The sequence below is a fragment of the Sciurus vulgaris genome (genome assembly GCF_902686455.1).
Source record: "Sciurus vulgaris genome assembly, chromosome: 7".
Classification (NCBI taxonomy): Eukaryota; Metazoa; Chordata; class Mammalia; order Rodentia; family Sciuridae; genus Sciurus; species Sciurus vulgaris.
In genome coordinates, this window is record NC_136467.1 from 63482051 (window position 1) to 63988505 (window position 506455).

General features: G+C 34.0%; 2 protein-coding genes and 2 pseudogenes across 4 annotated transcripts; 2 read left to right on the top strand and 2 right to left on the bottom strand.

Annotated features, from left to right (window-relative positions):
• Positions 1-21002: 21002 nt before the first annotated feature.
• On the top strand, positions 21003-470569 carry ASCC3 (activating signal cointegrator 1 complex subunit 3). Its single transcript, XM_079148642.1, is given in 46 exon segments — positions 21003-21259; positions 44475-44599; positions 47924-48074; positions 63793-64352; positions 109602-109722; positions 114080-114287; positions 115007-115148; positions 115973-116098; positions 158856-159056; positions 159514-159654; positions 200394-200558; positions 209307-209483; positions 211940-212011; positions 227173-227245; positions 227248-227336; positions 236109-236285; positions 238743-238814; positions 292831-292965; positions 306853-307044; positions 307356-307580; positions 314161-314280; positions 317860-318024; positions 319759-319845; positions 320676-320852; positions 323684-323909; positions 325567-325721; positions 328592-328690; positions 329575-329743; positions 332551-332771; positions 338429-338514; positions 339164-339330; positions 340631-340776; positions 340889-341009; positions 343191-343333; positions 365058-365195; positions 365283-365403; positions 367249-367381; positions 372645-372770; positions 383306-383417; positions 383576-383710; positions 429882-430106; positions 461297-461448; positions 463371-463518; positions 466763-466972; positions 468581-468756; positions 468851-470569. Coding segments are annotated over 45 exon segments (7023 nt in total). The 5' UTR covers positions 21003-21259; positions 44475-44509; the 3' UTR covers positions 468999-470569.
• LOC306666915 (proteinase-activated receptor 2-like) lies at positions 91897-96704 on the bottom strand (annotated as a pseudogene). Its single transcript has 2 exons — positions 96701-96704; positions 91897-93091 (listed from the first exon to the last, which is right to left on the bottom strand). The product of its transcript is annotated as a proteinase-activated receptor 2-like (transcript).
• LOC306666480 (non-POU domain-containing octamer-binding protein-like) lies at positions 163197-166949 on the bottom strand (annotated as a pseudogene). The gene has a single exon. The product of its transcript is annotated as a non-POU domain-containing octamer-binding protein-like (transcript).
• On the top strand, positions 309861-313369 carry LOC306665309 (RNA guanine-N7 methyltransferase-activating subunit-like protein). The gene is given in 3 exon segments (XM_079146700.1): positions 309861-310160; positions 310164-310187; positions 310191-313369. Coding segments are annotated over 3 exon segments (354 nt in total). The 5' UTR covers positions 309861-309944; the 3' UTR covers positions 310305-313369.
• Positions 470570-506455: the final 35886 nt, after the last annotated feature.

Consider the following 506455-nt stretch of genomic DNA (forward strand, 5'->3'; position numbering starts at 1 on the left):
CCTCCCAAACTCATTCTATGAAGCCAATAGCACCCTGATACTTAAACCAGACAGAGTCAAATCAAGGAAAGAAAATTTCAGACCAATATCCTTAATGAACATCGACACAAAAATTCTCAATAAAATTTTAGCAAATCGCATACAAAAATATATTAAAAAAATAGTGCACCACGATCAAGTGGGTTTTATCCCAGGAATGCAAGGTTGGTTCAACATCAGGAAATCAATAAATGTAATTCACCATTTCAACAGACTAAAAGTTAAGAATCACATGATTATTTCAATAGATGCAGAAAAAGCATTCGATAAAATACAGCATCCCTTCATGCTCAAAACACTAGAAAAAATCGGGGTAGTGGGAAAATTCCTTAACTTTGTAAAGGCCATCTACGCTAAGCCCATGGCCAATATCATTCTAAATGGTGAAAAACTGAAAGCATTCCCCCTAAAAACTGGAACAAGACAGGGATGCCCTCTTTCACCACTTCTATTCAATATCATTCTTGAGACTCTAGCCAGAGCAATTAGACAAACCAAGGAAATTAAAGGGATACGAATTGGAAAAGAGGAACTCAAACTATCCCTGTTCACTGATGACATGATTATATATTTAGAGGAACCAGGAAATTCCACCAGAAAACTCTTAGAACTCATAAGTGAATTCAGTAAAGTAGCAGGTTACAAGATCAATGCTCATAAATCCAATGCATTTTTATACATAAGTGATGAATCTTCAGAAAGAGAAGTTAGGAAAACTATACCATTCACAATAGCATCAAAAAAAAATAAAATACTTGGAATCAATCTCACAAAAGAGGTAAAGACCTCCACAATGAGAACTACAGAACACTAAAGAAAGAAATTAAAGAAAACCTTAGAAGATGGAAAGATCTCCCATGTTCTTGGATAGGCAGAATTAATATTGTCAAAATGGCCATACTACCAAAAGTGCTATACAGATTCAATGCAATTCCAATTAAAATCCCAATGGTGTACCTTACAGAAATAGAGCAAGCAATTATGAAATTCATCTGGACGAATAAGAAACCCAGAATAGCTAAAGCAATCCTCAGTAGAAAGAGCGAAGCAGGGGGTATCGCAATACCAGATCTTCAACTCTATTACGAAGCAATAGTAACAAAAACGGCATGGTATTGGTACCAAAATAGACAGGTAGACCAATGGTACAGAATAGAGAACATGGACACAAACCCAAATAAATACAATTTTCTCATACTAGACAAAGCTGCCAAAAATATGCAATGGAGAAATGGTAGCTTCTTCAACAAATGGTGCTGGGAAAACTGGAAATCCATATGCAACAGAATGAAACTAAATCCCCATCTCTCACCCTACACAAAACTCAACTCAAAATGGATGTAGGACCTCGGAATCAGACCAGAGACCCTGCATCTTATAGAAGAAAAAGTAGGTCCAAATCTTCAACTTGTTGGCTTAGGATCAGACTTCCTTAACAGGACTCCCATAGCACAAGAAATAAAAGCTAGAATCAACCACTGGGATAGATTCAAACTAAAAAGCTTTCTCTCAACAAAGGAAACTATCAGTAATGTGAAGAGAGAGCCTACAGAGTGGGAGAATATCTTTGCCACTCATACTTTAGATAGAGCGCTAATTTCCAGAATCTATAAAGAACTCAAAAAACTCTACACCAAGAATACAAATAATCCAATCAACAATTGGGCTAAGGAAGTGAACAGACACTTCACAGAAGAAGATGTACAAGCAATCAACAGATATATGAAAAAATGTTCAACATCTCTAGTAATAAGAGAAATGCAAATCAAAACTACCCTAAGTTTTCATCTCACCCCAATTAGAATGGCGATTATCAAGAACACAAGCAACAATAGGTGTTGGAGAGGATGTGGGGAAAAAGTACACTCATACTTTGCTGGTGGCGTTGCAAATTACTGCAACCCCTCTGGAAAGCAGTATGGAGAGTCCTTAGAAATCTTGGAATGGAACCACCATTTGACCCAGCTATCCCACTCCTTGGCCTATACCCAAAGGACTTAAAATCAGCATACTACAGAGATACAGCCACATCAATGTTCATAGCTGCTCAATTCACAATAGCCAGATTTTGGAACCAAACTAGATGCCCTTCAGTTGATGAATGGATAAAGAAACTGTGGCATATATATACAATGGAATATTACTTCGCCATGAAGAATGATAAAATGATGGCATTTGCAGGCAAATGGATGAAATTGGAGGATATCATGCTAAGTGAGATAAGCCAATCTCAAAAAACTAAAGGACAACTGATCTCGCTGATAAGCGGATGAGGACATATAAGGGGATATAGGAGGGGTTAGTGTTAGGGTTAGGGTTAGTTTAGGGTTAGGGATAAGGAGGGTGGTAAGAATGGAGGAAGGAAGGACTGTATAGAGGGAAAAGAGGGGTGGGAGGGGTGAGGGGGAAGGGGCAAAATAACAGAATGAATCAAACAACATTGCCCTATGTAAATTTATGATTTTTAATTAAAATTAAATAAAATAAAATACGGATCTGCTTAAAAGTGGAAAAAAAAAAAAAAAAGAAAAAGAAAAAGAAACCGCAGAAGAGACCTGGGCCCGTATGAAGAGCGTTATGAATGTCCATCAGGAAGTTGTAAATTTATTTCTTAGGAAGGGCAATCTGGTCCCCCAGGAAGATCCAGTCGTCATCCCCAAGATGGTCACCCTGGGTTATTAGGTCTTCCTGCTCCTGTGAAAAATATTCAGGTTTGATTGCAGTGGATGGGAATAGGATGGGGGCTGCAGAAGACTTTGTGGCCAATCCCCGTGCTATAGAGTCTGCCTTGTTGTTACCATGGCTATAGGGTCTGAGGAATTTTGATGCCCTCAGCAATAATGATGGCAAATTGGGATGGCAGTTGAAGTGCCTCTAAGAATACAGAAATTAGGGAGGCATTGACCACTGATGACCCCTTTGTGGTTAGAAACCCACTTTCCTTCCAAATAGCTGAATCTGAGTGAGCAATTAAGAAGGCATAGTTAGAATCTGTGTAAATGTTAACCTGTTTTCCTTTGGATAGAACGAGGGCCCTAGTGAGGGCAAAGATTTCGGTTTTGGGGGAGGTGGTCCCTTCTGGAAGGTAGCTGGCTTCCAGAACTGAAGCAGTGGTGACTACCGTGTAAGTGGCTCTATGGCATCCATCGGGACCTAGCACAGAACTATCATCTACTAAAATGGTTGAGTCAGGTGAGGGGAGTGGGTAGTCAGAAGGGTCCTCCTGGGGTGAGTGTAGGAATGGCTGTGGGCAGGAATGGCTGGCAGTTGAGGAAGGCAGAGACAGCAAAAGAGGTGTAGCAGAAGAGGAAGAGCAGAAAGTGATGGTAGGGTTTTCTATAAAGAGGAGATGGAATTCTTGAATCCATGGTGGGCTGAGGAGGGGAAGGTATTTATGACTTAAAAGGTCCTGGAATTGGTGGGTGGGGAACACAGTTACTGGTTGGAATAATGTGAGTTTTAGGGCTTCCTTAGTTAGTTCAGCTGCTGCTGCCAGGGCCTGGAGGCATGGTAGCCACCCATGAACTGTAGAATCAAGCTTCTTGGGAGATATGCCAACAGTCTACAGGAAGGTCCAGTTGGTAGAGGAGTTGGCAAGGAAGCCTGTGGCAACACCCTGTTTTTCATCCTTAAAGAGGTGGAAAGGACGGTCAGGTTTAGGGTGAGAGAGACTGGGGAGGATGTAAAAACATCCCTGAGCTTGTAAAAAGAGTTAACTATCATATTGAGGGAGGCAAGGGGCCCATGGGAGGTCTCCTTTGCTGCCTGTACAGGGGTTTGGCAAGGAGTGCAGTTAGGGACCCAGTGACTGAAGAAGTCAGCCAGACCCAGGAAGGAGAGAATGTGATCTGCCATTTCAGGTGACTGTAGGTCATGGAGGTTTTGGATTCTGTCTGTTGTGATGCTCTTAGAGGTAGGAGTGAGGAGTATGCCTAAACATGTGACCGAAGAGGTGGTGAGCTGGGCCTTGACTGGAGAGACCCGATAGCCCTGAGACCCCAGGAAGTTACAGAACTGAGAAGTGTGAGTTTGAGAGGTCTTGAGGGATGAGTTACATAGGAGAAGGTCACCCACATATTGGAGAGTGCTATCTCCTGTCACAAGTAACCAAATCCTGAGCTAGGGCTTGCCCAAAGAGGTGGGGGCTGTCCCCCTGGGGTAAAACTGTCCATGTCAGCTGTTGAGACCTAAAGGCTGTAGGATCCTCCCATGTGAAGGCAAAGAGGTAATAGGAGTCAGAGTGAAGAGAAACTGTAAAGAATGCATCTTTAAGATCCAGGACTGTGAAGTGAGTGGTAGAAAGGGGAATGTGGGAAAGAAGAATGTAAGGGTTAGGAACCACAAGGTGGATAGGAAACACTGCCTCATTAATTAGGCAGAGATCCTGGAATAAGCAATAGGCCCCTGAGGGTTTGCATACTGGCAATATGGGGGTGTTACAGGGAGAATCAGTAGGAATGAGGAGTACCTGAGTAACTGGTCTATGATGGGTTTAAGTCCTTCCTTCTGGGTAAGGGAGATAGGAAACGGGAGACATGAAGGAAATTTAGTTTGAGGTTTCAGTTGGAGAAGGACAGGCTTGTGGTGGGAGGCTATGACAGACTTGAGGGTCGTCCAGGTCTGGGGCCAGTGGTAGAGTAGGTGGTGTGAGGGTGCTAGAGAGTGTAAGAATCAGAGATAGGAGAAGGTGAATAGTAGTATCTCTGGGGAGAAGTTGTAGGGTGGCTCCCAGGAGTTGAAGAACATCTCTATCTAGGAGGGGAACTGAACAGGAGGGAATGACCAGGAGAGTGTGTAAGTGGATGTCCCTCCAAGGTACAGGCTAGTTTAGCTGTTCAGTTTGGGAAGGAGGGTCTCCCATCAATTTCCATAACCAAAATCTGGGAAGGAAATAAAGACCCAGAGTGGGCAGGCAAGACAGAATAGGTAGCCCCCGTGTCCATGAGGAATGTTATGGACTTACCTGCTACCTGGAGGGACTTACCCTGGGCTCTGCAAGGGTGATGGGAGCCTTCAAGTCTGGGCTCCTTCAGTCCTCTGTGAATCCCAACAGTTCAAGGGAAGGAACTGCCTGGCTGGTCACATCCCCACGTGGAGAGACTGGGGAGGGACTGACCATAGGGCAGTTGGTCTTCCAGTGTCCTGCTTGTTTGCAAGTGGGACACGGCCTGGAGGGGGGTCGTGTGTGTGGGCACCAACAGGGCCAGAGACCTTTGCAACCACACTTGAAGCAAGCCCCTGGCGGAAAGGATTACTGATGCCCCTTTGAAATTCTCACTGGAGATGCAGGCTGCAGGGCAGATACCAAGGCTTGAATTGGAGTGCCACCTTTTTCTGTAAATAAACCTGCCTGACCAGTTTGGCCTACTCCTCTCCAGCATTATATGCTTTGAAGGCCATTTTTACCAGATCTCCGATAGGGGTCTGAGGGCCCTTCTCAGTTGTTTGAGCTTTTTACTAATATCAGGGGCTGATTGAAAAATGAAGTGGGTTGCTAGCACTGTAGCTCCAGAGGAAGATTCAGTTTAGTATATCTGGCAAGGGACTCTGAAAGGTGGTTAAGAAATAAGGCTGGATTCTCATCTGGATCCTGGTAATTTCCCTCAGTTTATCCAAGTTTATCACTTTACTGGAGACTGCCTGCATGCCTGCTATGAGATATTGGACCATTCGAGCACAATAGCAGGAATCCTGCTGGCTTTCTTGATAGTCACAATTTGGTTCAGTTTTTGGGACTGCTGCTGCCCCTGTGGGTAGGGTTATGTCCATTAGGTGGACTTGTTTGGCATGATCTTGTGCTGCCCGTTGAATGCAAGCTCATTCATCTGGGGTGAGAGTGGAAGAAAGAACAACATAAACATCATGGCAGGTGAGATCATAAGCCTGAGAAAGGTACCTAAATTCCTTAATGTAAGTAGAGGAGTCGGCAGAGAAAGACCCTAGGTGATTTTTGATCTGGAAAAGATCCTGAAGTGAGAACAGGACATGGAATCACACAATGCCCTCCTCGCCAACTACCTCTTGGAGAGGACAAAGGAGTTCTGAGTTGGGTGGGGGAGGAGCCTGATGAGATCAGGTGTGAGAGCTAACAGTAGAGGAGAGAGATAGCGAGGAGGAGGGATCATCCCGAGGAGGACGAAAGCGGGCAGGCCCAGGAGTGGCACCGGTGGTGGAGGAGGAGCTGGGGGAGAAGAAGCAGGAGGTGTTGTAGCTGTAAGAAGAGAAGAGAGAGAGGAGGAGGACATTCAGCCTGAGTAAGGAAGGGGAGGGTGGGAGGGTGGAGCTGTAAGTAGTTCCGGTGGACCTGAAAATGAGGAAGAAGATGCAGGGGAACAACGGGGAAGGCTTGGGACCATCTCTGGTGAGGAAGACTTGGGCCACGGAGCAGGTAGAACAAAGGGAGGGATGAAAGCGTAAATCCCAAAAAATCCTGAACATAAGGCATTTCCGACCATTTCTCTGCCTGGCGACAGTGATTGTCCAAATCAGTGAGGATTTGAAAGTCAAAAGGTCCCTCTGGTGACCATTTTGAGCCATTGTCTAAGACATACTGAGGCCAGGTCTCAGTTGAGTAAAAGACCAGCCACTTATGGCGTAAGTCTTGGGTGAGTCCTAATTTAGTGAAATTAAGGTATAGACAGTCCAAAGGAGTCCTGGGGTCTAGGGAGGACTTGGTGTTTCACATGGCCTTTCAGTATTACTCAGGGGGTGAACGGAAACAAAAAGAGGTGTCCCAAGTTCTGGTCATGATCACCTGAGGAACGGAAAGTGGGCAAGCTGGAGGCCAGGATGTCTCCTGAAGCTCAGAACAGAAAAGGTGGGGGAGTGAACTGGAGCCTGGGACATCTCCACAGTCTACCAAGGCCCAAATGGAATGGGCAGGGGTCTGTGGCACATGCGACTTACAGACAGACCCCTGTAACAGAGAGTGCAGCCCGAAGGCCAAGGGAAAATCAAGGGAACTTACCCCACTTCTGTCAGCACAGATAAAGAGAAACGGAGTGGTGCAGGAGTTTCCTGGTTCATCTGAGGGAGAGGGTGAACCTCAACTCCAATGGGGGAGGCCCAAAGACCCTCCTGGGTCTTGGCACCAAATGTAAGATCGGATGCTGGCCAAAAGGAATCAGGCCAAAAGTGACTAAACAAAGCTTTATTGGGCTCAGCTCTTGGGCAAGATTCGATGGGCCACCAAAGTAAAGGGCCAGGGAAGTTGCTCTGCGGCTCTGACAGAGTGGCATTTTTGTACTCTGGGGTAAACCGGAGAAGGCTCAGGAGTGGATGTGTCTTCCTGCAGTTGCTGGAGATCCTGCTGGGACCCTGTCCTTCTGGGATTGGCTAGGGATCCTGCTGAGTGGCAGGCAGGTGTGAGATGCCATTAGGATTTATCTGTCAGCATCTGATTTATTGCTCTTTGATGCACAGGCTGCCTGATGCCCTGTACCCATCCAGTCACCTCTGACTGCCCCAACAAGAACAAATGCAGGCAACAAAAGATCACTGCAATAAACAGTAAAAAGAGCAAATGTAGGAAGCAAAAGATTATTTCGAAAAGGAGATAGAAATTCTGAAAAAAACAAACAGAAATCCCTGAAATGAAGGAAACAATAAACCAAATCAAAAACTCCATAGAAAGCATCACCAGGAAAGATTACCTGGAAGACAGAACCTCAAATAACAAAGAGAAGATACTTAATCTTGAAAATAAAGTTGACCACACATAGGAGATAGTAAAGAACCATGAAAAGAACCTCCAAGAATTATGGGATAACATGAAAACACCAGATTTAAGACTTACTGGGATTGAGGAAGGCACCGATATACAAACCAAAGGAATGCAAAGTCTTTTTATTTTCTTAATATGTTAACATACAATTTTTTTAATTATTGTAAACAAATGGGATACATGTTGTTTCTCTGTTTGTACATGGAGTAAAGGCATACCATTTGTGTAATCATAAATTTACATAGGGTAATGTTGTTTGATTCATTCTGTTATTTTTTCCCCTTCCCCCCACCCCTCCCACCCCTCTTTTCCCTCTATACAGTCCTTCCTTCCTCCATTCTTGCCACCCTCCCTAACCCTAACCATAACACTAACCACTCCCACCCCCCATTATGTGTCATCATCCGCTTATCAGAGAGATCATTCGACCTTTGTTTTTTGAGATTGGCTTATCTCACTTAGCATGATATTCTCCAATTTCATCCATTTGCCTGTAAATGCTGTAATTTTATCATTCTTTATGGCTGAGTAATATTCCATTGTATATATATACCACAGTTTCTTTATCCATTCATCAACTGAAGGACATCTAGGTTGGTTCCAAAATCTGGCTATTGTGAATTGAGCAGCTATGAACATTGATGTGGCTGTATCTCTGTAGTATGCTGATTTTAAGTCCTTTGGGTATAGGCCAAGGAGTGGGATAGCTGGGTCAAATGATGGTTCCATTCCAAGTTTTCTAAGGAATCTCCACACTGCTTTCCAGAGTGGCTATACTAATTTGCAGCCCCACCAGCAATGTATGAATGTACCTTTTCCCCCACATCCTCTCCAACAACTATTGTTGCTCGTATTCTTGATAATCACCATTCTAATTGGGGTGAGATGGAATCTTAGGGTGGTTTTGATTTGCATTTCTCTTATTACTAGAGATGTGGAACATTTTTTCATATGTTTGTTGATTGCTTGTAGATCTTCTTCTATGAAGTGTCTGTTCATTTCCTTAGCCCATTTGTCGATTGGGTTATTTGTATTCTTGGTGTAGAGTTTTTTGAGTTCTTTATATATTCTGGAGATTAGTGCTCTATCTGAAGTATGAGTGGCAAAGATTTTCTCCCACTCTGTAGGCTCTTTATTCGCATTGCTGATAGTTTCCTTTGCTGAGAGAAAGCTTTTTAGTTTGAATCTATCCCGGTTATTGATTCTTGCTTTTATTTCTTGTACTATGGGAGTCATGTTGAGGAAATCTGACATGTTTAAGATCTGGACCTACTTTTTCTTCTATAATCTGCAGGGTCTCTGGTCTGATTCCGAGGTCCTTAATCCATTTTGAGTTGAGTTTCATGCACGGTGAGAGGTATGGGTTTAGTTTCATTCTATTGCATATGGATTTCCAATTTTCCCAGCATCAATTGTTGAAGACGCTATCTTTTCTCCATTGCATATTTTTGTCACCTTTGTCTACTATGAGAAAATTGTATTTATTTGGGTTTGTGTCTGTGTCCTCTATTCTGTACCATTGATCTACCTATTTTGGTACCAATACCATGCCATTTTTGTTACTATTGCTTTGTAGTATAGTTGAAGTTCTGGTATTGCGGTACTCCCAACTTCATTTTTCCTGTGAAGGATTGCTTTATGCTATTCTGGGTCTCTTATTTTTCTAGATGAATTTCATGATTGCTTGCTCTATTTCTGTGAGGTACATCATTGGGATTTTAATTGGAATTGCATTGAATCTGTATAGCACTTTTGTTAGTATGGCCATTTTGACAATATTAATTCTGCCTATCCAAGAACATGGGAGAGCTTTCCATCTTCTAAGGTTTTCTTTAATTTCTTTCTTTAGTGTTCTGTAGTTCTCATTATAGAGGTCTTTCACCTCTTTTGCTAGATTGAAGAATGCACAGTCTTTTTATGAAATAATATCATAAAATTTTCCAAACCTGAAAAAAGAAATGGAAAATCAAATACAAAAGTCTTACAGGACACCAAATGTACAAAATTACAACAGATCCACACCGAGGCACATTATGATAAAAATGCCCAACATACAAAATAAAAATTGAATTTTAAAGGCCATGAGAGAAAAGTACCACCTTACATATAGGGGGAAACCAATATGAATATCAGCAGATTTCTCAGCCCAGAAGTTAAAAGCTAGAAGCACCTGGAACAATATATACCAAGCTCTGAAAGAAAATGGATGCCAACCAAGAATCTTATATCCAGCAAAACTAACCTTCAGATTTGATGGTGAAATAAAATCCTTCCACAATAAACAAAAGTTAAAAGAATTTATGAATAGAAAGCCTGCACTACAGAACATTCTCAGAAAAATATTCCATGAGGAGGAAATGAAAAACATCAATGAAAGTCAGCAAAGGGAGGAACTACACTAAAGGAAAAGCCAATCAAAGGAGAAACCAAGTCAAGTTAAAAACCCGAAGTTAAGCCAAAATGACTGGAAATACAAATCATATCTCAATAATAACCCAAATGTTCAATGGCCTCAACTCATTAATCAACACACATAGGCTGGCAGATTGGATTTTTTTAAAAGCCCCAACAATATGCTACCTTCAAGAGACTCATCTCATAGGAAACAACATCCACAGACTGAAGGTGAAAGAATGGGAAAAAAACTTATCACACACACAAACTCAGTAAGCAGGGTTTTCTACCCTCATGTCAGATGAAGTGGATTTCAAGCCCAAGTTAGTCAGAAGGGATAAGGAAAGACATTTTATGCTGCTTAAGGGAACCATAAATCAGCAGACATAATAATCATTAATATTTATGCCCCAAACAATGGAGCATGTATGTAATTCAAATAAACCCTTCTCAACTTCAGGAATCAAATAGACCTCAACAGAATAAAAACACACCTCTCTCACCACTGGATAGATCTTCCAAACAAAAACTGAACAAAGGGCAGTAGAACTCAATAATATAACCAATAATTTAGACTTAACAGACATATAGAGAATATTCCATCAATGAGCAAATATACTTTTTTCTCAGCAGCACATGGATCTTTCTCTAAAATAGACCATATGTTATGACACAAAGCAAGTCTTAGCAAATACAAAAAAATAGAGATACTAGCTTGCATTCTATCAGATCATAATGGAATGAAATTAGAAATTAATAATAAAATAAGAAATAGAAACTACTCCAACACGTGGACACTAAATAATATGCTATTGAATGATGCATGGATAGCAGAAGACATAAGGAAAGAGATAAAAAAATTCTTAGAGGTAAATGAGAACAAGATACAACATATCAAAATCTCTGGGACACTATGAAAGCAGAGCTAAGAGGAAAATTCGTTGTATTGAGCTCACTCAATAAAAGAATAAAAAGTCAACAAATAAATGACATAATATCACATCTCAAAGCCCTAGAAAAAGAACATATCAACATTGAAAGTAGTAGAAGACAGGAAATAATTAAAATCAGAACTGAAATCAATGAATTGAAACAAAAGTAACAATTGAAAAAACTGACAAAACAAAAAGTTGATTCTTTGAAAAAATAAATAAAATTATAAACCCTTACCACTCTAACAAAGAGATGGAGAGAACTCAAATTACTAAAATATGTGATGAAAAATGAAATATCATGACAGACACTATTGAAATACAAAACATTGAACCTATTTTGAAAATCTATACTGCAACAAAATAGAAAATCTCTAAGACATTGACAAAAGCTTTCCAACCAAGAAAAGTCAGGGACCAGGTGGATTCTCTGCTGAGTTGTACTAGACTTTCAAAGAAGAATTAATACCAATACTCCTCAAAGTATTCCGTGAAATAGAAAAGGAGGCAAACTCATTCTATGAAGCCAGTATCACCCTGATATCAAAACCAGACAAAGACATATTAAGGAAAGAAAACGTCAGACCATTATCCCTGATAAACATTGATGCAAATTTCTCAACAAAAATTCTGGCAAATCACATACAAAAATTTATTAAAAGGTAGTGCACCATGATCAAGTGGGGTTCAACCCAGGGATGCAAAGTTGGTTCATCTTCAGGAAATCAATAAATATAATTCTATATATAAATATACTTGGAGTTAGGAATCATATGATTATCTCAATAGATGCAGAAAAAGCATTTGATAAAATACAATACCTCTTCATGATCAAAACACTAGGAAGAATATGAGTAGTAGGAACATATCTCAACACTGTAAAATGGAGAAAAATTGAAAGCATTCCCACTAAAAACTGGAAAAATCAGGGATGCCCTCTTTTACCACTTGTATTTAATATAGTTCTTGAAAATCTAGTCAGAGTAATCAGACAAATAAACAAAAGGGATACAAACAGGAAAAGAAGAACTCAAACTATCACTATTTGTCTACAACATGATTATTTAGAGGATCAAAAAATTTTCATCTCAAAACTTCTAGAACTATGAAATGAATTCAGAAAAGTAGCAGGATATAAAATTAACACCCATAAACCTAATGCATTTCCATTCATTAGTGACGAATCCTCTGAAAGAGTAATTAGGAAAACTACTCCATTCATGATAGGCTCAAAAAAAAAAAAAAAAAAAAAACTTGGGAATCAATCTAACAAAAGAGGTGAAAGACCTCTACAATGAAAACTACAGAGCACTAATGAAAATAAAGAAAATCTTAGATAGAAAGATCTCCCATGCTCTTGGACAGGCAGAATTAATATTATCAAAATGTCCACACTACCAAAGGCGCTATACAGATTCAATGAAATTCCAATTAAAATGACATTTCTCATAGAAATAGAGAAAGCAATCATGAAATTCATTTGGAAAAATAAGAGACCCAGAATAGCCAAAGCAATCCTTAGCAGGAAGAGTGAAGCAGGAGATATCACAATACCAGATCTTAATCTATACTACAGAGCAATAGTAACAAAAATGGCATGGTATTGACACCACAATAGACAGGTAAACCAATGGTACAGAATAGAAGATACAGAGACACACCCATGGAAATACAGTTATCTCATATTACACAAAGGTGCCAAAAACATACAGTGGAGAAAAGATAGCCTCTTCAACAAATGATGCTTGGAAAACTGGAAATCTATATGCAGCAAAATGAAATTAAACTCCTCTTTTACCCTGCACAAAACTCAACTCAAAATGGATCAAGGACCTCAGATTTAGACCACAGAACCTTACCAAATATAAGACAAAGTGTTGGGGGCTGTGCCATGTTGATCACATCGGCAGCGAGGAGGTTAATTGACATAAGCACACTCAGGTGATTTTATCATCCACGCACACAATGTATGCGCATGTGTTCTCGAGCACTAATTGCCTGCTCAGAGCTGCTCGCCTAATCCTTGCGTAAGAGGCGTGGCCCTGCTCTCCGCCTCCTGGAGGTGATATAAGCGTAGGCGGAGCAAGACAGAGACACAGCAGCCATTAGCAGAAAAGCAGCTAGACGAGCAGCAGCAGCTAGAGGGAAAAACACGCTGCGGCAGCTAGTAGGGACACACACACAAATAGCAGTCAGAAGAAAGAAGAACACAGCAGCTAGTAGGGACACACAGCAGCTAGCAAAAGAAATGGCAAGAAGAAAGAAAAGCATCAGAAGGCAGATCACCGAGCGGAGAACTGAGATGCATCACTAGGGCACTTTAGGTAGACGTACCCTTAGTTCACAGGATGCAGGACTTTAAGGCGTAGCAAGTCTCTCTTCTTCTAAGCTCTAAGCAAAGCCTGTCCTTCTCTCAAAGTCTCTTTCTCTTTCTCTCTGATAAGCAAAGTCTGTCTCTCTCTCTCCTCTCAAAGCAAGTAAACCTCATTTCCTCTATCCTCTATAAACAAACAAGAAAGAAAGCAGTGCACTAAAGAGAAGGATAGAAGTGCCTCAGTTTCCAGTCCACCACCCATAAGACCTGTGTAAGTTGTTGTTGCAAGCGGTGACAAATATCCACGGATTTTGGAACCGCAAAGAGCCAGCGACACAAAGTAGACCCCAAATCTTCATCATGCTGGCTTAGAACAAGACTTCCTTAACAAGGCTCCCAAAAGACAAGAAATAAAAGCAGAAATCAATAAATGGGGTGAATACAAATTAAAAAACTTTTTCTCGGCAAAGCAAATAGTAATGTGAAGAGCAAGCCTACGGAGTGGGAGAAAATCTTTATTACACACACTTCAAATAGAGCACTAATCTCCCGAATTTTTAAAGAACTCAAAAAACTTAACACCCAAAATACAAATATTGTATATGGGCTAAGGAACTGAGCAGACACTTCACAGAAGATATATAATTGATCAAGAAATATGTTAAACTTCTCTAGTAATTAGAGAAATGCAAATCAAAACTACCCTAATATTTTATCTCACTCCTATTCGAATGGCTATTATCAAGAATACAAGCAACAATAGGTGTTGGCAAGGATGTGGGGAAAAAGGTACACTCATACATTGCTGGTGGGGTTGCAAATTAGTGCAGTCACTCTGAAAAGCAGTATGGAGATTCCTCAGAAAACTTGGAATGGAACCACCATTTGACTCAGTTATCACACTCCTTGGCCTATACTCAAAGGACTTAAAATCAGCATACTACAGTGACACAGCCACATCAATGTTTACAGCAGCTCAATTCACAATAGCTAGATAGTGGAACCAACCTAGATGCCCTTCAATAGATGAATGGATAAAGAAACAGTGGTATATACACACAATGAAATGTTACTCAGTCGTAAAGAAGAATAAAAGTATGGCATTTTCAGGTAAATGAATGGAGTTGGAGAATATCATGGTAAGTGAAATAAGTCAATCCCCAAAACCAAAGGCCAAATGACTCCTCTGATAAGTGGATGCTGATACATAACGGGGGAGGAGGGGGTAAGGGAAGAATGGTGGAAGGTTGGATTGTGTAGAGAGAAATGAGGGGAGGGGGCAGAGGGAAGGAAAGATGATGGAATGAGACAAACATCATTACCCTATGTACATGTATGATTACAGGAATGTTGTGACTCTACATTGTGTACAACCAGGGAAATGAAAAGTTGTGCTCCATTTATGTACAATGAATCAAAATGCATTCTGCTGTCATGTAGAACTAAATAGAACAAACATTAAAAAATACGTGGGATGGAGGGAAAGTGAGAACGGGAGCTGGCCACTACCCTTTATACTTATCCTTAGGAGAGGATCTGAAGACAGCAACGTTGGTTTTTAAGTAAAGGAATATACTCATAAAAATCTGAAGAAAGCTACCTTTGCAGGGGCAACCTAGCTTTTATATTCCTCTAGTATGTAGGCATAGCACAGCCCTCCATTGTATCCTGGCCCACTTTGCCAAGGAGTAAGTAAATAATAAGATGTCCAAAACCTCTCCATTAAGTCCTCCATGTTCTCTCTTCGAGATTGGTAAAGAGTATGCTAAAGACTTAAGGTCCTTACAGGGTTGAATAGTAAGTGATTGGTATACTTTCAACTTATGATTCCAAAGGCCTGTCACTTTTTTCCTCTTCTTCCTTTGGACTTCTTCTTGGAAAATGGTTGAAAGTTGACTATTACGTGACAATAACACCCTGGGAATGTCAGGGTAATCAGAGAAGGTGCCTGGGTCCCTAGTTGACTAAACAGAGACTGTGAGTTTATCATTTTGGGATTACACATCACTAATTTGTTATATGAGAAGACAATTCTCTTGTTTAAGCTGTTATTTTGAATCACATTATATAACCTGACAAATATTCTAGCTTTTCCATTGGGAGAATTATGGAATGGCAATAGTAGCCAAGGAATTGTTTTTTCTTTCCCAAACAACGCTTTAAAGAATAAATATGTTTCAGACTCAAACTTGGGTGGATTATTTGTTTGTATAAAAACGTCAAATCCAACTTTGTTTTGTTTTGTTTTTAACCAGGAATTGAACCCAGGGGCACTTAACCACTGAGCCACATTCCCAGCCCTTTTTATTTTTTAATTTTGAGACAGGGTCTTGCTGAGTTGCTTAGGGCCTCACTAAGCTGCTGAGGTTGACTTTGAACTTGTGTTCCTCCTGCCTCAGCATCCCAAGCTGCTAGGATTACAGGTGTGTACCACTGTGCCTGGCTCCAAGTTTGATAGTAAATGGCTAAAAAAAAAAAAAAAAAAAAAAAAAAGATTAAAGTGAATTATTCCCAATCTTCTTTCCTTCAACAAGTCCCGTTCTCACACGCACACACATATTCACATGCATACTCACACTTATCATGGCATATCATCTGACTTTCGGGCCACCAATTGGATACCAATTGAGAACAGTGTACTTTTAGCTTTCATTTCATATATTTGTGTTGACTGTGAGTGGTGTTGCTTTTCAAAACCTAACCTACGACTGCATCCTTGAAGTTGGCTTTTGTCTGTATTTTATTTTAATGAAAATTTAACTTGTTATACTACCTTCTAAGAAGTAGCTTAAAATATGTACTAAACAATTCATAATTGTTTACAAAGAAATATAACTTTCATATTGCATATTTAACTTTAAAATATTTATAGCTATATATTCATCAGTACCTTAAACTTTCCTGTATTTTCAAGCATCCACTATGTCTTCCTTCTAGTCTCATAGGCAAACATTCTTTTGTCAAAATTAAGAATAGTTTTACTCATTATCTTCAGTGTATCCTTGTCTGCCTTCACGTCATGATTTCTTTATTTACCTCATCTCTTTCTTATAGATTCTTTCCTTCTACAGTCAATATTTTAATTATTTTCTATCTAAAAACAAATACATAGATTTTTTTTTCTGGACCCTATTTTCTCCCTGTATTGCCCTACTTTTCTGTTCTTGCTCTTATCTATACTGCTTGCTCTCTAGACTTGCTGCATAGTTGTTCTTTTGCCTTTTTCTAAGGCTGGTACATTTTTTCCTGAGCCCCACATTTGTCCTTGTTTTCCTGGAGTATATGGTTTAGTAATCTTCTAAAAATCACCAGGAGGAAAATGTTCTATGTTCTTTCTAATTTGAAAATAATATTATTTTGCTGTCATAGTTAATTGATAATTTGAACAAGTACAGAATTTTAGACTGAAGAATATCTGTCATTAAAACTTTGAAAATATTCTGTAATTGTCATCTACTATCCATTGTTACTGATAGGACTGATCCTCATGTCCTATCAGTTATAACATGTCCTTTATGTTTAAAAACTTTTGGGATTGATAATGATGGTGATGATGATGATGACGACGACACCATAATGTCTCCTATTATGAATCTTTTTTCATCTATTTTTAGTACCTTGTGAATAGCCTCAGTGTGAAAACTAATTTTCTTCTATATTAAAAAAAAAAAACAAGAACAAACATAATTTTTTATTCCATTTTGAATGTTATATCTGTTAGATAGGCTGTCCTTGGTTAATCTTTTCTCTCAAATTTTCTACCTGTGTCTTTCTTTGTATGCTATCATCTAGAAGATTTCTTTGATTTAATACTTAGTACTTTAATTTTTAAAATTAGGTAATCCCAGTACTTACAGTATAAAAAAGAACTCTTCATTTCTGCTCCTTTTTTCAGAGTAACTTGTTCATATCTTACAGATATAACATGTTCCAAATACCAGAGGATATGAATTGGAATTCTTCCAAATATTCTTTTTTATTTCATGAATTATATTTGTTTTTTTTTTTAAGTTTGTTTTCCATTGTCTTTCTTTTTTATAATGTAGATTTTCCTGATAATTCTTCATCTGGTGTTTATGAATAACTGGTAGTTGATACAGTTTGCCTTTAGTGAGTAGGATGTCTCCCAGCTTTCTCTCCTATGTAGTAATTGTAAATAAAAAACTGGGATATATAGGGCAGGGTCAGGAATGCCAAACACCAGGTTTTACTTTGTTTTATTTTAGGATGAATAGTCAAGGAGCAAGTTCTCAGGATGCTTTTCCTGAATACCAGAAAAAAAAAAAAAAAAAAAAGACTTTACTCTGTGTTACCAACATAAAAGCTTCACTTTCTCTATACTATTGCTAGTTATTAACTATTGCTAGCTTGGAGGCTGAGACAGGAGGATTGGAAGTTTGAGATCAGCCTGAACAATTTAGCAAGGCTCTCTCTCAAAATATAAAAAGAACTGGTGATATAATTCAGTGGTAGAGCACTTGCCTATAATGTGCAAGGCTCTGAGTCCGAAAAACAAACAAGCAAACAGTGCTGGGAAAATTGGATATCCACATGCAGAACATTGAAATTTGATCCCTCTCATATTGTATAAAAAGAAACTCAGAATTGATCAAAGATCTAAAGGTAAGACTGAAACTGTGAAATTATTAGAAGATAGGTGAAACAGTTTGAACCAATGGTACAGACAATGATTTTGTGGATAGGACCCCAAAAGCAAAAATGGATAAGTGGGATTACATCAAACTGAAAAGGTGATGCACTGCAAAGGAAACAATCAATGGAGTAAAGAAAGAACCTCAGAACAGGAGAAAATATTTGCCAACTATTCATTTAACAGAGGTTAACATCAGGAATATGTAATGCACTCAAAAAACTTAACATAAACCCTTAGCAATTCAATTAAAAAACTGGTGATCTGAACAAACATTTCTCAAGAGAAGAAATATGGATGGCCAACAAATGTATGAGAAATGCTTAATATTACTAGCTACCAGGGAATTGCAAATCAAAACCACAATGAGATATTATCACATACTAGTTAGAATTTCTATTCTCAGAAACCCCAAAATAACAAATACTGGTGAGGATGTGAGATAAAGCAACTCTTACACTCTATTGGTGGGAATGGAAACTGGCACAGTGATTATACAGAAGAGTATGGAAGTTTATAGAAATATTAAAAAATGGGGTTGGGGATATAGCTCAGTTCATAGAGTGCTTGCTTGTCAAGCACAAGGCCCTGGGTTCAAGCCCCAGAACTGCGAAAAAAAAAAATAAAATAAATAAAAAATGTATCTACCATGGGATTCAGTTATTCTACTTTTGGGCATATATCCAAAAGAAAATCAACACACCAAGGGATATTTCACATTTATTCTTATTATGTACATATTCATAACAGTTAAGATATGGAATCATTTTAGGTGTCTATCAACAGATGAATGTACAAAAATATAGCTTATATGCACCCTAGAATATTATTCAGTCATTGAGAAACTGAAATCCTTTTATTTGCAACAAAATGGATGGATATGGAAGAGATTATTTTAGGTGGAATTATCCAGACAATTCTCTCTCATAGGCAAAAGCTAAAAATAGTTGACCTTAATGTAGAATAGTAATTAAAGAGGTCTGGATGTGATTGGTATACCCTGTATGTGAAATACACTGATCCCTATCATTATGCACATTTAAAATGTTAACCAGATATTAAAAGAATATTAATAAAAAGAACCTACCATTATAGACAAATTGGTTACTCATTATCAGTAATATATCTGCAGTCTTGTTTAACCATAAGCAAAGCCCAACAGTTTCTGGAACATCTTTCTCCTCTATATGATGGTCCATCTTCACAAGAGTGGCTTTTCATTAACATTTGGGAAACACTCCTGGGCCTAAAAACAGGCCAAAGACAGTTTTTAGAGATCAAGAGATCAATGAAATATATTTTCTACTGGAATTCCTAAAAGAAATATAATACAATTTTAAGTTTTCCAGGAGTTATATTTAAAAAGTGAAAAATAAACTAATGAAATTAATTTTAATATATTTTATTTGACCTGATATGTACCAAATATTATTTTAACATGTAATCTGTATAAAAATTAAGATATTTTGCATTTGTTTTCCTACCAAGTGTTCAAAATGCAAAATATATTTTGCACTTATTAGTAGTCTCAATTTAAACAAGTCACATTCCCAGTATCAATTTTGAATAGGGGAAGTTCTATATAGTCTGTTTCCTACTTCCTTTTCCCTTAACCTTCTGGAACTCTGATGGGACCTATCTGTCAAGCACCTGCCCATTATCATGTGCCATCCCTTCATTATTTGCTTTTCGATACATTTGTTTTATAAGGTAACTTGTCTCCTCACAAGGTACTCATTAAATATCAAGGTTGGAAATGACTTTAACAAGATCAACTAATTCTTCTCTTGACATGTGACTCTTCTGCAACAAGTCCCTATTAAATGAGCATTTGGTTTATCTGGAGGCAGAAAGACAAATCTAGTGGTGGAGGTATTCACACATGCTAAGGTACACATACTTCCTTTGCTTGTGCGAGAAAAGGATCTTCTTCAAATCTGAAATCTGTTTCCTTGAACTTTACATGAAACAAATGTAATTCACATGATGGTTCTTTATGTATTTGGAGATAATCCTGTAGCTTTCTCTCTTCTAGGGGAATTCTCTGAAATTCCATCAATGACTTCTAGTTATTTTCATGATTTTTCACTTATCTCAAATAATTCCAACTTGACTGATTTCTTCTTAAAATGCTTAATCTACAACTGAATACAGGACTTCAGATGTGGTCTGGCAAGTGAAGAGTATATTTGGATCTTTATTGGTTGCTTCTCTATAAAAGAGTTCAACTAGGCACCAGGACACAATACCATAGGAAGAAGGCGAATTGCAGTAAGAGAATCACAATACATTCACTCATATCATCTCTGGGTCCTTGCTGTTTAGTCCAGAACTCTACACACATACACCGCACAGTTCTTTACATCAGTTTAAAATCATTTCCTGTCTTTTCAACTGAGCTAAGGCATCTTTGGGCTTTTGTTTTTGGCAGAGGTCCCTGACCAATGAATTGAGTGGCAGAGGTAACTTTAGAAGAACTGAGCTGAGGATCCACAAGTTAGGGGAAGAGGGTCTTGAGACCAGAGAACCTTGTGTAAAGTGTCCAGCAGTCCGAGGGCTCTGGTTTATGACGACGGTGGCAATTAACCCAGTTCTTCATTCATATTGCTGTTCTTTCACCTGCAATAGGCATTATTCCCTCTGTACATTCATCAGAGATGGGCGGTCGGGAGACATGGCAAAATGAAGCAATTCCAGGGGAAGACACACGTAGAGAGCAGATGGCCGCGTTGGCCTGGTGCAGGCACTTCGCCCATCAGCGATGCTGCGGGAGCGCGCACCCGCGCGGAGCGCGGCCTCGGGCCTCTACTCCTCGAGGCCGCGCAGGCGGGAGGCGGGGAGGCGGGGCGGTGGCGCGCGTACGCGGGCGGGGGCGGAGGGCAGCAGAGACGACGTGTCGACGTTGGCGCCGGTGCGGGCGGGTGACGTGTAGGCCCGCGCCGGCTCAGCGCCGTCACTCCTTGCCGGGTCTGTGCGTCTGTCCCGCGGTGGGGCAGCCCTCGCGCATGGTGCGGGGTGACTGGGAGTGACCCCAGAAAGGCCTGCGGGAGACGTGGAGGAGAGGGGCGCGCAGCTGCCCACCGGCATCCTCGTCACGGCCCTCCGCTCCCCGCCAGGCGTGGGAAGTAGAAATAAAACCGAAAGGGAGGGAAGCGCGGAGGCAGGAGCAGGCGGAGTGATGGGAACCGCGTGAGCGTGGCGGAGAGGTGAGGAGGTGGAGGAGTGGGTGGGAGGAGGAGCAGGGTGCAGCCGCGGGGGACGCGCGGGTGCGGGACCGCAGGACCCCTGGGCCGGCCTGCGTCAGCCCGGGCAAGCCCTGAGCTGTCACCCCTCTCTCAGCCTGGAACGCATCTGCCGGGACCTATCCCGGCTCAGCCCTGTAGTTTGTAGGTGGGGGTGGGGATCTGAAGAGAACCGGAGCCACTTACTTCCCAGGTGTAAAGGCCACAACGTGGCCACTTGGGGTTATTCATGTGTCATGTGCGGGGGTAATTTGTTTTCATCATTATTATTATATTTTGGTTACAAAGCCGTGGTGACAGTTTCCTTTGGGTAGATTTTGGGAGGAAAATCTGCCTCCTGGTATATCCCTCCTGGCACGCACACACAAAGAAAAGTGAACAGACTGGGTTGGGAGTTGACTATGGTGAATTGTGGATGAATTTAGCACTTAAGGAATCTAGAATGACATTTCGAAACAAGTAAACGTGTATGTGTGTGCAAAGGAGGTGACATGGGTAGGTGGGTGGTTTTTAAAGATAGATTACATATCATAAATTAACTTATTAATGGAATTCAGTGTTCTCCGGTATTTGTTATTCTTTGGTTTAAAAGAAGAGTAATTTTAGTGACAGTTAAAAGTTTGACATAAATGGTATCACATGTGCAATTCAAATTGATAATCTGTTTTCAGTCAGTCTTTCCAAAAGTTAAGGTTAGATTGAATAGGAGATATCTCCATAACCAGATTTTATGTTTCCTAGTTTTTTTTTTTTTTTTTCTAATTTTCACAGAAAGAGTGTTCACAAAAGTTGAGAATTAAGCTTTTGATTCTGGTGTGGATTATGCTTCAGTCCATGTTATATATCTTTTATTTTTAATGATGGTTATATACTAGTCTTGCATGAAGAAAATGATCCCTAGAGATGACAGTTAAGTGTAGGCTAAATAATCTTTGTCTTAAAGTGACTTAGTTTTTTATAACAGCTTTCTTGAGCCCTGTCAGTTTTTTTTTTTTTTTTGTCATTCATGTCTTCATATGTGCCAAGACTGTGCAAACCTAGCAAATAGATACAGTCTGTGCTCATGGAACTTTGTATAGTGTGGCACCCTTTTAAGAGAGAATCTGAGAATCTTGACTAGGATTCTTTTTCATACCATGGATATCTAGTTGATCAAGGCAAGACTTTTTTTTTTACAAGATTAAATTATTGTAGATGTTTATGTGTAATTGGCATTTAAAGAGGAACAGACATTTTACTTGAACAGCCTGACTTGATATTGTCTTTGGTTAAAAAGACAGTATACATGCCTTTAAAAGTCTTTATTCCCACACTTGTAATCCCAGCAGCTTGGGAGGCTGTGGCAGGAGGAAGAGGCAGGGGGGTGTCGAGTTTAAAGACAGCCTTAGCAAAAGCGAGGCACTAAACAACACAGTGAGACTTTGTCTGTAAATAAAATACAAAATAGGGCTGGCTCAGTGGTCAAGTGCCCCCGAGTTCAGTACCCAGCCCCCCCCCCCAAGTTATTATTTTTCCATTCTGTACATTGGTCTGATTAATTTCCCGTATGTTAATTACTTGTGATTCATGAGTTCTCTGCATAAAGCCATATTTCTCAGACATGTCTTTATTGACTTGTAAATGTATTACTTGGTAACACCTTCCTTGAGAGAGTTGGCATAAATTCTTTCAGTACTAAAAATGTGATGATATAAGGTGGTATAGTTTTCAACTTTGAGATGTCTACTTGAAATTGAAATTTTAGCAAGAACAGCATTTATTGATAGAGAAAGTACAGGATTACCAAGGAGGAGATGCATGTTGAATATCTCTAATCCCCAAATCAAAAAATCTGAAACTTTTCCATCATAAGCGGAAAATTCCACAAACAAGTGTCATGAACAAAAATATTGAAAATACTATATAAAATAATTTTCAGGCTGTGCGTGGTGGTGTGCACCTGTAATCCCAGCTATTCAGGAGGCCAAGGCAGAAAATCACAAGTTCCAGGCAGCCTTGGTAATTTAGCGAGACTGTCTCAAAATAAAAAGGGCTGGGGTTGTAGCTCAGTGATAGAGCAATCCCAGGTACCACAAAACAAAAAGTACCATCACATTTCACATTGAAGTCCTACATTTTACAAGTGGATGAAGAAATGAATATAAAGCTGCTGTTTGGTTTCATTTTTCTATCTATTCACTATCAAGTTTTCTTATTTCTATGCCATCTCTAACTCTTGATTCAGAGATAATACAGTTTAATTCGTTTGAGCATTCTATTTAGTAAGATTTTGCAGTCTGAAAGGGCCATTAAAAGTCATTTTGTAAACCCTTTTTATTGATGAGAAAATTGATAATAGATTGGCTGATTTTTCCACCATGAAGCAAAAAATGGCATCTGAACTTAGTTTTCCTTATTTTTGTTTTACCTCTACTGTGTCTGCTCTTCCCCTCCTCATTTTTATTTAACTAGACTTTACTCTTGGGGACCTTTTTAAATCAAGATTGAGTATCATTTATCATGCTGGTTTTGGTATATTTTGGCTCATTTTCCTCAGCTTCTGTGATTAACTCTCCAATAAGTATTCTTAGGAATTACATTCATTACCAGAGGTTTATAGTAACATGGAAAGTGAGGTTGCAATTTAGAGAGGCACATAATTAAAAATCCTAGTAATAAGTAAGAAATTTACAGTTAGCATTAAGAAATCTTCGGATGTATTTTAATAAGATAATTGTGGGATTGGTGAATATTTATATATGAAGAAGGAAAAGTTTATACCTACTTATTTAATCCCTAGACCAAAGATTGTCTTTTAAACTATTGAATCAGAATTTCTAGGGATGGTGTCTAAGAAATACAAATTTTCAAGAAACTCCCCTGTGATTATGAACAGTTTGTATTTTGGGGAAATTCTACTTTAAACCTATGAACTCAACTTACTTTTGGATACTATCTGTCTCACTAAACCTGAACTTCAAAAGAGGCAAAGTAACTTTCCTCAGGATTGTGGAGTAGAGAAGCAGTTGCTAATGTTTTCCACCATTTTCAAAGCTTTGTTAGGTCATTTTAAATTAAGTAATGGCTAGGTATTCAGTTATGGCTAGCTAATAAATATGATATATAGAATTCGATGAGAAAAAGTGCAAATTCCTTTTTTTTTTTAAGAGAGGAAATTCATGCTTACTGTGGAAATAACTCCTCTACTTGGGAATATTTCATTTCCTTTTTTTAAAAAGTGAATAGAATGCCCTTTAGGTTAATTAGATGGAATTATGTAAAAATGTTAAATTCTTCTCTTAAGCATAAATAGAAGTAAACACACCAACTTAATTATGACATTCTACATAAGTGATATTGAAGAAGAAATTAATTTGGGGGTGATAACTCAATTTACAAAAATAATTGTGCATCTTTTCCAGTGTGAATGTATTTTCTAAAATGAGGCCTGCTTTTGAGTAGTACCTTTAGCACTAGGGAGTCTTACTGAACATTCTTCAAGGAGTGAAGGAAACTTTGCCATGATATTAGCATTATCTTTATGCTGAGGATTGGAGTGGTAAGAAGTAACCTAAAAATCACTTTTGGGCAGCTTCATGGTTTGATGCTGTGAATACACATCACCCAACAAATATTTATTGAGTTCCTAAGCACAGGCCAATAACCACACAAGGTACTGGGAAAAAGCAAAAAATATACTACTTCTGCACTCTTGAAGATCAGTGTGAGGTTCCTGGCTTTGTAGGACTCTTCAGTGTATTGACCTGAGGCAAGGCCTTGTCATTTTTTGAGTCTGATCACCAGCTTGGAAAGAAAATGAGTGCATTATTAGGAAGTTTGATGAGTGGCTGATTTAACTCCAGTTATTCAGAACTAATGTGTTCATACATTATTTATTAAAACAGATCATTAGAAGAACATTGCTGAAATGCTAAATCCAATGGGTATTTGACCTCATCTTATAGCATTTCGCCTGGTTAACTACTACCTCTTTTTTAAGACTTTCTCTTCTCTTTGTTTTGATGACTCCACAATTCTGGATTTTTCTGGTCTTTTTGGCCTCCTATTATTAAAAATCTCTGTTATAGACCTTTTCCCTCATTTATTCCTGTGAGTCCTGTGCTCCTGCACTTTCTGCTGTCTTAACACAAATCTGTGGGTAATTTTTCCTGCAGTATTTACAAGGATAGGCACTGGATTGATTTTTGCTAGCTTGGTCTACCCAGCATGGTGTAGTAGACATACCAGTTAGGAAATATCGGTGAAATGAGTGACAGCTGTTGCTACATTCATCTACTGTGATTTATCCCTAGCCCATCTCTCTCCTAGGGTTTAGCAACTATTGACTTTTCTTTTACTTACTTTTTCTTTTCTGCTTTATTAGTTTGAGATTTAAAAATGCTTGCCTAAATATTAATTTTGGAATTAAGCATCTACATGTACAATTTTGAGTTCTTTGGAGGAATGGCATCATGAATTGAATAAACCACAACATGTTCGATTTTTGGGAAAGACATAAAAACTTTTCTTCCATGTTCAAGGAAATTTACTACTTTGTAAAACATTTTATTTCTTAATATTAAATAATCAAATTTTTGTGAAAAATATTTTTGAGGCTTTGAAGATGATATAAATAGATGTATGGGAACCTAAGTAAAATACAGCCCTTTTTTTTGTGGCAATTTTGTCTTTCCTTTATGCTGTCATTTCCTCCATTCGTTATATAAGTATTTTTTGAGGATCTACTATGCCCTAGACACTGTTAAGTGTATTGGGTATTGTAGGGAGCTAGGCTCATAGTCTGTTGGGTCAAGCTGACATAAGCATGGAAAGTGAGTCATATGATAAATGCTGTGGAGTAAAGTGGGTTGGGTACAAGAGAATGATCAAGGAGGGCAGTATTATTTGAATAGGATGACTAAGACAGTCTTCTCTGTTAAGATATTTGAGTAAAGACCTGAAGGAAATGAGGGAATTGTCTATGTGGCATCTCTAGAAGGAGCAGTTGATGTTGTTGATATTGTTATATCATTGGAAGGAAGGCCTATGTGATATACCATAATGAACAAGGAGGCGCATTTAAGGGATCAATTAAAAACATAGAACATTCTTTGGGGCCTTTGAAGATAATCCAGAGATAAGATTTTAAGCAGATGAGAGAGCAGCAGTGTTACTGAGGTTTTAAAGAAGAATTATTCTAGCAGGTATGGCAGTGGTTCAGGAGGTTGAGGCAGGAGGATCTGAAGTTCAAAGCTAGCCTCTGCAACTTAGCGAAGCCCTAAGAAAATTAGTGAGACCCTGTCTCAAAATAAAAAAATAAAAAGGGATGGGGATGAGGGTCAATGTTTAAACCCCTCTGGGTTCATTCTGCCAGTACCAAAACAGAAAACAAAAAACAAAACAAAACAACAACAAAAAAAAACAGAACAAAACAAAACAAAAACCCCAAAACCCAAAAAAGAATTATTTTAAAATAAAAGGAAAAGAAGAGAACCATTCTTGTTCATATGTAGAAACTTGATAGAAATTGTGAAGCACCGCAACATTTCTTTACAGAATACTTCTGACACCATATGTGCATTTTTTTTTTAAACCTCATTGATCAATTCTTGGATACTTGCTATGTATGTCCTACAGTTAAATTTAATTCTGCCACTATCTACCTGGACTTATCCTCAGATCCTATAAGTTAAAGGTCCATAAAACTGGCCCCACTTCAGATGCCATCACAAGTCTGGGCCTTCTAAGCATTTGACTCATTTGCTATAAATCCAGGGTTCCCATTACGTGTTGCTTGAGTTAAAAAAATTTGCAAGAGTGACTCAAAGAACTCAGGGAAACACTTTATTTGTATCTGTTTATTATAAAGGATATTGTAGAGGAGACAGATGAAGAATGCTGGTGCAAAGTCTAGAAGGGACCCAACTCAAGGAGTTTCTGTCCCTTTTGGAGTTGGGGTGTGCTACCTACAAGCTGGTAGGTGGTTTCACCAACTTGAAAATTCATCATTTCTTCTTCAGGTATTCATTTTATAGAGTTTAATCTGTAGCCTCTTAACCTGCTCCTCCCAGAGACTAATGGGTGGTGCCGAAAATCCGAGCCCTCAAATCACTTGGTCTTTTTGGTTACTGGCCCAACCTGTCATTTTATTAGCATAAACTGAGGTATGATCAAAAAGGACTTGCTATGAACGAATGTAAGATGAGATTTCTCTAACTCAGGAAATTCCAAGGGTTTTAGGTGCTCTTTGCTGAAAACCCAGGACAAATACCAAACATGTTTCTTCTTTGGGGTGTGGGGGTCTCGTGATTGAACCCAGGAGTGGTTTACCATTGAGTTACATCCCCATTCCTTTTATCTTGAAACACAGTCTCATTAAGTTGCTGAGGTTGTCTTCAAACTTGGGGTCTTCCTTCCTAAACCTCCAGAATCTTTGAGATTATAGGCATATGCCACCATACCTGTAATAACTGAGAAATAACATTGGAGTTAGCAATGCTAAGGCTATTTGTGACCTTAATAGCTGGAATAATAGAGGAAAAAGCTTATTGGAATGGAATTTTTGCTATAGATAGGAAGCAGAAAAGTGAAGTGGTAATTGAAGAGGCTAGAGCAGAGGTTTTTAAAATATGGAAACCACTACAGTGTATTCTTATGTTTGGGGAATGATTTAATGGGGAAAAAATATTACAGATAAGGAAAGGGGATAGTTTCAAGGCAGTATCTCTTTATCACTGTATTCTTAGGACTTAAGTAATTTTTTCTTGAATCAATTAGCAAACTCATTGATAAAATTATCAGATGCATTTTTTTAGATCAGTGCTAGATAAAAAGTGGAATAAAGAACATTTTCATAACACATTTTTTAGATTGTTGTGTGATTTAAATTATAGCTTTCCTTGGTTGGATTACTATCTTGAGATAGAATACAGAATATGGAGTTAAATTTAAGTTTCAGGTGAACAACAAATATATATTTACTTACTAAAATATTAGGAAATATAAAAAATGTAGCATTTTAAAATTTTCCAAAAGAAGTTGTTTACCTGAAATTCAAATTAATCTCTACATTTTGTATTTTTATTTGCTAAGTCTGGCAACTATAGTTTAGAGGAAAGATTTGTATGATTCTTGGTGTGAGAATATGAGTGCAAAAGTATATTGTCAGAGCTGGGGATATAGCTTAGTTGGTAGAGTGCTTGCCTAGCAAGTACTACACAAGGCCCTGAGTTCAATCCCTAGCACTACCAAAAGAAAAAAAAGTATATTATCAGTGTTTGGGTTTTTTGAAAGTGTAATCCTGATAGTGAAATCACATATAAATGAAGATTAGGAAGGGGCGTTACTTCAAAAAACTGATGTTGCTGTGCCTAAGTATTTTAAAGTATGCACTGAATATAGAAGAGTATACAAACCAAGGACACATGAAGATTTGTAAGACCTGGGATGCCTGTCCTTGAGGAAACATTAAAGTTAGCCAAAAAAAAAAAAAAAAAATTTTTTTTAAGCTGCTGTTATCAGTCTGTTCCTTGGAGCATGTACTTGGATATTAAAAAGAAAAAAAAAATAGACTTATTAATCTACTCAGTCTGCTTCTTCCTTTTATATCAAAGAGAATGGAGAGTGGACTCTGAATTGGAAATGACAGAATTGATTTGGGCAAAATAAAATTGAAGCACATTATGGGTGAGAATATGAAAAGAGACTCCTGTTGGTCAACATTCAGATGTTTACTTTCTTATAAACCTGAGAATTTTCAGAGTAGTGTTTTCAAAACCTATAGGTTCCAGACATTTAGTTTGATGCTTTCATAATCATCCATCATCATCTCTTATTAGACTGTTTACTTAAAACTTAATTGTATAATATTTAAATAATATGGAAAATTTCAGAAAATGATGTTAACACTTTACTTCATACACAAATTTACCAAGTATTAACTTTTATTTGCATCGTAGCATTCTTTTTTTAAATAAATAGCATTTACATTTTTCCTTTTGTCACTTCACTCCTTTCCTCTCAGTCCTTGAAGCTGGTGTATGAGATTTTTACGTATGTTTCTACATTTTTCTGTACAATGGAATGTAAATCAAGGCATATTGAGGGGGATTGATAGAAATGGAATTGACCGTTGTGGTGAGGAAAAAACTTGGAGTAGGATGACAGATGTCTTCAACTGTTTAGAAGTCATTCATGGAGAGGAGTGCTTAAGTGTGATAACTTACTGACATTAGATAGTGCAGATAATTTTTCTAGAAGTATTTTTAAGATCAGAATGCAACATACATTGAATTAGTAATTCATTTTTATTAAAAAGATTAGATATTTTTATTAAAAAGTTTTGTCAGTTATGATTTTCATAATATCTTCTCCATTAAAAAAAAGTTAACCTGCGATCTTTAGAGAGATACATGACATTACTGTTTAGAAATTTGTGAAAGCCTCATTCTGTCATTTTTAAAACATCAAAATGTGAATTTAGGCCAGGAGCAGTGGCACACACTTATAATCCCAGCAACTTGGGAGGCTGAGGCAGGAGGATCGCAAGTTCAAAGCCAGCCTCAGCAACTTAGCCAGGCCCTAAATAACTTAACTAGACCCTGTCTCAAAATAAAAAGAGCTAGGGATATGGCTTAGTGGTTAAGTCCCTGGGTTCACTCCTTGGCACTAAAAAACAAACGAACAAAAAAAGGTGAATTTAAAAATATTTTCCTAATGTTTGATACTTTTTTAAAGCATGTTGATTCTTTCAGTGATTCAATTTTTTAAAAATTTAAAAATTCTTTTTGTTTTTTTAATTTTTTTAGTTGTAGATGGACATAATACCTTTATTTTATATATTTATTTTTATGTGCCACTGAGGATTGAACTCAGAGCGTCACAGGCAAGCACTCTATGCTGAATCCCAACCCCAACCACAAAACCTGTTTTTGCCCCCAGTTTTATTATTTATAATTTATTGCAAAGAAAAATGTCTTGGAATTTAAAAATGTGGGAAACAATGAGGAAAATGGTCTTGACCCTTTCAAACATCTTTCAGTTTAGGAAGCTGTAACTAGATGGAGTATCATAGGAAAATGGCATGTCAGCTGAGAACAAGGCACAGAGAAAATATTTCTATGGACTGTATTTGTCACGGCACATTTCTGACTGATATAACAGAGGGAAGAGAGTACCCTCTTCATATGATTAGGTTATTATAAATCACATCATAAATATTGAATATGTACTAGAATGTCATGTAATTTTAGGTTATACGCTACATCCTTTCAGAAAGATCAAGTATGTTTTAATCCTCTTTTTCACTGCTGTGACCAAAAAATCCTGGCAAAAACAATTTTAGAGGAGTAAAAGTTAAATTGGGGCTCACAGTTTCAGAGGTCTCAGTCCATAAACAGCTGACTCCATTGTTCTGGGCTGGAGGTGAGGCAGAATGTCATAGAGGAAGGGTATGGAGGAGGAAAGCAGCTCAGGGCACCAGGAAGCTGAGAGGGGAAGGGAGGATTCTAATTGTAATGCCCTGTCAGTTCTTTCTGTTTTTCTGTTTCTTGTTTACTGTATAGATTGATTTGAGTCCTGATTTATGAAAATTTAGCTTCCAGTTATCTATATTTGAGAGGCAGAGGTAGACATTTCATTCTTTATCACCAACTGTGCGTCAGCCTCTTACATGGTGTCAATATTAGAGCTATTTATAATGAAAGATTAAGGCCTTTGCTAATTTTTTAAAAATTTGGAATAAATAACACTGATTGAATGTAAAAATGAGCCAAATTTTCAAATGCTTCAGGAAAGGAATGTTGCTCTATATAATTGTGACACAGAAGACTGATGTACAAGGTCAGGAAAACCCTTTCCTTCTCAATATCTAAGGCTGATTCTATAGCATCACTAGAGTTTTCATTTGGTATTAAGAATGTATCTCTTAAGATACATTCAGAGTTTTGATTCAAATAAGTTTTTCAGGGCTTATTAAGCACCAGGCATATGTTCTTTGAATCTTTGGAATGAGAATTATGCATTTTAGATATAATCTGTTTCAGGTCCTTTTCCACTAGACTGATGTGGACAGATTTAAAATAAGCACATGTGTAGTGGGTCTGCTCCAGGTTTTCTTGAGAGTTATTTGAGTAATTATTTGTTCTTTGTGAGATGTTCTTTCTGACTCTTCTTGTCCTCATATGAAGCTGAAATACTCTAGCCAATTGTTTTCCTAAAGTCATTTAAAGAAAATGATTTTCTTATGCTTTGTTAAAAGAAATATTACTATAACTGTAGGGGATCTTCTGTAGTATAAAGACTGATATGTGGTAATATGCTTGTCAAGGCTTCCCCACTTCCCCCAATCTTTGGGTAGGAAACTTACAGTTACACATAATTAGTTGAGTAAATTAAGAGAATAATAGCCCCATACAGTTTTTTTTTTTAACAAATCATTATATATTTTGTATTACATGAAAAGTGCATATATGGGTATTGAATTATCTTTCCTATGCTTCCTCTATTCTCCATGCTCCAATGTGTTTTCTAGCCTGAATGGGAACTGTTTTAGTTAGCTTTGCACCATTGTGACCAAAATACCCAAGAACAGCTTGGGAGGCGGGGAGTTTGTTTGGGGATCATGGTTTCAGAAGAATTAGTTTATTGATGGTAGAATCCATTGTTCTGGGCCCAGGGTATGAGACAGAACATCATGATCGATGGACATGGCAGAGGAAAGCACCTCACCTCATGGTGGCCAGGAAGCAGACAGAGAAAGCAGGGAAAGGGGACTACAGGGAAGAACAACTCTTCGAGGACATATCCTCAGTGACCTACCTTCTCCAGCCATGCTTTATAGTTATCATCCAGTAAGTCCACTCAAAGTAGGATGAACTGATTAGGTTACAGCTATTAGTTATAGCTCTTACATTTTACTTCGAAAGTTCCTGCATTAACACAGGAACTTTTGGGAGCCACCTTGTATCCAGACTTTAACAGAAGCTGTTCAAGAGCACTTGCTTTTTGCTTTAGAATTACATGGGATCTAAAGTGACCTTGTTAAGTAGGAATTATGAATAGTTAAAATTACCCATGAAATGTTGACACAACATACTGTTTCAGTATATTCTACACAGCTGTGGTTTTTTTTTTTCCCCCTCTCCAGACTTGAAACATGTTACAGTTTTCTTCAGATAAACTCCAGGTGAAAAGTTGACTTGTGTTAATAGCTGTGTTGTGCATTCACATTTTTCTTGTAAAAAGGAGATATGTGTCAAACTCTGGAGCCATGCACTACAGCAAGATACTTACAATTTGAGGTATATGAGGTGATTTAAATAGATTAGGGACCTTGTTTAAAGTTTCCTTTTAGTGAGTATGTAACAATGTGACCTCATTACCAGGCCCTGCTAGTAGATCCCTTCTCAGAGGTTGAGTGTATTATGATTTGTTATGATTTTCTAGGTTTATGAATTAGAATACAAATCAATGAAATCTTCTTACTTTTTTAAAAGAAAAGGACAGGAGATTCAGGATATTACTGTGATATGTGTCAAATTATGGAAATAGTGGAACCAAGTAACCTATTTGTTTATAAGAACATGCCTGAGGCAGAATATTCCATATATCATGTCTCTTGTTCTGATGTAACATTTTGAAAGCATTAATTTATGTGGTAAAGGGTAGGTTCTGAGGCAGAATATTTTCAGTTTAGTGTCAGTGTCTTTCTTTGAAGGCTTTAGAATACATCTTTGCAGCCTTTCAGTGTGGGTAGAGAATTTAAACCCTAGTGTCCTAAGGATTTATTGTATGCTTTACTTATTCTTCTGTGTTTGTGTATTCTGGGAATTAAACCTAGGGGTTCTTTACCTCTGAGTTACATCCCCAGCCCTTTTTAAATTTTTTGTTTAAAATTTTTTGAGACAGGGCCTTGCCAAGTTGCCCGGACTGGCCTTGATCTTGTGATCTTCTGCCATAGCTTCCTGAGTTGCTGGGATTACAGGTGTGTGCCACTATGCCCAGCTCCTTAGTTCTCTGTAGATAATACTAGCTGTGTACAGTCCTTGTGAGAATTGAGGGGAAAGGCCATTCAAGATACTTTCAGTATAATTTAATTGTCTCACAGAACCAAGTTGTTAGAGACTGGTAGGAAGAATACTGCACATAAATTCTGACTACTGATTTCTTACTATATGGCTTTCTTTTTCATTATTGACTTGGGGCAAAATTGGTGATTTAAGAATGAAGGATACCACCTCTACAACAGTGGTTCTCAAAGTGTGGTCCTGGAGTTTTTGTTTCTTCTTTGAACTTGTTAAAAATGCAAACTTTTATGCCCTAACTCAGTGCTGTGTGGTCTGCCAAATCAGAAAACTGGGGTGAGGAGTAGGGTGGTGGGGCTCAGTAGTTTGTTTTAAAAAGCCCTCTAAGTGACTTTAATACGTAATAAAATTTGAAAATCTCTGCCCTATGCTGTCCACTAATTCCTGATTTCATTTTTTTCTTTCTCATGCTTCAGGAAATATGTTACTCATTGTTAGAAAATTTCATTTGTAACTTCCCGAATCATCTTATTTCTGCAAATGCACTCCTAAATTCATTCCCAATGGGCAGTTGATATCTAAGTTGGCTAGATAGGGAGTTTATTTGCAGATTTTTTGGATTGAAATTCTCCAGTGTGAAGTAGAATCCAACTGTTCTTTTTTTCATTTGTTTTCATACCAGTTTCTTACTGTTGGCAGTATAATGTTTATAGGTCTTATCATTTTGTTTCTGATTTATAATCTAACAGTATTTTGCTCAGAGAATGACTTATATTAGGGGTCAGCAAACTAATGTGGTCACTCTGAGCCCAAATATACTTTTTATTTCTTTTCTTTATTTACTTATTTGGCTGTGCTGGGATTGACCTCAGGGCATCCTACATGCTAGACAAGCACTCTAACATCTGTGATGCATACTAGATTATTTCTTTAGCTCTCTCTTTCAGGTCACTACTTTTCTCTTTAGCTGTGACTAATCTGTTCTTCAATCCATCTGTTGATTGTTTTCAAATTTAACAATTATATATTTTTATTTTATTTTTTTTTAGTATTTAAAAAATGTTTTCATACATGTATGTAGGGTAATAATGTCTGTCTCATTCTCCCGTCCTGCCCATCCCTACCGCCCCCCCATACCCTCACTCCCTTCTGCATAATCCAAAGTTCTTTCATTCTTTGATACCCACCTCCTACTATTGAACAGCATTCATTTATCAGAGAAAACATTCAGCCTTTGGTTTGGGGGTATTGGCTTATTTTGCTTAGCATGATACTCTGTAGTTTCATTCGTTAACCTGCAAATGGCATAATTTCATTCTTCTTTAAGGCTAAGTAATATTCCATTGTGTATACATACCACATCTTCAATTAATCTTTTGAAGGGCATCTGGGTTGGTTCCATAGCTTAGCTATTCTGAATTGAGCTGCTATAAACATTGATGTGGCTGCATCTCTTAAGTATGATGATTTTAAGACCTTTGAGTGGAATGACTGCGTCAAGTGGTGGTTCCATTCCAAGTTTTCTTAGGAATCTTCACACTGCTTTCCAAAGTGATTGCACCAATTTGTAATCCCACTGGCAATGCATGAGTGTACCTTTCCCCCACATCTTCACGAACACTAATTATTGCTTGTATTTTGGTAATTGCTATTCTGACTGGAGTGAGATGAAATCTTAAAGTAGTTTTGATTTGCCTTTCTCTAATTGTAAGAGATGATAAACATTTTTTCATATGTTCATTGATTGATTGTATTTCTCCTTCTGTGAAGTATCTGTTCAGTTACTTAGCCCATTTATTGATGGTGTTTTTTGCTGTTAAATTTTTTGAGTTCCTTATATATCCTGGAGATTAGTGCTCTATCTGAGGTGTGTGTGGTAAAGATTTTTTCCCCATTCTGTAGGCTCTTTCTTCACGTTATTATTTCCAAAGCTTTTTAGTTTGAATCCATCCTATTTATTGATTGTTAAATTTATGTCTTACACTTTAGGAATCTTGTTAAGAAAGTTAGATTCTAAGCTGACATGATGAAGATCTGGGCCTACTTTTTCTTCTGTTAGGCACAGAGCCTTTGTTGTAGTGCCTAAGTCTTTGATCCACTTTTGAGTTGGTTTTTGTGCAGGATGAGAGATAGATGTTTAATTTTATTTTGTTACATATGGATTTCCAGTTTTCCCAGCACCATTTGTTGAAGAGGGTATCTTTTCTTCACTTTATGTTTTTGGTACCTTTGTCTAGTATGAGATAACTGAATTTATATGGGTTTGTCTCTGTGTCTTCTATTTTGTACCATTGGTCTACATGTCTATTTTGGTGCCAATACCATGCTGTTTTTGTTACTATTGCTCTGTAGTATAGATTAAGGTCTGGTATTTTGGTGCTTCCTGTTTCACTCTTCTTGCTTAAGATTGCCTTGGCTATTCTGGGTCTCTTATTTTTCCAAATGAAATTCAGTATTGTTTTTCTAGTCTTATGAAAAATGTCACTGGGATTTTAATAGGAACTGCATTAAATCTGTACAATGATTTTGATAGTATGGCCATTTTGACAATACTAATTCTGCCTGTCCGAGACCATGGGAGATCTTTCCATCTTCTAAAGTCTTCTTAAATTTCTTTCTTTAGTGCTCTGTAGTTTTCATTGTAGAGGTCTTTCATGTCTTTTGTTAGATTGATTCACAAGTATTTTTTTTTTTAAAGCTATTGTGAATGGGGCAGTCCTAATTTCTCTTGCAGTGGATTTGTCGCTTAGGTATAGAAATGAATTTGATTTTTGAGTATTAATTTTATATCCTGCTACTTTGCTGAATTGATTTATGAGTTCTAGACAAGTTTTCTGGTGGAATTTTTTGGATTTTCTAAATATAGAATCATGTCGTTAACAAATGGTGATAGTTTGAGTTCTTCTTTTCCTCTGTGTATCCCTTTAATTTCTTGTGTCTGTCTAATTGCTCTGGCTAGAGTTTCAAGGATGATGTTGAATAGAAGTGGTGAAAGAGGGCGTCCCTGTCTTGTTCTAGTTTTCAGAGGTAATGCTTTCAGTTTTTCTCCCTTTAGGATGATGTTGGCCATGGGCTTAGCATAGCAAGCTTTTTACAGTGTGAGATATATTTCTACTATCCCTAGTTTTTCCAGTGTTTTGAACATGAAGAGATGCTGTATTTTGTCAAATGCTTTTTCTGCATCTATTGAGATAATCATATGATTCTTCTCTTTAAGTCTACTGATGTGATGTATTACATTTATTGATTTCCATATGTTGAACCAACCTTGCATTCCAGGGATGAACCCTATTTGATCATGGTATACTATCTTTTTAATATGTTTTATTTTTATTTCTGAAGTGCTGGGGATTTAACCTAGGGCCTTGTGCTTGCAGGGGAAGCACTCTACCAACTGAGCTATATCCCCAGCCCCAATTTGCCAAAATTTTATTGAGAATTTTTGCATCTATGTTCATCAGGGATATTGGTTTGAAGTTTTCTTTTCTTGATGTGTCTTTATCTGATTTTGGTATTAGAGTGATAATAGCCTCATAAAATGACTTTGGAAGGTTTCCCTCTTCTGTTTCATAGAATAATTTGAGGAATATTGATGTTAATTCTTCTTTGAAGATCTTGTAGAACTTGGGTGAGAATTCGTCTGGTCCTGAGCTTTTCTTGGTTGGTAGGCTTTCAATGGTGTCTTCTATTTCATTGCTTGATTTTGATCTGTTTAAATTGTGTGTGTCCTCCTGCATCAGATTGGGTAGATTATATGTCTCTAAAAATTTGTCAATGTCTTCAACTTTTTCGATTTTGAGTATACATTTTCAAAATAGTTTCTAATTATCTTCTGTATTTTAGTAGTATCCATTGCGATATTTCCTTTTTCATCATGAATTTTAGTAATTTGAGTTTTCTTTCTCTTTCTCTTTGTTAGCTTGGCTAAGGGTTTATCAATCTATTTTTTTCAAAGAACCAGCTTTTTGTTTTGTCAATATTTTGAATTGTTTCTCTTGTTTCAATTTAATTGAATTCAGTTTTTATTTTAATTATTTTCTGTCCTCTGCTGCTTTTGTTGTTGATTTGTTTCTTCTTTTTCTAGGGCTGTGAGATGTAATGTTAGGTCATTTATTTGTTGACTTTTTATTCTTTTAATGTATGAGCTCAATGCAGTGAACTTTCCTCTTAGTACTGCCTTTGTAACATCCAGAAATTTTGATATGTTGTATGGCTGTTCTCATTTATCTCCGAGTATTTTTTATTTCCTTCTCCTTGATTTTTCTTTTATCCATTCATTATTCAGTAGCATGCTGTTTAGTCTCCAGGTGTTGGAGTAGCTTCTATTTTTTTTATTTTAATGTTGATTTCTAGTTTCATTCCATTATGATCTGATAGAATGCAGGATGGTATTTCTATTTTTTTTGTATTAGCTGAAAGTTGCTTACTGGCATACCGTATGGTCTATTTTAGAGAAGGATCCATGAGTTGCTGAGAACAAACTCTATTTACTCAATGATTAATGAAACATTCTATGTCCGTTAAGTCTAAATCGTCGTTTGTATTATTTAATTCTATATTTTCTTTGTTTACTTTTTATTTGGAAGATCTATCCAGTGGTGAGAGAAGTGTGTTAAAGTCATCCAGTATTATTGTGTTGTGGTCTGTTTGATTCCTGAAATTGAGAAGGGTTTATCTGACTTACATACATGCTCCATTGTTTGGGGCATAAATACTGATGATTGTTATGTCTGCTGATTTATGGTTCCCTTAAGCAGCCTAAAATGTCTTTCCTTATCCCTTCTGACTAACTTGGGCTTGAAATCCACTTCATCTGATATGAGGGTAGAAAACCCTGCTTACTGAGTTCGTGTGTGTGATAAGTTTTTTTCCCATTCTTTCACCTTCAGTCTGTGGATGTTGTTTCCTATGAGATGAGTCTCTTGAAGGTAGCATATTGTTGGGGCTTTTAAAAAAATCCAATCTGCCAGCCTATGTGTTTTGATTAATGAGTTGAGGCCATTGAACTTTCAGGGTTATTATTGAGATATGATTGTATTCCCAGTCATTTTGGCTTAACTTTGGGTTTTTAACTTGATTTGGTTTCTCCTTTGATTGGCTTTTCCTTTAGTGTAGTTCCTCCCTTTGCTGACTTTCATTGATGTTTTTCATTTCCTCCTCATGGAATATTTTTCTGAGAATGTTCTGTAGTGCAGGCTTTCTATTCATAAATTCTTTTAACTTTTGTTTATTGTGGAAGGATTTTATTTCATCATCAAATCTGAAGGTTAGTTTTGCTGGATATAAGACTCTTGGTTGGCATCCATTTTCTTTTAGAGCTTGGTATATATTGTTCCAGGCGCTTCTAGCTTTTAACTTCTGGGTTGAGAAATCTGCTAATATTCGTATTGGTTTCCCCCTATATGTAAGGTGGTACTTTTCTCTCATGGCCTTTAAAATTCAATTTTTATTTTGTATGTTGGGCATTTTTATCATAATGTGCCTCGGTGTGGATCTGTTGTAATTTTGTACATTTGGTGTCCTGTAAGACTTTTGTATTTGATTTTCCATTTCATTTTTCAGGTTTGGGAAATTTTATGATGTTATTTCATTGAAAAGAGTGTGCATTCCTTTGGTTTGTATCTCTGTGCCTTCCTCAATCTCAGTAAGTCTTAAATCTAGTGTTTTCATCGTATAATTCTTGGAGATTCTGTTCATGATTTTTTACCATCTTCTTTGTGTGGTCACTTTTATTTTCAAGTTTAAATATCTTGTCTTTATTATCTGAGGTTCTGTCTTACAAGTGATCTAGTCTATTGGTGATGCTTTCTATTGAGTTTTTGATTTTGATTTGGTTTATTGTTTCCTTCATTTCCAGGATTTCTGTTTTTTTTTTTTTTTTTCCCAGAATCTCTATCTCTATTGAAATAATCTTTTGCTTCCTGCTGGCTTCCAATACCTCACCTTTAAGGGGAGATTAATATTAACAGCCCCCAATGCAACCAATATGCAGCCTTAAACCAAATAGCCCCTATTAAGATGTTAACAGTATTTTTGTAATAAATATATATGATGTGTTTGATTATTATCTACAGCATAAACAGTAGGTTTGCAGTAAGGTCTACAATTTCTAATGGTGGAGAAAGAGGATGAGGGAGGAGTGAAAGATATAATGTTAATGAGGTGAGAAGAGAGAATATAGAGGTGCTAGATCATAGGAAGACTGAATGTGGAATCAAAAGACATTGGTTGTTAGCAGGAGAAAAGAGAGCAAGAGATTCTGAGGAAACAGATAAATAAGAGAAAAACAGAGTGAGTAAAAAAATAAAATGAAAATAAAAAATATTAAAAGATAATAATATAAAAAAAGAGAATCTACAACAAAAGTGTAATATACTGTTCAAACCTTCCAGTCTTCATTAGCCTGATGCATGAAAGGTGCTTGATTTCCAAGATGATGGGAATGTGAGAGCAGGAAAGGAAATAAGAAAACAGAAAAAAAAAAAAAAAAATGGAGAAAAGAAAGAAATAGTCTTGAAGGAAAATTGAACAGTTGTTTCTGTTGGAGATTAATATCTTCTCTACTTCCCTTCTCATCTGATAGCTGGAGTTGTCTGGAGTTTGCTGGTAACTCCACCCTCAGAATGGTGACAGTTACTAAGGTGGGAGGATTAGACTTGGAGGTGGGACTCCTGGAGGCAGGGAATAGAAATTGCCAGTCCCACTGGAATTCTGGTGCCCGGGACTCCTCTTTGGGGTCCACTCGTGTGACGGAGGAGGCTGGTCTTAGCCCCTTCCCTCACTTGTGGATGGCACAATTCCTGGTCTATAATTTAGTCTGTAAATTGTATCTCTCCTGTTCCTACCTGCCCTTTTGACTTCCCAAGCAGGATCCTGTCTCCCTGGTGGTCCTGAGGGCTAAGTGCTGTGTGACCTGTGGGCCTGCCTGGGAAAGCTGTTCTGTATTGGGCAAGTCAGGACCAGGCCTTGAAAGCTGTTTGCCAGTCATGTAGCAGCAGGCACTGGCCTGGTTGGTTGCCAAGGGATGGTTGGGAGCCTGGGGATTGGGGAGCTGGAAGGCCCTGTTGGTTGCTCAACCTGTGAGACCAGATGCTGGGTGGAGTCATGGACCAGGTGATGTCGGGTCTCAAGTGCTCCCATGTTATCTCTGGGATCCCAGTGGGTGCTGGCCTGTTGGCTGGATGAGCCAGGGTCAAGATGCCCTCACACCCTTTTCCTACCTCCAGACCCCTTGCAAGGCTCTCTTCTTCCTCTGTGGCAAGATGGTGTCTATTAATACACCTAGCAGGGATACCTCAGATGCAAACAAGTCTGTAGGGTCCTTGGTGATGATCTTTCAGGACCTGGTTGTAAGTGACCACATTTCAAGTTGGTGGCAGCAGCAGTGGCTAACCTGCTGTACCATGGTAATGAGCTTCTAGTGTCCCAGAGTGGAAGCTGCCTTAATGTAAGATGGCAATGGTCATCTTCAAATCTGAAGCCTAATTTTGCTAGATATAAAATTTTTGATTGGCATTCATTTTCTTTCCTAGTTTGATGTGTTATTCCAGAACCTCATGGCGTTGAGGGTCTGGGTTGAGAAATCAACTGAGATCCAAATTGGTCTTCCCCATGTGTAATTTCTCTCTCACAGCCTTTAAAATTCTATCTTTATTCTCTATGTTAGTCATTCTCATAATGTGTATTGCTGTGGTTCTGTTGTAATTGTGTACATTTGGATTCCTATAAGACTTTCGTAGTTGATTTTCCATTTCATTCTTTAAATTTGAGAAGTTTTCTGATATGTCATTGAAAAGATTGTGCATTTCTTTGGTTTGTATCTCCATGCCTTCATCTATTTGGATAAATCTTAAATTTGGTCTTTTCATGTTATCCCATATTTCTTGGAGGATCTGTTCATGTTTTTTTTTAAGAGTATATATTTTGTCTTCATTGTCTGAGGTTCTGTCTTTCAAGTAGTCTAGTCTGTTGGTGATACGTTTTATTTAATTTGGTTTATTGTTTTCTTCGTTTTGAGTATTTCTGCATGATTCCTTTTATAATGTTTACCTCTTTACTGAAGTGATCTTTCATTTCCTATATTTTTTCTCCAATACCGTCCTTTATTTCAAAGATCAATCTATGTATTTTGTAAGCTCCTTCTCTGGCATTTCTTCTACTGTGTTGTCTACAACTGTGTTGTCTTCTACTGTTGTTTGAACATCTTGGTTAGTTTGAGGCACTTTGTTCCCTTGTGTTTTCATGCTGTTTATGTGTCTTCTCACCTAGCAGTATGGAGCTGAGGCAGTCCAGATTCTACCTTGTTGTCTTCTAGTGTCCCTGAGGACTTCTAGTACCTCACCTTCAAGGGGGATACCAGTATTAACAGCACCTAATACAAACGGTATACCACCTTAAACTAAATGGCTCCTATAAAGACTTTAATAATTTTGTCATAATAGACAGAAATGAAGTGTTCAATTATTGTCTGTAATATAAATAGTAAGTTTGCTAAAAGGGTTTACCGTTTCCAATGATAGACAGTGAGGGAACAGAATTAGTGTAAGATGTGATGTTTATGAGGGAGAGGGAGAGAAGGTAGAGGTAAAAATTTATAGTAAGAGTGAAGGAGGAATTAATAGAGGTTGACTTAGTATGAGAGAAGTGAAAAAGAGAATCCAGGGAGATAGGTAGATAAGAGAAAAAAATAGGTACAGATTTTTTAAAAAAGTAAAAGTATAAGAATACATAAAAAAACTGTTATACCATTCAGACATCCCATTCCTCCGTAAGTTGATGCATGAAAAATATTTGGCATTAAGATGGTAGAGATGTGAGATAGAGGACGAAAAAAGAAAAAAAAAATGGATGCAAGTCTTAATGGAAAATTAAATGATTGCTTCTGTTGACTTTCAAAAATTTTCTCAGCTTCCCTTCTCTTCTGATAGGCGGAGTTGTCTGAAGTTTGATGTTAGCTGTGGTCCAGTGGGTGCCAGACTTGTTGGGTGGGTGAACTGATAGTAAGGTGCCTTCATACCCTCTTACAGTCTTCCCACCCATTTTAGCTGGCCCCTTCTGTCTCTGCACTCTTCAGGGGTCACTTAGCTGGAGAGAGCTGTTTTCTGTAGTTTCTCCAACCTGTGCTCACCCCAGTCCCTAGTCTCCGACTTTCCATAGACTTGCCAGACCCAGACTGGCCCACACAAAACTAGCTGCAAACTGATGCACCTGGGCTTCAGCTTCCCTAGGCCTGTGTCTTGCTGCTATCCCAAGATCTCAATATCCTTTCAACTTGTAGAGAGACCACCAGGGATGTGCTCATACAAAGGAGTGACCCTGCAGAGAGGCAGCCAGATGACAGCCACTACCACACTGAGCAGAAAGACATCAGTTACAACCAGACCTGCAGTTACCCCAATATATATCCAGGCCCTGGCCTGAGTCCCTAGTCCCTGCTGAGTCCCTGCAGCAAACCTGCAGGCCCTGGGTGGTGTCCCAAGATGGTGGCAGCCATGTATAACCAAACATGTGGGTACTATGACAATGGACTTCCAGGCAACAGCTGGTAGCAGGCAATCTGCTGGTGATCTGTGAGCAGTCTGCAGGCTAACAGTGGATGATTGGCAGGTAGACATCGAGCAGTGGGTAGATGGGCAGTGAAGAGGTGGGCAAATGGGCAAATGGCAGATGATAGGTGGTGGTGAGTGAGTTATCCATACTCAAATAGCAGGTGATGTCCTGACTGACTGCGGGTGATCATGGCAGAGAAATGGAGTAAATAGCAGGGGACCAGTGGGCAGTGATGACTGCTTCACCAAGAAACAGTTTTTCTTCTGCTTGAATCCTGAGTTACAGAACGACAAGGAATATTGCCTCCCTCTAGTCCGCCATCTTGGATCTCCTGTATTTTTATTTCAAAAATGTATTTTCAAACCCTGCTATTTCTTATTCAATATTTTAAAATTCCTTCTTTTATTTTTTCAATTTTTGTTATGTTTTATCTAATTATGTTAATATATGAGTCAAATTTTTCCAGGTATTAAATTTTGTGGCGACTTAATCAAGAGGAACAGCAGAAGCAGGGAGTGATCTAGGACATCTTGTATGCCCCTTGTTCCCCATCCCTCTAGTTTTTTCCTTCCTATGTAGGCCATTTTGGGTCAGATAATTCTTTGTTGTGAGGAGGCTGTCCTGTGTTTTGTAGATGTTCAGCAACTTCACTGACCTCTACCCACCAGAAGTCAGTAGATCCCTTTCACTTCCTTTGTGGTGTGATAACCCAGAATTTCTCCAGATATTGCCAAATGTCCTATTTTTTGCAGGGGACAGGAAGGGAATCATCCCTAGTTGAAAATTATTTTAAAGACTTAGATAACTTATTTGACATCTTCTAGGGATCTGTGCCTTATAACTACAAATTGTAGTTTTGTTTAAATAAGCAATCTTAAGTCAGGACAGTGTTAAAAGAAAGAGATAAGGACTCTCCTAATAAATGTTATTAAATCTGTTTGCCTGGAGGTTGGTTGTTTAATTACCAGCATGTTAACAAAGACTAGACATAGTTATCTGACTTGTCTTTTTCCCTCGAAGTTTTCACTGGCTTCTTTAATTCTTTTTTTTTTTTTTTCTTTCTTCTTTTTCCCCTCCAGTCTCCTGTTCCTATTATCTCCTTTTCCCTATTTTTCTTCCTTTTATTCATTGAAATAAAATTATTGAGTACCAAAAATATTCCATGTTAAGAAGCCAGCTATATGAACATCAATGGGAAGAGCACTGCAAACAGAGGAAACCAATGGAAAGTTGTATAATTTGAAATCAGTGCATGTAAAATAAAAATTGGTGAAAATATTGTCAGTTGTCTTCATCTCTTAATATTATTGGTAGTGTAAAACAGTATTTGATACTTGTACTCAGGAATGTGTAGAAGTCATTTTGAGGTAATATTATACTAGTATCCAGAAACAAGTGTGTGATTTTTCCTTTTTCTTTTCTCCAACCGTAGCAAATATGTTATTAAAACAAAACAAAAAACCTTCAAGAGTAGAAAATGTATCAGGAGAATTTTTAACATTGGCAGCTATTGCTGTTTTAACTAACTTCTTTTTTTCCCCCTGCCTTGTACAGGTTAGTTTGTTGAATTTAATTGCACCTCCCATTTTTGAACCAGATAAATATCATCTTTTTTGTTTTGGTTTCAGGTTTCTCATTGCAGGGATCACTGATTGAATAATAGATGGCTTTACCTCGCCTCACAGGAGCCTTGCGCTCCTTTTCAAATGTTACCAAGCAAGACAATTATAGTGAAGAAGTGGCTGACTTAAAGGTAAATTTTTCAGATGAGAACTGTTGTAGAGTATGGACATATATTTAACATTCCTTCTTTGTTCTTTGTGCTAAAACAGAAGGTTTATCTTGTTTGGCCTGAGACCAAGGAAAGCAGGTGAACTGATGTTCCTATGGGACAACTTAATATTAAGCACCTCTGATTGTATTGGCAAGAGGAATAAAGGACTCTGATATTGAGTCCTTTTTTAATTTTTCTGTTACTGAGGTCTCTGGATCAATTTATTTTGTGATATAATCCCGTACTTTATTTCTGAATCATCTGAGTAAGTTTTTAGGTCTTTGCTAAAATTTTTATCAAATGAACAGAAACAATGTCTATACCTTAACATGGGAAATACAAATATTAATTTCTTGCGCTCAATAGTTGGTCTTATAATTGGCCTGTGCTTATAATTGGGCTTATACCTCTTATGAGAGGTATATAAAGCTTAAGAAAACACTTGTTATTTAAAAAGTCACTTTATGATTAAAACTTCAAAAATAAATATGAGTAAGAAACAAAAATTTACATGGACTGCAGACTATTATAGCTTTTATGGTAAATACCAACTCTTGCTTTTCATAATAACTATGATGTGAACATTTCCTAATAAATAAGCTTATGCAATAAATAATATTAATTTTACCTTTGCTATAAATATAGATTCCACCAGGGCAAATGGTGATCATTTTGGAATGTCACTTTTGTCCCATGGAAGGAACTTCTTCAGTCTCTTTCCTATAAAAGTTCAGTGGCTATATTTTCTGCACCACAAATTAGGGTATGGTTTGACAAAGAATTTTCCCTGATGAATAAACTTATGTAAGTTTAAAAAGGTATCAAATACATTGCATGTAGTTACAAATTTAATATTATATAAAAATAAAAGTATATTATGTCAAAACTTGCAGAAAATTCTATGTATATAGTTATAAAATATTTAGAAGAGATTCTTAGAAATGCCTTTGACATGTGGTTTATTAGTTTTCAAAACAATGTCATAGATTGGGAGGCTAGACAACAAAAAATGATTGTCTCACCAATCTGAAGCTAGAAGTCCAAGATAAGGTGTGTTGGCAGGTTTGACTTCCTTTCTTCTCTCCTTGTATGAGCATGTTCCTGGTATCTCCTTAAGTGTCCAAATTTCATCTTATTGTATGTTTATTAGTCAGATGGGATTAGGCTCCATTCTAATGGCTTTAAGTTAATTACTCCTGTAAAGGCCCTGTCTCCAAATACAGTAAAATCCTGAGGTACTAGGGATTAGGACTTCAGCATACGGATTTTGAGGGGATACAGTTGAGCCCATGAAGTATAAATTTTGATCAGCTGGTAGAGGTGAGGATGTTGTTATTACTACGGTGAATTTATTTATAATTTTTAGATTACTATGTTTCTTTACATATGTGATTTTTGTATAGCAAAAACTGTAGCTGTTCATACCAAAATGTATCTTGGATAATTTTAAAATCACTTATCTTTAAGTTGTTGAAATTTATTAAAAAATTAAAATATTATTAATGATGAAACCTGTAGGGACATTTCAACACATAAATAATGGATTGACTTTTCACTAGGAAAGGGTGAATGTTTCAGAAGCTTAGCCATAGTATTGTGAACTCTATAGCCCTGAAGCTGTACATGAACTGCACATATGAAGAAATGAATGATATATTAAAGTTTGTGAAGGACCTGGCTTTATGATATTCCTTTAAGAAACAAAAATCACTTCAGGTGTTGATTCCTGACTTTATATTAGGATAATAATACCATTTCCTAGTAGGTTGGAATTTTATTGCTGGAAGTCCTTATGTAGTTTTCTTCATAGCCTCACTTAAAGATTGATTCTAGGAAGAGCAGTTTTTAGATGTTTTTCCTCTAACAGTGCAGCATTGTGTCAGACACAAAGCAGTAAACCTTTACAAAGGAGATATTTTATAATTTTTCACAGCAGATAAAATAAGGGTATATTCTGTACCATTAATTAATATTGATAGTTTACACCTAAATAATTTTCTTCTCTTTTCCTCAAGGCCTTTAGAATGTTATTCAGAATTTATCATAGAACAGAAGATTTTAAAATTTGAAAGTGAATAAGGACTATATGCTTATGCCATATCATTTTATTTATTCCTTTTGACTTTTAGACCTTTTTTTTCCCCCCCAAAAGTGGTGTATATTTAATAAGCTGTAACTTTTTATCCCAGAAAATGCCAAACATGACTGGACATGGTACACACACCTATAATCCCAGTCACTCTGGAAGCTGTGGCAGGAGGATTGAAAGTTTGAGGCTAGCTTTGTCCACACTGCTAGACCCTTTAAAATCAAATTTAAGAAGTGTTCGGGATGTAGCTCAGAGGTAGAGCACTCCTGAGTTCAATACCCAGGACTGGAGGTGGGGGGAAGACAATGTTTAACACATTGAAAAGTAGAGATAAAAAAAAAAAAAAAAAAAAAAAAAAAAAAGAAAAGTAGAGATAAAAGTAATATGAATCATCGTGGACCTATGACTCCATTGTAGCAACCTTTTATGGCTAATCTATTTCATTGATATCCTTGCCCATTCTTTTCCCCCTGAACCCAGATTGACCAGCCCCATTTTAAATTAGAAAATGGAGGGCAGGAAGGTAATATTGAATAATGAATACCTTTAATGTAACCAACAGTAAAATTACAGTTTTCTACTTGACTTGCCAGTTTTTCATTTGGTTAGAGTGCTTCATGACTTTTATCTATGGATCAAAGCCAGTGATCTGACCTAAAGTTTGTATTGCTTTCTGTAGTCAGTTCTAATGAATGAGAAGAGTTTTAGTCTTGAAACAGAGTTCTAGTGTCATACTTAGGAAAGCAGTATTGACTTGAATATATTGAGATTACTGTGGAAATCTAATTATCTTTAAATGCTTTTCATTAAAATATAGGACATAAAGTTGTTATTTATATACATTATAGTCCAAGTGATTTTAAAAACAGACAGAAAAAATGGGAAGAGGTACATGGGATGTTACCAATTATTACCATCCTGTGGATGTTGGTTGAACCTTTTACGTTGCTATGTGAAATTTGTGATGAGTATGCATTGTAACTAAAACTATAAAAAAGTAATCTTTTATTAAACATCTTTTAGACAAGTGAGATTCTGTGAGTTTGCATTTAAATAAAATTCATTCTGAGATCAAATAGAATCTGAGTAGATACAATGTCAAAATCTTATGGGTAATGCCAACTTGTATTATGTAATGCAGAATATATGCAATAAACGATGGCTTCAAGAAAAACTTTAACCAGTCATTCTCTGTATTATGCTATTTGTTTCAGCTAAAGCGATCCAGACTTCATGAACAAGTTTTAGATTTTGGACCGACGTGGAAGAATATAATAAAATTTTTGAATGAAAACCTGGAGAAGAGTAAAATGCAAAGTATAAATGAAGACTTAAAAGATATATTACAAGCGGCAAAACAAATAGGTATAGTGTTTTTTTTTTTTTAAAGAACCAGAAAGGTTCCAAATTAGATTCCTTATAAACAATATACTATATGGGGGAAAGCTAAAATTTCTTAGCATGTATTCATAATTATAAAAGTCTTTTCTATCAAGGAGTTTAGTATAGACTGGTGGGGGTGGAAGTAAGTTATTAATTACAGTACAATTGGATGTGAAGAATTTATAGGAATTTAGAGTATGGCAATCACTGTCTGAAGTAAGGATAAGGTTAATTAAAAATTTAATCTAGCTCTGAGAAACATTAAAAACCATGTAGCTCAATTTCTTATTATAGATGACCACCTAGTACATAGTCAGTGGTAGCACTTAATCTATCATATGACTGTTTCAGTTTCTAGCCCATACTAGCATTCTCATTATTAATGGATTATAATTTGAAATTGTAATACTCTATACTTAATGCAGGTTATTTTTCCAAGGTTAAAAACAAAACTAAGTGAAAGAAAACAACCTGGTAAAATAACCTGTTTATACATTGAAAGTCAGCATGTTATTCTAAATTCTTGATTAACTAAAAGGCATAGTTAACATTGCTGTGGTTGTAAAATTTCAAATTTAACAGGTTTGTTCCTACATAAATTCCAAACTCATTCTCTGGCTCTGTGGAATCTGGTCTCCACCCTTCCTTCCCTCTGACCTTACATCATCTCATCATTGCTTTCACCAGTTGTTCTTCACATCCAGACACATCACTTTTTCTTATTTCCTCATACCTTCCATACTACTGCCTGTACTGGGGACTTTGCACATATGGCTGTGTGTGCTGGGAGTGTTCTTCTGTCATAGTCTTAGTGTGGGTAGATCTTTTCTTGTCATTCTGAACTCAGCTAAAAAATCATTTCCTTAACAAAGCCTTCACTGACCAATCTCAAGTTGTCACCTTGTTACTATTTATTATAAAACTTTCCATAACATCATTATCTGACACTTTGCTTGTTTATTGCCACTAGGATATAAGTTTCATGATAACAGTGTTTTATTTTTCTTGATAACAGTTCATCCTTAGTGCTAGACTAGTGCCTTGCATATTTTAGGGTCTTAAGATTCATTTGACAAATACATGGAAAAAAAATTTCCCAGATGATTTCCTGAGGGAAAATTTAGATCCCTATCTTACTGTATACTGGTTGGCAATTTTCTTCTCTTACACTAACTTTGACAAGTATTTCTGTTTCACATATATATATATATATATATATATATATATGTATACACACACACACATATATATGTATGTATGTATATGTATATATGTAACTTGACTTATCGAATCTTCAGATTTAAAAAATTTTCTTGATATGTCATTTAACTGTTTCTAGTCTGTGATGTGATGTAATGTTGAATTGAATATCCTCATTGTTTTAGATTATGAAAGTAAAAAATAAATGTCATGCATGTTTTTCTGAAGTTGAAGAGTTTTAGTAAAAATTTAGTTTGCTTGAGCCTAAGAGAAATAGAGCATACCTTGATGAGTTTTGTGATTAGTATTTGACATAGAATCACATTTTATATTTAAAAATTCTGGGGTTATTTATTTATTTTTTTATTTTAGTAGTAGTGAAAATGCAAACTCTCTGGTCTACCTTGACTTGATCTGAGCCCTTCTGCTCTTTCTTTCATTAGTAAGCTATTGGTGTTACCAGCGTCTGACTACAGTACTTCTCAAAAACTGTAGCAAATATTCTTCCTGTTCCTTGGTTCCATTATAAAATTGCTTCAGAACATGTAGAAAAAAACAGTAATGGAATATATTGATACTGAATATTTTTATTATTCAGTATCATGACTAAATTATTTTTATGTAAGTTATATGCAAATAAGATTTTTAAAAAATAACTTAACATTTAGGCTAATTCTCTAAATACCTCTGTTCACAAGTCAAAAAACAGTTTTTAACATACCAATCAATAAATGTAATCTGGTTGATGCAACAGCTAATTCATACTGAGGGACTAATCAACCAACTGTTGTGTTTAAAGTATCAATTATTTTGAGATGTAGTATAAAAGAGTATTTCCCAAATGGATGAAATCTTGGTATTGGAAATTTAGGCAAATGCTCTATTATATCTTTTTTCGTGTGTGTGTGGGGGGGATTGGCTGGCATACTGGGGATTAAACTCAGGGGCTCTCAGCCACTGAACCTCATCCCCAGCCCTATTTTGTATTTTATTTAGAGACAGGGTTTCACTGAGTTGCTTGCTTAGTGCCTCACCATTGCTGAGGCTGGCTTTGAACTTGTGATCCTCATGCCTCAGTCTCTTGAGCTGCTGGGATTACAGGCATGAGCCACTGCACAGATAATTTTGATGTAATCATATTAAAAAGGTAGAGCAAAAGAATAAATAAGAAGAATAATTTGAGTATAATGTAATATGACATGTTTGTTTAAGGCTATATATATTGATTATTCAGAATAATAGACATTTTAAACAGGAGGAAGGAAACATCAGGGAATATCTTGTTTAATCTATTGATTTTGTATTTGAAGAAACATGGCCCAAGAAGATTCAGTGAATCCGATGGTTGGCACATAACTAATATAGGCCTAGATAGAAATTGTGAAATAGAAACATGATAGAAATCTTAGATTTTACCTTTTTTTTTTTTTTTTTTTTTTTTTGTAGTCAAAGATCATGTCCTAGACAGGTCTACTTTTCAGCTACTCTTAACATTTCTTTCTTTATGTATATACCACTGCCCTATCTCAAGCTTTGGCCGTCTCATGTCTGAACCACTGCAGTAAACTGTTTCCTCTTTTTTTTTTTTTTTTTTTTTTTCCTCCTCTAACTTCTTCACTGTCAATAGACTGATCTTTGTAAAAGGGAAAGCTCACTTCTTTTACTGCCTGACCCTTTAGATCTAATTCTTTAAAATGACACATAGCTAAAGCTCTTTTATTAATTGACAGACGTCTTCATTTTTTTTTTTTTTATGCAATAGTATCATATGCTATCTTTCCTCCAACTTATTTGGTGCTTACTTTCTGAATTTCTTGAATAATGCATACTGGTTTTCTCTGTCTTTCATGTTTTAAAATAACCTTCCCCATTATGTTGAACTGGTAAATGCTTCTCATCTCTGAAGAAATGGCTTCAGTGTCATTCATTCATGTCCTATTCCTTTCTGTTTTTAATGCTCCATTAGACTATCACTTTTTGAAAAGATACCACATTTTTTAGAGTACTTTTCTCATTACTTGATAATTTCTTACCTCTTCTCTTCCTTAATGCATTGTTTGAATGCCTTGTACTCTAGTGCCTAATATGCTGCAAGGAATACAGTAGATATTCTCAGTAAATAAATGAAGTATTGAGAAACCAATTATAAGTCCTCTGTGGTCTTTATTACCAGTAATGGTGATGATGTCTTACAAGGCAGCTTGTCATTTACATGTACTATATCCCCAAGTCTTTTTATAATTTGTTTTTCTTTCAATATTATTTTAATAATAAAGCCTGGTTTTAGGGGGCAGAAATTATAAGTAATTTAAAAGTAGTATTCTTGCCCTTTGGTATATCCAGATATTCAAAGTAGGCAAAGTCATCTCCTTTATGAATTCTGATGGGTAATCATACTTAGATTAATATATTCTTGTTGCAACAAAATTTTGCAAATATATTGTTAGTATTGCAAGTAAGAACATTTTTTGAAAGTAAAGAGGTCAAGAAAGTGACAGTAAAATGCATCATGTGTTAGGCATATAGCTCTGTTACTGAATTTTAAATATTTTAGGAGACAGATAAGATTTTGTATAGTACAGATAGGTAGATGTAAAATATGTGAGTCAAGAATGGTAGGCAGGGGCTGGGGTTGTGGCTCAGTGATTGAGCGCTTGCCTAGCATGCATGAGGCCCGGTTTTCAGTCCTCAGCACCACATAAAAATAAAATAAAAGTATTGTGTCCACCTACAAATAACACACACACACAAATTTTAAAAGGAAAAATTAATGGTAGGCAGGTGGGTAACAAGATCCTATAGTTCTCTGATCAGTTTCTTAACTGAATATTTCTCCCAGAGCCAGAATAGAATGTTTGAAATATTGCAGAGCACAATGATCTAATGATTTTACAGATTCAGATGAAGTCAGAATTATGTAGTTTTTTTCAGTATTTAGTTTTCTATGCAAGACCTATTTGTTTTGCCTTCTTTAAATTTTAATCACTTATGTATTGGAATTTTGCCATTTCTGTGCCTCTTACCTTTAATAACTTTATGAAAAGTATTAATTAGAATGTAGGTTTGGGGGCTGCGGATACAGCTTGGTGGTAGAACACTTGTATGGCATGCACGAGGACTTGGATTTGATCCCTAGTTATTACAGAAAAGAAGGTAGGTAGGGTTGGACAGGAGTGACTTACAAGGTGTGGTTTAGGCAAATTATCAAGGAAATAAGATTTTACTATTAAAAAATAGAGGACTCAAAAAAGGGATGGGAAGCAATTTATAAAGCAAATGATGTGAAAAGGACATATAAAATATTAGCTTCTCAGCACTGCAAAAAAAGAAGAAAAAAAGATACTGGCAGGAGCTACTGTTCTGTCTATGGAAGGGTAAGCATTTAGATTATAAAGGCAAATGGATGTTGTTTATGGGATATGATAGGCAGTTTTTGGGAATATTTGTGGAAAGTAGCTATTTATGAACATAGCAGATTCCAAAAAGTCTAGACAAAGGTACTTTGTAATAAGACTCTGCTAAGAATTAGAAAAACTGTAAAATATAAAACTATTTTACATCAGACAACTACCAAAGCAATGAAGAAATATGGGGCCAAGATCTGGAAGCAGGAACAAACCCAGAAAATGTTATACTGGCATTTGGGCCACTTTTTCCTGAGGTGACTATTCATTCCAGAAGAGGAGGTGGTGGAAAAGAGGAGGATAAGATGATGTACAAACCTTCTGTCAGATTCAAAGGACTTAAGATGACAGAAAGGCCTAAAATGGACAAAAGCGGAAATAGAAAATCTGAATATTTGACGGTTAAATAAATCCAATCTGTAATTAAAAATGTTAACAAATGTACACATTTCTTGATGATTTTACTGGGAAGATAATGAGGGTACTGTTGTAGGTTAAAACATGTTAAAGGCATGTAATAATGAGATGTAATATAAAATCTTTGACTCCTAAATCAGAAAAAAAATTATAAGGATATTTTTGTGGTCATTGGGAAAATTTGAATGTGGGTGGGACATCATTACATAATGTTAGGTATTAGATGTAATAATGGAAATCTTAAATCTCAGGAGATAAATAATATTTATAGTGAAATGTAATGAAACTACACTATACTATTAAGAGGTTCTCCAAAAATATGCATACATTATATGTGTATTATATATACATACACATATATACATACACACGTATACCTGATTGTGTGATCAAGAGAGAGTGCAAATTCATTTGAATGTATAAATTGTCAACAGTTATTGAATTACCACTTGGGAGAGTAGTTTGATTTATGATAACATAATGAAGGTTTAAAAATCCCATGAATAGTTGTAGATGAAGCAAAAGCATTTTATCATCTGTTTATGATTACAGGGAACTTCCTTAATCTGATAAAGTTTATCTATTGAAAAACTAGCAAATGTCATACTTCATAGTGCAATGTTAAAATGTTCTCTGAGAATAGTGATTACTTGAAGAGAAGAAGGGTAGGTAAGAGGGGAGAGAGAGGAAGGTTAGATAGCCTGTACCAAAATACAGTTAGAAAGAATAAATTCTAATGTCCTATAGAATAGTAGGGTGGCAATAGTTTATTATAATGCACATTATTTCATAAAGAATAGGGGAGAGGAGTTCTTAGGATCCAAACCGAAAGAATTAAATGTTTGAAGAGATGGAGATGCTAATTATCTTGATTTGACCATTAATACATTATACATGCACTGAATGATCACATAAATAGATACAATTATTATGTGTCAAAAATAATTTTTTAAAAAAGCTTCTCCTCCAAGGTGGGTAATTAGTAAAGAATGCCTATCACTGCTTCTATTTTTCACATACTAAAAATTCTTGCTATTATTATATGACAGGAAAAGGAAGGGGTATAAATACTGAGATTAAAGCTGCCATTACCAATTTGATTGTATCTGTAGAAATTAATTTTAGCAAGGTCAAAATAAAAATAGTTTGTTTCTATTTACCAGCAGCAAACTTAAAAATTATATTAAAATAAATATTTTACAACTATAAAAGCATTAAAATCATCAAATCCTATGAGTAAATTTAATGAAAAATGATCAGTACTTCCTCATGGAGAAATGAAATTTTGTTGAGGGAAATTACAGAAGACCTAAGTAATGGAGGGATAAACCAAGGATTAGAAGTTTCACTTTTATAAATATATTGTTTTTACTCAAATTTATCTATAGATTCAATGTTATTCCAATCAGAGTCTCAGCAGGTTTGTGTTTGAAGGTGTGTGTGTGTGTTTGTGTGTATGGAAATTGACAAAATAATCAAAGTTATCATGCAAATTCAAAGGCAAAGAGCAGCCCAGTCAGCCTTGAAAAATATAAGGCAGAACTTCCGGATATTACATTTGATTTATGATGAAGACCATGGAATAGTGTGACAAGTCTGTTTTTTCAGTATATGGTATCGGGTCAACTGAGTGTATGTATACAAATAATGCTAAATAGCTTATAGAAGTAAGCAAGAAGTATACAACAATTTATCTAAAAGATTATATGGAATATCTTTATGATCTTGGTATATAGTAAAATATATTAAATGGGAAACAGAAGGGACAGTCATAAATGGAATGATCAATAAATTGAACTCCATTAAAATTAATACCTTTTTCTTGGGACATTATAATAAAAAATAGTGGGATACGTTGTTATGTATTCATACGTGCACATAACATAATTTCCTTAGTTTCATTCCCTAGTAAATTAATACTTTTTTATTCATTAAGAGTAAAGAGACAAGCCACAGAGTGGGAAAATATATCTTCAAGATAAATAATCAAAAAGAGAGCTTTTATCTAGATTAAATAAAAACTCATATAAATCAATAAGTAAGATAATCCTGTGTAACAATAAGCAAAAACCTTGAATAAACATTTCACAGAAGCTAATTTCTAGCAAACAGGAAAAAGTGTTCAACTTCATTGGTAATAGGGGAGATGCCAATACATGTCCATCATAATGTCTAAAACTAAAAAGCCTCACATACCAGTTGTTGGCCAAGATCAGGAATGTGAAACAAGAATTCTTACCCACTGCTGCTAGAATTGAAGTTGGCATATCTATTTTGAATAACTATTTGACAGCATCTACTGTGGCTGAACAAATAAAAGTTTAAATCCAATGAAAATGCTTGTACACATATACTGAAAAGACAGGTACATTCATGGCAGCATTATTTGTGATAGCCTGAGAGTGGGAGCAATTCACTATTAAATAGTGGCTTAAAGTAATTGTGGCATATGGACTACCTTATATTAATAATAAACTATAGCTACATGTCACATATTTAACTTAATCTTACAATGTTGCTAAAAGCAACCAAATATAAGAGAACATTCTATATATGTGAAATTGAGAACTGTGTATGACTATTCTTTGGTTTTAGAAGTCAGGATAGTGGTTACTTTTGATGTGACAGGGACTGGATCTGAGGTAGATTTCTGGAGTGTGGTGATAATGTTCTGTTTCTGGAAGTAGTTAATCAAATTACACAGGTGCATTCATTTCGTGGTGATTCTTTGAGTTGTAGTACACTGTATATATTCTTGGTTTATTAAATGAAAGTAAAAATAACTATGCTTTTTAATATAAAAATTTTATGAATCTTTTAGGTTGATGAAAATGAAAACATAACAAATGCCTTTGTATTCACCTAAACTTCATACTTGGTTATCATATGGTTAGAACTTCGGTCAATGTTACTCAGCCCTTAATAACTAATATCATATATATAATAACTACATAATGAGTATCATCATGCCTGTCTTTGTTTTTATTAACATTCATGTATCATAAATCGAATGTTTCATCTCAACTATCACTACCTACCACAGCGACAAAGAAACAAAATGTGTGTGTTTTATGTGACAAATTCCCTATGTAGTTCAGCAGCTAATAATGTTCAGACCCAAGTCTCTGCTGTTGATTTGACCTTTACTTCACATTTATTGCCTTGTATTCACCAGATGTCAGCTCTGCTTCTAGATATCCTTTGTACTTGATTTCTTTTTAAGTTTAAAAAGGTATATTTGATTATATTGAGAGTAGATTATTGTTTCCAGTTCTGTGATAATTAAACCTCTTTGGGACCCTAGAATAAACTCTACTTGCTTATTATTTTATTTTAGTTCTGTAGATGAATCTAGTAATCTAAATACTTTTGTAAGTGTTTGTAACTCTTTTTTATTATTTTTATTTGTTTTTCAGTTTCAGGGATTCATAAAATTATTTTTTATAACCTGGCATAATTTCAGATTATCATTTAATATATGAAGGCATAAATTCAGTTCTGTCAGTTACTATTGGGTAGCCAATTAATATTACCAAATCTGTTCCTGATCTATGACTATGATGATGGCAGTTCTTCCCTCATAGTTTTTGTGAAGTGAAGCAGTACTACAAAATGCCTAGGTTAAAACCTGGTAAAGGCCTATCAATGAGTAATTTTATTTTAACATAGATATGCTTGTAGTCATTTGTAAACAAATAGTTATTCTGTTTAGGTTAAATGTTAGGATAGATAGATGTGCTCAGGAATGTAGTAATACAAAGGGCAGGGAACAAGGGGGGTAGGACATGAAGAATTCATAGAGAAGGAAACTTTGGACATAATTTGATTGCGTTTTGAACATTTTGAAGACAGAAGTATTTCATGTATATCCATTTCACAAAAGAAATTATAAAAGTGTGAATAACAATGGAAATCATAAGGACTTTGAAAATGCAATAGCTTATATAAGTAGAAATTCAGATTACATGGGGATTTGACAAAGCATCTATAAATTGGATATCATTATCAGTGCCTGAGTTGGGAAAAGATCACAGTTTCTTGATAGTTTGCTTTAGTTTATCAGATTATTCATTACTTCACAAATTATCATTTCTCTAAGAAAATTTAGTATTCTTTAGTACAGGCATTTTTAAAGTTTTGGATAAATTTTCTTTGTGGTATAACCAGTGTATTAAAGCATTTGATATATGGATGCAGAATTGAGGTATCTACTTTGAATTATCTTTTTAAAAATGCTTTTTTCTTGGACTTTAAAAAATAAACCTAAAATGGCAGTTAAATTTCAATGAGTTATGTAATTTGTTTTCTGTAGTAGTTTATTTCCTTAGCCATGCTCAAAATAATACTTTTATTTAGAAAACTTTTATATAAAGTCTAATCCAAAGTTTTATGTTATCTGTTTGGTTACTTGGGAAGTCAAGTTGAATTTGATGTAGGATTTTATAGTACTAAAAATGTCAGTATAGTGACTGGACGCTGCCTTAAAGTAGTAAGATGAGTATTCACATTTTGTAATGAATATACATAAAATTAAGTGGCTGTTTTTAAAACATAGAGAACCCCAAACCAATTTTAATTTAATCCTTATACTAATCTTTCTGTACCAACTGTACATCTTCATGTGCTTTCCTTTAATCATTTGCTCACCTTAATGGTCAGAGTTTGTACATAAATGTAGGAATAATCTTAGCATTTGAATAACCCTTTCAAATGACTATTCTTGAACATTATGCCTATTTAGTGGAATGTATTGCTGCAGGTACTTTGCACAGAGTTACATTTTTTTTTTTTTAATGAGGTTAATTACATTAGATAACATTATTTAGGAATTTTAAAATATATCACATAACTTGTTTATTTCCCAAAAAACCTCATGGTAAAGCTTTCTTCTGTTGCATCAAAAGTGTGTTCAACAACTTGTTGATCATTTGAAAAATGGTATTTAATGTGCTTCCCGCTCCCAGTTATACCTGGCTTATTTTTTTAGTCTCAGTATATTATTTAATTTCCTTGTTTCTGATTATCTCTGTAAAATGAGGAAAATATAAGCAAGATTCATGAGATTATTTTGTAAACTGTACTCGTTTAAAAATTACACTAACAAACATTGAAAGTAAATACGTAGAGAAAGTAAATTATGGGGACGTGGAATGGTATATGCTTAATTTGAATAATTATTTTTGTATTTTGTTATGTGTAATGTACTTTGTTGTATGTAATGACCTAGCACATTAGGTTCAAATATCATATTTTTTAAAAAAGAAACCATTGTAATTATCAAATAAAAAATGTCAGTTATCATAACTTTTTAAAAGAAAACATTGTAATTATCAAATTTAAAAAGGTCAGGTAGTATTCTGTATTCATATATAACATGTTTATACAAATTTCCTGTCTTGCTGATGATTTTTAATAAATGGAATGAGCCTATGTAAATAACGCAGGATTGTAATGCTTTGTTTTTCATAGTTCTAGATCATTTCAGGTTAAAACTGACAGTTAAAGTTTGGACATAAAAATGAAAAAAAATTTGAATGTTTTGAACATTTTCAGTATTAAAATATAAGTAAAAAGATATTTGTAAAACATTTTCTACTAAACAGTGAAGATTTAACTGGACAGGGAGTTTGTTGACAGCTTCTAAATTGAATGCTTATCAATTAATATAGTTAATATTTTTTTCAATTTTCAGTTAAAATTTTTTATTCATCCTTTTCAAGGGTTACATAACTATTAGGGCAGGCTCTTGAAAGGACAATTTATAATTATTTTATTCTTAGTATTTTGCAATCGAAGGAAAATGGAGACAAATTGTGTTGAGAATGATTTAAGATTGTAGCCATTACTCAACTCTTTAATTTAAAAAAATTCCATTTTATAACTTGAAGTAATAAAATACCAGTTATATCACTTTGTATATTAAGGTTCTACATAAGGTTAAGGGCTTTTTTAAAAGTTGAAGATGACTTGCAATGTGAAAGCACCAACCAGCCAGCTAAATTGAGTTCAAATCATGCTCCTCCACTTAGTTATTTTTGGCAAGACTATTTCACTTATTTTGACTTTTTCTTAGTATTCTGAGAAGTACTTTATAGTTTACTCTGCATTTCACATCTCATTTGCTTTCAGTATAACTGTGAAGAAGGCAAGGCAAACATTTGTTCATGAAAAAGTTTTCCAGTATTCTTCTAAGTGCATCTCTTTAAATGTGTTGCAGTTGAAGTATTAATTATATAGAACCAGTTTTCTGATTTTTATGCTTTTTCATTGGTTTATGGATAGAAAATTAGATATCCAAGTGGTTAGGTTCTAGACTAACTTCATTAAAAGCATTAATTTTTATTTTTTATATTTTTTTCATTAAAAGCTTTAAGTTATGAAATTTCAAACATCTTTGCTAATTATTTAATGTTTTGGTTAAAACATCTTGTGAACAAAACTAAAAATCCCAATTCCTTTTAGATTACAAGAGTATAAGCAGACAGAAAAAGCTCGAGGAATTAAATGCAGATATTAACTAAAGATCATTTAAAAAAGATGATTCAGTACTAAATTTTGTGTAAAAAATAGGGAAGTAAACGAGTTAATTGGGAGCAAGAGTCTCACAATTAATGTAACATGTACGATTTTGAATGTAGTTTAGAAAACAAGGGCATGACAGATTTGTATTATGGAAGCATACTACCGAGGCCGCCCCTTCCTGAACCCAAGTTTTCTATTTTGCCCTTTGGAGTGGTGGTTCATCTGGCTAAGAGTGAAGCAAGCAGGTTTCCTCTTCAGTTCCCTTTGGTGACTGAGGGTGGGGCCTGCCGGAACTTTGGCACATTAGATCATTGGCCCCTCAGACATTTTATCTATTTTTTACGAACACTAGTCATACATTTCAGCCGCCAGAAGACTGCTGGCTTAATGGGTTGGCTGTACCAGCCAGCTGGGGTACCGCCTCTGCCCGCGCCATGCTGGGGTGTTGTAATTCTCCAACCCCGAGCAGCCCTTTCATCCGGGCAGTGGGCTGTCAGTGGGTACCGTGGTCACCTACGTCATCACATGCGGACAAGCGAGAGAGCTCAGGTCCCCATGCCCAGCTGGGAGATGCCCCTGCGTGGCTGCCGATGCGCAGCGTGGCTGCCCATGCGCAGCATGACCGCAAGTCCTGCTTCTTAGCCCTGGGAAACCCGTTGTTTTCAGAAAGCAGTAGTCAGCGTCTTTGTTGGGTCGCCATTGGTGGCAACAGATGCTGTCTGCTAATGTTCTCAGAATTTGAGCTCCCAGAGTAGCATGGTGCAGGTGCATAGAGATTTATTGAGAAACCCCTTATGTGAAGTGAACCTGTGCCGGTTTTAAGCCTACCTTGGACATCCGATTGAGTAGGTTGCGCAGGAGAGTTACTTATTTTGTAAAGCTGTGAACATTTATGAAGCACCACGACTCAACTAAGTTTAAAAATTTTAAAATATTTTTCAGATCTTATAGATGTGTCAATGTACATTAAAATTTATATTACTAAAAAGTTTTTCTTTAACGTTCAGAGTCTACATTTATTTTCTTTGTTTTAAAAAATGGACTTGTGTCAGACCTGGTGGCACATGCTGGTAATCCCTTCGATTCAGGAGATTGAGACAGGAGGATCCCAAGTTTGAGGACTGCCTGGACAGTTTAGTGATACCCTGTCTTAAAATCTTGAAATAAAAGGGGTGGGGATGTATTCAGTGGAAGAGTACCCCTGGTATCAATCCCTGGTACCACTAATCAAATAAAGAAGTAAAATGGACTTATTACTTTTTAATGAATTTTCTTTGTGGCAAGATATGTGCATCCTCCATATTATATTCAAGGAATGCAATTTATGGCTATACCATAACCCAACCATTAATTTATTAGTGTGTATTTAAGTTAATTCCATTTTAGTAATATAGTAGGACTTTATTAGGTTTATTGCCTTATTTCCCAAGATCTATTTAAATTTATTGTGTAAACAAGAATTCTAAATCTACTTTCTAGGAATTTACAGGGAATCAGTGTGGTGTAGTGAAAAGAACTTTTGTGTTGGAATTAGGACTGCTGTAAATCTTGTTTAATGATTTAGTTGTTTGCTATTACCCCAAGTTTCAAACGGTTTGCATTTTAGTATCTGTAAAGTGTAGATAATATCATAGGAGTTTATAGTATATTGTATAAAGATACAACTTGGAAAGTGATGATTATGCCATCTTTACAAAAGCCTATATATTTATAATTTGTATATAGAATGAGTTTTTAAGTGTGAATTCCATATTTGCTCAGTTTAATATCAGTAGTACCAAACTTGTTTAATTATCTGTAGAATTATCACAATCCCTAAATTATCCTAAACATAAATCTCCAAGAAATAAAATTTACATAATAAATAAATGAAATGTACGAAGTACTATTCAACTAATTTAAAAGCACTGTATAATTTATAGAATATCTTTTCATGTGTTTTCTTAAATATAAGAGGATCTCAGTTTTTGATAAATTACTTATAATAATAAAAGTCAAGATTTAATATTTAAAGAAAGTGGGAATAATAATATAAAATTCTTTATTTTCACACATATAAGCTGTTACTCTTCTAAAACAAAATGTCAACATCCATATAGTAAAAATGTTACTGAGGCATTGTGCTGTAGTGTAAACATGTAGCCAGTGGACCTGGGCTTAGTGTAAATCAACCAGTCTTTGTCATATGGAACTAGGTACAGTGAAGGAATACAAAAAACAAAACAAAACAACAAAACACAGCACTGTCCTTGAAAAATGTTGCTGAAATTTAGAATCAGAAACATGGGTAGGATTTGGAACCATTGGAGGCTCTGGGAAAAGAGAAATAAGTATATGAAGGGATTTAAGCATAGAATAGGACCTGTTCTGTTTTTTTTTTTATCCCAACTTTAAATTTTTTTTAATTCGTATTTTTACAGATTGTATTTTGATTCATTGTACACAAATGGGGTATGACTTTCATTTCTATGGTTGTACACAATGTAGATTCACACCATCCATGTAATCATACATGTACATAGGGTAATAATGTTTGTCTCAGTCTATTATCTTTCTTTCCTCTACCCCACCACCCTGTTTTCCTTGACACCATCCAAAGTTCCTCCATTCTTCTTTTGCCAGCACCCCATACCACCCCCACCACTGTTATGTATCATCATCCACTTATCAGAGAAAACGTTCAGCCTTTGGTTTTTGGGGCTTGGCTTACCTCACTTAGCATGATATTCTCCAACTCCATCCATTTACCAGCAAATTCCATGATTTTATTCTTTATGGCTGAGTAATATTCCATTGTGTATATATACCACAGTTTATTTATCCGATTCATCAATTGAAGGGCATCTAGGTTGGTTTCACCTATTGTGAATTGCTATTGTGAATTGAGCAGCTATGATCATTGATGTTGCTGCATCATTGTAGTATGCTGATTTTAAGTCCTTTGGGTATAAAAGTGGGATAACAGGGTCAAATGGTGGGCCCATTCCAAGTTTTCTGAGGAATCTCCATACTGCTTTCCAGAGTGGCTGCACCAATTTGCAACTCCACCAGCAATCCAACTTTAAAACTTTTAATTTGATTTTTTCAAGACAGTGTCTCACTATGTTATTCAGACTGGCTTTGAATTCCTTGGCTCAAGTGATCCTCCCACCTCAGCCTCCTGAGAACCTATGACCATAGGCGTCACCATGCCTAGCAAGATGATTTGAATGTTAAGAAATCCTTTTTGACTGAAACAGAAAATGTATAATAGCCAATGAGGCTGAAAAGAAAAGATGGGGTCAGTTTCTAACTGTGTAGGAATCTGGATGCATTTGTATAGCTGTTCAAGCTTTGTGAGTAATAATATCAAAGCCATGCTCTAAGGAAACTACCAGTGTTAATTATATTACTAACTTTGCCACTGTTACTTTAGGTAGGTCACATTGACTTTAGAACCTCTTGAAGGTTTCAGTTCTTTTTTTCTGCTGTAACAATAGTTTTTGAAATTATCTGTCACAAATAACAGGTTCTTTTCTTCCTTTGAGAAAATTGGATATGAGAAGTTAAGGCTTAAAGAAATTAGGAGCTGTTCCTTTACCTTCTATTTTAATGAGGAATTTCCTTCTGGTCTCTTTTCAATAGCAGCTTTCTCTTATGTTTTATAATATAGATGTTTAGTTATATACAACCTTGATGGTATTACATGCTTTTGAATAGGAGCTATCTATATCTATTTTTTGCCATGTAGATTTATAGTATGAATTGGAAAGACAGTTATATATTATCAGGGTGTTATTCCAGCTCCATAAGTCTATAATGTAGATATTTTTTGCACTTATTATAGTTTATTTAAGTATCATCAAATCAGACTTTAAAATTTGGTTTCAAATAAATTTAAGTTACTGTTCTAAATTATTTTAAGAAAGGATTGTTATTAGGTAGTTCCTATACTTATATATAGATTAATTACTGATAATGGTTTATTTACCTAAGATAGTTCTTTAGGAATTCGGAAATAGATTTTTCAGCTCCTAAATTGACTGTTTCCTTAGTATGATTTGACTGTTGGGATTTAACTCAGAATGTTTGTACTTGCTTTATTTTTAAAATTGTAGATTGACCCTTGATTCAGTTGAGCTAATAATGTTTTTTGTTTCTTTTTTATCTTTGAATAGTTGGAACAGATAATGGGAGAGAAGCAATTGAAAGTGGGGCTGCATTTCTCTTTATGACATTTCACTTGACGGATTCTGTTGGTCACATGGAGACAAAGGCTATCAAGCAGATGTTTGGCCCCTTTCCATCATCATCTGCCACTACAGCTTGTAATGCCACTAATCGAATCATTTCTCATTTTAATCAAGATGATCTTACTGCTCTTGTCCAGATGACAGAAAAGGAATCTAGTGATAAAGTATTTTTTGGTAAAAATTTAGCATTTTCATTTGACATGCATGATCTGGACCACTTTGATGAACTGCCAATTAATGGTGAAGCCCAGAAAACTATAAGCTTAGATTACAAGAAGTTTCTGAATGAACATTTTCAGGAGCATTCCACCCCAGAACTCAAGCCTGTGGAAAAAACTAATGGCTCTTTTTTGTGGTGTGAAGTTGAGAAATACCTAAATGCAACTTTGAAGGAAATGACTGAAGCACCAAGAATAGAAGATCTTTGCTGCACTTTATATGACATGCTTGCTTCTGTTAAAAGTGGTGATGAACTTCAGGATGAGGTATAGTTGAAGTTATTGAAATTTTATATGAATGTGAACAATCTTAATGAAACAGGCTTTTAAAATTTGTGTGTGTGTGTATGTGCACGCGCGTGTGTGTGCGTGCGCACTGTAATTAAACATGGGCCTGGGGCATGCTGAGCCCAAATTGTTCCGCTTAGTTGTAGTTCAAACCCAGGAGGCATTTGACCACTAAGCTACATCCTCTTCTTAATTTTTATTTTGAGACATTGTCTCACAAAGTTCCTGAGGCTGACTTTGAACTTGTGATCCACCTGCCTCAGCCTCCTGAACCATTGGGATTACAGGTAAGAGTCACTGTTCCTGGCTCAAAATTGGTTTTTTAAACATAGTTAACAAAGAAAGTACTCTCTTAATGTTATGTTGTAGTATTCAATTAGGTAGCCAGTGGTTTTACAGAGCATGCATGTATATAATTTTCCAGTGTGGAGTTACAAAAGGACTCTCAGAATAATGGGTAGTGGTAGAGTTACAAGGCAGTAGTTGAGCCTGTGTGTGTGTTATTGGGACAGTCCTGTTTAAATCTCTTGTCCCATTGTGATGATTAGTACATTTATTCTGAGAAGAGTATAGATTTGGACAATAAATTATATGGTTCCTCTAGTAATAACACCATACAGCATTTTATATTTCTAAGAGTTCTGTGAATGAGAATAATAAACTTAAAAATATTAGAAATTTTATCACATATTAAATTAATGATTTAGAAAAAGGTTTTTACTTATTTGTGTTTGAGACAGTAACTTGAAAAACAGATTGATCTAGAAAAAATTGGATTGATGAATTAATATCATTTGTTCAATAAAGTATAGTATCTTTATCAGTTTTCTCTTTTCGTGAAGGAAAGCATGATTTTAATTCCTTTCTGTGCTACAATTTGATTATACCTGAAGTGGTGAATTACTCTGTCACATGAAAAGTTTTATCTTGAGGATTTTAATTTTGCCCTTAATCTATCATCATTTCATAAATTTAAAATTATGGTCAACTCAACTTTAATACTGGACAGATTGCATGAGTAATATATTTGATGAAGAATTAAGACATACTGTTATAGCAAGGGCAGAGGCTTTGAAATCAGATATTTCTTCCCTTCCATTTATTGCTTGTGAGACGGGGTAATTCAGTCTCTCAGAAGCTCAGTTTTCTTGTTGGCCTATCTCAACACAATAGCACCATCAAGAAAAAGGATTTGTGTAAGCATTAAATGTGATACCATTTATGAGCTGGTAAGTAGCATATGGTAAATACTCATTACATTATAGATGTGATTATTTGTTGTTATTATTGGAATTAAAAGTTTTTAAATCATTTTGGAGTATCAGGAATACAGGGAAAAGTAATTTTAAATTAGGGAGTTAGCTAGTTACATTTTGATGGACCAGTCCCATTATAGTGATAAATGTTATGCTGATTAACCTTAGTTTGGAAGTAAGATATCTTACTTCCAATTTCTTAATTCTGTGATTAGTCTTTTATACCTTGAATATTTCAGACTTGATTTAACTTATATCAGATTTGTTCTACATGATTAAATGAATTTTATCTAATATTGTAGAAATAATAATTGTTTTGTAAGTTGTGATTTAAACAACTTTACTGATATTTGCTTATTATAATTGAATATATAGCAGATAGCCTATTATCATTTTAGTAAACTGAAACTTGTAAACATCAGACTAATGGATATTTTGTTGAAAATAAAAGAATAGTAGAAAACTATTCTTTCTAATTCTGAATATCTAGAATAAAGTTTGTATTTGTTAGTTTGTCACCACATCCTTAAAATAACTGAATCTCATTGTTGAGGGGAGAATATTTTCCAGTTCTCAAGATTTTTTCATAATTGGTTTCATTGCAGTTGAAAAAATGCAATTCAATTGCAGTGAAACTCAAATTGAGTTGGCACATCCATCCATTCGTCATGTTTATTTAATACTTACTAAGTTCTAGGAACAGTGCTAGTTAAGTACATAAAAAATAATAAGACAGCAACCTTGCTTTTATGGAATTAGTTGTTAAACAGGAGGAGACATGTCAACAAATAACTTTTATTGCTCATGCTGACTTGAACTTGAGATCTTCCTGCCTCAGCTGGAGTTGGTAGGATTATAGACATTTGCCATTACACCTGGTCATTTTCTGTGTATCTTGAATTCTTAAAGCTCTCTTCCTTCTTATGTTCTTATATGTAATTAAATTTACTTGTTTACTGTTTTTTTTTTTTTTTTTTTTTTTTTTTTTTTTTGCGATGCTGGGGATTGAACTCAGGGACTTGTGCTTGCAACGCAAACATTCTACCTGCTGAGCTATTTCCCCAGCCCAATTGTTCTTCTTGCTAATTTGTAAAGAACATGTTGCCCTCTTCAAATAGGAAAGTGTTTGGAATTCATTAAGAGACTAATAAATATTTACTAAATTAATGAAAGCTTCACAACCAAAAATATTCATTTTTAAAAGATCATAGATATTCTATTATATACAAATGGGGACATAAAAGAACAAGTCATAGACTCCGTAGAGGGATTTGCTTTGTAGGAAAAGCATTTGTAGAGGAGTTTAAACTGACTAGATTTAACTTTTCCAAGTGGATCAGGAAAGTAGGGAGCAAATTTCAGGCTTGAGAAAGAAAGATCACTGTGTGTTCACACGTCTGTAGGATGCAAAGGAGTGTGAGAAGAGACAAGGGAGTACAGATAGTAAAGAGGTAAATAAGAGAAGACCCTGGTATATCTTCTTTTTTTTTTTTTCAATTATTTTTTAGATGTTGATAGACTTTTATTTTGTTCATTTATTTATATGTGGTGCTGAGAATCTAACCCAGTGCCTCACACATGATAGGAAAGCATTCTACCACGGAGCTACAAACCCAGCCCCTATATCTTCTTAAAGTATATTGTAAGCTACTCTGAAGCTTATATGGTCTGGTTCATTGATTTTTCAACTAGATTTTAATGGATAGTTTAACACATAAGTAAATATTTTACAATCTACCAGTGACTTGAGTTGTAGAGCTTTAAAAGGTTCATCCCTCCAATATTTTGGTTTTCTTATCTGTGAATGAAAACGAACAGGGGTGGAGCATTTACCTAGCACTTGTAGGTCACTGAGTTTCATCCTCAGCACCACATAAAGAAATAAATAAATGAAATCAAGCTATTGTGCCCATCTACAGCTAAAAATATTTTTTAAAACTGAAAATGAACAATCATTATAATATCTTTTTGTTTTATACTGTAGATATTTCCTTTTTATGCTTTAGGTTCATTTCTGTGCATTCATATTACCCTCTTTCCAGGGTAATTAAAAGATAACCAGATCCTATGATAGCAAGTAATTTTCATTTATTTTTAAGCTTTTGATGAAGAATTTAAAAAATTTTTTTTAAATTTATTTTTTAATGTGGTGCTAAGGATCAAACCCAGTGTCTCACACATGCTACGCAAGCACTCTACCACTGAGCTACAACTCCAGCCCCACTACTTACATTTAATATAAAACAATGACCTCATTCTGTGAAGCCAGCATCATCTTCATACTAAAGTCTAATGAAAATATCAGAAGAAAAGAAAATTATAGATACATTTGTAAGCTCTATTATTGTATTATTTTAAAAAGAATGTTTAAAAAACCATGTTGTTTGCTATTGCTCCAGAAATTTAACAGAGCCACGGTAACATATTTTCACATATAAATTAAAAGAAGCATGCAAAGAACTACTATCATGCTGAAAGTATTTTTGTTCCTTAACACATGATTTGTTGACCCTTGAACATCATGGGTTTGAACTGCCCAGGTCCTCTTATATGCAGATTTTTTTGAGATTTGCAATAATCTGAGAAAACTTGTAGATGAACAATGTAGCCCAGAAAAAATCAAGAAACTTAAGAAAAAGCTATGTCATGAATGCATCAAATGTATATAGATAATGGTCTTTGTTATCATTTACTACTATACGTATACCCAACTCTATGATTAAAAAGTAAAAATTTATCAGAACTTAGACAAACACACACCACACATGGCATCATTTGCAGATGGGAGAAATGTAAGCCATTATAAAGCTGTAGTATTAATCGTATATGTATAAAATTCATTGTAGTACACACTACTGCTATAATAATTTGGTAACCTCCTACTGTTCCTGATTTGGTGAGCTCAAGTGTTGTGAGTATCCACTTAAAATACTAATTATCTTCTTGTGAGCAGTTCTCCTCTTCAGTAAATTTTATATGGCAATAAAAAGGGATCTCTTGAAGTTCTTGCGTATTTTCCACTGTCTATAATATATATATAACTTGCAAAATATGTGTTAACCTACTGTATATGTTATCAACAGCAGACTATTAGTAAAGTTTTTGAGGAATCAAAAGTTACAGGTGGAGTCCTATTGGGAGTGGAGAACAGACAGCAGGTTTTACAAAACCCTGGGCAGCCCCACTGCTGCTGGCCTTACCTTCATTGCAGCCTGCCCAAGTCACTATCACTGCGACCAGAAGCAGTGAGGCCAAGACCCAGTAGCTGACTGTTGCCCCTCTGCCCCTTCCTTAGTACTTCTGACACCAAGCCTGGCACCAGACAGTGGTACAGGACTTTGATGCAGTTACTTTGGGAAGATTTTGTGAACTGTAAAGAAGGTTCATTGTGAGGAATAGATTTGTTTTAATCAGTAGGAATGATGTATTTGCATATTATACTGCCATAAAACAGTAACCTCAGGAAGTACCTTTGCAGTGTAGGAGATGGAGAGACTTTGGGATTTGATGCTATTGAAGGAAAAAATGATGTGGAGGCCGAAGATGTTATAGGCCCTGGTAAAGTTTCAGTTCAATGCTATAAATACACAGCAGTCTTCAACCATTGTAGATAATATCTACATTGTAGGCATTGTCCATGGAATTACCAGCAAAATTACCAGAATTGTGAGTGTGGGGGAAAGAAAAGAGGGATCCCAGGGTGCTTGTGAATGCCAGACCAAACAAAGCTGGTCCTACTGCAGATGAAGCTTATCACTTTACTCCATATGGAGACTCCACAGGCATGAACTACAATATTCCAACCTTCCTGTACAGGGAGAGGTGAGGAAGGCTGCTGACAACCAAGCTGCAGGAAAACAAGATAGACCAGTGAGACAGAATATATATTAAGCATATAAATCATGATTCTTCAGGGACCCTCCTTGCCAAAGACAGCCTAGAGAAGACAGCAATGAAAAGGATAAGGAATATCAGGAGTTAAGACTAAAGGTCAGTAGCCACCTCCAAACTGGTACCACTGCAGTTTCAGTTACCAGAATACAGATGTTCTGAAACCCTAAGCCACAAGGTGGCAGAGTTAAAAGCAGCAAATTCACCTGTTTTAAGTTCATCCACTCCCGAGGCTCAGTAAGACAGGGTTGTTTTTATCATCACTGTCATCATCCAGAGGAATAAATATGAAATCCCAACAATAAGAAATGAACAAAAACGATTGGAACAGAAGATCTTAAGTGTTTGATTTCTGTCTCTTACCCAGGTAACTAGGACTGTCTGCATTATCTGCCCAGCCTCGAGTTTTTATCTTTATATTTTTACCTAAAGATGTTACTTTGGTAGTGGCAAGTGTGTGTGTGTTTGTGTGTGTGTGTGTGTGTTTTAAGCCTAGTTTTTCTCAATATACTTTAAAAGTTTTTAAAATAGTTCATATCTGCTAAAGTTGATGTTTTTAAGAATTTCATTTTCATTTGTACTAAAAATTTATAATTTAACTTTTTCAAAACACAGCAAACTGTAAGCAATTGTTAATAAAGGTCTTAAGTAACTTTTTAAAAAAAGTTACGTGCAGATTTTCAACTCTGTGAGTGGTTGGTACATCTAAGCCCACATAAAGGTCAGTAACAAGCCACTTCTTAGCTTTTCCTAATATCATGCTGTTTTTATTCCCTATCTTGAGCCTCTAAGTAACTTTCTCCTTAGGACTTTTCTTCTTTTGACTTCTGATACCACGTAATTTCTTTATAGTCTTTATGATTAAGCCCTTAGGAAAGGTTCTTATAAGTTTTTAAAATTAATTACTTTAAAAATATTTGTGAAGGTCAGTGTATTTTAATCTCCAGAGGTGAGACTTGAACATTCCATGTTTTCTTAATAATATTTCTGGTACAGATGTCTTCCTGTTTCTGCTTGCTGTTTCATAACCAGAATTGTTGCAGTAGTGTTAGTTGTGTTGGGATTGTATAGTTCATGGGCTTTCAACAGAAAATTTCCCCCTAGGAAGTGATAGTATTTAAAATTCCTGTTATGTGTAGATCTGCACCAGACTGTCTTCTTTGGTACAACCAGTCTTGCAAAGTATAGGAATCATATCCTTTGTAAAGAGGAAAAGTATTGAGTCTCAGTTGTTTATGAAAGTCACAAAGCAAGACAATGTTACAAATTCTGGGACTTTTTCCCCAGCATAGACTTCCTTTCTATCTAGTATACAATGGGATTTTTTGAAGAAAGGATATTAAGTGAAAAGATTCTTTGAGGGAATTTCTTTCTTATGAAGCCAGGACAAATTCTGTCTTCTGCTTTGGTGTTGTTATGGTGGGCAAATTACCAAGCCCTTGGGAATGAAATGTGGTTAAATATTTGCTTCACAATGTTGTTGCAAGAATTTGTGAGGTAATGTATATTAAACACCCATCATAATGTTTCACAACTATAGGCTTTCCAATGTTAACACCAATGTTTGCCCGTATCAGTTTTGACTATACTCCTTATAGATTAGAAAACACATTTTTATCTGTGCCTTATATGTGAATATTTTAAGTAATTACTCAAATGTTGATTGAGGACTGAATCTTGAGAAATATGAAAAGTGGGGTCTGAAATACTGGCATATTATAGATGTATTAGAGTATACATATTTCTTAGTATTATTTCAATATTAGAAGCTATTTGCAGAGCTATCAATGCCAATGTAAATACTGATGGAGTTATAATCAGTTCTATTTTTTATTTTTAATTTTTTTTATTGTAAACAAATGGGATACATGTTGTTTCTCTGTACGTGGCATAAAGGCATACCATTTGTGTAATCATAAATTTACATAGAGTAATGTTGTTTGATTCATTCTGTTATTTTTTCCCTTCCCCCCCACCCCTCCCACCCCTCTTTTCCCTCTATACAGTCCTTCCTTCCTCCATTCTTGCCCCCCTCCCTAACCCTAACTCTAACCCTAACACTAACACATCCCTCCCCCCATTATGTGTCATCATCCACTTATTAGCGATATCATTCGTCCTTTGGCTTTTTGAGATTGGCTTATCTCACGTAGCATGATATTCTCCAATTTCATCCATTTACCTCCAAATGCCATAATTTTATCATTCTTTATGGCTGAGTAATATTCCATTGTATATATATACCACAGTTTCCTTATCCATTCATCAATTGAAGGACATCTAGGTTGGTTCCACAGTCTGGCTATTGTGAATTGAGCAGCTATGAACATTGATGTGGCTGCATCTCTGTAGTATGCTGACTTTAAGTCCTTTGGGTATAGGCCAAGGAGTGGGATAGCTGGGTCAAATGGTGGTTCCATTCCAAGTTTTCTAAGGAATCTCCACACTGCTTTCCAGAGTGGCTGCACTAATTTGCAGTCCCACCAGCAATGTATGAGTGTACCTTTCTCCCCACATCCTCGCCAACACCTGTTGTTGCTCGTATTCTTGATAATCGCCATTCTAATTGGGGTGAGATGGAATCTTAGGGTGGTATTGATTTGGATTTCTCTTATTACTAGAGATGTAGAACATTTTTCCATATGTTTGTTGATTGCTTGTAGATCTTCTTCTGTGAAGGGTCTATTCATTTCCTTAGCCCATTTGTCGATGGATTATTTGTATTCTTGGTGTAGAGTTTTTTGAGTTCTTTATAGATTCTGGAGATTAGTGCTCTATCTGAAGTATGATTGGCGAAGATTTTCTCCCACTCTGTAGGCTCTTTCTTCGCATTGCTGATAGTTTCCTTTGCTGTGAGAAAGCTTTTAGTTTGAATCTATCCCAGTTGTTGATTCTTGCTTTTATTTCTTGTGCTATGGGAGTCGTGTTAAGGAAGTCTGGTCCTAAGCCGACATGTTGAAGATCTGGACCTACTTTTTCTTCTATAATCTGCAGGGTCTCTGGTCTGATTCCGAGGTCCTTAATCCATTTTGAGTTTAGTTTCGTGCATGGTGAGAGATATGGATTTAGTTTCATTCTGTTGCATATGGATTTCCAATTCTCCCAGCACCATTTGTTGAAGAGGCTATCTTTTCTCCATTGCATATTTTTGGCCCCTTTGTCTAGTATGAGAAAATTGTATTTATTTGAGTTTGTGTCCGTGTCCTCTATTCTGTACCATTGATCTACCTTTCTATTTTGGTACCAATACCATGCTGTTTTTGTTACTATTGCTTTGTAGTAGAGTTGAAAATCTGGTATTGAATACCCCCTGTTTCACTCTTCCTGCTAAGGATTGCTTTAACTATTCGGGGTTTCTTATTCTTCCAGATGAATTTCATAATTGCTTGCTCTATTTCTGTAAGGTACATCATTGGGATTTGAATTGGAATTGCATTGAATTTGTATAGCACTTTAGGTAGTATGGCCATTTTGACAATATTAATTCTTCCTATCCAAGAACATGGAAGATCTTTCCATCTTCTAAGGTTTTCTTTAATTTCTTTCTTTAGTGTTATGTAGTTCTCATTGTAGAGGTCTTTCACCTCTTTTGTGAGATTGATTCTCAAGTATTTTATTTTTTTCGAGGCTATTGTGAATGGGGTAGTTTTCCTAATTTCTCTTTCTGAAGATTCATCACTTATGTATAAAAATGCATTGGATTTATGAGCATTGATCTTGTAACCTGCTACTTTACTGAATTCACTTATGAGTTCTAAGAGTTTCTGGTGGAATTTCCAGGTTCCTCTAAATATATAATCATGTCATCAGCGAACAGGGATAGTTTGAGTTCTTCTTTTCCAATTCGTATCCCTTTAATTTCTTTGGTTTGTCTAATTGCTCTGGCTAGAGTCTCAAGAATGATGTTGAATAGAAGTGGTGAAAGAGGGCATCCCTGCCTTGTTCCAGTTTTTAGGGGGAATGCTTTCAGTTTTTCACCATTTAGAATGATATTAGCCATGGGCTTAACATAAATGGCCTTTACAATGTTAAGAAATGTTCCCACTATCCCTATTTTTTCTAGTGTTTTGAGCATGAAGGGGTGCTGTATTTTATCAAATGCTTTTTCTGCATCTATTGAAATAATCATGTGATTCTTGACTTTAAGTCTATTGATATGGTGAATTACATTTATTGATTTCCTGATGTTGAACCAACCTTGCATCCCTGGGATAAAACCCACTTGATCATGGTGCACTATCTTTTTAATATGTTTTTGTATGCGATTTGCTAAAATTTTGTTGAGAATTTTTGTGTCGATGTTCATTAAGGATATTGGTCTGAAATTTTCTTTCCTCGATGTGTCTCTGTCTGGTTAGGTATCAGGGTGATAATGGCTTCATAGAATGAGTTTGGGAGGGTTCCCTCCTCTTCTATTTTATGGAATACTTTGAGAAGTATTGGAATGCGCTCTTCTTTAAAGGTTTTGTAGAACTCGGCTGAGAACCCATCTGGTCCCTGACTTTTCTTTGTTGGTAGGCTTTTGATGACTTCTTCTATTTCAGTACTTGAAATTGGTCTATTTAAATTGTGTATGTCCTCCTCGTTCAGTTTAGGCAATTCATATGTGTCTAGAAACCTGTTGATGTCTTCAAAATTTTCTATTTTGTTGGAGTATAGATTTTCAAAATAGCTTCTAATTATGTTTTGTATTTCAATCCTGTCTGTTGTGATATTTCCTTGTTCATTCCGAAGTTTAGTGATTTGGGTTTTCTCTCATCTTCTCTTTGTTAATGTGGCTAAAGGTTTATCAATTTTGTTTATTTTTTCGAAGAACCAACTATTTGTTTTTTCAATTTTTTGTATTGTTTCTTTTGTTTCAATTTCATTGATTTCAGCTCTGAGTTTAACTGTTTCCTGTCTTCTACTACTTTTGGTGCTGGTCTGTTTTTCTTTTTCTAGGGCTTTGAGCTGTAGTGTTAGGTCGTTTATTTGTTGAGTTTTACTTCTCTTATTAAATGCGCTCCATGAAATAAATTTCCCTCTAAGTACTGCTTTCATAGTGTCCCAGAGATTTTGATATGGTGTTTCTTTGTTCTCATTTACCTCTAAGAATTTTTTAATTTCCTTCCTAATATCTTCTGTTATCCATTCATCATACAATAGCATATTGTTTAATCTCCTGATGTTGGAGTAGCTTCTGTTTTTTACTCTTTCATTTATTTCTAACTTCAATCCATTATGATCTGATAGACTACAAGGTAGTGTCTCTATCTTCTTGTATTTGCTAACATTAGCTTTGTAACATAATATATGGTCTATTTTAGAGAAGGATCCATGTGCTGCTGAGAAGAAAGTGTATTCGCTCTTGGTTGGATGGTGTATTCTATAAATGTCCATTAAGTCTAAATTATTGATTGTGTTATTGAGATCTATGGTTTCTTTGTTCAATTTTTGTTTGGAAGATCTGTTCAGTGGTGAGAGAAGCGTGTTAAAATCACCTAGTATTATTGTGTCATGGTCTATTTGGTTTCTGAAATTGAGAAGGATTTTTTTGACATACATGGATGAGCCAGTGTTTGGGGCATAGATGTTTATGATTGTTATATCTTGCTGATTTATGCTTCCCTTAAGCAGTATGAAATGTCCTTCTTTATCCCTTCTGACTAACATTGGCTTGAAGTCCACATTATCTGAAATGAGGATGGATGCTCCAGCTTTTTTGCTGAGTCCATGTGCATGGTATGTTTTTCCCCATCGTTTCACCTTTAGTCTATGGGTATCTTTTTCTATGAGGTGAGTCTCTTGTAGGCAACATTGTTGGATCATTCTTTTTGATCCAATCTGCCAGTCTATGTCTTTTGATTGATGAATTCAGGCCATTAACAGTCAGGGTTATTATTGAGATATGATTTGGTTTCCCGGTCATTTGGTTCATTTTTAAAATTGTATTTATTTATTTATTTATTTATTAGACATGACTTGGTTCCTCCTTTATTTGACAATTCCTTTAGGATAATTCCTCCCTTTGGTGATTTGCTTCTTTGTTTTTCATCTCTTCCTCATGGAATATTTTGCTGAGAATGTTCTGTCGTGCTGGCTGTCTTTTTGTAAATTCTTTTAGCTTTTATCATGGAAGGATTTTATTTCATCGTCAAATTTGAAGGTAAGTTTTGCTGGGTATAAGATTCTTGGTTGGCATCCATTTTCTTTCCGGGCTTGAAAAATGTTGTTCCAGACCCTTCTAGCTTTTAGAGTTTGGATTGAAAAATCTGCTGATATCCGTATTGGTTTCCCCCGAATGTAATTTGGTTCTTTTCTCTCACCGCCTTTAAAATTCTGTCTTTATTTTGTATGTTAGGTATTTTCATAATAATGTGCCTTGGTGTGAGTCTGTTGTAATTTTGTGTATTTGGAGTCTTATAAGCCTCTTGAACTTGATTTTCCATTTCATTCTTCAGATTTGGGAAATTTTCTGATATTATTTCATTGAATAGATTGTTCATTCCTTTGGTTTGTTTCTCTAAGCCTTCCTCAATCCCAATAATTCTTAAATTTGGCCTTTTCATGATATCCCATAGTTCTTGTAGATTCTGTTCATGATTTCTTACCATCTTCTCTGTTTGTTCAACTTTGTTTTCAAGGTTAAATATTTTGTCTTCAATGTCTGAGGTTCTGTCTTCCAGGTGTTCTATCCTACTGGAGTATAATTAGTTCTTAGAAAAGGGGAATTTTGAGTTTTATGATATGATCATGAGTTTGCTTTTGTGCAGATGAGGCTCCTTCTTTATAGCATTTGTAATATGACATTTACTGTTAGCATTTTCTCTTGCCTGTAAGCAGATGGTGTTACTTGACCCAGGCAAGTTCATTTCTGAAACTTCCAGTTAAGTGCCTGATCCCAAGAAGTAGGAGATATTTGGTTAGATTGTCTTCTGAGGAAATACTATCTTTTTATAGCTTATTTTTTTCACAAAGCTTCTAGCTTCCTGGAAATTTTCATGTAGAATACCTAGCATTTTAATGCAGTGGTTCCTAAACTTTTTGTTTTCAAAATTCCTTTATAATCTTAAAAATTACTTTTAAGAGCTTTCCTGTATGTTATTTAGCACTATTGAAATGGTAATAGAGATTAAACTGAAAAATTTTTAATATACTAAATGATTGAATCAGTGTTTGTTTCTAAACCATTTAAAATAATACTAAATCATGTAGATTAAAATACTTTATATAAATCACAGTTTCTGAAATATATACTATGAAGAATGGAATTGTATTATATTTTTGCAAATCATTTCAGTGTTTGACCTAGTAGCCCCTTTAGACTTCTGCATTCCATCGTTTCTGATATCATATATTACTTTGTTTGACTTTGGCAAAACACCACTTACTTTATACTCCAGAGAAATTGAAAAAAGGCAAATAATGTTTTATATTAGTATGAAATATTTTGACCTTATGGACCTTTTGAAAGGCTTGTAGAGATTCCAGACCACATTTTGAGAATCACTAATTTAATGTGTGTTATAGTTTTGCAAAGAGGATGTAGTGATTTCATTTTTACATATGATAAGTATTTGAAATATTACTGTGCTGAAACATGGCAATATTATTTTTTTGATGCATTATAATTATATATAATAGTGGGATTCATTATGCCATATTTATTCATGCACATAAGTTGTTCAGTCTCATTCCTTAGTACCTTCCCTTTCCCTCACAATATTATTATTACTTTTATTAATCTCATTATTAATATCATTGCTTTATGAAAAGTTTCTCTGTCTGTAGGTGTCATATATTCTTTTTGGTGGAGTTAGCACTACTGAGCAATAAGGAAGAGAATAATATCAACTTGGATGGATTAAAACTGTCTCTTCAGCTAGGAAAGACAAATATGTATTGCTTTTCTTATAGTCTTTCCATCAAGTAATCACAAGATCCTTTACTCACTATCCCCAATCAAAAATTGTACCTTTAAAGAATGTTTAAAATCATAGAATTTCTTAACTCAGTGTAGTATTTGTGTCTAGCATTCTATGCAGATGATGATCAATCATGTTAATGAAGTTTCCTTTTTTAAAATGTATTGTATCTATTAGAGTATTATCTCGCTGCTGTTCTCCAAACTAAACTTGTATTATAAACTTATAAGAATAGTGAATTTTATTGGGAATTTATTTATATCATTTAATATTCTGTAACTGGACCTAAACCTTATGTTACCTTCTACACTAGGATAAAAATGTAAATGTATGTCTAAAAGATAATGAGAGCCTGATCTGTTTAAAGGCTTAGATCATGAAACAGGAAAGCATTTTGCCACTTTCCACACAAAAGGAAAGTTAAAAATTCTCTCAGTCTTTCTTTGATTCATGCTTTAGATATAATGTTACATTGTGCTAAATAATGTTCATGTAGACTCAGGAAACAATATTTGTAAACTTTTTAAAAAATATTATTTATCTTTTAATTTTTTACAGACTGTTTTGATTCATTGTACATAAATGGGGTACATCATTTCTTTACTATGGTTGTACATTATGTAGTTTCATACCATTCATGTAATCATACATGTACATAGGGTAATGCTGTCTGTCTCATTCCACCACTTTTATACCCACCCTCCCTCTCATTTCCTTCTACATAAAGTTCCCCCATTCTTCTCTCACTCCCCATCCCCCACCCCCATTATATATCATTCTCCACTTATCAGGGAAAACATTTGGCCTTTGGTTTTAGGGATTGGCTTATTTCACTTAGCATGATATTCTCCAATTCCATCCATTTATTTGCAAATGCCATAATATTATTATTCTTTATGGCTGAATAATATTCCATTGTGTATATATACCACAGTTTCTTTATCCATTCTTCTGTTGAAGGGCATCTAGTTTGGTTCCACAATCTATTGTGACCTGAGCTGCTATAAATATTGAAGTGGCTGTTTTACTGTAGTATGCTGATTTTAAGTCCCTCGGGTATAAACCGAGGAGTGGGATAACTGGGTTAAAAGGTGAGTCCATTCCAAGTGTTCTGAGGATTCTCCACACTGTGTTCCACAGTGGTTGCACCAATTTGCAACTCCACCAGCAATGCCAACATCTATTATTCTTTGTGTTCTTGATAATAGTCATTCTAATTGGAGTAAAACAAAATCTTAGAATTGTTTTAATTTGCATTTCTCTAATTACTAGAGATGTTGAACACTCTTTCATATATTTATTAATTGCCTGTATGTCTTCCGTAAAGTGTCTGTCCAGTTCCTTGGCCCATTTATTGATTGGGTTCTTTGTATTTTTAGCGTAAAATTTTGTAAGTTCTTTATAAATTTTGGAGATAAGTGCTCTATCTGAAGTACATGTGTAAAAGATTTTCTACTCTGTAGGCTTTCTCTTCTCATTCTTGATTGTATCCTTTGCTGAGAAAAAGCTTTTTAGTTTGAGTCCATCCCATTTATTGAAACTTGCTTTGATTTCTTGTGCTTTGGGAGTCTTGTAGAGGAAGTCTGATCCTAAGCCAACATGATGAAGATTCAGGCCTACTTTGCCTTCTGAGTTTTGTGCAGGGTGAGAGATAGAGGTTTAATTTCATTTTACTGCATATGGATTTCCAGTTTTGCCAGCACCATTTTTTCAACAAGCTATCTTTTCTCCTTTGTATGTTTTTGGCTCCTTTGTGTAGTATGAGGTGACTGTATTTATGTGGTTTTGTCTCTGAGTCTTCTATTCTGTACCATTGGTCTGCCTGTCTATTTTGGTGCCAATACCGTGACATTTTTGTTACTGTTGCTCTGTAGTGTAGATTAAGGTCTGGTATTGTGATACCTCCTGCTTCACTCTTCCTGCTAAGGATTGCTTTGGCTATTCTGGGTCTCTTATTTTTCCAAATGAATTTCATGATTGCTTTCTCTATTTCTATGAGGAACATCATTGGGATTTTAATTGGAATTGCATTGAATCTGTATAGTGCCTTTAGTAGTATGGCCATTTCGACAATGTTAATTCTGCCTATCCAAGAACATGGGAGATCCTTCCATCTTTGAAAGTTTTCTTTAACTTCTTTCTTTAATGTTCTGTAGTTCTCATTGTAGAGGTCTTTCACCTCTTTTGTTAGATTAATTCCCAAGCATTTTAATTTTTTTTATTTTTTTGAGGCTCTTGTAAATGGAGTGGTTTCCCTAATTTCTCTTTCAGAGGATTCATCACTTATGAATAGAAATGCGTTAGGTTTACATGTATTGATTTTATATCCTGCTACTTTGCTGAATTCATCTAGTAGTTCAGAAGTATTCTAGTGGAGTTTTTTTGGATCTTCTAAATATAGGGTCATGTCATCAGGAAATAGTGACAGCTTTATTTCTTCTTTTCCTATTTTTATCCCTTTAATTTCTTTGGTCTTATTGTTCTGGAAAGTGTTTCAAGGACATTGTTGAATAGAAGCGGTGAAAGGGTATCCCTATCGTGTTCCAGTTTTTAGAGGGAATGCTTTCCGTTTTTCTCCATTAAGAATGATGTTGGCTGTGGGCAGAGCATAGATAGCCTTTACAATGTTGAGGTATGTTCCTATTTTTTCTAGTGTTTTAAGCATGAAGGGATGCTGTATTTTATCAAAAGCTTTCTCAGCATCTATTGAAATAATCATGTGATTCTTAATTTTAAGTCTGTTGATGTGATGAATTACATTTATTGATTTTCAGATGTTGAACCAACCTTGCATCCCTGGGATAAACCCCACTCGATCATGGTGCACTATCTTTTAAATATATTTTTGTACACGATTTGCCAGTATTTTGTTAAGGATTTTTGCATCTATGTTCATGAGGGATATTGGTTTAAAGTTTTCTTTCCTTGATGTGTCTTTGCCTGGTTTGGATATGAGGGTGATATTAGCTTCATAGAATGAGTTTGGTCGGGTTCCTTCCTTTTCTATTTCCTGGACTACTTTGAGAAGTATTAGAATGAGTTCTTCTTTGAAGGTCTTGTAGAACTCTGACTTCTGAGTTCTGGTCCTGTGCTTTTCTTGGTTAGTAGGCTTTTGATGGCTTCTTCTATTTTGGTGCTTGAAATTGTTCTGTTTAGATTGTGTACGTTTTCCTGATTTAGTTTGGGAGGATCATATGTGTCTAGAAACCTGTTGGTGTCTTTGAGATTTTCTGTTTTGTTGGAGTATAGATTTTCAAAGTAGCTTCTAATTATGTTATATATTTCAATGTTGTCTGTCATGATCTTTCCTTTTTCATCACGGATTCTAGTAATTTTAGTTTTCTCTCTCTTTCTCTTTGTTAATGTGGCTAAGGGTTTATCAATTTTGTTTACTTTTTCAAAGAAACCATTTTTTTTTTACTGTAAACAAATGGGATACTTGTTGTTTCTCTGTTTGTACATGGAGTAAAGGCATACCATTTGTGTAATCATAAATTTACAGAGGTAATGTTGTTTGATTCATTCTGTTATTTTTTCCCTTCCCCCCCACCCCTCCCACCCCTCTTTTCCCTCTATACAGTCCTTCCTTCCTCCATTCTTGCCCCCTCCCTAACCCTAACTCTAACCCTAACACTAACCCCTCCCACCCCCCATTATGTGTTATCATCCACTTATTAGCGATATCATTCGTCCTTTGGTTTTTTGAGATTGGCTTATCTCAGCATGATATTCTCCAATTTCATCCATTTGCCTGCAAATGCCATAATTTTATCATTCTTTATGGCTGAGTAATATTCCATTGTATATGTATATACCACAGTTTCTTTATCCATTCATCAATTAAAGGGCATCTAGGTTGGTTATACAATCTGGCTATTGTGAATTGATCAGCTATGAACATTGATGTGGCTGTATCTCTGTAGTATGCTGATTTTAAGTCCTTTGAGTTAGGCCAAGGAGTGGGATAGCTGGGTCAAATGGTGGTTCCATTCCAAGTTTTCTAAGGAATCTCCACACTGCTTTCCAGAGTGGCTGCAGTAATTTGCAGCCCCACCAACAATGCATGACTAAGAACCAATTTTTTGAATTGTTTCTCTTGTTTCAGTTTCTTTGACTTCAGCTCTGATTTTAATTATTTCCTATGTTCTACTATTTTTGGTGTAGATCTCTTCTTCTTCTTCTAGGACTTTGAGATATAATTTTATGTCATTTAGTTGTTGACTTTTTGTTTTTATTAATGTATGAGCTCAAGTCAATGAACTTTCCTCTTAGTACTGCTTTCAGAGTGTCCCAGAGATTTTGATATAGTGTGTCATCATTCTTATTTACCTCTAAGAATTTTTTATTTCTTCCCTGATGTCGTCTGTTATCATTTAATGATTCAATAGCATATTATTTAGTCTCCAGGTATATGAGTAGTTTTTGTTTGCTATTTTATCATTCATTTCTAATTACATTCCATTATAGTCTGATAGGATACAGGGTAGTGTCTCTGTTGTATTTGCTAATGGCTTCTTTGTGGCATAGCATATGGAGAAGGATCTATTTGGGAGAAGGATCCATGAGCTGCTGAGAAGAAAGTATATTCGCTTGATGATGGATGAAATACTCTGTAAATATCCATTAAGTCTATATCATTGATTGTATTGTTTAGTTCTGTAGTTTCTTTGTTCAGTTTTTGTTTGGAGGATCTATCCAGTGGTGAGAGTGGTGTGTTAAAGTCTCCCACTATTAATGTGTCTTGGTCTATTTGATTCTTAAAATTGAGAAGGGTTTATTTGATATACATAGATGCTCCATTGTTTGGGGAATAACTATTTAAAATTGTTGTATCTTGCTGTTTTATGCTTCCCTTAAGCAGTATGAAATGTCCTTTTTTATGCCTTCTGAATAACTTAGGTTGAAATTCACTTTATCTAATATGAGGATGGAGACTCCTGCTTTTTTACTGGTTCCATGTGTGTGGTATGTTTTTTCCCCTCCTTTCACCTTTAGTCTGTGGATGTCTTTTTTCTATGAGATGAGTTTCTTGAAGGCAGCATATTGTTGGGTCTTTCTTTTTAAACTAATCTGCCAGTCTGTGTCTTTTGATAATTGAGTTTAGGCCATTAATGTTCAGGGTTATTATTGTGATATGATTTGTATTCCAGTTCTTTTTGGCTTACTTTTGGTTTTTAACTTGACTTGTTTTTTCCTTTGATTGGCTTTTCCTTTAGGGTGGTAGTTCCTCCCTATGCAGACTTGCATTGTTGTTTTCACTTCCTCCTCATGAAATAGTTTTCTGAGAATGTTCTGTAGGGCACACTTTCTATTTGTAAATTGTTTTAACTTTTGTTTATCATGGAAAGATTTTTATTTCAATTTCAAATCTGAATGTTAGTTTTGCTGGGTATAGGATTCTTGGTTGGCATCTGTGTTCTTTCAGAAGTTGAAATATATCGTTCCAGGCCCCTCTTGCTTTTAGAGTCTGGGCTGAGAAATCTGCTGATATCCATTTTGGTTTCCCCTTATATATAATCTGACACTTTTCTCTCGTGACCTTTAAAATCCTATTTTTATTTTGTATGTGAGGTATTTTCATTATAATGTGCCTTGGTGTGGATCTGTTGTAATTTTGTGCACCTGGTATTCTGTAAGCCTCTTGTATTTGATTTTCCATTTCATTTTTCAGGTTTGGAAAATTTTCTGATATTATTTCTTTGAACAGGTTGTTCATGCCTTTGGTTTGTATCTCTGTGCCTTCCTAAATCCCAATAATTCTTAAATTTGGTCTTTTCATGATATCCCAAAATTCTTGGAGTTTTCGTTCATGACTTCTTAACATCTTCTCAGTTTGTTCAACTTTATTTTCAAGATTAACTATTTTGTCTTCATTATCTGAGAATCTGTCTTCCATGAGATCTATACTGTTGGTGATGCTTTCTATTGAGTTTTTAATTTGGTTTATTGTTTCTTTCATTTCCAGTATTTTTTTTTTTTTTTCAGAATGTCTATCTCTTTATTGAAGTGTTCTTTTGCTTCCTGCATTTGCTCTTTTAACTGTTTACTGGAATGGTCATACACTGCCTGCACTTGCTCTCTTATCTCATCTTTTGGTTCACAGATCTTTTTAATTATGCAGATTCTAAACTCTTTTTCTTTCATTTCTACTGCCATGCTGTCATTGGATTCTATCACAATAACATCTTGGTTTGTCAGGGACACTTTCTTCCTCTGTTTTTTCATATTGTTTCCATATATTCCCCTCCGGCAATGAAGATCTGAGATACTGACGTTCCCCCCGTAGCCTTATTATGACCCGGCAGTTTTCCACTACCTCTCCTTTGAAGGGGAGATCAATACCAGTAGCACCAATACAGAGAAAATGCAGCCCTGAACCAGATAGCCCCTATAAAGACTTTAACATTATTGTAATGAGCAGGATGAGTTCGATTACTATTTACAGTGTTTCTAGTTGTGGACAAGAGGATGGGGAAGGGTGTATGATGTACGTGAGTAAATAGAGGTACCTGTCAAAGGGCTTCCAGTCTTCTGTAGGTGTCTCAGGAAGGGAGCTGCTCTTCCAGTGATGAAGACCACGCCCTCAGGAATAATTCAAATACCTACACCAGCCTCCAAAGAAGCTGGGGAGTGCCAGCGAAGGTGCATGGAATCAGCACGGAGACAGGCCCAGTGTCCCTCAGCAGTAGGAGGGCAGGTGGGCAGGCTCAGCTACTGGCCTCCATCCTCAGTAGGGGGGCAGTGTGATGGCCTCAACAACCCACATCCGTCCGTGGGGGTGAGCAGGCTCAGCGCTGGCTGTCAATTTCTTAAAATGACATTTTAAAAAGAGGCAAAGATGAGCTTCAGAACTAGAACACTTTACCTAAGATTTTTGAAGAGCCCCATCTTACCTGAGACAAGGCTTTGCTCCAAAATAAATCAGACTTCACCTTATTTAAGATTATATTCAAAAGATTGCTTTTCGTTATAAAATTACTGTGATCTCATGCAGGGGATATAATGTATAGCTCAGCCAAAATTCAAAATAGCTATTACACAAACTAAATGTTTTACTGTTGTTAATTCCATTTTGTATTTTCTTTGTAAACTCTATAACTGTTGCCCTATTAATATTTTGCAGAAGTACTACTTCAAGAACAACCTAAATTAATTTGAGATGATAGTCCATTACCTGTAGGACAGATAATATAGACCCCAATTAAATAAAAGAGGATAAATGACTGTAAAGTCATAAACATTAGAGATAAAGCCTAGTACTCTTACCTTATGACTGGTGAGACTGGCTTACTGGATGTTTAAGATCATGTTTAAGATCAAGATTAACACAGAAGGGCCAAGAAAACCAGTATTTGACTCCCTCTTAGTCAGCCTGAACCCAGGGAATGGGAGAGCTTCTCTTAGGAGCTTTACAATGCTGGGCCTCATGATCTCCTGATCAGGGAGAATGATGTGACCTCTAGAGAATGAAAAGCCAGTCAGTGCACCTGTTGCAAAGAGGAGCGTCATTGAAAAAGCGAGACATACCTGATGCTTCCAAAGGAAGCCACCTCATCAGGGAGTCCCTATCTAGCAAATGGCACTAAAGGAGCTAAGAAGCTGCTCTCAGGTTCTCCATGAGTAAGCCCTGTGGAAACTCAGCTGACCCTTAACAGAGAAAGGAACAAAGTTAATTTGACCAGCTTGGTCTTGAACACCTGGCAAAAATAGTTATAACCAAAATACAGCCATAACTGGGTAGGAAAGACAATAGTTCCTTTATTGGAACTTAAGACCTACACTTGTGTTAGCCCCAAGAATAAGTAAGATTGAAAGGTACAAAGAGATTATTAGGCAGGAGTTCCTGATAATATCAAGAGAAACTGCCAGAGTCAGAAATTTTTGGTCCTTTTAAGGTCTACAGATCTTCCTAAACAGGACCATGCCTGCTAAATTGCCTACAGAATTTCCTACAAGATCAGATACACAAGTTCACCAACTAATTGGTCAATCAGCTGCTTCTCCTTCAAGACTACCACCCCCAATACCCAAAGCTGAGACCTGTGATTCACTACTGACATCTCCGGCTCCAAAAACTCTGCTCCCACCTGAAGCCCTCCTTAATTCCCTTGTTTTACAGGAATGAGACTCTTTGCCCCTAACTAGCAGGAAGAAGCTACAGAAGAAAGGCCATTGTCCCACCCCTGATATCTATAAAAACAAAAAAGGAAGGAATATTGGCATGAGATCTGCCATTTTGCTGCCACCAGTATTCTGTCTGCCCCACACCATTTTACAACCCAGATTGTTAGCCCATAAACTTCCTGGTCAGTCATTGGTCTGGTGTTATTTGTCCACGAAATTCCACTACATAAGAATGGCTCCACTGCCATTCTCTCTCTCTCTCTTTCTCTTTCTCACTTTCTCTCACTCTCACTCATCTTCTCTGTCTCTCTCTCTCTCACACACACACTCATACACTCGTCTTCTCTCTCTCTCTCTCTCTCTTACCCTGAGGGCAGACACTCTGTCTGCTTAATAAAATCTCGTGTGAGTTCCCCCATCCAGAGTGGTTTCTTTCTTTCTTTTTTTTTTTTTTTTTTTTTGGCGGTACTGGGGATCGAACTCAGGGCCTTGTGCGCCCCAGAGTGGTTTCTGGTGCTTTTCAGTATCCCTTTCTAGAGTAGTTCTCTTGTAAATGATTTGTTTTGCTGAACTGATACTACTACTGTTACTTTGGCCATTTAATCCTGTATGTATACAATGGGACAATAAAGTCATACACACTTACTTGGTCTTATGTTACTACATTCTTGACATATGATGTCATTTAAGTTTTTCATTCCTTAGTCTCTTTTAAGTGCAAAACTTCAGTTTTCTTCCATGTTGATATTAATCCATTATCAGTAGAATTTAGAAACAGTTGTTCAGTGTTTCAGTAGTACTGATGTGTGGAATACTGTCTTTTCATCTTCAAAGATGTTATACTTTCATTTGCTTTGTTGGTCTTACGATGACTATCCTCATAGTCTCATAGGAAACTAATAAAGATTGTTTCACAATGACTTTACTTGCAAATCATGTGGTCTGTTGTTACATTGCCATGTGTCAATGTTAAGATAAAACCCTTAAGTAGCTTTCATAAACCATTGACTTATTTTTGTTTGTTTTTTTAAGTTGGAGACTTTGTCCATAATCTAGCACTTATGTTTTTTCTTATTATTTCTAGAGATAGCAGTGATTGTGATATCAAATCCATATTAGTTCCTGAACCTTTCAGTGTCTGAAAATTTGAGTTTTTTCAAAGAGGCCATTCCTTATTACTTTCTTCCTTATCATAGATAGTGTTCAGTGTATATGGCTATTGTTCTGCTTGAAAAAGCAGTTTCAAGCCACTATTTTCTGTAAGAGAATATGGGAGTCATTTGAGACTTGATTATTTCTCCCAACTTCTCCAAGGAAAAACATTTTTTTTGGTTTCATTTCCTTGTTTGGGCATTGCTAAAAGGGCTTTGTTATTTCTCATTTTTGTATGCCCAGGTTTTTTTTTTTTATGAGATTTAATCTTGTAGACATAAAAATATGTTTGTTTTTACTGGGATTTTGCTGCCATTTTTTCTGTCATATCCCTCTGGTTTTTTTTTTTTTTTTTTTTTTTTTCCCTCCGTAGTTTATGATTAAATGTTTAATTGTATTGGGTATTAGATACCAATTTTTTCTCTTATTTTTTCCAGGATTGTGATGGAAATTCGAATGCCTTTGCAGTTATTAATACCACCTATCTTTAAATACAACTTCATTTCTTTAATTTCAAAAGATATATCATCATTGTAGAAATTCAGAACATTTATAAACTGTGGGATCTAAAGAATCTGTAATGACACCATTATCCATTCATAAGCCACCAAAATATTTAAGAGTATGAATTCTTTAAATATAGATACTTTGGGTAAGATTTGGATCATGTAATATGTATAATTTTGAGCCTGCTTTTTTATTAGTTAAAATTTTCTAATATACACGATTTTATGAAAATATTCTATTATATAATATTGGTAGTTGCAGAATATTATATTTATCATTGTGTCTTAAATTCCCGTCTCTATCGCTTTCTTCTTCCCACCATCTTTTTTTTTCTTTTCTTTCTTTTTTTGAGCTGACTTTGTATTCCTAGGCACAATTGATCTTCCTTCCACCTCTCCCTCCAAAGTAGCTGAGTGTATAGGCACATACGATGCCTGGTGAAATTATCTACTACCAAAGATTTAAGTTTTACTTAACATTTTACTATTATAAATAATGTTGTACCAAAGATTCTTATGCCAAGCAATTATTAGATATATTTTTTCCTGAATATGTTCCTGTCAGTGAAAATTTCATCTCTGAATCCCTCCATGGATATCAAAATCCAAGAATACTTAAATCTCTTATATAAAATTGCATAATATTTGCATATAATATTATGTATACATCCTCCTGTACAGTTTAAATCATCTTTCATTTACTTATATTATTCTAGCCAATGTAAATACTTTGTAAATAGTTGTTACACTGTATTGTTTAAGGAATAATGGCAAGAATAAGAAGTCTGAACATGGTCAAGAAAGATGCATTTTTTCCCTCAAATATTTTTGATGTATAGTTTGTGGAATTCATAGATCTCTTAAGATAGAGGGCCAGTTGCCCTGACTTTCTTGAATCTGCCACTTTACATTTCTACCTGTAAGGAGTGTCCTTGTACTTAACTTTTTTTTTTTTTTTTTTTTTTTTTTTGATACTGAGGATTTAACCCAGGGAAGCTTAACTACTGAGCCTCATCCCCAGTCCTTTTTACTTTTTAGTTCAAGACAGGATCTTGCTAAATTGCTTAGGGCCTTGATAAATTGATGAGGCTGACTTTGAACTTGTGATCCTTCTGCTTCAGCCTCCCAAGCCACTGAGATTACAGACATGTGTCACCCACCATGCTCTACTAGCATTCTTGACAATTATATATTATACTAAAAAAAAAAAAAAAAAAAAATCTTGCCTATTTAATAGAGGGAAAATAGTATCTTTTTCTTCTTTTAGAATCGGTACTGGGAATTGAACCCTGGGCCTCATTCATACAGGCAAGTGCTCTACTACTGAGCTATACTCCCAATCCATTTTATTTTTATTTTGAAATAGGTTCTCACTATATTGCCTAACTTGGCCTCAAACTTGCAGTCTTTCTGCCTCAGCCCACCTCACCTGTGTATCTTACTCTCTTAATTACATTTTAAAATTACTATTGAGGTTAAATTTTTTTTTTTATGTTATTTGTAAACCTCTTACTGTTTTTCTTGTGAGAGTTGCCCATTTTTCCATAGATGGAGTGGAGTTACTTTTTCATATAGAAGAAGCATATTAAGATTTGGAAGTTTTTATAAGTAGGCAGTCTATTCGTCTTTTCATGTAAGAATCTTCTGTTGGTGTTATGCTAAGAAAGGCAATCCCAAATACATGATTGAAACTTTCATCATTTTGTACTTTTAAAAAAAAATTTTAGTTTCAATGGTTTTGTTTAGAATGTTACTTGGATCAGATGCATCTATTCTTTTTTCTTAATTTGTGGGTATATGTCTATCCTAAAGTGACACGGTCATTTTCTCCCAAGGTTCTTATTACTTCCATGTTGTCTACTACTTCAGATTCTTCATTCCTACTTAGAAGAAAGCATTTTAGGGATGGGATTTTCATGAAGAAAACTCAAGAATTATTTCTTTTATTTTTACCTGAGTGTAACATTTAGAGAAGGGTAAGAGTGAAGTATTTTACCTGCTGTAACAGATTTCTTAAGTTTTATCATCTATATTAGGATAGTCCTGGCTATATAAGGTTAAATATTTATATCCAGAAATACTGTTAATCCAGGTAGGAAGATTTGTTTTAGCAGCTGCATCTATAAAAAATAAATTCAATGTGACTCATTGTGGGAGCTATAAATTCAAATGAATAAGGACACACTAAGGTTAGATATATGTATGTCCCCTAGGTCTTCTATTTAAAAACTTACCTTAGCCAAGTCACTTCTTTGAGTCTCAGTTTTATTACTTGTTATGTGCAGACCATATAGTGAATTGACATCTAAGTTGGCTCTGAAGATATAATGCTCATGAAGCCCTTAGCACAGTGCTTAGCATATGGTATGTGCTCCCTATATATTGACTGTTGTAAATAATACTATATAACTAGCTAACAATATAATTTTATAGCTAAAAGATAGCCTTATGCATGGGTGATGATAGTTCTTTTTATTTTTGTGCTCTTCAGATTACTGCATACTTTAAAGGAAGCTGTAATCCTACTGACGTTATGTAGAGTAGAGTTACCAGGTTGGCAAAGGAGGAAGAAATCATGTATTGTGATGAGCACTTGAAAGAAATTGTAGTTGGGTATCCTTTTGAAGGGAAAGCTCTGGTGGAATTAGGGGATAAGCACATTATTTGAAGAGCTATATGTGGAAGAGGAAGTTCAGGGGTTATAACTAGTATGTGTTGAAAAGGTACGTGAGGATACATCTCAGCTCAGGCAGACCTTTTCATTTTTCAGAGTCCTTCAAAATAATGAGCTCTTTCGGTGAGTAATGTGATTTGTTATTGCAGATATAGAAGCATTTGCTGAATTTGTTGAAATTTGTAGAAAATTCAATTTTGATGACTTTTAAGGTTCTTGTTCATCTCACAATTTTTTGAGGTTATATGTTATGGATATGGTTGAAAATATATTATTCATGTATTAAGCTCACAGCGAGGACTTAGAAATGTTTGTCATTACCAATTTGTAGCAATAAAAGATTCCAAACCATCGTGCTCATAATTGGAATGGTTGTCCTATTTATTATTTTTAAGTTGTAGAAAAAGGATCATGTGTTATTTATAAACCCACCATAAAATAATTTTTAAAAGTCATGAATACAACAGATATGTAAAATCAATTTGGAGTCAGATACTTCTCAAATATGCTGTAAATCCTTATATATCCCTGCTTCTTTCCAAACAGATGTGGTTCAAACCCTGTGAAAACTGTAATTTCATATTTGGTAAGAGGTGAATAAAACTGACAATAAATATGCCAACAGTTTTTAAAAATACTAAGTGGTAAATGCTGTTTTTAGTTGTAAAACACTCTTACTCAGACTGAAGCTAGTAAAACGTTATATAAGATTCGTATTTACATATTGAAGATCCTCATTGTGCTTTTCTTGACTAGTGATACACACAAAAGCAAAGGATTGATAAAGAAATAACTGAAAATCCCCGTAAGTCACTCAGGAGATTTTATTATAAACTGAACACAAAGACGCATAAAACTTTTTTTTTTGGTACCAGGGATTAAACCCTAGGAGTGCTTAACCACCGAGTCATATCCCCAACTGTTTGTTTTTTTTGAGGAAAGTCTCGCTAAGTTGCTTAGAGCCTCAGTAAGTTGCTGAGACTGACTTTGAACTTGTGATTCTCCTGCTTTTGCCTTCTGAGCCGCTGAATTATAGGCATTTGCCACCACACCTTTTCTTTATGGAAATTATTGTGGCACCTTATCAGTGGCAGCAAAGCCCAGACCAGTGATTCTCAAACTCACGTGCATAATCTTCTCAGTTTTATAAAATGTCCCTATTCCCATAGTCTGAGTTCTTGTTACTGAAACTGAGGAACCTATACTTTTATCAAGATCCCCAATGAGTTTAAGGAAGAGCACAAGAATGCCACTTATGCTAGGCGAAGTCATGCATGCCTATAATCCCAGCAGCTCTGGAGGCTGAGGCAGGAGGATCTCAAGTTCAAAGCCAGCCTCAACAATTTAGCAAGGCGCTAAGCAACTCAGTGAGATCCTGTCTCTAAATCGTGCGCAACCATAGAAACAAAAAGATGTACCCCATTTGTGTATAATGAATCAAAATGCAATCTGTAAAAATAAAAAAAAATTTAAAAAATATTTTAAAAGGGTTAGGGATGTTGCTCAGTGGTTAAATACTGCTGGGTTCAATCCTTGGTACCAAAAAAAAAAAAAAAAAGAAAAGAAAAAAAGAAAAAAAAAAGCCATTTACTGAACATTTGAATTCTATTGCTCAACCTAAGCTCAATGCTGTTGGTTGGAAATCTGACTCTGAGCAGCTTGTTTACCGTATTATATTTTTCATTTATAAATTAGTCAGTTAGACTGATGCTCTCTGAAGGCCCTTAAACCCTAAAAGGATAACCCAGATGTAGAAGAAATAGTTTCAGAACAAAACCTAGTCTTCATTCAGACAGAAAGCTAGTCTTCATGTCAGGTGTAGTTTTTGTAGATAACAGGGTTTCTGTCTTTTCAGGACCTTCTATATCTTGCTGTTTCAGTTCAGTTTTTAGGACATCTGAGTAGGAGAAGTCTGACACACATCTATGTTAATGTGGGAGACTTTTCCCATACAAACAAGGATGCTTCCAGCAATCCTGGGAGAACTGCTTATACAAGGCCTATGCAAAGCCACAATGGTAAGCAGACTTCACATCCTCCTGTAAAACTTCATCTGTGGAGCTGGAAAACTCAATAGGTCTTAACCTTGGTTGAACCTGAAGAGTACGAATTGAATTTCTTTGAGGTGAGGGATATTTGCATTCATTTCACAGTGTAGAGGCTTCCACAAAGGAGAGCATTCTTCGCATGATCCCTGAAATCTTATGAAACAATGTAATAGACAAAAGGGTCATTGTAGCTTTTGAGGGTGGACAGACAGAGGGCTATAATACATAGGACATAGATATGGCAATGGCCTCAGCTTTTAATCAGGAAATAATGAACCATGAGCTGATCAAGTACATGGCAAGGACAATGACTGGAGTTTGATGGCCCTCTGCTTTTTTTTTTTTTTTTTTTTTTTTTTTTTCTGGTTCATCCATGGCAGAAGATGGGAGCATCTGATCATGAGTACATAGGTAGAGACTGAGGAAGGCTAAGAACACAAAGACTCTAGTGGCCAGAGAGAGGAAGCAGTTGAACATGTCTCTCACCAATACCTCCTCAGCCAAAACATCATGACAGGTTGTAATGTTAAGAACTAGAATGTAGTTGGTCTGCTTCCTGACATATAGGGAACAGTGACCAGCAAAATCAATAGCCACATTCCCAGGGAGATACCAATATCAATGTGTGCTTTCTTCCTGGTGTGTACCATGGGGTTCATGATAAACCAATACCTTTGCACACTGAGGCATGTCATGAAGAGAACAGAATAGTACATATTGCCATAGAAAAAGGGCAGTGAGCACCTTGCAAAGAGATTCCCCATAAATCCAGTTGTTGCCATGTATGTGTGGAAAACAGTATGTGGGGAACCAATTAATGGACAGGAAGTTTACCAAGGCCAGATTGACCATGTAAATCACAGCAGGATGCTTCTTTGTTTGGAAAAGGAAGACCCACAGAGCCATGCCATTACTTGGCAAATCAACCACACATACAATTGTGTAGACAATTGGAAGAAAGATGGTAGCAAGCTTTCCATAGAAAACGCATCCACAGAAAAACCTGGTTCCACTGGAACTCCTTTTTCTGGTGATTGGAGCAGAGTCATAATGCTTACCAATAAGGCTTCTTCCTTTAGAGATTCTGTTGGATCCTCTGGTAGTCTGACTGCAGGAAGCAGAGGCCACCTGTGGGATGGCACTCCTCCATTTTCTTTTTGACTCTATTCATTCATTCACTCTAGTTGTGCTAAGAACTCTTAAGTGTTGAACATAATCTAATGAAGTTTCATCAACCTATACCTATCATCTTGCTTTCTTAAGTTTCTACCTCTTAGGACTTTTGTGTGTATATGTGTGTGTTTATTAATTTCTTTAAAAGGATAATGGGCCATAATATTTTATTTAGTACAGTGAATGTTGTTAAGACTAATTTATATAAAACATATTGAGAATTACCTAGAATGTATTATGAGTTTGTTTACATAAATATAATTAATAGATTTAGAAATTTGCTGTAAGCATTCTTTTAAATGCTTGACTTAATACATGCATTTTGTTCAGTTTTTATATATGCATATATGTGGTTATAAAGTGTTTTCTTCAGAGGTAATTAAAATTAGCATATCTTTGTAAGAATCAAACTATCAATTTGCCATGTGTATGAAAATGTAAAGTAAGCTTTTAAATATACATTGATTCCTAGTTTTAACTTTATTTACTATACATCTAATTAATCATAGTGTAAGGGTATAATTAGTGTTCATATTCCAAGATGTCTTAATTTTAAGTGTTGAGTGACCTTGGTTTTAGCTTTGGTAAGTTATTACATTAGATTAAGTACCTGCAAATAATGAGCATTAGCTATTATGAAAATGTAATTTATCTAATTCTCTGCAAGCAACAATTTGCATAGCACATTTTTTCATAGAATAATAAATGCTGTCTTAATTTTCATGGTTATTTTCTTTTGTTATTCATGACTATTTTGAAATGTAGAATACTTAGTAATTTTCTATGCTACAAACCAAACAATAATTTAAAAATTGTTAAAAAGTATTTTCTTCTTATTGTAATTATTCAATATTTATTTCCATATGAACTGTCAATTCAAAGCTTTTTTCAGAGTTGCTCAGCTTTTAACATTTTCTACTTTTATCATATTTCATTATTCTTAGTTTTAATATGTACATTATTTACATTTTATGCAAATCTAAAGTTGTATATTATCGAAAAGACTCTCTACTGAATAGTTTTTCTTTGCATACTATGCTTGTTTTAATGTAGCTTATATACTATTTATTACTTTAATGTGTAGAACAACTCTAGCTTTTAAAATGTGTGCCTCTGTATAATTCAAAGGAAAATGCATGGATTTTCTTTGCTTTATGAGAATCAGAATTCTACTCTTTTTCTTGAGGCTTTTTGGTCATGCACTGATGCATTATATAGGTTTTATACTTTGCTTAGAATTCCAGCCTGAGTAGAGAATTTGTAAATTATACTGTTTTAATGCCCAACATTATTCCAGCTTCATAAAATCTGCTTCTGGAGCTTTTCAACTTTTTCTGTTTTAAGTTTATACAAGAAAGATTATCTGTTTTATGAAGACAAATACTAGTGTACATCTAAAACTGTATGGCTTGGTGCCTTTTTATGGAGGGCTTACTTAAATTGCCAATTCAAAATTTCCAGTAGTTGTTGGTTTATTCAGACACTTTCTTTTTAAGTTTGAAAATTATATTTTTCTAAAAAATTTGGCATCTCTTCTGAGTACTTAGCCTATTCTTACAAAGTAATTCACAATATGATTTGTCTTTATTTTCACACTATTTTTTGTTTATATCGTCCCTTACTTTGTATTTGCCTTTTTTCTACTATTCTCCTCATATTTGCTCAATTAGTATTTAAGAAATCAGCTTATAGTTTTGTTGCTTTTTATTTTTTTCCACGTCTCAGCTTTTATTCATACAGCATGTGTTGGTTTGAAATAATAAGACATCTGACATTTTTCCATTCTCTAGATTTATAAGATATTAGGATAAGCCTGAAGGTCTAGTTGTACTCATTTAGAACAAGGGTATTTGTTTCACAATTTAAATGGGTTTCTTTTTAAAATTTTTAAGTTGTTCACAACTGCTTCTTTTCTTACGCTATTGGAGATAACATTTGAAATACTCTAAAAATTTAGTGACTTCAGGACATTGATTTTATTGTATGTGAAGTATAAAGATTTCAATGGTAAATTAGCAGAGATGTATATGTTGTGGCCCGGTGTCTAAAACTGATAGAAAACAACATAGCATTGATCACTGATGCTTTCTTTTTGTTGTTTGCTCCACAATGATTTGTTAAGCATCTTTTACATAAAAAACATTTTGCTAGATTTTCTTCAAATCATAAGTAGATGTTCTTCCAGCTTTATAAAAATTTATCAATTGTAAGAAAAAAACTGACTTGATCAATAATAGCTTCAGAGTTCTTTTTCCTTGAATTTTATACAATCTTATGTTTTTAATTAATTTTTTAGAGCAGTTTTAGGTACTGAAAAATTGAGCAAAATTTTTTCTTCATGTATATATCCTCCTTCCACTGTTATTAATGTCTTGCATTAGTGTGATAGTTTTGTTAAAATTGATGACACAGTATTCATACATTATTATCAATTAAAGTCAATAGTTTACTTTAGGATTCACTCTTGATATTACCCAGCTTGTGAGCTTTATTTTTAATTCATTCATTAATTTTGTGCTCCTGGAATTGACCCCAGTCCCTCATGCATGTTAGGCAATCTCTATACCATTAAGTTACAACCCTATCCTTTGTCTGTGGGTTTTGACTAAAGTGTAATCATATTGTAATGATATATACCCACTATCAGTATCAAAGAGAGTAGTTTCACTTCCCTAATAATTCTTTGTGCTCTGCCTTTTCATCCTTCCCTCCCCGTAAATCCTTGGCAACCGCTGATCCTTTTTAATACCTCTATAGTTTTTCCTTTCCACAATGTCATATAGATCTAATCATAGTGTGTAGCCCTTTCAAACTGGCTTCTGGTTACTTAGCAGTATGCATTTAAGATTTCTTTTATGTTTTTCAAGGCTTGATAGCTCCATTTCCTTTTAGTGCTGAATAATATTACTTTATATGGATGTACATAATTTGTTTATCTATTCACTTGTTGTAGAACATCTTGGTTGTTTCCAAAGTTTGTCAATTAAAAAACTTTACTTTTTATTTACTGAAATTTTCCTTTTATTACCATCTTTCTATTTTCTTTGGTTTTGCCCAGTTCTGTTTCTTTGTGAATATTTTCTTCATTTATTTCCTCGTTTTTCAAAATTTCTACTGTGTTGCTTTAACTTTATTTGATCTGATATGTACTTCTCATAGTTTAATTGTAGTTCTTAAACTATGTAGATGAGTATCTTCTAGTTTCTCAGCTTTTAATGTTTACTATTTTCTATTGTCTGTTGGATGACTCAAGTTTTTATATTCCTTTTTTTTCTGCTTTGGAAGCTAATTGAATTTCACTTTTAGTTGGTGCTCTTGAATTTGTTTTAAGCATAAATAAGTAACTGTAAATATTTCTTCCATTTACTGTATACCTTCCTTTTGTCCATTTTACTATTTTTGTTTAGAGTTTTATTTCATTTTTTAAAGGTAAAAATGGTTTGTTTTAGAGTCTCTACTTTGTTGGCTTATTTTATGAATGTGTTCACTGTTTCTTATATTTTGTTTTTCTCCTTCTTCAGTACTTTTCTTTTAAAAGAAATTTAACCTTTATTTATTTATTTTTTATGTGGTGCTGAGGATGGAACCCAGTGCCTTACCCATGCTCGGCAAGCCTCTGCCACTGAGCTAGAACCCCTCTTTTTAGTACTTTAAGGATTGTGTTGGTGAGTTTCTGTGTGTGATATGTTTTTAGCCTTTTTATGTCTCAAGTTGTTTTAGTTTGTCCTCATTCCTTAATATTAGTTTAGTTGGTGGGTTACATTTTAGGTGGACAATCATTCTTTCAGTACTTAATACTACAGCACCATCCAGTATCATTTGTGACTGATCAAACACTTGTTGCAGCCTAATTTTTCATTTGTTTATAACCACTCAATCTGACTATTCATGTATTTCTATAATACTGGATAATTCCAGGCATTAATCATTTCAAATATTGCCTTTCTGCCATTCTTGCCAGTCTTCATACTTAAAAATCTTAATTAAGATGTATTGGAACTTCTCTATATAATGTCCATGTCTCTTAAATACTTAAAAAATTTTTTTTTATCTACTTACTGCTGTTTTTCATTACAGGTGAATTTTTAGTACTCTCTAGAATTATATTTTAGTGACTGTTTTTCATTTCTAGATTTCTTCAGTGTCCTTTTTTTGTATCTGTCAGTTCTTGTTTTGCATTTTTATTTTAAAATTCTTTTAACCAACTGTTTTGCTTATCTTTTTGAGCTTCATAACACTACTTGTTTTTAAGTTTTTATCACAATGTTCTCTATTACTTTCTTCTGGAAGGAATTTTTTTTTATTCTTTTTAGTTATATATGACAATAGAATTCATTTGGACATAATTATAAAAGCATGGAATAGATCTTGTTTTAATTCAGTCCCTAGTACCTCCCCTTCCTCTCCCCTCCTCCTATCCCCTGCTCCTTTCCCTCTACTCTACTGATCTTTCCGCCATCTACTCCTAGTTATTTATTTGTTTAAATTAATTTCTTGTGGATGTGCATGGTGAGATTCACTGTGGTATATTCATATATGTGCATACGAATGTTATGTCAGATTCATTCCACTCTTATTCCATCTCTCCTTCTTTTCTTTCATTCCCCTTTGTCTACTCCACTGATCTTTATTCTTTTTTCTTACCCCTATCCTTCTTATTGTGGATTAACTTCTACATATCAGAGAAAACATGTGACCTTTGACTTTCTTTGGTCACAAAGAAATAAGTCACTTATTTCACTTAGCATGACAGTCTCCAGATCCATCCATTTACTGTCAAAAGTCCTAAAGTCATTCTTTATGACTAATACTGCATTTTATTTAACGATTCATCTGTTTAAGAGCACCTAGGATGATTCCATAGCTTAGCTATTGTGAATTGTGCCACTGTAAACATTGATATGGCTGTGTCACTGTAGTATGTTGATTTTAAATCCTTTTAATATATCCTGAGGTGTGGGATAACTGGGTCAAATGGTAGTTCCATTTCCTGTTTTTTGAGGAATTTTCATACTGCTTTCCAGAGTGGTTGCAACAATTTGCAGTCCTATCAACAATGTATGGGTGTGCCTTTTTTCCCACATCTTTGCCAACATTTATTGTTACTCTTATTCTTGATAATTGCCATTATGACTGAAGATAGAGATACTGTATTATTATTGAGACATTCAATTTATTTCCTAGTCTTCACTGAATTTTTTTGTTGATGTTGAGTTTGCAAAAAGTTTTTATTTTTGCAAGTTCTCCTGTAATTTATATGTGAGACCAGGTTTCATCTTATACAACTACACATGAGTTTTTCAAACCAAACTGTGAGGTTTTATATTTATATCTAACAATTCTTAGGTTTGTCCAGATTACAACAGATATTTTCAAAAGTTTTGATTTTGATTCTATCATATTAACATTCTTAATATATGTGACAATTTCTTCTAATTTACTTATCATTGATACAATTGTGAGTACAGAACCATGAACAATCCTTGAATAAAAACTGACCTCAGTACTGAGATTAATCCCATAATTCACTTAACCATAAATGTTATTCCAACAGATACCTCATTAACATCAAGATATTCTGCTTGCTGTGCATCACTAGTTGTTTTTCAGAATGCCCATTGACTATTTGATGTGAAAAATGCTTGTCCTCTCTTTTGTAAGAGGTTTTTTTAGAACTCCATATAGACTTATTTATTTATTTATTTTACTTTTAATGGATTCCTTAATATTCACTAGTGGAAACAGAATGGAGCTGAAAAAACTTTTGTAAACATTGAAATTTTATTTGCTTTAAAGCCTGTTTTAGGTGATTATTCTTTTATGACTGATCTGAAAAGCAGGATTCACTTTAACATGAGCAGAATTGTGTTTTACTAGGAAATAATGTTTTGCTAAAACTTTAGTAAATTCATAATTCAAGTGGGTTTGTCTTACTTATTCTGTGTTGTCAACTTATCTCTGCATAATTCATTTAAAAAATTATAGTGTTTATTTAGACCCATTATATCTCTTATCACCAATTTTTATAGAATTTATAGTATAATTTCCATGAAATTTTTTTGAAAGATATAACATTACTTTTTATGGCAATATAATATCTGTGATACATTTGATAATTATGTTGGGAATATAGCACCCATTATAACACTGTTGCTATTGGAATAATAACGGTTTAATTCAGGATATGATGGCAAGTGGAGTTTACTTTTCTTGAGATATTCAAAAACTACATTCATCTGTTTAAATGTTGCTTTGTTAATAAATGAAATAATGCTGTTTTAAATCTATTCTTGTACATGTTCTGAAATAAATTTTGTCACCTTTGAAACTTAGTCTGTTGGTTAATTTTCTGTTTCCATAATTAATTTCATGAAAAGCTACTATAACCTGATAATTCATTTTAATCAGAAAGTTTTACAATAGCAAGAACTCTAAAAACCTTTTGTCATGCAAAAATACTTTAACAGATAATGGCTTTAACAGTATTCACATGGAAAAAGATGTTACCTATCCCTATGTATTGTGTTTTCATTAAATCTCATATCCTTTATAGCCAGGTAGTGAAACTTGCCTCTTCATTGTTAGAGAGCCTCCGTCTATTTATTTTTTCAACCTGTTAGTACATGACCCTTTCTGTGCCCATAGCTAACTTCATTTTCCCTCTTCTCTTCCCCCTCCTCTGTCTCCGCCTCCTTCTCCCACTCCTCCTCCTCCCCCTTCCTCCCCTCCTCTCCTCCTCCTTCTTCTCCTCCCCTCCTTTCCTCCACCCCTCCTCTTTCTCCTCCTCCTTCTCCTACTTTTTAATTTGATAGCCTCGGAAACTTGTACCAGTGTATAGAGCAGTGATCCAGACAGCTGTACCTTTACAGTCACTCTGAGTGCCAAATTAGTTTGTGAGGCAAATCTTGAATGAGAACTGCACCTGCTCTCCTGTGTGGATGAAAATGGCAAATGTAATGAAAAGCACAATTTTGGGATTTCTTTAAATCTAATAGCAGCTGATCTTAGAACTCTGATGGGGATACTTCGTCTTGGAATTGTGGAAGTTTTGCTATCTAGAGCAAAACAGCCTTCTTTTCTCGTTTGCTAGGACAGGCCTTGTATATGGCTAACAATTCAAAACACTGATTTAAAAGAATTTAAGGAAAGTCAACCTGAAAGTACAATGATTACTAGAGGTTGGTGGAGGGAAGTGAATAAAGTGTGGCTAGATTTGATGAGTGTACATACATTGATACCACACCACCTCCATTAATGGACACAATTAATACCTGTTACTCTAAATAGGTAAATATAGTTTAAAAATGCTTTTAGGGCAATTCTATTTAATCTTTACCTTTCAACCTTTAAGTATTTTCCTTGTTACTTTAGTATTTCAAGTCATTCTTGTACATAAATTTCTTATTAGCTTTGTTGATATGTAATTCACATACTATAAAATGCACCCATTTAAAGTATAGAAATTATTGTTTTATGTATATGCATAAATATGTGCAATCATTACCACACTTTTAGTTAACTTAAATAACATCAAAAAGAAATCTAGGGCCATTAACTATCATCTTGCATCCCTTCCCCCCTCCTACCTTTCCCTCTAAAGAACTAGTACTAATCTACTTCTGTCTCTAAGGATTTCCTATTTTGGACACTTCCTATAAAGGGAATTATACAGTGCAGTCTTTTGTGACTGATTTCTTTCACTTAGCAAAATGTTTTCAAAGTTCGCCTACTTGTACACTACTTTATTTCTTTTTATGGCTAAACAATATACTATTACATAGATATGCTGTCTTCTGTTTATCCATCTATCAATTGATGAATATTTGGGTTGTTTCCAACTTTGGCTGTTGAGAATAGTTAAATTTATGTATGAGTTTTTATTTAGACACATTTTTATTTTCTTGGATGTATAGCTAGGTGTATTATTGAGTCATATAGTAATTTTATGTCTGACTTATTGAGCATTCAGCAAACTGATTTCTATGGTAGCTGTACAATTTTATATTCCCACAAGCAGTGCATGAGGGTTCTATTATTTCTACATTACCAGTCCTTCCTTTTTTTTCATTTTATAGCTTTTTTAGTGGGTGTTCAATGTTATGTCATTGTGGTTTTGATTTTTATCTTGCTGATGACTAATCATGCTGAGTATCATCATGTTTAGTGGCAGTTCATATATATTCCATAGAGAAATGTAGATGCTTTACTTTTAAATTGAGTTTAATTATTGATTTATAAGAATTCTTTATATATTATGGATATAAATTCCTTACCAGATATATGATTTGCAAATATTTTCTTCTATTATATGGATTATCTTTTTACTCTTGATGGTGTTTTTTGAAGTATGGCAGTTTCTTATTTCAATTTTTTCAAATTGTCTGTTTTCTATTGTTGCTCATGTTTTCAATGTCACATTGAAAAATCTTTTACCAAATCCATGTTCATGAAGATTTACTCTTATGTTTCTTCTAAGAGTTGTATAGGTTTAGCCCTTACATTTAAGTCATTCATTCATTTTGAGTTCATTTTTGTTTATAGTATGAGGTAGTAGTTCAGCTTAATTTTTTTTTTTTTGCATGTGGCTAGCTAGTTATCCATGTATCCTTTATTGAAAGACTTTTCTTTCCTCATTTTTCTCTTTATTCTTTTAAAAATTGTTTCATTATCTTTAAAGTTTAGCTTTTTTACTATGTTGTGGTTGATCATAGATCTCTTTGTGATTATCATACTTGGAATTTATTGAGCTTCCTGGATATGTGTTTGATGTTTTTCAGTAAGTTTAATAAATTTTAATCCATTATTTAAAAAAATATTTTTGTACTCTTTTCTCTCCTCTCTTTTGGATACTCCTCTGTGTTATTGCACTTACTGGTGTCACACATTTCTGTTAGTCTTTATTCATTTTCCTTTCCATTCTTTGGAGGTCATTACCTCTATCTTCTAGTTTTCTAATTATTTTCTGCCAGCTCAAATCTACAGTTGAGACCTTCTAATGAATTTTTAACTCCAGAATTTCCATTTGGTTCTTTAAAATATTTCTGTATCTTTATTTCTTCTCTGTTTAATTTACACTTGTCTTTACTTCTTTAATCATGGTTTCTTTTAGTTTTTTGAGCATATTTATAACACCTGCTTTGAAATTGCTTTTCTGTTAAATTTGCAATCTGGTCACTTTCTAAGGTAGTTTCTGTTCCTTACATTCTCCTCACACCCAGTGTCTGGATCAGAGGATCATACTTTTACTTATTATTTATTTATTTTTGCGACAGGGATCTGATCCAAGGCCTTTGTCATGCTAGGCAAACACTTACCACTGAGCTTGATTTTATGGAGCTTCAGTCTGAACTAAATTTTTAGATGTGACTAAGAGCTAAATTATCTGAGAAGGGGTAAAATACATGGTAAATATTCAATCAATTCAATTTTTTTCCATTTGAGTTGCAGGGTTATTCAGAAACACCAGATTATTTTATAATAGAACACAAAGAGCATCTTCATTCTATTTTATACATGAATAGTATTTCCTGGCCCAAAGGGTATGTGCATGTGTAATTTTGGTAGATATTGCCAAATTGTCCCTTTCTAGGGATGTGCAAATTTACACTTCTTCAAATATGCAAGCATTTCAGGTTGCTTGTTTCTTTACACACAGGATAACAAGGAGTATTAATGAACTTTTTTTTTTTGACAAACTGAAAATCAAAGTCAGTGTAATTCTAAGTTTTTAAATGACAAATAAGACTGACGTTTTGGAATGTGTTTTGATAGATCTGAGGATTATTTGTTGTTTCATTCTGTAAACTGTACTTTGTATATTTTTTAATTTCCCTGCTTTTCTGATATTTTAAAAGAAAGATCACATGACTTTTCATATGCTTTGATATTAAGTATAAGGAGAATAAAGAATCCTCATCTGACATCTTTCAACTTGAATTTTAATGAGATTGATGTATCATTAACAAAAATGGTGATGAGAGGAGAAAGCTGATTTGAGAAATGAGATGATCTCAGTTGTAGATTTTTCCATTTTTGATCCTATTAGAACTATAATTTTCTATTAGAATATTAACATTTATAAGAAAAGACATAGGTGGTACTAAGAACAGAAAATTACTGAATATGCATTTTGGATAGGTTGACTAGAATAAGACCACTCTGCTATGGTGAGATTTTCTCTGAAGGAAGTAAGGGAGTAATATATGTAAATATCTGGGAGTAGGGTATTTTAACTATGGGGAATAGCAGGTGAAAATGTGGGAGTATGCTTAAGGAAAAAGAAAGGAGTGGTTGGGATTAGAAGCATGAAGGGAAACATGGAAGGAAAAACGAGATTAAAGAGAAGTGACTACATAGGGGGAGGTCTTATCATATTTAAGGATTTGGGTTTTAACTATGAGATCAGAAATCATTGTGGGGTCATAAACTGAGGAAGGGTGTGAGGTAAAAGGATCACTCTGGCTACTGATACGCTGAAGAAGCTAATAGTTAACAAATGCTAACCACTCATGTGCCAGGTACTATTTCAAGTATTTTACCTCAAATGAATCCTTCTGGGAATGAATGCTGAGTGATTTATTTCCATGAATGTCATTCACATTGGAACCCATGTGTTTATTATCAGGGGCAGCATATATAAATTGAATATGGATATTTTCCCCAGAGGTCTGTGTGTTAAGGGCTTGATCCCTAGGGTGGTGATATTGGGAGGTGCTGTAGAGCTTTAAGAGGTGGGGCCTAGTGGGAGGTCCTTACAACATTGGGGTCTTGCCCTTAAAGGTGGTTGTGGGGCCCCACCCAGTCTTCTCTCCCTCTGCTTCCTGGCTTATGATGGCCCCTTCCTCTCTCCCTCTGCTTCCCTTTCTCTCTCCTTCTGCTTCCTGGCTTATGATGCAAGTGGTTTGCTCAGCCCCATGTCGCTGTCATGATGTGCTGCCCTCACCAGAGGCCCAAAGTGATGCCTCATGATGGACTGGAACATCCAGAACTGTGAGCCAAAATAAACTCTTTCTCTGTGTAAGTTAATTTTCTCAGGTATGTCAAGTAACACCATGCCAACTAATATAGTTGCGACTTTGGAGACTGTGTGTTCATTATCCTGAATTGCATAGGGCAAAGATTTTGTGGTTCTCATGTGTGGCCCTGCACACTGAAAATGGATGAATTCTTTTTTTGGAAGTGGGGAAATTGAATGAATGACTATGCCTGGAGCTAGGGAAGAGACCAGCAAATTTGAAACAAGAAAAACTGAGAAAGGAGAAAGAATTGTGGCCAAGGAGATTTAGTGTCAAAAGCTATGGATAGTACTCAGGAAAAAAAAAAAAAATACTAGATTTTTAAGAAAATCATTAGTAGACTTAAGACATGATGATTTAGAAACTTGTTTTTGGTGTTAAGGGTTATTTTCTATGTATTGTTCAAATGACAAATCAATAGTTATTATTTAAAGCATAGAATATCTTTTATAAAAGTAATCTTTTTAATGCCTGTCTTACAGTGTTGATTATGATCAGAACAGTCATTTTCTTATGGTGTTGATGAATATCTTATACTAACATGAGGGCTTAATACTCAATACAAACAGCATTGCATGTATATGTGGAAATTCTTAAGGCATTGTTCTTTTATTTTAAAATATATTCTTGATACATATTCTACTACAACTAGAGATTTTTCTAAATGAATAGTTAGATTTTCTAACTTATTTCCTAGAAGTTTATGATGATTGCTATGAATTTATAAATCTATTAAGAAATATTGAGTAATTAACACACCTTCAGCATTTTTAAGGTTGCTTGAAGGATGTTAAGAAAGGAGGATCAAACATGGATCCTAAGTTTATTATTTTTGTCTAGACAATTTGCCCATCTTTAGTTTTTCATAGATTTGTTAGTACTTCTTGTTATTATTCTTCATTCTTCTAGAGAGTCTATTAATGTGGATTTAGTTATATTACTTATATGTGTTATAAATCATTTTCATAGGACGAGGGTCATTAAGATGTTTAGCTACAATATATGAAGGAGAGTAAACGTCAAAAACACAACAACAAAAACTTAATCTTCATCCCATGTTGGATAATATCTGGCAAAAGATTTCTTTGTGTCTTTGAAAGCAACCCATTTTGGATTCTTTCTGTATTTTGAATTATATTTAGAGACAGTTTTGACTTTCATTTAGAGAGTTTATTTAAACCCAACTAGACTTCTAATAATTCCATTTAAAAAATGATTTATTGAAGGGTTAAAAATGAGAGAGAATATTCTGTTATATGAATAAAGCATGTGTTTGATTCATTTTAGCATTTGCCTTTGTATTGTAACTCTTGGAGAAACAAAGGGGAAGGGTTCTTTGAAGGAGGATATAAACTAAAGGGGAAGCTTTTATTCCTACCATAAAAAATAAAGACAGATGAAGCCTCACAGAAAGAGTTATTTAAGCTGTATTTTGAAGATTAAGAGGAAGAGTTATCAGGCTGAGAAGAGTAGAAAGAAGATTCCATCTAGAAGAAACAGTATGTACAGACACATGGAGATGTGCAGGAGCATGTTTTAGTCCTGGAGCAGCAGAAAGCCTAGTGTCATTGGATGGTTAGGGTTTGTCAGTTGGGGAAAGCCAGAATGTGATGACTGACAGATCCACTGGTGCCAGACATTAAATGATATCCTATGCAGGTGCTGAGATGTTTGGATTTTTGTCTTATAAGCATTGTGATGGTATTAAAGATTTTCAACCATGGTATATAATATGAACAGATTTGTGTGTTCATGTACTAGAGGTTTCCTACTGGTGTCAGGGCACATGATTTAAATTGGGTGCAGGTAGGCTGGGATATTACTCTAGTTAACCGTTAACCCTCAGGATAGTTGTCTGAGGCCAAGGACTGCTTGGGCCCTCAAGTAGTCTCTTTTTGGTCACAGCAACCTTGTCCATTTCCTTTGGTATGCCTTATAAACATTAAGATCTTCCACATGTGCCATGGTATAAAAAGCTATAGAAACATGGTATAAAGTAAGGAAAAGACCATTTAGATGTGTTTTGTGATAGCCTTGGGTATCAGTTATCAAACTTTATGATATTAGTACCTCTTATGCTATTAAAAGTTACTAAGGTTTTCAAAAAGATTTTGCTAATGTTTATGTCTTGATAATTAATATATTAGAAATTAAAACTGAGTAAAATTTTAAAGTATATGTGTATTGACTTTAACAAATATTAAACCCATTAGAAGTTAGCATAGTTGTATGAAAGTTAACTATATTTTTCCGTACTAGAAAATTTAGAAATAAAATTAGCATTATTTTGCATTCTCTGTAATCTCTGCTTTAATAGAAAAATAAGTGGAATCTCATGCTGGTTCTGCTTTCAATCTACTGCAATTTATATTTTGGTTGAAGTATACAAAGGAAACACAGCCTCACACAGATAGGTAGTTAGTAAAGGGAATAATAACTTACTTGTTTTTTTTTTTTTTTTTGGCAATATTGGTGATTGAGCCCAGGACCTTGTGCGTGGTAGGCAAGCACTCTGCCAGTGAGCTACATCCCAGCCAGAAAAAAAAGGGAATAGTATCTTTTAAAAAAATAAAAATAAAAAAAATAAAACCTTTTCAAGTAGTTCTTCATATTCTTTTTTGATATATTAAAACTTGATAAGTGATAGTTTCTTACAGGTTAGTTATAGTGAAAATCTGTATGTAAATGAAATTTTCATGAATTGTTTCACTAAAATCTGTTGGTCTTCTCATTTTAATGGAATAATATGTGACATTGTGGAAAATAATTGTTTCAGTGAATTATACCTGTCTTCCAGATGTGGACACATTTGATTATATAATATTAAAAATAGTATTAATTCATTGATCTCACCACTGATACCATCAGAGAAATCTTTAAATATTGGGAAATGATCAGATTTTCATTGGTAAATACAAGTTTTCAAAAATTTTGATTTTTCTATTGAAAGCTTGAATTTTATGATTGGCAGCAAATACTGTTTAGTTGTTTTCCTTGGTATAGCAAAGTCACTTCTTTCATTTTTCAGAAACTGTCAAATATCTTAGTTTGAATAACCAAACGAGAGAAGACTTCATTCATTCTGTCATGTCAAAATGGTGTTACATGAAATGATCTGACTAGAAGTTATCTTTCAGATATTTCATGGTATATTGTGTGGCAGAAGTGATTTCATAGCACTTCCTTGTGTCAGTGTTTTGTTCAGAGTATTTAAAAAGATGTGCTTATATGAGATTAGTAATTATTAGTAATTATTACCTCACTTACTGGTATTCTTAAGTGAAACTGGCTTTTTGTTGTTTATAACTGTGCTTGTATGACAGTTTGACAACACTGGTTTTATTTGTGCAAAAACCCTTCCCCCACTGATTTTGCATCATCAGTGCAAATGTCAACAGTGTAAAAGACAGAGAGCACCCAAATGTTGTTATGAAATTAGTGTCGACTTTATGGATCCCTATAGAGTCTCAGGGACCCTTAGATTCCACACACTGTATTTTATGGATGAATTATTCTTTGAAAGAGTCTGAGAAAGAGAGAGACTATTGGATTTTCTTTTATAGTAGGCTTTATCCTTGTTTTTCTTAATCCCTTACTATCACATATTCTTTTTATTTGGGTGTGTAGGATGATGTCCCGAGTTTTATTTTTGCTTTCATATTTCTTATTTTTTTTATTCTTTCCAGATATAACATGACACTAGTTTGCATTTTGATATATTATACATATGTAGAGTAAGTATAACTTGTTCCAGTTTACAATCCCATTATTGTGTTTGTATGTGATATAGAATTACATCAGTCTTGTATTCACACATAATGATAGTAAAGATGTCCGATTCATTCTGTTTTCTATTCCTGTCCCTCTCCCTTCCTTACATTCCCCTTTGTCTATTCCAATGAACTTTCATTTTCTTTTTTTCCCCCTATTTTGTTTTGTTTTGGGGATGAACTCAATAGAAATTTCCTTTAAAAAAATTTCTTAGCCTCACCGGGCACGGTGGTCCATGCCTATAATTCCTTGCTGCTCTGGAGGCTGAGGCAGGAGGATTGCAAGTTCAAAGCCAGCCTCAGCAAAAGTGAGGCACTAAGCAACTCAGTGAGACCCTGTCTCAAAATACAAAATAGGACTGTGGATATGACTCAGTGGTTGAGTGCTATGAGTTCAATCCCCAGTACTCCCCACTCCCCGCCAAAATTTCTTAGTCTCATTTTCTTTATATTTCCTAATTCATTATCTTTTATGGGCAATATATTAATTTTCTGTATTACAACAGTTTTCTAGAAAATAGTCAAAGGTGCTTCCATAGTATAGTGGGAAATTCTTTGTGATTGTATTCAGATATGTGTCATTTCAAAACTGTTATTAGCTATGTAACAGTAATTTATGTAAATTTTCTAAAGCTTAATTTTCCTAAGTCCAAAAGTAATAACAGTATTTAATTTGAAAAAGTTGTTAGGAACAACAACTTAGTGTTAGGAACAACAACTTAGTGCTGATTGTAGTATCTGTTATATAATAAATATTCAATAAATGGCATATAATAAATGCTCCATAAATGCTACTGGTATATTTAGAATTGCTAGATAAGAGCATTCTTAATTCATTTTGTTTCTTTTATTGTTTCATTTTCCTTTCATACACATAACTTCAGTAAAGAAAATGTTCTTATTTAATATCTCATACACAGCATAAATTATCTTATGACTTTGTGTGTGTCTTTGATAGCAGAATTTGGTTTCTATAACATAGTCATATGCAAAGTTAAAGTACAACATTTTGAAAAGAAAGAAAAAGTATATATTCCCAGATCATACTTGAGGAAATCAAAATGCTCTCTAAAGCAGTTGTATCATATGGTTATATAATTCAAAATCTCTGACCCCTTATAGTAGTTCTGTAACTCTGAAATCAGTTTAATTTTTGACAGCAACTGCCTAAGAGAGTATAGGCATGGGAGATTTATATAAAAGTTCATAAAGCATTTGTTGCACTATGCTTTAGATATCAGATTTATTAAATGTTTAAAGTACATGTCAAACATTGACTTGTGTTCACCACTCACTAAAACATTCTTATGGTTCTTTGACTCTAAATTATAGTAAGATGTAAGAGCAATAGTACTCAACTGTACTTGGAAAACCAGAACAGTATGATTAAAAAGCAAATTAAATTAATTATAGAATTTTGTTTCCTAATGCCCAGAAAAGCCAAGCACCAAATTTGTTATTCTGTGATTTACAGTTATGGATTTAAATCATAATTATTTTTAAACATTAAATGATAATTTTTAACTATATAATTGCATATAACCACTTAGCAGTGTGAAAATGTAATTTCCTTTTTAAATATTTTACATTTCTTGAATTTTTGGGGTACTTTTATATTATATTAATTTGACTTCATTCCTGTATTTAGTAGACTGTTAATGACATGAACAAGTTAATTTGAGGTAATAGGAATTTTGTTTTTCTCTTTCTATAAGTTATTTGAATTGCTTGGACCCGAAGGACTTGATCTTATTGAGAAACTCCTCCAGAACAGAATTACAATCGTGGATCGATTTCTTAATTCTTCAAATGATCATAAGATTCAGGCTCTTCAAGGTAAGAAAGTATGTATTAGTCATTCTAATTTAAAAGAAAGATTCATTGGTCAACCAATTTAAAAATATATAATTTCATGTCATTCTGTTAACTAGATTTTTAGGTATGGTATACATTTTGAAATAAGTCTAAATGATCCAAATAGGAACATATTGCAGTGTTTGGGCATGGCTTTTTTTTTTTTTTTTTTTTTTTTTTGGTAAAAGGTAGAAATACTTAAAATAGATAATTTTGAAAGCAAATACATGTTGTATTTTCTAGGGACCAAGTATTATAATTTCTCCCCAACTTTTTCTTTCCCAAACTTTAAAACCCATAGTAAAAGTATAGGAATAATACAGTGAACACTTACATAACCTTCATGTTTTCACTAGTCATTAACATTTTGCTCCAACTGGCCCTTTTTCTAAAGACACACCTACGTTTAAAATTTTTGCTGAACGATGATAGAAAGTTGCAGATATCATGATACTTCATCTATAAAATCTTTAGCAGCCAGGCACGATGTGACACATCTGTCATTCTAGTGACTAGGAAGTCTGAGACTGAGGCAGGAGGATCTCAGACTTGAGGCTGACTTCAGCAACTTGGGAAGACCCTGTTTAAAAAAAAAAAAAAACAAGTTGTAAATGGTTGATGATGTAGCTTTGTGGTACAGTGCCCCTTGGTTTAATCCCCAGTATGTATGTATGTATGTATGTATGAATGAATGAATGAATGAATGAATGAGTAAATAAATAAATAGTCTTCAGCCTACAGCTAAGAACAATGACAGCTTCTACTTAATTGCAGTGTAATTATCACACTTAACTTGAGTGCCGATCGTGACATGTATTACATGTATTTAAAAATCCCAGGAAAACAAGGGACAGGTAGGAAGCCAAAATTACAAAACAAAACAAAAGAAAACAAAACCTGACATATGACACTGTGAGGCCAGACTCAGGTTTAAAGTGATAAACAGGAAAATTAGATTTTTTTAGACCTTTACCCCAATATAGTTTGCTAAAATTACAGATAGTTTGATATTATAAAACAGTGCATGAGCACAGAAATTAGACACCTTGAACATCTACCTATTTTGGCTACCCTCCATCTACCCTTCTTTATAAGTTATGTGATTTTTTTTTATGATTTTCCCACTGAAGGAAACTATAAATAGACTTGATCTAAGTAGCCTGTTCAATCCAAAATATCTTATGAATTTCCTTTAATACTGATAAATGTTCTTAGAAGCCTGGAGTTGCTTTGGGATGGTTAGAAATTTTGAAGATTGGACTGGTGCAACTTCATCTTTTTACAGGTGTCTTAGTTCAAGTTATTTGAACAGTTCTAAAGTTCCTTGATCCAGAAGCCTCCTGGTTGTACTCAGAAGTGCATAATCAGACTCAGTGCAGTAACTCAATAGGATTTAGGAGCTTTTAAAATTGGTGTTTGCCAGAAGAAAGGGATCAAGTAAAATATCTAGTCCTGTGAAGATGTAAATTCTGAGAATTTGGTATTTCTTTTGTCATTCTCTTAAATGTTGTTATAGAGATATTTATTGATTCTAATCTTTTTTAAAAGAAGTTTATTTGGATTGATGTATTATAATTACATATAAAATGGGATTTATTTTGACATATTCATAGATTAATATAATTCCATTAATCTTTGATCTAGCTTTTAGTAGTGCTGATTTAGTAACAAAAAGTTTAAAGATGAAACCAATGTCATATTTTTGTTTTGGAAGCTTTAGATGATGAATTAGTTTTGCTTATGTTCACTGTGTTTATTTCACAAATTTTATTCTATTAGGATAATTTCTTAGAAACAATACACTTTTATAATGCAAAATAAGTACCAAATTTAAATTATTAAAAATATATTGGAGTCCTGAAGTGATTTTTACTTTTCTCAAATAGCTTTTCCTTTCATATTCTATATTAGATCATTAAATATTGCTACTATTTAAAAATGATGACTATATACTAGAAAATTTGAGGCATTTAAATGAATAAACAGTGTTTTTTAAGGGCTGCAATATAGAACTTGAAAGCTAGCATATTTTTAAAAATTTTACTTTGGTAGTAAAATTTTGTTATATATGCATTCAAATTCTTTTCCTTAAATTTTTATTAAGGGAAAAGGAAGAATCTGTATACTCTTGTTATTTTATTAGTGTTCACATTTGTGTCTATATTTTGACGTTTTGAATTTAGTGATCCTTCAAAATTCTCTAATAACTACCAAATTGTACCTTTTCTTAATTAAGGTACCTTAATGAGCCCATTATTAACCATATCCTATCCTTTTTCTTATTCTCCACAACCTTTGTCTTAAGAGAGCAATGACTTCTTTTTATCTAGCATTTTCTAGATTTCATGCTCATTTTCTTTGAGTCTTTTTATCCAGATATACATCTACCCTACTCTGCCTCTATTCTTACGATCAGTAAGTGTAAGGTGAATGAGAAGTGACATGAGTGAATGAGAAATTGATCTCTAAGTTGAAGATACTTTGTGAATTAAATTCTGTCTTCAGAGCTGGTACAGAGAGTATATTATGAAGTTAAAACCTAGTCAGTTCATAATATCAAGTGACAATATTTTGAGTAGTAATAGTTATACAGGACTTTTTCTGTTATATTTACGTTGGAAAAGGCTATAATCATATATGTAGTTCTTCAGTAAAGTTTTATGTTAGCATTACTATTAAGGTTATTTCATTTCTGCTTTTCACTCCCTATAGTTAGCCTAACCAAACAAGAGGAGCCATACCTTTAAGCATTTGCTGCTTTACTTTTAAAAATTTTGTTATGTTTAGTCTTACAGGACTCTAGTATATTTCAATTGAAGCCTTATAAATCTTTCAGTGAGACAGTATGTTTTCTTCTTATAATTTTAATTTCCTTATTTGAATGATTATAAATATGTATAGTAGTATTTAAGTATTGTCACATTTGCTTAAAATGTTAATGACACCAGCACACAGAATTTAGTATGTCATCCAAAGGAATTCCACACTTTAAAATGCTTAACACTCATTTCTGATAAGTAAGTGGCATTATTCAAATTTTATACATTCTGTTTAATATCTGTATTGTTGACTGAGTGGCTTTGCAGGCAATTTAACTTTTTTTTTTTAGTTCAGAGTGCATGTAAAAACTGTCAGAATGCTGCTTTCTTTTTCTGACACTGAAATATAATCATAAATTCAGTTATAGTAAGTGTATAAGACTTCCTTAGAAAGTAAGGTATATAAGACTTAAAAATGAAAATACTTTTTCAGATTTGTAAGTTTTAATCCTAATGTACATGGGATTATACCTCATTTTGTACTTTTGAGACAACTTTCTTTTTAGGGCACTAGAGAGAGTTGTTTTTTTTTTTTTTTTTTTTTTTCCTTCCATGTGATTGAGAGTTAAATGACTCATTTAAAATCCTGTAAAGAGGCAGTAATATTTCAGTATTTCAGTTTGACTAACAATGAATTAGAAAACAAATTTTCCCAAGTGGGTACTATGGTTAATTCCTTCCCTTTTCTGAATTACATCTTAGAATTTGATAAAATAACTTGGACTGTGCTTGTCAGAATATGAGCCAAGTCTTGTATTTTCTTCCTAGCCTAGCAGCAGTGCCTGAGATGTAAGTATCCTCAATACAGTAAGCTTACTAACTTGGATCCTGTTGGAAGAAAATTTATCCTGAATATCAAGTTGACCAAACCACAGATCTAATTTATACTTTGTAAACATTGAGTTTTGATTGCCCTGGTACCCTTTAGTGTCTTGCCTTCTTTCAATTTTTAAAGCCCTTTTATCCATGAAAAGGTAGACCTTGCTCTTATTTTATTTGCTTTGTGTATAAGTATGTTCTGTGTTTATGTTAATATATTTTATTTCAGTATGAATATGTAATTACATATATACAACTTAATGGAATAAAGGCTATTATATTAGGAAAAGTTTAATATATAATTTTATTTTGGTATTATACTAACAGCAAGTGCTAATTAGTATTAATAATTAAAGTTTTTGAAATCATATAAACAAATTATTTCAAAATTATAAAATTGGATTTTCAGGCTCCTGATGTTATATATAAGAATTTAAACTGTTAGTAACACTAAACTGTTGAATCTAGAGGAAGTAAATCTTACTGACTTTCCTTAAAGCATTAGCTAATATTACTTAGGTAATATTAAAAATCTGTCGTTAATATATGAATATTTTGAATTGAATATGCCCACTTTAAAATGTGAATTATAAGAGCATTGTGCTGTTTCATTGTTGTGGGGGGAAATTAAATGGTTTTCGTAATGGTTAAATGATGTTAGAGATGTGTAGTTCATTATATTTTGAAAATTTGCCTTGTAGACAATTGCAAAAAAATTCTAGGAGAAAATACCAAACCTAATTATGGTTGTCAAGTCACTATTCAGTCTGAACAAGAAAAACAGTTAATGAAACAGTATCGACGTGAAGAAAAAAGAATTGCTAGACGAGAAAAAAAGTCTGGAGAAGATGCAGAAGTTTCTGGAGAAGGACTTATGGGCTTTGATCCTAAGGAATTGCGGATACACAGGTAATAAAAGCAAGAAGCTGAAAAACATGTGTTGTAACTGCTACTTTTACATATTTTTTTAGTTTAATTTTAGCTCGAGAGATTCTTTCTTATAGTCCCATTTTCTTGTAACCATGAGTTTCATTGTATGACACCTTAATTTTCTGAGATTAAAAAAAATTATCCACCAATTAGAATGTTATTGGTTGCATTCACATTGTTGAGAGATTTAGATTATAAGGTAAGCTATTTTTAGTTGCCATGCATATGCCACTCATTGAAGTTACAGAAAACCTACTTATATTTATTTTGATACTTTTGTTTTCTTTCCCAACTTAATTTTACTTTGTGTGTGTGTGTTGTTCTCTAGAAGTGAAAAGGAATAAAATGAAATGAACTCATTATTGTACTTGATTCTTTAATTATTGTAACTTTCCCAAAAAGCAATTTTTACCTTGCTTAAACATCTTCAAGTTGTGAAAATAAAAAATTATAAAAAATTAATATTAAGTCAAATTTATTGATTGGCGTCTAAAAGTAGTAAATAAAAAATGTGCTGAATCCTATTTGGTTATCCCCCAGATTTCTGAGTTGCTGATATCTTCCTTTGTGTAGTTTGTTTTCTTTATAATGGAATGGAATGGTACCAGAAATAATTATTATAATGATCTTGCTTTAGTATGTGCTAACATTTTCAAAATAAACATGTCAAGTTTGGCCTACCATTTTTGTATTTTCAGAGAGCAGGCACTTCTGAATGCTAGAAGTGTTCCAATTCTTAGCAGGCAGAGAGACATGGACATAGAAAAAATTCGTTATCCCCATGTTTATGATTCCCAGGCTGAAGCCAGGAAAACATCAGCATTCATTGCTGGTGCAAAGGTATGTCATTAGTTTATAACCACTCTTGGAAATATGTCAGTTGTTAGGCAATGAACACATAGATTTCCCTGTTTCCCTTGTGAGTACAGTGGGAGTTGATTAAATTATACTTAAATATTTAAAAATATTTAAAATAATAGGATAATGAGATATTACAGCATGTATAAAGTTCTGACATATAGTAGGTATTCAGACCATATTCAGACCATTTCTCTTTCATTATTGTTGAAATTTATAATTTGAATATTATTAGTCATATCATTGTTTGACTAAGTTTTATGCCACATATTATGCATTTTTATACTTATATATTTGTCTTCAGGGCTTCAGGGCTTGTAGTTAATATATACTTTAAGATTCATGAACACCAGGTGCACCTGTACTCCTGTAACCCCAGCAGCTCACAAGGCTAAGATGAAGATTATGAGTTCAAAGCCAGCCTCAGCAACAATGAGGCACTAAGCAACTCAGTGAGACCCTGTCTCTAAATAAAATGCAAAAACAGGGCTGGGGATGTGGCTCAGTGGTTGAGTGCCCCTGAGTTTAATCCTCCAGTAGCAAAAAATAAATAAATAAAAATAAAAAACCAAAACCAAAAAAGATTATATCAATGTACTGTGGATGCTGTATATATCATATAACACAAGAATGTTTTGTGTGTGTGGTTTTTATTTAGGTTTGTTTTTCTTTAAATTAGCTAAATTTATTTGCCAGTGCTGTGTCATAAAACCAATAGCATTCTCTGTTTCTCTAATTAAAAAATATTTACCAGAGCAGTTCTTTTATTTTTTGTTATTATTGAATTGTTATTTTGATATTTATAGATGATTTTACCAGAAGGAATCCAAAGAGAGAATAACAAGCTTTATGAAGAAGTAAGAATTCCCTATAGTGAACCAATGCCAGTTGGCTTGGAGGAGAAGCCAGTTTATATCCAAGACTTAGATGAGGTGAGATAAACCTTTTATAGAATTGATATTTTTGAGGCTTGGTATATTATAAATGAGTTTATATTGGAAAAAGTATTTTAAAAAGTAGTTGCTTAATATAGTACAGAGATATAAATGTTTGGTTACTAAAGAGGAAAACTAGGGGAGTTTAAATTTTTAAAAACCATTTATGATTGTATTTCTTTGTATATTCATTTATATATACACATACACATATATATATATATATTGACATCAACCTATCAATGTTTTCATGCTTATTTTGGTTATTTCAGGTATTTTTTTTAACTTATATAAATTGATAAGTAAAATATTTTAAAGGATTCATGTATTTATTGTTTTATCAAATGGTCACCCTAATATAAAATAAAATGCTTTTCTTGGGGATGGGCCAAATTCTAAAGTACTTTGTTTAACTTACTTCTCCACAACTTTTAAATTTTTAGTAAGTTCCAAATAATGAAAATGTGTTTGAGTATTAGTATCCATACATCCTTTACTTAGATTCACATTTGGTAAAGTTTTGCCATACTTGCTCTATCTCAAAATAGAATGTATTTTAACTTAAAGTACACATATTTTTTTAAAGTTAATCATTCTCAGCATCAAAATGAAGCTTGGGTTTTTAAAAAAATATATAAGAAAGACATAGGTATTCAGAAATAAAAAATAATGCAGATGAGCAAGATGTTTGAGTTAGCTTTTTCACTGCAGCCAAAAGACCTGACAAGAACAATTTTAGAGAAACAGAAGCTTATTTGGGGGCTTACAATTTCAGAGGTCTCAGTCCATAGATGACTGACTCTATTACTCTGGGCCCAAGTCATGGCAGAAGGTGTAATGGAGGAAAGCAGCTCAGGACTTAAAATAAAAAAAATTAAAAAAAAAAAAAAGAAGAAAAAGGACTTGGAACTGGGAAGCAGAAAGAGCTTTTGTGGGATACCTAAGATCCAAATCATAACATTTCATTGGGCCCCCAAATGTTCACGCCCATCTCACAATGCAAAATACATTTAATCCATTTTCAAGAGTTTCCATAGTCTTAACAATTTTAGCATTCCCCAAAATTCCAAGTCCAAAATCTCCTTTGAAACTCAAGGTACACTTTCAGCATGAGCTCCTGTAAAAATCAAAACCAAGTTACATGTATCAAATATATAAAGGAACGTAGTAAACATTTCCATTCCAAGAGGAGAAATAGGGGCATAGAAAGAAGAGATGGGAGCAAAGCAAGACTGAAATCCACTTGGGCAAACAAGTCTTGTAGCTCCATATGCAGCATCTGTAGCACATGGCATCATGGTATTCTCTTCAGAGGGCTTGCATTTGGTTGTTGGCCTCTCTCTTGGCTTGTCTGTGCTTAATTCCTGTAGCTTCCTTGGCAGATGTTTCTTGGTTCTGGCATTTCTTAATCTCAGGGGTTTCTAATGCAGCTTCATCTTTCTTCTTGCTTGTCCATGCAGCACCCCCTCAGGGGCAGCCCCCAGGGACTCCAGTCCTGGAGCACTTTACCTAGCCTCCTAGACCTTCTTTTGGAATCTTGCTGGTAGCTTCCATGACCTCATATCTCTATCATCCTGTATTCCTGCAGAACCAGTACCATGTGGTTGATGCCAGTGTATGCTGCCATCTTGAGCAGCAGCCTAGACTCCTGGGCTGGCTTTAGCAGTCTCTGAGTGCCTGCCTGGGTGGCTGAGCATGAGAAACAACTTCCTAGGCTTCCCTGTGCAAGCAGGATGCCCCACTGGTCTCTTCTCAAGGGAATTTTTACTTTAAGACCCTTGAGTGTGAGGTGGGTATGGTCTTGCCAATTTCTGAAATGCCTTCAAGACTTGTTTATGGGGCTGGGATTGTAGCTTAGTGGTAGAGTACTTGTCTAGCACATGTGAGGCACTGGGTTCAATTCTTAACACCACATAAGAATAAATAACTAAAATAAAGTTATTTAAAATAAAAACTACTATTGTTTCTTGGTAAAGAATTTAGCATTTCTATGGTGGCTGTAATGTCTTTAACCATACCTTCCTTTGCCCAATTTTACTCACAGTTTTATGCCCAAACTGCAGGTTTTTCAAATCTGTCTGCTTCACTTTTTGCTCCTAATTATCACAATAAATTTGGCCAAAAGCTGCCAGCAATATCCATGTCACCTCCTGATGCTATGCTGTGTAACAAATCTCTTCCACCAGATTAAAATGTCTATCACCTTTAAAATCAGCCTTACAAAAAGTCGTAGGACATTGGCAAAATGTAGACATTTCTTAGCCAGAACATAATATGAATGGTCTCTAGTCCAATTTCCAATAGTCCTTCTCTGAAACCCCACGAGCCCTTATCTTTACTGTTCATACTCCTATTGGCATTCTAGTCTTCTGAGCTCACACAGAAACAGCCATTAAACTGTTTATGACATTCTAAAACTTTTCCAGCTTGCATCTCTAAACTTTTCAAAATTGCTCCCATAAATTCTAAAAAGCTCCAAAAGTTTCTGAACCACATGGTCAGTTTAGTCACAACAAGGACCCCACTTCCCAGTACCAATTTCTGTTTTAGTCAGCCTTTTGATGCTGTGACAAAAAAGACTTCACAAAAAACTATTAGAGGAGAAAATGTTTATTTTGGGGCTCATAGTTTCATAGGTCTCTGTCTATATATAGCCAACTCCATTGCTCTGAGCCTGAGGTGAGGCAGTCTATCATGGCAGATGGGTGTGGTGGAGAAAAGCAGCTCAGGGCATGGAACTGGGAAAGAGAGAAGAGAGAGCCAACTCTCCTCACCAGGGACAAAATATTAACCCCAAGTCAGTCCTCAATGACCTACCTTCTCCAATGACATCCTATCTGCCTACATTTACCACCCAGTAAATCCCTATTAAGGGGTTAATGCACTAAGCAGATTAAAGCTCTCATAACCCAATCATTTCATCTCTAAATTTTCTTGAATTGTCTCACATATGAGCTTTTGGGGGACACCTAATATCTAAACCATAACACAAAAGGAGCAATATAAAGCAACATAAAAAATATCCAAAGAATAAGAAAAATCAACTTCATTCTTTATATATTTATGTATATGTATTTTTTTACAAAAATGGAATTGCATCATTTTATGTGTTTGTGTGCATTTATATATATTTACTTACATTTTTCAGTGTCAATGGACATATTGCATTGGGTTTTTTTTGAGGGGTACCAGGGATTAAACTCAGGGGCACTCAGTCACTGAGCCATATTCCCAGCCCTATTTTGTATTTTATTTAGAGACAGGGTTTCACTGAGTTGCTTAGTGTTTTGCTCTTGCCAAGGCTGGCTTTGAACTTGAGATCCTCCTCCCTCAGCCTCCTGAGCCGCTGGGATTACAGTTGTGTACCTCTGTGCCCAGCTTATTGTGTAAGTTTTTAAATCACCACACAATATTCCATATAAGTCTTTACTATTTTTAAACTAATTACTCATCATCTGCAATTTTAAGCCATTTTCTACAGAAAGATTTTATAATAGGATGAAATTCTAATTATATTTTAAAGCAGTATTTCTCATCCTATGTATCAGAATTACCTGTAAGTTAATACCAAAGAACAAAAGCCTGAATGTTTTCTCAGATACACAGATGATAATCAATAATGGTGTGTGGCGGGAAGGAGAAAATAGAGGTATTTTGGACTAGACAAAGGGGAGTGAAGGCAGCAGAAGGCATGGTTTTTATTGTGCCTACTGCTTATGATGTGGATAACAACAGTTTAACTATTCATCCATCCAATGACATCTGTTTTCTCCATAGTATTTTTAGCAGTTATGCATTCCAGTAGTCTTCTTGGGTTGCCATAACAAAATTCCACAGACCAGGTGGTTGCAATGACAGGAATTTATTTGCTGAAAGTTTTGCAGGCTGTCAGTTCTAGAGCAAGATGGTACTGGCAGATTTGGTGGCGAGGGCTTTCTTCCTGGCTTGTAGACAGTCACCTTCAGTCCTTTAGTCTTCCTTTTTGCATGTATAGAAAGAAATCTCAGGTGCTTTTTTCTTTTCTTATCAGGTTAGGATTCCACCTTTATAACCTCATTTAACTATAATTACATCCCTAAAGATCCCATGTCCAGTAGAGTCACAGTGAGCGTTAGGGCTTCGGCATAAGAGTCTGGGGTTGGAGAGACATAGTAGTGTTCAAAGCACAGATAAAGCTTTTATAAAATATGTTGTCCAGGTTTTTGCGTGAATGTAAGTTTTCTTTTTTCTGTGATAAATACCTGGGAATGCATTGGCCAGATTACATTGTGTTGCATGTTTAGGTTTTTTAAAATTTTAAATTCTTTTTAGATATACATGACAGTAGAGGGCATATTATACATACACGGAGTATACCTTATTCTATTTAGGATATCATTCTTGTGATTGTACATGATGTGGCATTTCACTGGTGGTATATTCATATACGAACATAGGAAAGTGATGTCAGATTAATTCTATTGTCCTTCCTGACAAAATGTTTTCTAGGGTAACTGTGCTATTTTATATTCCCATCAGCAATCCAATGTATTCTTATTTCTCCATGTACTAGCTAACTTGATATTGTCACAATTTTTGTTTTTCTTTCAGTCCTTGGTATGTTTATTTTTATTATTTCTATTTTTATTTTATCCATTCTGATTGTATGTAGTGATTTCTCATTGTCATTATAATTTTCATTTTTATGATAGTTAATAAATTGAAAATAACACATTCAAATGCAATGTGTACATATAGTAAATAAATTGATTCCATATAACTTTAGATAACGAGTCTACTACACATCATGAGTTGAGTGGTAATACAAACCTCAGGAAAAAATATAGATGTTAACAAAATGCCTAATAGCTTAGTAGGTGCTTTCACTTGTATCTTTCTAAATTCTTCTTCTTCTTCTTTTTCTTATTATTATTTTTACAAAATGCATTTTGATTCATTGGTACACAAATGGGGTACAACTTTTCATTTCTGTGGTTGTGCACAATGTAGATTCATACCATTTGTGTAATTATACATGACATAGGGTAATGAATGAATCTGATTGCTATATTCCCATCCAAGTAAATGTAGAATAGATTTTTCTTAATTAAATTTTTTATTAACATACTAATACAATGTGGTGTTTTGATGCACGTATACATTGTGGAATGATAAAATCAGGCTAATTAGCATACCTATCACTTCAAATACTTACAATTTATTTGTGATTAAAATCAAGTCCTCTCTTATGGCTATTTTGAGAAAATGGATCATTTCTATGGAAGGATTGAACTTATTTCATAATCCCAGAGGATGCTGGAAGCAGCACATCAAGATAACATTCCATTTTCTTTTTGCAAAGGAATTCTGGGCAGTCAGGCTAGGGGCAGGTTACAGCATGGTATCTCTTGAGTTTTAACCCTGTATCAAGGAGGACTATCAGAAAACAGTGTGGAAGGATGATGCTGTTCAGAAATCTGCAGATTGCGCTTGTCAAGTTACATTTAGGGTTATGCTCTCCATTTTCCTTCTACGGATGCTTCAAAAACATTCTTATGGAACAGGCTGCATTATCTGAAGGGGTTTTTTTTATAATTTTTTTATTTTTACAGAGTGCATTTTGATTAATTATACAAAAATGGGGTACAACTTTTCATTTCTATGGTTGTGCATGATGTAGAGTCATACCATTTGTGTAATCATTCATGTACATAGGATAATGATGTCTGTCTAATTCCACCATGTTTCATACTCCTGCCCCCTCCTCCCTCTCATTTTCCTCTACATAATCTAAAGTTTCTCCATTCTTCTCTCACCCCCACTCCCATTATGTATCATCATCCACTTATCAGGGAAAACATTCACCTTTGGTTTTTTGGGTTTGACTTATTTCACTTAGCATGATATTCTCCAATTCCATCCATTTATTTGCAAATGCCATAATATTATTATTCTTTATGGCTGAATAATATTCCATTGTGTATATATACCACAGTTTCTTCATCCATTCATCTGTTGAAGGGCTTCTAGGTTGGTTCCACAATCTAGCTCTTGTGAATTGAGGGGCTATAAACATTGAAAACTCTACCAGAAAACTTCTAGAACTAATAAATGAATTCAGCAAAGTAGCAGGATATAAAATCAATGTGCATAAATCTAATGCATTTCTATTCATAAGTGATGAATCCTCTGATAGAGAAATTAAGAAAACCATTCCATTCACAATAGCCTCAAAAAAAAAAATATATATATATATACTTGGGAATCAATCTAACAAAAGAAGTGCAAGACGTCTATTATGAAAACTACAGAACACTAAAAGAAATTAATGAAAACCTTAGAAGATGAAAAGATCTCCCATGTTCTTGGATAGGCAGAATTAATATTGTCAAAAAGGCCATTCTACCAAAGGCACTATACAGATTCAGTGCAATTCCAATTAAAATCCCAATGATGTTCCTCATAGAAATAGAGAAAGCAATCATGAAATTCATTTGGAAAAAATAAGAGATCCAGAATAGCCAAAGCAATCCTTAGCAGGAAGAGTGAAGCAGGAGGTATCACAATACCAGACCTTAATCTACACTACAGAGCAATAGTAACAAAAATGGCAAGGTTTTGGCACCAAAATAGACAGGCAGACCAATGGTACAGAAGACTCAGAGATAAAAACCACATAAATACAGTCACCTCATACTAGACAAAGGAGCCAAAAACATACAATGGAGAAAAGATAGCTTGTTGAAAAAATGGTGCTGCAAAACTGGAAATCCATATGCAGTAAAATGAAATTAAACCTCTATCTCTCACCCTGCACAAAACTCAGTCAAAATAGATCGAGGACATAGGAATTAGATCAGAGACCCTACACCTAACAGAAGACAAAGTTGGCCCAAATCTTCATCATGTTGGCTTAGGATCAGGCTTCCTTTACAAGACTCCCAAAGCACTAGAAATCAAAGCAAGAATCAACAAATGGGATGGATTCAAACTAAAAAGTTTTTTTTCTCAGCAAAGGATACAATCAATAATGTGAAAAGAGAGCCTGCACAGTGGGAGAAAATCTTTTCCACACACACTTCAGATAGAGCCCTAATCTCCAAAATTTATGAAAAACTTACAAAACTTTACATCAAAAATACAAAGAACCCAATCAATAAATGGGCCAAGGAACTGAAGAGACACTTTACAGAAGATATATAGGCGATTAATAAATATTTGAAATAGTGTTCAGCATCTTTAGTAATTGGAGGAATGCAAATTAAAATAACTCTTAAGATTTCATCTTACTCCAATTAGAATGGCTGTTATCAAAAACACAAGCAACAATAATAGATGTTGGCATGGATGTGGGGGTAAATGCACACTTGTACATTGCTGCAGTCACTCTGGAAAGCAGTGTGGCGAATCCTCAGAAAACTTGGAATGGACCCACCTTTTGATCCAGTTATCCCACTCCTCAGCTTATACCCAAACGACTTAAAATTATCACACTACACTTGTATCTTTTATACCAGATGGGATCTTTTAAGTATCAGGGAAAGTGCTTCTGAAGATGGTGGGTGTTGTCTTTTTTTTTTTTTTTTTTCTTGGATCTTAATTGCATGCCATTCCTAACCAACTTAAGGATTTTATGTCCTCTTCCTGACTGTTACATTGAATACATCCATCTTCTTAAAGTATTTTGTAATTTGATGTAGACATTCAGGAGAAATTTTAATTGCTAAAATGGTTTGTAAAAGTTTCAATGTAAGTGGGTTTTGTACTTTTTTGTAATGGGAATAATCTAAAAAAATTAGATGGGGGTCTCTAGATTAGTCCGATTTCGCTGAGTTGGCAGTTACAGAAGTCAAAGTGAAAACAACAACAAAGACAATTTATTGGCATTTCTAACTGAATTGTCTAGGAGTAAAGCTGCCTGTATTCCCATCTTGGAAATATCTATTGATGTCATTAGATCTTTTCCTGCATCATTATCTCTTCTTCATTCTTTCTCTCTTTATTTCCTTATTGTTTCTCTTTCCTTCCCTTTTACCTTTCTCTTGCTCATATCTCTTTGTTTTCTTATTCTTTTCATCTCCTGATTCCCAGATTTGCTTTCTCCATACAACAAGGGAATAGTATATGTCAGAGGCCCAAACATTTGTTTTCTCATACTTCAATCCCAGAAAGAAGAGTTTTACGACAGGTTCTGCCAAGAAAAAAATCTCCTGGGATAAAGTTTAATTTTCCTGACAGAGGTTAACAGTTTATTTCTGAACTATTGCCTTTTCATTTGGTGGAAGTGTGGGGTTCTTCTTGATAATGATGTATATCCTTATTGTCAACTGCCATGAGCCACTAGGAATGAAGGAGGAGTTTCCCATAGCAAATGAGGATAATATTATTATTTACAGAAAGAAAAGATAAAATATTTGAGTAGTTATATGATAATGGGGGAAATTTTATTTTTAGTTTTATTGTCATGGATTCATTTATTGATTAGAATCATAGCAAAGCATTGTTTTTCTGGAATCTTGAATAAATCACTCCAGAAGAAGGATCTAAAATAAACAGACTTTTGTTTCAAAATCAGTGAAAATTAATAGTTTGGAAACCTATTGCCTGTATGATATAAGTTCCTTTAGAAAATCAGGTGATTACATTTCTGGTAGGATTATGTTTTAAAAATTTGATTTGAAGCATTAGAAATTTAGAGAATGAATAGGATGAATAGGTACTTCTTTTTCTGTATAAAAGTTTCATTTTTCTTATGAATCTGTAGATATTCTTTTAGTAACTAATGCACTATGAATGTAAAATAGGATATATCCCATACATGTGTGTGAGTTATGTGCTTTCCTTTTTTTTCTTTTGTTAGTATTATACATTCGATACCTGGAAACTTGGTTCTTTCTGTTTTCCTTCCCTTATGTGTATTGAGTAGATCTAAAATATTATAAAAAAAAAATAAGGGTTTTCAAGCTTTTTAATTCTTATCATTTCCTAGCTGCTTTGATACTATTATCATGTATTTTAGTTTTGTGTTGTTTTAGATTTTATATTGGACATTGTTGTTATTAATTTATAGTGAAGAATTATTTGGATTTACCTTTAGTTTTTATCTATTCAATTAAAATTCTACCCAGTGCTTTCATAGTGTATCACTTTCTCCAAATTTTCAATAGTGAAAATGTGGGGGTAGCGAAAAATCTCTTAATTTTTGTTAATCTAAATATCCTTTCTTTTTTACTATTATTCTTGAGATATTTAATAGAATTTTAAGTTTACAGTTTTCTCTTAGCACATTTAAGATATTATTTGATTGTCACCTGCTTTTCCTTTTTTGCTTTTGTGTTGTCTGCAGTCTTATGCCTTGTTTTAAGATCTTATCTTGGCTCTTGGAATTTTGCCGTTTTCCTGGAAAATCATGATTTATAACTTTCTTTTAAACTTCCTCTCTGTTTTCCCATTATATTGGAGGTCTTTCACCAGCAACTGAAAGTAGTGGGAAGAAAAAAAGAAAAAGAGGACTTTACAAGTTTTGATGCTTCTGTAACTTCGCAGATATGTTAAATGACATGAAACAAAAACAGGAACAAAAAAGAAATAGAGAATGTATCCCTTACCTTCTGTGAACTTACAGCATTGTTGGGATATAAGAAGTCATTTGTATTGAGTATTTACGTACAGTATGAAATGCATCAAGTACTAAATCAACAGTTCAACCTCAGTGTAATTTTATATGGAAATCTTTGGAGGCTTAGTGAAGACTTCTTGTAGAACATGAAACTTAATCTGTTTCTTTTTTTGGGGGGTGGGTGCACCAGGGATTTAACTCAGGGGTACTCAACCACTGAACCACATCTCCAGCCCTTTGTTGTGTTTTATTTAGCAATAGGGTCTCACACAGTTGCTTAACATCTTGCTGTTGCCAAGGGTGACTTTGAACTTGAGATCCTCCTGCCTCAGTCTTTGAGCTGCTGGGATTATAGGCATGTGCCACCATGGCCAGCTAAACTGTTTTTTGACTGCTTGTTCTGTGGGCATTGAGTTTTATCAGAAACAATGGCAATTAATTTATTTTTTTAAAAAAACAAAACTGCTGTGGGGTATATAGGAAGAATAGGTCCTAATTTCTTGTCTTTTTGTTACTAGGGATTGAACCCAGAGGTGCTTTATCACTGAGCTAAATCCCTAGCCCTTTATGCTTTGTATTTTGAGACAGGGTCCCACTAAGTTGCTTTGGGCCTTGCTAAATTGCTGAGGCTGGCCTCACACTTGCGATCCTCCTGTTTCAGCCTTCCAATTCACAGTGTGAATTACAAGTGTGTCCCACTGTATCCAGCTAATTCCTAATTTTATGTTGAAAAGTTTGTGTGGACCTGGCATACCATAATAGAGATTTTGTCTTATGTGTGTTGCTTTTTGTGTGAAATCTTCAAAAGTAATTTTTTTATAAAAATTTTTTCACTGTCGGGAAGGCCATCATTTTAGTTATTAAGAGTATTGTTTAAGGTATCACTATGGAAATTATGAGAAAAAAACAAAATTCTCACATAAACTTAAAAAGTTAAATTTTCTTTTCAAAATAAGAATATTTTTGTCTTGATTTTTGTCTGTATGCCTTAACCTCTTTAGGTTTATAATACTATAAAGTCTACTGGGAGCACTAGCAAACAACTAACTAGGAAAAGGACACCAGTTGCTTTGAAAAATACCTGCTCAACTACAGAGAGAGTTATGCCTCTAGCTAGGAGTATTCAGGCAAAATAATTTTCTTTATAACTATATACTTCATTGATTTTATAGCAGGAATTAGAATAGAGAAGATTAAAAGTTTAAAGGCACATTGAGCTGTCCCAGAATTATAATTTTAGAACTTAAATAAATTCAGAAGTCTGAAAATTAACTTGTAATGTGGGAATTTTAAATTGCTTTAGAAATGCTTTAGTTCCTATCTTGCAGTATATCTGTGTGTTGTGGATTCATTGGCCTGTTAAAATACACAAATACATGGTATGATTGTGTTGCTATTTATGAAACCCTTTCCTTATCATTATTTGACTCTGGAAATATGTATTGATTGATTGTCTTTGATAGTCTCATGATTTATTTATTTATCTGCATATGTTTTACACATGTTTTGTTAGGTTTATATCTTTTATTTCATGTTATGTTTTCTCATGTCATTCTTACCCCCAGAACGGGTAAGAATGGGTAATCCCATTCTTACCCCTCTTTCCCTCCCCCATTTCTCCCTGTTTTCCTTCCTCTACTCTACTGGTCTTCTATTTGTTTATTTATTTATTTTAAATTGGTGCTTTATAGGTACACATAAGGCTGAAATTCACTGTGGTATATTCACATATGTACATGGCATAATTGAGCCAAATTTGTTCTGCCGTTCCTTCCTTTTCCTACTCTCTTCCCTTCTTCTCTGTCGCCTTTCTCTACTACAGTGATCTCCCTTCTGTTTTCATGGGACCTCCACCCCCACTTTATTTTTCTTCTTTTGTTCAAGCTTCCATATGTGAGAGAAAACATTTGACACTTGAATTTCTGAGTGGCTTATTTCACTTAGCATAATGTTCATAATGTTCTCCACTTCCATCCATTTACCAGTAAATGTCATAACTTCATTCTTCTTTATGCCTGGTTAAAAGTTGATTGTGTATATGTACCACATTGTCTTTATCCATTCATCTGTCGGCAGGTACCTGGATTGTATTGTGAATTGTGCTGTTATAAACATCAATGTGGCTGTATCACTATAGTATGCTGATTTTAGTTCTATTGGATAACTACTAATGAGCAGGATAACTGGGTCATAATTCCATTCCTTTTTTTTGAGGAATCTTCATACTGTTTTCCAAAGTGGTTGTACTAATTTGCAGTCCTGCCAACAATGTATATGTTTTGTAATTTTCTGGTAAATTTTTCTGAGGTACCATTTAATTTCTGGTTACTATATTTTTCAATGATAGATTCAGCTTTTAGCAGGTGCATAAAATAAACTTTTGATATCTAAATTTTGTATTTGTCTGCTTTGTCAAACTTTAATCTTATTTCTGCTACTAAATTTGCTTATAGAGTCTTGAGTTTTTTCTGTCATCATGTATGATCTGTGAACAATGGCTATTGTGTCTTTTGCTTTCTAATCTTTAAATCTTCTATTTATTCTTCTCTGTTGATGAAGATCTATAGGATATTGGATAAAAGTAGCATTTTTTTAAACAAATTTTATCCAAAATTTGGATGTGCAGTCCCAAAGGTTTTTTTTTTCCAGTTGAACTTTTATTCTGCCATTGATGGGATGATGCACATGACTGTATGGGAATGTGTATTTTGGTAATTTTTATTTTCCATTTCTGTATAAATACATAGTACATGTATTTTATTTATTTATTTATTTATTTATTTATTTATTTTTTAAATTTTATTGTAAACAAATGGGATACATGTTGCCTCTCTGTTTGTACATGGCGCAAAGGCATACCATTTGTGTAATCATAAATCCACATACAGTAATGTTGTTTGATTCATTCTGTTATTTTTTCCCCCTTCCCCCCACCCCTCCCACCCCTCTTTACCCTCTATACAGTACTTTCTTCCTCCATACTTGCCCCCCTCCCTAACCCTAACTCTAACCCTAACACTAACCCTTCCCTCCCCCCCATTATGTGTCATCCTCCACTTATTAGCGATATCATTCGTCCCTTGTCTTTTTGAGATTGGCTTATCTCACTTAGCATGATATTCTCCAATTTCATCCATTTGCCTGCAAATGCCATAATTTTGTCATTCTTTATGGCTGAGTAATATTCCATTGTGTATATATACCACAGTTTCTTTATCCACTCATCAATTGAAGGGCATCTAGGTTGGTTCCACAGTCTGGCTATTGTGAATTGAGCAGCTATGAACATTGATGTGGCTGTATCTCTGTAGTATGCTGATTTTAGATCCTTTGGGTATAGGCCAAGGAGTGGGATAGCTGGGTCAAATGGAGGGTCCATTCCAAGTTTTCTAAGGAATCTCCACACTGCTTTCCAGAGTGGCTGCACTAATTTGCAGCCCCACCAGCAATGTATGAGTGTACCTTTCTCCCCACATCCTCGCCAACACCTGTTGCTTGTATTTTTGATAATCGCCATTCTAATTGGGGTGAGATGGAATCTTAGGGTGGTTTTGATTTGCATTTCTCTTATTACTAGAGATGTTGAACATTTTTTCATATGTTTATTGATTGCTTGTACATCTTCTTCTGTGAAGTGTCTGTTCATTTCCTTAGCCCATTTGTCGATTGGATTATTTGTATTCTTGGTGTAGAGTTTTTTGAGTTCTTTATAGATTCTGGAGATTAGTGCTCTATCTGAAGTATGATTGGCAAAGATATTCTCCCACTCTGTAGGCTCTTTCTTCACATTACTGATAGTTTCCTTTGCTGAGAGAAAGCTTTTTAGTTTGAATCTATCCCAGTTATTGATTCTTGCTTTTATTTCTTGTGCTATGGGAGTCCTGTTGAGGAAGTCTGGTCCTAGGCCGACATGTTGAAGATCGGGACCTACTTTTTCTTCTGTAATCTGCAGAGTCTCTGGTCTGATTCCAAGGTCCTTAATCCATTTTGAGTTGAGTTTTGTGCAGGGTGAGAGATATGGGTTTAGTTTCATTCTGTTGCATATGGATTTCCAATTCTCCCAGCACCATTTGTTGAAGAGGCTATCTTTTCTCCATTGCATATTTTTGGCGCCTTTGTCTAGTATTAGAAAGTTGTATTTATTTTAACATTTTCCTCTCTTGTTGAAATTTTATATCCTGCCTTAAAATCTATGTAAGGTTAAAACCAGGAATTCTATGATTTAAAGATATCATTTTGTCCCTCTTTGTAGAATTGAAAAAAGAAAAAAACCTACTTAAAATTGTCATTCATATCAAAGTCTGAATTTTTTTGAGAGAGCTAAAATTTGGTGAAAATATTCGATGATTTACTCATTTAATGTCACATTGTTATATTCAGATGAATGCAATTAATTCATTTCACTAAAATAGATATGAAAATTCTGTATTTTCTTAACTTGGTTATTTAAAATGTTTAAACATTTTAAAGGGACTGGTTTAAATAAGGTATTTTAAAATTTATTTTATTCAGGAAATCATTGCCAACTATTTTGTTAAGTTTTGAAATAGACACACACACACACACACACAGACATATATTGATCTGGGTATTCTAAATAAGTTGTTAATACTTTCTTTTATACTATATCTTTTTTGATATTTTATTATTGATATTAAATGAATTCTTGAAATGATAAATTTTTCAAATATTGTGTGCTTAAATGCTAATGAAAATAGTTTCATATCTTTAAGAGAGTTAAATTGAGAATTCTTTAATAATGAAAATTTTTTTAAAGGAGATGCATATTTAAAATGACATCCTTGCCAGATTTTCATGAAGCCCTGGGTTCAACCCTACCACTGCAAAAAAAATTTTAAAGTATAATTAAATAATAATAAAATGACATCCTTGATTTAATTATTTTGGGAAATGTTAGTCTTATGTATTATAAAAATTTAATAATTTTCCCATAATTCTACATGAATAACATTTTGTAGATTGGACCATATAAGTGCTCAAATACTTTGCCATTTTTTAAAGATTTTGAGAAGGATCGTGGAAGTAACTTAAACGTTAAAATCAGAGCTAAAGCCAATTATTGCCATAAATATCAGCCAAGAAACTGAAAATGACATTTCCAGTGGGATTCAACAGAATTTAACAGAAGATCTTATGGTTCAGATTTATTGCCATGATTAGAGACACAGCTGTTTCTCAGAAGGCAGATCCTACAATTTGGGCCAACTAGAGTGTTTGTAATACCAATTAAATAATTTTAAGCTACAACACCTAAATGATCCTGGAGGGAAAGATGCAATATTCACACAGCCAGAAATAGTTAGTCTCTCTTATGAACATAATATATTAACATCATAGAAAACACCAGATTTTCAGATACCATGTTTATTTCAGCTTTAAGCCTTTGTGTACTTTAACTATAACACTGATTTTGTGAAACTAACCTTCACTTATTATGTTGGCTCTGTCTAAAGACAAGTATACCAAACCCAGACAACTCAAACCCATATTTACAGTTAAACAATGTCTTTTACTGTTGTCACATATACTGTTAAAATGACTGTTGACACAGCACTATAGTGAAGGTATTTGAGTGACATTGGACTTATGAATTTTTGTTAAAAATGTGCTGGTGAGAGCCCTGGATGACTGATATGTGGAGATAATTATGATTGGGCAGCCAAAGCTTTATGTTTTTAAATCTCCCCCATGGCAACCTTGTTTTTCTTCAGTTTTCTGCATTCAGCCTTAGCTCAAACCATAACTCTCCCAGGAATACAAGAGCATCTTACCCCGCTGCCCCAAGAAGAGGTTAAACTCCCCTCTGACTCCTATTGTACCTTAAATTCTTGTTAAATGTTTTTATTGTTTATGTTTTTCTCTTATCATGTTTTTTCTTCAAGGGCTGTAATATCTCCGTATTTATCTATTCATTATCAAGGAGTAGAATATAGACAACATACCTATTTATCTAATCTTTTTTTTGAGTATGTTTCTTAGATGAACTGTTTTCAATGTGAGGAAATTTTTATGAATTGGCACTTATAGGCATATTGAATTTTTTCAGTTTGTATTTTAAATGGTATAAATGGATTCAGTCAATACAAAAGGATTATGAATTAGCTTGCAATTTCTAATTATTCTAACTGTACTTATTTCTTTGTAATAAAATTTGGCACGGTTTCATTTTAGAAAATAACTTGATTTTTCACAAAATCTTACAATCTCATTTCCTTCAGAGATTTAATAGTGGATTGTTTTCTTGAGGTGTTTTGTTACTAAGATTTAATTTCCTTCTAACCAGGTTGTCTGGTTCAAAATGAATTGTTATCTTGAGACATTAAAATACATGACCCTTCAATAAGTAGAAAATAAGTTACCATGCACAGTCTTTCATGTCTTAATTAACAGAATGTAGTAATTTTTCATTGTATTTTCAAGAGCATGTACCAATTAGTGGTGTTTTGTAAAGATACAGGACTCTATATCATGAAAAAAGATGTGAATGAGCAATTTAATATTATTTGATTATTAGTATAGTCAGTATTTTATTGACTTTATTTTTGTATTTACTTTTATATATTAGATTACTTGATGAATATTCAATATCAGATTTTGAAATTGGATACCTGAGTTCCTCCATTTTTGGTGATGTCAATTTGTCTCCTTTTTTTTCTTATTACGTAGTGTTACCTTTATATTTCAAAACTTTCTGGAAATATTACATTTTGAAATTTACATTTATATTACTTTTTGAAAACTTACATTTCAGAAACTTTTATATTAGTTGGAAGGTCTCTTACTGATGTCTTCTATCTGCCCAGGTTCTCTGCTCCCTCCTATTAATAACTACTATGTTGAATTTTATGTATTCTTCTAGTTTCTGTGAGTAAATACAGATTCTTATTCCCGGTTTCCTCTCCCCACAACATTGAATAAACCATAGCATATCATAATACTGTTCTTCACTTTTCTTTTTTTCCATAACAAGATCTGCACATTTCAGAAAATAGAAAACTTTTTTATTATGTTTTTTGAGTGCATAGAATTCCATTGTACGGATGTGCTATAATTTATTCAGGTGGTACCCTATTTTTTGGTTAGAGTTTTATAATTATCCATAGTAGTTGGGTTTATCCTCAGAAACTCATACAGTTTGTCGATTTCAGTTCATGATCCCCCCTTTCCCTCCTGTACTCCCTCCTCTCTCTACTGGGCTTCCTTTTGCTCATTGATTAATTTATATTTGATTATTTCTTTGTTATCCTATCCTTTGCTCCTGTTTCCTTTATTTTTACTCTAGCTTTTGCATAGGAGAGAAAACATTCATCCTTTGAGTTTCTGAATTTGGCTTATTTCACTTGGCATGCTATTCCCCATCTCCATCCATTTACCATAAAATGCCATACTTCCATCCTTCTTTCTGACTGAGTAAAACTCCAATGTGTGTGTATGTATCTATATCTATATATCTATATCACAGCATCTTAATTCATATATTGATGTGCATCTGGGATGATTCCATAATTTAGCTATTGTGAATTGTGTTATTATAAATATTGAGTGACCGTATCACTGTAGTATGCCAATTTTAGGTCTTTTGGGAAAAATGGCATAGCTGGGTCATATGGTAATTCCATCCATGTTTTTTTGAGTAATCTCCATACTGCTTTCCAGAGTGGTTGTATTAGAATGTAGTCCCACCAACAATGTACAAGTGTACCTTTTTCCTCCCAACTTCATCAGTATTTATTGTTGTTCACATTCTTGATCATTACCATTCTGACTGGTGTGAGATGAAATCTTAATATGGTTTCGATTTGCATTTCCCTAATTGCTAGAGATGTTGAACATTTTTTTATATACTTATCGATCATTTGTGTTTCTTCTTTTGAGAAGTTTCTGTTTAGTTCTTTTGCTCATTTGTTGATTGGGTTTTTTTTTTTTTTTTGGTGTTAAGTTTTTTGAGTTCTTTGTATAATTCTGGATATTAATCCCCTGTTGGAGGAATAGCTGGCAAAGAGTTTCATGTATTCTGTAAGCTCTCTTTTCACACTCTTAGTCATTTCCTTTTCTGTGCATCAGAAGCTTTTCATTTGATGACATTTTATTGATTCTTGGTTTTATTTTTTGTGCTTTGGGGGTCTTGTTAAAGAAGTCAGTGCCAGCACTTATTTGGTGCATCAATAGGGTATAGTACCCTATTGATGACATATGGATTGTTTTCTTAGCCTTTGGTATCATGAATAATGAAGAATATTCTTAGCCATATATAGTTTTGAATATGTACAAATATATTTTGGATAAATTCTACAACAGTGAAATTGATAGGCCAACAATTATGTATAGTTTCAAGAGAAATATTTTTTGTTCCCAATTGAACACATTTTGACTGTGAAAGAATGTTTTCATGTTTGTTGGAAAGTGTTTATCTGCAACATTTGGTTTCAAACATTTTTGATTATACCTTACGTAAAAGTTAGTTTACATTGTGATCAATATACTCAAACACAATCCAAACAAAAGTTCCATGAAATTATACTAACTTTATTAAATACACAGCAGTGTGTTATTTTTCTTTTCTACTTTATTCTTTGTACATGCTGATCACAATTTACTAATTTAATTTCATGGCTCATTAGTAGAGCATACCTTTTTTTGTGAAATACACTGACCTCAAGTTTAGCTGGCCAACAGTTTACTTATGTGTTGAAGGAGAGGGAATCCCTAACTGTACTATCTAGTCTTCCAAAAATTTGCTGTAATTCTTCTGCAACTGAAACAAATAAGTGTGACTTTTTTCTAATTTTTAGAAAGTCTTTCAGAAGTATTTGTTACATTTGGATTTGGAAGGTTATCATATTTTAAAATAATAGCATAGGTTGGTATAATATCTATATGTATATATAGAGAGGGGAAAAATGGATATATAAATTTAGGTTCACATGGGGTATAAAACAATTTCCTGAGAATAAATAGGAAAGAGAATATTAAATATTTCCTATCATAATCTTTATGTATTCTTTGTAATGGATGAAATTCCATGATGTGCTTAGTGTTTGATTATCTTTAGGGTTTCTACTGCTATCTTAACTATCAGGTAAATTTTAAAAATATAAAAAGTATGTTCTCAGGCAATAGCTTTCTGGCTTTTTTTTTTCTTGGGTTTTTTTTTTTTTTTTTTTTTTTGATTCCCAGAACAACAGCAGAAGATGATGCAACCTGAAAATTGCCATGAACTAGCATAGAAAAAGATAGTTTGACTAATATTAATAATGTCTGATGGAATTGTTGTGAAACTTATTAAATAATGTGAGCAGAAAAATTTATATATATTAAGCTTATATTCTAGACATAGTCATTGTACTTAACATGGAGTATCTTTAAGTACTGTTTAATGTCTGAAAATTCATAAATAATGCAACTTATAGATAATTATGATTTATTAATCAAAATTCTTAACTCAAATACGTACAGAAAAAAAAACCCCACAACATCAGTGTATGTGGTGTACAGTATTATGCTAAGCATTAAGAAGACAAAACAACACAAAACAAAAAATCTGTAATTCCCACCCCTAGTAGGCTTGTTATCTAGAGGAAAATGACTCTTAATCACTTTAAAAGGCTACAGGTGATTTTGATTGATTTGTTGAAGTATTCATCAAACTTCAATGAAGATGAATAATGAGGCTTAGGTTGGGGGCTTAGGTATGTGGTAGGTATTGTGACCTTTTTTAGATCTTGGATTGGAGTATAGAAATAAGGATGAGTTATTTCATTTTGGAAGGGGGAACCCATTAATTTCACTGTTGAACACATTAGACAAATGATTATTGATTTTCTTGTTTGTTTCTGCACTTTCTAACGATAACCACAGATAATAAATCCTTTACCTTTTCCAAAGCATTGTTAGAGATGGAAAGTTTATTATGTATTTCATCTGGATTTCTGACCCCTGTATTATGGCATGGACTTTTAGCTCATAACAAAGATTTTGGGTGCTGCCCCAAAAGCCTCGCCTGCAACAGTTTGCTGTGTTAGACTAGTATATTTATCAATTAAAAAGCATTATGGTAGTTAAACTAGGTGTTCTCTAGAGCTGCTCTGTTTAGTATAGTAGTTACTTGCTACTTGTGGCTATTGAACAATTGAAATATGGTTAGTATGAAATGAGATGTACTTTAAGTGTACAGTAATGGCTCAGGCTTACTACAGGAAAACGAATATAAAGTATATTAAGGATTTTTAATTATGTACTTAAATGTTAATATTTTAGATGCTTTAGGTTAAGTAAGATATTAAGAAATAAGTGCATTTGTTCCTTTTCATGCTTTTTATGTTTCTTTAGAAAATTTAAATTTATATACATGATTTGCATTTTATTTCTATTGGACAGTGATGATCCAGACTAGAAGTATTTGAAACTTTTTAAAAAATAATTTTATTGTTTATTTTTAATTTGAAGAATTTATTTGTCTCTTATTATGTAGTCTCAATCTTTAAGATTTCCCTAGAACTAGAGTATCTGATATTCAGTCTGCTTATCAGAGGGCTAAAGGCTTATAGTCTGAATGTTGACTTCTGAATTGTTTATTTACATCCTAAATGCAGTTTTCAGTAGCAAAATGGTGATCACATAATGATCCCTGCCCTAGTAAGTGTTCATAGTTTACCTGAAATAATTGTATTATAATATATCCATAAACCTACCTATCCCAAAGTCTATAAGACTTGAAGTGAAGCCCTGAACTTTCTAAACTTGTTTTTCTAAAAGCATTTCCATGAGATCACCTGAGCTTTTTTAAGGGAAAAGGTTGTTTACTCTTGTGAAATGTCAGGCAATTTCTATTACTTGTTAAGTTTTCTAGCAATGTGGTGTTAGAGAGACAAGAAGGTGCTGGATCCACAATCATAATAGAGGACAGGAGTGAGCAAAGGGAAATCAGCATAGAAAAATAGTTGCTCTGTGAATAAAAGTATTCCCTTTCAGTTTTTTTAATGTAGTGTTTTAAAATACAGCTGCAATCATTGTATAGATACACCTTTGCATTGAGGTTATATATTTATGTGTGTGTATGTGTGTGTGTGTGTATCTTTCTCTCTCTCTCTCTCTCTCTCCCTCTGTCTCTCTCCATCTCTATCTATCTCTCTATCTCTATCTCCTGGGGATTGAAATCAGGCCCTTATGCATGCTAAAGATATATTCTGTTACAGAATTTTGTTTTTGTCTATTCAATGTATATGAGTATTTTTTCTTGTATTTGAGTATTTTTTCCATGTTTTTTTTTTCTTGTGGCTTTATATTTTCCTTGGTTATCATTTTGTTGAATGCATAATATTTCATTGAATGTCATAATTTACTTAATCATTCCTCTAATTTGAGAGATCACTTGGTAATTAGAAAAGTTGAAAATTGTGTTACATGCCTTGCAATCTCGATATATTTTTATCTTGACCTTTCAAAATTATCTCTAAAATTTTTGTATAATTATTAAATCATATATATGTAAAAGTGATAAAGTATATGATGATTTTGCCCAAGTAATCACATGAATTGTCAAAGTAAAATAATCAAAATATATTATACTTATCTTTAGGTTCAATTGCATATTAATTGAATTGCCAAACATTCCCTAAATAAATGAGATCTATGATACTGGATTATTTCATAAGCAAGACTTTTGTTGTATTTGGAAAAATAATTTATTCAGTTTTCATAGGCTGTTGCAAAAATTGGATTAAACGTTTTTTTTTTTATCACATTGCTTTACATATCCCTTTCAACAATGAAATTTATATAAAGTTTATTATGTTTAACCATAAAAGTACCTTCATAATTTTGATGATTGAAGTTTAGTTTTATGACTAATTATTTAGGACTTCTAGACTAGATATCTATCTAGAGCACTACATTAAGAAATTGTACTGATAATTGCAGTTGAGTGATAGAAATTAACAAAATAGACTTCTCACAACCAAAATAGAATTTAAAAGTTCTTATATAAAATCTCATAGTTTTTATTCCTAGAATAGTCTGCTTCTACTGGACAATTTTTGGAAAATCACTAGACCTCTCTGAAAATTAGTTTTTAAAAATCCTTATTCTTTCCATTGACCTCCAAATTTAGATGATAGACAGTCATAAATGATAGACACTCAAGAGTGTTTATTGTTTTCTCTATGTTTATGCTCTTAATCTTCCTCATATCACCAATAAAAGTGCCATCTATCTGTTTAAGGGAAAAAAAAGTCATATTCGATTTATTCATTTTCCCCATCTTGAATTTAAATCATCATCAAATCATTGGCTATACCTCAGAAATACAGCTTATATTCTCTACCTCTATTTCCATTGCTGTCACTGTAATATAAAGCAGCAGTATCCTTCACCTGTACTGGTACCATAGTTTTCTATCACTCTCCAATCCATTTTCCTTATGGTAGCCAGATAGTGTTTTAAAAATATGAATCATATGTGTTTTTTTTTACAGTATTAGATATTAAACCCAGGACTTTGTACAAGCTATGTATGCATTTTATCACTTAGCTACCTCCCAAGCCCTTTTCAATTTCATTTTATTTTGAGACACTGTCTTGATAAGTTACCCAGGGTGGCCTCAAACTTGCTGTTCTCTTGCCTCAGCTTCCTGAGGAGCTGGGATTACAGGTGTGCATTACTGACTTATGTCATTCTTAAAATTCTTCACTGATTTACATTGCATTGAGAATAAAAATCCAATTTCTTTCTTGTGACCTACATTTCCTATGTAATGATATGACTTTTTTTTAATCCCTTTTCTATCTCATGAGTGACCACTTATTCACTCTACAGCTGCTCTCTCTATAGTTGCTTGAACATATCAACTTAGTCCTAATGTGGTAAACCAGATATAGGTCTTTCTCCTACCTAGAATGTATTGTGCTTGCAAATTTTTTCATGGCCTACTTTTCGTCATTTTATTTTCAATTTAGGTCACTTCTTTTCATACCCTTATCCAGAAACCCAATTTAAAGTAACTGTTTTGTCCCACTACTCTCTCTTACAACATTTATTAAAATGTATTTGTATAAGTATTTGAAATAATTTTTTTATTAGTTAATACGTCTCTCACCTTCATTAGAATGTAAGCTGAAAGACAGAGGAGACTATCTACCATTTTGACTATTTGAACTATTTGTGGCACATAAAGGACGTGCTTAATAAATATTTGCCAAATGAAAGGATGATGACCTCAGCCATGAGTAAAAGATCAAATTTTCTTTCATATATTAATAAAGCCCAAAGTCAGTGATTACTGAAAATAGTCTTATACACACACTCATGTACATACTCTTATACACATACAAAGTAGTATTTAAGGAATTTAAATGAAATTATTTAGAAGTAAATTATCTTGGGTCTCGTACATACTAAGCATCCATTCTACTTCTGAGCTACATCTCCAGTTCCTGTTTTATTATTTTTAACATTTTACTAATGTTTATTTTTTCCTGTTGAGGCATTTGTTAAATTCTTTTTTATTTTGCTTTTTTTTGTTTTTGTTTTTCGTATGGGGTTACCTGGGTTTTTGGAGCCCAGGTGCACTTAACCACTGAGCACATCTGTGACCTTTTTTATATTTTATTTAGAGACAAGGTCTTGCTGAGTTGCTTAGGGCCTAAGTTACTGAGGCTGGCTTTGGACTTGTGATCCTCCTGCCTCAGTCTCTTGAGCCTCTGGGATTACAGGAGTTCACCACTGTGCTTAGCTTGCTAAATTCTTAATATTTTTATTTTAATGTTTTGTTTTGACATATTCATTAATGCATATAACATACTTTGCTTTAATTCAATCCCCAGTACTTTGCCTTTCTCTCCCCTCTTCCCTTCCCTTAATACCCTTCCTCTACTCTATTGGACTTCATTCTACTTACTTACTGTTTTTTTTTATTAACACTATTATATGTAAAAGTGGAACTCATTGTGATATATTCATATATGCACATAGTGTAATTTGATCAGTTTCAGTACACAGTTCTTCTCCTTTCCCATCTCTCCTCTCTTCTCTCTGCTTCCCTTCCTTTGCTTCAGAGCTCTCCCTTTGATTTTTCACGAAATCACCTTTTTTCCCCTAATTTCTTAATTCTTTCTAGCTTCTGCAAATGAGAGAAAACATTCAATTCTTAACTGAGTCTTGTTTCTTTCATTTAGCATGATGTTCTCTAGGCTACCAAATGCCATAATTTCATTGTTTTTATGACTAAAACGTTATTGTGCATATGTGCATCACATTTTCTCTTGCACTTCATCTGTTTATTGGTATCTAGGCAGGTTACATAACTTGGATATTGTGAATTGTGCTACTGTAAAATATTGTATGCCTGTATGACTGTAGTATGCTGATTTTAGTTCTTTTTGATTACTACCATGGAGTGGAGTAATTGGATCATGAGGTGGTTCCATTCCTAGTCTCCATACTGCTTTCTAAAAGTGGTTGTACTCATTTGCAGTTCCACCAGCAATGTACAAGTTTACCATTTTCCCCCATATCCTTGCCAGCATTTATTATTATTTGTATTCTTGATGATTGCCATTCTAACTGGAATGAATTGAGATCTCAGTGTATTCATTGGCACTTCCCTGATTGCTAAGGATATTGAACATCTTTTCATATTTTTTTGTCCATTTATATTTCTTCTGTTGAGAAGTGTCTGTTTACTTCTTTTCTCTTCTTATTGACTGGTGTTTTTTGGGGGAGGGGCTGTTATGCTTTTTGAGTTCTTTATATATTCTGGATATTAATCTGCTGTCAGAGGAGCAGCTGGCAAATATCTACCATTCTGTAGTCTCTCTTCATGCTATTGTTTCCTTTGCTGTGTGGGTGCTTTTTAATCTGAAGCCATTCCTCTTAAGAAATTGAAGAAGACTTCAGAAAATGGGAAGAGTACCCGTGTTCTTAGATAGGCAGATTTAATATGGTCGAAAGGCCATACAACCAAAGCATTATACAGACTTGATGCAATGGCCATCAAAATAAACATGATATTCTTGATGAAACTAGAAAAAGCAGTCCTAAAATTCATGTAGAAGAAGTAAGAGACCAAAATGTCCAATGCAATATTGAGCTGTAAGAGCAATACTGGAAATATCACAATACCTGATCTCAAATTAGTCTGCACAGTTATCATAACAAAAACAGCATTAAAATAGGTATGAACATCAGTGGAATAAAATGGAGGACATAGACATTTCCATATAAAAATAGTCATCTGACATAGATAGAACCATCTTGAAAAGGGGGCCAAAAAATACATTGGAGAAAAGAGCCTTTTTAATAAATGGTGCTGAGAAAACTGGATAGCCATATTTATGTATAAATGAAACTAGATCCCTATTTCTCACCTAACAAAAATTAACACAAAGTGGATCGAAGACATAGAAATTCAACCAGAAATACTGTAACTACTAGCAGAAAATTTGGGATCAATACTCTGACATATTGGTGCCAACAAATTCCATAATAAGAGTCTTAAAGGTCAAGAAATAAAACCAAGAATCAGTAGGTGGAATGACTTAAAAATAAAAAGCCCTGTTTTATTTTTAATCGCATGGCTTTTAAGTAGATTATGATGTGGAGCCTGATTTCTGAGGGATGTTAGTGGTTGGGGTTCCAGCCTACTTGGACTGAACGTGCAGTTTCTATTATGTCTGGTTTTGAAATGGGGATCTGATGATACTGCTGTATAAAACCAAGGAATATTTTAAATTGAAAATCACACAGTATATGCCCTTAGCACCTATATAATTTTTTCTAAATATATGCTAAATTTTTTTTAAATTTAATTTTTATTGTAAACAAACGGGATACATGTTGTTTCTGTTTGTACATGGAGTAACAGCATACCATTTGAATAATCATACATTTACATAGGGTAATGATGTTTGATTCATTCTGTTATTTTTTCTTCCCCCCCACCCCTCCCACCTCTTTTCCCTCTATACAGTCCCTCCTTCCTCCATTCTTGCCCCCCTCCCACCCCCCATTATGTGTCATCATCTGCTTATCAGTGAGATCATTCCTCTTTTGCATTTTTGAGATTGGCTTATCTCACTTAGTGTGATAGTCTCCAATTCATCCATTTGTCTGCAAATGCCATAATTTTATTATTCTTTATAGCTGAGTAATATTCCATTGTATATATATACCACAGTTTCTTTATCCATTCATCAATTGAAGGACATCTAGGTTGGTTCCACAATCTGGCTATTGTGAATTGAGCAGCTACGAACATTGATGTGGCCGTATCTCTGTAGTATGCTGATTTTAAGTCCTATGGGTATAGGCTGAGGAGTGGGATAGCTGGGTCAAATGGTGGGTCCATTCCAAGTTTTCTAAGGAATCTCCACACTGCTTTCCAGAGTGGCTGCACTAATTTGCATCCCCACCAGGAATGTATGAGTGTACCTTTGTCCCCATATCCTCTCTAACACCTATTGTTGCTTGTATTCTTGATAATTGCCATTCTAATTGGGGTGAGATGGAATCTTCGTGTAGTTTTGATTTGCATTTCTCTTATTACTAAAGATGGTGAACATTTTTTCATATGTCTGTTGATTGCTTGTAGATCTTCTTCTGTAAAGTGTCTGTTCATATCCTTAGTCCATGTGTTGATTGGGTTATTTGTATTCTTGGTGTAGAGGTTTTTGAGTTCTTTATATATTCTGGAAATTAGTGCTCTATCTGAAGTATGAGTGGCAAAGATATTCTACCACTCTGTAGGCTCTCTCTTAGCATTACTGATAGTTTCCTTTGCTGAGAGAAAGCTAATATGTGCTAAAATTTAAAGTGTACCTTTCAAATACTGTGGCAGGTGAGACCCGCAACCCAAGGTTACGCCACATGCATCCAAGATGGTGACTGGCAGAGAGCCAAAGGGCTTGCTGAATGTGCCTTGAGAAAAACAGGAAGCGTTTACCATTGGCTGTATGATAATTAGTTCAGCCGCCTAGCGCATGGACAGACATATCTTACATGTATGCTTGAGCTCGTGATCGCTTGACCTTTAATAGGATTGGATGGACATATCTGATCACAATTGCTTATGCATGAGACTGCTTATGTATTGAGGGTGTTATTGGAATAAATCGGAAGCTGCTTCGTGAACTTCTGAAGTGTACATGTCCTTTGTCCCTCTGGTCGGCGACAAGTGGCAAAATACTTTCAAGTTAGCATATAATACATACATTAGCTTAGAAGGGACAGCATGCTCTTGAGTTCTTCTCACATACCTAGTTAACACTAGGAATTGACTATCAGAGTAACAGGCAAAATAATACTATTGGTAAAACAAATAGATTCAATCATTATGCACAGTAAGTGAAGTATGTTTATTGCTAATTTTTGATATTCTAAGTATATAGTATCATGCAAATGATTTTTAAAATATAGAGTATGCACTTAAGAGAAGCCTCTATAGCAAGTATTTAATAACAGATATCCAAAGTATTTTCTGTGGGCTGTATAAATGAGTAATGTGCTGTAAAAGTAGCAGTGTGGTGTATTTAACATACGCATAGAAAAGTGGAATTTATCATGAAACTTATAACATTGGGTGTAGTTCTGTTCTGCTGATTATGATATGTTTGAAATGCCTGGTAGTTAAAATCAAGTAAAAACTAAAATGGTATATATTTGGAATGGTTCTCAAGGCTAAACCTAAAGCTCTCTTAAGGATAAATGGACCATGAAATACTCCATTTTCTGTTCAAAAGCAAATGGTAACATACTAAGGAAGATAAATTTCCTTTATGTATTGATTTTTAACTTTACATATTAATTAATGTCTAAAATTAATACCTGTGTTTCTTATACCTTATAAGAAAATATTAAGTATTTGGAAGCAATGATTATTAGCTCCATTTTATCAGACATTAATGTATGTATGAAATATCAATAGAACAAAGAATATTATTCTTACTATGTAGTTTTGATTTGATTAAAAATAAAGTTTTGGTATGAGTACTCTTTTCTTCCTTTTTAAACATTTGCTTTCTGAAGCTATCTTTAAATACAATTCAACTAGCATTCAAATATAAGAAGTTCCTTTTGCATAATAAACTTTATCTTCATTTTCCTCCAGTAGTGTACAAAAGAAATTGAAGTTGATTGAGCCCTCTAGTAACTTTGTTTTAATACTGTTGTGTGGTTGCTGTATGAGCACATTTCTTTTTACCAGCAAATTAATTGGTGAACATTTTTTCATGGATTTTCCTAAATTCAAAATTAAAAAGAAAAGAAGGATAGAAGAGAAGAATTGAGAATAATTTGTTTGATGTACATGGATGAGCCAGTGTTTGGGGCATAAATATGATTGTTAGGTCTTGCTGATTTATGCTTCCATTAAGCAGTATGAAATGTCCTTCTTTATCACTTCTGATTAACTTTGGCTTGAAGTCCACTTTATCTGATGTGAGGATGGATACCCCCTCTTTTTTGCTGAGTCCATGTGCATGGTATGTTTTTTCCCATCGTTTCACTTTTCGTCTGTGCGTGTCTTTTTCTATGAGATGAGTCTCTTGAAGGCAACATATTGTTGGGTCTTTCTTTTTAATCCAGTCTGCCAATCTGTGTCTTTTCATTGATAAGTTCAGGCCATTAATATTCAGAGTTATTATTGAAATGTGATTTGTATTCCTGGTCATTTTGGCTTATTTTCAGTTTTTAACTTGACTTGGTTTCTCCTTTGTTTGGCTATTCCTTTAAGGTAGTTCCTCCCTTTGCTGACTTACATCGTTGTTTTAGATTTCTTCCTCATGGAATATTTTGCTGGGAATGTTCTGTAGGACAGGCATTCTATTTGTAAATTCTTTTAGATTTTTTTATCATGGAAAGATTTTATTTTGTCATCAATCTGAATGGAAGTTTGCTGGGTAAAGATTCTTGGTTGGCATCCATTTTCTTGCAGAGCTTGAAAAATGCTGTTCTAGGCCCTTCTAGCTTTTAGGGTCTGGGTTGAGAAATCTGCTGATATCTGTATTGGTTTCCCCCCGAATATGATTTGATTTTTTTCTCTTGCAGCATTTAAAATTCTATCTCTATTATGTATGTTAGGTATTTTCATTATAATGTGCCTTGTGAGGGTCTGTTGTAATTTTGTACATTAGGTGTCCTGTAAATGTCTTGTATATTATTTTCCATTTCATTTTTCAGATTTGGGAAATTTTCTGATATTATTTCATTGAAGAGATTCTAGAACTCCAACTATACTACAGAGTAATAGTAACAAAAACAGCATGGTATTGGCACCAAAATAGACAGATAAATCAAAGGTACAGAATAGAGGACACAGAGACAACCCAAATAAATACAGTTTTCTCATACTAGACAAAGGCGCGAAAAATATGCAATGGAGAAAAGATAGCCTCTTCAATAAATTGTGCTGGGAAAACTGGAAATCCATATGGAGCAGAATGAAACTAAACCCATATCTCTCACCCTGCACAAAACTCAATTCAAAATGGATCAAGGGCCTTGGAATCAGACCAGAGACCCTGCACCTTATAGAAGAAAAAGTACATCCAAATCTTCAACATGGCTTAGGATCAGACTTTTCAACATGACTCTCAAAGGACAAGAAATAAAAGCAGGAATCAATAATTGGGATAGATTCAAACGAAAAAGCTTTTTCTCAGAAAAGGAAACTATCAGCAATGTGAAGAGAGAGCCTACAGAGTGGGAGAAAATCTTTGCCACACATACGTTAGATAAAGCACTAATCTCCAGAATCTATAAAGAACACAAAAAAGTTTACACCAAGAATACAAATAACCCAATCAATAAATGGGCTAAGGGAAAGAGCAGACACTTCACAGAAGAAGATCTACAAGCAATCAATAGATATATGAAAAATGTTCACCATTTCTAATAATAAGAGAAATGCAAATCCAAACTACCTGAAGATTTCATCTCACCCCAGTTAGAATGGTGACTATCAAGAACACAAACAATAGGTGTTGGTGTGGATGTGGGGGAAAAGGTACACTCATACATTGCTGGTGGGGATGCAAATTAGTGCAGCCACTCTGGAAATCAGTGTGGAGATTCCTTAAAAACATGGAATGTAACCACCATTTGACCCAGCAATCCCACTCCTATACCCAAAGGACTTATAATCAGCATACTACAGTGATGCAGCCACATCAATGTTCTTAGCTGCTCAATTTACAATAGTTAGATTGTGGAACCAATCTATATTTCCTTCAATTGATGAATGGATAAAGAAACTTTGGTATATATATATATACAATTTAATATTACTCATCCATGAAGAAGAATAAAATTATGGCATTTGCAGGCAAATGGATGAAATTGGAAAATATCATGCTAAGTGAGATAAGCCAATCCCAAAAAACCAAAGGCTGGATGATCTCTTTGATAAGTAGATGATGATACTTAATGGGGGGTGGGAGGGAGGCAAGCAAGAATGGTTGAAGGATGGATTGTATAGAGGAAAGAGGAGTGGGAGTGGTGGGGACGAAGAGAAAAATAACAGAATGAGATAAACATCATTACACTATTTACATGCATGATTACATAAATGGTATGACTCTACTTCATGTACAACATGTTACCCCATTTTTTTATAATGAATCAAAATAAATAAATTTTATAAAAGAGAAGAAAAGAAATAAAAAACAGGAGAAAGAAAGAGGACCAACTTACAGGGAGTTGTATAGAACATGGGCTATTTGAAGTAATATACAAATTTTGTAGTATTTTTTTTAATGTCCTATTGCTAGTCAGTATGATGTGTTGATAGTAGTTTCATATGCATGAAGCAGTGTTATAAGGATTCTTCTGACATTGCTTTTTAAATGAATGTGGAGACATTAATTGGCTGGCAAAATAAATCATCATATTTTTTAAACAATGGATTTAGTGGTAATTTGTGTCTGAATGAAAGTGAGATCATTCGCCCTTTGGATTTTTGAGATTGGCTTATCTCACTTGCATGATATTCTCCAATCTCATCCATTTGTCTGCAAATGCCATAATTGTATTATTCTTTATAGCTGAGTAATATTCCATTGTATATATATACCACAGTTTCTTTATCCATTCATCAATTGAAGGACATCTACATTGGTTCCACAGTCTGGCTATTGTGAATTGAGCAGCTATGAACATTGATGTGGCTGTATCTCTGTAGTATGCTTGGGTATAGGCCAAGGAGTGGGATTGTTGGGTCAAATGGTGGGTCCATTCCAAGTTTTCTAAGGAATCTCCACACTGCTTTCCAGAGTGGCTGCACTAATTTGCAGTCCCACCAGCAATGTATGAGTGTACCTTTTTCCCCACATCCTTGCCAACACCTATTGTTGCTTGTGTTCTTGATAATCGCCATTCTAATTTGAGTGAGATGGAATCGTAGGGTAGTTTTGATTTGCATTTCTCTTATTACTAAAGATGGTGAACATTTTTTTCATATGTCTGTTGATTGCTTGTAGACCTTTTTCTGTGAAGCATCTGTTCATATCCTTAGCCCATTTGTTGATTGGATTGTTTGTATTCTCTTGTAGAGGTTTTTGAGTTCTTTATACTTTCTAGAAATTAGTACTGTATCTAAAGTATGAGTGGCAAAGATATTCTCTCACTCCGTAGGCTCTCTCTTCCCATTGCTGATAGTTTTCTTTGCTGAGAGACAGCTATTTAGTTTGAATCTACCCCAGTTATTGATTCTTGCTTTTATTTCTCGTGCTATAGGAGTCCTGTTAAGGAAGTTGATACTAAGCTGACATGTTGACAATTTGGAACTATGTTTTCTTCTATAAGATGCAGTGTTTCTGGTCTGATTTCAAGGCCATTGAGTTGATTTTTGTGCAGGGTGAGAGATAGGGGTTTAATTTCATTCTGTTGCGTATGGATTTCCAGTTTTCCCGGCACCATTTGTTGAAGAGGCTATCTTTTCTCCATTGCATATTTTTGGCACCTTTGTCTAGTATGAGAAAATTGTATTTATTTGGGTTTGTGTCTGTGTCCTCTATTCTGTACCATTGATCTACCTGTCTATCTTGGTGCCAATACCATGCTGTTTTTGTTACTATTGCTTTGTAGTAGAGTTGACGTTCTGCTATTGGGATACCCCCTGTTTCATTCTTCCTTCTAAGGATTGCTTTAGTTATTCTAGATTTCTTATTCATCCAGATGAATTTCATGATTACTTGCTCTATTTCTGTAAGGTACATCATTGGGATTTTAATTGGAATTGCATTGAATCTGTATAGCACTTTTGGTAGTATGGCCATTTTGACAATATTAATTCTGCCTATCCAAGAACATGGGAGATCTTTCCATCTTCTAAGGTCTTCCTGAACTTCTTTCTTCAGTGTTTTGTAGTTTTCATTGTAGAGATGTTTTACCTCTTTGGTTAGGTTGATTCCCAAGTTTTTTTTTTTTTTTGGAGGCTATTGCAAATGGAGTTGTTTTCCTCATTTCCCTTTCAGCTTTTTCGTCACTTGTATATAAAAATGCTTTAGATTTATGCGTGTTGATTTTATAGCCTGCTATTTTGCTGAATTCATTGATGAGGTCTAGAAGTTTTCTGGAGGAGGTTTTTGGATCCTCTAAATTTAGAATCATGTCATTGGCAAATAGTGACAGCTTAAGTTCCTCTTTTCCTATTCATATACCTTTAATTTCTTTAGTCTGCCTAATTGCTCTGGCTAGAGTTTCAAGAACAATGTTGAATAGAAGTGGTGAAAGAGGACATCCCTGTCTTGTTCCTGTTTTTAAAGGGAATGGTTTCAGTTTTTCTCCATTAAGAATGATGTTGGCCATGGGCTTAGCATAAATAGCCATTAGATGTTGAGGTATGTTCCTACTATCCCTATTTTTTCTAGTGTTTTCAGCATGAAGGGGTGTTGTATATTGTCAAATGCTTTTTCTGTGTCAATTGAAATAATCATATAATTCTTATCCTTAAGTCTATTGACATGATGGATTACGTTTATTGATTTACGGATATTAATCCACCCTTGCATTCCAGGGATGAACCCCACTTGATCGTGGTGCACAATTTTCTTAATATGTTTTTGGATACAGTTTGCCAATATTTTGTTAAGAATCTTTGCATCTATATTCATGAAGGATATTGGCCTAAAATTTTCTTTCCTTGATGCGTCTTTGCCTGGTTTGGGTATGAGGGTGATATTAGCTTCATAGAATGAGTTTGGTAGGGTAATCTCCTTTTCTATTTCCTGGAATACTTTGAGAAGTATTGGAATGAGTTCTTCTTTGAAGGTCTTGTGGAACTCAGCTGAGAATCCGTCTGGTCCTGGGCTTTTGTTGGATGGTAGATTTTTAATGGCTTCTTGTATTTCATTGCTTGATATTGTTCTGTTTAAATTGTGTGTGTCCTCCTGGTTCAGTTTGGGAGGAGCACATGACTCTAGAAATTTGTCAATGTCTTCGGTACTTTCTATTTTATTGGAATACAGGTTTTCAATATAGGTTCTCATTATGTTCTGTATCTCAGTGGTGTCTGTCGTGATATTTCCACGAATTTTAGTAATTTGAGTTTTCTCTCTCCTTCTCTTTGTTAGTGTGGCTAAGGGTTTGTCTATTTTGTTTACTTTCTCAAAGAATCAATTTTTTGTTTTGTCAATTTTTTGAATTGTTTCTTTTGTTTCAATTTCAGTGATTTAAGTCTGATGTTAATTATTTCCTGTCTTCTACTACTTTTACTGTTATTCTCTTCTTCTTTTTCTAGGGCTTTGAGCTGTAATGTTAGGTCATTCAGTTGTTGACTTTTCATTCTTTTCTGGAATACGCTCCATGCAATGAATTTTCCTCTTAGTACTGCTTTCATAGTGTCCCAGAGATTTTGATATGTTGTATCGTCATTCTCATTGACCTCTAAGAATTTTTTTCTCTTCCCTGATGTTTTTTGTTATCCATGTTTCATTCAGTAGTATATTATTTAATCTCCAGGTGTTGGAGTAATTTCTATTTATTATTTTGTCATTGATTTCTCAGTCCATTATGATCTGATAGAACACAAGGCAGTATCTCTGTTTTTTTGCATTTCCTAAGGGCTGCTTTGTGGCATAACATATGGTCTATTTTCGAGAAGGTTCCATGTGCTGCTGAGAAGAAAGTGAATCCGCTCGTTGATGGATGGAATATTCTATATATGTCTATTAAGTGTATGTTATTGATTGTGTTATTGAGTTCTATGATTTCTTTGGTTGTTTTTTGTTTGGAAGATCTATCCAGTGGTGACAGTGGTGCATTAAAGTCACCCAGAATTATTGTGTTGTGGTCTATGTGATTCCTGAAATTGAGAAGGGTTTGTTTGATGTACAGGGATGCACCGTTGTTTGGAGCTTAAATATTTACAATTGTTGTGTCTTCCTGATTTATGGTTCCCTTAAGCAGTATGAAATGTCCTTCTTTATCCCTTCTGACTAAGTTTGGCTATAAGTCCACTTTATCTGATATAAGGATCGAGACCCCTGCTTTTTTACTGAGTCCATGTGTGTGGTAGGTTTTTTCCCATCCTTTCACCTTTAGTCTGTAGATGTCTTTTTCTATAAGATGACTCTCTTACAGGCAGCATATTGTTGGGTCTTTCTTTTTAATCCATTCTGCCAATCTGTGTCTTTTGATTGATGAGTTTAGGCCATTAACGTTCAGGGTTATTATTGAGATATGATTTGTATTCCCAGTCATTTGGCTTGTTTTTGGTTTTTAAGTTGGCTTGGTTTCTCCTTTGAGTGGATTTTTCTCTAAGGTAGTTCCTCCCTTTGCTGACCTACATTGTTGTTTTTCATTTCCTCCTCATGGAATATTTTGTTGTGAACATTCTGTAGCACAGGCTTTGTATTTGTAAATTCTTTTAACTTTTGTTTATCATGGAAGAATTTTATTTCATCTTCAAATCTGAAGGTAAGTTTTGCTGGGTATAGGATTTTTGGTTGGCAACCATGTTCTTTCAGAGGTTGAAATACCTTGTTCCAGGCCCTTCTAGCTTTTAGAGTCTGGGTTGAGAAGTTGGCTGCTATCCGTATTGGTCTCCCCCTATATGTAATCTGATGCTTTTCTCTCATGGCCTTCAAAATCCTATGTTTATTTTGAATGTTAGGCGTTTTCAGTATAATGTGCCTTGGTGTGGATCTGTTGTGATTCTGTGCATTTGGTGTTCTGTAAGCCTCTTGTATTTGATTTTCCATTTCATTCTTCAGTCTTGGGAAATTTTCTGATATTATTTCATTGAATATGTTGTTCATTCCTTTGGTTTGTATCTCTGTGCCTTCCTCAATCCCGATAATTCTTAATTTTGGTCTTTTCATGAGGTCCCATCGTTATTGGAGATTCTGTTCATGATTTCTTACCATCTTCTCTGTTTTGGCAACTTCATTTTCAAGATTAAATATTCTGTCTTCATTCTCTGAGGTTCTGTCTTCCAAGTGGTCTAGTCTTTTGGTGATGCTTTCCATTGAGTTTTTTATTTGGTTTATTGTTTTCTTCATTTCAAGGATTTCCGTTTGGTTTTTTTTTTTTTTTTGTTTTTTTTTTTGAGAATCTATCTCTTTGTTGAAATGATCTTTTGCTTCCTGCAGGTGCTCTTTCAGCTTATTGTTATTATCATTCATTGCCGGCATTTGCTCTCTTATCTCATCCTTTGCTTTGGGAATCATCTTAATCATGTATAATCTGAAGTCCTTTTCTGACATTTCTTCTAACATACTGTCATAGAATTCTATTAATATAGAATCTAGATTTGTTTGGATCATTTTCTTCCCTTGTTTTTTCATGTTGTTCATGTATCTTCCCCTCTAGTAGTGCAAATCTGGGGTATTACAGAGTTCCCCATATAGGCTTATAGTGGCCCTATAGGTTTCCAAAACCCTTTTTTTATGGGGAGATCAGTATTAGCAGTCTGCCATTCAGACACTATGCAATCCTAGACCAAATAACCCCTATGAGGACAATAACAAAATTGTCATAATAAACAGAATGAGTTCAAATATTATCTTAAGTAAAACAAACAGATTTACAATGAGGTCTGCAGTTTCAAATGGAGGACAAAGAGGATGCCGAGGGATGTAGAATGTGGCTGTTAATGGGATAGAAAAAGAATATACAGCAGTTCTAGATAATAGAAAAGGTGAGAGTGTAATCAAAAGAAATTGGATGTTAGCATGCAGAAAAGGAGAAAGAGACTCTGAGGGAACAGGTAAACCAAAGGAAAAGAGAGCAAGAAAAGTAAAGAAATAAAAACTTAAAAGTTTTTCAATAAGGAGAAAAAAGAAAATCTATAGTATAACAGTCATATAGTAATGAAACCTCCCAGAGTTAAGTAGCCTGATGCATGAGAGGTACCTGACAATGAGCTTCAGGCCTCCAGCAGGCGTCTCAGGAGCTAAGGCTTCCAGGATAATCCAAGATGGCCGCTCTGGCTTCAAAATGTGTTGGCCAATGGGGAGCTGCAGTCAGGGTGTGGCCGTGGTCAGCTGGAGGTCCTGGAGTGATGATGTGGTTGGTCAGGCAGGGGTCCTAGAGGTGGGGTGTGTTTGGTGTGGTTGTGGGATCCTGGAGGTCATTTGCAATCAGTTTTCTGGGGTCCCGGTGATAGGGCACAGTCAGTTGGTCTGGGGGTTCTGGCGACAGGGAGGAGTCAGTCAATGTGAGGACCCCAGAGGCAGGGAGTAATCGGTCACACTGTGGGATTCTGGATATGGGGCTCAGTCCGGCCAGGGATCCTACAAGGCCTGGGTGTTTTCTCAAAATGGTGGCAGCCACCTATAATCAAACCTGCAGGTACTGTAACTGTGAACTTCCAGGCAACAGCAGGCAGCTGGTGCCCATTGGTGGTCGGCGAACAGTTTGATGACTGTTGTTCGAGGATCGTTAGGAGAACCTCCTGCATTGGGTGATGGATAGGTGTAAGGCAGGCGATGGACAGGTGAGAGGCATGCAAATGGCGGATTGTAGGCGTTTGACAGTGACCGAGCTGCACTCAAAAAACACCTCGATATGCTGGCAGACTGCAGGTGATCACAGCAGACAAATGGGGTAAACAGCAGGGGATCGATAAGAAGCAAAAACTGCCTTACAAAGACCTCTGCTTGAAACCAGAGTTACACAGCGACAAGGAACGCAGCCTCCATCTCGTCTGCCATCTTGGATCTCCCATCATTTTTAAACTTGCAAACATTTTCACACAGTATCTACAGAGGAGTATAATGTGCTTGTTCCCTGCCTAAATAACCTTAAATAGCAACTGTTTCTTTTTTCCTCACTATTATCTCTCCAGAACTGAGGTAGTCCCTGATTTGTGGTAGGTGTTTATTCAGTGATTTGTTAGAAGATGGGGAGTGGGGACAAGGCCAAGTTCTCTCAGTGTAGTTTTCTGGTCTAGGTGTACTCTTCCATTTTCATTGCTGCCATCTCTTTCCATATCATCACACAACTCCTTGCTTTTCGCTTGTTATAGGTTTCTTTGTAATAAGTTTCTTCTACCTGAAATGGCATTTATAGAGATCTCTTTTCCTTCAGAAACCTAAGGATATAGTTCATATTTTTATTATAGAAACTAAAATGTCATATAATTTTACCATACTTTTTTTCATTAACAAGTTTTTAGTCTAATAATACCCATAGACTGTTATCAATGATTGTTGAATTGAGTAGAATTTTATAAACCTCCATATATATGATTTTTTTTGGTTAGTATATTTTTCTGATCATTTTATTGTTAATGTTATTCTTCAAGAACAAAGAAATATATTTCTAACTGAAAGTAGAATGTAGATTTTTTCCTAACCTGTTATTATTGTATAGATTCAATTTACTATTTTTTTTGGAGAATATTGTATATGACGTGCATGTCTTTTTAACCCCCCCGTTTAATTAAAATTCTTTTTGCCACTAATAAGCATAAAGTCATTTAATAAAAATTTATTAAGCAACCTATTATGTTACTGACAATTGATTACCAACTGGAGTAATAGAGTAGTAAAGCAAATACTTGGTTTTAGTCCAGTGGGCCAGATATTGATTTAAAAAAATAATTTCAATATTTATTGTTGAGGGTCATAGTATAATATATAGAGGGTTGTTTGAATGCTTAGGTTCTAAGAAATGGGAGTTCCTTCATCCTTTTGAAATATGGTGAAATGTGATAGAAATAAACATAATACTTGCTTAAGAAATTGGAGGAAACCAGAAATTACTTTTGACTGTGAAAATGAATGATAATGAAGATTTTCTATAGTTAGGAAAAGTTTTCTATGTAACATGAAGGCAGAAAAATGTTCAGACAGGTTCACATAGATGGTGGTAGGAAAAGATAATAACAAGAGTTTGTGTTTTGAAGAATCCTGTGTAATGCATACTCTGTGTCTAGATGGATTCTATATGCTGTATACCCTGTTCAGTCAAAATTGGCAATGAGAAGACAGGAAAATTTCAAGCTAGAATGTGCAGTGATTAGATTTATAATTTAGAAACTGTAGTCTCTATTTTTTGATACGAGTTTATAAAGACTTTGAAAATTTCAGTATTCATTCACAGCACCATATTAGCTTACTGAGATATGACTGTAATGATAATATGACTGTAATGATAATACTGCTTTATTTCAACATATTTAACAAGAACCAGCTTTGTGTATGGTTATAAACATCTAATTCAAGACAGTAATTCTGAAGTTATACATTACTTCAAATCCTGGCTCCACCATGTATAGTTGTTTGAATTTAAATAAACCTTTTGAAGTCTTAGTTTTCTCATCTGTAAAGTAATCTGATATGGTCCTTAGAAATAATAATAATAATAAGAATTCATTTAAAGGACTTACTTATTTTTGGCCCATAGTTAGCACTCCACACTTGTTAGACTATTTAAAAATTAATCTTTATAATCTCCTTATATAAATTACTCATCTTGCAGATGTGGAAATGGAATTCAGAGATCTTTAGTTTCTTCAATATTATAGTGCAAACATTGTCAAAGACAGTATTTTAACCTGAGCCTCTGTTCCCTAGACCAGCATCCTAATAGCACATTCTACTGACCTACCAGTACAAAGTGACCAGTAGAAGTTGATAAAGAAAGTATCACTGGTAGTTTGAGGTTTGAATGACTTGCCTTAGAGTCTAGGCCCAAAATGTATTTCTCTTGATCTCTTCTAATGTCTTTGTCATAATAAAGCATAAATAGATCTAATAGATAAGTCACCACTTCATTTTATATTATTTTAATATTTTAATGGCTTTGTTGAGAACTAAGTATGGTAGTGCAAACCTATAATCTCAGCTACTAGGAAGTCTAAGGCAGGGATATCCCAAATTTGAAGTCCAACCTAAACAAATTAGCAAGATCCTGTCTCAAAATATAATAGAAAGAGACTAGGGATTTAGCTCAGTGGTGGACCACTTGCCTAGCATGTACAGAGCCCTAGGTTCAATTCTGAGCTCTACAAAAAAGATCAAAATGAAATAAAAAGCTTTTTTGAGGCAAATTGTCATTCATATATATATCCATACATAAACACATATATATGTTCACATATGTATTTAAAGTAATAATTTGATAAGTTTAGCATGTGAAACCATCACCACAATCAAGACAGTGACCATCTATAATCATCACTTCTCAAAGGTGCTTTTTGCCCCCCTCTAATCCCTCCTCTTCCTCTTTAACCCTACCTACCATCATCACTATGCATCTACTAATCTTTCTTTTGTCACTTTTAAGGATTTAAATTTTTTTTTTTTATTTTTACAGACACATTTTGATACATTGTACACAAATGGAGTACAACTTTTCATTTCTATGGTAGTACACAATGTATATTCACGCCATTCATGTAATCATACATATGTATAGGGTAATACTATCTGTTTCATTCTACAGTTTTTCCGTCCCCACCCCCTCCCACCCCTTTTTCCTCTACACCATCCGGTGTTCCTTCATTCTTCTCTTTCCCCCGCTACCCCCCATTGTTATATATTGTCATGCACTTAACAGAGAAAACATTTGGCCTTTGATTTTTTGGGCTTGACTTATTTCACTTAGCATGATATTTTCCAACTTCATCCATTTACAAGCAAATGCCATAATTTTATTGTTCTTTATGGCTGAGTAATAGTCCATTGTGTATATGTAACACAGTTTCTTTATCCATTTATCAATTGAAGGGCATCTAGGTTGGTTCCACAATCTAGCTACTGTGAATTGAGCTGCTATGAACATTGATGTGGCTGCATCACTGTAGTGTGCCGATTTTAAGTCCTTTGGGTATAGGCCAAGGAGTGGGATAGCTGGGTCAAATGTGGTTCCATTCCAAGCTTTCTGAGGAATCTCCACACTGCTTTCCAGAGTGGCTGTACCAATTTGCAACTCCACCAGCAATGTATGAGTGTACCCTTTTCACCCACATCCACACCAACACTTAACATTGCTTATGTTCTTGATAATAGTCATTCTAATTGGAGTTAGATGAAATCTTAGGGTGGTTTTAATTTGCATTTCTCTAATTATCAGGAAACCAAGTCTTGGTTCAGAAACTTTTAAAGATGTAAGCTATTGGAATAAGTACAAATTGTTACTTCAACTTTCATTTCCCTAATGACTAATGGTGCTGTGTATCTTTATATGTGTGTGCACTTATTTGCCATCTGTATATATTCCTTGCTGAAATAACTGTTCATCTTTTGTCTGTTTTTAAAGTTACATTTTTTCTGATTATTGTTTTTAGAAAATTATATATTCTGAATACCAGTACATTATGTTTTACAAAGATTTTTATCCCATTGTGACTTCTCTTTTAACAATATCTTAAAAATCATATTTTTCATTTTGCTTAAGTCCAGTTTATCAATTTGTTCATGTCTATTTCACCTGAACAAACTTTTTCGTATAAAATTGTTCATAATGTTTTCTTATCACCCTTTAAATTTCTGTAGCACTGTGGTGATGCTACCTTTTGCATTCTTGAGCAAATTTGTATCTTCTCTCTTTTTTTCTCCTTAACATTCTGACTTGAGAAATATCAATTTTATTAATCATGAAGAATTGCCTTTTTTATTTTATTCATCTTTATTATTTCCTTTATTCTATTTGCTTTTTTAAAAATTTTATTTTGAAAGATAAAGTAGCCATTTATTTGAAATCTTTATTCTTTCTTTTTTTGGGGGGTGGGTACTGGGAATTGAACTCAGGGGGCACTTGACCACTGAGGCACATCCCCAGCCCTATTTTGTATTTTATTTAGAGACAGGGTCTCCCTGAGTTGCTTAATTGCTTTTGTTGAGACTGGCTTTGAACTTGCAATCCTCTTGTCTTAGCCTCTGGAGTTACTGGGATTACAGGCGTGTACCACCACACCTGACTTCTTCTTTCTTAATATGGAAAGTTACTGTTTGGAATTTTCTGCTAAATATTGCTTTTGCAATATCCACAAATACTTACATATTGAATTATCATTTTCCTTCCATTAAGAATATGTACTAATGTCCCATTTGATTCCTTTTTCCTCAGTAGCTTATTTAGGAAGTACATGATTTAGTTTCAAATACTGGTTGACTATCCTTATCCAAAATTCTTGGGACCACAAGTGTTTTTAGATTTCAAATTAAAAAAAAAAAAAATCAGCATATTTGCATATGCATAATGAGATTACTTGGGGATAGGATGTAAGTCTGAAGACAAAATTCATTTTATGTTTCATATGTATCTTATATATGTAGCTTGAAGACAATTTTACACAATGTTTTAATAATTTTGTGCATGAAACCAAGTGTCATGGTATGAAATTTCCATTTATATTGGTACTCAAAAGGTTTTAGATTTGTGAGTATTTTGGATTTTCAGATTAGGGATGCTTCAACTGTATTTGGGTATTCTCTAAGAAACTGTCTATTAAGGATGCCTAATTCAATTGCATTGTGATCAGAGAGCAGATTTTATAAGATTTGCTTCTTTTTCAGTTTATCAAGACCAATGCAGGTATGTTTGTGTTTTGTGACACAGTATATATCTTGACAAATGTTTAAGCATTAGGGAAGAATGTGTATGCTATTTTTAGTTGAATAAATTCAATCAGGTGAAGTTGGTTGATAGTACTGTTCAGTTTAGTTGTAACCTTGCTGATTTTCATATCCATTTATTCTACAACTTTTGGAGAGGGACAGTGAGACATTTTACTATGTGGGTGGATTTGTCTATTTTTCTTTGCATGTCTTTTGTTTCTGCTTCATGTATTTTGAAGATCTGTTTTATATATATAAATATTTGAAACTTAATATTCTATTAGTTAATTCATCTTTGTCATTATGAAATGAATATCTTTATTGCTGGCAATATTTTTGGCTTCAAAATTTACTTTTTCTGACATTAATATGTCATTCTTGTTTCCTGCCATTAATCTCAACCAGTATTTTGTTTACTCTTAAACAGTTTAGTTTTCATCTCTTAGGATTCTTTCCATAGGAAGACTTAAGGAAAAATTATTTAACCAATCTCTGTGTTAGGCATTTTCTGTTAAGAGGACATAATAATAACATATCATTGAATTGTTTTGAGGATTAAATGAAGAAATAATAGCAAAGTATCTACAACTGCTTTTTTTGCAGTAAAAACTATATGATGTGTAAATCTATGACTATTGTTCCTAATATTGCTGCTATGTTTTCTAAAAGTGTTTTTTAAAAATGTTTTTCATGATATATTGAAATAGAATTTCCTATTGATTTATATCTATAGGAAGTATCTTGTTTGCTCTTTTACTAGTCATTTTCAATCTAAATAAACTAGAACATTAACATGAAATTTGTAAATGAATTTGAACTTTAAATTATCTTCACGTAATTTTACTTTGATACATTATTAATTTATCATTGTTTCGTACTTACGGATTGTGTTCAAAGATGCCAATATAGTCTCATCTTCATATTTTTCATATTTCTTAAGGTTTAATTTCCAAATGCATTATAATTTGGCAACAGTTTTATTTGTTCACAACTGCACACATTATAGTTTAAAAATAGGACACTAGAAACTGAACAAACTTGTATTTTTAAACTCAAAGAAAAATTAATGTTTTATTTTATGTTTTGTATGAGTTCTTCACATTATTATAATTTATAATGAGTCATGCCTTTCTTTTAGATTGGACAGTTGGCTTTTAAAGGAATGAGGAGACTTAATAGAATCCAGTCAATAGTATTTGAAACTGCCTACAACACCAATGAGAATATGCTGATTTGTGCCCCTACTGGAGCTGGAAAGACCAACATTGCAATGCTTACAGTCTTGCATGAAATTCGCCAACATTTTCAACAAGGTGTTATCAAAAAGAATGAATTTAAGGTAGGAAAATAACAAACAAGACAGTAGCTTTATAAATTGTAAGAATTAAAATAAGGTGGAAGTTATATATATTAAATGAAATCTGGAAGTACTTAAGGATATTTATTGTATTTGAAGTCACATAAAAACACTGCTTGAGTTACTTCATTATTAAGGCAGTCCCTGTTTGTGTATGAAAATCCTATTACCCTTGTGAAAAGCTATGAAAATACATTTAGCTTTGAAGCAGAACCAATTTTCCAAGTGATAAAGCTATGTAAACAATTCCATTGTCCTTTAAATAGCTATCTACTTATCCAACAAAGATAAGTACTTTTCATATATCACTATTAAGATTTTTTCCACAGGAAGTTGCTAGAATCATTTTCACAATAAATTGTGATTTGTACTGGCTACTGTGAAGCAAATGACATTATAGTTTTTGCTCATTCATTAAGCTAGTGTTCCTTTGATACAGATTGTATATGTTGCTCCAATGAAAGCCTTGGCAGCTGAAATGACAAATTACTTCAGCAAACGTCTAGAGCCACTGGGTATCATTGTGAAAGAATTAACTGGTGATATGCAGTTGTCAAAAAATGAAATTTTACGCACTCAGGTATGGCATTTACCTAGATATTTTACTTAGTACTTTTTTTTTAGGTAATTGTGAAAATTATTAAACAATTGTATCTTAAGAAACTATAGTACATAATACAAATGTTCATAATGCAATGAACTTCTTTTATTTGTAACCGCATATTAAATCTGCACCACAAAAGAAATTTTACTGGTGCTTTGACCTATGTTATCCCTTCTAACTTGTGATACTCACTGTGTTTTGAATATTGTTAAGTTCCAAGCATAAATTTTAAGTCTGATGATATTAAATATTGTCTTGTTAAAACACTAGGGAATGAGAATATGGATGATTAAGATCTTAAAATTGTCCCTCTTGTATTTTAAACTATTTAATAAGGATAACTTAACATAAAATAAAAAATTTTAATCGTTCTTTATCTCATCAAATGGGAAGTACTTTAATTATACTCTTTTATATGGCACTACATTAGGTAAAATTACTTAAAGCAAAAAAATTTAAAATATAGTTCTTGGCTAGGTATGGTGGTGCACACCTGACATACCAGTGACTCAGTATGTTGAGGCAGAATCATTACAAGTTCAAGGCTAGCCTGGACAACTTAGTGAGATCCTGTCTTAAAATAAAAAATGAAAAAGCTGGGGAGGGGGCTCTGAGGATATAACTCAACAGTATGGTACTCCTGGGTTTAATCCCCAGTACCATAAAAAAAAAAAAAAGATATACTTTCTGTCTTCAAAGATATTATTACAGCTTAGTGGAAGGAATTATATTAGGACTACAACTAGATTATTATTTCCCATAATATAATATGCAAGTATCATGATAATCATGGTGCTTTTAAAAAATAAAATGATGGATTTTTTTTTTTTTTAATTTTTAAAATTTTGCTACCAGAGATTGAACCTGGGGCTCTTTACCACTGATCTACATTCCTAATTCTTTTTATTTTTTATTTTGAGATGGGGTCTTTCTAAGTTGCTGAGGGTCTCACTAAATTACAGAAACTGGCTTCAAACTAGTGATTCTTCTGCTTAAGCCACCCAACTTGCTGAGATTACAGGCATGTACTGTGACCATATCTAGTTGGATGACCAAATATTAATAAGACAATTCAGAGAAATTTGATAGAAAATAGATGAAACTATTGCTAGGGCTTCCATAGAAAAATACTGTGAATTTGATATCTTAAAATAACAGAATCTTCATTCTCTCCCAGTTCTGGAGTACAGAAGTTACAGTATAGGTATCTTCACAGTTGACTCATTTTTGGTGATTATGGGAAATCCTTTGCAATCTTTGGTATTTATTGGCTTGTGTGCATATCACTGTGTTCTCTGCATTTATCTTTACATGGCTTTTTTTCCCTTTGTATGTATTTTCTCTTACTCTTTCTTCTAATGCTAATCATTGAATTTTTGACATACCCTAATTAGTATGATCTCAAGAACCTTACCTTGATTAAACATATGCAAAGTTCCTTTTTCCCAGTAAAGTCATACTTACATGTTGAATGTTTATAGCTCATCCTAGATATCACAATGTAATGTAATTGTATTTGGAAGTGGGGCCTTTGGGAAGTAATTGAGTTTAGTCAGGATGGTGATGCCTTCAGTGAGATTAGTTCCCTTAGAAAAAGTGATTGATACCTCTCTCTCTGTCACTTTCTCTCTCTTCCTCTACCTCTGTCCTTTTCTTTCTCTCTCTCCAGCCACCAAGGAAAGGCCACATGATCATATAGTGAGAAGGTGTCTGCCTGCAAATTAAAAGAGCTAGGATTCATGATATCTGCAGGCACCTTGATCTTTCAAATCACTGTCTAGATCTGTGAGAAATAAATGTCTATTGTTTAAGTCATCTAGTTCATTCTGTTTTGTTATAGTAGCAACCTGAGCTAAGACAATCAAATTCACAGTTTCTGACTGAACATTATCATTTAGCCCACCTCAGGGGATATGCCACATTCTCTGAAACACATGACAAAGATGGAAACCAGGTTTCAGTTAAATTTATTTTGGAGTTAATAAAAATAGAGTGTATAATCAATACTTTTGGTCAGTTTTACTGGTTGTCCTTAAGTATGCCTCTTATAAACCCTCTTGAAAAACAGCAGATCAGAGGATACAGTCATGTTCATTTTAAGATTTTAAAAAACTGTAACAAAAGATTAGGAAAATTTTAAATTTCTATGATTAATAGACTAGTTTCACAATATGTATTGCACTAGTTAAAATATTTATTCCTTAAAAATGCTGTTTCATGCCAGGCACAATGGTGCACATTTATAATCCTACCTTCTAAGGAGGCTGAGGTAGGAGGATCTCAATTTCAGTACAAGCCTAGGCAACTTATTCACTGTCTCAAAATAACATATAAAAGGCTGAGGATGTAACTCAGTGATAGAGTACTTATGTGTGAAGCCCTGGGTTCAATTCTTAGTACACAAAGTGGAGTTTGAGATGAAACTAGATTCTTTGCTTCTACCGGTGGGTGGAGTCTGAATAAGCTGCAAGCCACTGCAACCAACAAAGCCCATTTTAGTGTTAGCAGCTAATCACAGCAGGGAATGCCTGCTAGCTTAAGGTCCTAAAATCACAGCCAGCAAAGCCGGAGAGTGGCCAGTTGCAGCACTTAATGGCTGGTGTCGCTCTCCATTGTTGCAGCAGACTCCAGCAGCTTACTGCCAGTTTCTTTCTGGGGTCTTATGTCATGAATTCAAAGAATGAAATCCACCTATGAGGAAGAGTGAGTACAAAAGAATTTATCAAAGTACGAAAAAAAAAAAGAGCAGAACTCTTATGTTCAAGAGGGAACCCAAGTTACCAGCATGAGTGTGCTGGTCTAGGGTTTAAATAGCTCTTGGATCAACACTATTAGTCCAAATATATGCTAAACAGGTCTTGGAAAGTATTAACACTATTGTTTAACCCTTGAGTAACTTTCTTGCAGTCTCTATTGGGTATGCCCCCACTTGTATTATTGTCAGGAAGTGGGAGATTAAGGTCAGCAGAATGTGGATGCTTTGGGTTTGTGGGCACTACTGGTGCGGGCATCTATGCTGGACCCTGGCTGGGTTGCCTGGGTAAAACAGGTCATGCTCCCTGGCTTACCTTGGCTCTAGCTCACTGTGCCTTAGGCCTACTCTGGAATGGTAGACTCCACTTGGCCTGGACCTGTGCTCACCTCCTGTGCTTCAGCATGCGTGGGCTGCGCCCTGCCACTCTGGGACAAGGACTTGGCTTCACTACATGAACAACAAATAGAAGATTATGTTTTCTGGTCTTAAAAGTATAAATTTGAGGGGAAAAAATGTAACAGACCTACATACTGTTGAACTCTATTATATGTCATATACAATAACTGGTATACTGCTTATACTGGTTAGTTCTGGTTGTACAATTATGGAAGATTTTGTTTTCATTATGCATATTTTTTGGATTTTTTTCACCTTTTCTGCTATAAGAACATATTAAGTTATACTCTTAAAAATAAGTATAATTTTTTTTTTTTTTTTTTTTTTTTTTTTTTTTGCGGTGCTGGGGATTGAACCCAGGGTGCTTGGGAGGCAAGCTGTCTACCAACTGAGCTATATACCCAGCCCCATAATCTGTTTTTAACATTACATTAGGTGTTAGTTTTTTATTCAGCATAGGTATTTTTCTGCAATATGGTAGCTTCATAACCTATCATTCAATTATCTATTGTTTTGGTAGAAGCAAGAGAAAAGGGACACAAATTTCTGTCACCAATCATATTCCTTGCTTTGGCAACCTAATATTTTAGTTCTGTTAAGGAACAATTGAGGAAACTGAGACTTACAGGTCAACAATAATTTTCTGAGGTCTCATTTCCAATATCACAGAGAATTTGATTCCAGGTTTTCTAATTTCACAGTCTAAGTTTTCATGAATGCTTCACTTCTTCCCACCTTTTCTAGTCACAGGTTTTTGTGTGTGTGTGTGTGTGTGTGTGTGTTTGTATGTTTAAAAAAACAGTACATATAAGGAGTTTGGTATTATTTGAAAGAAACTTTGTAAAACGTATACATAGATATAGATAAGGGGAGAAATATCTATGGCTGTTTAGTTTTCGCTTCAGTTCATTACACTATATGATGAATATATGGTATAATTCTTTTTTTAATTACTGAAAATGGCAAAAGCATATGATGGAAAAGTAAAAGTGTGATAATTTTATAAAGAAACAGCAAAATTGCCACAATTTATAGGTCATGACTATTAATGAGGTGTTGTTTTGGGCTTTCAATTTTTTTCTCATTTAAGTACTTTTGAAAGTTTGGAAAGTTTTCCAAGATGAAGAGATAGTGAAGGTTTTAGTTCACTGAGCTGCCTATAGCTTTTGCTTTCAGAATAATAAAATTAAAACCTTTTTTTTAAGGCTTAAAATGTATTTTAATAAGTTGATGCTGCATTACTTCTCCATTTCTCAGAAAACTTTGAATTTAAACTATCAGGAACAAATCAAACATGGTACACCAATAAAACTGCACAGCATAACTACCTAAGATAGGCAAGACTAAGAGCTACTGTCAGACTATCAGCATACAGCAGCCCTGTTCCCAAGATTTTGCTAGACTTATCAAGAAAAGCTGTGAACAGCAGCATCATAGACACAAAAGGGTCATGCTTGAGTTGTCTTTACCCAAGAAAAAGATGGAAGCAAGTTAACACAAGAATTTTTTTAAAGATATACTAAAACAAAAAATTCTAGGAGAAAATGTCTTCCTTAGGACATAAAGGGGTAATATATGGGATATATGTATGTTGTCTATGACCTCTGTGGACATTTTCCTGAATTCTCACTTGGGAGCGAATGGAGCAATGGGGCTAAGGTCCTTGGGGGATGTTTTGTTTTTGTGGTGTATGTGGCAGTGTCTCTGGGTTCGATGGGCATAAGAATAAGAAAGCAAATAAAACATGATAGAAAAAAAAAAAAAAAAGAACGGAATGATCAAGATTAGTGGGGCTGTAACTGAATCCATTTTGCTATGGTCGTGCCCCAGCCCTCAACAATCACATTCGAGACTTCAGGAATGTACCACACAGAATTAATTAACCAGTATACCACACAGAGCTGATTTGTTACATACCACCCCTCCCTTGCCCTTTGCCTCCAGCATATTCCTAGAGTAGTACAGGCAGGGAAGACCTAACTATTGGGGAAGAATCCCTGACACTTTTCCAGGGTAGAATTCTGGCTAGTCCAAAAAGGGTCCTTCTTTTAAGGATTTTGGAAAACTAGACACTGCATTTTTATTAGTATCAGCAGTGTTTGTTTGGAGCGAATTCAGCTCCAGGAGCTGCACAGACGAATGCAGGAGGGGTTCCACCAATTGCCCCAATTCCTTCCATTGTGGCAGCTTGGCCAAAGCGTTCAGTTGTTGGTAGGATCAGTCCCAAAGTTCCATCTAGCATCTTAATGGCAGATTCTGGAGGAACTGGGGTACCAGCTGGCACAGGAGCAAGGAGCATGTCGCCTCTATTATTTAAGCCCATAGCTCCTCCCATGGCCATCTGGCCCATCCTTATCTCAAGGTCCCCTGGAATCCTTCCTGCTGTGGCTGCATCATCTCTTCTTGTTGACGCCGCATTTCTTCCTTAGGGCACCTACGCTCCTCTTCCTGCCTGAGCTCCAGTTGCTTTCTTTTTTGCACCTCTTGGTTGTGCATCTCTTCCATTCTTACAAGTTCTTGGTGCCTCATCAAATCCTGCTTCATTAGCTCGTGCTTGGTGCTCGTGACGAGCAGCCTCCATCTCCATTTCCAGCTTCTCACAACCCTCCTTGATGTTGCAGTCCACATGATCCTGCTGCTGTTTCTCCATCTCAGTGAGTGCCTTCCAACACATAGCATACTCATACTCGAAGGAACCAGGCTGTGCAAATCTGGGTGGCTACTCTCACTCCTTGTGAAATTGCTGATTCTTTATAACCATCTTCTCTGGAAGCCCTTCATCATCTAACTGGTCCATTGGCTCCACAGTCATAGGCCGAGGAAATGTGGTTAACAGGAAAGACCCTTCACTGCATCTGTCCAGAGCTTTCTGAGCAGCTGGCTTCCCTGAGAACTCAACAATACCTTTTCCTGAGGGTCTTCCTCAATCATCCACAATGACCACAGCTCTGTCCACCTGGTCAAACACAAAAAAAGTTTCTTCCAGCAGTTCATTAGACACATACTAAGGAAGGTTTCGAACTGTAAAGGATGCACTATGGCAGGCAAAGTGCACACACAGCTTTTTTCCACGGAGTGGCATATTGTCCAGCTCTACTTTGGCAATTTCCACCAGGGTTCGTGTTTCCAAGTGAATAAAGCCAAAGGCTTTATCCTTATGAATGAAAACTTCACTTGCCTTCCCATAATTCTCAAACAGTTTCCTCATTTCTCCCTCAGTGATGTCAGGAGGGAGATTACCCACAAAGAGATGGATGCGTTGGTTGAAGGTCTTCTCTCCTGGTTTCCTAAAATTCTTCAGGTTTATAGTCAAGCCTTCATTTTGGCTGCTGGTCTGTTGCCCATTTGCAGGTATTGATGGTGGTGGCAGCTGCTGCTATTGCTGCTGGTGCTGCTGGTGGTGATGCTGATGATGTTTCCTTGGAGTACAGTTCTGTTTCTCCAAATTAAAGGTTTTATTGCTCTGCATTTTTGCACCCCTCTACACACAGTCCTTTCCTCAGAGTCAAATTAAAACCTTTTTAACTATAAAATAAAATTCTGTCACATCAATGGTGATAGTATTCGTTGCTTTTCTTCATGATTGATATTCTTCTGATATGTAGATATATGACAATACTAGTTAAAATTTTATGAAATATTTTTGAATTGGTTAGTATATGCATAGTGCCAAGAGCACTTCAAGTAATCTTTTACCTACTCATAACTCAGCAACCAAAAGGTTACTTTGAGGCACAGAAGGAGACCTCAGAGACCCTGTCCTAGCACTAAGGCATCTGTACTTACAGATGAGTTCCCTCACCAGTCACTAAAATGTTCATTTCTGTACCACTGTAGACTTCTGCATTATCCAGCATCAAGTGTGGTCTAAGGTGAGAATAAAGGAATACCTAGCCCAGCATCCCTGCCAACCCCTTTCCTGGTGAACAATTGCCTGTTCCTGTGATTGTTTAATATTTTAAGTATTATCTCTATATGTAATTAATACTATTAGCATTTAAAGATTTGTTAGTGAAAATCAGATACCTATGCAATAGAGGTTAATTAAAAGTAATATCAGTGAGTGACCTGGCTCTGGTTATTATTATATTCATTTTTTTTTAATGAAATAGTATGGCGGACTTAAATTTAAATTTAAATTTAAATTTAAATTTAAATTCTGTCACTGACAGTTTTTTAAAACTCTGAAACTGAAAAAATGGCTTTATATTTTAAAAAGATACTGGAAGAAAAATTTCAGTAAAGCCATGAAATATCTTTTATTTTTAAGGAAAAAGAAAAGGCATAGGTAATTATCATAGGCTTATTCCATAATCACATTTAGGAATTTGAGCTAGAGGTATTGCCAAGTAGTGACCTGAACACATAAATAGATATTGAAGTATAGAAGCATATTTAGGGATGGCATGAGAACTCTATTTTCTCTTCTTCCTTTGTTTGCTTTTAGCATAAAATTGATGTTTCTCAAACTTTTACGAAATGTGTATAAATGGAGCCTCAAAGCCGTACCTCCCACACAGATAGTCATCTCATTCTTGACAAAGGTACCAAAAACATATGTTGGATAAAACAATCTCTTTAACATATGGTACTGGGAAAGCTGGATATCCATATGTAGAAGAAAAGATCCTTAAATCTCACCCTGTACAAAATAAAGTCAACATAAATCAAAGACCTAAATATGAGACCAGAACCTCTGTAAATGCTAGGATAAAAAACAATAGGGAAAACACTTCAACATTTTGCTGAAGGCGAAGACTTCCTGAATAGGACCCATGGAGCTCAGGAAAAAAGGGAAAGAATCAAATGGGGTGGCAACAAACTAAAAAGTTTCTGCACAGCAAAGGAAACAATAGTATTGAAAGATCCTCCAGAAAGGGAGAAAATCTTTGCCAGCTGCTCTTCCAACAGAATTAATATCCAGACTATAGAAAAAAATAAAAAATGTTCAATACCAAAAATATCAAATAACTCATTTAATAAATGGGAAAATGAACTGAACAGACACTTCTCAAAAGAAGAAGTACAAATGACCAACAACTATGGGAAAAAATGTCTACCCTCTTTATCCATCAGCAAAATTCAAATCAAATCTACATTCCATCTCAATTAAGTTAGAATAGCAACCATCAAAAATACAAACGAAAATAAATGTTAGTAAGGATGCATGGATGAAGGAACTTTGTATACACTGTTAATGAGGATGTAAATTAATACAACCACTATGGGAATCAGTATGGAGGTTCCTCAAGAAATGAAATAGAATTACCATATGATCCAGCTGTGTATCACTCCTCAGCATTTATGTGAAAAATTTAAAGTCATCATACCGTAGAAATACATATATACCCATCTTTATCACAGCAAAATTCACAATAGCCAAATTATGGAATCAGTGTAGGTATCTGACACCTAATGTATAAATAAAGAATAATAACAGTAATAATACACACAATGAAGAATTATTCAGCCACAAAGAAAAACAAAATTATGTCAATTTAGTAAAATTTGTATAGAATTTTATTCTAAATTTGTTTTTCTAAAAATCAGTAAAGTTATTATATTAAGCTCAAAATACCTTTATTGTCCATAATTTAAATCAGCCTCTGCTTAGGAACATTTTAACAATTTCTTCAAATGCCTTTGAATTAAAAGAACTTTCTCAAATCTGGTAGATGAACACATTTTTAATATTCTCTTGAAATTTAAATTTGATGCTATCCAGCCTTTTCCTTGAAATAGTCTAAATTGGTTTTGTCAAAGAATCAATTCAATTATTGTTTGATAGCAAAGGTAATGATTATATCTCTTTATTAAGAAATTTTTATTCTTTCCATATAATGTGTATACTTAACACAATGAACTGAATTATATCTTAAAATTTCAGTATGTACAATAAAAAGAAGGGAGTTTTGTAGATTTGTATACCATTTATGAACACATTAGAATCCTAAGTTCATATTTCTGTTAAAGTAAGGTTATATATAAATTCATTTTATTTCTTTATTTGGTACTTGGTATTGAACTTCTCAAGTGCATTCTCTACCACTGAGCTACTCCCAGTCTTTTTTAGTTTTTGATGTTGAGACATTCTAAATTGACTAGGATGACCTCAAAATTGCTGTCCTCTGCCTTAACCTCCTGAGTCTCTTAAGAATTCAGTGTGTGCTCACATGCCTGGGTATATGATTGATTTTAAGTCTTTCTTTTAGTACTAGCTAAACCTAACTACAGATGTCATTATCTCAAAACCATGTATCAGACTGATACATAATTTTATAGAGTTTTATTTTTAGTTCATGATTACTTTTAAAGGCATACATGTTTGGGATTGGTATTTATTAAATTGTCTTTATTCAAAATAAAATTTCCTAAAATCGGAACCATTCTGAAGCATATGATATTGAACTAAAAATATATTTTACCTAAAAAAACAAAACGAGGTTTGCATCCTGGTTTGTGTTAAGAGTGCCAACTGAAGAAATGCAAATACTTTATTTTCCTTTTATCGCTTGCAAGTATAACTTTAAGCAATTTTTTATAAAACCTAAGTTTGACTTAGACATTCTTGTCTCACTGCTGCTTCAAGACGAAAGTTATTCTGCTCTATCTTCTTTTTTTAGTTTTTCTTCATACCATTAAGAAACTCATTAAAACGAACAAAAACCCTTCATTGATTTAGTCATTCCATTGTTATAAAGTGGCAATACTCGAAATGTGATCTGAAATCTTAGAGAAATCTGTATCAGGATCAAATAATATTTTGCTTTTTCTAATACTATATCCAACTGTATTAGCAAAGGTAATGAAAGAATGTTTATGTAAAGACAAGGAAAGTAACATTTGAATTCAATTTAGGAGCCAGTCACTGTGCTAAGTGCATATGTATATCCTCCCTCAATCCTCACAAAATTCCTGTTGGAGAGTGTCTTCACTTTGCAGATGCAGAAAGTAAAGCTCTATATTTATGTATTTTAAAGGTTTACAAATATGTCCCCTCACTTTTTTCCTTTGCTAGATATGTCCTATTTCCTTTGTCAGTAGTTTTTGACTGTAAGGCCAAGGACTGTGTGCTTGACCTCAGGAATAATTATAAATATTTATAAATAATTATAAATAATTATAAACAATGTCCTTTCTTATGCTTGCTTTTTAATTTTCTTCCTCTAATTGAATGCTAATTATTATAGAACTGAAACTACATAGTTACTAACCTCTTTATCCTTTCCCTCTATCCATCTCACAAATTCTAACACATTAAAAGACTGCTATCATGGCATTTTGGATTGCGCCCTAGAAATAACAAAGCAGAAAGTAAAGCAAAGCATGTGGGAACAAACTCACATTCAACTTTTATTTTCAAAGATTTAATTCCTGCTTTCCCTAATTTTTTCAATTTTGAAGTTGTAATAGTTTTAAAAATTATTTCTATATTATATTTTTTGGTAAGATTCCCAATACTTGATGAAATTAAATATAATTTTAAAATTCCCTGTTATTTTCCCCTGATTTTCTCAGTTTGAGTACTTTTATCCTCTTTTTTTTTTCTTTTAAGTATGGGAAGACAAATTAATCTCATTGCAAATTTTCTGTCATACTACTCTGATCATATTATTCCCTTGTTCATAAACTGTCAGTGGTTCTTTATTGCTTATTGAATTAAGTCCAGCTACTTAACTTGTTAGGAATCTTGTATAAATTAAATGTCATATGAGATGTGATCTATTTTGTGGTTCAAGAGGGACCATCAGTTCTAGCAGCAGTTATGATTTTATTGAGATTTGAATGTAAAATTTCCTTTTATAGGAGACATATAATTCTAAGATATATTACCAGGTGAAACAGTTAATACAGACAGCAAATACTTTTTTGATGTTCAACCAAAAAGCAATTTTAATAAATTTTGAATAAATTTAGTAATTTGTCATTAGTTAAAAATATGGCTCTAATTTTCCAGTCTTATATTCCATTGTTCTCTATCATTAATTTCAAAATTCTTTTCCCAAATGTACCTTTTATGAACAGTGTTTTATTTTACAAAGTTCACTGTGTATTTCAGTGGTTCAGTTGATCAGTGTTCTTTGAACTTCAGTGAAAACACTGGTCAGATACTCTAGAATAATGATTTCTCTTGTCCTGGTAGTCGCTGTGTGTCAGAGCAAGACATTTGCCGAGTTTTGAAATTTTTCTCCTTTTTATATCTGCTTGCTTGGCTTTGGTGGTGTTTACCTCCACAGCTTTTTATTTGTTTGTTTTTGGTTGAGATGGCTTAAGGTTTTGATTTTGTTTCTAATTTGGTTGGGAATGGAAAGAGATTATGTTCAGATCTCTTAGGTGCCTGAACAACAGGGAAGGGAAACCTGGATTTCTTTCATATTATTCTGCTAGAGAGAGCTCCCAGCAACCTTGGTTGTGAAGGTATGGATGTATTTGTGCTCATCAACCCTGATATCTCACTGCTTTCATTTGCTTGTCTTTCAAGAGTCCCCCCCGCCCCCTAGTATACAGTCAATCGATTATTTTCTTTGAGAATATGTATATATGGTACTTAGGGCAAATGAAGATGGATTAAATATTACATATGTTCAGGTTGTAGTTTTATCTGGATATTTCTATATTGTATGAATAACTTACTACTGCTAACTTTCTGCATAAATTCTGAGAAGGCTTTTATTTCATCTTCATTCCTGAAGGACATTTTTGCTGGATATAGGTTTGTGAGTTGTCAATTCTTTTCTTGATAAATGCACTGCCACTTTTCTCTAGCCTTAATAGTTTCTAAAGAGAAACCCACTGCGTTAAAGTTGTTGTTCTTTCATGTGTAATATGTTTTTTCTGTTGGGTTGCTTTTAAGATCCTTTCTTTGTCTTTAGTTTCCAGAAATTTATGTATGATATGCTTCATTATAGATTTCTTTGAGCTTACCCTGTTTGTTGTTTGCTCAGCTTCTGGAATCTGTAGATTTATGTCTTTTATCAGATTTGGGAAAGGTTGAGCCTTTATTTCTTGAACTTATCACCCTTTCTTCATTCCTTATTGGATCCATTGACAAGAATATTAGATCTTTTGCTGTTGTCCCATAGCATCCAGAGATTTCTTTTTTTCAGTACCTTTTTTCTCTGTCGTTCAGATTAGATAATTTCTTTTGGTTTCTTTTTGGGTTCATTGTTTCTTCTGTTATTGACTGATTTTATTTTTGCAAAATGTAATGGCTGCTTATATATTAAAATACTTTTAGTAAAGAAATACAGTCCTCTGTATAAATTTTTATTAACACTTTGTTGTTCTTAATATGTTTGGGTTGGAGGGGGGAAAAGATGCTATTTTTGATGTATTAAAAAAAGTATCTAGTGAATGTAAATTATGTATTATATTAGTCACTGAAGTTGCCATATTTCTTAGAATATACTTGAAAGTCATTCAGTAATCTTAATTATCTTTGATTTCACTAAATAATAAAAATAAAAAATACTGCTTATTTATGAGTATTCCTTTGTAGGAAAATACTTTACTTCATAGTAATGGGGAATTGGAAGTCATAGCCTAAGGCTGGTTTCTTTTTTTATTTTGTTCCATTTCACAGTACCATTTAGTTTCTTATCGTATGATTGTTTTATAGTCTTATGGACTTTAAGAAAAAGTAGAAAAGTAATCAGATAATTTATTTTAAACAAGTTCAAGGATGTTGCTTGCAAAGTTTATCATGCTATCTTAATAAAAGCTAAGGACCAGTGGAAAGCTTATTTTTTTCCTCTAGGTAAAATGTAGGGATATCTTTTATGATAGGACTATAATACAATGCACAGAATTCTTAAGATTTATGTAGATTTCCTATAAACAATGAAGTAAAATTAAAGTAAATGTCAAATATCTAGTAGTTTCCCAAGTCTTCTAGTTATTTATCAAATTTCAGTTTAGAAAACCTTGCCACTAGTACATTTATAAGACAGAAATTCGCTAACCACACATATTATAGTTTCATTTTGAAAAATTACTTATCTTCCTTAGAAATAGAACATTTATTCAAAGGTAATGGATAGGCTATTATCTCTGTGGTCTTTTATAGTTATAGAATTTATAAAATAAGAAATATTTTTCTATGTTTTCTGTTAAATTCTCAAAAAAATTAAATTCTTGAAAGACTAATGATTGTTGCTCAATAGTAGATCTCAGCTTCCGGCATTTATTTGTATCTGGTTTTGGTTGTTAAAGTTTATCCTATTGCGCTTAGCATTGAACCCATAGAAAGCAGTTTGATACATAAGTAAACGTATTGGCAGATAATGACATAGAAAAAATGAAAATGCTAACAAACATTAATTTTTTTCTGTTACATTAACAAATCTAGTTAAAAAACTTGTCCAAGAATAACTTGTAACAATTATTTCTTAATGTTTCCTTTGTGATTGTATTATTCTGAATGGGGAGGTTAGTAAAGAGAAGGAAAATGTCTGCCACATTATGGGATTTTCTGTAGAATATGTTTTTTTTTTAAATTATTTTATATCACCTCTCCTCAGAGAAGTTAATTCTTACTGATTTTATCTCCTGAATATTCCCCAGAATTGTCTGTGTCCTTTCCGTGTTTACTAGGTGTGTCTTTCTAGTCTGAGCCTCTATACCTCTCACCTTGGTTAATTCTACAATCTCCTAACTTGTGTATAAGCATAACAGTGTTCTCTTATAGATCTTTCCCAAAGGTAGCCAGAAATACAATCTGATCATTTCACTTTTCTCCATATAACTCCCATATTCCATCTTACGAAAAGCAATATATATATTTTTTTAAGCCACATAGATTTTCAGTTGCTCAGGAGTGAAACGAATATAATTTCTGGGAGTAGCTTAGACTGGGTGGCCTGCCCTTCTCCTTGTCCTTTCTATCCAGCTCCACCCCTTTCATTCTCTCTCTTCCAGCCACACCTTCTGCCTGGGTTAAGTCACTCCTGTGTTTTCTCCCATGCTCTCTGTACATGGCTCTACTTCTGCATATAATGATTTTTTCTACATCAACTAATTAATTGCCTTCCATTCTTTAAAGTTGATCTCAAATGTCACTTGCTCATTAAAAACTTTTTTCTCTGATTAGATTTGATATTCTATTATAACTTGTGATAGTATATGACTTTCTCTAAGAAGCTTATCACAAAAAACATTTTATATTTTACAGTATTTGCAGCAATACCTGTTGCCACTCCACCTCACTGTAGTATAAACCCTATTAGATCTAGGTTATCTGTCAGATGATGAGACTTTTATCCTTCCTCATGATTTCATTCTTATTCTTTAGCATTGTACCTGGCACATGAAGAGGAAGAGAAAGATAAGCAAGATAATGATTACAATAATATTAGAAAACAAAATTGACACATGTCAGACATTCTACATGTTCCATTTTCTTCATAAATCTATGACATGTAGGTATTATTATCTTCCTCATCTTAAATTGGATGGAAATTTTAGCATTTCTACTAGTAAATGCACAATATGTATTTGATAAATGTATGACTGAAAGCTATTGAGTGTATTTTCATTTACTATTTACAACATATCAGAGATAGTGTATTGATAAGTGAGATATGGCCATAAAAATACTTGATTTAGGGGGGATAATAAGTTTTACTTCTAGAAATATAGGTTTGAATCCATATTAATAGAACTACACCCTCCTCTTTTTTGCATTTGAAGAAATTAAGCCAGGAGACCTTCGTTATTGCTTTATGGGACACAGGGAAGTAAAATGCTGGTCTGTTTTGATGGGAAGGTCTAGAGTGGAGCAGGAGAGGGAGCAGAGGGTGAGAAGTAGTAGCAGTAGCAGGAACATTATTAAAAAAAAAATCTGAGTCTATTATACAATTTGTATTTGGTCCTCTTTAAATGAGACTCTGAGATACAAACTTACTCTTTTGTAAAAATGATTATGCAGGTTATTGAGTATAGCTTAGATCAAGGAAGAACTGTTAGGATTTCACTTTTCCTCAAAAATATTTCTCCTAAGGGAAATAACACCCAGACCCTGAGGCCATAAGGCTAGGCAGTAAGGGTACCGCTATCATTCTCCAGGCCTCAGTTTACTCAAATACAGCTGGATTTTTCACTTCAGTAACTGTACATAAACATATAGATTAGGGACGAAAACATTTCTTTGGATGACTCAGAAAATTCGTACATGACAGTGTCTTATAAAGAAGACTTTTTTGGGTTTTATTTTGATTATTTATTTATTTGTTGTAGTGCTGGGGGTACAACCTTGGGCCTCATGAATGTTAGTCAAGCATTTGACAAGTAAGCCACAATCTCAGACCTAAAAAGAAGGTTTTATAACTACATATATAGTGTAAGCTGCACAAGTATTACTTTTGTCACTTTTATTTTTCTGTTTGCCTCGCAGACTTAAAAATTTTAAACATCGTTAAGTCTTTCAAATTTTTAAAATTCAATTGCATTTGGATCTTGTGTCCAGAAGATGTCATTGAAAACCTTTCTCGTCCTGAAACCCAAAAAGTTATTGTATATTTTTCTTCTAGTACTAGTTCAATTTCATTTTTTTCTTAAATTTTTTGATATTTTTGGGATTTATTTAAATATGAAGAGTGAGGAATGAATCCAACTGCTGTATTCCCATCCAAGTAAACCTAGAATAGATTTTTCTTTTTTTCTTAATTAATTTTTTATTAGCATACTAATACAATGTGGTGTTTTGATGCAGGTATACATTGTGGAATGATAAAATCAGGCTAATTAGCATACCTATCACTTCAAATACTTACAATTTATTTGTGATAAAAATCAAGTCCTCTCTTATGGCTATTTTGAGAAAATGGATCATTTCTATAGAAGGATTGAACTTATTTCATATTCCCAGAGGATGCTGGAAGCAGCACATCAAGATAACATTCCATTTTCTTTTTGCAAAGGAATTCTGGGCAGTCAGGCTAGGGGCAGGTTACAGCATGGTATCTCTTGAGTTTTAACCCTGTATCAAGGAGGACTATCAGAAAACAGTGTGGAAGGATGATGCTGTTCAGAAATCTGCAGATTGCGCTTGTCAAGTTACATTTAGGGTTATGCTCTCCATTTTCCTTCTACGGATGCTTCAAAAACATTCTTATGGAACAGGCTGCATTATCTGAAGGGTTTTCTTTATAATTTTTTTTTATTTTTACAGAGTGCATTTTGATTAATTATACAAAAATGGGGTACAACTTTTCATTTCTATGGTTGTGCATGATGTAGAGTCATACCATTTGTGTAATCATTCATGTACATAGGATAATGATGTCTGTCTAATTCCACCATGTTTCATACTCCTGCCCCCTCCTCCCTCTCATTTTCCTCTACATAATCTAAAGTTTCTCCATTCTTCTTTCACCCCCACCCCTATTATGTATCATCATCCACTTATCAGGGAAAACATTCACCTTTGGTTTTTTGAGTTTGACTTATTTCACTTAGCATGATATTCTCCAGTTCCATCCATTTGTCTGCAAATGCCATAATAATATTATTCTTTATGGCTGAATAATATTCTATTGTGTATATATACTACAGTTTCTTCATCCATTCATCTGTTGAAGGGCATCTAGGTTGGTTCCACAATCTAGCTCTTGTGAATTGACCTGCTATAAACATTGATGTGGCTGCATTACTGTTTAGTAAAATGAAATTAAACCTGTATCTCTCACCCTGCACAAAATTCAACTAAAAATGGATCAAGGACTTAGGAATTAGACCACAAACGCTGCACCAAATAGAAGACAAAATAGGCCTGAATCTTCATCATGTTGTCCTAGGACCAGACTTCCTTTACAAGACTCCCAAAGCACAAAAAAAATCAAAGCAAGAATCAACAAATGGGATGGATTTAAACTAAAAAGCCTTTTCTCAGCAAAGGATACAATCAATAATGTGAAAAGAGAGCCTGCACAGTGGGAGAAAATCTTTTCCACACACACTTCAGATAGAGCACTAATCTCTAAAATTTATAAGAACCTAACAAAACTTTATACCAAAAATATAAAGAACCTAATCAATAAATGGGCCAAGGAATTGAATAGACACTTTACAGAAGAAGATATAGAGACAATTAATAAATATATGAAAAAGTGTTCACATCTCTAGTAATTAGAGAAATGCAAATTAAAACAACTCTAAAATTTCATCTTACTCCAATTAGAATGGCTGTTACCAAGAACACAAACAATAATAGATGTTGGTGTGGATGTGGGGAAAAAGGCACACTTTTACATTGTTGGTGGAGTTGCAAATTGGTGCAACCACTCTGGAAAGCAGTATGGAGATTCCTCAGAAAACTTGGAATGAACCCACCTTTTGACCCAGTTATCCCACTCTTCAGTTGGTACACTAAAGGGATTCTTGGAGGGCATTGTTTAACTCAGTAGTCTTTTTTTTTTTTAACTTTTACTTTCTCCCTCTCTTTATTTCACTTTGTATAACCCGGTGAACTTCCATTCTCTGTTCACCCTCAACCTTATTGTGTGTTAACATCTGCATATCAGAAAGAACATTCAGCCTTTGGTCTTTCCGCATCTGACCTCCTCCTGGTTGTTTAGGCACTCTCTATGTAATATGATATGGGTTTGCCAGGCCCACACTTGGGACCCAAGTACATTTGCCAGGAATCAGTCCCCACAGCTGCTTTCTGTGATGCAGCTCCAAAAATGGCTCCCGTCAGTGAATAGCCAAGAAAGATGCAGGTCCTCTCCTATACAAGGGTAGTATACAGTTTGCCTTTCAGATTAGTTCTGCAGTATCTTTGATCTCTGATCTCTCCTTACTCAAATGTGCCACAGGCCTCCTAAAAATGCCCAGTTTCTTTAATTTCCTTATCCCTCCACTTTGCTTACAGGAGGACCACTCGGGTGGTGTTGGCAGTGTCACTGTCCTTATTTTATTATATCCAACCTCCTGAGTCTCCAATCTGCTTTGAATGTCCAGTTTTAACTCCCAGTAAAATTCCCTTTTTATTTATTTTTTTTTTTCCACCCACCTTCCTGAGAAGTGGCCTGTTTTCTTGGTTTCATTCCAGGAAGCAGCCAGGTAAGTGATCTCCTCTATATTGCCCTCTTGGGCTGGGACCAGGTTTTCTTTTTCAACTGTGTGTCAAGAAAACTTAGACTTTTAAGTTTTATACTCAACCACAGATACTGTATTAACTAATTCTTTCTCCTTTTTTTTTTTTTTAAAAATCACTTTTTTAACCCCCATTTTCAGTGTAAGATTCTGTTAATCCATTTAAATACCAAACAGATAATTGTATTTGTTCTCTTTTTCAGTATTCTAAGTTTTTGAGATTGTAGGAAATGGAAGGGAATGTAGAAAAATTCAGGAAAATGTATGCTTTCCCTTGATGCTACACTGTCATCACATTGGTGCTATGTAAGTAGTGGACCTTGGGGTTGAAGCAGAGGCAGTGGTAGTTGGCACAGGTCCCCTCAACTACAGATGAGTCTTGCATCTCATGACATTGTATGAATAATTTTAGACCACATTTCTCCTCTTATTTTCCTCCTAAAAAGTATTAAATTCTGATTATCTCTAAAATTCTAATTATCTTTTTTCCCCTAATAATAGACATATGCCTTAGAACATTGATTGAGTTAGTCGCAACTTCCATCAGGAAGACTTCTTTGGAGCATGATAAATCATGATTTAATGGTACATATGTCCTGCCTTGGTTCTTTTCCTATGTAAAATAAAAATTATTCAAATAATAAAAACAATGGATCAATAAGTAACCACAAAAACATCTATTTCCTTAGTTGCCTTCTATCAGTAGCTTTTGTCCTGCCATAATTTTTAAAATTTTTCCCATTTTCTGTCTCTCTTTCCCAAAGGTAGACCCTGAAATAAACCTTTGACTAATTGTTCTTTGAATAAATATATTGTCCTTGAATAAAGTTATGTGAGAGGAGTTTTCTGGTTCTTTTCCCACTTTCCAAAGAGAGTCTATAAACCAGGTTTGAAAAACACTGCTTTACAATAATTCAAGAAAACCTGTTCTCTATAAACCATACCCTGATTGTAAAGATTAAAAGTCACCAAAGGACAAACTGCTACAATTTGGTCTCTGCTCAATGACAGCGTGTATTTTTGAACATGAATAGGCATCATTGAAAGTTGATAGAAATGCCTGCTCTATGAAACTTGAATGGAATAAAATTCTGGCATATTATAACCCAGCAGAATTATGAAGGCAGGTCTTTGTGGGTTGTATACATAGAAACATGAACAATTTTGTAGTTTCCTTAGTTATATCTAATTAATTTGGTTTTAGAGTAACCATTTTAGTCAGCTTTGCTTCACTGTGACCAAAGGACATGACAAGAACAATTTACAGGAGGAAATTTTATTTTGGCTTACAATTTCAGAGGTTCAATTCACAGGCAGCCAGTTCCATAGCTGTAAGCATGCATCAAGGCACAACATCATCATTTGAAGAACAGGGCAAACTGGAAGCAGAGAGCAAGCTCTACACACCAGGAAAGAAACCTAAAAAGCACCTCCCTTGTGACCTATCTCATCTAACCACATCCTACCTGTTTACACTTGCCATTTTATTAATCCATATCAGTGGATTAATAAACTCACTAGGTTATACTTCTAAAAATCTATTTCACCTCTGAACTTTCTTGCATTTACAGGAGCTTTTGGGCAACATTTCATACCTAAACTATAACATTAAGCATTGTATTCTTTACTACCTTATGCTAATGATGCTTGACTTCACTATGTTTATTCTGGAATTGTAGCTAAGTGTTTTTGATCAATAAAAAAGAAAAACAAAGATAATTGTATTCCACATGTAAACCCATATAGTCTAGAAAGTATTAAATGTTCAGTTTTAAGGGTGTTTTCTCTCTCCTATCCCTAGCATGCCATGCTCTGCTTCTTCAAAATTTTCAATTTTCATATTGAATTACATTTTATTTAATAAATGTTACATATGAAATTTTAGCTAAAAATATCAGTTTTTTCTAATACACAAATTTTATTTCAAATACAATTCTTTATACTTTAGTTTTATGAGTTCTGTGCTTTGCAAACAAACAAGTACTATGTTAATACTTTTGCACTTGAATATTTTTCAGTTAGTTTTTATATTTACATTTCATAATTGAAAACTGTCAACCTTGACATAAATATAACAAGGTCTTTGAGAGGACTTTGTGCTTTACGTGTGTGAGTGCTCACTTTTGCATGTGAATTGATAGGAGAGGAGTGAACATAAGAAAATGAGAAATAAAACTGTAAACAGTCCCAAGGGACAGGTATAATGTGTAATCTGTCAGATTCCATAACAGGGGCTATTGATATCAATCAGAACTGATATTTGTATCCCAGAGATTAGAAAAACTGTAATTATATGTAGGTTTATGAAACCTAAACCATGTGACATTTTAGCAAGAAAGTGTACTTTTAATTTTTAAAATTTCTTATATTTCTTTGATTTAAAAATTTACATTTTAATAATCATCTTCCTCAAACAAACCACTCTGATAATTAAAATAGTTTTTTTCGTTAAAAAAAGGTAATAAGATTCTTTCTCCCCACTTTGTTCCTTTCACTCTTCATTTCATTTTTAATCCTCCTCCCTTTATTTTGGATTAACTTCTACATATCAGAGAAAGCACTTGACCTTTGACTTTTTTTTTATTAAAAATCATAAATTTTTCAGAGGGCAATGTTATTTGATTCATTGTTATTTTTTTCCCTTCCCACCCACCGATCCCACTCCTCTTTTCCTGCTATACAATCCTTCCTTCCTCCATTCTTACTACCCTCCTTATCCCTAACCCTAACCCTAAACCTAACCCTACCCCTAACCCTACCCCTAACCCTAACGCTAACTCTAACCCCTCCTATCCCCCATTATATGTCCTCATCCGCTTATCAGCGAGATCATTTGTCCTTTAGTTTTTTGAGATTGGCTTATCTCACTTACATTATATTCTCCAATATCATCCATTTGCCAGCAAATGCCATAATTTTATCATTCTTTATAGCAGAGTAATATTCCATTGTATATATATATGCCAAAGTTTCTTTATCCATTCATCAATTGAAGGACATCTACTTTGGTTCCACAAACTGGCTATAGTGAATTGAGCAGCTATGAACATTGATGTGGCTGTATCCCTGTAGTATGCTGATTTTAAGTCATTTGGGTATAGGCCCAAGGAGTGGGATAGCTGGGTCAAATGGTGGTTACATTCCAAGCTTTCTGAGGAATCTCCATACTGCTTTCCAGAGTGGCTGCACTAAATTGCAGTCCCACCAGCAATGTATGAGTGTACCTTTTCCCCACATCCTCGCCAACACCTATTGTGGCTTGTGTTCTTGATAATCGCCATTCTAATTGGGGTGAGATGAAATCTTCGGTAGTTTTGACTTGCATTTCTCTTATTACTAGAGATGTGGAACATTTTTTCATACATCTGTTGATTGCTTGTACATCTTCTTCTCTGAAGTGTCTGTTCATTTCCTTAGCCCATTTGTTGATTGGATTATTTGTATTCTTGGTATAGAGTTTTTTGAGTTCTTTATAGATTCTGGACATTAGTGCTCTATCTGAAGTATGAGTGGCAAAGATATTCTCCCACTCTGTAGGCTCTCTCTTCACATTACTGATAGTTTCCTTTGCTGAGAGAAAGCTTTTTAGTTTGAATCATCCCAGTTGTTGATTCTTGCTTTTATCTCTTGGGCTATGGGAATCCTGTTAAGGAAGTCTGATCTAAGCCAACAAGTTGAAGGTTTGGACCTACTTTTTCTTCTATAATCTGCAGGGTCTCTGGTCTGATTCAGAGGTCCTTGATCCATTTTGAGTTGAGTTTTGTGCAGGGTGAGAGATAGGGGTTTAATTTCATTCTGTTGCATATGGATTAACAGTTTTCCCAGCACCATTTGTTGAAGAGGCTATTTTTTCTCCATTGCATATTTTTGGCACGTTTGTCTAGTATGAGAAAATTGTATTTGGGTTTGTGTCTGTATCCTCTATTCTGTACCATTGATCTACCTGTCTATTTTGGTGCCAATACCATGCCGTTTTTGTTACTATTACTTTGTAATACAGTTGAAAATCTGGTATTGTGATACCCCCTGCTTCACTCTTTCTGCTGAGGATTGCTTTAGCTATTCTGGGTTTCTTATTCTTCCAGATGAATTTCATAATTGCTTGCTCTATTTCTGTAAGGTACATCATTGGGATTTTAATTGGAATTGCATTGAATCTGTATAACACTTTTGGTAATATGGCCATTTTGACAATATTAATTCTGCCTATCCAAGAACATGGGAGATCTTTCCATCTTCTAAGGTTTTCTTTAATTTCTTTCTTTAGTGTTCTGTAGTTCTCATTGTAGAGGTCTTTCACCTCTTTCATTAGGTTGATTCTCAAGTATTTTATTTTTTTTGAGGCTATTGTGAATGGGGTAGTTTTCCTAATTTCTATTTCTGAAGATTCATCACTTATGTATAAAAATGCATTGGATTTATGTGCATTGATCTTGTAACCTGCTACTTTACTGAATTCACTTATGAGGTCTAAGAGTTTTCTGGTGGAATTTCCAGGTTCCTCTAAATATATAATCATGTCATCAGCGAGCAGGGATAGTTTGAGTTCTTCTTTTCCAATTCGTATCCCTTTAATTTCTTTGGTTTGTCTAATTGCTCTGGCTAGAGTCTGAAGGATGATGTTGAATAGAAGTGGTGAAAGAGGGCATCCCTGCCTTGTTCCAGTTTTTAGGGGAAATGCTTTCAGTTTTTCACCATTTAGAATGATATTGGCCTTGGGCTTAGCGTAGATGGCCTTTACAATGTTAAGGAATGTTCCCACTACCCCGATTTTTTCTAGTGTTTTGAGCATGAAGGGGTGCTGTATTTTATCGAATGCTTTTTCTGCATCTATTGATATAATCATGTGATTCTTAACTTTTAGTCTGTTGATATGGTGAATGACATTTATTGATTTCTGGATGTTTAACCAACCTTGCATCCCTGGGATAAAACCCACTTGATCGTGGTGCACTATCTTTTTAATATATTTTTGTATGTGATTTGCTAAAATTTTGTTGAGAATTTTTGCGTCGATGTTCATTAAGGTTATTGGTCTGAAATTTTCTTTCCTCGATGTGTCTCTGTATGGTTTAGGTATCAGGGTGATATTGGCTTCATAGAATGAGTTTGATAGGGTTCCCTCCTCTTCTATTTTATGGAATACTTTGAGAAGTATTGGAATGAGCTCTTCTTTAAGGTTTTGTAGAATGCGGCTGAGAACCCATTGGTCCCGGACTTTTCTTTGTTGGTATGCTTTTGATGACCTCTGCTATTTCATTGCTTGAAATTGATTTATTTAAGTTGTGTATGTCCTCCTCGTTCAGTTTAGGTAATTCATATGTCTCTAGAAACTTGTTGATGTCTCGAGGTTTTCTGTTTTGTTGGAGTATAGATTTTCAAAATAGCTTCTAATTATGTTTTGTATTTCACTCGTGTCTGTTGTGATATTTCCTTGTTCATTCCGAATTTTAGTAATTAGAGTTTTCTCCCTCTTTCTCTTTGTTAGTGTGGTTAAGGGTTTATCAATTTTGTTTATTTTTTCAAAGAACCAGCTATTTATTTTGTTAATTTTTCCGATTGTTTCTTTTGTTTCAATTTCGTTGATTTCGGCTCTGATTTTAACTATTTCCTGTCTTCTACTACTTTTGGTGTTGGTCTGCTCGTCTTTTTCTAGGGCTTTGAGCTGTAGTGTTAAGTCGTTTATTTGTTGATTGCTACTTCTTTTGTTGAATGCGCCCCATGAAATAAACCTTCCTCTACGTACTGCTTTCATAGTGTCCCAGAGGTTTTGATATGATATGTCTTTGTTCTCGTTTACTTCTAAGAATTTTTTAATTTCCCTCCTGATTTGTTCTGTTATCCATTCATCATACGATAGTGTATCATTTAATCTCTAAGTATTGGATAATTTTCTGTTTTTTATTGTCATTTATTTCTAATTTCAATCCATTATGATCTGATAGAGTACAACGTGGTATCTCTATCTTCTTGTATTTTCTAACAGTAGCTTTGTGGCATAAAACATGCTCTATTTTAGAGAAGGATCCATGTGCTGCTGAGAAGAAAGTGTATTTGTTCTTTGTTGGATGTTATATACCTATATAAGTCGGTTAAGTCTAAATTGTTGATTGTGTTATTGAGATCTGTGGTTTCTTTATTCAATTCTTTTTGGACGATCTATCCAGCAGTGAGAGAGGTGTGTTAAAATCACCTAGTATTATTGTGTTGTTCTATTTGATTTCTGGAATTGAGAAGGATTTGTTTGACGTACATGGATGAGCCAATATTCAGGGCATAGATATTTATGATTGTTATGTCTTGCTGATTTATGCTTCCGTTAAGCAGTATGTAATGTCCTTCTTTATCCCTTCTGCCTAGTTTTGGCTTGAAGTGCACATTATCTGAAATGAGGATGGATACTCCAGCTTTTTAGCTGTGTCCGTGTGCATGGTATGTTTTTTCCCATCCTTTTATGTTTAGTCCATGGGTATCTCTTTCTATGAGATGAGTCTCTTGCAGGCAGCATATTGTTGGATTTTTCTTTTTAATCCAATTTGTCAGTCTATGTCTTTTGATTGATAAGTTCAGGCCATTACCATTCAGGGTTATTATTGTGATATGATTTGTATTCCCAGTCATTTGACTCATTTTTGTTTTTTGACATGATTTGGATTCTCCTTTATTTGGCTATTCCTTTAGGCTCGTTCCTCCCGTTGCTGATTTGCATCGTTGTTTTTCATCTCTTACTCATGGAATATTTTGCTGAAAATGTTCTATAATGCCGGCTTTCTTTTTGTAAATTCCTTTAGCTTTTGTTTATCATGGAAGGATCTTATTTCATCGTCAAATCTGAAAGTTAAAGTTTTGCTGGGTGTAAGATTCTTGGTTGGCATCCATTTTCTTTCAGGGCTTGGCAATTGTTGTTCCAGGCCCTTCTAGCTTTTAGGGTCTGGAATGAAAAATCTGCTGATATTCTTATTTTTTTCCCCCTGAATGTAATTTGATTCTTTTCTCTCACGGCCTTTAAATTTCTGTTTATTTTGTATGTTAGGTATTTTCATAATAATGTTCCTTGGCGTGGGTCTGTTGTAATTTTGTATATTTGGAGTCCTATAAGCCTCTTGTACTTGGTTTTCCATTTCATTCTTGAGATTTGGGAAATTTTCTGATATTATTTCATTGAATAGATTGTTCATTCCTTTGGTTTGTTTCTCTAAGCCTTCCTCAATCCCAATAATTCTTAAATTTGGCCTTTTCATGATATCCCATAATTCTTGTAGATTCTGTTCATGATTTCTTACCATCTTTTCTGTTTGGTCAACTTTGTTTTCAAGATTAAATATTTTGTCTTCAGTGTCTGAGGTTCTGTCTCCAGGTGTTCTATCCTATTGGTTATGCTTTCTATGGAGTTTTTAACTTGGTTTATTGTTTCCTTCATTTCAAGGATTTCTGTTTGGTTTTTTTTCAATATCTCTAACTCTTTATTGAAATGATCTCTTGCTTCCCGTATTTGCTCCTTTAACTGTTGATTGGTGCGATCATTTAATGCCTGCATTTGCTCTTTCATCTCCTCGTTTGCTTCCCTGATTGTTTTAATTATGTACATTCTGAACTCCCTTTCTGACATTTCTTCTGCTGTGCTGTCATTGGGTTTTATCGATATAGTATCTAGGTTTGTTTGGGACATTTTCTTCCCTTGTTTTCTCATATTGGTCAGATGTCAGTGGGACTCTGTGATATTGCAGATTTCCTCTATTTTCTTATATTGTCCCTATAGATTTCCAGTGTATCACCTATCAGCCTTCAGTAGCCTGAAGTCTTGGAGTAACTTGATAATGCAATGCTTCTGAAGAAAGCTGCCCCTAGCCCGCTAATGGTTCCAGGGCTTGGAGCTGGCTCTATGTGGAAAGGCTCTCACTGGGGGGCCTGCTCCGAGAAGGTGGCCGTGTGGGAGGAGCCCACCGCTGGAGCCCAGGGCTGCCTGGAGAAGATTCTAGCTGCCCTGCCCTACTCTAATAAGCCGCCCGAATCCGGGCCTGCTACCCGGCCGAGCTTCACCAGGTGGGCTTCACCCCCGTTGTTCTATTTTAGTCAGAGTCTCTCAATGCCTCCCCTTCTTGAATCCTGGGTTCCTTAGCGACTGGAGATTCAATCCCCCTCTAGTCCACCATCTTGGATGCCCCGTGGAAAAAGCCTGCGGCCTGAGGGGTGCAGGGCCCCCTGGAGAGGTCTCTGGCTGCCCTGCCCTGGTCCCAGAGGCTGCTTGCGGGTCGGAGGTCTCCGCTGGCTTAGGGACTTGTGGCTGGCTCTGTGTAGAAAGGCTCTCACTGGGCGGTCTGCTCCAAGAGGCTAGCTTAGAAAGGCAGTTCCCACCGGAGGCAGGCGGGCCGCTTGGGGAAGTCCCTGCCTGCCCTTTCCTGGTCTCTGAAGCAACCTGTGGGTGAGTGACATTTGACTTAAAAAAAAAAGAGAGAGAGAGAGAGAGAGGAAAAAAATATGAAGAAAGATCAATGGAGTGGACGAAGGGTTTGAAGAGGAAAAGGAAGAGACAGGAAAGGGATGAACAATGGAATGAATCCGAATGAACTTCCATATGTGCATGCACAGATATGCACAGTGGGTCCTGTTATCAGGTGTATCCACAGGACACTAACTTAAGAAAAAAAAAAAAAGGTAAAGTGAACTGTGACTGAATGGAAGGATTGGCAGAATGAAGGGAGAAGAGTGGGGTTTGGTGGGGAAGTGCCAGAGTGCCGGGGACTGAATTGGAATGAATTGGGTTCCATGCTTTTGTGATCTTGTCAAGGTCTATTCTGCTATATCATAGCTAAAAAGAATAAAAAATACAAATAAAAAAATGTTTTAAAATTCAATATAAGGTCAGTATGTCATGAGTAACTTAACAATAGACATAACAGGATAGCAGACTATTTTTATGTATTACAAACATTTTAAGTGTCTTAGACCAAATACATATTGTCAATAGTAACAAAAAATTAAGATGATATTTTCTGTATATTGAATTCATTGATATTTGAAGTTTTTAAGAACTGGGGTGCTATAATTTGCTAGTTGTTTTTCTTTACTACAGAAAATTAGAATTCTATCTTCCAGCATACATTTGGCTTGTCATATTCTAAGAGTTTGTTCAAGAGTTTGCAGACCTTTTCATATAGTCCCCAACTCCCCTAAACATACACACACACACACATACACACACACACACACACACACACACACACACACACATGCACGCAAATGTACAGATGCACACACATTTTCTTTCCCTTTTATCTCCTTTTTCTTCTCCTCAATTTGTCTATTCCTCTCCCTTTCTTTATTTCCCCTTCACACCATCTTCTTCATTCAAAATGATGTCTAAAATGGTTGGTGTATTTTTTGCCATTGTTTTGTTTATATATTTATGTATTTATTTATTTTTTAAATTTATTTTTATTGTAAACAAATGGGATACATATTGTTTCTGTTTGTACATGGAGTAACAGCATACCATTTGCATATTCATAAATTTACATAGAGTAATGATGTTTGATTCATTCCATTATTTTTTTCCTTCCCCCCCACCCCTCCCACCTCTCTTTTCCCTCTATACAGTCCCTCCTTCCTCCATTCTTGTCCCACTCCCACCGCCCATTAAGTGTCATCATCCGCTTACCAGTGAGATCATTCCTCTTTTGGATTTTTGAGATTGGCTTATCTCACTTAACATGATATTCTCCACTTTCATCCATTTGCCTGCAAATGCCATAATTTTATTATTCTTTATAGCTGAGTAATATTCCATTGTGTATATATACCACAGTTTCTTTATCCATTCATCATTTGAAGGGCATCTAGGTTGGTTCCATAGTCTGACTATTGTGAATTGAGCTGCTATGAACATTGATGTGGCTGTATCTCTGTAGTATGCTGATTTTAAGTCCTTTGGGTATAAGCCGAGGAGTGGGATAACTGGGTCAAATGGTAGGTCCATTCCAAGTTTTCTAAGGAATCTCCGCACTGCTTTCCAGAGTGGCTGCACTAATTTGCAGTCCCACCAGCAATGTATGAGTGTACCTTTTTCCCCACATCCTCTCCAACACCTATTGTTGCTTGTGTTCTTGATAATCGCCATTCTAATTGGGGTGAGATGGAATCTTAGGGTAGTTTTGATTTGCATTTCCCTTATTACTAAAGATGTTGAACATTTTTTCATATATCTGTTGATTGCTTGTACATCTTTTGTGAAGTGTCTGTACATTTCCTTAGCCCATTTGTTGATTGGATTATTTGTATTCTTGGTGTAGAGTTTTTTGAGTTCTTTATAGATTCTGGAAATGAGTGCTCTATCTGAAGTATGAGTGGCAAAGATTTTCTCCCACTCTGTAGGCTCTTTCTCTTCGCATTGCTGATAGTTTCCTTTGCTGAGAGAAAGCCATTTAGTTTGAATCTATCCCAGTTATTGATTCTTGCTTTTATTTCTTGTGCTATGGGGGTCCTGTTCAGGAAGTCTGATCCTAAGCCAACAAGTTGAAGATTTGGACCTACTTTTTCTTCTATAAGATGCAGGGTCTCTGGTCTGATTTAAACATCCTTGATCCATTGTGAGTTGAGTTTTGTGCAGGGTGAGATATAGGGGTTTAGTTTCATTCTGTTGCATATGGATTTCCAGTTTTCCCAGCACCATTTGTTGAAGAGGCTATCTTTTCTCCATTGCATATTTTTGGCACCTTTGTCTAGTATTAGAAAATTGTATTTATTTGGGTTTGTTTTCGTGTCCTCTATTCTGTACCATTGATCTGCCTGTCTATTTTGGTGCCAATACCGTGCTGTTTTTGTTACTATTGCTTTGTAGTAGAGTTGACGTTCTGCTATTGCGATACTCCCTGTTCCATTCTTCCTGCTAAGGATTGGTTTTGCTATTCTGGGTTTCTTATTCTTCCAGATGAATTTCATGATTGCTTGCTCTATTTATGTGAGGTACATCATTGGGATTTTAATTGGAATTGCATTGAATCTGTATAGCACTTTTGGTAGTATGGCCATTTTGACAATATTAATTCTGCCTATCCAAGAACATGGGAGATCTTTCCATCTTCTAAGGTCTTCCTTAATTTCTTTCTTCAGTGTTTTGTAGTTTTCATTATAGAGATCTTTTACCTCTGTGGTTAGATTGATACCCAAGTATTTTATTTTTTTTGAGGCTATTGCAAATGGAGTTGTTTTCCTCATTTCCCTTTCAGCTGTTTCATCGCTTGCATATAAAAATGCTGTAGATTTATGCGTGTTGATTTTATAGCTTGCTATTTTGCTGAATTCATTGATGAGGTCCAGAAGTTCTCTGGAGGTTTTTAGATCCTCTAAATATAGAATCATGTCATCGGCAAATAGTGACAGCTTAAGTTCCTCTTTTCCTATTTGTATCCCTTTTAGTTTCTTTAGTCTGCCTAATTGCTCTGGCTAGAGTTTCAAGGACAATGTTGAATAGAAGTGGTGAAAGAGGACATCCCTGTCTTGTTCCTGTTTTTAAAGGGAATGGTTTCAGTTTTTCTCCATTAAGAATGATGTTGGCCATGGACTTAGCATAAATAGCCTTTACAATGTTGAGGTATGCTCCTACTATCCCTATTTTTTCTAGTGTTTTCAGCATGAAGAGGTGTTGTATATTGTCAAATGCATTTTCTGCGTCAATTGAAATAACCATTTGATTCTTATCCTTAAGTCTATTGACATGATGGATTACATTTATTGATTTACAGATGTTAAACCATCCTTGCATTCCAGGAATGAACCCCACTTGATCGTGGTGCACAATTTTCTTAACATGTTTTTGGATATGGTTTGCCAATATTTTTTTAAGGATCTTAGCATCTATATTCATCAAGGATATTGGTCTAAAATTTTCTTTCCTTGATGTGTCTTTTCCTGGTTTGGGTATGAGGGTGATATTAGCTTCATAGAATGAGTTCGGTAGGGTACCCTCCTTTTCTATTTCCTGGAATACTTTGAGAAGTATTGGAATGAGTTCTTCTTTGAAGGTCTTGTAGAACTCACCTGAGAATCTGTCTGGTCCTGGGCTTTTGTTGGATGGTAGATTTTTAATGGCTTCTTGTATTTCATTGCTTGATATTGATCTGTTTAAATCGTGTATGTCCTCCTGGTTCAGTTTGGGAGGAGCATATGTCTCTAGAAATTTGTCAATGTCTGCGGTACTTTCTATTTTGTTGGAATACAAATTTTCAAAGTAGCTTCTCATTATGTTCTGTATCTCAGTGGTGTCTGTTGTGATATTTCCTTTTGCATCATGTATTTTAGTAATTTGAGTTTTCTCTCTCCTTCTCTTTGTTAGTGTGGCTAAGGGTTTATCTATTTTGTTTACTTTCTCAAAGAACCAACTTTTTGTTATGTCAATTTTTTGAATAGTTTCTTTTGTTTCAATTTCATTGATTTCAGCTCTGATTTTAATGATTTCCTGTCTTCTACTACTTTTGCTGTTATTCTGTTCTTCTTTTTCTAGGGCTTTGAGCTGTAATGTTAGGTCATTTAATTGTTGAGTTTTCATTCCTTTCTGGAATGCGCTCCATGCAATGAATTTTCCTCTTAGTACTGCTTTCGTAGTGTCACAGAGATTTTGATATGTTGTACCATCATTCTCATTGACCTTTAAGAATTTTTTAATCTCCTCCCTGATGTTTTTTGTTATCCATGTTTCATTCAATAGCATATTGTTTAGTCTCCAAGTGTTTGTGTAATTTCCTTTTTTTACTTTGTCATTGATTTCTACTCTCAGTCCATTATGATCTGATAGAACACAAGGCAGTATCTCTGTTTTTTTGCATTTCCTAAGGGCTGCTTTGTGGCATAACATATGGTCTATTTTCGAGAAGGTTCCACATGCTGCTGAGAAGAAAGTGTATCCGCTCGTTGATGGATGGAATATTCTATATATGTCTATTAAGTCTAGGTTATTGATTGTGTTACTGAGTTCTATGGTTTCTTTGGTTAGATTTTGTTTGGAAGATCTATCTAGTGGTGACAGCGGTGTGTTAATGTCGCCCAGAATTATTGTGTTGTGGTCTATGTGATTCTTGAAATTGAGAAGGATTTGTTTGATATACAGGGATCCACCATTGTTTGGGGCATAAATATTTACTATCGTTATGTCTTCCTGATTTATGGTTCCCTTAAGCAGTATGAAATGTCCTTCTTTATCCCTTCTAACTAACTTTGGCTTGAAGTCCACTTTATCTGATATAAGGATGGAAACTCCCGCTTTTTTACTGGGTCCATGTGCGTGGTAGGTTTTTTCCCATTCTTTCACCTTTAGTCTGTGGATGTCTTTTTCTATGAGATGAGTCTCTTGCAGGCAGCATATTGTTGGGTCTTTCTTTTTAATCCATTCTGCCAATCTATGTCTTTTGATTGATAAGTTTAGGCCATTAACATTCAGGGTTATTATTGAGAAATTATTTGTATTCCCCGTCATTTGGCTTATTTTTGGTTTTTAAGTTGGCTTTGTTTCTCCTTTGAGTGGTTTTTCTCTAAGGTAGTTCCTCCCTTTGCTGACCTACATTGTTGTTTTTCATTTCCTCCTCATGGAATATTTTGTTGAGAACATTCTGTAGTGCAGGCTTTGTATTTGTAAATTCTTTTAACTTTATTTATCATGGAAGGATTTTCTTTCATCTTCAAGTCTGAAGGTAAGTTTTGCTGGGTATATGATTCTTGGTTGGCAACCATGTTCTTTCAGCGCTTGAAATATGTTGGTCCAGGCCCTTCTAGCTTTTAGAGTCTGGGTTGAGAAGTCCGCTGCTATCCGTATTGGTCTTCCCCTATATGTAATCTGATGCTTTTCTCTCGCGGCCTTCAAAATCCTATCTTTATTTTGAATTTCAGGCATTTTCATTGTAATGTGCCTTGGTGTGGATCTGTTGTGATTCTCTGCATTTGGTGTTCTGTAAGCCTCTTGTATTTGATTTTCCATTTCATTCTTCAGGTTTGGGAAATTTTCTGATATTATTTCATTGAATAGATTATTCATTCCTTTGGTTTGTATCTCTGTGCCTTCCTCAATCCCAATAATTCTTAAATTTGGTCTTTTCATGAGGTCCCATCGTTATTGGAGATTCTGTTCATGATTTCTTACCATCTTCTCTGTTTGGGCGACTTTATTTTTAAGATTAAATATTCTGTCTTCATTCTCTGAGGTTCTGTCTTCCAAGTGGTCTAGTCTTTTGGTGATGCTTTCCATTGAGTTTTTTATTTGGTTTATTGTCTCCTTCATTTCAAGGATTTCTATTTTTTTTTTTTTTTTTTTTTGAGAATATCTCTTTTGAAATGATCTTTTGCTTCCTTCAGGTGCTCTTTCAGCTTATTGTTATTATCATTCATTGCCTGCATTTGCTGTCTTATCTCATCCTTTGCTTCATGAATCATCTTAATCATGTATAATCTGAAGTCCTTTTCTGACATTTCTTCTAACATACTGTCATTGGATTCTATTAATATAGAATCTAGATTTGTTTGGATCATATTCTTCCCTTGTTTTTTCATGTTGTTCATGTATCTTCCCCTCTAGCAGTGCAGATCTGGGGTATTGCAGATTTCCCCCTATAGGCTTATAGTGGCCCTACAGGTGTCCAAAACCCTTTCTTTAAGGGGAGATCCATATTTGCAGTACCCAAATCAGACACTATGCAATCCTAGACCAAATAGCCCCTATGGGGACAATAACATCATGTAAATAAGGAAGAAAGTGACTCTGAGGGAACAGGTGAACAGAAGGAAAAGAAAGCAAGAAACGTAAAGAAATAAAAACTTAAATTTTTTTTTAAAAAGGAGAAAAAAGAAAATTATTGTATAACAGTCATATACTAATGAAACCTCCTGATGTATGAGAGGTACCTGACAATGGGCTTCAAGCCTCCAGCAGGCATCGCAAGATGGGATTTGCCCCACCCGAAGATAGGAGCTATGGCTTCCAGGATTATCCAAGATGGCTGCTCTGGCTTCCAAATATGTTGGCAAATGGGGAACTGCAGCTCAGGGGTGGATGTGGTCAGCTGGAGGTCCTGGAGACAGGATGCAGTTGGTCTGGCAGTGGTCCTGGAGGTCGGGTGTGTTTGGTGTGGTTGTGGGATCCAGGAGCCCGGGTGCAATCAGTTGGTCTGGGTTCCCGGTGATAGGGCACAGTCAGTTGGTCTGGGGGTCCTGGCAGCAGGGAGCAGTCAGTTGATGTGAGGTCCCCAGAGGCAGGGAGTGATCAGTCGGGCTGAGGGATCCTGGAAATGGGGCTCAGTCTGTCTGGCCAGGGGTCCTACGGGGTCTGGCTGTTGTCTCAAAATGGCGGCAGCCACGTGTAATCAAACCTGCAGGTCCTGTGACAGTGAACTTCCAGGCAGCAGCAGGCAGCTGGTGCTTCACTGGCGGTCTGCAGTCAGTCTGCTGGCAGCTGTCGGACGATCGGGTGGTGAACCTCATGCGTTGAGTGATGGATAGGGGTAAGGCAGGCGATGGACAGGTGAGAGGCAGGCAAATGGTGGATGATAGACGCCTGACAGTGAGCAATCTGCTCTCAAAAAAGGCTTCGATATTTTGGCAGCTTGCAGGTGATCACAGCATACAAATAGGGTAAAGAGCAGGGGATTGATAAGCAGCAAAAACTGCCTCACCGAGAAATAGATATCGTCTGCTTGAATCTGGCCTTGCGGAGCGACAAGGAACGCAGCCTCCCTCTAGACCGCCATCTTGGATCTAAGCTGCCATTGTTTTTTTTAGGCAGCAATCTTTAAGCTTGTTCAATAGTCTCAAAATTGTTTGATCACAACTCTGATTTTCCTTCTTGGGAAAATCCTAAAAATTATATCATCAAAAAATGTTGCGAGTGACTTTGTTAGAAGTCTTACTGTACACCACATCTACTGTGTCCATGGTTAACATTCTCATTGACTCTATCAGAAATGAAAATGAGGTTGAACTGATGTGTTCTTTCTTTTAAGTATTGTATTTGTCCTAATTAGTTGTACATGATAGTATAATACATTCATACAGTTTGCTAGATCATACATAAATAGAGTGTAATCTCTCAGTTTTGTGATTATACATATTCCGGGATCACATCGGTCTTGATACAAGCATATTATCATGTAGTACACCCTTTTCCCGAAATACTTGTGAGATTGACCATAGGAGCCTTCAGTTGGGACCCAGAAAAAGACTGTTGGGTTAAAGACAGGATGGGAGAAGAGCTAATTTTTTTAAAATTTGGGTTTTTGAGAAAATGTATGAGAAAGCAGATTTTTCCTGGATGGCTGTACACCCAGCTGGTATAACCCTTTTTTTTTTTTTTTTTTTTCCCTCTCATTGTTATGAGGTATGCAGGTCTTTGGACCAGTATAAATAAATGCTAGGAGACAACTTCTGTGGTACCTCTATTTCTCCCACTTATTAGTTACTGAACTTTAAGAAAATTACTTTAATCTTTTTGTGTTTTTGCATAAAATGAGATTTTTGTACCAGATATTAAAGATTCATGCTTTTCCTTGAAGTTCATTTCTTTGCTGTCTCTATGCTCAGAATAGCCAAGAATTTCAGAGAGTAATCAGCAGGAGAAAAAGCTCAACTTATGTGGGATTTTATGCCTTAAAGTGATTTATAGTATTTATTGGAAATCCAAAAAACAAGAGCAGTTTTTAATAGCAAAAGGAATGAATGACATTAAAAAATATGGGAATCGTGAAATTTAAATTTTAAGTCTTATTTTCTTCCTGTTCCAAAGGTTTTCTGAATTTTGTTATCTTTTTGCTATCAGTGCTTAAGGAATATGTGGGATGGTCTCCTTCAGAAGAAGATTGTCTTCTATGTCTTAAATAAAAAATTCTAGTCAATAAGTTGAGTACTTGGATTTACATGTAATTGTGGCCCCTGTCTTCAAGAAGCTTGTAGTGTACATGGAAAGTCATGTTTACATCAGAAGAGAGATAATTTCTGATAAAAGCATATTAGAAGATCAAAGAACATTTTTCTTGTTTTTCCTCCCTACGTGAAATATTCTTTATCTGGAAAGCTCTTGATCTCCTTTTAGCGGTGTAGTTCAGATGTCTCTTCTTTGCCTATTGATTTTGTTTTGTTTTTAAATATGTTTTATATTATTATAATTGCATTTATGTGCACAGGTTACTGTTTTTGAAAAACAATTTTGTAAAAAGTGAAAAAATTGAAAATGAAATGTCCACATTTAGATATCTATATTACAAACAGCTCAGAGTATCTCTTTATTACCAACCCTCTTCCACTACCTCTTCTTCCTCCCAGCTTACATTAGTTTCACTTTTCAAAAATTTTAAATAAAGGAAATTATATGTGACTGGATTCTTTCACTTAATATTGAGTTTTTTTTCATGTTGTTGCATATAGTTTAGTAGTTTACTAATTTTCATAAATTAGTAATTTATTCATTTTATTTATTCAGTTTTTTGTTGAAGGACATTTGATTTTTTTCCTCCAATTTTGGAGTGTTATAAATTATACAGCTATGAAAATTCTTATACATATCTTTGGATACCCATTGGTGTGCATGTCCATTGAATATATAGTGTACGAGGGATGAATTTGCTGGATTCTAAGGCATGAGTGTGTTTAGTTTTAGAAGATGTTACTTAGCAATTTTCCAGTGTGGTTATGTAAGTTTATATTCTCATTGTTGTTTCATGACAGTTCCAGTTGCTTTATATCCTCTCTAAATATGTAGTATTTTCTGTCTTTCGTATTATCTTTCATGGTAGTTATGATCTCTGTCTCTGATTTTATTAATGTGAAAAAAATGTATTCATGAATTTCAGCTAATTTCTTGGCTTCTAAGTTTACTCAGTTTTATATACTATCATATAGTTATGTTCCATACAAGCATTTATATACACAGATTACTGTTTGTTCTAAAACTAGGATGTTGCATCTGTAAATTTATGTTTACTTAGACAGTTTGGTTGTCACTTTGACCTACAGAGAATATTGTTGTAATTGTAGATATATTTGTTTAAAGGAGAAAAAGTTTATTTATATTTCACTTATAACCAAAGAAGAAATATGGTATGTTCACCTCTCTCCAGAAAGTTAGGCAAAACAATCTGATACTTTACAGTAAGACACAGTTCTGTAGAAGACTGGAAGAGAGAGGGATTTATTTATTTTTGACACAAATCTTAAACTGTTTGTTGATGAGAATATAACAGTCTGCATTTTGAATAATAGAATTTTTATTTGTATAGTTTTAGAGAAGTCTATGCTAAGGGGAAAGTGAGAAATCTTGGAGACCAAATGCGCAATGAAGAGTTGTAGGTTTTCATTTGTGGTTTTGAGTGCTGTGAGCAAAACTTTGACATACTAACGTTGGGTTGAGAGATTTATTTTGCAGCAAGGAATAAGGTAGTTTGAGATATGGGTATGGAATCTGAGAGAATTTTTTACCTGAAAAAGAGAGAGAGAGAGAGAGAGAGAGAGAGAGAGAGAGAGAGAGAGGGAGGGAGGGAGGGAGGGAGAGAGAGAGAGAGAGAGAGAGAGAGAGAGAGAGAGAGAGAGAGAGAGAGAGAGAGAGAGAGAGAGAGAGAAAGTCAAAGACTTGAAGTTTACTAGCCTGGGAGGGTGGAAGCAATAAGTTCATTTTATAGAATACTTCTCTAAGTTGTAGCCTTAGTGTTTAAAATAAGTAAAGGAACGACAAATCCTTTCAGTAGATAATATAATTTTAGAGCTTACTATTTTTAAAAATTTGGATATTATATATTAAGGTAGTAATCCATTTTTCCCTACTTGGAACAAGTATATTGTTTTTAATGTTTTTTGGTTTTGTAAATTCTTTCATTTATGAATAGAATTATATTCTCTAGAAGATAAGAACCTCTTTGAAAAATACATCCACAATACCTTTATTACACTAAAGAATTTTAATAGTATTTTCTTAATTTTATGCCCTATCAAGTTAGTCTTTTCCCTATATGTCCCCTTTGTTTTAGTTGAAATCCACACAGTACATTTGATTTGTCTGTTAGGATTCTTTCCTTTTGAAATGTTTTCAAAATGAAACACACAATCATAAATATGTAGTATAGTGAATTTTGATAAATGTTTAAACCACACTACTAATAAGACAGAAAAATTCTGTCCCCTCAGAACCATTTTTCTCTTTCCTCCAAACATTATTTTGATTTCTTTCTTATCATTCTGGCTCAGCTCTTTATCAAGCCTCCCTGTGTAATACAAATCACTTTTTTTCATCTTTGGCCATTGGGTAACTGTAAAGTAAAATATGAATGCAAACATATTTAGGAACAGTGCAATTTCTTGCAAACTGAAAAAGCCTGGCTGGTAGGTACTGATCATCCGCCTGTAATTGCTAGCTGGTTGATGTAGTGACAGCTCTTTTACTACTGGAGTGTTTGCATTTTCTGTTTCTCAAGGAGCATTAGCCTAGTTAAACCTATTAATAGGTTGAGAGAAAAAGGAACAGAATGTAAAATACACGCTCAAAACTCATTCCTCTCACAGACATTATTTGGCAAGAAGCTTTGTGATCACTCTCATAATTCTTAGTTCAAAATTCAAAGAATTCTATTTGGGACAAGTCTGTGAATACCTAGATTCAGACATGACATTTTTCATTCAGTGAAACACTCCTCTTCTGGTGTATTTTGATAAAGGGTTTGCTGTAGTGTTCAATTAATGGATTATGCAAATAATTATTAAAAAGTTCAAATTTTAAAATTCACTGTTTTTCTCTTCTCCTTCCCTCTGGAAGGGGAATATATTTCACCTTTGGAAAAGAATAATTGAACGGTTATGAAACATTTATGGAATATTGAGTATTGCAATTTTACTATATACATATGTAAGGAAAGTCTTTAATAATGTTTAGGTGAATTATCAGATGAATTGTTCTAGCAAGTCTTAGGTCCTTTAGTTTTTCTGTCAAATTGATGCTCATTTTAAAATTTAATATACCAACTTTGTAGCATAATGGTGGTAAGTAAGTATCTTTACTATGCCATTTTCCCAGTGGACAAGCTAAAATTGTAACTGTTTCAAATAATGATTTTTATACTTCTGAGGAAATAAATAGTACATGTACTGAGAGAAATTTAAATTGACATTAAAAATACTGACAGTTAACCTATGGTCTAATACAAGAGCAGATGGAAATTTCTTGCATGATTTTCAATTCATTAAGCTATGTGACACTTCCTTTTCTAGCAATTTTAGTTCAGGGAATGAAAGTGCTGATAAACTGATATAAATGAGACCACTTCTTAATGTGCTGAAAGTAAAGTACAGAAAACAAATTATTAGAAAGATTTGGTGGTATATTTGATGTTTGAAATTTTTGATTTCACAATTTAATTGGTATATTATTATCTCTGAAATTCAGTTAATTGTAAAAAAAGTACTAACACAGTGTTCTAAATTTGGGGTGAGGTAGATAGCCAAGCTTTGTATTTTTTATTATAGTTTAAGAGTATACTTCATAGCCTTCTTAATATTTCCTACTAATAAAATAGCATCTTTATATTTTCATGTGTCATTAATTTATAGTTTGGGAGAATTGCTGCTTTTTTAACAGGTGGGCATGTTTCTCAAGAACATTTATTTTTATTAGTTCTTTTTAGTTATACATAATATTGGGGGCCATTGTCATAATTATACAAGCATGGGATATAATTCGCCCCAGTTTAGTGCCTTGTACTTCTCTTTTATCTGACCTCCTCCCTCCCCTATTCCCTTTCCTATACTCTACTGATCTTCCTTTTATTTATTTTTACCTTTTTAAATCAGTGTGTTATAGATATAAAGGTAAAATTCACTGTGATATATTCATATGTGTACATAGAAAAGTTTGATCAGACTCATTCCACTGTTCCTCCCTTTTCCTGTTCCTTCTCCCACCCCTCAATCACCTTCCTCTGTTCCACTGACTTCTCTTCTAAGTTCATGAGATCCACTTCCCACTTTTTCTTTTTCTTATTTTGGTCTAGCCTCCACATCTGAGGGAAAACATTCATCCTTCTCAAGAACTTTTAATAAAAAAGATTGTTAGTATTTTATTTCTATGTACATTTATGATAACATATCTTGGGTTGTTTTGACTTTGTCAGTATTCACAGAAGTTCTGTTTAAATTTATTGTAATATGAAAAAATATTAGTTAATGCCTAATAAATGTTTCATATATTTTAAATCTCAAAATTCATAATAGGTCTGTTTATACCTAATTCTAGTAGCACATGTTTTCTGTAAAAGTTTGTGATCTCAACATTGCCATTTTAAATTTACTAAGTTAACTAAGTCACTTGGATTTGTAGTATTTCACACCTTAAATATGCATTGCTTAATCTACTTTGTTGGGCTTGCTACTTAATGTTCTGTAGAATATCAACTGCTAAATTTTGCAGTTGACATAGTTCATTAAAAAAATGATAGCAGTGATATTGCTAATTCAGCGGAATTGTGCATTTGTTAAGAATTTGTTCATTCATTTTTTAAACACCTAAGATTATCATCCCCATAAGTGACTTCCAGACAGATGAAATAATATTAAAATGAAATAATAAATTCTTGAGGGAAACAGTTTGACTCCCATCCCAGTTAATCCTGCAAAACACAGTTGAATTGTTGATTATCATCAGTCTTTTATAGTCTGATATACTGGTTAAGAGAAACTTTGGTATTTATTGGTTACCTCATGCATTCTTTGGAACCATCTGTTGATGGACTGTTTTCTACACCATTTCCTGCTGCCACTCTATGCTTTTAGAGCATCCAAACAATTCACTATGCAAAAAGTAGTAGATTTATAATTCCACCTTCATTCTAAATGGTCTGCTTTTATGAAGTTTACATAAAAACCATGAGCCTACTTCCTGCTCCAAATTCCCTTATCTCCAGAGACCTACTGTTGGGGTTACTATGAGTGTTTGTTATGCTTCATCAAATGTGTGTGTTTAGTGTAACTACTGCATGCACCAATTGCTATTAAAGGGCAGTATTTGAAAACTGAATTTCAATAGTAGTTTCTCCCAAACTGAAATAGGCTTAATACTGATGAGCATTCTTTTAATCTCCTTTTAAAGGTATTTTCACTTCCTGGACCATTTTCAAATAAAAACCACTATCAATATATGTTACTTTATAAGAATTTTTGTTTTTGTTTTATATTGCAGTTTTTTTCTGTGTGTGTATGTGTGTGTAATTTGTGCATCATACACTACATTTATTCACCTTCAGAACTTTAAATAACTGTTTAAAATTATAGCTTAAGGAAAGATTCTCTTGAATTCATTGTTGTCTATGGTGAATTAAATGTTATTTTAGGATATTTTAAACATTTTATTAGATATGTATAAAAGTGGCCAAAAAATATTTATTTTTGAATGATATAGATGAAATTTATATAATGTATGTGACTTTCCCCCCATTTTTGGTTTTCTTTTCTTTTCTTATAGATGCTTGTGACCACACCAGAAAAATGGGATGTAGTGACAAGAAAGAGTGTTGGGGATGTTGCTCTTTCCCAAATTGTAAAACTCCTTATTCTTGATGAAGTTCATTTGCTGCATGAAGATCGAGGACCAGTATTAGAAAGCATAGTTGCACGTACTTTACGACAGGTAAGAGAAAGTTATTTATAAATTTATTTTGAGATAACCAATATGTTTTTAATCCTAAAATGTAGAATTCAAAGAAAAAATTAATATGCATTATTCTCAGGGATAAAGGTAATTTCAGTAGGAAGAAATACTGTTTCATTTCCATATTAAAAATTTCCTTTCTTCCAAATCTTATTTCATTGATGTCTCTTTAACTAAAATGAGTATAGGAAAAATTCTATTCTAAACCTGTGTTGCAAAGTTGATCTAATATTCACTAATCATAATTAAAATATAATAGAACAGAGGGAAATATTATTACTTTGACTCACTTCTTTGCCCTCTACCCTCCAAAAATCTGAACATGATTTACATTTTTTTTCTGACATACTGGATAAAATGAGACACGATTACCACATATCCATAATTTTAAATAATATTTCTTAAAGGGGCATGTTTATGTTACCTCTAGATTTGGGCCATTTTGGTAATTCATAAAATAGTCAAACAAAAAATTGGTAAATTCATCAATGCCAGGAGTTTCAGGATATTTCCTGTCAGTTATTTATTTATTTATTTATTCATTCATTCATTCATTTTCAGTAAGTGAAAATAAAGAGTACTCTTAGAGTACTCATGAATATTAAAGTGACGTTTTCTGGTAGATTATACACGTATTGAAAACAAACACAAGTTTTTCAGACTCATTAAGAACTTTGTTCCCTTGACTTCCCATTTGTTATTATCTTTAATTCATATTCTCTTGCCTCGATTTTCTTTCTGAAATAGCCAAGACCCCATGACCAATTACTCTGTTGTCAGAAACCTTAACTTACCTGAGTACCTGACAGAATTACAATAACAAATCAATTGAATCATGTCTGTACCTCTAGCCAGACTGTTTATCACTAGTGAAGAAGATCACACAGTGATCTACAGAATGTGATATATACTACACATTTGTGGACTCAATTTACCTGAATTGCTGGGATTACCCTGTAACATCTAAGCAGCTTTCCTTCTGTTTCCCTAATGTGACCATTACTAAGCTTCCTCACTCTCCTTCACCTTGTCATGCCTCATTTTTACATGAGAGCACTTTTTACTGAAAGGAAATGGAGTCCTTCATGCTTGAACTTCTCAAATTCTGTCCTTTCCCCTAACCAGAAAAGAATTCTGCCTCTCCTCCTATCATCATAAGGATTCCATCATTACACTCCTTGACTTTTCCTCAGAGGTCCCTTTCGCCCTTGCCTCAGACCCCATTTCTTTCACTCTGTAAGTTACTCCTTTTCTTTCTCCTTTATCTTTAATTTTTCCCTCTTTGTGGCCACTGTCTCCTCAGCTTAATAGAATTACAAAGTCTTTTCATCTTTATGAGAAAATCTCCCTCAGATTTATCCCTCTCCATTAATTTTGCTCCATAAATTTCCCTACCACCTAGCTTCTTGAAATATTAATCTATCTTCACTGTTTCCCTTTTGCTTTTTCACCCTCTGCAGTCTGGTCACTGCTTGAACTAAATCAACATAAATAAAATGTTTTTACCAGTTATCACCAGTTACCAAAAGATAGTTTTCAAACCCAGTTTTTTTGTTTTTTTTTTTAACGTGTGATGTTACTAATTTTGATATTGGATACTGCTCATCATTCCTTGAAACTTTTTTCCTTTGAATCATGATGACACCCTGCCCTGATTTTTTACTTGCTTTTTTTTCCACCTGTCTGCTTTCTCTCAGGCTCCCTTACTTATCTCTTGTTTTCATCATTAATGTGTATATTCTCTAAGACCCTGTTACCTGTCATCTTTTTTCATTCTAAGTATTTATCCAGGAAAACAATACTTTTGTGCCTCTCTCACCTAAATTTTTATGTCATTAGAGAGAGAGAGAGAGAGAGAGAGAGAGAGAGAGAGAGAGAGAGAGAGAGAAAGAGAAAGAAAATATGTACATATACAAGTTGCGTATCCCCTATCTAAAATGTTTGAGACCAGAAGTGCTTCATATTTTAGGATTTTTTTGGTGGAGAAGAAGATTTTGGAATATTTCTAGGCCAATAATGAGATTCTTCAGAATGAGACCCAAGCCTAAACATGAAATTCATTTATGTTTCATATATGTCTTAGACACATAGCTTGAAGGTAATTTTAGATACCATATTTTTAGTGTGCCTACATTTTGACTGTGACCTGTCATACAATTTCAGGTGTGGAATCTTCCATTTGTGGGAGCATGTTGGTACTCAGAAAGTTTCAAATATTGGAGCATTTCAAATTTCAGATTTTCAGATTTGTAATGCTCAACTTATGTGTGTACATATGTAAATATTGCATTTAAGTTTTTTTTCCTGCTGACTTCTATCCACATTCAAATTCAGTTGTAGGTTTCTGCTTTGATGTTCCCTAAATGTCTCTTGCTAATCATGTCAGAACTCTGTCATCTTTTCTGTATCTGTATATATGAGATTGTACTCCACTTATTTCCAAGTCAAAACCCATATAGCCAGATTTTCCTCTTCCTTAAAATTCTACCCCCATCTGAATATCTAGTTTAATAAGTTATTTTATATTTCATATCCTGAAGATTTCTTATTCATACTCAGGCATAGGAATTTAATATAAAACTTTAGGAAATGATATATTGTGCAAACCTAGTTTTAAATGTTCCTGTAAATTCCTTCTAGTAAATCAATCATAAAATTCTAGGCAGATTAATTATTTAATTGTATCAAATGAACTTTCAGTGCATTGTAGAAAATGTAGAAGAGGTTTTTCTTGGTACCCTTGGAGTACATATCTAAGCAACATCTTAAACTCCACATGTTATAAAGGAAAACTTTGCCACATTTCAATGTGTAAATAGTAAAATATTGTGGCCAGTCATGACAGTAAGAATGTAACATCAAAAGTTAAAATATATGTGACCAAATAGCAGAAATTATTTGTTACACATTTTTCAATAGAAACAAAAATACTGAGAAATATTGCAAACATACTTGAAAGAAGTCCAAATCAGTATTTCTATTAGATTAGCAAAACTGAAAACGGAATGTAATATGAAGGCATTCATTAAAATCAACCCTGTATTTTTACTTCTAGGAATCTAAACTATGGAAATAACAGAAACTCACAAAGATATATTAATACTAGTATTCATTGAAGCACTTGCACTCTCTCTTCCCCCATTTCCCCACACCTTTTCATGCTGGGTATTGAACCCAGCTGTTAACACATGCTAGACAAGTGCTCTACCGCTGAACTACATCCCCAGCCCAAAGCTCTCTTTTTACATCACAAAATTTTGAAAACCAAATATTCGACACCATAAATGGTTTAATATAGTATATTCATACAATGAAATTCTACCTTGAAGTCTTTAAAAATAATAGAGCCATATGAACTGGGCTTAAAAATATCTGTGTTATTATTCACTGAGAAAAAAAGCTATTCTATATCTTTGTGTGATATAAAAAGTGTGCTATATTTGTATTTTCATTCATTATTTTATCCAGTGAATATTTATTAAGCACCTACTACTTGCCAGCTCATATTTTTAGATGCTTTAGATATAATGGTAAACAAAACAAATTTTTTGTTTTTATTTACATTTTTAAATGTTTTTATTAGTCCATTGTAGTTATACATGATAGTGGGGGGCATTTTAACATAATCTTACATGCATGGAATTAATTTGCTCCATTTCAGTCCCTAGTACTTCCTTATTCCCCTCCTCTTCTCCCTTCCCTGATCTTTCTTCTATTCTACTGTTTTTTCTTCTATTTATTTATAGTTTTTTTTTTAAATTGGCACTTTATAGATATACATAAAGGTGGAATTCATTGTGGTATATATGTACATAGCATAATTTGGTTGATTTCATTCCTGAGTTCCTTCCTTTCTCCATACCTCTTTTCACCTTATCTCCTTTCTTTGTTTCACTGATCTTTTCTGTTTTCACATGATCACTGTCCCCCAACACACTTTTTCCCCCATTATTTTGTCTAGGTTCCACATAGAGAGAAAACATTCAACCCCTGACTGAGTCTGGCATATTTCACTTATCATAATATTTTCTATCTTTTTACCAGCAAATGCCATAATTTCATTATTTTTTATGGCCAAATAAAACTTCATTGTGCATACATACCATATTTTCTTCATACATTCATCCATCTATTGATGGGCATGTTGGGCTGATTTCCATAATTTAACTCTCATGAATTGTGCTGCTTTAAATATTGAGGTGGTTGTATTTTGCTATAGGGTGTTGATATTAGTTCTTTGTATAAACACCTCAGAGTGGGATAGGTGGGTCATAGATATGATTCCAATTCTAATTTTTTGAGGAATGTCTACACTGCTTTCAAGAGTAGTTGTACTAATCTGCAGTCCAACCAACAATGCATGAGTATACTAGCATCTATTATTATTTATGTTCTTGATACTTGTATTCTGACTAGAGTGAGATGAAAACTTAGTGTAGTTTTGATTTGCATTTCCCTGATTGCTACTTATTTTGAATATTTTTTCGTGTATTTATTGTCTATTTGTGTGTTTGCTTTTGAGAAATGTCAGTTTAGTTCTTTTGCTCATTTATTATTTGAGCTTTTTTTGGTGTGATTTTTTATATATGCTAGATATATATTTTATAGATTCTGGATATTAATCCTCTTGTTATAATAGGAAGTAGCAAATATTTTTCTCCCATTCTGTAAGCTCTCTGTATGCTTTTGTTTCTTTGCTGTGGAGAAGTTTTTCATTTGATGTCATCCCATTTATTAACTCTTGGAATTATTTCCTAAGTTTTAGGTGTTCTATTGACAAAGTTATTGCCTGTACCTATTTGTTGGAATATTGACCCATGTTCTCTTCCAGGAGTTGCATAGTTTCTGGTCTATTTCCTACGTCTTTGATCCTCTCGTAGTTGACTTTCACAGTGCAAAAGATAGGGGTCTCCGGTTGTCCCAGCACTATATGTTTAAAAGACTGTTTCTCCAACATATATTTTTGGCACTTTTGTCAAGGATAAGATGACTGTATATATGTGGGTTTCTTCCCATGTCTTTTCTCTTCCATTGTTCTTTCTCTTTTGATGTTAATACCATGCTGTTTTTCTTACTATGACTCTCTAGTACAGTGTGAGATCAGGTATTGGGATTCCTGTAATTGCTCTTCTTGGTCAGTGTTGCATTGGCTATTCTGAGTCTCTTATTCTTCTAAATGAATTTTAGGACTGTTTTTCTAGTTCCGTGAGAAATGTCATCAGTATTTTGGTGGAGATTGCTTTGAATCTGTAACTTTTGGTAATATGGCCATTTGACAATATTTTCTGCCTGTCTGAGAACATGGGAGGTCTTTCCGTCTTCTAAGGTCTTCTTTAATTTCTTTCTTCAGTGTTCTCTAGTTTTCATTGTAGAGGTCTTTCATCTCCTTTGTTAGATTTATTCCCAAGGGTTTGTTTTTGTTTTGTGTTTAGATTATTGTGAATAATCTCCTTTCTCAGCGTATTTATTATTGGAGTAAAGGAAAGCTATTGATTTATGAGTGTTGATGTTTTATCCTGCTACTATTCATGAGCTCAAGAAATCTTCTGGTGGAGTTTTTGTTTGTTTGTTTTTTGATCTTCTAGTATGTCATCAACAAACAGATAATTTAAATTCTTTTTAGTCTGGTGTAAAATGAGGTGTGTATGCATGAAAGAATATGCAGCAAGCTGGAAAAATGATTTCTTAAAAGTAAAGGGGCAGTATTCTTGGGATATGGTCATTTTTTAACATATAAATTAAAAATATTGATACATGTACATAAAATAGAAAGTTGAAGTGTTCAGAACAGATTTATTTTATAAAAATTAAATACTTTAGCTAATGTCCAATTTAAGCATAATTTCACAAGTACAGATAGTTGTAAAACAGTTGAGAAGTATCTCCAGGCCCTTTTTTGCTACAGTGGATATGCTCTGGTACAGATTTTATATGTAAGACCTCAAAAAGACAAATGCGGTTCATTTCCTTTTTTCACATAAGAGAGTTATTTTGATCATGAAATGTTTTCATTTTGTACCTAGATACTTAAATAGCTTAGTTAAAATTGTTGAGGAAACCATGCTGCATGAATCCGTACATTCTACATTTATTTGCATGTCCATCCAGTTAAAAGCATCCCATGGATAAAGAATTTCCTGCACCTATAAAACATTAGAGGCCAAGTAAACAGCATTAGTACATTTCCCAGAAGGTCTGTCAGTCACATGTTTTTATAAGGGAATTTAACTGGGACATCATTCTTTTCTGTACCCTTCTGCCCCCATAGAGAAAATAGAATGCAGTCTTGCTGCTAATCCTTCTGTATGTATACACACACACACACACACACACACACACACACACACACACACACCCGCATGCATGCAACATGTATATGTTTAAAGTAGTCGTATTTTCATAAATATTTTGTAAATTATAAATGAATATCATAATTTTATATTTATAAATATTATAAATGATATATAATTTATGTTATAGGATATTTTATGCATAATATAATTATGTAAATATATAATAAACCTTAACATAATATGTTGTGTATGATACGGATATACAATTCATAATTATGTATATACTAATTCATCCCCCATATTATCATCTCCATAAAGTAACCCTATTTCAATTATGTACCTTCCTCATAATCATTTGCTAAATAGTTGTTTATTATCTTAAAAATATTTTTAAATTTCTTAACTGGATATTAAAGATGATTAAATCCTGTTCTTCTGTCTGATTTGAACCTCCATATTTCTGTTGATAAGTAGACAGATACATGTTGACTACCATGGATGTGATTCTCATATATGTATTAGTGCAGTGCTCATGAATATTTAATAAAAGCAAAGTTCCTGGTTTTGTTTGTTGTTATTACCACATGTGCCCCGTAGATGGCAGTGTTTCACATCATTCTTATTTGTTACTAATGTACAACTGTTAGAGTAAGCCATTCCCGTGAAGTTTCTGTCCATGATCTGAAATTACATGCTAGATTAGGGACTAAATTCCCAACATACTTGAAATGATGGGGAGAAAGTTAGAAAAGACAGAAATATAAGAAGTCTTAAATCTGTTGTATTTAACAACACTGATCTGATATTAGTTGTCTTGCTAATTTTGCATTCACTGAGTAGGGAGACTGTCCAAATTTAGATTTTTTTGTGAGGGGAAACATCATGAAAGTTTAGTGCCTCATCTTTGAGTTAATGATAAATCTTTAAAGCATCATTTTTGTATAATTTTGAACGATTTTCTTTTTTAAATATCTGTGGTTTATAGAGCTTTGGAATTTGGTTTGGAACATAAAATTCCAAATTATTCCTATTTCAAATAAAGTATTTCTCACAGGACTTCATCATATTAAAATGATGTTATACTTTTAGATTAAAAACATGGTTGTTTTATAATGGATTTTTAGCAGAAAAATGTCTCTGGTGTTTGTTAGGGGACCATGTATTTGACATCAAATGATTTAAAAATTTGTTCAATATGTTTTGTATTTTTAATAATAATTTTAAAACCAAATATAACTTCTAGTTCTTTGAAGATTACTGTGGGCACTATATAGAACTATAGTGTAATTGAAATCATTCTAATTACTGTATACTATGAAGGAGTTTTCTTAAATAGTAAGTGTGATAATATCCCATTATTTTGAGTTCTTTGCTTTTGGTTCAGTTTGGTTTGGGTTTTTGCTGATATCCATATGATTTCTTTATTGGAAACAAATTGATGGTAAGGTGTTCTGTATGTGTATGTATTTTGATTTCCACCCAATTCTATCAGTTTTTGATCCTCCTTACTTATCCTTCTACATATGTTCTCTGCATGTGTGTCTTATTCACTTCTGCATCCTTAGTTCCTACAGATTAGGTGTTAATGCTGTGTAGATGGAAGAGTGATTCTGAAAGTATTACTATTATTCATATTGAACTAATTTTCTTATACTCATTGAGTCTCCTAGACTGAGCTAATTTGTCAATGACTTCCTCAAAAAAACTGCTGTGACATTGATAGCAGCATCAATGGGCTCATAATGGTGCATTTTGATTACCAGGTGAATGGAGGTTTTTTTGGCGTTTGTTTGGTACCAGGGATTGAACCCAGGGGCATTCTACTACTGAGCCACATCCCCAGCCATTTTTATTTTTTTTTTTTTTTTTTTTTTTTTTTAGTTTTGAGACAAGATCTCCCTAAGTTGCTTAGGGCCTAGCATTCCTAATATGCCTTCTAAGAAAAGATCAAACACACTTTAAGCTGACTTTGAATTTGGAATCCTCCTACATCAGCCTCCTGAGCATATGGGATTACAAATGTGTGCCACTGTGGTGCTGAATGGAAATTTTGGAGCATCCATTAATATTACCTTTGTAGGTATATTACATTGTGATCAGAGAATTTAGGCTATAGATTTTTCACTTTGGGGACTTTATGGAGTTCTTGTTGACTTAATAATACATTCCATTGTTAAAAAAATTTGTTACTTGATGTAAATTCCTATGCATATTTTTAATAGTAGGGAGTGCAGAGTTCTATTCTTTATCTATTGGATTAAGGTTGTAAATTATGATCTATAGAATTTTGCATGATAAGACCCTCAGTTGATGTCTGAACTCATTTCCTTTTACAGTTTTTAGAAGATCCTATTAACAATATACATAATAATTTTTTTAGTTAAGTTAATGTAAACAACCATACTTAATTAAAGTATTAAAATAACCCATATAGGTTGAATCCACACAGAGTATGATAAGGATTCTTGGACTGTCTGCAACATTACCCAACTACCTCGATGTTGCTACATTTTTACATGTCAATCCCTACATTGGACTTTTCTACTTTGATGGCCGTTTTCGACCAGTACCTCTTGGACAAACATTTTTAGGGATTAAAAGTGCAAATAAGGTAAAGTACTCATTTCAATAATTATACTTTCCTAAAAAAATACTTATGTTGACTTGCTATTGAATATTTGTCTGGGGATAAAGACTGCAAAAGACCATTTCAGTAGCATTCCTAATGTGCCTTCTAAGAAAAGATCAAACACACTTCCTCAATGACTGGTTATAGAAAGGTGCTTGTAGTAGTTTGCATTGCTATTTTCAATGTATATTTTGTATTCTTAGTTATTAAAATTTCAAAAAGTTCCTTTGCTTGAAACCCATTATAAGATAATAAGTCCTCTAACTAAACCAGTAATATATATTTTGATAAAGTATTAACAAAAGAATAAGACTTCTTTTGTAGTTGAAAAATAATTTCATGGTAGCAACCACAAGGGGAGATATTTTGTTTAACTTAAAATGTTTTATAATTATCATATTATGTATATAAATGTCATTTCTAAAATTCTGTATAGTGCTTCAAAAACTTTGCTTATTTAATTCCTTAATAGTACTATTTAGATTGTAAATCTGCACTATTTCAGTACTTATTACAGACTAATTTTAGAATATTAAGGAAAACTTTACTGTGTTTAAAATTTATTTTTTTTTATTCTGTTTGACAACCCATATTTTTCTTCAGAAGAAATAACTATAGGATAATATTCACAGCCTTTTGACCTCCTTAGTAAGAGAACAAGATGGAATCATGTGTTATCATGTCAAATTTGTTCTTTATTATGTTCATTTACTTCTTTCTAAAAAATATTTCATTTGTAAGTAGAGCCATTTTTACCTTATACTATTGTAATTAAAATATTCAGCCAATAGATATTAAAAATAACTGTTACAACAGATTATGTGCACTAATTGCATTGCATAAATGTAAGAGATCTTTCAAATTGTAGGGATCCTTTTCAGATTTATTCACAAATGAGTACCATGATATAATATTATATGAATATTTCAACTTTCATTGTTTTAAGTGCTCTGTAGTATTACTTGATACTTGTTTTTTCAGTCATGTTTAATATATATTTGATTATTTAGTTCATTTTAATGTATCAGAATGATAAATGTAGAACTGCTTCTTTGTAGCTTTAGATTGTTTTTTGCTTTATAATTTAAATGTTAGCAGATGGTTATCACAGAGCTATTAGGAGAAGAAAATTGTTACGGATTTTTGTCAGCCATTTTTAAAACATTTTCTTTCAACTGCATCATACACATTGGTAAATACTTTAGAACTAATTAAAATTGTTATCACAATATATATGTTAGCATCATAATCATGAAAGGAATGGTATTAGAAGATGTGCTATCAATTATTTTGAAGGTTTAGAAATTTAGCCATTTTAAAATATTATATATTTATATAGTATAAACAGTTAATTATGTTTTTTTAAATAAATGTAGACTTTTGACTTATTAAACTTATTAGTATTATACTAACTTGAATTATGCAGTGGGTAACCATTAAGCATTCCCCCAGGGTATTGTCAATATGTTTTATAACTAGTTGTTACCTTGTCATTTATTATAAAAAGAAATCCTTGTAGATTTCTCACTTTCATTCCAAAACTCAATATATGACCCAGTTGTTATAAAAGAATACGACAAAGTGCTGTAAGTAATATTCATAATTGGAGTAATGACTTTGGATAGAATTCAACCCAAAGTGTACTATAAAAGTTATTGGAATTTATTTGGTGATAATAGGGTTGTTTTTTAAATCATTGGTGGTGGAAATAAGTTATTCTATGATCATCTCAACCTGTTTAGCCACTATCAGTTTTAATACTTCTAGAATTTAAAAATGCTTATTTTACTGAAACAAAAAATCCAAGTCATAGTCATTTCAGACAGACATGACCCTTCTCATCCCCTTCTTGCCTGTTTGGTTAGATGCTTCCTCATCATTAATAGGGAAAACAAGACCCTTTCTTAATTCACACTTTGTATATTAGGTTTTTAATTAATCTGAAAACTGTTTCAAAAGAATAGCTCTCCTATCCATATACATTACAGAAATTGTTTCCTAGGTTCCATCTCAGTACAGCATTTGGCATTCCACCTGTAGTGTTCTTAAAACTTTGAGAATTAAACAGGAAAAATGTATAGATTATAGATTATAGAATGGAATAGAAGAAAAACAATCTTTTCTAGGGAAAACAGAGAGAACTTTGAAAGTTATTCTAAAATATCTATAACTAAGTAGTATATTATTCTTAAAGATAATGTCTCTTAAAAACTTGGCTCTCATCTGTGGGTACCAGGGGCAATCTTAATCTTTGAAGTATTTTTTCTGTAGCTTCAATGGCATTGTACTTGTTTCTTGTGGGAGGTTTTATGCATTGTTGTTTCTGTGTATACTAGTCTGAGAGGTATAAAAGGATGCATTATAATTGGCAAAGTTTTATTTATTGTTAGAAAGTTTATAACTTTCATTTGACATTTTCATGTTTTAAAAACTTTAAGATGCAGCAGTTGAATAACATGGATGAAGTATGCTATGAAAGTGTTTTGAAGCAAGTAAAAGCTGGACATCAGGTATACTTATTTTATAATTTTTTAAAGACTGCTTAATGATTAAAATTTCTGACTTAGATTCTTCATATAAAACTTTTCTTGAATTAATGAGAGTGACTCAAAGGTTTTATATCTTAATAATTGCTATAGCCCAATGAATATTCATATCTCACAAAAATATTCACAGTTGATATTGACATCCCAATATCAATAGGTCATGTTATTTTATTTGACATATTTAGTACAAAAACCAAAGTCTCTTCCTTTACATTTCTGTTCCCTTTCATCATTTGTAAAAGCACCACCCTCTATGAGATCAAAAAATTTTAATCCATATCTTCTTACATAATATAGAAATTTTTAGTGTTATATTTTTCTTACTGTCTTCATGAATTTGTATTAATTGAAATAACATTTTATACTGTTTTATGGTGTTTATGAATTAAGCAGTTTGGGAATATGGGTGTAGGTCAGTGGTTGCTTGCCTAGTATGCACAAAGCCCTGATTTAGATATCCCGCACTGTAAAGAAAAACAAAAAGAAAGAAAAGAAAATGGTGATTTTATTTTTAAACTCCTCTTTATCTAAAACTTTTCAATCGAGATTACCAGATGAAAGGTGGAATAATAATAATAATTGCTTATATAAAAATGAATCCTCGTTCAACTGTTTATGTTTCTTTGGGTAGCTTTATTAAAGGATTTATTTATATGTATAATGTTAACCTTTATGGCATGTAATGTGTTTTTCTGGCCTTTTCATCTTTATAAATTCCTTTTAAGTACATGAGAAACTTTTTTTCCCCCAGACTAAATCTTATTTGCAGTACCAGTATATAAAACATAAGACTTCATAGCATCAGACACCACCTAGTAAGCACCCTGGAAACATTTTGTCTATTTTCAGGAAGCAGTTTTAAAATTCATTTTTCTAACTTAATTTTAGCAAAATGTGCTTAGTTTTGAGAACAACATTTTTTTTATTATTCCTTTCCTCTTTATTTTATAGGTCCTCTTTCTCATATTTATTTTAAACTGTTTTAAAACCTAACTCTTTGTTAATATTAATTGAAAAATAAACCCTAATTATTGTTAATTAATTTTAAATTGATTCAAAATTATTAAGAATAATAATATGTCTGATCTTTTCTAGTTCTTATTTTTTCCCTAGCTCTTAATAAATGCCTAAAACTGATAAATTCTCTTATATTCTTTATCTCAATGAATTCTTTCAGCAGCCTCTGAGGGATACTGTTATCCTCACTTGACAGATGAAGAAAATGAGGTTCTTTGTAAAATAAAGCATGTTCTTGTCCTCTTATTTTGTTCTTCACTTTCACTATTATGTTGACTATTCTGGGTCTCCCTTTTATTTTGAACTACAAGTTAATATTTTATATCAAAATTTTTAATTTTGATGGTATTTCTTCATTCACAAGAAAAATTTTTAAATCTATGATGGATTTCACTGTAAATGAGTATTGCTAAAGATTTTTTTCTTTTTAAATATTGAAAATTAAAATGTAAATACTTTACTTTGTAACATGTAAAGGATGTTTTACCTCTAGCCAGGAAAAACACTTACCACTCCTTGCAGTATCTTTTGTAATTGAACAATTTGCAAATATTAGGGAAAAAAATCATAAAAAGCTACTAATAGGAATGTTATTGTAATGTCCCTCTAATTGAGGATATCAATCATTGTTTCTTCTGTTTAATTAGCACTTACCAGGAAAGTAAGTCTCTCAAAAGATACCAAAATCCATGGATGTTCAAGTCTCTTATATAAAATGCATAACATTTGCATTTAACGTATGTACATCATCCTATATATTTTATATCATTTCTAGATTACTTGTAACACCTAATCACAATGTAAATAGAATGTAAGTAGTTATACTGTATTGTTTAGGGAATAATGAAGAGAAAAAGTCTATATGTGTTTAGCATAGATGTGATTTTTAAAAAAAGATTTTCTGTCAGTAGTTGGTTGAATCATCATGTAGAAATCAGGGATAAGGAACACATGGATCCTTATATAGTCAGAGGGCTGATTCTACTTGCTACATTATTGTGGTTCTTAGGATTGAGTCTCATTGGAATAAATTGTTTTTGGGGGAGGTAAAGGGCAGTTTTTGCAAACTGTTTTTAGTAAGAATGACAAATTCATGTATCCATGTGAAAACATATATGTAAAATATATGGTTGTAAATTCCAAGTAATGTAGGTAAGTAGCCTAATAATGCATTTACTGATAGTAGCATGGCTACTTTAAGACCTTTGAACCTATATTTCTCTCTTTTCTTTTTTAGAACTGTAGCTTTTATCATACTGTTTATAATTGTTCTATTTTTTTTTTCTTTTTTCCTTTTTTGTTCCAAGAATTGAACCCAGGGACACATTTAACCACTGAGCCATATCCCCAGATCTTTTTATTTTTTATTTTGATACTGGGCCTTGCTGAGTTACTGAAGCTGGCCTCAAACTTGTACTTTTCCTGCCTTAGCCTTCCAAGCCACTGGGATTATAGGCATGCAGTACTGTGCCCTGCATATAATTGTTCTTTAAATATATTTATTATACTACTACAGATTTTTAAATATGATCTTATAATTAAAAAGTCTTTGATAAATAAAATGCAGTGCCTTATCCCTAAATGTTGGGAAAGGAAGCAGTTTTCTATTGGAGAAAAAATTAAATAAATGCTGTAATTTTAGGGATCCAAGGAAAACTTTCTCTTCTTTCTTTTCTTGCATAGTTCCCTCACTGTAATAGGTACTATGATGTCTCCTTAGAATCTTGATGTATAAAGCACAGATGCTCAATGGAGATATTAGGTCAGTAGAGGTGGGGTCTTATTGCCAGCTTTTCCAATTTTAGTGTAGATTCATTCATTGCTTTGCTTTTCAGAATGAAAGCTGACTAAAGGCTGGCTCTTCTTATTAAATTTTGATTTATTTTGATAAATCTGGTGCTAGTTACTAAAGACAGACTCGGATGGGATACCAAAAGATGTCTTCAGTGATGAGGGGCTGGTTTTTTCTAGAACATGGGGAACCTAGGAATTGAACACAGCTGAGGTAGAAGTTGGCAACAAGAATTATCTCTCTTTGTGTCATGTCATCCATGAGTGCCAGCTCTTTAAGAAGTGTCAATGCTAAGCTTTCTTCTCTGGTACTCACATCTAGCTAAAACTTCACTGTGGGTGTTTGTGTAATGTTTAATTACTATTTGAGAGCCTGTGGAATGACTTTGATATCTGAGATTGTATCTAGATCTGTGCTGCTCCAAACAAGAATTAGAGCAGATAACTATGACCCTTCTTTAGGCTGTTGTTCTAAGAAAGAAGGTTTAGGCTGCAGTTTCAATTTCTGTTCTTGAATGATTTGCTATGATGTTTGTTTTCTGTAATAGGAGGATTTACTTGAGCTTTGTAGAAATACTTACATATCTCCTGCATTCTTTTGATTATAAAAATAAAATGTCATTCTAAAAATAGTTTTGTTATTTTGCCACTTTACTATTATTATTGTAATTTTATGCATTTCCTTCTAGTCTTTTACCATTCACTCAGGCAACTTTTAATTTTGCTTATCCAAGCAATTTTTTATTATTATTTATAATCCATTATAAATTATAATTATACTGAATATCCACTCTTATGTTCACTCTTTAATGACTGATAAACATATTATAATGTACCTATATGATCTTCACTATTTTATTGTCTATAAGCAAGAAAAGGGGAGTCTTTTTTCAGGGTCTGATTTTCAGATATCCTGTAAGTCTGTTTGGACTAATTTTTCTAATCCTCTGACATACACATGATTATTTCCTATTTTTTTAAAAGGAGAGACGAATATATAACATGTTAAGCACCTTCTCAAGATCATACAGCTAGTTAAGGCTGGCACCAGGATTTCAGTACAGGTCTTTTTTTAATAAACTTCACATTCTTCCTTTACCATTAACTTGACATTGGCTATTTTTTATTATTGGTTATTCCTCCATTATTGAGTAGTTTAAACATTTTCAATATTCTGTTGTTAATGACAGTGTTGCTCTAATGATTATCTTTCTACCCACTGTTACTTTTTCTGTGTAAAAATTTACTTATGTTGGGCATAGTGGCAAACATTTGTAATCCCAGCTACTCAGGTGACTGAGGTAGGAAGATCACAAGTTCAAGGCCATCCTGGGCAACTTTGCAAGATCCTTTCTCAAAATTTAAGAATAAATGGGGTCTAAGGATGTGGCTTAGAGGTAGAAACGCTACTGGATCCAATACTTCAAAGAAAACAAAATGAATATACATATTACAAGTTCCCTAAAAGGGACTCAAATGACTACAGGTCTTACCACATGACTCTAAAAATACACTTCCAAATGAATTACGTCTTTTTGTCACCACAGACCTACATTAGAATATATAAATGTATGTTATTTCTTAGGAGCAATCTTATAAATGTAGTGTGATGTAAAGTTGTGACCTAGTATGCCTTTGCCATTTTGAATTTTTTTCAATCCTAAGGCATGTTCAGACACAGTGGTGTCATTCTAATGAGTTCTGTTCTTAATGTCAATTATTACCTTTAATTCACAATTGTAATAACTCAGATATGGATATCATTTTTTTGTATTTTGGTTTGTGCATTTATTTACAATTAGAAACACCTATCCTTCCCTGAATTTTTTTTTTTTTTTTTTTTTACATACTGTGACCCTGTGGTCTTTTGGCCCCTGTTCTAGTTTTATTAAAATGTGATTTCAATATCATTAGTATAAAGAAACTGAATAAAGAAGATTTAACAAATTTAACCCTTGGAAAAAGAAAAAAGCAATAGTTGGGGGAGAAAATAATCACTGCTAATTCTACTACCCAGAGGTAGCTTCTTTGGTGTATGTCCTTCCATTTTTTAAATGCATTTTCTCCCCTTAATTTCCTAGCCTTTTTTCCTCATACTCCCGTAGCTTCTCTAAACTATTGTATTTTTCTGGTTCAAGACTATGACCAATCCATGAATAGAAACAATATCATTAAAGTGTAAACCTATGCTTTGCCTAAAGTTGTTATATTTAAAAATTGTAATCCATGTGTTCTATGCAATGTTGTCCTTTTAGATTTTATATTCCAGGAGGTTGATTCCTACCAAGAAAGACTGGAGTGAACACTTTTGGTTTGGCTGCTAGTATGGCATCATGTATTCTGTGATACATAAGATTTGATTGTGATGAATTGCCTTGTCATCAAAGACTTAACGTACTTAGTAAGATAAGGAGCATGGGAAATTTGAAATGCATTGGGACTATATCCCACTGCTTAAAACTTGTCTCTGGTGTTGGTAGTATTACAAAGCCTTCAGATTATAAATATTGATCTAATAAGACAGTGGTCTTTATCATTAATGCATTCATCACAAGTTAACAGTCCTAACAGTCCTTTTACAAATAGAAGGGAGATCAGTGTAGTAGAGGAAGTAGAGGAAGGGGATTGAGGAGGGAAGAGGAAACAGGAAGGGAGGAACTGTGGAATGAAATTGATCAAATTATAATATGTACATTTATGAATATACCACAGCAAATTCTATTTTTATGTATATCTATAAAGCACCAATTTATAAAATGATAAACAAATAGAAGGAAGACCAGTAGAATAGAGGAAGGAGGGGAAGGAGGAGGCGAAGGAAAGAGACTTAAATGGAGCAAATTGTATTCCAGGCATGTATGATTATGTCAAAATGAATCCCACTATTATTGTAACTGTAATGCACTAATAAAAACATTTTAAAAAAATTAATTTTAAAAAGATCAGTGGAAGACTCTATTTTGTTTCCTAAGAGTTTTTAAGTCTGGTAAATACTCTGTATAATAATCATCTGTAACTCTCTTGTCTTCTCTCTGTGGGGACCCAGTAACAAAACCTGCTAAATAAAAGCTATAAACTTTTTTTAAGTTATTTTACAATATGATTCAAAAACAAAGCTCTATCATTTCACTTCTTCAAATTTCTTTTATTACATGAATAGTTCTAGATAAGTTGCTCAAAACTTAAATTTTCACTTTATCAGTCTTTCAATAAAAAAGTGACTGTTTAAGTCTTCTATTTTCAAGCTAATCTGTCAACTACTATTTGGCATATAAAATTATGTATCTTGATAAGTGGCAGCTTCTGCTGAATGCCTTTGTAATTTATCTAGTACTGAAATTATGGTGTAGGTACTTATAAAGCATGACTTCTACACATTTTGATTTTGAGGTTAGGGCAGATATTGGTTCGGCAAGGTTGGCAATCCTTGATGATTAGTCATTGATATTGAGATTCACAATGGGGTTTGTTTTCAGGGATTTAGAACCCCTAAGCGGATAATTTTTCCCTAAAAAAAAAAAAAAGAAAATCTTGAAGAGACATCTCAACTAAACTGTAGTATTATAGCCTATGTTTTTGTTATCAAATCAGCAAACAACCTCCAGTACAGTGAAATTTCTGAACTGTGTTTTTTCCCACTCGTAATTGAGGATCAAGATGATGTTATCCCAGTCAGTTGCTATCTTTGTGTAGGATTCCAAATGATAATTCTAAGTAAATGAATTTATATGCATCCATCTGACAGAAAATGAAAGATAGGTAGTTCTTCTCATCTAAAAAACTGACAGCTAAATTAACTCTTCAATTACATTATTCTGCTGAACATTGCTGACTGAAGTTTACATGTACTTCATTATGAGACTTTCTTTTTAAAAATTTTGTTGTACATGTAAATACAGCAAATTATTTGTAACATGTTTGTGCATATATAGAGATAAAAACAAAGTCAGAAATTTGCTTCCAAAATTGAATTATAGTTATTACTAGCTGCATATTACCCATTTTTATTAAGCAGGAAACTACATATTTAATATATTGCTTTTCTTTGTTAAGGGATAATCCACTTATTTCTTATGGGAACTATGTGTTTAAACTTCAGCTGTATTATGTTGCCATTTAAATATATTTTATCGATTAGTAGATAATAGTAAGAAATGTGTATGGCAGTCCAATCTACACCAGAAAACAAATTATATTTTCTCTAGTACCTACATTAGCCCCTCTTGTTCCCCAAAATTAAAAAAAAAAAAAAAATTACTTCAGTGAAAACTCCAGGCTTTATCTGTTTGTTTTATGTCTTACCTTCAGATTGCTTAGACTGTCTTGGATATTTTCCTGGTTTGTTTTCCCTAAGTACTTTGGTTTTATCAGAGCAGTTACTTTTCAGATCAGTATTGAGATGATTGAAGTGTGTATCCATTAAAAAAAAATGATTCTCAGGCAACTAATCATTTTTTATTGCTAAAAATTAACAATCTCCTCTTAAATATACATATGGATTCATTGTTTCTCCCCATTGAGTTACATTAGAACAGAGAAATTTCATGTTCAAAAGCCATGCTGATAGTCTCTGATCATACTATTCCATGGACTTTAGTATACCAATCATCTAAACTTGTGTGCTCATGTACTTAATAGATTTTATGTGCAGCTTTGCCTTAAAAGTATTAAAAACAGTAGGAGGCAGTTGTGTTCCACTCAGGCATGTGTGATGACAGATGGAGAAAATCTTTTCATGTTGATTTTTCAACAGTCCTACTCTGCAAGACTTCGAGCTCTTCTTGGCTACTGGGAATTAAAAGTTGGCGATTCAGCCTTTAATTTTGATCCATCTGCTCAAACTAATGAGACGTCTCATTTGTAAGCCTCTCTTTGTGTTATCCAAATGCAAGTACAGTTTTATCATTCCTGTTAATAATTCCCCTCCTCCTGTGTAACTTGCAGAATGGGAAAATAATTGATGTTTTAACTCCATTGAGATTTTTCTTATTACACAAACTTCGTTACAGCTATAGGAAAAGAAATTAGGAACTTCCTCAGACTATAACATCTTAGAAAGTTACTTATTCTTTTTTCACATTGTCAAAAGAGTTAAAACCTTTATTTACTATGTTTTTATTCAAAATCTACCTCCAATTTGAAGAATAAAAGACTGTTATTTTAGAGGAAAAAATCTTCAACCTTGAATTAATGCTAAATATCAGCCTTTTTAAAAATTTATATGTGTATCTTTTGTTTTCTTTCCCTAAAGTTTGTAAGTTATTAGTGGATGTTTCTGTTTTTAATGAGACCAACTTTAAAAATTGACTAATATTATTATATTAATTTAATTAACTACTACCTGAAGGGAATTGTTTTTATTTCTTAGCATTGTTTTTTGGGTTATATGAAAGTAGCAAATTATATACAATCAAAGCAAATTCTATCATGCTAACCTGAATGATGAAAATTTCCATTGGTCCCTGTGCTTTAAAATAGTTTTTATCCTTCAGATATAAGCATCTGTTATTGTATGGTACCAATTTTTCTGTCATAACAAATTTGTCTAACATGACTTTTCATTGTGAATTATGTGATTTTTTTTCTTTGTTCCTCCAATCCCATAAGGCATAAGCACAAAGGAAGAGAAAAGCAAAATTCTTAAGGAGACATAAATTATAACTACAATAACTAAAGATATTTCTCTTTCATCTTTAACACCAGGAATGGTATAACTAAAGTAATATTTCTGGTGTTTTTAACTGTAAGAAAATCTAAAGGAAGCATTCTCTAAATCTCTACTTTTGAAACCTCTCTCCCACCGAAAAAGCTCTGCTATATCTTATACCAAATTGAAATTACTTTATCTGTAATATTTCACAACTAAAAGTAATTTGGGGGTACTGTTAGTTCTCTGTTTTACATTTTAGTTAGTATTACAAGTATCTACCTAGGATTTTTATCTCTATATAAGAATTTCTTCAGTATATCTGTGTATAACTAATGTAGTAAAAACAGGTAATACTTTATATACATCTTTTTCATGAACAGTAGTATTCTTTTTGAGGGTGAGGAGGATAAGACATTGAAGCTATTCATTTACACATTTATTCATTTGTCAATCCCACAACCATTTATTATCCACATTCTATGGCTAAGGTGCTTGATAAAGAATTGGAAGTTCATTAACTTCCCATTTGAGTCAAATGTCCAGTGGATGATAGTTGATATAAAAATTTGGTTAAAGAAAAGACCAAGAGAATATCCTAGCATAGAAAGAATGGGTGGTAAAAATATAATGAAAAGTTTTCAATAATAATTTAATTATAATTATAAACATAGTACTTAGATTTTAAAATTGAATATTATACTTTAAGAGCAATTTCTTTGCACTGTAAGCATCATTGTACTATATATTTGGAATACTAATAAATGCATATTTTTCAGCTGAGATTAATGGAAGTACAAGATTTATTTTATTAATTTTTTGTACAGAGTATTGTCACTAATTATTAAGTTTTCTTTTCTCTCTGATAGTAAGTTAATTAGATAAATATTTGTCTCATTAACTAGAATATTTTATCATTGGTAAGTGATAACATTTCTTTCAAGTAGCCCCAAATGTAAACTTTTTTTCCATATTTTATTGGTGTATTATAATTGCACATAATGATGGAATTCATTGTTTTATATTAGTGCAGGCACACAGTATAATGATATAATTTGACAATATCATTCCCCAGTATTTCGCCTTTCTCTTTCCTCCTCCAAATGTAAGCTTTTTGCAGTGTTTAAAAGGAGTGCTTTCTGAATACTTTCAGAGTCTGATGATTAATGTCTTTTTAGGTTTTTTATGTCTTTGCATTTACTTTTCATTCTACAAAATTATTTGAAAACACAGTTACTCATTTAAGATAAACATTCTATCTTAAAATAACAATGGAGAAAGAAATTGATTTTTGAGGTGACAAAATCACCTGTATTAAATAGAAAAATTCCATTTCTGGGTCTTACTTATATTATTTCTGCTACTAGATTGATAATAAAGTATGGTTACAAACACCACATGGTCATTGGTCATCCCTTGATTTATGAACACGAAACTATGTTCATTTAAAAGAGTCTATTGTTCTTTCTGCCTTTCAAAGACCAAAGCCAAAGATGATTTGTAGATTTTAACTATCAATCCTATATCATTAATAAAATGATTATTTTTAGAAGCAAGATTTTCTGATACACGCCCTCATAGTTGAAAGCAAAATAACCAAAAGATTACATAGAAGTGAAAATAGGTGCAAAATGCTGATTTCACTTTTTATCTTTTATTTTTTAATTAATTTATGTTTTTCATGAGACAAGGTCTTACTTTGTTGCTCCAACCAGTCTGAATCTTCTGGGCTTGAGATATTATCTACTTCCCAGTCTCTTAAGTAGCTTGGACTGCAGGCATATGCCAGTGTACCCAGCTGATTTCACTTTTTACGTTACTTTTCTGACCTTTGTGATACAAAACTCTCCTTATTTTTCCTCTCTTCTCTAATCTCTTTGACCACTCCTTCGGGGGGGCTGTGGGGTGCTGGGGATTGAACCCAGGGACACTTTACTGCTGAGCTATGTCCTCAGCCTTTTATTTATTTTTTATTTCGAGATAGAGTCTCACTAAGTTGCTTGGGGGGTACAGATGTGTGCCACTGTGCCCAACTGGCCATTCTTTTTTGTGTATTTCCTTGGTAGCTTCTTCCTTCTCTATCTGGCTTGATCCTAGATCTTTTTAAAATTTTGCATTCTTTCTCAAGATTTCTTACTACTCCAGTTATAATCTTTGTAGAAATAACTCATGTATATTCCCAAACCAGAGCTCTTTTCTGAAATCTAGACCCATATGACACTGTGTGGCCTTTCCACAAGTACCTTAAGTACAGTTTGTGTGAACCAAGTTTATAATCCTTCCCAAACCAGAGGTATTCCATTATTCCTTGGTTCAGTGAATGACACAACTATAGATTTAGTTCCATAAGCAGAGAGCTAAAAGACATCCTTATCAACTCTCTCACTCTCAATCTCAATTGTATTTCCTCACTAAGGCCTATCCATTTCACCTCCTAAGTATTTCTCAAGTATGTCCATTTCTCTCTAACTCCTCCTTTTCATCCACCATTACCACCATCACCCAGTCTAATCAACAGTCTTCCTGAACTACCTAGCCACTTCCCAACTGCTCAACCTACATCTATTTTGGCCCTCTTCTACCTGCTTTGTATGCTGCAGCTCCTGGAATGATTCTTTCAAAATGTAGCTCCAGTTTGGCATTAGAATGTGTCACAGTCCTTTATACAGGCCCAGAGGTTCCCGCATTACCTCCCTCCATCACATATTCTCCCTCACTTCCACCTCTCACCCCCAAAGCCTTTTTTCCTCCTTCATCATAATAAAGTGAGAGAGAGAGAGAGAGAGAGAGAGAGAAAGTCAAAGACTTGAAGTTTACTAGCCTGGGAGGGTGGAAGCAATAAGTTCATTTTATAGAATACTTCTCTAAGTTGTAGCCTTAGTGTTTAAAATAAGTAAAGGAACGACAAATCCTTTCAGTAGATAATATAATTTTAGAGCTTACTATTTTTAAAAATTTGGATATTATATATTAAGGTAGTAATCCATTTTTCCCTACTTGGAACAAGTATATTGTTTTTAATGTTTTTTGGTTTTGTAAATTCTTTCATTTATGAATAGAATTATATTCTCTAGAAGATAAGAACCTCTTTGAAAAATACATCCACAATACCTTTATTACACTAAAGAATTTTAATAGTATTTTCTTAATTTTATGCCCTATCAAGTTAGTCTTTTCCCTATATGTCCCCTTTGTTTTAGTTGAAATCCACACAGTACATTTGATTTGTCTGTTAGGATTCTTTCCTTTTGAAATGTTTTCAAAATGAAACACCAATCATAAATATGTAGTATAGTGAATTTTGATAAATGTTTAAACCACACTACTAATAAGACAGAAAAATTCTGTCCCCTCAGAACCATTTTCTCTTTCCTCCAAACATTATTTTGATTTCTTTCTTATCATTCTGGCTCAGCTCTTTATCAAGCCTCCCTGTGTAATACAAATCACTTTTTTTCATCTTTGGCCATTGGGTAACTGTAAAGTAAAATATGAATGCAAACATATTTAGGAACAGTGCAATTTCTTGCAAACTGAAAAAGCCTGGCTGGTAGGTACTGATCATCCGCCTGTAATTGCTAGCTGGTTGATGTAGTGACAGCTCTTTTACTACTGGAGTGTTTGCATTTTCTGTTTCTCAAGGAGCATTAGCCTAGTTAAACCTATTAATAGGTTGAGAGAAAAAGGAACAGAATGTAAAATACACGCTCAAAACTCATTCCTCTCACAGACATTATTTGGCAAGAAGCTTTGTGATCACTCTCATAATTCTTAGTTCAAAATTCAAAGAATTCTATTTGGGACAAGTCTGTGAATACCTAGATTCAGACATGACATTTTTCATTCAGTGAAACACTCCTCTTCTGGTGTATTTTGATAAAGGGTTTGCTGTAGTGTTCAATTAATGGATTATGCAAATAATTATTAAAAAGTTCAAATTTTAAAATTCACTGTTTTTCTCTTCTCCTTCCCTCTGGAAGGGGAATATATTTCACCTTTGGAAAAGAATAATTGAACGGTTATGAAACATTTATGGAATATTGAGTATTGCAATTTTACTATATACATATGTAAGGAAAGTCTTTAATAATGTTTAGGTGAATTATCAGATGAATTGTTCTAGCAAGTCTTAGGTCCTTTAGTTTTCTGTCAAATTGATGCTCATTTTAAAATTTAATATACCAACTTTGTAGCATAATGGTGGTAAGTAAGTATCTTTACTATGCCATTTTCCCAGTGGACAAGCTAAATTGTAAACTGTTTCAAATAATGATTTTATACTTCTGAGGAAATAAATAGTACATGTACTGAGAGAAATTTAAATATTGACATTAAAAATACTGACAGTTAACCTATGGTCTAATACACGAGCAGATGGAAATTTCTTGCATGATTTTCAATTCATTAAGCTATGTGACACTTCCTTTTCTAGCAATTTTAGTTCAGGGAATGAAAGTGCTGATAACTGATATAAATGAGACCACTTCTTAATGTGCTGAAAGTAAAGTACAGAAAACAAATTATTAGAAAGATTTGGTGGTAATTTGATGTTTGAAATTTTTGATTTCACAATTTAATTGGTATATTATTATCTCTGAAATTCAGTTAATTGTAAAAAAAGTACTAACACAGTGTTCTAAATTTGGGGTGAGGTAGATAGCCAAGCTTTGTATTTTTTTATTATAGTTTAAGAGTATACTTCATAGCCTTCTTAATATTTCCTACTAATAAAATAGCATCTTTATATTTTCATGTGTCATTTAATTTATAGTTTGGGAGAATTGCTGCTTTTTTAACAAGGTGGGCATGTTTCTCAAGAACATTTATGTTTATTAGTTCTTTTTAGTTATACATAATATTGGGGGCCATTGTCATAATTATACAAGCATGGGATATAATTCGCCCCAGTTTAGTGCCTTGTACTTCTCTTTTATCTGACCTCCTCCCTCCCCTATTCCCTTTCCTATACTCTACTGATCTTCCTTTTATTTATTTTTACCTTTTTAAAATCAGTGTGTTATAGATATAAAGGTAAAATTCACTGTGATATATTCATATGTGTACATAGAAAAGTTTGATCAGACTCATTCCATGTTCCTCCCTTTTCCTGTTCCTTCTCCCACCCCTCAATCACCTTTCCTCTGTTCCACTGACTTCTCTTCTAAGTTCATGAGATCCACTTCCCACTTTTTTCTTTTCTTATTTTGGTCTAGCCTCCACATCTGAGGGAAAACATTCATCCTTCTCAAGAACTTTAATAAAAAGATTGTTAGTATTTTATTTTATGTACATTTATGATAACATATCTTGGGTTGTTTGACTTTGTCAGTATTCACAGAAGTTTCTGTTTTAAATTTATTGTAATATTGAAAAATATTAGTTAATGCCTAATAAATGTTTCATATATTTTAAATCTCAAAATCATAATAGGTCTGTTTATACCTAATTCTAGTAGCACATGTTTTTCTGTAAAAGTTGTGATCTCAACATTGCCATTTTAAATTTACTAAGTTAACTAAGTCACTTGGATTTGTAGTATTTCACACCTTAATATGCATTGCTTAATCTACTTTGTTGGGCTTGCTACTTAATGTTCTGTAGAATATCAACTGCTAAATTTTGCAGCTTGACATAGTTCATTAAAAAAATGATAGCAGTGATATTGCTAATCAGCGGAATTGTGCATTTTGTTAAGAATTTTTGTTCATTCATTTTTAAACACTAAGATTATCATCCCCATAAGGGACTTCCAGACAGATGAAATAATATTAAAATGACATAATAAATTCTTGAGGGAAACAGTTGACTCCCATCCCAGTAATCCTGCAAAAACACAGTGAATTGTTGATTATCATCAGTCTTTTATAGTCTGATATTACTGGTTAAGAGAAACTTTGGTATTTATGGTTACCTCATGCATTCTTTGGAACCATCTGTTGATGAGACTGTTTTCCTACACCATTTCCTGCTGCCACTCTATGCTTTTAGAGCATCCAAACAATTCACTATGCAAAAGTAGTAGATTTATAATTCCACCTCACTTCTAAATGGTCTGCTTTTATGAAGTTACATAAAAACCATGAGCCTACTTCCTGCTCCAAATTCCCTTATCTCCAGAGACCTACTGTTGGGGTTACTATGAGTGTTTGTTATGCTTCATCAAATGTGTGTGTGTAGTGTAACTACTGCATGCACCAATTGCTATTAAGGGAGTATTGAAAACTGAATTGCAATAAGTAGTTTCTCTCCAAACTGAAATAGGGCTTAATACTGATGAGCATTCTTTTAATCTCCTTTTAAAGGTATTTTCACTTCCTGGACCATTTTCAAATAAAACCACTATCAATATATGTTACTTTATAAGAATTTTTGTTTTTGTTTTATATGCAGTTTTTTTCGGTGTGTGTATGTGTGTGTAATTTGTGCATCATACACTACATTTATTCACCTTCAGAACTTTAAATAACTGTTTAAAATTAAGCTTAAGGAAGATTTCTCTTGAATTCATTGTTGTCTATGGTGAATTAAATGTTATTTTAGGATATTTTAAACATTTTATTAGATATGTATAAAGTGGCCAAAAAATATTTATTTTTGAATGGATATAGATGAAATTTATATAATGTATGTGACTTTCCCCCCATTTTGGTTTTCTTTTCTTTTCTTATAGATGCTTGTGACCACACCAGAAAAATGGGATGTAGTGACAAGAAAGAGTGTTGGGGATGTTGCTCTTTCCCAAATTGTAAACTCCTTATTCTTGATGAAGTTCATTTGCTGCATGAAGATCGAGGACCAGTATTAGAAAGCATAGTTGCACGTACTTTACGACAGGTAAGAGAAAGTTATTTATAAATTTATTTTGAGATAACCAATATGTTTTTAATCCTAAAATGTAGAATTCAAAGAAAAAATTAATATGCATTATTCTCAGGGATAAAGGTAATTTCAGTAGGAAGAAATACTGTTTCATTTCCATATTAAAATTTCCTTTCTTCCAAATCTTATTTCATTGATGTCTCTTTAACTAAAATGAGTATAGGAAAAATTCTATTCTAAACCTGTGTTGCAAAGTTGATCTAATATTCACTAATCATAATTAAAATATAATAGAACAGAGGGAAATATTATTACTTTGACTCACTTCTTTGCCCTCTACCCTCCAAAAATCTGAACATGATTTACATTTTTTTTCTGACATACTGGATAAAATGAGACACGATTACCACATATCCATAATTTTAAATAATATTTCTTAAAGGGGCATGTTTATGTTACCTCTAGATTTGGGCCATTTTGGTAATTCATAAAATAGTCAAACAAAAAATTGGGTAAATTCATCAATGCCAGGAGTTTCAGGATATTTCCTGTCAGTTTATTTATTTATTTATTTATTCATTATTCATTTCATTTTCAGTAAGTGAAATAAAAGAGTACTCTTAGAGTACTCATGAATATTAAAGTGACGTTTTCTGGTAGATTATACACGTATTGAAAACAAACACAAGTTTTTCAGACTCATTAAGAACTTTGTCCCTTGACTTCCCATTTGTTATTATCTTTAACTTCATATTCTCTTGCCTCGATTTTCTTTCTGAAATAGCCAAGACCCCATGACCAATTACTCTGTTGTCAGAAAACCTTAACTTACCTGAGTACCTGACAGAATTACAATAACAAATCAATTGAATCATGTCCTGTACCTCTAGCCAGACTGTTTATCACTAGTGAAGAAGATCACACAGTGATCTACAGAATTGATATCTACTACACATTTGTGGGACCTCCAATTTACCTGAATTGCTGGATTACCCTGTAACATCTAAGCAGCTTTCCTTCTGTTTCCCTAATGTGACCATTACTAAGCTTCCTCACTCTCCTTCACATTGTCATGCCTCATTTTTACATGAGAGGCACTTTTACTGAAAGGAAATGGAAGTCCTTCATGCTTGAACTTCTCAAATTCTGTCCTTTCCCCTAACCAGAAAAGAATTCTGCCTCTCCTCCTATCATCATAAGGATTCCATCATTACACTCCTTGACTTTTCCTCAGCGGTCCCTTTCGCCCTTGCCTCAGACCCCATTTCTTTCACTCTGTAAGTTACTCCTTTTCTTTCTCCTTTATCTTTAATTTTTTCCTCCTCTTTGTGGCCACTGTCTCCTCAGCTTAATAGAATTACAAAGTCTTTTCATCTTTATATGAGAAAATCTCCCTCAATTTATCCCTCTCCATTAATTTTTGCTCCATAAATTTCCCTACCACCTAGCTTCTTGAAATATTAATCTATCTTCACTGTTTCCCTTTTGCTTTTTTCACCCTCTGCAGTCTGGTCACTGCTTGAACTAAATCAACATAAATAAAATGTTTTTACCAGTTATCACCAGTTACCAAAGATAGTTTTCAAACCCAGTTTTTTTTGTTTTTTTTTTTAACGTGTGATGTTACTAATTTTGATATTGGATACTGCCTCATCATTCCTTGAAACTTTTTTCCTTTGAATCATGATGACACCCTGCCCTGATTTTTTACTTGCTTTTTTTTCCACCTGTCTGCTTTCTCTCAGGCTCCCTTACTTATCTCTTGTTTTCATCATTAATGTGTATATTCTCTAAGACCCTGTTACCTGTCATCTTTTTTCATTCTAAGTATTTATCCAGGAAAACAATACTTTTGTGCCTCTCTCACCTAAAGTTTTATGTCATTAGAGAGAGAGGAGAGAGAGAGGAGAGAGAGAGGAGAGAGAGAGAGAGAGAGAGAGAAAGAGAAAGAAAATCTGTACATATACAAGTTGCGTATCCCTATCTAAAATGTTTGAGACCAGAAGTGCTTCATATTTTAGGATTTTTTTGGTGGAGAAGAAGATTTTGGAATATTTCTAGGCCAATAATGAGATTCTTCAGAATGAGACCCAAGCCTAAACATGAATGAAATTCATTTATGTTTCATATATGTCTTAGACACATAGCTTGAAGGTAATTTTAGATACCATATTTTTAGTGTGCCTACATTTTGACTGTGACCTGTCATACCAATTTCAGGTGTGGAATCTTCCATTTGTGGGAGCATGGTTGGTACTCAGAAAGTTTCAAATATTGGAGCATTTCAAATTTCAGATTTTTCAGATTTGTAATGCTCAACTTATGTGTGTACATATGTAAATATTGCATTTAAGTTTTTTTTCCTGCTGACTTCTATCCACATTCAAATTCAGTTGTAGGTTTCTGCTTTGATGTTCCCTAAATGTCTCTTGCTAATCATGTCAGAACTCTGTCATCTTTTCTGTATCTGTATATATGAGATTGTACTCCACTTATTTTCCAAGTCAAAAACCCATATAGCCAGATTTTTCCTCTTCCTTAAAATTCTACCCCCATCTGAATATCTAGTTTATAAGTTATTTTATATTTCATATCCTGAAGATTTCTTATTCATACTCATGCATAGGAATTTAATATAAAACTTTAGGAAATGATATATTGTGCAAACCTAGTTTTAAATGTTCCTGTAAATTCCTTCTAGTAAATCAATCATAAAATTCTAGGCAGATTAATTATTTAATTGTATCAAATGAACTTTCAGTGCATTGTAGAAAATGTAGAAGAGGTTTTTCTTGGTACCCTTGGGAGTACATATCTAAGCAACATCTTAAACTCCACCTTTATAAAGGAAAACTTTGCCACATTTCAATGTGTAAATAGTAAAATATTGTGGCCAGTCATGACAGTAAGAATGTAACATCAAAAGTTAAAATATATGTGACCAAATAGCAGAAATTATTTGTTACACATTTTTCAATAGAAACAAAAATACTGAGAAATATTGCAAACATACTTGAAAGAAGTCCAAATCAGTATTTCTAATTAGATTAGCAAAACTGAAAACGGAATGTAATATGAAGGCATTCATTAAAATCAAACCCTGTATTTTTACTTCTAGGAATCTAACTATGGAAATAACAGAAACTCACAAGATATATTAATACTAGTATTCATTGAAGCACTTGCACTCTCTCTTCCCCCATTTCCCCACACCTTTTCATGCTGGGTATTGAACCCAGCTGTTAACACATGCTAGACAAGTGCTCTACCGCTGAACTACATCCCCAGCCCAAAGCTCTCTTTTACATCACAAAATTTTTGAAAACCAAATATTCGACACCATAAATGGTTTAATATAGTATATTCATACAATGAAATTCTACCTTGAAGTCTTTAAAAATAATAGAGCCATATGAACTGGGCTTAAAAATATCTGTGTTATTATTCACTGAGAAAAAAAGCTATTCTATATCTTTGTGTGATATAAAAAGTGTGCTATATTTGTATTTTCATTCATTATTTTATCCAGTGAATATTTATTAAGCACCTACTACTTGCCAGCTCATATTTTTAGATGCTTTAGATATAATGGTAAACAAAACAAATTTTTTGTTTTTATTACATTTTTAATGTTTTTATTAGTCCATTGTAGTTATACATGATAGTGGGGGGCATTTTAACATAATCTTACATGCATGGAATTAATTTGCTCCATTCAGTCCCTAGTACTTCCTTATTCCCCTCCTCTTCTCCCTTCCCTGATCTTTCTTCTATTCTACTGTTTTTTCTTCTATTTATTTATAGTTTTTTTTTTAAATTGGCACTTTATAGATATACATAAAGGTGGAATTCATTGTGGTATATATGTCATAGCATAATTTGGTTGATTTCATTCCTGAGTTCCTTCCTTTCTCCATACCTCTTTTCACCTTATCTCCTTTCTTTGTTTCACTGATCTTTTTCTGTTTTCACATGATCACTGTCCCCCAACACACTTTTTCCCCCATTATTTTGTCTAGGTTCCACATAGAGAGAAAAACATTCAACCCTGACTGAGTCCTGGCATATTTCACTTATCATAATATTTTCTATCTTTTACCAGCAAATGCCATAATTTCATTATTTTTTATGGCCAAATAAAACTTCATTGTGCATACATACCATATTTTCTTCATACATTCATCCATCTATTGATGGGCATGTTGGGCTGATTTCCATAATTTAACTCTCATGAATTGTGCTGCTTTAAATATTGAGGTGGTTGTATTTTGCTATAGGGTGTTGATATTAGTTCTTTGTATAAACACCTCAGAGTGGGATAGGTGGGTCATAGATATGATTCCAATTCTAATTTTTTTGAGGAATGTCTACACTGCTTTCAAGAGTAGTTGTACTAATCTGCAGTCCAACCAACAATGCATGAGTATACTAGCATCTATTATTATTTATGTTCTTGATACTTGTATTCTGACTAGAGTGAGATGAAAACTTAGTGTAGTTTTGATTTGCATTTCCCTGATTGCTACTTATTTTGAATATTTTTTCGTGTATTTATTGTCTATTTGTGTGTTTGCTTTTGAGAAATGTCAGTTTAGTTCTTTTGCTCATTTATTATTTGAGCTTTTTTTGGTGTGATTTTTTATATATGCTAGATATATATTTTATAGATTCTGGATATTAATCCTCTTGTTATAATAGGAAGTAGCAAATATTTTTCTCCCATTCTGTAAGCTCTCTGTATGCTTTTGTTTCTTTGCTGTGGAGAAGTTTTTCATTTGATGTCATCCCATTTATTAACTCTTGGAATTATTTCCTAAGTTTTAGGTGTTCTATTGACAAAGTTATTGCCTGTACCTATTTGTTGGAATATTGACCCATGTTCTCTTCCAGGAGTTGCATAGTTTCTGGTCTATTTCCTACGTCTTTGATCCTCTCGTAGTTGACTTTCACAGTGCAAAAGATAGGGGTCTCCGGTTTGTCCCAGCACTATATGTTTAAAAGACTGTTTCTCCAACATATATTTTTGGCACTTTTGTCAAGGATAAGATGACTGTATATATGTGGGTTTCTTCCCATGTCTTTTCTCTTCCATTGTTCTTTCTCTTTGATGTTAATACCATGCTGTTTTTCTTACTATGACTCTCTAGTACAGTGTGAGATCAGGTATTGGGATTCCTGTAATTGCTCTTCTTGGTCAGTGTTGCATTGGCTATTCTGAGTCTCTTATTCTTCTAAATGAATTTTAGGACTGTTTTTCTAGTTCCGTGAGAAATGTCATCAGTATTTTGGTGGAGATTGCTTTGAATCTGTAACTTTTGGTAATATGGCCATTTGACAATATTTTCTGCCTGTCTGAGAACATGGGAGGTCTTTCCGTCTTCTAAGGTCTTCTTTAATTTCTTTCTTCAGTGTTCTCTAGTTTTCATTGTAGAGGTCTTTCATCTCCTTTGTTAGATTTATTCCCAAGGGTTTGTTTTTGTTTTGTGTTTAGATTATTGTGAATAATCTCCTTTCTCAGCGTATTTATTATTGGAGTAAAGGAAAGCTATTGATTTATGAGTGTTGATGTTTTATCCTGCTACTATTCATGAGCTCAAGAAATCTTCTGGTGGAGTTTTTGTTTGTTTGTTTTTTGATCTTCTAGTATGTCATCAACAAACAGATAATTTAAATTCTTTTTAGTCTGGTGTAAAATGAGGTGTGTATGCATGAAAGAATATGCAGCAAGCTGGAAAAATGATTTCTTAAAAGTAAAGGGGCAGTATTCTTGGGATATGGTCATTTTTTAACATATAAATTAAAAATATTGATACATGTACATAAAATAGAAAGTTGAAGTGTTCAGAACAGATTTATTTTATAAAAATTAAATACTTTAGCTAATGTCCAATTTAAGCATAATTTCACAAGTACAGATAGTTGTAAAACAGTTGAGAAGTATCTCCAGGCCCTTTTTTGCTACAGTGGATATGCTCTGGTACAGATTTTATATGTAAGACCTCAAAAAGACAAATGCGGTTCATTTCCTTTTTTCACATAAGAGAGTTATTTTGATCATGAAATGTTTTCATTTTGTACCTAGATACTTAAATAGCTTAGTTAAAATTGTTGAGGAAACCATGCTGCATGAATCCGTACATTCTACATTTATTTGCATGTCCATCCAGTTAAAAGCATCCCATGGATAAAGAATTTCCTGCACCTATAAAACATTAGAGGCCAAGTAAACAGCATTAGTACATTTCCCAGAAGGTCTGTCAGTCACATGTTTTATAAGGGAATTTAACTGGGACATCATTCTTTTCTGTACCCTTCTGCCCCCATAGAGAAAATAGAATGCAGTCTTGCTGCTAATCCTTCTGTATGTATACACACACACACACACACACACACACACACACACACACACACACACACCCGCATGCATGCAACATGTATATGTTTAAAGTAGTCGTATTTTCATAAATATTTTGTAAATTATAAATGAATATCATAATTTTATATTTATAAATATTATAAATGATATATAATTTATGTTATAGGATATTTTATGCATAATATAATTATGTAAATATATAATAAACCTTAACATAATATGTTGTGTATGATACGGATATACAATTCATAATTATGTATATACTAATTCATCCCCCATATTATCATCTCCATAAAGTAACCCTATTTCAATTATGTACCTTCCTCATAATCATTTGCTAAATAGTTGTTTATTATCTTAAAAAATATTTTTAAATTTCTTAACTGGATATTAAAGATGATTAAATCCTGTTCTTCTGTCTGATTTGAACCTCCATATTTCTGTTGATAAGTAGACAGATACATGTTGACTACCATGGATGTGATTCTCATATATGTATTAGTGCAGTGCTCATGAATATTTAATAAAAGCAAAGTTCCTGGTTTTGTTTGTTGTTATTACCACATGTGCCCCGTAGATGGCAGTGTTTCACATCATTCTTATTTGTTACTAATGTACAACTGTTAGAGTAAGCCATTCCCGTGAAGTTTCTGTCCATGATCTGAAATTACATGCTAGATTAGGGACTAAATTCCCAACATACTTGAAATGATGGGGAGAAAGTTAGAAAAGACAGAAATATAAGAAGTCTTAAATCTGTTGTATTTAACAACACTGATCTGATATTAGTTGTCTTGCTAATTTTGCATTCACTGAGTAGGGAGACTGTCCAAATTTAGATTTTTTTGTGAGGGGAAACATCATGAAAGTTTAGTGCCTCATCTTTGAGTTAATGATAAATCTTTAAAGCATCATTTTTGTATAATTTTGAACGATTTCTTTTTTAAATATCTGTGGTTTATAGAGCTTTGGAATTTGGTTTGGAACATAAAATTCCAAATTATTCCTATTTCAAATAAAGTATTTCTCACAGGACTTCATCATATTAAAATGATGTTATACTTTTAGATTAAAAACATGGTTGTTTTATAATGGATTTTTAGCAGAAAAATGTCTCTGGTGTTTGTTAGGGGACCATGTATTTGACATCAAATGATTTAAAAATTTGTTCAATATGTTTTGTATTTTTAATAATAATTTTAAAACCAAATATAACTTCTAGTTCTTTGAAGATTACTGTGGGCACTATATAGAACTATAGTGTAATTGAAATCATTCTAATTACTGTATACTATGAAGGAGTTTTCTTAAATAGTAAGTGTGATAATATCCCATTATTTTGAGTTCTTTGCTTTTGGTTCAGTTTGGTTTGGGTTTTTGCTGATATCCATATGATTTCTTTATTGGAAACAAATTGATGGTAAGGTGTTCTGTATGTGTATGTATTTTGATTTCCACCCAATTCTATCAGTTTTTGATCCTCCTTACTTATCCTTCTACATATGTTCTCTGCATGTGTGTCTTATTCACTTCTGCATCCTTAGTTCCTACAGATTAGGTGTTAATGCTGTGTAGATGGAAGAGTGATTCTGAAAGTATTACTATTATTCATATTGAACTAATTTTCTTATACTCATTGAGTCTCCTAGACTGAGCTAATTTGTCAATGACTTCCTCAAAAAAACTGCTGTGACATTGATAGCAGCATCATGGGCTCATAATGGTGCATTTTGATTACCAGGTGAATGGAGGTTTTTTTGGCGTTTGTTTGGTACCAGGGATTGAACCCAGGGGCATTCTACTACTGAGCCACATCCCCAGCCATTTTTAATTTTTTTTTTTTTTTTTTTTTTTTTAGTTTTGAGACAAGATCTCCCTAAGTTGCTTAGGGCCTAGCATTCCTAATATGCCTTCTAAGAAAAGATCAAACACACTTTAAGCTGACTTTGAATTTGGAATCCTCCTACATCAGCCTCCTGAGCATATGGGATTACAAATGTGTGCCACTGTGGTGCTGAATGGAAATTTTGGAGCATCCATTAATATTACCTTTGTAGGTATATTACATTGTGATCAGAGAATTTAGGCTATAGATTTTTCACTTTGGGGACTTTATGGAGTTCTTGTTGACTTAATAATACATTCCATTGTTAAAAAAATTTGTTACTTGATGTAAATTCCTATGCATATTTTTAATAGTAGGGAGTGCAGAGTTCTATTCTTTATCTATTGGATTAAGGTTGTAAATTATGATCTATAGAATTTTGCATGATAAGACCCTCAGTTGATGTCTGAACTCATTTCCTTTTACAGTTTTTAGAAGATCCTATTAACAATATACATAATAATTTTTTTAGTTAAGTTAATGTAAACAACCATACTTAATTAAAGTATTAAAATAACCCATATAGGTTGAATCCACACAGAGTATGATAAGGATTCTTGGACTGTCTGCAACATTACCCAACTACCTCGATGTTGCTACATTTTTACATGTCAATCCCTACATTGGACTTTTCTACTTTGATGGCCGTTTTCGACCAGTACCTCTTGGACAAACATTTTTAGGGATTAAAAGTGCAAATAAGGTAAAGTACTCATTTCAATAATTATACTTTCCTAAAAAAATACTTATGTTGACTTGCTATTGAATATTTGTCTGGGGATAAAGACTGCAAAAGACCATTTCAGTAGCATTCCTAATGTGCCTTCTAAGAAAAGATCAAACACACTTCCTCAATGACTGGTTATAGAAAGGTGCTTGTAGTAGTTTGCATTGCTATTTTCAATGTATATTTTGTATTCTTAGTTATTAAAATTTCAAAAAGTTCCTTTGCTTGAAACCCATTATAAGATAATAAGTCCTCTAACTAAACCAGTAATATATATTTTGATAAAGTATTAACAAAAGAATAAGACTTCTTTTGTAGTTGAAAAATAATTTCATGGTAGCAACCACAAGGGGAGATATTTTGTTTAACTTAAAATGTTTTATAATTATCATATTATGTATATAAATGTCATTTCTAAAATTCTGTATAGTGCTTCAAAAACTTTGCTTATTTAATTCCTTAATAGTACTATTTAGATTGTAAATCTGCACTATTTCAGTACTTATTACAGACTAATTTTAGAATATTAAGGAAAACTTTACTGTGTTTAAAATTTATTTTTTTTTATTCTGTTTGACAACCCATATTTTTCTTCAGAAGAAATAACTATAGGATAATATTCACAGCCTTTTGACCTCCTTAGTAAGAGAACAAGATGGAATCATGTGTTATCATGTCAAATTTGTTCTTTATTATGTTCATTTACTTCTTTCTAAAAAATATTTCATTTGTAAGTAGAGCCATTTTTACCTTATACTATTGTAATTAAAATATTCAGCCAATAGATATTAAAAATAACTGTTACAACAGATTATGTGCACTAATTGCATTGCATAAATGTAAGAGATCTTTCAAATTGTAGGGATCCTTTTCAGATTTATTCACAAATGAGTACCATGATATAATATTATATGAATATTTCAACTTTCATTGTTTTAAGTGCTCTGTAGTATTACTTGATACTTGTTTTTTCAGTCATGTTTAATATATATTTGATTATTTAGTTCATTTTAATGTATCAGAATGATAAATGTAGAACTGCTTCTTTGTAGCTTTAGATTGTTTTTTGCTTTATAATTTAAATGTTAGCAGATGGTTATCACAGAGCTATTAGGAGAAGAAAATTGTTACGGATTTTTGTCAGCCATTTTTAAAACATTTTCTTTCAACTGCATCATACACATTGGTAAATACTTTAGAACTAATTAAAATTGTTATCACAATATATATGTTAGCATCATAATCATGAAAGGAATGGTATTAGAAGATGTGCTATCAATTATTTTGAAGGTTTAGAAATTTAGCCATTTTAAAATATTATATATTATATAGTATAAACAGTTAATTATGTTTTTTTAAATAAATGTAGACTTTTGACTTATTAAACTTATTAGTATTATACTAACTTGAATTATGCAGTGGGTAACCATTAAGCATTCCCCCAGGGTATTGTCAATATGTTTTATAACTAGTTGTTACCTTGTCATTTATTATAAAAAGAAATCCTTGTAGATTTCTCACTTTCATTCCAAAACTCAATATATGACCCAGTTGTTATAAAAGAATACGACAAAGTGCTGTAAGTAATATTCATAATTGGAGTAATGACTTTGGATAGAATTCAACCCAAAGTGTACTATAAAAGTTATTGGAATTTATTTGGTGATAATAGGGTTGTTTTTTAAATCATTGGTGGTGGAAATAAGTTATTCTATGATCATCTCAACCTGTTTAGCCACTATCAGTTTTAATACTTCTAGAATTTAAAAATGCTTATTTTACTGAAACAAAAAATCCAAGTCATAGTCATTTCAGACAGACATGACCCTTCTCATCCCCTTCTTGCCTGTTTGGTTAGATGCTTCCTCATCATTAATAGGGAAAACAAGACCCTTTCTTAATTCACACTTTGTATATTAGGTTTTTAATTAATCTGAAAACTGTTTCAAAAGAATAGCTCTCCTATCCATATACATTACAGAAATTGTTTCCTAGGTTCCATCTCAGTACAGCATTTGGCATTCCACCTGTAGTGTTCTTAAAACTTTGAGAATTAAACAGGAAAAATGTATAGATTATAGATTATAGAATGGAATAGAAGAAAAACAATCTTTTCTAGGGAAAACAGAGAGAACTTTGAAAGTTATTCTAAAATATCTATAACTAAGTAGTATATTATTCTTAAAGATAATGTCTCTTAAAAACTTGGCTCTCATCTGTGGGTACCAGGGGCAATCTTAATCTTTGAAGTATTTTTTCTGTAGCTTCAATGGCATTGTACTTGTTTCTTGTGGGAGGTTTTATGCATTTGTTGTTTCTGTGTATACTAGTCTGAGAGGTATAAAAGGATGCATTATAATTGGCAAAGTTTTATTTATTGTTAGAAAGTTTATAACTTTCATTTGACATTTTTCATGTTTTAAAAACTTTAAGATGCAGCAGTTGAATAACATGGATGAAGTATGCTATGAAAGTGTTTTGAAGCAAGTAAAAGCTGGACATCAGGTATACTTATTTTATAATTTTTTAAAGACTGCTTAATGATTAAAATTTCTGACTTAGATTCTTCATATAAAACTTTTCTTGAATTAATGAGAGTGACTCAAAGGTTTTATATCTTAATAATTGCTATAGCCCAATGAATATTCATATCTCACAAAAATATTCACAGTTGATATTGACATCCCAATATCAATAGGTCATGTTATTTTATTTGACATATTTAGTACAAAAACCAAAGTCTCTTCCTTTACATTTCTGTTCCCTTTCATCATTTGTAAAAGCACCACCCTCTATGAGATCAAAAAATTTTAATCCATATCTTCTTACATAATATAGAAATTTTTAGTGTTATATTTTTCTTACTGTCTTCATGAATTTGTATTAATTGAAATAACATTTTATACTGTTTTATGGTGTTTATGAATTAAGCAGTTTGGGAATATGGGTGTAGGTCAGTGGTTGCTTGCCTAGTATGCACAAAGCCCTGATTTAGATATCCCGCACTGTAAAGAAAAACAAAAAGAAAGAAAAGAAAATGGTGATTTTATTTTTAAACTCCTCTTTATCTAAAACTTTTCAATCGAGATTACCAGATGAAAGGTGGAATAATAATAATAATTGCTTATATAAAAATGAATCCTCGTTCAACTGTTTATGTTTCTTTGGGTAGCTTTATTAAAGGATTTATTTATATGTATAATGTTAACCTTTATGGCATGTAATGTGTTTTTCTGGCCTTTTCATCTTTATAAATTCCTTTTAAGTACATGAGAAACTTTTTTTCCCCCAGACTAAATCTTATTTGCAGTACCAGTATATAAAACATAAGACTTCATAGCATCAGACACCACCTAGTAAGCACCCTGGAAACATTTTGTCTATTTTCAGGAAGCAGTTTTAAAATTCATTTTTCTAACTTAATTTTAGCAAAATGTGCTTAGTTTTGAGAACAACATTTTTTTTATTATTCCTTTCCTCTTTATTTTATAGGTCCTCTTTCTCATATTTATTTTAAACTGTTTTAAAACCTAACTCTTTGTTAATATTAATTGAAAAATAAACCCTAATTATTGTTAATTAATTTTAAATTGATTCAAAATTATTAAGAATAATAATATGTCTGATCTTTTCTAGTTCTTATTTTTTCCCTAGCTCTTAATAAATGCCTAAAACTGATAAAATTCTCTTATATTCTTTATCTCAATGAATTCTTTCAGCAGCCTCTGAGGGATACTGTTATCCTCACTTGACAGATGAAGAAAATGAGGTTCTTTGTAAAATAAAGCATGTTCTTGTCCTCTTATTTTGTTCTTCACTTTCACTATTATGTTGACTATTCTGGGTCTCCCTTTTATTTTGAACTACAAGTTAATATTTTATATCAAAATTTTTAATTTTGATGGTATTTCTTCATTCACAAGAAAAATTTTTAAATCTATGATGGATTTCACTGTAAATGAGTATTGCTAAAGATTTTTTTCTTTTTAAATATTGAAAATTAAAATGTAAATACTTTACTTTGTAACATGTAAAGGATGTTTTACCTCTAGCCAGGAAAAACACTTACCACTCCTTGCAGTATCTTTTGTAATTGAACAATTTGCAAATATTAGGGAAAAAAATCATAAAAAGCTACTAATAGGAATGTTATTGTAATGTCCCTCTAATTGAGGATATCAATCATTGTTTCTTCTGTTTAATTAGCACTTACCAGGAAAGTAAGTCTCTCAAAAGATACCAAAATCCATGGATGTTCAAGTCTCTTATATAAAATGCATAACATTTGCATTTAACGTATGTACATCATCCTATATATTTTATATCATTTCTAGATTACTTGTAACACCTAATCACAATGTAAATAGAATGTAAGTAGTTATACTGTATTGTTTAGGGAATAATGAAGAGAAAAAGTCTATATGTGTTTAGCATAGATGTGATTTTTAAAAAAAGATTTTCTGTCAGTAGTTGGTTGAATCATCATGTAGAAATCAGGGATAAGGAACACATGGATCCTTATATAGTCAGAGGGCTGATTCTACTTGCTACATTATTGTGGTTCTTAGGATTGAGTCTCATTGGAATAAATTGTTTTGGGGGAGGTAAAGGGCAGTTTTTGCAAACTGTTTTTAGTAAGAATGACAAATTCATGTATCCATGTGAAAACATATATGTAAAATATATGGTTGTAAATTCCAAGTAATGTAGGTAAGTAGCCTAATAATGCATTTACTGATAGTAGCATGGCTACTTTAAGACCTTTGAACCTATATTTCTCTCTTTTCTTTTTTAGAACTGTAGCTTTTATCATACTGTTTATAATTGTTCTATTTTTTTTTTCTTTTTTCCTTTTTTGTTCCAAGAATTGAACCCAGGGACACATTTAACCACTGAGCCATATCCCCAGATCTTTTTATTTTTTATTTTGATACTGGGCCTTGCTGAGTTACTGAAGCTGGCCTCAAACTTGTACTTTTCCTGCCTTAGCCTTCCAAGCCACTGGGATTATAGGCATGCAGTACTGTGCCCTGCATATAATTGTTCTTTAAATATATTTATTATACTACTACAGATTTTTAAATATGATCTTATAATTAAAAAGTCTTTGATAAATAAAATGCAGTGCCTTATCCCTAAATGTTGGGAAAGGAAGCAGTTTCTATTGGAGAAAAAATTAAATAAATGCTGTAATTTTAGGGATCCAAGGAAAACTTTCTCTTCTTTCTTTTCTTGCATAGTTCCCTCACTGTAATAGGTACTATGATGTCTCCTTAGAATCTTGATGTATAAAGCACAGATGCTCAATGGAGATATTAGGTCAGTAGAGGTGGGGTCTTATTGCCAGCTTTTCCAATTTTAGTGTAGATTCATTCATTGCTTTGCTTTTCAGAATGAAAGCTGACTAAAGGCTGGCTCTTCTTATTAAATTTTGATTTATTTTGATAAATCTGGTGCTAGTTACTAAAGACAGACTCGGATGGGATACCAAAAGATGTCTTCAGTGATGAGGGGCTGGTTTTTCTAGAACATGGGGAACCTAGGAATTGAACACAGCTGAGGTAGAAGTTGGCAACAAGAATTATCTCTCTTTGTGTCATGTCATCCATGAGTGCCAGCTCTTTAAGAAGTGTCAATGCTAAGCTTTCTTCTCTGGTACTCACATCTAGCTAAAACTTCACTGTGGGTGTTTGTGTAATGTTTAATTACTATTTGAGAGCCTGTGGAATGACTTTGATATCTGAGATTGTATCTAGATCTGTGCTGCTCCAAACAAGAATTAGAGCAGATAACTATGACCCTTCTTTAGGCTGTTGTTCTAAGAAAGAAGGTTTAGGCTGCAGTTTCAATTTCTGTTCTTGAATGATTTGCTATGATGTTTGTTTTCTGTAATAGGAGGATTTACTTGAGCTTTGTAGAAATACTTACATATCTCCTGCATTCTTTTGATTATAAAAATAAAATGTCATTCTAAAAATAGTTTTGTTATTTTGCCACTTTACTATTATTATTGTAATTTTATGCATTTCCTTCTAGTCTTTTACCATTCACTCAGGCAACTTTTAATTTTGCTTATCCAAGCAATTTTTTATTATTATTTATAATCCATTATAAATTATAATTATACTGAATATCCACTCTTATGTTCACTCTTTAATGACTGATAAACATATTATAATGTACCTATATGATCTTCACTATTTTATTGTCTATAAGCAAGAAAAGGGGAGTCTTTTTTCAGGGTCTGATTTTCAGATATCCTGTAAGTCTGTTTGGACTAATTTTTCTAATCCTCTGACATACACATGATTATTTCCTATTTTTTTAAAAGGAGAGACGAATATATAACATGTTAAGCACCTTCTCAAGATCATACAGCTAGTTAAGGCTGGCACCAGGATTTCAGTACAGGTCTTTTTTTAATAAAACTTCACATTCTTCCTTTACCATTAACTTGACATTGGCTATTTTTTTATTATTGGTTATTCCTCCATTATTGAGTAGTTTAAACATTTTCAATATTCTGTTGTTAATGACAGTGTTGCTCTAATGATTATCTTTCTACCCACTGTTACTTTTTCTGTGTAAAAATTTACTTATGTTGGGCATAGTGGCAAACATTTGTAATCCCAGCTACTCAGGTGACTGAGGTAGGAAGATCACAAGTTCAAGGCCATCCTGGGCAACTTTGCAAGATCCTTTCTCAAAATTTAAGAATAAATGGGGTCTAAGGATGTGGCTTAGAGGTAGAACGCTACTGGATCCAATACTTCAAAGAAAACAAAATGAATATACATATTACAAGTTCCCTAAAAGGGACTCAAATGACTACAGGTCTTACCACATGACTCTAAAAATACACTTCCAAATGAATTACGTCTTTTTGTCACCACAGACCTACATTAGAATATATAAATGTATGTTATTTCTTAGGAGCAATCTTATAAATGTAGTGTGATGTAAAGTTGTGACCTAGTATGCCTTTGCCATTTTGAATTTTTTTTCAATCCTAAGGCATGTTCAGACACAGTGGTGTCATTCTAATGAGTTCTGTTCTTAATTGTCAATTATTACCTTTAATTCACAATTGTAATAACTCAGATATGGATATCATTTTTTTGTATTTTGGTTTGTGCATTTATTTACAATTAGAAACACCTATCCTTCCCTGAATTTTTTTTTTTTTTTTTTTACATACTGTGACCCTGTGGTCTTTTGGCCCCTGTTCTAGTTTTATTAAAATGTGATTTCAATATCATTAGTATAAAAGAAACTGAATAAAGAAAGAATTTAACAAATTTAACCCTTGGAAAAAGAAAAAAGCAATAGTTGGGGGAGAAAATAATCACTGCTAATTCTACTACCCAGAGGTAGCTTCTTTTGGTGTATGTCCTTCCATTTTTTAAATGCATTTTCTCCCCTTAATTTCCTAGCCTTTTTTCCTCATACTCCCGTAGCTTCTCTAAACTATTGTATTTTTCTGGTTCAAGACTATGACCAATCCATGAATAGAAACAATATCATTAAAGTGTAAACCTATGCTTTGCCTAAAGTTGTTATATTTAAAAATTGTAATCCATGTGTTCTATGCAATGTTGTCCTTTTAGATTTTATATTCCAGGAGGTTGATTCCTACCAAGAAAGACTGGAGTGAACACTTTTGGTTTGGCTGCTAGTATGGCATCATGTATTCTGTGATACATAAGATTTGATTGTGATGAATTGCCTTGTCATCAAAGACTTAACGTACTTAGTAAGATAAGGAGCATGGGAAATTTGAAATGCATTGGGACTATATCCCACTGCTTAAAACTTGTCTCTGGTGTTGGTAGTATTACAAAGCCTTCAGATTATAAATATTGATCTAATAAGACAGTGGTCTTTATCATTAATGCATTCATCACAAGTTAACAGTCCTAACAGTCCTTTTACAAATAGAAGGGAGATCAGTGTAGTAGAGGAAGTAGAGGAAGGGGATTGAGGAGGGAAGAGGAACAGGAAGGGAGGAACTGTGGAATGAAATTGATCAAATTATAATATGTACATTTATGAATATACCACAGCAAATTCTATTTTTATGTATATCTATAAAGCACCAATTTATAAAATGATAAACAAATAGAAGGAAGACCAGTAGAATAGAGGAAGGAGGGGAAGGAGGAGGCGAAGGAAAGAGACTTAAATGGAGCAAATTGTATTCCAGGCATGTATGATTATGTCAAAATGAATCCCACTATTATTTGTAACTGTAATGCACTAATAAAAACATTTTAAAAAAATTAATTTTAAAAAGATCAGTGGAAGACTCTATTTTGTTTCCTAAGAGTTTTTAAGTCTGGTAAATACTCTGTATAATAATCATCTGTAACTCTCTTGTCTTCTCTCTGTGGGGACCCAGTAACAAAACCTGCTAAATAAAAGCTATAAACTTTTTTTAAGTTATTTTACAATATGATTCAAAAACAAAGCTCTATCATTTTCACTTCTTCAAATTTCTTTTATTACATGAATAGTTCTAGATAAGTTGCTCAAAACTTAAATTTTCACTTTATCAGTCTTTTCAATAAAAAAGTGACTGTTTAAGTCTTCTATTTTCAAGCTAATCTGTCAACTACTATTTGGCATATAAAATTATGTATCTTGATAAGTGGCAGCTTCTGCTGAATGCCTTTGTAATTTATCTAGTACTGAAATTATGGTGTAGGTACTTATAAAGCATGACTTCTACACATTTTGATTTTGAGGTTAGGGCAGATATTGGTTCGGCAAGGTTGGCAATCCTTGATGATTAGTCATTGATATTGAGATTCACAATGGGGTTTGTTTTCAGGGATTTAGAACCCCTAAGCGGATAATTTTTCCCTAAAAAAAAAAAAAAAGAAAATCTTGAAGAGACATCTCAACTAAACTGTAGTATTATAGCCTATGTTTTTGTTATCAAATCAGCAAACAACCTCCAGTACAGTGAAATTTCTGAACTGTGTTTTTTCCCACTCGTAATTGAGGATCAAGATGATGTTATCCCAGTCAGTTGCTATCTTTGTGTAGGATTCCAAATGATAATTCTAAGTAAATGAATTTATATGCATCCATCTGACAGAAAATGAAAGATAGGTAGTTCTTCTCATCTAAAAAACTGACAGCTAAATTAACTCTTCAATTACATTATTCTGCTGAACATTGCTGACTGAAGTTTACATGTACTTCATTATGAGACTTTCTTTTTAAAAATTTTGTTGTACATGTAAATACAGCAAATTATTTGTAACATGTTTGTGCATATATAGAGATAAAAAACAAAGTCAGAAATTTGCTTCCAAAATTGAATTATAGTTATTACTAGCTGCATATTACCCATTTTTATTAAGCAGGAAACTACATATTTAATATATTGCTTTTCTTTGTTAAGGGATAATCCACTTATTTCTTATGGGACTATGTGTTTAAACTTCAGCTGTATTATGTTGCCATTTAAATATATTTTATCGATTAGTAGATAATAGTAAGAAATGTGTATGGCAGTCCAATCTACACCAAGAAAACAAATTATATTTTCTCTAGTACCACATTAGCCCCTCTTGTTCCCCAAAATTAAAAAAAAAAAAAAAATTACTTCAGTGAAAACTCCAGGCTTTATCTGTTTGTTTTTATGTCTTACCTTCAGATTGCTTAGACTGTCTTGGATATTTTCCTGGTTTGTTTTCCCTAAGTACTTTGGTTTTATCAGAGCAGTTACTTTTCAGATCAGTATTGAGATGATTGAAGTGTGTATCCATTAAAAAAAAATGATTCTCAGGCAACTAATCATTTTTTATGCTAAAAATTAACAATCTCCTCTTAAATATACATATGGATTCATTGTTTCTCCCCATTTGAGTTACATTAGAACAGAGAAATTTCATGTTCAAAAGCCATGCTGATAGTCTCTGATCATACTATTCCATGGACTTTAGTATACCAATCATCTAAACTTGTGTGCTCATGTACTTAATAGATTTTATGTGCAGCTTTGCCTTAAAAGTATTAAAAACAGTAGGAGGCAGTTGTGTTCCACTCAGGCATGTGTGATGACAGATGGAGAAAATCTTTTCATGTTGATTTTTCAACAGTCCTACTCTGCAAGACTTCGAGCTCTTCTTGGCTACTGGGAAATTAAAAGTTGGCGATTCAGCCTTTAATTTTGATCCATCTGCTCAAACTAATGAGACGTCTCATTTGTAAGCCTCTCTTTGTGTTATCAAATGCAAGTACAGTTTTATCATTCCTGTTAATAATTCCCCTCCTCCTGTGTAACTTGCAGAATGGGAAAATAATTGATGTTTTAACTCCATTGAGATTTTTCTTATTACACAAACTTCGTTACAGCTATAGGAAAAGAAATTAGGAACTTCCTCAGACTATAACATCTTAGAAAGTTAACTTATTCTTTTTTCACATTGTCAAAAGAGTTAAAACCTTTATTTACTATGTTTTTATTCAAAATCTACCTCCAATTTGAAGAATAAAAGACTGTTATTTTAGAGGAAAAAATCTTCAACCTTGAATTAATGCTAAATATCAGCCTTTTTAAAAATTTATATGTGTATCTTTTGTTTTCTTTCCCTAAAGTTTGTAAGTTATTAGTGGATGTTTCTGTTTTTAATGAGACCAACTTTAAAAATTGACTAATATTATTATATTAATTTAATTAACTACTACCTGAAGGGAATTGTTTTTATTTCTTAGCATTGTTTTTTGGGTTATATGAAAGTAGCAAATTATATACAATCAAAGCAAATTCTATCATGCTAACCTGAATGATGAAAATTTCCATTGGTCCCTGTGCTTTAAAATAGTTTTTATCCTTCAGATATAAGCATCTGTTATTGTTGGTACCAATTTTTCTGTCATAACAAATTTGTCTAACATGACTTTTCATTGTGAATTATGTGATTTTTTTTCTTTGTTCCTCCAATCCCATAAGGCATAAGCACAAAGGAAGAGAAAAGCAAAATTCTTAAGGAGACATTAATTATAACTACAATAACTAAAGATATTTCTCTTTCATCTTTACCACCAGGAATGGTATAACTAAAGTAATATTTCTGGTGTTTTTAACTGTAAGAAAATCTAAAGGAAGCATTCTCTAAATCTCTACTTTTGAAACCTCTCTCCCACCGAAAAAGCTCTGCTATATCTTATACCAAATTGAAATTACTTTATCTGTAATATTTCACAACTAAAAGTAATTTGGGGTACTGTTAGTTCTCTGTTTTACATTTTAGTTAGTATTACAAGTATCTACCTAGGATTTTTTATCTCTATATAAGAATTTCTTCAGTATATCTGTGTATAACTAATGTAGTAAAAACAGGTAATACTTTATATACATCTTTTTCATGAACAGTAGTATTCTTTTTTGAGGGTGAGGAGGATAAGACATTGAAGCTATTCATTTACACATTTATTCATTTGTCAATCCCACAACCATTTATTATCCACATTCTATGGCTAAGGTGCTTGATAAAGAATTGGAAGTTCATTAACTTCCCATTTGAGTCAAATGTCCAGTGGATGATAGTTGATATAAAAATTTGGTTAAAGAAAAGACCAAGAGAATATCCTAGCATAGAAAGAATGGGTGGTAAAAATATAATGAAAAGTTTTCAATAATAATTTAATTATAATTATAAACATAGTACTTAGATTTTAAAATTGAATATTATACTTTAAGAGCAATTTCTTTGCACTGTAAGCATCATTGTACTATATATTTGGAATACTAATAAATGCATATTTTTCAGCTGAGATTAATGGAAGTACAAGATTTATTTTATTAATTCTTTTGTACAGAGTATTGTCACTAATTATTAAGTTTTCTTTTCTCTCTGATAGTAAGTTAATTAGATAAATATTTGTCTCATTAACTAGAATATTTTATCATTGGTAAGTGATAACATTTCTTTCAAGTAGCCCCAAATGTAAACTTTTTTTCCATATTTTTATTGGTGTATTATAATTGCACATAATGATGGAATTCATTGTTTTATATTAGTGCAGGCACACAGTATAATGATATAATTTGACAATATCATTCCCCAGTATTTCGCCTTTCTCTTTCCTCCTCCAAATGTAAGCTTTTTGCAGTGTTTAAAAGGAGTGCTTTCTGAATACTTTCAGAGTCTGATGATTAATGTCTTTTTAGGTTTTTTATGTCTTTGCATTTACTTTTCATTCTACAAAATTATTTGAAAACACAGTTACTCATTTAAGATAAACATTCTATCTTAAAATAACAATGGAGAAAGAAATTGATTTTTGAGGTGACAAAATCACCTGTATTAAATAGAAAAATTCCATTTCTGGGTCTTACTTATATTATTTCTGCTACTAGATTGATAATAAAGTATGGTTACAAACACCACATGGTCATTGGTCATCCCTTGATTTATGAACACGAAACTATGTTCATTTAAAAGAGTCTATTGTTCTTTCTGCCTTTCAAAGACCAAAGCCAAAGATGATTTGTAGATTTTAACTATCAATCCTATATCATTAATAAAATGATTATTTTTAGAAGCAAGATTTTCTGATACACGCCCTCATAGTTGAAAGCAAAATAACCAAAAGATTACATAGAAGTGAAAATAGGTGCAAAATGCTGATTTCACTTTTTATCTTTTATTTTTTAATTAATTTATGTTTTTCATGAGACAAGGTCTTACTTTGTTGCTCCAACCAGTCTGAATCTTCTGGGCTTGAGATATTATCTACTTCCCAGTCTCTTAAGTAGCTTGGACTGCAGGCATATGCCAGTGTACCCAGCTGATTTCACTTTTTACGTTACTTTTCTGACCTTTGTGATACAAAACTCTCCTTATTTTTCCTCTCTTCTCTAATCTCTTTGACCACTCCTTCTTGGGGGGGCTGTGGGGTGCTGGGGATTGAACCCAGGGACACTTTACTGCTGAGCTATGTCCTCAGCCTTTTATTTATTTTTTATTTCGAGATAGAGTCTCACTAAGTTGCTTGGGGGGTACAGATGTGTGCCACTGTGCCCAACTGGCCATTCTTTTTTGTGTATTTCCTTGGTAGCTTCTTCCTTCTCTATCTGGCTTGATCCTAGATCTTTTTAAAATTTTGCATTCTTTCTCAAGATTTCTTACTACTCCAGTTATAATCTTTGTAGAAATAACTCATGTATATTCCCAAACCAGAGCTCTTTTCTGAAATCTAGACCCATATGACACTGTGTGGCCTTTCCACAAGTACCTTAAGTACAGTTTGTGTGAACCAAGTTTATAATCCTTCCCAAACCAGAGGTATTCCATTATTCCTTGGTTCAGTGAATGACACAACTATAGATTTAGTTCCATAAGCAGAGAGCTAAAAGACATCCTTATCAACTCTCTCACTCTCAATCTCAATTGTATTTCCTCACTAAGGCCTATCCATTTCACCTCCTAAGTATTTCTCAAGTATGTCCATTTCTCTCTAACTCCTCCTTTTCATCCACCATTACCACCATCACCCAGTCTAATCAACAGTCTTCCTGAACTACCTAGCCACTTCCCAACTGCTCAACCTACATCTATTTTGGCCCTCTTCTACCTGCTTTGTATGCTGCAGCTCCTGGAATGATTCTTTCAAAATGTAGCTCCAGTTTGGCATTAGAATGTGTCACAGTCCTTTATACAGGCCCAGAGGTTCCCGCATTACCTCCCTCCATCACATATTCTCCCTCACTTCCACCTCTCACCCCCAAAGCCTTTTTTCCTCCTTCATCATAATAAAGTCTCTTCACTTAATCTGGGCTTTTCTGCACTTCTTCCCTCTGCCTCACAGACAGTGGTATTCTGTTTACTTAGCAATCCACTACTAAATCCTTGAGATCTCATTTCTTTTTTTAACTTTACTTTTTCATATCACCGTAATATACATGGCAAAGACACCGTGTATATCAACTTCATATAGTGAACTATAGTTTTACACTTTTCTAGCTTTTTTGGGGGACAGTCACTTGTTATAGGAGATCAAATCCCTACAGGAAAGGTGCTGTCTCTGGGTTTCGTTCACCACTGTAATTCTCACAGCCTTACCGGTACCTGGCTCACAGTTAGTGCTTAAGTAGTGGTTGATGAATAAGTGAATGAGAGGACCAGTAGTCTTCTTTATTTTTTTTTTAATTAAATTAAAGAATAATGACCTGGATAGCCCCTTCTAAATCTTTTAAGATGGAGAACTACATCAGCAGCAGGTAGTTATATGCATGAACCAATGTTAATGCAATACAGAAGAGGAGATATTTGTTTATTAAAGTTCTACACAGACCTGTATAATGAGGGGCTAGCAATTCATATTGAAAGCCCCACGACTTAAGTCCACACCTGGTAAATGACTAGCTGAATGGACAGACTGTAGAATGTGGAGATTCTTATAGAACAAATGGCCCAGTTTTTTAAAAATATTGTTTTTTAGTTGTAGATGGACACTATACCTTTATTTATTTTTATGTGGTGCTGATGATTGAAACCACAGCCTCACATGTGATAGGTAAGCTCTCTACCACTGAGAATCCCGGGATTAATCTCAGCCCTGGCCCAGATTATTTTTTTTAATTTATTTTTATTGTAAACAAATGGGATACGTGTTGTTTCTGTTTGTACATGGAGTAACAGCATACCATTTGCATATTCATACATTTACATAGAGTAATGATGTTTGATTCATTCTGTTATTTTTGCCACCACCCCGCCCACCTCTCTTTTCCCTCTATACAGTCCCTCCTTCCTCCATTCTTGCCCCCCTCTCACATCCTATTACGTGTCATCATCCGCTTATCAGTGAGATCATTCGCCTTTTGGATTTTTGAGATTGGCTTATCTCATTTAACATGATATTGTCCAATTTCTTCCATTTGCCTGCAAATGCCATAATTTTATTATTCTTTATAGCTGAGTAATATTCCATTGTGTATATATATATATATATATATATATACACCACAGTTTCTTTATCCATTCATCAATTGAAGGACATCTAGGTTGGTTCCATAGTCTGGCTATTGTGAATTGAGCAGCTATGAACATTGATGTGGCTGTATCTCTGTAGTATGCTGATTTTAAGTCCTTTGGGTATAGGCCGAGGAGTGGGATAGCTGGGTCAAATGGTAGGTCCATTCCAAGTTTTCTAAGGAATCTCCACTAAGGAATTTCCAGAGTGCCTGCACTAATTTGCAGTCCCACCAGCAATGTATGAGTGTACCTTTTTCCCCACATTCTCTCCACCACCTATTCTTGCTTTTATTCTTGATAATCACCATTCTAATTTTGGTGAGATGGAATCTTAGGGTAGTTTTGATTTGCATTTCTCTTATTACTAAAAATGGTGAACATTTTTTCATATGTTTGTTGATTGCTTGTAGATCTTCTTCTGTGAAGTGTCTGTTCATATCCTTAGCCCATTTGTTGATTGGGTTATTTATATTCTTGGTGTAGAGTTTGTTGAGTTCTTTATGTATTCTGGAAATGAGTGCTCTATCTGAAGTATGAGTGGCAAAGATATTCTCCCACTCTGTAGGCTCTCTCTTCACATTGCTGATAGTTTCCTTTGCTGAGAGAAAGCTATTTAATTTGAATCTATCCCAGTTATTGATTCTTGCTTTTATTTCTTGTGCTATGGGAGTTTTGTTAAGGAAGTCTGATCCTAAGCCAACAAGTTGAAGATTTGGACCTACTTTTTCTTCTATAAGATGCAGGGTCTCTGGTCTGATTTCAAGGTCCTTGATCCATTGTGAGTTGAGTTTTGTGCAGGGTGAGAGATAGGGGTTCAGTTTCATTCTGTTGCATATGGATTTCCAGTATTCGCAGCACCATTTGTTGAAGAGGCTATCTTTTCTCCATTGCATATTTTCGGCCCCTTTGTCTAGTATGAGAAAACTATTTATTTGGGTTTGTGTCTGTATCCTCTATTCTGTACCATTGATCTACCTGTCTATTTTGGTGCCAATATCATGCTGTTTTTGTTACTGTTGCTTTGTAGTATAGTTGAAGTTCTGGTATTGTGATACCCCCAGCTTCATTTTTTTCTGTGAAGGATTGCTATAGCTATTCTGGGTGTCTTATTCTTCCAGATGAATTTCATGATTGCTTGCTCTATTTCTGTAAGGTACGTCATTGGGATTTTAATTGGAATTGCATTGAATTTGTATAGCACTTTTGGTAGTATGGCCATTTTGACAATATTAATTCTGCCTACCCAAGAACATGGGAGATCTTTTCATCTTCTACAGTTTTCTTTAATTTCTTTCTTTAGTGTTCTGTAGTTCTCATTGTAGAGGTCTTTCACCTCTTTTGTGAGATTGATTCCCAAGTATTTTATTTTTTGTGAAGGGGTAGTTTTCCTAGCTTCTCTTTTTCAAGACTCATCACTAATATGTAAAAATGCATTAGACTTGTGAGCATTGATCTTATATCCTGCTACTTTACTGAAATCACTTGAGTTCTAAAAGTTTTCTGGTGGAATTTCTCAGTTCCTCTATATATATAATCATGTCATCAGCAAATAGGGATAGTTTGAGTTCTTCTTTTCCTACTCATTTCACTTTAATCTCTTTGATCTAATTGCTCTGACTAGAGTTTCAAGGACAATGTTGACTAGAAGTGGTGAAAGAGGGCATCCTTGACTTCTTCCAGGTTTTAGGGGGAAGACTTTCAATTTTTCACCATTTAGAATGATATTGGCCATGGGCTTAGCATTGATGGCCTACACAATGTGAAGGAATGTTCCCACTATCCCTATTTTTTCTAGTGTTTGAGCATGAAGGGGTGCTGTATTTTATCTAATGCTTTTTCTGCATCTATCGAAGTAATTATGTGATTCTTTAAGTCTGTTGAGATGGTGAATGACATTTATTGATTTCCGGATGTTGAACGAACCTTACATCCTGGGATAAAACCCACTTGATCATGGTGCACTATCTTTTTAATGTATTTTTGTATGCAATTTGCTAAGATTTTATTGAGAATTTTTGTATCAATTTTCATTAAGGATATTGGTCTGCAGTTCTCTTTCCTCCACATGTCTCTATCTGGTTTAGGTATGTGGGTGATATTGGCTTCATAGAACGTGTTTCGGAGCATTTCCTCCTCTTCTATTTCATGGAATACTTTGAGAAGTATTGGAATGAGCTCTTCTTTAAAGATTTTTTTAGAAGTTGGCTGAGGTGAGGACCCATCTGGTCCTGGACTTTTCTTGGTTGGTGGGCTTTTGATGACCTCTTCTATTTCATTACTTGAAATTGATTTTTTAAATTGTGTATGTCCTCCTGGTTCAGTTTAGGTAATTCATATGTCTCTAGAAACCTGTCGATGTCTTTGAGATTTTCTATATTGTTGGAGTATAGATTTTCAAAATAGCTTCTAATTATGTTTTATATTTCACTAGTGTCTGTTCTGATATTTCCTTGTTCACTGTGAATTTTAGTATTTTGAGTTTTCTGTGTCCTTCTCTTTGCTAGTGCAGATAAAGGTTTATCAATTTTGGTTTTTTTTTTTAAGAACCAACTATTTATTTTGTCAATTTTTTAGATTGTTTCTTTTGTATCAATTTCATTGATTTCAGCTCTGATTTTCACTATTTCCTGTCTTCTACTACTTTTGGTGTTGCTCTGTTCTTCTTTTTCTAGGGCTTTGAACCATAGTGTTAGGTTGTTTATTTGTTGTTTTTTTCTTTTTTTATTGAATGCGCTCCATGAAATAAATTATCCTCTAAGAACTGCTTTCATAGTGTCCGAGAGATTTTGATGTTCTTTGTTCTCATTTACCTCTAAGAATTTTTTAATTTCCTTCCTGATATCTTCTGTTATCCATTCATCATTCAATAGTGTATTATTTAATCTCCAGGTGTTTGATTAGTTTCTGTTTTTTATTCTGTCATTTATTTCTAATTTTAATCCATTACAATCTGATAGAATACATGGTAGTATCTCTATCTTCTTGTATTTGCTAATAGTAGGTTTGTGGCATGACGTATGGTCTGTTTTAGAGAACGATCCATGTGCTGCTGTGAAAAAAGTATATTCTTTCTTTGTTGGAAGGTATATTCTATGTCTGTCTGTTAAGTCTAAATTATTGATTGTGTTTTTGAGATCTATGGTTTCTTTGTTCAATTTTTGTGTGGAGGATCTGTCCAGTGGTGAGAGATGTGTATTAAAATCGCCTAGTATTATTGTGTTGTGGTCTATTTGATTTCCGGCATTGAGAAGGATTTGTTTGACATACATGGATGAGCCACTGTTTGGGGCATAGATATTTTTGATTGTTATGTATGGCTGATTGATGCTTCCCTTAAGCAGTATGAAATGTCCTTCTTTATCTCTTCTTACTAACTTTGGCTTGAAGTCCACATTATCTGATATGAGGATGGATTCTCCGGCTTTTTTGCTGTATCCATGTGCATGGTATGTTTTTCCCCATTCTTTCATCTTTAGTCTGTGGGTACCTCTTTCTATGAGATGAGTCTCTTGGAGGCAGCAAATTGTTGGATCTTCCTTTTTAATCCAACCTGCCAGTCTGTGTCTTTCGATTGATGAGTTCAGGTGATTAACATTCAGGGTTATTATTGAGATATGATTTGTATTCCTGGTCATTTGGCTCATTTTTGTCTTTTGACACGACTTGGTTTCTCCTTTATTTGGCTATTCCTTTAGGGCAGTTCCTTCCTTTGCTAATTTATATCGTTGTATTTCATCTCTTCCTCATGGAATATTTTCCTGAGAATGTTCTTTAGTGACGGCTTTCTTTTTGTAAATTCTTTTAGCTTTTGTTTATCATGGAAGGATTTTATTTCTTTGTCAAATCTGAAAGTAGGTTTTGCTGGATATAAGTTTCTTGGCTGGCATCCGTTTTCTTTCAGAGTTTGAAAAATGTTGTTCCAGACCCTTCTAGCTTTTAGAGTCTGGATTGAAAAATCTTCTGATATCCGTATTGGTTTCCCCCTGAATGTAATTTGGTTCTTTTCTCTTGCAGCCTTTAAAATTCTGTTTTTATTTTGTATGTTAGGTATTTTCATTATAATGTTCTTTGGTGTGGGTCTATTCTAATTTTGTGTATTTGGAGTCCTATCAGTCTCTTGTACTTGATTTTCCATTTCATTCTTCAGATTTGGGAAATTTTCTGATATTATTTCTTTTTTTTAATTTAGTTTTATTGTAAACAAATGGGATACATGTTGTTTCTGTTTGTACATAGAGCAACAGTATACCATTTGTGTGATCATACATTTACATAGGGTAATGGTGTTTGATTCATTCTGTTGTTTTTTCCTCCCACCCCTACACCTATTTTCCCTCATACAGTCCCTCCTTCCTCCATTCTTGCTCCCCTCAACCCCTATTATGTGTCATCATCTGTTTATCAGTGAGATCATTCGTCCTTTGGATTTTTGAGATTAGCTTATCTCACTTAGTATGATGTTGTCCAATTTCATCCATTTACCTGGAAATGCCATAATTTTATTATTCTTTATAGCTGAGTAATATTCCATTTTATGTATATATATACCACAGTTTCTTTATCCATTCATCAATTGAAGGACATCTAGGTTGGTTCCACTGTCTGGCTATTGTGAATTGAGCAGCTATGAACATTGATGTACCTGTATCTCGAAGTATGCTGATGTTAAGTCCTTTCGAGGAGTGGGATAGCTGGGTCAAATGGTGGGTCTATTCCAACTTTTCTAAGGAATCTCCACACTGCTTTCCAGAGTGGCTGCACTAATTTGCAACCCCACCAGCAATGTATGAGTTACCTTTTTCCCCACATCCTCTCCAACAACTATTGTTGCTTGTATTCTTGATAATCACGATTCTAATTGGGGTGAGATGGAATCTTCGTGTAGTTTTGATTTGCATTTCTCTTATTACTAAAGATGGTGAACATTTTTTCATGTTTGTTGATTGCTTGTAGATCTTCTTCTGTGAAGTGTCTGTTCATTTCCTTAGCCCATTTGCTGATTGGGTTATTTGTATTCTTGGTGTAGAGCTTTGAGTTCTTTATATATTCTGGATATTAGTACTCTATCTGAAGTATGAGTGGCAAAGATATTCTCCCACTCTGTAGGCTCTCTCTTCACATTGCTGATAGTTTCCTTTGCTGAGAGAAAGCTATTTAGTTTGAATCTGTCCCAGTTATTGATTCTTGCTTTTAATTCTTGTTCTATTGGAGTCCTGTTAAAGAAGTTGATCCTAAGCTGACATGTTGACAATTTGTATCTACGTTTTCTTCTATAAGATGCAGGGTCTCTGGTCTGATTTCAAGGTCCTTGATCCATTGCGAGTTGAGTTTTGTGCAGGGTGAGAGATAGGGATTTAGTTTTATTCTGTTGCATATGGATTTCCAGTTTTCCCAGCACCATTTGTTGAGGAGGCTATCTTTTCTCCATTGAGTATTTTTGGCCCCTTTGTCTAGTATGAGAAAATTGTATTTATTTGGGTTTGTTTTCGTGTCCTCTATTCTGTACCATTTATCTACCTGTCTATTTTGATGCCAATACCATGCGGTTTTATTACTGTTGCTTTGTAATATAGTTGGTTTTCTGGTATTGTGATACCCCCTGTTTCATCTTCTTCCTAAGGATTGCTTTAGCTATTCTGGGTTTCTTATTCTTCCAGATGAATTTCATAATTGCTTGCTGTATTTCTGTAAGGTATGTCATTGGGATTTTAATTGGAATTGCATTGAACCTGTATAGCACTTTTGGTAGTATGGCAATTTTGACAATATTAATTCTGCCTACCCAAGAACATGGGAGATCTCTCCATCTTCTAAGGTCTTCCTGAATTTCTTTCTTCAGTGTCTTGTAGTTTTCATTGTAGAGATCTTTTACCTCTTTGGTTAGATTGATGTCCAAGTATTTTATTTTTTTTCAGGCTATTGCAAATGGAGTTGTTTTCCTCATTTCCCTTCCAGCTGTTTCGTCGCTTGCATATAAAAATGGTTTAGATATATGTGTGTTGATTTTATAGCCTACTCTTTTGCTGAATTCATTGATGAGGTCTAGAAGTTATCTGGAGGAGGTTTTTGGATCCTCTAAATATAGAATCATGTCATCAGTAAATAGTGAAAGCTTAAGTTCCTCTTTTCCTATTTGTATCCCTTTAATTTGGTTGTTCTGCCTAATTGCTCTGGCTATTAGTTTCGAGGACAATGTTGAATAGAATGGTGAAAGAGGACATCCCTGTCTTGTTCCCGTTGTTAATGGGAATGGCTTCAGTTTTTCTCCATTAAGAATGATGTTGGCCATGGAGCTTAGCATCAATAGCGTTTACAGTGTTCAGTATGTTCCTACTATCCCTATGTTTTCTAGTGTTTTGAGCATGAAGGGGTGTTGTATTTTGTCGAATGCTTTTTCTGCGTCAATTGAAATAACCATATGATTCCTATCCTTAAGGCTATTTTCATAATGGGTTACGTTTATTGATTTAAGGATGTTAAACTATCCTTCATTCCAGGGATGAACCCCACTTGATCGTGGTGCACAATTTTCTTAATATGTTTTTGGATATGGTTTGCCAATATTGTGTTAAGGATCTTTGCATCTATATTCATCAAGAATATTGGTCTAAAATTTTCTTTCCTTGATGTTTCTTTCCCTGGTTTGGGTATGAAGGTGATATTAGCTTCATAAAATGAGTTCGGTTGGGTACCCTCCTTTTCTATTTCCTGGAATACTTTCAGTAATATTGGAATGAGTTCTTCTTTAAAGGTTCTATAGAACTTGGCTGAGAATCTGTCTGGTCCTAGGGTTTTCTTGGATGGTACATGGATGGCTTCTTGTATTTCATTGCTTGATATTGATCTGTTTAAATTGTGTGTGTTCTCCTGGTTCAGTTTGGGAGGAGCATATGTATCTAGAAATTTGTCAATGTCTTCGGTAGTTTCTATTTTGTTGGAATACAGGTTTTCAGTATTCCAACAGAACACTGATTCTGTTAGTAGAATACTCATTAGTAGAATATTCATTCTACTAATGAGAAGTAGCTTCTCATTAGTTCTGTATCTCAGTGGTGTCTGTCATGATATTTCCTTTTTCATCATGAATTTTAGTAATTTGAATTTTCTCTCTCCTTTTTTTTTGTTAGTGTGGCTAAGGGTTTGTCTATTTTGTTTACTTTCTCAAAGAACCAACTTTTTGTTTTGTCAATTTTTTAAATTGTTTCTTTTGTTTCGATTTTATTGATTTCAGCTCTGATTTTAACTATTTCCTGTCTTCTACTTTTGCTGTTATTCCATTCTTCTTTTTCTAGGGCTTTGAGCTGTAAATGTGAGGTCATTTAGTTGTTGACTTTTCATTCTGTTCTGGAATGTGTTCCATTCAATGAATTTTCCTCTTAGTACCACTTTCATAATGTCCCAGAGATTTTGATATGTTGTATCGTCATTCTCATTGACCTCTAAGAATTTTTTTACCTCCTCCATGATGTTTTCTGTTATCCATGTTTCATTCAATAGCATATTACTTAGTCTCCAGTTGTTGGAGTAATTTGTTTTTTATTTTGTCATTGATTTCTATTCTCAGTCCATTATGATAGAACACAAGGCAGTATCTCTGTTTTTATGCATTTCCTAAGGGCTGCTTTGTGGCATAACATATGGTCTATTTTCGAGAAGGTTCCATGTGCTGCTGAGAAGAAAGTGAATTCGCTCCTTGATGGATGGAATATTCTATATATGACTATGAAGTCTAGGTTATTGATTGTGTTATTGAGTTCTGTGGTTTCTTTGATTGGTTTTTGTTTGGAAAATCTATCTAGTGGTGACAGTGGTGCATTAAAGTCACCCAGAATTATTGTGTTGTGGTCTATGTGATTCCTGAAATTGAGAAGGATTTGTTTGATGTACAGGGATGCACCATTGTTTGGGGCATAAATATTTACTATCGTTATGTCTTCCTGATTTATGGTTCCCTTAAGCAGTATGAAATGTCCTTCTTTATCCCTTCTAACTTTGGCTTGAAGTCCACTTTATCTGATATAAGGATGGAGAGCCCTGCTTTTTTACTGAGTCCATGTGTGTGGTAGGTTTTTTCCCATCCTTTCACCTTTAGTCTGTGGATGTCCTTTTCTATGAGATGTGTCTCTTACAGGCAACATATTGTTGGGTCTTTCTTTTTAATGCATTCTGCCAGTCTGTGTCTTTTGTTTGATGAGTTTAGGCCATTAACATTCAAGGTCATTATTGAGATATGATTTGTATTCCCAGTCATTTGGCTTATTTTTGTTTTTTAAGTTGGCTTGATTTCTACTGAGTGGTTTTTCTCTAAGGTAGTTCTTCCCTTTGCTGAACTTCATTGTTGTTTTTCATTTCCTCTTCATGCAATATTTTGTTGAGAACATTCTATAGCACAGTCTATTTGTCAATTCTTTTGACTGTTGTTTATCATGGAAGAATTTTATTTCATCTTCAAATCTGAACGTTAGTTTTGTTGGGTATATGATTCTTGGTTGGCAACCATGTTCTTTCAGCACTTGAAATACGTTGTTCCAGGCCCTTCTAGCTTTTAAGTCTGGGTTGAGAAGTTTGCTGCCATCCATATTGGTCTTCCCCTATATGTAATCTGATGCTTTTCTCTCGCAGCCTTCAAAATCCTATCTTTATTTTGAATGTTAGGCATCTTCATTATAATGTGCCTTGGTGTGGACCTGTTGTGATTTTGTGCATTTGGTGTTCTGTAAGCCTCTTGTATTTGAGTTTCCATTTCATTCTTCATGCTTGGGAAATTTTCTGATATTATTTCATTGAATAGATTGTTCCTTTGGTTTGTTTCTCTAAGCCTTCCTCAATCCCAATAATTCTTAAATTTGGTCTTTTCATGATGTCCCATCGTTATTGGAGATTCTGTTCATGATTTCTTACCATCTTCTCTGTTTGGGCAACTCTATTTTCAAGATTAAATATTTTGTCCTCATTGTCTGAAGTTCTGTCTTCCAAGTGGTCTAATCTTTTGGTGATGACTTTCCATGGAGTTTTTTATTTGGCTTATTTTTTCCTTCATTTCAAGGATTTCCGTTTGGTTTTTTTTTTTTTTTTTTTTTTTTTTTTTTTTTTTTTTTTTTTGAGAATCTTTATCTCTTTGTTGAAATGATCTTTTGCTTTCTGTACTTGCTCTTTCAACTTATTGGTATTATCATTCATTGCCTGCATTTGCTCTCTTATCTCCTCCTTTGCTTCAGGAATCACTTTAATCATGTATTATCTGAAGTCCTTTTCTGACATTTCTTCTAACATGCTGTCATTGGATTTTATTAATATAGAATCTAGATTTGTTTGGATCATTTTCTTCCCTTGTTTTTTCATGTCGTTCATGTATCTTCCCCTCTAGCAGTGCAGATCTGGGTATTGCAGATTTCCCCCTATAGGCTTATAGTGGCCCTATAGGTTTCCAAAATCCTTTCTTTATAGGGAGATCAATATTAGCAGTGCCCAATTCAGACAATGTGCAGTCCTAGCCCAAATAGCCCCTATGAGGACAATAACAAAATTGTCATAATAAACAGAATGAGTTCAAATATTATCTTCAGTAAAACAAACAGATTTGCGATAAAGTCTGCCGTTTCAAATGGAGGACAAAGAGGATACAGAGGGATGTAGAATGTTGCTGTTAATAGAATAAGAAAAGAATATACAGAAGTTCTAGATAATAGAAAGGGTGAGTGTAATCAAAAGAAATTGGATGTTAGCATGCAAAAAAGGGAGAAAGAGACTCTGAGGGAACAGGTAAACAAAAGGAAAAGAGAGCAGGAAAAGTAAAGAAATAAAAACTTAAATTTTTTCAATAAGGAGAAAAAAGAAAATCTGCAGTATAACAGTCATGTAGTAATGAAACCTCCCAGAGTTAAGTAGCCTGATGCATGAGAGGTACCTGACGATGAGCTTCAAGCCTCCAGCAGGCGTCTCAGGATGGGATTTGCCCCACCTAAGTGATATGGCTTTCAGGATTACCCAAGATGGCCGCTCTGGGTTCAAAATGTGTTGGCAAATGGGGAGCTGCAGCTCAGGGTGTGGCCGTGGTCAGCAGTAGGTCCTGGAGTCGGGATGCGGTTGGTCAGGCAGGGGTCCTAGAGGTGGGGTGTGTTTGGTGTGGTTGTGGGATCCTGGAGGCCATTTGCAATCAGTTGTTCTGGGGTCCCGGTGATAGGGCACAGTCAGTTGGTCTGGGGGTCCTGGCGGCAGGGAGCAGTCAGTGGATGTGAGGGCCCTAGAAGCAGAGAGTGATTGGACAGGCTGAGGGATCCTGGAGATGGGGCTCAGTCAGTCCGGCCAGAGGTCCTACGGTGCCTGGCTGTTGTCTCAAATTCCTGATATTATTTCATTGAATAGATTGTTCATTTCTTTGGTTTGTTTCTCTGTGCCTTCCTTAATCCCAATAATTCTTAAATTTGACCTTTTCACTATATCCCATAATTCTTGTAGATTCTGCTCATGATTTCTCACCATCTTCTCTGTTTGGTCAACCTTGTTTTCAAGATTAAATATTTTTTCATCAATATCTGACATTCTGTCTTCCAGGTGTTCTATCCTATTGGTTATGCTTTCTGTGGAGTTTTTAATTTGGTTTATTGTTGCCTTCATTTTAAGAATTTCTGTCTGGTTTTTTTCAGCATCTCTTTCTCTTTTTTGAAATGGTCTTTTGCTTCCTGCACTTGTTTTAACTGATAATTGGTGTGATCATTCAAAGCCTGCATTTGATCTTTCATCTCATCATTTATTTCTCTGATCATTTTCATTATGTACATTCTGAACTCCCTTTCTGACATTTCTTCTGCCATGCTGTCTTTGGATTTTATGGATGTAGCATCTATGTTTGTTTGGGACATTTTCTTCCCTTGTTTTCTCATATTGGTCAGGTATCTACCCCTCTAGTAGTGAAACTCTGAGATATTGCAGATTTCCTCTTTTGACCTATAGTGTCCCTGTAGTTTTCCAGTAACTTGCCTCCTAGCCTTTAATAGCCTGAAGTCTTGGAGGAACTTCATAATGCAGTGCTTCACAAGGAAGCTGCCCCTCTTGGGGTGGTGGCCTTTAGGTGGGCTATATTTCCTGCTGGTGGGCAGAGGTCCTCCACTTGTTGACCGATTGTCAGTCAAAAGCGGGACTAGACTGCAGGCTGGGGCATCGCTGGTCTGGGCCTGTGTCTCTGGTTCTACTGCCTTGGTGGGAAAGCCTCGCCGACCCAACAGGGAAGACTCACCTGGTGGGGAAGTCTCACTGGACAGCTCTCCTCCGAGAAGTTCCTGTCTGTCCAGAACAACTGCCTGGGCTGAGCAGCTCTCCTCTGCAACGTTTCCTGGGGCCTGGAATTACCGCCTGACCTGGGGGACCTGGCCCTGCGAGGGACTGTCTCTCTGAGCAGCTCTCCTCTACAACATTCCCTGGGGACCGGACCTACCGCCCAGGCCTCGGTCCGCCTCAAAACCTCTTGCTGGGCAGTTTTCCTCTACAATGCTCCTGGTTGTCCAGGTTCACAGCTCCAGCAGAGAAGTCTCACTGGCCAGTTCTACTCCATGAAGTTCCCTGTATTTCGGGACTACTGACCCATCCAGGAATCCTCGCCCAGTGTTAGAGATCATCTGTCGGCTGTGAGTTGGTCCCCAGTCTCTCAATTCCTCCTCTTCTTGAATCCTGGGTCTGTCGAAGGGCCTCCAGTCTCCTGTAGGTGTCTCAGGAAGGGAGCTGCCCTTCTGATGATGATGGCCACACCCTCAGGAATAATTCAAAATGCCTGCAGCAGCTTCCAAAGAAGCTGGGGAGCCCAGCAGAATGTACTGAGAGCACAGAGGCAAGTGCAGTGTCCCTCTGCAGTAGGGGGGCAGGCAGGCTCAGCAATGGCACCCGACCTCGGTCGCCGGCAGTCTTCTTATGTCTGAACTTATTCCCAAAGGATTAAAGGGCAGAACATCTTCAAGAAAAATCAGGAAGATAATTATTAGTACTGAGGCTGAGGGAGGAACAACTGAAGATGTGGAATACCACTAAAGGTGGCTTTTATTACCTTTTATATGTATTTAATTTCCCCCCTGTGGGCTGTAAAGAACAATGAAAGAATGCATGTATTGCCCTTAAAGACATTTCATTATATAAATTTACTCTTATTATTTCCTATAGTTATAGTTCTTCCTGTTATAAGTGGTACATTATTTTATTTCTCCTAAGTTATCTATCTGATACAGCTATTTTATGATACAGACTTATCAGTTGTGCCACAAGTATTTCAACTTAATATCTTCTTTCTTTTATTCTCATTAAGCCTTTGAGGGAATAACTTTTGAACCCTTTTAATAATTTATATTTTAAAAGCAAAGAAAATTTACTTTTTTTGTGAAATATACCTTATCATAAGTACTCTGTTATGCTCTTGAAATTTTATATACAGCAGTTTATTAACCTTATAATATTCTCTTCAAAGGGCAATAGTTTGTAAAGAGGAATATTAGTGTTATTTTTTCCTTCATGGATAATGACATAATTTTTCCCCTATGTCTTTGAGTTTTTTCAAGTTACTGAACTAATGTATTCTGGTAACAAGTAAGTCAGTGTAAAGAAGTGAAAATAAAAGGCTAATGAATTACCCACACACACACACACACACACACACACACACTGTCTTATCTCCAATGCTCCTTCCCTTAAAGTATGTTCAGTTTGCTTCTGGCACATACTGACATATACAGGTATATACACATATTTAAGCATTTGAGCATCTTAAATGGCTTTTATACTGTAACTAGTGATTTCTGAAATTACAGCACAGACAGAAAACTGTGAAACAGTTTTTCTCAAAATAATATCTAGAAATTTTGAGTATATATACTCACTTATATCTCTCCTTCTACACTCACAGCTCTATCTTCTGCTTTTTTGTTGCTAAGCACATTTTTTTTAATTGTAAACAAATGGGATACATGTTGTTTCTCTGTTTGTACATGGTGTAAAGGCATACCATTTGTGTAATCATAAATTTATATAGGGTAATGTTGGTTGATTCATTCTGTTATTTTTTCCCTTCCCCCCACCCCTCCCACCCCTCTTTACCCTCTATACAGTCCTTCCTTCCTCCATTCTTGCCCCCTCCCTAACCCTAACTCTAACCCTAACACTAAACCCTCCCACCCCCCATTATGTGTCACCATCCACTTACAAGCGATATCATTCGTCCGTTGGTTTTTTGAGATTGGCTTATCTCACTTAGCATGATATTCTCCAATTCCATCCATTTGCCTGCAAATGCCATAATTTTATCATTCTTTATGGCTGTGTAATATTCCAGTGTGTGTGTGTGTGTGTGTGTATATATATATCACAGTTTCCTTATCCATTCATCAATTGAAGGACATCTAGGTTGGTTGCGCAGTCTGGCTATGGTGAATTGAGCAGCAATGAACATTGATGTGGCTGTATCTCTATAGTATGCTGACTTTAAGTCCTTTGGGTATAGGCCAAGGAGTGGGATAGCTGGGTCAAATGGTGGTTCCATTCCAAGTTTTCTAAGGTATCTCCACACTGCCTGCACTAATTTGCAGTCCCACCAGCGATGTATGAGTGTACCTTTCTCCCCACATCCTCGCCAACACCTGTTGTTGCTTGTATTCTTGATAATCAACATTCTAATTGGAGTGAGATGGAATCTTAGGGTGGTTTTGATTTGCATTTCTCTTATTACTAGAGATGTGGAACATTTTTTCATATGTTTGTTGATTGCTACTAGATCTTCTTGAAATGTCTATTCATTTCCTTAGCCCATTTGTCGATTGGATTATTTGCATTCTTGGTGTAGAGTGTTTTGAGTTCTTTATAGATTCTGGAGATTAGTGCTCTATCTGAAGTATGATTGGCAAAGATTTTCTCCTACTCTGTAGGCTTTTTCTTTGCATTGCTGATAGTTTCCTTTGCTGAGAGAAAACTTTTTAGTTTGAATCTATCCCAGTGATTGATTCTAGTTTTTATTTCTTATGCTATGTGAGTCCTGTTAAGGAAGTCTGATCCTAAGCCAACAAGTTGAAGGTTTGAACCTACTTTTTCTTCTATAAGATGCAGGGTCTCTGGTCTGATTCAGAGGTCCTTGATCCATTTTGAGTTGAGTTTTGTGCACGGTGAGAGATAGGGATTTAGGTTCATTCTGTTGCATATGGATTTCCAGTTTTCCCAGCAGCATTTGTTGAAGAGGCTATCTTTTCTCCATTGCGTATTTTTGTCTAGTATGAGAAAACTGTATTTATTTAGGTTTGTGTCCATGTCCTCTATTCTGTACCATTGATCTACCTTTCTATTTTGGTACCAATACCATGCCGTTTTTGTTACTATTGCTTTGTAGTAGAGTTGAAGATCTGGTATTGCGATACCCCCTGCTTCAGTCTTTCTGCTAAGGATTCCTTTAGCTATTCTGGGTTTCTTATTCTTCCAGATGAATTTCATAATTGCTTGCTCTATTTCTTTAAGGTACGTCATTGGGATTTTAATTGGAATTGCATTGAATCTGTATAACACTTTTGGTAGTATGGCCATTTTGACAATATTAATTCTTCCTATCCAAGAACATGGGAGATTGTTCCATCTTCTAAGGTTTTCTTTAATTTCTTTCTTTAGTGTTCTGTAGTTCTCATTGTAGAGGTCTTTCACCTCTTTTGTGAGATTGATTCCCAAGTATTTTATTTTTTCGAGGCTATTGTGAATGGGGTAGTTTTCCTAATTATTTGTTCCAAAGATTCATCACTTATGTATAAAAATGCATTAGATTTATGTGCATTGATCTTATATCCCGCTACTTTACTGAATTCACTTATGAGTTCTAAAAGTTTTGTGGTGGAATTTCCTGGTTCCTCTAAGTATATAATCATATCATCAGCAAATAGGGATAGTTTGAGTTCTTCTTTTCCTATTCATATCCCTTTAATTTCTTTGGTCTATCTAATTGCTCTGGCTAGAGTTTCAAGGACGATATTGAATAGAAGTGTTGAAAGGGGGCATCCCTGCCTTGTTCCAGTTTTTAGGGGGAATGCTTTCAGTTTTTCACCATTTAGAATGATATTAGCCATGGGCTTAGCATAGATGGCCTTTACAATGTTAAGGAATATTCCCACTACCCTGATTTTTTCTAGTGTTTTGAGCATGAAGGGGTGCTGTATTTTATCAAATGCTTTTTCTGCATCTATTGAAATAATCATGTGATTCTTGACTTTAAGACTATTGATATGGTGAATTACGTTTATTGATTTCCTGATGTTGAACCAACCTTGCATCCCTGGGATGAAACCCACTTGATCGTGGTGCACTATATTTTTAATATATTTTTGTATGTGATTTGCTAAAATTTTGTTGAGAATTTTTGCATCCATGTTCATTAAGGATATTGGTCTGAATTTTTCTTTCCTCGATATGTCTCTGTCTGGTTTAGGTGTCAGGGTAATATTGGCTTCATAGAATGAGTTTGGGAGGGTTCCCTCCTCTTCTATTTTATGGAATACTTTGAGAAGTATTGGAATGAGCTCTTCTTTAAAGGTTTTGTAGAACTCAGCTGAGAACCTATCTGGTCCCGGACTTTTCTTTGTTGGTAGGCTTTTGATGACTTCTTCTATTTCATTACTTGAAATTGGTCTATTTCAATTGTGTATGTCCTCCTCGTTCAGTTTAGGCAATTCATATGTCTCTAGAAATCTGTTGATGTCTTCGAAATTTTCTATTTTGTTGGAGTATAGATTTTCAAAATAGCTTCTAATTATGTTTTGTATTCAATCGTTTCTGTTGTGATCTTTCCTTGTTCATTGTAAATTTTAGTGATTTGGGTTTTCTCTAGTCTTCTCTTTGTTAGTGTGGCTAAAGGTTTTTCAATTTTGTTTATTGTTTTGAAGAACCAGCTATTTATTTTGTCAATTTTTTGTATTGTTTCTTTTGTTTCAGTTTCGTTGATTTCAGCTCTGAGTTTAACTGTTTCTTGTCTTCTACTACTTTTGGTGTTGGTCTGTCCTTTTTCTAAAGCTATGAGCTGTAGTGTTAGGTCATTTATTTGTTGAGTTTTACTTCTTTTATTGAATGCGCTCCATGAAATAAATTTTCCTTTAAGTACTGCTTTCATAGTGTCCCAGAGATTTTGGTATGGTGTTTCTTTGTTCTCATTTACCTCTAAGAATTTTTTAATTTCCTTCCTAATATCTTCTGTTATCCATTCATCATATAATAGCATATTGTTTAATCTCCAGGTGTTGGAGTAGATTCTGTTTTTTACTCTTTCATTTATTTCTAACTTCAATCCATTATGATGTGATAGAATACAAGGTAATGTCTCTATCTTCTTGTATTTGCTAACATTAACTTTGTGGCATAATATATGGTCTATTTCAGAGAAGGATCCATGTGCTGCAGAGAAGAAAGTGTATTCGCTCTTGGTTGGATGGTATATTCTATGTCTGTCTGTTAAGTCTAAATTATTGATTGTGTTATTGAGATCTATGGTTTCTTTGTTCAATTTTTGATTGGAAGATCTGTCCAGTGGTGAGATATGCGTGTTAAAATCACCTAGTATTATTGTGTTATGGTCTATTTGGTTTCTGAAATTGAGGAGGATTTGTTTGACATACATGGATGAGCCCCTGTTTGGGGCATAGATGTTTATGATTGTTATGTCTTGCTGATTTATGCTTCTTAAGCAGTATGAAATGTCCTTCTTTATCCTTCTGACTAACTTTGGCTTGAAGTCCACATTATCTGAAATGAGGATGGATACTCCAGCTTTTTTGCTGAGTCCATGTGCATGGTATGTTTTTCCCCATCATTTCACCTTTCGTCTCTGAGAATCTTTTTCTATGAGGTGAGTCTCTTGCAGGCAACATATTGTTGGATCTTTCTTTTTAATCCAATCTGCCAGTCTATGTCTTTTGAGTGATGAATTCAGGCAATTAACATTCAGGGTTATTATTGAGATATGATTTGTTTTCCCGGCCATTTGGCTCATTTTTATTTTATTTTATTTTATTTATTTATTTATTTGACACAACTTGGTTCCTCCTTTATTTGGCAATTCCTTTAGGATAATTCCTCCCTTTGCTGATTTGCTTCTTTGTTTTTCATCTCTTCCTCATGGAATATTTTGCTGAGAATGTTCTGTAATGCTGGCTTTCTTTTTATAAATTTTTTTATCTTTTGTTTATCATGGAAAGATTTTATTTCATCGTCAAATTTGAATGTATATTTTGCTGGGTAAAAGATTCTTGGTTGGCATCCATTTTCTTTCGGGGCTTGAAAAATGTGGTTCCAGGCCCTTCTAGCTTTTAGGGTCTGGATTGAAAAATCTGCTGATATTCGGATTGGTTTCCCCCTGAATGTTACTTGGTTCTTTTCTCTGACAGCCTTTAAAATTCAGTCTTTATTTTGTTTGTTAGGTATTTTCATTATAATTTGCCTTGGTGTGGGTCTGTTTTAATTTTGTGTATTTGGAATCCTAAGCCTCTTGAACTTGATTTTCCATTTCATTCTTTAGATTTGGGAAATTTTCTGATATTATTTCATTGAATAGATTGTTCATTCCTTTGGTTTGTTTCTCTAGACCTTCGTCAATCCCAATAATTCTTAAATTTGGCCTTTTCATGATATCCCATAGTTCTTGGAGATTCTGTTCATGATTTCTTACCATCTTCTCTGTTTGGTCAACTTTTTCAAGGTTAAATATTTTGTCTTCAATATCTGACGTTCTGTCTTCCAAGTGTTCTATCCTATTGGTTATGCTTTCCATGGAGTTCTTAATTTGGTTTATTGTTTCCTTCATTTCAAGGATTTCTGTTTGTTTTTTTTTTTTTTTCAATATCTCTAACTCTTTATTGAAATGATCTTTTGCTTCCTGTATTTGCTCTTTTAACTATCGATTGGTACTATCATTCAGTGCCTGCATTTGCTCTTTCATCTCATCATTCAATGCCTTCATTTGCTCTTTCATCTCTTCATTTGTTTCCCTGATCATTTTAATTATGTACATTCTGAACTCCCTTTTTGTCATTTCTTGTGCCATGCTGTCATTGGATTTTATTGCTGTAACATCTAGATTTGTATCGGGCATTTTCTTCCCTTGTTTTCTCGTATTTTTCAGGTATCAGTGGACCACTAAGATATTGCAGATTTCCTCTATTGACTTATAATGTCCCTGAAGATTTCTAATATATCCCCTTAGCCTTCAGTAGCTTGAAGTCTTGGAGGAAGTTGATAATGCGGTGCTCCATAAGGAAGCTGCCTCTCTAGGGGTGGTGGCCTTCAGGTGGGTTATATTCTCTGCTAGTGGGCAGAGTTGCCTCCACTTGTTGACCAATGGTCATCCAAAGGGGTACTAGGCTGCGGGCCGAGGCAAAGCCTGTTTGGGCTTGTGTCTCCGGTTTTACCATCCTTGTGGGAAAACCTCACCCGGCAGGGAAGACTCACCCAGTGGGGAAGTCTCGCTGGTCAGTTTCCATCCTAGAGGTTCCCCTCAATCCACAAGTACCGCCTGGGTTGGGCTGCCTTCCTGTACAATGTTCCCAGGGGCCGGGACCTACCTCCTGGGCCTGGGAGCCTCACCCTTCGTAGACAAATCTCCTTAAGCTGCCTCTCCTCAATGAATCTGCCCGCAGTCCTGGAACCTTTGCTCTGCCTCTAAGTGTGTCTCTGTGCGGCTCTTCCACCAAGAAGCCTCTTAGGTCCTAGAACCCTGCTCTGCACCTAATCACCTGGCTACGCGGCCCCTCCTCTGAGCAGCCACCTGGAGCCCCGTACAGTCGCTCCGAGTCCCAGTCACCTGCCGCACTCCTCTTCCTCCGGATAGCCGCCCGGTGTTCCGGTATGGGCACTAGGAGTCCAAGCAACTCACTGCGCACCTCCTCCTCCTGCCAACGTCCCGTAGCCCTGGGCCGTCACTCCGAGTCCAAGTGCCCTGCCCCGTTCCTCCTCCTCCTTCTCCGGGCATCCCCTCAGTCATTCAGGAGCGGTTGCTCTGAGTCCAAGCGACCCGCCGCCCCCCTCCTCCGGGCAGCCCCCCAGTGTTCAGGAGCAGTTGCTTTGAGTCCAAACAATTCACCACTCACCTCCTCCTCTAGCAGCTGCTCAGAGCTCCTGTACATGTAACCAATGCATAGAATACATATTTTCTTAGTACAGAAAAGTAAAGTAGGTTGTTATATGTGTATTTAACTTGCTTTAATTTTGTTTTTGAAATATTTAGCTGATTATAATCCATACATAATTATCAAGTTAATAATATAAAAAACCATTGAACCTACTTTAGAATATTCCCTTCTGTCAGATACCTCGTACTTTCAATATTTTCATGTATTCTGGTGAAAATGAAACCTAATCTGCATACATGTTTATTTTATACTGTTTTATTTTAATTAATTACATTGGAATATAGATTGGAATTATACTAAAACAGTGTTCAACTGCTGTAACATTTTTCTGAATTTTCTAAAACTTTGACAAATGTTCTGGAGTGCTATTCATAATATTTTACATTAAATATCAGCAGTTAATTTCACATCTGTTTATTCATTTTAGAGAAAGATGCATTGGCTCTCTTTTTGTTGTTCTCTTCTGGTACTGAGAATTGAACTCAAGGTCAATCTACCATGCTCTATATCCCAGTCCTTTTGATATTTTATTTTGACATAGGACCTTCCTATATTGCTGAGGGTCTCGCTGAGTTGTTGAGGCCGTATTTGAACTTGCAGTCTTTCTGCCTAGCAGCCTCCCAAGACCCTGGAGTCATGAGTGTGTGCCCTTGAATCTTTTTATTAGCTGAGTTTTAGACCTAAGAAGTTGATGAATATATTTAATAAATTTAGTTACCATCACAAGCATTTGTTGACTACACAGTTGTAGAAATATTGTGATAAAATCCTACAAACTATTTTTTATGAAAGCTGAATATGAAATTAAGTGTCCCCAGGAAATCTGATATAATTATCCATGTATTTTTTTCTCAAAATGCCAAAACAGAGAGCCAAATATTTGAATATAGTTTTTTTGTCCTGTCTGTATTTCAAATTTTTATTAATTTTTCATTGTTTTCATAGCATATTTAATGAATGGGGTGGGGAAAGTTTATAATGTTTTAAATAAGGTTGTGTTTAAGAGAATGGTATAAAAGTCATAGAACCATCTCTTTTTTTGATGTTATAAATAAGTAGATGGGAGGCACATCTATAACTGTATTAGAGCAAATGAAGTAGGCATTTCCTAATTGCACAACACTTATCAAGTTAGTGCATTCCCCACAAATATGAACAAACAACTGTGAAGTCTGAAACTGTAAGGATCTGCCTGTACACTGAAAGTTACCTTACGTTATGCTAACTTAATTCTCTATTTTATGCACATACACAGAAGTACAAGACATTTGGATTAGGGAATAGAGTGTGTATTTATTCAGAGAGCATCTTGTTTTGTTCCTTCCTTGATCCCACAGGATAGCATGGTTGGGGAATGAGCTACCTAAATGTGCATGGATTGCATCACAGGTGAGGAGGACTAAAATTAGGAAACTGAGTTCTAGAAGAGAAAGAAATACAGTGACTGTCCCAGTGAAGGAACTTATCTTTTACCTTGGAATGTTAAGAATGAGGGAAAGCCTGGATCCTGGAAAGTAGGCATTTGGCTCCTTGGAAGATTAGAGAAGAGTCTCCAGGCTTTTTTTACCCTTAGAATTAGAGAAAATGGCTCTGAGGGACCAGAAACAGTCTCCTTTATAGAACAGTAGTTTGCACTGCTCAGTAAGCTCTGGGCATGTAGGAGCATCAATAGTTTCAGGGAGAATTACCTTTCAACAAAGAGTATCTGGGGCAGGCATGTGCTTCACTAACTCATCTTAGTCATATAGTGTACGATTTTTTAAAACTTAGAAAAAGTTTTTTAGACGTACTTACATTGCATACTCTACAGTTGTTCTTTTGTCCTATTCTCCAAGGACCATGATCTCTTTTTTTTGAACTATGGTATTTGACTCACGCTGCGTTGCAGCTATATTTTTTAAATCATATAGAAAAAAACAAATAGATTTACAAGACTTAATGGATGGTCAAATTGTATTATACCTTTGTTATTGTTAAATGCTGTATAATTATCTCAACTGTGGGTTTGTAGATACTTCGTATTTTTCTTCGTTCTCTTTTTTCATCATTTTTTAAATTAAGAACATCAATTGAAGAGTAAAATACACATTTGTATGGAGACTTGAAATTTTTTCCCTTTTGTATGAATGTGGTCTAAAAAAGTGAAGGAAACAGTTAAGAGACCATCTGAGAGGAATTAGAATTTTATGATTTTTCCCCTTTCTAACAGTTTAGTTTTAATTAGTAAAGTTGATTTATTAACCCACTAAGATTTTCTTCTCACATGATTTTAAAAAATCTATTGTTTTAAAGAATCACTTCAAGTGTGGCAGTTGAGAAAATTCAATTGAGTATTCAGGAATTATAAGTGGTGATCATTGTCTAAGAAAATAAACGTAAAATACTGATGGAAGTCTTCAAAATATATTTTATGGTGTTATTTTACTGAAATCAGATTCAAGCAGAGCAGCTTTTAATGTTCAAAAATAATAGGCCTTCAAGTCCAATGGCATCTGTAGAAATGAAATTATTAGCTCACTAATGAATTTTATTTGCATAGTAATAGAGTAGCTGGTCTTGCTTAATTTGCTCTACAGAATAGATGTTGCTATTCTGGGGCTGTCAGTAACAAATGTAAATGAAATCTGGACTGTTGGGGAGATCAGTAAAAATTTTTTTCTTAGTGTGATACTGTAATATGTTGAAGGATTCTTCATTCTGTTTATCTACCTTTGTCGTATTGACCCAGGTTTAGCAAAATATGAATTAAATGTGTCCAAGTTTATGCTGTGAGGACTAAGTAGGAGCAGTCATTATAACTTGGGTTCAATCTTAGAGATATTTTAGAATACCTTTGACAAAGCAGGAATTCAGGGGCTTAGAATTTTATAACTAATATATTGTTTTTCCTTCATCATTAAATTGATCATTAAAAGTAGGTTGACTTCAATACATATTTCTTAAAACTTTCTCTTACTTGTATGTATGTCTGTGTGAACTTTTGGAACTCAATAATACCTCTACTCTGTATTAACAAATTTAACAAATTTAAAAATGGAAATAGATTTTTTTATTATTTGTCGTATTTAGTTATGCATGACAGCAGAATGAATTTTGATTCACTGTACACAAATGGAGTACAAATTTTCATTTCTCTAGTAGTAGATGATGTAGTCACGCCATTTGTGTAATCATATGTGTACATAGGGTAATGATGTTTGTCTCATTCCACCATCTTTCCTTTCCCCTGCCCCCACCCCTCCCCTCATTTCCCTCTACACAATCCAAAGTTCCTCCATTCTTCCCTTATCTCCCACCCTCCCATTATGTATCAGCATTCATTTATCAGAGAAAACATTTGACCTTTGGGTTTTTTTGGGGATTGGCTTATCTTACCTAGCATGATATTCTCCAACTTCATCCATTTACCTGCAAATGCCATAATTTTATTCTTCTTTATGGCTGATAATATTCTATTGTATATATCTATATATATACCACAGTTTCATTATCCATTCATCTATGTTGGTTCTACAATCTAGCTATTGTGAATTGAGCTACTATAAACATTAATGTGACTGTATCACTGGAGTATGCTGATTTTAAGTCCTTTGCGTATAGGCCAAGGAGTGGAATAGCTGGGTCAAATGGTGATTTCATTTCTAGTTTTCTAAGGAATCTCCCCACTGCTTTTCAGAGTGGCTGCACAAATTTGCAACCCACTAGCAACGTATGAGTGTACCTTTTTCACCACATCCTCGCCAACACCTATTATTGTTTGTATTCTTGATCATAGCCATTCTAAATGGAGTGAGATGAAATCTTCAGGTAGTTTTGATTTGCATTTCTCTAATTACTAGAGATGTTGGAAATTTTTTCATATATTTGTTGATTGATTGTATAGCTTCTGTAAAGTGTGTGCTTAGTTCTTTAGCCAATTTATTGATGTTAAATTTGGTGTTAAGTTTTTTGAATTCTTTATAAATTCTGGAAATTAGTGCTCTGAGGTGTGTGTGTTAAAGATTTTCTCCCACTCTGTAGGCTCTCTCTTCACATTATTGTTACCTCTGATTAAAAAAAAAAAAAAAAAAAAAAAGCTTTTTAGTTTGAGTTCATCCCATTTATTGATTCTTATTTTTATTTCTTATGCTTTTCAGCAAAGTAGCAGGATATAAAATCAACACTCATGAATCTAATTCATTCCTATTCATAAGTTATGAATTCTCTGAAAGATAAATTAGGAAAACTATCCCATTCTCAATAGCTTCAAAAAAACAAAAAACCTTGGGAATCAATCTAACAAAAGAGGTAAAAGACCTCTACAATGAAAACTACAGAACATTGAAGAAAGAAATTAAAGAAGACCTTAAAAGATGGAAAGACCTCCCATGTTCTTGGATAGGCAGAATTAATATTGTCAAAATGGTCATACTACCAAAAGTTGTTATACCGATTCAATGCAATCCCAATTAAAATCCCAATGACATACCTCATAAAGAAAGCGATCATGAAATTCATTTGGAAAAATAAGAGATCCAGAATAGCCAAAGCAATCATTAGCAGGAAGAGTGAAGCAGGAGGTACCATATTTTAAACTATACTACAAAGCAATAGTGAAAAAACAGCATGGTATTGGCACCAAAATAGGCAGGAAGACCAATGGTATAGAAGACATGGACAAACTCATATAAATACAGTTATCTCATACTAGACAGAAGTGCCAAAAACATATAACGAAGAAAAGATAGCTTCTTCAACAAATGGTGCTGGGAAATCTGGAAATCCACATGCAGCAAAATGAAATTAAACCCATGTCTCTCACCCTGCACAAAACTCAACTCAAAGTGAATCAATAATCTAGGAATTAGACCAGTGATTCTGCACCAAATAGAAGAAAAAGTAGGCCCAAATCTTCATCATGTCGGCTTAGGACCAGACTTCCTTAACAAGACTTCCAAAGCACAAGAAATGGAGATAGATTTTTTAGACTCATAGTCTTCTAATGCACTGAGAATGTTTATGATTTGGGTATTCTTTCTGTAGTCTGGCTTTAGGTAAGAGCTTGGGTGGATAGAATCCCAAATGTAGACATACTTACATTCTCTTTTGGTACATGAACTGCATTTGAGTCATCAGTGTTAACTTTAGTTATTGATCAAAATGGAAGTTACATTAAAGACTAAACTAAAGAAATACTAGGAATATTCAGCAAATATTTGTTTAATGCCCTGTATATGCTGAATACAGAAAACAGAACACTACCTGCATTGTATTGCTTATAATTTGAAAAGGGTAACAAAATTTGTCAAATAAGTATACATAAAATATAAATGTACAGACTTGATAATGTTTACAAAGCATACTAAGAAAGCACATAATAGGAAAAATAGTAATGGTTTTAGTAGTCCTTTAGATTTATAGAAATTGTATCAGAGTTGGCTGCTTTGGTGTACTCTTGTAATCCCAGCTACTTTGAAGGTTTAGACAGGTTGATGGCAAGTTTGAGGCCACCCTCAGCAACTTAGTGATATCCTGTCTTGAAATAAAAAATAAAAGGGGGTGGGGTTGTAGCTCAGTGGTAAAGCACCCCTGAGTTGAATACCTGGTACCACACACCCAAAAAAAAAAAGGATTTTTTTTTTTTTGTGATCATTTCAAAATTTTTTGGTTGGTGAAATCCAAGTAGTGGTAATTCTCTAATCAGATGATCTTTCAAGGTTACATGTATTTGAAATAATCGTACATCAGTAGATTTTAATTCGTACCCCCTATTTTAAAGCAAACCTTAGCATCCCCTTCCTACATCATTTTCTTGTATATTCCTTGCCCACACTTAATATTCTATGTTTTATATATTTGCTTTTCTCCTGTAGGGTAATAACGGTAATTTTTACTCTTATGCATTGCTATATTCCATTATAAGAATACCACTTGTGCTAATCAGTTTCCTATTCCTATGATGATATACCCAAGATACATAATTTATAAAGAGAAAAGTTTACTTTGCCTCAACAGTTTTAGAGTTTCCAGTCCACAGTTGGTCAGACCTTTTTATTTGGATCTGTGGTAAAGCAAATAGAAGTGCATGGCAGAGCAAAAGTACCCATAGCCAGAAAGCAAAACTGTGAAAGGGGAAGGGACAAGTGACCCATAATTCACCCCCTCTTTATTTTGCTTCAAATTTGAAGTTTAATACATTAAAATAAAGATATTTGCTTCTACCATTAACATGTCAAATTTTATTGAGTTTAAAAAAACTTGGTTTTTTTTATTCATTCTTTTTAGATACATATGACAGTTGTGTGTATTTTGATATATATACATGGAGTATAATTCATTCTAATTAGGACCCCATTCTTGTGGTTATACTTGATGTAGAGTTTCACTGGAGATGTATTCATATATGAACATAGGAAAGTTATGTCTGATCCGGTTTTTTTGGTACTGTTTTTCCTTTTCCCATCCTCTCTCCCTTCATTTCCCTTTCAAGAGCATGCCTCCAATGACTAAATGACCTCCATGAGGTCACCTCTCAAATGTTTTACAACCTCCCAATAGTGTCACCCTGGTAACCAAATATTGAACTTATGGGCCTTTGGGGGACATTCAAGATACAAAATATAATTAACATGTAATAAATACTCAATATTTGTCAAATAATTGATCATATAAGTGTATTACTCTCAATAAAATCATGTTTAAGATATAAACTGGTCATATTTAATATGTTATAAATGAGACTTGCTTCCAAGTGTGATGGGCTTTAAACTTAAAAGTTATTTTAAAATTTATCATATCAAGATTACATAGGTATTTTCATCTTTGGTTAATAAAATCAACACCAAAAAATTTTGTACTCAGGAATCTTAGCGTCCATATAAAAATAACATTTCAAATTCAACTTTTTCACAGTAACTCATATCTTATCCTTGATTCACCAGGCTATCACTGTCTTCTAATTCACACCATTGATTTTTTTCCATCACTTGTTATAATTTATTATTCTTAACTTAGTCTTCTTTGTGACTTTGCTATCAAAAGTATAGTCTTTCTTTCTTGTTCAAGTAAGACGATGCTTTACTATTATGCTGTACAAAGGTTTAAACTAAACAGGTACTTTCACAGTTTCCAAATAGGGTTTATGCATATTTTTTGTGTATTTTCTTATATTGATTTATTGATGAGGGCTTCATTTTATTTAAAATTTCTGTTTTGAACCTCAAATTACCCATCAAATATATATATCATGTTTTTGTGTGTGTGTATGTTCTGTATAGTACTTTACTACAGAACAAGCCTAATGAAAATGCCTTCTTCCCTTTTTGGTTACTCTTAATTTCAATACAACTTAAAATATAAATGGTAATTGCAGGAATAATCCAAAAAAACACTCCCTTTTTAAGCTAAATGTGCCAATTATTCACATTTTGCACCTTTGGTTTATCATTCTGCTTGTGTGTATGTGTATACATGTATGTATTTTTCTAAATCATTTGACAATAAGTTGAAGATATGACTCTGCCTTTATGTTTGAGTATTTTAACATTTCAAATGTACAGTTTAATAGTACTAACTACACTGACAATGTTATACAACATCACCAGTATTTATTTCCAAAATTTTTTTATCATCCCAAACAAAAACTCTCTACCTATTGAGCAATAACTCTCCAACGCATCCTCCCTGTCCCCAAATCCTGGCAACCTACAGCTTAATTCTCTAGCTGAATCTGTCTTTCTGAATATTTTTCATGTATGTAGGATCACATAATATTTGGTTTTTGTGCCTGGCTTATTTTATTTAGTATAATGTTTTCAAGGTTTTTGCATGTTGTAGCATGTACCATAACTTAATTTCTTTTTATGTGATTGAGTGGGCTATAGTTACTCTTTTTCTCTTGATAAGAAAATATTCCAGGTCAAAGCCCATTCTTATATGGCCAAGTGAGAGTCAAATATTCATATACACAAAACTGTTTGATTCTCAACAGAATGAACTGGGTGTGCATGTTAAAAGTAGATGTGAGGGCTTATCTCTGGGCTTATCTGAGGGCTTATCTCTTATTCCATGGACCTATATGTTCATCTTTATGCCAATAACAACATTGCTTTGATCACAATAGTTTTATAGTAAGTTTCAAAGTCAGGAAATGTGAGTCCTCCAGGTTTGTTCTTTTTTAAAAGTCTTTTGTCCATTTTTAATAATTTGAATTACATATGTATTTCAAAATGAATTTTTCTGTTTCTATAAAAAATGCTGATATTCAGATAAGGATTGCACCAAATCTGTGTATTGCTGTGGGTATCAGTATTATACTAACAATATTAAGTCTTCAAATCTATGAACATGAGATGTCTTTCATTTATTTACGTCTTTTAAAATTTCTTCCAGCAGTATTTTGTGATTTTCAGTGTACAAATCTTCCATTTTGTTGGTTAAATTTATTTCTAGACATTTTATTCTTTTAGATACTATGGAATTGGTTCTTTAATTTTCTCTTGCAATTGTTTTTTCTTATAGAAAACAGCTGATTTACATGTGTTGATTTTGTGTCCTATAACATTGCTTACTTTATTAAATCATAGGTTTTGGTGTTTTGCTTTATTTGGTTTTGAAGGGGAAGATTGTTTAGTATTTCCTATACATAAGAGCATTTTACCTATGAATACATATTTACTTCCTCATTTTGCATATCTTTTGTTTCTTTTTCTTGCCTAATTTCTTTGGCTGGAATTTCTAATACTGTGTTGAATACAAATTGTGAAAGCAGGCATCCTTGTTTTACAGCCTGCCACCATTAAGACGATAGCTGTGCATTTTTCACATTTCATTTCCTTCATTATACTGAGGGTGATGAAAAGGTGTTAGATTTTGTCAAGTGTTTTATCTGCATCTATTCATATGATTTTATTCCTTCATTCTATTAACATGTATTACAATGGTAGATTTTCAAATGTTGAACCAACCTTACATTCCTGGGATAAACTCTACTTGATCAAAATATACAATTCTCATATTTTGCTGCATTCAGTTTCCTGGTGTTTTGTTGAGGATTTTTGCATCTGTATTGAAAAGGGATAATAATAATTCCCTTTGTACATGACTTTATTCTCGTCCAGAATTCAGTCTGGTATTACATGTTGTATTTATTTGTCATGTCTCTTTAATTTTCTTTTCTTTAATTTAGAACAGTTCTTCAACCTTATTTTGTCTTTCTTGACTTAACTTTGACATTTTGGAAGAATACAAATGATTTTGTATCATGACTCCAATAAACTGAAAAATCTATAAACATTGACAAAATTCTAGACACATATGACCTGCCCAAATTGAACCAGGAAGATGTAGAAAACATAAACTGACAAATATGAAGTAATGAAATTACAACAACAACAAAACTTCACAGAAGACTTCTAGAGCTTGTAAATGAGTTCAACAAACTAGCAGGATACAAGATCGAAACCCATAAATCAATAGTACTACTACACTCTATTAGTGATTCTGATGAGAAGGAAATCAGGAAAAGTATTGCATTCACAATAACCTCAAAAAATAAAAACAACTTGGAAATTAATTTAACCAAGGAGGTGAAAGATTTCTATAATGAAAACTATAATAATATGAAACTATAATAATATGAAACAGAAATTAAAAGCCTTCCAATGAAGAAAAAACCCAGGATCAGAGAGATTCTCAACTGAGTTCTATCAGACCTTTAAAGAACATCAGTCTTCTGTTAAATTATTCCATGCAACTTAAAAATAGGGATCACTCTCATATACATTCTAAGAAGACAGTATAACCCTGATACCAAATCCAGAGAAGGACCCATCAAGTAAATAAAATTGAAGACCAATGTCCTTAATGAACATAGATGCAAAAATTCTTAATAAAATATTAGTAAACCACGTTCAAAAGCACATTAAGAAGATAGTACATCATGATCAAGTGGGTTTCATTCCAGGGATGCAAGTTTGATTCAAAGTGCAAATCAATAAATGCAATTCACCACTTTAAAAAAGAATTAAGGACAAGAATCACATGTTCATCTCAATAGGTGAATAAAAGGCCTTTGATAAAATCCAGCTGGATTCATGTTAAAAATGCTGGAGAAACAAGTGTTTGAAGGAATTTGCCTGAACATTATAAATGTTATTTATAACAAACCCAAAGCCAACATCATACTGAACAGAAAGAAACTGAAAGCATTTGCTCTAAAATCAGGAACAAAATAAGAATGTCCACTCTCACCACTTCTATTTAATATAGTTTTCAAAAACACTAGCTAGAGCAATCAGGCAAGAGAAGGAAATTAAAGGGATATAAATAGGAGAAGTCAAACTATCTCATTTTGCCAGTGATATGACCCAACAACAACAACAACAAAACTTCACAGAAGACTTCTAGAGCTTGTAAATGAGTTCAACAAACTAGCAGGATACAAGATCGAAACCCATAAATCAATAGTACTACTACACTCTATTAGTGATTCTGATGAGAAGGAAATCAGGAAAAGTATTGCATTCACAATAACCTCAAAAAATAAAAACAACTTGGAAATTAATTTAACCAAGGAGGTAAAAGATTTCTATAATGAAAACTATAAAGCACAAAAGAAATTGAAACAAATCTTCGATGTTCTTGGATAGGCAGAATTAACATTGTCAAAATAGCCATACTACCAAAAGCAATATACAGATTCAATGCAATCACCATCAGTCCTTAAATTCATTTGGGAAGAGTAAAAACCCCAGAATAGCCAAGGCAATACTGAGAAAGATGAGCTATATGGGGAGTATCACAATACTTGATTTCAAATTATATTTCACAGCTATAGTAAATTTTTTAAAAAGGCAGCATTGTATTGGCATCAAAGTAGACATGAAGACCAGTGAAATAGAAGACACAGAGCCACCTGATACTTGACAATGGTGCCAAAAATATTTATATGTTGGAGAAAAAAATAGACTTTTTAACAAATAGTGCTGGGAAAATTGAATATCCATATGTAGAAGAATGAAACTCGATTTTGTCTCACTTCACAAGTCAAATCAAAATGGATCACAGACCTAGGGATTAGACCAGAAACTTTGCAACTGCTACACAAAAACATAGAGTCAACACTCAATCATATTTGTGCTTCCTTAACAAGATCTCTGAGGCTCAGGAAATAAAATCAGGAATCATTAAGTGGCACGCCATCCAAATTAAAAGCTTCTACATGGCAAAGGAAACAAGAGTGTGAAGAGAGAGCCTAGAGAATGGGAGAAAATCTGTGCCAGCTACTCCTCTGGTAAGGGATTAATATCCAGAATATATAAAGAACTAAAAAAACAATAGCAAAAAACCAAATGACTCAGTCAATAAATGGGCAAAGGAACTAACAGACATTGCTCAAAAGAAGAAATAGAAATGGTCAACAAATGCATTTAAAAAAAAAAAGTTCAACATCTGTAGCAATTAAGAAAATGCAAATTCAAAACTACACTAAGATGTCTTCTTACTCTAGTCAAAATGCAGTTATCAAGAACACAAATAATAAATGCTGGGGAGGATGGGGGAAAGGGTACACACGTACATTGTTGGTGGATCTGCAGATTAGTACAACCACTCTGGAAAGCAGTAAAGAGATTCCTCAAAAAACTAGGAATGGAACCACCTTTATGACTCAGCTCTTTTGCCTCTAGGTGTTCATCCAAAAGAACTAAGATCAGCATACTGTAACAATATAGCGACCTCAATGTTTAAAGCATTATAATTCATAATAGCCCAATTATGAAAGCAGGTCAGATACCCATCAATAGATGAATTGATTAAGAAAATGTGGTACATATACACAATGGAGTTTTACTCAGCCATAAAGAATAATGAAATTAAGGCATTTGCTGATAAATGGATGGAAATGGACACTACCATGAAGGAAAGAAAATGGAGGGAGTAAAAGGGAAAGCCAGGGGAACAGGGACTGAAATCAAATTACATTCCTGTATGATTTTGTCGAAACAAACCCATCTACCATATATAGTAGTAGTGCTATAGTAGTAGTGCTCTAATTTAAAAATAGAATTTTAAGATATAAAATATACTTCTATAGCATATACAAGATTGTTAGTTATATTTATAATAAATTAAAAAAATAAACTTGTCTCAAATTAATTACATAAGTATATATAGTTCACATATAAAATAAAGCCTGCATAGGACATATATATCTTAAGAAAACATTTTTTCCACTTAAGTTAAAGAAAAATTTTATAGTAAAGTGAAACTGCATTCAAAATATTTAATATTTTTAAAATTACATTTAATTAACTTCATTTTTTTAGTGGTTTTAATATTTCACAGATTGCTGAAATTTAGCTCTTATGTTTCAGAGTATGTTGTACAATGTTCTGATTATAGGGTAGTGTTTTTTAATAAGGGGCTTAACCAGAGATACATATTTTTGGTACGCTACATGGGGATGATTATGCCCTCTGGTTTTTTAATAAAGTACATATTAAAGTAAATCTTTTACATCCACAAGATATATTGTGGATTTCTTTTAATCAAATATAGAGGTTAAAGTTCCTCATATTCAAACATACAAACTTATAAATTTTAGAATGATTCCTCTAGAGAAATTGGTGAGGAATATATTTTCAGGGAAGTGCCCTAAATATATTTCAGTAATGACAACTAAAATCTATTTTTTATTTAAAAGTCTAGGTTTTTTGAGAAAAAAATGTATATTCTCAGCATGAGAATCCAAAATTGGCTCTGAACTTCCCACTGTAGATCTGATTACATGGCTTGGAGCTGTAGAATCACTTCTTTCTACTGTGGATGTCTGTCCTTGACTTATTTACATAATTTAATGCATGAAGACTAATCAACAAATCATGCTGTTTTCTTATGTAGCTGACACAGGAAAAATTAACCCTATTTGAGGTAGTTTATATTTCCTCTAATGATGTTTAACTAAGTTTTTAAAGAAAATACTGATTTAGTAATTTAGTTGATAGCCGGGAATATCTGATGATAAGTACTAGTTGTTAAATGGTAAATGTTACCCTTAAAATTAATAGAACAGAATATTTTTAAATTATGATTTTAATACCTATTTCATTAATAATAGTTTATTGATATAATTCAAGTATAGTATAAAGTATTCTACCTTTATAATAAAAGTAAGAATGCTATTTTATAGTTTTTTTACTTTTTACTAAAATATATTGTACATATTAATGGTTTTGGTGTGATATTTCTATGTATGCTAAGTTCATGCACTGATCATATGCAATTTCCTTTTATTCATTCTTCCCCTACACCACTATCCTTCCCAATTCTATTAGCTTTCACATATGAGAGACATGCATATTCTGAGCCTGGCTCACTTCACTTAATATAATATCTTCCAGTTCCATCCATTATGCTATGAAAGACGAGGGTTCTATTCTTTGTACAGATGAATAATACTTCATTTTGTATATATTTCACATTTTATTTTTCCATTTATCCACTGATGGACACCTATGTTGGTATCATAGCTTAGCTATTGTGAATATTGCCATTATAATCTTGGTCTTGCAGCCATCTCTTCAGTATGCTGATTTCATTTCCTTTGGTACATATACTCAGAAATGAAATAGCTAGATCATATGCTAAATCTATTTTTAGGTTTTTGAGATGTATACTGTTCTCTTGGCTGTACTAATTTCCACATACAGGATTCTTTTCTCTTCCTATCCTCACCAGCATTTGTAATTAATTTCTTTTTGAGAAAAGCCATTCTCTCTGGGGGTGAAATGATATCTCATTGTAGTTTTCATTTATATTTCCTTGATGACTAATGATAGTGAACAGTTTTTCATATATTTGTTAGCCATTTATACTTCTGAGAAGTGTTTATTCAGATCATTTACCTTTTTAAACTAGATCATGTGTTTTTTTTTGTTATCGTTGTTTCTTTTTAGTTCCTTATATGTTCTGGTTATTAATCTTTTGGCACATGAATAGTTGGCACTGCTTTGTCCCATTCTGAAGCTCTTCTCTGTATTCTGTTATTTCCTTTGCTAAAGCTTTTTAGTGTGATATAATCCCACATATCCATTTTTGCCTTTATTTACTGTGTTTTTGTGGTCCTGTCCAGTGTCTGTACCAATCAATGTCTTGAAATATTTCCCTCTTTTCTTCTAGTAGTTTCATAGTTTCATGTCTTATATTTAGATCTTCTGATCATTTTTTATTTGATTTTTGCATATGTTGAAGGAGGACGGAGGGCTCTAGTTTGATTCTTCTGTATATGTATATCCAGTTTTCCCAGCACTGTGTATTGAAGAGACTGCCTTTTCTCCAATGTTTTAGACACATTTGTCAAGGATCAGTTGACTTTAGATGCACAGTTTTATTTCTTGGTCCTCTTTTCTGTTCCATTGGCCTGTGTGTCTGTTTATATGCCATTACCTTACTGTTTTGGTTACTATGATTCTGTAGTAAAATTAGGTATTGATATGCCTCCAGCTTTGTTCTTTTTGTTCAATATTTATTTGTCTGAGTTATTTTGTGCTCCCACATGAATTTTAGAATTTTTAAAAAGTTTTATGAAGGATGTTATTTGCATTTTGATGGAGATTGCATTGAATCTGCCAATCACTTTGGTTACCATGGATATTTTAACAACTTTAATCTGTCCAATCCATGAAAATGTGAGGTCTTTCCTTTTTCTTTCTTTCTTCCTTTTCTTTTGGTTTGTTTGTTTGTTTTTTGTCTTCTTCAGTCTCTTTCTTCAGTTTTTTATAATTTCCATTACAGGGGCCTTTCACTTCCTTGCTTAAATTATTCCTAGGATTTTGTTTTTTCAGTTGTTAGTTTGGTTTCTTTGTAGCTATTGTGAATGGAATTACTTCCTGATTTCTTCCCCAGCAAGTTCATTATTAGAGGAAAGCAATGCTATTGATTCTTGTTGATTTTGTATCCTGCAACTTTACCCAAATTTTTTTTATCAGTGCTAATCTTTTTGTGGGCTCTTTAGAATGTTTTCTTCATTCATAAATTAGCACATTATTTTTTGATAAATTCAATTAATCTTTAATGTAGGTAGCTTTATTTCAGAAACTTATCTTTGACTTCAGTGTCCACAATGTGGGGTTGTTTGAGAATGATTTATTTTTAATTTTTTTTTTTTTTAAGTCACTAACTTTCAATCCTGCTATGGCATTAAAATAAACATTTTCTCAATACCATTTTTTAAAAACACTAACCAGAGGCAATTTTAGTTTATTAAATATCACTGAAAATTTTGCTAATTTAAATAAAACTACCCAGGAAAATTAATTATCTAGTTAAATAATTAAAAGTGTCCTTGATAGCCTATATTTTAATGAAGGTGTCAGTGAAAAATATTAACTCAAGCTATAGCCTATTATGATTTATAGTCTTTTAAATTCAAATCTTTGCATTAAAAAAATGGTTCTTATGAAAGCTGATCAACTTTAACATTGGAATTTCATCATTATATTTTGAGTGCCCACTGGTTGGATGAAGAGTAGCAGAGGATGACAAGGAGACTTCAGAATTAGTGAAATAAAACCCATACAGCACCTATGGAAGGAATGTAACTTGATAGAAAGAAATTATTCTGTGGAATGTTAAATCTGAGGCTAATTCCCTGCCCTGCTCTTGAATGAATGGTAAATTATTAAAACTCTCTGACCTTGAGATTTCTTATCTGTAAAATTTTAATAAAATTACTTCCTTGTCATCTTCTTAGTAGTAGGATTTATTTTGTAAATAAAATAAATATTGAGTGCCACATACTAAGTACTCAATAAGTGGTGTCTTTTATTCTGCTTCATTATAATGGAAAAGGCCTAGGTACGTGTTGTGGTTACACAAGACGTAAGTATGAACAAAGTGCAATGAGTGATTAATTTTCACTAGGGAAATTAGATAAGGGTCATTAGAATTGGGCCATGAAGTTTTGTAGAATTTACACAGATAGAATTGGCAGAAGGACTAAGTGGAAAACATGGCTAAAGGCCTAGAAACATACAATTCATGGAGGTTTTAAACAACCAAGAAGAAATTAGGGAGGAGACAAATATTCCTATAAATGCTTGGATTCCTAGTTCACTTTGCAAAACCTCCTTATAAAGGTTATTAAATTTAGGGATTTTAGCTCAGAATTCTGCAAATGGAGATTTTTGATACATTTGGACACTTTAGTGGGTCAAATAATTTTGGAGGCTTCCCCACAGCAAGTCATTCTTTTCAACCCCAAACTACAAATAGAAGTGCTGTATCAGTAAATGCTAATTTTGCTCATGTTTTAACTTTCCCAAATCCTGCAGTGCTGATTTTGGAACCTTCAGTGTTTCCCAGAGTCATCAGACAACATCAACTATTAGTAAAATTTTAGCAAAGCTGGTTTATAGACAGCAGACAAATAGGTAGCACTTGCTAATTTCGATAATACCTTCAGTGCTGGGCAAGGTGGTGATCAAGGGAGTGGTTTTGGGACCACAGGTAAAGCCCCGGTCGGGTCTGTGGTTTCAGTTTCCAGTCATTCAAGCGCATCTTCAAACAAGTATGCAGCCCTGGCAGAACTAGCTACCTCCAGTAATGCATACACTTCCACAAGTAATGCTGGCAGCAGTGTTTCTGGAACAGTGCCAGTGGGTGCTTCTGCACAGACACAACCTGCTTCTTCAAGTGTTCCTGCCTTCCACAAATGCATTTGTTACTGCTGGTTGTCCTTCTGTGGCATCTTCTACAAATCCATTTCATGTGAATGCCAGAGGAGCAACAGCAGCAACCTTTGATGCTGCATCCATGAGCATGCCTGCAGAATTTGGCACTCCTGCTTCCTGTACTCCTGTTTCCAGCAGCAAGCCTTCCCAGCCCAACCAGCTTTCCCTCAACACACAGCTTTTTTTCAGTAGCCCCCTAGTGCAGGTTTTGCAGCATTTAGACAAACAAAGCCAGTGGTAACCACTTTCAGTCAAGTTGCAACTGCTGGAGTATCTAGTAATCCTTTATGACTGGTGCTCCAAAAGGACAATTTCCAACAGGAAGCTCATCAACTAATCCTTTATATAGACATTTTACTGGAATGAACTTTTATGTGGTCACTTTACATCTCTCTGCCTCTGGCCCTGTTGTCATGTTTTACTGATTAGCTTTAAACACAAGAAAAGTCTTTAAAAAGCCTGCACTGTGTGTTAAAAAACAGGTAATAAGTGCAAAACAGAGGGCTTCAGTAACAACTTTTAACCTGTGAATTGGAAAAAAAAAGGTAGAGGTATCATGTATATTATTGGCTAATATTAAGTTATTGCATATACCACATTCCTTATGCTGCAGTTCTATACGTATTTTTTTCTTAGTAAATAGCTATTTGGGCATATCGGTATTTGTAACTTTAACATATTGTTGTGTGAGAAATGTTACTGGGAAAATAGATCAGCCACTTTTAAGGTGCTGTCATGTATCTTAGAACAAATAAACCATTGTTACTGGAAAGTTACAGAGTCAAAATTGGAAGGTTTTATTTTTTCTTGAATTTTTTCTTTATAAAGAGCTATAAATTTGTGCCTAAATTCTTTAAAAATGTAGAGGAATACCTGTCTGCAAAATAAAATTAATCATGTTTTGCTACATTTGCAGGTGAAAAATAAATATTAGAAAATAAAAATAATACATTAATTAATTTATGTGTTTTGGATTATTTAGTGTGGTGTTAGATACACACACATGCACATAAGTGAGAAATATTTATGTAGATGTCACTTTATAACCTGCACTATTCTATATTTAGTCTTTTAGACTAAATTAGCTTTTATTATCCTAATAATGGTGCAGTTGCTTCTTCGTTATAACAAAGGTTCTCAGAGTTCCTGAGTGTAGGATCTCCTAGATACTTGTTGGAAGTTCAGTTTCTTGGCTTGCCCAGCCCCACTTTATCAGAAAGGGTGGTAAGGTAATCTGTATTTTTAACAAGACTGACAGGTGAGTCTGAAGCTTTTTGAAATTTGAGAGCCTTTCCTTTCATAAATATAGTGTTTTACTTACATTATATCCTTTGATCATTAGAGTAATCCTATGATATATTGTAACTCTTCATCTGTATTCTTGGGGGAAGTAAGACTTGAAGGGATTAAATGATTCATTCTAAATCACACTACTATTCACTAGTATTTCAAAGCAGAATTTTTGTTCTTTTTCAAATAATATGTTGCTCTTTCCTTTGAATACAATCTGAAACAATTTTTAGTTATTTTCCTGTTCTAATATTTTGAATGATTGTTATCTGATCTTTTTAAATTTTAATGGCCTTACGTGAAGGATACTTTGATAAGTTAGATAACAGGACTAGAATTCAAATTCACATATTGTTTCTGCTAGTCCAGTGCTTATTCTGTCATATACTTTTTAAATGAAAGGACTTTTTAAACTAAAAATACATATGTAAAGTAATTTTTAAATGCATAATTTAACAATTCTGAAATTAAAAAAATAAAGAATTCTAATTTAAATTCAGCTTCTTATGGACTTTAATCTCAGTATTTTATTTTAATGACACATGCTCATTTAACTGCTTCTCAGTTACCAAAAGAATTTCCAAGATTGATTTGGAATTATTTCTGCCAAATGAAACAATGCTGTTCTGTTAGTTGTAATTTTCATGAGTCTATTTAAATTAATTAACCAAATTAACAAACCATAAAATCAAGTATGTTTATATAGACTCAAAATCTTGTAATGACTTCTATTGAAACCTCTAGACAGAAACTTCTTAAAAAGAAAAATAGTTTATTTTAATGAACAAGACATGATAGATTCTTTAATATAAAGAAATTGCTATTTTAAGTTGTAACTAATATTTCTCTTGGCTGCAGAAGAATATAATTTGCAAAGTGATAAGTTGACAAGTCAGACTGAAATAATTAACGAAGATTTAGGGTCATATTTTATTTTCCCTTATGTTCACTGTATCTTTATTTCAAAAGAATTTACATAATGTAGCATTTGAAATATGGAGACTAGAAATCTGTTCATATTATATTACCCTGACTTATCTGGTAAATGATTTTGAGGCTCTACTGGTTGTATAAAATACCTTAAAATTTTTCTGACTTTTTATAAGTATAGGCAAATTTAAAAATAGATAATTATGGTATTTTTTAAAACATATTTATAGTGGTGGTTTTATTTTTCTTTTAAACTTATTTTGACTTTGGAGAGGATAAATATATGATGTAATTATTAAATAATTTCACATAATACTTCAGCGATCTCTGTAGTTGTTGATAATTCAGTTTCTTGACGCCACACCACTTCTTACTCAGATGGTTTTAGAAGAGGGCCCAGAAATCTATTTCAATAAGCACCAGCAGTGAAGCCGACGAAGGAGTTCCTAGGTCTCAGTGCATAAAACCTTGGAAGAGAAAGTACTTCTTTAAGTTAACACCAAAGATACCAAAGTTAAATATTCCAAAAACTACTGTAGCCTCTGTTATGCAGCCTGTTCCCTGCTTCTATAATCAAGCCACGCTGAATATCATAGTTTTTTATTTCCTCCCCCAAAAGTAGTTTACATCTTGGAGCCTTGGAATATTGTATAACTGGTACTCAGTACAGCATTTCTCATAGTAGGTACTACATAAATATCTTAGGATGGATGAATAAAGGAGACCCAGTAGCTTCTTCTTTAGATTTTCTATGTTATCCTCATTCCATCCTTCCTTTGTTTCAGCTGCTAAATCACATGTAAGTTTTATTTCCCTTCGTATACAGATTTTCGTGGAAGGTATCATGTTTTGTATAGACATTTACATATTTCTCCTTTTAGTGGTATTTTACACATACATGGTCAGTAAATATTTGTCAACTAAAAGTATTTTCTGCTTATTTAAACCATCATACTAGATTCTCACCTCAGTGAGGGTGGGGACCTTATCTCTGTTTTTTAGTTTTCTTAGGGCTTGGTAGTGACTATGCTCAGAAACATTTGAATGAATAAATAGATGAATAAAATAAGTAACTTTATTTCAGTTCAAGTTTGCTTAAAATATAATGTTGAGGGTTACTGAGGTTTTATAGATAATAAATTTTATTTTTATATGGGAGAAAAAAATCTGCTTTCTCAAACTCAAACTTCCTACCTTTTACAAGAGAGAAGATGGTAGATTGTGCATTTCTGAACTGGTGAAGCTTCAGCAGGGCATTATGGTTAACAGACTTTTCCTTCTTATTTAGTCATAAAAGTTTATACCAGTAATTATGAGACTATAATAATTTAAGCCTAAATGTAGTCTCTTAACATCCTGTGAGGTACAGATTCTTCCTCTGTTCGAGCTAGAGAGCTAACAAAATCAGAGTTGTTTTCTTTAGTTGAAAGTAAGGAAACAGAAGACATTTTTAATAAAAACAACACTTTCTGAAATAAATTCTATTAGTGTATTCTTTAAAAATATTCTTATGCATTGGGGATGTAGTTCAATGGTAGAGTATCTGCCTTGCATATTCAGAGGCCTGGGTTCAATCTGTAGCACCACAAAAAGAAGAAAAACAGTTGTGCTTGGGGTGTAGCTTAGTGACAGAGCACTCCCTCAGCACATGCATGGCCCTGGGTTCAATCCCCAGTACTGGAAGGAAAAAAAAAAAAACCATATGTGTGTGTGTGTGTGTGTGTGTGTGTGTGTGTGTGTGTGTGTGTGTAAACCCATATACACACACATACATACATATATATACATACATACTGTGTTTCTTTCAAAAATACTATCAGCAAGTGGGAGCTCTGATAAAGTGTGAAATCTCAAGCATTTATACCTTTGATCACTGATTAACTTGTTAAATTTCTCCAGGTGACCAAAAATGCTTTTATCCCTCCCCTTTTTCTAAATGCTTTGGAGGTTTTTTCTTTGAAGAACTTCTGATTTTCTCCAGATTATCTGCTTATCTTTATATTGAGTGGACACTAAAACAGTATTAGTTATTTAAGCATTCCAGTTTTATAAATGATTGTTATGAGATTTTACTCCAGTGTGAATTTTAGTCAGCATCACATATGTTGACACATTTTCTTTGATAATTTATAGATTGTATTAGCTTTCCATTGCTGTCACAAAATACTTAAGATAATCAACTTAAAAATAGTAAAGGTTTATTTTGGCTCATGATGTCAGAAATTTCTTTCCATGTTCAGAAGGCCCCATTGTTTTGGGCCTGTGGTAAGGCAGAACATTATGGTGGGGATCACATGATAGAATAAACTGCTGACTTCATGGTGACAGGAAGCAACAAGAGAGAGAGAGTTAAGAGACCAGCTTTGACCCATTTGAAATCATGCCCTCAGTGACCTACCATATTAGTCCCTACCTCTTAAAGTTTCCACCACTTCCTAATATTGCCAAGCAGGACTCTAAGCCTTTAACACGTGGGTGTTAGGGGACTTTTAAGATCCAAAGCATAGTTTTCCACCCATGGCCCCCAAGGGCTTATTCCATCTCACCATGCAAAATGCATTCCACCTTCAATAGTTCCTTGAATTTTAACCATTCTAGCATTGCTCAAAAATTCAAGTTCAAAGTCCTCAGAGTCTCAAGGCAAACTCAAACCTTGTGTCCTTAATAAAAATAAAAATAAAAAAGATTACATACTTCTAAAATAACAGTGGCACAGGGTAAATATTCTCATTCTAAAATGGAGGAATAGGAAAATAATAATGAGTGATCAGACAAAAAAATACTGAAATGCAACATGGCAAACATTAAATCCTAGGTCTCTATATCTGGCAACTGGTGCACCCTGTGATAGGATGTGGGCTCCCAGGGACTCAAGCAGCTGGACCCTGTCAGCTTGCTAGTTACAGCCCTCATGGCTACATTTTCAGGCTGACCTTGCATGCTGCCTGTAGCTTCCCTTAGCAGGGACACCTAGGCAGAGTGTAAATTCGCCTGAAGAGAATAAACTGAAGAAGCCATTAGCAGTCTGTATTTGCTGCCTATGGGTATGTACCTCCTCTCCTCTGTGTTCCTTTTATTACCTCCACCTCCCCCACAATAACCTCACTACTATGATAAAAATAATTTTGCTTTTTTATTTGGTCAGGTTGTTTTTTCAGATTTATATGATATGAAAAAAACATGATGAATGATGTCTTCAGAAAAGAAATGCACAAATTAAACACATTTTATATAAACCATTCATTAGCATATAAACCAATTGATAGGCCAGTAATAAAACCATGTTAAGAATTTTTGTTTAACCTGCATTTATCCTATATATACTTTGTTCTAAAATATGACAGTGTGAGATAATTCATAAATTGGAATTTGTTTTGAAAGATTAATCATCATTCATACAAGATGATTTTCAGGTGGTATTGAGCTATAATTTAATGAACTGGAATATTAAATAATCTAGTTTCCTTTATTTTAGGTTATGGTGTTTGTACATGCTCGAAATGCCACTGTGAGAACAGCTATGTCTCTGATAGAAAGAGCAAAAAATTGTGGCCAGATATTCTGCTTTTTACCTACCCAAGGACCTGAGTATGGACATGCAGAAAAACAGGTAGGATACAAATTATAGCAAGAGATAAAGAACTAAAGCAAATAATGTGCCACATATACCTGATATTTTACATATGAAATATGTAAAATATTTACATATTTACCATCTACAAATTATAAGACATTAATTTTACAAATTTATTGACTTTTTTCTTGACTAAATGATCTTCTGAAAGGAGCCACTACATGATGTATTCACTTATCACGCCTATCTATATGGTTTTAATGGAGTACTTACTTTAAATTATAGTTAAATGTGAAATGCAGCTAAATGTCATAAAATATGTTATCTAATGGATTTATTTTTGTTCTTTTAAATAGTTTATTAACATTCGTAAAATAATTTTTCAGTTTTAACTTCTGAGGTTAGTATTGATAGATATAACCTAAATAAACAAAAGGTCTTAAAAAAAAAAATGTAAAGGAATCCTGAGGCAAAAACGTTTGAAAACATGACCTTATTAATTGTTGTATGCTCAAAAGACTAATGGGATCACCTGCATCCTAGTTAGAAAATCAGATCCTCACACTCATCTCAGGCTTTTCAAATAAGAATTTGCATTTCAAACTGATTTGCAGGTGACTTTATGCGCATTAGTTTACAAACTGTTCTAAGTAGTTTGAGTATTGGTCTTATTTTTAAATTTATAGAAGACTTTATTTAATTATGTCAGTTTAATAATTTAGATCAAGATTGGACAAACTATGACCTGAGGGCCATGGGTGACCATCTACTTTTGTCATTAATGTTTTTTAAGGAAATAGCCAAATTCATTCTTTTAATTATCTGTGACTGCTTTCTTGGACCATAGGGGAAGAATTGAGTAGTTGTGACAGACTACAAGTTACTCTCTGTTCCTTTGCAGAAAAGATGTGCTGATTCTAATTTAAAAATATGAAAATGAATTTTAAATTTAAAAATCCTTTGGCATAAATGATAGTAATTTCAAAATTTCTATATTTATAACAAAAGATTTAACTGATCATTTACTGAATAACTTCCAGTTGTCAGCTATTGTGCTTTATTAAACTTCACATTTTTGTCTTAATAAAATATAATTTTCATGACTGCACTATAAGTTTTATTTTACAATTTCATGTTGACATTTTGAATTCTTAAGCCAATGCCAGTTGTTTTGAACATCAAATTCTCTCAATTTAGAATCATGAAATTTAGTTTCTTCATTTTATTCACTTTATAAAATTTTTTATTTTCATTATATTGCTTTGTATCCTTCTGATTGTTTGTTACCATGAACTTATTAGTTTTCAAAAAGTCAACAACAAATTTGGTATTTTAAATTCTGTGTTTTTTCTTTAGAAATAAAAAGCAGCTCTATTGTGTTTAAAAGCCAAGCTTTGAGAGCCACCTTGTGGATTTCTGGTTACTGCATACCTCTTAGTTCTGAGAGCTATTGGTATTCTGTATAATTCATGTTTATTTTTAATTGTCGTAATGTTTAATACTTATTGAATGTTTTCATTACTTTATATAATTAATTCAATCCTCACAACAACCAATGTGGAGATTGGTTCTGTTATTCCTTGATTATGACATATCTGTAATTCAAACATACATGAAGTTTATTCTACAGCATCTTATTATAATTTATATAGAAACATTTTCAGGTTATGTTTATTTAAGGCAGTGTCATCAGACACAGATTCACAGATCACTATGCTGAAAAAGATATAATAGAAGAAATGGAAAGTTTTAATACAGTTGGAGTAGACTTGAAAATACCTATTGATTGTTGTTATACCTTTTGCATAATTTTATTATATTTGGTTTTTATCCTAATTCAACTGTTACTGGACTTTTAAAAATAAGAATGAATTCCTAACACATTTGTTGAATACATGTTTTCCAGAAGCATTGTCCTATTCACTATTATAGTCCCATCTCTTCATGTACTGTTTTTCTGATAGTAGGAACCCCCAAATAACTTCTTTTCCTTGCTTTTATTCTTCTAAGGCAGACATTATAATAGGTGCTTTCATTTTAACTTTCTCATATGATCTGTACTATTATTCTAACCTTTAAAGATCCTTATCTCCATTTTATAAAGAAACTAAAAAAGGGAGAGTAATTTTCCCAGACACTTCCATCTAAGAAGAAGTACTCCATGATTTGAACCAATATGACTCCAAAGTTCACCCTTTTCACTTTACTGTGTTCTACTTATTCAAAAGCAGAAGAAGTTTTGTCCATTATGGGACTTCCTAAAGTCTTGAGGGTGTTGAGTTGTTGTGTTTTCTTTTCTTTTTTAATAAAATCGAATATTTCTTAAACCTAACTATATCCCTCACTTCTCCTAAAGAGAAATTTTAAAAAGTGAATCCCTTCACAGCACATATTGTAACAAGATAAAATAATCTTGCAAAGTGTAGTGATGCACATTTGTAATCCTAGCTGTTTAGAAGCCTGAGGCATGAAGATCCCAAGTTCAAGGTCAGGCTGGGCAACTTAGGGAAACCCTGTCTAAAAAGGGCTTTGGTTGTAGCTCAGTGGCAGAGCACTTGCCTCCTGGGTTCATTCCTCCATATTTCAAAAAATGTGTGTGTGTGTGTGTTTTTGTGTGTGTGTGTGTGTGTGTGTGTGTGTGTGTTGTGTGTGTGAGAGAGAGAGAATCTTTCTGAATGTTTTCTCAGAGTTCCAGAATTTATTTATTTTTTATTAGTAGTCATATTAACTTTCTAACAATTCCAAGGAAGTTATTATTGCAATGGTAAGAGATATTTCTTCCCACAGTTTTGAAAAGTGGGAAAGTAAGCACTCAGAACATTAACATGAAATTACAGGTATATCTGAAGTATAGTACATAGAAATTTAGCCTCATGACTTCTGTTAATGGAAATACAGCTAAATTCCTACTGTGCCACACTGATACTTTACCCCCGAGTATTTAATGTACCATCTCAATTCCTGACTTACCAAGTAAGACCTTTAAAAGCACTTTTTAATAGTTTTATTTAATGCAATATAACCTTGTTTAAAAAATAAAACTCCTCTAAGAAACCCTCCTTTTTTTCTTCTCATTCTCTATCTCTCAAGATTCCTCTTACTATTCTCATCTTTATTATAAAAGTCACCCCTATGAGAAAAATCACCTCTATTTTCAAATTGTCCACTGAACCAAGAAGGCAAGGAAAGAAAAGTAAAAAGTAAAGGGCCCCAAGAGTAGCTTACAAGATCGATATGGAACTCAAGGTTTCCCCTGGGAAGAGGGTATCTCATGAATTCCAAGTGAGACCCAAAACAAGAAGGCACAATGATTGAAAAACTGATGTGACTTTACCTCTAGAAGCTATATGACCTCAGACATCTAAACATTTATGAAACGTACTCTATTAATGATAATTGAGTATTTACTACCTATTCTAGTGGGGGGTTTTATGAAAAACAAATGGGATGGCTTTGAAATTATTTTGGAAACTGCAAATGATAAGACTTTATCATATTGTAGATATCTATTTTAAGAAAACATTGATAATGAAATTTTAAGTTTGTGAAAAGATAATGAACAATATGGATTCAGTTTTCCTAATTTACCCTGCATAGTCTTACTTTTTTACCATCCCTCACAAAGATACTGACTCAAGCAGCGACTATGTAAAGCAGAACATACCTCAAGCAATAGTAGCAGCTTATATTTGTAAATGTGTCAATAGGATGCAGATATTTTTATCATTGAGCCATTGTTTTCAATTTTAATTTTCATTTTCAGTTAAATGGGTATTTCTGTTAGAATCTTCATATTCTTTTTCACTGAAGGTATTAGTCAAATTTATATTGTTTCCCCTTTAGGGACAAAATTTTAAATAGTCTTTAAGAATTCTAATATTGTATCTAGTATTCTCACTCATCTCTGTACCTAGTTCCTCTGACTCATGGGCACTGAGTACATATATCAATGATATTGAGAGTTTAAGATAAAAAAGGTCTGTCATGAAATAAGCCTAATGAATGTAGTTACTGGGAGTATCTATTGAACAAGGTAAAACAATAAATACCCGCAAGCTACCTTAAAGTATAGTTTTATGACTTTTTATTATCTAAATTTGCCAATAATCTTAATTTCATAGATTCAGCATAGTTTTTACCTAAGTTGATGGCAACTAACTTGATGGAACTTTGATACATGTTATGTGACACTTCATGCTAATAGCTTTTTCTTTTTCTGCTTCAACAACTTCAGAGTGTCACCAAGACCAAATATAATTAGAATTTCCTCTTTCTGGAGTAGATGATTTCTATTTTCTAAAGATAGTAGCAAGGGTGTGGGATCGTTCACTTTATCTTATTTTTTACTTTACATCCAAAATATTCTCAGAGTTTGTTCTTTCCTTAGCCCCATATCACACCAACCTCATTTCATCTTGGAGGCTAATATAGTAATTCTGCTGTTTCAAAAGTTTGTCAAAGAAAATTAGTAATAAATATCACTGACGGTGTACTTGGATTTTTGGAAACGTGACTTTTCAGTTTTCAGTGGCATAAAACCTAAACTCTAGGGAAACCTGAGTTTTAATTTTGATTTAAAAACTCTAATGTAGCTTTTTAAACTTCCTTAATCCACAGTCTCTTGACATAAAAAGTGACTATGATAACTAATAAGATTTTTATAATAAAAAAATAATGTGATATGTTTCTCACCTGACACACAGAACACATTCTATAATGTTATCTATGACCTTTGAAAGTACACAATATAAAAAAACAACAGGTTTAAAGAATGTGACTCACCACATTTAAACTTAAAACTTTGGAGCAACAAAAATAGTAATGAATTATAAAAGGCAGCAAACAGGTTGGTAGAAATATTGGCTACAACTATAATAAATTAGCTAATATCAACATCTTAATATGTATACTTATTTAATTTAATAACTAAGAAATATAGCTGCCAGTGAAGGAAAAAGAAAAAATAAAATGGGTAAACAAAATTTGGATAAAAAAATTATTAGATGAAATAGGTTTTAAAATATTGTACATTCTTAACCCAAATAAACATCAAAAACTAAACATTTTAATGTTCAATTCTGAAGATAATTTGAGGATTTGGAATACTACTAGATTTTCTATGGTATTTGAACAGTTCAATCCTGTTAAAAAACATTTTGGTTTCAAAGACGAGAGTAAGAATGGGATTTTATCCTTATTTCTTCTATTACTTGTGAGTAAATTATATCAGCTTTCATTCATGTGCTTTAAAATGTATTTTAGATGCATAAAATAGATTTCTTTTGATAAATTCATACATCTTGTGTAGGAATCATACTGCTTTGGGGGGGGAAAGTGTGTTCATTGCAATAGTTGAAAATACCTGTGCAGGAGAACACATACAAATTAAATGAATAATGTTATAAATTCCTAGATATACAGAAATTTGTAATGATAAAATATAAAGTTCAAAATCACATTTCAATTTGATTTTTAGAATTTTTATTTTAGTATTTATTTATGATAGCCAAATGAATAAAGAAAGTGAAATTGTAGATGAAATTTATCATTTGCCAACCAACATGCTCTCTGGAATGCTAACTTGTTTCTATATTATTGTACTATATTAATAATCAGGACAGCCCACGTGGGAACCAACACCACCTTTCAAGGGATATATCATGGAACAGAACACATAGTACTTCCTTTCTCCTAAATTAAAGTGAATAATTAGCATAGTGAGATTGACATATGATAATTGGTTATGGGGATTAGGCTATCTGTGTCATTATGAATAACTTTATACACATAAACCACAAACTGTTTTTGCTGGTGGTCACTCAGCAAATATTTACTGAGTATAAAGTAGTTACCAGATCAATAGGTGTCAAGATGAATAGACTCTGCTGACAATCTGCTTATAGTGGATTGAGGAAGACATGCAGTTGATCAATCAAAATTCAATAAAAAAAAAAAAAAAAAAAAAAAAGCTGCTCTAGATACAGTTTAAATACAAAAGAATTTTGTATAAGAAATTAGGTACTTGCTAGAAATTCAGGACTACCACTAGAACTTTGGAATTTAATTTAATTTAATTTAATTTAATACCATGATGTTGATCAGCAGTTAAAAAGCCACAGCTGTGTCTACAGACAACTTCCAACATTCATGAACACAGAACATAGTGGTGTTCCATTATAACTTTCAACCCTCATATCTCTAAGATCTTGCTTGCCAAAAAATGACAATAGCAGGGAGTCAGTTATTTTTTTTACTTCTGTAATTCAACTCTTTTATGAATGCTTTTAATTAGCAGAACAGACATTTTTGTATCAAGTACTCTGACTAGAAGAGATCTGGAAAACATCTTTTTTGCCTTCCTGTCCATGCAAGGAAGATTCACTGGGGAGGTGAGAGATTTTTGTGTGCTATTTAACATTCTTTGCTTTAATTAGTCATGGAAATATTTTTAGAAAGAAAAGTAGCTGTCTCTTTATTCTTGAAGACTTAGGATTCAGGAAGGACAGAGTTTAAATTACTAATTAAATAACTTACCTTAACTGCATTTATGATAATAAAGAAGAATAAAGTGCTAAGAAAAGTAAATTTGTGGGATTTGATCTAGACTGATGGTGGTAAAGGGTGGTGTTTGTTCAAAAACAATGTGACATGTATGCTCACATCTGAAAGGGATGGAAAAAGCAAGGAGGGCAGACAAATATGGAAAGAAAAATTCCTGACATCAGAAAATAATTGAAAGAAATAGGGCAAAATAAATTTAAAACAACTAAAATGTAGAGTATGATGGCAGATGATAGCTGTGTGTCATAAGATGAACCTAATGTAGTAAGCAAGGACTAGATTATGAGGGCCATGTAAGTCATGTTCCAGATTTAGTATTTTATTTCAGAATAGTAGGTAATGTTTAGAGCAGTTGGAAGAAAGACTTGACTTGAACAGTATTTGCTTTTTAAGAAGACCACTATAGTGCCTAGGGTTGTAGCTTAGTGGAAGAGCACTTGCCCACATGCATAAAGCCCTGGTTCAATTTCTAGCACCCTAAAAAGTAAATAAATAAATTAATTAAATAAAAATAAGGAAGTATCACTGTACATAGTCTGGACAAGAGGAGATGGAAAGACCAATTAGAGATGTGAATTCATGTAGGAGCATTTGGGAAATATTGATAGAACTTGGTCTTTGAATTTACTGAGTTTGAGATACCTGTGTACTTAGAAATGTTAAATAACTATGTGGGTGGATACAAGTCTTATATATCAGAAGAGCATTCTGTGGAGAGGGGAAAACATGGGAGCAGTGATAAAAGATCCCAGGACCAATTCTTAAGAACGTTAATATTTAAAGATTAAATATGGGAAGATGAGCCAGAAAGGGACTCTTCAAAACATTAGGGTAAACCCAAGGGAGTTTAATGTTATAGAGGCAAAGGAAAAGTGTTTCAAAGAGAAGAAAGAGATCATCTATATGGAGTCCTGCTGTGAATGGCCAATGTTAAATACTATGGGGGTAGTGGTTTAACAGATCATTGGATACCCAATACCTGTTTTCATACTGTGTATGAGAATCAGAATCCCTGAAACTAGATCCCTAAAATGTTTAACATGATTGTCCAAAATCTGGATCATAACCTGACTTAGAACAACTGGTTTAGATGATCTGGTGAACAGATGACTAATGAACCTTATCCTACAGGATAGGAAGCATGATGGGTTTCCTTCTCATAGCCTCGGGAGTAACAGCATTGAAGACCTTGGTTCTCTTGACTTGTCTCAATGACAAGGTTTAAAGTAGAATAAGAAAGGGGAAAAGGTGATAACATATTACATTCCCTACATCTTTATACTCCTTTGTCAAAAGAGAAACCAGATATTGTTTTATGCAAATAATACTAGCAGGTTCTTTAGTAATAACTCAAGTCCACTGGCTCAAGCTGATTAACTTTATAAGCATTACATGACTAAAATATCATTTAAAAAGATGATTTTTAAATTATTTTCCTGATATTGATAAGGTATAATGACTAATGATTATGGGAAATGAATGGTATCACTTGAGAGACAATATTTCCCTCTTTCTGACTAGATTTTGGTTTTTAATAACTGTAGTTAATTTATTCCTTTCTTTCAGTTTAATAGACTTGAAATGATTAATATTAAAGCATACCTTATCAAGATAAATTACCTCAGAAGGCTTACAAAAGTTACCATGGATTATTGATTACATTGTAGCATGCTGTTTCATTAGGGGTTTGTATCTGAACTAAGGTTTTTGTGTTGATTCTATATATTTTTTGGTATTTTGGGTTATTTTTTATGTCTGATTTCCTTTAATATCCTCAACTACTTGCTTTTATTCATTTGTAAAAATCATGTTGCTTACTGTATTTGTTCTAGTTTGGAAGTCAACTTTGGGAAGTGGTTACATTTTAACCTTACTTTTAAAGGCACTGGTACTGATTTTTCATCTCACCAGTAGGAAAAAGATATATAAATTCATGGAAGGAAGTTCTGCATGCTTTCACTGAGGGAAAAGAATATAGTGCCCTTTGTGTGCTAATGCATTATCTTAGCAGTTGCCCATTCCATTCTAATTTCACTGACTTATAAAACCCTATGTGGGAATTCACTTGTGAGAGTGAAAATCAAGTTTAGACAATTCTTTTATGCTGAATTTCCGTGTGTAAAAATACTTTATCTAGTAAGCATAGTTTTGGATCTCAAATGTCTTCCTGGAGAAGAATTTGAATTCTATTCAAAGAATGTAAACAAGATAAATTATGTCTCTGCAGCTATTCAGAGGATAGAAATCCTGGGCTTCACATAGCGCTGGCTGGCGCTGGATATCCAGGTGGAAGAAGCAGTGATGATTGTGAAACGCCACAGAACAGCCTTCATCTTGTAACAAACAAGTTTAGCTCATGGGTCTTAATCATTTCTTCCCCATTCATTTCTCCAAATGCAACCTCTGGTTAAAGGCTTCCTATTTTCTTATGAGGAAAGATTTTGTAAAATGACTATTGTGTTCATTTACATGTGTGCTTATGTGTGTGTTAGTGTAAATAAATTGAATCATGTTAGATACACATTTTGTCCTATTTTTTCTCGTTTAATAATATATCACAGAGATCTTAAATCAACATAAAAGATTGTTTCATTCTTTTAGCAGCTGCATAGAATAACACAATGTGAGTATGAAAAGAATTCATTTACCCTGTCCTATATTAATACTTTTGATGTTTCCAATTGTCTTTGTTAACAGTGCTACAGTAAACATTCTTTCTCATACTTTTGACATTTATAGTTGTATACACTGGGAAAATTCCTATCAGTGGAATTTATCCATAATGCAGTCATGCGTTTGAAATTTTGGTGAATGATCTTAAATTGCCCACCAGAGAGATTGTTTCCTTGTACATGTCCTCAAACATTTCCTTCTACTCATATAACTTTGCCAACAATGAACAATAACAGGTTTATAAGTTTGTAACAGCTTCATAGAGAAAAATTGTATTTTGTTATTATTTTGACTTGCATTTCTTTAATTATGAGTGTAGAAAGGCATTTTCTATATTGATCATTTGTGTTTCTTTTTCTATAAATTATTTATTCGTGTCCTTGGTTCATTGTATATTAAATTACATGCAACTGTATATATTACAGAAATTTTTCTCTAGTTGACTTTTAATTTTTATTGTTTATGATTATTTCTAACCGTGTAGAAATTCTGTATATCCATTTATGTTCTCTAGGTTTTATGTTTTATGTGCAAAGACCATACCTACTTCATCCATGATTTCTTAGAGTGCTTTTTAAATTTTTTATTTTATTTTTGCTATTGAATCCTTGATCTATCTGGAACTTACTCCAGATTGTAATGAGCCCATAATCTCTTTCCAAAATATCCTGTCTTTTTTCCTTTTCATTTTAAAACTTAATGTGGAAAATACTCATTTAACTGAGTCAATTTCTGTGTCATTCATCTTACTGTTTCTTCCTTTCTATCAGGTACTAGCAATACAAATACATCATAATGCCATTGTCATAAGTGACAGTATCATAAATGTTGTTAAATGTGGGGTTTTAACTTTTTCCATCTGCTTCTATTGTAAACAAACCCTATTTTAAAATCATTTATTAGTCTCTCTTAGAAGTCTAGAAATTATCCAATGCTCACACTTTGTCTTAATTCTTTATATTCCTAGGATCTAGTATATGATAAATGTGTGTTTCTATTTAAGTGACCTTTTCTTTGATTCTTTAAAGCTCATTTTTCCTTAGTCACTATTTGTGTTTCATAAATGTTTTATGAAGTACTTTTCTTAAAAATATAAATAATTTAATGAAATAATGATTATGAGGGTGTTTAGCATAAAATAGTCTCTTATACAGTCAATCATATTGTATGGTCGTATAGTGCATAGATAGATCAAAATATTACCACAGATATCTTTCTATAAAAACTGATCCTTAAGGACTGGGAAGGTAGCTCAGTTGTAGAGTACTTGCCTTGCAAGCACAAGGCCCTGGGTTCAATCCCCCACACTACCAAAAAAAAAAAAAAAAAAAACCTAATCCAAGACATTTTTGGGCCTTAAAATAATTTGAGCTGGGCACAGTGGCACATGCCTGTAATCCCAGCCATTCAGGAGGCTGAGGCAGGAGGATCACAAGTTCAAAGCCAGCCTTAGCAAAAGCAAGGTGCTAAGTAAGCAACTCAGTGAGATCCTGTCTCTAAATAAAATATAAAATAGGGCTGGGGTTGTGGCTCTGTGTCTGAGTGCCCCTGAATTCAATCCCTGATACCCCCCAAATGATAATAATAATTTGAGAAGGTGATATATATGTACATTCAAAGGCATGGAAAGATGTTTAATATCATTAACTATTAGCAAAATGTAGATTAAAACCATGATCTGTTACTACCGCACAGGTTATATTGGCTAAAATAAAAAATAATAACATTGTCAAGTGCAGGCAAACATGGGAAGCAACCGGAACTCTTGTTTATTGCTGATGTAATAAATGAGCCACTCTGTAAATGGTTTATCTGTTTGATAAAGTTAAACATAACATTTGCCATATGACCCATCTGCTCCATTACTAGTAATTACATTTAAACATGGAAACATTCACATACATACACACAAACACACACACAAATGTGTCTCAATGTTTATAGAGGCTCTATTTATAATTACCCAAACTGTAAACTGTTAAATTACCCAGTGTCATTAAGTGAGAGATCATATTAAGGAACTGATATGCCCATCGATACCATTAAGTACCATTTGGCATTGTAAATGAATGAACTATTAATATGTGCAACAACTTGGATGACTCTTAAAGACATGAAGCTGGGTGAAAGAAACCAGTCCAAAAAGTATATATAGTGTTTGATTCAGTATATCATACTATAACATTCTTGAAGTGACAGAACTGTAAGGATGAAGAACAGATCAGTGGTTACCACAAATTGTAGGTACAGAGTGCTTCTTTAAAGAATGGCACAAAGGAGTTTTTTATCCTGTTTTTTTTTTTATCCTGATAATGGTAGTAATTACACATATTGATGCATATGTTATAATTCATAGGACTGTACACCAAAAATGGAAAAATAGTCAACTTTGCAGATAATTTTAAAAATATTTTTAGTTGTTGATGGATCTTTATTATTATTTATTTATATGCAGTGTTGAGAATCAAACCCAGTGCCTCACACATGCTAGGCGAATGCTCTACCACTGAGCCACAACCCCAGCCACCAGATAATTTTTAAAATAATATTTTAAACATGCATATCCTTGGACTTCTTCCCCAAAGACTGCAGTTCATTTGTACTGTGAGGTATGCCAGACCAAAAATGAAAAATTCAGATTCAAATATTAATAATAAACAACCTAGACTTATTTTAAGAATGTTGTCACACCAGGTCTCTACCAATTGATTAAAAAAAAAAAAAAAAAGTCCAGAATACATAGGAATATAGATAAGAGAAGTGTCCTTTATGTATCTCCCAGCTCCTCACAGAGACCAGAGCTGTATACCCTGTGGGTTCATCGTACAACTCAGCTAGTTGGAGTAGAAGGTGCTGCATGAGCACTCCAGATCCACTGACACCTTCTGAGAAAATTCTTGCTGCAGTTACATACTTCCAACGTTTATTTATGTTTTCCTGTGCCCCAGCAGTCTTCACCAAGTTCTACATCAACTGGGGTTTATCCAAGGAATCTAGATTTAATATAACACATATATTAATGTATTCCAATGCAGAGGATTCAGGCATCAGACCTGACTTCACCTGAAACAAACAGCAACTCACCAGTATGATTTGTACAGAAAATCTCCAAACAAATTTTCTTTCCTCTTTGAGCTTTTGAATGGCTGTTCTTGAATATTAGAAATTAAACAGGTGAAGCACCTTATCTTTGACTTCTGAAGAAGCTTTTATTTCTTAGCAAATACTCTACAACATACTTTATCCCAAAGTCTTTCCATTATTCATAAGAACTGATTTTAAGAATATTGACCATAATATTATTGCTTGTCTAAAGTCTGATTCAGTTAGTGTATTTGGTTGTAACGTGTGTTATCAAATGATTTCTAAAGCTGACCACACTGTACCAAAATAAAACAAGAATATGCTTCCGTTCAATTTGAAAGGGACAGTCTTTGTTAAATATGTGTATGTTTTGTTTTGAATTTCAGGCTTAAAATGTTCAAGTTGTCATTTATGTAGCTGGCCACTAGATGGTGCGGTTTGCTGAAGTTTTTACCCTACCTTCGTTTTAGAATTGAAACTGATTTTATGGAGTGTGATTTTCTTAGAGTGTTTTCTTGATTATTATTATTAACTTAGAAGTTTAAAATTATAAATAACATGAGAAATATGTTATCAGTGTGGCGTAGTCTGGGCTAGAACCCCTTTCTTACTGAAATCTCATTTCCTGCCAATACAGTGTTTCTTATATGACAATATGGGGAAAAGTGTTCATAAAGTTCTTAAATTGTTGATAATGAGATTTCCCAAAATAATAACTAGCACATAGCATGATATCTAAAAGAAGCTTTGTCTATATAAACACTTTTAAAGATGTTAATCTGAAGTCTTTAGTTTTGCAAATATATTTTCTCTAATATATATAGTGAGTCTTCAGATCTTCTGCTATAGCACTATACGAATTACAGATAAGGGTACCAAATCCCATATATGAGCTCAGACAGGCCAAAAGAACAGATAGCAGAAATGAAATCAGTACATCCAGAGAAATTGTAAAGTTGAGGATCCAAGACAGGTGGTCAGTACCTTTCCATTAAAGCTCACCATAATCACAGCTGTAAGTGAACAGTATTGGATTTATTGATTCATCACAATGACCAAAACCATGGGGACCAATGGAGGTATCTCAGTAAGAGGAGCAAGTCTTCTAGGCAGTGGGTTTGGAACAGAAAGTAGGTATGATTTGTCAGAAAAGAGAATCCAGGAAAAGGCACACCGTGGTGGATAGTGTAGGTAAATGAGGTTAAATTATTGGAATTGAGTTTTTAGGATATTGTATTGTAAGGACTCTGGCCTTTACTCATAGGGAGTTGGGACACAGGTTTTTGCTTATTTTTGAAAACTATTTTGGAAGGATAATAAAAAGGTAATACTGATTAATTGCAAGAAAGGACAGCTGAATAAAGGAGACACTTGCTTTTTACTTCATTCCTTTGAATTTTGTATCATGTTCTGGAATTACCTACTTTTAAGATAGATTTTAAAAAACATGATTTTTGTATAAAGCATTATATATTAAGATTTAGTCACACCCTCAGATACTTAAACATTATTTCACACTTTTGTTGATAAACTCATTCAGCAGCGATGTTAAATATAAACTGCTTTTCATTGCTGAATAATGCTTTTGTTTTATGTCTACTCTAGGTGCAAAAGTCAAGAAACAAGCAAGTACGAGAATTATTCCCAGATGGTTTTAGTATTCATCATGCAGGAATGCTTCGGCAGGACAGAAATTTAGTTGAAAACTTGTTTTCCAATGGGCATATCAAAGTCCTGGTCTGTACAGCTACATTAGCCTGGGGTGTCAATCTCCCTGCTCATGCTGTTATTATTAAGGTAGGAGCTTACCTTCTTTTGCATATGGATTTGTGTGTGCCTTAAAACAAACCTCTGGATTGATTTATTTTTAGAAAAATATTATGATTTGGCTGTTTGACTTTGAATGTTATTTCTATAAGGGCAAAATTATTTTCTCCAATAAAAATCCAGTTTATATTGTAAAAATTTAACTCTATCACAGATGATGAAGGGATTAGTTAAAACACACTTTCCAGGTCTTACCATATTTGCCCAATTTCAGTATTCAGCTCTCTAGGATTATATTTATGTGTACTTATGTAAATTTTTGTTAACTTTTCCTTATCTAGGGAACACAAATATATGCTGCAAAAAGAGGCTCCTTTGTTGACCTTGGAATTTTAGATGTCATGCAGATATTTGGCCGAGCTGGACGACCACAATTTGACAAATTTGGGGAAGGAGTCATTATAACAACACATGATAAACTCAGCCATTACCTCACTTTACTCACTCAACAAAACCCAATTGAGAGTCAGTTTCTGGAAAGCCTTGCAGATAACCTCAACGCAGAGGTAAGCTCTAATCATCAAAGATTGGGATAGAATCATCAGCTTTAAGAATATTAATAAATGTTGTGTTGGTTGTTACTTTGTAGTATTTAGGAATACAGCTTATGCCATATAGTCATGAGACAAAATAGGCTGAATAGCAATATTGTAGACAAGTATACAGCAGTATAAATGTAGACAAGACTGACAGGATCCCATTGTCATGTGACCATATTTTCAATCTATGAGGTTTTGTTATAGATCAGAAATCCAACCCAAACTCTACAAATCAGGGAAACAGAAATAGCAATAATAAGTGATATTTTTATTACTCAGTTGATGATTGATATTTGCATGAAGTTTTTCTAAGTTTTATAAAGCTCTCTTGTCTTTATTAGGTTATTTGATTAACTTTGTTATGTAAAATGTGATTGCTTAAATTGAATGAGAGTATGATCATATATTTCATATGTTTGTGTGCAGGCATGTTGGGTATATGTGTGTGTGTGTGAGAGAAAGAGAAAGCTAGAGACTTTTATATTAGAATTTAAATAATGGACCTGAAAAGCCTAGGTAACAACTGGTAAAGAAAATAAGCATTCTTACAATTTAGAGTATATAAATAAAACATCAAATGAATGTTCAAAATTCTGTGAACTGTTTTCATGACATTTTTAATAACTGCTGCACAAGTATTCAACACTTTCCTACCCCAGTATCGTTTCTTTAAAGTTGGCTCAAATAATTTAGGTAATTTAGTTAAGGTATAAATATGAAATAAATAAATGAAATATTCATAATTAAATATTGTGTGCAATTCTGTATCAAGTACTTCTTAAACAGCTTATAGAAATTTTACTTACATTCTATTCTTGTTATTTACAAGTCTATTTAGAGAATGAAAAACAAATTCACTATGTAGTTCCCTCTGTTAAGAAGCATATAGTCCAAAAGGGGAGAAAAAAGACATGAAAAAACTGTGCAATGATATTGGAAAGAAAGCTCCATAGAAGTATTTAGTAGAAGGAGAAAATACATTTGGACCCACACTGTCAAAAAAGGCATTGTTCATGATGATAGGAAACAATCTGAGTTAGGAAGGATAGACAAGTTTTGGAAGATATGTTTGGAAGTTAGAAAAAAAAGCATGAAGAGCGCTGGTTTATCTTAAAATTACAGGACAACGAAAAAGACTAGGAAATAAAATTTGACTCCAAAGAAAATATTATCATAGTTCAATTTCAGTCCTCGTTACCTACCCTGATTGCATGGTATAAGTAATTAGGGCTTGGGTCAAAAGTGTTTATAATGGGATAAAGTGTATTACTATAAAGTGATAGTAATAGTAGCAGAGAATAGAGACTGCTGGGTGCTTATTCTGTTATTCTGTCGGTACTCCTGCTGAGTAGATATTATCTTCAGAGAGATGTGTAACTGACCCAAGGTCAATAAGCTATAATTTTAAGAACTAATATTCAAACTGAGGTCTATTTAGCTCTATAGCAAGTCTTTTTATTGTAGCTTAGAATTCCCTTATCTTATTAAAAATGTAGTAAGTTAAAGAAAAATAGATTTCCCTACATTAAGACTCTGCCTTCTTTTCTTCTAAGAACTGAACTAAATGTTTTCCAAAATGGTAGCCATAATTTCCCTGATGTTTACAGTAAAAAAGAAAAAAATGAGCCTTTTTTTTATAAAATTTTTCTGAAAAGTATGTCAAGGATACTAAATCTTAGCAAAACTAGAATTAGTTCCTTGATAGTTTTTTGTGATAGACATAATTTGGTGATGTTACTATGCAGAAGACTCAAACTAAGTAAAATAATGCTCTTGTCCTCAGGGAACTCTTTCCTGGGGACAATAAAGTAGCATCAGTGAAACTTGTCTATCCCTGAGTATAAAAATATTCCCTTAGTTCATCTCATGTTAGTAAAGTTACTTACTAGAAATGTCATTTTGAGATATGTCAACAAACTCTGAGCACAATTCCATTTAGTGATATAAAGGGCATTTAAATAATGAAACATATAGATTGAAATTTTTAGTTAATATAATGAAGTATAGCCATTGCTAAACTTTCTCATATCTTGGTTTACTGGAACAGCTCTCTGTCAGCAGTAAATTTTCCTGTTAATGAAACAAACTCCTTTAATTATAATTGAAGGTGAAATTAAATTTGGTAAACTGTGGAAAACAAGTGTGAAATTAGTTTAAAACATGAATCTGTGCTGCATTCTTAAGATAATGGATTTTTGGGGTGAGAGGCTCTGTTACCTAAAAGAACTAAAGTAGTCTGGTCTTAAGCTGTGTGGTGGGGTGGGAGGTTGCTTCCGCAGTGAGTCTGGCCTGCGGGCTCTGGACAAACATAGCCTTTGGCGGGATTTCAGGATGACTGACACTTCTGAAGCTGTTCCAAATTTTGAAGAGATGTTTGCGAATAGATTCACAGAAGATGATAAAGAGTACCAGGGATACTTGAAATGTCCTCCTGAAACCCCTCCAATTATTGAGGAATGGAATAGCAGAGATGGTGGAAAACAAAGAAATAGAGGCAATCGGCTGCAAGGTAATAGACAGTTTAGAGGTAGGGAGAGCAGACGTGGATGACCAAGTGACAATCGATCAAATCAGTGACATGGACGATCCTGGGATAACAATTACCCCCCACAACACATACAGGAACCTTACTGTCCACCACAATATGGACAATATGGTTACAACCAACGACCTCCCTATGGTTACTACTGATAGAAATGTTGACGTCTTTTACAAAAAGCATTTACTTTGTTAACATGACAAAAGGTCTTTTGTCTTTTCTTGGTTATAGTTTCCCATCCATTTAGAGAATGGATTATTAATTTTTTGGAATTTAATATTTTTAAAAATAGATTTGACTGAAAAGATGTGATGGTTGCTGGGAATAAATACTCCTAAAAATATCGTGGATTATATTCCTTGATTCTACCTCGGATTCTTCTTTGTTTCATTACTTAATAGTTCTCTGTGTTGGTGTATTTTCCTTGTTTCACCTCCAGAAGTTCTACCTTTAACACAGAAATAAAAACTTCAAAATAAAAAAAATTTTAAAAAGATAATGGATTTTTAAGTACTTAGACTCCAAAAAATCTTTGCAAGCCTCTAGTATCAGTGAACAACATGAAAGTCATGTTAAGTTAGGAACGTTGCATCTATTAATATATTAGATTTGTGAACATTGATTTTGACTATGAATTTAGAAACACTGGACAAAATATTTCATGAAGTATAATTTAAACCAAACATTTTATGAGACATCTTCGCTGATTGATGCCTAATAGGGCTAACTCCATAATGCTAAAGTTGAGAAGTCACAAATTCCTTTCCTATAAAGAGCCACTTAATTTTGCTCTATAAGAAACACTGAGATATGTTTCAAGCTTATTAAAATGTATTCATCAGATGTTGCTGGGTATATACTCTGTTCTAACCCCTGTAGTTCAAAAGTTTATTATTTATTCTATATCCTAACATATACTCTTTACACAAAGTTCCTCTTGTCCCTGCGGGATGTTGTACAAATACTGGCTGTTGGAGTGAAGGCTTCCACAGTCCGGCTAACCTTCCCACTTCTGGTTCTGGTTACTCTCAACATAGGCCTTCTGCCCTAGAATGTTGTTACTCTACTCACTTCACTTAGAAAGGCCTAGTTTTCTTGTTTATGGATGTTCTCATTGTGAAAATTTAATAAGTGCCTGTTCCAAGTTGGTAGGCAATGTAGTGTCACTTACCATTTTCTGATAATCCCTTATTTAACCCTACTTATGCTTACTGCCAGCATTGAAATTTTAGTTGAATAAATAACTGAATGATAGCATAAATGTTTTTTTCACATACTTACTAAAGTAGTTCATATGTAGATATAAACATGTGTATGTATCTATATACACATACATGCTCATGATTATATTTGCTTATTTAGTTTATAAAAACTATAGAGTTCATAGAAACTGTATAAATGGTTTTACCCAGTTTTTAAAAGCACACATATGGTAAAAATAAATAAGGTAACCATAAAGACTAAAGTTTAGATAGATAAATTAGACACGAAGTGACATAAGTCTGATTTCTGAATTACCAAATTTGGAATGGACTTTATTTTCTTTAATGAAGCATAGAGTTTTATCACACTATACAGTAATACCACTTTTAAAAGTTTTACATGTTATGTTTTCTTAAAAAAAAAACAATTTTGAGGATGTTTTAGGTGCTTGACTCTACGAATGTTGGACTCCTCTTTGTCATCTTAATTAGTTACATATGTCTTTAGCCTCCATAACTAGAGAACTTGAGGCCACCAACCATGCTATTTGTTACCATATCCATTGTACTTTAAATTGCATATAGGCTTATTAGTGACTTGTTATGATTATTGAGATAAATGAATAAATTTCAAAAAGAGAGAGTATGGAAAAAATACTTGTTTTATGAAAGTCTCCTATATCAAATAACCACTAGGTAACAGCAAATACTTTCAAGGGAATTTTTATTTTTGTCACTAGGTGGCATTCAAGGATTAGTCCCAAAATAAGGTGTACCTTTACATTTATTTTTCTGGATTATCTCTTCCCTTTTGATGAATGATTAGAAGACTTGCATTACTTGATCCAGTTTTTAATACATACTTGCTCTTTTAATCTCACACTAGTAGCAATAGGTAATTATTAATGTTTATTTGGTAAGTCTGATTTTTTTAAAATTATACTAAACTTACTTTGTCCTTTAAAAATTTTCTTCTCTTAGGATCTGTGTGGTATTTTAAAATAGCATCATAAGGTCAAAAGGAAATGAACATAGGTTGTTATTTTAAAGTAATAACATAAGTCATAAAGGAATATAGGTCACTATAAAAGAAAATATGGGTTATATGATAATACAGTTTTGACTGATGAATAATGAAATCAGAAATAGGGGAAACTGTCAGCTGTTTATCCATATCATCAAATGAGTTTTATTTATGTAAGCAGACTGGAAAAAATGTTTAACCATCCTTTATTGGCTCAATTTTAATTCTTACTGATTTTCATTTTCTGAAAAACCTTACAGGTTATATTTAAGAAATGTACATATTTACCTATACTGTGGGCATTTTGGTCATTTTTAAGTAAACTAATATAAATTTAGAAGTAAATAGGCAGAATCTTATAAAATTTTTACTTTGGTTTTCCCACTTTTTTAGTATGATGTAGTATTACAGTGAAAATTATTTGTTGCTGTATCTCTACTTCAGTTAACTCAAGATAGCTAATTGTCCATTTTTTGTTTTGTTGTATTTTCTTTTGTTTGATGCTGGGGATTGAACTCAGGACCTTGTACATGCTATTCATACACTCCACCACTGAGCCACCCCTGTCCATCTACATATTTCTTTCACAAAATTAGTCACATGGAATTAAAAATTATAATACAGGAATTAAATTAAACATGAAGATTTTCATTTTCCTCAATATTAGTACTAAAATGGCAGCATTTGTTTTCCTTTCCCCCCCACCTCCTATAATTAAAAAAACATTTTTTTTTTTTTTTCAGTTAAGGGTTCAGGAACAAATTTATAACCATCAAGTTTCACAACTTTGTGAATTTTTAAAGTAAAAAGAACACCTTAAGTAAAAACATAATTACTTCCTACAAATTCCTTGCCCAAGGAAGTATTTTAAGAAAATATCTCAGTAAAATCTGTGTTAATATCCTTATCTAATCCTTTCTCTTTATTACACAGATCTTATATTTATTGTTTGTTCTAAATTTTTAACTTTTGGTTTTATTTAATTACTACATCACAAGCCACATTCAAATGCTATATTAAACATTATATTTCCTTTCTGAATATAATCTAAAGAATCATTCAGTGATTATTTTTGTTCAAATGTATAAATATCATTTTTCCCATAGCTTGTTTAAAGTTTACCAATTAAAAAAAAAACCTACCCTATTTTTGTATAATTTTGAAAGCATATGTATTAATATGTCTAAATCCCAATAAAATGTGCTGTGTTTTATACAGATATAATTGCATTTTCCATTATATTCATTTTGGATATTTATACCGGCAATCCTCTAAATAAAAGTATCCCTAGAGGTAAAAGCAACCATTGTGCCTTCTGTGGTTTTAGAGATGACAGTGTACAGAATCAGGATAAACATGGACAGAATTAATATTTTGTTATTTTTATTCTGGTACACTTAACATTTAGAAATTTCAGTAGTGTTATATAAAGTGAAACTAAAACAAAATGGATACAAAATATGAAAAAGAATTAACAGATGTCAAAAATATCCTTAATGTTATGTAGAATTAAAATCCATATGGAGAAAAATAATCAAACGTCATCATATTGAGTAAGTTCAGTTTTGGAAGATAGCATTTCCAATGTATTATTCTCAATTAAATAAAACTAGACATTTTAATTAATTGGAGAAGTCATGTCCTGTGATTGTGCTTACCTTCTTTTAAGTGTAGCACAGAGATCTATTTTAAAAACTTAACTTCTGACAGAATGGTCTTTGCTATAATGTTTATGTTTAACTTTAATGCATTACTTTAATTTGTTGTATTTTTGATTTGCAGATTGCACTGGGAACAGTCACAAATGTGGAAGAAGCAGTGAAGTGGATAAGTTACACTTACCTTTATGTACGGATGAGAGCAAATCCATTAGTGTATGGCATCAGTCACAAAGCTTATCAGGTAGAAAACTCATTTATTTAAAAAAAGAACTCAAAGCTTCTTTTGGGTTCTGTAATCCTTTCATGATATGAAGATAAATATTTGCTACTGCTGCCTCATCTGAAAAGAGTTATGGACATAGAAGAAAAATAAAGAGGCTTAATCTTTTTTTAAAAATGCTAAAGAAAATTAAATTGGTTTCCTGTAATTATTTTGCTTTATTTAAACCTCTTTTTCCACTGATACTGTTAATATTTGTGTTATCAGTTTATTTTTCAGGTATATGTCTGTTAGATGTTAGTATTTTGCTATGATTTTTAACTATGATAAATTTAGTTTTAGAATTAACTAGACATAATGAAACATATAGACAAATTTTTAAAATAGGCTTATGTTGTGTTCAATCTGCTTCTCCTGTTATGTCCTTTCTATGCCCTATTCTGAAATTAAAAGGTAGCATTAATGCATTATTGTCTTAACAGTTTGAAGTTTGGAGTCAGTTTCACGATTCAATGCTTGTTCATAGACTGAGGATTAGATACATGTGATAGCAGCTCTTCTTGTGAGCTTTATAGTTGTGTGGTCCATGTGGCTTACAGATCTTGTCTTCTCTTTAGAACTCTGCTTTATATACTGTAAATACTTCCTAATTACAGATAAAATCCAGTTGTGGTCTAATGAAAACATTATTCACCATCTTCATATGATATTCACTTTGGTAAAGTCAAAATTATTAAAGAGATTGAATTTAACTCAATTATAGTTTTTCTCCATTTACTGATCAATATGTGTGTATGTGCATGTGTTTTCAAAGCAGTTGCCAAATTTAGGGATTTTCTTTCATATTTTCCTTTTCCTGTGCAGTAGATTTTGCCATGGAAAAGATTAAGACTTAAGACTTGGGGGGAAAAAATAAGAATAGTAGCAGCAACTAGTTCTGAAGCTGATAATCTGAAATTACTAGGTTTTCATACTTGGGTCTTCTCTACATAGGATTTGACTACCTTTCTGCTTCTCATTTGAAATATGTGCTAATCTTCAAATGGATTTCTTATTTTGTAGGCAAATTGTTCTATTATAAAATATAAGTGCATTAAATCTGTGACTATACATTTTTCTATTTATTAATTTTTAGTTGGTGCTTTATAGATACACAGAAAGGTGGGATTCACTGTGCTTTATTCATAAATGTACATAGCATAATTTGGTCAGTTTCTTTACTCAGTTCCTCCCCTTTCTCATCCCTTCTCCCTTCCCTCAGTACTCTTTCTCTACTCCACAGATCTCCCTTCTATTTTCATGGGACATTGCCCCCTCTTCCCATTGTTTTAGTGCCTTAGTTATCTCTTGCTTCCACATATGAGATAAAGCTTAAGACCTTGACTTTTTGAGTCTGGCTTATTTCACTTAGCATGATGTTCTCCAGTTCCATCCATTTACCAGCAAATGCCATAATTGCATTCTCCTTGTGGCTGAGTAAAACTCCGTTGTGTATATATATCATATTTTCTCCATTCATTTATTTGTTGATTGGCACCTGGGCTAGTTGCATAACTTGACTACTATGAATTGTGGTGCTATGACCCAGCTATCCCACTCCTTGGTATTTATTTGAAAGACCTTGCACATTTTAAACAATATGGCTCTAGATGTTCTCATCACAAATATGGACGTTGTGAGAATAGTCAAAGGTACAGTGAAAATTCTCTGAAGGAGTAAAAAACAACACAAACACAACACATATTTTCATGGACTAAACCATCCCTTGAAATAAGTTAAACATATCAATTGATTTTGAGTACTAGGTTAATATCAAAAGTCATTCTTGCAGTATAATGAAATCTTTTAACATACTTTTCTGGTATTAAAAAAAGTGAATTTTATTTCTTTTCAGGATTCATAGTTTTACTGCCTTCACAGTTCTATGTCTTAACCTTTTCTTTAACTTAATGTTTTGATTTTATTGCTCTATAAATTTGTAGTCACAGAATTCTTATAGACAAACACAAATCAAGCAGTTTGACCTTTTTTAATGGTTTTATAATATGTGATTAATAACATGTTTTCATAAAGTGAATCTGATACATATAGTATATCACTTATAGCAAATATTTGCTGATAAAACTCTTGATGCCATCTTACTTATCTGCAGTTGATATCTTTTCAATTCTTTTTTCTGATTTTTAAAACACTTTTAGGTGCCATAAAGATCTAAGTTAAAACAAATGGAAGAAATATTAGCTTATTGAATTTCTAAGAAGTTTTACTACTTCCCCCACACCCTATTAAAGGTCATATTTTACATTATTGCTTATGACAAGGGATTAATCTTCAAGACTTGGGTGTGTACATGTATGATTGTGCATGTACACACATAACAACAAGAATATTTGTTAGTATCTTTTGTTAAATATCAATTTATACTTAGAAAAAATAATAATAGTTTTAAAACTATGCAAAAATTCATTGTGGACTTCACTTTACTCTTTCTTCTATTATTATTGTAGACAAAAACGAGCTTTTCCACCAACAGTTGTGAAAATTCCTAAAACAGTAGAACTGTATTTTTAAAGGAATAACCATGCATTTATTTTTATGTATCTTGTCCTTGACTGGGGAAAGCTCTCTTGCAATCATGTTTCCAAATAACTGATAAAACAGAAATATGATTTGATAATTTAAAGTGACTAAGTGTTCGAAGGAAAAGACAATTTTTTATACCTGATTCCCTGTGTCTATAACCTTAAGGATTATAAGTCCATGGAAGAATAATATTGATATCTAAAGAGACTATATAGATTGATCATTTTATTATCCAAAGAGACTATGCAGATTAATAATTTTAATGAATTTTAAAGCTTTTTTAATAGAATAAAATCTTTTCTAGGTATTTCTTAAATGTATAAAATGTACTTTAGAAATTATAATCAAAAAATCTTTATCAGTATCTTCACTACTGGGTATATACCCAAAGGAAATGAAATCAGTATGTTGAAGAGCATCTGTTCTCCTGTGTTCATTGCAGCATTGTCCATATTTTCAAAGAAATGGAAGCAGCCTAAGTGTCCTTCAACTTATGAATGGGCAAAGAGAATGGAATATCTATGCATAATGGTGTATTATTCAGCTATAAAAAAGAGTGAAGTACTGTCATTTGCAGTAACTGGGATGGAACTGGATATCATTATGTTAAGTGAAATAAGCCAAGTACAAAAGTACAAGTACCGCCTGATCTCATTCATATGTGGTATCTAAAGAAGTTGATCTCATAGAAGTCGAAAGTATAATGGTGGTTTCCAGGAGTTAGAGAGAGGGGTGGGGAGAGATTGGTCAGTGCTAAGTTTCTACCATAAATATGATAAATGTTTGAGGAGATAGTTGCATTTAATCTGTTTTGAATATTGCACAATATATATGTGTATTGAAACATCACTTTACACCATTGATACATATAATTTTATGTTTCTGTGTACCAATTCAAAATTAACTTTTTAAAGTCTAACTAAAGCATCAAGAAAAAAATTTAACTTCCATAAATGGGCACATGTTTGCAAATTGAGAATTCTTTAGAATTCGGATATTTATATTTTTTTCCTGTAGATTGACCCAACATTACGAAAGCATCGAGAACAGTTAGTCATTGAAGTTGGACGAAAACTAGACAAGGCTCAGATGATTCGTTTCGAAGAGAGAACTGGTTATTTTTCCTCAACGGACTTGGGTAGAACCGCCAGCCACTACTATATTAAGTACAACACCATTGAGGTATTATACTGAGGAACAAATGCAAAAAAATTTGTTTTTAGTTGCAAATACTTTCTAGATTTCAAAATATATTAATAATGCCAAATAACAAAAGCAATTTATAAGCAAATACATTTAATTTATATGAACTCAGCAATATACCCTCAGTAATGACAAGAAAAAAAAAAGACCCTAAATAGCAACAGCACTCTCCTGCCATCCTGTTTTATGAACATACCTTAAGCACCACACACACCTGAAACAGTTGAAGCATATTATAGAGTGAATGCCCGAATGATTTTAAGTTGGAGTTAATAGCTTAATGATTTTCTTTTTTTTTTTAATGATTTTCTTGAATAAAAAGTTGAAAATTTGCATGTTAATAAGAAACACTAAAGAAGAGTTAATGAAACTAATAAAATTACCAAGTCAGTCAGTCTGTACTAGATGGGTAATTTAAGGAACTTTTAAGGACAATTTCAACCACACAATTACAATAAGTTTTTTACCTTTTACCATTGTCCTGTTTAAGATGAGGTGACACTTTAATATATATACTTTTAAAAAAGCACATACATTTCTTCATGTGTTTTTATATACATCTGTCAATACAATGATCACCTGTTGGGAGAATACTTAAATTTGATGAGAGAGAGATGGGTTAAGGTGAATTTTTATTACTTTATTCTATAGATAGTCTGTGTGTTTGGAGTTTTTTCTTAAACTCATCTTTACCTTTTGTACATAAAAATGTTTTTAAAATAGAAAAATAAAAATCATCAAAATGAGACTTCTCCAAAAATAAGAAAAACTGTTTATATGAAATCTAGGATTTATAGATTTAATATTTGCTTATACATATAAAATTTCAGAAAACATCCTCTTGTGCTTACTAGTTTTTCCCCATCTTTTCAGAGTAACATATATGTGTATAGCACTTCAATTTCTGCAAGACCTCTTAATATATTATCTAGAGCTATGATTTGGTGGTTCCTCAGTCCAGCACCAAGCCCTTCACACCTGCTCACATGACTTCTTGTCTGTTTGGGGCAACCTTTCTCATTTATCCTCTTGCTAGTATACTGCTGCCAAACTACAACCTGACACTTTCTTTTTTGCAGTTCTTTTTCAGGAACTCTAGCCCTGTGTTACCTTTGTCTTTTCCATATGGCCTTTAACTGATTTTCTATCTGCCCTCCCTAATCATATTTTTAGACTCTTTGGACTACATGTTATCTAATTATTTCCCTCTAAATTTCATATGATATATGGGAGCTTATGGTAAATGGTGTAGATTTCTATATGCCTATATTGGAGTCAAGACCAGAATATTATGATGAACATTTTTACACATTTACTATAGATTTCATTAGATGATTTTACTGATCTTTTTGCTTCTAAAGACTTCCTTAGCTAATTATGTTTCTGAGAGTTTTTTAGTCTTTGATAAATTTGATAATGTTTAGAAAACAAGGAATACTGTGCCACAGACAACTCTGTACAATCTAGGACTCCAGTGTTCTTTAAAAATGTGTGATGTGGGCTGGTGGTATAGCTCAGTAGTAGAGGGCTCACCTTTCATGTGTGAGGCACAGGGTTTAATCCTCAGCACCACATAAAAATAAAATAAAGGTATTGTATCCATCTACAGCTAAAAAATATTTTAAAAAATGAATGTGTGATATGTCATAATGTTAATAAAATAATACCTTTTGACCTTTCAATTTTAATCAAATATGACACTTACTTTTGTAGACCTTTAATGAACTCTTTGATGCTCACAAAACAGAAGGTGACATATTTGCTATAGTCTCCAAAGCCGAAGAATTTGATCAGATCAAGGTAAGATTACTTGAAATTTGAGTCAGATATGTACAACATAGGCACATTTATTTATTTTTAAAAGCTTAAAATTAATTGTTATTCCTCATACGATATAAGCCATATGGCATATTTGAAGTATCAGCAGCATTTTCCGTTTTACAGGAAAATTTAGTGTTCTAGATTATAATGTTATATCATACCTAACATCATGTTTTGCTCTGTATCCCAAATGAAGAAATTTAAATAGGTTTTGTATTAATGAATTTATCAAAGAATATAGTATGTAGATTTTGGTTTATTTTGCAATATGGTTCACTGAAGAAAATGTTGAGTATGTGCATAATTCAAACTAATACAGAAATCAATATTTCTGTACCCATATTATAAATTAATCTCATTAACAGTGAAAACTTTAATACTTTGAAACAGTACTTCATAACTTGAAGCTATGAATGTATTATACCATATAAAAATATATCACTGTAATGAATGCATTTGAAGATAATCAAGTTTGCCCTAATCCATTTGGGCAGAGGTTTTACTCTGGTCAAATAAAAAATGAAATCTCATCAGTTGAAGGATGTTGAGGTCAGATGATTTAATTTTTGTGGCATATCAAATTTTTATATGTCAATGGCAACTTTAATATTGGTGATGAATAATAAAATATAATTGTACTAGACTCAAGATAGTTTCATATTTTATAATTTACCTCTGGGAAAATTGCTGGGTTTTAGCTATAGAAGAGTGAAATATTACATTATACTAAAAGGAAATTTTAAAAACATGCAATGTGGTTTTTCAATAATTTAGCCCCAATATTACTATTAAAATGTTGACTCTTCTAGGTCAGAGAAGAAGAAATAGAGGAGTTAGATGCTCTATTAAACAACTTTTGTGAACTCTCGGCTCCTGGAGGTGTAGAAAATAGTTATGGGAAAATAAACATCTTACTTCAAACTTACATCAGTCGAGGAGAGATGGATAGTTTCTCCCTTATATCAGATTCAGCATACGTTGCACAGGTAAGACTCTTACTCCTCATTTTCTCTTCTTTGTTTATCTTTAGAGACCAAGGAATTAATTCTGTTATACTGTAAATGTAATTGCTTTGAGAAATTCTACTAAACCATTATTTTACCTTAGAATAAAAGATGTTGATTCTTATGTCTTTTACATAACCTGTGCTTATAAATCAGGACTGAAGGTGAAAGTTAGTGATTGGTTTGACTTATAACAAATCTATCTTCAATAAGGCCTAATAAATATATTTCAGTATGATAGTCCCTGATTTTAAAAGGATTGAGGACTAAAAGAAAATTATTTCCTAAACTACAACTCATTTACTTTATAACTTTAAAAACTGCCATCTAATGTTATCTAACTGGTATCTAATGTTCATATGTTTATGTTCTTATATTTAAGCCCTCAAGTGAAATAAAGTATATATTTTTTGTCTTATTTAACTTTCCCCCCTCTCTGTCTCTCTCTCTTTCTCTTTTTTTTTTTTTTTTTTTTTTTTTTTTTTGGTAATACTAGAGATTGATTGAACCCAGAGGATCTCTACCACTGAAATATATCCCCAGTCCTTTTTATTTTCTATTTTTATTTACTTTATTTATTTTGGTACTAGGGATTGAACCACAGAACCATCAACCTAGACCTTTTTTATTTTTAAACAGTGCCTTTATTTTGAAACAGGTCCTAGCCTACTTAAGTTTTTGAGAATGTCTTTGAACATGCAGTCCTCTTGTCTCAACCTCCCAGACCACTATTATTACAGGTGTGCACCACCATGCCTGTTTTTTTTATTTTTTAAGACAAGGTCTTGCTACATTGATGAGGCTGACCTTGAATTTATATTTCTCCTCCATCAACCTCTAGATTTGCTAGGATTGTAGATGTGTTCCATATCCACATAGATGTGGACTCCAAGCATACATTAAAAAAAAAAAAAAAAAATCTTAACTTCTAAATATACATTTTTATTATTTTTATTTAGAAATACCTCTTAAATTAAAGAGAATTAAAGTTTAACCTTATTTGGAATATGTAATTATTACCTTATATTTGTAAATTTATTCAAAGATTTAATATTAAAATGTATGTTTCTTTTAAATTATTATTAATGGCCATTAACACTGAAAAATGCATTGAAATATCTGAAAACACAACATATTTACAAACATGAACTCATGTATTTGTATACAATTTGAAAGAATGTAGTAATTTTATCAGTATAACCAAGAAAGCAGGTGATAATTTCACAGATCATATAAAGTAAATGTAGATAGAGTAAAAACATTTAAAAATTATCCAGATCTTATAACTTTTATAGAAATCAGAATTTCTAACTTCCTATTTTCTTTTTCTGAAAATCATGTAATGTTGTTATTTATATCCCCTAATATTTTTATATTGAAATAATCATTTAAATAAAAGATAAAAATTTAATGGGTTCTGAATAAATAGTCTGTCTACACTTCTGCTTAATTCAACATGAAGATGATATCAGAGACTGACATAGAATTGGTTTATAATATAAAACTTTGATTTATAGTATAAAACTTATATTCCCTTTATGATTGTTACCCAGGAAGTCAACCTCAGAATAAGGATATATTTTAAAGCATCCCTGGTTTTTCTTAAACAGCTATTCTGGATTTATCATCCTTGACTGCATTAAATAAATTATATTTGAATTTATTATATTTTAAATTTAAGCCATCAGTAATTCCACACCTCTGAAAATGTCATTTCCTTCTCTATTTCTTAAACTTTCTTCTCTCAGCACTTAAGGTAAACCCTTTCTCCGTCACCTAAACTTTTCATTTTAAAAACCTATGTGTAGTCTCTCTACACTGTACCTGTTACAGACTTTGACCATTATTCTCACCCAATTTGTGTCATTCAAATTAAAATTTCTTATTATAATGTTGTCTAGAATCAACATTCTTCACTTTCAAATACAAATATCTTAGGTATTTATTGGGTGGTATTTCTAAGTCCATAATTTTAACAGTTTTCAATAAGACTGACTGTAGGGTTAATGATAAAGGCAAAACAAATGGAAACTAGCTTTGGTGATTTTTTGAAAGACTTCCTTCATTTTACCTTTCTATTTGTCTGTTAATGAAGTTATTCTCAAAGACCTGAGTTTAGAATCAAAGTTTGGAGTCTTTCTTATCTGGCATTGAATACATGCTCTGACACCAACTAGCTGTAAGACCTTGACAAATTTTTAACCTCTCTAAGCTTTAGTGTGTCCATCTGTAAAATCATAATATCAATAAAAAATAAATGCAGTTGTTGTAAAAAGATAATACATATAAAGGTAGTTACATTGCTTGGTATTTGGGAGCTACTGATATGGCCCATTAATATGGGTAGCTATACTCATCAATATTTTCTGTCACCCTTCTATTATTGAATTGCAAAGACTTCTTTAATTTTCCTCTAAATAGAGATAAATTTAGTCATTCTACTTATATTCCTAGAGGGATCTCTGCATGTCTCTTATATTCTAGACATCTCAATAGCCTCCTAGATACTTTGCTTTCTATCCCTTCCTATTCTGTTCCTGTTGAGAATTTGTAAGGGTAGAGCTTTCTAACACTTTGGGAATAAAGCTACCCTCCATGAGTTTAGCAAGTAACATCCACATATAAAGGAGGTGGTTACTCTTACATATAAATGATAAAGATGAGTAAGGTTATATAAGAAAAGATGTTGTCCCACAATTCAAGGATGCAGCTTAACTTGCCCTTCTTTTGAGACTAAGTTTGAATAATAAATTTACAGACCAATTTAAAAACACATCGAATCTAACAGCCAATCTCCCCCCTTTCTTCTTCAGAATGCAGCTAGAATTGTCCGTGCCCTTTTTGAAATTGCTCTGAGGAAACGTTGGCCTACCATGACCTACAGGCTCCTGAATCTTAGTAAAGTCATTGACAAGAGGCTTTGGGGTTGGGCTAGCCCTTTGAGACAATTTTCAGTGTTACCACCACACATTCTAACAAGATTAGAAGAAAAAAAACTTACTGTAGATAAGCTGAAAGACATGAGGAAAGATGAAATAGGTAAGAGGGGAAAATTGCTTGAATGAATTTTTCTGTGCAAATAAAATATTTTACTAGATATAAAAGTATTGTGAATTTTTATGTTACTCATTTTATTTTCTCTTTGTTATTTATGTTTTTATTAGTGCATTGTAGTTTACATAATTCATTTTGACTGTGAATGCATATAACTCAATATAAATTTTTAACATATATATGAAATCTTTTTTATTTATGTAAAAGAGCAAAAATCACTCTAAATTTTATGAATTTACTTAGCAGAATTTGCAATTAAGGCTGGGTGTGGTGGCACATGCCTGTAATCCCAGCAGCTCAGGAGGCTGAGACAGGAGGATCACAAGTTCAAGGTCAGCCTCAGCAACTTAGTGAGACCCTGTCTCAAAATAAAAAAAAATTTAAACAAAAGGGCTAGGAATGTTGCTCAGTGGTTAAGTGTCCCTGGGTTCTATCCCCCCAATAAAAAGAATTAGCAATTAAAATAGTTTATATTGTCAAAGACTTAAGTATCTTATATGTAGATCTTACCCATAAATGGGTGGTATTTATTCCTTAGTATTTAACTAATTTCAAAGACTTTTGGTATGTATATCAGCAGTATTATAGTAGAAATTTAAGTGAACAATAAGCTCTATATTTTTCTAGAGTTTCTAAACAAGCTTAATTACACACATATGCCTTTAAATCCAGTGCATACATAGTATTCACTGTTTAGCATTTTTCATGTAATATTGAAAAGTTATTCCAACATACATTTGCACAAATCCTGATATTTTTTGAACAAATGTATAATGCATTGATTAGGCAGTATTTCACTTCTGCAAAGAATAGACATTGCATATGATGGGAGTTAGTCTGAAGACAAGTAAGATGGAGGATTGCTGCTGGCAAGAATTGCAAAGATGTTAAGAGGGGCTGTGATAATTATTACATTTGTAGTCTAAAATAGAGTGGAAGAAGAAAACTATCAACAGAAAACTATCAACAATAGAGATTATTTATAAGGAAAGTTGACTGTACATATATGGCACACTTGGTACTTTAAAATATAATCTATTTCCACTTAGTTACTCAAACTAATTAATCACATTTGTTTTGTAACAGCCTCTACCCTTGGTATACCTGTACATTTCTATATTCCAGATCCTGATTATTTTTTAAAATATGCTTAAGTAGTTAATTTTGTGCTAGATTGATTATATTTTATAGTTTTTGTTTTTTTTAGAAATAGGCCTGGGTAGATAGTTATATTTAATTATTGAAGCATTTCTCATGATTTTATAGTTCTGAAATAGATCCTGAATAAATTGGTGGCTATTTACATAAAGCACTAAATATTTCTGTATGAATTCTAAACTAACTCAGAAAGAAGTGGTTCTGTTTATAGTAGTTTAAGCACACTATCAAGTTTCAGTAATTTTAAGAACCCTATTAATACCTAAACAAACCTCGATACTGATTTCCAGAGCTATGAATTGCTAATTTGAGTTAACTATTACAAAATATTCAAACATGCCAGGTCAAGAATGTCAGCTATTCTACATAGCAAATCATAAAACAAGCAATAAAATCACCTACTCTGAAATCCCATTTACAAGTCAGATTATATTGCTTTTTTTCTGTCTGGACACATTTCTTCTATGTGATATTTTCCTTTCAGGTCACATTTTGCATCATGTGAATATTGGACTGAAGGTCAAACAATGTGTTCATCAGATTCCTTCTGTTATGATGGAAGCATCCATTCAACCCATCACACGGACTGTCCTCCGAGTGACACTCAGCATCTACCCTGATTTCACATGGAATGATCAGGTAGAAATGGAAAATATCTATACCTATATTAAACTAAATTGCCTGTACCTCACATTTTACTACACCTCTCTACATCTGTCCTCAGGGATATAGAAAATCCTGTAAAATATACATATATATATGTTTGTGTGTGTGTGTGTGTACATATATACTTACACATATATATAATTGTTATTAAAAAACATATATAATACACATATATAATACTTGTTAAAAACATTGTAATAGTATTTATTCTCATTCTCAAGAAAGATAGGTATATGAAGAATATTCAACCAAAGCAATTTCTTCAGAACATCTAGGGAAGTTAACACTGCAACACTGAACAATATTTTGGTGGATTCAAATCTGTGAGAACTTTACCATGTATTTTTGCCATCTCTATTGAGTCTCATTTGCTTACCAAAAATCCAAGTTTCTCTGTGCTGAAAGAGCTATTTTTAAATCTTGATGTCTCAAAATACCATTCTCTCCTTTTCTGAAATGTTAGACTTGTAGAAAAAAATATTCTACATTTGTCTTCCTTGTCAAGTTTCTTTTCTGCTGAGACTGCTTCCTCAATGATCTCTACTGACTGACTGACTAGTTGACACAATACACAAATTTTTGTGTAATTTTCCTTCTCTGATTATGTACAGTTCTATACATAGCCCTTCTCCAGAATGTTCCTTCTTGCTTCTTATCATGTTTCTATTTTTATTTGCATTCCTCTTTCTTTTCTTGCTTCAATACCTTAGATGTTCTTAGGTTAAAACAATGGTAAACATACATGTAAAAATCTACTTTGGTGCTGGCGATATAGCCCATCATGTAGAGTGCCTGCCTCGCATGCTCCAGGCCCAGGTTTGAGTCCCCAGCACTATGGGATTGCAGAAATAACAAACTAACAAAAATCTACTTTGTATCCTCTTCTTATTCCATCAACAGCTTTTAATATTTATCTTTTCACTAGTTACTATTTTAGAAATTGTAGACACAAAGGCAAATAGAACTGTCTTCAGTTTCAAAAAACTAACCGGGAAAGGCAAGTAAATCAGAAACTGTCCTATAGCAGTGCTTACATCAAGTAATCTTATAAGATTCTAATTAAATGTAGGTGGATACTTTCTGCATTACTTAACATTTGTACATCTTTAATGTGAATGAATTTTGTTAAGCAGTGTGCTCTAAAATCACCCAACCATGTTCTAATTTAATTCTATATTGTCATTAAAGTATCCAGAACTTTAATTCCCAAAATTTCCTCATCTGTAAACATGCATAATAAAATAACGATTGTTATTTTTCTCACAGTATATAAGGACTAGTTGATAATATCAAATTACATTAATATTTTCATAAATATGAAATTTTACATAAAATATAAAATTATATTTAGGTATAAGTTCATATTTGAAATTTTTGTTTTAAAATGAACAAAAGTTTGGTTATTTTTTCACACTGTTTTCTACTATTGCTTTTCATAATAAATCTCCCATAGTTCAATTAATTAGTAGGAGAAAACAATTGTTTTTTTTTAAATATATTTATTTTTATTTCAGTAGCTCACCCCATGTAACCATTTTAATGTTTATCCTTTTATTTACATGTATTCTTGAGAACAGGTTTTTTTTTATTATTTTATTTTGTCTTATATCTCATTTCTTTTTTCTATCCAGCTAATTTATTTATTCAGTTTACTTCACAAATCAAACCCAGAGCCTTATGCATTCTAGACAAGCATTTTACCTCTGAGCTACACCCCATCTGAATTACTGTATGTTCATCTACTTCCTTGCTTCCAACTCTTTTTTTTTTTTACTTTTTTTTTATTGTAAACAAATGGGATACATGAAAACAATTGTTTTTATAGTTAACTCTATTAGAATGCTGTTGGCTTCAAGAACATAAAACCTAACTTGCCTCAACCTGATGTAAGTGAGGTAATATATTCTCTTGTACAATAAGAGGTCCACAGGTCAGACAGGTCCTTAGGATGGTTCAGTCTTGGTTAATAATATCATCCAGGGCCCAGGATCTTTCCACCTCTTTGCTCTACTCACACTCTTGGATACTTCTCAAATGTTTTCCTGCTTCTTTTTTCACTTTTAACAGAGTAAGGGGAACACATACCCGCTTCGTCAGCCCACAACACAGACTATAAGCCCTCCCTCTGACACACCTTTTTTTCCCCCCAGTCTAATTAGGCCAGTGTTTGTTATGGGCTTCTCCTTTACTATAGATATTGTCAGGAGAATGTCATGAACTGGTTGGCGTATGTGAATCAAAATTATCCCAAGTGTTATGGTCTAGATGTGGTGTCCCCCAAAAGCTCATGAGTGAGATAATGCAAGAAGGTTGGAAGGAGAAATGATTGGGATGTGATCTCCTCCTCATGAGTCACCTGAGGAAGAAGTGAATACTGAACAGTACTAGGCCTTGTAAGAAAAAAGAGACATTGGCATGTATAAACAAAATATGGCATATCTGTCCAGTAGAATATTATTTGAAAAGAAAAGGAAGCACTGATGCATTCTAAAACACAGATGAACTATGAAAATATAATGGTAAGTTAAAGAAGCCAGTCACAGAAAACCATATGTTATACCATTACATTTAACAGTGTTCAGAATAGACAAATCTGCTATTCTGCTATTACTGCTAATGAATATAAGTGTTCTTTTGGAGGTGATAAAAATGTTCTAAAATTAGATTATAGTTGTGCAACTTTGTAATTATGTTAAAACCATTGAACTGTATACTTTCAATGAGTAAACTTTGTTTTATAAATTATATACCAATAAAGTTGTTAGAGTAATAGATGCTGATATGTAAACAGTACTATCACTTGAGTTATGATTTTCATATTACTAGGATCATTTTTCTTCTAGGTCCATGGGACAGTAGGAGAACCCTGGTGGATTTGGGTGGAAGATCCTACAAATGATCACATTTACCATTCGGAGTATTTTCTAGCTCTTAAAAAACAGGTGAATATAACCTTACTATTTAGCTGCTAAGAAGCAAATATAAACAATTTTTGTTTTTTCTCTGTGATTTCAAAGTGCCATAAAAACATTATTATGTTGTTTTTCCTTTTGGTTTCAAGGGAAAACAGAGATTACAGTATTGATTACTCAATGCTATTATAATTTGAGAAATTCAATTACAACTGAATCTTTAACATGGTTTAAGGCATGGCTTCAAGAGGTGTGGGATATGTAAAGTAGGAGGAATAAAAATAATTTACTGAAGAATAATGAATCTCTTAGTGAAAAGATCATTCCTTGTAAAATTCTCTGTAAAGACTCAATTGTTCCTACATCTTTGACTCACGTTTCATTTGTAATTTCTCTTTTTATCAAAGAGAAAGCAAACTTCAGACTGAAAATCTTGAAAGGACAGCAATAGTATTTCATAGTAATATTTTGTTTTTGTGCATTTAGCTTCTTGGTAACCATGGTAACCAATTTATTTCAACTGATTCTGATATTCCACTTAAGGTACTGATCAGACTTAAAGAAAAATATTACATAAATAATAATATGGTAATTGAAATTACAGAAATGATGAAACAATTGAGTGAATAATGTTTGGGAAATTCTGATAATGAATCAAACTGGTAACCTGTTATTACATGATAATATATATATGTAAATAATATAAAGTGAGTATAAATTTACCTTCTGTTATATCAAATAATCCTCAGAAGGAAACTCCCTACAAGTTACTGTAGTACTTGAATATTTGAGCTATTTAGAAACCCAAGATACTTTATTTTTAGTACATCTTGTATAGACACTTATTAAGAATTGACTAAGAACTTTATAATGTTAAAGTACCCTTATTTATTTTAGACTTTATTTCACATTAGGTCATTAGTAAAGAAGCTCAACTACTGGTATTTACAATCCCTATTTTTGAGCCTTTGCCTTCCCAATACTATATCCGAGCAGTGTCTGATAGATGGTTAGGAGCTGAGGCTGTTTGTATTATCAACTTTCAACATCTGATTCTACCAGAGAGGCATCCTCCCCATACAGGTAACAGATTGAATGTTAATATATTAATGTGAATCATTGACTTCCCAAAACTGTTGTTTTAATTAATGTTGAAAACTATGAAGTTTATGCTTTAAAATTGTTCCATTCTGAATCAAAGTTCAACTTACTTGACAGTATAATTGTTTCTAAACTATATATTCAAGCTTTTCAATATCAAAGGTGTATATGTATATAGCCAAATTGTGAACCTTTAATTTTTTGTTTATTTAAGCTCCAAAAGCATTAAAGTAGGCTTAGTTAAATTCTGATAATTATAAGGAGGAGAGTATTTCTATATTACTGGACTTTTATCTCTATCTTTGCATATAATCATTATAATTTCTCCATATAGTCTTTCTTTTTCATTACAAATGTCATATCATTTAATCTGTGTTCTCTGGAAAACATTTGAGATATCCCTTTTTCCTTACATTTATTCCAGTTTACTTAAACTTATTTCTAGTACAGGTTGTCTTTTGACCAAAATGCTTAAGACTAGTAATGTTTCTACATTTCACATTTTTTTCAGATTTTGGAATATTTGTATATGCATAATAAAATATTGAAAAAGGGATATGTAGTAAGAGCATATAGCAGCATTTTTCATTCTTGTAATATACAAAATTATAGGTTTTCATAACATGAACAAATGCCTTTCTATTTTGATTTGTTAAAAAAGCAAAATTTCATGACTAAATCTTTACAGTGATACTTTCAAGTACCCCTGAAACCTATTTCGAAAACATCTTGAAACTAATCAGTGTACTAATTTCATTTCTTGAGAATTCCTAATTGATGAGTATTGATTTCCAGGGGTCCTTAATTTACTTTACAGACATAAATTAGGAATCAAATTTTCTTTTCCATGTATGTTTTGAAAGACAAACTCAGTCATCCTCTGTTAGAGTTTTCAGAATAAAACTGTTATTCTGACTACTTTAAGTAGCATGCTATTTGACAGTCCTTTCAGATGTGAAAGGAGACCTAACTATGACTTTATAATTTTTCATTTTGTCAAATGTACACCTTACTCATTTTATTCGTTGAGGAGAGATTATTTATACTGCATCTCAATTTCTCTTTAATGTCTTGGCATAGCACAACCAAAAATTTTATCCAAGTAGAAGAATACTGAGATTGTAGTATCTAGTAGTCTACTCATTGAAGAGTGTCTTTCTGGTCTTCTTTCATCAAATGTGCTTATGTGATATCTAGAATCTCATAAATTTGAAATATGCAAACGTGTTGGTGTTTTAATTTAAAATATATGCTTCCAATATCACTGCTAGGTTTCTTTCATTAATGGACTTAATTTTAAATACATTAGCATTATATGTTAATGCCAATTTAATCATTTCTTTGTTAAGCAACCATGTACATATCAATCTATTTATATAATTAGCTGATATAGTATAAACATACCATCTAGTTAAAATTAGCCAAGAAAAATCTTTCACAGAAATAGATCATCTTAATTTAACATTATCAATAACTGTACATTTGACATTGTACAATGTTTAATTTTTAGTTTTATTTTTACAAACTATGTTTTGATTAGCATTGCATGCCTTATCTTATAATGTCTCTCTCCTTTCTGGACTTACAGTGCTACAGAAAATTTAAGCAGTTATAATGAGGCATAGAAAGTATGAAGTTAGCTCTCAGCTACCCATGCAATAGAGTAGAGCAATGGGGCAAAGATAACTTTTTAAAGTTACTTTAATTTTGTTTACCTCCCCCGCTTAGGGAAAGTGTACCTGGGATTAAACCAAGGGGGCACTTAACCACTGAACCACAGTCCCAGTTCTTTTTCAAAAATTATTTTGAAAGACAGGGTCTCACTAAGTTGCTGAGGCTGTCTTTCAACTTGGGATCTTCCTGCCTCATCTTCTGGGCTGCTGGAATTACAGGCCTGTGTCACTGTGCCTGACTAAATCAACTTTTGTTTTTAAGTACATTTTTTTAGAAGAAAATTTACCATACTTTTCATTTTGAAACCATACTGTAAAGGTCTAATTCAGGGTACAGATCACTATGTCCTCTTAACTGATTTTTTTTTTAACTTCTTTAAACTTTTCTAATAATTTTCTAATTTCTTAGGCATCCAGTTCATATAACAAGAAGCAAACAAATCTAGTTTCTTTCAAGATTTTCTGCAGTTTTTGTTTTGTTTTGTTTTGTTTTTTAACTCAGTCATGCTGTGTTCTCAAACTCCTACCTTGATTTCTTCCTGGAATAAGCCTAAATTCATTTTCGTTTCCATTGGCTGTAACAAAAGCTCACTTACCTACTCTGGCTTGGTCAGTGTCTAACAGATCAAACGTAATTTGTTGGGGCTAGGGAGATAGCTCAGCTGGTAGAGTGCTTGCCTCATAAGCACAGGGCCCTGAGTTCAATCCCCAGTACCAAAAAAAAAAAAAAAAAAAATAGTAAAAGTAATTTGTTGTTACTGATTGTTCCAGTACTGACATTTGCAAATGGTTTTCATTGTTATGCAAATTATGGAAGATTTATTTTTGTTCTATAACATATACTTTCATATACTTTTTATTCAAGTTATTTCCCTTTTTGGAAGAGAAATATGTAGTTGATTTATAAGGAACTCTTCAATAAGAGTGTTCATTATATCAGTTATGTTCAAAGTGGTGACAGAATAAGATGTGTCACTGGTGTGTAAGAACTTATATTAAGCATATTCCCCTCTAAAGATAATTAGCAAATGTTATGATTTATTCTTTAAAATACAGTATTCAGTATTGTGCATGTTTTTCAGTTATTGTATAGCAGTACCTGTTGGATCTTTTCAGAATTACTGGATCTTCAGCCTTTGCCAGTTACAGCTTTGGGATGTAAAGCATATGAAGCCCTGTACAACTTCAGCCACTTTAACCCTGTGCAGACACAAATATTTCATACGCTATATCACACAGACTGTAATGTCCTACTTGGAGCACCCACTGGATCGGGAAAGACGGTTGCAGCTGAATTAGCTATTTTCAGAGTCTTCAACAAGTATCCCACTTCAAAGGTGTGTTGAACAAATTGTGTGCTTATATTCAATTAGAAAAGACAGTTCATCATCTCTAAACTAGCCAGGTCTAAATAGCCTGGCACCATAGTGAGTAGCTTTGTTATACTCTCAGTGAATTTTCCAGGGGGTCAGATCAGTGTTAGAATAATTTGTTGCAAGAAAATTGATCTCAAACTTTGGAGTCTTCTAGGTGAATTTCTAACATATATAGTGCTCACACATCCTCCTCATATCTATAATTTATAGGTGATTCCATTATGAGATAGTTAATTCTTAGCTGTATTTGTTAGATGTATAATAATTCATAACTAAATTCTTTGGCTATGAATGAAATGTTAATACTTAAAAAAAAACACATTTTGGTTGACACAAGAAATTTAGACATAGTTTTTATGCTATATTTCTTCAAATATTAATGTTATCAATTAAGGTTAAATAACATTGGAATCAAATAAGTATTTTTAAATTTTCATAAAACATATTTTGTAAATTTTTTCTCAATACTGTTTTATTTTAATAAAAATGATTTATATTTGAGATGTCCAGTATGATTCTTTAATACACATATACATTGTGAAATGATTACTAAAGTCAAGATAGAGAGCATATCTACTTCAGATAATTACTTTTTTTTGCAGTGAGAACATTTAATATCTAGTCAACAAATTTCAAATCTGTTAATACAGTATTGTTAAGTACAGTCACCCTTCGGTACATTTGGTAGCTAGAACTTATTTTACATAAATGAAACTTTGTATCCTTTAACCACTATCTGTCCATACCCTCTCTTTCACCCCTCACACCCATTATTTTACTCTGCTTCTATGAATTTGACTTTTTAAAATTCCACCTATAAGGGAAATTATTCAGTGTTTTTTCTTGTTGTGTCCAGCTTATTTCTCTTAGCACAATGTATGTTACTGCAGCTGGCAAGATTTTCTTTTTTTGTAAAGCTAAGAAATTGCCCATTCTGTTTCAGTTTCTTTTTTCATCCATCTTGGGACACTTAGATTGTTTCTTTATTTTGGCTTTTCTAAAAAAAAATGATGTAATAAACATAGGAGTGTACATCTATCTTTGAGATAATGATCTCATTTCATTTGGATATGTATTCAAAAGTAGAATTGCTCTATCATATGGTGTTGCTGTGTGTAATTTTTTAAGGCTCTTCATGTGTATTTTCCCCAATGGCTTCCTCAATGTACGTTTCTACCAACAGTGTGTGGCACTTTTTTTTCTACATCCTTGCCAACATTTATTCTCTTTTTTGTTGTTTTGATAATAAAGGTGTTGACCCATTGTGATTTTGATTTGCATTTTCCCAATGATTAGTGAAGTTGAGTACCTTTCCACGTCTATTAGCCATATTGTATGTTAACAGAATGATGCCTGTTCCACATCCTTTGTTCCTTTTTATTTTTTTCTTTAATAGAGTTATCTAGGCTTTTTGTTCTTGGGTTATATGAGTTCCTTACATGTTTTGAATATTAACACTACAAGTATTTTCTTACATTACATAGGTTATTTTTTTACTTCATCGATTGCTTCCTTTTCTGTATAGAAGGTTTGTAGTTTTGGTGCACACCCATTTGTTTATTTTTACTTTTGTTTCCTATGTTCTTGGTAACATATCCAAAAACTCATTGCTAAGACCAGTGACAAGATTTTTTTCCCTGTTTTCTTCTAGGAGTTTTATGATTTCAGATCTTATGTCTACATTTTGAATCCATTTCAAGATAATTTTTGCATATGGTATAAGAGGGGTCCAGTTTTATTCGGTTAAATGTGGAGGTTAAATTTTATCAATGCTATTTATTGAAACCTATCCTTTTCCATCTTGGCATCTTGTCAGATTAGTTGACCCTCTATGTGTATGTTGATTTCTGGACTGTATTCTGTTCCACTGGCCTACATGTGTATGTTTGTGCCAGTGCCATACCATCTTAATTTCTGTAGCTTTGTACTATAATTTGTGGTTAAGAAGTAGAATGCCTCTAACTTTCTTCTTTCTCAAGATGTCTTTGGTTGTTTGGGTCTTCATGGTTTCTTATTAATTTAAATATTTTTCTATATCTAAGAAAAATGCCATTGGCATTTGATGGGAGGTTACATTGAATCTGTAGATTATTTGGGGGTAGTTTCTTTCTTCTTCTTTTCAGTTAAACTTTTAATTTTATTTTATATGCTTAGAAAACAGCGTGACATGTCTCAGATGTAGTGAAGTCCACTTTGCTGGAAAAAGGAAATAGTGATCCAGAGTGTGTAGATACTGTCTCATTCTTTATGGTGGCAAGTTCCACAGCTTCACTGAATCTTCTTTCCTTGATGAAGAAGATGAACTGTGATTGTACAGGTTTATACTGTTCTCATGTTGTAGAATTTTTTGTAATTTAGTCAGTACTCCTTGAATAAGAATAGAAACAGGGCAAACTTAACCTAATAGTAGAAATTGCAAAGGAAACAAAACAGTTGTATTATGTGAAATGAATAAATGGCTTCCAGTTTTTCTACAATTTGTCAAAGGAATGATAAAGTGAAAGTCAGGTTTTTATTCTACCGTTCTACTAATTTATTGTGTTATAGAAGGGATGTCACAACTTCTCTGGAACTTTTTCATAAAGTTCCTCTAAAGTCCCCATCATCTCTGAAATTCTAGAATTTTGAGAAATGCAATTTTCTTTCTTTTTTATTATTTTTTACATGACAGTAGAATATATTTTGAAATACTATATACACATAGAATCAGTATAACTTGTTCCTATTAGGATCCCATTATTGTGATTGTACAAGATGTGGTCATGTATTTATATATGAGGATAGAAAAGATATGCTATGCCCTATTCATTCTACTGTCTTTCCTGTTACAGTCCCCCCTCCCTTCCTTTCATTCTCCTTTGTCTAATTCAATGAACTTCTAATCTTCCCCTCCCTTGTTGTGAGTTAGCATCCACATATCAGACAGAATATTCTGCCTTTGGCTTTTTGGGACTGGTTTATTTCCCTTAGTATGATATTCTCTAGTTCTATCCATTTGCCAGCAAATACCATAATTTCATTCTTCTTTATGGCTGAGTAATATTCCACTATGTCACATTTTCTTTGTCCATTCTTCTGTTGTAGGGCACCTAGGTTGGTTTCATAGCTTGGCTATTGTGAATTGAGCTGCTGTAAACATTTAAGTGGCTGTGTCTTGTAGTATGCTGATATTATCCTGTGTTTATAAACTGAGGAGTGGGATAACAGGGTCAAATGGTAGTTCCATTCCAGGTTTTCTAAGGAATCTTCATACTGCTTTCCAGAGTGATTACACCAATTTGCAGTCCCACCAACGATGTATAAATGAACTTCTTCCCCACATCCTTACCAACTTTTATCATTGCTTGTATTCTTGATAATTACCATTCTAAATCAGATGAGAAGGAATCTCAGTGTAGTTTCAACTTGCATTTCTCTAATTGCTAAATATATTGAACATTTTTTCATTTATTTTTTTGACCATTCATATTTCTTCTTCTGAGAAGTGCCTGTTCAGTTCCATAGCCCATTTATTGACTGAATTATTTGGGTTTTTTTTCATGTTAAGTTTGTTGAGTTCTTTGTATATCCTGGATATAAATGCTGTGTCTGAGGTGCTGGTGGTAAAGAATTTCTCGCATTCTGTAGGCACTCTGTTCACATTCATAATTGTTTTCTTTTCTGTGAAGAAGCTTTTTACTGATTTTTTTGATTCTTGGTTTTATTTCCTGTGCTTTAAGAGTCTTATTGAGGAAGTCAGTTCCTAAGCCAACATGGTGGAGAGTTGGGCCTACTTTTTCTTTTAGTAGGTGCAGTGTCTCTGGTCTAATGCCTAAGTCATCCATCCACTTTGAGTTCAGTGTTGTGTAGGGTGAGAGATATCACCTTCTTGATTAAATTTATTTCTAAGTATTTTTTGATACTATTGTGAATGGAATTGTTTTCTTAATTTCTTTTCAGATAGTTCATTGTTAGTTTATCAGTAGTTTATGCCACTGATTTTTTTGTTGTTGTTGTTAATTTCATGTTCTGTACCTTTCTTGACTTTGCTTATTAATTTTAAGTTTTTTTTAAATGTAGCATTTAGGGTTTTCTTGTTTTTTAAAGTATATGAGTATATCACATTTAAAATAGAGATATCTTAGACATATTGCAATTTGAATTATGTGCTGTTTCATCATCATTTGTGATTTCAGAAATATCCAGACTTCTTTTTCCATGATTTTCAGATATTGTCTTTTCTTTCTTTTTTACTTAAAGTTTCGCTATTTTTAATCTGTTATGTGATTATTGATCCACAGAGACATGTTATTAAAAAAGAAGAATTATACTATGGTTTGAGACTTTTTTAAACAAAGGTTCTTTTAGTGAATAATGTGTTTTATAAAATTGGAACACCTAAAATGTATGACTGTCATCCTTTAAGATCTGCATTAAAATTTAAACATCTAGTTTATTTCTCACCCTCATACATTGTTGGTGGAACTTCAAATTAGTACAGCTTTGGAAAGCAGTTTGGAGATTCCTCAAAAGACTAGAAGTGGAACCACCATATGACCCAGCTATCCCACTCCCTGGTATTTATCCAAAAGATTTAAATCTGCATACAGGTACCTCATTCTTTACAGCAATGCAATTCATAATACTTATGGAACCAGTCCAGGTGCCCATCAGCAAATGATTGGATAAAGAAACTGTGGCTTATATACATGGAGTTTTACTCAACCATGAAGAATGAAACTGTGGTATTTTCCAGTAAATGAATGGAACTGGAGAACATCATGCTAAGTGAAATAAGCCAGATGTCAGAAAGGATTGAATGTTTTCTTCACATGTGAAACCTGGAGCAAAATAAGTGGGGAAGAGGGAAGAGGAGTCATTTGAAAATAGAAGGGAGATCAGAAGGGAACAGAGTGGGAGGGAAGGGTGGAACTGTGGAATGCAGCAAACTTAATTCTCCTCTGTGAATTCCACATTTTCGTTTATCTATAAAGCACCAATTAAAAATAAATAAAGAAGACCAGTAGACTAGAAGAAGGGGAACAAAGGGAGGGAGAAAGGAAGCACTGGGAGCTAAAATTGAGCAGATTATATTCCATACATATGTGATTATGTCAAAATGAACCCCAATATTATGTATAACTACAATGTATTAAGGAAAGTATTAAAAATAATAACTTAAAAAACTTGAAAAAAATCAAAATTAATACATTATTTCAGGAATTACAGCCCAGATAAATCTTGAACATAACTAGGAAAAATATTTTTATTTTTGTCAGAATCCTAATCCTGTGTAATATACTAATTCTCATAGTGTTTTAAAATGTATTCACATTGTTAGAACATAATTTCATTATGAAATGCCTAAGAAAATTGCCTTTAGTGATTTTTTTAATTTTAAATTTATGTTAGTATTTTTATCATAGAATGTTGTATTGTATTAATTTTCTGCTTTATTTTGGATTCATGTAGTTTGTTACTGACTTTTTCTCAATAATTTAAAAATATAAATATTCCATACTAAAAATATAAATTTTAAAACCACACTGTCCTGCTTTCACAAATTTTATGTTTACTTTTATTTGAAAATGACATCACTGTTCTCATTAAAGTCCTATTGCTCATCCTCCCCTTTTTAGGCAGTATATATTGCACCTCTAAAAGCCCTGGTCCGTGAAAGAATGGATGACTGGAAGGTTAGAATAGAAGAAAAACTTGGTAAAAGGTGAGTTCTTTCTTTTATTCAAGAGATACACTTTCAGAAGTCTGAAAACACCAACAAATGAAAGAGTCACATAATACCTCTGAATATGTTTACAGTGTTTTTCATAATCTTTTATTTAAAAGTTCACAGCTACTATTAAAATGGTATAAATATTCCAATTGCTTTAAGACTGAAAATGAAATTCCTTTAATTTCTTAATATGAATACTTTTATAAATGACAGCTTTTTCTGAATCTATATTTTCATATTTTTAGTGGTGGGAGGGACACAGTACCTTAATTTTATATTTATTTATTTTTATGTGGTGCTGAGGATTGAACTCAGTGCCTCACATGTGCTAGGTAAGTGCTCTACCATTGAGTACAACCCCAGCTCCTTCAATATATTTTCGTTGTAAAATAAATCTATTATTTCTATTTATTTTTCTCTCAAGTTGTTCAGAGTAAACTCTGGAAACCAGTTGAAAGCACTGTGCATGCAAATTATTTATGAACTCCAGAACTTCTTTAATGAATATGATGTTCTTAATTACTATTTTAAAGTATTATAAGACCATTAGTTTTAAATATTATAAAATTTTATTGGAAAGAAATATATTGTTGCCTTTCCAAGATTATGTGTTACTTGAGAATCATTTTTTTCCCTCCAGAGTTATTGAACTAACAGGGGATGTGACTCCTGATATGAAATCCATTGCCCAGGCTGACCTCATTGTCACTACACCAGAGAAGTGGGATGGCGTCAGCAGAAGCTGGCAAAATAGGAACTATGTTCAGCAAGTTACTATTCTCATCATAGATGAGATTCATCTGCTTGGTAGGTACCAATGTATATAAGTAATATACAAACTTTGACTTTTTATTAATATTGATTTTAATTGAGAGATAATTGTATATAATGATGAGATACAATATAATGTTTTGATATGTATACAATGTGAAATAATTAAGCAAATTAACATATGTGTCACCTCATTTGTAATTTTTATGGTAAGACATTTGAAATTTACTCTCTTAGCTATTTTTAAATTTATGTTCAGCTTTTTCATTGCTGTGACTAAAAGACCTGACCAGAACAATTTTAGAGGAGTAAAGTTTGTTAGGTGTTCATTTAGAGGTCTCAGTCCATAAAATGGCCACTTCTGTTTCTCTGGGCCTGAACTACAGCGGAACATCATGGCAGCTCAGGAGGCAGAGAGAACTCCACTCACCAGGGACAAAATACAAACCCCAAAGGCACATCCCTAAAGATCTGTCTCCTCCAGCTATACTCTATCTTCCTGAAGTTACCATCCAGTTAATCCATATCAGTGGGTTAACCCACTAATCAGATTACAACTATCATAATCTAATTTCACTTCTGAATGTTCTTGCAATGTCTCACACATGAGCTTTTGGGGGACACCACATATCTAAACTATATAATATATATATATATATATATATATATATATATATATATATATATATTATTGACTATAGTCAGCCTGGTGTGTGGTAGATCTCACACACTGTTTTCTCCTAACTGAAACTTTATATCCCTTGGTCAGTATCTCCCTATTCCCTTTCAACCCCCAGCCTTTGGCAACTACCAGTATACTTTTTACTTTATATGAATTTTGACTTTTTCTTGATTCCACATATAGGTGAGATCATTCAGTTTTTCCTGACTTATTTCTTTTCACATAGTGCCCTCCAAGTTCATCCATGTTGTTACAAATGACAAGATTTCATTCTTTTTTTATTGGTTCATAGTTTTTCATTTTATATATATATGTATATGTATAAATATATAATATATACATGTATGTATATACACATAAACACATACTTATATACATAGCATATTTTCTTTATCTAGTAATCTGGTAATGGTCACTTAGGTAAATGCCATTTCTTAGCTGTTGTGAACAATGCTGCATTGAACATGAGAGCACATATATCTCTTCAGCATATTGATTTCATTTCCTTTGGATAAATACCCAGAAGTGGGATTACTGGATCATATGGTAGTGTTATTTTTAGTTTTTTGAGCAGCCTATAAACTTTGACTTCATGCCTGCAGCAGCCACTTTGAATTTGTCAAATGATTAATGTATATTATTCTTATTTCTTAGGGGAAGAAAGAGGTCCTGTTCTAGAAGTCATTGTATCTCGAACAAATTTTATCTCCTCACACACAGAAAAACCTGTTAGGATAGTTGGACTGTCTACTGCATTAGCTAATGCCAGAGACCTTGCTGACTGGCTAAATATTAAGCAGGTATGTGAAAGATGGATAAATCAGGCAGTAACATGGTTTAGGTATCCACATTAAGGAGGCATCATAACATTATAAACATATATATATGGTTTCTCTCTCATATCAACTGTAGATGGGCTTGTTCAACTTCCGTCCATCAGTACGCCCTGTTCCACTGGAAGTTCACATTCAAGGCTTCCCAGGTCAACATTATTGTCCCCGAATGGCGAGTATGAACAAGCCTGCATTTCAGGGTGAGCTTCAGTTTCTTGGATTGAAATACTAACCATTCTGTATTAGAGCTATCAAATGTATTCTATATAGTTTTGTGTTTATTTTAAAGGGTGATACCGCTCCAACTTCTGCAAATAGCTAAAGCTACTTACCTCAACTCTTAAGGAATATAAATATATGTTAAATTACATATTGAACATTAGAGATATTTCAAAAATAAAAGTTATTGTAGTAGGATAAAAATATGTAATTTTTCAAATAATCAAATAATTCACTATATTAATCTATTAAAATATTTACTTATAACAATTACTAGCTTAAACAAATGATAAATAGAAACAAGTAAAAAAAATCACATAATCTTAACTTTTACTAAAAACCATAAAACTTTCAGTACTTTTTTACAAGTCAGTTTTTGTATTTTGTTTTTTCATTTTTCCTTTTCTAAAAAATTAGGCAAACAGAAAAGATTTAAGAATAACTCTCCTGTTTTATTGAAACATGTTTTTAGACTACATAAGGAATATTTATTGTATCAATTAAAAATAACCTACGAAATAAATTCTGTAATGTGAACTGCTGTTGATTGTGAGATGACAGTTGTGAGGTGACTTTTTAGCAGCTGTAATTAGCCTTATGACAGAAGCAAAGTATTGATTGTGAACTAGAGACCAATCTTGGCCATTCAGATTATTTACACCTCCACAGAAGCATTGTACAAAATCACTAATGAACAATAAATCTGCTGGGAACTGTTCAGCTACACCTGTTCTTGCAGCAGCAAAAATCCATTAAATGTTGAGGTTTAAAAAAGAGACAAATCCATTCATGATTGTGTGTACAAATGACACCAATATTGTAATAATATGTGAGTTTTAAAAACATTGTTTTTGTAATATGATTTACAAAAGATTTATCCTTTATATCTTCTAATATTCTGATAAATGGCAAGAGAGTGGGAAATAAGATAAATGAGTTTATTTTTCATAATGTATATTGTTGAAAATGTGTATGTCTACTTAAGAAATGGCTGATTACATACCATTGATAGAAATAAAGTATTTTGTGTTTTGTAAATCAATAGCAAATAGCTGAAATTTCTGCACTTCTTAAGATACAGTATCAGCACAACTGCTATCCTTATAAACTATTTATTATACCTGTAGTGATTACTATATTTCTTTGAGTTTAGAAATATGATTTTATGATAGCTTTATTTCTCACCATCAGAGTACAAATATAGTTGAGGTCATGTCAGCATTTCCATTATAAACCTGTATCTCAGCCCATAAAAAGGAATTCTGCAGCTCACATTTCAAATAAGAAACTACAACAAAGTTGAACTTTTTCACATAAAATTTGTAAATATCTCTGACTGTTTTAAGAGAGCTATATAGAAATAAATAAATTCTACTTGGGCCATCTTATCAGCATTTTAGAGTAACGAAACCTCAATTCCAGTTAGGGCAAATAATTTATGTGGCTCTTTAAGTAATTTTTTTTTATAGATTTGATTTACAATATTCCTTTAGTCTTGTTACTTGGCCATTTCCCAGTATTCTTTTCACCTTCTGTGTGCTGAGCACTCCTGTGCTATTTCTCAGCTGTACATTTAGACAGTTTCCTCTTAGCCATCTTCTGTATTTTATTTTCCCACTTGAAACTTCATGGTTTTAGAAAATCAGAGGGAAAATATTCTTCTGATTTATCACTTGCCTGCTTATTGGACAATCTCTCCTAATTTTTCCCTCTTCTGGTAAAATGGAAAAAGTAAAAAGAAATTTTTTGTGGTCTTTCTTTGGACATTTTTCATCACCGTGAAGGACTTGAATCTTATCAGATCTCAGGACCAATTAACTGCAATATCACAATTTACACAGGAAGAAATTCTTCAGAAACACAATTTAGAAATAGAAAACTCAACCTAATCATATGAACATTTAAGGTTCTCCTTCCAGTACAACTCAGACTACAGCTTGAAGCTGACATAATTACTTTTTCCCTGTCCTAGGCATTATGCTCCTTAGATAGAGCTAGGAATCTCTCCCTTCCTGTCATCTGTTTAGTATGCTGTCAGATTCTTATAGTACCTGGAATAATGCTAAATATGTTATGACCAAAATAAGAATTTAACTGAATAATAAAAGTCATCTTCTAGTTTTAAGCACATTAACATTTCATTTTCCACAACTTTTCAACAGCAATTAGAAGTCATTCTCCAGCTAAACCTGTTTTGATATTTGTCTCATCAAGACGTCAGACTAGACTTACTGCTTTAGAATTGATAGCCTTTCTGGCTACTGAAGAAGATCCAAAGCAGTGGTTGAACATGGATGAAAGAGAAGTAAGCAACATATTTTATTTTCTACTTCTTATACATATCTAATTAGTTTGTATTGTATTATAATGGAAATTACAGATTTATGTTTAGTTTTATTCTATGATAAAAATATAAAATAACAAATTTAGAAAAAATAATAGGACAAATAAGAAATGTATAAAACTGCCATCTTAAAGCAAGATTAATATTCTAGTTAGTACTTTCTCCCAGTATTTTCCCATTAAATATTTACTTTAGGTATTCATATTTGACTTTTTCTTTTGATGTCATTATGTTGTATATTTTATACTCAACTATGTGCTCATAAATTCTGCACATTCCCTGCCCGTATAGAATTTATGATCACTTTTATAAAATTAACTTTTTAAAAATATACAATAGCCGGGAGCGGTGGTGTGCACCTGTAATCCTAGCAACTCGGGAGGCTGAGACACGAGGATCACAAGTTTAAAGCCAGCCTTGGCAAAAGTGAGGTGCTAAGCAACTCTGTCTCTAAATAAAATACAAAAATAGGACTGGGAATGTGGCTCAGTGGTTGAGTGCCCCTAAGTTCAGTCCCTGGTACCCCCGCCAAAATAATTAAATACATAAATAGAAATTAAAAATATATAATAGAATCATTGTTTAAAATTTAGAAAACAGTAAAAGGTATATAAAATTTTTAAAATACCATAAAAACTATATGATTTTATTCCATTGAGTAGATAGTCCATAGTGTTTTTTTCTGTAATTAATCATGCACTTTTATTATGTTATTCTTTATTTAGAATTATTTCTTCAATATAGAGATGTAAAAATAAAATCAGTGGGCCAAGTAATGGGAACTTTTTCACAATTTTTTGTACATACTGCTAATTACTTTCCAAAAGGACTATACTAGTTTATGTTTTCACGATTAATGTATGAATTACCAGCACTATAGGAGAGTTACAGATTTCCTCATTTGTTATAGTTTATTGATGTATTATGATAAAATCTTTCTTGTTGTCTTAGTGTATCCCTTAATTTTAATTATTGAGCATTTCTTTCATGTATTTATTTAGTAGTTTCATTTTTCTTTGATGTCTCTTCATTTCCTTTGGTTTTTTTTTCTGTCTCAGTATACTTCCAGATTTGTTCAAGAGCCTTGCCAAATTTACAAAATGATATATAAATATATAAAACTTTATATATTACTTTTGGTACATATACATGTACTAATAAGTATATACATATTAATCATATACTTAGTTTGGTAGATCATTGCTTGCCTTTTTATCATCATGGTGTGTTATTATGAATAGAAGATTTTTCATCTTATATTATTCCATTTGATAGTATAGAACTTTATATTTCCCTCTACTTCTAAGTGCAGATATTACTACTCTGCTCCATAGATTTAATATATAGTGACTTTCCTTCCTTACACTTTTCCAATTTTAAGAAATAAAATGGAATGGATGGAATTATGATGAAAACTTATGAAACATCATTATTGCATTGTCATCTCTCACCCTTCCTTTTTTCACATATACCCTTTGTAATCTCATGCATTGAGTAACAGTGCTGTTCATTATTAATAAAAGATAAGATTCCAAGGATCCAGTCTTAACAGTTTGCATATTTCTCTTTCTCCATTTCTCATTATTCATTTAGGATTAGTGAATCTGTTGGATAGCACTGCATATAATACATTAGTATGTAATAGTTAACTGCTATTTCAAAATGTTCTTACTTTGTTCCATAGATGACCTTATTCACTAGCAGAGCCCCACACATTAGCTCAATATAAAGGGTATAAAATGACTGCTTGAGATAGAGTGAAAACTACCATTTATCTTTAAATTTTTATTACTACTCTCTTAATGTTTATTGTATATTTATTCCAAATATTAATTCAAGATAATAACTTAAGGTCAAAATAATTTTTGAAACTATTTTTTGTCTTATGTTACCTGATATGCCCAAATAGTCATGCATTTTTGTTTAAAATAGTGTTATAAATTAGAGGCTAAGAAATAATTATATGGGATATTGATGACTTAGTTAATGTGCAACATATATCTTAACTTGCATATATCTTAGCTTACCTTTACTTCTCATGTTTTATCCCCAAAATTGTTCCAAATGCAGAGTGTTCTTTGAAGTCAGGGTACAAAGTACATACCTACTGAACACATTTTGGGATGTTTGCTCAAAGTACACAAGGCACTATGCGTTTAGCACATATGTGACTCACATTAACTTCAAATGTTAACCTCATGTGTTCTTCCCTGTTACAGTACACTTCTTCATTTTTATTTTATTTTAAGTATAAGGGACCTAAGGAACTGTTAATAACTCGATCATCATGTAGAATTATTTGTTTTGTATATTTTTAATCAGTCTAAAAACATTATCACTAAGGCTAAGTGAAAACTATAGAATTTATTTGCTGATTTTCATCACTAAATTAAGCTAGAATTATGCCACTACCAGACATTTCATTTCATCAAGTCCATCTCAAGAATGAGGCAATCCAGGATTTGTTTTATTACTGCCTTTAAAATCAATCTTAAAATAAAAATTTCAGAAAGTTTGCAGTGGATTACTATGTAAGTTCAATGTGATTATATCTAAACCTGCTATAAGACAGGTGTTTCAGTTGTTGAACCCCTAAATAATTACCTTAAAATAGGCTTTTTGCCTTTTAATCTCTGTATAGGTTACTTTCTGTAATATTCTTGGATGGAATCTTAGTGGATTCTCCCATTGCTGGCCCCTGATCTAGAGTTATATTGGGGTTCTATGACAGGACTCGGGTAACTAAACAGGACTCTAGTATTGATAACATGAGTAGTTAAAGTATCCTGGCGCATGTGGAGCAGTGTCTGTGGCACAAAGCAGCATCCAAATCATTTTGCAATTGAAAGACCTTAAGTCAGAAACTATTAAGGAAGCAGAAGAAAGACAAATGCAAGTCAAAAGAGCATGGACAGAGAATATGTCTAAGATTAACATGTGTGCTGTATTTTATTTCTTAGCAAAGGCAAAAAGAATATTCATCTCCTCAATTTAGTATTATCTGAAAGTATTAGGAAGCAAAAAGACACTTTCAGTTATATCACTGATACAAAATCATGCAGCATCAAGAAGCCCCAAAAGTAATACCCTTCTATATTTGCCAGTAGGAAACCTTCTTGCCACAATTTCAAGAGTTCATGGATATACATATATCTCCTACTTGGATTTTCATCCTGATAACTGCCACTTCTATCATTAATCTCAAACTAGTATTCAGTCTTTACAACCAATCTCTTACACTTTAAATAGAACAGAAAATCTGAATGCCTGAGTTTTAGTCTGTAGTATACATCAGGAAAAGAGAATATTTTCCTCTCTTTGACTTCTATTGTACAAGGCAAATTTCAGATGCTGGCTGTCTACAAAGAGCAAAAGTCCCTGCAATCCTTTCACTGCCATAATTTATCCCTACACTATTTTCCCCATACCTACAATTTTAAAAACTAAAAGTTTTCTCCTAACAATGTAGGTCTGCTTCATAACCTAAATATAATCACCTGTCTTTAAGGGAAATATCCAAAAATTTTATCATTGATATCATTCATCACTTAGTCTGTCTCTTGCTAGTATCCTGTCATCCTCAAATTCTTTTGCAGTTCCATTTCAGTATATTCTAGCTAGCAGGCTAAATTACAAAATTACCCACAGAGGATGAGGGGAGGGAAAAAACTAAATTAGTTAAGATGATTTTTGTTTGTTCATTTGTTTGTTTTCTGGTGCTGGGGATCAAACTCAGGGCCTTATACATTTCAGGCAAGTGTTCTTTTACTCAGCTACATCCCCAGTGCAACTAAATTAATTAAAATGTATTAGTGCCTATATCAGATACAAAATAAGCAAGGGTTGAATCCAGAGCATTTGTTTCTACAACTAACCAGGTTCAAAAACATATTATTTTATTTTCTCTGTCATCCATCACTTGTACACATTTTATTTAACCAGCCACTATGCTAAATCAAGATTCTTTAACTTGTGGAATGACCAAATGCACATTCCTGAGAACTTGGACATTACATTTTTACCTGTGCTTAATATTATAGTCATAGTAGTGTGAGAGGTTTTCTGGTCCATCTAAAATTTTCTCTTCACTTATTGTATAACAACAATTCATTAGAATCAATTTCCCAAGCTATTTTGAGACCACATTTTATTTGTTCATCCAATAGCATGCCAACCTCAAATGCCTATGTAGCTATTTCAATAAATTATTATTTCCATGCAAATTGTCAATCTCTTATATATTAATCTTCCAAACCAGCAAATCTAGAGTTATAAGCAAGGGAAGCAAACTGTGAGTACTTTATCACCTTTTTTAGAAGACAACCACATACCTTAACCAGCTTGGTTCTTTGGAACTATATATTCTGGAAGTGAGAGAAAAAGAACCATTGATCACTAGCTCAGATCAGATACCTCATATTTCAAAATAGCACCCCAACTTTACAAGGTACTGTCTCTCAGATACCACACTAAGCTTATTCAGGTGATGAAAGGAAAAACAAAATGCATCTTATGGCATCTGCCCATTGTCTTATTTTTTCTTGATAAATAATAACACAATATTGTATAGGATATCATGAAGATATATATTCAGTATGTCTACCTTCTGAAGATACAGGCAGAACTATGCTAGGTAGATAAAGAAAAGCAAAATCCAAAGTGTAATAAGTGAAATAAGTAGATGACCCTTCGGTGATAGAAAGGATCCAATATAATCTCCTTACTGCCAAACAACTATCTGGACCTGTGGACAAAAGTACTTTATAAGGGACCCAAGGCTTATACTCAACAGTGGCAATAGCTGGGTCTGCCTGAGGAAAAGGAAGTTTTTATTTGGACCATGCATAATTGTCATCTCTTTCACCAAGGCCTAAAAATATATGAGCCACTATATAAAACACTGTGACATGAGGAGAATGCTGGTATCCTCACTCATTTTGTCTACCTGACAATTAACAGCATTTTACACAATGCTATTCATCCACTGAAACTTCTGTCTTCTTAATACTTAGCTTCCAGTAGTACTCTTGCCAAACTACTTACCATCTGGCTACTCCAGGAACTGCAGGGCAAAATATGAGTCATCAACTTGCATCATCTTTACTTTGAAGTAAAATAACAGTGAAATATCTAGTTTATTATCAGTAACTTCACTTGCAAGGTCACCAAGTATCATACAGGCACACATTACCAGGTGATGAACTCATTTTGTTTTTCCTTTCATCACCTGAATAAGCTTTTTCCACATTATCCATAAAAATAAGTCCTCTCAAATAAAAGTTTTTTAAAAAAGGTGAAAAGGCCAACATTACAACTGAAACAACAAAAATATAGAAAATTTTTAGAGATTATTATGCAAAACTACAAAAACCAACAATTGATAATCTAGAAGAAATGAACAAATTCTTAGACATACTTTACCAGCTGAACCATGAAGAAATAAAAAACCTGACCAGACCAATAACAAGTTATAAGATTGAACAGTCATAAGAAGTCTTTTATCAAAGAACAGCCCAGGATCAGATAGCTTCACTGCCAAATTCTACTAAACTAATACCAACTCTACTTAAGTTATTCCAAAAAAACAGAAGAGGAAGGATTTCTTCAAAATACATTCTACAAGGTGAGAATTACCCAACATCAAAATCAGATAAGGGTACAACAAGAAGACTTCAGACCAATATCTTTTATGAACGTAGGTGTAAAAATCCCAATCCAAATATGAGCAAACTGAATCTAACAGCACATTAAAAAAATTATTCGTCATGATCAAGTTGGATTCATCTCAGAGTGAAAGGATAGTTCAGTACTCACAAATCAATAAATGTAATATATCATATCAACAGAACAAAGGACCAGAACCAAATGTTCATCTCATTAGATGCTTAAACAACATTTAAGAAAAGTGAACATCCCCTCATGATAAAAACATTGAACAAAGTAAGCATTCAAGGAATATACTTCAGCATAATGAAGGTCATTTATACTAAGACAGAAGCTGACAATGTATTAACTAGGGAAAAGCTATAAACTTTTTTTCTAAGATCTAGAACAGGGCAGAGATATCTCCTATTACCACTTTTTTTTTTTTTTTTCCCTATATAGTGTTAGTCAGAGCATGTAGGCAAGAGAAAGAAATAAAGGCCAGCCAAAAAGAAGTCATTTTGTCACTGTTTGCAGATGACTTCATATCTATAGAAAACTCCAGAAACTCCAGCAATAAAATAGTTCAGCAAAGTTACAGGATACAAAATCAACATATAAAAGTTAGTAGTTAAACAAATAAAAAAGGGAATTTGTGAAGAAATTTTAAAAATTTAGTAGTTGCTATTTTTCAGTAGTGATATTGCTATATGAAAATGTTTTAAAGAGAAATCAAGAAAGCAACTCTACTTGCAATAACTACAAAATTAAAATAACATATCTATGAATAAATTTAACCAAAGAAGTGAAAAATCTCTACAATGAAAATTGTAAAACATCAGCCAATAGGTGAAAGATCTTTACAATGACAATTATAAAACACCAATGAAAAAAAATCGAAGAGACACAAAAAAATGGAAAAACATTTGTGGTCATGAATTGGAAGAACAAATATTGTTAAAAATAGACAGAAATGTCTATGCTGCCCAAAGCAATTTACAGATTAAATGCAATCCCTGTCAACATACCAATGGTGTTCTTCATAGAACAAGGAAAAACAATCCTAAAAATGATATGTAATCACAAAAATATCCAACTAGCCAAAGCCATTCTGAACAAAAAGAATGAAGCAAAAGGCATCATGCTATTTGACTTTAAAGTATGAGGTTACTTCAAAGCTGTAATAATCAAAAGGGTGTGGTATTTGCATAAAAATAGGGGAATAGACCAAAGTAATAGAACAAGGAGCCTAATTTCAAACTATATCTACAGTCAAATGATTTTTTACCAAGGCACTAAGAACATCCACTGGGGAAAGGACAGACTTTTCAATAAATGGTGCTGGGAAAATTGGATATGCACATGATGAAAAAAGCAAGACCCCCTTCTCTAACTAGTTACAAAGATCAGTTCCACATGTAAACTTGAACATGAATGTTGACTTCACTGTAAGACCTGAAACTATGAGACTGCTAGATGAAAACATAGGGGAAATGCTTCAGGACATTAGAATAGAAAGGATTTTTTTAACAAGATTCCCAAAGCACAGAAAACAAACACAAAAATAGTGGGATTATATAAAACCAAAAAACTCTACATAGCAAAAGAAACACTCAACAGAGTACAGAGGCAACCCTACAGAATGGTATAAAATATGCAGTGTATGCATCTGAGGGGTTGATATCTGGAATATATAAGGAAGTCCAGATTGCAGTCGCAGAGATAATATTAATGAGATTTAAAAATGAGCAATGGAATATAGGCATTTCTCAAAAGAAGTCATACAGATGGCCAACAGTTACACTTTTTAAAAAATGCTCATCACGAATCAACAAGAAAACACAAATTAATACCACAATCAACTATTACCTATCTCTAGTAAGAATGGCTGATATCAGAAAGACTAAAGATATCTGGAGGATATGGGGAAAAGGGGACTCTTGCTCACTTTAGTACAGCAGTTATAGAAAACAGTATGAATTTTCCTCAAAAGATTAAAAATATAACTATCATATGACCCATCAACCCTACTACGAATATAGAGGAAATGAAGTATCTTGAAAAGCCACCTGCACTTCCTGTTAATTACAGCACTATTCACAATAGCCAAGAAATAGAAATAGTTTAAGTGTCCATCAAATGATGAATGGATAAAGAGAATATGTACACAGTAGACTACTACCCAGCTGTAAAAAGAATGAAAAGCTAACCTGTGTGACAACATGAATGGAAATAGAGATCATTATGTTAAGAGATATAAGTCAGTCACAGAAAGGCAAGTATCACACGACCTCACTCATGTAGAATCAGAAAAAGTTGGTATCAGAGAAGTTGAGAGTAGAATTGTGTCCAAGAACATTGGTGCAGGAGAGATGGGTAAAAATTGATCAGTGAGTATTAAGTTATATTTAGATAGAAGCAAGAAGTTCTGGGATACTATTTGTTGCAGTGTGGCAACTATAGAAAACAATCATGTATTGTTCATTTCAAAAAGCAAGAAAAATGGATTTGTAAGTTTTTAGCACAATGAAATGATAAATATTTGAGGAGAAAAATAATTTAACCTGATTTAAAATTATGCAATGTATGCAGTCATTGAATATTACATGGAACCCCACTGATATGTATATTTAGGTTTGTGTGTCAATTTTTTAAATCAGACAAAAAAGGAGTTGTTTTATATATATCCTCTAAAAAATGAATAATAAATGACAATCCTATAATTCAAATCAATAGCCAGCCTTACCAGAATTTGTATTAACTCAACATGTATTTATTAAATATCTTCAACTTACCGAGCATTGTATTATCCATCTGCTCCCAATTCTCAGTGATCTTAAACAGAACCTAAAAATTTAAAACCTAAAAAATTTCTCTGTATGTTTTATTTATGTGTGTGTGTGTGTGTATATATATATATATATATAGTTATTCAAGTAAAATAATAGCAATTTGTGAAAAAATGTTTTGAAAGAAACCAATAAGAAATTAAATAGAACAAGATAATAGGTTGTTACATTAAGGTTTTTTTGTTTTGTTTTGTTTTGTTTTTTGGCAATGCTGGGGATTGAACCCAGGTCACTCTACCAACTGAGCTATATCCCTAGCCCTGTTACCTGTTACCTTAAGTAGAATGGTTAGGGAAGATTTGTCTAAAGAGATGTCATTAAAGCTCAGAACCAAAGGAAGAGACTGAGCAAGCTATTCCAAGAAAGGATATAAGAACTTTCAGACCCAGGAAACAACACATTAAAGTATCTTAGAGATCTGCTGGGCTATAGCAGAATAAATTAGGAGGATTGTGGCACAGCTGAGATGGGTAAAGTCCATTTTGTACAAGGCCACAGACCCTTAGTTAAACAGTTTGAATTTTTTTTCCAAGTAATATAGCCATTCATTGAGCTCATTCTGTGTGCTTGATAAAGTCCCTTCACTTATAGAATTAACATTCTAGTGTGACTGATAGATAATAAGCAAATATATTAAGTTGTGATGATTCTTATGGAAAAAATAGTGAACAAGGTAAAGGGAGTAGGGAGAGCCCCAGTGGTGATGCAGTATTACAAAACAATGAAATTAGAAAGCTTCTATGATGAAGTAATCTGAATAGAAAACCGAAGGAGGCAAACCATACTAAAAGAGGAATGTTCCAGGGCAGTAAAAGGTTTTAAACTAGGCAAATTGCATACCCTAATTTACATTGTAAGATCACTTTTGCTACTTAGTGGAAAATGAATTGAAATAGAATTGAGTGTAGAATTAATTATTGTGGTGGCCTAGGGGCCACATAGGTTGGTGTCAGTGAGAATAGGGTATTCTCATAAGTGAGAAATAGAAGCTAGAAAAAGGAATCAAGAATGACTCTATGAAGCTAGTAGCATTTTGAAACCAAAAGCAGACAAAGACACATCAGGGGGAAAAAAGCTTCAGACCAATATCCTTAATGAACATAGAAGCAAAAAGTCTTAATAAAATATTGGCAAATTTCATAAAAAACACCATGATCAAGTGGGATTCATCCCCATCACACAAGGTTGGTTCAACATTTAGAAATCAATAAATGTAATTCATCACATAAATAAACTTAAAGACAAGAATAACATGATTATCTCAGTAGAGGCAGAAAAAGCATTTGACAAAATGCCATCCGTTGATGTTTAAAACAGTAGAAAAAATAAGGATAGAAGGAACATACCTAAACATTGTAAAAACTATATATATAGAAAAGTTGAAGACCAACATCATTCTAAACAGAGAAAAACTGAAAGCATTCCTTCTAAAAACTGCAACAAGACAGGGATGTCCACTTTTACCATTTCTATTTACATAGTCCTTGAAACTCTAGTTGTAGCAATTAGGCAAAAGAAAGGAATAAAAGGAATACAACCAGGAAAAGAAGAATTCAAACTATCTCTGCTGATGACGTGATTCTGTATTTAAGAGACCCAAGAAACTCCACCAGAAAACTTCTAGAATTCATAAATGAATACAAAGTAGCAGGACACAAAATTAACACCCAGAAATCAATTGCATTCCTATGCTCCAAAGATGAATCAGCTGAAAGAGAAATTAGAAAATCCATCCCATTCACAACAGCCTCAAAAACATTTAAAAATTCTTGGATCTTTTCTCTTGCTTTCTCTCTCCTGCTCACTTTCCTTCTCTCTCCTCCTCACTTTTCCACTCCCTCTAGTGCACACCCTTTCTCTTTTCCTCTCATTTTCTCTCTTATCCTGCAGGGAGACCCTCTTTGCTTAGTAAACTCCCTTATGTGAAAAAAAAAAAAAAAAAGAAAAAAAAATTCTTGGCAATCAGTCTTTCAAAAGAGGTGAGAGACCTCCGAAATGAAAACTAAGGAAAGAAATTGAGGAAGACCTTAGAAGATGGAAAGATCTCCCTGTTCTTGGTTAGGCAGAATTAATATTATCAAAATGGTCATACTTCCAAAAGTGTTATATAGATTTAATGCAATTCCTATTAAAAATTCCAATGATAATCTTCATAGAAATAGGAAAAACAATCATGAAATTTATTCAGAAAAATAAAAAAGACCCAGAATAGCCAAAGCAATCCTTAGGGAGAAAAGCAAAGGAGGCGGCATCACAATACCAGACCTTAAATTATACTACAGAGCTACAATAACAAAAATAGCATGATATTTGCACCAAAATAGGCAAGAAGACTAATGGAACAGAATAGAAGACACAGAAAAATAGTTACCTCATACTAGACAAAGGTATCAAAAGCACATATTGGAGAAAAGATAGCCTCTTCAACAAATGTTGCTGGAAAAACTGGAAATCCCTATGTAGTAGAATGAAGTTTAACCCCTGCACAAAACTCAACTCAAAGTGGTTCAAGGACCTAGGCTCTAGACTAGAGTCCCTGTATTTACTACAAGAAAAAGTAGGCCAGCTCTCCGTCATGTCAGCTTAGGAACCATCTTCATCAATAAGATTCCTAAAGCCCAAGAAGTAAAATCAAGAATCAATATATGCAATGGTATCAAACTGAAAAGCTCTTCACAGCAAAGGAAACAATCAAGAATGTGAAGAGAGAGCCTACAGAATGGGAGGAAATCTTGGCTACCCGCACCTCAGGTAGAGCATTAATATCCAGGATATACAAAGAACTCAAAAAACTTAACACCAATAAAACCAAATAAGCCAATCAATAAATAGGCAAAGAGACTGAACAGGCATTTCACAGAAGAAATACGAATGATCAAAAAATACATGAAAAAATGTGAAGCTCTTGAGCAACTGGAGAAACACAAATTAAAACTACTCTGAGATTTCATATTGCTCCAATCAGAATGGCCATAATCAAGAATCCAATTAACAATAAATGTTGGCAAGGATATAGAGAAAAGGGTACACTTATTCTTTTTTGGTGGGACTGCAAATTGGTGCATCCACTCTGGAAAGCAGTATGACAATTCCTCCAAAAACTAGGAATGGAACCACCATTTGACCCAGTTACACCATTCCTCAGTATCCTAAGGATTTAAAATCAGAATGCTACAGTGACACAGCCACATGTTGATAGCAGCACAGTTCACAATATCTAAGCAATGACATCAACTTCGATGCCCTTCAACAGATGAATGGTCAAAAAAAATGAGTTATATATACACATTGGAGTATTATCAGCCATTAAGAAGAATGACTTTATGACATTTGCCAGTAAGTGGATGGATTTGGAGAATATCGTGCCAAGTAAAATAAGCCTGTCCCTAAAAGCCAGAGGTTGAATATTTTCATTGACATGTGGAAGCTAATGCACAGTAAGAAGGGAGAGAGGTAGAATAGATATTAAGTGGATTAGACAAAGGGGAATGAAGGGAAGGGAGCAGGGATAGGAAAATAAAAGACAGTGGAATTAATCTGAAATAGTTTTCCTATGTACATACATGAATATACATACCATGATGAATCCCACCATTGTGTACATTCACAAGACTGGGGTCTTAATTATAATAAGATATATTCCACGCTTGTATGATTATATAAAAATAAATTCTGTCATATATAATTAAAATTCTGAACCAATAAAAAAAATGATGAGTCCTCAGTTATTAACTCAAACATGGAGGTAAATAATGGTGCTATTTTCTGAAATGGGAGAAGGTGAGAATGAATGATGGAGAAGCAGGAGGAGACAGATTTGAGCTTGGAAAAAAAATTATATTTTGAGCATATCAATTTGTATACCCAGGTCGTTCAAGTGGAAACTTCAAGGCAATTAGACATAAGAATTCTGTCAAACCTACCTAGGATGTTAGATGAACATGGGAACTTGGGAGCATCAGCATACAGCCAATCTTTAAATCCAAATGGGTACATGAGAACCTCAGGCAGTGAGTGTGGAGTAACAAGAGGCTTCAGGGTAATTCTCCCAGTTTGAGCAGACGTAAAGAATGAGGAGCTGGCAAAAGGCTCCACGAGCGTGATTCCAGTGTGATACAACACTGTAGAAGAGAGGGTTCCATAAAGGACTACTTGGCCATGTCAAATTGTAACGGCAGTTCCATGGGATGAGAGAAGAGAAATATCCTTGGAATTTAGCACTTTGAGGTCCTGCATGTAGTTGGCAAGCAGAGTCAGTATGTGTTGTGAACAGAAACCAGTTTGGAATAAATTGAGATGTAAATGAAGGAAAAGAAATGGAAGCAAATACACAACTCTTCTGGCAATCTAATATGTAATTTATCTAACATTATAATTTAACACCCAGCTAGTATGGTCTTTCAGCTCCCACAAGGTATTCCCCAGTTGTTTTCCATATGTAATGGTCATTATGCTAGGTTCTGGATAGGTGCCAACCAGGACTAAGAGAATAGAGGAAAGACTTTTTTCTGAGTAAGTTTACTGGTTGAAATCTCAGAATATTGCTCTTATTTCATTTCTTATACCTTAGAAGAGACTATATCTGGAATGAGAAAGCAGAATGCCAGCTGAAGATTAGACTTTGTTCCTGAGTTCCTTACTCATTCTTCCCCTCAACTTCTCTGTGTTCTTCTTAGTTAGCATCAGGGTTGCCCCTTTCTTTCTCTAGGTTAAAATAAATAAATAAGGTCTGGGTAGCTAAAACAAGAATAAAACAAGAAGTGGCTATTCATTTTCCCTTACAGGGGGAAATAAATTAAAATTTTGCACCACTTCATTGTCCTAAAGACTTTAGAATGAAAGATTAAAGTGGTACTTTAAAGTCTACAGCATCATCAGGAAGAGGGTGGGCATCAGAAGCAGGAAATAGCTTTCTGAATTGAGTAAGCAGGATAAGGAATATAGACGGATGTAATATGAAATTATGGAGGTTAATTCTTATTAATTCAGATAGAAAGCTATCTAAATCATACTGAATTCAGATAGAAAACTGTTTGAATTATACAGAACATAATTTAAGAAATTTTCCAGTTATGATTTTACATACTGCTTCAAAGTATATTTATGAAAAACTACATTAGTACAGGTGTATAGGAAGAACACTGGTATGAAAAGTAAAATTGATAATATTTTCACATGCTCAGTACTGAAGGATGGGTGTTTTTAGATATTTGAAAAGTTTATTATTTTAAGATAAACATAATTCATCCAACCTCATGATAAGCAAAGTCTTAGTAGATTTACAAAGTTGAATTACATTCTAGCTTTACTCAGAATCATCAGAAGTTCAGATTTGTTAGGGCTTCTACAACATTAGGCTGTGGTTTTCCTTAATTCATTTTCCTTTTCATTTAGCCCACAGATAGATACTGACATCTTATATGTAAGAAGTTTCTACCAGGCTATTGAAAATCAGAAATGGAGTTCAATTTAATTCAGGGTAATCACATCATTTTCAACTCAACCTGTTTTTTATCAAACTAAAGTAGATTTCGTTCATGATACCCATCTCCCACCCCAACTGCTTTTTCTCTTTTGGTCAGGCCTCGGACCTGTAATATCTGAGGAAATTCTTAAGAAACTACTAGGTTAAAATATTAAGTGTCAAACAGATATTATCTATAAATTTGTTGAGCATTAGATTTTGAATTTACTTGGGCCTTAATGGAATTTTTGTGTAATTGAAAGCAGCTATTTAAGACATTTAAGGGTCCAAGTTAAAAGGCTATTTTATTTTATTTTGCCTTGGTTGTTTTCATGTATGTCCTTTTGAAGAAATAGGCAAAACTCTTATTATGTTTAATAATAATTGATATATTTATAGAGTACTGTTTGTTAAAGATTTACATTATCACACTTAATCATGAATTTGGAAGGATAGTTCTTGTTATCTCAGTTTTATAGATATAGAAACTAAAACAGAAAGCTAGGATAATTTTTTTTCCAAAGAGCACAATGCAAATGGCAGCTTGGGTACTCAAAACCATTTTAGCTAACTCAGAGCCTATGTTCTTTTATTTTGCCATGCAGTAACTGGGATTACTGGCAACATACTGACTATAGAAAATGGAAAGGCAAGGTGCAGTGGGTAGAATTTGATGGATGTGAAAGTGCAATAAAGAAAAATCAAGCTTAACATGATGGAGCATACCTATAATCCCAGCTACTGAAAAGTTTGAGGCAGGAGAACCTTAGGTTGAGGCCAACCTCAGCAATTTAGCAAGACCCCATCTCAGAAAACAGAGTCTGAGAGGAGATTAGAGGTGGGGAAGAATAAGAGAAAGGAGAGATGGAGAAAGGGAGGAAGGGAAAAAGAAAGAAAAATCAATAGCTACATTGTCAAACAGAAGTAATGGACAAGAGCTGTGCTAAAGAAAATGTGGTTTATATACACAATGGAATATTACTAAGACATAAAGAATGACTTTATGACATTTGCAAGTAAATGGATGATCTGGAGACTTCGTGCTACGTGAAATAAGCCAAAACCCCCACCACCAAAAAAAAGAAAAGAAATGTCAAATGTTCTCTCTGATATGTGAATGCTAACCTACAACAAGGTTGGAAGGAGAATTAGAAGTTCAGTGGATTAGACAAAGAGGAATGAAGGGAAGGGAGGGAAAATAGGACATGAAAGACAGTGGAAAGAATCTGACATAACTTTTCTGTGTACATATATGAATACACCAAAGTGAATCTCAACATCGTGTACATCAATAAGACTGGGATCCTAATTAGCAAAAAAAGAATTCCATGTTTGTATAATATATCAAAATAGATTCAACTGTCATGGATAATACTGTCCTTAGCTATTAAAAAAAAAGAAATGTAAACTGTCAGAGGAATCCAACAGCATTACAAATGTATAACAAAACTGCACCAAATGGGTTGGGTTGACCTAATTAGGTCAACCTAATTAACTTTATAATTAGAAAAACAATTTTTTAAAAAAAATAGTGAATTCTAATGTAAACTGTGTACTTTAATTCTGTATCAGTGTTAATTTACCAACTGTAACAAATTCACTACACTACTTAAATATAATTAATGTTACTAATAGGGAAAACCATCTTGGGAGAGGGGAGAAGATGGGAACTCAGTGCTTTCTGCTACATTTTCCTGTAAACATAAAGCTGTTCTAAAAAATAAAACCTGTTATTTTTAAAAAATTGTGAAGAAATCAGAAGAGGTAATATTTTTCTTAGGAAAAAAAAAGGTCATTTACATATTTTTTATTTTTAGGTTTACTAGTAGAAATATTCAAACAACAAAGAATAAATAAATTTACAAATCATCTGCATAGAGTTCTCCATTGTGTCAGTTCAGGGTAATCACATCTAATATGTTGCTCATTAATTCAAATCTTACCTGTTTTCTGCTTATGTTCTAAAATAATGGGTCAGCCTTAAGCCTGGTGAAAAATACCATTTCTTTAAGTATCTATTTGAAGTTTTCCTCTCATTTGTGCAGTGATTTCAGGGTGCCATTGTAATTGAGAGCATGGACTGGAGCCAGGTTTCATGGGTTCAATACTGACTGCCCATTATAAGTGACGTGATGTTGGTAGGCTGCTTAAACTCTGAGCCTTATATCTTTCTCTATAAAATAAATAATAATAACCCCATCCTCATAGGAATGTGGTGAGGATTAAGGTATTGAAAGATTTAAGATACTGAAACATAGTAAGTGTTCAATAAATACTAACCGTTCCAGGTTGTATATTGAGGGGTTTGGGTTAGGAATGCTCAATTGGTAAAGTCTATGGAAATATTCCAAAATCCAAAAACTCCTGAAATGGAAATACTTCTGTCCTAACCTTTTCAGATAAGGGATACTCAGATAAGGCATACTTATAATATTACTATGAAGGTACAGAGACATTAATAATACCTTATAAACAAGTTACTTTGGCTGAAAGATATCTGGTGAGATTTGATCTTACACATTTATATCCTTTTGCTTGTGTTCTTTCACAGTTTTAATTTATGTTAATAAAATACTTTTTATGATTATGCTACTTTAGAAAATTAACTGTATTATTCCTTTTCAAATCAGCTTTAGCTACATGTTTTACTATTGTAGATGGATATGATGCCTTTTTTTTTTTAATTTTATTTTTATGTGATGCTGAGAATTGAACCCAGTGCCTCACATGTGCAAGGCAAGTGCTCCACCACTGAGCCACAGCCCTAGTCCGCTTTACCTACATTTTAAAAGCTTTTCAATATATGCAAATGCTCTCTAAGCATGTATTGGTATTTGAACTTTCAAAAAATGGAAATGAGTATAAAAGTTATATTTAAAAATAAATAATGTGTTTATATTGGGATTTTCTACCAGCAACATAGTGAATTAAATGAGAAATGAATAAGAAGAGAAACTTTTAACACAGTTTGATATTAGGTTTTTTGCAAATCAGGTCAAGCTAAAAAGCAAACATTGAAAATATTTATTTTAGAAACCTAGCAAAGATATACCTAAGTGCCTATAACTGATTAGATCTTATTTACATATTTAATTCATTTTATTTGTATATTTATTTTAGATATAACTTATTTTATATATATTGCATTATATATGTATATATATACACACACATATATATATAAGTATATTATATATAAGTATATATGTATATCTTTGTTTTTTGCAGTGCCGAGAATTGAACCCAGGTCCTCACACCTGCTAGACAAATGCTGCTCACTGTACTACATCCCCAGCCCAATTTCTTATATTTAATTACATATAATATGCTCATATATTAACAGTATAATAAATCATTTTAAATGTGACTATTTGAGTTTCAAGAGGGACAAAAAAGAAAACTAATTTTAGACTATTGGTAAAGTTTGAAACTTATTTTTAATTTATGGTATTTCTTTAATTCTTTTCTGTTAGTAGATCAATAGAGTGTTCTAATGTTTCTTTCTTTAATTTTCCCTTTCTGTCTATGGGGTTTATCATGAAGAAGTATATTATCAGAAATTAATAATTACAAAGAAATGTTTTAACTTAACATCTGTACCAGATGCAACATATTTAAATTTTTTGTTTTTAAAGGACTTTGTAACTTTCATTTTATTAAGCATTTTAAACAATTGATAAACATTATTCAGTGGCATATGGTCTGAGTCTGACATGCTTTGAAAAGAGTACAGAGTTCTGATAATGAGGATTCTGTGAAAATGGGAAAACCAGCACAACAGATATGCTTTGAGAAAGTATGGGTTTTTAGCATCTTGAAACAATATATCACACTCAAAGGGACAGAATTGGGCTGCACAATCTGTTCGCTCATTCTTGTCCAATCTGGTCTCCTCCTTTCTTTTGGAGCCAGCGTTGTCATCAACTCACTGAATTATTTTCTGACTGGAATGTATTTCAGGCACAGAGTAATATGTCTACTTAAATGGAATCCTATCTTTCTACAAAAGCTTTTTGAGTATAATAAATTTAAAATATAAAAAAAATTCTATTAAGTTAAAGTAAGTGGTTCAACAGTTTACATATGTGCCTGTTCCCCCATCACCCTAAAAAAAAAAGACCACTACTTTGCTCAAACATAGATGTTTTTCTTTTATGAATAATTTTGCATACTTATTTAATTGTCAGGTGGTCAGACATATTTCAAAGGCTATTTATTATGAAAATACCTATAGAGTATAACAAATATTTGTTGAATAGAAATTAACTGTGGAGTGAAAAACTCTCTGTTGAAGTATTTTTATTATGATGATCATTTTTCATTCTATAGCAGCCCTTAACAAGAATTAAACCTTAATGTACTCAGACATCCATTTTTTGTAATTAATAAACTTGTCTCCTGTCCATCTGGAATGGTACTAGCTATCCTTTGTAAAGTTGAGATGGTCTTAAATCTGTTATTGAATCAGAGTTGAGAAGGGCTATTCTATAAATATTCAAAATTACTGAGACTTTTAATGTGAAACATATAGTTGTATAAATGAATTATGTTAGAACTATATTACTTTATATAAAGGATTAAAAGAGATAATCTTTGTAAAGAAATAAACACAATGCCAGACACATAGTAAGTGCTCATAAAATGGCATCTATTGTCATATTTTAAGCTTTCGTTGCCTGAAAATTTTTCTAAAATTTTTTGTTCGTATTATGACGTTTTGATTAAGAAGAAATTTAGTTTTAAGTACAGTAACAATATGTGCGATTTGATCAAAGAAATCGTATTTTCAGATTTATGTAGGCTTAGTCCTATTTTATGCTTGATAATTGAGTAACAACAATAAATTTTGCTTTTTATGTTCAGATAATTCAGAATTCATCCACAGAAACCATGTAATAAATGAAGTATCTTTTTGTGTGATTGTCCTCATGAGAATTTTAAGTCTTTGCCATTCAAATAGACAAATAGTTCTTTTTAATGCATTGATTTATGTGAAAGTGGGGGTGGAAAGAGTGAGAAATAGCTAGCCTTCCCTGATGCAAAGGCAGGATATTATTAATGCCTCGCCAGACTTCTGCCAAAGGATCCTTCCACTTTCCTTTGAAAACTGGTACATTATCTTTTTGGTATGATTGGCATTGCCATGGGGCACCATTAATTACGCAAGTTATTTGTAGTCACTTGAGTTGTAAAGCTGAAAAAAATCCATGGAAATAATTTTTGGAGCAAAAACATCAGTGAATAGTTCCTGATAGTATAATCTGAAGGTATTTTATGAAGTGAACCATTGAACAACAACAACAACAAAAAAAAAAAAAATGGGTAATTAGTGCTTTCTTGAGAGTGGCTAGCATATAACTTAGGAGACAAGCACCTTTTTTATAGTATACACTTGTCGACAGTTTACTTATGCTGTGCTAATTTTAAAGTAAAGTGGATTGTCCTCTTTTAAGGTTCATAAAGTAATGTGGAAATATCAGGTGACTACAGAGTATTATGAAATAATAAACTGCCGATACTGCATTTAACTAAGTAAAAGTTAATGTGTATTTCTGATGTATATGTCGTTAAAGTAATCACTTAGTTGATGCAGTGCTTTTTATATACTCATTATTAAGCCAAACTTCCTATGTTATGGACTATTAATGTAAAACAGCTTGTTTATACAGAAACACACTTTTTAAAATGATCTTTTTGATTACTGAAAATAAAATAAGAACAAAAACAGTTGAAGTAAAGAATTATATAACCGATGTTTCTAGTGTAATTGATTAATTATTAGAAAAACTAACTGGTTTTTCACTGTCGTTTCTGTATGACAATTGGGTCTTATGCATTTTTACCAAACTGCAGCAGCCAACTGAAGTTTGTCAAATTAAAGATTTTGAACTACTTAATGATTTATGCACAGCCAAAAAAGTAAATGTAGAGGAGGTCATTAGAAGAGAAAAAGGAAATGAGATCTGAAGACAATGTTAGTTTTTCATACTTCTATTTTAGGCATATAAAAACTATACATGCAGTCATTTCCAAGTTCTTCTCTTCTACTGAGTATTGTTAGAATGTGGTGATAAAGCTACAGCAATAACTGAACTCTCTCCCTTCTTTTAAATGCTCATGTGTATTCAGATTACTTGTCCTCTGCATTACTCCCCTCATGGAGTTGCCCAGAGAGAACTTTCTATGCTGCACTTTAGGTCATTCTCTGCTTTAAGGACTAGTTGAGATCCGTTGTTAAACAAATCTACTTAATTCTTTACAAGGAGTAAGTTTTGTAAAAAATATATAATAATAATAATAATCACTGCTTGTTGCCAATCATCTAACTTGTGTTTACACTGAGTATTTTCCATGTAGAATGGAAAGTGATAGAATACTCAAAGGTATTTATAAAGTATGAGTTTCAAAACACCATTTAGATATATTACAATTTAGTGAGCTAAATTGAGGCTTTAAATAAAATATGTTTAAAAATATATAAAGTGGGATATGAAAAAAATTTGAGTATAATAAAGGTACTATTTATAATAGGTAGGGAATTATATAACCAATGTTTCTAGTATAATTGGTTAATTATTAGGAAAAATAAACTGGTTTTTCACTATAATTTCTATGTAAAAAGAAGTTACAAGTAATTATTTAAATTTAAAAATTAAACTATAACAAGTTGAAGAAGTAGCAGATGAATATGTATTCTATGCTTTTGAGGAAATTTTTACTAGGCAATAAAATATAAGGGAATAATTTAAAACTTCAGATCCATAAAGTTGAAAAAAAGCGTAAATAAAATGACGTATGAAAAAATTGAATAAATATATTTATAGAATGGAGAAAGTGTGCACGTACACTATATTATCACTAGCAATAAGAAAAAAAGCTATCATATCCACTTAAAAATGAGAACATAATTTACAAAAGAAAAAACAGTTAATATGAAAACTGTTTACACTATTGATCAAGGAAATACAGAGTAATCAAAAATACCCCAGTTTAATTTCTACTGATATTCAAAGTTTTTAAAAGTATAGTAATGCAGAGATGCTGATATGTTTATAGTTTCATGCTTCTCTAGAAAACAAATTTTGAATAGCCATGAATGTCCTTAAAACATATTCATATTCATACTCATTATAGAATTTTCATATAAGGCTAAGAGGAGTTCCTATTACACAACCTTAAGGAAAATTATGAGTGTATAAGACTGCTATTATTATTTCTAATATACAGATAATGAGTTTAAGGCTCAGAGAGGTCATATGACTTGTTCAAGCTCACTAAATTTAGTAAAAAAATGAAATTTGGAAGAATTTCTGTATGTCTAGGGGAATATGACTGATTATTTTGTCATTTTTATATGTATTTTCTAAATTTTTGACACCCAGCCAGAAGAGGCCTTTTATATAACAAGAGATGGACAGAGACACAAATATTATAGATAATATCACATCCCTTGTAATAGTTTTTAATCATTAAGAGGATAATCCTATTTGTCTACAGATTTTTTCCTTGATTTAGAAAAATAAGATGGATAGCATTTATATTTTATTGAATTTAGAATATATATTATCACCAATTATTCTTTTTTAATGAACTTTAATCAGAGCTGTAAACAGAACCTTTATTTTATGCCCATACAATGTCATGAAAAACAAAAATGTCAAATCCAATCTTAAAATTAAAATTATTAAGTTAATGTACCTACATCTTGTAATTTTGTTTTCATTTGCAGATGGAAAACATCATTGGAACAGTACGAGATTCCAACTTGAAGCTGACACTTGCTTTCGGAATAGGAATGCATCATGCTGGTCTCCATGAAAGGGACCGAAAAACAGTAGAGGAACTATTTGTGAACTGTAAAGTTCAGGTACTTTTTTTTCTCCCATGAATACACATTTAAAAGTAACTTAAAAGTTATATGTTACTTAGATATGATCTCATCTTTTATTTTTAGGTTCTTATTGCTACAAGCACATTAGCCTGGGGTGTAAACTTTCCAGCTCATTTAGTAATTATTAAAGGAACGGAATATTACGATGGAAAAACAAGACGTTATGTAGATTTTCCCATTACAGGTAATTTTTTAAATTTAAAGAGATACATTAAGTTCCTAATGTAGCCTTAACAACTTAAATTTGCATTAATGAATATTTGTACCTCCTATTTTAGCCTTCACAACTTAAATGGCTTCATGCATGCTAGACAGTGCTCTACTACTAAGATATACCCCTGCCCTTTTTGTTTTCTTTTGAGACAGGATTTCTCTCAGTTGCCCAGCCTTGCCTCAAACTTGTGACCCTTTTGCCTCAAATTCTCAATAGCTAGAAATATTAATTGATTTTGTTGAGAATTGGTCACATTTAAACATATAATAAGCAAATTCGTAATTTTTTATTTCCAGTACAAATAGCATATGAAACACTGAGCTGTTTTATTTACTTTAACTTACCAGTTTGTTAAAAAGCATTAAAAATATAACTGATGCTTTCAAATTCATAAAGTACTGATAAAAAATTATTAGTGATAAAAAAATTGATCAAGCATTATAGTATTTAATTTTAAATGCATTTCACCAGAAATGGTACTTACATGGGACATCCAGAACCAAAGCACTTATTCCTATGTTGAATGCCTGGGCAGTCCATTAAGGTATATCAACATCTTAAAAATATATATTTGAAAAGAAGATAATATAAATTTTAATAAAGTCATTTTCAGTCAGTTTTGAAGTGGGATATATATTCAGTATACATTTCTACTTAACAAATACATGTAAAACTCAAGTCATTTTTAAGCCATTATTTATGCAGGGATTCCTGCAATATAGGAGAAATTTTATCCCATGGGCAGGAGAAAGACAAGGCCTAAATAACCCATTATACAGAGGAAAATAATCAGAGGGCTTCACTGAAGAGATTTTCCCATGTAAGTTTTATTTTTTACTGTTTAATTAAAATAGTAATATTTCTTACACAACATTTTTAATCATTTAACTAAAGAAGATTGAAAATAGTACCAGAAACCTTTTGGAGATCTCAGTTTTACAACATAGTAACTTGCTAATTTGGTATAGATTTTTTGAGCAAATTATATTAACTTAGGAAACTTAATAATAGCCACCACATGGGGCTGCAAATTAGTGCAGCCACTCTGGAAAGCAGTGTGGAGATTCCTTAGAAAACTTGGAATGGAACCACCATTTGACCCAGCTATCCCACTCCTTGGCCTATACCCAAAGGACTTAAAATCAGCATACTACAGAGATACAGCCATATCAATATTCATAGCTGCTCAATTCACCATAGCCAGATTGTGGAACCAACCTAGATGCCCTTCAGTTGATGAATGGATAAAGAAACTGTGGCATATATATACAATGGAATATTACTCTGCCATGAAGAATGATAAAATTATGGCATTTGCAGGCAAATGGATGAAATTGGAGGATATCATGCTAAGTGAGATAAGCCAATCTCAAAAAACTAAAGGTCGAATGATATCTCTAATAAGTGGATGAGGACACATAATGGGGGGAGGGAGGGGTTAGTGTTAGGGTTAGAGTTAGGGTTAGGGAGGGGGGCAAGAATGGAGGAAGGAAGCACTGTATAGAGGGAAAAGAGGGGTGGGAGGGGTGGGGAAAAGGGAAAAAATAACAATGAATCAAACAACATTACCCTGTGTAAATTTATGATTACACAAATGGTATGCCTTTATGCCATGTACAAACAGAGAAACAACATGTATCCCATTTGTTTACAATTAAAAAAAAAGAAAAAAAAATAATAGCCACCACAAATAGAATTGTGCTCTTAAAATATTGTTTCCTTTTTTATTTTGTTGAAGGAGTGTGCCCTCATCAGCAATTCATACCTTGTGCCATGTGCCACATTGCAGAATATCTCTTGTTCTCTTTTTTATAGATGTGCTCCAGATGATGGGAAGAGCTGGGCGCCCTCAGTTTGATGACCAAGGCAAAGCTGTAATTCTGGTTCATGATATAAAAAAAGACTTTTACAAAAAATTTCTTTATGAACCTTTCCCAGTAGAATCAAGGTAAATTTTGTTTTAAATTAATTTTAATGGATTTATTTTGTAGCAGGTTTTAGTGTTTTTCTGGTTACATTTTATTACTTTAAAATGAGTAAAACTTGTAGTATTAAAGAATTATTCACTGCTAAACAATGTAAATTATCCCTATAATACTCAATGATAATTTTTATCCTTAATAACACTTTAAGAGAATCAGAGTAGTACCATGTTCAGTCAAATTGGCTCTGGAGTGAGATAACCTGGATTGAAATCTGAGCTCTGCCACCTGTTTGTTCAATATTGAGCAAGTTATTTAACTTCTCAGTGCCGTAACGTACCTATCTGTAAATGGAAATTGTAGCCATACCAATTCTCTCATATTGTATTTGTAATGATTAAATGAATAGTGCTTGAATTATTGTCTATTATATTGTAAACATTTTTTAAAGCATTAGTCTGATGAGAGTTTTTATAATAGAGGTTAATTAATAATTTTATAATAGAGTTAATTAATAATTTAGGTTGCTAATTTATTTCAGAATTATCCTATACTTCTTTATGGGCCCAGTAACCACTACTCCTCCTACAAAATCTTACCTCATTTTTATGGCTAAATGTAACCTTTCCTTCCTCAGATTTATATTTTCTCACATACAATACTTTTCAATTTCTATAACTTTATCATAGTCCTTTTCTATATACTCTCCTTTACTTTAGTATAGTCTGACTGCATTGAGGACAAACATGTTTTTTATTTATATTGTAAATTGTTGAGTTTTTAAATTCTAAATGCAAATAATGTTGAGTTTTTTAAATTTGAAAAATAAGCATTAAATGTTGTAGAGTACAGCCAAAACTATGCTGAGAAAAATTATGACCATAAATTTATGTTAAAAAATAAAAAGTGAATAATTAGTTATCAAGTATCTATCTCAAGAATTTGAAGAATTAGCAAATTGAATTCGAAGCAAGGCAACATAAAGACAAGAGCCCAGTGTAATGGTGCATGCCTCTGATCCCAGCAGCTCAGGAGTCTAAGGAAAGAAGATCATGAGTTTAGAACCAGCCTCAGCAACTTAACGAGCCTCTGTCTCTAAATAAAGAGAAAAAAAAAAAAAGAATTAAAAAGAAGCAGGGAATATGGCTCAGTGGTTAAGCACATCTAGGTTCAATCCCTGGTACAAAATAAATAAATAAATAAGAGTAAGAATTAATAGATTGACAATAAACATGGATTAGAGAAAAGTAAAAAATGCCCAAACTTGGTTCTTCACAAAAGATGAACAGAACTGATAAATGAGTCTGAATATCAGGAATGAAATGATATTATAGATATTAAAAGATAATAGAACAGTATGAACAACTTGATATAAATAATTTTTAAATTTTAGATCAAATGGTAAAATTTCTCTTTAAAAATTTACTAAAACTGACCCAGTAGTAAAAAGAAAATCTCAGACTACTTGTCATAGCAAAATGAGTCTAAAATTTAAGATCTTTTTACAAAGAAATCTAACCCAGATGCTTCACAAGTGAATTGTTCATAGCATTTAAGGAAGAAATAACATCAGTTTTAAATTAATCTCTCCATAGTAGAAAACGTAAGGGTATTTGCCAACTCGTTTTATCAGACCAGAATAGCTTGAATGACAAAACCTAATAAGAAATTTATAAAATAGGAATGTAACAAACTGTATTTCTCATGAATATAGACATAGAAATCCTAAACAAAATATTAAATATTAGTAAATCATGTTCAGCAATATATAAAAATACATTACAACCAAGTGCAGTTTGATTCATAGATGTAGATTATTTATCTGAAAATAGATGAATATAATTAATATTAATGGAAAAAATTTAGAAAAATCTCATGTTTATCTGTCTTATCAATGTAAAACAAAAAGCATTTGACAAAATTCCATACTAAGTCATAAAAAAAAAAAAACCTTTGGAAGCAGGAATATAAATGAATCTCCTTAATCGGATGGACTATCTACAGAAAATCCATGGCAAACATCATAATTAATGAAGAAATTATAAGTTTTCCCTTTGATAAAATTGCATATCCATAGGTAGTTTGCAACTGTAGGTCAACACACCAACACTGACACAGCCACCAAATTCCTTAACAAAGACTCAAGAAGTAAAATGAATCAAGTGGGACAGCATCAAATTAAAAAGCTTTTGTACAGCAAAGGAAACGATTGCTACAGAATGGGAGAAAACCTTTGCCAGCTATTCCTCTGACAGAGGATTAATATCCTTAATATATAAAGAACTTCAAAAGCTTAACACCAAAAAATAAATTAAAAACCCAATTAATAAATCAGCAAAAAAAAAACTAAACAGATTTGTCTCAAAATGAAAAATACAAATGGCCAGCAAATATATGAAAAATCGTTCATCCCTGACAATCAGGGAAATGCAAATCAAAAGTACATTGAGATTCCATTTGACTCCAGTTAGAATAGCAGCACCAAGAATATAAATAATAATAAAAATAAATAATAGTAAATACTGGTAAGGATGTGTGTAGGGGGTACACTCATACATTGCAGTGGGACTGCAAATTAGTTCAACCACTTTGGAAAAGAGTGTGGAGTCTCCTCAAAAGAATAGAAATAGAACCACCATATGACTGAGCTATCCCATTCCTCAGTATTTATCCAAAAGAACTAAAATCGTATACTGTACTGACAGTCACATCCATGTTTATAGCAGCACAATTCACAGTAGCCAAGTTATAGAATCAACCCCAGTGCCCATCAACAGATGAATGGATAAAGAAAATGTGGTATATGTACACAATGGAATTATTTGGTCATAAAAAAAGCATGAAGTAATAATATTTGCTTGTAAAAAGATGAACTGGAGAACATCATGCTAAGTGAAGTAAAACAGACTTACAAAGTCAAGGGTCAAATGTTTTCTCTCGTATGCAGAAGCTAGACCAAAATAAGGGAAAGTGGGAAGGGGTGGGAACCCATGAAAGTAGAGGAGAGATCACTGTAGTAGAAAAAGGGAATAAAGGGCAGGAATGAGAGACAGGTTTTAGGGGAAATTGCAGAATGAAATTGACCAAATTATGCTATGTACATATATAAATATACCACAGTTAATTTCATCTTTATGTATATCTATAAAGCACAAGTTAAAAACAACAAATAAATAGAAGGAAGACCATTAGAGTAGAGGAAGGGAAAGGGAAAGGAAGAGGGAAGGGAAAGAAGAAGTACTGGACCTAAAGTGAAGCAAATTAAATTTTTTGCATGTATGATGATGTCAGAATGAACCCAACAATTATGCTTAATGTACTAATAAAAAGTTTTTAAAGTTTTCCCTTTGAAATAGGGAATGATCAAAAGGGATGTCGTTTTTATCACTTTTGGTGAACATTGTGCTAGAGTTCCATGCCACCATAATAGGGCAGAAAAACAAAAGTCAGAACATCTCTCTGAGCAAGATAGTAATAGCATACATATCAGGAGGGTTTTCTGGGGCACTAGCAATGCTTGATTGGTGTTGGTTACATGTTTTCACATTGTGAGAATTGATTTAAACATGTATAATTTCAGTATAAAGTTAACTACATTTTTTAATTTCATATCTTGATGTGACCATTAATGTTTTATCTATTTTAGAATATTCCATAGTTTATTTATTCATTGCTCTAATATGTATTTAGAGAGTTATCAGTTTTTTTTCTTGTGTGTAATGCTGCAGTAAATCATTTTAATTTTCTAACCTAACGGGTAAATGTTTCTTTATTAGGTCTTCATGAAAAAAGTGGAATTGCTGATCATAGTGATTGTTCCAATAGATACTGCCAAATTGCTCTCTAAAATAACTGTACCCATCTCTGTTCAATTACTGGTGAATTGAGAGTAATGGCAACTTTTTTATTAGAGTATATAAATTAGTGATTTTTTACATTAATTTTAGTCTGATCATTTTCTCATTTTCTGTGCCAAAATCATTTTAATACCTGGTTATTGTCCCATGTATCATAAATTATTTAGTGTTTTCTTAGGCATTGCTTGCTTCTACTTGTTTGATTTTTTGTGGTGCAATGAATTGAACCTTGGAGATGTACCACTGAGCTACATCCCCATCCCTTTTTATTATTTTATTTTGAGACAGACAGGTTTCAAACTTGTAATCCTCCTACCTCAGCCTCCTGAGTCATTGAGTCACTGAGATTACATATGCGTACCACCATTCCTGACCTTTTTTGTATTTTATATAAGAAAATAAAATGAACTTTTTTGCAGTGTTTTATTGCATTTGATAATCTTTGTATACTCTAAACGCCTAATATAATAATGTCTTCTTATATGTCCAGGCACTTAATATTCACCAAATCAATGAAAAAAAAAATCTTTGCTCACTGCTCTCTCCTGTTATCCCTTTCTTGCCAACTCTTCTTTAATCCCAGCTCTTACTCCGTACCCTCTCAAGTACTTTATAAGTATGCTCTTCCCTGCTCTTCAAGGCATGTCTTCCATTGCCTAGTCTTACCCTTTCTCTTGACTCCTATCTTCTCCTGAAAGTTTCTAGGTCCCTTCCTGTCAGCCTATGTTTATTTTCCATCTAGTAATCTATTTCCCTAGAGTGATTGATAGCAATAAGTACTACCTGTTGCATACCTGCAATATGACTACTAGTAGTTACTTTCAACAAATTATTACTACTTAACTTATTCTAGGAAAATATCATGTTATTATAGTATTTTTTGTGAGATTCTCTCTCTGGCCCACTTCTTCTTCTTTCTTTTTTTTTTATTGCTTGTTTTATTTAGTTATACATGACTGCAGAATCCTTTTTGATTCATGTGTACACAGAGTACAGTTTTTCATTTCTCTTGTTGTACATGATGTCGTCACACCATTCCTGTAATCATACATGTACATGGGGTAATGATGTTCTCATTCCACCATCTTTTTCACCCCTCGCCCCCCTCCCCTCCCCTCATTTCCCCCTTTTATTCATGTTCAAATAAAAAAAACTTTTAAAAGAAAATAAGCATAAATTTATATGTACTAATTAATAATGTAAGTTCCTAAATTCATGATACTAAGTGATTTTTGTGGTGAAAGGACATTTTAGACCAAATCCCTACAAAATAATTTGGAAAGAATTATTCACAAATTATACCCAAAATATGTGAATTACACCAAATACATTTGTACCTTAGAACATAAAATCTGAATCTTGACTATGAGATAAATGAAATGCACTTTGTGTAATGGTCATACTTATTTCCCATGCTTTGTTCACTGTGTAGCTTATTAGGAGTGCTGTCTGACCACTTAAATGCAGAGATTGCTGGTGGTACAATAACATCTAAGCAAGATGCAATGGACTATATCACCTGGACTTACTTTTTCCGACGTCTTATCATGAACCCCAGGTAAGAGCAGGACTTTTTTGAACAGTAATTATTTATCTTTCTATTCTACACTGGAAGAAGATGTACTTGAAACTATTATTTGAAACTCCAAAATTGAATACATACAAAAAAAGTTAGAACCTTGGATTTTCTAGGTTTATAAATTTGTCCAAAAAAGTCAGACAATGTCTCTGGTATAATTACAGTATATTATATCAAAAATCAGGTGATTATATGCATTCGATAACTTCACTTATTTTAATTACCTTGAAGATATTCTGAGGCATTTGCTGTATAGTTGGGAGACAGTACATCTGAAGTCCTTTAGAAATGTGTGAAACTATATGACAGTGAAAAAATTAAATTGAGGAGTGGTATATTATCTTTTATTCTTGACAGTATGTTATATCTTCATTTAGCACCTACTATTATCTGATGTTATGCTAAACACGTAGGGATAGGAATAAGTACATCATCCCCTATCTTCAAGGACTGATGGTATAGTGTGGAAAAACACATGTATAAAACAAGAGTAGAAAAGGTAGAAAGAATTCAGACAGAAAAATACTGACTGAGCACAAAGTCTCAGAGACTGAGTCACAGTGGTTTAGAGACTATGAAAAAAAATTATGTAGCCACAGCGTATGGAATATGGAGATTATCTTGACTAGAAAGTGCACCAAGACCAGAGTGTAAAGGATCTGTTCACTGTATGTATCTGATCCTGTTGGAATCCCAGGGAATGACCCATTGGAAGTTCTTAAACATGAATTGATGTCACCAAATTTAAAGGGATACAAATAGAAAAAGAAGAACTCGTTATCACTATTTGTGGACATGATTCTATATTTAAAAGATCTGAAAAATTCCACCAGAAAACTTCTAGAGCTAATAAATGAATTCAGCAAAGTAGCAGGATATAAAATCAACACCCATTTCTATGTCAGTTGAATCCTCTGAAAGAGAAATTAGGAAAACTACCCCATTTGCAATAGCCTCAAAAAAAAAAAAAAAAAAAAAACTTGAGAATCAATTTAACAAGAAGTGAAAGACCTCTACAATAAAAACTACAGGACACCAAAGAGAGAAATTGAAGAATACCTTAGAAGATGGAAAGATCTTCCATGTTCTTGGATAGGCAGAATTAATATTGTCAAAATGGCCATACTACCAAAAGCTTTATATAGATACGATGAAATTCCTATTAAAAGCCCAATTTCATTCTTCATAGAACTAGAAAAGGCAATCATGAAATTAATTTGGAAAAATAAGAGACCCAGAATAGCCACAGCAATCCCTAGCAGGAAGAGTGAAGCAGGAGGTATCATAGTACCAGATCTTAAGCCATACTACAGAGTTGTAGTAACAAAAACATCATGGTATTAGCACCAAAATAGACGTATAGACCAATGATACAGAATAGTTTATATTTCAATACTTACTATACTGTATTAGGGAATCGACTAGAATGGAGAGAAAATTATACCAGTTAGGAAATTGTTTAATGATAAGATAAGGACCTTAACAGATGCAAAGGCAATGGAGTAAGGATGGAATTCAAGGAATGTGCCTCTTTAAATAAAAGAAAATTAAAAATCCATTCATTACAAGGTCTTCAACAGAGAGACCCTAAGATATGATGCCCACTCTGCTCTTGATCAAGTTACAGTTTTATTTCCCCCCCAGCCTTCTGATGCTGCCACATGGACTTCCCACCATCATTTCAGATGTACCATGTATAAAACTGACTTAATGATAAAACCATCAAAATCCTCCTCTCATCCAACTTTGTTACTGTTAATATTATCACTGCATCTATTTACCCTAAGGTCACACTCCAAACTCGCTTTTTAATCTTCATTCTCCCTTGCAGTTCTCCAACTGCTTCACCTGCTTTCAGTCTATCCCTACTCTAGCCTCATTTGTAAACTGGTAATAGTACTGATCAGAAATTAAATGAATCATACAGGAGTTGGAAGCTAGACGAGGTTTAGTTTTCTGTAAATTTAGATAATAGGTAGGAAACTGCCCAGTGTTTACATTTTTTCAGCCATGAGAGTGAAATGAGCCAGAGGAACAGTTGGAGACAGCATTCAGAATAGGGGTCCCACAGAGAGTGAACTGAAGTAGGCATCACTCCTGTTGCTGTAGTTACAAACTGCCTTCTATTTAATAATACTCTGGTGAGAAAATATACATGCAGGTGTAATAAACAGTAGTAATTAGAGGCAGAACAACCAGCTCAGGAAAGAGGCTTATCACAGTGACAAAGGATGAAGTTTTGAGGGGAAATGATACTGAACCTCTATTTCAGGGAATTTGTTGGGTTTTGTCATTTATGTCTCCTGCTCACTCATGTTTGAAATTGGTATAGTCTGTGTAAATAAACAAGTATTCCTTGGTTCATATTGCCTCACCTACTTTATCTGATGGCCATCTTTGCTTAAGAGGAAATTTGGGGACTGGGAGTCAGAAGCATACATCTTCTTAATGACTTTGCTTAGAGCATTTAGTACATGTGGCAGCTGCTTTCCCTGCCCTCGTGCTGCCCATAGGAGGATCATATGTCCCACTACCACTACCAAAGGACTAGAATCAATTGAAAGAAACATTAGCTCACACATTTCTAAGAGATTCCTCTCACTAGAGCTCTTATGATTACTCTTCTTCCTGCCTACAGTACATTCCCCAGCTCTCACAGCCCTGACAGTCTTAAAAGTCCAATCATACATTGATAAATGCAGCTTTGATTGATTTTCAGGAGGTGAAAGTTTATCTACTCTTGACCATCCATATTATATGTGCTGGTTCCCTTTAGTAACTGCCTATACATTTTTGAGGTACTTGGTTCTAGTGTAAGAATAAGACTTTCATTATTATTCTGAAGTAGAAGTCTATGTCCAAACTGATTCTATGTGAGTTAGTCCGGAATAAAAACAATGTTGTTTTCTAAAAAGCTGTAATTAACAACTGTCAGTTTCTGTTGGAAGGTAGGAACATAAACAATGACCTCTAGCCTCAAAAGTCATAGAATCTCCTCAAGGTGCTAAGATATAAACATTTAAAAATTAAATTTATTTTCTTAATTTCATGCATTTATTGTCTCTGTTCTGGCCACTATGCTAGCCATTTTGAAGATGTATTAGTAAACTAAACAAAAATTTTTGTTGTAAAACTCACATACTCTTAACAGGAACAGCAGATTTAAAAATATATTCAAAGGTATTGAATGCTTTGAAAAGGAGAACAGGTTAAGGAAGATTGGGAGGTCCAGGAGTAGAGTGAGGTTGTGGGGATTACAGTGTTAAATAGGAAGTCACAGTGGACCTCATTAGAGGTGCTGAGATTTTAGCAAAGATTAGAAAGAGTTAGAAGTTCGATCACATGAATGTTTAAGGAACATTTTAGAACAAAGAAACAGGAGAGGTTTTAAAGGAGGAATGTCTGGTGTGTTCAGTGAACAAGGAGAAGGTATGGCTGAAGTAGGGTAAACAAAGAGGGGAGAGTAGCAAGTGATAAGGTAGGGAAGGTGGGTGGCTGGTGATAGTACACATCATGTGGAACCTTACAGACTCTGGTATGGGCCTTGACTCATTCTAAATGCAGGTGATAGACAGGATCTATTCATGTCATAGTAAATGTTACCAATGATTTACTTTTCCCTGTTATAGACAGAAATTCTCAGAATAATTTTTTTAATTCTAACTCTATAAACATGTTATACATGAAACATATCAAAATGATACAGAGAAGATGAAAATTGAAATGAAAAGAAGATATAAAGGAGAATAATAAAAGAAAAAGCAATAGCTGCAGTATTAATATCACATAAAATGAAATTCAAGATGAAAGAATTTAAGGAGAAAGAAGAATGGTTCATACTGGTAATAAGCACAATCACTAAGAAGTGTTAATAGTTTACAAGTGTTTAGGTAACTAAAAATAGCCTCAAAATATCTAAAGCAAAAACTGATGGAAATCTAACTGAAATTGCAGTTCAATTAAATTATAGTTGTATTGGGAGATGACCTCTACATCTTTCTGAAAATTCAGCATGTCAAAGAGATCAGTATTTCATAAAGTGGAGGATTTTAGTAACAGTTGACAGCCTTGGAATATGTGTATCTTTGTATATTTGCCCCTAAAAAAGAATATGCAGTACTCATGTAAATTTTATTTTTAAAAAATTTACCACAAATAAGACCACAAAAAGCATCTCAACATATTTCAAAGTGTAGGAATCAATGCATTCTCAGTATAAAATGTAGCACAAATTGAGTATCCCTTATACTAAGTGCTTAGAAACAGAAATGTTTTGGATTTCAGAGTTTTGAAAATTTTAGAGTATCTATGTACATATACATAATGAGATATCTTGGGAATGGAATCTGAGTCTAAATACAAATTCATTTATGTGTCCTATAAACCTCATATACGGGCTAAATAATGTTATTCAGTATTTTTAGTATGCCTCCATTTTGACTGTGATCTTATCACATAAGGTCAGGTGTGCAATTTTCCACTTGTGACAATCATATCATTGGTAAACGTATTTCATATTTTGAAGCATTTCAGATTAGGGTTAGTCAACCTATAAAACTAGAAATAGACAATAAAAAGAATGATAAACAAAATCTGACTGCTTGAGACTTTTAAACTTTTATTCCAGTGAAAGGTAAAATCAAAACAAAAACTAGACTAGACTCATAAAAATATAAGTATTATAGAGCCGACAAAGCTCCTGGATTCAAACAAAAGCACAGTTTCAAGGAATATTTAGACCGTTAAAGACGTAAAAAAGAAGTGAGTGCTCAAAAATAAAATAACTAAATATGTATCTCAAGAAACTATATGAACAATAATAGCAAAGCATAAATGCAGGAATTTATAAACATAAAATTGGAATTAATAAAGCAGGAAATAATAATCCTCACTAGCAATTATTATTGAGTGTCTACTGTATTTGATATACTATTTCAAGAGCTTAACTCATTTAGAACTGTTATGCTCTCCCTTCTATAAATGAAGGAACTGAAGCACAGGAAAATTAAGCAACTTTCCCACAATAGCACAGTTCATGAGTAGCAGAGGCAACACTGGGATTCCATCACATTCTCTGTCACTGGGCTCATTATCAGGTCCCAAGCTCAAACATCCACATTCCCTGTCCACTTCCCTTCCAAATCTATGCTGAAAAGTTTTTTGTGGAAACCATACCGGGTAATACTGATATTCAGTGTATGACAATCATGTTCATTTGATGCTATCCCCAAAACCACAAATGGTCAATTTTAATGTATATACCTTTGCATGAAGATAAAGTGGAAAACTGTGCCTAAGTTTAACAATTTATATATTTTACCTAATCAGCTGTAATCAAATTCTACCACTTTCTAACTCACTTTTAAAAAATTGCTATAAACTCTTGTATGTGGAATATTAAGAATACAAATTTTCTTTTTCTCCATTTTAATTGACAAACAATAACTATATTTATGGGATAAAATGTGAGATATTTCAATACATACATACATTGTAAAATGAAAAACATCAGCTAATTAATATCTATCACCTCACATACTTATTAGTTCTTTGTGGTAAGAACTTTCAAATTCATTCTTTAGAAATTTTTATATATCTGTATAGTACATTATTATTAAGCATAGTCACGTAGCTTTATAGTAAATGACCAGAATTTATTCTTCCAGTCTAATTGAAACTGTATTATTTGACCAACATTTCCCCTTTCCCTGCTGCTCCCTCTGCCTCTGGTAACCAACATTCTACTCTTAAATTCTATATGCTTAATACTTTTAGATTCTGCATATAAGTGAAGTTATGCAATACTTGTTTCAGCCCCTGACTTATTTCTATTAGCATAATATCCTCTATGTCCATTTCATGTTTTTGCAAATGCAAATATTTTGTTCTTTTTTAAGGCTGAATAGTATTACATTGTATCTGTAGCACATTTTTTAATCCATTTATCTGTTGATGAACATTTAGACTGTTTCCATAATTTTGCTATTATAAACAATGCTGCAGTGAATATGGAAGTGCAGATAACTCTTCCACAAACTGATTTCACTTCCCTTGGATATATAACCTGTAATAGGATTATTGGCTCATATGGTAATTCTATTTTTAGTTTTGTGAGGAACTTACATACTGTTTTTCAAAATATCTTTATTAATTTAAATTCCTATCAGTACTGCACAGTATTCCTACAAGTATTGCACATCTTCATGACTGGCTCTTAATTATATACTTTTTCTTACTGTGTATGTTAAAACCATCTTTCTACAAAGCTGCAAACAAACAAAGGCACAGGAGTTGAGAAAACAGGTTAATTTTTCTACTTATTTTTCCGATCTGCTTAAAATGTTACAAAGGCTAACATCTTTGTCTCAAATGAAAGGCTTGTACTCTGTATAGTTTTGATTTTTCCTTAATACTCCCTATCATCCAGTGACATAAAATGATACTTGCCTTTCTTGGGTGGGAGGGAATGTATGCAAGCTTGTCTCATGTGTGCAACAGACAGGTTTATTTAACCATTGAAAAGGAAGACTACTTTCAAAATATGTTCATATATAGATAAATAAAGATGATCTGATGCTCCAGCCCATCAGTTATACTGTAATCTCCCATCATAACACACCCAAAGTAAAACTGATGTTGATGAAGATTTTGCCCATTGTTTCTCAGCTGCATGTCTGTTAATATTCCCATGTGTGTGTGTTATATATATGTGTATATGTGTGTGTGCAAAATACCTATGTGCATATAAGGATATATAATTTTGCATAAATATATGTGTGCACACATACATATATACATTTGCTTGTTCAAATGTATATAAACACATGTGCTGGTTGCTTTCATAAAATATAATATATTCCAAATTGAGTTCTGGATTCAATTTGTATTTTCAGTTTTACTCTCTGTTTTTCCCCTGAGAAAGCTTTTAAATATTTCTAGGGCAAAAATGTCGTGATAGTTTCAGCTGTCCCTGTAACCACTTTCATTATTTGTGTCATTATTACTGCTGCATAATCTGAACATAAAAAAACATGGTGCTGTAACAAATGACTTCCCAGTACTGACAGTTATAGCAGCAGCATTTCAATACTGATGAAAAATTTCCCAGCAAGATATCTGGCCAGGTTTACATAAACCAAACAGGAAATGGCTGCCACTATTCACATTAAATCCAAACTGTTTGGTGTAACTTTATCTATGTTTTACATTACTATAAAATCTCTTTCATTCCCAACTGATGAAATTTCATCTGTACTAAGGTTGAAAAAAGATAACTTTAGATTTCATGTGTGGTGTTCTTGTTTGTCCTTTAATAATATCTTGTAAAGATAATTTCTGAAAAGTTGTTTTAGTTTTCGATTGTTTAAATTTTATGAACTTTGTAAATTTTTATGACAGGGAGAGGTTTGTTATGACTTTGTCCCAATGGACTGCTAATAGAAGTTAGCTTGTCTAGCCCATGTGCTAGATGCTGTCAGTATCAAACTGCCTTTGACTTTCACACCTCTCAGGGGACTAGTAATTGTTGTGTTCAAACAGCCTGTAATTGTGATCCCGCTGGCTTTCTCAGTACGCTTCTGGCTATTAGAATCATTAAACAACTCAGCACCTGTTAACAGCATTGTAAATATTCAACCCTGCTTGTGTGCAGGTTGAGTCCAATATAGAGAAATCTTACAGAGCTCAGTCTCATAAATTAGAGCTTCTGACAAGTCAATTATTGTGAAACTGGGTTTCTCTGTGAAATAAATGAAATAGCATGCTGACAAAAAGGTAGGCTGTCTGTTTATAGCGAAGGGAAGATAATGACTTGATGATTCAAAGCACTGAGCATGAAACTACATTGTATCCTTTATCTGTAATTAAACAGTTGCATAAATTTTCTGTTTAAATAACCTGTAAATTATAAATTTTGTACTGTGGAGAGTGTGACATGAAAACAGACCTTTTTACTTAGCAGTTGCATGCTTTTTCAAGTTAGTAAAGGGATTATTGAAATGAATAATAAGTAATATTTTAAGCTAAATGCGTATACTTGTTCAGGCTAGAAATTGTATAATAACTGAAAAGTTGACTCAACAGAAGTGAAGCCCATATTATGCTATAAATAGAGAACACATAAATCTAAACTCCATTCTTTATTGACACAAGTTTCCAAGTATATGAACTCTCAAAATTTTATGTATCCAAAAAAGCAATTTTATTTAAATTTACTTTTATTATTTTACAATGTCTTACAAATTATATAACTAATTAAGATGTAGCATCTTACTTTTATAAGGATTTAAAAATTTTAAGTGACCTTAAGCTTCCGTTCAAATTTTAGCAAAGAATAATATGTGGAAAAGATCAGTGAAGTTCACTTACCGGAATTGAATTTTGTACCTCTTCTCTATAGTATATTCATTAGGAAAAAAAAAATTGTTTCCTGATAGACTTAAACAAACTTTAGAAGCATATTAACCCATTGGAATGCATTTTGTAAATACAATGAATAAAATAGCATTAAACAAAATATAATGAATAAAATAAATATTAGAAAGAATAGGGCTGGGGATGTAGCTCAGTTGGTAGAGTGCGCTTGCCTTGCAAGCACAAGGCCCTGCGTTCAACCCCCAGCACCACCCAAAAAAAAAAAAAAAAAAAACAGAAAAAGAACTGTAATTTATAAGAAGACTTTTTATTATTGATGGGTTTAACATTACTAGTAAACATACCAAATTTATTTATTAAAGCTTAAATGGCAAACTTGGCATTCCAGTTATATCTATAGTAGATTATGATAATCAGCAGCATCCACGAATTTTTTTCAAATAACCTAATTATAGAAAAAATGAATTTTATTTTTATGATTTTAACTGCATGAAGAATAGTTTTATTCTACAAATGGTGCTACTTATACATTATCTTGGGCAAATTTTTACTGGTGTTTTCAATTTAGAATACCTTTATTAACTATGTATTTATCTAAACCGCTACAAGTAGTATTGGAAAATTTATAGGCTCAGTGAGCCAAAAGAATGTGAAGTATGAATTTGACATTTATATTGCAGAAAGTTTGACTGTGAAGTTCACTTCCTGGGAGAAAAAAATGAAAGAGAAAAAATATTTTTGATAATTTAGACTGACTTTGAGGATCTGTCTCTTTTACGAGGCTATAAAGATCCAAAATTTTTATTTTCACCCCTGAAGCAGAAAACATTATTCAAACTAAATACTCCAGCTTAGTCATTTCCAGGGTAAAGCAAATATTCTCTAACGTTTTTTCTAATGCTGGTGTTTCACTTTGATATATGCCTACTCGGTCATAATTGAAACATTTTGTTTAGATTAATGATAGCACTGGGTTTAGTACTTTTTTATCTCTTCATTAATAAACATAGCTTTATTTCAGTTCATGACAAGAGTTTTTTTAAAGTAATTTTCATCCTATACTGTCTTTAAGTCTTTTCCTTTGGAGAGAGGAAAACAAAATCCCCAAAACAGTCATCTGCTCAGTGTTTTTCCATCCCTCTTACGTGTGGTTTCTTTTAGGTCTCTACCATTTGAGATCATTTAGCACCCCTTTTTCATGTCCTTATCCTATACAGATGTAAAAATGCCATCATGGATTTTAATGATTAGAACCTGATTTAAGTTTCTAAGACCACTTTCTACTCCTTCTCCTTGATTTAGATAAGGACAGGGGAGGTAGGGTATATAAATTCTCCTTGCTAACTAGGGTACTGGGTTCCTCCAGTAAGAATTAGAAAACTGCCATGACTATGGGTATATAATCCCTCACCTTTTGGATCACTTCCCAGGCCCAGATTTTTAGTGATTTGCCAAGAACCCCTCTGAGTTATAGGGAAGAGCTTTCAAGTAACTGTATGTCCTTAGGCTTTTTATTTGGAAAATATACAGAGCTCTGTGTGTGTGTGTGTGTGTGTGTGTTTTCTGTGTGTTGCAACTTAAAAAGTTTTATTTTTAGGCTGATGATGACCCTTCTAGTTATTAGGATGACAGTTACTCCTTAAGCACTGGGAGAACAATAATTGACGGCATTCCCTGAAGAATTATCATCCATATCATTAGTTCTGTAAGTTTCGTAAAGTTACTGAGGTTAGTTTTTATAATAAAAGGTGAAGAATGTATATATATTTATATATATAAATATATTTACACATATTTTATGTTTCCTACTTTCTAAATTCAGTGCATAATTTTGGTTTGGTGTACATGAGTAAACTGACATAATACTAGTTTTAAAATGGGAGAAAGTTTTTCTTGTAATATGATGCAGGATTTTATCTCCTCATCTTTCTTTATTTTTAATATATTATCATTTTCATCATTGTCCATAAAACTTAGCATGGAACTTTTCATCTCAGGAATGGTAATTGTAGTAGCTTTATTTCTTTGATTTACTGTAAATGTAATTTGTATTTTTGAAATTCTGAAAAGACCATGATACTGAGGTGATACATTTAATAGAAAATACCTTGATACTAATAATAACCTTGCTTGTTTTCTAGCTACTACAATTTAGGTGATGTGAGCCATGATTCTGTGAATAAGTTTCTGTCCCATCTGATTGAGAAGTCCCTGGTTGAATTGGAACTTTCCTACTGTATTGAGATTGGAGAGGTACAGCTTGGTTATATATATTCTAATTGCCCACCTTTTTAACAATAGGGTTTTTGGTTTTAGTAATATCAAAATTTGTAACAAAACTGTAGTATTAGCAGCCTGCAGTATAATTCTGTTGTACTTTTTTACTAATGTCATTTTATCTTTTGAAACAGGATAATCGGAGCATTGAGCCTCTGACATATGGCCGAATTGCCTCTTATTACTATTTGAAGCACCAGACAGTTAAAATGTTCAAGGACCGTTTGAAACCTGAATGCACTATTGAAGAATTGCTGTCAATTCTGAGTGTGAGTTTCATGATATTATTCCATTGTTTCTGTATATTTCATACCTTCTCTTTTAAGTTGTCCTGAGTTGTTGCCATCCAGTTCTTGAAATTGACAGAAACTGTTCATGAAGTCCTTCCTTCTCTCAAACAGGCTACTAGACAGTTTCCTATCTAGACCCATCTCCCCATAAATAAAGGTGATATCATAATTTATTGTTCACACTTGTATCCTTTTAACAGTGGAATGGGCATTATTAATATTTAAGCCAGAATTAAAGATAGAAACTGGACTCCCCTGACCAACCTTTGACATAGAAGCCACTTTGAATTACAATTAAAAAACAAAAAACTTTTCCTATTGTTTCTTTTGGTTGGTTCCTGGTGAATACTAAACTATGTTGTTACTGAAGTTTCTTTACTTAAGGACCCACATGATTTAACTTTTCTTTGAATTAATGCCAAGAAAGCTATTTAACCTCCACTCCCAATACCACTAACTCCCTTTACAGGAAAAAAGTTTCATATGGTAAATCTATCCTATGTCTATTTTTACTTTTTTGTCTAGAAGATAAAAATTAATATTAAAGTTAAAGTTATTATTAGAATAGTGTTCTCCACCTACCTTTCTACACAGCATATACTTTATTTATGTATTCTTTTTTATTTTGTTGAGCTGAAGTATATAAATTTGCCATTAAATTTTGTTGACATATTAGTCAAAGGAGGGGTGTGTGTGTGTATGTTCATGAGTCTACCCCTACTGTATTATTCCTCAGGTGTATTGGTGCTTTTTTAAAAAAAAAAAAGTCAACCCTATTGAACTATTAACATTTTTAAGATGTTTCTCATATAAATTCACTGATTCTGTGATAACACTTACTAGCTTTTTTCCTTTCTCTCCTATTGCTTTATTGTTCACAATGAACTTTGATATCCTACTCACAGATTTTTTAATTTCTCAATTCTTTCCCTCTGAGAAACTTCTGTATAGATTTTATGCCTACCATAAGGCCAGGAACATTGTAGTGAATTATAACATGTTTATTAATGAATCAGTTGATGGATAGATAGGATGGATGAGTAGATCCTGCATTACCTAGATTTTGCTGTGTGTAGAAAAGAATGTAAGATTTAAGTATGTGATGCAACTATCAAATATCATATTTATCTTTGAGAAATTAAAAGTTCATTTCTGAGGGAAGAGTATTACAAAATGTGATAAAATTTTTTAGATCCCTAAGGATGATATTGTATTATCTCCTAGACAAAGACTCATAAAAATAGTATTTCTCTGGAAAGACGACTATTAGTATAGGCAATAAAAACTTGTTAATGACTTTGGGTATTCATTTTAAGTTACTCTCTTAGATTTGACAATATAATTTTTATTTCACATTGTCTTAGTCCATTTTATATTGCTATAACAAATACCTAAGTCTTGGTCCTTTATAAAGACCATTGTGTCTCATGATTTTGGGACTAAAATTTCTAAGCTTAAGCAGCCCCATCTGGCAGGGACATTATACTCCATCCTAACATAGGCAAATGCAGCACATAGTGGAAGTATGTGCAAGACCTGTGAGGGATATGTGACATGCAGAAAGGACCAAGCACATGGGGTGACCTCACTTTATGGACACCTGTTCTTACAATAACTTACCAGGTCCTGTGAAACCTATCCCACTCCTAGGAAAACAGGCATTAATCCCTCCAAGAGTGGTAGCCCATGATCTAATTACCTTCTACCAGACCCCACCTCTTAAGGTCTCATCACATTTTATACTGTTACATTATTTTAAAATATATCACAGATTATTTTAACTGATTGTTACCCTGCTATGCTAAAGAAGAAACAGAAGTGATTCCTTCACTCTATTTTTGATGCACCTTGTTTAACTTCTTTCTGTTCTACCTCTTCATTGTCCTTTCTAGTCTCTAGTAAAATCTCTTCTACTTGTTCGTTTTCAAGACTGATTTATTAGTTTCCAAAAATGAGTGAAAACTTATGCTATTTTTCTTTCTCTGTCTGACTTGTTTCACTTAATATAATGACCTCCAGTTCTATCCATGTTGCTACAAATGACAGGATTTCATTCTTTTTATTGCTGAATAATATCCCTTTGTATACAGTTCCTTTGTATGTCATTGTGTACCTCATTTTCTTTATCTATTTATCTACTGATGGGTAACTGGGTTGATTTTATATTTTGGCTATTGTGAATAGTGCTATAGCAAACATGGGAGCACATGAATCTTCTTGGTATAATGATTTCATCTTTAGATATATACACAGTAGTAGAATTGCAGATCATTTGGTAGTTCTGTTTTTAGTTTTTTTGAGGACTCTCCTTACTGTTTTCTATAATGGCTATGCTAATTTATGTAGTAACCAACAATGTAAGAGTTTTTCTTTTTCTGCATTCTTCTCAGCATTTTTTTTTTGTCTTTTCTGTGATAAACATAGAATTTCTTTATAAGTTAGGGATATAATTATTTATTACCTTCATGATATTTATCAGAAACTAACTTTTCCTTCAAAAATTAAGGGATTTAATCAGGTCACCTTATCATACACCTTCTTTCAGTGTTTCAGTCACTGTAAACTTTCATTTTTTAGCATTCCATAGCAGAAGGTAGTTAGGTTTTAGTAAAAATTCCATATAGATCCATTTGTACCTTATTTTCTGAGTCTTATCCTCTCTCTTTTTTCCTCTATCATTAGGATCGGTGGAACCAATATGGTAGTTTTCATAAGGGTATTATATTAATATGCTTTTGACCAACCAATGACAGCAACTGGTAGTTTCTGAATTTATAGATATAACTGAATTTTTCCACATATAGGGATTTAATAAGCAAGGAGTTTAGCAAAAGGAGATTTTTCTAGAGAAATTACTTAAGAGTATATTGAAGATGATTTATTCTTTATATGTTATTTCCATTTTTTCATATTAAATATCTTGGTAACCCTTCTATCCACAGACTGTATGATTCATAAAAAAATACTCATTGCATATCTTTAATGTGTAAGTCACTTTCTGAGGTCATAATAGAGAACAGTTAACATTGACAAACTTCCTATATAAATAAGTGTATGTGTTTGTGTTTTATATACTAATACATAGGAAAACTGTGAGTCATGGTGAGAAACCATGGAAGGCACTTGGGTATTGCTGCTGACTCAAGTCATCAGTTCAGTGTGATGCTCTGAGAATTGCAGTTGAATGTTGCTCATGATTTAAAAAGACCATCTAAACACAAAACAAATTATACTATTCCATCCTTCATGTTACACTTCCCATATAGAGTAGATTTACTCTATATATTTCTGTTGGTCTCACATTAAACAGACCTCAAGGAGAAAATCCGAATGGCCCAAAGTGAGCTATTCGAATGATAGAAGATAAGTGGGGCCCTTTTAGTCTCAACTGCAAAGACTTTGAGGCAGTGTAACCAAAATTAAAATCATGAGTCATATGAACAGAGGCCTTTTTGTTTTGAACACAGGTAACAGAATGTGTGACTTTTTCACAGTTAACGGATGGTTCTGTCTAATTCTCAGAGAACTTAATACTTGGAATTGATGAATATAGGCCAAAAATGTATAGATTCATAAAAGGTTGGAATAAATGTATTAAAGCTGCTAAAGAACTGAAAAAGAACCAAAAAAGAAAGTGTGTTAGCTTCATTGTCATGAGACAATATTCATTTCTCTATAAGCCAAGGAAAGCATAGATCCAGATTGGAACATCCTGGCCTTTGCATGGTTTATTCTATTGGCCCTCTAAGCACTTTAGGAATCTTTGTATTCTTAAGAATATTGTGAGCTTTTCTTCCTTTTTATTTTGGCAAGTTGTTACACTTTCAGGTACTAATTCTTACTGATTATTTCTACATTTTATGGAAATCTTTATTTTTTCTTATAAAACCTCCTGTTTTCACTTTTCTTGCCTATAAGTTAAACTTACTCTTTCTTGCATTTTTTGGTGTCATTGTCTTTAAGTGATAGTAAAATACTCTGTTCTAGATGTAAGGCCAAAGATTATACTGAGACTTTCTCTTCATTCTCTTCATTAATTGCATTCTATAGTAGTAACCAACTTAGTTAAATCCTGTCTTTCCAAAACATCCATTAAAAAGTAATTTCTTTTTAGTGAGCACCTATCATGTGCCAGACATATTATATGCAATATTTATAATCATCAAACAACCCTTCATGGTAAGTGTTAACATACAGATAATGAAGTTGAATTGTAATAAAATTAAGGTGTTTTGTGTCCTATAGAAAAATACATGTTAAAATTTTTTCTCCAATGCCTTACCTTCTCTTCTAGATATACTTTATTATGACTCAATTCTACCTGTAAAAAAATGTTTAAGGTATTGAAATATAAGCATATGTGCTTTTAAAAAATAAAGAATGAGAATTACTTCTGTAATTTTTACCTAGAATCATGGTATTAAATGCAGATATTAATTACCAGCAAAGTAAGTATTTAAGCATTCCTTATTGAAGATGTATATTTTACATTTTAAACAATCTGATGCTATTTTGAAAAGGTTAGGTATTCTGTAAGAACATTTGCCAAGTTTTTTTCAACACCATGCATTAATAAGCTTCATAATGAAGGCAGCTGCTTCACACCTCTATTGTTAACCAGTGACATTACATCTGTCTGTCTCCATTGATGCCCTCCTCCTACTTATTGAAGCATTTAGCAGTTTTGGCAACAGGGATTATATGGCTTGGAGTTAGTAGTCTAATTAGATATAAGTGAAAATCCCAAGGGAAAAGAACATTTAAAAAGTAATTTGAAGAATCTTTTAATGATGTTGGCACTGAAAGCCCAAGTCTAAATTAGAAAGTATTTGTCGTCATGCCTAACCAGGATCATGATTTCATATGTTCAGTAAACTTTTAGAAGGTAACCTATTTTAAAACAGTGATAGAAATAAAAAGCTTTCAAAGCTAGGGAAAATCTTTTTTGGACATATTTTTCCCAATATGCTTATTGTAGTAGTAACTTTGAAAGAAAACAAAATAAGTCCCAAGTGTATTTATGTCTACAAATTTTTCAATATTTTTTTCTGTTGCTGTTCTTATGACTGCACAGAAACATGAGATTATACTTATATATCAAACATGGTATAATAGGTATGTATCAAATATCCAATTTGAGAATCTGTGAAATTCTTATTTTTCCAATAAAGGCTTAGATATTGACTAAAAGAATGGATTTCATGTGTTAATGTAAAACAGAACAATTTCAAATTTAGAAGAGTATCAGAGCAATATGATTTTTATGTATCAATAAATTTCCAGTTAGGCAGTACTGCTTTTTCTAAAAATATAATGATTCTTTGCTATGCCCATGTGTATTACATTGTTAATAATGTAGCACACTTAATGCTTGAATTTTGTCATGTTTGGGGCACAACTACAAATCTTTTGATAGCAAACTACAAAAATACCTTTCTCAAACATATGAGGCTGGGAAAATAAACAAGACTCTTTTTAAAAGAGAGAAATTTAAAAATAAATAAAAAGAACAAGCCAGTTATAAATAGTATTGGTAGGGGACCTAGCATGTAAAATTAAAGAGTTCATTAAAGGGAAAATGAAAGAAAGGAAAGGTTAACTGAATAACAGTGAACACCACCAACCTCATGGCCTTCCATTTCCAAATAACCCCATGACAATTGCAGAATCCCATCTGGTACTCTGAGGGGGGAAACCTGATGGGATATTTTCCAGGTCTTGTGAGAAGAGCTTCCCTAACCCTCAGGCTGGGAAGCTAGCTGCCTGGCATCTTTTGGGGAAGCACAGATGGCAAATATCTTGGGGGCGGGGGAAATATCTTTCTACCACTCTTGGTCCCTTTCTTTTGAGACCTTCTTTATTTTCTGTTATTCCTCAGCTTCTCCCTGCATTCTGTACTTATACTTTCTTGAGCAAAGAGAAAAGTAAAATATTTTCTTGATAAAAAGGCTTTAGTCTCAGATAAGTCTGTTGTGATTAAAGGTTTTTAAGCTATTATGTTTTGATGAGCATGAAAAATGACTGTGATACTACTTGGAACTTATACTATCTTACATTTTTTATCCTTTTTTTCTTTTCCTATTTACTCTTGACATCCTAAATGATACCACAGAATAAGATCAATTCCAGCATTCTAAATGTTGGTGATTAAATAATATTAATTTAAAAATAAGTTTAAATATAAAAATATAAAGACAATATTTCTTCATTATCACATAGTTTACCTTTTTCATTTAAAAAAACAAAAAGCCTTACCTGAAATGACACAGAATGGAAAAATAATTTTTTAAACTGCCAACTATATTCCCAACAGGAAATTAGTATCTCACAGAAACTTAAATATCCTGTCTGGTTTCCCTTTGATATTTTGTACTTCTTTTTCTTTTCTGAATCTTATTTTTTCCTTTTATCTAAATTTACAAAGCAAAGTACATAAAAAGTATACACACATAACCTTCTCAGGCTAAACTCTAAAAAACAGTTTGTCACAGTTCATTAAGATTGGCTAAGGGTTCTATCCAGTACTAATACTTAAGGCACTTGAAAAATGCCAAATAAATAGAAGATGCATATTTTTCAGAAATAATTATCCTAGCTGGGCACGGTGGCACATGCCTATATTCCCAGCAACTCGGGAGCCTGAGGCAGGAGGATCAAGGGTTCAAAGCCAGCCTCAGCTATTTGGCAAAGCCCTAAGCAACTCAGTGAGACTCTGTCTCTAAATAAAATACAAAAATAGGGCTGGGAATGTGGCTGAGTGGTCAATTACCCTTGAGTTCAATCCCTCCTACCCCTGAGGTAGGCAGGAAGGATTATCCTAGAGCTCAGGAAACCTAGTGACCACAAAGGAGCAGGCTTGTGTTTGACTCCATACTATTGCTTCTTGATACTGCTTCACCTATGCCTGGAAGGTATTTCATCCTTCTCTCTCCAGTAGTTAGTTACCAGCCAGATGTTACCAGGTGTTTGGATCCCAAACACTTGTGGTAGCATAAGAACTTTTACAAAGGGAGCCACTGTTTAGACATTTTTTAATTACAAATATCTTGAATTGTTTCATTTGTTTCAAGTTACATTTATAAAACTGTACTGGTTTTCTTTCTAGGGAAGGAACACTAACCTGACTAATTTAGCAAAATAAATCAATGTTTATTTGCTTTTTTTACACAGATTATTGAGGAGTGAACTCATTGTTCATACTGGTCACTCATTGAAATTATACCATCCAGTGTTTTTTAGTCCATTCAGAGTTGTCACTATAGTCAATTTTAGAATATTCTCATCACCCAAGAAAGAAACCTAACAGCCCTTCCTAGTTTCTCCCTCTTCATTGTCTCCTCACAGCCCTAAGCGATCTACTTTCTACCTCTCTATATTTGCCTATTCTAGACTTATTTTTCCTCTTACCTAATTGTAATTATGTATATCTTTTGACCAATAATTCCCAGCCACCCACCCGCAACCACCCAAACCTTTGGTAACCATCATTCTACTCTGTGCTTTTAAATGAGATCCTGGCTTATTTCATTTAACATAATGTTCTACAGCTTTATCTGTATTGTCACACATGACACAATTTCCTTCTTTTTTTAATGCCAAATAATATCCCATTGTGTATATATCCCACATTTTCTTTATCCGTTTATTAATTGATGGATACGTCTAGGTTGAGTCCATTTCTTGGCCATTGTGAATAGTGCTGTAATAAAAATGAGACTGAAGATACCTCTTTGACATACTTCATTTCCTTTGGTTATCTGCCTAGTAGTGAGATTGCCAGATCATATGGTATTCCTTAATGTTTGGAGGAACTTACATATTGCTTTCCATAAGGGCTGCACTAATTTACTTTCCTACAATGTATATGTGGGAATTTTTCAGATAATTTGCTATTGGTATATGGAATGCCACTGAGTTTTGTATGTTGATTTTGATCTTGAAACTTAACTAGTTAATTAGATCTAACAATTTTTTTATGGAATCACTAGATGTTTCAATTTATAAGGTCATGTCTGCTTCAATTTAGATATCTTTTAATTCTTTCTCTTGCTTAATCTCTCTGACTAGGACTTCCAGTATTGTGTTGAATAGAAGTGGCAGAAGTGTGCATTCTTTTTTGGAAATATTCTTATTTATCATTAGTAGTTAACTCTCTGCTTAGCTTAATGTTACCTCTTACAATTACCTTTTAAAATTGTACTATTTCTGTTTTGCTTAATGTCATAACCATTTAGAATTGTCAGTAAACAATCATGTTGGGAAAAATAAAACGGACGATAAAACCTGTCCCAGTTTAACCATTTCTTAGTCTTTGAGTGAGCACAGCATTGTTGAATTTTCAAAATAAGTGAGTCATAAGAAGAAATACTAACAATGAATAAAACATTTTAAAATCTAATTTTTACATGCTGGAAGTTGGTTTCTGAGTAAAGTATTTCTGATTTCATCTCAACATTTAACTGCACTAAAATTATTGTTAGGGTGTCTTCAGTTCAGCAGGTAGAGCAGTTCAGAAATCCATGTTAGCTCCTTCCATCATTAATAATGGTGATTAGAACTGTTTCAAGAGGTCATTATGGTTCATGTCTTAAAAAACAAATCTTACCAATAAAAATAATATTAGAATATATTTCAATTATTAAACCTTGTATCCTGCCATTTAGCCTCAGAAAGCAGCCAAGTAGTTAAATAGGTATGATCATTTCCATTTACTCCAACTGAATGTTTCAGTATCATTGTTGTATAATAGAGCAAAAAAAAATTAAGCATTCTAATATCTTTTCAAACCCCCAGTCAGTATCACCAGTCCTGTAATACATTATTTTGAAAAAATGTAACTTTAAAAGTGAAAAATAACCACAGAAATACCCCTTGATGCTTAGGGAATGACAACCTTTTATGTTAAATAGCATGCCAGGCATTTTCTTTATGTAACAATGTAGATAACCCAACACAATTACTTTTTTAAAAACTAATAACAATTTGGGACAAGTATTTTGTCAATTCTTTTTTTATGAAGTATATCTTTATATTAATAAAAATAAATCATTATGTGTAGTCATCTTCTTTACTGAATATTGTTTTATATATATACTATTTTTATGAATTTTTAATACAACTACCCCAAACTGTTTCTTATTCTCAGATAGATTTCCTTACACTTAATAAATATTCGTCTCTCATTTCCCACCAACAGTCCTCATACCTTAGCTATTATTTATTCTTTATCAGTTCATTCAACCTGCTATAACACAAATAGATTTGGTGGCTTTAATAACAAACATTTGTTTCTCACAGTTCTAGAGGCAAGGAAGGCCACCATCAGACCACCAACAGATTCAGTGTCTAATGAGGGCCCGCTTCCTGTATCATCGACATCCATCTTCTGGCTATGTCCTCATATGGTAAAGGGGTGAGGGAGCTCTTTAGGTCTCTTTTGTAAGGACACTAATCCTATTCAAAAGCATTTTCCTCTCATAACCTAACCCTAGCCCAAAAACCTAACTCTAAATGCCATCATATTAAGAGTTGAGATTTAATATTAATTTGGGGAAGGGGGCAAACATGCAATCTGCAGCATAGTGTTTATAAACATTTATATTTTCTGTTCATTTCTTCACAAGTCAGTTTCTTGTTCAATCACAAGGTTGATTGAAATAACCTGAGCAGTAAGTGATGAGCAGTCTAGTCTGAGGCATTTTTTTTTTTTGTTCTACTTAGTTATACGTGACAGTAAAATGCATTTTGACACATTTTATACAAATGAAGCACAACTTCTTCCTCTGGTTGAACATGGTGCAGAGTCACACCTATAGTGTAATCATACATCCTTTTGAATAGGATTAGTGTCCTTTCAAAAGAGACCATAAAGAGCTCCCTCACCCCTTCTGCCATATGAGGACATAGCCAGAAGATGGATGTCTATGGTACAGGAAGCAGGCCCTCATTAGACACTGAATCTGTTGGTGGTCTGATGGTGGCCTTCCTTGCCTCTACAACTGTGAGAAACAAATGTTTGTTATTAAAGCCACCAAATCTATAGTATTTTTGTTATAACAGGTTGAATGAACTGATAAAGAATAAATAATAACTAAGGTATGAGGACTATTGATGGGAAATGAGAGACTAATAATGTCTGCATCATTCAACTGTCCTTCCCATCCCCACCCCTACTCCCCTCCTCTCACTCCCCTCAGCCCAATCCAAAATTCCTTCATTCTTTCCCTCCCCCCTCACTCTCCCCCATTATGAATTAGCATCAGCTTATCAGAGAAAACATATGGCCTTTGGTTTTTTGGGGGGGGGTTGGTTTATTTCACTTAGCATAATATTTTCCAGTTCTATCCATTCACCTGCAAATGCCATGATTTCATTCTTCTTTAAGGCTGAGTAATATTCCATTGTGTATATGTACCACATTTTCTTTATCCATTCATCTGTTGAAGGGCATCTAGGTTGGTTCCATAGTTTAGCTATTGTGAATGAAGCATCTATAAACATTGATGTGGCTGCATCACTGTACTATGCTGATTTTAAGTCCTTCGGGTATAACTAAAGAATGGGATAACTGGGTCAAATGGTGGTAACATTCAAGTTTTCTTAGGAATCTCCATACTGCTTTCCATAGTGGTTACACCAATTTGCAGTTCTACCACCAATATATGAGTGTACCTTTTTCCCCAAATTCTTGCAAACACTTACTGTTGCTTTTATTCTTGATAATTGCCATTCTGACTGGAGTTAGATGAAATCTTAAAGAGGTTTTGATTTGCATTTCTCTAATTGCTAAAGATGATGAACATTTTTTTCATATGTTTGTTGATCGATTGTATTTCTCCTGTGAAATGTCTGTTCAGTTTCTTAGCCCATTTATTGATTTTGAGTTCTTTATGTGTCCTGGAGATTAACGTTCTATCTGTAGTGCATGTGGTAAAGATTTTCTCCCATTCTGTAGGCTCTCTCTTCACATTATTGATTGTTTCCTTTGCTGAGAAGAAGCTTTTTTAGTATGAATCCATCCCATTTATTGATCCTTTATTCACTTATTACACTTTAGGAGTCTGGTTAAGAAAGTCAATTCCTAAGCCGACATGGTAGAGATTTCGTCCTATTTTTTCTTCTATTAGGCGCAAGTTCTCTGTTCTAGTGGCTGAGTCTTTGATCCACTTTGAGCTGAGTTTTGTGCAAGTTGAGAGATAGAGGTTTAATTTCATTTTGCTACATATGGATTTCCAGTTTTCCCAGCACCATTTGTTGAAGAGGCTATCTTTTCTCTGGTGTATGTTTTGGGCACCTTTGTCTGGTATGAGATAACCATATTTATGTGGGTTCATGAAGACTGATTTTTTGGAAAGTCTAGCACGTAGCGATTGGGGAGAGGGAGGAGAGAAGTTATGCCCACAAACAAAAATGAGTGTGGAAAGATGAGTGAGGAAGAAAAGTTCCAGAAGAGTGCATTGTTCTGAAAGCCATGTGGGGAAAATGTACCTCAAGAAGTGGGTGAGAATTAACTGAGTTAAAGACAGTTGGGATACAAAGTTAGATGAGTGCTGAGATAAAAGCATTCAACTTGATAAGATTGAGAACCTTTAATGGTTAAGTTTAGTGAAGTGGTGGAAACAAAAAGCTTATTGGAGAAGACTCGAGAGAGAATGAATTTTAAGAAAGTAGAGACAGTAAAATCATCTAATGTTACATGGAGCTTTATGGGAAGAATAAATAGAATCAATTTTCTTTTTATTATTTGGTTTTGTTTGGCTTTTTTAAGATGTTGCAACATACTTGTATGCTGACTCAAGTAGTCCTACAATGGGTAGGGAAAATACACAAGAAAGAGCCAAGTCCTGAAGAAGAAAAAAGGAAAAGAAAAATCAATGCATAAATGGAAGAATTGGTATTACCTAAGTATAAGCACAGACAGTTTACCCATTGAGTAGTGGAATAATGAGGAAATTCCCTTGGTGATTTTTTTATAAGTTACAAAACTAGGTCATCCGCTAAAACTAAGGTGAACAAAAACTGATAAATGTAGGAGGAAGCCATTAGTAGACTGATTCAGGTGGCCATAGTGTGACCAATTAAACTTCCTTGTATAAATGACAAATCATGTAATTTATCTAGGACTCAGTTTCCTCATTGATTTAAACAGTGAAGTTATATCTGATCTGCTGTTTTTCACAGGGTTAATGTAAGGATCCTATGAGGCAATTAGACAATTAATATGTAAATGTTTATAAATCACTATACACATTTACAAAATTCTTGTTAGAACATATCTGACCCTGATATAGATAGACGTTTTCTTTTTATATTTGTTAGTTTCTGTGTTTAAGTTTGGATTTGATACTGTTTTTTGCTTTTGTTTTGTATTCCAAGTTCATATTCTAGCCATCTTTACGTTTTCTAGCGATTCAGAGCATTTCATCTCTCTGTAGTCAGAATGGCAGCCTGTTTGTACTCACATTAAGAAACTTTGTATTTCATTGCTAGTGGCTTGGAGGAATAAAGGGGACTACAAGGTGTTATGTCCTTTTAATCTCAAGTAATCTTTGATCTTCAGGGCACTCTGGGTGTTTAATTGTTGCTTTTTACCTAACAAATGATAACCTAATCTGATTGATATTGGTATCCTGATCACAGTATCTTTTTTTTTTTTTTGATTCATTCTGTTATTTTTTTCCCTTTCCCCCCACCCCTCCCACCCCTCTTTTCCCTCTATACAGTCTTCCTTTCCTCCATTCTTACCACCCTCCTTATCCCTAACCCTAAACCTAACCCTAAACTAAACGCTAACCCCTCCTACCCCCCATTATATGTCCTGATCCCCTTATCAGCGAGATCATTCGTCCTTTAGTTTTTTGAGATTGGCTTATCTCACTTAGCATGACATCCTCCAATTTCATCCATTTGCCTGCAAATGCCATAATTTTATCATTCCTTATGGCGGGGTAATATTCAGTTGTATATATATGCCACAGTTTCTTTATCCATTCATTAACTGAAGGGCATCTAGGTTGGTTTCACAATCTGGCTATGGTGAATTGAGCAGCTATGAACATTGATGTGGCTGTATCTCTGTAGTATGCTGATTTTAAGTCCTTTGGGTATAGGCCAAGGAGTGGGATAGCTGGGTCAAATGGTGGTTCCATTCCAAGCTTTCTGAGTAATCTCTATGCTGCTTTCCAGAGTGCTGCACTAATTTGCAACCCCACCAACAATGTATGAGTGTACCTTTTTCCCCACATCCTCGCCAACACCTGTTGTTGCTTGTGTTCTTCATAATCGCCATTCTAATTAGGGTGAAATGAAATTTTAAGGTAGTTTTGATTCGAATTTTTCTTATTACTAGAGATGTTGAACATTTTTTCATATATCTGTTGATTGCTTGTACATCTTCTTCTGTGTAGTGTCTGTTCCTTTCCTTAGCCCATTTGTTGATTGGATTATTTGTATTCTTGGTATAGAGTTTTTTGAGTTCTTTATAGATTCTGGACATTAGTGCTCTATCTGAAGTATGAGTGGCAAAGATATTCTCCCACTCTGTAGGCTCTCTCTTCACATTACTGATAGTTTCCTTTGCTGAGAGAAAGCTTTTTAGTTTGAATCATCCCAGTTGTTGATTCTTGCTTTTATCTCTTGGGCTATGGGAATCCTGTTAAGGAAGTCTGATCATAAGCCAGCAAGTTGAAGGTTTTTCTTCTATAAGATGCAGGGTCTCTGGTCTGATTTTGAGGTCCTTGATCCATTTTGAGTTGAGTTTTGTGCAGGGTGAGAGATAGGGGTTTAATTTCACTCTGTTGCATATGGATTTCCAGTTTTCCCAGCACCATTTGTTAAAGAGGCTATCTTTTCTCCATTGCATATTTTTGGCCCCTTTGTCTAGTATGAGAAAATTGTATTTATTTGGGTTTGTGTCCATGTCCTCTATTCTGTACCATTGATCTACCTGTCTATTTTGGTACCAGTACCATCCATTTTTGTTACTATTGCTTTTTGTAATAGAGTTGAAGATCTGGTATTGCGATACCCCCTGCTTCGCTCTTTCTACTGAGGATTTTTTTAGCTATTCTGGGTTTCTTATTCTTCCAGATGAATTTCATAATTGCTTGCTCTATTTCTGTAAGGTACATCATTGGGAATTTAATTGGAATTGCATTGAATCTGAATAGCACTTTTGGTAGTATGGCCATTTTGACAACATTAATTCTGCCTGTCCAAGAACGTGGGAGATCTTTCCGTCTTCTAAGGTTTCTTTAATTTCTTTCTTTAGTGTTCTGTAGTTCTCATTGTAGAAGTCTTTCACCTCTTTTGTGAGATTGATTCCCAAGTATTTTATTTTTTTCAAGGCTATTGTGAATGGGGTAGTTTTCCTAATTTCTCTTTCTGAAGATTCATCACTCATGTATAAAAATGCGTTGGATTTATGAGCATTGATCTTGTAACCTGCTACTTTACTGAATTCACTTATGAGTTCTAAGAGTTTTCTGGTGGAATTTCCAGGTTCCTCTAAATATATAATCATGTCATCAGCGAGCAGGGATAATTTGAGTTCTTCTTTTCCTGTTCGTATCCCTTTAATTTCTTTGGTTTGTCTAATTGCTCTGGCTCGAGTCTCAAGGAAGATGTTGAACAGAAGTGGTGAAAGAGGGCATCGCTCCCTTGTTCCAGTTTTTAGGGGAATGCTTTCAGTTTTTCACCATTTAGAATGATATTGGCCATGGGCTTAGCGTAGATGGCCTTTACAATGTTAAGGAATGTTCCCACTACCCCAGTTTTTTCTATTGTTTTGAGCATGAAGGGATGCTGTATTTTATCGAATGCTTTTTCAGCATCTATTGAAATAATCATGTGATTCTTAACTTTTAGTCTGTTGATATGGTGAATGACATTTATTGATTTCTTGATGTTGAACCAACCTTGCATCCCTGGGATAAAACCCACTTGATCGTGGTGCACTATCTTTTTAATATATTTTTGTATGTGATTTGCTAAAATTTTGTTGATAATTTTTGTGTCGATGTTCATTAAGGATATTGGTCTGAAATTTTCTTTCCTCTATGTGTCTCTGTCTGGTTTAGGTGTCAGGGTGATATTGGCTTCATAGAATGAGTTTGGGAGGGTTCCCTCCTCTTCTATTTCATGGAATAGTTTGAGGAGTATTGGAATGAGCTCTTCTTTAAAGGTTTTGTAGAACTCGGCTGAGAACCCATCTGGTCTGGACTTTTCTTTATTGGTAGGCTTTTGATGATTTCTTCTATTTCATTACTTGAAATTCATTTATTTAAGTTGTGTATGTCCTCCTCGTTCAGTTTAGGTAATTCATATGTCTCTAGAAACTTCTTGATGTCTTCGACGTTTTCTGTTTTGTTGGAGTATAGATTTTCAAAATAGCTTCTAATTATGTTTTGTATTTCACTCGTGTCTGTTTGATATTTCCTTGTTCGTTCCGAATTTTAGTAATTTGAGTTTTCTCCCTCTTTCTCTTTGTTAGTGTGGCTAAGGGTTTATCAATTTTGTTTGTTTTTTCAAAGAACCAACTATTTATTTTGTAAATTTTTCCGATTGTTTCTTTTGTTTCAATTTCGTTGATTTTGGCTCTGATTTTAACTATTTCCTGTCTTCTACTACTTTTGGTGTTGGTCTGCTCTTCTTTTTCTAGGGCTTTGAACTGTAGTGTTAAGTCGTTTATTTGTTGATTTCTACTTCTTTTGTTGGATGCGCCCCATGAAATAAATCTTCCTCTAAGTACTGCTTTCATAGTGTCCCAGAGGTTTTGATATGATGTGTCTTTGTTCTCGTTTACTTCTAAGAATTTTTTAATTTCCCTCCTGATGTCTTCTGTTATCCATTCATCATATAATAGTGTATTATTTAATCTCCAAGTATTGGAGAAGTTTCTGTTTTTTATTCTGTCATTTATTTCTAATTTCAATCCATTTTGATCTGATAGAGTACAAGATAGTATCTCTATCTTCTTGTATTTGCTAACAGTAGTTTTGTGGCATAAAACATGGTCTATTTTAGAGAAGGATCCATGTGCTGCTGAGAAGAAAGTGTATTCGTTCTTTGTTGGATGGTATATTCTATATAAGTTGGTTAAGTCTAAATTGTTGATTGTGTTATTGAGATCTATGGTTTCTTTATTCAATTTTTGTTTGGACGATCTATCCAGCAGTGAGAGAGGTGTGTTAAAATCGCCTAGTATTATTGTGTTGTGGTCTATTTGATTTCTGGAATTGAGAAGGATTTGTTTGACGTACATGGATGAGCCAATGTTCGGGGCATAGATATTTATGATTGTTATGTCTTGCCGATTTATGCTTCCCTTAAGCAGTATGTAATGTCCTTCTTTATCCCTTCTGACTAGTTTTGGCTCGAAGTCCACATTATTTGAAATGCCGATGGATACTCCAGCTTTTTTGCTGTGTCCGTGTGCATGGTATGTTTTTTCCCATCCTTTCAACTTTAGTCTATGGGTATCTCTTTCTATGAGATGAGTCTCTTGCAGGCAGCATATTGTTGGATTTTTCTTTTTATCCAATCTGCCCGTCTATGTCTTTTGATTGATGAGTTCAGGCCATGAACATTCCGGGTTATTATTGTGATAAGCTTTGTATTCCCAGTCATATGACTCATTTTTGTTTTTTTGACATGATTTGGTTTCTCCTTTATTTTGCCATTCCTTTATGCTAGTTCCTCCCATTGCTGATTTGCATCGTTGTTTTTCATCTCTTCCTCATGGAATATTTTGCTGAGAATATTCTGTAATTCTGGCTTTCTTTTTGTAAATTCCTTTAGCTTTTGTTTATCATGGAAGGATCTTATTTCATTGTCAAATCTGAAAGTAAGTTTTGCTGGGTATAAGATTCTTGGTTGGTATCCGTTTTCTTTCAGGGCTTGGTAAATGTTGTTCCAGGCCCTTCTAGCTTTTAGGTTCTGGATTGAAAAGTCTGCTGATATTCTTATTGGTTTACTCCTGAATGTAATTTGATTCTTTTCTTTCGCAGCCTTTAAAATTCTGTCTTTATTTTGTATGTTAGGTATTTTCATAATAATGTGCCTTGATGTGGGTCTGTTGTAATTTTGTATATTTGGAGTCCTATAGGCCTCTTGTACTTGGTTTTCCATTTCATTCTTCATATTTGGGAAATTTTCTGATATTATTTCATTGAATAGATTGTTCATTCCTTTGGTTTGTTTCTCTAATCCTTCTTCAATCCCAATAATTCTTAAATTTGGCCTTTTCATGATATCCCATAATTCTTGTCGATTCTGTTCATGATTTCCTACCATCTTCTCTGTTTGGTCAACTTTGTTTTCAAGATTAAACATTTTGTCTTCAATATCTGAGGTTCTGTCTTCCAGGTTTTCTATCCTATTGGTTATGCTTTCTATGGAGTTTTTAACTTGGTTTATTCTTTCCTTCATTTCAAGGATTTCTGTTTGTTTTTTTTTTTTCAGTATCTCTAACTCTTTATTGAAATGATCTCTTGCTTCCCATATTTGCTCTTTTAACTGTTGATTGGTGCGATCATTTAATGCCTGCATTTGCTCTTTCATCTCCTCCTTCAATGCCTGCATTTGCTCTTTCATCTCCTCATTTGCTTCCCTGATTGTTTTAATTATGTACATTCTGAACTCCCTTTCTGACATATCTTCTGCTGTGCTTTCATTGGGTTTTATTGATATAGTATCTAGGTTTGTTTGGGACATTTTCTTTCCTTGTTTTCTCATATTGGGACTCTGTGGTATTGCAGACTTCCTCTATTTGCTTATAGTGTCCCTGTAGATTTCCAGTGTATCACCTCCCAGCCTTCAGTATCCTGAAGTATTGGAGTAACTTGATAATGCAGTACTTCCAAAGAAAGCTGTCCCTAGCCCGCTACTGTTTCCAGGGCTTGGAGCTGGCTCTGCGTGGAAAGGCTCTCACTGTGGGGCCTGCTCTGTGAAGCTGGCTGTGTGGGAGGAGCCCACCGCTGGAGTGCACATGGCTGCCTAGAGAAGACTCTAACTGCCCTGCCGTACTCTAATAAGCCACCCGAATCCGGGCCTGCGGCCCGGGCCGAGCTTCACCGGGTGGGGGACACTCACCCCGTGATTCTATTTTAGTCTGAGTTTCTCAATGCCTCCCCTTCTTGAATCCTGGGTTCTGGAGCAACTGGAGATGCAGTCACCCTATAGTCCGCCATCTTGGATCGCCCCGTTGAAAAAGCCTGTGGGCCGAAGGGGGGCAGGGCCGCCTGGATAGATCCCTGGCTGCCCTGCCCTGGTCCTAGAGGCTGCTTGGAGGTCAGAGGTCTCCGCTGGCTTGGGGACTTTTGGCTGGCTCTGTGTAGAAAGGCTCTCACTGGGCGGTCTGCTCCGAGAAGCTAGCCTGGAAAGGCACTTCCCCCCGGAGGGAGCTGGGTTGCTTGGGCAAGTCCCTGGCTGCCTTGTCCTGGTCTCTGAAGTAGCGTGTGGGCGGGCGGGAGCTCGCCTTGCGCTGGATCAGGGACTTGGAGCTGGTTGTGTGCAGAACGGCTCTCACTAGGGGCCTGCTCCAAGAAGCTGGAGTATCTGGCCCTGTGGGAGGAGCCCACCGCCGGAGTGCTCAGGGCTGCCTGGGGGAGACTCTAGCTGCCCTGCCCTACTCTAATAAGCCAACCAAATCCAGGCCTGTTGCCCGGGCCGAGCTTTGCCAGGTGGGGGAGACTTCCCCGTGGTTCTATTTTAGTCCGAGTCTCTCAATGCCTCCCCTTCTTGAATCTTGGGTTCTGGAGCAACTGGAGATGCAGTCACCCTCTATTCCACCATCTTGGATCACCCACAGTATCTTTTTTAAATTAATTTTATTATACGTATCTAAGATATACATCATGACATGCTATATATAAAATTTAAATGGGCATTATAGTAAAACAGATTAACACATTTATCATGTCAAACAGTTACCTTTTCCTTCCAACCTCTATGGAATTTTCTGAGTATTCTCTTGGCCCTACTCCCTCATGCCCTTCCACCTCTCTCTCCAGGTTAATATTTGTCTAAAGGCCCTGGTGCTGTGTTTTAGACTACCACATGCAAGTTTCTAAGTCTGTAAAAGTAATCATTCTGCACTCCTTTATCTTCCTACTTTAAATTGAAAATCTGGTAAGATTTTTTTTAATGAGACATTCCCTTGATTTTTAGACCAATGTCTGTGTTCCTAATAGTGCTCATTTGTTTACATTTGTTGAAAACCGCTTAGTAATTAGAAGAAATCATAATGTAATTATGATTAGTAGTATTGATTAGGGCTGAATGATTACTTCTTCATTGAGATGCTTTGCAAATGGGTACTTCTTTGAATTAGGAACTTGGGCTTGAAACCTAGGTTTAGTCTTATTCTTCTACATATGCCAACTAGCTCTCCTACCATGAGAAAGACAAAAGTGAATATTTTTATAATGAGTCATTATTTATATGGCAAAAGACTAAAGTAATTCACTCTCCACTGATGCATCAAAGCTGGATGTTTTCCCATCACTATTTGTTAAAAAAAACTCTTTTCCCAAGTGTATGTTTTTGGCTTCTTTGTCAAGCATCACATGACTGTATCTGTGTGGGTTTGTCTCTGTGTCTTCTATTCTGTGTCATTGGTCTATGTGTCTGTTTTTATGCTGGTACCATTGCAGTTTTTGTTACTGTAGCTCTGTAGTATAATTTGAAATCAGGTATTATGAATGCTTCCAAGCATTGCTCTTTTGGCTTAGAATTGTTTTTGCTTGTCTGGGGTTTTTATTCTACTAAATGAATTTTGGAACTTGTTTTTCTAGTTCTGTGAAAAATGTCATTAGTATTTTGATGGGGAATGCATTGAATCTGTATATTGCTTTTAGTAGTATGACCAGTTTAACAATATTCATTCTGCCTATCCATGAACATGGAGGTCTTTCCATTATCTTATATCTTCTTCAGTTTCTTTCTTCAATGTTCTATAGGTTACATGGTAGAGTTCTTTCACCTCCATGGTTAGATTTAGTCCTAGATTTGCTTGTTTGTCTGTTTTTGTCTTTTATGAATGGGACTTTTTTCCTGATTTCTTTTTCAATGAATTAATTATTGTTATGTAAGAAAACTATTGGTTTTTTTTAATATTGATTTTGTATCCTGCTGCTTTACTGAATTTATTAGTCTAGCAGTCTTTTGATGGGACTTTGTGAATCATTATTCTTTGGATAATTCTTAACACACACCTTCCACAATCCTACAGAGATTTATTTAGCTATGTTAGGTACTAGAGGAACAATGATAAGTAAGATATGGTCCCCACCTTCAAGAGAGGAACAGCCCTATATCAAAGAGGTAATGATAGTTTCGAATTGACTGTTTTGAAAATGTAACTTGTACCAACATATCTGAAGTATGCTGATAGTTCCGTTATTAAGAACAGAGACTTTAGTGTCAAGCAGATATGATTTTCTAATGACATGTGACCTTTACCTTTTCAATTAATTTCTTCAAGCTCCATGTTCTTCTATAAAACAAAGGGAAGATTAAATAAAATAGTGTAATAAAGCCTTACTATATTCCCTACTATAATCACTCATTTCTACTTTTGCTAACTTTCATTCATAATAGTTTAATATGAATAACAGATTCTAATAGTTGATGTATTATAATTCATATAAATTATATCTAAATTAAAAATTATCATTATTCTTTTCTTTTTAATAAGCTTTATAGGGCCACCATGGTGGCACATGCCTATAATCCCAGCAGCTCGGGAGACTGAGGCAGGAGGATTGTGAGTTCAAAGCCAGCCTCAGCAAAAACAAGGTGCTAAGCAACTCAGTGAGACCCTGTCTCTAAATAAAATACAAAAATAGGGCTGGGGATGTGGCTCAGTGGCTGAGTGTTCCTGAGCTTAATCCCTGGTACCCAAAATAAATAAATAAATCTTATAAGACAAATTCAGATACCTTAGACTGCCATATGTGTTTGTTCTGAGACAGGTTCTACTATAATTAGAGGGAAAACCACCCATCTTCAACTGCTCTTCCCTTTTACTCCTCCTTGAACTCAAATTAATTCTTGTACCAAGAAGGCCTTCTTTCTCACCTCAACCAGGGTAGTTTTTTGTATGAAATAAGAGCCATCGCACTTGTGTGTCTGTGTGAAATACCAACCCAAATAAAAAAGAAACATTACAAATTATTGGTTAAGGGGATGGTTTAATTACACAAATAATGTTTGGTGAATGATATAATTTTTATAAATATGTTCAAATTAAATTCTTATTTCATAGTATATACCAAAAGAAACTCCAGTCAGGGTAAGAATTAAAGGAAAGCATAATTTTAAAATTTTAATGGGACGAATGGGAAGGAAACTGAGGAAGATAAAGGATTAAAGAAATTATAAAAGAAAATCAATAAATTTAAATGCAGAATATACACATTTCTTTGTATATGAAATTTTAAAATATTAATTCTTTATAATTATGGGCAAAAGGATAATATATTTTATATTTTTTAAATCACTATATTGAGGAAACATCTACTGACACTTAAGTGGTAAAATAAAGAGAGGGCATTAAAATAACAACTGACAGAGAATAAATTTATTTTTAACAAATATAAAGAAAAAAACAGTGATTGAGTATATGTTAATTGAAACAAAAAATAACAATCCTTTTAGCCTCTTAATTCATTGTAAACACAAAAAGTATGATATTTAGTGATATTGAGAGCACAGTGAATTGGACATTCTCAGATACTGCTGAAGAGACCCTTCATTGACCCAGTTATTCTAGAATGAAATTTGATAACCTATTAAAATGTTATAAATAGGCTTATAAAAGTTGCTGCTACTTGGTGTTGTAATTCCATTTCTAAGATTTCTAAGGAAACAAGTGTGTTATTAGGATGTATTATTTTTAAAAGAAAACCTACAGAACTTCAAAGATGAATCTCTCTCAGAACACAGATTCTGTTTAATTTTTGATGTGGTTATGTCCTGATAAACCCATCATAAGTTGAAAATATTCAATAATTAATCTATTAAAAACAGTAATAACTATATATTATCAATTTTTATGTAACTGATATTTTTCAACACTTATGAAAATATTTAAAGTTGAAAATGCATTTAATACACCTAACCTACCAACATCATAGCTTGTGACATAGTACACTGTACAATATTGCTTATTCACCCTTTTGTGACTGCATGACTGACTGGGAGCTGTGACCCACTGCTGCTTCCCACCATCAAAAGAGTACCCTACAACATATCACTAGCCTGGGAAAGATCAAAATTTAAAGTGTGGTTTCTACAGAATGCATATCATTTTTACACCATCATAAAGTTAAAAAATTTTTTAAGTCAAACCCTCAAAGTCAGGGACCATCTGTAAATAATTTTTAACCTGTTGAATGTGAAATTAAGACTTGTGAGAGATAATCAGTAGAGAAAATGAAGTTTTTGTTATTGTTGTGTCTTGGTTGGTTTATTTTAATTTGTTTGTTTGTTTGTTTTTGTAGTTGTAGATGGATAGCATGCCTTTCCTTTTTTCTTTCTTTATTTTTATGCAGGGCTAAGGATTGAACCCAGTGCCTCATACATGGTAGGCAAGTGCTCTGCCACTGAGCTACTGCCCCAGCCCCTCTTGGTTTGTTTTCATATAGCCCTATATGCACACTCTAGTATTAAAATATTTATGCTTACCTTGTCAGATGATAAATGATCACTTCCTAATTAACTAAATAGTTATTTCTTCCAAGAAAATATTCTAACTAGTTCACCATCTCCTGTTGCTATACCAAAATAATTGAGACCAGGTGATTTATAAAGAATAGAAGTGTACTTGCTTCATGGTATTCTGAGAAGTCTTAAGGTCATGGGGCCAGCATCTGGTTAGGACCTTCTTGCTGCATCATAACATGGTAGAGGGCATCACAGGGTGAAAAAGAGCAAGTGTGCTAACCCCAGCTTCTTTTTCTGTTCTTATTAAGTTACTAATGCCATCATAGAGGCATAGATGAGGACCTCATCTAATCCTAATTTCCTCATCTCCAAATACCATTAACGTATGAATTTGGAGATTAAGTTTCCAAATTTTGGAAGATACATGCAAACTAGCTTTCCTACTATGAGAAAAACTAAAGTGAATATTTTTATAATGAGTCATTATTTATATGGCAGAAGACTAAGGGAATTTACTCTCCACTAATGTATTATAAGCTGGATTTTTTTTATTTTTAAACCCAAAGAAATTAATATGTACCACTTTCCTACTTAGATATACTCTGAAATACTTTGAAATAAAATACATAGAAATGTTAATTACAGTAGTATTATTCACAACATCTGTGGATCTGTTTTAACATTACATTCCCCTAAAGAAAGACTCCACTTACTTTATAAACAGTGTTTTACAGATAACAACCCAATAGAATATTAACATGTCTTAGATATTTATTTCAGAAAATTAGAATGTACTTTGCTGTAAAAAGATTGAAGAGTAAGAGGGATTTCCAAATGTCATTTACCTCAGATACATAAAATTTTACACTTCCTTCTATTCTAGTCATTATTTTGTATGTAACTTAGAAGAATAATGCAATTTCACTGGAAACAATTATTCTATGTATACTTGCTTCAACTTATTAAATTTAGGTCCTCCATACCATCTTGTGGTATGAAACGTACCACAAATTGTAGGTATTTTCTGTTCCTTATAAATAGTGTCAGCAAATTTGTAAGATAAATGCCAAACAGGTGTCATCTTCTGACAGATGAGCAAATAAACTGTCTTGCAGACTCAGAGGCTGAGCTGACAGTATTGCTGTGCTGGAATGAAAGCACAGAAAAGGTTGTGACCTTGAACTACTTTTACTTTTGTGAGCAGTAAAGGAGGGGGAAAGGAAAGGTGGGGATTAGAAAGAACCAATAAGACATCAAAATAACCAGTGATTGCAATTAAAATTAGAGAGGAAAAAAAGCTGAATAAATTGCTTCTTGAAGCCCTCACTGAAATGATGTAGGTAATTGTAGACTAGAACTTAAAAGCAGGTTGGATTTTTTTTTTTTTTTAAATCATTGACTGGGAATATGATATGATAGTTATTTTAAATATTTTACTTTTTGTTTGTACATATGTATATATCATATATGGATTTCACAATTCAAAGAATTTTAACATAGTGAAATACATTTAGAATTGTGCTAAACACACAAACACACACAATTTCTTTGATGATTCAGAAAACCCATAACGATCTATTGGAGTCTTAAGATTATCATTATAAACATCTGTCATAATTAAATCATCATGGGCATGTTAAGGTGCTAGAGAGTTCATTCATAAAGAGCTGATAGGGCTGTAGGTGGAGTTCAGTGATAGAGAACGTGCTGAGCACATGTGAGGCCCCAAATTCAATCCCCAATACCAAAATAAATAAATAAATAAATAAATGTGAGATGATAGAGCCCTGACAAATGCAGTTTTGCTACTTGTGGACCAAAAGTAGTGGTTATTTCCTTTTTAAAGAAAGCAAAATTCAATGATATCCATATCAATGTATCATTAAAATAAAGCCATTGAATAAATAGTCCCACTTCAGAAGACAAGTACTTGGTTGCTACGTTTGAGAATCTGGGAATGTATGTATGTCAGATATATTCTCATATTGCACTCTAGAAATTTAATTTTGAGTTAATCAGCCCCAAATGAGTATCAAATTTAAGAGCTATACTTTATAAGCCCTAAACATGTACTTTGATTACCAGTGTTTAAAGCATCAAGGAGAGGCAAACTAAATTGAGGAATTGAGTGAATTTAGATCACAGTATGTGCTTACCTACACACACACACACACACACACACACACACACACACACATACATATATATATATGAATGATGTTCTCAGATGTTTGGGGGTTTGAATATGACTTTAGCTATAAGAATGCTTGTTTGCTTTCTCTTGATTCACACAGAGCAGATGGATGCTTGACTGCCTGCTAATCCACAGCTGGAATGGTTTCAGCAGTTTCCACGTTGCCGGGTTAGAGTGGCTTTTCTAGTGGACTGAGAGGGCAGCAAAAGAGGGATATCATTATTCATCAGTATCCCAGTGGGAGCGCTGCCAGCAGAGATTAATTTTTTCTGTTATGCTTGTAAAACAAGCTCAGGTGGAGTCTCTAATCCTCAGGGCACGGGTGGCAGATCAAGGAAGATGCTACAAAGCTAGTTAATTTTCTGATTCTGGGGGAAACAGAAGCTCTGTTAGATGTATAAATACATGATTGCAAATTTAAGTAGCTCAAATCCAAATGGGATCTTCCCAGACATCTGGCATTGAAAATCTCTATTTTTCTTTGTTGTCTTTAAATGAAAGTTATTAAAAGTTTGCCCTGTAGCCAAAATATTGATAACTTAACAAATTAGGATATAACTGATTTTATGATTTAATAACTTAAAACATTTAATTTTTACAAACATGAATGAAGTCTAAACTTTCTACCTAAACAGACTCTAAGGTCAAGCCCCAAAGTATCTACTTAGGTATATTAGGAGAAAAACAAGCCTTAGCTATCTGATTAGAAGTTTTTTGTTTTTGTGTGTTTTGTTTTTAAATTTATATCCAGTCTTTTTTCAGTGTTTTTATTCTTCCAAGTTATAATATTCACATGGCACCTTATGGTGTGATCTGTCAGTATGTTAATCTTTTTGAGCAGTAGATGTGAATTTCCAGATAAATTTTGGTGACTTTTTTAACAAACAATTTTATCAAATAATTAAAATTATTTATCTTGAAAACTGTTTGTTAGGTTCTGCCATTACAACAAAATACTAACTTCTTCCAGTCCCTATGGCGCATTCTTCTAATTTAAGAACAAAATGTTATCCATTAACAGTAGGTGTTGTATTGTTATTGTTCTGAACTTTAGCTTTTGTTTAAAAAAAAAAATACCAAGTTATTTGAAACCAAGTCAACTGAGTAAAGTTGTTGATTAATTTGGGCAATGTAATTTTTGATTGTTTTCTGAAATTTGTTATGACTATAAGGTAATGTGTAGTTTCTAAAGTCATTCTGACTAAATGCCAAGAGAGAAGTTGCTTTTGAGTATGAAAGCACTATTGAAATGCATTTATAACTTCCCAAGGTATTTATTTGAATGACATGACACACATGTGTTCTGGTATGTTTGTTTAAAATCTGTCTCACCCATGACTCTAGTCATACCTTAGATAATGAAGTAAATCTTTCTTTTGCCTGAGCTCAGAGTTTTTGTTAATTCTGAGTCAAAATCTTATTTTAACAAGAACATTTTGTAGTTGAAGAAGAGAGAACATTTTTAAGGCACAAAGCAAAAATTCAGAGGTTAACACTTCATACAAGATGTTCCTACAAAAATGCAAGATTGGTGAATTGTCAGGAAGGCTTTCGAGTCATAAGGAAATAACCAAAGGACAGAATATAGAATGGATATGAACAAGTCTCACAGTGACTAGAGAAATAACTGAGGCATTAGGAAGAAGCCTAGGACAGTTTGTTAAATCATTTTTGAGATTGCTGATAAGTTTAAGCAATCATTCTCCCAGTGTAGACCAATTGAATAGTTCAATAGTTCTTGTCGCTATCCATTCCACTCAGAAGAAATCTATGGTATCTTTAAGTACCGTACCCAGTGTAAATAAGGAACAATACCCACAAATCTAGTCTTCATTTTACACATGTCCACCAAACTTCTCCAAAGTTGTCTTCTTCAGATCTGGCTTATAAATCATGTGATTGTTTCTATAGTGACATTTGACCTTCTATCTTAATAATGAGCATTGTCTCAAGACAACAGAAACAATTTACGGAATTATCCTTTATTTTAATCAAACTCCTCTCAAATCCAAATGAAGAATTGGAATATTTATCAGAAATTTTGAGAAATTTTATGGATATTCACAATTTTCTTCCCAATCAAAGCAGACTTACTATGTTAGTTCCTATGTACACTCACACATATTAGTTTCTTTTGAGAACTTGGATTTTTTTCATTTAAAATAAATCAGAACTTTCTTGAGAATATTTAATAGATTTTAGAAAAGGTGCTTTCTAGTCATTGAAAAAAGGCAATAAAATCTAAAATAGTTAGGAAAATAATTTTGGTCTTCATTTCTGTAATTGACCAACCCATGCTTACAAGTTTACACATAAGAAAATGACTGGAGCTCTTTTTCAGTACCAATAGGAGCCAGCCATTTGACATGGCTGGTCTTCTGTTGCGCTGGATACACAACAGAAGTGTGTTGTGCACAGATCTCTCATCTTATGTACTCAATTTCTGAGATGTGTTTGTTGGTTAGACATCTAGAAAGAAAATGTGTGTTTCACCGGTCTTACTGTACTACTACATGCTTATGATTTTGAATTTACCAATATTGGCAAACTATCCTTAGAAGCAACTATTTATAAAAACTAAAACTTACATTTGTATTAAGAAAGAAAATACAAAGTAGAATTCTGAGGTGTATTTGAATGTACTCACCATATATTCAAATATGCAGATTTATATACTCCATTATAAATTGAAATTCAGAATTTTACCAATGATGTCATGTTCTCTCTTAGAAAACTGTATTGACTTTTAGAAGATTTGACTTAACAGATATATAGCGTTAATACAGATATATAGAAGTATACACTTTTTATGAATTGTGAACTTTTTAGTAGCCAACTTTTTTAGTATTTTTATTATGGCACATAATTTATATCACAGCCTCAACCACACGAATTGACATCTGTGTTATATCATTGAATTAAATAAGACTGGAGTAGTCAAAGAGGAGTCAGTACTGGGGGACTGAGAATGCTTGTTCTTGGAAAAAGTCACTTGAATTGAATTTGCTAATTCTGATATTTTACAATAAATGCAGGAAGGAGGAGAAGTTGTATTTTAGAAAATGAAGCTAAAAGCTATGAGGAAAAAATTCACTCATTTTTATATTCAGCAAAATTTGGACTTTAATCTCAATGTTTTGCTGACTAAAAACAAAAGCTAAAGTTTTTTTGCAAGGGACAAAAGCTTTCTAACATAATTATATGTATCAGCATATGATACTTTTTACTTTGGGTTAAGTTTGAGTATATAATAACATAGAAAATTTTTCCTAGAAATATACTTCAGGACATCATCAGTTTTCCCAATAACTTCCCTTAATATTTTGATAGTCAAAGTCTTTGCTTTTGAGCACTTACATTATCAGTCTTGTATAATTTTCTTTTCTTTTCTATAGTAAAGCAGAATATAGACCATATTTCCCAAAGATCTATTTTTTTTTCAAAGAGGACTATTCAGTATTTTCTCCTATTTTGCTTATGGAGACAATAGGTATGCTTGAAAGTGTCCCAATTGAACAGGGAACCAGCATCTTTATCAATACCCTCCACCAAACTCTTGCACAAGTTCTAATCCAAGCATTGTTGGCTTAACAGACCAACCTCCCTTTTCCCACCTAGCCCGCTCTCAGAGCAAGCTTTGTTCCAGATGTGGCAGTCCAGAAGTTCCGGGGCTGCTCACCCCCATCCTAGCTCTCTTATAGAGTGGAGTTTCATTCCAGGAGAGACCAGCTAAGAAGACTAGCACCGACTGTCCCTGCCCAGAGTTCCCTCAAAGAGCATGGTATCATTCTTGAAGAAATGAGCCAGTGAACTCACCCCCAGATACTTCTATGCAACCCAAGGGGAAAGGCAGGCCTTAAAGAAGAAAGAACTCCATTTAATTCCACTAGCTAAGTGAATTGAATTTATTTGTAATAAAGTGTGAGGAAGTTACACCTAAGGATGTTTCATAACAAACATATAAATTTATATTTGCTTTCTTCTCTCAACTTCTATAAAAGTATAGACAATAATAAATTACTTTTTTTGTTTGTAACATATAGACATGTATACCAACAATAACAATACAAAGAGGGAAAGGAAACAGGTATAGTAATAATGTTTCCATATCTCACTGAAATTAAGTTGGTATAAATATGGAATTGATTTTGTTAATTTTTTATGCATGTTTGAGTCGTAGAGTAATGGGTAAAAGAAAATCAAAATACAGAAAGGGAATAAAATGATCAAGGAAATTAAAATTTCCACTAGAAAATATTCATCGAATGTAAAAGATGGCAGTAAAGAAGGGGAGGAACAAAAAAGACTTGAGACATAAAACCAAGGAAAGATGATAATGCAATCTAACCATATCAGTAATAACATTGCGAATGAGTTAAACAGTAGAATCAAAAGGCTAAATTTGTCCAACTGAAGAAAATAACAACTATGTGCTATCTACAGGAAATATGCTTCACGTTCAAAGTTACAGTTAGGTTAAAAGTGAAAGTATGGGGAAAGATGTGCGAACAGCAATGATGAGAAGGCTGGACTACACTAAGCTAATGTCTACGGCTAAACCAATGGGTCTATCAAACCAGACAGATAAAAAATAATTTTATTTTTATTTAATTTTTTAAAATAATTTTATTAAATAATTATTAAATAATTTTATTTAATAATTTTTATTTAATTTTTTAATAGAGACCAGAATATTTTAAAGAATAAAACCCATCAGGAAGATACAGCAGTTATACCGTATTCATCTATACAATCAAAGTCCCAAATGCATACAACAAAAACTAACAAAATTAAAGGGTAAAAGAATTCAGTGATCATAATAGCAGACTTCAAAACTACCTTTTTAATAGTGGGTACAACAACTGGACAGAAGATTAATAAGATTACAGGAGATTCAAACTCTATAAACCAACTAGACCTAATGATTGGACATTCCATCTAGCAATGTAGGATACACATTCTTCTTTGCACTTGGAACATTCTCCGGAACAGACCATAGGCTGGACCATAAACCAAGCCTCAATAAAGTAAAAACAACTGAAGTCATAGGAGTGTGTTCTCTATCTATAATGAAATTAAATTGTAAGCCTATAATAAAAAATAATTCAAGAAACTTACAAGCATGAAAATCAAACAACATAATTGCAAATAACCAGTGGATCAAAGAAGAAATCACAACAGAAATTAGAAAATATTTTCAAATAATGAAAATGAAAGCATATATACCAATATTTATGAGATTCAGCTAAAATAGTGCTTAGGAAATTCATAAATGTAAATGCCTATATTTAAGAACTGTGTCAAATCACTAACCAACTTTTTATCCTGAGAAGCTAGAAAAAGAAGAGCAATCAGGAGGATAATCAGCATATAATAAAGATTTGTGTTGAAATAAATGAAATAGAAAATATAAACACAGAAGAGAGAGTCGAGAAAACTATTTTTGTCTATTCATACTGCTTTTAAAAAAATACTAAACTGAGTGGCTTATAAACAACTTTTGTGTTTCACAGTTCTGGAGGCTGAAGATTGAGGTGCCAGCAGATTCAGTGTTCAGTAAGATCCCAGTTCCTGGTTCTTAGATGATCTTCTTTGTGCCCTCACGTGGTGGAAGGAGCAGGAGGGTCCATCTGTAATCTCTTTCATTAAGGGCACTGATCCTGTTCATGTGCGGTCTACCCTCATAACCTAATCACCTCCCAGAAACCCTGCCCAAATATTGTTGCTTTATGAATTTTTAAAAGCACAAACATTCACTTATTTCAGAAACCCAAAATTGGTTCTTTGAGAAACATCAACAAAAAACTTTAGCTAAAATAAATCAAAGGGAATTTTTAAAAAGGAAACATTCATCTTGATAAAATCAGTAATAAGCTGAGCTCAGTGGCATGCACCTGTTATCCCAGCAACTTGGGAGACTGAGGCAGGAGGATCAGAAGTTCAAAGCCAGCTTCAGCAACTTAGCAAAGCAGGAAGCAAATTAGACCTTGTCTCTAAATAAAAAAGGTCTGGATATATGTGGCTCAGTGGAAAAGTGCCCCAAGGTTCAATCCACAGTACCAAAAAATAAAATAAAATAAATAATGCAATGAGACATTACTACCAACATCACAGAAGTTCCAAAGATTACAAGCATTTGTATAACAAAAAATCATATAATTTTTACTGAAATGAACAAATTTCTAAAAAGACACAAACTATGAAAAGTGACTCAAAGAAAATTAAAGTATCTGAATAACAAGTTAAAGAGATTGATTAAATAATTTAAAATGCCCCACTAAGAAAGGCCCAGTCCCAGATGGCTTTGTTGGTGAATTCTGCCACATATTCTAAGAATTAATATTAATCCTATAAAAAAATTCTTTCAAATATAAGAGAGTGGCTTAGGGTTGTTGCTCAGTGGTAGAGCCCTTGCCTAGCACACATGAGGCACTAGGTTCAATCCCCAGCACCACATTAAAAAAAAAAAAAACAAAAAAAAACAAAAAAAAAAACAAAAAACTAAATAATTAAATATAAGAGAGAACACTGCACAACTCATTTTATGAAACCATTATTACCCTAACACCAGATAAGATTTTTCACAGGAAAAAATACAGATTAATGTATTTTGTGAATATAGATGCAAAAATGCTTGGCAAAATACTAGCCAACCAAATCCAGCAGCATAGTAAAAAGATTATACACCTTTATCAAGTGGTATCTACCAATGAATACAAGGTTCATATGAAAACTAAAAAGCAATTAATACAATTGGCATATTAAATAATCACTTGACTATTCAGTGACTGCAAAAATTTTTTTACAAAATGCAGCAATTTTGTTTCATAATGAAAACATTCAACAAAGTGGGAACACAAGGGAACTTCATCAACCTGACAAAAACTATAAAAAATCCACAGTTGACATCATGCTAAATGTTAAAAGAATGGAACATTTCCCTCAAAGATCAGGAATAAGACAGGATGTTCTTTCTCACCATTTCTCTTCTATATTATACTGAAGGCTCTACTTAGAAATACTAGGGAAAAAAAAGAAATAATTAAAGGTATCCAAATTAGCAAGGAAAAATTAAACTATTTCCATTAAACTATATAAGATGACATCTTATATAGAAAAAATCTTAAGGAACCTATTAAAATACTATTAGAAGTGAAGAAAAAAAGTTTAGCAAGGTTGTAGGATATAAGATCAACATACAAAAATCAATTGCATTGCCGTACATTAGTAATGAACAGATTTATATAAAATTAAGGAAATAATCTACTTAAAATTGTGTCAAAAGAATAAAATAGGAATAAATATAACCAAAGAAATACTAGATTTGTACACTAAAAACTATAAAACATTGTAGAAATAAAGACCTAAATTAATAAATATTCCATGTCCATGGATTGGAAGACAATACTGTTAAGATAAGATTCTCTCTATATCCCTATTCACATATAGAATGGCACAACCATAAAAGGGAGAAAGAATAGTCTTTTCAACAAATGCTGCCAAGATAACTGGATATATAAATGTAAAAGAATGAAATTTGGGCCTTGGGGATATAGCTCGGTTGGTAAGATTCTTGCCTCGTGAGCACAAAAAAAAAAAAAAAAAAAAAAAAGAATAAAATTAGACTCTTTCCTCATGTCATGCATAAAAATTAAACATATCTAGACCTAAATATAAAAACTAAAACTGTAATACTGTTAGAAATGTTTTTAGAAGAAAGAATGGTATAAATTGTCATCACTTTGGATCAGGCAGAGGCATCTTAGTTACAACACCAAGAGCACAAGAAATGAAATAAAAATAGAGAAATTGGACTTCATAAAAGTTAAAAGCTTTTTTTTGCAAATGATACCTTCAAGAAAGTGAAAAGATAACCCCTGGAAAAGAAGAAGTGTTTACAAATCTTGTATCAAATAAAAAAAAAAAAAAGCTTGTATCCAGAATACTCTAAAAAACTTGTATATATTAATAATAACAGATAAATGACTCAATTAAAAAAGGGCAAAGGATCTGAATATATAATATTGCTCAAAAAATATGTACAATAGCCAATAAGTGCATAGAAAAGGTACTCAACATCAGTAATCATTAGGAAAATGCAATCAAAACCACAGTGAGTTGCCACTCTATATCCACTATGATGGTTACAATCAAAAAGACAAACAATGGTAAGTGTTGGTGGAAATTTGGAGAAATTGAAACCCTCATGCATTGTTGTGGGAATATAAAAGGTGTAGCCACTTTGGAAAATATTTTGGCTGCTCCTCAAAATGTTAAGCAGGGATACCATATGACAAGTCAGTTTCACTTCTAGGGATATACTCAAAGGGATGAAACATGTTCAAACAGAAACTTCTACACAAATGTTCGTAGCATATTTATTCATAATAGTCCAAAAATGGAAACATCCCAAATGCCCATTAACTGATTAATAAATAGATGAAATATAATATATCCATAAGATGAAATATCTTAGTACTCACAAGCTAACTTTAGTATCCCACTGGTTCTCCCCCTCATACTTCTTGCATGGTTTGAATTTTTTGAGTAGTTTTTCATCATAAATTTTAAATAACTTTCTTAACAACAACAACAAAATAATATCATTGCAAACATGTACAGGCAACTTCAAATCTGAGAAGAAACGTTTTTATTAATATTAACATGTTCCTTAAATTACTATCTTATTTCCTTTCCCCCATTCCTTGCCAAAGCTTTTTAAATAATGAGGTCTCAACTTGGTTCCAGTTCTTTTCCATGCATTCATTCTTACCATCCTGTATTCTAACTTACTGTTTTACCGTTGTCTGAAATGTTTAGAGATCCACAGTATCCTCCTACTTTAGTCTTTTCTATGGGTTCATTCTCTTTGGTCTTTTTATATGTTTGACAACATTGTTTACTTCTTGATACTCTCTCCATCCTTAATAATGTACTCTCATGTCTTATCCAGTTCTTTTTTTTTATGCTTTGTCATTGGCTCCTCTTTCTGTGTGTACCTCTGATTCTCCAAACTTATTTCTTGGTTGTATGCTTTCCTGTGTATCACCTTCTCAGGTTGCACCACAGTTTTAAATAGACAAATCATATCACACAGTCACCAGTCTTGATCTCTCTTGTTAACTACATTCCATACTTCTGCTTGGTCAGTAATTATTCCCACTTTATCCCTTTGTGACCCAAACTCACAGTGTCTAAAATCTTCTGTTTCATTATGCTCAGAAGACTGAAGATTTTGTCTGTCAGTAGTATCTCAGTCTTTCAGATGTTCAAGATGAATTCCCTGAAGTAATCTTTGACTACTCCTTGCCTCCTCCCCAATTTCACATATTAAACCAGTTACCAAGTGCATTCATTCATTCCTTTCTTTTTTTCCCCTCAAGTTCCTGCCTTTCTTTAAAAAAAAAAAAAAAAAAAAAAAAAAAAAAAAAAAAAAATATATATATATATATATATATATATATATATATATATATTTCAGCTCCTTTCTGGTTCTCACCCTATTCCCAAACAATTATGCTAAAGAATTTCCTGAGAGATCTTGTAACTTTAGCTTCTCTTCTTTCATTCATCTCACTCCTGCCAATCAGTCTGTTTTAAAGCATCATCTCTCCCCTCCATGATTTAAAATTATGGCTATTTCCTTAGCCTGGCTGTCAAGGTCCTCCAGTCTAATTTTTTTGACCTATACCTTCAATTAGACTCCTACAAATTGCTTCCTTGATTAACCTTCACCTTTAAACGTGCTGTGTTGTACACTCAGCTTCACTCCTTTGCTTATGATTCACACCTGAAAAATGTGTCTGACATTCATCCATCCCTCTTGGCTCAACTGCCTCTTAAAATATGCATTCTTTAACTCAGCCTCAGTAACCACTAAATTTTTAACAGTGTTTATTTCATTTATTTTGCAATTGCTCCTGTGTTTTCTTGTGATTTTGTATACTGGCCTATGTTGATGTTTTACTTTTAGATTTAATTAATTTTTGGTACATACATTTCCTAACTCCTCAAACGAAAATATTCAGTAAATATTAAATAAAGTAGAATTGTTTTAGTAGTATGCCTTAATCCTTTCCTCTTTGAGTTTAATTTTTGTTTTAGGATTTTTGTTTGTTTGTTTAATATATTCTCCTAGCTTATAGAAATGCAAATTATAAAGTTACCTCCAATAAATATGTGAAGTTTTAAAATCAAAAGGTGATAAAAGTTTATTTCTCTTTTTAAAGGTAGACTGCATAATGCGACTTTTTACCTTGTACAATTATTATATAGTGCTGTTAATCTCAATACCCCCTTTTAGGACTCAGAACTAAGAGTGTCAAGATTTTTACTTCTTAAAAGGAAAATATCTAAACATTGTTAAGCTACAAGGCATTTTTATTATATCCTTGAAAACTGAGGAATTTTTTTCAAGTTTCATCAAAGAGCAATTTTTTAAGGACTTAGCTATAAATCCTGGGAAATAGAAGTTTCTGATGGAATTCTTACCACTGAAATTATTTTAAGTACAACAGACCTGCTGGTACCCACTATTGTAAGATCCCTTAAAATCCAGCTGTCAACCAGGTGGTCCTTCTTACAATGGAAAGAATGATGTATTATTTCTTGTTCATATTTATTTTTGGCAGTTGATTCTTTGCTTTCTCTAAATTGGTTGAAGGCCAAACATATGTCCATAAGTTTAAGACATTGCTACAAATCAGATACATATACTCATATAAGTCCTAAAAGTAACACACATAGATCTTAGGAGAAATTATAATAATATTCAGCAAAACTTACATTTTTGCCATCTGCATATAATAAAATTATTTTGACACTATATTATAGTGAAATAAATTAAGTGCACATTAGAAAATAATGTTAATGATTAAATAAATCTTTTATCACTTTGTAATAAATATTTTCTAATGTTGGTTTCTTTTATGTTTGTCTTTAAAGTATTGTTTATTTCTAGTATACATTAAACTGAATTTTATGAGTGTAAATGCCATGTAAGTCTAGCTTTTAAGTCTTAAATTTATGTTTGTTTCATATGACAGTGTATGATTTAGTCAATTTGAATAGGTCATTCAAATAAAAGTACAAGTTATAAGTATTGAAACAACATCAGTTACATAATTTGATAATATGTAGAAAAAGTTATATCACAGTTTTTAATAGATTATTGAATAAAAGGCAGTATGAAGTAATATATCTGAACCTAGCTTGCTTAATGCCAGATTTTTTTTAAATGTTATTATAAAATGCCTAATATCCATTAATTTAGTACTTCAGAAAGTAAATAAATTGATTTGGGTTCCTATCAGGGAAATTTACTGAAATGCTTTTTCTAAGGCTTCAGTAGCCAAAAGACAGCACTGGAATGTGAGAAACTAATTTTGGTTTGTTTTAACACCTCAGAATGTTACAAATTAATCAAGTGCTACTTAAAGTCTAGAACTCATTAACTTTATAAGTTTTACTTTTCCCATGACAGAGATTAAGTTATAGCATAAAGCTTCTTTAGTCTCTCAAATTGATCAGGCTGCCATCCCCACTGTACAAGTGCCCTCTTGTCTGCTGTTTAGTGAGTTCAATGTAGGCAGTGATGTGTGCAGTGACATAAAAGTACCAGTTTACTATTACGTAATGTTTGCAGGAGACCAAGCATGAACCCACTCTAGCCTTGTCTTTCCTCTCCTCTCAGAAATTTGCTTAGGTAAAGGCAACTCATCATTAGTGCATCTAAAAAAAAGCGTGTGTGTGTAAACACACACACTCAAACAGCATTCATTTGTTCATACACGTTTTCAGTAAAGAAAAACCCAGGTGTCTGAAAGACCTAACTCAGCAAAATAGATTTGCAGGTTGTTTTAGAACAAACAAGTAAGTTTTGTGAGATGATATGAATTAAATATTGTGTAGGAATGTGTATTTCCAGTAAACTAAAAATCAGTGAAATACATAAAATGTGGTAGCATACATACACATTTTTTTTATTTACTACTTTAAATGGAATAACTGAGTTTATGACATTTGTAGAACAGATTGAGGTTTGTAATGAAAAGGGAAACAAAATGAAAAGTATTGAGTTAACAGCAGGGACCGTTTGATGTGATTATGAAAGATGTTTCTTTATTCTGCTTTTTTCTTTTGTAATCTAAAAACAGTAGCAGGGGGTTACAAGCAGAGTTCATCAGAGGTTGTCAATCACTGTCATTTAGCATTTGCAGAGGAAGATGTCTTTATTCAAGGACAGCTGGGCAAATCAGAGACACAGATTTGCAGTTCATAGTCTATCCAGCCTACACTAAATAAACAAGGACAGGGGAGACAAACCAGCCTCTCACATAAAAATATAATGGAGTCCACTGACCTCTTTGCCCTCCATTCAGCTTCAATCCCAGTTGCATAAAAGCTTCACTACCCACTTTCAATTTCCTTTAATTACCTACATGATGTAGATAAGAAAATGAACCTCACTTATAGTTAGTGATCACACACAGGAAATTAACTAGACAAGTTGTTTAAAATTAGAGGAGTAATTTGGAGGTAAATAGAGTGTCCTACTGAGGAAGAAATGGCTAGAAAGGGTTTTTGTTTGCCTATTTGTTTTTAACTAAGGATTTTGCTTATTTTGCTAGATCTCTTTGTCGATCCTGAGATTGCTGCTTTTCTGGTCAATCTACATCAAGTTTAAAAAATACATCTCCTTTGTAAAGTATTCTAAAACATCCAAAATAAAATACTTGAGGGACGTAAGAGCTAAGTAAGGTGGTGAAGCAAGCATGTCACATACTAAAGAGCTTAGAAAAATTGTGAAATGGAATTCCAGGAATAAGTGACCATGATTTTCACTGGAGGGTCTGGCAGAGCAATTGAGGATTAAATAGCAGTTGTCTTCAATCAGTCTTCATTTTAAATCTGCTTCTGGAGTTCATAATAAAACACCAATAACTACAGCAACAAAGTCCAGCTAATGATATTTTTATTGATTGATTTAAAATCAATAATATTATCTTTTATTCTCATGGTTCATGGGCATTTGATTTTTAATTAGAAAACAATGTAGGGTTTTAAAGTAATGTAACTTTTCCTTCAGAAAAGGTGCACCAAGTGTGTAGTGTAAAGGATTCTTTCATTTCCCCTTTCTACAATATTTAAAGTTAGTTATACTTAGGTGCACTGAAAAGAGCATGTTTCCTTATCATACCCACTGTAGTACTTTTTTTGAACATTCAGTTAATATGAATTTAAAAGAAACCTAATTGGAGATTACAGACAAAAGCCTACAATATCAAATCTGTAGTTCAAAAGGATACAATTCCTGAATATTTCATCTTTAACTGTCTCTTATATCATGAACACATTGTCTTTCAAAAAACCCAGCATTGGGGCTGGGGAGATAGTTCAGTCGGTAGAGTGCTTGCCTTGTAAGCACAAGGCCCTGGGTTCGATCCCCACCCCCCCCCCAAAAAAAAAAAAAAGAAAAAACCCAACATTTTCAATGACAATTACATAAAAATTGTATGATTGCTTAAGTAAAATGAATATACAATTACTTGTAAGCCCTAAGTATAAATACTTATATTCTAACATTTAAAGAATTTTAATATAACATTTTAAGATGCATATTTCTAAAAGATGATAAATGAACTTTATTTCAGATAATAAAGTATACTTATGTAATCAAAGATTTACAAGGGAAAACTATAGAACAATACTCAAATAATTGAATCTTAAAACTTTGTTAGCATCCTATTTGATATCAGATGTGGTGATTATTGTTACTATTATAATGCTTGACATTTATAGCAAGTCTTTCCATATTCAAATGTTTTATAAACACTATTATATTGAATTCTCATGCCACACCCCAATTTAAGACAAGGAATTTGGGACTTGAGGAGGTACAGTTACCCTCAAAATGCCACTAGCTTGTGAAAGCAGAACTGTAGATCCACCTGTTGTATCAGTTCTCAGGTTCTAGAGTGTATGGTATGCGTCACATGGTATGGTGTGACACATACCATACACCCTAGTGAAGAACAGTTTCTCCAAGAGGATGTGTAACTTATTACCACATTCTTTGGATTCCCTTTAATTTAAACACTGGAAGCAGAAAAAGACTCCTCAAAGAAAGTAGTAGTTCTTGATGAAACCTGTTTATTGTAGGCAATTTTTAATTAGAGAAACAAATTAATTCAATAGTTTATAAACATAAATCAAATGTCAACTCCTTTGATGATTTCAAAACTATTAACATTGTCAGATTTAACAATGGAAAAGAATTTACTTCCAAAAAGCATATATTTAATAATAAAATCATTGTAAGCACTTTCAGATTATATTTTATTATCAATTATACATGGAGACATAACTTGCATTTGAAAAGTAATGGCAACTATAAACCTTCTTAAGAGTATTTTCTCATAGTAAAAGTCATTTCCTTTATCCATTGAAATTCATACCTTAACCTATTCCCTCTACCACCTTTATCTTTTTAGAAAATTAATTTTACTGTCTTTCAGTTCAGTCATAACCTCTTCAGAGATTCCTTCCTGATCCGCTTATTATATGTGTCTCTCCCTATCACACATGTCCAGTTACCATTTCACATTTATTTGTGGTCAATTTTGGTTAAGGTCGGTTTTCCCACTGGATTCAGAGCTTCATTTGTTTTTGTTCACCATTGTGTACACCCATCAATAATATATTCTGAATAAATATTTGGTAAAACAAATAAATTACCCAACATAGTAGCTGTTAAAGTAGTTTTAATTTTTTTTGAATGGTATTTTCTTACAAAGAAATCAAGGAACTTTTAGTTCAGAAAGATTACAATATGCACTGTTAAGAGACATCACTGAACTAAGTTTTTTTAGTAAATTTTTTTTATCTTTGGGTAACCTACAGAAAAGGACTGGAGGCCCCCTTTTAAACTGAAAAGAATCTACTACTGAGCATTTTTTCCAACCTAAAATGTACTCAGCTGTTTGCAGACTCATGTAATACTGATACTACTAGCAGTGAGCAAATTTCCAATCCCAGTGAAGAAGAGGATTAAAGCAATAAGTCGGATAATTCAAGCAGAGTTGGCATGGTTAGAAAGCAGTGGAGTCACATCTTACGTGGAACTGGGATTCTAAAGGAGAGAACTAAAACAAAAAGCATCTGTGATCTAAGGTACCTGAATAACCCTACAGGTACAATAAGCATGATTATGTGTAGTCAGCCCTGTTCAAATATGCTGCTTCCCAGTGAGTTCAAAGCCACCAGATTTTCCTCTAACATTGAAGCAGATCATTGTTTCTTTAGCACCAAATGAAGTAGCTAATATGCATTTACAAGTCATGCTGTATCAGAAATGTGCATCTTTGAATACTAGAATCACATTTACCTTAGAAAGAGGTCACACTTCCATGGGTATTTGGAAACTAAAGGCTCATTGTGAGACATCTCTACCTATCTATCTTTTTTCTCTGCCCCCTCCAACCTCCTTCTTTTGCTCTCTATGTGAGAAGAAAGGGGTAAATAGTGTACGTAATTAAATCTGACCAAGATTGTACTGAGAGAAGTACATATACATTATACATATATGACAGTGTTCTCAAATTCCCACTTTATAATTTTTTAATTTTAATTGAACTTTTTATATAATTTGTAAATCTCATCCAGTTCCCTACATGTTTGAAACCTGGAGAATCAAGTCAGTTTGGAATGTTAAAAGAGCTCTTGCTTTTTCTCCAGTAAAATATCAGAAGGAGTTATGTTTTATGAATGAGAGAAAGAATGTGAAATGCGAATACTTTTTTAGCCTGGTTTAAAGATGATTTCTTCTTCCTCCATCACCTCCACCCAACTGTCTGAATTTTGCCCTCTCTTTAAGTATATTTTGCATGCTTGACAGAAAGCTCCGACTCACAGACTATTCCCAACTTCTCTACCATTATAGTATCATCATTTTCTTCATCCCTGAGGCTTAAACCTTAGACTTTCCTGAACTGTTTTTCTGGATCCACTCACAATGTTTTCTTTGCCTGGAATGCAGGGAATCTCTCTCTCTCTGTCTTCTACAAATTATTCTAAACCTAGAACAAACACTGACTCTTCTGGGAAACTTTCCAGCACATCCACTTTTCTTCAGAGTTCTTTTTTGAATAATGATATTTTATTCTACACTTAAAATGCTTATTCATTTATATGTTGTTTTTCACAATATGATTTTAATTTCCTTGAAGGAACAGATCATCTTCTTCCTTCTCTGCTCTTCAGATTTTCTTAAACCAATTGGCAAGTCTGGGAAGATAAGTGGACTTGCTGATAGACATTTGGACAGAACCTAGACATGAGGTTGAAATGGGTCAGTCAGCAGATAAAAATTCTTCAGTCCTTAATTCACCGAAAATCCAAAAATAAGAGTACTGTCATATATAGTTAGTACCTCTTTTTGGCAGATGTTTTCAAAGAAAATAAAAAGAGCTGAAATGACATAAAGAAAGAAACGAAGATGACGTATAGGCAATAGCCATGATATTTTTGACTATTGTATTTAAATTTTTAAAGAGAATTAACAGAATGTTCCAAATAATGTTCAAGATACTTTTTCAGCATACTATATTTAATTAATAGAAACTTTTTTATAGGCATTTTTCAGTATCTTGAACTTAACATTTTCCTTTCTGCTGTGAAGAAGTTATGCTAGAACACTCTTAACTTCTCCCCTCATTGATTTCCTATCTGCCCATCCTGTGTTTCTTAGTGTAACTGCCTTTATCTTCAGGAAGCCTTTCAACCTTCCTAAGTTGGTCAAATTCCTTTACTGACCTCTTTCTTATTTCCATATCTCATCTTCATAGTATTTGTCACTATCAAATTTGCATAACATATGTATGATTTCTTCCTCTTTAATTATCTAGGAAGATTTATTGAAAGTTGGTTTTAAAACTTTTTTAACTGTTTGGTAGAATTTATTAGGGAATCCATCAGGGCATGGAATTTTCCTTGTGAGATTTTTAACCACAAATTCAATTTATTTAATACATATAGAGATTTTCAGGTTATCTGTTTATTATTGGGTAAATTTTAGTAGTTCACATCATTCAAAGATTTTGTACATGTATCTGTTTTTACATTTATAGGCATAAATCTATTCATATTGTTTTCTTATTATCCTCTTAGAATCTGTAAAATGCGTGGTTGTGTCCCCACAACTTATACCTAATATTGGTGTGTCTTCTCTCTCTTTATCATGATCTATCTACTAGAGGATTATCAATTGTATTGATCTTCTCAAAGAACCAGATTTTGGTTTCACTGATTTTTCTCTCTAGTTTTTCTTTCCTATATTAATTATTTTTGCTTTAATTTTATTTCTTCTGCTTATTTGGGTTTAATTTGATCTTCTTTCTCTAGTTTCTTAAGGTAGAAATTAAGGTCATTATCTCAAGACCTTTCTTCACTTAAACATAGAAATTTAGTTTTATAAATTCCCTCTGACAGCCCAAAAAAATCTAATATATTGTGGATTTATTTTTATTCATTTCAAAATATTTTCTAATTCCCCTTCTTATTTCTTCCTTGATTCATGGATTATTTGAAAGTATGTTTTTTAGATTTCTCTTATACCTCTATATATTTTTTCATGTTATTTGAAGCCTGACCGTTTTCATTGCTATGTCCTGCTGACTCATTTTTTTGTCTTTATAAAATGACCATCTTTATCCCAGATAATATTCTTTACTCTGAAACTTATTGTGTCTGAAATGAATATAGCCCCTTCTCCTTTCTTTTGATTAGTATTAGCATGGTGTATCTTTTTCTCTCCTTTTACTTTTAATATACTTGTCCACATATGTATATGATATTTATGTATATATACAAATATATGTATAGTGTGTGTTTAATATAAGCCACATATACTTGAGCCATGCTTTGTTATAAAAATAATCTCTGACTTCAGATGGGTTTGTTTAGAACATTTACCTTTATTATGATTTTTGATCTCTTATGTTGAAGTATGTAATCTTGCCATTTGTTTTCCAAAGACCTGTTGTTGGTTTTTAATTTTATTATGGTACAAAAGCATTTTTTACATACTCCATTTGTTCTTTGTTCTTTTGTTGTTGTTGTTGTTGTTGTTGTTGTTGTTTGGGGCTTTTTTGTTTTGTTCAGCTTGGTTTTTTATCGTTCTTTTGTTTTTTAGGCTTTTGTCTCCTTTTTGGGTTATTTCTTATTGGCTATAGCTACTTCGTTTTGCTATTTTAATGGTTGCATTAAATAGCAATCATTACAGTAATATAGCAACTGATTATAGTCTATCTCCAAATGACATACTACTTTTTTTTGTGAAAGAACCTTATCATATTATAGCATAAATACAATGGAAGACATTATGCTATTATCTCATGTATTTTACTTTTGCATATTACAAACTCTACAATGTAGTTATTATTTTTGCTTCAACAGTTGGTTGTCATTCATTGATATTATAATAAGAACAAATTTTATATATTTATCTATACAATTACTATTTTTAGTGATTTTTATTTGTCTATATACATCCATGTTTTCATTTGGTATGATTTTTCTGCCTGAACAGTATCTTTTTAAATCATTTTAGCTTTTGTATGTTTAAAAATGCTTCTGTTTTGGGGCTGGGGAGATAGCTTAGTCAGTAGAGTGCTTGCCTTGCATGCACAAGGACCTGGGTTTGAACCCCAGCTCAGCAAAAAAAAAAAAAAAAAAAGCTTCTGTTTCTAACAAACAGGGTCTCATTTTGTTGTCCAGTCTAGCCCCAAATTATTGAACTCACGTGTCCCTCCTGCCTTGGGCCACTCCAAGTAGCTGGAACTACAGACATCAGCTACCACGCCCAGCTTCATTTTTGAAGTGTTTATTTTCACTTGATACAGCATTCTAGACTAACAGATTTTTTTGTTTGTTTCAGTAAATTTGCTCCACTGTTGCCTCATTGTGTTGTTCTAATGAGAATTCTGTCATTTTTGTTCCTCTATATAGGATGTAGCTTTTTTTTTACTTCTTTTCATATTTTGTCTTCTTCAGTGGTTTTCAGCAATTCAGTTTTGATGAATAATGATTACTATAGTTTTCTTCATTTTTCTTTGCTTAAGGTTCATTGAACTTATTGAATCTATTGTCTCATAGTTTACATCAAATTGGGAACTATCCAACCATTACTTCTTCAAGTATTTTTGTGCATTTCCTTTCATAATGTGCATTAGGACACTTGAAGTTATCTCACTGCTCACTAATGCTGTTTATTTTTTTTGATTATTTTTTCTCTGTTTCACTTTTAATAGTTTCTACTGATGTCTTTAGGTTCGCTGTTTTCTTCTTCTATGTGTATTCACCCATTAGTAAAATCCAGTGCATTTTTTATTTCAAATATTATAGTTTTATCTCTAGAAATTGAAGTTTGAGTAGTTGTCTCTTGAATACAGTTGTCATAACAGTTCAGTGTCCTTATCTGCTAATTTTAAGATCTGCGCCAATTCTAGGTTAGTTTCCGTTGATTGATTATTCTCCTCATTACAGATCCAGTTTTTCTGCTTTTTTGCATTGCTAGTAACCATTAATTGAATGCCATACATTGTGAATTTCACATTCTCAAGTACTGCATATGTTTGTGTTTCGATAAATTGTCCTGAGATTTATTCCGGAATGTAGTTAAATTATTTGGAAGCATTTGATCCTTTTAGCTCTTACTTTTGTAATTTGTTAGGCAAGTCCCAAGTAGTACTCATTGTAGAGCTAATTATTCCCTAGTTCTTAGACAAGATTGTCTCTACCTTATGTCTTGTGAATTATGAGTGTCTTCAGTCAATGTGGTGGGAACAGGCATTTTTTCTGACACTGAGTGCTGGACATCATTCGCTGAAATTGGTTTTCATGATTCTTTCTCCAACTTTGTGTTGTTTCCTTACATGCATTCACTATTCAGTACACTGCTGAATAAAAATGTACAGTTGACCCCCCCACCCCACTCCCCGCAGATCTTTGGCATTTCTGTGCACATTCTCTTCTCCCTCCCCAGCTCACTCCTGCTCCCTCTCCCTCTCCTTTAGTACTCTGTTATGTACACATTATCCACCTTCATATCCTTGAACATTCAGCTTCATCTCCTTAAGTCAGGGAGTCCTCCAGATTCTTTTTGATTCCCTTTCTCTGCACTACTGCCTGAAAAATCTTCATGCACTATGTTAGGGCAATAGTAGGGCTCACTCAGTTTATTTTCTCTATCTCAGTGATCAGTATTTTGCATAACTAGCCCTATCTTTAGTACCTTGAAGTCTCTTGCTTCATGTTTTTTCTTTTGTGTGTATATGGGGGGATGCAGTTGCTAGAGGAGGGTAAATCTTATCCCTATTACTCATTCAAATACTACCAAAGAATTGTATACATTAACACATCCAATTAATGTTATTGTAGAGGTAGGATTTTCATATCAACAACAATGGGCTGAATCTCAACTACATATTTGGAAGAATAAGACTTTTCTTTCACAACCCTAATAAAGCAGAGCAATCTATTTTTAATGGAGCAATCTACTTCCATTTAGGTTTAGTAGGTTCAGTAGTGAAATGTAGCCTCTACGATATCAGTCATTAAGGTCTACTGAACCTTCTAAGATAAAAAATCTAAGCATAATATCTGTTCAAAACTATCTGATTATAATCCAATAGACTATAACGAATTTTAAGTTAATGAATATACTTTCCACCCTTTTCTCAATTCACCCATTCTATTCTTGTCCCTTTCTTCAGCTCTGCTTTATTTCTTCTACTCATTCTCCAGATCTTAACTTACGCATCACTTAAAAAGAAAAAAAAAAAAAAAAACACCTTTTCCTGACCCTCTAAAATAAGTGGGTTCCCCAAATTGAATGTCCTGTCAGCACTCTAACATGACATTATGATCATACTTTTTAGAAGTTATTTGCCTGTTTTCCCTGATGGGTTCACAGTTCCTTATTCCTTGCTGTGGCCCCACTGTCATTACAATGTTTAATGCCTAGTAAGTCCTCAATTATTTTTGTTTACTGTAAGTACAAAAGAGCTTTCCTGAAGTTCAGAAATATTGTATATTACTAGCTTTTACTTTGTATTTGTGATAGTATTGAAAAAAGCAGATTTCTAAGGGATATGATTATTTAAGTTTTTTTTAAACCATGTTTTAAAAGTAGGTAAAGCTGAGGAGTGCATTAATTATTATAATTTTGATCCGAGCCCTATGTATGTATGTGTGTACACATATACATATAGTTCTGTTTGTTTTGTTTTGCAGGATGCAGAAGAATACACAGATTTGCCAGTAAGACACAATGAAGATCATATGAACAGTGAATTGGCAAAATGTCTCCCTGTTGAATTAAATCCCCATTCATTTGACAGCCCTCACACCAAAGCACATCTCCTGCTTCAGGCACATCTCAGCCGAGCCATGCTGCCCTGCCCAGATTATGACACTGATACCAAAACAGTCTTGGATCAAGCCCTCAGAGTATGTCAGGTAGGAATGTCATTTGTAATACCTACATTTTCTTCTATCACTTCTGCCCATTTTTTCCTGTATTATGATAAAATGTGCTTGCCTTTTTAAAAATGTTTATTTAACATTGTTGAGAAACACCTGGTGAATCAAATCAAGTATTTTCAAAAGTAAAGCATATATAAATACATTAATATACCAGTTTCCAACACCCATTAGGCCAAAAATCTGTTGAAGGCAAAATATGTGCCAAGTACTACTTTTCTATGCATTGAGCATATTATGAACAAAACACAAGAGTCCCTTCTTCTATGGATTTTCACTCAAAATGGAGAAGATCAGCCATTAAAAATATGTCAAGATGGGCATAGTAATGCATGCCTATAATCCCAACAATTCAGGAGGCTAAAGCAGGAAGATCACAAGTTTCAGGCCAGCCCAAAAAATTTAGGGGATGTAGCTCAGTGATAAAGAACTTATCTAACATGCTTGGGACCTTGGGTTCAATCCCCAGTAACTCAAGAAGAAAAACAACAACAACACCAAAATATGTGTGTGTGTGTGTAAACAGATAGAAAGATATGTATACATATATATCACCTATCTCACAGTGAAGGGAGTGTAGAGAAAGATAGAGAGTTCCATTTTGTACTGTTTTTATATGATATTCAGGGACTGGCTCACTGATAAGATGACAGTTAAGATAAGAATTAAAGGAAGAGAGAGAATCCTGGAACTTCTGGAAAGCTATATTACAAACACTAAGAGAAGCAAGTGCCAAGGCTCTCATGTAAGAAGTTACTTGGTATATTCAAGGAACATCAGAGAGGCCATTGTAAAAAGATAAATATAGAGAGAGTATTGGGAGTGCAGATTATAGAGAAAATAGGGTCATATCACATAGGGGGTTTATGAACCACGATAGGGATTTTGGAGTTTACTTTGAATGAAAAGGAAGCTGTCACGCTGTCAGAAAACTGACTCACTAATGGTTGTTAGTTATACCTCTCAATATTTCCCATATTAATTAAAACTGAGAAATTCCCAATTATTTATTCCTTCACTTAAAGATAACAATAATAGATTCATCATAGGTTAACATAAATAATGTGATTTTTTTCATTAAAAATAACTATGTAAGCAACAAAAAATTTAGTGAAAGTTTATGGCATTGTTTTATTCTTTGCAAATCGCTTTAATAAAAGTCAGCTGATCCATTTACCTACTCTTGCAGTCAACACAAAGTGTCTATTACAATGTTTTATTATTTGAAGTATTTGAAGAAAATTTTGCCTCACTGTGGTAATTTTAAAAATGAAGAGCATTTTCATAGCCTTTTCAGAAAATCATGAATATTCTTATTTGATGCTACCCAAAAACTTGACAAGTTATATTTCTTGAAGGTTAGCTGAAATGTGGAATCCGAATCCATGTCAATGAATTTTTTATACCTTTAACGATCTTGGGCTAGACAAGAAATAATGGCATCTGATCCAGATTAGTATGGGTGAAACTGATGAGAATTTGTTGTATCCTGGATGTTTTTTTTAAGGAGAACTAACAGACTCTGCTAATCAGTAGGACAAGGGTTTTTCGAGGAAATAAGAAACCAAAGATGATTCCAGGGCTTTTCTCTAGAACAGCTAGAAGGAAGGGGCTACCACATAATGGGTGATGATTGTAGGAGGTATAGGTTGAGTGAGAGAAGCACACTAATGGCATTCATATTATGAGAATTTGGATTTTCTACAATCTACTTTTTTGAACATATCTGTAATAAAAAATAACTTTTAGAATTTCCAAAAGCCTTAAGGCATTTTTAAAAGTAGAGTAAGTATATCTGTGAAGATATGTGTACAAGTTCATACATTATAGCACCATTTGCAAAATTAAAGGCTTGGAAGTAATGTAAGTGTCTTTCAGTTTATAGAACACTACAAAATGTTATAATTTTTTTTTTATGAATTCAACATCTGTATGGAATGCCCATGTATGTAAAGTTATACCCAAGAGAAGATCCAAAATGGTTCCACTAAAAGATTTAACAATAGCCTAACAATAGCCGTCTCTGGGTAGCAGGATTTGGAGTGCTTTTTAATCTTTATGTTTTTCTGAAATATTTGAAGCTTTATATTGAGCCTTTAACATTGCTACTATTTTAAAATAACAATTTCATTTTTTAAATGGAAAAATAAATTTAGAACAGTAAGCACAAGCTAGCAGAAATTAGAAGGGAAGTAAAGCTATAACACACAAACTTTTTGGAACGCTTTTATAACTCAAACATGGTTTATTTCTTTAGGAAGATGATTTACCATTTCATATTGGTCATATTTTACAAGCAAAAGTTTAAAAGTTTCTTAGTTTTAGCTGTGGTTCTGGGTGCTCATTTGTGTTTCTTACAACTCCTCACACATTTTCAAACACTTACTTGTTAATGAACTCTGGGGTCAGAAAGGAAAAGGTGCAAGAGGAAGTAAATTTCTATACTCACAGAAATATTGGTTATGTATTATAATCTTTACATGTATATCATATGTAAAAGTTATGATGCATGATCAACTCATTGACTTTTTTCTTTCAGCACTCAATAATAATTCATTGTATCTAATAAAGCACTTTCTAAAGGAGTCTTTCTAAGTTACCATCAGATAGAATTCAGCTAGGTAGTTTTAAGCTCTATTAGATATTTTTATATATAGCTTCTTTGGTTGATAATTATATTTCTTAAATATTTTTGATATTTCTAAATAGTATCTGCAGAGATTAATTTTCTCCTTAATCATAAAAGTAGTAGATCATTGTAGATGATTTGGGAAAGCAACATATTGAAGTTAAGGTCATTCATAGTAATTATATTTAATTTGTTCTAATTAGGTACACATGACAGTAGAATGCATTTTGACACATCATACATAAAGTATAACTTCTCATTCTTCCAGTTGTACATGATGTAGAATTATACCAGTCATATAATCATGTATGCACATAGGGTAATAATGTCTGATTCATTCTACTATGCTTCTTACCCCCTACCCCCTCTCCTCTCTTCACTCCTCTCTGTCTAATCTAAATTACCTCTATTCTTCCCAGCTCCCCACCTTATTGTGAATTATCATTCACATATCAGAGAAAATTATGCTGTTGGTTTTTTGGGATTGACTTATTTTGCTTAGCATGATATTCTCCAATTCCTTCCATTTACTGGCAAATGCCATAATTTCTTATTTAAAGCAGAGCAATATTCCATTGTGTATATATACTGTATTTTTTTTATACATTCATCTGTTGAAGGGCACCGAGGCTGGTTCCACAGTTCAGCTATTGTGAATTGAGCTGCTATTATAAACACTGATGTGGCTGTGTCACTGTAGTATGCTGATTTTAAGTCCTTTGGGTATAAACTGAAGAGTGGGATTACTGGGTCAAATGGTGTTTCCATTCCAAGTTTCCTGAGGAATCTCCATACTGCTTTCAATAGTGGTTGCATCAATTTACAGTCCCACCAGCAATGTTATAAGTGTATCTTTTCCCCCCATATCCTCACCAACATTTTTTGTTGCTTGTATTCTTGATAATTGCCATTCTGACTGGAGTGAGATGGAATCTCAGTATAGTTTTGATTTGCATTCCTCTAATTGGTAGAGATGTTGAACATATTTTCATATATTTGTGGAAAATAAATGATTTGTATTTCTTCTTCTTTGAAGTGCCTATTCAGTTCTTTTGCCCATCAATTCATTGGGATATTTGGATTTTGGGTGTTAAATTTTTTGAGTTCTTCATGTATCCTAGAGATTAATACTCTATCTGAGGTGCAAGTAGCCAAGATTTTCTCACATTTTGTAGTCTCTTTCTTCACGTTATTGTTTCCTTTGCTGTGAAGAAGCTTTTTAGTTTGATACCACAACATTTATTGATTCTTGATTGCACTTTAGGAGTCTTATTAAGGAAGCCAGTTCCTAAGCCCACAGAGTGGAGATTTGGGCCTACCTTTTACTATATTAGATGCAGAATCTCCATTCTATTGCCTAAGTCCTTGATCCACTTTGAGTTGAGTTTTGTGCAGGATGAAAAATAAAGATTTAATTTGATTCTGCTACATATGGCTTTCCAGTTTTCCCAGCACCATTTGTTGAAGAGGCTATCTTTTCTCCAGTGTATGTTTTGGGCGCCTTTGTCTAATATGAGATAACTGTTATTTATGTGGGTTTGTCTCTGTGTCTTCTATTCTGTACCATTCGTCTATGTGTCTGTTTTGGGGCCAGTACCATGCTATTTCTGTTACTGTGGCGCTATAGTACAATTTAAGTTCTGGTACTGTAATGCCTCCTGCTTTGCTTTTCTTTCTAAAGATTGTTTTGGCTATTCTGGGTCCCTTATTTTTCCAAATGAATTTTATAGTTGCTTTTTCTATTTCTATGAATAATGTCATTGGGTTTTTAATAGGAATTGCATTAAATCTGTTGGTAGTATGGCCATTTTGACAATGTTAATTCTGCCTATGCAAGAACATGGAAGATATTTCCATCTTCTAAGGTTGTCTTCAATTTCTTTCTTTAGTGTTCTGTAGTTTTCATTGTAGAAGTCTTTCACCTCTTTTGTTAGATTGATTCCCAAATATTTTATATTAGGGAAGCTATTGTGAATGGGGTAGTTTTCCTAATTTCTCTTTCAATGGTTTCATCACTGATGTATAGGAATGCATTTGATTTATGGGTATTGATTTTATATCCTGCTACTTTGCTGAATTCATTTATTAGTTCTAAAAGTTTTCATGTGGAATTTTTGGGATCTTCTAAATACAGAATCATGCCTTTGGCAAATAGTGATAGTTTGAGTTCTTCTTTTCCTATTCAAATCCCTTTTAAATTCAAACGGTTTAAAATAATTTTATTTATAAAATAGTTAGGGGATGATCCAAGATGGCGGACTGGAGGGTGACTGCATCTCCCATCACTCCAGAACCCAGGATTCAAGAAGGGGAGGCATTGAGAGACTCGGACTAACATAGAGCCATGGGATGAGTCTCTCCCACCGGGTGAAGCTTGGCCCAGGCAGCAGTCCTGGACAGGGACAGCTTCTCAGAGCAGGACAGGGCAGTGAGAGTCTTCCCCAAGCAGGCCTGCTCCCTCCCGTGGCAGGCTCGATCCACACCAGCTTTTTGGAGCAGACCGCTCAGCGAGAGCCTTTCCACACAGAACCAGCTCCAAGCCCCGGACCCAAAAGCGGGCCCCGCTGCTGGGGCCCCCGTCCGCAGGTAGCTTCTGGGACAAGGGCAGGGCAGCAAGACTTCCCAAGCAGCCCTGCTCCCTCCGGCATCAGGCTCCATCCACAGCCAGCTTCTTGGAAGACCTACCCAGTGAGAGCTTTTCTGCACAGAGCCAGCCCCCAGCCCTGGAACCAGTAGCGGGCAAGGGACAGCTTTCTTCAGAAGCACTGCATTATAAAGTTCCTCCAAAACTTCAGGATACTGAAGGCTGGGAGGTGATATACTGGAAATCTACAGGGACACTATAAGCCAAAGAGGAAATCTGCAATATCTCAGAGTCCCACTGATATCTGACCAGTATGAAAACAAGGGAAGAAAATATCCCAAGCAAACCTAGATACTATATCAATAAAACTCAATGACAGCACAGCAGAAGATATGTCAGAAAGGGAGTTCAGAATGTACATAATTAAAACAATCAGGGAAGCAAACGAGGAGATGAAAGAGCAAATGCAGGCATTGAAGGAGGAGATGAAAGAGCAAATGCAGGCATTAAATGATCGCACCACTCAACAGTTAAAAGAGCAAATACGGGAAGCAAGAGATCATTTCAATAAAGAGTTAGAGATACTGAAAAAAAAAAAAAAAACAGAAATCCTTGAAATGAAGGAAACAATAAACCAAGTTAAAAACTCTATAGAAAGTATAACCAAGAGGACAGAAAACCTGGAAGACAGAACCTCAGATACTGAAGACAAAATATTTAATCTTGAAAACAAACTTGACCAAACAGAGAAGATGGTAAGAAATCATGAACAGAATCTACAAGAATTATGGGATATCATGATTCATCATAGGTTAACATAAATAATGTGATTTTTTTTTCATTAAAAATAACTATGTAAGCAACAAAAAATTTAGTGAAAGTTTATGGCATTGTTTTATTCTTTGCAAATCGCTTTAATAAAAGTCAGCTAATCCATGAAAAGGCCAAATTTAAGAATTATTGGGATTGAGGAAGGCTTAGAGAAACAAACCAAAGGAATAGGAATGAACAATCTATTCAATGAAATAATATCAGAAAATTTCCCAAATCTGAAGAACGAAATGGAAAACCAAGTACAAGAGGCTTATAGGACTCCAGATATACAAAATTACAACAGACCCACACCAAGGCACATTATTATGAAAACACTTAACATACAAAATAAAGACAGGATTTTAAAGGTCGCGAGAGAAAAGAATCAAATAACATTCAGGGGGAAACCAATAAGAATATTAGCAGATTTTTCAATCCAGACGCTAAAAGCTAGAAGGGCCTGGAACAACATTTACCAAGCCCTGAAAGAAAACGGATGCCAACCAAGAATCTTATACCCAGCAAAACTTACTTTTAGATTAGACAATGAAATAAAATCATTCCATGATAAACAAAAGCTAAAAGAATTTACAAAAAGAAAACTGGCATTACAGAACATTCTCAGCAAAATATTCCATGAGGAAGAGATGAAAAAAAACGATGCAAATCAGCAACAGGAGAAACTAGCCTAAAGGAATAGCCAAATAAAGGAGAAACCAAATCATGTCAAAAAAACAAAAATGAGTCAAATAACTGCAAATATAAAGCATATCACAATAATAACCCTGAATGTTAATGGCCTGAACTCATCAATCAGAAGACATAGACTGGCAGATTGGATTAAAAAGAAAAATCCAACAATATGCTGCCTGCAAGAGACTTCTCTCATAGAAAGAGATACCCATAGACTAAAGGTGAAAGGATGGGAAAAAACATACCATGCACACGGACACAGCAAAAAAGCTGGAGTATCCATTCTCATTTCATATAATGTGGACTTCGAGCCAAAACTAGTCAGAAGGGATAAAGAAGGACATTACATACTGCTTAAGGGAAGCATAAATCAGCAAGACATAACAATCATAAATATCTATGCCCCGAACATTGGCTCATCCATGTACGTCAAACAAATCCTTCTCAATTCCAGAAACACACTAATAGTAGGTGATTTTAACACACGTCTCTCACCACTGGATAGATCTTCCAAACAAAAATTGAATAAAGAAACCATAGATCTCAATATCACAATCAACAATTTAGACTTAACTGACATATATGGAATATACCATCCAACGAAGAATGAATACACTTTCTTCTCAGCAGCACAAGAATCCGTCTCTAAAATAGACCATATTTTATGCCACAAAGCTACTGTTAGCAAATACTAGAAGATAGAGATACTACCTTGTATTCTATCAGACAATAATGGATTGACATTAGAAATAAATGACAGAATAAAAAACAGAAACTTCTCCAACCTGGAGATTAAATAATACACTATCGTATGATGAATGGATAACAGAAGACATCAGGAGGGAGATAAAAAAATTTCTTAGAAGTAAACAAGAACAAAGACACATCATATCAAAATCCCTGGGACACTATGAAAGCAGTACTTAGAGGAAGATTTATTTCATGGGGCGCATCCAACAAAAGAAGTAGAAATCAACAAATAAACGACTTAACACTACAGCTCAAAGCCCTAGAAAAAGACGAGCAGACCAACACCAAAAGTAGTAGAAGACAGGAAATAGTTAAAATCAGAGCCAAAATCAATGAAATTGAAACAAAAGAAACAATCGGAAAAATTTAGAAAATAAATAGTTGGTTCTTTGAAAAAATAAACAAAATTGATAAACCCTTAGCCACACTAACAAAGAGAAAGAGGGAGAAAACTCTAATTACTAAAATTCGGAATGAACAAGGAAATATCAAACAGACACGAGTGAAATACAAAACATAATTAGAAGCTATTTTGAAAATCTATACTCCAACAAAACAGAAAACCTCGAAGACATCAAGTAGTTTCTAGAGACATTTGAATTACCTAAACTGAACGAGGAGGACATACACAACTTAAATAAATCAATTTCAAGTAATGAAATAGAAGAAGTCATCAAAAGCCTACCAACAAAGAAAGGTCCGGACCAAATGGGTTCTCAGCCGAGTTCTACAAAACCTTTAAAGAAGAGCTCATTCCAGTACTCCTCAAAGTATTCCATGAAATAGAAGAGGAGGGAACCCTCCCAAACTCATTCTATGAAGCCAATATCACCCTGACACCTAAACCAGACAGAGACACATAAAGGAAAGAAAATTTCAGACCAATATCCTTAATGAACATCGACACAAAAATTCTCAACAAAATTTTAGCAAATCACATACAAAAATATATTAAAAATATAGTGCACCAAAATCAAGTGGGTTTTATCCCAGAGATGCAAGGTTGGTTCAACATCTGGAAATCAATAAATGTCATTTGCCATATCAACAGACTAAGATTTAAGAATCACATGATTATTTCAATAGATGCAGAAAAAGCATTCGATAAAATATAGAATCCCTTCATGCTCAAAACAATAGAAAAAATAGGGATAGTGGGAACATTCCTTAACATTGTAAAGGCCATCTACGCTAAGCCCATGGCCAGTATCATTCTAAATGGTGAAAAACTGAAAGCATTCTCCCTAAAAACTGGAACAAGGCAGCGATGCCCTCTTTCACCACTTCTGTTCAACATCGTCCTTGAGACTCTAGCCAGAGCAATTAGACAAACCAAAGAAATTAAAGGGATAGGAACAGGAAAAGAAGAACTCAAATTATCCCTGTTCGCTGATGACATGATTATATATTTAGAGGAACCTGGAAATTCCACCAGAAAACTCTTAGAACTCATAAGTGAATTCAGTAAAGTAGCAGGTTATAAGATCAATGTTCATAAATCCAATGTATTTTTATACATAAGTGATGAATCTTCAGAAAGAGAAGTTAGGAAAACTACCCCATTCACAATAGCCTTGAAAAAAATAAAATACTTGGGAATGAATCTCACAAAAGAGGTAAAAGACCTCTACAATGAGAACTACAGAACACTAAAGAAAGAAATTAAAGAAAACCTTAGAAGATGGAAAGATCTCCCATGTTCTTGGGTAGGCAGAATTAATATTGTCAAAATGGCCATACTACCAAAAGTGCTATACAGATTCAATGCAATTCCAATTAAAATCCCAATGATGTACCTTACAGAAATAGAGCAAGCAATTATGAAATTCATCTGGAAGAATAAGAAACCCAGAATAGCTAAAGCAATCCTTAGCAGAAAGAGTGAAGCAGGGGGTATCACAATACCAGATCTTCAACTCTACTACACAGCAATAGTAACAAAAATGGCATGGTATTGGTACCAAAATAGACAGGTAGATCAATGGTACAGAATAGAGGACATGGACACAAACCCAAATAAATACAATTTTCTCATACTAGACAAAGGTGCAAAAAATATGCAATGGAGAAAAGATAAGCCTCTTCAACAAATGGTGCTGACAAAACTGGAAAACCATATGCAACAGAGTGAAATTAAACCCCTATCTCTCACCGTGCACAAAACTCAACTCAAAATGGACCAAGGACCTCGGAATCAGACCAGAGACCCTGCATCTTATAGAAGAAAAAGTAGGTCCAAATCTTCAGCTTGTTGGCTTAGGATCAGACTTCCTTAACAGGATTCCCATAGCCCAAGAAATAAAAGCAAGAATCAACAACTGGGATAGATTCAAACTAAAAAGCTTTCTCTCAGCAAAGGAAACTATCAGTAATGTGAAGAGACAGCCTACAGAGTGGGAGAAGATCTTTGCCACTCATACTTCAGATAGAGCACTAATTTCCAGAATCTATAAAGAACTCAAAAAACTCTACACCAACAATACAAATAATCCAATCCACAAATGGGCTAAGGAAATGAACAGACACTTCACAGAAGAAGATGTATAAGCAATCAACAGATATATGAAAAAATGTTCAACATCTCTAGTAATTAGAGAAATGCAAATCAAAACTACCCTAAGATTCCATCTCACCCCAATTAGAATGGCGATTATCAAGAACACAAGCCACAATAGGCATTGGAGAGGATGTGGGGGAAAAGGTACACTCATACATTGCTGGTGGGGTTGCAAATTAGTGCAGCCACTCTGGAAAGCAGTATGGAGATTCCTCAGAAAGCTTCGAATGGAACCACCCTTTGACCCAGCTATCCCACTCCTTGGCCTATACCCAAAGGACTTAAAATCAGCATACTACAGAGATACAGCCACATCAATGTTCATAGCTGCTCAATTCACCATAGCCAGACTGTGGAACCAACCTAGATGTCCTTCAGTAGATGAATGGATAAAGAAACTGTGGCACATATATACAATGGAATATTACTCTGCCATAAAGAATGATAAAATTATGGCATTTGCAGGCAAATGGATGAAATTGGAGGATATCATGGTAAGTGAGATAAGCCAATCTCAAAAAACCAAAGGACAAATGATCTCGCTGATAAGTGGATGATGACATTTAACAGGGGGCGGGGGTGGGAGGGGTTAGCGTTAGGGTTAGGGTTAGGTTTAGGGTTAGGGTTAAGCAGGGTAGCAAGAATGGAGGAAGGAAGGAATGTATACAGGGGAAAGAGGGGTGGGGGCGGAAGGAAAAAAATAACAGAATGAATCAAACAACATTACCCTATGTAAATATATGATTACACAAATGATATGCCTTTACTCCATGTACAAACAGAGCAACAACATGTATCCCATTTGTTTACAATTAAAAATATATAAATAAATAAGTTAATAAAGTATTGCAAAATATTTCTGTATACTCTTCACTTAGCTTCCTAATGTTAACATTTTGACTTAGTATTGATCCAATCCAAATACCTGATACCTACCTCATTCAAATTTTATTAGGATGAATTTTATTCTGGCAGTGCCCTTTCTGTGTCCTAGGATCCAATCCAGGATCCCACATTGCATTTAACTGACAAATTTCCTTAGTGTCCTTGTCTTTCTTGGTACTTTTGAAGAGGACTGGACAATTATTCTGTAGATTGTTCCACAGTTTAGACTTGCCTGATATTTCCTCATAATTGTATACAATTTACTTTTTGGAGGCAGGAATATCACAACAGTGATGTTTGCCCTATTGATGTAGCTTATCAGGAGACTCACAACAGGAATGTGTCAATTACTGGTGATAACTTTGCATGTTTGTGTCTACAAGTCTTCTCCAGTATCAAGATACTCTTTTTTTTTTTTTTTGTAATTAAAAAGTTTCTTTTGGGAAACACCTTTTAACTTACACAAATATCCTGTTGTCCTCATCATATTTTCCTATGTTATTTTCAGTATACATTGTGATGTTTTCCTGAAACAATTGTAACTATTGTGACTTTCTGTTTCTGGTCATTCCTGAAATTGCACTATAAAGAACTTTCCCTTATTCCACATTATTTACTTTATTCAGTTATATAAATATAGACTCATAGATGTTCATTTTATCCTGTTGGTTAAACTGCCTTGCTATCATTTCTTATTTTGCTTCTCAGATTGTCTCAGAATTACTATGGAGAGCCTCTCAGGGTGGTACCTGAATCCTTCATTGTTTTTTGAATACTCCCTTGCATTCTGGCATCTTGTACATTCCCTGCCCTAGCTCTGAAACCAGACTTTTTTGAAAGAGCAGTGGTTCCTTTTAAAGAATGGCTGTGGAGATTAAAATTTGGATGCTTGCTGCACTCTCTCACTACCTGAGTCTCTTAGCCTCTAGGCCTTTCTGTGGATCAAACAAGGAAATGTGTTTTTACAGGTATCTATTTACATATCTATCTATGTGTGAAAAAAGTCTAATTTCTGACAACTCCAATTTCAGTCCTATATCAAAGGGTTCATTTTAGGTTTCCTCTTTTTTTGTTTATTTATAGCTCCTTTTCTACCTGGAGTGAATACCTATTTATTATTAATAAAAAATATATTTGCTTAATCTCAGAATATATTAATGTAGTTTAAAACTATTCTAACTCTTATTCCCACAAAAAAAGTGACTATACTAGAGTATAGTAGTTGTGTGCAGGTTTTTTTTGTTTGTTTGTTTTTTGTTTTTTGTTTTTTTTTTTTTTTTTTGGCTTTGGAGGTTTCTACCTTGTACATTTACACACATACAATACACTCTTACTCTCTCACTTTTTCCTTGTACAATTTTTAACATCTCCCTATATGACCTTTTTAAATTTAATCACTTATAGCATTAACTGTTGTTCTTAAGCACTGTTTCTAACAGGTGCACTCTCTTCCTTCATTTGAAACATCTTAGTCTCCTACTGTTAAAGTTTTGTCTGTGAAGTTTTCCTGTATTATAAAGTTTAAGAATTAGTCTTCATCATCTTAAATGTGTGGAGTGAGTTTTCAGAAGCCACCTGTAAAGAAACTGACATTTAGCTTTTTACCCTAAATTCCTTCATTCCTATCATTTTTGTGTGTGTGTGTGATATTGAGATAAAAGTAAATAAACCAGGAAAAGGAAAGAGTATTAGAGTTGTCAATGGAAAACTTGAAGAAAAAGTCAAAAGTTGTTAATATTTTTTGTGACCGATTGGCAGTTCTAATTTTGTGCCTTTGTTCTCATTTGGTACATGGGTACTCCTAGTCATAGAAAGCATTGACTCAAGCATTTTTCCAAGCTACCGTCCTCTTCACTTATTGACGATCATACATGGGACAACAACCTAATCCTGTCCTCTGTGGATACAACTTGGTACCACCAGCTTTATTAATTTTCCTCAGCTGCCATTTTACTATAAAACCTTAGACAGATAACTAAAACCGTGGGTAAAAATAACACCTTACAAGCATGAAGCATTATTAATGGTTATAAAGTAAAACAATAACTTGGGGACTCTAGGAAATAAGTCTCAGTGTTCTCATTCTTAGGAGATTTTCTATAACCTTACTGTGACATAGTGACAACATTAAAGATTTTTTATTCCCTTTATTTTATAGAAGCATGTCTTATATTTGAGCCTTCATATAAATTATAAATTATAGTCTTGAATAATCTTTCACAAAAAGAGAACATAGTTATAGTAGTGGAATTCCTCCTGACTTGAAGTCAGAATGTACAGTATAGCCTTGTCTTTGCTTCTTCTGTTTCACTTCAAATTCTGTATCAAGTCATTTATGTCATTTTTAGTTTGAGGGTTTTTTTATCATGGTTTCTTTTAAAATTTTACCATTAGCCTTTCCATTTATATCTCTCCAGTAAAAATAAAAGTTACTATATTTATCTTAATTTTTTGTTTGCTTAGAATATTCTAATTTTAAATTGCATAATTATGGAAATGATTGTCCTTGCCTTCCACCTTTGATATCCTCTTTTTTTTTTTTTTTTAATTTGTTCATTTTAGATATACGTGATAATAGAGTGTTTTTTTGTTTTTTGTTTTGGATAACAGGAATTGAATGCAGGGGCACTTAACCACTGAACCACATCCCCAACTCTTTTTCACATTTTTTATTTAGAGATAGGATCTCACTGAGTTGCTTTGGGCCTCACTAAGTTACTGAGGCTGGCTTTGAACTCGTGATCTTCCTGCCTCGACCTCCCAAGCTACTGGGATTACAAGCATGTGCAGGATAGTATATTTTGACATATTATACACACCTGGAATACAACTTAGAATCCCATTCTTGTGTTTGTACACAAAGTGGAGTTTCACTGGTCTGATATCCTCTTCTTGATAGTGATCACTGTAAAATGTTACAAATGATGTAATATCCTTTTTGTACTGGATTTACCAAATAAGGACCTTAAGGAGCATTACAAATAGGAAGTATCAGAAATTGAAGTGACTTGTCTAAATTTTCCAAATTCAATGGCAAAACTATAACTATAAACCGTAAAGTGGTGTTTTGAGTAACTCTCTGCCTCACACTGTTTTTGTCAAGATGCAAATAAATTGGTGTTTAGAGAAGTTTAGCAACTCTCTTCAAGGTGATTTGTTGAGGCAGTCCATGCTGAAGCCAAGAGGAGATTCTAGCACCTTTATTATTGCTCTAATATCTCTGATCCTTTCTAAGAAGTACCACAAATCTTTACATTAAAATTATCTTCATTTAAATGAAAAACATCTAAATACAGTGTTAAGCCAGATAGCATAAGAATATATGCTTCTGTCTTAGTTACTCCCAATATCTCCTATATGGTATTTACGTCTAAACTTCCCAGGCTGAGCTGAGGATATACCTCAGTGGTAGAACTCTTGCCTAGCATGCCTAATGCAAGAGTTCATTCCCTAGCACTAGGGCAAGGGAAAAGAATTTTAAACTTCCCAATAATGCAGCTTTCATATGTTTAATGTAAACAGAGAAATTGTGGTTCATGGAGTTCAGTTTACTAAGAATCAGAAGGCCATGTGATTCAAAGTATAATTGTGTTCTCAATTAATTCAGGAAAGTTTCAGAAATAGTAGAGCCAGCTAAAGTTACCAATCCTGGGTCCTACATTTTAATAGATAAACATTTGAGTATATTTTAAGATTTATTATGAAAAATTTTTAGAGCAATACCCTTAAAAACTACAAGATTCTAGGGACAGTGGTTTATGCCTATAATTCCAGCACCTCAGGATGCTGAGGCAGGAGGATTACAAGTTCAAAGCCAGTCTAAGCAACTTAGTTAGGCCCTAAGCAACTCAGTGAGACCCTGTCTCTAAATGAAACGCAAAAAAATGGCTGGGGATGTGGCTCAATGATTAAGTACCCCTGGGTTCAGTCCCCAGTACCAAAAATAAAAAAAAAAAGAAAAGACTACAAGATAATGTTTGTTCATGAAAGGGGAGCAAACATTTGTACATATACACACACAAAGAAATATGACATTGTATACTAATTGTAAAACTCTCTAGAAATCCATGCGTCCAGATTTAAATTGGAATTAATGTATGTTAAATACCAAATTTTAAGCTGGGCACGGTAGTGCACTCTTGTTTCTAGCTACTTGGGAGGTTGAGGCAATAGGATCACAAGTTTGGGCCAGCCTGGGCAACTTAGCAAAAAACTGTCTCAAAAAATAAATTAGAAGGGATGGACTATAACTCAGTGGCATTGCACTTGCCTAGCATGTTCAAGGCCATGGGTTCAATCCCCAGTACTCCTAAAAAAATTAAATTAAATTAAAAAATTGGAGAACCAACTGTACCCATCCTGTACCCCTACCAAACATATCATTATTTAATAATGACCTATAAGTCATTAATAGTGGTGGTGGCAACGGTAAACATTTATGAAGGGCTTTCTTTGTACCAGGTTTTGTTGTACTTGCTTTGTATTATATTGGCTCATTTGCTTTTATAGTCTGATGATATAGCATAATAATTTTCCTCATTTCACAGATGAAAACTTAAGTAACTTCCTCAAAATCACATCAAAACTACCTTCATCACAGAATAAGTATATTTTTTAAATATTTTTTTAGTTGTCAATGAATCTGTTTGTTTATATGTGGTGCTGAGAATTAAACCCAGTGGCTCACACATGCTAGGCACACGCTCTACCACTGAGCTACAGCCCTAACCCCCAGACTAAATGTATTATAAAAATGTATTTCCCTTTGTCCTATAAAGATGAATTTAAAATTTATACTTAGCATTCAGTGAGAAGTTGTTTTAAAATGCGAGAATTTCACAAAAGTTTCTGTTGTTCTTCTTTTCAAGCAAGAATTCTCACTAGACCATGAATTTTTTAATTAATCCTTCTTTTCAATGTATACTAAATCACCTCCCTTAATTACTGCGGTTCTGTTTTCAACAGACTGCCTATAATTACTTTAACCAGTTTCTAAGAGGGACTTGTTAATATGATTGAATATTTGTAACTGCTTTAATTATATCACTCTACAATGTCCAGTTGATATGCTGTTTGCCTTTTTTTTTAATCAACTACTTATGATCCTTCTCAAGTTTTTATGTTTTGCTAAATAGATGAAAGAATTAACCATTTATTTACTTCCTCATATTCTCAGCTATAATAATTGAAAATAATGGGAGAAATATCAGATTGCTGATGTAACTAGGGGAGAGGAGGAATGCCATCCTAATTATAACAGAACCCTGTAGTAAAAAGTACATGCATACTAGAACAATCACTACATACCATTACACACACGCACACATACACACAATGTTTCATCTTTCACTTTAAATAAGTTTTGCCTTTTCTGCTTAGGTTAAGTTCTTGGTGTCTTATATCTAGTTACCACTACCACTAATGTGGGGGAGGCTCCCCTGGATGAATCCTTTGTCCATCCGCTGGTCATTCTTTTGTTTTTTGTTTGTTTTTCTTCCACTGGTCCTTTTTGAAAATTTTTAGACTTCAGTAGCAATAGGCAACTTTGAAGTTACTTGCGCCAAGATATGGAACTCTCAATTTCCCAAAAGATAACAAATGTCTCCTCTTTACTATTGAAGACAAATATAACACTCTGCTTTCTGCCTACCAAGATACATGTTAATAGGAATTGAATTCATATTCCATTGCCTTAAGGAAATAGGTGAAGATCAGCCAGGCAGCTGCCTTAAAAATATTATAGTGGCTCTGTGTCTGAAAGGAACCCCTTTAAGAAGGTGCCATTGTGGCTGTTTTCAATATTTCATAGATTCTTATATCTAACTTTAAATAGGAACTCTGGTTTTACATTATTTTCCTAACATCAAGTCTTTTTGAGCTACTGAGTTTATAGTCTGCCTTCTCTTTCACATGTGAGATAATATGTAGCTCAGATAGAAGCCAAACTGATGTCAGAATGGACTTTTTCAATTGTTATAAATATGCTGTCCAAAAAATAATCAATTTCATAAATAGAGGAAGGGGATAAACAATATATGAATTGGAGTGGTATATCTTCTTCCCTTCAGTGAGTCTTCTGAAATTTGCAAAATAGATCTTTAAAAACTTATTCATAGGGTTATTATTCAATCTAAATTTCAAAATAGTACTTTGATCTTTTTATTCCTATAACACTATCTGACAAACTATAGTATATTGCATTTTGCATAACCAATGTATTTTTCTATAACCCAAATAGAGATGCATATGATCTATTTGTGTGCACATATGTGTACTCATATCAGAGTCTGAGAAGAGGAAGGTAAAGGATACAGGAACAGTTTTCCAGATCTGGCTTTGGTTCCCAGCAACACAAAAAAAAAAAAAAAAAAAAAAAAAAAAAAATTAGGGTAAAAAAACCCAAAAAAGTCCTTTTGCCTGAAAGATTCTATAAGATAGGACTATATTTCATTAACAAATGATTCCCATGTATAGTAGATTAAGAAGCATAGAAATATTTGATGATACCAGGAGGTGGAACCAATGTGGAAGAGGGCTCAGGTAACCTTTGAGGAGTATTTACCTACGGGTGCACTAAGCATAGGCCCAGTAGATTAGCAGTGTATTGAAGAATGTCAGTTTCATTTGGATAAAGGGTTTTAGAATTACAGAGTCAAATAAAGTTAGTGGTGAAAATAGTCCAGGTAGAATCAAATTAACAAAAGAAGTACTTGGTCAAATCCTTAATTCAATACAAGAAATGTTTTAATACAGCAAATGGTAGGTAATCTTCATTATTATTCTTAGTAAAATTCTTTCAAATTTTTAAATGTTTCTGATTAAACCAAATGAAAACAAAAGTTGGCACAATAGGCTTTAGAGAGGTTCTTCAAATCATTCTGATAAAAAGAAAGGTAGGTTGTCCGTCAATAACATATCTGTCTTATGGGCATGTTTCAAGGAATATCAATAGAGTGAACATACATTTGAAGATTTTATATCATCTGATACATTCTGGAAACTTATCAATAACTGTAGCATCACTGACTGTTTAGATGTCTGGGCACAATGCTTGGCATGTTGTAGATATCAGTATATTACAAATGAATGAAATAAATATTTCATTTTCTAGTTTTTTCATAAATGAAATTTGAAAAGGTAGATTTATTGTATGTGGATTCCCACAACACTTTGAAGATTTTCTACCAAATATGAATTATCTACCAACAAATATTGTTTTGTGATAAACATTTGCATGATGTTATCAGATTCATAAAGAGCAGGGTGAACTCTACTCAGGCTGCTCTCTGGCCAGATTTCCAGAAGCTCAGATTTTGCCATAGAAACCTGATGAAGTTTTATTAATGGATGAGTATTTAAAAGCAAATAAATCTAAGAAGTGAACTTACTCCTGAATGATTTACAAAGATCCACACAGTGGTAGAGAATAATAGTCCTGGATAGTCAAAGGTACAGTTTAACTCCATAGTAGAATGACCAACACACCCACTAAACAAAGCACCATTCCCCTCTAGGGAAGCAGCACTGAGCTGGTGTATTTAGCATGTCCAAAACTAACACAAATGTGTGTATTTTTCAGTATTAAACACCTTTACTTACTCTTGTAGATTTACAAGCAATCTCCCTTCAAGGGCTGTAATATAATTTGGGAGGCTATTTCCTCATGGTGACTTTACCTGTAAGCTTTTGTATGACAATTCGATGATGGTTTATTGATGATATGATGCTATTATGAAGGATCATTCTTCCCACAGCTCCTCTCCTCATACCCACATAACAACCCTTTTCCCGGTTGGGGCTGTAGGAAATGAGTAATGCTTAACCCATTTGTGTGATCAATTCACTTAAGCAGCTACTGTGAAATGTTAATCACAACTTTAATTTGTACTGCATTAGCATTTTGATTAACTTGTAGGCTTGCTAGCACACTTGAAGCGCTTTTACTCATAGTTACAGCTCGGAAATGACTTTTTGATTAATTAAGTTTGTTAGACAGCAGCTGAGCTTCCTGAATGCTAACCTTCTGGGGGTAAAAGTTCAGGAGAAAGTTACTATGAACAACTGTTGCTATTGGAAAAGATTCTTATAAATGTACTTACAGCATTTTAATTATTGACAAAATATTGTATCATTACTTGCAACTGACCTGAACCTTTAAAGGAGTATGCCTTTCTGTCAAGAAAGCTTTTTTCTGGTCTTCCTAACATTGTACAACTTTGGGGAGCTCTTGAGCTAAATAGTGCATTTGCTAGCAGATGTCTAACAACTAATGTTTTAACAAGCTGCCTAGGATGAATTTCCATAGTTGTCGTTATTGCTTTTTAATGAACTTTTAATTTGAGAATAGGTTTAGATTTCCAGGAAAGTTGCAAAAATATAGTTCCCCCATACCTTTAACCTACTTTTCCTATAGTATTAATATCTTATATACATTAATAAGCAATATTTGCTGTCAGCCAAATTCCATATTTATTCAGAATTCTCTTTTTGCCTCATATCTTTTCTGTACTCAAGAATTTCATTCAGGACACCACATTACTTAACTGTACTTTTCATGTCTCCTTAGGCTCCTCTTCTCTTGTCTGTGACAGTTTCTTATACTTTGCTGTTGTTCTTAATCTTCCTATAGTGTTTACATTCCCATGACATTCCATTAATAACAACTTGATTTTTATAAATTAATGCAGTTTTCTCTCATTCTGGACTAAGTAAGTCTTTCTTTTCAAATCTGATAATAGTATATTATCTTTATATCATTTAACTTAAATAGAAGTAGCACATCACCAGCTATTTCAACATTCGTTATGATATTATTTTTTGGGGCTGTTGCAATCCCTGTACAATTACTGGCTGCATTAAAATGGCTGCCAAGAGATACAGGGGGCAGGGATCCCTGGAGGAGAAGGAAGGATCAAGGGAAGAGGAAGAGGGAGTACAAGTCTATAGAACAGTAAGGGAGAGAAAGACTGGAACATTATCTATCCAGCTCCAGTCCTGCATCTTATAACCAGAGTCTTGATGACACTGAGGATTAAATGACAGATTTCTTGAACTGAACTTTAGATTTTTGGAGAAATTTTTAACAATAGACCTTAGAGTCAGATCTTATTGTTCATGTATTAACATGTCTCTTATGGTGTCTTTTTTGTTTTAATGATATCATTTTTCTTTTAATATTCTAGGTCACTAATTCTGTTTCCTTGCAATGAAGCTGACGTAATTTGATCACAGTGCTCAGTGTTCCTATTCTACCCTTGAATTATTTAACTCTAGAATTCAGTTGTATTCCAAAAAGTAAATGCCTAAAGATCAAATGCTGAGATATAGTTACAACCAGTGGTAGATTAAAATTAATTTTAAAATTTTAGGTGTTTAAAACTTACATTGGTAAAATTAACTCACAAAAATAATAATCAAATAAATACATGATTTTATCTGCAGTTTGTATTTTTATGCTACATAAGGAAAAGAGAACAGATGTAAGCTATCCCAAATCCTTTTTGAAACAAGACAGCATAGGTCAACAGAGGTAATAGGTTATTGGACAAAGAGCATCGATCTGGGAGCAATCTTAACTCCATCCCTTTTTTACCAGTGTGATTACAGTCACTGAACTTCAGTGAGTTTCAGTTTCCCTATCTGTGGAAAGCAGGTAGTACTGATGCCAGCCTTGTAGTTGATATTATTAAGGATTAAACAAGAGCCATTTGTGACTGGGGATGGTGGCACATGCCAGTAATCCCAGCAGCTCAGGACACTGAGGCAGGAGGATCGAGAGTCCAAAGTCAACCTCAGCAACAGCAAGGTGTGAAGCAACTCGGTGAGACCTTGTCTCTAAATAAAATACAAAAAAAGAGCTGGGGATGTGGCTCATTGGTTGAGTGCCCCTGAGTTCAATCCCCAGTACCCATCCCCAATAAAAGAGCCATTTGTGAAAGCGTTTTATAATTTATGCACTACTGTACAGATATTTTCATCATATCTTATATGCACAGTGTGTACACAGGACTTTATATAATTTATCACTTGAGTCTTTTCACAATAACTTCATGAGATTCATATTACTTGATTTAAAATACAGAGAGAGATATTGTTAATCTTAAAGTGTTAGCTATTTAGAGTATAATCAGCAATCTCAGAAGATAGGAAGAAAAAGATCAGTAGATTTGGATAAATCTAACCTTTTCAAAAATAGTTCTAACACTATAAAGCTGTGGTTGAATTTAAATGATAAGACCAAGATTGATAAGATTTGGAAATTCTTGAAATGGATTCAAAATAAATGTTGAGGGTAGACCGGCGGCGGCGGCAGCAGTGTGTGTGTGTGTGTGGGGGGGGGGGGGGGGGGGGGTTGAGGACATGAAGTGTATCCAAGTCAAAAAGCATGCCTTAACTTTAGGAGCCTCTCATCCAATACAAATTTCCTTCTAGAGGTTGTTTGTTTTCTAAGTTTTCACTATTTTAATCTTTTTCTTCGTTTTGTTTTTGCTGTTACTGTTTTGTTTTGCTTTACCCTGTATATATTCAAGTACTTCAGAAGTTCTTATGCTTCCCATATAGGGAGGGGATCTAGGTTTTTTGCCTCTTCCTTTCACCTTATCTTTTTTTCTCTCATTCCCTCTCTTGCTCTCTCACTGAAATAGAGGCAGATAACACACAACATCTTAATTTCACCTTGCCCTCTGCAACTCTTCAGTTGGCTAATTCTTCTTACTTCCCCCAGTAAGAGTAGACCTCCTTGGGTCTCTCCAACCACTTCCTTCTCAGACTCCTACTTCTCCCATCCATGTTCTTCTTTACTTTCATGGTCCATAAGATTTATTTTCAACTGTCTCCCAAACTCTAGATCTCTTTCCCCATCTTCCTTAAGCACCAGTTCATAGCCTTCAGCTCTCCATCTTCAGCTTCATCATAGTAGCTTCAACAAATAAACTTATATACATCATAATCACATGCATCCCAAACTCCTCTACTCTCATAGCTATTATATTCAAACTACTTCAACCCCACCTTCATAATAACATCCTCCCAGTCACCACTCTGGCTGCAGCATCTTTGTCAATTAGCTTGACTGAACATTTCTGATACTATGACCTGGGATCTCTTTTCTCCTTCCTGATCCCTCAGTTTATTCCTCGGTCCCATTATAACCTCACTTGCCACCCTAATAGTGTCAGTCCCAGAGTTAGCCATTTCAACAGTTATACCAGAGTTCCCTAAATTATCTTACCTCCTTGGGTAACACATGAATTCTCTGCTTTCATACCCAAATTATCCATTATTGCTATAAACCACAAAGCACTGCTAATTGTTGCTACTGCAGAGTTGTTGAAACTCACAACTGCTTTAGATTTGGTTTTGTTTTTTTTTTCCACATCATTCATTCTGCCAGTAATTATTGCAAACAGTTTTTGTGTTCCTCTATGGTTCTTTCTCCCAGCTTAAGACATCACCTCCAATTTACAGAGATTATTGAAACCCCCTGGTCTCAGTATCATCAGTTTCTAAATCACAGAAAGCCTCATCTTCTGAACTCAGGAGGGTCTTTTCTCCATACAGCTTATTTTATATTTAGTATATTCTACTCCTGACCTCAAGGATATTATAGCTCACCTAAAACAATAGAAAGCAAACTTCATAAAAACAAATAATTATATAGTATGAGTATATTAGTATTTAATCACTGAAAGAGGAAATCTTACATAGAAGACAGAAGCTTTAAAAAGTACCTAATCACACAGCTTCTTTTTCTTCCACATATCATTTATTTTGAGGGCTGTGTAGAAGCTTATTAAGATTAGTAATAAAACAACAGTATTTATGGAACACCAGAAATGTGCCAAAGAACTTAAGACAATGGATTGTCTCATTCTATTAATAATCCTACCTCAGCTGTGATATATGTCTCCATTTTACAGAAGCGGAAGCTGATGTATAGACAGTTTAAGGAATGAATGGAAGTCCTCTGATTTGGAAGGATAAATACATAACATTTCACTTAGTTTCTCAGAAAGACTGGTGGTACTTCTTGATTAAAAGAACCCTTTTCATTTAATAAAATTTGTTCAAATTCTGAAAAAAAAATTTAAAAATTAAAAATTTAAAAATTAAAAAAAATTTTTTAAACGTACCTAATCAAATTCAATTTTTCAGATGAGGAAAATAAATACCAGGAGTTAAGGGATTTGCCCAAGGTGTCACAGTTAAATTAGAAGCACAGAACTCTAAACTGTCATTCTAAATCTCTTTCTAGTATACCACACATCACCTTCAAATCAGTATCAGGTATTCATGAATTATACTATTGTTTACACTTCATCCAAACTTTAAAAAACCAGCCTTCATTTTCTTCAGTTCCACATCTGCAGATTCAACCAATGGTGAATTAAAAATATAAAGGAAAGAAATTACATCTGTACTGAACATGTTGAGCCTTTTTTTTAATCATCATTATTTCCTGAACAATCATTATAACATCTAATTATGTAATGGGATTTTTTTATTTTTTATTTGTTCTATTTAGGTATACATGACAGTAGAATGCATTTTGACACATTGTATACAAATGGAACACAACTTCTCATTCCTCTGGCTATACATGGTGCAGAGTCACTCCAATAATACAATCATACATGCATATAGGATAATGTCTGTCTTGTTCCACTGTCCTTCTCACCCCCAAACCCCCTCCCCTCACTCCCCTCTGCCCAATCCAAAGTTCCTTCATTCTTCCCTGGCCTCCCCGCCCTACCCCCCATTATGGATCACCATCTGCTTATCAGAGAAAACATTTGGTCTTTGGTTTTTTGGGTTTAGCTTTTACTACTTAGTGTGATATTCTCCAATTCCATCCACTTACCTGCAAATGCCATAATTTCATTCTTCTTATAGGCTGAGTAATATTCCATTGTGTATATATACCTCATTTACATAATGTTCACATTTTATTTAGTATTGTGAGTAATCTAGAGAGAATTTAAAGCATATAGAAAGATACATACAAAGTCTACACCATTTTAAATAAGAAATTAAGCATCTATGAATTTTGGCATCTGCCAAGGTTCTACAACCAATCCCTCACATATACTGAGGGATGACTGCTTTAAATGTTCTGTTTTGTCAGGAAACCTTCTCATATTTCCATTTTAACAGCTATGCCCATTTCTCATAAAATGTGTAATTCTAATTTATAACCCCATTTAAATTCCACACACCTTCCATATTACCCTGAATGTCATTAAAGAAAATCCTTTGGAGTCAGGCTCCACAGAATTCAAATCTCACTTACCAAAAATATGCAGCATTAGACATGTTTCTATACCTTTTTTGGCCATAATGTCTCCATCTGTGAAATAGGTTTAAATTCAGTATCTTACATGAAACATTTTGCAGAATTTTTGGCAAATGGTAGACACTTAAGTATTTGTTCTTGTCCTTGAGGGTCCTTAGGTACCCTCCTCCATTATCCTTTCCTGCCTTTCCAGACCTGATAAGCCCAATTCTGCTATCCCTACCTCTGCCACAGGAATTGCTCATGTAAATCTTTTTTTTTTTTTTCGGTTTTTTTTAAATTTATTTTATTGTAAACAAGTGGGATACATCTTGTTTCTCTGTACATGAAGTAGAGGCGTACCATTTGTGTAATCATACATTTACATAGGGTAATGTTGTTTGATTCATTCTGTTATTTTTCCTTCCCCCCACCCTTCCCACCCCTCTTTTCCCTCTATACAGTCCTTCCTTCCTCCATTCTTGCCTCCCTCCCACCCCCCATTATGTGTCATCATTCACTTATCAGTTTTGACAGCCCAGTTTGAGACCAGGATTTCAGAGTCCAGAGCTCCGGCTTACTTTCTGTCCACAGCACATTTTCACCCAAACTTCTCACCTGGCTTCATAGTAGCACCTCGGTTAAAATGTGTTCAAAACCAAATTCATCACCTCCTTTACAATCCACCCCTCTTCATCAAATGACAGATAGCCCCACCATTTCTATTAATCATTATAAGGGGTATTTTTTGTTACATTGTAATTCGATAAATGTATACAGTACTAGAAATCACATTTCCATGTTACCATGACTGGAGATGACGAGTAATTTTCAACCAACAATCAGTTGAAATTGGTTCCAACTTGGTAGGAGAAAGCCTTATGAGGTCAGCCCCCATCTTTTTTCCCCTGTACTTAGAATCATTCTGATCTTGCCTTTTAGGTACTGTGCCAAGTAGAAAGTGGATAAGAGGTGAAGGGGGATTCAGTATTTGCCTAATATTAATGTAAAGCTGCTAAAGAATGTCCATGCTTATTTCTCCTCAGTGTACTAAAGCAGCCTTTTGTTGAGCATTAGACCTCTGTAAAGGACTTTAAGGTAACTTGGAAATTCAGCCATATTGTCCAGCTGTTGCCAAAGCCAGGCTCTGGAGAGGAGCATATACCTATTAGACCTTATCTGCTAGACAGACCACTATAAAGGTAGTGAGATAGAATCCTTCTTGGACTCAGTCATATAAAGGTGTTTGCTACCCAGATCCTCCAGCTCATTTATCTAGACCATCCCCCTTTCTTAGCCCCAGTTAGTTATGGACCTCTGAAGAGTAACAGACTTGCCCATTCAAATTGAGAACCAGGCTCACGCCTTCCAGTTTGACCTAAGTTGCAGGATCAGACTTTGACCTTCTCACCTGGTTTTCTTGTAACTACATGCCTCTTTTGATGGCCCAGTCTGTCCATTCCAACATTTCCTCCTGTCCTTGCATATTCTGCCCTTCTACTGCTGCCCAGTGTAGAAATCAACACCAAAAAGACCAAAGAAAATTCCTTAGAAAGAATGGGTTATTTTAGGGTACCTTCATCTTATCAGAGAGGAATTTCAAATAGGCATCTGTTCATTAGTATCTACTGTGTAGCAGGCAATATATAAAGTACTCACATAGTAGAACATCTCATTTTACCCTCATAGATAACCTAAAAGGTAATATGATATCTTTATTCATTTATTTATTTATTTATTTATTTATTTATTTATTTATTTATTTATTTATTTTTGTTCTTGTTGTTGTTGGAGTACTCAGGTTTATTATGCAGGTGGACCCAGATGAGCTAGTGCTCTGAGCTGAGGTTATACGGGGCTTTTATAGGAAATTTGACATAATTTCTTAACCATTTCTACATTGGTAGGTTTGAATTCTTGACCTATGTGACCAAAAGTCATGCACAGGAATTCTTGTGATAAGCAGTATCAAAGGCAGAACAAAGGCAGTGAAATACCTCCAAGTGGCCTTCACCACAGACCTCAGTTTCTCTAGATAACTGTAAGCTTACATTTCGAAGAGCTATATTTAAAAAAAAAAAAAACTAGCATAGAAAATGCTACAATTTAAACAAATATTTAAACTTGTTTAAACACTCTTACAGAGACCAGTAATTAAGTAACACTCCTACAAAGACCAAAACTACAAAGTAATATTCCCTCTTCATTTCCCCCTTTTGCTGCTTGTCTGTATAATATAAGGCATCAACCTTTATAAGGCTGGATATTTAAGGTCTTCTGTTCTATTGCCTGAGAAGTAGGTCCAGAAGTCAAGATCATCTTTAATTTTATTGCTCCTACACATGCATAACAAACTGGACCAGGCAATTTAAAATGTAAGGGGTGAATATCAGGCCTAAGAGTATCATACTGAGGAGTCCTGCCAGGGGCAAGAGCCAGGCTTCCCACCCAGGTTTACCTCTTGACTTTTTCAAGTCCCCACTATCATGGCAATTCCAGGTCACCTTGACCCATGCTGACCAGTTCCAATTGAATTGCAGACTTTATGCTTAGAAGGAACCATTTTTATCTCCCAGAGTTTCAGGATCTGGTCTCCTGAAGTTAACAGATAGTTTGCTAAAGAATGTGATATCCTGTCCACTTAGGCCAGGCAGCGCTGCAGGTAAATTGCTTCTTGGAAAAGAAAGCATGTGGGGGGCGGAGGGGGGGCTGTAAAATATGATACCCTTCTGTGAGTGAGAAACTTAAGTTCAGTAGGGTAAAGTGATCTTCCTGGATTGTTCATTATAAATCTGTTTCTGACATCAAAGCTTGTGTTTTATCTTCTATTTTGTGCAGCAACTTAGGCAGAATTTATTATAATCCTTAAAATATTTTACCCTATATATGTATATATATTTATATATATACTATATACATATATATATATATATATATATATATTTTTTTTTTTTTTTTTTTTTTGGTACTAGGAATGAACCCAGGGGTGTTTAACCTCTGATCCCTTTTTATTTTTTGAGACAGGGTCTTGCTAAGTTGCTTAGGGCCTCACTAAGTTACTGAGACTGGCTTTGAACTTGCAATCCTCCTGCCTCCACCTCCCAAACCACTGGGATTACAAGCATACGCCATGGACTTGCCCTGTGTTCTTTAATAAAACAGTTATTTTTTGAGTGTCCTTTGCTAGGGATGGAGTTACAAAAAATAATTCCAGATTTTTGCTGTCAAAGAGTCTATAATTCAAAGGACAGATGTGTAAACAAAAAGTCTTACTATAATAATGGGGGGGGCCGGTTCTCAAGAGCAGCAGAGACATAGGAAAAGGACCAAATACATCTGAAAGAATCAGGGAGGTTTCACAATATCAGTAGCATTTAAACTAGACCTGAAAGATGAATAGGAATTTCCCAGGTGAACAAAAGAAATGGTATTTGTTTAAAAACAAATAAATAAAAACAAGTGTACATGTGAGGAAATACCACTAATTTTCTATTGCTCTACACAGAGAGGGAGGTGGCCAGAGAGAAAAGCAAGGACCAGATAGATCAAGGACCAGATAGAGTATAGGGTGTTGACTATCTGTAATGCAGAGAAGTCTTAATTTTGTTCTCCATACAGTATGATGCCATTGAAGAAATTTAAGCAGAGGAATGACATGACTAGTTTTACCTCTTTAAAAATTCAGTTTGGAATAATATAAAGTACAAGTTGAAGAAAAATTATGAGATTGAGAATAAAGGAAATTTATGTAATGTTCCAGAAGAGACAAGGAGGGTCTGTACTAGGTAGTAGGGAAGAGACAACAGGCACAACAGGGAGGGTTCAGCAGAGAAGCATGTAGTAACATTTGCTTCACCACACTTGGGCAGCTTCAAAACCCTTTCTCATCCCAGATTCTTGATCTGCCCACCTGTCTTTTCTATAAACAAAAAATGATAATAGTTTTTTTAATTCGTGATATGACTTTTCATTTGCTTCACGTAATAAGCACTTAGGGTTTTTGTTTTGTATTGTTTTGTTTTACATTTTCACATCTGGATCATACAGTGAAAAATTCTGGGGAAGTCTCATAAATTTTATGAAATCTTTCAACTTCATCATCAAAACTTCAAAGTTAAAAACATATGGTTCATTCATCCAGCTCTTCTAGTATGTTAATTTTTGGTCTGGAATTTATTTCCAGTCAAATGGTAATGTAAAATCACAAGTAAAGTTGCCATAGTTACTCCACATTACAAATTATGATATTGAATTAGGTATAATTATTTATTTTTCTTTTCCTTCTCCCTTAGCAAGACTCGAGAGTTATGACTTATGAACTATTTTTTTTTTCTATAAGTAGCATACATTCATCAGAACCTGCTTGTTTCCTGTACTTCACAGGAAAAACACATTTTTCTTCTTTGCAAGGAAAAAGGAAAAAATGTATCTTCTGGGATTTATTTATGTACTCCTGTACATTCATATGTGTCTACGAGTCATACATACACATAAACACACACATATATACTTATATCTATTATACCAATATTCAGGCTTTATGATTTGTAACTAGCAGGTTAATGGGTACTAAAAATCATTTTAACCATCCTTTGACACTAATCCTGGTATTCAAGAACTTTGATCTATTTCCCTGGAATGTATATAAAGAGATCATAGGTTAGTTTAACCAAATTTATTAAAATAGTTTACTTTTTGTAAATTTGAAAACACATAATTAGAAACTTCTAGCTTAGAAGGAAAATGTGTCTCCAAAACTCTAAGTAGTATGGAAAATTAATTTTACTAAAAACCATTTCTTAAAACTAATCAATTTTTTATCAAGATTTTAGACTTTACTGTCAGTGATATATTTATTTACAATTAAAGTATCATTGTAATCCTTTGCTAGGTACATCCCAAAATAAAAGAGTAAAAGTCCTAAAACTGTAGGAAATAACTGTCTAAGATCATGATATTAACTTACGTGTCTTTAAGTCAGCATTCTCAGAATCTAATTTAATTGAAATGGCCTTGCCTGTGTAAACTTCTCCTTTGTTTAAATAAGATTTCACTGTTTAGTTTTGCCTTAAGCAAATGCAGCCTTTTGTTTGTCCATAAAACATTTGATTAAATGTATAGACTAATATGAATAGCTTCTCATCATTCCCATGTACCACTGCCAGTTGCCCCTTTGCCTAGTGAGTGGTGTATTATTATCATTGAAAACCAGGCCTCTATTCTTTCTTTTTTTGTTTGTTTGTTTGACTTATTTTCTTTTTTTTTAGTTTTTTTAATTTTTACAGACTGCATTTTGATTCATTGTACACAAATGGGGTACAACTATTCATTTTTATGGTTGTACACAGATTTCACACCACTCCTGTAATCATACATGTACATAGGGTAATGATGTCTATCTCAGTCCAGTATCTTTCCTTCCAACCCCCTCTCACCCCATTTCCTTCTGCACAATCCAAAGTTCCTCTATTCTTCTCTTGCCCCCTGCCACCCTCCCTCCATTATGTATCATCATCCACTTATCAGAGAAAACATTAAGCCTTTGGTTTTGGGGGCTTGGCTTATTTCGCTTAACATGATATTCTCCAGCTCCATCCATTTACCTACAAATGACATAATTTTGTCTTCTTTATAGCTAAGTAATATTCTATATACCACAGTTTCTTTATCCATTCATAAATTGAAGGGCATCTAGGTTGGTTCCACAATCTAGCTATTGTGAATTGAGCAGCTATGAACATTGATGTGGCTGTATCACTGTAGTAATGCTGATTTTAAGTCCTTTGGGTATGAACCAAGGAATGGGATAGTTGGGTCTAATAGTGGGTCCATTCCAAGTTTTCTGAGGAATCTCCATACTGCTTTCCAGAGTGGCTGTACCAATTTGCAACTCACCAGCAATGTATGAATATGCCTTTTTCCCCACACCCACACCAACACTTATTATTGCTTGTGTTCTTGATAATCGCCATTCTAATTGGAGTTAGATGAAATCTTAGGATAGTTTTGATTTGCATTTCTCTAATTACTAGAGATGTAAACACTTTTTCATATATTTGTTGATCACCTGTATATCTTCTTCTGTGAAGTGTCTGCCCAGTTCCTTAGCCATTTATTGTTGGGTTCTTTGTATTTTTAGTATAAAGTTTTTTAAGTTCTTTATAAATTTTGGAGATTAGTGCTCTGTCTGAAATGCATGTGGAAAAGATTTTCTCCCACTCTGTAGACTCTCTTTTCACATTATTGATTGTTTCCTTTGCTGAGAAAAAGCTTTTTAGTTTGAATCCATCCCATTTATTGATTCTTGTTTTTCAGAGCTCTATTCTTAACCTGCTCTTTGGGAAGAATAAGTTTTTGGCAAGGAAACCTTCTCTCTCTTTACCATTATTGATTTTAAATTTAAAAGACTATGAGGGGGCTGGGGTTGTAGCTCAGTGGTAGAGTGCTTGCCTAGCATGTATAAGGCACTGGGTTCAATTCTTAGCACCATATATAAATTAATTAAATGAAGACCCATCAACAACTAAGAAAATATTTTTAAAAAAAGAAAAGACAGACTGTGAGATTTACTTTTTTAAATGCAACTAGTAATATTTTTGATACAGTGAATTATTAAGTATTTGCTTTCAAAGTACACTGAGTTTTTACTCTTCATTTCATTACTAGGTACCAATATATCTGACTAATTTACTACCATAAATTAGCTTAGTATTTAACTATTTGTAGGAAGTCATGGACTGTATGAAGTCATTTATTTCCTATAAATGTTACAGGAATTCAGTTTGCTCTCCCCGTCCAACTGTAGTTTATTTTGTTTTTATTTGGATGAATAGTGATTTAGAGATAAAATGCTTGATTTTTTTTCTGCTTGATTTTTGTTGTTGTTTGTTTGTTTGTTTGTTTGTTTGTTAAGGCTAATGTGAGACTCCCAGTGGGAAAGGGCAAATGCCATGATGTTCTTATAACATGCTTTTTGCATATTCAGGCAATGCTGGATGTGGCTGCAAACCAGGGTTGGCTGGTGACTGCCCTAAATATAACCAACCTGGTTCAGATGGTAATCCAGGGCCGGTGGCTAAAAGACTCTTCTCTTCTTACACTACCAAACATAGAACAACACCATCTTCATCTTTTTAGGTAATTGTTTTGATTTTCAATGTAATTATTTTGTTTTAATTTTTTAATGGATTTTTCTTTTTGGGGAGTGGGCATTGCTAGGAATCAAACCCAGGGCTTCATATATGCTAGGCATGTGCTCTACCATTGAGCTACATCCCCAGTTCCCCCAAAATTCTTTTTTAAAATACATATAACCACTGGAATTTCATGCCTACAGTATTGATTCTTTGTAGTAAAAATATCTGTTTCCCAGAGGAAGACATGACCTTAGTTCCAAGCTGAACCACAATTCATTTTAACCTTCTCCTACCTAAGTTGTTTTCCTTTTGCAACATTGAACATGTTTCTATTTTAACTGCATTTATTCCTGTACATTACCAACTTTCATTTAAGAAAACATTGTCGAGGTGCTTTGTGATCTAAAAGCAAAATAAATTGTGAATTTCTGTTACTGTAGAAAAGGTACCAGGGATCTGAAATCCACTGTCAAAAATAAATTATAAGACTGGAGGGATTTTGGATTACATAGAGGGAAGTGAAAAGTGGAGGGGCGGAGGTATGAAAGATGGCGGAATGAGACAGATATCATTACCCTATTTACATGTATGATTACACAAATGATGTGTATCTGCATCATATACAACCATAGAAACAAAAAGTTGTACCCCATTTATTTACAATAAATCAAAATGCAGTCTGTGAAAATTTAAAAAATAAAAAGTTTTAAAAACAACTAAAAAAAGTAAATTAAATATCAGAATCTGTGCTTGAAATTTATATAGCATCAAATAATTTAACCCTTAGGTCTCACTTACCTTTCTGCAAGTACTTAAGAAAAAAATAAAGTACAATATACAAGTAAGAATGAAAGTATTTAAATGAAAGTGTTTTTCATACCAATGTTTCACAGCAGTTGAGAGATACCTTACAGTCAGAATGTTATTTCAGAGTCATGTTGATAACCAAAACAGTCTGACTTGCCATCATGCACCCTGTGCCTCTTGTAAGCGCATGAAGGGAAGCAGACACTTAAGCCAACCAAATACAGATGCCAACAAGAACCCTCAAGTACACCTGGGGACCCCTAAAAAAAAGTCCCTCATTTGACTCAAGTATACTGGGCTACAGGGTATTACTCCATGATGCTTGAGTCCCTACCACAGGATGTCCCTAGAAACTAACAGACATATTCAGAGAGTGAACCATACTAGCAACAGGTAGCATGGAGAGAAGGCAGATGTATCTGCAGCTGTGTCAGGAGCCCTTCTAGTAAGGTTCCAAAGGTTATGTGAGTTGGATTTGAGCAGTAAAGAAAGCACTTTAAAGGTACGACCTCACACAGCATCTGAGGGAACCTGCTTGGGGCCTAGGAGATTTGGTCCAATTTTCTTGTCACCCTTAAAATCTCAATAATTAATATAATTCCAACTATATTTTCTTCTTACTATAACTTTTAGGTGGCTTATGTTCCTGTGATCTGGCACAACTTATGCTATAAATCTCAAAGATTTCCAAAGTGTGCTTTTAAATTCTGTTCCCAAAAACTTCTCATTTAAAACTTTATTCAAGTAATTATATTAGACATTTGCACATATTCATTAAAAACATGTCAGGGCATCACATCAATACTTTATCTACAGGAAGAACTGTTTCACATTAGTGCCTTCCTATAGAAAGATACCCACTGCCTATGAATGCCTAAATATTTATTGAGCTGATGCATGATTTACAGTTTACACATTTCACGCAGTGATAGTGATACTGCCTTGGGTTGATTTCTTAGAGAATGTTGACCAATATCTAAAACTTAACACAATGGCCTATAAGGAGTTATATCTTAATTTTTTAAGAACTTTTGAGATCATATAAGCCAATGTTGTCAGTAAATCCCATTTGGGCTTTGAAGGAGTTATTTTGTTGGTGTCGATATAATTTCTTAGGAAATGGAAACCAATCATAAAGGGCTCACGTGCTAGGTGCAGAACCTCCATTGAGTGCCTTCCTGAACTGATTCATGCTTGTGGAGGGAAAGACCATATATTCAGCTCCATGGTGGAGAAGGAGCTACAGGCCACCAAAACAAAGCAGGTAAGGCCACCTCTGTCACATTTTGAAAGCTCCCTTACTCTGTGAAGTTGCACCTAGAGTTTTCTAACTTAGGGCATAGTTTTGGAGTCAGGCTTACCTGAGTTAAAATTCTGTCTCTGCCATTTACTAACCATGGAAACATTGTCTATGTCCTATAACATTCTTGTGAAAGTTAAGCAAAACATTATTACATAAACTGCTTTATATAATTCTTGACATAGAATAAGAATTGAACAATGACACTAAAAATAATAACAGTAATAGTAATTAATAGTAGTACTGGCATTATTAGAACTTGTTCAGTATAATGCTATTAAACTGACTTTGGAAGGCTTCATGTAACCTGTCCATCACCAGATTGCATTGTACTCTCCCTCTCTTCGAGGTAGTTTTGCACTTTTTATGCTTAGGTATATTTTCCTACAATTCTCTCAATTTCTTGTTAATGCTCCACTTCTATTTTAATCATGTTATTGTTCCTAGATTCAAAGAATTTCTTTCCAATAAACCCCTTATTTGTAAGTGATATAACTTATATGGAAAGTTAAATCTATGTTGTGAAAGGCAACATCGATCATCTATCCAAACAATCTTTGGAAAGACCAAAAATTGAATGAATAATGCCGGATATATTTGGCTATCTAGACTTTTAAGTCTTAAGCAGTTATACCTTAAGCATGCCAAAGTAAATATTCAGGATTTATAACATGATTATATTGATTTGTATATGCATCTATTAAAGAAACTTCTAAAGCATGTCTCTTTTTGTTTTCAAGTGAAACATTTTTTGAACAAGACTTGGAAAAAGGGTAACAGGCATTAATGTCTGATTGATTGTTCAGTTTCTGTTGAACCCAAAATTGGCATCAAAAAAGTTATTTAAATGTTCATAATAAATGTCTACCTTTCTAACTAAATTACCATTAAAATTATGAATAAAAACAATATATTTAAATCAAAACAAGGTTTCTGTTAGCAACAACAGATTTCTAATATAACATACATTGATTTTTAGCCAAGTTTTAGATGTGATGAAAAATTAGAACATTGTTATAATTAGTTCAGGGAGAACTCAGAAGTAAACTTACTTAATTTATTTGCATAAATTGCCATTCTGTTATCTTTAAAACCAAATGCAAATTGGCTCTGTCTGATATGATGATGGTTATTTGGCTCAAAAGTGCTTCAATTTGCAGAGCAATCTGGTGTCGGCTCTGCAGTGAGGCGATCCCAGGTAACATACAAATCCTGAATTATTCCAGAAATTAGTATGTTTAAAGCATCAATTTAAGTGCTAATTGCAGTAGTAATGAGAAAAAGCAGTACGACTGTGAGATTTGCATCTCCTACCCCATCAGTATGCCTGGAACGGCTGCTGACTGGCAGAGGATTTGGCTGCTAATTAAATAATTGTATGCATGGCAGTGCTCTTGCCTGATTCAATAGATGAAGATTAATCCTCAGATAAATATGTTTGGCTGGTATTGAAATGTCTTAGCAGTTTCTTTAAAAAAGCTCATGTTTTATATACATAAATATACATATATACCCAATAAATATGTGTACACATTATGTTAAAAAATAATTAAGTCCTGCAGAAAGATTATATATAATATATTTTATATATATGTGTGTATAATATATACACACATATATATATATGCCAGATATACATTTGAGAGCTTTGTAAAGTTAACTCTCAATGAGTTGCTAATATCAGAAAACATTATATTGGTAACTAATTTAATGGTACAAGTACAAAAATATAGGAAGTCCTGCTTCCTATGGTGTTACTTGCATTGTTTCAAAAAATTAAATGCTCAGCAGAAATTGTGTATTTAAGAGTTCTCTTGACCACTTTTCTGTGTTGACCAATCTCAGAATATTAATTGATGCAGCTTCTGTACTCAGTGACTGTGGGTTCTAGTAGGAGATAGACCATCATTTGTACTTGAAGTACATTTTGCAGCTTGACAATTTCAGAAATCTAGTTACAGTATAATTTCACATTCACAAGAAAAGTTACAGGATTGGAGTTGAATGGAATTTTTACCTTGGATTTTTTTTTTTTTTAATTCCTAAGTGATAGTTTGGCTCATCAGGGCTACTGCATTTTAATTACATATACTCAGCAGCACTAAAGTCTTAGCAAATAGAAAAATAAAGCTTGTAAGGAAATCCATACCATATATAAAAGAAATAAAAGGAAAACTAAAAGTCCTTATGCAACTTTAAAAACTACCTTAGAAGGTAATGATTGATAAAAGAACCAATGAGAAGTTTTCTTGACCTGTAGTTACCACATAATTGTAGATGTTAGAAGATGACAATTACCTAGGACCTCAAGTTTATTGTGTTGCATGCTTTCCATAGATATAAGAATTCATTCTTTCATTTATTCATTAAGCATTGTTGAGCATGTACTATCTATACTGATTACTCACAAATATCTTTTAATTTAAAAATCAAAAATAAAATTGCTTAAATATTTCTACTCTTTTAATATGTGTGATTTTAACTGGTACTTTCAACATGATAATGCCAAAAATACCTATTTGTTTTTCTAAGATACCCTAGATTTATAGGATTCCCTATGATATACAGATATTTAGAAAAGTTTTCCTTTGAAAATAAATAGAAAAATTTGCAATATGAACAAAAATTGTATAACAAGTGTCAGTGGATTATACTGACATCAGCAGTTGCATCATATTGCAGCACAGATTTTTTTTTTCAGATTTCATTTGTATCCTCAAGTAATGTTTTCCACCTGAAAAGTCATATAAATGTTCAAATAGCTGCTTCTCTTTAAAAAAAGAAAAAAGTTCAGCAATGAGCATTTTTTATTACTTTTTTTAGTATAGTCAATTACTACTCAATATCAAGAGACATTTATAATAAAGAGATTATAAGTTTAGATAATGATAACCTTTTGATTTTTTAAAAAAATAAAAGGATTAGAAGAATATCGTTTCTACATATATACTCACATTCAAGTACACAAAAAACTAGGGAAATTTGAATAATTCAGTGGATTCTATCAGTCAATATCCTGGTATTGTACTACAGGCATTGCTTAATACTGGGTAAGTGATACAAAAGATCTCTATTATTTCTTGCAATTCCATTGAATCCAGAATTAATCTCAAAAATAAAAGGTGGATTTTTCTAAAAGTACACTATTTCTTAGTTGATCATTCCATGTGACATTATTTCTTTGTTGTTTTTCCTTTTTTCTTTTTAGGCATGGAATTTCTTATCTCGCTTGCCAGTGATAAATGTTGGCATAAGTGTTAAAGGCTCGTGGGATGACTTAGTTGAAGGACACAATGAACTCTCTGTCTCAACTCTGACTGCAGACAAACGAGATGACAACAGATGGATCAAATTGCATGCTGATCAGGAGTATGTGCTCCAAGTCAGCTTGCAGAGAGTCCACTTTGGGTTCCACAAGGTATAGTATTTGATTTCCATTCTCAAATATTTCACACCAACTACCAGCATGAGCCACCACACATATCTTTTATATTACTAATGTGTTCGTGTCATTCATAAATCCTGCTTTCTCAACTGGCCTTAACCAGCAAGGGTCAGTCTTTGAGATTAGTCAGTCAGTTCTCATGTGCCATTTTTCAACTCCAGAATATCCACCTTACATTACATAATCATACATTGCTTGGAGTACTGTCTCAAAGTGTGGTTTACAGACTCAGTCTAGCAGAATTTCCTGGAGTGCCTTTTAAAGTGCAGATCCTTGGCCTCACTCCAAACTGACTGAATCAGAACCTCAGGGTCTGAGGGAATCTCAAAACTGATATTCTTCTCTGTGCCCCACGTGATTTTTTTTTCTGGTACCTAGGATTGAACCCAGTGGCCTTGCACACACTAGGCAGTGCTCTGCCACCGAACTACATCCTCCGTCCGCCTTGCACACATGATTTTTAAGGACATTAAAGTTTGAGAAGCACTGCCCTAGAGGCACTTTGGTATAGGAGCCTCATCAGGCCAGATGTAGATGAGATTGAAGCTTTCCCTCTTAGCTCTATTGAATTTGAATAAGATGCTAAGCTTTTCTGAGCCTCAGTTGCCACATCTGCCTGCTTCCTCATTATAATGCATATGAGAGAGCTTTGTCAATTTCATACAGGCCAAAAATTTACAGTACTTTTATTTTAAATTACTGTGCTCTTTTCTGTAGCCTCTGACACCAAAATTAATTATTTAGTCCTCTAAGAATATTAGTACACATAGTGTGGGCAGATTGGTTTTTAGTACCCTAATAATTGAAATAAGAAAAAAATTGTCCTTTTTTTTTTATTATTTTTAGCCCAGTGGATTCAGGGTTTTTAATATCTAGAGTAACCCCTTGGGATGAGTAAACCCCACTGTTTCCATAGACAGAATGGTCACTGTGTATTGTTACAACATCCTTTCAGTACAGATTTCACTTCATTTGATTTCTAATACTAAAAGAAAGGTAAACCAGTGTGAACATGAACTGATAGGCCTCTTGCATTTCAGAGCTTTAAGTGAGAATTTCTAGATGACTTACTATATTCCAGCTTCCAAAAAATAGTAATAATAATAAACTAATCGTGTAATGAAAATAGTAATCATAAAGATAAAATCATGGAGCAAAAATATATTTTTTAACCTTCAATCTCTACTTTACAATTTGATTTAATAAAGTTCAAAAAATTGTAGCTTTTATTCCTAACTCCTATAGAACTACATTACTCTCTGACCCTCTTTTAAAATGCTATAACTGAAGCCTCTTTCCCTGGTATACTGAATGAAATCTCAGGGGAATGTCATTATTAATATGTTTTATGCCATAAAGTCATTGTCTTAAAAACACATTACAATAACCTTGCTTTTATAAAAGTTAGACCAAGAGAAAGACTTCAGGTTTTGTTATTAAAGAATTAAAGACATCCCAGATGGAAGTGTTGAACTGTTTCTTAATGGCCTTCCAGTAAGGCAAGATAGCATTTTAACTACCATCAAGCCATGTGAAAAGTATAGACGTGGTTAATATTTTATCTTTTTTTCTGGGTTACAGGGAAAGCAAGAGAGCTCTGCAGTTACCCCTCGATTTCCCAAATCGAAAGATGAAGGATGGTTTTTGATATTAGGAGAAGTGGATAAGAGAGAACTTATTGCTTTAAAACGAGTAGGATATGTTCGAAATCATCATGTCGCTTCTCTTTCTTTTTTTACCCCTGAAATACCCGGAAGGTAAGCAGAATCTTACCACTAAAGTTATAAAAGAATTAAATGTGTCTTTGATTAGCAAACAGTTTTAAATTTTTGCTCTATTTTCATATTTTAGGTATATCTTCACTCTCTATCTCATGAGTGACTGCTACCTTGGTCTGGATCAGCAGTATGACATTTACCTCAATGTCACACAAGAAAGCATTTCCACACAGGTCAACATGGAAGTCTCCAATGCCTTCACTGACCTGGCAGTAAAATAACTTGACCCAAACAATCCATTTGAAAGAAGTTGTTAAGGAATCTGGCTGTTCAATCATCTAGACAAAGTTGAATTCCTTGATGTTTACTTTGACAGAATCAACTCCTAACCTCAAGACATCCAGGAAACTAATAGTGGCTGCAGTATTGACTCCAGCAATACAAAGTTAGCCACAGTGGCCTTTTAACAAATGTTGCCTTTATAATATTGTCTTTTTCTTTACATGTAAAATGAATGCGCATGTAGAATAATCTTTTAATTTGTGTATATTTGAGGTTATATGAAAGTTATCAATCAAATTTTACATCTTATAATGTACTGTTTACATGAATACTGTTTTTTTCCTTTTTTTAAGAAAATCTACATTGAGGTGTGACAGTGTTAGAATTTTAACTCTGCAGCATAAAAATGTATAAATCTATGAGATGATACACAATGTGTCTTGTTAGCAAAATTTATACTTTGATCTTATCACAATGAAATGATTTCAAGAATTTCTTATAGTCATAAATAATATATGATGTAAAATTATATTACAGAGTTCAATGACAAAAAAAGAGAAAAGAATATACTGATCTTAGAAAAGGTAGATACTATAATTGGTGGAAATAAAATATAGAGTGCAACTTCAAGACAAGTTGACTCAGGTTTTTCTCTTCCCTCCCTTTATGTCCCTTCTTCCTCGTCTGCCCTCTTTTTCTTTCTTTTCTATTTCAAGACTACTGCTAATTTCTCTTTGACATATTTATTTATGCAAGGAGAAAAATACAGTTTAACTCACAAAGTAACATATAGAGGCAATTTTTTGTCTTTATCATCCACTTCCACAGATAGTTTCCAACTATAATAAAGGAAATATCTCTATGTCCAAAAAGTTTCTTCTTGGAAAAATACTGTCTCAAACTAAAATGTTGTTAAAGTTCAATGTCCACATAGTATACATTTTAGTGGAATGAAATTCTGTCTTTGCAAAGTGATTTCTGAATGAATGATTCTTAAATATTTTCCAATATTACTGTCACAAGTACTAAAATATAAGTTTTTCTGCATTTGAAATTTATGGCTTATGTGTGTCTCCTCTTCCATGCTAAAATAAATAAAAGAAGAGAAGAAAGAAGAAGAAAAAAACAGTAGCATGAGGGGAAACAAGCTTTCACTTTCCAAAAATAAAATCTAAATGAGGTGCCCCAAGACTCTCCTGATACAAATTTGTTTCATATAAATTTCCCTGTGCTTTTCTTTTGAAACTTTATTTCCTAATCAAGATGTGTGCCTTTACCATTGTTTTAGTGGAATTAAAAAAAATGAAGTTCACATGTAGACAAAAATCACCAGTCCATACAGGAACCTGTCTGGAAACAGCCTCACCTCAAACGTCCTGTTTTCAGCATCATCTCTCTGTTACGAAGCAGGCAAGTTTTGAGAGGTGGAAGATCTGCTTCACTGATCAAGACACAGTATGTAGGACAAATAACAAAGAATTTCTGTTATATCTGTCAGAGAGAAAAATAGTAACATGACAAATGATCTTAGTTTCAAAATAAGGCACAGAGTACTAGTAAGGCAGGGTGCACTTTGATGCAGAAGTTCACCCAACAAGGTCTTAATACCAGAATATATAAGGAACTCAAAAAAGAGAGCAAGAGAGAAGAAAACTAAATTGAAGAGGACACAAATAAATGGAAAGACATTCCATCTTCATGGATTGAAAAAATTAATATTGTTTAAATGTCCTCATGACCCAAAATGACCTACTATTCAATCATTTAATGCTGATGATTTGAATTGGGGAGGCAGGATGAAAGAGGATTCCAGTTAAAACAGTATTAGCAAGACTCTGAAATAGCCCAGCCTAGAGTGTTCAGCTGGTCTGCATTTTCAAAGTCATAGAAAATGTCTAGCAAACAAAAATAAGTCTGTGAAGTAACCTTGGGTTTAGAGAGTAAAGACTGCAAACCTTATGCACATGCAATGGAATTCCTGACAAAGACATCAATGGTCAGGGCTTGACACAGCAGAAACTTGCTTTAGAAAAATTAATCTGATATAGAGGTAGGAATGGTTTGACCAAGAAAGAAGAGCACTAAGAAAGTCAATGAAAAAACATTCAGAATATAATTCAATGTGGAATATTACTTAATAAGGAGTCCTGAGGGGCCAGAGAGGTTATGACAAAGAATATTTTAAGAGAACAGAGAACCAGTAGAAAGAGGAGACAGCCAGGAGCTTCAGAGGGGAAGCATCCATGTCTGTTGTGGGTAATGGGTACTAAATAGGCAAGAAAGGAAGCAAGAACCAAGTCAAGGGTCCTGACTTTGTAGTTTGTCATTAATGATTGGTAAGTATTTCAGGAAATCAGAAAGAATGTAGGAGGTAAGGACTTGAGTGGGCAACTAGAATTGACAGGCGATGAATAAGTAATTCTGCTGGCTTCACTCCTCAAAGATCCCATGCTATCAACTGTATTGAGGTGGGTGATGATAGGGCAGAGACATTGATAAGAATAAGCCTCTTTCCTTCCAATATTTTCCCTTATAACATCCATTTGTGTAAATATATTTATATATTTTTTGCAAATATATTTTGTAATATATTTACATTATATATGTATATACATACATATCCCCATTAAATATTTGTAATTTATTCCTGTGACATTTTCTGTTCATGTAGGACCAACTAGAATTTAAGATCTGAAACCACCTTCATACCCCATAACCCCTGATATAAGAACACAAAAAGCTTTATCAGCATCTAAAGGTGAAGATACCCATTTTCTTACATGAATAAGGAACCCTCCTTTTCCTGTTCTTTCAAATTCCACAGGTGGCTTTGGTGGGAAGAGAATATAGTGACATGAAATATTTGGTCACCAAAAATCATGTTACCTCTTCTGTTTACACACATGAGTGATACAACAGAGTCAAAACACAAAATCAGCCCTCTTCCTCAAATTTCAACATGCCCTAGTAGTGAGTCGCTAATCAGTAGCCTTGGAGGACTCCCAGGCATATCCTCCACATCTAATCTATCAGCAACCCCTTTCAGCTCTACCTTTGAATTAATCCAGACACCTCCATAACTACCACCCCTTACTTGCTACCTCCTGACTGGCATCTTGCTGCTTCTGCCCCTTCACAAGTCTTTTTCTCTATACAACAGTCAGTCTTTTGAAACCTAAGTCTGATCATGAGTCTGCTTTGCTCAAGAGATTCCAATGCCTTTCTCAGAATAAAAGCTCTAATCCACACAGTGCCTCCAAGGTCCTGCATGATCTGCTGTTTCCTGCCCTTGCCACCTTCTGACCTCATCTCATTACTCTCCTTCTTGCTCAGTTTGCACCAACCCAGTGGTCACATTACTGCTTGTTGAATTCGTTGAAGGAACTCTGCCCTTTCAGCTCCCTCAGTTGGAAAGCCTTTAACCCTACATGGTTAGACCTACTTGTCAAACCATCTTAGCTTAAATGCCAAGGCATCAGTCCTATCCATTCTCCTCTTCTGTTTGGTTTTTCTTCATCATTCCTATCACCACTATAAAAATATTTTTTGGCTTATTACTTAATCAGGAGTCTGTCCTAAGATTCCAGAAGGAAGAAATTTTCGTCCCTTTTGTCCATTGCTATATAACCAGAACTTACAACATGTCCTGGCTCATGTTAATATTTCTTGAATCACTAAATGAACACAGGCACTCACATAGGTCCACCTATCGTTCTAGAAATCACAGCTGTTCTGAGAGGCTCATAGAAAACTAAGTACTAACCAGATCCTCTTATATCTTCTGTCAAGGAAAGGTGTACTTAATTGGTAGTTTAGTGATGATAACAATGATGGTGATTTAAGGTAAAGGAGAGTGGAAAATTATATCGCAATATATCTTGGATTTACAAGTATTCTAAACTTTCAAATGAATAACTTGGGGCTTCTGCCTTTGAGAAATAATCCATAGTGAGTAGGCAAAAATTATGTCATAAGCTAGCTTTTTAGAAAGAAAAAATTGAATTAAGTTTTTATCTTTCCGTTGAGTATTACTGAATACAGAGGTTGGTTTCAAAGACATGCATTGAATTACCTTTCATTTTCTGTTTTCAAAAATAATTCTAAATCTAACCAGAGCAAGAAATAAAAATTTTGAGTTTAAGAAGTATTTGTTATACTATTTCTTTCCAGGTCCTCAAAAATTTTGAGAATAACACTTGATTTTTGGTTGTCCTGAAAGCCTATTTTTTAAATAATGGAGGATGGCTATAGCGATTTCTAGAAAGACTTATCATTATAATTTTGGTCTCAGCCCTTGCACCTTTCATCATGGTGCATTCTATACTATTTTCAAAAAAATAAAATATTTCCTATTTTAGTCCTTTAAAAAGGCATCAATGATTCTATGTCCTTAAATATATTTCCTGAGGCTTTGCATGCCAGTATGAGAAAGATTTTGTGGTGCTGTTCAGATGCTGGGTCAATCTGACCCAAGGTCAAGCTTTTGGCCCAGTCACATCTGAATGAACTTCAATTTTTATTGTTGCTCTTCAATTGCTCTACAATTAGAAGAATATGTTGAACATGCATTTTATTTAAATTTCACAAGCAATGTGGAGTCTGAAAATTGATATTGATCATTCCTTGGAGACTTCCTGAGAACATGATGGACTGTAGTTCAATCCATGTTTGCGTGAGCAAACTCATAGCACCTCCTTCTAATTAAAAGTTCTTTGAATCTCTCAAAACCATGTATGTTTTCTTGTTACTTGTATACTTGTGTGTCCTTGATTCTTTTTGGACTCACTATCCCACACAGAGTCAGTGCCTTTCCTGTCATGGAAAACAAGTATAGTGATCATATCCTTTGGTTCAAATTTATATCAAAAGATTATTAAGACCTTTACGCCATGTACAAACAGAGAAACAACATGTATCCCATTTGTTTACAATAAAAAAAAAGATTATTAAGATTTGAAGATTGCAGGGCTTATCTAAGATGAATTTTATTCCTGAACTTTCAAACCAAATACAGCTGATTGTTAGTCTCAGAGCACTACCCTTTCCAGAATGTGAAAGAATTACTACAGCCAGTTCTGGAACTCTCCAAAGTCAATGGCCCATTTTTCCAAATGACCTTGAAGGTACCAAATGTTATTTCTTTGTGGGGTGAATAGAATTTCTGAAATAACAAAAATATTTCTGAGGAGATGGCTGATAACACTGAGTAATGCTAACTGCCAAAAATGAATCTACTTTTCTCATGACTTGTGAGTTGACACCAAAGACAATCAGAAAAGAGATTCTAAAAGTGTTTTTCACAAGAATGCACCAGGATTGGCACATATCTTCCAAAAGTGGCAACCTAAAAGGACACAATTTATTTGGATGTGTGAGTGCTAGGTTTATGACTGCTTTTGGTCAAATTCTATACATGGATTAATTAAAAAAAAAAAACTATTAAACAGAGTGAACTGGCAAAAAATAAATAAAATGAGTTTCTAATAGTTTTATCATTTCAGTTCTTACATTTAAGCCTTTAAGCGACTTTGAGCTGATTTTTGTATTTGGTGAGAGATGAGGTATAATTTCATCCTTCTGCAGTTTTCCCAGCACCATTTATTGAAAAGACTGTCCAGTTAGAATGGAGGAACAAGTTCTGGTGTTCTATTGCATAGTAGTGAAGCGGCTAGCAATATTAGCTGAACACTTCAAAACAGCAATACTTATTGAATTCTTCAAAATAACTAGAAGAGAAAATTTTTAATATTCTCACCAAAAATAATTAATAAATGTGTGAAGTGACGGATATGGTAAATATCCTGATGTAATTGTTATACAATGGATATATGCATTGAAGCACACACTATACCTTATCAATATGTACAATTATTTTGTGTCTATTAAAAACAAGATACATTTTTAAATAAATTTCAATGGAATTATAGAAGAGAAAATTGAATTAAAATGAGAAAAAAAATCAAACTTCACAACATGGTTAAAAAATAATGAACAGGGAAGCTACCAATGGAGATCTTCATTAATCAAACATCATCTTTCTCGACATAACTGTTTCTCTCTTCTAAACTCCAGGACACATTGGACACCAGTTGTTGCTTATTCCTTTAAATATTTGAAATCAGAATTGCATGAAAGTGTTTAATAGAAATTCTAACAAGGAATGCTGATAACTTCAATGTACCTTCAAGCAAATTCTTCTAATTACAATATAAGCCTGATTATGGGCTGTCCACCAGAAGTGTGCATCTTATCTGTGTTACTTAAGCTCATTAATATTATCAGAAATTATGCTTTACTACCTATTACAATATGATTTCACCAGGGATCTAGAAGGAAATAGGAACAGGTTATAAAGAAAAGCTGTATTTGCTATACCAAGAAAAGCAGTTTTTGTTTGTGTGGTTGATGGGTTGGTTTTTGTTTGTGTTTTAATGAGCTTCTTTGGTGCTACCTCACCACATACTTGTACTTGGTGATCCAACCACATATTGAAAGATTACAGTAATATATCCTTTTGACTCCCTTCTGTTCCCATTTCCTCACCCATAAAAACAGAGGTAAATCTTGCTCAGGCTTCCTCTCACAAAGCAAGTGTTGGATCAGTTTCATTAAGTGAATCACTTATATGAAAATGCTTAGAAAATGATAAATAACTAAAAATAGCAAACGAAATGTGAATGAAAGTCTCAGTTGATAAACTGAATACAGTCATTCTCAGGGTTGATTTTATGTGTCAGTAAGGCGGTAGGCTAAGAACCCACCTCACCATCTCCACTTTCATCAAAAATGATAACTTTGTGCCCGAAGAGGTATTTGTGTTCCATTTCTTTGTACTGTAGGATTTCTATGAATTTATATTTTCAGTGTAGCTCAGCACACATAGGGGAGTGTGAGTTACTTCATTGGAACTTTTCTATAGGTATTTCCTGAGAACATGTTTTGATGAGATAGTGAAGGACACCCAGAAAGCCTGGAGAGTAGAAGAGAGGTCTGACTGCCTCATTTCTACCCATTTCGGTTCTGGAGACAAACTTCACCACATCAGACTACTAAGGGCCATTTCTGATGTCTGAATCAGCAGAAATAGGGATCACTCTAGAGCAGAAGGACTTTTGAGAGCTGGAGTATGGGGTACCTCACACTTTGAGTGTTTGGATCATAATATATGTTACACCCAGAGTGAAATAAAATGGTTAAGCAAGTTCTGTAAAGTCCTTACAAGCATTTATGTACTTTTGCTTAATATTGCAAGCAACACCCACTCTGTCCAATCTTCCTAGGAGTCATGTTCCACCCATGCTTATATAAGCATGAAAATCAATTTAAGTATATTCACTAAAAATCTAAACCCTTTTCTTCTAAAAGTAAATGTTTGATTTTTCTTTCAGAAGCAACTATTTTTACACTATTTTATCCAACTTCTGAAACTCAATTCTAACCAAAAAAATATAGGGAGGAACAAATTAGGCCTCTGACTTCTAATACAGTGCTTCTGTTAGCAGAGGCAATGAGAATAATATAGACATCTTTGTAAAACCTCAATCTTATTTTCTGATCCTTTAGAAAATGCATTCCTCTAAAAACACATTACCCTACAAGTGGCCTTTGGAGAAACTGAAACATTGAAGAAATCCTTGGATTGCTGCAAAGAACATTCTCCATGGACAATTCTAATCAATTATAGAAACATAACTGTACCCAGATCATGTAATACACCACAGTGATGATCCTGGCTTCTGTCCATCTTATAAAATGCTGCAACTCATAAACATCAAACCTGCTGCTGTTTGCAACAATCTGGTCCAGAAAGAATTACTCTCAATTGTTACTTTTCATGCTGCAGACAATTGTACATCTGCATCTTCTATTTCAGTTTTGTCATTTTGTTATCTTTGCCCACTGTATTAATTATTTTTGGATGCTTCATCTCATCCCCAAACAATATATTTGAGACACTCATGGGGATGCATTGCATAAATATTGAATGTGTTAAAGACAGAGTCTGAGGTAATTCAGAACGAATTTAAGTAAGTTGATTGGAATCAGTTTTTATTTAGGAAATCTTCTAGGGACAATCCTGGCATATTTAAAATAACTGTTCACAGAGATGCAATCTGCATGTGCATTCCAGCAAATCCATGAATCAGCAATCAGAAAGGAAATACAGAATTAAGATGCAGGAAAACCACTAAAAAGGAATTCATAAAAACATTACCAATTACAGTAATAAAAATGCTTCAGAACAAAAATGTTTTAATAAAATCTGATGAAGATAATGTAACCATGATGAGATGTTAAAATGAAAAAGGAAAATGTAAAGCATACGCAAGCTGTAATCACGTACATGTTTTATGGATTCAGCAGACAAATAGGAGATCTGTTCCACCTGACAAACAGAGAAGTGGCAACTGTAATTAGAAGTCAAATGCCTTGCATTGGATTTGGAATGACTTCTTGGATCTGACACCAAGGACAGGCAATGAAGGAAAACATAGATAATTGGACATCATGAAATTTTATATTTTTTTTCATCAAAAGACTATCAACAGAAGCAACCCACAGAATAGGAGAAAATATTTACAAATCCTATCTAGGATACATAAAGAACTCTTAAAACTCAATAATAACAAAACAAACAACTTGATTTAAAAATGAACAAAATACTTGCATAGACATTTTTCCAAAAAAAAGTCAATAAACACATGAAAAAATACTATCACTAATTATTATAGAAATGCAAATCAATGTCACAATGTAATCCACATCATACCCATTAGGATGGCTCCAATTTTTAAAAATCAGGAAATAAGTTTGGAGAAGATGTAGAAAAACCAGAGCTTTTATGCACTGTTGATGGAACCATAAAATGGTACAGCCATTGTGGCAAACAGTATGGCAGTTTCTCAAAATATTAAAAATAGAATTGCCATATGATCCAGCAATTCTACTTGTGGGTATATAACACCCCCAAGTTAAAGGCAGGGTATTGAAGAGATATTTGTATACCTGTGTTCATAGCAACATTGTTCACAATAGTGAAACCTATGAAGCAACCTGTGTGTCAAAGGATGAATGAGAAAGCAAAATGTGACATAAATACATCTAATGGAATATTACTCTGACATATGCTACAATATGGATGAACCTTGAGGATATTATGCTAAATGAAATAAGTCAGTCACAAAAAAATAAATTGCTATATAATTTCACTAATAAAAGGTACCTAAAATAAATTTATTGAGACAGAAAGTACAAAGGTGGTGCCTGGGCTGCAGGGAGAATCAAGAGTTATTGTTTAATAAGTTCAGAGTTTTAGTTTTGCAAGATGAAGACTTCTGGAGACAGATGGAGGTAATAGTTGCACAGGAATGCAAATGTACCTAATACCATCAATCTAAAATATTTAAGATGGAAAAAGCTGTGTTACATATGTTTACCTTAATACAAAAGAGTGTTATTAAAAAAAATTCAAGTATCTGAAAGATGATGAATTAAAAAAAAAAAAAACCTGACACCTAAATGTTTATTTAAAAGTTGGGGACAATACACTAGGCAACTAGAATTATATAAGCAAAAGTTTATGTTCTAAACACAATAATTTCCACACCATTTCACCAGTCCAGTTCATTGAAAATGTATTTCAATAACCTATTAAATGCTCGAGCTGAAAGTCATTGTTTCTAGGTTATCTTTTAAAATAAAGTGTAGCAACTAATTTGCATTCATGAACACTTCTCCTGTCGGGATCCATATCCCCCAAATTAGGGGACAGTCAGGTTAGAGCATCAGGGTGAGTCAGCATCCCTATCCCTCAATCTAAAAAAGAAAAGCAAACTACAACATTGCTGGTTGGCTGAATAGTGGTCCTTTAATAACACCAGGACCTCCAGTAAAGTGAAACCCAAGCAAAACAGATAACGGGAGTCAGAGATTCCTGTCCTCCCTCACAACTCTCTCAAAAATCTGAAGCCCATCAGCTCACAGGAAATAGAGGAAGGGGTTTTAATCATTTGCCTTTTGCTTATTCCTTTTATTATGAAATATTTCAGACCTATCAAAACTGCAGAAACATTAATGTACATTTCTTCACTCTTGCAAATTTATCAAATTATAACATTTTTCATATTTACTCTTTTATTTATTTTTTAATTAAAAACCAAAAATTTACATAGGGCAATGTTGTTTGATTCATTCTGTTATTTTTTCCCTCCCCCCAACCCTCTTTTCCCTCTATACAGTCCTTCCTTCCTCCATTCTTACCACCCTCCTTATCCCTAACCCTAACACTAACCCCTCCTACCCCCCATTTTATGTCCTCATCTGCTTATCAGCGAGATCATTCATCCTTCAGTTTTTTGAGATTGGCTTATCTCACTTAGCATGATATCCTCCAATTTCATCCATTTGCCTGCAAATGCCATAATTTTATCATTCTTCATGGCAGAGTAATATTCCATTGTATATATACACCAGAGTTTCTTTATCCATTCATCAACTGAAGGACATCTAGGTTGGTTCCACAATCTGGCTATGGTGAAGTGAGCAGCTATGAACATTGATGTGGCTGTATCTCTGTAGTATGCTGATTTTTAAGTCCTTTGGTTATAGGCCAAGGAGTGGGATAGCTGGGTCAAAGGGTGGTTCCATTCCAATCTTTCTGAGGAATCTCCATACTGCTTTCCAGAGTGGCTGCACTAATTTGCAACCCCACCAGCAATCTATGAGTGTACCTTTTTCTCCACATCCTCTCCAAAACCTATTGTTGCTTGTGTTCTTGATAATCGCCATTCTAATTAGGGTGAGATGAAATCTTAGGGTAGTTTTGATTTGCATTTCTCTTATTACTAGAGATGTTGAACATTTTTTCATATATCTGTTGATTGCTTGTACATCTTCTTCTGTGAAGTGTCTGTTCATTTCCTTAGCCCATTTGTCGATTGGATTATTTGTATTCTTGGTGTAGAGTTTTTTGAGTTCTTTATAGATTCTGGAAATGAGTGCTCTATCTGAAGTATGAGTGGCAAAGATATTCTCCCACTCTGTAGGCTCCCTCTTCACATTACTGATAGTTTCCATTGCTGAGAGAAAGCTTTTTAGTTTGAATCTATCCCAGTTGTTGATTCTTGCTTTTATTTCTTGGGCTATGGGAATCCTGTTAAGGAAGTCTGATCCTAAGCCAACAAGTTGAAGGTTTGGACCTACTTTTTCTTCTATAAAATGCAAGGTCTCTGGTCTGATTCCGAGGTCCTCGATCCATTTTGAGTTGAGTTTTGTGCACGGTGAGAGATAGGGGTTTAATTTCACTCTGTTGCATATGGATTTCCAGTTTTCCCAGCACCATTTGTTGAAGAGGCTATCTTTTCTCCATTGCATATTTTTGGCCCCTTTGTCTAGTATGAGAAAATTGTATTTATTTGGGTTTGTGTCCATGTCCTCTATTCTGTACCATTGATCTACATGTCTATTTTGGTACCAATACCATGCCATTTTGTTACTATTGCTTTGTAATAGAGTTGAAGATCTGATATTGCGATACCCCCTGCTTCGCTCTTTCTACTGAGGATTGCTTTAGCTATTCTGGGTTTCTTATTCTTCCAGATGAATTTCATAATTGCTTGCTCTATTTCTGTAAGGTACATCATTGGGATTTTGATTGGGATTGCATTGAATCTGTATAGCACTTTAGGTAGTATGGCCATTTTGACAATACTAATTCTGCCTATCCAAGAACATGGGAGATCTTTCCATCTTCTAAGGTTTTCTTTAATTTCTTTCTTTAGTGTTCTGTAGTTCTCATTGTAGAGGTCTTTCACATCTTTTATGAGGTTGATTCCCAAGTATTTTCATATTTACTCTTTTAAAGAGAAATAAAACATTGCAGGTACTGTCTACCCTTTCACAATCCTGCTTCACCTTCTATTCTGAGAGCCCAGCCTTACCCCAAATTATTATCTTTCATGTGTTCCTTTAAACAAAACTATTACTGGACTGGAGTTGTGGCTCAGTGGTAGAGCACTTGCCTGGCGTGTGTGTAGGCCCTGGGTTTGATCCTCAGCACCGCATAAATAAATAAATAAAATTAAAAGATTCATTGACAACTAAAAAATATTTTCTTAAAAAAACAATACTATTAATGATATTACTACAAATTTTTTCATGTTTTATACTATTTTTCTCATCTATTTTAAATACATTCAGAAATAATAAGCAGTTGTAGCAGCCTCCATTTTGTCCCCACATGATCCTCGCCTTCTGTTCTTCACACTGCTGGGCAATTCCTTCTCATTGAGTGAACAGAATGTGTAATGTTATGTCACTTAGAAGATTAGGTCATAAAAATGACTATAACTTCCATACTGGGTACTATCTCTTATTCTGTCTAGGATTGATCACTTATGGGAGAAGTCAGCTGGTATGGCCATGCTATGTCATGAGGCAGCCCTGCGAAAATAGATCTACTGAGATGCACCAATAGCCAAGAAGAGAGTTTGAAAGCAGCTTCATCAAAGATTCTGAGCCAGAATGAGCTACTAAATCCCTCTCGGATCCCTGACCAGCAGAACCTACAAGATAATAAATGTGTATTGTTTTAACCTAATATGTTTGGGTGTGGTTTATTACCAACAGATTTTTTTTTCCATGAGTACCAACCAACAGATAACTAGTACAGCAGTATTTACCACACTTTTATTTTTTCACACAGTAGTATTTCTGAGATTTGTTTTAGTTTATTTTTATTATAATTTTTTTTTATTTTTACAGACTGCATTTTAATTCATTATATACAAATGGGGTACAACTTTTCATTTCTATGGTTGTTACACTATGTGAACATACTTTAATTTGCTCATTTTTAAGTTGATGAACTTTTATATATGTGATACTACAAATAATTGCTGCAACAAAATTTTTCCCTCTTCTCATCATTTTAATTTAATAAAAATGCACATAACCAGGGTGGAGATGTAGCTCAGCAATAGAGTATGTGCTTAGCATTCACAAGGTCTTGGGGTTCAAACCCCAGCAGAAAAAAAAATTCACATAGGTAACCAATATTCAAGTTCAGATTTTAGTTCAGGAATCAAAAGAAATCAGACACAAGGAATTAATGATTTGCCTAGACTAGTATGACTTTCGTGTGGTGAGATTCTGGTATTGAGCTCAAAGCCTTGAAAATGCTAAGCATGTGCTGTATGACTGAGCTATACCCCCAACCTCTATTTCTCAGTAGGTAATTCTGAAATTGTAGATAAAGGCAGTCACAGAACATATTTCAGACCCAGGTTGAGGCACACAGGTAGCAGCTTCTCATGATTACCCTAAATATATCAAGAAGACGTGGTTAGCTGGCTCTTTGCTTTTCTGCTGTTCCAAACTAAGGTTCAGCTGCAAAATTTCCCAGTAACTGCTGATTTTGTGACTTGGGGAGATTTCCTCAGGGAGAATTTCCCTGGGAGTCATATGACGAAGACAGCCCCTACTTCCCCTGCTCTGCCAGTGACAGACAGCAGTCTCCACTCAAAGGTGCATAGGGAGCTGCTAGGCTGCCTGTGACCCTTTATGAACATCATAAGAAATGGGAATAAGCCCTGCATTCTCTCTCCTGGCAAAGCAGGATCGCTAAAATGTCAACATGAATTAACAAGCGTGCCTCCATGCTTCATGGTGTGACGAAGGTCTTAAAGGTTCTCTTCTACTTTTGATTTACACACTTTTAAAGTTGACATTAAAAATTATTCCTCCCTTAGAGTATATTTGGTATTCCTTGGGGAGGCAAGTTTTGTTATTCATATTAACCATATTTCTTTATGTTTTTATATTTCCTATCACATATGGATAGGAAAAGAAAATCTAGAAAATTATTACCTCCCAGTTTTAGCTACAGTCATAGAAGCAAACTGCCTCCAACATCACTACCACCCTCACTGAGACATAAAAGTGCTAAATAAAGAAAAGATGGCTTTGATGAGAAATGCAAATATAGCAACACCCCGCAAAGAACTGCCTTGAATGGCTGTCGTTCTGATGCACACCCAAATGGGTGATCTATTTAAAGGGATGTCAGACTTGTCAAAGCACCTCAGTAACCATTTCACCACAACTTAAGATTTATTCAAGAAAAAACAAAAAGATCACGTATAAAATTCCTTCATCATTCGAATTATTTTTAGAAGCAATCCGTATCTCTCTCAGAATATATTTCATCTTATATGCATCAACAGAAGAAATACATACAAAGTCCAGCCTTCAACCCAAACTGAACAGATGCTTCAGAATAGAACGGGCAATGAGAAAGGGCCTAGATGGTCTCCCTGGTCCTAACCCTACTGCCACCTCCTTTGCTGAAACTGCCCTCAGTTCTCAGTCCCCACAGGGCACCAGTTCACCTTGTCCCCTCACCTGCAGTGCAGCCTTGTGAAGTGCTTCAGCATGATCTGTGGAACGAACACCAATTTAAAGTAATGTACTTAAGGATTAAAATGGGCAAACTAACAGAGGAAAATTAACATTTAATAGAGCTTTCTCGAGCACCCATCATGCTCATTGTCCCATCTTCTCTTGAAAGGATCGGTTGAGGCTCTCTGGTGAAGGTCAACAGAACAAAGTGAGGTTACAGAATATCCTTCCTGCCTGCAGGTCATTAGGCAGACAAATGTCTTCCTGTGGCGGGAAAGCTGATATGAAGGAGACCAAAGTACTAACAGAATCTAGGAAATTAAAGGTATTTTTCAGGCAAAGAGTTCAGCGGTAAAAGTCAGTCCCCGACGTCTAACAGACACTGCTGGGGAATATTTTACAGCCTCCACCCCAGACTGCTATTCATTTAACAACATGTTCCCTACTAAATGTGTATTGTCTAAAGAACTCAATGCTCTCCATAGAATAATTCTGGAAGGCTATACAGAAAATTTATGAGCAATGGCTTGTGAGGAGGGGACTGGAGGGAGAGACTTAATGTTTAATGTTTTGCACCATTTGATTTTTTTTTTTTTTTTTCTGTAACCCTGTGCTTACACAGTAATTTTCCATTGAAAATATTTGGTTTCAGGCTGGGGCTATAACACAATGGCAGAGTGCTTGCTTAGCAAGGCCCTGGGTTCAATACCCAGCTTGGCAAAAAAACAAAACACAAACAAAAAAAAATTGTTGGTTCAAATGTTGAATTAAAGAATATGTTCAAACATGAGGGGGAAAGCAGGGAGGTGGATTTCCTGAAAACAGAGAAGGAATCAGTGAAGCAGAGGAAGGGGATTGAAAAGGAGGGAGAAAGGACTTGAAAAGGGAGGCACTGTAGAATGAAATTAACCAAATTATGCTACGGACATATGTGAATATACCACAAAGAATTCCACCTTTATGCATATCTATAAAGCACTAATTAAAATAACAATAAATAAATAAATAGAAAGAAGGCCAGTAGAGTAGAGGAAGGGGAACAGGAGGAAGGAGGAGGGAAGGAAAGAAAAATTCCTGGGGACCAAAATGGAGCAAATTGTACTCCATGCAGACATGAATATGTCAAAATAAACCCACTATTATGTATAACCATAATGCACTAATAAAAACATTAAAAAAGAATAAGATGCTCAAAATCATAGCCTGCTTCCAACAAACAAAGAAAAATTAATGTAGTGTTTCCTTTACAACTAGTTCACTAGCTGTGTATATGAAGGGAGAAGGTTCTATGGAGAGTTAAGGGAAAAGCTTTCATTTCATGCCAAGGACAACTTTGGGGGGAAGGGTGATTTTCCATTCATGAGGAGGGCCCATGGTGGGACCCTCCTCAGATCAGGCACAGTCCTCTGAAGTGTCTGCAATATGGGGAAATTTCCCAACCACTGCCCAAAGCTCTCAAGTCCTCCACAGAGCTCTGTGATCCTGAGTAAGATGGTCACCAGGGATGAATCTGTAGTAGAGAATGATTAAAACAAAGGCAGAAAAAAGTCGTGTTTTTTGAGGGGGCCAGGAGAATGGGGAGGGTTGTGGAAGAGGTCTTCCTTTTGCTTGTTTTATGCTTTTAAAAACCCTGGGGTTATTCTCCCCTTTAATTCCTGATATGGTTTGAATTGTGTCTTCTCCCCTCTCCACTCTCCACAAAAAGACATTGGAGTCCTCACTCCCCATACATCAGAAAAGAACCATAATCAGAAATAGTGTTTTTAACAGAGGTAATCAAGTGGAAATAGTTTATCAGGGAGGCCCTGTCCTTATCAAAAGGAGAAATCCGGATACAGAGACAGGCACATCTGGAGGGAACATGGCCCGAAGAGACACAGGGAAGACACATAAGAACAAAGTAGGAGATTGGAATAAGGCTGGTGCCAAAGTCAAGGGCAATGTGAACCCAATGAGACAAGGATCCTTCCTCCCCAGGTTGCTGACTCCTCCTCCTCGAGCTCAGACTTCTAACCTCCTGAATTGTGAGGCCATAGGTAATTTCTGCTGTTCTAAGTTATCCGATTGGGAGGGTTTTTTTGCTTTTTGTTTTTTGTTTAATGGAAGTCCTAGGAAACTAATGAAATCCTCTCCTTTATCCTCTGGGCTTCACAGACTTCAGAGACTCCTGCCAGGCCTCAGTGCCTGCAGCCTTGTGCCTCCAACTTGAGCCTTCACATTTTACCTCACCGCTCAGCTCCCTCATGCTGTCCCCACATCCAGGCCCTTCTTGCCTCTGGACCTTTTGCATCCTCAAGTCCATCCCAAAGGCTTCTCTCTGGCTGGTCAAGTGTTCACTCCCTGTTCTCCCTGTGGCACCCTACTGTGATGCTGAAAGTATCTGTGGGCCTTCCTGGCCCGGTGGAGGTAACCCTACCAGAGCGGGGTTTCTTCATCGTTCATTCCCAAGGCCTGGCACTTAGATGCTCAATGAATTGTGCCTTAGTGGAACTGCCGTCTTTGTACTGTTGATAAAACACAGAAGCATGTCATTTTCAACCACCTCCAAATGAAGAGCCAAGGCCTGGAATCTAAGCAGCCTGCAGTGGATTAGAAAGGAGAGATGTCAGGACAGGGAGAAAGTAGGGAATCTGGTCTTCTTCTAGCACCTCTATAATTATTGCTTCTCCCCACTCAGAATCCCCATGAGATAAAAGAGACCCCAGGAGTGGCGTCAGACCTGGGTTATAAATCTGCACTCTCCGGGGCGTGTTGACCCCCACTCTCTCACTTGTCTACATGTGCTTCTGCCTTGATTTCATTCGGTTGTAAGTTTCTTTGGGGCTGCAGCCTCCACTTCAGAGACTGCCATTCAGTCATCTTCTGGGAAATAAATAAAGGATCCCTGAATTGAAATCGCAAAACCACAAAGATTACACACACGGGTAGATACGAAGAAAGGCTCTGGAAGAAGTAGGTGGTCTCATTCTTCACTCTTTTATAAGACTGAAGGAACACATTTAAAGTACTAATTATTTTGGAGGAATAAAAAAAGGAAAGTTAGAAATGAAAGCCCTATTTTTCTAATGAAAAACCATTTTCTCTTGACCATCCACAAATTATATGACTACATATATTAATATGCTATTTCATTAACAAATTACAGTCCATTTTCCACAGTGAAGGAATAAAGAAAAAGTTCACCTAATGAAAGAGGTTAGCTCCTAATTGGGATCAGGCTGCTGAATTTGCTGGGTGTAATTTTCCACTGCAAATTGTTCTCGGGTTGACCTTGGCTGGTATTAAGGACGGGTTTGAAAACACATCTTTCCTTTGCCAGCATGTCCCCATAAAGCACCAGTGCCTTCCTCAGACCATTACTAGGGTTGCCTTTTCGCCCACTCTCCTGCTCCCCTATGGTCTCAAGTTTAAGGAATCTTCCTGAAGAGAAATTAACACTTTGTGAGACCCATGGGCAACAGAAAAGGCACAGGATTTGGAGTTAGGCCTGGAGGGGAGCCATGTCTCCACCACTTACTACCTGTGTGGCATAGAACTTTGAATCTTAGTTCCAAGTTATATGATAAAAATCATAGCACCTCTTGTCACAGGGTTAAGCACAGGGCAGTGTGTTGGTACAAAGCACTCACACAAAAACTGTCTCGAGCTCTACCAGCAACTCTGTGAGGCTGGCACTCCTCCCCATTCTGCACTGACACCCAGAGAAGCTAAGTCTCCCCAGAACGTGTTAACTAATACGTGGTAAGAACAAGACTCAAAGTTTCGACCCAAAATATTTAATTAGTGCCAGTGTCTATCCTGGTACACTGACCTTAAAGATGGGCTGGTCATACTCAAATGTGGAAAACTAATAGAATAGGCCTCAGCATTGCAGCATTAAGCACAGTGGCCGTCCATGCCTCCCACCTTTTGGGATTCAGTGAATTTGCTGTGGGGTAGGGCAACTGAGGCATCTTTGCATATGGATCCCTCCCTGCCTGGGACCCTAACCTCCCTGGCCATGTGGTCAGATAATCACCTTGCTTCCCCACTATCTCTACTTCTTCTAAAGAGATCATATAAATACCTTGACAAGTGAATGCTGTTTATTTCCAAGAAACCACCACTACCTACCTTCCCACCCCTGTCCAACCTCCACACTCCAAGTGCCCCGTGAGGTCCCAGGTATACTGACCTGTGTGTGTGGCTGAGGTGGTGATTTCATAACTCAGCAAGGATCAGAGATTTATACAATCTGTTCATCCATATTGATTGCTTTACCACAAGAATAGGAAACCTGTGGAAAAGTTCTATAAATACACACCCAGCAAATCAGTCCTTCGGAAAACTTTGGAACTTTGAAAATTTTCCAGTGGTTCCAGAGATGTCAATGTGACTTTTAGACATAGGACGAAGGTGGCACGTGAAGATAGGAGGATAGCAGACTAATTTAGAGCTGAGGCCACTGATGCTTTCATATAACTACAATTGATAGATATCTGGGAAATTCTATGAGAAAAGATCTTGAAAACAGAAATAGAATCATACAGGACTTCAGACTTTTCCTGATTTCTTTTAGGGCTTATTATCTCTATTTACACCATATGGACCACACCTTCCTGGTTGCCTAAGAGCTATCTATCAACAAGAAAAGAATTTCAAGAAATTCAAAATCAGTGAAAAATCTCTGAAATTTAGAGATCAGATATTGTAATAGGCTGTGGAATATAGAGTGTAGATAAAATGGAAAATAAGTGCAAGGAAACAATTTTTCATAGCCAATAATCATACACATGGCAAGTAAAATGAGGTCTTTTCATAAAAACAAAGAATTTAAAAGGAAAGCTTTAGCAGACCAGTGTTTTTTAAAGGAGAAGCAAAAGATTTTCTTTTCCTCTAGCATCTTAAAAGGAATTGTATAAATTTCAACAATATTTCTTTGATTAAAAATGACTTTCATTAGGTACATACATTGCTGCTGGGACTGAAAATTGGTGCAATCAATATGGAAAGCAGTATGGAGATTCTTCAGGAAACTTGGAATTTGAACCACCATTGGACTCAGTTATCTCGCTCCTCAGTTTACACCAAAAGGACTTAAAATCATCATACTAGAGTGACGCAGTCACATCAATATTTATAGCAGCTCAATTCACAAAACTAGGCTATGAAACCAACCTAGGTGCCCTTCGACAGATGAATGGATAAAGAAAATGTGATATATATATATATATATCCCCAATGGAATATTTCTTAGCCATAAAGAAGAGCAAAATTACAGCATTTCATAACAGAATATGGATAATAGAGAATAATGGAGAATATCATGCTAAGTGAAATAAGCCAATCCCCGAAAACCAAAGACAGGATGTTTTCTCTGACTTTCAGATGCTAATTCACAATAAGGGTCATGGGGTTGATTAGGGAAGATTAGAAGTACTTTGGATTAAACAAAGCAGAATGAAGGGAAGGGAGGGGGAATGGGAATAGGAAAGACAGTAGAATGAACTGGACATTACTATCCTATGTGCGTATATGATTACATGAACAACATGTACAACCAGAATGAGAAGTTATACTCCAGAAATGTTTACTATGTCAAAATACATTCTACTATCTTCTGTAACTGATGAGAATAAATTAAAAAAACTTTCATGAATTCAATTACGTACTTAATTTTATAAGAAATAATTATAGAGCAATTTGACTTTTAACAAATGTTAAAATAACATTAATTGAATATTATTTCCTTCAAAACCATCATTTTGTAGACTATTCTTATTTCAACAATGCAATTATCATGCACTTTTTAAATTTTTACTTTTTCCAGTACTGAGAATGGAACACAGGCCTTGCACATGCTAGGAAAGTGCTCTACCACTGAGCTATATTCCCAACTTAACTCCACCAGGTTTTGTTTTGTTTTGTTTTGTTTTGTTTTGTTTTGTGTGACAGTGCCTTGCTAAGTTACCCAGACTGTCCTTGAACTTGAAATCTTCCTGTCTCAGCCTCCTGAGGACCTGGGACTGGAGGCTTGTCCCACCATACCCAGCTTGCCCACTCACTTTCGAAACTTCCTCACTGAATTCCTTTTCAAAACTACAGTATGTTTGCCTCTGTGATGGCAAACATTCTTTGAGAGTGAATTTAATTTTTGGAAATGGCAAAAAATTACACAATCAGTTTAGGTAAAAACAGCTTTGGCTAAAAACAAGGTGAGACTGAGATTCTCTAGTAATCGATTTGGAAATGGTACACAAAAAGAAGTTTAAAAACATGTTTTACACAAAAGCAGCTTTGCTGAAATAAGTTGTCTTTCCACATGAATGGTGTTCACTTAGCTATATAAAAAGTTGTTCTCTTTTCTTTTTGAGCATAAATCATCCTGAATCACAGCCTTCAGTTTTGCTAACTGCTTTTCTCAAAGTTTTAATTAGACATTTATGACTTGATGATAAATATTTCCCCTTTCACCTGGGATCAGTAATTTGTTTTTTTTCTAATGTAGAAAATTAGTTCTCTCAGAGCTCACAGAACTAATTAGCTAATAGAGGGGACACTGCGGATTTGCTCAATAGACTTATTCTTCAGTTTACAGCATTTTCTGGCATTCATAAGCTATTAAGATTAGTGCTAAATTGTAGCTTTACCATGTTTCTGATGCTAATATCATGTGGATAGCTGGGCCTCCTCTTTTCCCTAATTTAGGAGCTCATTAGGAGACTTTTACTTACTTCAGAAGTGCACAACTATCAAGGTTATCAAGTGCTAATCTGTCATGCTATCACAAGGGCTGAGGAACAAAATCTTTCTATACTCACAGTGTTAATACATGCTTGGGGCTCAGTTCTTTTGACAATTTCTCCATATTCCAGGGAAAGAACAAGATTGGTACATATGGGAAGATAAAGGATAAAATTGTTTCTAGTGATGTCCTTTCTGGACTCATTGAAGTCATCTGTATACCTCCCTGTGATCCAACTCTGCCCCTTTTCTTTTTGAGAAGAAAGCACATGAGCATCTTCCCTGCTCCACACGGAGGCTCCAGCAGCAGCAGCAGGCTAAGATGGGATTCTGGCCGAGTGTTTGGGAACACACTGAAGTTACCCAGGCTACCAGGGGTGCCTGTTGTACAGTGGTCAGCTGTCATGAGCCCATCTGAAATTGGCATCAGGCTAAAACAGGGTGTGTGTTCCCTTGGGCCTTATCACAGAGGAGGAGCCTCAGTCATCTTAGACAACTCCAGTCAGGAGGCACAAGTGACCTGTCTGCACAGAACCTTTGGGATGGCAGATCCTAAGGCTGGGTGGTCTGTCCTCTGACCTAAGCCAATATGTGAGGCTGAGGGTCAAGATTTTCCCCCTCTGACAAGAAGGAGGATCAGGGGCTCCACGCTCGCCTACAATTGATGTGAGTTTTTACCTTTGTTTCTGATGCTTACGTGGGGATTTTTATTTTATTCATATAACTTTCTTTTTAATGTTATTTGTAAGCCAAGCTCAGATGTTTATGTTCCTTTACTTAGATAATCAAAGCTTTGTGCCTCCAGATAACAAAAAAGCCATCATATTTATTTCTTTTCAGTGGTTATTTTGAAATTGCTAAATGCCTAGAATGGCTTACCAAAATGGAAAATAAACAAATTATTCTAAATAGTCTTAAATGAATCACTCACTCAGGAAGTTGAAGAATATAAAGTTGTGTTAGTAATTTAAACCCTAAGTTCTCAATAATATTACTGTATGACCCATTCTGTACAGTTAAACTTGTGGCAACTTTGAAACACAATAGAATCTGCTTTGAAAATGGATTTTGCCTGGAAGTAACATTTTCCTGTAGGGTCATAAGACCTGTCTCCAGTGGTTGCTGCCCAACAGAGACATAAAAAGGGAAAGTACCAAAGAAAATTAAGGGTAAACTACAAAGCTTATACTCTATGGTCTTTCCCTATTATATTCCCTCGTTGCTTTATTTTTCCATCCTTACCTGAGAATCCGTGGTAACTTCAATATACATTATTTTTGGTTTTTAAATTATTTCTTTTTTTTTTTTCATTTTCTACAGACTGCATTTTGATTCATTGTACACAAATGGGGTACATCATTTCATTTCTATGGTTGTACATGATGTAGATTCATGTTTTATAGATAACCTCAATAATTGGTTGCACTAGTCTGAGCATGGAGAAAGTTGTACTGAGAGGAATCTGCTTGCAAAACACCAGCCCTCCTCAGATAGTGAAATATCTTCTGTTTCTGGCATATGTAGAGGTGTCTTTAATAAGGAATAAAATATAGACTCTTGCCATACCATTCCCTTTCCTTTGTTTCCTCAGCCCCTACTTTCTCTCTGCTCACTTTTTATTTTTGAGTTTTCTGATTTGTCGGTGAGGTGAAAGGGTGGAGAGGTCCTGTGTGGTGATAGTAGGGATGAAAATCTCTAACTCCTGAGAGGCACAGGTCAAATTTCTCTGCAAGCTGGCAAAGAAACACAGGGTCACTGCCAAAACCACAGAGTAAAGTCTTCTAAAGACCCTCTCAGACGGCGATGTTTTAGAGTTAAGCCTTTTCATTTATATTTGGACAGCCACCTGTTGACTTCTACTGGCACTTGTCAAGGGCGGATAGATGGCAAGAACCTGGAGCAGAATTAGCCCATTCGAAGGGCTTGGTATTCCCCTTTGAAGAGGTTGCCATTGTTTTTAATTGAGCCTAGTCAAGGCTCATAAGATCAAAACATGAAAAACAAAAAGGAAAGCGTTTACTTGGGATAGGGTCTCACTCTCCTTTTGAGATTATCACAGCATTGTCAGACCTTCCCTTTTAATCCAGGAATCGATTAGAGCAGTCTGACAATACATTTCCTAGTGCTGAAATATAGGGAGTGAAAGCCAGGGGAGAAGACAGAGAAAATCTGTGCTGCACATGGAAAACACAAAGGTGGGCACCACCCAGTGGCTCCTGCTGTGGCCACACATTTCCCAGGCAGGTTCTGCTTCTGCCAGGAAGGAAGAGGGTAGGTAGGATGAATGCATATAAAGACAGAAGAAAAAGAACAGAGTACAAAGTATGCTTCACTTAGGAAAGTCTCATTTAAATCAAATCTCAAATTTGTTACGGCAAAGGTGACCACGATAGGGTGGCATCTCTGATGAGATGCAGACAGTTATGAGCACTGACCAAATTACCCACTTTTCTAACTACCTAGATTAAATTGTTCCACTTACTTGTTGATACTTAAAATACGCTCCAATGTTTCTACAAACTTGACACCAAACTGGGCTTCCACAGGGCTTAGGAAAGGTAAAGATATGGTGGACTGGGGCCTGGGAGGGGCCTGGGAGGTGAGGGGGGACAAAGCCTAACCCAGATGGTTTGTCCTTGCCCTCATGGCCAATGCAGTCTTAAATTGGTGAAGTACTTTGGAAATATGGAGGTTAAGTATTTGATTCTGGTGGAAAAGAAACGAAGGCTTTTAAGGTCCTGATTAAATACAGCATCAACTACACATAGGCCTGAGACAGGACTAGAGCAGTCAAAACAGGATTACGGTTTCATTGGAGCAATGGGAGCCCATCAAATGCTCAGTTTCTTGGATTTATCTTTCAGTCACCTAAAAATGACATTTGGCATTTGAAATACACAGTGAACAGTTGTGTCCTCTAGACAATGTGGCTGAGAGCAGAAGTAGGTCTGTTGCACTGCAAAGAGTAATTTGCACCTGCCTTTCCTCTCCTCCCCATTTCACTGCCTGCTGCTTCTAGCCCAGTCCCTCTCCAGGACTCTCTCCAGATAGATTCATCCCTATGATCCATCCTGTGGGCTACCACCAGATAATTATTTCCAAAAGGACATTTACACCTTGTTCCAGCCAAATTCCAACCAAAAGAGATAAACATACGCAGAGAGTTTAACTGATAAGAATTTAATGGAGGAACTGTGTGTAGAAATGGAACTAGGTTCTGGGTACCAACAAAGAATGACCAACACTGGGGATCAGCAAGAGTAGGCCTGGGCCTGATGGGGAAAGACAAGTGAAGGGATTCCCTAAACTGGTGAGTGCTGCAGCCATTGATAAGGGGCTGCTCATCAGAGTTGAAACCTAGAAGAATGTGACCATTGTCAAATTCATGGAAAGAAGAGGCCAAGCCATGACAGTAAACTGTCCAAACTTTCTCTCTCCCATTCTCCATTGGATGCCCCTGATTAAACCAAACCAGAAGCTAAAGGAAGTCCAGTTTTCCTCTTGGGACTCTGGATAGACTCAGCATCTAGGGCACAGAGCTCTAGGGTAGAAAGTGCACATAATGGATATATAGGGGGTGGATGGGGAACAGCAAATTGCTACCATGAGATTGTTCAGGAACCTTTGATCTAATGGACACATGTTGAGTATTAAAGATGAAAATTTCCATAATATCACTTCAAGTATTTGTTACATGTATTAGCTTATTTAATTCCATGGGTAAGAAAGTAGACAGGCATTTTACCCATGTAACAGATGGTAGAAATGTGACAGTCAGATTGACCTAGGCCTCACAACTAATGACAGGATCCAAACTCGAATCTGTTCAATCCCAAAGTCTGTGAGTTTTAACCATGGAAGAGGAATCTGTGACAGGCTTTGGTGATTGATGGGGTCTGTGGAAGGAAGGGGTGTGTGGGGATCTGACAAAGTCCTTCAGCAGTTGATCCTGTTGTCTTCCATCATTTTAGGGTCATGAACAAATGAGAAACCCACTCAGCACATGATAAATTTGAATCCTCTAAAGTAAACAACCAGTAGGCACATAAAGTAACAACCGGTGTGGCGAATAACACAGGTCTGGGTTATGTGGAGGGCTCTATGCTGTATGAAAATGTGAACAGCCATGGGAATGGGTAATGGGTAGTGCCTTGAGCATCAAAGACATTACCTAAGAGCTCAGTGAGCAAAGATAAGAGGAGGATCCAAGCAGGGCCACCCAAGACCCCTGCTCAAAGCAGTTCCTCATCACCAAGGGAATTCTATACTGCCTGGCCTGGTACACAAGGCCCTGGACACAGTCTCGCGTGCTTCCACGTTCTTTCTCACTGATTCCAGAGACAGACCCTCCTCTCTGGTTAAACCTACCTGCACTTCTCCAACTCTTCACTTTTTTCGTATGCCACGCTCTCTCTGCCACACTCCACTCCTTCTTCACAGGCATTTTGGCCTAGAAGTGGCTCCTTTCTTGACCCTCAACAGTTCCCATAGCTCCACCACATGGCACATGCTATCTTGCAGACCCATGTCTTTTGTCTCTTTCTATAATTAGGAGGTGGATATGTGCTGGATGTAGATAGATCAAAAAACATTAGCTGGGGCTGAGTTCAATCCCCAGCATGACTTTAGAAAGAAGGAAGGAGGGAAGGAAAGAAGGAAAGAAAGAAAGAAAGAAAGAAAGAAAGAAAGAAAGAAAGAAAGAAAGAAAGAAAGAAAGAAAGAAAGAAAGAAAGAAAGAAAGAGAGGGAGGAAGAAAGAGAGGAAGGAAGGAAGGAAGGGAAAAGAGAGAAAGAAAGAGAAAGACACTTGCCTACTTTGATGGCAGCCAAACATAAATAAAGCCAACTTTCTTGTTTGATTCAAATTAACTCACTAGTTTGGGCTACTCGTTATTCTAAAAAAGTACTTCGAAAGTAGCAGTGACAGCATTACAGGTAGACATCCCCAGGGTCTATATGAAAGGGAACACACTTACCAAGGTTCACATTACAGTGATTCAAGGCCCAGTGGGCTCAGTAGTCTCATTGTTTGTTCAAATTCTGACCCTAGCATCCTTTTCCTTATAAACTGGGACAAGACTCCATATTTCTCTGGTTTCTTACTTGTGATAGTGACCCCTACTTCAGTTTTGTCAAATAAATCAAATGAGTTAGTTGGTGCTTAGGTAGAAAGGGACTAATCAATGTGAAATATTATGATTTAATTATGTTTAGACCATAGATCCTAGCTTATTACAGCTAGAAAGGACTGCACAGCAGATGAGGAAATGTATATTTGGAGGCAGGCCATGATGAAGCTCAGAGGTAAAACAAGGTCTATGTTCTTTCCTCCATTGACCAGCAGCAGTGAACCATGTGAATGATACTGATAACTGCACATGTCTATGCTTTCACTTGTACTATAAGTAACAAGGCAGAGTGATCTACATGTTTTGTTTTGTTTTAAAGAAAAAAAAATATTTGAACCAGGCACAGTGGTGCATGCTTGTCAACCCAGGTTCTCAGGAATCTGAGGCAGGAGGACCTTAAGTCCTGCCTTGCAATTTAGTGAGACCCTGTCTCAAAGTAAAAATTAAAAGAGGCTGAGGATGTAGCTCAGTGGTAGAGAGTTCCTAGGATCAAGGCGTACTACAATAGGATGGGGTGGGGAGAGAGAGAGAGAAAGAGAGAGAGAAAGGGAAATAGTATTATAAAATCCTAATAAGAAAATATATTAAACATTTAGATAAATTTTCATATAACCAAAGTTGTACTGATTTGTAGTCATAAAAATCATTGATAGTGACCCTAATCCTACCAATTCTTATGGGACAATAAAAACAAAAATGTGTAGAGTAAGACTGTTGTAAAAGTCATAGGGGGTTTTGAGTACGACCTTTTTTGTTTGTTCATTTGCATTTAGTTTTTGTTTGCTTCTTTACTCCACTCTCTGGGCCACAGGAAAACTCTTGTAATGAAAATGTCCACCTATAGGTGGCAAACTTGGACTGCTGGCATTCTGTCCTTGAGTACCCTTGCAAACAAGTACCACTGGGGATGGAGAGGAAAGTGAAATTTGAAGAAAGAAAAGAAGAAATCTAAATAGATTCCGAAATAACATTTTCACAAAAACTTAAATTGGAAAAAAAGCCCACTGTAATTTCAAAAGATATGTAGAATAACCTGCAAAAGTACCTCCTAGAATTGCAGCAAATGCATGTATTCAAAACATATTTACAGAGATCCTACCACATAGCACCCCCTGGCATGGAGTGGGAAAGACTCACTCCTACTTTGACAGCCCTGGCAGCCTGCAAAGTCCTTCCAGCCCTATCTCTCTGGGGACCATTGTTCTTGTCCCTTATTTCACAGATGAGGAAACAGAGGATCAGGAACCCCAGGGGAGAGGCAGGCTGGAGCCCAGTTCTTTGCATTCCAAGACTATCCCTCTCCGCCACAAAAGGCAGAAAGAGTCCAAGTAATTCAAGGATTTGAAGGTAGGCTCACAAATTCTTTGAGGGTGTACCCTTAGTTCCTCCAGAGGTTTTCTGAATAGAATGTCCTTGGCCTTCTGAGACCCCAGCCTGCCCACACTCACTCCCTAACCAGGGAAGGGATGTTTCCCAGAGTGAGGCCAGGACTTCATGGGACCTCTAAGGAAGGTAGTGAATAATTTAGTTCATTAACTAGAAAAAAATACTTCCACCTTACTTTTTAAATTTTTTGAATATAATAATCTCATTCAATGTGTTTAATTAAAACATTGTTCAATATGTGTCTAAACATATAAAGAAAATAAAACTAGATACCTTCTTCCACTCATTCCTTGTTCTATGAAGGGTTTCCTATGTGTCATTCCAGACCTGTCCCTATGATTATATATATGTGAATAAGCAAGTGTGTATATAGTTTTTTCACCTGGTTTATATATTACTCCATTACTTGCTTATTTTCATTTGATGATGTACCTTGAAGAGCATTGTGTAGATACATGTCACTTAGTTTAATGGGACATAGTGGTTTATAGTTTGGATTATTCTAGAATATAAAAATCATCCCCTAATGCTGGATGTTAAGTTGTTTCTGCTTCTCACGATTACAAGCAGCTCTGTAGTGAAGTCTTTTTACATATAAATGTGCACATGTGCAAGCATCTCTGAAGGATAAACTTCTTTAAGCAATAGTTGTACCAAAGCATATTTTCATTTTAATTTTTAATAAATGCTGATAAATTGCCCCATACAAAGACAGAGCTGCCTTTTTAAAATTTTGATTGATTGTATGCAAATAGGGTAAAACTGTTGTTTCTCTGGTTGTACATGAAGTAGAGTCACACCATTTGTGTAATCATACATGTACATAGGGTGATGCTGTTTGTCTCATTCTGTTATTTTCCCTTCCCTCCACCCCCCCCACCCCTCTGTTTCCTCTATACAATTCATCCTTCCTCCATTCTTGCCTCCCTCCCACCCCCCATTATGTATCATCATCAGCTTATCAGAGATCATTCAGCCTTTGGTTTTTTGGGATTGGCTTATTTCACTTAGCATGATATTCTCCAACTGCATCCATTTACCTACAAATGCCATAATTTTATTCTTCTTTATGACTGAGTACTATTCCATTGTGTATATATACCACAGTTTTTTTATCCATTCATCAATTGAAAGGTATCTAGGTTGGTTACACAATTCAGCTATTGTGAATTGAGCAGCCATGAACATTGATGTGGCTATCATCATTGTAGTATGCTGATTTTTAGTCCTTTGGGTATAGGCCAAGGAGTGGGATAGCTGGGTCAAATGGTGGGTCCATTTCAAGCTTTCTGAGGAATCTCCATACAGCTTTCCAGAGTGACTGCACTAATTTGCAGCCCCACCAGCAATGTAAGAGTGTACCTTTCTCCCCACATCCTCGCCAACACCTGTTGTTGCTTGTATTCCTGATAATTGCCATTCTAATTGGGGTGAGATGGAATCTTAGGGTGGTTTTGATTTGCATTTCTCTTATTACTAGAGATGTTGAACATTTTTTCATATGTTTGTTGATTGTTTGTAGATCTTCTTCTGTGAAGTGTCTGTTCATTTCCTTAGCCCATTTGTGGATTGGATTATTTGCATTCTTGGTGTAGAGTTTTTTCAGTTCTTTATAGATTCTGGAGATTAGTGCTCTATCTGAAGTATGAGTGGCAAAGATTTTCTCCCACTCTGTAGGCTCTCTCTTCACATTACTGATAGTTTCCTTTGCTGAGAGAAAGCTTTTTAGTTTGAATCTATCCCAGTTGTTGATTCTTGCTTTTATTTCTTGTGCTATGGGAGTCCTGTTAAAGAAGTCTGATCCTAAGCCAACAAGTTGAAGATTTGGACCTACTTTTTCTTCTATAAGGTGCAGGGTCTCTGGTCTGATTCTGAGGTCCTTGATCCATTTTGAGTTGAGTTTTGTGCAGGGTGAGAGATAGGGGTTTACTTTCATTTTGCTGCATATGGATTTCCAGTTTTCCCAGCACCATTTGTCAAAGAGCTTATCTTTTCTCCATTGTATGTTTTTGGCACCTTTGTCTAGTATGAGAAAACTGTATTTATGTGGGTTTGTCTCTGGGTCCTCTATTCTGTACCATTGATCTACATGTCTATTTTGGTGCCAATACCATTCCATTTTTATTACTACTGCTCTATAGTATAGTTGAAGTTCTGGTATTGTGATACCCCCTGCTAATCTTCCTGCTAAGGATTGCTTTAGCTATTCTGGGTCTCTTATTCTTCCAAATGAATTTCATGATTGCTTTGAGCTGCCTTTTTATTGGCTCCATTTCTCTGTCTCTCTTTCCCTCCCTCCCTTTCCTTCCCATTAACTTTCCATTTTTTATTTTGTTTTAACCTTAACCTTGGAGTTTTTCTACTTCCTCTTTCTTTCATACTGCATCCAATTCATCAGAAAACACTGTTGGATTTACTTTCAAACATGTCCAAAATCCAGCCACTTGCACTACCTCCACTGCTATTCCCTTCCTAAAGTTTTGACCTGGATCCCTGGAGTAGTCTCCCTGTTTCCCTTCTGACCCCCTTCAAACACAGCAGCCAGAGTGACCTTGTTAAAATCAAGTCAAATCTTTTCAGCTCTCTGCCTATGACTCTGCCAACATGACCTCATTTTGCTCAAAATAAAGTCCTCATGAGGTGTGACCTCTTCTCCCGAATTCCCCCATTTCCCATCTCCACTCTGATTCAGACACGGAGTTTCTGTTCTGTGAATACTCCAAGCACCCCCTAACCTCAGGGTCTGTGCTCCTGCAGTTCCCTGCATCCTGATAGCCACTTAATCAACTCCTCCTTTTTCCAGTTGGCTTAAATTGCAATTTTTTTTTTTTTTTTTTTTTTTTTTGCGGTGCTGAGGATTGAACCAGGGCCTTGTGCTTGAGAGGCAAGCACTCTGCCAACTGAGCTATATCCCCAGCCCTTAAATCACAACTTTTTACCAGAACACTCTTGTTTAATGTGCAAACTTCCTCCACCAACACCCTATACCCCTTGTTCTTTCTCTCTAACTGCAGCACATAGAACCCTCTTACTTGGTATGTAGTTTACTTTTGTTTTATGTTTTAAATATGTTCCCTTTGGGTTTAGTTGGCTCTTCGGTAGACGTTGGTGATTTGTTCACTGAAAAATTCCAGGGGCCCAGAGCAGTGCCTAGTACATGGTAGATGCTTAATATATGTCAGTTGAATTGGGATTCCATTCTTTTTCCTATTGCAATTATAAAAAGCCTCATGGGGCTGTGGTTTCATGCTGGTGCATGCCCTTTGTGGGTGATGTTGTCCTAAGACCTTTTTTTTTTTTTAAGTCAATTTAGAAAATGAAAAATAGAAAAATTGTATACCATGCAAAGCTTTAAATTTTTGCTGCATTAAAAACAGTGTAAAGGAAATGCAAAGATGAACTCAGGGAGAACATATTTGCAAATTACAAATTCAACAAAGGACTTATATATGTATATATAAAATAAATACAAAATTTCAAAACTCAACAGTAAAACTAAAAAGACAAATGATCCAATTAGAGTATGCACAGAAACTTGAGTTGACATTTTGCTAAAAGGGACATACATGTGGGAAATAAGTACATAAGAAGATATCCAGGGCTGGGGTGTGGTTCAGTGGTAAAGCACTTGCCTAGTATGTGTGAGGGACTGAGTTCGATCCTCAGCACCACATAAAAGTTAATAAAAATAAAGACATTATATCCATCTACAACTAAAAATATATACATAAAAAAAATATCCAATATCGGTAGCCATTAGGGAGGTGCAAAGTAATACCGCAATAATATCAGACATATCAGAATGGCTAAAATAAAACAACAGTGGCACCAAATGCTGGTGAAGATGTGGAGAAACCGTGTCACTCACACACGTTGGTGGGGATGTTGAATGGTACAGTGATAACAATTGTTTGGCCATTTCTTTTAAGACCCCAAACAAGGAACTTCTCATATGACCCAGTGATTGCTCTCTTGGGTATCTATCAAGAGAAATGAAAACTGACATTCAGCAGAAACTCGTAAAACAAATGCTCATAGTGGTTTTATAAATAATAAAACTGGAAATTGCGTGGCACTGTGCTGCTTGCCCATAATCCCAGCTGCTTGAGAGGCTGAGGCAGGAAGAGAGTTCAAAGTCACCCTCAGCAACTTAGCAAAGCCCTAAGCAACTCAGTGAGACCCTGTCTCTAAATAAAATACAAAAATAGAGCTGAGAATGTGGCTCAGTGGTCAAGTGCCCCTGAGTTCAATCCCTGATTTAAAAAACAAGAAGAAGAAAGAAAGAAAGAAAAAAAGAAAAAAAACTGGAAACCACCCAAATGCCTTCAGTGGGCAAAGGTTAAACAAACTGTGGGATATCCACAGCTTTGAATGCCAACAACAAAAAGGAACAAATTACAAATACATGTAACAACATGGGTGACTCTCTGGGGGTATGCCTTAGGGAAAACTCCTGTCTCAAACACTGACCTAGGATTCCATTTTTACATATATTCCATTCTTGAAATGAAATTAAGGGAATGCAAAAAATATTTGCGGTTGCCAGGGGTTAGGATGGGGGATAAGGAAAAGGCACAGGTGTGGCTGTAAATGGGTAGTGTAAGGGAAGCTTGTGCCAACACTACACCAACTGCACATGTCATGAAACCACATAAAACCAAACACACATGTACACACACATGCATATACACACGCAGAAGTCAAACATAACCAGATAAACCCAAATAAAACCTGTGAATTATACCAATGTCAATTTTCTGTTATTTATGTGCAATATAGTTATACAAGATGTTAACAATGGAGCAGACTGAGTTAAAGGTGCACTGCACTTCTCTGTACATTTCTTTGCAACCTCCTAAAAATCTGTAGTTATTTCAAATTGAGAAGTTTAGAAAAAGCTTCAAGAAATCCATGCCAAGCTGGGAGTGGTGGTACATACCTCTAATCCCAGCAATTCAGGAGGCTGAGATGGGAGGTTTGCAAGTTTGAGGTCAGCCTCAGCAAGTTAGTGAAACCCTATGTTATGGGTTGGCTGTGAGGGGTCCCCCAAAAACTCATGTGTGAGATAATGTAGAAAGGTATAGAGGAGAAATAATTGGGTTATGAGATCCTTAACCCAATCAGTGGATTAATCCCCTGATGGGATTAATTGAGTGGTAACTGAAGATGGGTAGGGTATGGCTGGAGGAGGTGGATCCACCTGCCTTTGGAGTGTGTATTTGATATCTGGCAAGTGGAATTTCTCTCTCTCTCTCTCTCTCTCTCTCCTTCTCATCATAATGTGAGCTGCTTCCCTCCACCACACTCTTCTGCCATGATATTTAGCCTTATTTATTTAGCCTTATTTAGCCTTACCTCAAGCCCCAAGGAATGGAGCCAGCTGAGACCTCTGACCATGAGCCCCCAAATAAACTCTTCATCCTCTACATTTGTTCTGGTCAAGTCTTTAATCATAGCAGTGAAAAAGCTGACTAAAACAGAAACAAAAAAGAAAAAGAAAAGAAAAGAAATCCATGCTAGATAGTAAGAACTTTTCAGAAAAGAGATGCTTCTGCTTCCTTAATTTCTATTGGGATGCCACTCCTCCCCCCTTGGTTACTCTATTTTCAGTACATCTAATTTCTTTTTAATGGTCTTTTTCACTTTTCAAAGAATCCTTATCTGAGTGAACATTATTCCAATATGATTCTAAAAAAGCTACTCAGCTTTCTGTTCTTCAGCCTTCTCTTTTGCAAACTTGGAAAGATGTCATCTATTCCATTCTTCACGGGAATGTGGTGTATTACAAATTCACAGAAGCTTTAATTAACTCCTTCCATGCAGAAATCATAGGACAGGTGGGAACTGGGGTAAGCACTCTCTCCTAATGTGAGCGCCTACCACAACCAGGTTATTTCATAGACACTTAAGAACACTGTCTCACGGGTCAAGTTTCAGCTCATTCTAAAAAGATGTGAAAATCCTGTATAAGCTACAGCATTGCTGACCATTGAAGAATGAATAGCTTATAACATTATTAAATATTATGAGTCTACACTAGGTTCATACCTCTTTTCATATTTATAATTAGTCAAAGCAGAGTGATATTTAAAGTCACTTTTTTAAAATGCATAAGCTAATTGCTTAATATTTCAAAATAAAAATATCCAGCTATTTGTAAAGCATTTTCCTCTGACCTTGGCCAATGGAGTTTCAACCCATCTTGCATGTGCTGATGCTAAGCTTTTTGTAAAACTCTGTTTTCAATGCTTCCCAGCTCCACATGTTCATCTCTTTTTCTCCCTCACAGAAACATTCCTTTTTCATTCTTCCACTTTCTCTGGAATATGCCCTCATTAAGCAAATTTGCTATATAACTTTTGTTCTTTCAATTCCCTGGCAGGGTAAAAATGCTATTTGCTGGTTACCCATCAGCATGGTTTTTTCCAGTGCACTTTGGTAAATGTTCCTTGGCATGTGTCACACAAAACTAGAATCATCAAAGAAGGTATCAGCAGGGCTAGTGCTAGATCATGTAGTGCTTTTGTGCAAACAGGAAATAAACACACTCTGTGCCTGGTACATAGGACTGAGCCAGGACTGAATTTCAGTCTTTTTCTGCACTATTGAAGCCCATGCTCCCTAAGTGGACCCAGACTCTATGGAAGGACCTCAGGAATGCAAACTCAGCACATCTTCACCTTTGTACCACACTCTATCATTGACTTGCAGTGTTTCCAAGAGCAATCACTTGACTCATTTGTGACAATTTGTTTCTGGGTTACAGTGAAGAATTATAAAATACACATGAGGTTTTGCAATTATGTTCTGGTATAAATTTCTTTTGATTTTTGACAGTGGTGCCAATATGACTTGGGAGGCCAGTAGGTCATTTTTCTTTAGGACAAAATCAGATAGGTTTGGACTATTTTTGTCCTTATTTAGTTTTCTTCTTCCAGCTCAGTTTTCTGTGACTAGAAGCTCAAACCTCTAAACCTGCCATCAAGGGCCTGATCCATGCATGGTCTGGAGAGGAATGAGAACATTTGACTCTCTCTGTCAATGTGCAGTGGAACACACCTCCCAGATTTTCTACACTATGTGATACCAGGTTTGGACATTTCTCATTCAGTGTTCATCTCTATCAGGTAGTCTGAAAATTGGAACCAAAAATACTTGACATATCACTAGCTACATCATGCTTACAGGTGGTGACATATCTCTGCGGCTGCTGCTTATTCATGAAACTGGAGGTTAAGACTCCGTTTCTGAGATGTAAACTAGGGAAAACCCCACATAAAGCACCAGCGTTGGACAGAATATCAGACAGACAATTTTCAACTGAAATGCTGGTTATTAGAAGTCATGTGGAGTCAGGAGTTGCCATGGAATCCATTTGTTTCTAAACCAGCTCCTCCTGCTGGAATAGTTTCTCATTATCATGTCTTTCTGATGGGAGGAGGATGGGAGATAGGAGAAAGACAGACAGGGGATGCTATCTGATAATAGAAGTGTGTTATAATTCCAATGTACTCTGGCTTTCAAATAAATAAGGTATTAAAAATTAAGGAGAGTTAATATAAAATTATAAGGTCTATTTTTAGTGCTGTCTGGTTTAGAGTAAAACACCCATATTGTCATCAAGGTTTCTTTTCTGTGACTTTTGATTATTCAGAGAGAATACATGATGGCTTACAGTATGACATTTATCATTACAAACAGGTTATTGGATCTCCAGGAGTGAAAATAAATACCAGAGCAGATCTAAACTGCCATAGGCTGCACATTCGCAGTACACTTGTTTTCCTCTGTTTTCTCCTATGCATCATTTTTATTTAGATCCATAACCAAAACATTATGGCTTTTTCTCCTGTGAAACTGATGCTAAGCTGAATCTATCCTCTTGTTTCCTCCAAGTTATTTGTTCAAATCATGAAAAGTGATTGGCCAGCATATGTTGATACTTGAGTTGTTTTTGTGGTAAAGTCCCTGTGTGTTTGCAGGCAAAAATACAGAAATAGGTTGATCAAATATCAATTTAGGGTGACTGAATTTCAAAACAATCAGAATCCAGAAATTAACCACCATTTTTATACATATATGCATAATACAATTTATTATAATTAGTTGGGAGATCCGTTGAATGAAGATATGTTGGAACTATATTTGCATATTTTTATTCTGTGTTTTGCATTAGAGAATGATAGATATGGAAAAAAGTGTTAGTAGATGATTCCTGAACTTTGAACCTGTGTTTCTGGTTATCTCTACTTGCCAGGTTGACTAGTGAACTCTACTCCCAGGAGTTCAAGAAACCCTCATCTCTTTTTAAAAACCAGGTTCCCCCTCTTTTTCTTATTCAAGGGACTTTAACCAATTGAGAACCAGAGAAAGCCCCACCTTCAAATGTTTTTCAGTTGATAGTTGACAAGTGAGAAATTCAAATCTCCCTTTTAATTTAGTCTGAATCTCCCTAATAAAAGAAAAACAAATTAAAATAAACTGATGACTTTCACCCATCAAAGTAGGGGGGGAAGTGATAAGGTGCTTCAATATAAGGGGAAACAGTCATCCTTTCACACTGCCAGTGTGAATGTCAATTGGCACAATTCTCATGGAGGACAATTTATCAATGTATATTAGAAGTGCAAATTCATGTACCCTTTGACCCAGCAACCCCACTTTTGAGAATTTCTTCTGTGGGTACATTTGTACACAGGTGAATGGCATCTATACAGTGTTATTCATTGCAGCATTGCTTGTGATAACAATAATAGAAAACAAACCTTGATGCCTTCAGTTGGTAACAGGTTAAATAAATTGTACTTGTATATTCTTAAAAGGGAATGCTATATGGATGTTTAGGAAAGAAAGGATAAAGAAGTTCTCTGCAAATTGTCATGAGAAGTATAAAACAAAAAAATTAGGTGCAGAAGAGGGTGTAAAATATCAACCTTAGTGTTTGCTTTTAAGAAACTCCAGAAAGATATTAGGAAATTAAGTCATTGTGTAGCAGCAGACACGGACTGATAGCCTGAATATGCATTTGCTTGATTTGCATAAATTGGATTTCATTCAATAATTTGGAATTTCAGGTAAAGAAAATAAGTTACACAGGCCAGGTGTTAAGATAAGATGATGCTAAACCTAATCTGTCTGGATTTTCCACTCAGTTTTTGGGTGGAGGGACTCTGTAGTTGGAGTGTGAAGGGGCCAACCAGTTTCATACCAGATGTGTAGCCTGACTCATGGACAAATATCCTCATCCCAAACCCCTCTCTAGATTTCGGAAAGGGCTTAGAAAAAGTCACAACTGAAAAGAGGCATGCCCAGCAAATGCTGACTTACCCATTTTGCATATTAACCGCATTTCCTGGGTCCATGTAATTTTATGGGTTGTGAAAATGTTTTGACTTTGTTTTACAATCAGAATAAAAATAAACATAATAATAAGTACATGATAATGAATCCATCCTGAATTCATCTTTATACCAATAGTTTTAAAAATATAATTTAAAATTATCTTCTTATGGAGGAAGGAGCCCATAAAAACATGACAGAAATGCCTAAGGGCCAACAAAGTTATAATAATGTCATATGTGGAGGGAAAAGACCTAGACCTCACCAGCCCAATGGCAGGGCCTCTTTCTCTATGGTCTATTCCCCTGTACCAATATCACACATAAGTTGGACCCTTTATCTATGCATATTCTTTAAAAGCTAGGAAAACAAATTGGGACCAACAGGAAAACTGTGCCTATCTGCTGTCTTTTCAATGTGACCACCCTAGTCCTGTCCTGAATTCTCTGGACTCTTCCTTGCAAGAGCTGAGAACCCCAAGCC